The sequence below is a fragment of the Conger conger genome, chromosome 14 (assembly GCF_963514075.1).
Source record: "Conger conger chromosome 14, fConCon1.1, whole genome shotgun sequence".
Classification (NCBI taxonomy): domain Eukaryota; kingdom Metazoa; phylum Chordata; class Actinopteri; order Anguilliformes; family Congridae; genus Conger; species Conger conger.
In genome coordinates, this window is record NC_083773.1 from 31,644,059 (window position 1) to 32,217,672 (window position 573,614).

The following is a 573,614-nucleotide window of genomic DNA, read 5'->3' on the forward strand; positions in this document are numbered from 1 at the left end:
ATCATGTGGTAGCAGCTCAATGCATAAAAGCATGCAGATTGAGTTGTTGTTGAGACCGGACATCAGAATTTGGAAGAAATCCTTTGACCGTGAAATGATGTGCCAGACAGGGTGGTTTTTCTCTAGAGTTTACAGACAATGGTGTGGAGAAAAAAAAAAACACCCAGCAGTTTTGCAGACCAAAAGTGCGTGGTTAATGAGATATTCTTTGTTGTTTAATATCCAGCTTCACCCATTTGAACACAAGATCGTTATGAAGTACACACTGTACAGGCCTGAATGTTGCTGTTAATTACAACAGTGTGGCCTAGTGCTTTCTCCAAGAATCTCAGCAGTGCCATTTGATTGGTCATAGCAAACTGTAACTCCAGACGGCACTTTGTCCTTTCAATGTATGGAGCACAGCTTGATTTAAATTAGCCCACATCACCGGTTCTGCCCTTATGCTTTGAATAAAGCATTTATGAGGAGGCTCAGAAGCAGGAATAGAGGTGTCAGCTACTGCAGGCACGCTGGTGTAATTGTGCGATAAGAGGAGTAGATTGCGCTCCAGGTTTAGAAGCGTTTCCCACAATGCGACGGTGATGACAAGCCTTTAACAACAGCTGGGCAGGCCAACCGGTTAGATTCTTCCCCAGACTGAGATGGATCGCGCTCGCCTTTTTCTGGAAAACCTGAAAGAATTAGCTTTGTGTCTTCTGCAATCTCTCTCGACGATCACACGCCGCTTTCTCCCAGATACAAACAACGGGTTCAAATGTTACCAGATTGAGTTTAAAGCAATTTACGGGTAAAAGACGAGTTTTTCAGGAACCTGAGGAACGCGGCAGGCGAGCGAGGGCGAGCTGACAGGGGCGGCCATACGGCGGAGAACAACGGAAAAATCCCTGACAGCAACCAAGTCTTTTACAAAAGTGCCACGGAGGCCCTCTGAGTAAGCAGCACTCTAAAGTTTGGTTTGCCGCGCCGGGCTGCGGCAAAGGGCGATTACAGCGCAGAGAAACACTGCAGGGTGACGGCGTAACTGCCTCCCACTCGCGAAACACAGCTACCGCTCTGAAGAAACGCCATTATCTTATAATCATCACAACATCAAAACGCAGGGAGAGTACACACAGGCCACAGTACCTGTGGTGGGCAGCTGCACGGAACCTCATTATTAAAATTTATCCCGTTATGTAAATCGCAGACCTGGCAGCCCCAGCCGGTAACAGGCCGGGTTGGGGTGGATTTTGGTTGGGGGGGGGGGGGGGGGGGGTGTCGATGCATGGACTCACTGGGTGCCATGGAATAGCCGGCAAATGCCCACTCCCCCCCCCCCCCCCCCACAAAACAAGCACATACACATACACATCCCCCACAACTCAGCAGCGGATTGTTCACCTCAACACAAAACAATCAAATCAGCGACGAGACGCATTGAACACTAAAAGGTGTGCGCAGAATGAAATCACCCCCCACCCTCTCTGTCTCCGTCTCCGTCTCTGCTGAATAGACAGTAATCACAGCAGTAAACTGCCATCTTCCAGCCCGAGCGTGTTCGGTTGTTTGCGATACTCCCAGCCAGGAGAAGGTAACTGCGGTTTTGCGGAGCGGTTGACTGATGGGAACGTGGCCCAGCCCTCCAGAACCTCCTGCCATTTCCCAGAATGCTCCTGTGGTCCGTAGGCTATTCCACAGTCTGATCCCAGGGACGAGCAGCATGCATAAGGACTGTGGAAACCTTAAATACGCTAACGAGTACGCATGAAATCCGTGAACAAGCACAGCGTAACGTACAGGCCATTTCCCCTTCTGGGTACTGGGTACTGTACTGCCTCTGTAGGAAAATAAGTCAAATTAAAGGAAGCAAATAGAAACATATGTAAATATTGAAATAACTTATTTTCTTATGCTAATAGCTTTAATGACCCAGTGTACACCCTCATAAAATTAATTAATCTACTTAAATTGCTGAGATTTAGTAAGGATGTCAAAAAACAATTTACGGGAGACTAAACAGAAAAAAAGAAATCATAATTAGCATTAAACAGATTACCGCGAGATATGAAACTGTGCCAACAAATAGACATACTGCTTTAATTCTAATTGCAGGAATGGTTTTACAAAGCTGAAAGTGTAATTACATTTCTGTTTCAAGCAAATTCAACTCATGGGCAACATTGCAATGCTTGGTGTTGTTTGTTGTGAGATGTTACGATGGATGCTTATTTTTCTAGATTAATTATTTTAATTTGCTTGATGTGTTACTCTTACATACATTGTTGTGGTTGCCATTAGAACTGTCAATCAAATGCTAATGTACATCACAAAATTGCATTATTGGCATTTGGCAGACGCTCTTATCCAGAGCGACGTACAGTTGATTAGACTAAGCAGGAGACAATCCTCCCCTGGAGCAATGCAGGGTTAAGGGCCTTGCTCAAGGGCCCAACGGCTGTGCGGATCTTATTGCGGCTACACCGGGATTAGAACCACCGACCTTCCGTGTCCCAGTCATGTACCTTAACCACTACGCTACAGGCCGCCCCATATCAGAGCTGACTGGGTGGTTTAGCCTGTCAGAGGACTGCACTTCGTTTAAAATGTGGAGGTTTATCGGTTGATTTCTGAGCTCACACAAAACGGTCACATAATGTTGCTGCCATGTAGCGGCAATGTTTTAACACTGACAAAACATCTACATAATACTGCGAGAACATTTAGTGTTAGGTGGGTAGGTACAGCTTATGTACTGTAACGTACGGAAACAAATGTATTTATTTTTTTAATTAGTCTACTCCAGGGACATCTTTCTGACACCTTTCATCTGCTTGATTACAAAATTGATCCTAAGAAATGAGTTTTGATGGTGAGAAAAGGCCATTCAATCCATGCAATCCTGCTATGTTCTTTTCTCTCATTTCATTAGTACATTTTCCCCTCTGGGAACAGCTGAATATTTTGAATTCATAGATTTTTAACCTGAATGGAAACTATAAAATAAGGTGCAATTGACATTGACTGAATAACCAATTGGTTGCAATTAATTATGTTAACAAATTTCACCATTACTTATTCTCATATTTGCATGGTGAGTATGGTTTGGCAGAAACTAAAAGCGTCATAGAAACATACACTCAGGTTTTTATTAGACTTATTTTTTAGACTTCTACAGCTGTAGCCTATCCACTTCAGAGATGCTCTTCTGCATACCACTGTTGTAATGTGTGGTTATTTGTGTTACTGTCACCTTCCTGTCAGCTTTGACCAGTCTGGCCATTCTCCTCTGACGTCTCTCATTAACAAGGCGTTTCTGTCTGCACTGCTGCTCACTGCTGCTCACTGCTGCTCACTGGATCTTTTTGTTTGTTTTTTGCACCATACTTTGCAAACTCTAGAGACTAGTGTGCTTGAAAATCCCAGGAGATCAGCAGTTTCTGAGATATTCAAATCACCTAATAAATCGGTGAGTGTATACTAATTTTACAGTATACTACTGAAGCCAGGAGAGTACAGTCAGTCATGTAATACAGCTTGCAGTTCCCTCTCTCAGCCTTTGGATTGGCTACCAGCCCCACCCCGATAGCCAATGAAAGCCATGAAAGCCCATCCCCAGCGTGGGGCCGGGGGGCTTCAGCGGCTCGGTCTCGCGAGCGCGGGGGCACCAGACCGGAGCAGAGGTGATCTCCCCCGGTGTTCCCCGGCTGATCGCCTGGCGGGGGGGTGCGACCGGAGTCTGCCAGGCGGGCCGTATCCGCGCAGGGCTCTGCCAGCCCCTGGAGCCCCGCCGTGGGGGCGGACGGGGGGCTGGTGCCTGGTGGAGGTGAAGGGGTTGCCAGCTCTGATCCAGCCTCGAGCAGCGGCCTCCATAGAGACCCCCGTGTGGCGCCTGCGCTAACGTGACGAGAGGTTTTTGGTGTTGAGCACATGCGGTATGAGGGATAACATTTGAGAAGGTTAGCTCTGGATGAGCTCAGAGGTTTTGTATAAATGTAGGCGCTGGTAAGAAATGTTGCTGTTCTACTTGTAGCATTACTCCACTAGACAGGTGAGCTACTGGAGACTTTACGCTCACAGAGGTGAGCTATTGGAGACTTTACGCTCACAGAGGTGAGCTACTGGAGACTTTACGCTCACAGAGGTGAGCTATTGGAGACTTTACGCTCACAGAGGTGAGCTATTGGAGACTTTACGCTCACAGAGCTGAGCTACTGGAGACTTTACGCTCACAGAGGTGAGCTACTGGAGACTTTACGCTCACAGAGGTGAGCTACTGGAGACTTTACGCTCAGAGAGGTGAGCTACTGGAGACTTTACGCTCACAGAGGTGAGCTACTGGAGACTTTACGCTCAGAGAGGTGAGCTATTGGAGACTTTACGCTCAGAGGTGAGCTACTGGAGACTTTACGAGCTATTGGAGACTTTACGCTCACAGAGGTGAGCTACTGGAGATTTTACTCAGTGAATGCTGAAGGTTCACAGCCAGTAACAGCAGGTTCCTTACAGCTGTTCCTCACTACTCTGATTTGTGATTTGGGAAACTGATGCCATATCATCGATTCAACCTCGTGACTTTAAAGACAGCATTGAAGAAAATGCGCAATCAAATTTCTAATGCCAGTGCTCGAATGATAAAACATTCATTCATAGATTTTTTTCATTTGGGGGGAAAAAGTTGAAAACTGAGAGGAAAGCCCTGAGCTAAGCTTAGGCATTGAGTGAGAGCAGGACCGGCGATTCAGTTATAATTTTAATTAAATTAAAAATGACAACGTAAAAATTGCTACCCTGATAACGTTCACATTCCTTTCGCCTTTCCATGAAGAAAATACCAGCTCAGCATCACTTATCTCCTCTGTCGAGAACAAGTCCTGCATTGCGATTATCAAGTTTACCCATTCCTCTCAAACTAGCATGGCAAAACAGCCTGGCTACCCTGAAGCCTCCAACAATGCACGTGACACTATAGCATTAATAACCAGTCAAAATAAAAAAAGAGACCTCCTTCCTTCCTGGAGAGCCCCAGAGGAAATGAACTTGAGACGGATTTGGAGGGGAGGGGCGCGTCCGCGCGGTGTCCGGGTAACGGCGGCGCGGCCGGTTGAGCGTGGCGGATTTCTCCGGAAGGGCCCCCGCTGACAGAGCGCTGGCCCAGCTGTCACGATGTGTGCAGGATTATTATCTCTGACACGTGCTCCAGTGCCCGTGCGGGGGGAGGGGAGGGGGTCTCTGTTTCTCCATCCTCAAAGACGGGAGGATGAAGATGGGAGGGGGGAGGGGGGGGGCGGGCGGTCAGGGGGTGGGGCACACAGGTCAGGACAGGGGAGTGACATGGAGGCAAAATCGGGGTGGGATAGGGGTGTGGGGAGGGGAGAGGGGGCATGTGTGAGTGAGTGTGTGTGTGTGTATGTGTGTGAGTGTGAGTGTGTGTGAGAGTGTGCTTCTGTGTGAGTGAGTGTGTGTGTGTGTGTATGTGTGTGAGTGTGTGTGCGAGAGTGTGCTTCTGTGTGAGTGAGTGTGTGTGCATGTGTGTGAGTGTGTGTGTGTCAGTGAGTGAGTGAGTGAGTGAGTGAGTGAGTGAGTGTGTCTGTGTGTCTGTGTGAGTGAGTGAGTGAGTGAGTGAGTGAGTGAGTGAGTGAGTGAGTGAGTGAGTGAGTGAGTGAGTGAGTGTGTGTGTGTGTGTGTGTGTGTGTGTGTCTGTGTGTCTGTGTGTCTGTGTGTGTGTGTCTGAGAGCACGGGTCTGAGAGGGAACACTGGAGGCAGTGGTCATAATTGGCGTCTCCAGAAAGCCAGTGTGCGCGGGGCGCTGTGAGCAGACCCACCGACACACAGCAGTAACCGCCTGCAGTCCGGCTTCTTCAAACACTCCCCAGCCTGACGCAGAGCGGCGGACAGCTCTCATCCGTCTGCCTTTGATCCGTTTGGCAAACGAGTCCCGTGTTCTTCTAATGAAGTAAACACAAACAGAGCGCCATCTGACGGGGCAGCGAACTTGTTACCGTGCAGCGCCTGTCAAGGCCCGGAGTTAAGCCAATGTCAAATGTTTATTCATGGTGATCACAAGCCAATTAGTGCGGATTCCCCTCGAAACACGCGCGCCCCGACGCGCCTGAACCGCCGGGCCGTGGGGCGGGGGAGGGGACGGCGGAAACCGCGACTTCGCCCACGCGTCCCGCTCCGTGGCTCCAGGAGCAGAAAAACCCCCACAGTGAATTACAGACCCGTTTTAATGTGGCTGACTTGCGGCCTTGTACGGCTGCAGAAGTGCGGTATGTGGCTGAGGGCGCTCCTCGGCTGTGTGCAGCCAGGAGGCCATGGCAGGGTGCTGGGGCTGTGTGACTGGACCAGTGCGTCCACAAACAGCCAGTCTTCCGCCAGGGGCAAGCCATTTACAACCCGCATTGCTGCGTCTAAGCAGCTTAAATGTTAAATGAATCCCCCTGCGCGCATGCAGAGGACCCAGCTCCCGGTACAAGCAGGGCCTGGTGAAGGACCCAGCTCCACGGTACAGACAGGGCCTGATACAGGACCCAGCTCCACGGTACAGACAGGGCCTGATACAGGACCCAGCTCCACGGTACAGACAGGGCCTGATACAGCAGGACGCAGCTCCACGGTACAGACAGGGCCTGATACAGGACCCAGCTCCACGGTACAGACAGGGCCTGATAGAGGACCCAGCTCCATGGTACAGACAGGGCCTGATACAGCAGGACCCAGCTCCACGGTACAGTCAGGGCCTGATACAGGACCCAGCTCCACGGTACAGACAGGGCCTGATACAGCAGGACCCAGCTCCACGGTACAGTCAGGGCCTGATACAGGACCCAGCTCCACGGTACAGTCAGGGCCTGATACAGGACCCAGCTCCACGGTACAGACAGGGCCTGATCCAGGACCCAGCTCCACGGTACAGACAGGGCCTGATACAGGACCCAGCTCCATGGTACAGACAGGGCCTGATACAGGACCCAGCTCCACGGTACAGACAGGGCCTGATACAGGACCCAGCTCCACGGTACAGACAGGGCCTGATACAGGACCCAGCTCCACGGTACAGACAGGGCCTGATACAGGACCCAGCTCCACGGTACAGACAGGGCCTGATACAGGACCCAGCTCCACGGTACAGACAGGGCCTGATAGAGGACCCAGCTCCACGGTACAGACAGGGCCTGATACAGGACCCAGCTCCACGGTACAGACAGGGCCTGATACAGGACCCAGCTCCACGGTACAGACAGGGCCTGATACAGGACCCAGCTCCACGGTACAGACAGGGCCTGATACAGGACCCAGCTCCACGGTACAGACAGGGCCTGATACAGGACCCAGCTCCACGGTACAGACAGGGCCTGATACAGGACCCAGCTCCACGGTACAGACAGGGCCTGATACAGGACCCAGCTCCACGGTACAGACAGGGCCTGATACAGGACCCAGCTCCACGGTACAGACAGGGCCTGATACAGGACCCAGCTCCACGGTACAGACAGGGCCTGATACAGGACCCAGCTCCACGGTACAGACAGGGCCTGATACAGGACCCAGCTCCACGGTACAGACAGGGCCTGGCCAGCCGGAGTGTGGCTGCTCCACGTGTCTTTGCTGCGTCTCCCATTAAAGGCGTTTGTGCGCGGAGCGGGTGAGAATACGCGCACGCTCGCTGGTGAAAGCTCATTAGCCGTGCGGAACAAACAGGCGCGCGGAAAGGGGCGCGGGAGAGAGGGAGTGGGCTCTGCCGTCTTTCTGTGCGTTAATGAGACGAGGCGGGCAGAGAGAAACACCACAATGGGGAACAACCTCTCTGTAAAGCTGCCGGAAAAAAAAGCGCAGGGCAGCTCTGCTCTGAAACAAAGGTGCTTGGTATTCATCATGCAAATATCACATTTTAAAATGGGGGAGGAAAGAGCGGCAGGAGAAGAGGTTCAACAACCGGCAGCGTTACCTCGGCTTCTGTTGCCATGGCAGAGGAGCGTGGGTTCTAGGCCCCGTGAAAGCACACATCATAGGTGAAATGATTAATATTTCTCAAGTCAAAAAGCGCTTATGACAGTCGTATAAATAGCCGCGAAATTTGATGTGCTAACAGTGCGTAGGTGAGGCGTGACCTTAAACATGACACAGCCAAAGCACAACATAAGCACACATTCAACAACGTGCCAAGTCATGTTTATGTATGGAGGCATTTTAAGATCATCTCCATCCGTTTCTGCCACAGTTCATGACTTTTCCATCTCGGAGGATGAACGGTATACTGCTAACACCACTATTACTTTTCGGAAGAAAAATACTTTGCCATAAGTCATTTTCACAAGTTCTCAATTCGCAAAGTATTTAGGCTATAGAAATGAAATGTATCTAATTTCTCGGGCACTCACTTTCCCCTCACGTTTCATGAATGTCATTGTGTTCCTTTAAATAAATAAACTTGGCTGAAGCTTAAAGAGTTTTATTTGGCAGTACACCAACTGACAAAGCCATCGTGGACTTTATGCACTGGTTCCATTCTTAAAAAGTCCCAGGCACAACATTCCAGCAAAAGTCTGACTTCAATTTCGTTTGCTGATATTAATTGTGTTTGTGGGAGAGGGGATGCCGGGGGGAAAAGCCGGTTAAAATGAACGCCGGGCTCATTCGCATGCAGGTCCGCTCTGTGAAAAATAGGTAGTGAAGTAAAGAGGAAGATAGAGAGACAGCCTACTTCCAATCACTCTCTGCCTTCAAGCATGGAGTTAATACTAAGGTCCATTTGCTGCTGCGCGCCAAACGTTTACTTAAACGTTAACTACCTCGACTGCTGCGTCTGATAAGACGGGGAGGGAAAATGAAATCGCGAATCTCTCGGTTACCGTGTCATTCCTCCGACGTTTTCCGTGTCGTTTCACGTCGCGTTGTCAGCTAATCCTTTTTCGGTTTATGGATTTCCTCCCCCCGTTTCCGCGCCGATAGGATGTTAATCAAGGCCACGCGAGCTACACGAGACACCTCGGCGAAGCATGGACGCGTGTATACCGCCGGGACAAAGACCACCCAGTCATCATCGCAACAAAAGCGCTCCCTGCGTTTCGCGCTAACCAGCCTGCACACTGGAGCTTTCTACGGTCTCTCAACATCTGCTCTCACCGTACAGTAAAAGCTCCAAACAAGACGTTGCACAATAACACATTCGAAAGCGTCTTTAAGGCATTGCTTAAAAATGAAATCAGGGAGCCCGGGCCGCATTACGCCCTCCAGTCAGATTAAAGAAGAAATACTGCAGGAAAGCGCGATTTCAACAAGCGGCTCATGAGCTAAACGCAAACTGTGCTGCGGTCAGTTTCAATCGGCGCTCTTAAGACCTATGACACTGCGAGCCGAAACGGGTTCACTCCGTTAATCTGTTTATTAATAAGAGTACTGAGATATGTAATCTTCTTACTCGAATGTAATTGGATTACAGCCATTTGGTGACTGTTAATTCTGTTAAAGGGAGAAAAAAGGGTTGGAAATTCCCACCCTGGATGAGATATTTGAACGTGTGATCACAAACTGCATTCAAATAACTTTGCAAGCGTCTGTGAACTGCCATCTTCAGGTCTCTCCACAGATGGATACACGGGTGTGGGGGTATAAGTCTGGGCTTTGGCTGGGCCATTCGAGGACAGTCAGAGACTTGTCCCGAAGCCGCTCCAGCGGTGTCTTGTCTGTATGCTTCCAGTCATTCTCGTGCTGAAAAGTAAACATCCTCGTCTGAGGTCGCATGCACTCTGGAGCAGGTTTTCTTCAAGGACCACTCTGTATTTGGCGGTATTAATCCTTCCCTAAATTCTGACAAGTCTCCCTGAGCCTAGCTGCTGAGAAGTACCCTCATAGTATGATGCAGCCTCCACCGTGCTTCACCATAGGGATGGCGTTAGCCAGGTGATGAGTTGTGCCTGGTGTACAATTTTTCCATTTTTGTCTCATCGGGGCAGATAACCTTTTTCTTCCTGCTATCAGAGTCCCTCCAAGCAGGCTGTCATATGCCTTTTAGTTAAGAGTGGCTGCCATCAAGCCACTGTACCATAAAGGCCTGATTGATGGAGTGCTGCTGAGATGGCCGCCCTTCCTGCACATTCTCCTATCTCTGCAGGACTTCTGAATACCCGTGAGAGTGACCGCTGGGTTCTCCCTGACCAAGACCAAGACTTCTTGCCCAGTCACTCAGTTTGGCCAGACGGCCAACTCTATGAAGAGTTCTGGTGGTTCTATACTTTCAAAATTATTGAGGTCAATGTGCTACTGGGAAAATGGTTTCATAACCTTGCCCTGATCTATCCCTTGTAAATGGTAAATGGCAGGCATTTATATAGCGCCTTTATCCAAACGCTGTACAATTGATGCTTCTCCATTCACCCATTCATACACACACTCACACACCGACGGCGATTGGCTGCCATGCAAGGCCCCGACCAGCATTTGGGGGTTAGGTGTCTTGCTCAGGGACACTTCGACACAGCCCGGGCGGGGGATCGAACCGGCAACCCTCCGACTGCCAGACGACTGCTCTTACTGCCTGAGCCATGTCGCCCTCGTCAGGTCTCCAGAGAGCTTGGCTTGGTCCTGACATGCAATGTGAATTGTGGGACCTTATATACTCTGGTGGGTGCCTTTCTAAATGTTCAATCACTAAAATTTTCCACAGGTGGACTCCAATCAAGTTCTCAACACATCTCAAGGATAATTAAAGCAGATAGGTGGCACCCAACCACAATCTGTGCCAGACCAAAGGGTCTGAATACTTACGTAAATGAGAAATTTCATGTTTTCACTATGTTATTACCTGTATGGTATAATACTCACACGTCACCCCCCTGCTTACTTCCCTCCACTGGCTGCCTGTCATGGCTCGCATCAAATTCAAAACATTGGTGCTAGCCTTCCAAGCAGTTAAGGGGTCTTCCCCAGCTTACCTACAAAAAATCATCAGACCCTACACCCCTGCCAGACCTCTTCGTTCAGCCTCCACAGGCCGCTTGGCACCTCCCCCTCTCCGAACCTCCACCTCACGCTCACTGTCTGTTCTGGCTCCACGGTGGTGGAACAAACTCCCCGTTGAGGTCAAAACTGAAGAATCTCTCCCCACCTTCAAGCGCAAGCTGAAGACACACCTCTTCAAGCAGCACCTCTCCCCATCCCTCCCTACCTCCCTGTGAACCTTAATTGTTGTCTCTGTGACTTGCTTTGTGTATCGGTATTTTTAGTTAGCTAGGTAAGCAGTGTTTGGATCATGAACTTTGGTCATTTTTGCTCTGTTGGTTCTTTGTTCAAAAAAAAAAAAAAAAAAAAAAAATAGGCCCTGGTCCTTATCTTTGTTGTACAGGTAGCAGTTGAAATTGTACTTCCCTCTAGGGTCTTTCAGCGAACTTATCCCTGGTTATGGGTATGCACTTTGTTGTACGTCGCTCTGGATAAGAGCGTCTGCCAAATGCCAATAATGTAATGTAATGTAATGTATGGATTATTCATCTTAAATTTATGGGCAAAATAGGCATTTTAAATGCCATTGCCTTTTAAAATTAAATTTACAACACAATAAAGTGTTAAAACAGTCAAGGGGGCTGAATACTTTCTGAAGCCACTGTAAATGATCAAGGATCCTTAAAAATGGCCACTGTTCGAGGAATGAAATATACCACAGTTCTGGTTAAATGTTCCAACAGAAAAACCACACTGTTAAACTACTGTCCTGTTTCCAAAAAAATCAAACACAAATATTTCTAATACTCAATTGTTTTGGGGATGGAACTGGACCTCAATGTGCATGAATACATTACTATGGATTATAGTTCTGAAATGTCACCCCCTTTGCCTGTGTATTGCATCAATATATGGTCCATAACAGGATTAGGTATACATTTTTTCATTCATAAAGATTCTTGTTGATCGAATTTTCATACATGCCATATTCATATTTGGGACACAATTGTACTCCATTTGTGTTCTTTGTATTCTGTATAGTTACTAAAAATGAACTTCTATTGCATTCATATCCAACATACAGTACAATGAGATAGAAGTGTTAACCCCCAAACTAGCAGCCACTTTGGAACACATTAGAGATGTTGCACAGAACTATTTAAATAATTTTCTTTAACCAAAAGTGAGCAGTGGAGGAGCCTGGAGGCCACTGGAGAGGCACAGTGGAGGGAGAGAGGAGTGAGATGAGTGAGATCAGCAGAGCTGTGATTCATGGGTTTGGCAGGACAGAGTCTGCCGGTGTGGGTGAAGGTCAGGAGAAGAACCGGGCCCACGTGGGTCTCTCCAGTCGACCCGGCGGGTCTCCATGGAGCACGGGCGGTGTGGGGCCATGCTCAGAGGCAGTGGGGCGGTGTGGGGCAGTGTGGGGCCCATGCTCGGAGAGGCAGTGGGGGGCGGTGTGGGGCCCATGCTCAGAGGCAGTGGGGCGGTGTGGGGCCCATGCTCAGAGGGGCAGTGGGGCGGTGTGGGGCTCAGAGGGGCAGTGCGGCGGTGTGGGGCCCATGCTCAGAGGGGCAGTGGGGCGGTGTGGGGCCCATGCTCAGAGGCAGTGGGGCGGTGTGGGGCCCATGCTCAGAGGGGCAGTGGGGCGGTGTGGGGCCATGCTCAGAGGGGCAGTGGGGCGGTGTGGGGCTCAGAGGGGCAGTGGGGTGGTGGGGCCCATGCTCAGAGAGGCAGTGGGGCGGTGTGGGGCCCATGCTCAGAGAGGCAGTGGGGCGGTGGGGCAGTGTGGGGCCCATGCTCAGAGGGGCAGTGGGGCGGTGTGGGGCTCAGAGGGGCAGTGCGGCGGTGTGGGGCCCATGCTCAGAGGGGCAGGGGGGCGGTGTGGGGCCCATGCTCAGAGGCAGTGGGGCGGTGTGGGGCCCATGCTCAGAGGGGCAGTGGGGCGGTGTGGGGCCATGCTCAGAGGGGCAGTGGGGCGGTGTGGGGCCATGCTCAGAGGGGCAGTGGGGCGGTGTGGGGCTCAGAGGGGCAGTGGGGTGGTGGGGCCCATGCTCAGAGAGGCAGTGGGGCGGTGTGGGGCCCATGCTCAGAGAGGCAGTGGGGCGGTGGGGCAGTGTGGGGCCCATGCTCAGAGGGGCAGTGGGGTGGTGGGGCCCATGCTCAGAGGGGCAGTGGGGTGGTGGGGCCCATGCTCAGAGAGGCAGTGGGGCGGTGGGGCAGTGTGGGGCCCATGCTCAGAGGGGCAGTGGGGCGGTGTGGGGCCCATGCTCAGTGGGGCAGTGGGGCGGTGTGGGGCGGTGTGGGGCCCATGCTCAGAGAGGCAGTGGGGCAGTGGGGCGGTGTGGGGCCCATGCTCAGTGGGGCAGTGGGGCGGGGGAGAGCAAAGCCAGGCCAGAGCTTTCTGCTGCACGGCTATCAGTGGCTCTGTGCCACCGAAAGGCGGAAAGGTTATTACAATCCCTGGGTCGCTGGTCCTTTCCTCAGTATCCGCCCGATGAGTGCTACAAAGAACCCTCCGTGGAAGCCAAACAAATTCACAGACTGAATCCTTCACCCGTCCAAATCCTCCCCCCCAACCGCCTACTCCCAAACATCTCCGTATTGAGAGATATCAAGAGTTTTCTACAGCTCCGGATCTCTGTAAACCTTTATTTATCGCACCGCAACAGGACTTTTATGTGCTGGAAATGTCATGGAGACTGTGGCACGAGCGGGGAGAATATTAAAGAGGCACCAAAGGCGCGGGCTCTTGCAAGTGGGAAGAAAGCGGAAGTCTGCAGCCTAGTAGTTCATCTGATGTCCTAATTCAGCTAGAGAAGTCACAATGCAGACAGAACAGAGGCAGAGCGGCATTTCATCTCAAATAATCTTCAGTCACGACTAACCAGGGGTGTTTATCGGTATCGTCTGGAAAATAACATAAAAAATAAATATACACATATATCCCATTTTATGGAAATGACACGCACTACATTATGGACAACACCCCTATGACCTTTTTACATTGGAGTAGTACATTCTTGCATGGCTTCTAACATCAGGACCTTTCAGACAATGGTCAAGTATCAGCATTTAAATCCAAGCCGAAGTTTTTCAGTCGAGGTTTCCGTTACATGTTTGTCAGAGAATTGAAAGTCCTTTACAGTGTCGGTCTGTGTTCTTAACCTGGCACACAGCTCCCTAATAGCTCAGTCTAAAGACATTCAGCGTCAGTCCCCCAACGTTAAACGTACATTGCACTGAAAATGTTAGGTCTGTAATAAAAGCACTTAAATGTGTCATATGTCAAGTATCACAAATACATAAATCATGGCACCTTGAAGCTTGGGTACTCAAAGTAAAATGCTTTTTCCGCTTACATCCTATATTCAACCATATACTGTATGTGTGCAATGTATACCTGATGGCTATAGGGGTCAATGCATCTTACCTTCTTCTCCAGCAGTGTCAGCTGCTCTTTATAAAAGGCAGCTAGATGTTTCAGCTCAGCCTCTTTTCTATCCAGCTGCTTTTCCTAAGAAAGAGAAAAGAAAAGCTTTATTTTTTATTTATTTTAACAATGCCCACTTCTTTGAAATAACAAAATTATGCAGTATGTACGTATATAAAAACTGTAAGTTTCAAAAGTATGCAGGTGAAAAACTTGTGTATGTGTAGCGAAACAGCCAGCTCTGGAGTGGCGGCGTTAGCGGGAGGTCAGGAGCCGTCGTGAGCGTTCACACTTACGGGGCCGAGGTTCGCCCGCCGCGTTTGGGGTCCTGACGCGGCCGAGCGGTATTTCCGTTGCCAGCGCAACGATGCCAGCTCGAAGCGAAAGCGGGCGTCTGGCGCTAGCGTAGCCACGAGCGGGAGGAAGAAACATCAAAGCAGGTGAATATGCAAAGGCAAGCAAACAGACAAATGGACGGACGGACGGACGGACTGCAGCAGCAGATGAAGCAAAGCGGCAGCGGGAGGAGCTGAACCCAGGGGGGGGCGGGCGGGTGCCGGGACGGGGAGAGATCCCCGGAGCAGTCTTCCCGGTATCCGCCCGCTGAGCTCCAGGCTTGGCCGGGAACCGCCTCGGCCAAGCCACCCTTCTGTAAAGAGTCAGGCCGGCGCCAGCCACTGCTGACATTTCTCACACACAATGTAAGACACAACAAACTGCATATTTCACCCCCACAGGTCCCGGAGGAAGACTGAAAGATTGGCATTCAGAGCTCTCCTTCGACAAGAAATTATGTCCTACATAAAAAAGAAGAAATTGATGCGGAACAAATTTATGTTTTGGATGTGCTCCAACCTGCAAACGGTATGCTGCGAACTGGATCGGACGCTCCAACTCTTTAAGGTAGGAGAAGGAAGTGACTTCATGCGGCTATTGCCTCTGTGTGTTTAATGACTTTTCTGAGAACGGCATATCTGTGAAGAAACCTGTTCAGTGCCATTCATAATTAGGTTGATGTGGTATGGGTGATTGGCATGGCAGCTATTGGGCGACAGAACATAGCCACAGCCGTCGGGGAAAAGGGTTGCAGTCTCAGAGGGACAGAGCAGACCTAGCCTTGCGCTGTCTGAAGTGGGTTAAGAAGATGGCTGCCGTGGGTACATATGAGGATAAAGGCAGGAGATGGGAATGCGTGCCCAAAATGCGCAGTGACATAACACAATGCGAAGCACCTAAACAACCTAAAGATGCCTTGACTGTAAATGACAAGAGACATAAATCTGCAGCAGCACAGTGACGCAGGCAGGCACACACACACACACACACACACACACACACACAGTCAGTCAGGCTTGAAAGCGCACACACAAAGCAGAAGCGTAAAAACACTTGTGATTGTGATTAACTTTGTTCCTGAGGAACACAGACAGGTTTACGCATGAGTGAGGACGTCCTGCCTCTACAGCGATAACCGCGCTGGGGCGGGGGGGGGTGTGTGGGGGGGGGTCTGCGCGGGTACGAGCAGAGGGGCACGTAACGCAGGGACGGGTCCTAGCAGCGCTCCCCCTCCCCCATCCCCTCCCCCACCAGACACCGCGCGGTCCGCCCTGGCAGAGAGCGTCCGCGATCGGCGGGGAAGATGATATTCAATTTTCTAGTCGGCTGGCTGTAAAGAAGGGCGGGGAGGGAGGCGGGGGCGAGCGTGCGTCGGATCCCGGTTCTTAATGCGCAGTGAAAACATGACAGCGGGATAAAGAGAGGGGAAGTAAGATGAAGAGGGGAGTGCCCGGATGCTTACCCAGGCGTCCAGTTCAGCCGGCTGCAGCGCGGGGGGAGAGAGAGAGAGAGCGCCGCGTTAAAACCTGATTCATCACGTTCGCTCCGTAACGCGTCCGCGCGATGGAACCGGGGGGGGGGGGGGTTGACGCCAGCGCGGGGCACTTCTTCATCATTAAGCGGACAGAGGAGTGTCTTCTCTGCGTCTAATAAATACGGGCCCGTAATTGAATGTTCCCGCTGAAGATCGCTCGGGCGGGCCGAGGCGGACGGTGCGCGGTGCGTCTGGCTGCCGGGTCGGGCGCCGAGGCTAACCGCCGGGCGTCGGAGGGGGGCGAGAGGCCAGGGGATCGGTCTTCCTCCCGGAGCGGGGCGCGGGAAGGCGACAGGCAGGGGGGTCAGGACCCGGAGCCAGCGGTATCACACTCGGCTCAGTACACCCCCCGAGGCGCCCGGCTACAGCCTAAACGTTCTGCGCTTTTATTTCAACTGCAGAAATTGATGAAGTGCCAGTCTTGCGTGCGGGTGAGACGCTGGATCCCGCTCTCTCCGTCTGGCAGCGGCGTGATAAACCGCGGCGCTGTTTGCAGCGCGGGGCCGTTCAGACAATGTGAGCCCGCGCTTTCAGACCGTAAAGAGCGCGTAGCACCAGACCTGGCCTTGAACGCCGCTACAGCTTCCGCTGCGGCGTCCAACCCGGGCCAGCGGGCTGTCTCCGTGAGCACAATGCGTCCAGACGACTGTGAAATCATCGCGTGTGAGTCATTTCCAACTGCTGAAAGGAAGGGGTCTTCTGAGAGAACTCCATCTGAACTAACTTATGTAACCTGCTATATTATTATAATTTTATTTTTTAAATTACAAATCCTCAATCAAATCCCCCTCAGTTGCGTTTTAATCCTCCGTATTCAGTTTTTCGTTTGTGGGAGTCAGAGCGTGGGAATGACAGCGTGCTGATTTCTCGCTCTGGGGCACTTTCCTCACTGGCCGAGTCAAACACTGGACAGAGAGCGGAGATCAGTTACGAGTTTAGCCCGCTTAAAAACAAAGGTCTGCTGTACCAGGGCCAATAAAAACCTCCACTTCTCCACTTGGTAACTGCTACAGGGAGGTTGGAGCACTACTTTGGTGGTACTTACACTGTTCCATTCAAAATGGGCTTGGGCAGCAGATATACTAGAAGCAAAACTTGCTATTAAAACGAAACATTCCAGGGGCAGAAACTACAAATGCGGTAACCCACTACCTCCAGATGATGGTCAGTCCAATTAAGACCAATGTACACTCACCGAGCACTTCATTAGGAACATCATTTTGAATTGTATTTTTTAGGCCAATTAAGACCAATTGATTTCTTTTTTACCCAATTCAGACCAATAATTTGTTTTTTAAGACCACTTTATTTTCTTTGCCCAATTAAGACCAGTGTACTTCAGTCGATTGAAAACAAAGGGACCAGGCTCCACCCGCAGGGCAGCCTGCTGGAATAAGGGGCAGAGAGCGCTGTATGCGCGGGACACAGGGACCATGGATTGGGTTCACGGAGCAGGGCGGCGCCGAGCCCACACGCCAAATGCCACCCGCTTAACCTCTCCGTCCCTGTGCGCCGGAGACGGCCTGGCATTTACATTCCCCCTGAGCTGCGCTCATTATGCCCCGCCTCCTGCACCCCGCGCTGCAAATCACACTCATCCTCCGCCCCGCGCTGCAAATCACACTCATCCCCCGCCCCGCACTGCAAATCACACTCATCCTCCGCCCCCGCGCTGCAAGTCACACTCATCCTCCACCCCGCGCTGCAAATCACACTCATCCTCCGCCCTGCGCTGCAAATCACACTCATCCTCCGCCCCCGCGCTGCAAATCACACTCATCCTCTGCCCCGCGCTGCAAATCACACTCATCCTCCGCCCCCGCGCTGCAAATCACACTCATCCTCCGCCCCCGCCCCGCAAATCACACTCATCCTCCGCCCCCGCGCTGCAAATCACACTCATCCTCCGCCCCCGCGCTGCAAATCACACTCATCCTCCACCCCGCGCTGCAAATCACACTCATCCTCCGCCCCACGCTGCAAATCACACTCATCCTCCGCCCCCGCGCTGCAAATCACACTCATCCTCCGCCCCCGCGCTGCAAATCACACTCATCCCCGCGCTGCAAATCACACTCATCCTCCGCCCCCGCGCTGCAAATCACACTCATCCTCCGCCCCCGCGCTGCAAATCACACTCATCCTCCACCACCGCGCCGCTGAGCAGAAAACTACAGCCGCCTCACACACGCGATAACGGGTGTATAAAACCCCCTTTCGTCCCGATGCGGAGGAGGCCGCAGCCAACGCCCCGGCCTGGACCGGGTTACCGAGTCAGACCTGCCGGGCCATGTGCTACACAGCACTGCCCTTTCTCTGCGCCTGTGAGCCCAAACCACAGCCCCCACGTAGAGGGCTGGGACTACAGGGTGTTCACATGTCTGGTGTGTGTGTGTGAGTGTGTGTGTGTGTGTGTGCATGTGTGTATGTGCGTGGAGTGTTTGGGCCAGAGACATAACACCATATTCAACGTAATAGCAATCTTGCAAATATTTCTGTTCTGATCTAGAAATAATCAAGTCTGATCCACAATAGCATGAGCTGGATTGTAAAGCAACTAAACAGTTTAAAATACCTAGAAACTGTATCTTGAGTTCAGGTGACCTTGTCAAAACAGCACGCATGTGCAAAAAAGAAAAGCTTCAGTGACTTTAATAAATGAAAAAGTTATAAAACGCTTAACACTTAGCCTTAAAACAGGTCATGTTTTCTACAGTAATGCATCCTGGGCTACTCAAATATAAGTCGTGCGAGTTTCTACTGGCAGCTACAACTTTCTGCAAATGGCAAATGCGTGTTATTTCCGTTTGAGTCCCTGTTATAGCACACCGAACACAAATAGAAGCTGTGTCCATAAGAGAAAGCTCTGATGAAAAGTATGAGGAAACAAGACTAACTGCATAGTTTTAACTGTATTATATGGCACATATAACACAGCTGTCAAGATTAGAAGTGCAGGCATGTTATAGGAAAATCCCTGGACATGCCAAGTTTGACTGCTAGACCTAAAATTTATCTGGCCTGTTTTAGGTCCGAAGAAACTTCAAAGCGCTAGAGAATCCAAGAGATAAGACACAGAGAGCAGGAACCGGGGTTAACCGTGTGTGCATAAATGTGTGTGTGTGTGTGTGTGCCTGTGTGTGCGTGTGAGTGGGTATGTGTGTGTGTGTGTGCCTGTGTGTGTGTGTGCCTGTGTGTGCATGTGAGTGGGTATGTGTGTGTGTGTGCGTGTGAGTGGGTATGTGTGTGTGTGTGTGTGCCTGTGTGTGCCTGTGTGGGTATGGGTGTCTTTGTCAACAGGGGTAGCCTGGGAAACATCACGCGAGCATACCTCATACTATTAATATACCATACATTAAAACTGATAAACCTACAGGCACTATGTTTGAGATTCTGGGTCATGCCACACCGGAATAAAGCAGAGGCCTGAGTGTTACTTGCCTTGTACTTACTTTTTACATGTTTAATAAGTGAGCTGTCTATGCACTTGGTTCGGTATTCAGAGTGCCCAAATGTAAACAAGAGTGTGTCCCGTTAAGACTGCAGGATTCAGAAATTAAACTTGGTCTCACTTACCAGACACGACAATAACTTTACCTCGCACCTATAAGAGAGAGACACAGACATGCACACGCACACACACACGCACCCACTCACACAGAAATACACACGCATACACTCACACACAAACACACACGCAAACACACACACACACACACACACACGCAGCAGTCATGACAGAGGAATCTTCACCCCTGAGATTCTGACCTCAATCCCAGGATGCATCAAGCACGCAAAGCCACCACATCAAAAAGTGAGCTTTCCCTTTGACCACGCGCGGACCTTTGCTTTTTAATGCATTCTCTTTCTAATTTGCCGCACAGACAAAGGCCCCCCGATGGGCGCGCGTCTCCAGCAGGCTCCGCTCACGATCCGGGCCGCGCCTCGCTCTCCCGCAGATAACGCCCAGCCGAGCGTGAATTACACAGATAAGTTGCGAGATAAAATGCGCCTCGCCAGTTTCCGAATAAATAAGACTGCTCCCGGTTATCTGTCCGGCACTAACTCTGAAAACAGGCCGGGCGGACGCAGGCGGGGAGAGCTGACAGGCGGCGGGCGGGAATAAAGCCGTCCGGCGCAACACGGAGGCTCAGATACGCGCCCGGCTAAAAGGACACGGCGTAACCTTTAAGCACCAATTTGCAGGGAGAATGCCTCCTTGAAAATCAATTATGTAAATCAATCATTATGCAAATGAAGCCTTTGAACACGTGTGTGAACTTTGGGAGAGAGCGCAGTCTCTCTTTTTCCGCTCGAAGACCCTGCGCTCCGACCCAACATTTCCCGGAGCGGCAGGGGCTCACGCTTTTTGGCCAATTTGGAGGCCAATAGCCTGGGGTTCAAGAAGCTAGTCACACACCGCTCAGATAAAACACCTTGACCATACTGGTGTTCACAAATCTGCTTCAAAAAACAATGTCTTTTGTAGTCTAGGAACAGGTAATGCAGTAAAAGATATTGGCCTTTGTATAGCTGCAAAATTACTATGAGTTTGTGGACCAAAAAAAAACAGCAACCCACGGTGAAAATTAAAACACACTGTAGAGCCATTTAAAAAAAAGCTAGAGAGCGCGGAAAAAAACACAGCATTTTCTCAAACAGTTCTGTAACCACAACCGAGGTGGCAGCGTACAGCTGGCTTACTTTGAAAGCAAATCTATGGTTACATTAAGAGTCAATTAGGCTGTGCAGTGGTGCTAGCATGAGGAAGAACATAATGCACATTTAACTACCTGTGTTCTGATGGCTAGAGCGGCGTGTAGACTGCAGGCATTTCGGGGTTTCAGCTCGTAACATATGCCCCCCCCCCCCCCACCCAGCGGGCTGACATCGCCGGTGTTAATGAAATGCTTCCCTTTCTCACGAAACGCAATCGATGACGGAGAGCGGGAGCTCGGCAACGACACGTCCGCACGGGAACGATCCGTCTTTTAACCGCGCTAATGCAAAGATTTATACATTCCACAGTAATACAAAATAAACAGTGTGGTGGGTAGCTGTTTGACATGCATCAGCAGATGCAAATGAGTAGAACGTTCCGGTCGGACTGAGCTACAGTACCACAGAAGAAGCAGGTGGAGAGGTAGAGGAAGGAGGGTGAGGGTTCTTTCAGCAGAGCCAGTCCAAGAGAGAATTAGGACATATCCACTCACTGAGCACTTTATTAAGAACACCTGTACACCTACGCATTTATGTGATTATCTTATCAGCCAATGGTGTGGCAGCAGTGCAATGCATATAATCATGCAGATACTTCTGTTAATGTTCACATCAGCCATTAGAATGTGGAAAAAATTTGATCAAAGTGACTTTGACTGTGGGATGATTGTTGGTGCCAGATAGGTTGGTTTGAGTATCTCAGAAACTGCTGATCTCCAGGGATTTTCAAGCACAACAGTCTTTGGAGTTTGCAGACTATGGTGCAAATAACATCCAGTGAGCAGCAGTTCGGGAGCAATCTCTGAACACACAACGTGTCAAATCTCTAAGTGGATAGGCTACAGCAGCAGAAGAGTAATAACTAAAAACATAATAATAAAAATAAGTCTTATTAATACCAAATAAAGTGCTCACTGAGTGTAAACAGTATAGGTATTCACACTGCGCCCACACAAACACAAACACATACACAAACACATACACACACACTGCCGGCTTCTTCCACGACGACCAGCCAAACATACAGCATACGCCTCTCCACGCTCACTAACATGCTACAGTATAAGGTCTCTCCCGTGATCTCTCTCGCTGCTATCACACCTCATAAACCGGGCCCTGCACTGAACGCAGCACCCAGCTCCTTCCCTTCACAAGAACACGTCAGCCACAGCCTCTGGGCCCGGCCCCGAATTAGCAGACCGTAATTAGACCAGTGATCCTGGGAGTCACACGTCTGGGGACCAGCAAGTGGGCCACGGTCTCCTCTGCACTCCATCCCTACCATTAATTATTCCACTCTCTCCGTCCTGAGTGAAAAGCACATGTATTTAATTATCAGGGAAAAGCAACAGCAATAAAGATAGTTAGACGTTATTAAATGTGAAGAATAAGTCCGCATTGGAAGTCTGGGGCGTGTAGAATGATGAAAAGAGTAGAAAACTCATAAGCCAGAATCCCAAGCTGTGACAGAGATGTTTGGAATACATTATGGTTTGAACACTGAAATTCTTCCACTGCAGTAACTGGGAACAAAATAGTGTTTTAAAAAATGAACACAACAATCAGATATTCAGTAGCAGTAGCATGCCAGTGTAATTTCCCGTGAAAGATTCACCTCATTTATGAGATATCTACTACAGGACAGAGATATTTATAAGCCATTTTCATCCAGACAGATAAACACAGTCATAACTGCTTAAAGAGCTAATGCTCAAACAATTAGACTAGCAATGTAATCAGAAAGTAATCAGAAAAAAACATTTTATTAATGCCTTAGTCCTATATTGAGGACTTTAAATTCTATTTCAGTCTTTCGTCTGTATGTTTGCCCTCTGCACCACTGGGATGACATGTACATTTGACCTTTTGACCACTGGGTCACACGTATTTGACCAGTGGACCGTTGGGATCACATGCACTTTAGACTTCTGGGATCATGTATGAATATTGGACCATGGAATCACATATTCATGGCATCATGTATGAACGTTAGACCACTGGGATCACTTGTACCTGTAAACTCTGTACCACTGGGATCATGTGTACCTGTAAACCCTGTACCACTGGGAACATGTGTACCTGTAAACTCTGTACCACTGGGATCAGTTGTACGTGTAAACCCTGTACCACTGGGATCAGGTGTACCTGTAAACCCTGTACCACTGGGATCATGTGTACCTGTAAACTCTGTATCACTGGGATCAGGTGTTCGTGTAAACTCTGTATCACTGGGATCAGGTGTACCTGTAAACCCTGTACCACTGGGATCAGGTGTACGTGTAAACCCTGTACCACTGGGATCAGGTGTACCTGTAAACCCTGTACCACTGGGATCATGTGTACCTGTAAACTCTGTACCACTGGGAACATGTGTACCTGTAAACTCTGTACCACTGGGATCAGGTGTACGTGTAAACCCTGTACCACTGGGATCAGGTGTACCTGTAAACTCTGTATCACTGGGATCAGGTGTACCTGTAAACCCTGTACCACTGGGATCAAGTGTACCTGTAAACCCTGTACCACTGGGATCAGGTGTACCTGTAAACCCTGTACCACTGGGATCAGGTGTACCTGTAAACTCTGTACCACTGGGATCAGGTGTACATGTAAATCCTGTACCACTGGGATCAGGTGTTGGTGTAAACTCTGTACCACTGGGATCATGTGTACCTGTAAACTCTGTACCACTGGGATCAGGTGTTCGTGTAAACCCTGTACCACTGGGATCAGGTGTAGGTTTGTTCAGGCAACCTGGATAAGAATCTCCCCGGTCTGCTGTGGATTCATCAGCAATTACCAGAATTGTAACCGGTGTGAGCTCAGAGAGCTCCAGCTTAACAGCCTTACATGCAAAAAGATGTCAAGTCTGTGATAACAATTACTGATAATGCAGTTATCTGCAGAATGCAATTCTTTTCACCATCCGGATTACTCTCTCCGGGCTGCTCTGAAGCCCCTGCACGAGCACAGTCAGGTCCAGTCCGGCTCCATCTCGCCATGTCATACACAAACCCAGAGGAAGAAGCAAAAACTCTCCAATTTAAAAAGTAAAAGTATCGCTAAAATGTGTTTAGGGATATGACTCACTTGTGCACGGCAGAAGTAAGGAGCCACATCCTTTTCATTCCCAGCATGCACATAGAGCTCTAATGAGCCAGTGAGGTCACTGGGCCTGGGATAGTGAGGCAAAGACTCAGCATACACTAAGATTTTTTGCTGCCGTGGAAGAATATTGTGTGTGTGCACATGCGTGTGTGTGTGTGTGTGTGTGTGTGTGTGTGTGTGTGTGTGAGTCTGTCATAAGAGCACAGTATGGGGATTGTAGTCATACATTAGATCAGCACTAAACTGCACGTCCTGCGGGCCGCAGTGTCTGCAGGCATTTGCTACAACCTTTCGTTACACCACCAGATTTCACAAATTATTCATTAATTATTGTACCTGAACCAAGCAGGTACACTAATAAGAGAAATCAGGTGGTGTAGCGCACGGTAGGAACAAATACCTGCAGACACTGCGGCCCGCAGGACGTGGAGTTGAGTAGCGCTGCACTAGATATCCAGTTGATTTTCATGCGACGTGCATTCACTTCTAATCTTGACAGCTGTGTGTGAGTCTGTAATGAGTCATTCGTTTAACAAATATAGATGCGCTGAACCTTCAGCACGCCAGTCCAAACCATGCAGGGAGGCCAATTACCACAGCATTACCAAGGGTTTCATGGTTTGGGTGCGCAGGGTAAAGCCCACCTCAGTGGCCGACAGAAGCTTCCCTGTCCAACGGGGTGCCCTAAATCTGCCCATGCCAGCTGTGGTCACTGCCCACTGCACAGTGTTTGGAACGCTTGCCTTCCAGAGCACACCAGTGGGAACTGTAAGAGACTGCAACTGTGAAAGAGGCTTGCAATTACGATAGGAGGGTCCATACTGGGAGGACAAAAGAAACCACAAATTAAGGAATATCCCCGTTCCCATTGGCTCAAGACTTGTATATTGAATGAAAACACACAATAAAAAGCAATTAATTGCGAATTAATTCACCATGTTTACCTTCCTTTAATATATCCAGTTTATTAGGTGTTTGTTAGACTTATTTCTTAGACTCATTTGTCTGAACGAACTGCCCAGCCAGATCAGTTCACCTGCACACACAGGGGTCTCCAACTTGCTCTGCGGGCAGGATAGTTTACCGCGGAACGCTGCCCCATGATCTGTCAATCCCGGCAGCCAAAGACTCACCTGAGAGACCCGGGCCAGCCCTTCTCCTCTAAACTGGATTCATTTTAGCCTTGAGGTGTCACGGCAGCTTCATGTGTGCTCACCCTGACGAGCAATGCCTACGATTTCAGGAAACGCGGATAAGAACCGAAACATACCCTACGCACAGTAAGTGCACGAATGCAAACGACAATATTGTAAATACTGAACGTGCGCTCCCGCGTCCCTATGGAGGTAATAAACCAGAGTCCTCAAGGGGGCGATCCAGGACAGTTGTGGGAGACCAAGCGGAAGAAAGCACAAATGGCAGAAGGCAGCCTCATCCCGTCGAAGCCTGCTATACTGCCCCTAGCGGCGATGCTCGACACTGCAGCCCGCACCTGCGTTGCATTAGGAATTTCAGGAGATACATTTCAGAACGTAGCTATGCGTGAAATCGACTTTGTGTTGTCCGACGCATCCGTGTTGGCGTATTTACAGGGGTACGTTACGGGCCTAACAAGGAACACCACACGCCAAGCGTCACATTCATTTAAGACGGCAATCGACAACAGGTTCTAAAGCAAGATAACCATAAACAGTGAAGGCCCTATCGCTACACCTTAGCGCTCCTCTGTCGCTACATGATTTTATTTAAACATTTGCCATATGCTTATAAGAAAAAACGTTGTTCATTACATTCCACGAGCAGGCGAGATTCAGTTTTACCACGAGCGCAACGCAGCTGTTTTAGCTCCAAATAAGGTAGCGACATTCCGGCAGCGTGCTCAAACAGATTAGGCCGTTCCTCCAGGAAAACCAATGAATAAATAAATCCAGGCTGTTTTCCCGTCGCACGCCGCACACCTTGTTAGCGTCCGCATTTGCAGTCCTTCAATTCGCCGCCGCGGTAAACCGACCGAACAGCCGACTCAAAGCGGGTTCCCAAAGAGAGCGCGATGCAATAACGTATTATCCAGCGCTGCCCCCGCTCACAGGTTCTCAAAGAGCCGGGCACTTCACTCCGCTGAAGACCGGCGGGCGCTGCCGACGCTATTGTGATCGCTAGGCCTTGAGCCTCTTCACCCGTATAGTGCGAGTGAATTGTGCTCGCGCTCTCTGGAGCTGCGGTTAGTCAGCGGAAATGTCAGGGCTTTAATTTCGGATGTTTGCGCGGCCTTCGCCCGGTGGTTGGTGGAAGGGCCAAAATTTGGATCCGATAAAACTCAAAGACTGTAAACTGGGAATACTGTAAATCTGGGAATAATCCCAAAACAAGCCTGTTTCACAGCCAGGGTGGTGTTGGCCGGGAGACTGGGGAACGAGGATGGTGCCGTCTAACAAGATTTTTACAATGCCTCCGGATTCCTGCGGACAAGCAGCAAGCTGCCAAAATGAAACTTGCACAGTGTCCCTACAAGCTCAAAGACTAAACCCTAATGCCCAGAGCAGCGTTATTATTGTGTCTGTAGGCGAGCGATGAGCCAGCATAAACTCAACGGACTGTCCGCCGTTATGGAATGGCAGGCCTTACACTAACTGATGGATGGAAACGTGCGGCACGTTGTTTTGAGACAATGTTTGGGCTATCGCTAATCTCTCCAAAGCAAATGTGATAAAACGCGCCGGGGTTTCTGCGCCACTTGCGGATCGATTCTTCCGCAGACCTCGCTCGGCGAGTGACGGGCTACAAGTGCTTCTTCTGCCATCTAGTGGAGGAAATAAAGAACTCTGTTGTGTTACACCCCAGCTGTGCGATTGGTGCATGCACCCGATAACCTGATAGTAGCAATAATCAACGTGACATCCGCTGCTGGATGAAAAAAGGTTTTTGAAGCACGGAAAATAATGAACGTGAACACAGTGGCAGTCAAAGCTCAGCCGACCGAAATGAATCAGCGGTTTAGCAAAGACAGCAGAACATACAACACCTATACATGGAGGTCATAACCGTTTATTCATATTCATTTGACTGATAAACAGAACTAGTTCTGAGCACTTAATTCCAACTTAATAAACAGGGTAAATGACATTGGACTATGCCATATCGGAATAGCACAAGCACAATTACCTTTCAGGGATAGTAATACATGTCTGCCGGCTTGTGAATGATTATGAAACAGTGAGTATGGTTAAGCAGTCTTACAAAGGCTTATGGCTGCTAGTGAATGACTGAATGAGGCATTATGCTTCTTATACTTTGGGCTTCGGCACAGATTCTCAAATTAAGTGGTCTTTATTGGTATTTTACTTTTTATATATAAAAAGGATTGAGTGAATCGAGTCCTACAGTAAAGTTCACATCTTCAAAGGGCCATAATCACTTCTTTCTTACTTGGTCCCTCGTGAAGCTCTCTGTCATATGCTTGAATATACTACGGTTGATTTCCCTGAACCTGAAGAATATGATTACTTCAGAGTTACATTGCAAATCATTTTGAAGGTCTTGCAAGATAATTATTTATAGACTAGTTCTGGAATAGCTAATTTAAACAAAAGGTAAAGGCAGACAGTGGCGGTGTGTTTTTTCAGGTTCTTTAAAGGATGTATGTATCATCATCATTTCCTGAATGAACAGATTGCACAGTCTGGTTATTTCCTTTTAGTGCAACAAAGGTGCGAACCAAAAATTTCACACAACTCGCTATCCTCCAAGGCTCGGGAAACGGCGGCCGGCTGGGCCCAAGGGGCGCTTCGGAGCCCTGCCGTAAATCCACACGCGACGCGGACAAAGGAACGGCAGAAAGGTGACCGATGCAAATGTGACTTATCGCCCATTATAATGACGGACCGCCGAGGCATTAACACAATTTAACGCAGACATTTCTCTGATCCCGCTTTCCTTTCAGGATGAAATGAATCTCCCGGAGAGCAGTGACGGCGTGCGAACAGGCGGGGGATGAGAGGGACGCTCGGCCGAATGAGCCCGTGAAAGCTCGGGGCGGAGCGGGGTGACGGTCAGTCAGCGGCAGACAAAAGCGCGAGTGGCAGATTGAAAAGCCGCGCGCGACGGTGCCGGAGTTCGGCACGGGCGACGGGTCGGGTCCGTGCCCGGGTGACCGCCTGTCTCACCGTGTGGCTCGGCAGATAAGCCTCCCCGACCGTGCGGGACGTCGTAACGCAGCTGGAATTCCTCAATCGTCCTCCACGACGCTGAAGGGCCGTGACCCCGACACGCGAGCGGCTTGTGCCCGTTGTGTTAATCGGTTATTCCTTAAATGAACGATCGCTCATTTAACATGGAGGGAGAAGTCTGAAGAACAAGATTTTTCGTTGGATTCTTCCTTTGATCGCTCCCGCCTGAAACCACCAATGCAAATCCCACGCAATATACTGCACATTGTACACTGTACCCAGTGCCAGGAGAGCAACACTGTGCCAAACAAAAAACGGCTGGGGCTACCGTATTATCAGCGACACTGACCTGATTCACAAACCCTCACCTGGCAGCATAGCTGTACCTCTCTCAGGGGTTGTCTGAATTACTGTAGCTCCAGCCATTCAGGGATTGATGAACCCTCACTCAGCAATCAGCACTCTACCTCTCTGGGTCAGGGGACTGAACATTCCTGGCTTAAATGGCTTTGTGCTCGTGTAACAGGGTATGGGTTAAATTCCTCTGATCTTCTGACTCGCTCCATTATGAGCAAGTCATGAATAGGATGGAACCATGTTGTAAGCCACCTCAATAGCCATCCTCTCTTTGTAAGAGGACTGTTGGGGCCCACTAGTGAAAACACTGTTTGTGCTGATGCTTGGCGTAACCTATCATGTGCTAGCCTGTGCTAATGTTGCATACCAAATCACACATTTTAGAGTTGCAACTACATTCACTGAGCACTTGATTAGGAACACCTGTACACCTACTTAATCGTGCGAATATCTAATCAGCCAATCGTGTGGCAGCAGGGCAATGTATACAATCATGCAGACACTGGTCAGGAGCTTCGGTTAATGTTCACATCAACCACCAGAATGGGGAAAAAGATTTGTGACCATGACCATGGAATGATTGTTGGTGCCAGGCGGGGTGGTTTGAGTATGTCAGAAATGGCTGATCTCCTGGGATTTTCAGGCACAACAGTCTGGAGTTTGCAGAGAACGGAGCAAAAAACAAAAAACGTTGAGTGAGCAGCAATCCTGCGGGCAGAAATGCGATGTTAATGAGAGACGTCAGAGGAGAATGGCCAGACTGGTCAAAGCTGACAGGACGGTGATAGTAACGCAAATAACCACACATTACAACAGTGGCATGCAGAAGAGCATCTCTGAACACACAATGTGTAAAACCAAAGAACGCTACAGCAACAAAAAAATAAGTCAAATAAATACCTAATAAAGTGATTACTGAGCGCATGTTAATACTATAAAAATATAAGCTTGCGCAAAGACAAGTTTGTTCTACTTTTACATATACAGTAAATATCATTCCTTTACTCCTGATTAACTTGCCAGAAGGAGCCCAATGGCAGCTCAACGCGTTGGTGATAGTTGTGAGATATATGGACCAGCTTATCCAGCTGTAATCATCTAGTTCTTAAGCCAATTGGCCGTCGGTTTTCTCCCCTGTGAGACCCGTCACTTTTCCCCAGCCCATAGTCATGGACAGCTCCCTGCCCTGCCTCCCTCCTGGTTCAGGCCCATGACCTGACGCAACCAGGAGGCCTGGCTCTATCACCTCACCCCTGCAGAAATATACTTCTCTTTGCTTGTACATTCAAGTTCACCACCTAGTTTAATACACCAGGCTATAATCTACCCAAAGACCGTCGCTATTCGCTCCGATAGATTCCCCATTAACTGTGTATTATTATTGTTGTACTCGGGGTATTCTAGCTGCCAACTGTGGTACGCTAGTTTGGAAGTTGATGTATTCTTCAAGGGTTCCGATTATATCTGTATGGTTACGCTAGGACTCGGAACTGTACTGTCCTCTTAGGTCCTCTTCGCACTTGTACTTGTGTTTGATCTGCACTTTGTTGTACGTCGCTCTGGATAAGAGCGTCTGCTCAATGACATGTAATGTAATGTAATGTAATGTAATGTATTACCACGTAGCCTATCTTTACCTGTTGGCATTGTCTTGGCCAGCAGAGGACAGGCCCCCCCTCTATATAAGCATCTCTCCATATTTCTTCCCACCAGGGAGTTTGTTTGTTGTCAGAGTCTCTTCTATCTTCTCACCGGTGAGTTTTGGGGTTCAGGCCTGGTCTTTTCCATTCTCTCAAGTGCCTTTGTGACAGTGTCTGTGCAAAAAGCCCTGTACAAACACAAGTGAATTGATGGAATAACACGAGCGCTCATCTCATCAGCCCTGTAACCATGGAGCGCTGCGTTGGGCTGGTGAAGACGGGCGTGTTAATTCCGCGGCTGCGTCGTGCGGACGCTGGAGTTGTGCGGCTCGGCTTCTCCCACTCGTCCGGGGGTGCGGCGCCGTCGCCGCGGGAACCCAAGGCCTCGCACGCAGAGCGTCACGCTCCAGCCTCAGAACCGCGTGACGCTGAAAGACGCACACGCCTCAGCTATCTATTCCTGGTTTTAGTCTCGATAACGCCCCAAAAACATTCGCAAAGGGCAGTGACGTAGGTTTGTGAAAAGTCCCTAACCCCGCCCGCAGAGCCCAATTCCCCCCCGGTCAGCTCTCCGTGTTAACGTTGAGAAACGTCATGTGATATTTATGCAAAAACATACGTCATGTCAAGTGGGTTTTACAAACAGCTCAGAAAAATAGCAGTTAGACCCTAAAATTTGCACTTCTACCTAAAAGCTCCAGGATATAAAAAGCTCAAAAACAAGTGTGGGATTGTATAGCCTACAAGCCTATAGAGGAGATGCTGCAATCACTCCTGTTAAAAAAAGACAGCCCCCACCAAGACATTAACTTCCAAACTTTTAAAACATGGTGACAGGGAAGCTAGGTGTCTCGTAACACAGCATTGTCAGGGAGGGAGGGTTTCAGTGGGTGGGATGACCATGTCTCAGTGACCCCAGTCCCCAGTCCCCTGCGCACACACACACACACACACACACACACACACACACACACACACACACACACACACACAGCAGGTTCTCCAGAATCACAGCAAAAATCAATAAAATGATCCATTTATTCCGATGTTTGTGGTTGTTTGGCATTGTTTTTTGCAGACAGCTATAGCGGAGACGATCAGAACCAGCGGCAGGCAGGCGGACAGGCGGACAGGCGTCTCCGTGCAGCTCACGGCCCTGTCACAACCTGGCACTGCAGCCTCTGCAGAGTCACTCCGAGTCCTGCCCTCACATTCCATTACAGATAACGGGAAGCGTTTTCCTCACGCCGGACGCTCCGAGAAATTGGAGCGGCTTTGGAAAAAGCAGTGCTTACAGTATCGCGGCCCCAGGAAAAAAATCTTATTTGTGTGCCCCACCCCCACTTTCTCCCCAGTGTGGAACACCCAGTTTATATAGTGGTGCTATTGCTGCAATCCACACAGCCCATGAAGGAGACCACACACACACACACACACACACACACACCCTCAAGCCAAGCTCACACAGACATGAGTCAGAGGAGGCCACTTTACGTTCAGCTTTAGCGAGTGGACCCTGGGCATGGACAGAGCAAGGAGACACAGATCCCAGCTAAGTGAAACCATCCCAACTCTCGGTGACGCCTGATCGATTTCAAGTCCCCTTAACCAGACAACCCATCATCAGTTCACCCACCTCTCATCCCATCCCTAAGTAAACTGTTACGCTTGCTGATCCAGGATCAGTGCTAGGGGTCTGAATCCATCCGCGTCACCCAGAGCATCATCGTTTCCGCATGCGCCTCTGTCGGTGTGTCAACACAGCAGTCATCCAGGCCATCTAAAGCACCAATAGCAGCATACGGGACATGTACAGGCCCTGTAGCCAACTGCAGAAGAGAGCGGAGAGTTTTTTTTTTATTAGAGTGAACTACGTCGTACCTGGCCGTGGTTTGACGTCGTCATTCCACACGCCGATTCCCGGACTCCAAAACGACGGATTCCAGGTCGGCGACAACTCTCCTCGGCGATCAATGGCGCGGATGTTCTCAGCTGAAATACGGGCAGCCCTAACAAGTGGACTTTGTCAGGCGGACGCTGGCCGAGAGCTAACGCGTATCGACTCGCGTGGCGGAAAACGAAGATAATCAGGGCCCGTGGAAGCTCATTACAATCATGCATTATTAAGTGTTTAGCGCACATAACAAAAACGGGCCTGGACGTCTTCATTCAATACCCATTACGCTCACTTAACAAAAACGCAGAGCCAGGAATCAATGGCCTGACAGCGGAAGTGTAACGAGGGGACGTTTCGCAGATGCCCTTGTTGTGCAAGCATCGCTGGACGACAGTAGAGAATGATGTAGGGGTTGATGAAGGGTGATTACTGTAGCCTGACGCGCTCTTAGCGCTACAACAGGAACAGCCCACGACTGTTGCTTCAAGGCAGGCTAAACGGCCGCGGGATCCAAAATGGAGGCAAGCGATGTTACATAACGTTACATGTCACTTGGCTGACACTTTTATCCAAAGCGACTTACAGTTGATTAGACTAAGCAGGAGACAATCCTCCCCCCGGAGCAATGCAGGGTTAAGGGCCTTGCTGAAGGGCCCCACAGCTGTGTGGATCTTATTGCGGCTACACAGGGGATTGAACCGCCGACCTTGCGGGTCCTAGTCCTGTACCTTAGCCACTAGGCTACAGGCCTCCACTGTAGACATCTGGATGTTGCTCCAGACCCGTACCGACAACTGCGATTTATTCCATCCTAAAGGAATCTTCCCCCATCATCCTGAGCTATGGGCTACTCTACGCATGGCTATTTGCACCGTCTCACATAAAGGATGTTTCCCCGTTCATCTGAGGTCAACGGGTTGTTCCGCGCGCCCGTGTCCACTCGCATTTCGGCTTCTAATCAGTCACGCCCCAGTGGACCGCTTCTCCCCAAACACAGCGCTCTCATTCTTGTGTGAGAAATGGAAAAAGCGTCAAACGCGGTCAGAATGCGAAAGTCGGGGACGGAGGTGGAGACAGGGATTTTTCATCAATTTGACATCGTTTGAAAAGGTGCTTTGCAGCTTTATACCTTGATAGGCTGATATCTGAATCGCACAAGCATTACTGGCACATCATTTAAACTGATAAAAGGAGAGCGATATTGGGAGGAGACTGAATTGAAGGGGCGCGCTGGGAAAACTCAAAGTGAATGCAGAAACCAAACTGCGAGAATGCAATGTGCATCAAATACAAATGGAATAGAATCACTTTCCCCAGGGGGAACTTTTGGAAGCTACTATTATTTAAGTATTACTTAGAAATAACAATAACACTAGCAGCACGCAATGTGTGTGCGACCACCTTTTCTTCAGTTACAATATTTTGTTAATATACCGTGTACAGCTCATCCTGTGATTTCCCCAATCTGAAACGCTGGCGTTCCTGGATGCATTTCCAGGCCTAGCTTATCACGGCTGTTTCTCTGGTGCAGGCTCGACAGTCTGCAGGGGCTGAGAGCACCGTGTCCTCAGCAGATGGGCACAGAGATACGTTTGGGTACTTGGAGACTGCAGGAAAAGTCCTGGCATGCTAGCCTGGTTCTTTAGCGCCCGTAAGATCAGTCCGATCAGTCTGAACTCTCGACGGTGCTGCGTCATCGTCCTTTCGGCCTTATCGTAAGCAACCCGTTAAAAAGCGATTTGATGAGCAAACACTCCCCTCAAAGGTCTCCGACTAGTTACTGGCACATCGACCTGCTCCTGCAAGCCTCAGCCAGAGATGAAATCAGCAGGAAGAATCCTCGCAGAGCAAAATGCTCCTGGACGAGTTGTTTGTGACAGGACGTTAAGCGATTGAGAGAAAGCTTCGGGGACAGATCCCAGTACTGCATAATCATAGACTGAATCGGGTCCTGTCTGTGAATACACAGCAAATAGACCAACGACACAGCAGCAGGGCTTGTCAAACCAGCTGACCTTCAAACCTATTTAAGGGCCCATTTCCTTCCCCATTATATCAAAGTGCTGCCACTGCTTCCATGCTGAAGCCAGCCAAGTATGTAAAGCAGATACATGGACAGACATCACGGGTCACTCTGCCAGAGCTGCTCTGGGGCTGCTCAACCACAGCTACTTTTACATTTTCACAATGTGAGCCTCTGACTGACTTTAATGAAGCGGTTAATTAAGCCCTTACGGAAAGCACTGTTTCACGGGTACATGGTCAGAGGCCTGGGCACTAAACCCTCACTGTATGCAGTGCACTGCAGAGTCCCGTGCCTGGCCCCATCACATTTTGGGATGGGAGCGGGGCGTCACTCACCAGCTGTTGGGCCCTCTCGGCCTCGTCCCGGCCCTGCGCCCTCTCCCTCAGCATGGCGGTGTTCAGCTCCTCCTGCCCCGCCTCCCTCTCCTGCCGCCTGATCCTCGTCAGCTCCTCCTGCACCATCTCCTGCACCCGCGCGTACCTGAGAGAGGCACAGACTGAACACTGCGTATGCACAGACTGAGCACTGCGTATGCACAGACTGAACACTGCGTATGCACACAGACTGAGCACTGCGTATGCACACAGACTGAGCACTGCGTATGCACACAGACTGAGCACTGCGTATGCACACAGACTGAACACTGCGTATGCACACAGACTGAGCACTGCGTATGCACACAGACTGAGCACTGCGTATACACACAGACCGAGCACTGCGTATACACACAGACCGAACACTGCGTATACACACAGACTGAGCACTGCGTATACACACAGACTGAACACTGCGTATACACACAGACTGAACACTGCATATGCACACAGACTGAGCACTGCGTATACACACAGACTGAGCACTGCGTATGCACACAGACTGAACACTGCGTATGCACACAGACTGAGCACTCACAGCTTATACACACTACTGAGAGCTCACTGCTCATACATACTACTGAGAGCTCACAGCTTATACACACTACTGAGGACTCATTGCTCATACATACTACTGAGAGCTCACTGCTTATACACACTACTGAGAGCTCACTGCTCATACATACTACTGAGAGCTCACTGCTTATACACAATACTGCTTAAACATACTACTGAGAGCTCACTGCTTATGCACACTACTGAGAGCTCACTGCTTATACACACTACTGCTTAAACATACTACTGAGAGCTCACTGCTTATGCACACTACTGAGAGCTCACTGCTTATACACACTACTGCTTAAACATACTACTGAGAGCTCGCTGCTTAAACATACTACTGAGAGCTTACTGCTTATGCACACTACTGAGAGCTCACTGCTTATACACACTACTGCTTAAACATACTACTGAGAGCTCACTGCTTAAACATACTACTGAGAGCTCACTGCTTATGCACACTACTGAGAGCTCACTGCTTATACACACTACTGCTTAAACATACTACTGAGAGCTCACTGCTTAAACATACTACTGAGAGCTCGCAGCTTATGGACACTACTGAGAGCTCACTGCTTATGCACAGAGACTGAACACTACATATACACACTACTACTCAAACATACTACTAAGAGCTCACTGCTCATCCACACTACTGAGTGGTCTCTGCTTATGCACACTACTGAGAGCTCACTGCTTATGCACTACTGAGAGCTCACTTCCTATACACACTGCTATGAGCTCACTGCTTAAACATACTACTGAGAGCTCACTGCTTATGCACACTACTGAGAGCTCACTGCCTTTACACACTGCTAAGAGCTCACAGCATATGCACTACTTAGAGCTCACTGCTTAAACATACTACTGAGAGCTCATTGTTTATACACACTACTGAGAGCTAACTTTTTATAGGCACGACTGAGAGCTCACTGCTCGTATTTTACTGCATAAGGATACAATATGGGCCACTCACTACACAATGCACACTCGGACATACAACAGCCTGACACCTCTCAATAGACAAGAAAGACAGACAGCATGTTGTACAGCTGTCTATTGTACAGGTGCTTTCTATCAGCAGACAGGAATTTGTCTAAATGCAGTCCCAACACTCACCACTAGATGACAGCAAACACAACAAAATATTGAACAAAAAAATGTAATTCAAAAAAAGAAATGGTTTAAAGAAAAAGGCTTAAAGTATTTGTATTTTGTTTTCTGTAGCTTTAACATGTTAAATGCTGTTCTCTATCCGACAGTCCCACAGACTGAAGGTCTATGGGAGCAGAAAAGCTTATGGCTTTTAAAGGGTTGAAGAATCTGAGTAAAGAGAAGGCAATGATTCAGATTATATCACACCCACCAGAGTTCAAATGCAGTGTATGTATGCATGCTGTATTACCGAGGTTGTGCCTTTATAATGTTTGTGCATCATTCACTTTTAGATGACCTTTCACTTCTTAAAACGCCTGTTATTTTCTTTATTCAAGCTTAACAGACATGTAATGTACTGAGAGTGCTACTTCCAAAAAGCCACCAATTCAAGCGCTTTTCCAGGGCTCATTAACTGCCCTGGGCAACAAATGTGAGAAATACTGATTTTAAAGAAAAGTAGCTTTCCACAAATAATTAAATGAATAGTGTTTGCAATATAGACTGCATTCTTTGAACATTTGACATGTTCAGAGGCTATTATAAAAATATTTTTCAGCTAAAATGTCACCCAGGGCAGTTAATGAGTTAAGGAATCATGGCCCCGGGTTGAAGGGTACAAAATTAATTCCAGCCCAGTGACATGTGAATTTTCCAAGATGACTGTCAAAAAACAAGTTCACACAACTTAAAATATGTCCCAATATGTTGTCATTTTCAACTATTTTCAACATTTTCGATGTGCGGCGCGGAGAGGCCCGGTCCACCCACCTCTGACGCAGCTCCTCCTGCATGTCCGCTGCATTGGGGCCAGGCCGCGGGGCTGCAAGTGACAGCGTTCGTCAATTCACAGCTCTGTCACACCACTGACAGTCTCAGACTTCTCCATGCATGTAGCCTGCTTCTATACCGTCTCCTGGAACATCTTAAAATCAAATCCTGAGCGCAGCAACACAAATTTAATCTTGGTAATGTTCTCTCTCTCACTCTGTCCAGTGGTCTTCTCTAAACTATGAAACCACAGCTGTTAGTCCTTTGTGCTCCATGTTTGGGGCAGAAGCAGAGGCTCATTGCAGTACCAGGTGAGGAGGTCATATGGACAGTGTAGGGGGGGGGGTCATACCTGGGTCTTCTCTGGGGCCTACTGAAGGCGTGGGCTGAGGGACTGGGCTGTGTATGGAGTCCCGCATCCTGTGCAAAACATCCTCAGAGAGCTGGACACGGAAAACTGGATTAGCAACTTACGCCCACACCATGAGTATCTGCACCAAAGATATCTGCGCTATCATTTCTTGGCATTTCTCCAGCTCTCATTGGATTTATACTACTACTTTCAAGTGATGCAGATAAGCAGTGTAGAGCAGGTTAAGTGGTGCACATTTCAAGCCCCCCACCAATGACCACCCCCCCGGCTGAGGAGCCCCCAACCCTAAAAGGGTTCAAGTTTGGAACATTTATCCAACACTCACTACAGACTGCAGTCCATTTGACATTTGACACTATATGGAGGCATGGCTAAGTAGTGATGTCATTACACAATGGATCTGGATGATATATAGCTCGGCAGAAAATTGAGATATTTAGCAAATTTGCTGATCATAGATTTTGCAAGAATGTGAAAACCAGACAAGGTTCATTTTATCCGAATTCTATATACATCAGAAAAACATAATTCTAGCTTTGGAGTCCCGGGAATAGATGATACCCCCTAAGCACCAGCCTTGGGTAATGTAGCATTATGTACAAATTCCGTTTCATTGGGATTATGGTTATGGATTCATGCTCAGGGAGGTAACTGAAAATGCAGTGAACTTGCTTTTGGAGCAATGGCCTTCTTTAATTTGCTCATGTGTTTTGTGCAATTAATTTAATTAAATGTTTTTGTATATCTTTGTGAAAAGTTACCAAACGGAGATTCCGAAATCACCTGGAGGTTTTCAACAAAATAGAAAAAATTGTTATTTCCCGTTGGTGTTTGTTTAATTAAATATACTGTACTAAATAGCTTTGGGTTCCTATGGATCTAAAATAAAATTACCTGTTGAGTTGACCTGTAATTATGCTAAGGCCAACACAGTTTCAAGACATCCAGCAAGTTATTTTGGCCAACATATCAAGACAATCGTTCCACTGTCTCTTCGTGAGGGACTCCAACCCCAAAACCAGAATTTTTAGGCGAATGTACCAAAATAAGAAAACAAAACCGTACCCGTCTACAGTTTGGTGTCGGATGATGCGCCATCCGCTCTAATCAAGCAAAAAAAAAACTTAAAAAGGCACCACTGCCTGCCATGGCAAATAATGCTACGAGTAGCAGTGGACTGTTAAACCTACGCCGATAAAGCCAACCAAACAACAAACCTTTCACCATGCCCACCGAAGGAATTTTAGAACCATTCAGTTAAGCGCATCGTCGGCTCACATGTCCATGACGTGACAACACAATACACAAAAAACTTTAATTCTTTAATCAAACAAGATATACTGCACTGAATATTCATTGACTTAACTTATAGTATAAGGACACGTGGGTGTAATTGAAACAATTTAACCAAAATATGCTTTTAAAAAAAGACGAGGACGGCAGTGATTTTCACATTTGCAATAACCATGTTTCAGTATGTTTGCTCCACTATTCAATCACCACTTCTGAAGATGTATTTTTATTGACACAACTATGTATTTAAGGTATTTAATGGCATTATGTTAAATGCAGTCTACAGTATATAATTACATGCAAAACAACTAACTTACGCCATCTAGCTAACGTTAGAGTGCGTATCAAACAACGAGCATTTTTTCCAAGAGCGTATTAGCCAACCATTCATAATAATAACTCTCAACTTGCAAAGAAACCCCGAGGGCACGAACAACTGAGCCGTGCACTCTATAATAAGGTAATTGATTCGCAAGACAGTAGACACATTAGACCATTTTTATCGTCTCGATACACCCGTTTGCTAAGGCATTTGTGCTGTGAACATGTAAGTCGTGTCCTTTACAAAACCGTGTGCTATCGACAAGCAAACATTACACATCTGTAATGTAGCACACTTGCTCGTGAAATATCTGCGATGCTTAGTCGAGCTAACTTTGCCACAGACTCCATCGTGTCGCCATCAGGCATATATAGTGGAAAGCAACCAGCAAGCAAGGCTGCTCAGCTGAGTTCATTTAAGGTCACGGAAACATTCCGTCGGCTTGCTAAAATCTACGTATATTTCCCATGTACATTTCCGCAATTTACATTATATTTGTTTCTAGACTACGGACATAAACCAGTGAAAAAAATAACCAGGCAAAATGTACAGATCAATGTAGGCTAATCACCTAACGAGCTCACAACTAGCTATGCCCGTAGAGCCACAGATCTTGCTAGTTAGCTTCATATGCTGTGCACTTGACAGTGGATCAGATCTACATTACCTTCACTCCGTGCAAAACCTTGACTCTGTCGTCCTCGTCGAGTCCGAAAGACACTTTCCTGGTCGAACTCTCACCGGCACCCATCGTCGCGACTGCAACCTGTACTTTGTAGACAGTAAAAAGCTGTCAAAACGGGTATAGAGGGATGTATGGGTTTTCCCTCGGGCAATTACGAACTTGCCTCAGTGCAATTCTCTGACAACTTCTCTCGACGGAAGGTCACTTCTAGGACGGGATAGTATTCTCAAATCGTATAGGAGGATAAAATAATGAAAATCCAATTACATTTTATCATGTATAATACGCCGACGAGGAGCCAACTGGGTACTGTAGTTCAGTAGTGACGAAGAAAACGGCCAAGCATCAAGGCCGATTGGCTCTTAAACGCACAGTTCTCTCGAAAAGTGCAACTTGGTGCAAAACGCTTCAGTTCATTTTACTCGTTACTTTTTCGGGACTATGATTTTTCTGTAAAACATTTCATTAAACATTTTATGGTGGCATTAAAAATAACTTCTGTAATGTGAGATTCTTTTCTAATTTTAATGGGCCTAGTGATCATTTTACATGTTCAAAATGCATGCTAAGAGTATACTTCTACAGTAAATTAAGACAATATTATTCTAAATAAGAATAATAAGACCCCACGAACGAGGTTTCTTATGAAATGTACATAGTATATATTTGGCGTCTCCAGGGTCTGCATGTCGACTAGTTTTCCTAAAAACACAATGTATATCATTTTTTTAAATAACAATATACACTCACTGAGCACTTTATTAGGAACACTATACTAATACTGGGTAAGGCCTCCCTTTGCTCCAAAAAAAAAAGCCTAAACTCTTCATGGCATGGATTTCACAAGATGTTGAAAACATTCCTTTGAGATTCTGTTCCATGTTGACATGATTGCATCACACAATTTCAGCAGATTCCTGCACAGGCTGTGAATCTCCTGTTCTACCACGTCCCATAGGTGTTCTATTGGATTCAGTTCTGGTGACTGGGAATGCCACTGAAGAACACTGAACCCATTGTCATGTTCATGAAATCAGTGTGAGATGACTTTTGCTTTGTGACATGGTGCATTATCATGCTGGAAGTAGCCATTAGAAGATGGGTACATTGTGGCCATGAAGGGATGCACATGGTCAGCAACAACACTCAAATAGCCTGTGGCATTCTCAGTAAACTCTAGAGACTGTTCATAAATCCCAGGAGATCAGCAGTTACAGAAATACTCAAACTTTTGGGTATTTGGCACCAACCATTTGGCACCAACAATAATCTCTCCCCACCTTCAAGCGCAACTGACAACTGAAGACACACCTCTTCAAGCAGCACCTCTCCCCATCCCTCCCTACCTCCCTGTGAACCTTAATTGTTGTCTTTGTGATTTACGTAGTGTTTCGGTATTTTTAGTTGGCTAGGTAAGCAGTATTTGGATAGTTAAGTTTGGTCACTGTTGCTTTGTTGTTCGTTTGTTTATTTGTTGATTTAAAAAAAAAGAAGAAATTGGCCCTGGTCCTTATCTTTGTTGTACGGGTAGCAATTGAAATTGTACTTCCCTCTAGGGCAGGGGTCACCAACACGGTGCCCGCGGGCACCAGGTTGCCCCCAAGGACCACATGAGTCGCCCGCAGGCCTGTTCTAAAAATAGCACAACTCACTAGTGAGCTGCATCTAAAATGTAATTTTATTCTGTTGCTATTTTTTTTTTATCACACTTGCATTTATATAGATTTAAAAATGACAATATCTTAAAAATATGTTTATTATACATGAAGTTTAGATAAGTTTAGGTGAACTCTGACCTACTCTAGTTCAAAGGTCAGTATTGTGCTTGTGACAAAACAAACTGGTAGCCCTTAGTATGACTCAGTGCCCATGAAGTAGCTCTCAGTTTCAAAAAGGTTGGTGACCCCTGCTCTAGGGTCTTTCAGCGCACTTACCCCTGGTTATGGGTATGCACTTTGTTGTACGTCGCTCTGGATCAGAGCGTCTGCCAAATGCCAATAATGTAATGTAATGTAATTATGCCACGGTCGAAATCACTAAGAAAATGATTCTGTCCTTATATGACCACAATAATAAATACTGTATATTTTAACTGGATCAAAGGTTAATGTATTTTTTTTGTATAATCAGGTGTAATATTTCATGTTGTCACTAGATTCTTAGACTTAGATGAAATAATGCACAATAAATATGATGACTAACTTTCAGAATTACTGAGAGGTACAGTTGATTTTCAAAGCTCCTACAACTGGTTGTATGTCAGGGAATTATGTGAGCCTCTGTTTAGCCAAAAGTATCAAAATGAAGTACACTTTTGCATGTTTTTAACACAGTGGCATACAGTTTCAATTGCCCAGGGTGTACAATAATTTAGGTACTTCACAGAGGCAGGAATAGGGAATGCAGAGGTTCATGGTCTAAAGCAAGAAAATACACTTTCACTTCAGTCGTGACATTAGGCCCTCAGAGGTTTTACATACAGTATATTACCAAATTATTTTTCTGAAATATATGTTAATTATGTTTGGTTGGGACTAGGTTATTTCCTATTGCAGATGCAACCTGAGACCACTGTGCTCAATGAAAGAAGTACCACTAACAGCATCTTAAAACTGATATTTATGCTTGTAACTGTGAATTAATAATATAAAATATTTTATTATATTCATCATGTATTGATGAATGCATTACACTCATCCACCTCTGACTGCATTTGTTAGATGTGTGTATAACTGAATGTTCCTTTTGATCATTCCAATACCATTGTTTAAAAATGACACAGTACACTGGGAAGTTCATCTTAGCTGCCTTGACAGATGTCAAAAAGTAATGAAGTATAACTGGGTTAACATGTGAATGTATTGTGCACCTTTTTTGATCAATTAACATCACCCTGAACATTGGCTTTAAGTCACAAGGCCATAATGAACGAATTCTAACACAGATTTGCTTTGAAGTAATTTCCCAATATGGTTTCCTTGAATTGATATCTGGTTGTATTCATTGTGTTTTGTCTGTACTGATTAATTTGAATGTTAGAGCAAAAAAAATGTCTTTCTGAAATGCTTTGTGGGTAAATGAGCTGTGTTCTGCCGACAGAATACAATTTGTATTACTCTTCGTATCATTAATGTATAATACATAAAATGCCCAAAAATAGCCTACAGGCTAACTTTTATTGGCAAAGTCCTAATTTTTAGACATATTATTTTACGAGAATTTAATTTTAGTGGTAGTTTGGCCATACAATTAGTTTAATTGTTTCATTAAAAATCATAGAATAATAATTTGAAAAATATCAGTGTTTAACCTTAAAATCAATTTGCTACTATAGTGAGGCCAGCTAATGTTTCTTTCTGGGCTCTGTTAATCTTGCCTGCCGTATTTCCAGAACAAATCGCTGTAGAAGCACTGACGTGTTCACATTCTGGGAGCTACTCCACGAGAGGGAAGCCCGAACAGAGTAACACAGAGGCAGCAGGTGACGAACCATAAAGGTTTTGCTGATTTGTTTTTGTTTTTTTTCGTGTAGCGCGTTTCGTAATGAGTCACTTCGTATTTCGTGCAGCCTATTACTAAATGATGTATCGGTTATTTTTATTTTCCATTACATCTCAAGGAACATCTAACTTCCTGTAGCCGAGTGCTTGCCGGAAGTGAGTTGTTCCTTTTTGCAGGTAATTGTGGGTAGTTCGTGTTTTCTGTGATTGGGCTGTGATGCAATTGATACTGATGATGAACTACAAAATCCGGTTTTCCTCGAAGATGGGGCTGTACTCAATGCCTTATGGGAATAATAGTCAAATTTTACTTGTGGGTTGCTTATTTGAAATAGAAACGCTGGTATGAAAGAACTACATATTCCAGGAAGACAGTGAATCGTCGTTAACGAAAGCTAACATTTAGCTTGATGGGTTATCACGTTTAATATAGTAGCTTAGCTTGCTATCTCACTAATTAGCAATAAACCTGGCTACTTTGCCTGTAAAACTTAGCTGCCTAGCTAACCACCCTTTGTTTTGAGAACGCATTTATGTTTAGTGCGATATAAGCCGCGTCCTAATTGCAATTTGATTGGAAATCTACCTAGCTAGCTAACATTCCCTATCAGTTAACAAGAGATGCCCAAAGACGGCTATTTAAACCATGTAATATATGACTAAGTACTACAGTATGCTGACGATTTGTGATAAATCGCCTTTATTTTGTTCCTCCTCGTATGTGACATATTAGCCAACACAATGGGCGGTTGACTGTCTTCTAGCTGGACTGAAGCTTGACATGCTACCCACTTTGAACAGCCTTGCAGACGTCTAGCTAACTTGCAATTCTTGCAATTGCAAACTTGCAATTTGTTATTCTCCAGTCACAAATATGAATGGCGAAATGAAGGGTATAAACGTTATACAGTTCTGGGGTCCTGAGGTCAAGCCTTCGTCCCCTTCTGGTTAGATGGCAGTCTGCAGCACCTTGCCTCCAGAATCTTGTATGAGGGTCGTTGAGCAGTGGTTCTCAACCTGTGTATGCTGGTTTTTATTCCAACCACAGTTGCAATCCCAGAATTTTAACAAGCGGTTTAATTTTTCTTAATTAGGTGCTATTCATGTTTAGAGTGATTATTTTGACCCACACACCCTTGTCAACCACATTATGTCAGAAATAGCTATGCATGCCATGAACAATAAAAGTCCCATGTCCACATTGTGCGTATTGTGATCTATTGCAAACGACTACAGAAAAAGAGGTAGTCAAATTATTTAGGCCTAACTCATCAAATTAGGGACTGAGGTGATGTAAGACAGAGGACCAAAATTAATTTAAATGAATTGACGACTGCTGATAGATTCCAATCTCAGCTGCCAATCAATACTTGTAAGGCTCAAGCGAATAATTGCTTGTTGATTACATACTAGGCAGCTCCTATTAATAGGAGCTGCCAGGCTTCCGCTAACCTTTACAATTAGTTATTTATTTTAACTAGGTAGATCCTCATCCTACTTGTATTTAATATGCACTACATCACCATAGTATATATTTGCTTAATCTGTGCATTGGCATTGTCAAATACATTAGGAAAGCATGAGTTTCCAAAATAATAATAACCCTCACAAAGTGACTTGCTGTGACAAGGTAATGACTTTTGGTGATGAGGTAGTGTTGCTGCAGTACTTGTGGAAGACCAGGTTCTGACAAGGATGTTCTTTGACTCATTAAAAATCCACCACTTGCCATAGTTCCAGTACGTTTGCATTTCACCAATAAACCCCCATAAGTTTTTGGTCAACTGGACCTCCATAAAACAGGATTTGGGTGTTGTCTCCATATTTAAATGGGGAAAAAATGAGTCCACAATGTCCGTTTCATGTTATAGTGGACATTATTTGAGATAATGGGATCTGGATCTATAACAATTGGTAATATCTCCAAAGATCTCTGATAGGGCTACATTGGCTCAGGTGGTAAGAGCAGTCGTCTGGCAGTTGGAGGGTTGCCGGTTTGATCCCGCCAATGTCGAAGTGTCCCTGAGGAAGACGCCTAAACCCCAAATGCTCCTGACGAGCTGGTTGGTGCCTTGCATGGCAGCCAATCGCCATTGGTGTGAGAGTGTGTATGAATGGGCGAATGAGAAGCATCAATTGTTCAGCGCTTTGGATAAAGGCGCAATATAAATGCCAACCATTGTACGATGAGTACACAGCTAGGGCCCCAGTCATGGCGTGTGAATGTCAGTTGATTCTGTTTTCTTCCTCAGACAGAATGTCAGAAGGGGACAGTGCAGGAGAGTCCATTCATGGGAAGCCATCTGTAATCGGCAGCTTCTTCTCTGGCATCAGCCAAGTACGTCTGCATTTCACTTATTCTTTACAATCAGAGTCGTGAATGAATCAAATTAAGCCCAGCATCACTTAATGACACCTGGGATGAGAATGTGAATAAAGGTTTCTCAATGAATTGCACCATCTCTAATTGTCTTTTATTCATTTTCAGGTTTATCAGTCATGGTTGGACAAGTCGACCCCCTTCTCTGTCATGCGATGGGGATCCACTCTTATTTTAACTGCTATTTACATGCTTAGGGTATATCTATTACAGGTACATCAAGGCAGCACTTTAATCATTTCTACATGTAAATTTTTCTGGTGCTCATGAATTATGAACATGAGGTCATTTCAGCTGGTGGCCTTTTCAGAAATGCTAATTTCTCATGTTTTTTCTGATGAATGCAGGGATGGTACATCGTTACGTATGCTCTGGGGATTTACCATCTGAACCTGTTCATCGCATTTCTGTCACCAAAAGTGGACCCCTCATTACTGGATGACTTAGGCAAGTATAAATGGATTAATTTAAATACTAATGATTGTTTCACAATGTGCAGTAACGGCTTATAGGTCAAAAATACATTCTAATCAGGCATGTTCCATTTCACATTTAAAAGGATCACAGAGCACATATGAAGAATTTAAACGCTGGCTTCTTGAGGTGTCTTAAGACAAGGCTCAGATTGTTATATATTTTGCTGTAAGGTAAAGGTCTCTCATCTGTGGTGTGTTTTAGATGAAGGTCCTACATTACCCACAAAGCAAAATGAGGAGTTTCGGCCATTCATCCGGAGGCTGCCAGAGTTTAAGTTTTGGTGAGAATGCTGCACCTGTCTTAAGAACAGCTACCCCAGCGATTTTGTCCATTTGGTCTTGAAAACACACTGCCCATGTTAATGGCTGTTTCTGTCCCCTCTGTTGCAGGCATTCTGCCACAAAGGGCATTGTCATTGCGATGATCTGCACCTTCTTCGAAGCCTTCAACGTGCCTGTGTTCTGGCCGATACTAGTCATGTACTTCATCATGCTCTTCTGCATCACCATGAAGAGGCAGATAAAGGTATGGACGCCTGGAAAAGGGCCTTCTTTCTGTTGAGCGAAAGTTATCTCAAAATTGACCAGCGCCATATCCTTCTGGTAACAAGCCAAGCTGAAATTCACTTTTGTCTCCATTTAGCCAATTTTTCTTAACCATACGAACATGTCTTAATGTGTAGCTATATATAGTATTCCAAAAGCATTATTATTTTTGTCCATCCACTTCCTGGAAGACAATATTTAATGAGATTCGATGTCCTTTGATTTTCCGTACCCCTCCAATTAGTATCCTTTTCACACAGCGCCGTGCATCCTCATTTGACGTCAATCAAATCGACTCCTTGCCCTTAAATTCCCCTTAATGATTTTCACTTACGTATAAATCATATCAGGGAAGATTGTGCTGCTTCCATTTCAGCTAGCTAATTTCATGGAATGTTTTTGATTTAATTAAACTTATAAAATAAAGAAATAACTAGAGATGTGAATATGGTCTGGTACGAGAGAACCATGGCAGTGCATTGGCTAGCGAAGCAGAGTTTGGGTCACTGGGTTTATCCTTTTCCCAGCATGCACCAGCAGCCACCTCTGATCGATTGAGTGTCTGTATCGCATGTGCATTGTGTATGACTCCAGAACAAAAAGAAGCAGCTGGCAGAACATATTTCAGTAGAGAGCATGCGCTGTCCTAAGTTGAGGCAGTTGAAAAATACAAATAGACACTCCAAATGTAAGAGAATAAGAACATTTGGGGCTTTCTTTGGTCTGCCAAAATGGTTTAAATAAATTGGTTTAAAAAAACAGATCAGCCACCAGAGATATTGTAACATTAAATGCTAACGTAATCATTCTAAACGTATGCTTGAAATGATGGTTTTGTTTGTTTTTGCAGCATATGATCAAGTACAGATATATACCCTTCACACATGGGAAGACGACCTACAAAGGGAAGGACGACACAGGGAAGACCTTTGCAAGTTAAAAACTTTCCAGTGAAATTTAATGTAATCAAAAACGGTAGTGGGTTAGGGTGGGGCTGAGTCGGGGTGGGAATCGGTTTAAAAAAGAAAAAGAAAATTGATATGAGCCACTGTAAGTGTGGGGTTGGAGGTGGGCAGAGGTTTCTCAAGCAGGTTACAGCATCTAGAATCCAGAACATTCTCTGCCTGCAAGTTTCTCTGAGCAGAAGCAGTTCCGAGTCTGCTTTCTGCCTCTCGTGACCCTGCAGTGAGAACTGAATGAGTTGCATTTTCATAAAGCGCCTTTCAAATACCTCGCAGCACTTTGCAGTGAGCGGGAAGAGGGGTGGGAACTCGCCGAGGAGCCCCCACCCGTAGGTGTGAAGGTGTGTCGAATGCTGGGGCAGTTATATTCGGGGTTGTTCCTCTGACACCTTCAGGAACAGAACGAGAGCCGTGCTCAAACCACAGCCTGCCGTTGGGCTGTTATCCACCCTCCATCGTAGCATTAGTCCGTGCATTTGAATGGGACGACACGCATCTAGATGAAAACTATTAGATCCTCACATCCTTGTCAACTTTTAGATATTTATTGACAAGTTTGAATTGACCTCATTCAGAGTCGCCAAGTAAATACGTGCTTTGCCTTTTTTTTTTTTTTTTTTGCCTGATTTTGATTTTATTTCAGAAGATTTTTTTTTTTTTTTTAACTCCATCATTTTCCATGGTGCTGCATTTGTGAAAAAGTTTTTCAACTCTAAAAATGTATGTTTAAAGGTAATGAAGATCGCTGCTAATCACCGCTGTTTGCTTCCCTGCCAGTATATAATGCTATTCAGAGGGGTACAACCACTCCGAGGTATGGCTTGATACCCCCTGTGCTACTGTAAGCATCCCACTAGGTCACGATTACACCACACCGCCCTCAAAGCACCCCTTTTTCCCAAAATACTTATGCCTCAAAACTTGTTACCATTCCAGTAAATCATAAGTAAGTATGAAATAAGCTGGCACATGTTACAAAGGGACTCTACTGCAGAACCAGCAAGATACAGCTGTGGCATCACAGGCAAATTAAATCATATCTATAGGTGTCTCACCACCTGACGACTGGAACAGGATTGGCTTGGCCGGATATGATTTTGATGGGTTAACTTAAATTCACAATATTCCCAAATACCCGAGAGAAAGCATGAGCCATACGCACAAATCCCAGCTCCTCTAGTTCTTCTTGTGGATGCTCAAATTTTCGTTCAGTGGCTGTCTTCATTTTTCAAGGTCTCACTCGAAACACCCCAGTGCTTTTTCATAGGTCATTATGTCATTCAAATGTCATTTACACTGTTACTTATAGGCCATGCACTGGAAATGGAAGTAATGCCTATGTTTGGAGACTGCATTCAGTTTGACAAGAAATATTTAAATGGAAGTAATCTTGACCATGACATAGTGCTTATTCATATATTTTGATATTATATTCTGTTAATTGACATTGATGTTGAGTGCTAATTAGAATAATGCCTTTACTCCTGATAAATTGATGGCATCTTGTTGAGCGACGTCAGGTAAAATTATGATGCTCAATTTCAGAATATTTTTTTAAAAGACTCCTTTGATAAGCATCTAATTAGGGGAGAAGGGTCAACTTTGAAACCGTTATCAACAACTTTCTATACTCCACAGAGTAACCAACGGTCAATCAAGCTGTATGCAAACAGAATGAAACATTTTAGCTCTTGCTTGGTAGATTTCCCAAACCATTTTGGGTTTGTCCAGCCTGCATTCTCAGCTCAGTGATTTCATATACTGTACATTTTGTATTACATGCTAGCTGGTTCACTAGCTGGGTTTTGCTTTTGTTTTATTGGAAACTGCTACTGCTCACAGTATGTCTCTATTTGACTTATTTGGCTTATTGTGTAACTTGAATGGATAGTTTTCATTGGTTGTTAGTTGCCCTTCACTGTTATTTATACCCGTCACTGAATTATAACTCTTAGGGTTTGACTCATCTGGCGAGATGCTTGCAATTGCAATTATCGTATCTTGTGGCATTGGCTAAGGCGTTGCGTCCAGATACAATTTTGGCATGCATGCAACAGATTTCGTGGCCAACTCGCAAGAACATAATGTCAGTGCAGACACCTGCTTCCTCCTGCGCACTGGTGTTGTACAATCAAACCATTCCTTTCTACACATTTGATTCTCTTGCAGAACAAAGAAATGTTGGGTGCTAAGATTTAGGACTTGCAAATTGATGAAATGTATAAAGACTTTTAATCATTTTTATGTATGGAAGTTTCTCAGTGTCCTGTGATATGACTGATGTGGTTTTTGAAAGCTGGAATTAAAATCTGCAAATCCTGGAAATGCCAGTATAGGGAAGGACCAAGCGTCCTCCCCGACGTGCAGAAGGGTTCTGGTGTCTGTCGTTTTATTTGAAAGATTAGATGGCCTGATATTATTTTGATTGTATTTCCTTAAAACATGCTACAGTATTTTCAGTTGTTGAAATTGTCATGTCATTAAAAAAAAATAGAATTTTGGTACTCGCTTTTACAATGTGTTCATCAAATGAAATTAACTGCATGTTATAAGTGCATAGCATTCATATTCTGCAAATACAAAAACTGATATGTCCTGTCAATCCCCAATATACAGATTGTCTATATTATTTGTAACATTAAGAATATCTGTGTTGTTCTTTTTTTATTATCATTTAAGTCTTGAACATCAATGTCGATGATCTAACAGATGATTTTAGTCTGATGTGTGGAAATAAAGCTATATTGAAATAAGTGTTGTTTATGTAATGTGACATAATGTCTTTGTGACCTTGTGTGTACACCCATCTATGTATGTCTGTAATGCAGGGAAAAGAAACCTTTGCATATTTTACATTTGCAAAAGGAAGGAGCTTAACACGGACAATTTAATTCACCTGCTCTGCATTGGCAGTGTTCTGCATGGTTTCCAAATACCACACGTTTACAATATTTCCTAGGCTACAGCCCTATGAATTTGGGTTTATACATTTCAAAAACTAATTTTTTTAAATGTATTTTTTTTTAGAGGGGCTTTTTTAAATATGGAAGTAACCACAAACTCTGGTAAGAATGTTGTAATTTATACCAGCATTGACTCCTGATTCTATTTAACAAGGTCTTGATTGAAGCCTGTGACTAGTTAATTACTTAAATAAGGTTTCGTAGTGCTGGGCTAAAACAGAAACCTGCACACACACATGGCACATCTTGGATACAATTGAACACCCCTGGTGTATTGGAACTTTTCAAAACCTCACCGAGGACCAGGCTTAGGCTTAGGATGTGGTGAGAAAATGCTTTTGCAAAGCGCAGTACGGAAATATGGAAATCAAGTGAAATGTAAAATGATGTGATAAATGACCTTGGCTTCAGAAGCAATACAGAACAAGGTGAGGGGGTTTGAAGCCTTGCTTCCCCCAGTAATCATGTCAAAATTCATGACAGCAACACAAAATATGTGGCTGTTAATAGCCATTGTGGTATTTCGCTGGGAACAGATAAAAGAGGTAGAAGCAGGTGTCTTTCCTGACTTCACTTTGCATGGAGAATACATTTTGGGAGGCCTTTTTGAAGTTCATCACATCAATGGCATTCTTCCTACGGAGTACACAGAACCTGAAATGTTACAATGCCACAGGTAAGTGAGATAGCAGCTAGCCAATATATGCACCATGCTGCCTTTAGATGGTAAAATGAAGAAATCCGAGGAAATACTTCCAATCTGGTTTGTAAATTTAGAATCACAGGGGACTGGTTAAATTAGCCACTGGTGTTTTAAATTATGAAGGACATTCAAATCACTGTTGTGAGTTAATGTTGCTGAACAAGTATTACAAGTAGCCCTTATTCATTGGGTAACCACTATGTAAATGTTTTCTCTTGATTAAATGTTAACCGGCACATCTACAAATCTGAAAATCATTTGAAATGGAGTGTGTTAGTCAACAGAGCTCCATTTCGACTGGAGCAAAACGAGACAACACTGCAAAATAAAAATGGAAGAGAAATGCTATCAATTGAAACATCAATTTAATACCAAATATACTGACTTTAGATGAGGCAACAGAGCTTCTATGTCAGAGGCTGCAGGTTGAAATTCCAAGGAAGAAACCTGCTGTGTAATCTTTGGGCAACATACACCCTGAATTGTTTTAGCATGTGTCCAGCCATGTAAATCGAAAATACGTAAAGATATGTTTAATGTTATATACAGTACAGTCCATTTTCGCTCTGTACTCCAGCAAACAAAAGGTTAAAATAAAACAATCACTATATGGTTAAAGTGCACGCTTTCAGCTTTTATTTTAGCGTTTTTTACATCCATATTGGGTGAACCATGTAGGAATTACAGCATTTTTATATATCATTACAGGGGACCAGAAGTAATTGGAAAAATATTTTGTTGCAAAACCTTCTGCAATTAATGACTGCCTGAAGTCTACGACCCATAGACATCGGCAGATGTCTGGCCTGTACTACAGCCCTCTTCAGCTCCTGATTAGTATTTGCACTCAGTCTGGTCTTCAGTAAGTGAAATGCAGGCTCAATTGGATTGAGGTCAGGCTGACTGACTTGGCCAGACGAGAACATTCCACTTTTTGGCCGGAAAGAAAGTGTATGCTCGGCTGTACGTTTTGGGTCATTGTCCTGTTGCATGATGAAGCATCGTCCAATCAGTTTTGATGCATTTGCTAGGATCTGAGTAGACAAGATCTTTGATGTACTTTGGATAAATGCCTGGATTATGAATGTTGTTGCGACTTGTCTGTTCCACCATTTTACTTTGAGCACCACAATGATATACTGAGTCGTGGAATTGTTTATGATAAGGTGGACAACTAACCAAGATGTCTTTATTTCAGGTTTAATTTTTTACCTGCAATTTTTCGACAAGTCCAGGTAATGAGATTTGCGGTTGAAGAAATCAACAACTCCACCACCCTGCTGCCTAATGTGAGGCTTGGCTATGAGATTTTCGATTACTGCTCAGATACCCGCAACTTCAATTCTGTTCTTGACTTCCTGGTGGAAAACGGATCGGTTCCAGTCAAAAACAGCAGTATCTACGAACCAAAAATCATATCTGTAACTGGACCATTTGGTAGCACAGAAACTATGACTGTTGCACCACTTTTCATGTCTAACCTTATTCCCATGGTAAATTTAAATTTTGGCCGCTTTCTACATTGTTTATATCTGATATCAAGTGAATGCATGTGACAGACTTTTTTCCTTTACACAGGTATGTCATGGAGCCACCAGTTCACAGCTGAGCAACAAAAAAAGGTTTCCTTCCCTTTTCCGAACTGTTCCAAGCGACAAGTTCCAAGTGCAAGCCCTCATACGTGTCCTGCTGGAGTTTGGGTGGAACTGGGTAGCGTTTATTGGCGGCGATGATGATTACAGTCGGGATGCCCTTCAAGAATTTACAGAAGAAATCAGATCCGTCGACATTTGCTTGGCCTATCAGGAAACCATCACAAAAAACATTTCAAAAATTCCAGCCATGTTTGATAAGCTGTCAGATTTGAACATCAGCGTTGTTTTGGTATTCGCTAACCAGGAGTATGCAGTCCCTTTCATCGAAAAAGCTATTGAACGGAAGGTGCAGAAAATGTGGATTGCCAGCGAGACATGGTCTATTAACCAGAAACTGATGAAGACCAAAGGCATTGAGGCTATAGGCACCGTTTTGGGAATTACAATCGGAGGAATCAAGACCTTACAAGGGTTCAAGCAGTTTGTCATGCACTCGATGGTCCACGAGAAAAGGGCCACATATCGCAATGCGTCTCTGGCTGGCCTAGAAGACACGTGCAACCAGGAATGTTCCGAGTGCCACACAGCAGACCCAAAGAAAATCCTCAACGAAGACGCAACCTACAGTTTCACCATTTACTCTGCGGCATACGCTGTAGCACATGCGCTGCATGAAGTCCTGCAGTGTGGATCACAAGGTTGCAACCGCTCAAAACAAGTCTATCCATATATGGTAAGCTCAGTGTGGACATTACGCAAAGGGGAATGGTAACAATAACCATTTTCATTTCAAATTCAGCATTGCAGACTACGGTAGCCAGTAGGTTGTGATGCTTTTTTAATTTGCTAGCAACCAGCAATGAAAGGTCTATGGTTGCCAAATTCTTGTTTTTTGAATGGAACTTCCAGTTTTCCAATTATTGGAAATATATTTATTATATATCTACACATTTTAAATTTGGCAACCGTAGAAAGGTCTAAGCAATACATTTCTAAAAACCTATGACAACATAGGTCTCCAGTAAAATAACTCCTAAATACAAGAAGTAGGCTCCATAGCCTCATCAAATGCTGACAATGGGCTTTTGCTCATAAAGCCAATTATCAAAATATATTTTTCCATGTACAAAATATACTGTACATGGACAGATCACACTGGAGCAGCTGACAAAATTGATAAGATTATTTTAGAAGAATCTTCTTGTAAATATAGTTATCACAGATCTTATCTTCACTATTTAAATTCTTGACAGAATCTTAAGTCATTTTGAACCAATATAATGTTAAAATAGCTACCATAGGACATAGTAAAGATGGTGTGTGCATATTCTTCACAATCTTCATTTAGCCTAACAATTTTCTCCTTCTCACTCAGGTGACCAAAGCTCTGAAAGAGGTTAAATTAGATTTGTTCAATCAAAGCGTGGAGTTTGACAAAAATGGTGACCCACCTGCCCACTACGATATTGTATACTGGAACTGGGAGTCACAGTCTCCTGTGAAAATTGGGTCTTACTCTACAAGCCAAACAATCAAATTTAGCATTAACCGGACGTATATTCACTGGCAGGGCAGAAGAATGGTGAGTATTCCAATTATGTCACCTCTGTAGGGCTTTATTTTGAGTCATTATTTTATTGATTCATACATGCATGTGTGCATTACTTCTGGCGTATGTCCTCATAAAGAATACATTTATATAATAATGTATTATACCTGGTTTTGAAAATAGCAATCAAAAAAAACTGCCTCGATGAGGTAGTGTGTGATGTGAAAGTTCATCTAGTCCCACTGAAGTTCATCTAGTCCCACTGAGGTTTAATGAGTGCATTGCAGTAGGCAAGTAAGTGCAACACAGAAGATAGAAATGTGCACTAATCAGGGCACATGTACTCACTATGGGGGCAGATAAGTACATACTGAACACATAGCTGTGCAGTAATCAGGGCACATACACAGATGAGCCGAAACATTATGACAACCTGCCTAATATGCCGTTGTTCCTCTGCATGCCGCAAAGTTCTGTAAGTTGTGCACATGGATCGGACTTGTTGTTCTAGCACATCCCACAGACGCTCGATCTGATTGAAATTGGGAGTCCATGGCAATTGGGAGCAATGCGTGCAGTGTCGCAGGGCACATTATCCTGCAGAAAGAGGCCACTGCCATCGGGGAATACCATTGCTGTCCACATTAATGCCCAGCCCAAGGGTTTCCCAACAGAGCTTTCCCCAGAGCATCACATTCCCTCCCCTCTTCCCATCTGCATCCTGGTACCATCGCTTCCCCAAGTAAATGGTGGACACATGCTCTGCCATCCATGATATAAAAGAAAACGGAATACTATGTATGGTATGGTGGACAGGGGTTAACTTGGACACTCTGACTGGTCTGCGGCTATGCAGCCCCATACACAGCAGGGTGTGATGCACTGTGTGGTGTGACACATTCCTCCCATAACCACCATTAAAACTTTCTGCGACTTGTGGTTTGTCCCTCCTCGGTAAGTACTCACCACTGCTGACCGAGAGCACCCCACAAGCCTTGCCGTTTTGGAGTTGCTCTGACCCAGTCATCTGGCCATAACGATTGTGGCCCTTGTGAAAGTTGCTCAGTTCCTTACGTCTGCCCATTTCTCCCGCATCCAACATATCGACTACGAGAACCAACTGTTCGCTTACCATCGAATATATCCCAGACCTTGACATGCGCAGTTGTTACAAGATAATCAACATTATTTACTTAATCTGATCATAATGTTTTGGCTCATCAATGCATACTCACTATAGGGGTAGATAAGTAAACAGAATACAGAGGTACTCACCAAAGGAGCACATTAGTACATGCAGAGTGCAGAAGTGTGGCGTGTTCACCTGAAGAATGACTGCCTTTGCAGGTTCCAGAGCTGAGGTGTTCACCCGAGTGTCAAAAGGGTTATAAAAGGGTTCGAAGAGGATACCATATCTGCTGTTTTGACTGCCATATGTGCGCAGAGGGAACATACATCAATTACACAGGTAGTTCCCACTCGTTTGTTGTAAATACTCAACTTGCCAGCATTCACTGCTGACATCCGAGTCCTAATATGGACTGTATTTCTCTCTGCACAGCTGATCCCACCAAGTGCAGTGAGTGCAGAAGGGAGGAGTGGTCGACGAACGGGAGCGTGAGCTGCACGCAGCGCACTCTGGAGCACCTGGAGCACAGCGAGCTGGTGGCCATCGGGGTCCTGTTCTCCGCCGCCCTCACCCTGCTGTCCTCGCTGGCCGTGGCGGTGCTCTTCGCCTGCAAGTACGACACCCCCGTGGTGCGGTCGGCGGGGGGCGGCATGTGCTTCTTCATGCTGGCCTGCCTCTGCATGTGCGCCGTCAGCGTGTTCTTCTACGTGGGCCACCCGGGCCCCGTGCACTGCGTCCTCCGCAACCCCGCCTTCGCCGTCTTCTACACCGGCTGCATGTCCTGCCTGGCCATCCGCTCCTTCCAGATCGTCTGCGTCTTCAAAATGGCCTCCAGGCTCCCCAGGGCGTACGACTACTGGGTGAAGCACAACGGGCAGTGGGCCTCTGTGGGCGCCTCCGTGGCCATCCAGCTGTTCCTCTGCGGGCTGTGGATGGGCGTCGACGGACCCCAGCCCATCACCTACACCATGGGCAGAGTGATGGTGTTCGACTGCTCCCTGGGGAACCATTACATCTTCTTCAGCGTCCTGGTGTTCCAGGGAATGCTGAGCGTAGCGGGCTTCATGTTCGCCTACATGGGCACCGACCTACCCAAGAACTACAACGAGGGCAAGTCCATAACATTCAGCTTGCTGATATTTTATATCTCCTGGGCCATGTATCTGACGGCACACCTGACTCTCAAAGGGAAATACCTTCCAGCTGTGAACGCCTTCTCCGTCCTCAGTACGCTGCTGGGGATCCTCCTGGGCTACTTCTTCCCCAAGTGTTACATAATCATTTTAAAGCCCCAAAACAATACGACCGCCTACTTCCAGACTGCTATCCAGAGCTACACCATTCACAGCACATGAAACATTCGGCCGCAAGTCTGCTCACGGGTGCCCCTATGGACAATACACAGACTGGAGTTGGGGTGCTAGCTGCTCAGGTCCAAAACAAAAGGAAGACTGTGGTCCCCCTTGCTTAGTTTATTCTTTTATCAACAACTAGCCCTGGTATAAAACCCAGGTATGGCCAGCTTGAAATACCAACTACCAGCTGGTCAAACCATGCTGACATTGCAATGACATTGACAATTTTCTAATCATTTTCAATATAGGAACTGCAACAATTTAATGATGTTAAAATAGAAGAACAATGATTTCAAAAATCATAAGCAAATCTGTGAAATATACCTCTCCAGTTTTCAAACTTGCATCAGTGTTCAGTTGGAACAGTATGAACAGTAGGCTATTCAGCATGTAGATCCTCTAGGATTCAGGTTTTACAGAATTGCGGACTTAACGTTCACAAACAGAATCTTTTTTTGTCAGATGTTCCAATGCACTTGCATGCCCTAAAGCCTATTAGGAAAGTGGGCAGGGTTATGCTGGAAACATTGTGTTGATTAAGTAAATTAGCTAACAATCATACTACAGTGAATGCTGGCAAGCATAGCCTACAGTAGACCTATACCCCTAACTGGCATGGTTTTCTTTAGCTCACCAATTTAACACACCATCAACCTTGCAATTAGCTGAAGCTTACAGTGTAATGTCAGGGTAGCTAGTCTCTTCTAAACTAGGGTTGTCATGATAATGAAATTTGGGCTAACCACTTATTTCGGGTTAACCACAGTAAACGGCATGCAGACCGGTTAAGATGACTGCTAACGTTTACATTTTAATACAGATTAAATGTATATGCTAATGATGAATAAAAATGAGCTCACAAAACAAAATGCCTGGGGTTCTTTCCATTAGTATATTTTGTAATGCCGCAAAATAAGTGTATGTACTGTAGCGCTTTTTATTTAAAGTTTAAGTAAGTTTAAAGTTTAGTTTGCTCTGAGGAAAAGTTCCTTATTGCATTTTCCGTGCCTGAGCATTGTTGGGATCATGTGTAAACACTTTCATTCCAACAGCACTTTATAGAATTAGGCAATGAATTAGTTGTTTGGTTATTAAAAGCATTCAATTATTATTTGCTTGTCTTTATTTAACCCCTTTGCACAAGCCCCCTTGAGACTGCTCAACTCAGACATTCACTGCCCCTGCAACCAAACAATGGGGTGAAACCAGGAAAATCTCTGTTCAGGCTTCATTGGTAAGCGACTTACAAACAACTGAATCAAATATTGAGTTTCTATGTGGCACCATTTTTGGAGCACAGCCCACAAGCCAAGCTTGGACAGACATGAGTCAGATGAAGACACTTCATGTGCTGAGTTTAAGCAAGCAGGCCACAGGTCAACCAGTAGGTGTTGCTAGAGTGCCAACCCAGACTTGAACCAAAACAAAATAAGGCTGTTGTCTTTTGGTGTCTGACACTTGTTATTTACTGTTCATAATATCTACACAGGGCGGCACGGATGGTGCAGTGGGTAGCACTGCCGCCTCAGAGCAAGGAGAGTTTGCATGTTCTCCCCGTGTTTGCGTGGGTTTCCTCCGGGTACTCCGGTTTCCTCCCACAGTCCAAAGACATGCAGGTTAGGCTGATTGGAGAGTCTAAATTGCCCATAGGTACGAGTGTGTGAGTGAATGGTGTGTGTGCCCTGCGATGGACTGGCGACCTGTCCAGGGTGTATTCTTGCCTTTCGCCCAATTGATTCTGGGATAGGCTCCAGCCCCCTGTTCAGGATAAGCGGGTTAGAATAATGAATGAATGAATGAATGAATATCTACATAGCCACTGGCTGGTGTCATTGCGAGATTTAAAGAGAAAAGTGCTTAATTTGAACAAAAAGTTTAAAATGAGATGTCACGCTTTAGGTAGCTAGCTTTATTATTGCACATAATGGTATTGGACCATCACGTTAAACCTTTAATTAGATGTTTGTTTTTTCATAAATGCAATTTCCATTTTTACATTTTCTTTCAAAGCCCTTTTTGATGTAACTGAATTATCATAAAGCAAATCGCAGCCACCCTCACAAAATATCAGTATTGTATCAAATGTATCCTATACCATCATGCAATGAAATTACAGAACGGAGTTAAATTCGACCTGCCTTAACTGACCCAGATCTGACAGACACTCCTGCTGTTCCATTGTGTACCACATTTTTCCAGACAAATCTAGCTCTTTCACTCAAACAACTCAAGCATGATAACAACAACTTTTTTTGCTCACTGCACTTAATTTGGCTCTTCTACAGCAAGACAATGATCCTGAACATACTGCTAAAACAACAAAAGAGTTTTTCAAAGCAAAAAATCCAAAAGCCAAATCAATCACCCAATTTTGAACCCAATTAAGCATGCCTTTCATATGCTGAAAAGAAAACTTAAGGGGACTAGCCCCAGAAACAAGCATGAGCTAAAGACGGCTGCAATACAGGCCTGGCAGAGCATCACGAGAGAAGACACCCAGCAATTGGTGATGTCCGTGAATCACAGACTTGAAGCAGGCATTGCACGCAAAAGATATGCAACAAAACACAAAACATGACTATTTCCATTCACATAACATTGCTGTGTCCCAAACATTATGATGCCCTGAAATGGGGGGACTATGTATAAACACTGCTATAATTTCTACATGGCCCTTCATTAAAATCTGACAATGTGCACTTTTATTAACAATGTGCACTTTTATTAAATAGCAATTTGTGGAGTACAGAGGCAAATACATAAATGGGTCTTTGTCCCAAACATTACGGAGGGCACTGTACATAACTGCAACAAACATAATACGTTCACAGGAAAGGCAGGCTAACTTGGCTGCAGAATTGTAACCTGCTCGGTATTTTGGCAGTAAGAAGGAAGTGAATTTCTGATCAATTAATTAAGACAAAATCTTCTTTGTCAGGGAGAATTTAAATCTGGCCGTGTTGAAATGGTACTACGCTGTAAGGATCTACATTCTTTGCGCCTGTGTTTTAATCTTCCCCTCCCTGAGGAGAGAGAGTGACTAGTTCCCTCTGTGTGGGGCCTTTATGACAGGTGGTGCTGTTGCCTCCTTATTAACAGACTGCTGGCAGGTGACTGGTTACCAGCAGTTACCTGTGGTGAATATTTTAGCAAATGACTCAACAAGAGTACATTTACGTACAATCAGTTTACTGCTGCACTGTTCTGGTCTCTGTGTCTTACGTATATGTTCCCTGTGCATTATAATAATGTGCATGTGTGCTCTAGATAAATAACTGCCAGGATCTGTGGTAGGTGTGCATCTGGAACAGTTTGTAAAAATCTGGACATATGACCAATGCAGTTCCTACCTCAACTCTCACTCAGGTACTGCTATCCATCCATCCATCCATTATCTTAACCAGCTTATCCTGAACAGGGTCGCAGGGGGGGCTGGAGCCTATCCAAGCATACATTGGGCGAAAGGCAGGAATACACCCTGGACAGGTCGCCAGTCCATCGCAGGGCACACACAGCATTCACTCACACACTCATACCCAATTTAGACTCTCCAATCAGCCTACCCTTCATGTCTTTGGACTGTGGGAGGAAACCGGAGTACCCGGAGGAAACCCACGCAATGCGGGGAGAACATGCAAACTCCACACAGAGAGGCCTCGGCTGACCCGGATTTGAACCCAGGACCTCCTTGCTGTGAGGCGGCAGTGCTACCCACTGCACTGTCCGTGCCGCCCAGGTACTGCTATACTCTGTGGAAATGATTATAAACTGTTCATAAAACACCAAATTAAATCTGAGATTTTGTCCGCCGCTGGTGTGGATACATGCAGTACATCAACCAGAGGGACCACTCTGAGGTAAAGACTGCGAATGGCTTCTATCAACATCTGACCAAAACATGATGTTTGCGTTTGCTGATCTTGCCATTGTGCATTAGTAAAGAACACCTGTGCTAAGTTGAGAGTCAAGTGTAGGTAACTAGCGATAGGTCAAGAGTGATAACTCTATCCACTATAACTGTTAACTGTATCCGGTCTTAAAACACCAGGGTCCCCTCGGGTTGAATCCGGCTAGTCCCTGTGGATAACTGTCACAGCCTCTCAAAGTGCCATCACTACCACCATTACCAAGGCCTGTATGAACTGCTGCCAGACATCAGACACAGAGGAGAAAATCAGCTGAAAATGGCCTTTCATGTTCAAGAACAAACACTCCATTTATGTGTAAAATAAATTCCCTTCATAGTAGCCAATGCCTGGCAAATGTTTTTGAAGCATTTTTGAAGACCCTTATTGAAAAGGTAAAGTTAGCCATGCTGGAGGACTGTTATTGTTGTTTTATCTGGTATTCACCAATGTGTTATTGTCATTTTATCTGGTATTCCAATATGTTATTAATAACAATTGCTAATGCACAAATTAGCTGTCATCGTGTTCAAGAGTGTGGGGCTGTATTTATACTTCCTGAATTAATACCCCACATAACATATAATTATTCTTATACACAACACAACACATTTTACAGCTCCATATGTTTATTTGTATTCTAATAAATGTATTCAGTAACTTATCAGACCTATCTGCATATCGTATGATCCCTGCAAGCTGTCCCTACGCACTGACGCCTTGGAAAGGAGAAAGTGCAAGCCGATATAAGGTACTGTCCCTTTAAGATTGGAACGCGCTGCAAGTGGCCAAATGTCAGAAGAAGTGATCATCCTCCTCTTTATGGATTATTCAACAAGTGGCCCAGACCGTTCTGGTATCGTACGCGGCCACTGTTGGCGGATAGAGAATGGGGATTCGTGGCAGGAGAAGTCTAGGAACGATGAAAATAATGATTGAACTATAAGATGAAGTAAGTAACTTGTTTCAGATTGTAGTATACTCTCCTGTAATGGGCATTCTGAGGTCCAGCAAGTTTGTGCTGTCACGAGAAACTGAATTCTGGATGCAGCTACACGCAGCATTGCAGGGGGTGTAGCTGTATCAAAAATGAGCGCCACGCAGCATCTCATTCGCTGTGTACCACTCCGTTCGGTCATTTACAGTAGTTTACACATACGCCATGTATAGTTTTCCATAGGCTATAGTAGCGTTTCAACAGCTGTCCATGGACAAGCTTCTAAAGTATCACCTCTCCAAATATAAAACATTGTCCTTCACCGCTCTGAACATCCAAATAATAGCTTTGCTATGTTTTTAATATTAGCACGTGATACTGTATTATTCAGAATGTAAAATATGGGAATAAGTTATCCATATTAATAAAATCCAATTCTGGACAAGATAATCAGGACATTTATGATGGAAAATAGATACATTATAGTTTTGGTGACAGCTGATACATAATAGTGTTGGTGAGAGCTGTTTATTTTGATGGGACCGTGCAATACGCATTTTGGGAGTACCAGCCGTTAGTATGGTGGTAGAGAAGGCCTTTCTTGCCGCACGGCAAGGGGATATTCAGACTCTGAAAGTGCTCTTTGCTGAGAAAGTACTTCACAAAGATGTAAAGGACCCTCTCGGAGCCACTCCAGTGCATCACGCTGCTCGGTCCGGCAAACTCACCTGCCTGCGCTACCTGGTGGAAGACGCCGGGCTACCTGGCAACTGTCTTGCCAGGAATGGCGCGAGCCCAGCGCACGACGCCGCCGCAACCGGCAACCTGGCTTGTCTACAGTGGTTAATAACGCTTGGAAGATGCAGGGCTTCGGTAAGTGTTTCATTATTCTCTTCGCTTTGTGATAAATGAGAACAAACTATTAAACAAATAGCAAATAGTTGTTCTCCTGTATAAACGAAATGTTCGGAAAGATGTGGTCTGGCGAACCACAGTAAAATCTCTTTCCTGCGCACTGTAATAAATTAGAACCCATTAGGGGCTACATTAGTATTAGCCAGTAAGTGCTTTGTTCGCCTGGTATTTAGAATGAAAACATGTCGTAAAACATTGGTACTCTTGATAGAGGCACTTTATCACCAATTTCATTGAAGACTCATTCAACGAGTTTATACTGTAACATCATTAAATAAATACTTGTTTCTGGAATGTCAGCCATTTGAGTCTATATAATAATACACGGTCTGCATTAGTAATATTTATTGAAATTATCTTAGGGACTGCCATCTTCGTACAGGACAGCAATAACTGCTGCCTGTGTTTCCGAGTTCCAAACACCTTAAATCTTCTGTGCATAGGATTAAATCTGGTTGCTTCCGGTTCATAGGTCCCTGAACTGCCTTGGCTCATAACCCAGTGACTGAGGTGAAAGTAGCTAATCCTATAATTTAGTTTTCCCAATGTTGCACAGTGCACCATATTCAGAAAAACTATGAATATATTACAGCAGAATATCATCATATTTTCACTTTCAATAGACATTTTGTGATATTGCATTGTGTAGTACTAGCCCCAATATGTAACATTAGGCAATAGGCACAGTCCCTCGGAATTAGTACCATTTTCAATTTATTTTGATCTTGTAAACTTGTGATTTTCATGGTCTGGAAAAGGATTTGTGTTGGCCTATGCATGACGAGGACAAGCACACGTAAAATCACTGATTTACAAACTGACTTCTTGGTCCCTGAAGAGTGTTAAGGCTCTGCTGAGGATTTAGGGAGGATCCTATATATAGGGCTGAGGTGGATTATGAGGACATCCTGACAGACTGACCACTGAGAGATGTTGTGTGGAAAACAGTTCCACTCCTTTCAGAGGGGGGGGCGCAGTCTCTGCTAGTTTTTTTAGATTTTTGATATTCAATCAGCAACCGATTTAGGCCTTGGAAGCAAGGTGTGCAGAATCGTTAGCCAATCAATGACCTAAGTGCACATACACAGGCAGACACACATAAACACATATCCTTTTGGCAGGACAAGGACTGCTTTGGAGCCACTGTCCTCCACCTGGCCTGCCGCTTCTGCCACCATGAGATCACCGACTGGCTGTTGAAGGGGAACAAGGTGGACCCCAGCATTCCCACAGATACAGGGGTGCTGCCTGTCCACTACTCTGCTGCCAAGGGAGACCTACCATCTCTGAGGCTTCTGCTTGGGCACAGCCCAGGGTAAGAGCATAGGACCGCTCTAATACAGCATAGGACCGCTCTAATACTGCATAGGACCGCTCTAATACAGCATAGGACCGCTCTAATACAGCATAGGACCGCTCTAATACAGCATAGGACCACTCGAATACAGCATAGGACCGCTCTAATACTGGATAGGACCGCTCTAATACTGCATAGGACCGCTCTAATACAGCATAGGACCGCTCTAATACTGGATAGGACCGCTCTAATACTGCATAGGACCGCTCTAATACAGCATAGGACCGCTCTAATACTGGATAGGACCGCTCTAATACTGCATAGGACCGCTCTAATACAGCATAGGACCGCTCTAATACTGGATAGGACCGCTCTAATACTGCATAGGACCGCTCTAATACAGCATAGGACCGCTCGAATACTGGATAGGACCACTCTAATACAGCATAGGACCGCTCTAATACAGCATAGGACCGCTCTAATACAGCATAGGACCGCTCTAATACTGCATAGGACCGTTCAAGTACATGGTAGGACCGCTCTAATACTGCATAGGACCGCTCTAATACTGCATAGGACCACTCTAATACTGCATAGGACCACTCGAGTACATAATTGGACCACTCTAATACAGCATAGGACCGCTTGAGCACAAGGACTGCTTACACCATAAGAGGATAGCACCACTTAAAAACAGTGCAAGACCATGCAAACACAGTAAAGGACCACTCCAACACAGGGCAAGAGCATTCAAACAGCATCGGACCACATAAACACATGGAAGGACCACTCAAACGGCATTTATTCACTTTAATAACAGAATTACAATTCATATAATTACTTTATTCAGTTAAATAAATAAAGCAAGCAATTAATAGTATATAAAAACCAGTAATCATTTGGTTTTCTGTAGATGTCACATTCATGTTTCCTGTTTGCAATTTTATAACAAATTTAATAGCTTAAATGTGTGAAGCCATTTCAAAATTTTGCCCTGCTAAATTTTGATATTGCACCACCATGCCCTCCACAGCACAACAGGGCATTATTCAGTGCATTAAATTAGGCAAGGTTTCATCAATATTGTCACGGTAATATCCAAAGTTACAGCTGCAATTGGGGAAAGCATCTGGTTGGATATAACATTTTTATAGGAAAGCTTTGTGCTGCAAGAACACAGTAAATAAACATTATGCAAGTCATCAATTTGCACAAAGGAAACCATAGACCTGTCACAAAAATTCAGCAATCCTCACTTATTTCAGAGAGTCTGGTCGGTTTTTCATGATAAAAAAAATGATGTAAACATGTCAAACCTAGAATGTTGTGCAGTGACCTCACCGATGAGGTTTCTGTAAGCCTGGGGGAAGAATAGATCCATACTTTACAGCAGGAATGTGCACAGGAAAGATCTGTGGAGTTAATTAGTGCAGCTTAAAAGCTTTTCTGGGGCTTAATTACAGTGTGGGTCAAAGGAGGAGGTGGGGCTTTGTCAACAGACATCATGTGAAAGCCCACCGATCACAGCCGCAGGAATTCTTCATAGTCTGCTTGCAGCAGAAAATGTTTAATCCAAGACGTTTAATCAGAGATTTACATTTGCTCTCCTACGTGAGTCAGCTCCTTATTGGCTGATGGGGTTTGCACCCCTTTCCATAACCTGATGACAATAATTTTAGATCCCAAACATAATTCATACATAATTAGCATTTAACTGAGATTACAGACACAGGTGTTTGTCCATTCTGTAAGGATTCCCTCTGCAACTTAAATATCTCAATATGGTCCATTTCATTGTCCATGTTATAAAAATTCCCAGCCACCTTTATTTAGAGGATGTTGAGAAAAAAGGTTGTATGATATTATGACGATATTAACTTCATTATCTACAGGACATCAAATTGTTTCTGTGTGCAGACGCATTTGAAAATGTAGGTATTAATGTTACACTTTCAGTTTTTTGTAAGATGTGAAATATAATTTGGCACGATGGTAAGCATGAGTGTCTAACTGCATAGTGATGGCCAGGTCCCTTCCGTTTATCACAGTGCTACCCACGTGTTGCTGCTTATATTTCTGTTGGGGTAAAGCTTTTATTTAAGGTCTGAATTATTAAAACAGGAACAGCCACTGAAACAAAGTCAGGCTCTAGCGGGCTGCCTACTGGAGCGACACCTTTAATTATAATTTTTTTAATAATTAAGGTTATATCATTGAACCTCGTTACAGTTGTAACTGAAAACGACCATTGGGCAAGGTGTTAATGCAGTCCTAGCAATACCTGTTTGAACAGCAGAAACCACAAGCCCCGATGGCACACCTGTGTGTTTCTGTTACAGCAAACGGTGTGTAGGCGAGTGTTTTTCATGCATGTAAGAGTGTTTGGGTGAGTCAGGTTGGTCAGTGTGTTTGCGTGTGTTTGTGTTACCATAGTATCTTATGCCCAACTCTCTGGCCCTTGCTTGTAGGGGAGAGATCTCAGCGTAGATACACTCATAAATGATTCAGGCACTTCCGCACAGTTCCTGATGAAGATTCACTAGCTGCTGATTATCATCAGGACTCTTGTGTTGTCTGGGGATTAGTGACTGCAGTGATGTGGCCTATAAGGATTTCACAGATGTGTGAAAGATGTGTGACGTCTCACCGTGTCCACCGAGTCCGTTACCGTGCAGTTATTACCCCCCAGTGTCGACCCTTCGGTTTTCCTGTCTCTGCTCGACATTCCAGCGTGGTCGACGCCCAAACAAAAAATGGTGCCACGGCCGTTTATTTGGCTAGTCAGGAGGGTCACCTGGAGGTCGTCCAGTACCTGGTGAAGGACTGCGGGGCGGAGCCTCGGGTCAGAGCCAATGACGGGATGACTCCCCTGCACGCCGCCGCCCAGATGGGACACACCATGGTCATCGTCTGGCTGGTGAGCGTCATTCCGTCGATAACGGCAGCGCCTCGTCCACGAGTGGGGGGGTGATTCCCTCTCGGGTGATCTCTCCCCCCAGATAAAGCTAGTAATGGGACTACCAGTGGACCGGCTGTCGCTTAGCCTTTCAGATCTAGGATGGCTTACGTGGTTCTACCTCAGGCCCGTTAGTCCTGGCCATCTGCCTGCCAGGGTCATCAGTGATGGAGAAAGTGTCCAGTAGAGGAGGCAAAAACGCTGTAGAGCAGCGGTTAAAGCAAGCGCCACAAATGCACATACACTCACCGAGCACTTTATTCGGTATTTATTAGACTTATTCTGCATACCACTGTTGTAATGTCCGGTTATTTGCGTCACCTTCCTCTCAGCTTTGACCAGTCTGGCCCTTCTCCTCTGACATCTCTCATTAACAAGGCATTTCTCTCTGCAGAACTGCTGCTCACTGGATTTATTTTGTTTTTTTGCACCATTCTTTGAAAACTCTAGAGACTAGTGTGTGTGAAAATCCCAGGAAATCAGCAGTCTGATAGTCAAACCACCTCTGCCACCGACAATCATTCCACAGTCAAAGTCACTTAGATCACATTTTTTCCCCATTCTGATGGTTGATGTGAACATTAACTGCTCCTGACCCGTATCTGCATGATTTTATGCATTGCACTGTCGCCACACAATTGGCTGATTCGATAATGGCACGAATAAGGGGGTGTAATAGAATAAAAATGTTCCTAATAAAGTGCTCTGGCAGTGTATATTGCTCTACAGCGCGCGCTAGCTCACCCGTGCCCTCGGCTCGGTCTCTCTGCAGATGAGCTTCACGGAGATCGGCCTGTCAGACCGGGACGGCGATGGCGCCACGGCCATGCATTTCGCCGCCAGCCGCGGCCACGCCAAGGTCCTGAGCTGGCTCCTGCTCCACGGGGGCGAGATCGTCTCCGACTGCTGGGGCGGGACCCCCTTGCACGACGCCGCGGAGAACGGGGAGCTGGAGGTGCGTGACCCCCCCTCTGCTGGAGCACTGGCACCTCACACAGATCTGGACAGGTATAGTGCTGCTATGCAGTCGAGTGTCTGAAGAGCAGTGCAGTGATGCAGCAAGGCCTTTTGGTGATGTCACAGAGTACAGCATCAATAGAACAGTGCAGTGATGCAGCAAGGCCTTTTGGTGATGTCACAGAGTACAGCATCAATAGAACAGTGCAGTGATGCAGCAAGGCCTTTTGGTGATGTCACAGAGTACAGCATCAATAGAACAGTGCAGTGATGCAGTAAAGCATTTTACTGATGTGATACAGTCATACATATCATGGAGCCAAAAGTCCAAATACAAAACAGCCAAAGAAATCCCGAAAACAAGATAATCCACACAACAAAAAATCTGTATCTGCAATCTAAATCTGCAATTCAGGGATTCAGAGAGGAATCCAGCTCTCTTAACCCCACTGTAATTTATAGTTTAAAGTTTTATTTAATGTGAGCGCACATCAACACATTGTGACATTTAATGATGAATTTACATGTCACTGACCCAGACATAGTAGTTTGTACACTGGTGGTGGTGTCACATTTTACTGAGGGCGTTAAGAACGTTTTATCCTTAGTCCAGCCTTTTCTGCTGAGGGTTAAAAAACGTGGCTACAGTTCTCCTCCACTAGTGTGGTTTTGTATTACGGTAATAGGATTATTAAAGGAATGCGTTCTGGCTTCCAAAGCTGCAGGCTGTACCCGTGTGTGCTGGCTCAGCACTGTTCTAGTGCTGAACACTACCGTAAGGGTTAAATCACCTTACATCACCTTAAATCACCTGCTGTCATTACTGACACTGCAGGCACTGTGGAGACACTGCACATCTTACCAAAACTAAACTGAACTGCCCAACCTCCTTTGGAGGGGAAAGTGTCAGCCTTTGGAGGGTTAGTAGGGCAGCTGCCATTTGTGTATGTTGCAGGTAACTTTCTCCTTGGTTATTATTTGGTGTCCAATGGAATATAATCTGTGGGTGGTGTTACAATTTTTCTTGGCTACATTTTCACATTTTAATTATTTATTGTACAGGAAGGATGAATTCCTCACACATGTACAAGATGTTAAAACATACACATTGAGTACACATAAAACCTGGGCCCAACTCAGTTGGAAAAACTGTTTAACAGTGGGTTTCCTGTCCTGCAGAAGAAGAAAGAAAATCAAACTTAGTGAAGAATGAGGGGGTAGAGGACACGAGGCTACTCCTTTTGGAATGTATAACCTACAGCCAGGGAGGATAGCACGACCCACACATGAACTTTATGTTTAGGCTACCTAAAGGTATTCCCGCTCAACAAAACAATAGCATGGCTTGTTCCCCATTACCCATTATTACAGCCCAAAGGCTGCAGTGGGCTGGGTCTACATTACAATAGGGCATTCCAAATTTGTAAGGAAACTGGAAAAAAGTTTTAAATATATATTTTGAGAGAATACCACACCACACTGTACTATCTATAAGACAGCTGTAGTAGGACACTGAAAGGAATAGACTGACTTCCAAAGGAATAATGAAATGTTATACAAGCCGATCAACTGGGAGGCATGTGTGCGTGTGTGTGTATGCGTATAGGGTTATAGACGTTAATTCAATCATCACCCGACTTAATCTACCACACCTTCTAATGATCTTCAGTCACATAGTTGCCTGCTGTAGAAAAGGCATTTTCCACAGCAGAAATTCAATACCTGCAATTGGCTATATAGCAGTTAGGTAGCTCATATATTATTTGCATTACTTTGTACTAGATGGCTTTGCACAATGAAGACGAGTGCAAAGCGAAGAATAAAGGAAGGATTTAGCACCTGGACATCCAGGCAAGCGCCACTTACACTGCAGAATCAGTCTATTGAGTGCAGCACTGACGCTGTGCCGTGACTCTGCTCTCCACTGGCAGTGCTGCCAGATCCTTGTGGTTAACGGGGTGGATCTCGGGTTTCGAGACAAGGACGGCTTCACAGCAGCAGACCTGGCCGAGTACAACGGACACGCCCAGTGTGCCAAATATCTACGTACTGTGGAGAACATGGTGAGAGGCCCTCCCACTGCCAACCTGCTGTCTCCTCCCACTGCCAACCTGCTGGCCCCTCCCACTGCCAACCTGCTGGCCCCTCCCACTGCTAACCTGCTGTCTCCTCCCACTGCTAACCTGCTGTCTCCTCCCACTGCCACCCTGTCTCCTCCCACTGCTAGCCTCTCCCACTGCCATCCTGCTGACTCCTCCCACTGCCACCCTGCTGTCTCCTCCCACTGCTAGCCTCTCCCACTGCCACCCTGCTGACTCCTCCCACTGCCACCCTGCTGACTCCTCCCACTGCCACCCTGCTGTCTCCTCCCACTGCCACCCTGCTGACTCCTCCCACTGCCACCCTGCTGTCTCCTCCCACTGCCACCCTCTCTGTATCCCTGCCTCTTGAGGAAGTTTGATGGTCATTTGCACTGAAAGAAAACATGCCAAAGCACACAGCAGTCAGACACTGTGCACCACAGGGTTCTGCTTTAAGTGTAACAGCTGGCTGCCAGATCTTGTTCAAGGTTTGTAGTCCACTGGATGAGTTATAGCTCCCTGCTAAATGGGCATGGTGCTAAACCAGATTAGGTTTACTATGAAGCTGCTTGATCACTAAATCAATGCAACCGTCACCTTGACCAGAGGAACTTATGATCATCTGCTGAGCTTTCCTCCAAAAGAGCTACTCGGTATCAGACATTAACAGCCAATGAGAATGCCTCAACTTCCACTACCATGCCAGACAGGAAATAGCCTCACCAGTTTGCCAGTGTTAAAATAGCTAAACAAAATCTTAGATTTCAGCCCCAGCTAATTCCAGAACTGGTAATTAGTTGGTTGAGGTAAAAGTGACATCAAATCTATTCAACATTCAGCATTCTGTGACTTTTTTTTCCCCACATATTTTTTCATTTTGTTATTATTAGTGCCACCTGTGCTCATGTGCGCATCTGTGGGTACGTGTTTGTATGCCTGGCTGTGTATGTGTGTGTGCGTGCGTGCGTGCGTGTGTGTGTGTGTGTGTTTACAGAGCGTGGGGCACCGTGTGTTGTCACGGGACCCCTCAGCAGAACTGGAGTACAAACAGCCCGATTCAGGCGTCTCTTCCCCACACACCAACTACGACTCCAACAAGAGGAGGAACACAGCGCCCCCTACAGGCAGCCATACAGGTCAGCGTTCTCCACCGTTCATCTCAAACATCCCTGCATTGGGAAATAGTCCACCGCAAATGTAGCATCTGCACTGGACGAAGAACGTTGTGTTTGTCCTCTGAACTGAAAGGTGTGGACAGTGTTGGTTGTGAAAAACATTGCTCCTGTGTTTGTGGACCCTACAGACATGGACTCCTACATGGACCTGCTGAACCCAGACCAGGCGACCACAGCACAGAGGAAGGACGTGGCTCCGCCACCGCCGGCCTTTCCTCCCCCGCCCCCTCCCCCGCCCGACGCCCAGCAACACCCCCCTCCCCCCCCGCCCGACGCCCAGCAACACCCCCCTCCCCCCCCGCCCAGTTACGCTGCGCCCAGCCCCCCCACAGACCAGGCCTCCGCTGACATCTACCTGCAGGTGAAGAGTAACCTGCGGCACGTGGAGAAGGACGTGAGTTAACACAAAGGCTAATTAAAAACTAATTATTAACAAGGGCATACATTTTCACAGCACTGTACATACAGACAGACAAAATTATCTTTATTTTCACATACATGCACATTGCCGGGTTAATATTTTTACCATGAGCAATATCAGTGCAAGGCAGCACGGATGGTGCAGTGGGTAGCACTGCTGCCTCACAGCAAGGAGGTCCTGGGTTCGAATCCCCGTCGGCCGGGGCCTCTCTGTGCGGAGTTTGCATGTTCTCCCCGTGTCTGCGTGGGTTTCCTCCGGTTACTCCGGTTTCCTCCCACAGTCCAAAGACATGCAGGTTAGGCTGATTGGAGAGTCTAAATTGCCCGTAGGTATGAGTGTATGAGTGTATGAGTGTGTGAGTGAATGGTGTGTGTGCCCTGCGATGGACTGGCGACCTGTCCAGGGTGTATTCCTGCCTTTCGCCCAATGTATGCTGGGATAGGCTCCAGCCCCCCTGCGACCCTGATCAGGATAAGCGGGTTCAGATAATGGATGGATGGATGGAATATCAGTGCACACGCACAGATTACTGTACAGCACAGAAAACGGGACACACACACACACGCGTGCACAGCCACACAAGCAACCACTTCATCTTCGCCGAAGGAGAGGTCATCTCTGAGCCGTGAGACTGGAGCTTGGGAAGCCATGTTTCACCCAGTTTTGGACAACGGGCTTCTCGTGAGAGGCAGCAGGGTTTCACTGCTCAGCGATTGGCCGGTCGGCAGGCGGTGACGTCGCACCGGCGCGATGCGATAGGGCAGCTATGCTGATGAGGGGCGGTAAGGTGAGAGGGCGGCTGTGGTGACACGGACACCGGGGACAGGGCTCGGGTGACGGGAGGCTCTCGGTGGCGGGCTGTGTGGATCCAGCACAGGCAGAGATCAGCGGAGTCGAGCCGCGATGTTTGCCCTTCTTGCCTGGGTTGAGGCATCAGTGGCCCTGCAGATAAACGGCAGGAACCAAGGAATGTTCCAGAAGGGTTTAGATTTGTTTTACTTTGTACACTGAAGGGGAGGGTGCTCAAGGTAAGTTCGTCCTAAGGGTTTATTCTACAAAAGGCTCATCGCAAATGTATTCATTTATTTTTAACCACTTTTCACTCTTCTATACTCAAAGAGTTGAAGACGGTTTATTATTTTACAGCTCTCAGATTTTTTGGTGTTATTTTTGCAGTCAATTACTTTTATAATAAAGACTTGGGGATAATAGTAAGCAGAGCCTGCCTGGCGGACTGTAGTCGCATCATAAGCAGTATTAGCAAAAGGTAGCACATCATTGAAAGGAGGTCACTTTAATGTTTAAAACACCTTTATCAGACTACAGTATGTGAAAGTGCCATTTCAGCAGTTCATGACCATAAGGAATCAAAAAGTGCAGAGAAACTCGAGGCTGCTATGTCCCTTGTATGAAGCGATAAAGGCTAAAGGCATGTATGGGTAGAATCACTCTAGGGGTGAGGCATGTTTGAGCTCCAGTCATGGACTCTATGTACCTAAAAATGACTAAACTGTAATCTGAATCTTTGGATGCAGTCTCTACTGAAGTGTGTAGTTGTGATACTGACACATTTATCAAAACTGCTAGTTTTCTGAGTAGTATTCTATCAGTTACATTACTCAGAACTTCTCAAGACTTGCATCAACTCCCTGAAATCTTTTCACCTTCAAAATTTCACCACTCTGCAATGGTAACCAGACCATTTCTGAGTTTACCAGTATGGTTTTTATTAACAAAGGCACAGTGGTTGCACTAGCCAATGGAACGCTGCATCTTCAGAATGTAGGACATTGCAAAATCAGCATTTTAAAGAAATTCACCTGCATTCTGGTAAAAATAACTTTCTGCCATAATATGGCAACTCACAGTAAAAGCATAATAAATATTGTAGATTATTTTATGATGGTGAAGCAGGATGAAATAGCAGGCTTAGTGGGGCGAAATAAGATATAAATAATGTTTTGCTGTTATGATCAAAAAGTTTGCCACACAAGATTAATATTTACAAGACCTTGGGGCAGTGTCTATTTAAATGTACTCATGTTGAGCAAGCTAGCTAGGCCGTGACATCTTCTTTTCAACTTTTCATTCAAATTAAGAGCTTTCTCTTGAAACCTCGACACAAATGTCAGACACCAAAAGACGACTGGCTCAAAGAAACAGGAGTAATTATTTTGTTGCAGTTCAAGTCTGGGTCCATTAAAATCTTATCGTCCATTATAATCTTAAAAAGACCACGGAATGTCTTGGTTTATGGAACGCAGTGTATTTTTCCCAGCATCTTGGTTCTTTTTTCTTGTGTTAATGCAAAGGCTGATGACCAACGTTAATTGTACACTATGTCTTCTTTCTGGAATAAACAGACTCCGAGAAACAATCCAGACAGGTTGCGAAGGGTCGACTCGAACAGGAAGTCCCGCAACTTCAACAAGCAGCCCAGCACTGGGGACTACTACAAGGCCCTGGGCAGTGACCCGGCACAGGACCGAGGGCCGAGAGCCATGGTGCCCAACGAGCAGGTGAGCCGCCTGCCTCTCAGCACCAGCACACAGACCTCAGGCATCGACAGGCAGAGAAGATCCTGCTCTGCAGCAGAAACTAGGAAGCCACCTTCAAATGAAAAATTAATGTGGATGATATACACCGGTTGTAACTTCACCTGGTTTACAACGGGGTACAGCAGGATGGCACTTGTGACACTGAGGAAACAGGCTAATTAATGGTATGATTAAATATGCATTCAACATCAACATTTAACATTAATATCAGCATTGCTGTCACCTTATCAATTGCTGACTTGTCAGGTGTGAAACAGTGTGTGTGTGTGCGGTATGCGGACAGTGAGATGTTCCGTCATGGTATATGGTTCTTTTGGGTACACAGTGGCTTTGTGTGGTTCTATATGACATTATGGGGTGGTTCTGTGTGGTGTGGGATGGTCCATTCAATGTGTGGTTCTTGTGAGTCATTGGGACTGAAGGAATGTGTATTTGTACCCAGGGTGCTGTGCTGTTGGAGGAGCAAGTGGACACTCTAGATAATGGGCCTGCGGAGGGACAGCATCCTGCACTGCCTCCTCCACCCCCTCTCCCCTCTGCCAACCCCCCTCCTCCCCCTCCTCCACCACCACCGCCACCACCACCACTGCCCCCAGAAACCCCCGCTCCAAAGAGCACTGATCAACGCCGACCATCCTCCTCTTCAGGAAGTGAGTCTGTTTCTTTTTCTATCTCCCACTCCTTTGGGGTCTAAAGCAAGAAAAATGTACACTCCTATGCAGGTGGAAAGATATATGGTTCATATATTTCGGTGCGTTGGGTAATTTCAAGTACAGTGATTAGATAAAGAAACCATTCACAAGCTCCACCTGTACTTACATAGAATTTTGGTTTGGAAATTCTGTCCAAAACATCTAAAACATTTTTAATTGATAATGAGTTGGTAGCAATTCACTTAAATTGAATTCCAGCTAATATAGGCCAAGGGTTCTGGAAAACACAGGCACTCTCTTCACCTCAGAGGAACTGGGGCAGAGAAACTGACATGGCTGCCCTCCCAGTGCCTGATTACACTTTAATGTTGTGTCCTTGGTTACGGTTACCTAGGAAACAGGTTCACCCATTAGCCTTTTTAGGGAATTACTCTTTGGGCCGGTGATGTAACCGGAAGAAACGGGGAGTGGCCAGGCTGCACAGTCCTTCAAATTACAGTCACTTAGCTTTCGTTTATCCACAGAGACTTACAGAACTGGTTCAAGTGGTTCTACTTCAAGAAGAGTGCAGTAATTAACTATTCAAACATACACACGTGCGTGCGCACACACAAACACACACACCACAGAATCCAGTTCCCTTACGGTTAAAGCTCTTCGCTCTTCATGTCCAAGGTAAAGTTCTCTATGACTGCTAAGGAGATGCTAGGAGAAACTATGCTAGGATGCTAGGAGAAACTATCCCACAAGTCAGATCACATGGGCCAGTTGTGATCACAGTATGACCAACATACCACAGTCATGAAAATCTGTACAGTTAAATTTCTATCACCAGATAGATTTCTTTTTAACCAAAATGTATACCATTTTTCAGTTTTGTTTCATGTAAACTTTCTTAATAAGCAGTCGCACGTGTACAACACGTGAAAAAAAATGAAACACATGAAAATATTCAAATACAGAACCAAGATTTTCTTGAGGAAGCGCTTGAACTTATTTTTCCTTTTCTAACAGCATGACACACGTTTCCCTTAGATCAGATATGCATTTGTGTCACAATGTAAATGCTGTAAGATCAGGTCTCTGTGTTTTCTTTCTCATGTTTATGAGCTTTCCTTCATGAGATTGGTATTTGTGGTCATAAAGGAAGTTTTTGGTTTAGGTTACAGCACTCGAGTTTTCAAATTTAAGTGAACATTCAAACACTTTCTTAAAATAACAATAAATCTTTCTACTGTATGTTGTGAGCCTTTTCCAAAATGTGCCATCCTTACATTTCTACATAATTAGTTATCTGCAAGTGTTTTCTTCTTTTTTAACCCGTGTGTCTTTCGTTCCGGTTTCCTTCCCTCCTGTATCTGTGCGTCCCTCTCTCACCCATTCGTCACTGTATTTCTGTTTCTCTATCCCTCGCTCATTTCTGCCTGCCACAATCCCTCTCTTCCAACACAACATGCGCTCCCGCACTTTTTGTCCCATTCTTTATGGATCTGTCCAGAGGTTATAAGCAGACCAAAGAGAAGTGAGTACTATGAAGGTTTCATTTATTTATTTTTGTTGTATTATTGTTATTTATTATCAGGAGTTGGAAAATACAGATATTTTTCTGTATTTTATCCTTAAACTATAGTGATGTGGTTACCTTTGTTTGCACTGGTTATTGCCATTCTGTTTACCACTGTGTGGGAAAATTCACCGGGAAAAACGACTTGCTCTCCGCACAACATTGTGGGCATTGCTGGTTCTAAACAGAAGTAAAAACTTCTGTTTAGACATTGCTTAAATATTTATGCATTTGGTTTTTACTATTTGTGACTTAAGATACTGATTAGTACTACAAGGCCAAATTGGACGGCAGACAAGCGATCACTGAAACTCTGTATAGCTACTACTGCCTATTATCCAAGCGAAGACTACGTATCTAATTATGAAACAATGCCAGCTTGTTATCGGCAGCAACAAGCAAATTCGATATAGTTTATATAGTAATAGCTATTTTCTTGCTGTTGCTGAACTGGTATTGTTTTCTAACTAGATAAGCAATAGTATAGCGTTTCAGTGATCGCTTGTATGGAGTGCAATTTGGGCAGCTAGACGTTTCTTTTATCTCTTCACGTGTTCAATCATCCGTGTTCAGCTAAACCTTTATTTGTCTCAAACTGTAAATTACAGTTGCATCGTTTGTGGTGGACTATCATATCTTAGTTATATAGCCAGCTAGTTACGTAGCCAAATAACTTGCTTTCTCACAATATAGTTGGTTAGCTAAAGTGAAAACTTCAAAAAGACAAAAACATATATAAATAGTGTTGTGTAGCACACCAAAGTAAAGATTTCATAAAATCACCGGCGAAATGTTCGGCGAACATTTTCTTACTAGAACATTACGAAAAGACGGAAGGTTCTGTTGCGTTTGTCACTGTCAGCTTTCCAAAACAGTGCACGAGAACACTCAACTGTATAATAACGCTTTACATTAGGCGTTATTTTCATAGACTGTGGGAAGCATAATCAGTGTTGTGGTTTCAGGTGGCCTGTTGTTGCAATTCCTCTCTTGACCGTTAGGAGTCCGAAATTACCTATTGTACCTTTAACAATGGCTTCAAAGAGAACCGCTAGCTCGAAAAAGTAGGCAACCAAACAAGCAATTCTCCCGTTCTCCCAATAAAAGACACCACTGCAGAATGCAACCGCGATATTCACTCTAAATCAGGGGTCGGCAACCCTGGTACTGGAGAGCCGCAGGGTGTGCTGGCTTTCGTTTCCACCTTAAAATAAGCAACCGATTCAGACCCAAGAAACCAGGTGAGGTGAGTTAACTGTGCAATCAACGGCTTTCATTGATCAATTAATGCCAAGTAACAACGAAAGCCAGCACACCCTGCGGCTCTCCAGGACCAGGGTTTCCGACCCCTGCTCTAAATAAACACAAAACAAAGTTTCACTTCCCTCTGTCCAGTTAGAGGTTAATGTTTGCAGTTTTGAACACATTATAGAAAAACAATGTATTTGCACTGACCATAAATTAAAAGTAGGCTACTTAACACACAGGTAACGTTAGCCATTAATTTTATAAGCCGTTTTTAAAAACTCACACCACTATAAATTGGGATTTGGGAGCATGTGCACATACCCTGAGTCCGTTGGATAAACAGTTTTGAAAAAAGGCGCCAGCTCTCCATTTCAATACCGGATATAAAGTCGCTCTGTAGGCCTAGCCTAATTTTGCACTGGACAGCAAAATATCAGGATGTTCAATCGATCTAAGCAATGTCTATTCTTCAGAAATAGTTCTGTACCATTTATTATTTTTGCGATGTCAGGTTTTTTCATCATACAAAAATGTATGATTTAAAAAAATATATTTATGAATAGGATATGACACAAAATACTGTTCTGAGTTAACACGTGAAGAGTAGCCAAACTTTATGATGATATTGAGATTAAAAATATAAAAATACAGTGGAATGCAATAATATTTGTACGTTACTTTGAGTGATTGCAATATTGGTTTATGTATTTATAATTGTTAATTTAGCCTGTTAATATGATTTTTCTGATCTCCAAGCTAGTTAATACAAGGTAGTTAAATTAGTTCTCAAACAAGCTTTTGTATACATTAGACTGAAGTTGTGTCTAATGAAGGAATGTTAAAAAAATAAAAGTTTTATTTTTTAAAATCTTGTTCCAACCAACACAAGTCACCATTCTCAAGTAGCATAATTAACACTGAATCACTTCTTAGCCTTTTTTCCAACAATGAATCACTGTGTCTGCAGGCACAAAGTCATTCAACATGATGTCCCCGACCGGTGACAATGCCGAGCTGCTTGCAGAGATTAAGGCAGGGAAGAGCCTGAAACCAACACCCAACAGCAAGGGATACATCACTGGACACAGCAACAGCACAGGGAGCAGCGTAGCTGACACCAACAGCACCTCAAGGAACAGCGAGGTGGTGTTTACACATCTACTTCTCAGATTATGTTTCATAATCCTGTTGTTTTTATACACATTAGGCACGTAGGCCCTGGGCCTGTGTGGAGAAGTAAACTTTATGTGAAATATAGTGTATGGAGCTCAGATCACCATGCCATATACTGTATTAAATGCTATTAAAAAATGTGTATTGCGGTGTGTACAAATGCATGTATTGTGTGAGAGAGTGAGTAATGTGGAGGTCCATATATAATGTTCTCTTTCAGGCAGTAAGAACCTCTGGTGTTCTAGGTGAATGCACAGTGAAGTCTACAATCAGTAAAAAATGTGTGCAGCATCCAAAGTGAAAATGGTTTGTCCTCTTTCCAGGTGGAGGCCCCTTCACCTCCGCCTACAGCTCCCCTGGCACAGCCTGCCTCCCCACCCCCAGTGTCCCCTCCCGTCGTGTCCCCTCTGCCAGCATCAGCCCCCCCACCTGCCCCCGCCAGTGTCTCCACCCAGAAGCCCCCATCCACCAACAAGGCCCCCTCAACCCAACAGCCCCCATCAACCCAACAGTCCCCGTCAACCCAACAGCCCCCATCCACCAACAAGACCCCGTCAACCCAACAGTCCCCGTCAACCCAACAGCCCCCATCCACCAACAAGCCCCCGTCAACCCAACAGTCCCCGTCAACCCAACAGCCCCCGTCCAACCACAAGGCCCCATCCACCACCAAGCCCCCATCCTCGGGTGGCAGCGAGAGGACTCCCCACACACTCAACGGCAGTGTGGGTTTGGGGTACATACGGAGGGGCAGCCTTGTGGACGTGGAAGCCCTGGTGCCCACCCACGACGAGCAGGGCGTGGCCATCCCGGAGTGGAAGAGGCAGGTCATGGTGCGTAAGCTGCAGGCGAAGATGCAAGAGGAGGAGGACCTCAAACGCAAGGTTTGTTGAGTCAAAGGACGCAGCATGGGTTTGAGGACTTGCATGTGTGTGTGTGTGTGTATATGTGTGTGTGTGTTTTATTCTGTTTTTTTGCATGAGTTTTCTTCATTTATTTTTGGAAATTTGTAAACACAACATACAGGCATATGAAGGATATGAAGTTGAAGTAGCAACTGAATTAACACTACCCACAAATGCGCGCACACACACATTATTCAAACTCAATTCTAATTAATCGACCGTTAATTGTGCAAATGTATCATATATTCTGCATCGTAATTCCAGTCTCACAGAAGTGCCATGTGTCCCACAAGTTCCAACCCAAGTTCCATATTAATACTCTCAAACATACTGGCTGCATAATCACTTATGAATGCTACTTCTCAAAACTAGAACTTGTGTTTTGATTTGTCAGAACATATTAACAATTTCCATCTAAATTGAATGCTGTTGCTCGTCTGCAGACAGTAATAGGACTCATTTGTCTTAATGACATGAAATGAGAACTTGCTGCTACCCAGATATAATAAATAGAAAAGGAAATTGTCATATCCTTTAAATAGTTTTGTGCATGCGTTTTGTGTGGGATTGTATTTTGAGAAAGCTTTGCTAATGCGTGTTGTCATGGATATTTACAGAGAACACTGTAGATCCCAGTATTAGCCTCTTTGTCCCAGCAGTTGCGCTGGTTTTAGATACACTGATGGAGGTGCAGTTCAATTCTCTAAAAGAGGCTATTTCCTGGTGACTGTACATTGTAGCTCTAATATGCTACATGCTGATTCAGTGGTGTTGTGCATCGTCATTGATTTGTGGTACAGAACTAATATTTTCAAATGGCTTACTGTCAGTTGTGCAGGTCTTTGATTCTTCTGTTTCTTTTAATCTTCTTCATCTTTTTCATCTTGTTCTTCTTCTTGGTTTGGCACTTGCCAATTACAATCTGCAAAACAATTTTAATTTGTTCTGACATATCATATAATAAACACGCAGATTGTGGATTTGAGGTGAAATCTCCCAAGTGTTTCTCCGCTCCGCTGCATCTCCTGCTCTGCACTCTGCCATTCGGCCCTGACTGGCCAGCCCACCACTGAATCCATGTAAATAAAGAACCGGTGTGCAGTGAAGCTTTCAGCCCACCAGTGGTGCAGTGCCCTGAGGGGCCGTGCCTCTCTTACTCTGTTTGACCCCCCTGGTGTAGTTAGCGGCCCGGGGGTACGGCCAGCCGCAGGACTGGCACTACTCGCACACCCACAACGCCATCCTGGGCCCGTTCGGGGAGCTGATGACGGAGGCGGACCTCATCCGCATCGAGCGGCAGATCGAGAACCTGCAGGTGATGCACAAGGTGCAGGCGGTGGAGAAGGAGCTGGAGCAGCTGGAGCGGGAGCTGACGCAGCTGCTGCCCGTCTCCGCCGCGCTGAGCCACCACCAGCACTTCTCCGTCAACCCCCGGCAGGTCCACGGGCAGGCGGAGGACCTCCCCGAGTGGTGCAGCAAAATCTCCACCCTGCTCAAGAACATGGCCATCCTGCTGGCCACCCTGGGGGGCAAGGAGATAGACATCCTGGACCTGGTGTACTCCGGGTACATACAGGAGGAGCGCAAGGACCCGAGGGCGGTCCCGGCCGACCCGGCCCTGCCCCTCGTGCCCGCCAACATCGGCCGGTCCCAGTCGTTCTCCACCCGGGAGGACGTGGAGAGGGAGATCAAGCAGTGCGGCGTGTCCGTTAAGAACCTGAAGGCCAACTACGAGCTGCAGAGCCAGCCCAAGTCCGAGGTGCCAGGCGACAGTGCCGGCAGGGTTTACAAACGCAAGAGGTCCCTGCCTGTGGGTAGCGAGCTCTCGGGCCACAGGTCAGAACCCATCTTAGAGGAGGACTACGTCGCCTCTACGGAAAATGTCCACTGGTCCAATGCGAGCGGACCTCCGCCATCAGGCGCTACGGGTGCGGGTGCGGCCTTCAACGGAGAGGCTGTGACCACTCCCCCTCCTAACGACGCTCCTCTTAACGGCGAATCATCAGTGCCCCTGGAACAGCCCATCCTGGAACCGCACCCCGAGCCCCAGCCCGTGGAGCCTCCGTGCCAACCCGACCAGCCTACGCGCAGCCTGGAGGTGCAGACAGACCTCAGCTACATGCAGGAGTGGACGGACCTCAAGAAGGAGCGGATCGTCTTCCTGTTCCTGGAACACTGGAGGAAATACACCTTTGCTGGTGCCGTCAGGCCGCGGTTACCAGGGCGACAGAGCAGCACGGGCAGCGCTGGGGAAGGCAGCCAGCACAGCGAGGATGACGAGCTGATCTACCTGATGAAGGAGAAGCATGTGGTGGGGAACCTGATCTGCCACTGGAGGACAATCTTCAGCCAGGTGCCCAGCAGGCAGATCCGCCGGCTCAGCCGAGCCCAGATCATCTACTGGCCCCAGCACTTCCTTCCGCACGTCAACGGCATGCCAGTGGCCTACGACAGCCTGACCCTTGACCTCTTCATGCTGGGCTACTTCCAGCTGCTGGAGATGACCATGACACGGACCGAGCGCAAGTTCAGGCACCTGCTGTGCTTTGAGATGTTCGACCGCGTGGGCACCCACAGCTGGGAGCTGATCCGTCAGTTCCACCGGGAGGTGATGGAGGAGCTGGAGGCCGGGAGGCGGGTCTGGGCCAACGGCTTTGAGGACATAAAGCAGAGGTACTTTAGGGATGCCACGGAAGAGGTGGTGGCTGACACAGTGTTGCCCCTGACGGTGGCCCTGGACCCTCCTGCAATACAGCCTGAGCCTGGCCCTGGCCCCACCCCTCAGATTTCACCGACCCGTAGGGAGAGCTTGTGCGACGCTGCCCCCGTTCCCAGTGAGGACAGGAACCCCCCCACACAGCAGAGAAAGGATAGTCTATGTGTCCCAGTCCCCACTCCTCCCCCTATGCAGGACAGCAACGGTAGCCTTTCTGACCCTGTCCCTGCCCCCGTACAACAAAGGAGAGAAAGTGTGAGTTACTCCGTCCCCATACCGGATAGGAAAGAGAGCGTATCGGAACCCGCCCCCCGGCTGGAAAAGGAAACAGCAGGGGGTTCGGCGGAGCAGCTGACTCCCGTCCTAGCGACCCGTAAGGACTCCATTCAGGTGAACTCCGATCTCGGAGAGTTCAGCAATGAGGAGATCTGCAGGTACATCGACCGCAGCTTCTCCTTCTGGAAGGAGAAGGAGGCAGAGCTCTTTGACATGTGACCTCCTCCCGCACAGTGTGAAGTCAAAGGGGGAAAAAAAAACACCTGTGTAAAACATAGAGAGACTACAGTTCACTGCCTCCCGTACACTGGTGCCCAAAGAGCAGTAAATGGGTCATGTATCCCAGCCACCCAGCTGTGCTGTTCAGGCTTTTGTAAGATTAAGTAATCCAGAGTTTAAGAGTCAAAAGATATTGAAATTCCAGTTCTGTCTACCCATTGCTACCTGAAGACTGATCCTACAGTACAGAAAAAATGGCTGCTTGCTAAACATATTTTCTTCTAAGAGCTCCCACTTACATACTACGGGTCATTTTAGGCTCAGATTTCCTAGAGCAAGCTCTTTCTTTTCTTATTTAAATGCTCAAGCTGGAAATGCATCTTACTGAAGTGAAGAGATACACCCTAATCAATTTATACATTTTATTTAATGCAGCTTGTAAATTGTAGGTGTTGCTGGCTGACTCATTCTGTCAAGGCAATGGCTGACTCATTCTAGTGTTTGGATGGGCTCCACAGTCTGTTATAGAACTCAGACCATGCAGGATTGTTTAGTCATAAATCCTACTTTTTGGAACTTTGTAATCCTTATTTATTTCTTGCCTCATTTTTAATTCAAAGTTCTATTTCGAATCCCTTCAATATGGAAGATGTAGACAAGCAGTTTCATTCTGTGAGCAACTTACTTACTTGCAGCCAGTGCTTCTCCACTTGCTGAGGTACACAAAGGAGTCGCTGGCAAGACTGCAGGGGCCTCACTGACCAGAGGAGGTGCTATTATGCGATGACGCAGGAAATACCCTGCCGATGGCAGCTCTCCCTCCTTGAGAAATGCTGAGGCCAATTTCTGCATCCTCTCTGTGGGACCCCGCAGTCAGTGCTATTAGAATGGTAAAGCTTGAATTTTGGACCATTTAGAGCATTATTGTAGCTATAGCCACTGCTTTTGCTGGATGAACCAACCAAGAGTCCCATAATGTTATATTTTGAGAAAAATATAACATTATTTGTTCTATCTGTACTTCATGTTTTTTGGGTTGTGAAGTACCTTGCTTATTCAAAAGGTATTAAGGGGGGGATTGAGAAAAGGATTCACATTTTTAAATATGTCCTTGCATTTTTATACGTGCAGTTGCAGTTTGTGTGATATTATGTGTTATTAAGTGATTATGTATTTTCACATGAAATATGTTTATGTTTTATGACATGTGAACAGATGTTTTTGAATTTGAAAGTATTACATAGCTTATCTGTCTTATCTAAAATGATATACATGACTCAAGTTCTATTTGCATTTTTATTGCAATGGCTGAATTTGAGTTCAGTATGAATTCTTATATGCGGTTTTTGTGTTACTGTCGACACCAGACATGAGAAAAGATTTAACAATTTAAGAGGGCATTTGGATTTCATGGTAAGCCACATGACCATGTTCAAAGAGTAGTGTCACATGATTATTTTTCACCAAGTAAGAGGTGCTCCTTAGAACTATGTATTTTTCATTGTAGATAGCAGAGTTATAGATAGATTTAATTAGCAGAGGATATTTCACCTTATGAAAGTTTACTTTAATTACTGGCACAGCATTTTACAGTAATGTCTGAGAATATAAATGTTTTGGGATGAGCACAAAATGTTAATCTAAAAAACTGACTGCACATAAATATACTGGTCCCATCGCTGAAGATTATGTGTGTGGTTTCTGGTGTGTGTGTGTGTGTGTGTGTGTGTGTGTACATGCAGGTCATATGAGTGAATATTTACAGAAGGTGTTTGAGTTAGGGAGTGGATGTACATAGTGTGTGTTTACATGGGAAATATGAGTTAGTAGGGGTGTGAGAATGGATCTGTATCTACAGTGTTGTTTTAAATGGGTGTTTGAGTGGAAATATGCGTGGGTATTTACAGGGGGTATGTGACTGGATGGTTATAGTGGGTGAGTATGCTGGGAGGGGAATACATTTATAGTGTGTGTGTGAATGCGTGTTTATAGTGGGCATGTACAGGGGGTTATGTGACTGGATGTAACAGTGGGAGTTTATAGTGGGTATGTACAGGGGGTTATGTGAGTGGATGTAACAGTGGGTGTTTATAGTGGGTATGTACAGGGGGTTATGTGAGTGGATGTAACAGTGGGTGTTTATCGTGGGTCAGGGGGTTATGTGACTGGATGTAACAGTGGGTGTTTATAGTGGGTATGTACAGGGGGTTATGTGAGTGGATGTAACAGTGGGTGTTTATCGTGGGTCAGGGGGTTATGTGACTGGATGTAACAGTGGGTGTTTATAGTGGGTATGTACAGGGGGTTATGTGACTGGATGTAACAGTGGGTGTTTATCGTGGGTCAGGGGGTTATGTGATGTGAGTATGTGTGTGGATGCATATAGCGGGTATGTGGGTAGATGTTTTCAGGTAGTTACAGAGAGGCGTTCAGCTCAGTTCACCATCCCTTGCTGTGTAACAGACAGAGGAGGAATGTTCCCGCCTGGCTTCCATGCCTGCCTGGAAGAGAAACATCATGAAGAAAAAGATTGAAGATGAGAAGTGAGTCCCCCCACGGTTAGCTGTTAGCGTCCCACTGAGTCCCCTTAGCTCCTAATGTCCTCCTGAGTCTCCTCAGTTCTTAGTGTCCCCTTGTGTCCCCTTTGCTTTTCAAGCCCAATGTCACGCTTTTCCCCAAACCTCCACCAGAGGGAAGCAGAAGAATATTATTTCTCTAAATACATACCTACCACAGTCAAGTTACTAGCTAAGCAAGACCCATCAATATATTATTAATTACCGGTCTACATAATAATTATCACCAAGTATTGGAAAATACAAGTAGAAAATAGCTCCATTAGGATGGGATGTCATGATATGGGTTGTTCTATTTCGTTGAAGATTATGTATACGGCTCTTGCTTCCAAAAAATGCATCTGTGTAGATGGTACTGTTTAGCAATGCTGTTGTGTGGGAGATGTATTGCTTTTGTTTCAGCTTGTTTTATGTGATATCTGTAATGTTCTTTCATTTTATTCTTATTTCCGGAACGAGCAGGGAGCAGAAAAGGTAAGATTGTCTTTCTAATTGTCATTGATTTTTTTTGTGAGCAAAAATCCATTAGACTTTAGCAGCCATTAAGAATAAGAATAAGAACAACAATTCATGGTAAAGTATAATCTTACAGCTCACTACCTTTACAACACAACACACTAATTCAGTTCCTTTTGTATCACAGTTTACCCAGTAATCACAGTTCCACAACTGTTCTACTTATCATATTTCAGTACATGGATTTTCATTGTATTGTAATTCTACAAAGTTGATCACAAGCAATCATTTCACCATTTATTTGAAAGTAAACGATCATCCTCACATTTTTCCTTTATCACTGATTTGCACAGCCTATTTATGCAATCTGAGAGCTGCAAGCCTCCTCCACCAGTTCAGGAGGGCACAGACCGGCGTGTTCGCAGACGTCTGCGTCTGACTGCCATTTTGTTTCACTCTGCATTCCCATCAGCCGAGTGGCACAGCCACTGTGCTGAGGGGCTGCACTGGGTGCAGTGAGACCACTGGAGGAGGAGCCGCAGATGCAAAGGGAGCTCTCTCTACTCCCTCTCTGGGCAACACTAAGGCCCGTTATTGCTTCACCTTGCTACAGTCCCCGCTGGTTTGGTCTGGATTCAGTTCCAGACCGCTTGGCACGGAATGGCAGTGCTAGTAGCTGAATATTCCTCCCACAAGCCCCACTAATCATTTATTTAAAAGTGCTTCTGACTGGAGTTGCACTATATATTAAACTATATATTCTTCGCCAGTGTGAAGATAGGACTGATGTTAGTGATAACTCTAAAAGGCCTGTGCTTTTTAGAGGAACTATCTACAGTAGGTTCAGCAGAACAAAGCTTTGGACACTTGTGCATTAGTTCTGTTCAGAAGTGTTGATTAGTCACACTTTAAACATACATAGTCCCGCCTCAATACTGCAGGCATTTTGTTTGCTTTTTCTTTACTCACTCACTCCTTTCATTAATACTGACAGAGAAGAGGAGGAGAAGCAGAGGATGATGAAGGAAAACGTGGAGAAAACAGAGCAAGAAACAATCAGAACGCTGGGATATGACGAGAACAAGCTGGCACCATGGCAACGGCAAATCATCCTCAAGAAGGGAGAGAGAGCAAAACAGTAGATTCGAGACCCGACCTGCACTGGGGAACCGCATGAAAGACATTCTCATTGTGATGTCCCAGCATGCATTGCACGATCCCGTGTGAGGCATGCTATCTTCAGAAAACACAGTCCTGTGAAAGGCAGGCTCTCTGAGCACAATGCAGGCATGCTTTCTGCAGCTCTGTTAAATACTGTGAAGTCCCAACTGATTCCGCTGATCCTTGTGAAATATACGCCCATTGTGAAGTCAGGGCACAGCAGATGTTCAGAGTCTGAGCAGAGTCTCCACACACAAGCCACCCATCTGAAACCTCTTAGCAGATCCCCTCTTTGAAGACTTTGTGTTGGTTAACCCTTCCATCGAATTCAGTCCAAATCAATGTGTGTCTGTCTCCCCCCTTCACACTTAGCCCAGTGCTGTACTTCCAATGCAGTCTTATTCAGCTGTCTATATTACCAGGTGCCAATAATACCGCACATATGACATGGTGTAAAACCAAACCTTGGTGGCGCTTATGCGTATGGAGCAAATCGGTGTATGTGCCAAGATGTTGGGCAAAGCACTGTCAGGTTGGAGAACAAATGTAGCACATTTGTGTGCAGGCACTTTCTTATAAAACAGCAATGTTAGATTCTAGAATATTCTCTGATTCTGCAACTTGTGCAAGCAGATTGCCACTGCCTTGGTCCCAGGATACAACTAGCACTGTTTGTTACTCGCATTGTATTGGTTTACATTTGTCTTAAGGATGCGAATAACCCAACAATACAGTACCTTTCAACCAAGGCTCCATGGAAACCAGAGGTTGAAACTTTGACAACTTTTGCCTGCACTGTCTATGATGCAGTTCATCCTTTAGTTCATCCAATAATATCTTACTTTGTGGCAGACAAATGCAGTTTTCCACAACTTCAGTCCAGAAACTGAGAAATGAATTATGAATAGCAAACGAACCTCAACTTGTCCTTGGCTATGTGATTTAAAACAGCAAGATAACAAGTTCCAAATTTAAAAAGAAAATCTCATCACGAGGGCAGATTTAGTTCACATCAAGATAATTTAAGCATTGTTTACTCTGTGTTTTATTCAGTTCAGTATTATATAACTAAAAACAAAAGCAGCTTTTTAAAGTGGGCAAACAAGTTTGTTGTGTTCTTCATGTTTCTTGAGGTCATACTTATAATGTCACTCAGCCTTAAGATTTACTCTGCCTGGTTCTAAGACACCAGACTTCTGTCTGGCTCTAGATGACACCATATCCTTCCTTAAGTTTTCACTTTCATTTAATGATTTTTTCCCCTTGTGTCTGAATGTGTGGATAGAGATGGAAAGAAATCAGTAGCACTCAACATAGCAGACACATTGTGTTACCTCAGAATATTTAGATTGTAATTAGATGCCATATTCATAATTAAGATGTATTAAAGTAACAATTGTAAAATGTTTCATTATCTTTATTTCCCGTTTAAATATTTGCGCAGCTGTTTCTTTATTGCATTATTTCAGTATCTGACTGGTTTTATGTTGCCAGTATGGTTTATTTAATAAAGGATGTTGTACCTACAGTGTGTGTTTTGCTATAGAAAGTAATTACAGTTTACTGTAGATCATGGGATGCTGCACTGCACACCACACTCAATTTGAGGCTACCACAAATCGAAGCAAGGGTGTGCCACGCAACACATGCCTTCCAGACGCAAACACATTTGGACCGTGTGTTGTTTTGACTAATTGCTGGTGGTTATTAATGCGGATATATTTTACAATAGGCAGCCGACTTAATGCTAAAATGTGAAACCTACTGTGAAATGCGTACTGTATGCAACAGAAAGTAGCCTCTGCAATCGGCAAACTGATGTTGAATATAACCTATAGATAAACGAACTATTTATCTGATAAGTTAAGTCGTCGTACGTATCTTTATTAAATTGTATAATATACAATGATGTTTCAACTGCTTTCAATGCTGTCAATATTTTTCATATTATTGGCATGTTGTACTGTGGAGGGTGCAGTATTCTATCGTTCACCTGAGTGACGCAATCCACAGAGTGGAGCTCAAACTGGAGGGAGGAAGCCAGGAAGTTGGGAAAGCGCATCAAATCCAGCTCCAATCTGTTTAGGCGGTGCCTGGAAAGTTGCCAGTTCGCTTATTATTCTCTTACACAAAGCGCGTGAACGCACGCAGAAGCTTTTGTCAAACAGAAGGTATATATTTCGGCTTTTAAAAATGTTGTATTACTATACATAATTCTAGTAGGCATATTTTTGTTCTGTGGAATGCGAAGACATCGGTTGGATTTATGAGCTGCTGGGCAGGACTGTAACTTGCAAGAGTAGGTAAGTCGGATTAATGTGTGAATGCCTGCGTTTCATTTGTGCGTGAATGACTGCATTTCTTATGCGCGCAGTATGACAATATTGAGTTATCAGGTTTTATTTGTTGATGTTTTGAGTCATACATCGTCGTTCGAGAACACAAGTAATCTATCAGGGAATCCAATAATTTGTCCGGGCAGATGAATAAACTTGAATAATAATGGCCAAAATTACAAATTAGTACAAGTGCCTTGAAACATTATTTATCTAAAGACACATTTTACGAAGCACAGTGTTAACGTCCATGTCTGTAACCAATAGCATAGAGAAATAGATTAGCATGCATCACGTTCAGTAAGCACTGTTGAAGTCCTGGTTACAAGCCAGGTCTCGTACTGCAGAAGCATACAATATTATCAGAATATTTCATTAAGGCATTACTAAGGTAGCTACCTGTATATAGGAGTTTGGCAAAACACTGTAATAAGCTATATTGTGGGGGAATACTTTCCCACTGTAAGCTATATGTTATTTGGCTGCAAATTAATTGGTGATGAGCCATTTCAGTGCATGATTATGTCTATTTTTTGGTAATGGTTTTATATAATCCATTAACTGTGGGGCTTTCAGGTAAATGTAGAGTGTAAGTTGCGTGGGTGTATTCTTTGTGTCCGTTTTTTGTTGAGCTTTGTAGTGAGTGGGTGTGCGTGGTGAGTCAGAAATAAGTGGGCTTGCGTCCCCTGGGAACGGACCGTGGCATGCTGTCGGGAGGGTATGGGAATGGTCACGAGCTTAATATGGAAATAAAAAAGAGCGGGGAAGCCCCTTATCTGAGTTAAACCATGCACTAACCGAAATAAAGAGCATCATGCCCAAACTATTTGGTCTTTTCAATGCCGGCGGCAATTATATCGTGAAGCTGATGGTGCTTCAGAAGCCTTTGAAGACACTGGTCACTGGTGATGCGGTTTCTTTTCTGGAGACGGGACATTGTGTTAAACCTGCATAAAGTGTTGTTACATGTTCTGAAATGTGAGTGGTTAGTTATGCAACTCCCAGCTGAAAGTGTAGTGTGTGTATTTGTTCCCTTAAGGGCAAAGGTCTGCAACAGTGGCTAAATACACACAGGAATTAACTGGAGCCATTTTTTGTACCTCTAAATGCAGGGGTCGGCCTCTCGTTGCCCTGAGAGACAGCATCGGTGATGGGTCTCTGGTAGGCAGAGTAGCCGGTCTGTATTGGATCAGAGCCTGTGACCTTGGAGCTGCGTGTCCCTCGGTCAGACTGAGGGATCCATGGGAGACCAATCGCCCCTCCGCCTGGAGCGCCACTTCTCCGCCAACCTGCAGCTGGACCCCATGGCCAGGCCTCAGAGGCAGCCGGAGGGCCCGGCCGCCTCGCCCGCGCTGCTGACGGTCCCGCCCTGCGAGGAGAGGGGGCGGAGAGGCCTGGTCCTGAGCACTGACAGCCAGGCCAGCAGGAGAATGGGCATCCAGCAGCTCATCCCCCGGAGCCTGGTGTCGGCCAGTCGCCCGAGGAACCGGCACCACACCACCGTCATCACCCTGCCCGTGGAGATGCTCACGGACAAACGCGTCTCAGCCCCGGCCCCCGACCTGACCTGGGACGACTACGACAGCGAGGGCGAGGGCTTCTCTCTCCGCCGGAACCGCAGGAACAAGTCCTACCGCAATGCCGTCAAGAGCCTGAACCCGGCGGCCATGATGCAGGACGCAGGGAGCGACTCACTCAGGCCCGACGGCCAGAACAGAGCCCCCAGCCCCCAGCCCCACCGCAGCCCCCGGCCCTCACCCAGCCCCCGACGCAGCAGGGTGAGCAGAGCTCATAACCCACGCACCTGCACACACACACACACACACACGGCTGCACAAACATGCACTCACTTATACACGCCTGCATAAACATGCACTCACCCACATGCACTCACATATAGAAGCACTTGCACAAACACGCACATACTCACACACAAACAAAAGTACAGTCACTCACCGAACTAGACTCACTCATATCCAGTATTATGCACACAGTGACAACACACATAGTAACCTCTTAGCATAACTGTAACTTGTTGGAGATAAATCCCCCTTAAGCTCAGCACTAACACTAATCTCTTATGGCTGATTTATGCTTTCTGCTCTCTCACTCAGAAAGTATTCGGAAGGAAGAGGAATCAAAGGCATGGGGGGTCCTTCAAAGATGGTACGCACATTGTGTAGCTTCACATCTTGTTGAGCGCGTGTACCGTCTTCTATGTGTGGCTTTCTTTGTGTGTATGTGTGTGTGTGTGTGTGTGTGTGTGTGTTATGCATGTATATGAGAGGAGGAAGAGGGGTAGAAGTTCCCTTTTGCTGATCTCTCCTTGGTATTTTGGTTCCTCACCCGGATTCGCCCTCCAGAACCCCGTCTCTACCAGGAGATCCAGGAGCGCGGTCTACACTCCAACAACCAGAACACGGAAGAGGACCTGCTGGACGACCCGGTCGCTGGATCTCCAGAACCAGATGAGGGCATCGTGGTTAAGAGCTACCGCCCCGCCCAGCGCACCTGGAGTCAGCTGCCACAGGTAAGAGGTGATGTCAGTGATGCCCATGTGACTGTCCATGAGCTGGGGTGGAGACAAAGGTGCTCCTTTGGTTAGCCAGGTGTTTATTGTGATGCTGTATGCAACGCATATACATAATCTGATACCTCAAGTAAGATTCATGTGCAAAGTTTAAACATAAGATAATATTTTGATGTAATTGCTTAAAGTCTCACACAACCAGTGCTGCGGTCAAGAGTTAATATTAGGTAGGCAGTAGTTTTGCTTCCATCGTCTATTTAGTTAACTTCTCATAATGTGTCCTTGGCTTGTAATCCCTTTTGGAATGCTGTTCCGTCCACCAGAGAATTCATGGCCTTGCAGTTGATTTCTTGCCGTTTTCACTTTACTCACACAAGTGATGGTAGATGACAGGATACCGTTTTACAAGCTAAAGTGATAGATGGCAATGGTTATTCCGTTGTCTGGCATTGCTCTGCACAGTCTTACAGCTCATCCATTGTGGCCTTATATTACCTCTTCAAATACACACTAAAGTCAAACTTCACACGTAGCTGTGCTGTTTGAGGTGAGAAAATGTCCTTGAACAAAAGGTAAACGTTTGAGCAGCTTTTTTCCGGAGTCCACGGAAGCTGTTGCACGTGTGAGTGAGAGCATGCAGACTGGGTAAATTCACAGGAAAGGATAGAAACCAGGAGAACCGGTTCAGTACAGGTACCTCAAAGGAACAGGAGGTCGATCCGCTGGGTGTGACTGTAGAAATGTATACCTCCTTTCTGCTGAGAGACAATAAACACAAAAAGAATCGGGCAAAGGTATAGAAAGGAGCACACTGAACGGAACACAACCTTAAGGCCCGGACACACCAAACCGACGGTCGGCCGTCGGACGTCGATGGCGCCCTGTCAGCCGAGTCTTTCTGGTGTGTCCCGCACGCTGACACTCCGTCGGTGTGTTTTGGAGGGCTCCGACGTGTTGAATGTTGAATCGGCGTCGGAGCCCCCGGAGCCGTTGATGAGAGAGAGCTCTCTGATTGGCTGTCCAGCTAGCGAATCAGTGCACGAGAAGAGAAACGGAAGCGATGAAAGCAAGCCATTCCAAAGTTACTATCACTACCAGACATAATTTTCGATTAGTATTACTAAAGCGAGAGAACAAGGAAATTGCTGCAAACTGCTTCTAGGTCCAACTCAATGCAAACGCATTCCCCGGTCTTCCGGTTTCCATTTTTTGAAAGACAAGAGTTATTACCTCTCACGCAGGCGCAGAACGTACGTGCAACTCGGCCATCGGCGGACCGTCGTTGCGGTGTGTTCGGCACAGCCAACATTAACGACGCGTATCGACACGAGGCGATCTTTGTCGGCGCTCCGCGGCCGACCGTCGGTTTGGTGTGTCCGGGCCTTTACATTGCCGTGCACTGCAAAATAAGATGCGTAGTGCAGTAATGTTTGAACTGTGGACCTATTACCTCATGCTTTGTTTATCGATACAGGTGCGTCAGCCTTCCAGTCCCACACAAATTTAAAAGCACACAGAGGCCCGCACTCCAGTGATGAATCAAGCAAGAGTTAACGACTTTTATTTTATTTTGGTGGACACGTTTCAACCCGTCTTCAATGACGACATAAGCATGAAACGAAACATGTCAGCCTTGGAAATTAAAAATAAAAGTTATTTTGCTTGAGTGCGTGCCTCTGTGTGCTTTTGAATTTTTAATTCGCGCAGTAATGTTGAAACCAACACGTTAACATTGCGTCATGTTTCAGCTGTCTGCACTCTGCAGACTTCATACACCAGTTTCAGTGGCTGTAGCTGTGGCTGTAGCATTGTTTACCGGTCAGATGACTTGGGGCTCTTTCAGGTGACGGAGACGGGTCTTCTACAGCTGATCTCAGTGGAAGAGCGCAAGAGACAAGAGGTGAGCGTGTGTGTGCAGGGCCGTGTGAATGTTCCCTCTTCTCAATATAATATGGATTCAGTAAAGCGATGTGCCCCCAAAGTCTTGACCTGTGGCCTAGCAGTCATGTAGGGAGGCATGTCATTGGCTGTAGTATTGCCCATGGGGGAAGGGTTTCAGAATTTGTAGATCACTGCAGTGATGAGCCAGGCCTATGGATACTAGTGGGAATTACAAATAGCCAGAAAGTTGGTTACAAATATCTGCTTAATATAGTTTTAAAGTATATCATACATAATAGTTTCCTCAGGTGATTAAAATGATGAGTGGCTGTATGAGAGTAATATTCTGTAATACGGCAATGGCTTCCTTCCCCCTGTAATGACCGTACAGTGGTTACTTCCTGCAGGCCATATTTGAGATCATTACGTCCGAGTACTCGTACAAGCACAGCCTGGACATCCTGGTGCGCCATTTTAAAGGAAACGAGGACCTGAGAAACACCATGACCACAACCGACCACCACCACCTCTTCTCCAACATCGCAGACATCCAGGCAGCCAGCAAGAGGTCAGGGGCCAAGGGTCGGGGGTGCAGGGAACTGGGATTTACAGGAACTCATCCCATTTTATCTCCATGGTTCTACCTCTTCCTCTCTGCTGGTTCTACCTTTCCCATAGCATGATCAAATCCAAGTGAGATGATACATTTTACTTTTGATAATTTAAAAATAAATTCTGCACTTAAATAATCGATTAGAGCAGTTAATTACATGGTTAACTCACCTTACCCGGTTACCTCACTCTCAACAGGGTGCTGATTTTGAGAAAACAAAAACCAGCAGACCCAGTAGCAATCCAGGACCAGGGTTGGAGACCACTGCTTTAAGCTCTTTTAAAAGGCAACTGCAACAATAAAGGAAATGCCAGCCATAAAATCCCCCTTCAAAGTTCTTGACAGGCTGTATCTGCAGTCATCGGATTCATGAACCAATAGCTACATCACAGTGAAGGACTGTGTGCTTTCAACCAGTTGTTCCTAGATATGTATTGTGAGACATGCCATAGCCTTTGCAACTATTCCTCATTTTTATACACACCTGTGAGCTGGGAGTTAATTGCTTAATTCAGGAACCACACCTGTGTGAAAGCACCTGCATTCAGTATACTTTTTATCCTTCACTTACTTTCCTTTATTTTGGCAGTTACCTCTGTATTTGTCAGCCATTTATAAGCAGACAGCTAGAGCGAGGCAGAATTTAATTCATGAAACATCCTCTACCCAATACTGGAATATCTAATTGCTTTATTTTTTACAGTACAATTATACTGTCGTGACTGTCAAATCACTGACTAAACTATGCAAAGCCATCTGGGAATTCAGTACTGTGCAGTTTGAGAAGCATTCCGGGAAATATCGGTCTGCATGAAAGGATTAAACATCCCCTGAGATTTTAAAAACAATTCAGCAAATGCATGTAAATGTGCCTTAAAAATGCTAGTGATAAAACGATAAAATTAGATTACATTCCCAGTGATAAGCAGGCATTATACCGAAATGCTTCAAATTCAGAAGCAAGAGCACTTGTACGTCTACCTGAGGAACCAGTCGAGTTGGAGAAACCAACACACTCAGTCACTGAGTTACTTCCACGTTCTAAAAACCCTCATATCAGTCTGTACACACATACAGCATTCTCACAAGCAGTGTGTGTGTCAGTGTACGTGTGTATCTCTGCCATCTAGTATGTCAGTAACATGTGGGGGCAGGCCCTGTATTTCCTGTATCAAGGCAGCAGGGTGGGGGTAGGAGGTGGACTTTGGGTGGGTCTGACCATTTGCATCAGAATCACCTTGGGAATGCCACACCTCAGATACACACAATACCTCAGCTGGGTATCTGTTTTACTACTATTGTTACTGCAGCTATTATTTCACCTGCTATTGTTTCTCTTGTGGTTTCCTGCCCTGTCCTGGCAGAGAGGTTTGGTGGGTGAGTGCAGGGCTCTAGTCTTTGGGCTCCAGTTGCAGCACAAGTTGGGGATTGCTGACGAGCTCTGGATGTGTCGAAACCTGCCACTCGGCCTGACGCGGTGCCTGGGGGCCCTGACATGTGGCGGCATGTTAAACCGTCCGCTAATGTGCGCTCTCATCCAAACCGAAACTCCCTTTACCCACGCTCACACACACAGCCGAGTGTCACAAAATGGCGGTGCTGTGAGGGAAGAGACATAGTGTGGGGATAGTTCAGGTGGTGTGTGGACTATTGAGTGTGGGAACAGGTGAAGAATGAAGAGATGAAATGGTGTTGGCAGGTGAGGTAGAGAGACTGAGGACGGTGTAATGACTGGACCTCTATCTCTCTGTTACAGGTTCTTTGAGGACCTTGAAAGGCGCCACCATAACACCGTTGTGATTCGAGACATCAGTGACATCGTGCAGGATCACGCCAGCCATCATTTCCAGCCTTACATCACCTACTGCGCCAACGAGACCTTCCAACAGAGGGCGCTACAGAGACTGCTGTGAGCTAGTTACCGAGCAGAGCCATAACACACAGCATACACACATACTGTACATACGCACATTCATACATATACAATACTGTACATACACACATTCATACATATACAATACTGTACCTACACACATTCATACATATACAATACTGTACATACACACATTCATACATATACACACACAAAGGCAGAGATACACATATTAACTCACCAATGCACACACTCTTTCATGTACCCCACACGTTCACACACACACACGCACACAAACACACACGCACACACAAGGTTCACTTGGAGTGATACTGTTCAGTGCCTCAATTACTAGCTAAATCGCAGTTTCAGTGATTTGGCTCAGAGGCATTATCTGTGAAAACAGGAAAGATCACATTCCTTTACCTCACTGTAAAACAGCGGGAATATGGCTCCTCTGACAGTGGGAGTTCACATTTTCTCACACAGCTGCTTACAGCTCACCAGTGGAATGCAAAATCTCTAAGCTCTGAGCGTGTGCATGTGTGTGTGTGTGTGTGGAATTGTGCATGGTAAATGGTTGGCATCTATATAGCATCTTTATCCAAAGACTGTACAATTGATGCTTCTCATTCACTCATTCATACACATACTCACATTCATGTCTTGCTCAGGCACACTTCGACACAGGGCGGAATCGAACCGGCAATTCTCCAACTGCCAGACGACTGCTCTTAGCTCCTGAGCCAATGCATGTAGGGTGTGCGTGAATCGCAGCATGTATGCTTGTTAATGAGCAAGCAAGTGTATGTGTTTGTGTTACAGAGTGAGTAAGTCTCTGCATCTGTTACAGAGCGAGTAAGTGTATGCGTTTGTGTTACAGAGCGAGTAAGTGTATGCGTTTGTGTTACAGAGCGAGTAAGTGTATGCGTTTGTGTTACAGAGCGAGTAAGTGTGTGTTTCTGTCTTACAGAATCAGTAATAATGCGTTTAAGGAGGCGCTGAAGCAGATTGAGATGAGTGCGGATTGCGGGGGGCTGCCGATGATCTCCTTCCTGATCCTGCCCATGCAGAGGGTGACCCGCCTGCCGCTCCTGATGGACGTGAGTGCCCCCTGCAGGGCTGCTCCTCTCACTGCGCTCACTCGCTGTAGCCTGTGCTTCCCTGCACTGTCTGTGAGGATCAGGGAAAATGGACAACGTGGTTAAACATCCTCACGATTTCCACACCAAAACCACTTTAAACACTCTTATAACATGGGTCTTAAGGGGATGAACTATACTAGGGGTGAACGTTCACGGTGTGTAGAATTTGCATAGAAGCCATCACTGTTTTAATTGTGTACACTTACCCGGAGGGTCAGCAGGGCGGGGGGTCAGACGCAACGCAGTGACTGGTACCCCCTCTCTCCACAGACCATCTGTCAGAAGACCCCACATCAGACCGCAGAGTACTTCGCCTCAGTCTGGGCATTGAAGGCCATTAGCAAGGTACTGTACTCCACCCCACGTGCCCGTAAGCCTAGACCACTGTTCCCACAAACCAACACAGCCGTGTCTGCAGTCTTACACTATGCTACCATCCTACAATGTCTATCTACAGTCCTGTTCACAGTCCATTGTGCTGTCCACCAATCTCACTACTTTACTATTTCTCAATCCTACTCTATTATCCTGCCCAACCATCCATCTGTAATGTGCTGTCCAAAAAGCCACAAGTAAAATATTTCATGCAGAACATTGACTATCATTGACAAGAATTGTGTTTTCATGTTTTACATAATTGTTACACCTGCGGAATAAATGCAAATGCAGCACACTCACAGGTAGATCCATGACTCACATGCACGCTTGCATAAAATAAAGCTTATGATAATCTAAATGTCTGTACAGCACATGTGTGTAGTATTCATGTTAAAATCCATGCCTAAAAGGGTGAATTTCAGCCCTGTTTTTATATTACTGAATCGCATTCCAGCAGTAATGCAAACCACATGGAAAATCCTTTCTGCTTCCTGCCCTGGACATTTGGTTGCACAGCTGTACCCATTCATGTTGTTTATTTTTATGATAACGCTTTTGAGTCAAAGTGCAAAGCACTTGTGAAAGTTTGTTGTTTTGGTTGTTTTTTTGTAATCTGCAAATTTCAGATGTGAAGCACATTCTGAAAATATGTCTGGCTTGAAAGTAAACAAGTACAATTTCAAACACATTTTAGAACGGGATGCCACAGTTCTGTTTCTCTCCAGACACATGCACATTGCTTTCTAATGACAGTAAGATGTCTGTGTGTTGCTTGGTCTGACTGATCTGTACGCTGCCCCCAGCTGGTGAGGAAGTGTAATGAAGGAGCTCGCACCATGGAGAGGACGGAGCTAATGTACACCATCCAGAAGCAGATGGACTTCGGCAAGATCAAGGTACCGGCTGCAGGAGAGCGGGTCTGCAGGAGGGCTGATTTGTGTGCTTTCATGCAGTTCAGCGCAGTTTACATTCTGCTGTTAGCTTACACGCTGCCTTTACAGAAAGCACATTTCTCTAATGCAGCTTACTGTACAGCTTACACACTGCTTCTACACCGGTTACACACTGCTTCTACACCGGTTACACACTGCCTCTACACCGGTTACACACTGCTTCTACACCGGTTACACACTGCTTCTACACCGGTTACACACTGCCTCTACACCGGTTACACACTGCCTCTACACCGGTTACACACTGCTTCTACACCGGTTACACACTGCTTCTACACCGGTTACACACTGCCTCTACACCAGTTACACACTGCTTCTACACCGGTTACACACTGCTTCTACACCGGTTACACACTGCCTCTACACCAGTTACACACTGCTTCTACACCAGTTACACACTGCTTCTACACCGGTTACACACTGCTTCTACACCGGTTACACACTGCTTCTACACCAGTTACACACTGCTTCTACACAGGTTACACACTGCTTCTACACCAGTTACACACTGCTTCTACACCGGTTACACACTGCTTCTACACCGGTTACACACTGCTTCTACACCGGTTACACACTGCTTCTACACTGCTTACATACTGCTGGTAAATAATGATATGCTTACGCACTGCTTTTACACAGCGTATGCAGTACTTCTACACAGCTGTGGCACTGCTTTTACACAGCATATGCACTGCTTCTACACAGCTGCGGCACTGCTTTTATACAGCTTTTACAAAGTTTACGCAAAGTCAAATAAATCCTTTCAACTCTCAAAAGTGTTTTCCTTTTTCATGTTTTTACAGTACTGTATGTGCAGAACAAAGAAAGAAAAACGTTCTCTGTTGGCAGACCGCCAAAACGTTTCAGTTTTTTTCTCCTGCACTGTGCTTTAAGAAACAAAAACACTAAAGCAAGACTTTTCTGCATCTAATCATGAGAAGAGAAGCACCGTAGTTTGTGTTGGCGCCTGTGTGACGTCTCTTGTGTCCTAACCCCACCCAGCCCTTCCCGCTGGTCTCCGCCTCGCGGTGGCTACGGAAACGGGGGGAGCTGACCGTGTGCACTGATGACCTCAGCATGTTCTGGAAGGCCTTCAGCACAAAGAGCTACTACCTGTTCCTGTTCAACGACGTGCTCATCCTCACCCGGAAGAAAAGGTGGGCCCCTCCCTGACACCGCGCATGGACTACATCACAGGGCAACATCACAGGGCACCCTCACAGGGCAACATCACAGGGCACCCTCACAGGGCACCCTCACAGGGCAACATCACAGGGCACCCTCACAGGGCAACATCACAGGACAACATCACAGGGCACCCTCACAGGGCAACATCACAGGGCACCCTCACAGGGCACCCTCACAGGGCAACATCACAGGGCACCCTCACAGGGCACCCTCACAGGGCACCCTCACAGGGCAACATCACAGGGCACCCTCACAGGGCAACATCACAAGGCACACTCACAGGGCACCCTCACAGGGCAACATCACAGGGCACCCTCACAGGGCAACATCACAGGGCACCCTCACAGGGCAACATCACAGGGCACCCTCACAGGGCACCCTCACAGGGCAACATCACAGGGCACCCTCACAGGGCAACATCACAGGGCACCCTCACAGGGCAACATCACAGGGTACCCTCACTGGGCAACATCACAGGGCACCCTCACAGGGCACCCTCACAGGGCACAATCACAGGGCAACATCACAGGACACCATCATAGGGCAACATCACAGGGCACAATCACAGGGCACCATCACAGGGCACAATCAAGTCAATCCCCCCCCAACAAAGGATGAGGGGCAAAACTTTTAAATATGTACAGGAATATTTTAATGTAAATGTCATGTGGCTGAATGAATGGAAACTCTTTCACGTGTTAATATGAAGGCATTAGTGCATGCTCTTGTTGGGATATCATTCTCTAGATGTGTCCAAAAGTATTTAAAGGTCCCAGCTTTCTTCCACCGCCCTTCCCTGCCGGTCTGGAATGTTGTTTGCTGTTCCTCTCCGTAATGCGGAGACTGCATTACTGACCGCATAGTGGAGACTCATTAGGTAACCTCCTGAGCCTCACTGTGAAACCTCCTTATCCAGACATCAACAAGTGAGCACAAGTACAAAAAACAACAAAACCAGTACAATAATGTGCCATAAGCTAAAGGAAAAAGACATGAATATACAGTATTCTTGATCTTATTTCAGTTCTTATCCCATTGTTGTTTTTTGGATTGGCAGATAAAAATATTTTGTTATTTAGCTGATGCTTTTATCCAAAGCGACTTACAGTTGATTAGACAAAGCAGGGGATAATCCCCCCTGGAGAAATGCAGGGTTAAGGGCCTTGCTCAAGGGTTCAACAGCTGTGCGGATCTTATGGTGGCTACACCGGGGCTGCTAGGCTACAGGCTGCTCAAAAGAGTGCCTCAGCCAGTACAGAAATACATTTGTATGCACATTTAACTGCGATACGCTGTCTTGTGCTTGTTTTGTTGTTTCATTTTTCTACCAGGACATGTTTCTAATATCCCAGAAGTCTTTGCTCAAATTGATACCAGCTGTAGAACGTCCTTAAAAGCCGCGGCAAAGTGGATGTCTGTTGTTGAGAGGACATTATAGTGGCTCCAAAATTGGTCGATAAGCACAAGAAAAACATTTTTTTCATTGCAACACATGTTGTGGTAATTAAATCCAAACCGCGTTTGAGTGTTTATAGTGAGGCGCGTAGGAGGCGGAGCCTAGGCTCTTAGCGCCACTGAGAATTCCAGGCCTGCGCAGAGGTCACGACCCTGGCATTCCGCGGCATGCTGGGAGAGGCCGGAGAGGGGCGTGTGCGGGGCGACCCCCGTGCCCCTCTTGTGAGCCCACATGACCAAATCACTCTGACACCCGGCGCAGTGTCAGAGTCCAGGCTGTCCTCCTTTGCCCTGGCCAAATTCCCTCCCCATCTCTGCCCGTTTATGTGTCCCATTTCCGTAATAACTCCCTCCCTCCCTCAGCAGAGTGACCTATTGCAAAATGGCTGCCACTCATCTCCTGGCCGGTTCCTAATTGATATGGGGTGGCCTGTAGCGTAGTGGTTAAGGTAAATGACTGGGACACGCAAGGTTTGTGGTTCTAATCCCAGTGTAGCCACAATAAGATCTGCACAGCCGTCGGGCCCTTGAGCAAGGCCCTTAACCCTGCATTGCCCCAGGGGAGGATTGTCTCCTGCTTAGTCTAATCAACTGTACGTCGCTCTGGATAAGAGCGTCTGCCAAATGCCAATAATGTAATGTAATGTAATATAGGTTGAGGTGAAGCCTCTCTTTCACTTTAAGATCATGAAAGCAGCCATTTTAAATATATGTCTCCATCATTATCATCACCATCACTGTAGAACTGCATCAAGGCCCAGCTGTATGTGGATGTATACTGTCTGATACAGCTCTGTCAGAGTCCTTCTGCAGCCTGGGTATATTTCCTCCCAGACTGAATGTTAATTGCCGCAGAGCAGTTTTAACTGGAACTGATCCCAGATCAGATTGGGCTCCGCCACCACCACCCCCTTCCCCCCCAACACGCAGTCTGCTGGCTCATGCTGTTTGTATGCATTGGCTTGAAATATGAATATGGAGCTATGCTTTAAGTAGTGACATTATTGCTGGCAGGGAACAAAACAAAATTTAATTTGATCTTCATGGGAACGTGACTGTTTTATTATTACAAGTATCGTGCTACATATAAACAGCATTTAATTGCATAATAGCTTTTAAATTCTTTTGGTGGCAGACATTTGTTATATAGAGGTAGGGTGTGACACTGTGCCGTGGCTGTATTTGTGTTTGTGTGTATCCAGTGAGGAGAGCTTTGTGGTGATGGACTACGCCACTCTGGAGAACGTGGAGGTCGAGCCGGAACCGTCGGACGGACAGTCGTCTCCGCCAATCAAGCAGAGCAGCTCGGCCCCCTACTCCCTGAAGCTGTTCATGAGGAGGAACAGCGAGGGGCGGGCTGAACAGATCATCCTGGCGGCCGAGACTCAGTCAGTCCCCTCGGCCTTTTATCAGTTTTAATATTCCGTCTGCAGGCAATGGCTCCCTCTGGTGTCTAAACCGCAAACGAGTACCATGAGACGGGAACATTGACTGGAATTCATAAGTTTCTTTTTGCTACTTGTATGCTTACAAAGAAGCTTGGGCTGAATAGCTATGTGGACTGTATATGAATCTGCTAATGAGGCTTTTGTGACACGGGTGTTTGTGATGCACTGTTTCTCTCAGGATTGAGCGCGCTCGCTGGGTAACAGCTCTCCAGCAGCACAAACAGATGGACGGCTACGCCAATAAAGAAGGTAAGACTGGAGAAACGGATATTTCACTGTGTTTCAACTCATGTACGGGGCTTCGGTGGACAGCAGAAATGACTGGATGCAAATACTGGAAACATTCCAAACATTATAATACGCACTTGAATACGGTGGAATTGGCAGGCTGATGTAAAACAGTCATTTGAAGGGTTTCAGTCACTGAGACACCAGTGAAGCCCTGTGATGAGTAGTGTTCCTGCAGGCCTGCCCATACAGAAGTGGTCTGTTAAGCTACGTTAAATGAAATATTGGGGATTTATAATGTTACTGGAATTTCTTTATGCAACATTCTGATGCCATCTGTATAATACTATTGTGATGTTTTGTACATGGCTGGTATGAGGATATAATATATACTATATTAATAAATACTGTATATAAATATATTATTTACAACTTGACCATCACATACATCACAATATAGTTGTACAATTGCCCAGTTTGTATGAATAGTTTATAGGAACTGCCTCAGATTGTGATAGGTTCAGAAGTACACGCGTTGTGGCGCTTCCGGATCCTACTGCAGAACTGTGGCGCTGAAGGTAGAAATAATCTCTCAGATCCAGAGCGACCTGTACAATGGCAACATTACGTACTGGGCTGCTTCGCTTAAAGATGCCACTGGCAGGCACAGAGTTTCAAATCCGGCCCGTTGTGAATCTGGTGCTGCCAAAAACAGCACTGCAGCACATCGTAATGGTGGAGGGAAATATTACGGTGACATTTTAAAAATTGTGTATAGTCAATTTGCTTTGCAAATGATCCATTTTACCTTTTCAATAACGAGAGTTTGACACGTCTTACTTACTAAATGACTAACTCCAAAGAACAGGTTTTGGAAACGTGTGCTTTTCATATCTGGATAAACTGGATCCAGGGCTTTAGTTTTGTTTTTGGAAAACCGGAATCCAGTCAATCTAGCGAAGCGATCCCCCAACTCTTGTTGCGACTTGCGTCTCTGGAGAGTGACCGAAACGCCCCTCCAATCAGGTTTATGAATGGGTGGTGTGTCCTGTGAGGTCACAGTTCTGTGTTCCAGGGACTTATTACCCCAGGGAAACTGCAAACTTCATGCCACAAATGTAAATTAGCATATCTTTTCTATTTGTCTATTACAGAGCATAGCACCGTTTCTTAATTGGCTTAATATTTGGAGCATTTCAAAATCTTAACTTGCTTCAAGGGCACGATTACAACCAACAATTTGTCAGAGACGAGTGAGAAGCGTTCGTCTGAGCTGGAGAAAACGGTTCCTTCGTACAGGGTAGCTCCTCTAGCTGTGTGACCGTGGCCTGTGGATTTCACCGTGTGTGTGTGTGTGTGTGTGTCGTTCCAGATCTGCCGCAGTGCGAGGTCACTAAGGTCCACATGTCCCATGAGCCAGACGAGCTGGGCCTGCAGCAGGCCGATGTGGTCATCATCCTGCAGAGGGTGGACGGTGAGGAGCCTCCCTTTCTCTCTCCGACAGTCTCTCCCTCTCCCTCTCATCGTATTCTCGCTCCATCCGTGTCCCTCTCCCTCACCATTTCATCACTCTTTCAGTCTCCATGTCTCCCCCTCTCCTTCCATCGGTCTCTCCATCTCCCCCGCCATCATAGTTGCATTCTCTCTCTCCCTCCCTCTCTCCCTCCCAGTGTTCTCTCTTCTTCCCCCAGTTTCAGCAGACTAGTTGGTATTTTGAGAGTGCGATTATCAGAAGGCATTTCCACAGAGGGTATTAGAGCTCTCCAGCCCTGGATCTGACGGTGGCTAACGCTGTCCCGTCTTAGGCTGGTGCCACGGGGAGAGGATGCGGGACGGGGAGAGGGGCTGGTTCCCGGCCAGCTGTGCGACAGAGATCACCAACCGCATCGCCGTGCAGCTCAACGTGGAGCGCATGGAGAGGCTGCGGAAAGAGACCAACGTGTGAGACGCGACCACGCCTCACCCCTGCGAGACTGTGAGAGGAGCGGGGGAGGAACGTGCTGACCGGCGAGGAGCGGACTGACCAGGGACTCGGCTCAGAAAGACCTTCTTGTGAGACGTGGAGCACGCATCACCGTTAGAGAGGTTACCGTGTCTGCACTGTGTCTGCATTGTACAAAAATAATCATCTAGATGTTAAATGCTGTACTGCCAAGTACTGAATGCCGCATACCTTAAATGCATTTTCTCAAAATGGGTATGAAGCCATGAAGTCAAACTTAGAATTTGACACATCACCTTCTTTAGAATAAAGACGATTGGTCTTAAGGGGCTATTTTTGGTCAGATTGTTTATGCCCATCAGGCCTGCAGCTTTGATCTCTGACAGTCGGGTGTCAATGGCTCCGATTGGCTGGGTTCTTTATGATGTCATTGGTTAAATGTGAGCATGTGTGGAGACTAAAACACACCAAACAGAGGAGAGAACAGGAGGCGGTCAGTGGTTGGTTAGAATTCACCTCAAATGAAAACTGTAATTAGAATTTTACTATATAAAAACAATTATATCCAAAACTTTGCATTTGACTTTTATTTTGCGCTTGCCTTCCATTTTAAAATTCATGTTGTATACATAAAAACATTTTCTTTTTAAAAAAATGTCAAATTGACCAGATATCAAATAACATCTTAAAAACCATTTGGTGTAAAAACGAGACCGATTTACAAAATAATCTGCTGTTTTCCCCCCAATAAAATCATTTTTCTTATTTTAAGCGGTCCGGTAGAAGCGCTGGCTAGAATGGGGCTGCATAGACTCTGCAGGCAGGCGGTCTTCTGGTCAAACGCGTGGTACGAGCTTTCAGGGGTCCGTTCAAACCCGTTTCTTATTGCTCAGATCTTAAGGATGGTTCTTTAGGATGTTCACAAAACTGAAACAGAAAAAAAGGGGGAAAAGAAATACCAATGTAAGACTCAAAATAAAGGCATCGGCTCTACTGTGACAGTGATACTTGCATAGCCTGTAAATATCCAAATATGTCATTTGAATATTTTTTAAATCCATGCAAAGAAATGTACATTGTAACAAGTGCAGTGTTCAATAACCCTGGAGTGTCAGTGGATACAGGCTAGTATTTCCTGGGAGCCGGGAATCATGGGAACTACAATATCACACAATATCACACAATATCACACCAACTGCAAATTGTGATACCGCACTTCTAATTTTTGTGGATTGCAGTTCCATTCAAAACCAAATAGATTTTCTTTAAACCAACAGTCAAGTCAACAGTAGGATTGAAAGCTTAAGATGGGGGGCTTCATGACCTCACCTCTCCATCATTTTAATTGCTTGCAACTGAATGTGGCAAGTGGTAGAATAAGATGAATTCTATACTTTTAAACAGAGGTGTTCTGAGGTCATTTCACCCAAGAACAACACTTTAATGAACAAGCTTTAAGTTCATTCATGTAAAACACCACCAATGAAAGCTATGTCAGATTTCACCAAACAATGCCTTTTCTGGCTTATTACTTTGAAAAATGAGGGCCTGTGCACAAAATTAATTCATATATTCAGCGGATTCTGAACCAAAGAATTGACTGAATGGGACGTCAGTGTCTCTGAAGTCAAATATATGCATATTATGCCATTTCCACTATTTCACCTGTTCAGCCAACTTGCCCCACCTGTAACCCAGGTGAACACAAGGCTAGCACAGCTCAGCTGCTTGGAGCAAGCTTCTGACAGTGAAAAAACACTCGCTAAGTGGAACATTCACCTTTTTATACATCAGTTGCAGCTCAGCTAGTGACACCACAGACACTCAACATTCACATGCTACTGTAGCGCTGTGCACCACAACAACTAAGACTACTCCCGCCACCAATGGCCATTTCACAACAACGCTGGACGACCAAACATTACAACACGCCCCAACCAGGTGAGGAGCCAACCAACAGTTTTCAGGACACAAACGAACATCCAATCATTAATCATTGTGATTAATGCATTGGTTTTATTTTAAAAGTGGATAGCCACATTCTAGTTTGGGCAAGAGGCATGGTCTCCTAACTAGACATAGTAAAAATCGTATTATTTCAGTTGGTTAAATTGTTCCATACGGCTCTATACATACTTTGCACAGATGACCACAGAACTGCTAAATATTGTCCGCAGAATCCTCATCCGCAAAAACAATAAGCCGGATCTCCAAAGCGATCTCCAAAGATATGGAAGCAGTCTCAGTGACATTCAGCTCTGACCTATTGAGTTGGATGTCTCCTGACCAAAGCTAAAGTACAGACATAACGTGATGGATCTGTGTGGAACGGGTTCGTGTACAGTTGCCCCTCTCAGACGCTAAAGTACAGACTATCGCCATGGCTCTGAGGGACAGGTTGGGGCAGAGGCCCCGCTCAGGCGCACGTACCCGGGGGTGGTACAGGAGCAGTCGCTCGCAGGCGCACGTACCCGGGGGTGGTACAGGGGCGCACGTACCCGGGGGTGGTACAGGGGCGCACGTACCCGGGGGTGGTACAGGAGCAGTCGCTCGCAGGCGCACGTACCCGGGGGTGGTACAGGGGCGCACGTACCCGGGGGTGGTACAGGGGCGCACGTACCCGGGGGTGGTACAGGGGCGCACGTACCCGGGGGTGGTACAGGGGCGCACGTACCCGGGGGTGGTACAGGAGCAGTCGCTCGCAGGCGCACGTACCCGGGGGTGGTACAGGGGCGCACGTACCCGGGGGTGGTACAGGGGCGCACGTACCCGGGGGTGGTACAGGAGCAGTCGCTCGCAGGCGCACGTACCCGGGGGTGGTACAGGGGCGCACGTACCCGGGGGTGGTACAGGGGCGCACGTACCCGGGGGTGGTACAGGGGCGCACGTACCCGGGGGTGGTACAGGGGCGCACGTACCCGGGGGTGGTACAGGGGCGCACGTACCCGGGGGTGGTACAGGGGCGCACGTACCCGGGGGTGGTACAGGGGCGCACGTACCCGGGGGTGGTACAGGGGCGCACGTACCCGGGGGTGGTACAGGGGCGCACGTACCCGGGGGTGGTACAGGGGCGCACGTACCCGGGGGTGGTACAGGGGCGCACGTACCCAAGGGTGGTACAGGGGCGCACGTACCCGGGGGTGGTACAGGTGGTACTCCGGTGGTGCTCCAGTGTTACTCAGCCCCGCCAGGTGCGGCCTCAGGAGCGCTGGGCTTCTCGGCCGGCGCGTCGGCCGGCTTGCCTTCCTTGCCCTCGGGGGGTTTGGTGGTCTGGGGGCGCCTGCGGCGGTAGTTGAAGTGGCGGCGGTACCGGCGCTGCTCGGGGTCCTGGTTCTTGGCGCCGTCGGACTGGTTCTCCTTGTCCTCCTCACCGCTGTTGCCACCCTCGCGGGGGGGTCGGGGACGGGGGGCACCCCTGGAGGGGGCAGGGATGGGGGGTGGGAGAAATGGGAGTTCAGGCAGGCGTCCTCTACGGTCAGTTAAATCACACCTGCCTTTAGTCACCATAACCTCAGAGTCCAGAGTATGGGCAATAGAATTAATTTTAATGCCATCTTCTTGACCCCTTTTACAATTAACATCTAAGTGAACAGAAGTGACTTTTAAATGACCTTCTTTTTTTATGGTTTCAAAATAATAAAAAAAGGAAAAAGGCCCAGTGCAAAAGTTTGGGAATCTCCTCAGTGAGTACTTTAACTCTGAATATAACAGCTTGTAAACGCTTCCTATAGCCAGCTAAAAGTCTTACAATTCTCACTTTTGGAATTTTCCCCATTCTTCCTGGCAGAACACCTCTACCTCAGAAATATTCTTCTGCCTCCAAGCATGTACAGCATGTTTGAGATATCTCAAAGATTTTCAATAATATTCCAGGTGGGGACCGTGGTGACCATTCCAAAACCTTAATCTGTCTTTCCCGGAGGTACTTCATGGCAGATATTGAGGTATGCTTTGGATCATTGCCTTGCTGGAATACCTAACCTCTCTTCAACTTCAATGTCTAGACTGAACTTCAAACATTAGCCATTGAATTTCTTGATAGTTGGAGCACAATACGTCCTGCACTCACAGTTACCACACAACCCCAAAGCATAATGGATACACCATTGCATACTTCAGATTGATTTTGTGTTGAGGTTGTTCTTTCTGGCAACTCTGCCATGGAGGTCTTTGTTGTTTAAAGTACGTTGTATTGTTGTCCTGTGAACAGCTACACCTGTGTCTGCTAGACCTGTGTTTTTTGCAGCTCTTTTGCAGTGATGTGTGGGTTCTTCTGAGCATTTCTCACCAGGTCTCAGACGATTCTATTTGAAATCTTTCCTGGTCTTCCAGACCTTGCCTTGACTTCAACTGTTCCATTGATCTTCCATTTTCTAATAATGTCCCTGACAGTGGAAATCAGTAACTTGACACATTTTTGTAGCCTTCTCCTTCTTGATGGAAATGAACCATCTTCATTCTGACATCCTTGGACAACTATTTAGAGGAACCCATGGTTGTTAACACCAGACAGAACAGCAACTGCAGTTGGATACTTAGGCATGGGGTTACTTCGGAATAAAAAGTTAAGTGGAAGTTAAGTGGAATTATACTCACCTAACTTATTGAAGCCCTAACAAGTAAATCACCTGGGCCTTTTGCATAGGGCCCTTTTCCTTTTTTATATCATTTATAAACAGCAAAGAATTAAAATGAAAAGCAATCTTAGTCATGCCTAACAGATGAATTTCAGTTAAAGATCACAGTTTCACATACACATTCACGTTCCAGCAAAAGCAAAAGCAAAAGCAAAAGCGCGCACACACACACACACACACACACACACACACACACACACACACACACACACACACAAGCAGTATTCCGTTGAAATCGGGGTGCAAAAGCGAGTTCCTTCAGATAAGGACCACAAGCTGCTCCCTTGGGCTCAGACAGGAGGTTAGCCTCCTAACCTTGGTCCACTGTAATCCATCTACACTTAGTCTACATTTTTAGACTAAAATGCTTTTGGCCAAATTCACTGGCAAAAACATTTATACCCATTTTTCCCTTTCCTGATTAGGAAAGCCCAAAAGTATTCCTGGTCGCTGCTGCTTTTTACTACGCAGTCCGGCATAGAGCTGCGCAGTCACTGCACTGGAGAGGTACACTTCATGCGCAGCTAAAAAGTGGGCAATCCATGCCTCCATCCCTGGGTGGCACTGCAGCCAATTACACTCCACCCTGTGGCACTGCCAGCCAATCGGAGCTGGCCTGGAGCAGATTCAGGATTCCCTGCGCTGTAGAGCCGCCTCATTTAAGACAGAGCGCCGCGTGTGAGCGGTGACGCTCGGAGAGGGCAGGCTTGGTGACTCGCTGTTGCAGCCTGATCACGGTGAACAGCCCCACGCACACCTGCCACTGAACCTTGGCCTGAAGCCTCGGTAGTAGTTTTGCCTCATGGGTTTGTTGGCCTGGTCTGGTCCGGCCCGGTTCTCCTCTCCGTCCACTCCCTGCTGCAGATAGAACAGAACCACGTTAATCCACTGTTGTGTGCTCCAGCTCAGCCGCACAGCTTTACCTTGCTGACTCTTAGCTTGGGAAACACTACGGAGCTGCCGGGATATGGTCAAATTCTGCCCTCTCCCAACTATTGCACGGCGGGTAAAAGGCACCGCTCCACTTCAGAAAGGCATTAAAACATGAGCTTACAGCCGGCCAGTCAGAGTGCAGGCGAGAGAATTTGAACCGCTCTGCAAATCACAATCCCCGCAAAGCAAGTGCACTCTTTCAAACTTTCTAAACTTTTATTTCAGGGGAAACGGGCCTTGCCGTCACTACAAGTCAAGGTGGCGAAACTGCAACCATCGAGTCCCGTCACCCCTAGAACTGCAGACCCATAAGGAAAATGGCGGCTCACCTCGGGCATCTCCCCGCGGGGGGCGTTGGTGTAGGGCGGGCGGCGCCCGTAGCGCCGGCGGACGAAGTAGGGGGGGGTAGCGGCGGCGGGGGGGGAAGGAGGCGCGGCGCTGCTGGGACTGCATGTCACCCTCGGGGGCGCTGTCTCCTCCCTCCCTCTTCTCGGGGCCCTCCCCCTCGCCGTCGCTCTGGTAACCCTGCGGGTAGTCTCCGCCACGAGGCGGGCCGCGGCGCCGCGGGTATCTCCTGTAGCGGTTCCGGTCCGCCGCGTACTTGCTGCCCTGGACGGGGACCCCGTCCGGGCCGGTCACGTTAGCTGCCTCTGCACCCTGGGAACGGACACAGACACGCTGAGAAATGTGTCTCACACACACAGACACACACACACACACACACAGACACACAAACTCCTTCCTACGCAATTTTTTTTTTTTTTTAAATACTCAAATTAAAATGCACTCCCTCAAAACACACCTCAAGTGCTACAATTACATGTCCACCTGCCAATATACCGGCCATATTAAATTGGTCAAAAAAACAGCCACATTCGCCTACACTAACATCTCTGCTCCAGAGGGAACTTTATGAACAAAATTGAATTGCTTCCTTTTAACAAAAAAGGTTTTTTCTTTTTGGAGCTGGAAGACAACATTGTCCTCAAAGCACTCCTAAACGGCAAAGGAAATGAAAAATGCTTTTGACAGGAGGGCCATTAATAGCAATAAAAAGGGGCAACAAATCCAGGAACACTACCGGTGCCATTACATTAATGTATTCATGAATTTTCATTCTACAAAGGATTAATCATGAGCATGCCAAGGCTGAACAATTGCAAAGAGTATATTATATGACTATATTAAATACGTGCACATACTTTTAAGTCGCTTAATAACGCAGATGTACAATACCTGATTGCATTGCTTTTTCATAATTCACTGTGAGAATTCCTTCAAGAGCACTACATTAAATAAAAACTGATTGTGTTGTTGACCAGTTCAGATATTACCAGCAGTAAGTATAAAGAACTCTGACAACTTAACGATAAGCGCTATGAATAATGAGTGAGAGCCCTGCTCTTCAATAAATGAGGAAGTTGAAAGAGTCAAATACATAATCACACATAGCTTAACTCATGGTATTTGAAGAGCTCTCTCACATTTTATTGCAATTTCAAGCTTTATGTTAAAATGAACCAGTTAAAATGCCATATCTGCTTAAGTGAATATTTTAATGTCAATGCATTCGGTAGGCCATTACTAATAAATTGTAAATATTCTATGCCTCCATCATTAAAACAGAATCAAATCAAGCACTTTAGATCCTCAAGTCAGGATCTAGCCCCAAGAGATGAAGATACTAAAACAGTCCATTCATTCCCAAACCCCTCCACTTGGCAAGAATAAACAGATCCATCTGTAGAAAAGTTACTCTAAGTTCTAATAACCAATCTATATTTTTTCTTCTTTTTTTGTGTGTAAAGGAGAGCAGACCCGCCACCCTCCTCAGGTAATTTTTCTCCATTTTATCCGGAAGCAGAAAGCAGACGGGGCCACAGTACAGACCCCAGCAGCACAGGGGATGTGTGTGCGGGTTCACATTTGGCTAGCCTACAGTCCCTGCCCTCAGCTACGTTTCGCCATGAATGTATGTTTTTGCGGATTACCTTCTCCCCCTCTACAACATCGAACTCCACCGTCTCTCCATCTCCCACACTGCGAAGGTACTTCCTGGGGTTGTTCTTCTTGATCGCTGTCTGTTCAGACACACAGAGCCCAGTTAGCAGCAGACCGTAACCCACAGAGCACAAGTCAAGGCTAAGACACGGGGCAGGTGTCAGCACACTTACCTGGTGGACAAAGACATCCTCTTTTGTGTCATTCCTTAAAAAAGAACAAGAAAAAAAAAAAAAGGAAGAGTGAAGACTGAGTGAGACTGGGTCTGAATGAACAGCTCTGTCCCGTTCTGCACTTTGGACCAAAGCAAATGGCTAACGTGCTAATTCCACTCAGAGGTTAATTTTTATTTTAGTTACTTCTTTTAATTGGCCTCTGTGTCTAGTGAACGCATAGATGAATAAAAGACCAGGATCATTCTCAACCATAGAGTTACTTCCCAGATTTGATTTACCTGTTGATGAAACCGTAGCCATTCCTGACATTGAACCACTTCACAGTCCCCAGGACCTTAGTTGCTGAAAAAATATATAAAATCCTTCACGTCAGACCAAAAATCTGCTTTGGACAGCACACTTCTTGATTAACAACAATCATTTCTCTAAGAATTCATGGACAAGAGGATTAGAGGAAATTCGAACAGGTTTACAAGACCTCCTTACACTGCTCCAACTTTCCACATGCACGGAAATAGATGAGGACAGCAATCAACTGTATAGTCTGTATAGTTCCAATTAGGAGTTTGGCTGGTAAATATTATATATTAAAAATAAATAAAAATGAGATTCAGACAACTCTACTTTTTGAAAATGGCATTTTCAATAAATTTACAGCGTTGGCTGGACTGGGGGATGTATGTTGCATATCAACATTGAGCCAATCCCTAAGTTTCCTTTTAAGCGGTTAATTGGCTGATACCGAAACCACCCCAATACTATTCTGCACATGTAGTTATTCAGACAATGTTCCTGTTGTCTGTCATAAAGGACTCAACTATAAACAAATCATGTGCCAAGGAACCTTCCTAACATAAGCCCTGATGCACAGGGGATTGTTTTTATCTTCTCTAATTTCACCACTTGTCTTCTGGCGTCCTTACTGTCAGGGTGGCCAGTAAAGCTCCTAAGCCCTGTCCCTGCAGGAAGATCATTCCTTATACCTAACCTACAGTACTATGATCCGTACAGCACAGAGCCAAGTGTAATTTTTATTTTTTTGCTTGGTACATTGATTGATTAATACTGAATCATACAGGAGCAGAATAGTTGTTAACTTGCTAATAAAATTAGCCAGTAAAAAAAGAAAAAAATAACTAAACCTCAGCCATCCCCTTTACCAACTAATTTTACATATTAATCTTCACCTGCACATATGATCAGGGCCTCAAAGAGACATACACTCCAAAGGCATGGGATGCCAAAACAATGATTGTCAAAACAAGGATAGCCAGATTTTATTATATTACCATTTTGTGAGCTGAACAGTATATGAAGAGAACATGCATTTTAGACGTTGATCTGTATTAGTTTTATATGTGCATGAATCAACTTTTCTATTAGGTATCCTAATGATTTCCTTTTCCACTTACAATGTCTGTATAATCTAGTGGATAAACATACTTTGAAGCCCTCAAGGATATTGCCACTGTATTCAATTAGGTCCTTTCTTTACAGACTGTTGAACTGATGATGTACATTTCTTTACAGACTGATGAACAATGGAACATGCCCAACAGCGCTTAACATCTTCACTGCTAAAAACAGAATCAGTGGTATGGTGTATATCGTTACGTTAACATGTGATATTAATTTACAGCTATCGCATCCTGAATAAGAGGCAGAAAGAAAAACACACACACACATTTGTGTTCTACTGCCAGGGAATGTAGTACCCTGACTTCGCAAGAACGTACAAGGACTTGAAAAACTATCTGGGCAGCTACTATATTTAACCTACGACTGTTGGACTTTTTATAGATTCTGATGCAAAACCCTAGTTGTGCTTTACAAACCAACTGGCACTGCGGTATGACAGGGTCGCTATCCCATATGCATTGGATGGCAGTAGTGACTAGCTCAGAATGAGCTAACTTGAGATCCCTGCGGGAGCGTAGCAGTTTCACATTACCAGCGCACAGCAGGTGGTTACATGGATGCAACTTACGGTTAAAATGTAACTCGCTACACGTGGTTTTACAAATCGAGTTTGCTCAGCCATTGTAACATTTTAGGTTTTTTTTTTTTAGGTTAGATTCGTACGATTGGCTCAATCGAAACAAGGAAGTATTTCAATTTAACACGTGTTAATGTTAAGAGAAACCCACTATGTACTTTGCACGAGGTCAGACAGGCAGGCCTAAGACTGCAATGTTAACGCGAACAGTAGCTTGCTAGATTGTCAGTTTATCAACCGAGTTTTACTTGGAAAAATCCAACTCGTAAGAAATCAGAAATACTGCCCGCGTCAAATAAACGACAAGCCAATTAATTTACCATTACAAGATATCACCATCACCGTTTAGAACCCAAATGCAGTGCTTTATTAGTTGGCAAATCGAACTCAAAACACTGTTTGTTTCATGTGTCTTCTGGGGTCTGGGAAAAACAGTGTAGTCCAAACACAAAGAAGTGGATAGCTTGTTCCTACTCAAACATTACGGCGGACATTTTGAATAGCTAATGTTAGCTTAATATTTATTTTGTGCTGATCTGATTTCTCGATCTGCCTAAGGTAGCTAGCTTGGCGAGCTAATAGTGTCACTATACTCAGTGACCAACTGGCCAACTGTACCATGGGAGACTAGCATGAATCCCTGCGGCAGCATGATTTTTCGTGGCTGGGAAAAAATGGCTAGCTATTTAGCCATTACCTAACCAGCTAGATCACGTTAACTTCACGAGCTACGCATACCGATCTAGCCATCTCAACTTGTCCGACGTGTATCTATAGTTGCCAAAAGCTAGTTAGTCAAAAGACACGTTAACGTAATATACTTTGAATTAATCCAATAGCTCCATGGCTGAGCACAGCACCGAACAATAGGGTGAAGTAGCTGTAGAACTACCATGGCTTGTTAGCTTTTAGAAACAGCATTTGCTTGGTTTTGGGTGGCAGGGAAAGCCGACGAACGAGAAAACACTTAAATGAAGCATTGCGGTTACAGATATGTTGTGGTAACTTTAGATGGCTAACCAAGCGAACTGGACCGACAAGACCCTTCGTACACCGGTCCGAAGTAAGCAATCAGCTGACTTATCTTGCTAACCCCTGCATCAGTCTGGTTTTGGCCATGGTCATGCTCAAGTCCACGCTCTGGATTCTCCTAGCCTATGCTCGCCGCATTCTGCAGTCTGAGCAAGCTCGCACGTTCACACGAGGACAGACAAAGAAATAGAAACCTCGACCAAACCAATCATTGCTAACCATCAAATTTGTGCTGGTTTAGTCTCTGCATTGTTCAAAAACCGTCATAATACCCAGATACCGCGCCAGCCAGCGACACGTTTCACGCCATTAAAGTGGACTTTCGAACTGAATGCAACCATAGCGTTAACATTACACGACTAGCTCCAACTTACTCTACCTCTCCGTTAAAATAATTACTTCCAAGAAACATTAGTCCGGCAAGGATCATGTCACCAAGCATAAGGTAAATTGATCATGCCATCTCTAGCCAACAATGCAGTCTAGTGAACTGAGCTATACGGGGCTGCCGGATGCACATTGCTAGCTAACGTTAGCTACACATCTAAAGTTATCAGTTGACAGGACAGCTAGCAAGCTAATTAGACACCGCACGAACCGGTTAGCTAATCGACTCGACCTATTTCAATTTTCCGGACACCAGACACAGTGGTTGACAGGCTCTGCTTGCATTGCTAGCTACCTACATATTGGCAGACAGTTGAATCTACACTCAGTCTAAATGAATGGATGGAAATCCGTAGTTTGAGGAGTAAAATCTATTCCCGGGCCGGTGGCTAAAATCACATCCGGGATACTTACCGATGACCTTCTTATCCCCCGCAGTACTTGCTGTTGCCGGGCTAGATGGTCTCTCCTCTACATCAGGCTGTGGCGGCTGCTGCGTCTCGGCCTCGCTGCTCATGGTGGTGTCTGATGACTTAAACTTATGCCGGCGGTGACTCTCTAGTGTGTTTTCCCGGTGCTAGATGGTAACCTGGGCCGGCGGTGGTGGGGCTGCTGCCTTCGGGCTCTCTGCTTGCCTTTCTCCCTTCCCGTTGCCGATCGAACTGGGCGGAATGGGATTCGGTTCCAGACAAAATCCACGAAGCATGCCCTCCCATTCTGTCTCCTCATTGGCTAAAACCTGTCCGTCACTGTCGATATCCTATGTTCTTTCTTTCTATTGGCCAAAGCAATATAGGCGCTAGAGAGAGAAGTGTGTAACGCCGCAAGGGACCTTAGGAGTGCTGTCACTACTCCAGAAAGATGGCTTTGTTCCCGATTGGTGCATTACATGGCTAGCGGTGACGATGACCCCCTCCTCGGAGGGATTGTGACTACATGTTCTGCTTGTTTACAGGCATCCGTTCGGAGTAGGCTGTACAGAAGTCTGTCTGTCTGGGTTTCCAGTTTTGGATTTTTCAGTCTAAGCGAAAGTCATTTTTTTCGCATAGGCATGAAAAACCAGCGGGCATTTTCCGCTCCCCTTATATTTTGAGTCAACATATTAATCTGGATTCGTTTCACGGGAGAAATATCTGATTTTTTCTTATGACTTGTTATAAAAAAATAGATTATTAGATTTAAAAGCCAGTTTGTTACGTCGTGCATTTTTATGATTTCACACTAGTAGCATTTTATTTTTATTTTAACGGTAAACTGACAATGTAAAACTAGTTTGCCAAAAATAATATATTTTAAAATATCCAAAATTGAAAATACTCTCATATGAGATTACCTTTCGCTAATTCAGGAACAGGCTAAAATAGTCAGCACTTAAAATAGTAATCTCGTATTTCAAGAACAGTTCCACATATAATCGGCCATGATTTTGTCAGTGTACATTTCTAATTGAAATGGAGTCGTTTTGTACATAATGACCACTTAATTTTTGTAGATGTAGCAGTAGGCTATACCTCAAATGTACCCATAATGTAAAGCTGTTTTTAAGGATTAATACTTAAATAATAAGACACTACATCCGACAGGATTACATAAATTCAATCTTTGCACTATGTGTAGAGCGTAGTAGGATGTGCTTTTTCTTTCTTATTGGACAGTCCTGGCTCAGCTCAATCGCAAAAGAAAGGAGGCATTCACAGACCCTCAGACCTCCCCAGCCTGCCTACCACCTTTGTCATGCTAATTTTTAGCAGGGCTGTTTGTGAGCAGTGCCTGTTGGATGACAGGCTGGTGTTAATGGCCGGGCCCTGTTGTCCCACACAAAGGGCCCCGGAGGCCTCCTACCTAGCCCTAAACACTTCTTCTTTGTCTTGCATTTTTAACACCACTGGAAAAGATGCTATTGTGGTGGAGTGCAAGTTTGGGGGAGGGGCCCGGGTGACTGGGTTCAAGTCTGCGGTTCGCTCAAGTTCAGCGGAGAGCATTGGCGCAAGGTGATTTGCATCGACCAAGGCTCAAGGATGAGGACTGAGGACACTTGGTGTGGTGGGATTTTGATGAGGGAGCTTCATTGTACTCTAGATGACAAAATTTCCCTCGGGATGAATAAAGTATCTATCTATCTATCTATCTATGACAAGCCAGGGTTGAGTTGAGTCACAAAAGCATGCATCTCAGCTTAGTCGAGTGACATCCAAGACAGGCGGGTCAACAATGGATGAATCAAATCAACACTCCAGTTTGTACCACAAACCAAATATTAACTAGGATTTACTGTTCACAGATAAAAATAGGGGAACATCATGATAAGTATTTACAATACTCCTTATAATTTACAAATACAATTTACAATACTCCTTGTGCTTGAATTTAACCCATTAACCATCATCTACAAAAAAATTTCTAAAAGGTAAAATTGGAAACAGAATTTGACTAGTCACGTTGAGCTGTTCTGAAAGGAACACATTAAGGAAAAGTGGTGAAAGAGGGAAGATGGATGGATGGATGGATGGATCTGAGGTTTCTGTTTGCAAGATTAAACGAAAATATTTTTTTGGATGCCGTGTTGATACAAAAATATGTGGAATATCACCACACACATTATTGACCTGAACTTCTTCAGTGAATATCCGGCTACTGGACAAGGTTAGCAAATGTTTACTTATGGAGGGGTCGACCACATAATGGTTGCAAGCAGTTTTTGTGCTTAAAAATTTACCTTTAACCCCACCCAGCCACTGACCTCTCCGTTTGTTTTGTTGAAAGGCAGAGAAAAAATGTCTGAAGAAATGCATAGCTTACACATTGTAAAGTAGGCATTTTTTCGAAATTGAGCTCCTGGGCTTGTAATGACGTCCGTTGCAAGGTGTATGGTAATGAGCATTGAGACCCGGAATGTTCTTTAAACTTTTGATTCTTTTGTTCAATCTTGAATTGAACCTGAGATTATGTGACAAAGATTCTTCCATCAGAAACCTGAGCACTTACAATGCAGGTAACTGCCAAAAAAAAGTAACACCAATTAGTCTCCGTCTTTGTAAAGTTCTTGATTGGCAATTCTTGATGAAACTGCCTGCTCACGCCTTAGATTAATATTTGCATTAAACCAAATCGCTCATCTGTTTTACCTTGCGTCTTGCACAAATGCACAGACATCACAGTCAAGGAATGCTTTTGCCCAGTTGCCCCTATTTTGATGATGTCTTTCTCTCATGCCAATGTCGCTTTAACCCCTATTCCTTTTGCAAAATCAACAAATTCTGCAAGTAGTTACTGAAGCTGCTACCAAACTTTCCCCATAAAACCACACCTCTTTCAGAGGCACTGGAGGCTGTTTTAGCCGTGGTAGTGAACAAATACACTCACAAAAACAAAGTAAGCAAGTATGGCAGCATTTTTACACACAGCAGTCAGCAAGCTGGAACAATTATGTGCTGAATCAACTCTGAACCACACCTGTGTGGAAAGCTCCTCCCTTCAATATACTTTGCATCACTCATTTACTCAAGCATTTCCTGTGTTTCAGCAGGTAGTTGTTAGCAGTTACCTGTTTGCAGACATATCTATCCCATCAATCACTCTCAACTACTTTAGCATTTAAATGAATGAGCAATGCTAAAATGCATTCCTCCAGCTCCCCAAACCTCACCCTGATTTCTTTACGAAATATTAAAGAGATGAACCTAAACACATTTTTTTTCTATCATATTTCTGTAAGAAAATCCAAAATATAATTGTATTCAGTAGCAATTTATTATTCATTTAAAATGGTCACAGGATATCCCACTATAAAAATAGACACAGCCAGTAAGATTCAATCAACATTAACAGAGTAGGGAGAAAACATATAAACAATGATCAGTTAACAGCACGGCAGAAAAACTGATTTGGGGAAATTTCCATTTCTGCATATAGATGCCAAGATAAAAAGTCATGAAATATAAGATTTGTTATTATGGCCATTTGAGAAAGGTCATACTGTTAAGTGCAAATATTGCATTGTTTCAGTACATTTGTCTTCCTTTTTAACAGACACATTACACATTACACAGCCAGGGAAATGGATGTGTATGTAACTTTCTCCAAAGAAAAACAACAAAACCTAGCAAAAATATTCCAATGGAATGACACAGACAGGAAGACAAAAAACACCAGTAGAATCATGACACGTGAGAGATTCCCTTCCACTGCATCAGACCTGCAGTACTGTGTCATAGTGTCAGACCTGCAGTACTGTGTCACTGCATCAGACCTGCATTACTGCATCACTGCATCAGACCTGCATTACTGCATCACTGCATCAGACCTGCATTACTGTGTCACAGCGTTAGATGAGCCTCACACCCAGCTCTTTCTTCTCTTCCTGACTCTACCGATCCCCCGGTTCCTGCACATCACTTTTCCCCGACGGTCCCTCAGTTTTCACTCTTCTTGTGGAATGTGGAAGCAATATCACTGTTCCCAAGCAACCAGAGGTGTCTTTACCATTGCCTTTATCAAGACCAGCAAACGTACACAAAGGCCTTTTTCAAGGACGGCTCACACAGGAGGCCGAATTTAAAGTGTGCCACTGCCCGTAAACAGACTGTTCAGTCATAATGGTCACGGTTAAATGTGTATATTGTTGTAATGCTCTCAAAATGCAGACACAATTACAGAATGATAATGGTAGGACTGGCCAAGGCACCAGTTTGTGGACCAATTTCTATTAATTTAACAAAGAGCAATGTTTTTCATCATATAAAATAATATATTCTATTTTTTCATCTTCTTATGAAAAAATGAAGTCACAAAGCAACCTATCCTGGCAGTAGAAAGGGCGCCCTCTTGTGGTCAACACAGGGCAAGGCAACTTAGACCTTATGTACAGCATTTCCTGAGTTGGCTGGGAGAGAGGCTGTCATGAAGGTACATGTGAACCATCCAGGGGATGGGAAAGTACAATTTCGCACACTTAGTTTTGATGGTCTCTGGACAGTCTCACACAGATGATGCAGCATAACTGAGCAAGGTCTCCTAATTATCCCACAATCCCACAGTCGTGCAATCACATAACATAGAACAGTAAGTATAAAATAGTTCAGATGCACCCCCACCCCCAACACACACACATACACACACACACACACACACACACACACACACCATTGGTTATATAATTTCTCAAGATATGTAGAAAAGGGCACTAAGTAAAATAAGAGCATGGACACACCAGTTGTTATATTAAGGCAATTGCAGTAGAGGTATTGGGGTACCCAAACCCATGGGGATATTGTCAGTACCTCACTGTGATCATGCAAAAAAATATAAAGAATCCCCACCACCACCAATGCAAAGACAAAGTGTCCTTAAGGCTAGTCCATGCCCTAGAGGCTGATGGGTCACTATGAAGGTACATTTCCTTTTTCTGTTACAGCAGCAGATACCAGCCAAGGCCTAAAGTAGCCATCTTTTTTTTTAAATAACACTTTTTTGTGTCCACAGGAAATACATAGCATGCACTTGTCCAAGGAGAGTCTGTGTTTAAATAAGGTCTGAGATTCACAGAGTTTCCTTGCCTTAGTCACCACAGTGAAATGCTATCATCTTTAACAGGAGTAATAACAGAATTTCCAGTGCAGGATGTCACACACACAGTGGAACTGAACAACTGAACAAAAGCACTGTTGAGTATCCTGGAGCTATGCTGCCTGCAGATGTAAGCACTAGCAGACCTGCGCCCTATTGACACGTACATAATAGGCATTCTTTAAAATGGAAGAGGAAGACGGCTCGACAAAGCTGACACACAGAGGAGTTATTTCACTCTGGCGGACAGACGTACAGAGAGACAGACAACATGGTTATTTAAAAGCTTAAAGACATACAGGGCATGGTTATTTCAAGGCTGATGGGACTGACAGACCATCTGACAGACGGCTGGATGCGGTTGTTATTTGAAGGCTGACGCCAGCTCTTTAAAAGCCGCCTTTCGCTCCTTCTTCTGCTCCAGCTCTTTCTTCTTCTCCTCCTGCTCCTGACGAATTTCTGCCTCAAAGCGGTTGCAGTCGCTAATGGCCTTTACCTGGCAGGTGAACAGTAATCTTGTTACGTCTGTCCTTTCAGAGAATACTGAGACTGCTACCATTAAGCTGGTGTGAAAATTCTGAGCAGTGCATGATTTTACCATTGTGAATCAGAAAGATTGCAGATATTGTGTGCGTATGTGTACGAGCATCTGTGTGTGTGTGTGTGCGTGCATGCGTCTGCCTCTGTATCTGAATACAAACGTGTGTGGGAGTGCGTGAGTGGGCATGTGTGGGTGTGTGCTGGCATGTACAAGAGCATGGTCGTACTTTTGCCTCAAAGAAGGACTTGGCTCCCTTCACACCCTCAGTAGACACGTCGACCTCGGAAAGGGTCGCCAGGACTTGCAGGCCACTGCCCTCCACCAGCTCACCAGCTGCCGCCTTCCGGAAAATCAGCAGGAACTGGACAGAGAGACGGAGGAGTTTGGTTCATCTCTGAACACGGTGCCACAGCTGTTGTTACCTGCAGCAGTGAAACAGCTGATAAAACTTGAACGGTCATGGAGAACACTGCTGCCATGGGCTTCCTCGTTGTTCCCCAGTGTCTCATCTCCTCTGCCACGCCGAGTTACCACTTTGTAGCAGCAAACAACACGCATCCCCCCCCCCAAATAGCCCTGTTCCACACTGGATGTTCCAGACCCAGACACCTCAAACTGAAGCAGTGCTGATAAACTGAACACCTGACCTTGAATACAGAACTGAGGCCTGAACGGGGACCAGCTTTCACAGAGAAATGGTGAATTCTTTACATTAGACCAGAACACGGGCGACACAGACACCCAGTGCACTAGGCCACCCTGCCCAGGAGAGGCTAAGGGCGTGACGATGGAGAACAGGTTGTCACCTCTCTGAAGGACAGCTTGTTGTCCAGATCCTCATCCACCTCTTTGATCATGTTCTTCAGGCCCAGGTGAGTCTGCGGAGCTTCCAGCTTCTCCATCATCAGCTTGAGCTCCATGAGGTCGATGAAACCATCCTTGCCTGCGTCATACCTGAACACAACATACACACACACACACACACACACACACACACGCGCTGTGTGTCAGATGGGGCTTGAAGACTGTGCACAGCTGTCAGCCTGCAGAAAACACTGCTGGATCAAATACTGAACATCCCAGGTCAAAATGAGTTATTAAAACCAGTGCAGTGTCAGAAATGATCAGCAGAGGGCAGTAAAGGGCCAAAGAGCGAAAGCACACTGTGTACCTGCTTTGTCCTCAAGTTCCCTTTGCATGAGCAGTGCCTGTGTCTGCTCTCACTCTGACACTTCCTGACTAATACATCTGAAATTATTACTGACAGCTTCTCCAGAAAACCACATGGGACATAAAAAGTCCTCTCTCACCCACCAGTGAAATGCACATCAATGAATAACACACTTCATCAGAAAACAGAACATAAATAGATAAATACCTGTTATTGCAGACATGGGTGTCTGTAGAGTTCTAGTGGCTCTTTATTAGGAGGGTTTGGTGTGTATTTCATCGTCTTTTGGTCAACACTGAAGACCCACTACTAACACAGACTTAGCACTGCAATGTTTAAAGTATTATTTACCCATTGTTGTAATACTGGTGATTTTACTACCATATTTGAGCTATTTATACAAATTGTTTTTTTAATTGTTCTGGAGTACCTGACAAATTAACTATTAAATATTTGTGTGCAGATAAGGCTTACTGGGGCTTATGGGCTACAGTTTCATAATCCTTCATTAACTACCTAATTTTCTGTCTCCACCAATGACAATCCAGGAATTAAGTTGAAATATTTACCCTGCACTATACTTTGATAAGTACTCAAATATTAGATTAATTAATCTGGAAATGATAATTGTTTCGCACTGAAAACCTTGGCTAAGACTGCATGAGTCTTATGATCAAAAGGGAAACCAATCTAATAGTTCAGACCTCTCTCAGATGCATTCTGGCAAGTAGAACAACCGTGGGCGGATCGGAAGTTCTGATGACTAACCCGAATATCTCTTGCAGTCTGGAGTGTGAAAAAATTACACCACTTTAGAGCCTCACCTCCTGTATGCTTACATCATCATCTATTCAGTGAAGTGTAGCCATGGCAACAGTCAGTTTTTTCTCACCAAAGCCAAACCACAGAGCTAAGGCATAAGGGCGGCCTGTAGCATAGTGTTTAAGGTACATGACTGGGACCTGCAAGGTCGATCCCCGGTGCAGCCACAATAAGATCCGCACAGCCGTTGGGCCCTTGAGCAAGGCCCTTAACCCTGCATTGCTCCAGGGGAGGATTGTCTCCTGCTTAGTCTAATCAACTGTACATCACTCTGGATAAGAGCGTCTGCCAAATGCCATGGTGTATAATGACATTCAGAGCACACATTGATTTCTAATTGGTGACCATGACTGCGACATCAACATCTATTCAAGTCATTCTCCCTGTGACCCCTCCCCTTTCTGATCCTGTGACTCACTAGTGCTTACTTGTCCCTAGTCCATTGAAAGTCACAGAGCTCTCATCCAAAAAGAAGAAAATTGAAAAAACATGGGAAACGGGGGGGGGGGAATTGCTAAGGACCCTTGTTATGTTAAATAGAGTGCAGTGTTTGTCCATTAAGGAGTGCAGGACTGATGGAAGAACTGCTCACAGCTGCTCAGTTTTAACAGAACTGTTTCCACTGAGGGCCACCAATTTCAGTTTCTATCTCTCTCTTTCACTTACTTATCCATTCTCTCTGTTCTGAATGCCCACACACTTCCTCTCTGTCACACCTGTTTTATTTCAGAGCCCCACCTCCTCACGGTCCGCCCCTCACTTCAGGTGCATTCCACGGATTCCTCCGTCTCCTTCAGGGGCAACCGGCCAGTGGCGGGACCCCGAAAAAACCTTCACTGATTCCCGTTTCAGACCACTGCCCATTACCTGGGCTCCTATGTGTCTGTTGAGGGTGGTCATATGCACAGGGCACCGTCCTGCTGAAACAGCCAGGGAAAAGCCAGTCACGCACTGGCGGTGCAGAGGACAGAGCACGAGTGGTTAAATCCCAAATTCCTGACAGCAAGCTCCACTTGCACAGTCTTGTTGAAGAGCTAAAATATCTTGGGAACATGCCGGCCTTTTCCCAAAAGCCGTGCAACTGCGAGATGGAAAAAAACGGAACTCTCCCTGTGATGGTCTCTCACTGACCCTTTCCCCTGGACAGACCCTGCAAGTCTGGGATCAGCCTCCCAGACGAGACCCCTTTCTGACTGCTGGCTATTAACAAGCCCATAGCTGAAAATGAGCTGAATTCAGTAGGGAGCTTGTCTCCAGCTCTGGCCCCAAATGAGGAAGTGGTCGCTGATAATGTATGTGAACACACAGGAAGTGAAGGGTTAGTGTGCGCTTGACTCCACTGTCCACAGGAAGTGCACGTTGCCCCTGCTTCCTCAATCACACAGGCAGTCTGGCTAACACCCAAGCAGGGTAGGTAAGAGAGAGCACCATATATGGTAAAGAGGCAGACTCTTGTGTTCCTCGCGTTCTCCTATTCTTCCCCTACCCAGAGACCGAGATACAGATACTTTAATGCAAGAAACTGGAGACGCACACATGCCCTCACGTGTATGGGCCCATGGCCTCCACCAGGATTCTGACGTTGGCAATGTGTATAATGACATCATCTCAGGAGATTCATAATTCCTGATGAGGAAGCTAACATGGCAGGGTCACACGTGGGAGCAATGTACCACTCACACTTTGTTTGCAACAGTACTTGTTAAAACTGCATTAAATGATTCAGACTCTCAAAGCGATTGCCTTATGTGGCAATGCAGCTCCCAAAGTGACTGTGTTCTGTTTCTGAATGAGTCACAGCAGTGGCTTTCGGCTGCAGTCCTGTAACAGTGAGTGAGAATATTTGCACAAGACACAATGCACAACCCTTTCTTGTAAAGGAGCTTATCTCTACTGGTCTGAAAACCTTTCTGACAAAGTACACCACCCCTAAGATACACAGTCCTACGAAGTGGTTTACTTTTACATAGTGACCAACTTTGTGAAAGAAAAAACACCTTTCTACAGAAACGTGTTTTTTCCTGTTTTTCTTCATTAATGATGTAGAGCACCAAAGGCCATTTTTATAGCAACAAAACCTCCTGAGAAACAGTGAAATAGCATTCTCGACACCCAGGTGCAGTTTCATTTTACTGTTTATCGACTCTGCGCTTGACCTTCTACTGAGTTGAACATTAACCTCAGAAAAAGCAGAAGCCTAAGCCCCAGCCCCAGCCCACGCTTTGCTCCAAGGAAGCGATAATGAGTAATCCTCTAGGGACATTTTATACAGTCATAAAACAAAAACCCTAAATCCCCGGTAAATTCTGAGGTCACCTCACACCAGTAAGGGCAGCTGATTAATACAACCTATGCCTTTGGCACGACGACCTCTGTAAGTGGAACAGTGGAACACTGTCAGCACGTCAGGCTGAACTCTGCAGGAAGAAATAATAGCAGCTCGGAGCACATGAAACAATGTTCTTGTATATTAACAAGTGAATTTGAATATAATATACACATACATTTAAATATACTGTATACTATATATTCTTCCTGACATATCAATATAATCGCCATCAGACATTGCATCTAAAAGTAAAGACTTATCTGACATCATGATATATCCTAAAAGAGAAGGAGAGATACCATCAGATTCCTTTAAAATGCTCTAATGAAACAGGAAGTGTGACAGTTACAGATAAAAGGACAGTAGTGTTTCAGAATCTCTTCTGAATATTGTCTAAAATTACGAACGACAGCCATTTTGTCGCACTTCAGTTTCCCCCATTTTTTCACAACAGCAGTTATGACTTGCCTCGCTCTTCTGCTCAAGCAATTGTAGCCTTAGGGAACTAAAAGGAAGATCCTCACATCTGGAAGCAGAGCTATCATAAATCATTTAGATAAGAAAGTCTCTTTGTGAAGACTGAAGACAAAATCCAATGCAGCTGCGACATCCACTGTATCATCACACTTCACAGAGGCTTCCTTCACCATAAGACCAAAAGCAGTATCAAATAATTATTTCATTTCACCTAAGTAGTGAATTTTCCAGGAAAATCCTGGAATTAGTTCTGGTCATTGAGTAACACACACAGCAATTGAACTTTGTCAGGATGACACCAGAGTTTTGAAATATGTTCTGTATCTCACCACCTCATAAGAAAGACTGGTGCATTCAGCTGGTGCATTCAGCTGCACACAACAGTTTAACACAGGCATGCTGAGAGCAGAACTGTTGTATTGCAACAAGTGTGAGTAAAGCTATATGTTTAACTGTGATAAGGTGCACCTGAGTGTATGTAGTGGAGTTCATCACCTTGATCCGGTATGATAACATCTGCAATGTGATGTCGAATAAGACTGATTATTTTCCTTAGCTGGGTTAATCACAACTGTTCCTCTGCATTGCTGGTTGGTGAGGACCACAATCTGAAGGCCACGGCAGACCAAACTCTGTTAGGTGTACAGCAAACCTGAAGCAGACACAGCAACTCTCCAGGATTTTAGGTGGAGAGCCGTGATGTATAGGGGTCACAGCAGAACCAGTCTAGTCTAGAGACTCCATGACTCTGTTATACTGTTGCGGCTTGCTGGGAAGCTTAGTAGCCTGTGCCATTGAGCCAGTACAAATGGTCCAGAATACTGCTGCCTGCCTGGCCTACCTTCACTGGCCATTCAAATCTTTCACATTGGTAAATGAGCTGGACTGCAGCTTCAGACTACAGCTACAGCACATACTCCAACTGGACCCAACTCTACCATTGCTCCGAGCTCTTGACAGCTGCTCCTCTCGGCCCTGGTACACCTCTGCCCTCATCCCCAAAGGCAGATTCAACGACTGCTTTTCACTCACATTTTCAAATTGCACCTCAATTTTTCGACCGATTAAAAATGAGCCCTTCTCGGGCTGAGCTTTTGTTTGAGCTGACTTTCTCACTTAATATATTACTTTTTATTTACTATTATTTTAGAATAGTTACATCTCTTTACTGGCTGGTCTTCTTGCCTGTTCCCCCCAAAAGGCAGCCCTAGTTATCCGTAATACTGAAGACACTGTGTACGGTTCTTATGGCTAATGGAGCCCGCATGACTGACATTGTTGACACTGGCAACACATTTTCACACACAACAAAGTCTGTCCAAAAAGTGGATGGGGTCTGTTTATTGCTTCTATAGATTGACGACCACAACCAACCAATGTACTATGTGGGGGAATATGTTGGAATTTCAATTCAACAGTATGACATGTTACAGTATTCTGCAGAGACACAAGGCAACAATTTTCCCCATTGCCAGGCATGGTCAAGTGTGTTTGAGTGTGCAAGTGGTGTGTTCATTAACAGGCCTCCATATAGAAATAGAACTTCAGATTTGACATGACATTTACCTGCTTACAGATCAGACGATAGAACAATACACTGAAGAGAAGATCATACTCCCAGTGGGAATTACACGAGTACAATTTGCGTGTTGCTGCAAGGCTCAGCACAAGCTTAAACATGACTCAGTCTGCGTAAGCACCATGATGGATCGGACTGGGTCTTAGGTTCCTTATTATTTTCACCAGGCTGAGCTAGAGGTTTTTGCAACATGATTGATTGCACACTTGCATGCATACAACATTATGTCTGACGGGTTCATTGCTCCAGGAACTGATCAATGAAAGTATCCCTGGAGGGATTGCTCTTAGCGTTGTTTGTGCTATAGCGTGTTTTCGTATAAACAAGTCACTGGCACAATAAGGAGATATAATTACCTGCCAGTAACCTATAACATTATGACAAGCAGGCACAAGTTATAGAGAGTGGTCGCTATAGCTTGTGTAAGATTGGAAGCCATGTTGCCTATCCACAAAGTTACTTTGGGGAAAAAAAGACAATATTAAGGTAGTTAGTAAGCCCATTGGAAAATAGTTCTCAAATCTCAAGTGCGAAACTAAAATGGACATTTGACGGTCTCGTAGACTACGCCTATGCGTACGCGACACTTTGCAATCTAGCTAAGTGGCTAAACATCTTATTAAAACTTATGTCAATTTGAGCGACGTGAATAGCCGGACACTATGTGAACACTCACTGTTTGAACATTTTCTCCATGTCTTTGATTTGCTTCCGGGAGAATTCTTTAAATTCGGTGTACGGATTGTACACCTTCTCACTCATCTGCTGATGTTCTCCGACACCTTCGTTCAGCTGCCCTCGGCGCATGAGTTTGGCACCCAGTTCACAGTCAGCATTAGCAGTGGTCGACTTCTCTTCGTCTCCGTTTTCGTCGGACTCATCCACGGCCACTGCGTCCTCGGTGCCATCCTCGATGTGCAGGCGCCGTGTCAATTTAGATGCCAACTCATCAGATGCCATGGTTGTCGTAATTTCAATTAAAAACAAATATCTAAACACTATAAGGAAGTGATAATAGAAAAGTACTGTGTGTGTTTATAAAACAATGTAATGTGATTGAAAATGGTCGTAGGGCACCCTAAACGGTGCCCACAAGAGAACTTAGAGCTCGCTATTGCTAAACAGGAGGCACCAACTGCTGTCAAATTCAAAGGCGCAGGATTTCACTCGGACGCGCCTCTCTCACCTCGGCGTATTCACTCAGTCTGCCACGCCTCTTAAAGATGCAATAAAGTGCTGGATGAGAGCACCAAAGGCATGCTTACTTAAATTTAAACAGCGACTATTTAGTTTATTTTTCTTAAAGATTACCCATTTTCCACAGATTTATCGACATTTTCATCATTATTATAAAACCGTGGACAATTACTTATAAATCCACGTCAAGTTCCTTGCTCAAGAGTATGCAACAGCTGCAACCATATACCTGAATTTGACAATCACTTATTTTACCTCCACAAATTCAGACACAAGTAGCCAATATTCTGAATGAAAAGATTGAAACGTGGATCTACAACTGCTATCCTTAGCTAAACTGGCTAAAGATAAATGTATTTTGAACTAAAAATGATAGCTCTTCACAGCGTCATTTTGTAGATTTGATAAAGAATGTAAGTATTTGGATGAAGAAGTTCTAGCTTAAGTTCTGCTTTTATGAATCGGCTGAACGCAGCATGCGCCTGCAACACTCCCCCCTCGGGAATTATTAAGTATTGCGGCAGCACACCTAAATATCCTGCAGACATATAACTGCAATCACATTTTAATAACTTAAAAGAACGATGGATTCTCGAAAGTGAAAAACATGTATCTTAATATACCAACAATACAGCTGCAGTACATGAAACTATTTAAACCATAACCTTCTTATTAGTGAAGGGGACCCTTGCCAAAAGTAGCCTGACAACTGTGTTTCCTCTAGAGCAGATGCTGTCATTCTGTTCCATATGTGGGCATTCCAACAAGATACACATGGAAGTAATCTTGAGATACCAAATAATTCCCTGAATTTATCACACAGCAGTCATGGCAACTGCCACACTGCCTACCATATACCACATTAGTGGCTAGTTTGTTTTTAGGCTAGAATTGGCTACCTACAGTTCTTTCCCCGTTGAGGTCAGAACTGTAGAATCTCTCCCCACCTTCAAGCGCAAACCGAAGACGCACCTCTTCAAGCAGCACCTCTCCCCATGCCTCCCTACCTCCCTGTGAACCTTAATTGTTGTCTTTGTGATTTACTTTGTGTATCGGTATTTTTAGTTGGCTAGGTAAGCAGTGTTTGGATAGTTAAGTTTGGTCATTTTTGCGTAGTTGTTTAGTTGTTCGTTTTAAAAAATAAAAAATTGTACTTCCCTCTAGGGTCTTTCAGCGCACTTATCCCTGGTCATGGGTATGCACTTTGTTGTACGTCGCTCTGGATAAGAGCGTCTGCCAAATGGCATTAATGTAATGTAATGTCATAACTTTCCATCGCATTTCATTTGCACTGGCCAATTACCAAGATCATACCATTTGTCTGTTTTCATACTCCTTGTCCTCCTACACATACAGGTTGCATAAAAATGGACTAATTTGTTCTTATTTTTCCCCATTTCACATTTCCAACTGGCAATTTTCAGTTGGACTTCATGCACTGTCGTCTACACACTGATAATGCTGAGGGCCTGGAGATCATCCAGGATCTGGAAAACCTCCGAGGAAAAACAGTCAGTCAAACAACAACTATGGAATTATTTTCAGTAAAACAGCCAATTGGACCCTGTATTACTAGTCTAAAACAGCCACTCACACCCCTATATGGTCAGGGATTAAACAACTGGGATAAGAACATAACTGGAAATGTGTAGGAAGTATCAAAGTATCTTGCACTTTGGCTGCAACTCCACATCAGCAGACATACTTAACGAGTCTGGACAAGAAAGGCAGGGAAGACTCATTCCTTTTTTCCTGTATTTGAGTTGTTATTGTTCACCATTCCAAAACATAGATATGCATGCAATACCTTTCAGGAACAGAGTTTTATAATGTTAATGTTATAACTAAATGTTATAACTAAATTCTTGAAAAAAGTAAAGCACTCACAGCTGGTTAATGCAGTGGTTCTAATAAACCATACTCAAAATTAGCATAATAGAAAGAGCACAAGTTTTATTAAAGAATCTGGAATTGGACTGAAAAACACAGGTGTGAGAAAATAAGTTATGTTCTCACTGTAGGCCCATTCCAAGATGCAATGTTTTTATCACTTAAGTGAGTCCAAGTCCTCAGCAAACACATCCTCCAAAACATGTAATGTCAGCCTAACACTTCCTTTACAAAGTAGTATAACCTTATAATCACTGTCTTGGGCTGAGGCAAACTTTAACATTTAAGTCATTTTTCCCCCTGAGCAAATTTCAACCAGCCCAGGAGTATTATGCAGAAATGGGCACATCATGTTCTGCACAACAGAGTGAGGAATGACCTGCACCTTCATTCCCTTATATAAGTGGAGTGTAGATAATCCCAGACAGGAATTAACATTACTGATCCTCATCTCACTGGGTCTCTAATGCAGGTCATATGTATTTTTAAAAAATCATCCTTTACAACTGCAACAGCTGCCACCATCGAGACATGAATTTGACAAGCACTTATTTTTCTTCCACAAATATTTTCAGAAACAAAACGTGTTCTCCAAAAGCTTAAAATGTTCATATTTAAGTGCTATCATTTTCTAAACTGCATAAAGAAAAAAAGTATTTTGACCTGAGAATGATATCTCTCCACAGCACAATTTTGTAGATCTGATGAAGAATGGAAGGCTTTGGGTGAAGAAGTTGCCAAAACTTTGCTTTAAAATCTATTTGAAAATACCCAAACAAATGCAGTTGAATGCAGCATACCAATGCAAGACACCTCGTGAAAGAAATACATTGTGAGGTTTGCAGGACATATTTTACAAATGCCATCTGTCTAAAATCTAGACATTTCTTGAAATGAAAACAGCTGATATCTCTCCTTAGTAAATAGTCCAACAAATCTATGTTTATTGTCCTTTCGTTCTCATTAACCAGATGACCTACTGCACAAAAATTAAGTGGAGCACAATGTGTTCCTACTGTTTTCCTGACGGTTTGGTTTTTCCCTTTTAACATTTTAGCCTAGCAGTTGTGCTCATTTGGAATATGCATAATTCTTCCATTACTGTGCTACCATCTTAGCAGGTCACATCAGAATATTATTGGGATTTTAGGGTTAAATAAAATGACAAATAACCAAACATTATGAACAAAATTTGACACAGAAGCAAGATTTGATTTGAGACTAAATTCTATGTAAAAATTGCAAGGTAATTGACGACACACGTCTTCCCTCAGAAACCTCCCTATTCAGATAACTCCCACTTGTGGAGTTGGCTTAGAACAGGGGTGTCCAATCGTATCCAGAAAGAGCCGGTGTGTGTGCAGGTTGTTGTTTTAGCACAGGACTGATTCGACTCATCAAGGTCTTGATTAAAGACCACGATTAGTTCATTAGCATAAGCAGGTGTGTTACTACTGGGTTCAAACAAAAACCTGCACCCACGCCGGCCCTTTTAGGATAATATTGGACATCACTGGCTTAGAATGTGCATCCATCTCAAGGTGTCAAACCCCATATTAAAATGTAATGGGTGCAGTCGTTTGTCTTATGCTCCATAAGAAATTCCCCTTGGAAACATATAGTTTTGCATTGGTCCCAAACATGCACAAGTCATCAAGGAGAGGCTTACTAAATTGCAGAATTTTTTTTTGTTATGGTCACCTTTGAAGCAGTAAATGTAACCGATCACCACTAGAGGACAGTAAATTCCACCTGGTATAGTTCTTGATGCCAAACATACAGTCGTCAGACAATTAAATACACAGAACTCACTTAATATGTAGCCTACTGAAGAAACAACAATGTTTAAAAAAAACACAATAATTTAGAGAAGTTTTAATTCACCCAAAAACTATGATAGAAAGTAAACAACTGAAGGATTTTCAAAAATAAATAAATTTACAGCAAATTGGATTTGTATTTTAAAATACTAATGTACAGCTCCAGAGTTACAGTAGGACAGACATGACATCAACCCCTTTCACACTGATATTGCTCCATTCCCATGTCTCCATTCCACCTTTATGACACCAGCCAAGCCCCATTAACATTCAGCAGTGAGGCCAATCTTTCAGACACGGATATAAAAAAATAAATATTTACACAATTGTACAGTTTGAACCCTGCCCCCCTCCCCCTTAACAAGTTTGCAACAAAGGAAATCCATGCAAACATATTACTACAAAAATGAGCCCACAACAATCTCTCTCTAAAAAGTGACAAGATAACAGTTGAAAATTCAATAGAAGATATTCATTTTATGCTTTAAAGTTTCAGCTAAGCCCAACATAGAATCAGAGCAGACACAGACAACAGAAGCTCACTTTAGACATTAACCATGGTAGAGTTTCTCCAAACCCCTGTGTGTGCTGGCTTTCGCACAAACCAATTCTACAGTCAGGCTAGTTACGGTAATATAGAATTTACAAATAGTGTACATGCGTCACTGATTTTTACCTCTGGTTTAATGTTAACTCAGGGTTTAGCTCATTACCATTTTGCTTCTTTTTTTTTTTTTTAAACAGGTTTTCAAACGACTCTCCTTAAGTCCTGTCAGTTAAATCAACAAACCATTTTTGAAGCAAAAAAATCAATCAATTACCTGCATTTGGGAAGGCATGGACAACAGGCACAGAATGTTGCCCCTGAATACAGAAACTAACCCACAGACACTGCCCATGACCGACAGCAGAAGCCCACTGTGACGGACATATGGCGGTTAAACTGTAGTGGGGACAAAGAGGAAACTGCAAATATTCATTCATACATGAGCCGTCATTTGAAAGATATTTTGCTAGTCTGTGGAATTAAACATTTAAAAATATTGTTCAGGATGTCAAAAGTGCAGAGGTAAAGAAGGATCTGCAAACAAAGCGCACACAGATCTCGGATCCCAGTTTTTGCTGTGTTCAATGTAGGAAATGTCACCATTCACTTCTATCGCCAGTGAATTGATCAAGTGATTGTGTGCATAGTGTAGGTTTTTTTTTTTTAACCTTCTCCCCCACCCCCCATCTTGAAGAATGTAATGTGGTAACACGCTCCTGTTGATGGCAGTCACCAAGTCACATTTGGTGAATGATAGAGCCTAGGCTTGGACTAGAAATGTCTAACCCAATATAAACCCAAACAGTTTACCATCTAACCCAATATAAACCCAAACAGTTTACCACTTTACCAGACTCGAGATCACCCCTAACAGCATTTTCACAGGGATGATTCATTTGAGTTTTTCGACATTTCAGTTTAGAGCATGTTTTTGATCGACCCAGGCAGTTGTCATGCATGAGGAAGGATTCTGAAAACAACTCCAATCAAAAACATACACATCTAAACTTAATTAATATCAAGCCAACTGCAGAAAGTGAACCATCCCCAAGCTTTTATTTTGTATCATTGCAGTTGAAATGGTCAGTAATCCTTTTAATATTGCTTGTTTTTTTCTCCCAGGCTTCTACATGCATAGCAAGGCGTTTACACACCTCTCTATTGGAATAGAAAATCAATTAATGTAGAATTGGGATATAAAACCACAGAACAGCTTAAATCAACTCATTTTATTGTTTCATTAAAAATAAAAGTCCCCTATCGAGGATTCCTATTGTAGAAAAGGGTAAGTAATAAATCATTTGTATAAAATTTAAATTACACTTAACACAACCCAATCAATACTCTATTTCAATTTTTGTTTTTACAAACCTGCGCATACAGGCCTGTGTTCTGCAGTTTACAGAGAAACTGCACCAAACCACCTGACCATATGCAGTATGTGATGGTGTCAATGTGATGGTTATAAATATATTATATTGGTGAACAACACCAGTAGGACTCCATCACAAGTGCAGAGAGCAGGTTGGTAAAGGATGGCGGCACCTCTTCACACACCCGTTCCTCGGTCACTGTACACAGATTTCAATGACTACTCCTCGATGCAGGACCTAAAAAAAAAAAAAAGTATCTAAGAGTACCTCTCACCACTACTGTGCTCTGAGCCGAGAACGCGGGAGGCTCGGCACCGCGGTCTCAGCCGCCAGACTCTTCAGCGCCCCCACCAGGCCGGAGTGTTCCTTCCACACGGGAGCCCTCCGGTGTCACGCCTCCGCCGGAGGGAGGTTCTCCCCGAAATCGGGCGCCTGGTCGTCGTACTGCGGAGGGGGGGTGAGGGGCTCCAGGGTGACCGGGCCAAGGTTGCGCAGGTTGAGCCGGAAGTCCTTGAGGTGCAGCTTGTCGGATTTGATCCTGCGCACGCGCAGGGGGCGGAGGAGTTTCCCGGAGCGGGTGCTGTGGCGGGCGGGCGAGTTGGCCCGGGCCTCGGGGGCGGGGGCGGGGGCGGGGGCCTCCGCGGCCGCGGCAGGCTGGGCCGGGTCCCGCCCTGCGCCGGCCCCCGGCTGCGCCCCCTCGTTCTCCACGGCCTCCAGCAGGTCCTCGTAGGAGGGCAGCTGGGAGGTGCTGTTGCGCAGGTTGCTCTGGCGGACAGGGTACTGGCCGCTCCCCACCGCGTCGTAATAGCTGGGGACGTCGTAGCTGGGCAGAGGGTCCGCTTCCCTGTACAGACAGACACGCATTATATTCATATTATTTATGCACACATCACTGTAGACTACAATCTAATCTGCTCTTCCTTACAAGTCACTAGGGATTAATCACCAGAGCCAGGAAGGAAGATTGAGTTAAAATGAAAACAGTCAAATAAGAGGGAGAAAGTAGCCATTAGTGTGCTCCTTTCTGTAGTGTAAAAAAAAATAGTTGTGTGGTTATAATTATATCAGAGTCAATACGTTTGAAAACAGAAAACAGTTATACAAGAAGCTCCTGGCAGAGGAACTAAACAGACTGGTTTAGCAGAGTAGCGGTGTTAGTCACTCTACTCAGGCCACACCCCAGGTTGTGAAACTCACTACATTTACATACATTCCTCTCAGTTTGCCCAGAGGTAAAATTTACATAATTCAGTCACACCCACCTCACCTGTGTGCCCCAACTAAATGAATTCCCAGGCTGATTTCTCTATAGAAAACCTGTCTAATGTAAACCAGACGGGACTCCACAGTCAGCTGAAACTGAATAATGTATATACACTACAGGTGAGGGGGTCTTCTGATATAACACTACCGCTCAAGCAGGGGGCAGCACTCACGTTTCACCCGGCTCCCCCTGCGCCCGGTTCACATTCTCCGTCCCCTGCGCCATGCGCTCAGAGTGCCGCCGTTTGTTCCTCACGCTCAGGCAGACGGCCAGGAGCAGCATGGCCACGCCCGCCCCTACCAGGACGAAGGCCACCGACGAGGTCTTCCCCTGTTGGTCATTTCCCGTTTCGTCATCCTCGGACTGCGTAGTGTTGCTGTCCCCCTGGGACGGGCGGGGAACCATGGTCCACACGATCATCACAATGCCCAGGGCGATGAGCCCCACGCCCAGCGCGCACAGGGCGTACTGGGACCCGGAGCTGCTCACAGAACCAGAGCTGCCCGACCCGCGGTCTTCCCCCCGACACATCCCCCTGCTGGAGCACATCTCTTCAGCCTCTCGGTCACACCACGTACCTACGCTGGGGGGGGGGGGGGGGGGGGGGGGGACACGGAGAGCCTGGTTTACTGAGGACTTCAGCACGTGCAAAACTAGTAACGCCGCCAATGACTGGGGCAAAATAAATACCGTGACCAATCGGGGGGTCGGGTTAATAGTTTTGCACGTGCGAAAAGGTTTTGCGCTTGCTAAAGGTCACAGTAAATCAGACCCAGTGTGAGAAGAGTTATTCATGCACACAGACCTGCTCATATTCACACTAGAGCAACTGGCTAGCTCAATTTGTGGAGAGTGTTTAAGGAGTAGAGACATACACATAGGCTTGGGGCTAGCCTTACATGCTAGCTTGGAAGTCTCACAAGATAGCATGCTTGTGAGATTTGACATTTGACTACACAAGACTAGGTGATTTAGCAGTTGAATTAAATTTAATTAAAACGTATGCCTACGAGCAGAGACATTGTAGTGCAGCGGCTGAGAGTTAAAATGCCTGCTGTACCTGGGAGCCGTTCACAACTTCAACAGTGAATATGTAAAAGTGCAAGCTTTTCTGGATAATTTGTAAAGCAAAAAATGTAATGCAGTGCAGTACAGTCTGACTGGAAACAGAAGTTAGCACTCAGAAATAATGAGGAAAGGCTGGGAAAAGGTCCAAACACACACTAGTTCATTAGACAATTATTTGACTTTTCCAGAACTTCATTAATTGATATAAATAAATGTAAAAAATTAAAATAATTTTTTTTTTTTTAAACACCTTTTAAACCACTCCCACTGGCACCACAACACAATTGAGGAAATGAAGACCTGGCCAACCCACACAGAGTGTTTCAACATCAAACATCCTTATACCCCAAGTACAGAGAGAAATGACTGAGTGATTCTACACCAAACGGCCATTTATCACTGACAGAGAATAATTCCACACTGCAAAACATTTTGAGCAGAAAGAAATTCTACACCGTACATGCATTCTCTTGACATTGCATTGGATAAAATCATCCGCTAAATAAAATGTAATACGTTTTTCATTTATCAAGAATACTTCGAAGTAATATTCAAATCTGGCAGGGCTCAGGGATATAGTGAAACAATAACAACGGCCGGCAAATAGGAAATATGACCTTATTATGCTTTAGACGTGTTAATGGCTCAGAGGATGGCAGAGAGTGATTGGCTGGAACAACAGTGAACAGAAAAGAAAGCCAAAATGAGCAGGAGGGTGGTATGAATGTTATTTTTTTTTAAACCTGCCACAAAGCAAAAAAACACAGCAACCACTCTTTATTTGGATCAGTATTTCACAGTGGAATCACATTTAACAAACATTTTTAACCCCCCAAAGTGAAGTCAAAAGTACCCAGTCAGATTAACTGCGCCCCAAGAGTCTTAATCACTGGATAAGAATAACCAGTTTACGCAGGATAATACCAACGTTAACAGAAAAATCTCAGATTACATCCGATTAATTTTGATCACTGGGATACGGACACAACCTTTTGATTAAGGACTCCACGCAGGTCACAGAGCAGTATGGATAGTGCCCTCATAGCTTGTATTTGCATAAATGACCAGAAAGAAAAAGCTCCATAATGTTTGGGACAAATCTTTTTTTCTTCTTTTTTTATTTATCCAGCTGTGTACTCCACAGTTTTTAACCATTGAAAAACTCAACTAAAACTTTTGTCGCATCACCATTGATGATGCGATGAATCCAATTAGTAAGGAGGCATTTGCTTGAAGTTAAGCAGATACGATGTACACTTCAAAATTCATTCTGCAGGTGCCATCAGCAGTCACACCATCAATAAAGACAAGTGAGCCATTATTTTGTGGCAGCCACACATGCCCAAACCATAACACGTCCACGCCCTTGTTTCACCAAAGAGGGGGTTGCTTTGGATCTTGGGCAGTTCATAAATATAAATATTTGTCGCATCTGTCCACAAGACCTTTTTTCAGAACCTTGCAGGCTTTTAGGTACTTCTTTGCAAACTGTACCCTGGCCAACCGGTTTTTGCAATTAATTAGTGGTTTGCACCTGCCAGTATAGCCGCTCAAATTCAGTTTTTGTTTCAGTTTTTGTCTTTTGTGGACAAAAGTCACCGGCATAGCCACGCCTGCCTCCTGAAGAGTGTTTCTGATCCGCTGGAGCGGTGTTTGGGGGTTTATCTTCATTATAGTGAGAACTCTTCAGTCATCACCTGCGGTGGTCTTCCTTGGCTTTTTGTGGTACCTGAGCTCAACAAGCTCTCTTTCTCCTTAATGATCCACAGTCGATTTTGGTATGCCTAAAGTTTAATCTAGGTCTCTGACTGTTTATTTCTCAGCCGCATAAACTCTGGTCCTCATGTTGACAAATGCAATAACAGACTCCAAAGGCAATAAAAAGCCTTCAATCAAGACTAAAGAAAGAAAAAAAAAAAAGTCTGTCCCAAACATTATGGAGTTCACTGCATGGTCTATAAATTCCATAAAGGTGCATTGCCATTTTGTTGATAGGCCATTAACAGCAGCAGTTAATGAGGAATGGAGAGCTCCCAGAAACTGTTTAAAGCTCACAATCTTATCATGAAGGTCCCCGGACAAAGCCATTTTAAAAACAGCATTTCTATTTTGACCAAAGTCAAACATCTAGTCAATTTGACTGAAAAAGTTCTCAAGCCCAAGGGTCCGACAGCAATACACGGACACCATGGCAACACTACAAGAGACAGAAAGAGCAAATAAGGCCTTGTTCTCAGCTTCTCTTACACCACAGAAGGAACGCTCTGAATAATAATCTTTAAAACAATACATTAGCATTTATCATTATTACTTAGGATCTGAAACTGAACACCTGAATTTTTTTTTTTAATCTCCTGAAAAACCTGCTTTTAATTAATTCGCAAAAGTTAGACCACTTCTCAGCCAAGATGAGGAGAAACTCATACATGCTTTGCTACTGGTAGACTTGGCTATTGCAATGCACTTCCTGGTCTTCTGAAAACAAGACGACGCAAAAACTTGCGCAAAATGCTGTAGTCATTTTTTACAATAAGCAGGAAGCAAATATGCATTAGTCATGTTAGTCTCTATACTGGTTACCGGGGAAGTTTAGAACAGATTGTAAGATTCTGTTATTGGTTGAGTACATCAATGGTCTGCAGCCTCAATATCCTAGCAGAACCCTTAGATCCTCTAATTCAATCCTCTTGGCTGTGCCCAAGTCCAGGACAACAACCTATGGAGAGGCTGCCATCAGCTCCTATCACCCCAAGGCCAAGGCTTTGGAGTGCTCACGTGGAACTGAGAACAGCCAAAATGCTCGACATTTCAAAATAAGTAGAAGCTGTAGCCAACCCCTTTAGCCTCGTTTTATCTTAAGCAATGCGACTTTCATTTTGCCTTTCATTGGGAAATATCACTTTGGTTTTATTCTGAAAGTCTATTTTGTTATGTAAATATACAAATCACCCCCAATCATTTTAAAGCTGAAAGTAAAGTTGAAAACGAGACTAACATTATTGTTCATAATAATACAAATAGATCAGTTAATTGTAGAAGCTGCATTTATTACCTCTGAAACACCTGAATGAATACTGATGCAATTTAAAGCTTTAGTTTCTCTTTATAAGTCCTGCTGGAAACTGATGCCTGTGGACAAACAAATGACGAACAGTAACCTATACGCTGCACATACAAGTCATTTTGCTAGTAGAGTTACAGAACTGTTTCTACTCCAAACATTCAAAGCGGCCAGTTTAGACAACAAACTAAAACCCAAAATATGCTGCAGGGTCTATAGCTCCTGGGCTCAGATCAGATGGGGAGAAGAAGCTACTAAATCAAGACCCAATATCTTGCTCATCTGGGCTATGTAGCCACCTGGCTAATTGTGGATGCGCTCCAACAACTTGCTTGCAAGTTCCATGAAGCAAAGGAAATTATTTATTGCCATCACTATCTTGCCGGAGATTCACGGAAATTGATCATTTCAAACGATTATCATTCGTGCATGTAGCCAGTTCATATCAGTAGACAGGGAAACATATAAATTGCCAGAAAAAAGTGTCTGCAAATTAATTCATACATTGTCACTGTGGGTACAGATATAAAAAGGCTTCGAGTCTCCACTACCTGATTTTGCAGTGCTGACTTGTGCCGACTCGTCTTGGCGGTCGGCAGGGGCCTTTAAAAAAATTTTAAGCGACGAACAGGTTCCGTGTCAACAGGGGGGAGGTGCACGTTAGACTCATATACTAGCCTACTATCAAGTTCTGGCAGGTAAAATATTTTAGTCTAAGATTTATTGACAAAAAGTAATTATAAATGAATACAAAAACAAAACATCCTTTATAATTTTCTTGTCATTTTTAGTATAGGCTATAGCTTATACGAAATTATTTTCAGTTATTTCTGTATATCTGATAAATATGCATATACGTTTACTTGGGGCTAAAAGATAAGTTTCAGAAACAGGGTGACGTAGGCTATCCACACATATTGGTGCCAACCTGTAAGCACACAGGCCATGTGATGGACAGGATGTCACCTTTCGTCTTAAGAATAGGTCCTAACCCAGTTTTATTAGCTCTGATAAATATAGGTAAATCTTTTAGGCCGTGCACTCTCGAGGCGCAGGTATAGACCAGTGAGCCCGGCCGAAAATATCACGTCTTATTATAAATAATTCACGAAATAATTTTAGGCTTCTAACGAGTGAGAAAACTTTAACCAGAATCGCACCAAAAGTATCGGCCAGAAAATGAGCGAATTGGTTACTTGTGGTTATCGGCAGCAAGCGCAACCACGCAACGGCTCACATTGCAGCAGAGAGCGGAATTTGAGGTCACATAGTCTACCACAAACTCACACATTCGTGTTGGTGTGAATTATATACACCTGACATTGAAGCTGATTATTTTCCAATGGCTTATTAAAGAGTGGATGTGACTAAAACTGCCTAAGTGACAGTGCCTGATTGTGTCGTTATATAATGATTATAGCCCAATGTCCCCACTGATTGTAACACGGTTAGAATAGGCTAGCCTGTTGCTTGGTTGGCAGGTTCAACTGGAAATAATATTAATGTTTTGTTCACAGTGTAATTGACTGAGTATGCGGAGAAACTTTGAGTGCCAAGTTTCACCTGGCTTGAAACTGAAAACTTTTCACGCAACCCAAAGATGCTGCTATAGTTTCTACGATGCACACCTTAAGCCACATTCACCTATTCCATCTCCACTTCCGCACCAGAAGTTTGGGTGGAACTTTGACAGGAGGACGATTTAGTCCCGAATTAAAGCAGATCACCCCCAAGTCGAATCACTAACTTCCACAGTGATTTGAGTTCACCCAAAAGCAAAACTGCAGAGTAATTGGCCTAAGAATATTCGGTTGCTGAATATAGCTGCAGAATGAACAGGTGATAAGGAAAACACCCTGTGGCGGCCTTACCTTGAGATTGCTTCCACTCAAATAACCAGGTAATTTCATTTAGAAAGGACCTCCGACTCTACAAATGCTGACTTCCCACGTTTTCTTTAAAACAGCAGTGGACAAGCGCACGTGCAATTCATTAAAAGTTACATTTACCTGGCCCTTCACCGCCTTTTGTTCCTTTCAGTGTCGCGGAATATGAAAGGCAGGAACTTTGTCCAAATTCCACCCAACGGGGAATCTCGCCCAGTCGTAAAGCGTTAAAAAGTTGTCCCCCTGGTCTTAGTGTACGTAGAGTAAGGATGCATAATACTGCCTTTCCCCAAATATACATTCGGATAGTCTCGCCTCTTATTGATATTATTACAGATTAAATTCAGAGAGAGAGAGAGAGAGAGAGAGAGGGAAAGTATTTAAAAAATGTTTTTGAGGAAACCGAAAGAACATAAATATTAACATTCAAATGTACGGCACCATACATATAAGACTAGATGTGTCCTTCTTTCCACAGTCCACTAATGATGAGACAACCAGCACAAAAAACACAGTTATGTAGCTTTAACAGAGATATGAGCGAAGTCTCATATAGTGATATAAGTCTATATACTGTATGGCCATGCATACAGGTGCACATATGACATCTGCAGAGTCATTGACAACAAATACGCTTAATGACAGAAATCCACAGCAGTATGTTTACATACTTTATTAATATGAAAATCTATTTCAGCAGACCATTCTGCCTAATTTTATAGCACATATTATATTATATCATATTATAGCATATATATTATAGCATATATGTAATTATTCTGATAAATACAACATTTTACCTTTTGTGGATTCCTCTGATTAATACATCCTTTTTATTCACAAGACACAACACAAAATATTCAATTTTTCGATGCTAATAGCAGTTTTCTTTTTTTAAATTCAGAATTCATATACAATTATGTTTTTATCCCCAAAGCTTTTATATAGCCTACTTGCCATGCATAACCAATGACAAACTCTGATCAGGCACTATTGAACTGGCCAAGCAACAATCCTTTACAAAATACACCAATGCACTATCAGCACTTTTATATAAAAGCCATATAAAATCTAGAGACAAACCATATCAATTATGTATAGAGGGCCAGTGAAATCATTGCACAAGCTCCATCGCCATATCTCAGAAAATGTCCTTACTGTTTTTTTTATACACACATGCTTACTCCTAATTATTCCGGTGATTAGCCAGTTCTCTCATCTCATCTGGGTTAATTATTTTCTGCAGGGGATTATCTTGGATTATGAAGACTAACTCAGTTCCAGGATCACTTCGCTCTAAAGTCAGGCCATTAAATCTGGGCTTAGAAATGTCAAAGCGCATTAATGATCACAGTCAGTGCTCCTGGAGAGGTCATCTTTGTGGAAGCAAAGCCTGCAGGGACAGAAAACAGACTGGTTTGCACAGTTATAATGCATTGGTCTGTACAATTTATAATAACGACGAGGCTCTAGCAATCAGGGCATTCTTAAGCGGGCGGAAAGTATAGATTGGGTGTGAGAACTAAACCCTGCAGTGCCGTGATTTTAATGAATCACTAAAAGGCCAGGCTCTTCGGCAAAGTGAAATATCATTCACTGAGGCTCTTGCTATTGGTACTACCCACCCTACCAACCAGACACAGCATTTATTGGAACACATTAAGCACACAACTGGCAAAGGACAATCGGATTGGTAAATGAAGGTTAGTACAGGAGTCAAAACACGTTAGAATCAGAAAATATTTAACAGAAGGAAATCACTGTAGCTTAGCTGTTATCCCATTTCCAATTCATGTGGATCTTGTCAGATGTCTGATTGGCTTACTTTACATTACATTAAAATTATTGGCATCTGGCAGACGCTCTTATCCAGAGCGACGAACAGTTGATTAGACTAAGCAGGAGACAATCCTCCCCTGGCTTTGCTCAAGGGCCCAACGGCTGTGCGGATCTTATTGTGGCTACACTGGGATTCGAACCACCGACCTTGCGGGTCCCAGTCATGTACCTTACCCACTTACGCTACAGGCCACCATGTACACAAAGGTACACACACATCCTCACCACAAGCCTACACAAACCTTCTGAGTGACCCCATTGCTAACACTTATACCTTAACCTGATTGTTCCCCAGTTAAATCACCCTTCACCAATTCTTATGCAATATTCTCAAGGTGATTAGTAAGAGAGCTTTAGTATGTCACCTTGATGTAGTTAGTATTTCAGACAGTCCAGAATGTTTACAGATTGTCCAAGGGCCCACCGTCAAAGGTAGGAACATTAATTTATATGTCTTCCATAGCACTATGGTCACTGCATACATTGAGGGTCTGGCCTTCTGTGTGTCTTTGTTGTATCTGTGTGCAATAGATTGTTATTATTATGCGTTGCACCCACCTGAGCTGTTGTGTGATATCATGACCAGCAGATGGCAGTGTAGCAGCTTTTGAACCTTTTCAGCAGCAGGACAGTGTAACCAAACAATCATTTTAGAGCAGGGCAGATATGGAAACCCTAAAATATACATATCTCCTGAGAATTTTTAAAGTCAAGTCAACAGAAAGGCATAAAGACATGTTAATATAAGAAGCAACACGCGCTACAGTACTAACTGGAAACATTGTGTGGAGACTAATTGTGTAGTCATACTGACCATTAATAATAGGAATACATGATGGTGATACAACAGGTCATTCAGTCCATCTACATTTTCATAAACAAGAAGTAAACCAATGATATGTGTTGGGATTAATATACTATTATTCTATTTTCTGACATGTATGCAAGCATTTTCTCTCTCTCTCTCTCATACACACACTCACACACATGCACGCACGCACGCATACGCACACACACTCACACGCACGCACACGCACACGCACACGCACACGCACGCGTACGCACACGCACACGCACACGCACACGCACACACACCCGCTCTACCACACACACACGCACACACCCGCTCTGCCACACGCACACACACACACACGCTCTACCACACACACACACGCACACACGCACACACACACGCTCTACCACACGCACACACACACACACATGCACACACACGCTCTACCACACGCACACACGCACACACGCACACACACACGCTCTACCACATGCACACACACACACACATGCACACACACGCTCTACCACACGCACACACGCACACACACGCTCTACCACACGCACACACACACACACACACACACCCGCTCTACCACACGCACACACACACACACGTTCTACCACACACACACACACACACACACACACACACCCGCTCTACCACACGCACACACACACACACACGCTCTACCACACACATACACACACACACACATGCACACACCCGCTCTACCACACACACATGCACACACACACACACGCACACACACGCTCTACCACACACACACACACACACACACACACGCACTCCGTCTCCAGTCCTGGCCTCCCCTGTGCACAGTGTCACATGTCAGACGGTGGCAACAGGGCCGTGGAACAGACCTGGGTCCACAGACCTGTGCTGCTTCACCCGGGAGAAGACCCGAGACAGCGAGCCCAGACTCAGCACCTCCCTCTTCTTCTTACACTTCTGCTCCTCCAGCTCCTCCACCGACTGAGAGACACAGAGCCAGAGTGTGAGAGAGGAAACACATTTCTGCAGTCTCAGCACTAATTCATTTAAGTGTAATTTAATGTTACGTGAGAGGGGGAGAGAGAGACAGCAGCAGACAGACAGAGAGAGAGAGCGCGAGAGAGAGAGAGAGAGACAGCGGAAGGGATAATTGTTAAAGAGCGGTGATTACTTGCAGGGTGGCCGCGGGCAGCTCTTACATTGCAGGGGGAGTGTGTCCTGTGGTGGGGGGAGCTGGTGTCGCTGGGGGAGGAGGACCGGTCGCCCTCAGTAGCAGAAGTGTCAGAAATGATGGATGATTGGCGCGAGTGGCATATGCTGTTCCTCACGATTGCTGAGAACAACAGGGTCACCGTTAGGGCCTCTCGATCCTGATATTCATCATCATCATCATCATCATTATTATTTCAGGCCCTACACACACTGGGCCCATATTACCCTGCCTTGCCCATGTTATGACAACTACACTAGCTTTGTCTCAAACCGCAGACTTCTGTGCTCCGTACTACCGTGTTCTCGAGTCCACACTTCGCCTGGAGCATGAAAGCACGGGAGTTCGGAATTAGTGGGACGCACTTTGTGGCTACATCTGACAGCTACTGATTTGCGCGTGTTTGTATGAGAATTATGGGATTCAGTTTCAGACAGATTTAGTCCTTGACTAAATTCAATTTTGAATAGAGATTCTCCACAGAAAATTAACTCCGAGATAAGCTTATTCTGCGTCTGTGAAACCAGCCCATAGTGTGTGTGTGTGTGTGTGTGTGTGTGCACGGATACCTTGCCCATGGCAAAGGGTCAGCTGACTCTGTCTAATGGCGGCAGTGAGGGGCAGTTCTGCCTGTTTCGTCCATTCCTGGTTTCCTGGGGCAACAAGTTCAGTGGGTGTGGCCAGGGAATGGCGCTTGGGAACATCCTTAGTGAGGTTTGACAGGGACTGCTTTGCCTGAGAAGAACATCAATCATTACATTACATTATTGGCATTTGGCAGACGCTCTTATCCAGAGCGACGTACAGTTGATTATATTAAGCAGGAGACAATCCTCCCCTCGAGCAATGCAGGGTAAAGGGCCTTGCTCAAGGGCCCAAAGGCTGTACGGATCTTATGTGGCAACACCGGGATTAGAACCACCTACCTTGCGTGTCCCAGTCATTTAGCTTAATTGTGTGTTTGTACAGGCGTGTGTGGATGTGTGTGTTTGTGTGTATGTACAGGCGTGTGTGTGTTGGTGTGTGAGTTTGTGTGTATGTACAGGCATGTGTGTGTGGGTGTGTGTGTTTGTGTGTATGTACAGGTGTGTTTGTGTGGGTGTGTGTGTTTGTGTGTACAGGCATGTGTGTGTGTGGGTGTGTGTGTTTGTGTGTATGTACAGGCGTGTGTGGATGTGTGTGTGTGTATGTACAGGCATGTGTGTGTGTGTTTGTGTGTATGTACAGGTGTGTGTGGATGTGTGTGTTTGTGTGTATGTACAAGCGTTGTGTGTGTGTTTGTGTGTACAAGTGTGTGTGTGTGGGTGTGTGTGTTTGTGTGTATGTACAGGTGTGTGTGGATGTGTGTGTTTGTGTGTATGTACAGGTATGTGTGTGTGTGGGTGTGTTTGTGTGTATGTACAAGCGTGTGTGTGTGGGTGTGTGTGTTTGTGTGTATGTACAAGCGTTGTGTGTGTGTTTGTGTGTACAAGTGTGTGTGTGTGTGTGGGTGTGTGTGTTTGTGTGTATGTACAGGTGTGTGTGGATGTGTGTGTTTGTGTGTATGTACAGGTATGTGTGTGTGTGTGTGTGTTTGTGTGTATGTACAGGCATGTGTGTGTGTGGGTGTGTGTGTGTGTGTGTGTATGTACAGGCATGTGTGTGCGTTTGTGTGTACAGGTGTGTGTGTGGGTGTGTGTGTTTGTGTGTATGTACAGACATGTAACTCACAATGCTGAGTTCAGCCTCCAGCTCCTTGCTCTTCTTTTCTCTCAGCTGAAGCTTGGAGTGCAGGATATTGGCACAGTCTATTGCTTCTTTACTCTCCCTCTTTAGTTCCCACTTCTCTCTCTCCAGTAGGTCCTTCTCCTTTGCCAACATCTTCACAGCATCCTCACTCTCCTGTATAGACACACACACACACACACACACAAACATCTCCACTACAGTTGACTGTAGGCTTTGTGATAGCTGTGTGATTAGTGATGGTCAGTTAGCTGTGTGATTACTGATGGTCAGTTAGCTGTGTGATTAGTGATGGTCAGTTAGCTGTGTGATTAGTGATGGTCAGTTAGCTGTGTGATTAGTGATGGTCAGTTAGCTGTGTGATTAGTGATGGTCAGTTAGCTGTGTGATTAGTGATGGTCAGTTAGCTGTGTGATTAGTGATGGTCAGTTAGCTGTGTGATTAGTGATGGTCAGTTAGCTGTGTGATTAGTGATGGTCAGTTAGCTGTGTGATTACTGATGGTCAGTTAGCTGTGTGATTACTGATGGTCAGTTAGCTGTGTGATTAGTGATGGTCAGTTAGCTGTGTGATTAGTGATGGTCAGTTAGCTGTGTGATTAGTGATGGTCAGTTAGCTGTGTGATTACTGATGGTCAGTTAGCTGTGTGATTACTGATGCTCAGTTGGTTGTGGCTTAATGAAATGAGTGTTGAGTAGGTGAAATCTATGACCTTCCTGTGCTGCTCATAATTGCGGATAAAGTCTCTAAGCTGCTCCTCTCGGCTCTCCAGTGTGGCATACAGCTCCTGCATTTGCTTCTCCAAGTCTTCCTTCTCCATTTTCAATCGCTTCCGGTCAGCCTTCATTGCTGTGGAAAAAAATACACAATCAAACTGCTCCAGATATACCAGGGGGCATTGGCCATATTTGCTGAGTCATCTTAACTACAAACCATAGGAACAGAGCATGCTTTTTCATGAATGATATTTGTTATCGGGGTGATTCTGCTATAGCGGGAATAATTGGCTATGCAAAAAAATGAAACCAATTGAAACACTAGTCTATTAGTCTCATTATGATCCAAAATTACAGTAACTGTATTAATAAACTAATTAATTGCCATATTCTTTTTTCATATTTTCAGTAGAAAATGTCATTCTTATCATATCCTTAAACGTCTAATTTTATTGGATACAATTACAAATACAGTGGATTTCATTGTAAAAACAGTTCATAGTACTTAAACAAGTACTTTCTGAAATAATACATAAATAAGACATAAATCATAATTTCCTTAACCGAGAAACAAGGTCTGTGGCAGGAATGACATTGTATGTTGGTAATGACAGTGTGTGCCTTATTTTATTTGCAACCATGTTAACAGTAACTGCAATTCTTTTTAACATTCATAAGTTAAAAAAAAACAACAAAAAAAAACCGAACTGAACAGTGTCATGGGCAACATCCAGATTGCACAAGAGATTTTACAAAATAGATTAGCCAGATCTTGTCAGACCCCTAGAATGCTCAATGTTGCACCAACACAGAAAACAAAAGACCAATTAGAAATGACTGGGAGGTAGGGAGAGTTCGGGACATGAGCAGCCTGAAAAGGAAAGTCTTCAGTCTATGCTTAAAGGTGGTCAGAGTCTCTGCTGTTCTGACATCCATGGGAAGGTCATTCCACCACTGTGGGGCCAGAAGAAGAGTAACCAAAAAAAAAACCTGAGAGACCTTAATGCTACCTTCCCTTCAGATAGTGTGGTCATTTCGAGTGATGCATCCAGGCTTCCAAAATACATGAACCAGCAGTAACAATCTACCACTCTGAGTGAACAAACATCTGTCCAGACTTCAAATGTCTCTTCGTCACTGGATGGGGCTCAGGCACATGTCCAAGTATGTTCCCTGATTGATACCATATGATGTCATCTCTCATTTGTCAAAAGAATCTGTCAGGGCCAACCCATTCATTGTCTTGATGAGAGTACCATGCTCTGCATCAATATCAATTATTTTATTTTATTTGTTTAAAATAGGGACACAACTGGTGAGTATATCTAGTCTATTCTTTTCCACCACATCCTTTCTGTTGCTTGATTTACACTAAATATACCAAATGAAAGTAACTTTTAAAAAATTGAATGTAATCAGAGTCCATTTGGAAATAACAGACAATACAAATATTCAGTACCTAGGTGATTTAACTTGATTTATCCACTTTTAGGACATCACTTCAAGAATCTTTATCATCCTCAGACATGTGCTTATTTGTAACTGTATGTTTCCATGGTAGCCAAGTAACTTTTAAATTGAAAATACTTTATTTATAAGCATTGATCCTGTTGTGATGGGAATGACACCACTGGCATGGAACAAGTATATTATTTTACTTAAATACATCATTTGTTTTTTAACTGTTCATGTATTGTCATTAAAATACACAGTGAAAGATCAAAACTCTGGGCTTTAGACAGCAAAAAACAACAAGTTTAGGGAGTAAAATGAATCGAAAAAAGGACTTAATGTTCACTGTTGAAAGCTCTTCAAATGAAATAACGAACAGGAAATGTATGCAACAGACATGAAGGTTCCTGTATTTGCATAGTCACCCATAGAGTGAATTCCACTCCACCTCAGGATCTGTGGTAACTTAACTCCCTGTTCAGGGACTGAGCCTCCCTTCATGCAAACATTTCCCTACTTCTCTTAAGGTTAATGAACAGCCGTATTCATACTTGACCTAAAGTAAACTACCCCATAAACCAATGGAGGTGATTAGTTGTTGCTTGCTACCAATCCCTGAGGAGGTGAGAGGCGATCCTAAAGCTGTGTTATTATTGCTGGCTTCTCTCCACTTTGACCCTTCTCAAGCCTGACCTTATCAGCCATTTTTAGAGAGCAAGAAATTCCTGCAAAACTGCACAGCTCAGTGTCCTTCTGAAACAGTAAACCAGAGGTTTCAGACTTTCCATTCCTTGAGGGCCAGTGTGTAAGCTGTTTTTTTCCACCAGTCACTCTAACTCAATTAGAAAAATTAGCTGTGCACACCTAAGCTAGTTCACTCGTGATATGACAGCGGTATATATTTAATATAGGGACACAAGAGCACTGTCTTCAGATGTTATTCGTCAGTTTATGGATACATGTCAATATTATTATTATTATTATTATTATTATTATTATTAAGCCTCTTCCACAGGGGGTGGCTTATAGCAGTTGTTGGGATTGTTTGTCCACCCACTTGTCAAAAATCACTCTCAGAATGTAATTTTTTATCTTTTTCTTTTCTTCTGGCCAGTTCATTAAATTTTGTGGCTGCAGAATCTCAGGAAAGCCCTGGAACTAGTCCTTGTACATCAGAGATGTATTTTTACTGAAGTTGTGCAACATCTATTTGTTTTGTGACCTTAACCTACTTTTCATCCGGTAGAGTGGCCATTTTGGAAAGTACATTTTTGCTGATAACTCAAGAACTACTGTATGTCCGATCGGGACAAGCAAAGTATCAATTTGAAGCTTAACTTGGGGCACATGTTTCTCAAATGACAACTATGTAGGTCAGAGGTCAAGGTCAAAGTCAAGGTCAAGGTCATATGGCCAATTGAAAAAGGGGTGCAAGAAAAAATTGAACTTTTTTTGGCCTAATATTGTCTATACCGTATGTCGTTGTTCATCAGAGATGCATATTTACTGAAGTTGTGCAACATCTATTTGTTTTATGGGAAATGGTAAATGGCAGGCATTTATATAGCGCCTTTATCCAAAGCGCTGTACAATTGATGCTTCTCCATTCACCCATTCATACACAAACTCACACACTGACGGCGATTGGCTGCCATGCAAGGCCCCGACCAGCTCGTCAGGAGCATTTAGGGGTTAGGTGTCTTGCTCAGCGACACTTCGACACAGCCCAGGCGGGGGATCGAACTGGCAACCTTCCGACTGCCAGACGACTGCTCTTACTGCCTGAGCCATGTCGCCCCATTATGACCTTAACCTACTTTTTGTCTGATAGGGCGGCCATCTTAGAAAAAAAGTTTTTTCTGATAACTTAAGAACTATATATCCGATTTGGACGAACAAAGTACTTGAAGCTTGACACTGGGCACACATATCTCACATGAAAACTATAACGGTCAGAGGTAAAGGGCATATGGCCAACTGAAAAAGAGATGCGACAGAAATGTACACTTTTTTGGGATAGAAATACAATTGTCTATACATTCATGGTTTGCACTAAAACTACGCCATAGTGCAATTAGGTGAAATACATACAGCCCAGTTATATTTAATCTGGACATGAACATACTTTCAAGATGGATTTCAATTTAACAGCCTAGCATAATTTACCAATTTCAGTGTCCTCTCAGTGTTATTATTATTATTATTATTATTATTATCATTAAGGCTGTAGATGGCATGTGGGTTGGGTTGGCGGGCAGAGACTCTGGTGTTCAAGGGCTCTGACCTTGTAAGGCCTCCTTCGCACGGCACAGTTCTTGGTCTCTCTGGGTCAGCTGCTCCCAAAGCTTGGTGACGGAGACCTCCTCAGCGCCCCCCACAGGAGACTTGTCCGTGTCCGTCGTCTGATTCAGCAGCAGCAGCTCCTCCTGCACCTCCTCCCATGCCTCCTCCCACGGGGGGTCTGCACAGAGACAGGCAGCTCAGGGACCCTACAGGCACGAGCGTTTGTTTGCAGCAAAGACACGCTCGCTGGAAACAGCAATCAGTCGGCGCTCAATAGACAAGGGTTAACTCTCATTTTGAAAGCTTTTGCTGGACTGATATGACCTTCACAATGCTTCACTAATCTGCTGAGCTGTCCTTCTGTGCGACTCGCTCTCTAAATCTCATCATACATTTAGGTTTTTCCCCATCTCCTTTTCCTATCTACAGTTGCCTATGTAGCACACTCCCTGAACAGAAGAGTCTCCATATATATGCCAGCTATTGTGAAATTTGCATTTGTCTGCCCACCGACTGCACCTGCTCCACATGCGTTGTTAGGAATTGTTAGATATTTCTCACTCTGTTGCCATGGAAGCTTCTGGCTTCATTCACTTCATTGACTGGTATATCCAGGGTGTAAAGCTCCCCTTAGCCCTCGCTGAAATACTCTCCTGAAGCTTTCAGACACCCACTATGCTAGACTGGCACAGGCACACACAGAACTACAGGGAAGGGACTAAGAGAGAGTGGGGAGGGGGAGGGATTGGATTTGCACACAGCCACACTCTGCAGGTCCCAGGAGGCACTGGGCTAGTTAAATGAGCTCTGAGGAGGGGTACGTCCGTTCTGCTGTATCGCTGAAAGGCTGTGAGCTGCCACTGACATTTCACAGCTGATGCGTCGTGACACTGAGAGTCTTCGACGTTCTATTCCAATCAACATGAGAGTCATTCATGAAGGACATTTGTATAAGATTCTTGAGCACGCCGCGATAAGATGTCGGAGCAGGTTTCACGATGCTGCAGTTCGTGCACAAGTGAGGATCTTTTTAGGTTTCGGGTTTTTAGGCTGATTTCTTGTGATATTTATTATACTTGTTTCATTTGCTGCCTGTGGGTGTGATTCTTCAGCAGGGGGTTGTGTTATGAACACTCAGTCACAATCTCCGCATTTTAAGCTTGTAAAAAAATTAGCATTCAGAATTCACATATTAAAATACAGTACAGACTATGGAAGACAGAACCCTTCAGGCCCTGAATGCCACATTGCCATGGCGATCACTGATCTGGCTACTAAATACACTCACTGAGCACTTTATTAGTAACACCTGTACACCTACTTATTCATGCGATTATCTAATCAGCCACTCGTGTGGCAGCTGTGCAGTGCAGAGTATGGGTCAGGAGCTTCAGTTAATGTTCACATCAACGATCAGAACGGGGAAAAAATGTGATCTAAGTGACTTTGATTATTGGTGCTAGACAGGGTGGTTTGAGTATCTTAGAAACAGCTGATCTCCAGGGATTTTCACGCATAACAGTCTCTAGAGTTCACTCAGAATGGTGTGAAAAACATTCAGTGAGTGGCAGTTCTGCAGGCAAAAACACGTTGTTAATGAGAGAGGTCAGAGGAGAAGGGCCGGACTGGTCAAAGCTGAAAGGAGGGTGACAGTAACACAAATTACCACGCATCACAACTGTGGTATGCAGAAGAGCATCTCTGAACACACAACGCGTGAATCCTCTAAGTGGATAGGCTACAGCAGCAGAAGTCAAATACCTAATAAAGTGCTCACTGAGTGTATATCACTGGCTGCCTGAGCCCTCACAAACCCCCTGCCTTAAGCAATGATCTCACCAGGTGTTTGTGTGAAAACTGATGCGGTTGTGGAGTACAAATCCAACCAACCTTCTGCCATTCATCCAAAGGCAGAGCACAGCAGTTGCTTAGCAACAGCTGCAAGGGAAACATTAGGTTTTGACCTGAATCCTTCTTCACCGGAGACCAACAGAAAATAAGTAAAATAAGTAAAAGTGAATTCCAAAGACCGTCACAGCAGATAAAATATGCGTAAAGCAGGAAAGAAACTCAAAATTGATATTTGTGAAGCTGTCCGCCGGACTGGGCGCTCATCCGCAGTAAAGCACGGGTCTGCAACAGAAAGTCCTGACCTGGAAATGTCTGCCGGACCTTTGATTCATGGACTGGAGGACAGCACTTAGTGATTACCGCACAGGACGTAAATCGAACAACTCGGGTAAATTAAATATCGAAATGATATATAGAATTAATATCAGCAAACTGATTATTTCCATAAAAGGTAGTCCAGTACAGGTGGGCCTTACATCCCCCCCACCCCCCCCCCCCCACCCCAACCCCACCCTCGCCCAAACACTGTGAGGTAAAACTCCAGACTGGGAGGATGGGATCTGTTTTTACATACGTGTGATGGGCATTCGTGAATACATTTTACAAGGCAACAGCTCTGAATGAAAATAAGTAGGAAATCAGTGCATGACTGCGATGACATCATCTCCCATTCACTGCAATGGTACACCCTCCTCCTGTAGGTCACACATGGTCTGTGAAACACAGCGTACACAAAGTCACCCACCAGGAACACGGGACACACTGGAGCTAAAGAGAAAAGCACAATGCACCTAATAAAGATGGCAGAGAGAGTTTAAGGGAAAAAAAATAAGGCTCTACTCATCCATGACCCCCCCCCCCCCCCCCAAATTCTCTTTAGCGCTCCTGGAAGCAGGGAAAGGACAGGGTGGCTCCTCTTTTCTCCTGCACCACGCTCCCCACTTCATCCCCATTTCACTACTGTACAACCCCCTTGCTGTGCCCTCTATGCCCCCACTACAGAACCTGGGTCTAATTACCCAGCACTGAAAGATGCTTGCACACGCATTGCACTTTCGTAGACACGTAAAAAAGAAACACACACACGCACACACATGCACACACGCACACACGCACACACGCACACACGCACACACGCACACACGCACACACACACACATACGCACATGCACACACACATGCACGCACACACACACACACGCGCACACACACACGCACACACACACATGCACACATGCACATGCACGCACACACACACACACACGCACACACACATATGCACGCGCACACACACGCACGCACACACACACACACACACACATGCACACACGCACACACACACATGCACGCACACACACGCACACACGCACACACATGAACGCACACACACGCACACACGCACACACACACATGCACACACGCACACACACACACACACACATGCACGCCCACACACACACATGCACGCCCACACATATGCACGCACACACACGCACACACGCACACACATGCATGCACACACACACACGCACACACACACACACACACACGCACACACACACAGGCACGTTTTCTCACCGTGCATGTTGTGCTGGCTGAGGTCTGTGGCGGGCACCTCGGCGGCCCCCGGGCCCGGGCGCTGTGCTGCATGGGTCCGCAGGATGGCCCCCTCATGGCTGCAGGACTGGCCGGCCCCGTCCGCGCACTCAGCGGGCTGTCCGTTATCATCCATCAGCGCGAGCTCCGTCCCCTGAGGATCCGATCCGCACAGAGCCGCATGCCGTCAGGGCTCCGCACAACAGCCTGAGCGCACCCCCCTCCCTCTCTTCTCTCTTTCTTCTTCTATCTCTTCATCGCCCGTGTAACTGCTCCACGCACATCACCGCCATCTGAGGACCAGCACTGTGTCTCGCTGTTGGATTACGCTACGCCGCGTGGTGGCGATTGTGTTTCCGTCAGAAGGTGAAATAGGGAGTGAAGTTAGACTGTCGGTGGAGTGCGCCTGCATGCGGGTGTGAGTGAGACTAGTGCGTGCGCGCGGGTGTGAGTGTGTGCGTGTGTGAGTGTGTGTGTGTGTGCGTGCGTGTGTGAGTGTGTGTGCGCATGTGTGCGTGTGCGTGTGTGTGTGTGTCTGTGTGTGTATGTGGCTCTGTGCGCATGAGATGGAGGAAGAGAGCAGGGGAGGCAGAGCTCTTACTATAATGATGCTCTACCAACGGCTCCGGCTCACAGAGGATGGGGACCCTTTTAAATGGGCCGTACCATCTGCAGCACAACAGAGGGGGGAAGGAGGAAGAAAAATAACGACGGAGCAAGGAGAGAGTGAGCAGCTTTTACAATGCGTACGGATTCACGGCGTCTCCCAGCTTTTCCCGAGAGCAGTTGGTTATGTGGGGTCAGTGAACCCTTTTTAATTACTGGAGAAGCGTGGTTTTCATCTCTGAACCATCGCACTTTGACAGTTTGTCTATGACATCTGTCCCTTTCACAAAGGTGTCTGAAGTGCTCTGAGCCCGTCTGCCTGCCTGCCTGCCTACCTCACACCACACAATACCTACTTGTGGACTGAACCATAGATTTAAGTGGTGCAATAAAATACTTTTTAAACAATCCCCTACCCCACCCCACCCCAACCTTTTTTTCCTTTTTAGCATCGGCAGTTTTGCCTGGCGAGTTAGTGGCATGCCACCCGATCACCAGGCCACTGAAACAGGATCCTGCGCTCTACTCCCATGCACCCGCCTAGTGGAGATTGGTGTGTCTCACTGGCATGGTCTCACAGGGTGTAACGTAGTGGTCAAGGTACATGACTTGGACACTCAAGGTCAGTGGTTTGATCCCCGGTGTAGCCGCAATAAGATCCGCACAGCCCTTGGACCCTTGAGCAAGGCCTGAAAACCCTCCATTGCTCCAGGGGAGGATTGTCTCCTGCTTAATCTAATCAACGGTACGTCACTCTGGATAAGAGCATCTGGCAAATGCCATTAATGTAATGTAATTAATGTCTGGTAGCTGATCATAATTGCTGATTACATAGCCAAAGCTTTCACATGCATCGGCCCCTGTCGGTGGTTGTGGTGCCCGCCTTCATTGTGTGAGCCATTTGAGAGCACGAAAAGCGAAATAAAATAAGTTCACAGTATACATACAAATGCAGTAAAGCAAAATCAAGAACAGTCCTGCTCATTTTATTGACAATGTTTCTGACATCAACCAATCAACAAATATTACCAGCACATTTTGGTGTTTATTTTAAATGTGAATAACAGAAACTTCCAGAAATTAAAGGCTTCTGTGACCCAAAAGAACAGGAGTGACCTTTTCTTATAAATGCATTAATTTCATACCTCAGGTTAAGTGGGAATGGAACAAAATGTGTATCAGCTCCAGGCCCTTTCCTGTGGGTCAGGAGTATAACATATAAAGATAAAAAAAATTTTCATGAGCAGTCCCTCCATTTTCTGCTTAAAAGTCTTTTACTGAGAGTGGATCTGAAGTGCATTTCCACAGAGAAGCAGAGGAGAGCAGAGATGCACTTATCTTTTCGCTTGCTTCCTGTTGTTTATCAGTTCAGTTTCAGGCAGCAAGAGGGGTTGTCATGACAACCTCGCTCAAACAATCTATATATCCTGTTGACTTCTTATCTGCTGGAAGGCCTGAGTGATAACACACACTATGGATCACACTAATCAGAGCCCCCACCATGCATCCATACACACACGAAAGACCAAAACACGTTTAAACCACGCAACAGCACCCCCTCAGACAAATTCTCACACTGCAGCTTCAGTGCCCCCTGCTGTGGCAAAATAGCATTGACATTCATTATGGAGAGCACCAGATGAGAAGTGGCTTGAGATTTGTGCATCACACAGTGCTCTGAGATAAGTGGCTATTGTCTCAACAGTGAGTTGACTAAAACGGACTGAAAAAGGAACAGACTTGTTTGAACAGAAGCTGTGAGCTTATGTTAATTCAACATGACACTCCGCAGATCCACAGTATTTGTGTAACCAGCTCCACAGGATAACTATACTGGTTCTAAACTATTGTTCCATTATTAAATGTGCAAATATGTTCCATAGAGTTATGTTCTAGAGAGCAGTTATTGCAATAGGAGAAGCAGAACTCAGAAAATATGATAGTGATTCATAGTTAAATGATAGCGATATCTCCTCAGGCTAGAGACGGGTATAATCTGAATGAACAAAGTCTCCGGCACACTGTCACTCAAAGTACTGCTGAACACTTCTTGCTTTCATTGTTTTAAGTCACACCATTCTGTGGAGAGAATGATACTTCAAACAGGTGGAACCTTTGGGAGGCTGCAGCTAGTCATTTTAACATTAGGTCAGGGGTGCTATGAACAGTTCACAGAAATTTGACTGAGACACAGCCTGTAGTCGCTTCTATTTCTAGTCTACTCTTCATCCTCACTGTGGGACCTTGTGCTAACGGATTCTCAGCAGACCTCTTTAGTCATGAGCTTTGAAGATCACTTCATCCCCATTCAATTATTTATGCTCTTCTTTGAAGCGGGTGACATTCAATTATTCAAATACTGCCATTAAGTGAAAGATACCTGCACATCTGTGGTGTTCCTGTTGAGCTCTCAGGAGAAAAAAGAGTTTCTTGTCCAACCAAGTCACCTCTGGTCAGCAGCTGGAAAGGCATCATCTGTGAGGGGAAGTGTCAGTAGGAGCAGGTCCACCAAAGGTCTCTAATTTGTGGAAAGTTTACAGCTGTAAAATAAAATGGTCATAAATAGACAGAATTGCATACAACTAAATATCTATGAGCTCCTATAGTTGGGATGTTTTGCATATAATATAAATACTGACCTTGATTTTATTTTATTTTTTACAGTTTTTTACAATACTAATGGCACTAATTTCAGAACCTTGGGGTCATTTTTCAAAACTGTAGACACAAAAGTCAATACAGATAATCAAAATAATTTTTCAATTGCTTGGATAGAACACATACACATAAACCAAAAACAATTTGTTTGCTGAACCAATTCACTTGTTCACAATGACAATGGCTTAACTTTCTAAATATTAGCATATTAGCTAATATTATAATTATAATATAATATTATAATATAATTAATACACACATTACATTTGAAAATATTGTCTTTTCATTCATTACGATACATCTGTCAATGAATGCAACTACTCAAAATGATAAGTAACTGCAATGTTACTCCTAAGGCAGTTTTATGGAAACTGATTACTGTAACAACATTCAATGGTTAGATCATGAATGTTTTATGATAAATAAATTCAATTCTATTGACACCAATTACTTTGGAACATGGTCAATTTTACCACATTATCATGGATGTAATATTTCATCCCCCTGGCACTGAAATGACTGATTGATTTTACATAGTGGTAGCATAGAAGTATTGTAAAAACAACTGGACAGTCAAGCTGTAGGTATCTTGTGTGTGGTTGACCTAAACAAATGTTCCTATAGTATTTAATGATAAATTAGTTATTTGAACCAATGATTTTGGAAGTGCAAGATTTCGCCAAAGATACGAATGCACCACTTTGAGTCTTGTGTCTAAGATTTTGAAAATTGAGCACAGCAATTGTGAGATTAGCGCCAAAGTGATTGTAAAAAATGTGTAAATGAAGGTATATTCAATGCAGTATCATCCTTCAACAGTCAACTGTTATACGGCAACAGACATTTTTTGGAAAGTATCTTCAGATATCTTCAGGCTATATCTGCTGCTTGTTAAATTAATTTCCATATTACCTACATTATTCTCAGCCCTGTTCAGCCAAAGATGAGTTCATGCAAGGAGACTACAGCATCAAAAATTCTAGGGTAACTTTTAAAGAAGCAATGGATTAAAGAATGAGGTCTGTAGAATATCCTAAAGATGCCTGCAAGGAGAGAACAATCTACTATATGTAGATACAAGACAAACTAATGCAGGGAAATATCTGTTTGAGAAGAACATTAAGACCATCAAATTTCCTATGAATACATGTAAATGTGCAAATGACAGCCCTCACAGCTTGCAGTGGGAATTAAGTCCTTATCAGTGCTGGTTTCCATGGTGATAGCTCCAGGGCGAACAGAGCACCTATAGTAGGGATCTGAAATTTTAAACCCTGGTGGCCCTGTTTTTGCTGCTTTTTGATGTGTTCATGCATTTCCTGCAAGTGCTTAAGTCGTTGATTGAAGGCAAGTTTCCAAGGTGTATATCCGCTGCTTGTTGAAAGGAAATTACAAAAACCTGCAGAGACTGTGGTCCTCCAAGACAAGAGTTTGAGACCCATGGCCTATAGCCTTGTGGTTGAGTTCTTCACAGTACAGCACTGGAGTACAGGGAGCATTAACAGGTCATTTATATCAGGACTGCCGTCACAATGCAGTTGTGAGCCATTAGAGCAATTGGACTTGGACTGCTGGGTTGCAGGTGGGTCACATGGTCTGGTACTGAATCCAGTCTGCATCAGTGCTGACTGTGGGCAGCTCTGTATGGTGCTGCGAACGGAAAGATTTCAGTCTCATTGCATACCACTAACCCCCTCTGGTCAATCAGGCACCCATAGTCTACCATCACGGTGAACTGAGGCAGCAGCCTGATATTGTGTGGAGAGCACTTTCCTATTTGATAATCAGTCAAGCAAGCAATGCATTCAATTTCACATTGAAAACTGAAATATAAATGCTTAAAACTAATGTGTCTCTAAGCTAATTTTTTTGTATCCCTCACACATTCACAGAACTCCCATAAATCAGGGGCTTTCACACTCACACCCCTGAGAGCCACTCTGGATGCTGTTTCTCTGCAACCTTCGAATAGTAATGACATGTTAATGGTTCTTAATTAATCACAAGGTCTACTGAAAGAGGATATTTTGGCCATTTTATCTCATGAATCCGATCATATAATTGCAAAGAATGGTGTCGAAGCCAGAAACTATGTAGAAATAGGTACTGAACACAGCTATAGAAGGGCTGCTAGACTGAAAACTAGCACTTAAGTTTTTCGACTGGTGACTACAGCCCTTGTCTTGTCATATTGGCCAATTTTTGTTTTACAGTAAAGCTGGTCGGCTTCAATCAGGAGCCAATGTCACAGAAACCCAACATATCCTCCTGATACTTTGCATTGTGAAAATGGTCCACCAGAGACAAGCAGTTTGGTGGCCCTAATTTTAGTTATTCTGGTGAGATTTGCCAGCATTGTCAATACAAAGAGACTGTGTATGAAGAAAAACATAAATCTGAAATCTAAATATAAAAAAAATAAAAAGATGGATTTCATTCGTTTTTTTTTTTTTTAAACCCTTGATTTACCTCTAAACATATGTTCTGAATTACTGTATTTTTGTTTCTCTTGAGATGTTCTTCACACATCATTCTAGAAATGATGTGAACGTCTAGAAAGGATAACTGTTGCCCCTATCCTGAGGGCTCTGGTGTTTATTCGGCCATTTTATGACACTCATGAAGACCTACCACTGCAGAGTGCACCGAGGCCACTGCACGATCACCCTCTCTACCCTGCCCACCTGCCCCTCACCTTGCGTGGCAACTTTCATTCCCATTAGGGCAGTTTTCTTATTGCTCATACAACTTTGTTACATGCACACTCGGGTAGTTTACAAGTTTAGTCCTTGATCGTTGCATGGGTATTTGTATTTGCAATGCAAGTCGCTCCGAAGTGTGTCCATTAAGCGCAAGCGAGACGGCTTTTAAAGGGGACTGAAGACCTCTACTGTCAAGTCTCCCCCGACTTGCCCCAATACTGTGGCAAATGCAGCCTCTCCTGGCAGGTCATTGTATGAGTCTTCGGATGGACATTTGCTCAGGTGGCAAGAGCAGTCGTCTGGCAGTCGGAGGGTTGCCGGTTCAATCCCGCCCTGGGTGTGTCGAAGTGTCCCTGAGCAAGACACCTAACCCCCAAATGCTCCTGAAAAGCTGGTTAGCAGCCAACACTGTTAGTGTGTGAGTGTGTGTATGAATGGGTAAATGAGAAGCATCAATTGCACAGCACTTTTGATAAAGGCGTGATATAAATGCCAACCATTCAGGAGTATAAGATGCTGGGCATTCACCAGCGGCTGAGGTCAGGTGTGGAGGGCTGCAGAGAGGGCTGAAAGAACCCAAGTGAAAAGCAGGCTGAATCCCCCACTAACTGAATATAACAAACAGTCCATCTCCATAGAAGAGAAGCTAATTACTGACGAAAATATACCGTTGTTATATCAAACAAATCATGATATTCCACCATTAGGTGTAGATCCCATTCCCAAACAATCACCAGAGCAATTTTACCGGAAGACCAGTAAAGATCAGGACACTCCTCAATGTGCTGCCCTGTACTTCAAAGGAAAGCATACAGCATGAACATTCAAATCCCACACAGACCAAAAAATGGAAGCAAAACCAAACTCGGTTCACAAACGACAGGCGATACAGCAGTGAAAAAAGAGTAAAGTCATGCAGAAGTCAAATTGAAAAAAGTCTTTAATATTTCAATTAGAACAACCTGTAATTACACTAGGGATTACTTTCCACTTTATCTTTCTTAACCCCAAACATTGAACAGAACATTATCCACTTATTTCACAAACTCCCGAGAAATGGTATTCAGTTATATTAATGCATACATGTAAATCATATAAAACGTAACCATCCCAAAAGATTTTAAATATATATTTTTTAAATATATAATCAAGTGACATAATTCTCCCACAGACAGGCTACCAGAAATTTACGCCATGCATCACACTATATCTCCCTTCAGACAGATGCAGATGTGTTGGAGTGATACAGTACATGGAGGGGAGGGAGACAGCTCCTGACGGGGGGGGGGGAAAAGGAAGGAAACATAGTTTTAAGCTCTTCACAGAGGTAGAACCATCAGATTACAGGATATCACCAACAAACAATAATTTAAACTAAATTTGTTTTTGTGTTATTCAGTGTTAAAATACACTGCGCCGCCCTCAAAGTTTGGGGAGACGAAACAGACCGCTGTGATTGCACATCTCGCACCTCTCCAAACCCCCATTTCAAATAGTTACAGCCATCACACGGCACAAGTTAGCTTTTCACCAAACGCTACCATTTCAGTGTAATATTCATGCTCAATTGTGGATGGCTTTTGTCTTGTCAAAGTCTCTGGGATACCCTGTCTGACATCATTATTGCTTTCTGATCGTCTGAATATCTACCCTTCTTCAGATGAACAGAGACTGGAATTCCGTGGACTGTGCTGGGCTCTCTTTATTCCCAGAATTCCAAAGTGCCAGCCAATTTGACGCCACATCCAAAACGCAAAGCAAAGCATGCGGCACGTATGACAACGGTTTCTAGCAAATTAAATAAAGTAACAGATGAATTAATGAAATAGTGTGAGAAATGACAAATAATGTACATATCCTCAAGTCAAAAATAAAAGATGTGTTATCCCTGGGGGGACATTGTCACCATCCCATCGAGACAACTGGTTACCTTCAAGTCTTCAACAGAAGATTTCAAATCTGAGTAGTAATATGAGGCAGGCTGTGATAATCCAAATTTGCTGGGCAGTAATCCACATCTGGCCCTGCTGGGTCAGAAAGCGTTTCAAACACTGCACTTGGGAACAAATCTCCAATAATTATACCTGCATTTGTCCCCCAACCCTTTGCCTTCATGGTTTCAGTCTTGTCAACCGAGTATTTTTTGCCGATAAGTAAAATGTACAGTACCATTAAAAAAACCTAGCACTAGCAAGGAAAAAAAGGATGCGTCAGAACCAACAATGCCAAAAAGAGTACTGTGCAGTGAGGTTTGGTGCTGATAATGCTTTATGCTATAATATTTCTTGGAAATATATTGATGCTTGAAGGCTTTTTTTTTCTTTCTATTTATTCATAAAGTGCTTTTAAACTTCCGTAGTTTAATCTGTTTTCACAGGAAAAAAGGCAGGTAAATTATGGCTCTGCTCCAAACACATCTCATTCACAAAGACCCTTAAAGGTCTCCATTAGATAAACTGCAGTCAGTATGGGAATTCACTCAGCCATACAACTGGAAGCAGCTGCATTCGCAGCCTGCCCTTCACGTCAAAGAGGATAGCTGCAAAAAAGAATGCACTCACGACACCGGGAACATGAATCGTTGGCTTGGTAATACAGGCAGGAACAAGGCCGGTGGGAGGGCTCACCAGATTTGGTGAGTGCTGTGACAGGCAGAAAAGGGGGAGGAGGTAGATGCCCCCTTCTCTCCCAACCTGGAAACCTCATGCCCACAGACCCATTCCAAACTGCTCACTACCAACTGCTTTTACCAACAAAAAAAACAAAACAAAAAAAAAACAACAACTTTTTGACAGTTCCTTACAAGACATGACTGCATCACAACTCCTATAACGTATAATATGAATTAAACAGACATATTCTTTTTTTGTTTATAGCCATATGAGAGCCACTGTAAACAGGGTGTTGAAAGTGGGGTATTGTACACAGACATCAGTCTAGTCAGACTCAACATATTGCATGCATTAGGGCTACCTAACAGCATTAATCCTAAGAAAAATCACGATGACTTGATGCAAAAACCAAAGAATAAGAGCAAGAAAATTCCAGGTTGGTTGTGTACAAGTAACATTTTCAATGTTTCGCTGTGAAATCCAGAATGGGGTGTGAAGGGCTTTAAATGTTTCTTGTAATATTTTTGTAATGCACAAATTTAGCACAGGTCATAATTTTGGACCGTGGACTGACTCTCTATGCAGCTCGAAGGTACCACATCCTAAGCCCCACCTATTGCATCAGCTGTGGCAATTGCAATCAACAACAGCCCTGATCGGATTGATCTGGTACTGGTATCACCATATGCCTCTCTACTGAGGGGCAATGGAGCCTGCCCGTCTTGAGAAGAGACAGCTCCAATAGGCCAGTCTTCACGCTTGAGGGGTTTCTTCACCTGTCCGTCGGACTTTACCTCTCCAGCTTCAATGAGGACTCCTAAATGAGAGGCGAGAATAAAATGTATTCTCTTAACCTGAGAAAGAGCAACACCAACAACATTTCCCATTACTCTGAGACACTTTCTATCAGGTTCTCATTCCACAAAATCCAAGGATCTATGTATAAAAAATAAAAAATCCAAATATATTTATATTGTTTGCTAAGCCACAATTGTTGCAGATCCTCAATACAGCAGTAATAACTGCCTCAATATTCCTAAAATTGAACCCAGATCTTTCACCACCAATCCAGACCCCACACATTGAGTAAAATGTGAATTCTGAATAGGGATCTGATCATAAATCAAGTGCATCACTTGGACATTGCAAAAGCAATTAAACAAAATCAATCATTAGCTTCAGAAGTAATGACAATTTAAAAACGTGCAAACTACACAGACCGCATGCAGTTACACTGGCAGAAAGAGAATTTAATTGATGCCCTTGTGCCTTCATTACCTGCGTTTCCTCAGGCTCCTGATTGGGGGGATCCTCAGTGTCGCCTGAAGGCATCGCATTGGCCAGCTGAAGGCTGCGAGTGACAGGACCGCCCACCCGGTCACGTGCCTTGACAGCAAAACGCTCCTCCTTCTTGGACTGCAGCAACGGTGATGTCACCTCAGAAACCTTTTTTGGCAGGACCTCTTTGCTCCCCCGCTGCATCCTCCCAAGAGGGCGCTGTGCAGGGGGCGAATGAGGGGGGGACTGCTGTGGAGCAGGCAGCCCCCTGCTTTTCTTGCCTAGAGGAATGGAGGCAGCGGGGGAGGAAGAGGAGGAGGTAGGATTCTTCAACTGTGCTTGAGAAGCAGTGGGCCTGCCTCGAGCAGGCTGGGCTTTGACAGGTACACTGTTGGCGCCCTCAGCCAGCCCAGAGCTGCCAGCCCTGCTTCTGCCCGCAGTCCTACTCCCCAGGTCCGATACCTCCTTCTGTACTTCAGGATCAGCAGTTCTCCTGGCACTGCGAAGATTATGGTTTCTTTCTTGAGTGATCGAGTCTGCATGCATCTTCGACCCACTGGAGGCAGGTTTCTTGGGGCAGCTGACAGTCATGTGTTTGTTGAGGCTGCCGCGGTATGTGAACTCCCGCTGGCAGTGTGGGCACACATGGCTCCCCTGCTCCTCCTCCGACTGGCTGGAGGTGGTGGACCTGTTCCGCTGGGAGAGGCCTCTCTGGACCAGCTGGTCTTTCTTGCTCAGGCTGCTCAGCCTGGTCTTGCCTGTGGGCTCTGGGCCAAAGTCAAGGCGCTTGGGCTGACCCATTCTGTAGAGGGTCGCATGTGCCACATTGGCGGTCGCTGCAGGTGACAAAGTCCCGTTTAGGGGCTTTACAGCCTGTCGGAGCGGGATGGGGTTCTTCTTCGGGGTGTAGCGGCGCTTGTCGCTGGCATTGGCACAGCTCAGGATGTGCTTGTGGAGCTCAGGCATGTTGTCAAAGCTCTTGCCGCACTTGGTGCAGCGGATGGCCGTGCTGAACGTTTGTGGGATGTTGTGGGTGGTGAAATTGGTGGCAGACTCCACAGAGCTGGAAGAAGTGCGGTTGTGGTAGGGGAATGGTGGCGGTTTGAAGCTGGGATAGTGCTGGTTGATTCCGAGGCGAACGTCTGGCCCTTTCCGCTTGCCTCCTTCGGAAGCCATGATCTTTATTGTAGTGTAGAGTTCTTCTGTTGGGTCATCCATCTCCACCTCTTCATCCTCATCATTCTCCTGTTCCTCCTTCTGCATTACAATGTTCCCTTTATCATCACAATCAGCTGAGGGCTTGGAATCTGTGGTTGAAAGCAAGGGCTCGGTACTGGCTCTGGTTGGGTCGGTGAAGTTCTGGGGCCGCAGTTTACCATTTTCCAGCACCGTGTGCATGCAGCTCTGGCCAGGGTGCAGGTCCAGCTGGTGCTGCTGGAGGTTGCAAAAGAAGGCAAACTCCTTGCTGCAGGTGGAGCACACGTAGATCCTGCCCACGCCGTGCAGGGTGGAACGGTGCTCCAGCAAGGCGTCGCCATTTCCAAACAGCTGCACGCAGAACTCGCATTTGAAGGGCCAGTCCTGGGCATGGGCCATGATGTGGCACCGCAGCTCCTTCATGGAGCAGAACGGCTCCTCACACACGTTGCACACAAAGCTCTTACAGAATGTCTCTGGCTCCGTGGGCTTCTCGGGGGCATCACCGGCAGAGTTGGCTGGCTCCTCCTTGTGGTCAGATTCTTCTTTTATCACTTGGGTGATGAGGAGAGAGGGTGGCAGCCTTTCTGATGGGGCAGAGGGATCAACATTTGAGGCGGGCGCCGGATGAGAGGCCTCCAGAATCGGAGGACTGGGAGAGGGGGGCTGTGGCTGCACCTTTGCCTTATGCTCCTGGTCAGCCTTGGAAGCCAGAACACAGTCTACAGGTGACTGGACAGACTCGTCAGCACCAAGATCAATTACTGGACTCATTCTGGTGTCACCTGGGGGTTCAGAAGGACCCGAGGGAGGAACACACACAGATTCAGAATCTGTGCAAGGTTCTGCTGTGGAAATCTTTGGGTTCATTAGGCTGATAAGGGATTGGGTGAGATGTTCCTGATCTTTAGAGTCTTCTGAGTTTGAACTACCCTCATCAGGCAGTCTCTCTGAATTCACAGTGACAGAACCAGTCTCTGCAGAAGGTGAATTTCCCTCCTGACCGACCAGCATTAATTTGGACGTTTTCGGCGACAGAACTGGGACAGGACCACACTCGGGGGATTGACAGGGCTGGCAGAGTGGGGAAGAAACAGTGGGCAGAATAGGAGGGGGTGGGGTGGAGGACACTAGGCTCGCAGCACAAGGGGAAGGGGGGTTCAAGGGAACAGGAGTCAGTGAGGGAGGGGGTGGGTGTGGTGAAGTGGATGGCACAGTTGATTTGGCTCCATGTACTTCAGTGAGTGAGGGAGCCACATCAGGGGAAGGATCAGTGATGGCATTCTCTGCAGGCTGAGCAACAGGGCTACCTTGATCGTCTGGCACCTCCTCCTCTGCAAGCTCTAATCCACTGTACTCTTTCATTAGCACCTTCTCCAATATGCTGGTGTTGGGCTTCCTCTTCTTGGACAGTGACTGGGGGGCAGGGCCTGCCTTTGGCTGGATCTCATCCAAGCTCTTGCAGTGCATGCTCAGGTCCAGCACCGCCTCCCCCTGATCAGTGCCATCGCTATTTTTACCAGGCGCACCCGAAAGGTCCAGGGGCTGCTGATTACAAGGGCTTCCACCGGTCAGGGACCCCATCCAGTCAGCCCTGGGGGAGCCTGCAGCGTCTCGGTCTTCCCTGCTCCAGGCCGGGGATCGCACATGGCTTTCAAGCTTCGGCACCTTGAGGGCAAAAGGGGCACCTGCCTCGGAGCTCTGGCCTTTGGATGTAGGGTCTTCCTGAGGTGGGGAGTGGGGGGGTGAGGTGGTCCGTCTCTTGAACCTCCCAGATCCAGAAGAAAGAGGAGACACTGATAGGCGGGGGGCAGGAGGGGTCAACCTGTGGCCCTCCTGGTTCTGCAGGAGCTGTTTCAGTTTTGGGGAGAGATACACAGTTTTCTCCTTTGGAAAGGACAAGCCATCCACAGCTGGAGCAGCAATGGTCCCTGCTAAGGATGATGATGATGATGATGATGCTGATGAAGATGAAGAAGATGCTGAAGAGGATGAGGATTCTGATTCAGTTTTGATTTTGGGCAGCAGAGGCGGAGTAGAGGTCCTCCTTTTCAAAGTCTGGGAGGTTGTGCTGGGAACCTCTCTCCTCACATTAGAAGCAGTCTCCACCTTCAGAGCCTGGCTGATGATCACGGTGTTCAGGCCCAGCAGAGCAGCCGAGCCGGCATCCACCTCAATCACTTCACACCCGCTGACCGTGCCCGTGGATAGGATCTTCCCATCGATGTACAGGCTGAGGTTCTCTGAGATGTTGCTGGAGATGTCCACCATGTATTCTTCTTCCCGATCACACTCGTCCTCCACCTCATGGCTGGGCTGGTAGACCAGCTGAGGGATAGCGGCAAGCGACCCATGGGGGGTCGTGGCAGACTGCTGTGGGCCAGGCTGCACCTCCTGCAGGAGTGAGCCTTTCCTGCGGATGCCTTTGGGCAGCAGGTGACGCTCGTGGATTCTACGCTGGTGCCGCCTCATGTTGGTGTGGGAGCTGAAGGCCTTCTTACAGTACTTGCACAGGTGAAGCTCCTTTGACTCTCCATTTTCATCCAACAGGTGGGCCCGCTCCACCTCAGCCACACCCTCCCCTTTCTTGCCTTCACCCGGGGGCTCTGGGGTCACGCCACTAGTTAGGGAGTCCATGACGAGGATGCTGCCGTCAGTAGCCGTGAGGTTGGAACTCAAGCCGTCAGTCTTCAGGGAGGGGCCCTGGGAGGACGCAGTGCCAGCAAGGGAGCCCGGCCTTTTCTTCAGCCCACTTTCATGCCGTCGCTCATGCCGACGCCGGCCAGCCTGAGAGCCGAAAAGCTTACCGCAGTAGCGACACTTGAAGGTGTGCGTGTGCAGGTTAGCAGAGACATGGATGTGCGTGTGCCGCTCCAGGCCTTGCTTGGTGGTGAAGTGGCGCTCGCAGTGTGGGCAGGGGAAGAGAGACTCTCCCTGGGCTTCATCCTCAGGATCAAAATTTGGATCAGACTCTGATTTTGGCAGAGAGGAGCCAGACATAGGGTTTGGCTCAGCGCCCCTGGCATCATCCACCTCAGGATCCCCCTGGGAGCTTAGCTCCTCATTAAGCTCAGTTTCCATTTCCTGGGCTTCACATATGGTCTCCTCCTCTACCCCAGCAGAAATCAAAGACTCTGCCCTGGTCACAGGCAGGGTCTCCTTGGGTGGGGCCAACACTGGGAGCGCTGATGAAGGGCAAGGCAGTTCATCCACCTCTGTCAGACCTGCATTCCAAAACACCAATATACAATCATCACATTCCAGAAGAGGCAGCCGTGCACTTTTCATTCCACAATAAAGACTGATTCGCAATCAATTCTACAAAAAGGTAACTACCATTAAAATAATTTTGGAAAGGGCATGGGCAGGTCGTGAAAAATTCTGGTATGGCTTGAACATTACAGCCACAACTGCTTTCAAAAAATGATACCTTAAACAAAGCATTAACTTTCGTTCAATTTTAGCACAGCAAGCAGGGAGCCAAACATTCAATATTCAAAGCCTGCTCACCAGCTTCACAATCCCCGGTGTCCATGGCAACTGGCACGGCCCCAGAGCCGACCTGGTGGTCTCTCCCTACCAAGCTGCCTCCAACTGCGTCCTCCTGGCTGTAAGGAGAGAGAGAGAGAGAGAGAGAGTACTGCCACACAGCCATAAACCAGAACAAAACCCATGATTTAACATTTGGAAAGAGACTGATGTGCTCTTACACAGAGGCCCAAAGCGGCACCTACAGTAAGAGAGTTTGAGCAAGAGGGAGAGGCCCGCAGAGTTAGACCCACAGAGTACAATAGAGAGACCAGAGACAAGTGATGGAGGGAAAAACCAGGGGGAGTGCAAGCAATAGACAGAAGCCATATGCAAGAAACAGACCATAGAACTATCCAAGAGAGACAACAAGTCTGAGGCATAATGATTTGGATTGCACTCAGGACCATTCAATCAAATTTCTGAGGTAATGACCTTTTTCCACTGGGGTCAGCCTTCTTATTATCCTCATTTTAGGACTAACAGTTGGCAACCACTTACAAAGATCTGAATATCCACACATGTACTTACTTTAGCTGCCAAAATACTTTCATTATAATGAAGACTGCAATGACAAACATACAAGTGAATGCTGCCACACCACATTGCTTGTATTGTTCTAACCTTCATTGGCAAGCTTCTATGAATCCTGTCGACTGGCAGGTTTTTAGCTCTAACGAAGGGAAAATATTTACTGGGAGAAAATGATTCTGATTATCAAGCATCAAAAACAACATGGCTATAAATTATATTCTACCCAACACAGCATGTGAAATGTCACACTGCTCTCATGAAAATATCTCACATTAAAAGGCATACAAGTCAATAACTGGGCACAGATATTGGAAACCGGCCTCCAAGCTTTGAAGGAATTAATCGAATAGCTCATGTCTTTGACACTATCAATGCACTGACATGTCTCCCACAAACAAAAGAGAACAAGCAGCTACAGTCCCCTGCAAAAGTATTGGAACAGCAAGGCCAATTCCTTTGTTTTTGCAGTACATTGAATACGTTTGCAATTGAGATATAAAGATAAGAGTTCAGAATTTCAGCTTTTATTTCCTGGAATTTACACCTAGATGTGTTAAAATACTTAGAGTATAGCACCTTTGGTATCAGACCACCTAATTTTTAGGTGAGGAAAAAGTATTGGAATAGAGAGCAACACAAAGAAAACAACACTTAATATTTGGTAGCATATCCCTTGCTTGCAATAATTGCATCAAGCTCCATTGACATCACCAAACTGTTGCATTCTTCTTTTCTTATGCATTTCCAGGCTTTTAATGCAGCCTCTTTCAGTTGTTTTTTTTTTTTTTTGGGGGGGGGGGGGGGGGGGGTTCCTTTCAATCTCCTCTTTAGGAGGTGAAATGCATGCTCAATTTGGTTAAGGTTATTAGGTTATTGTCTTGCTGCATGATGACGTTCCTCCCAATTAGTTAGGACACATCGATCCTTAAGTTTATCCATTTATCCCACATTTATCCAATGTTTTTGTTGACAAAATATTAGGAAATAAAAGCTGAAATTCGGATCTCTCATCTCATGTATATCTTTTGACTGCAAACTCAATTGTCTTCAGGGTATAGCAAAATCAAAGGAATTGATCTTGCTGTTACAATATTTTTGGAGGGGACTGTATAGGAAGAGGTTAATGAGTGTTAGAGCGCGTCTCAGGGCACTGACAGCCCCCTCAACAAACACGGATTCGTAAAAGGCCAGCTCATGACCGTGCCTACTGTCTGACCACATGTGTCCCCAGCCACACCATGCTCATTTTTATGTCGGTCGGTAACAAAAAACATGCACTTTCACAAGCTGTTCTGTCCTGAAATGGGTCTTTGCACTGGACTGTGGATAGAGCAGACAGCCCCCATTTAAATATATAGCACAAAAATGGGGGTAAAGCCACATTGCAAATGTCACTTTACAGATAAAATGTATTACTGAGCACATCCATGGGGGCTAGGAATACACTTGTGGACTGAAGTCTCCTTTACTGTGATGCAGTATGCACTATAGCATAGAACATGACGGTTGTGGTATTTTGATTTTTTCCCCCCGCATTTTGTTTCATTACATGCAAGAAAGAAACCTCATCATGGAAAATTACCTGAACTCTATATTACATGCTGAATCAAAGCGAGCTGTGACACAAAAAATATTACCACGTCACCAATCCACTTCTCTAAGCCAGACAAAGGACCATTTTCACAGCTTGATGGGGAGTACAAGTAGCAAGCAAAAGAAATCTTCCGGATTTTTAAGCGTCAAAACCAAAGATGACATGCATATGATTCATTAACGTTTACTTACTTGGCTACCAATGTCAAAGCTGCCAGAATGGACATTAAATAGATTTAGGCTTCCAGCCTATTTACACAAAAACAACAAAACAAACGAACAAAAAAGAAGAGAATGTCAAATCATTCATAATGATATAACGTCATCAACATCGCTGTTTCTTTAGTCAAGTTACCGACAAAGATGAGAACTGCAGAAATAACAAAACACCAAAAAAAAAAACATTGTTTAACCTATAAATTACCACCTCGTGATTTGTCTTCCTTTTTACCAAAGGCTTTTGAATACATAAAAAAAGAATGGCACATTATTTTCAACAGCCAGTCAGCAAGCAAATTCTTTTATTCTCCTACATTTTCAGTTTGTAATTTTCTTAAATCCCTTGTGAAAAAGTGTTTGCTGAAGAATAATTAAACGACAGCATTGTATATTGCAGCATACTTGAAGTATCATTATATTTTACATAATTACAGCTTGAGTGTCCTGTTTTGAATAACTAGAAGCAAGGAATGCATCTGACGGATATTGTCCTACAGAACTTGAGGTTGGGAGATCTGGCTAATCCTGTATCAAGGCCCGAAACGGTGAAAACATTTGACTGAAAACTTAAACTCCTTACATAACAAACACAAACCTTTTCGATCTCTAAAATTAACTGAAATGCATATCGTATTAGCAAAATATCTTAATTAGGACTGGATTAACCAACAAAAACATACATAGAAGACCATTATTAATCTGATTAACACACTGGTTAGTAAATGGATGCTCGCAAATAGTCCTATGCTAGCTTTCAAAACCGTAAAAATAAAACTAAGTTACCTTCCCAAGCATAACTTCGAGGCAGGATTTTTATTAATTATTATTATTATTATTATTATTATTATTATTATTATTATAGTTAGGTAAAATGTCATGGTCATAAATATTATCTGGCTTTCTGGAAAAAAAACCACTGGAAATTAGCCAGTTTGATGCCAAGCAAGCTACTTTGCTACTGCAACAATGACAAATACTGAGCTTGTGTAAAAACGAGCAGGGTTACCTACACCTACTGGGCTCTGCAACGTACACGTATCGTTACAGAAAAATGGCTTGTGAAAACCAAGCAAAGCGCTTAGGCCTAGTAGCTAGCAGCTACATTTGCGATCCACACGCCAGGTCCCGTTTTGTAGCTAACTTAGTCATAACAGTTATTGGAAAACGTCCACCATGCTTCCCAGTTAAAACTATGGTTCTAAATCGGATGCAGCTGAGTTTATTTGACTACTGAACTTACGACAGACCTGTCAGCAATTCATGGCGAGAACGCAATGGCAATACCAAAATAACTGTTACCTGACAGACAGAAGTTGGACAAATTAACATTCGCTCGTTCGTTGTGTACGTTAACGAGAAATTACCCTTGCTTGTTGTCAGCCGTTTCTAACGTAGCTAGCTAACTCAATTAATGAATGCATGCAAAGGAGGTTGTGAAACGATACCAGACGTCTCGCAGTGACTGTTAGCGTTAGCTAGCTAGCAAGCTAAATAGATCACGTCCCATTTAAACAGTTATTGGCTGTTCCCAGATAGGAGTCTGGAAGGTCACTCACGCGTAGTCAACAACGTTCCGCTTTACACAAATACCCTTTAGTCCCAAATCAGTCATTATACCCGGCTTGCTGGCTGTAGATGCTACCTCTTGCTATCAAGCGAACTGTTTCCAACGCTGTGCAGTCAGTTGGCAAGTCGTCTAGCTAGGCTAACTAACGTCAAGTTAACAGATTTAAACCCTATGTATCGACCGGATCTCACTGATCGGTGAGCGTTACGTTAGTTTTATGCAATTCATAATGTCACTGTTCCCCTATATTATTTAAGAAGAAAACTGATACGTTACTGGTGTGCAAATAAATAGTGTCTTGCATACCTCTTTTGGCTCGGCTTGAGTTTCTCTCGCCCAAACTATGGTCTTGCTCTTCCAAGCAGCTGCTATCTCCGGGTTGTCTTCCCCATTGTACTACACCATACTGCTCCTCAGGTAGGATTGGCTCCTAGGAGCAGAAGAATGTCAAGCAGAGCCAATCACAGGCATGTTTGTTGGAATGACAAGTATAAAAGTAAAAAATAAAGGCCTCTACTGAGCCAAGGACGGGCGCACATCTCTGATGAAACTCTTAGCTGGAACTTAAACCTGCGGTTTGAACTCAGCACACCGCAATTAACCCAGTATTTTCGGTTTCAAGAAGCGAGTTCATGATTTAGTCAGACTTGTTACAGGGGCAACATAGTCTTAACCACAAACCTTTGAAACCTCAAGTTTAAAAGTCCAGGAAACTTATGTTTTTGTGCAGGGCTATCTGGATACAATCTATGTCACTAAGACCCCTGAAATCCTTTTTACTTGTAATTTACTTGTACTTGTAAATTATGCTGTTCCCAGTTTTGTATGGAGATGATGATGATGATGATGATAATAATAATAATAATAATAATAATAATAATAATAATAATAATAATAATAGCAGCAATAGCAGCAGGGGCACAGATGGTGCAATGGGTAGCACTGCTGCCTCAGAGCAAGGAGGTCCTGGGTTCCAATCCCTATTGGCCAGGGCCTCTCTGTGTGGAGTTTGCATGAGTTTCCTCCGGGTACTCTGGTTTCCTCCCATGCAGGTTAGGCTGAGTCTAAATTGCCCGTAGGTATGAGTGTGTGAGTGAATGGTGTGTGTGCCCTGCGATGGACTGGCGGGTTAGGATAATAATAATGATATATTATAAATAATATATAATAACAAAATAAATATCTCTCAACTTGTGTCTTATAAATTTGGTATTTTAATTCATGTGCACTGATTTGTACAAATGCAAACATATTTGTAAATACATATTTTCCATTTTGTAGAAATATATCATACTTTATGAAGAGCATATTTTTTTATAATAACCAAATCTCAAATGTAAAATTGGTACTGTAAAAGTGTAGAGTCTGCATTTGGGGATCAAGTGGCACGTGTTTATTAAATGGCGTGAGTTTCTTTTTTAAATTTTTTATTTTGAAACTTTCCTTCCGCAGTTCCCACACAATCCACACACAAATAGCTCCGATTCACAAATATGGCTAGCCGTCTCCGAAAGCAAGTACGCAAGTGTTCTATTGTGGCCGTTGTGTATGGGCCGCCAAAAGACTCATACAAAGTATGAGATATTTGTGCAAAACGGAAAATATGTATTCACAAATATGTATGCATTTGTACCAATCAGTGCACATTCATTTAAATGGAAATGTATTGGACACAAGTTGACACAAGACACAAGATATTTGTTTTTGGATCATGTTTCATTCATTTGTCAATAATATTGAGACTAATCTCTCTCCATAGTTTTGTGCGGGTAAGCTAAATATAAGATTGCTAAATGCCATGCCTTCTCTGGATGCAAGAAAAGTTCTTTTTTTCCAAAAGATATTGCAACAACCCCTTAAAATAATAATACCTTGTAAGTTAAGTTAGTTAAGTTATTTTAAAATAAGTTATAATAAAACAAATAAATCATACTGTGAATAAAAAACTGATTCCAATGCATAATGGGGCTCTTGTAGGCTCATACTACAAGTATTAGAACTTGTCTGATCTCCACGCGTTCTGTCTGCATAGGTCACGGGAACAAGAATGCAGGCTTCTTTCTGGGTCTCTCTTCACCTGCATTCCCAAGCACATTTCTATTTTCCAGACAGGGGAAGTCCCTTGTTAGTACAACCATCAAGGATAAGATATAATTCAGCCTGTGTGGAAGTCCATGTGAGTACCACTGGAAAGCACTAGAGGGCGCAATATATGTAGTCAGGCAGTAATTGCTTATGGTTCCTCCTTCTATGTTTACTGAGGGGCCTACATTTTTACAAGCGACAGAGGGTGATGTTGTTATAATAATTAATATCCCATTATCCTATTGAGTCTTCATCTTCTGTATCATGCGTATTGCAGTGGACCTTTCCCAAGAGCAACATTTTCAGAAATATAACATCAGAATTATCATAGAATGAATAACTACCGTAAATCCTCAAATTGTGTCCGGGGTCTTTTATTTACTTAGGCTGCACAAAGCACAGGCCTTTATTTGGGGCAGGCTTGTATTCGAGGCAGGACTTTATTTCTTATTTGGCTTCTTTTGTAGAATTTTATTCTTAGAAATAAAGTAAAAGGCTACACTTAAAGTGGGCCAACACTGTTCAACACTTCCTGTAATCGTTCAGAAATCAATTAGTGTAGGCTAATCAGGAAACACCGTTTGGTAAGTCATAGTGTCAGTCTTAACAGACTTAGTTTATTGCAAATATTCTCAAACACAATAAATCACATGCAAGTCCAGAATCCATAAAATAACAACTTTCCAGACACGCCTGCATGAACAATAACAAATGAACGTAGATAACAGCAAGTTAAAGATCTTTTTTTCCTAAAGTGCGTTTTATTGTGAGACATGCGTTTCGTTTGGAGCAGCATATCGGTAGGCTATCAAAAGATTTTCGCTTTGGTTTGGGATTTAATTTACTTTTGGACTGTTTGATTCTATTGCTAAATGTTGGGACTGATGGGCACTGAAATCTGGGGGGTATTTGATGGTTCACTGTTAAGTTTTATGTAGTTGAAAGAGTGTCGGGATTTCCACCCGTCTGTTTATTGCGAGCTAAGGCAGCCGCTTTCATTAATTCATTGAACGTGCGCTGTGCTGTAAATACATGGAAACCTTATTGCGTAGCCAAGTAGCCTAAATTGAGTTCATTTTTAATTTTGGCTGATTTACTTTTTATTAAATTCGAAGGCTGGAATGCCTCGCGGCAACAATTGTGTTTAAATGTATACTGTTTTGGCAAGCTACTTGTAGCTTGAGAGCAACGTGTTGGAGACCCATGGTGTAGGACAACGACTTTTCATTGGCAACAGTATTAAACCAACCAACAATATAAAATATTAAGAAGAGCTCTTTTATTTCATTGAGTTAAATCGAAACAATGTCTTCTAGTGCTCATGGACTGATAGCCCTACTGGTAGGCAATATTACCCCGGCTTGTATTTGGGAGCCGGCCTTAATTTGTCCGAATCGGCCACGCCCCCGGCTATTATCCGAGGCCCGGCTTCAAATAGAATCCCGGACACAATTTGAGGATTTACTGTACATGAATATACCCAAAGTAATTATCTATCACAGGTGGATATACTGTGCTGCCTACCCAATTGCATTTTCTAAAGGATTTAACTTTGAGTAATCAGGGCTGGGCTTGATAAATATGCAGATTGAAAAATCTGACTGCTGCTGGATAGAATAATAATAATAATAATAATAATAATAATAATAATAATAGCATAGAAAAACTATAGTATTGTGACAGTGAAGTGTTCTGCTGGTTCTGTAATATTGTGGGGTGCACCCAGCTTGGAAATGCCTCACACAGCATTTTCTACTTCCCTCTACTAAGAATGTGATGGCTGACTCTTGTGAAAGAGAGCCATCATATTCCTTCTGCAGAAATCCTCCTGAAATTGCTAGACAATGCCACAGTGTCACAGTGTATACAGCCCATATTGGCCACAACACCATTTATGTCATTTATTGGCCAACCTCTAATAGGCTACATATGATCTGTGGTTCTTAATTTAACTGCAAGAGCAAAAGAGTCGCTTTAAAAACATCAGTTTCTGGACCTGCGAGTATTTATTTGGAAGTGCTGAGGAGTATATAGTGAACCAGTGGATCAAATTGTGCTAACCTGCTTGCTTTATTCATGCATTATAATTAATTAATTCATTCATTCATTATCCTAACCCGCTTATTCTGAACAGGGTCGCTGGAGCCTATCCCAGCATACATTGGGCGAAAGGCAGGAATACACCTTGGACAGGTCGCCAGTCCATCGCAGGGCACACACACCATTCACTCACACACTCATACACTCATACCTAGGGGCAATTTAGACTCTCCAATCAGCCTAACCTGCATGTCTTTGGACTGTGGGAGGAAACCAGGTACCCGGAGGAAACCCACGCGCACACGGGGAGAACATGCAAACTCCGCACAGAGAGGCCCCGGCCAACGGGGATTCGAACCCAGGACCTCCTTGGTGTGAGGCGGCAGTGCTATCCACTGCACCATCCGTGCCGCCTATTCATGCATTAGTCAAGGCTATTTCAGGTTCAGGAGAAAGTTTGTGCAAGCCCAGCTATCACAATGTAACTGGAATGCTTTGTCAATGTTACATTGCCACTATGTGGCAGTAATAGTGGCAAAGTAACATTGACAAAACATTTCAGTAACATTGTGAGAACATTTTGTATTAGCTGGGAGAACGCGAATCCATAGTGCTCAGCCAGTTGTTGGATGTGAGCCACTTCTGTATCTGCATCACAACAATCAATAGCAGCCACAATATCATGCCTAACCGTTCTAGTGCTAGGAAATGTATATCTGTTCATTTATTTAAAAAAAAAAAAAAAAAAAAAAAAAAAAAATTGAAGTCATTCAACAGCTAACAAGTTGCTAACTTTAAATTCCGAGCAATACAACTTTGCTTAAGTGTGATTAAAGAGCTAATTTATATTTAAGTAAGGGATCATTTGCTATGTAGGCTAGGCTGTAATATAGTTTTATCTAGCGAGTAGTGGTTGTGTCAGTGATCATGAAACCGAAGGTCTCCAGACAAGAATGCACCATTTATATTTATATGCTATTCAGCAGTCAGCATTGATGTTATGGCCTTTTAAATTCATGAGCATGGCTTCTCAATTTGCAGATTAGTCTAAATTACACAGGCTACACATTCTGTCAGAAAACAGTTTTGCCTGAAGTAATAATACATCCTGAGAACATATTTCAATGTGTGATGATTACCTTAAGACAGGGACTAGTTAGCGTTTGAGTACAGGCCAGGATAGGGAAGGTGGAACATGATTACATAATCCTTATACATTTGTGTAGTCTGGCCTGTCTCACACCCAAATTAAATTGTTGGTGGACCCAGGTGATTGGCTAAATTGGCTATCTTTGATTAATGTCTGTCACAGTGAGAATCTCAGCTGCTTTGCCTGAATATATGGCAGTCGGTGTAATAAAATCATGTATAGTGTTTTGGTTCTTCTCTCTTCACCTCAAGTATTCAGCTCACAGAGCACTGAAAGCACCCTATCATCCTCAGACTTCAGCTGTCTGCTAGACTCAAGTTCTAAGCCTGACACCCTATCCAAGCCTTCAGTGTTTCTACATGAGAACATCTGTTACACATGCACACCACACACGTGCACAAACACAAGCGTACGGAAACCCACCTCTCTCTCTCTCTCCTCTCTCCTCTCTCTCCTCTCACACACACACACGCACACGCACACTACCAACTACCCGACTACCAATTGGTCTTTACACTTATGTTGTAGCTGTCCAGGTGGTATGCAATCACTTAACTGAAACTGCCTTTTCCACGGGAGTGAGAATGAAGAAAAAGGGTCCAAGGGATGGAACCTGGATAGGGAATGAAAGAAAAAAAAAAAAATGTAATCACACTGGGTCAATTGCAGTGTGCTTAGCTTAGTTTAAATCACAAGTTTAAACCTCTCGACCACATATTGGCAGATATCTGCATACCAACTGGAGCAGATATCCAAAGCTGTGGACTAAGATCAAACTATTCCAGTTCAAATGCAGATCTGTGGTCTCGAGGTGTAAACTCCAGCTAAGCACACTGCAATTGCCCCACTAGGTTCCTAAGGGTTGTTTTTAACTTTTTATTGTAACAAAATACGAACACCACCACTGCAAGTTGCACAATAACGGACTGATCAGATGTGAGCATGCAAAGAAAATAGAAAAGGGAAAAACCTGTTGAGTTGTTCCAAGCCAATTATTTTATTAGATTTGCTTTCCCTCCAGGGAAGCTGTATTTCCAATATGTGCATTTCAGATGAACTGCCTTCTGCAGAGATACCATTTCATATTTCCTACCTTTTGAACCCATGGCCAAGTGCATCTTACACCAGCTTCCCCACCCTGACCTGGGGCCACATATGCTGATTTGTAATATTTGTTGTGATCCCAGTTAAGGAGGTTTAATACAACTGCTAAATTATTTTAGTAATTAATTAATCAATTATGATCTTCAGTAGCCATTTAAACTATACATTTAATCTATATTCTGCTACATTAATAATTAATTTCTGTTAATAAAGCTGAATGTGTATTGCTGATGTGTTTAAGTGTCTCAAATATATAGATAACCTTTTTAAAAAGAAATGTATGAATCCTTCTGTATGCTTCAAATAAACACCTGAAAATTTGAATGATGTCACATTGAGATCAAGCTTCAAACAGCAGCTCAATCAAATCAAGTATTTAAGAGCTCAGCATTCCCTCAGTGCCATGTTAAAAAAACTACTCGACATGACCTACTTGGCTAAATTATATGTATAAATAATTATATTACATACACTCAGTGAGCACTTTATTAGGTAATTATTAGACTCATTTTTATACGTACTGGTATTCTGCTGCTGTAGCATATCCACTGAGAATTTGGTTGTGTGTTCAGAGATGCTCTTCTGCATACCACTGTGCATGTTTACTTGCGTTACTGTCACCTTCTGGTCAGCTTCCACCAGTCTGGCCCTTCTCCTCTGTGTCCCTCTCCAAACATATTTGCTGGTCCATCCCATCACTTCAAAATCAGTTCTGCATCAGTTCGGACACCCAGAGTAGAATGTGTAGCCAGCTGCTACCCCTCTTCATTCTGTAGCTAGTTGGCTGAGCTCCAGTCCTTGCAGTGGAGGCCTTTTGGATCTCAGACTGCAGGCCCCAGTTGACCCTGTGCAATGAGGCAGAGAGCATCCTGCCCACTGAAATCTTTCCTCCCTGAGCAATGCTGTGGTCAATAATTGAGTGCCACCATGTGAGGCTGCCTGCCACAGTCAGCGGGATTTGATTCCAGAGCAAGGGACTGAAAGGCTAATAATAAAAAAAGATATATTGTAAAGCACTTGTTTATTGTATCAATAATTACTTCAGTTTATGTACTATTTGAACTATACAATAAAGAATGAACGCAAGTACACAATCACAATGGATTTTCTCTTGTGATGATTAAAGACAGTTTATGTAAAAATACCAACAATATCCAACAATTAGGGTGACATTTTTGCACAGTATTTTATAGTAAATATTTTGGCAAGGGGCAGTCAATTGACTGTAATCCTTATAAATTCCAGCCTCATCACAATCATTTTCACGTGTTTTCATTTACAATCACCGTTTCTTGTCGGCTTTGTCTTTGTAGTTACTTTGCAGCAATATGGCAATGCTTATTCTTCATGGCACCATCATAAAAATGGACTTTGTAGTCAAGTGCAAACTAATAGATACAGCAAGACCATTCTGAGCAAGATGAAATTAGGTTTTAGATTTTTTTTTATGCAACTATTTTTCCTAAATCTTACCATTTGAAATTAACACTTTATGCTTGAATAAGTCATTTTCAGGCTTTCCAAGGATTCATGACCTCTCTGACAATATTATAGCCATAATAACAATCAAACTTACAATCAATATTACAAGCAATATGGAACCAGTAATACCAGTGGAATAAATGGCTTTGAAAAAACGTGAAAGTTGTGCATGTTAATTATTTAATTCTGATCAGTTTGTATGTCTGCGGTTCTCTATCTGCTAAATCTCACATATGCTTATATATGTATAAACGCATGTAATCCAGATTTACTTGTACTTCTAAGAAAGTCATTGATAATAAACCTGTTTGCCTTTGTGTTCCTTGTATAATAAGCTTAAGCAACCGAACTACAAATATTGTAGTCCTTAGTTGTAATGTACCCTAAAAAAGAACCTTATGAACTACACTAAATTTTTATTTTGTTTTCTAATGAAGCCGGTCAGGAAAATAGCTTTACTTCTTCAGAGAAACCTAATGTACAAGGGCATACTTAACACAAATCAATCAACACATTACTTTTCTACTGCAAGACAATCATACTTCACGTTTCACGTTCAGTTGAATTTTATGTTACAGTCAGTGTCCACCCTTGGGGTGGGGTGGGTAACGTCTCCCAGTTCATTGTCCTGGAGACGTTTGTATGACAGGAAATGACATAGTTCAGTAGTTGCCAGCACACATGATAGTCCTTCCTGTCAGCTTGCTTCTCCCCTCAGGGCCTGAATGAATGGAAGGTGAACAGTAGATTAGAGAGAGTTATTATAATTATAATTATTATTAATTAATTAATTCATTCATTCATTCATTATCCTAACCCGCTTATCCTGAACAGGGTCGCAGGGGGGCTGGAGCCTATCCCAGCAAAGGGCAGGAATACACCCTGTACAGGTCACCAGTCCATCGCAGGGCACACACAGCATTCACTCACACACTCATACCTATGGGCAATTTAGACTCTCCAATCAGCCTAACCTGCATGTCTTTGGACTGTGGGAGGAAACCCACGCAGACACGGGGAGAACATGCAAACTCCGTACAGAGGCCCCGGCCAACGGGGATTCGAACCAAGGACCTCCTTGCTGTGAGGCGGCAGTGCTACCCACTGCACCATCCGTGCCACCCAGCGAAGGAGTTAGTAACTGAATATAGTTGTAAAGTTGGATTGGTTGAGCTGTTTTTCAATTAACAGTGATAATCCAATGCAGGAAATATTTGCTTATTTGCTTAATGTCATGCGTCTGGAAAAAATCCTGCTCATGCCTTCAGATCAAGAAATATCAGCTGCTGTTTTTGATTATCAACAAACTATATGTCGATTCCAGTTCAGGGTGTGACAAATAAGAATAAACAGTTTTCAGTCAGACATGATTGCTCAGGCTTAACTATGGATGTTTTACAGCTGCTTGGTGAGGAAATTAACGAATGCTGATGCTTCTAACACAGGACGTAGGCCTGTTTCTTCAAAGGTGATGCTTGTCCCCTTATGTCTTTCAAGTTAGCCAGCATGCTAAATACAGTGCATCCGGAAAGTATTCACAGCGCTTCACTTTTCCCACATTTTGTTATGTTACAGCCTTATTCAGAAATGGAACATTCATTTTTTCCTCAAAATTCTACACACAACACCCCATAATGACAACATGAAATAAGTTTTTGAAATTTTTGCTAATTTATTAAAAATAAAAAACTAAGAAATCACATGTACATAAGTATTCACAGCCTTTGCTCAATACTTTGTTGATGCACATTTGGCAGCAATTACAGCAATTACAGTATTTTTGAATATGATGCCACAAGCTTGGCACACCTATCTTTGGGCAGTTCCTCTTTGCAGCACCTCTCAAGCTCCATCAGGTTGGACGGGGAGCGTCGGTGCACAGCCATTTTAAGATCTCTCCAGAGATGTTCAATTGGATTCAAGTCTGGGCTCTGGCTGGGCCACTCAAGGACATTCACAGAGTTGTCCTGAAGCCACTCCTTTGATATCTTGGCTGTGTGCTTAGGGTCGTTGTCCTGCTGAAAGATGAACCGTCGCCCCAGTCTGAGGTCAAGAGCGCTCTGGAGCAGGTTTTCATCCAGGATGTCTCTGTACATTGCTGCATTCATCTTTCCCTCAATCCTGACTAGTCTCCCAGTTCCTGCCACTGAAAAACATCCCCACAGCATGATGCTGCCACCACCATGCTTCACTGTAGGGATGGCATTGGCCAGGTGATGAGCGGTGCCTGGTTTCCTCCAAACATGACGCCTGGCATTCACATCAAAGAGTTCAATCTTTGTCTCATCAGAACAGAGAATTTTGTTTCTCATGGTCTGAGAGTCCTTCAGGTGCCTTTTGGCAAACTCCAGACGGGCTGCCATGTGCCTTTTACTAAGCAGTGGCTTCTGTCTGGCCACTCTACCATACAGGTCTGATTGGTGGATTGCTGTAGAGATGGTTGTCCGTCTGGAAGGTTCTCCTCTCTCCACAGAGGAATGCTGGAGCTCTGACAGACCATCGGGTTCTTGGTCACCTCCCTGACTAAGGCCCTTCTCCCCCGATTGCTCAGTTTAGACGGGCGGCCAGCTCTAGGAAGAGTCCTGGTGGTTCCGAACTTCTTCCATTTACGGATGATGGAGGTCACTGTGCTCATTGGGACCTTCAAAGCAGCATACATTTTTCTCTACCCTTCCCCAGATTAGTGCCTCGAGACAATCCTGTCTCGGCGGTCTACAGACAATTCGTTTTACTTCATGCATGGTTTGTGCTCTGACATGCACCGTCAACTGTGGGACCTTATATAGACAGGTGTGTGCCTTTCCAAATCATGTCCAATCAACTGAATTTACCACAGGTGGACTCCAATTAAGCTGAAGAAACATCTCAAGGCTGATCAGTGGAAACAGGATGCACCTGAGCTCAATTTTGAGCTTCATGGCAAAGGCTGTGAATACTTATGTTTTTTATTTTTAATAAATTAGCAAAAATTTCAAAAAAACGTCTTTTATATTGTCATTATGGGGTGTTGTGTGCAGAATTTTGAGAAAAAAAAAAGATTTTTTTCCATTTTGGAATAAGGCTGTAACATAACAAAATGTGGGAAAAGTGAAGCGCTGTGAATACTTTCCGGATGCACTGTAGATCAGCTTGGCTATTCTGCCAATTCTTAAAAGAGCCACAAGAGATGCTAACCATTCATGACTGAAAATGTGAATCTGAATGGGTTGCCTCAATCGAACAGCTCAGAATAGCAGGTGGGCATGTCACTCTGATTATATCACTTATTTTAGTGAGGCCAGTCATCTGTGTTTAAATGCTTTTATCCAGATTTTCCTTCCTTAGTAAAAGTAAGTAGTATTAAAATATATTTTAAATGAATTGGTAACTGAAGTTAATCAGTTCAATGTTATTTATCTGTAGCCATCATGACACTTGACCAAGTGTGTTTCTATTTAGTGTCAATTATCATAGTTTATTTTTGGATTACAAAACAATGTACCAGGCGGCACGGATGGTGCAGTGGTTAGCACTGCCGCCTCACAGCAAGGAGGTCCTGGGTTCGAATCCCTGTCGGCCGGGGCCTCTCTGTGTGGAGTTTGCATTTTCTCCCCGTGTTTGCGTGGGTTTCCTCCGGGAACTCTGGTTTCCTCCCACAGTCCAAAGACATGCAGGTTAGGCTGATTGGAGAGTCTAAACTGCCCATAGGTATGAGTGTGTGAGTGAATGGAGTGTGTGCCCTGCAGGACTGGCGACCTGTACAGGGTGTATTCCTGCCTTTCGCCCAATGTATGCTGGGATAGGCTCCAGCGACCCTGTTCAGGATAAGCGGGTTAGGATAATGAATGAACGAATGAATGAATGAAAACAATGTACCCCCATTCTAGCAAGTGTCCTGTTTTACTAGGAAGACCTCAGGTAGAATCTCTTCCCGATTGCTGCAAATGTATGCTACACCTCAGAGAAAAAGGAGGTCAGGTTTACCCATCCATAAAGATTTATGTGGTATTTGAGTTATGGGGGAAATATCCTTTGAGACTAATACATTAGAGTTCTACAGGACTCTCATGGGAGCCATTTTCAGAGCTGTTGAAGGGAATAGTCAAGAGAATCAATTACCTGCGCTTAAGTTGGCCAGTTAGACCTAGAATACATTTATGACAGAAAATTACTGTAATAGCCCTAAAAGTTACAAATGTGTAAGATAAAATATAAACCAACAAACAAATATGAGAATAATAGGCATGGTGAAATAACAAAGCTCCTGAATACTTACGTGTATCTGCCCACCTTCCTTGATACCACCTTCCCTGCCGAGCCCACTGCGATCAGAGACACCAGCAGACCAAATACAGCGCCGAGGACCAGGCCCCTGCTAACACCTGGGACACAGAGAGACATTCAAACCAGGTTGTTGAAATTGGGCTAGGTCAGCAAAGGCAGCACTACTCTAGGAACAGAAATCCACACACTACTGACAGAGAGAACAATATTCTTATGAACCGTTTCAGTAGAAACTGGGCTGGGGGGGGGGGTCTTACCTGCAGGTTTTTCCTCCAACAGAATGACTGTTGCCCCGACCTCGTCAGGGCTGTTTGTGGAGGAGTCAGGCTCTGCAGCAGGCACGCATATGGGGATCACTTTAGGTGGAGGTGCCTCTGTTTTTGCCTCTGGGGGAAGAACAGAAGTGTCTGGAGGGGCAGCGTAGGCTTCGGTTTGATCTTCTGTGGGTGGGACAGGGGCCTCTGTGGGGAGGGCAGAAGGGACCTCTTCAGGCACTGGCTGCTCTTCTGGGGCAGCTGAGACAAGTTCTTCCTCTGGGGCAGTTGGTGCCTCTTCAGTGGAAGGTTCTTCCTCAGGAACAACCGGAAGAGCTTCCTCTTCCTCAGGAGGAACCGGAGCAGCCTCTTCCTCTTTAGCAGCTTCTTCGACAGGGAGAACTGTAATAGTTTCCCCAGGCTCTTCCTCGAAAGCAGTCGGAGCCTCTTCAGGAGCAGGCTCAACCTCTGTAGCAGCTGGGACCTCTTCAGGAACAGTTTCTACCTCCGGGGCACCTTCAGGAACAGGTTCTACCTCTGTAGCAGCTGGGACCTCTTCAGGAACAGTTTCTACCTCCGGAGCACCTTCAGGAACAGGTTCTACCTCTGGAGCAGCTGGGACCTCTTCAGGAACAGGTTCTACCTCTGGAGCAGCTGGGACCTCTTCAGGAACAGGCTCTACCTCCGGAGCACCTTCAGGAACAGATCCTACCTCTGGAGCAGCTGGGACCTCTTCAGGAAGAGGTTCTACCTCTGGAGCACCTTCAGGAACAGGTTCTACCTCTGGAGCAGCTGGAGCCCCTTCAGGAACAGTTTCTACCTCCGGAGCACCTTCAGGAACAGGCTCTACCTCTGGAGCAGCTGGGACCTCTTCCGGAACAGGCTCTACCTCTGGAGCAGCTGGGCCCTCTGCCGGAACAGGTTCTACCTCTGGAGCAGCAGCATCCGGGACCTCTTCAGGAACAGGCTGGACCTCTGGAGCAGCTGGGACCTCCTCAGGAACAGGTTCTACCTCTGGAGCAGCAGCGGGGACCTCTTCAGGAACAGGTTCTACCTCTGGAGCAGCAGCTGGGACCTCTTCAGGAACAGGTTCTACCTCTGGAGCAGCAGCTGGGACCTCTTCAGGAACAGGTTCTACCTCTGGAGCAGCTGGGACCTCTTCAGGAGCAGGGTCTACCTCTGGAGCAGCTGGGACCTCTTCAGGAGCAGGTTCTACATCTGGAGCAGCTGGGACCTCTTCAGGAACAGGTTCTACCTCTGGAGCAGCTGGGACCTCTTCAGGAGCAGGTTCTACATCTGGAGCAGCTGGGACCTCTTCAGGAACAGGTTCTACCTCTGGAGCAGCTGGGACCTCCTCAGGAACAGGTTCTATCTCTGGAGCAGCAGGGTCTGCTGGAGGAACTTGGTCCTGGGTGGGGGCAGCAGCAGCTCCCTCTTTGACAGTGTCAGGTACATCGGGGACTACAGGGGGCTCCACATTTTCAGCCTCCGCTGTGATTTGTCCGACTCCAACAAGTGTCCCTACAAAGGCAATGCAGGGTTACTTTTCTGACAAATGGTGTGAATGTAGCAAACCATATTGGAACAGTTGGTTTCATAGCAATGCTACTACCATAGCTTTACATTCTATAGATACCGCCAGGACTACTGACAGTAGCCTGCTCTAATATATAGCACTTGTGAATGAGTTTTGTGAATACTGTTTTTTGTAGAGTAGATCCTCTCACAACTTCCCATGGTTGGAAATAGCACACCTGCCATGTTCTGGGCCCCCACATTCCTCCTCAGGGGGAATTTTGTGCCCCATCCCTCAGGTTCTCCTCTCACACTTCCCACACCTGCTACAAACCTCACTGGACAGGAGGCAGTCATATGATTCACAGGCTACTGGAAACCCATACTCAGTCTTTCCCACAGACTCGGCTCCAGTATCCATACATACTTGTGTCCAGTGTGTCAGTGCAACTGTCATGGCTTCATACAGAGACTAGAGGTGCCTTCTTATGTCTTCATCTGTGCCTGCCCAATTAGTCGGTCTCTGTCTTTGACAAGGCATTATAGGGATGGCCCAGTGGAAGCTCACCTGAATGCAAGTTTTGGGGTGTTGCCTCTGAATAATTTATTTGTGGCTAAAGATTTGATGTTATATATAACCTTGTGGTAGGAAGCCTGATACTCTGCCAAAGATGGGTACACGCAGACGGTCCCAGTATAGCCTGGCCAGCCCCACATACTGCACTGCCTGTACTCTCCCCTATAGAGAGCTCTATTAATACACACATGCAGGCCAGGAAAACATTTGCACCTGGGCTTGTTGGGAGGGGGAGCTCTCTCTACATCAGTCCTGAGGATCATTAACTGTCGCACATCTTGCGTTTCCACAGAGCTGTTCCTTTCAACTGTACACAGGGCACACCACACGAACATTACATCACTCCCTACTCCAGCTTTTCAGATCCAATCACACACTGCTCAGCACTTTTTAGACAGTGATATACTACATTCCGTCAGCCGAATCCATTTTCCTCAAATTCCATTCACTTTTTAAAACTGTAGTTAGATCCTGGTTAGGGGACTGACCAGAACATGGACTATTTTTGGAAAGCTCTGGTTGTGTCCAAGATCGTTAGACCGAAATTTGAATCCCTGTAAACAGCAATTTTCTCAATTAAGAAACATGGTAAAAGAGTCAGTTACTTAGCTGATGTTAGCAGTCACAAAAGTGGAATTGTGTTGACTCACAAAGAGAATCAAAGCTATAAACCACAGAACAAGAGGCACACCACCAATATATGTCTATTTACTGTGAGGTGGCACTATACATGAAAAATACTGTGCAGTAAGTACTCCACACTACACAGGTGGACAATGAACAAACATAAACAGTACTGGCTATAGCAACTTCCTCTTTTGCGATTTGCAGAGATGAGTTTTGACCAGTCTGCCTCTGGTCTTCTTCAAACAGTCATTTAGAACCATGACTGTGATCCCATTCATCCCATGAATTTATTGTCTGGAATAAGTTGCTATATGCCCATGTGTAATCGTCCGTGTCATTCAAAGTCACATGTTTGTTTGACGGTACGTGCGCTGAAAAACCCACGGGAAGGGTTTCGCAATACAACACCACGGTGTTGTATGATAGTGTTGCGGGACAGTCTTGACTTTGAAAACACTCCACATTGTTTATGTCTGGAATGCAAGTCCCCTGAAATAGTCGCACTACATTGCACAGCACATGCGTACAGTTTTATGAAAGATATTTTTGCCCAGCTCTTACATAATTGTGAATCTAAAACAGCTCTGGATATAGCAGAACATTGGACAATACATTTTATTTAAGCATCGGCAGACCATAGCAATGGTGGCCATTATACCACCAGCACTATGGTTGCTCGCAATACCCCTGATTGGTGGATAGATCATGAAAAAGAAAGACCTGTTGTGATCCTTTTATCTGTGACTATCAGAAGAAATGTGCAAGAATGGTCTCAGTTTCTCAGGAAAGGAATTCATTTATTTCATATTATTATACTCCTTAATAATCGTATATTGCTATAAAGATTTGAAAAACAGTGATCTATAAATGCAGATATTTCAAGGTCTTTTTTTAAGATTACAATGGGTGATGACCCAGACTTGAACCATAACAAAATAAGTACACTCCTGTTTTTGTGAACCAATCATCTTTTGGTGTCTGACATTTGTGTTCTGTATTGATCAATTATTTACACGGTGGTAGCATTGTGGGATTCAAAGAGAGAGCGCTTCATTTGAATTAAAAAATGCGGTCTCTCATGTCACTTCAGCTAGCTTGCGTAATCCCGCCATTTCATCCAACTTCTGTTACATCATAATTATGAGTGACATACAATTGAGTTATTATACATTTCTATTTGTATAAAAACACAAATGAATTAATTGTAAAATGCAGATTCTGAAGTGTCCTGCGTTCCAAAGATTCAGCACTCCAGGGGCTTGCTTGACCGCTGAGAACTGAACGGTGACCACACACAGTAGTAGAGTTGGGTAAACTGTGCCACACACTGCAGTTACAGAGTGAGCTCACACGGCAGTTGCAGTGTTGAGGAAACAGCAGTTAGAACAATATGAATGTGGACTTACTTGCGTGCGAGATGGGGTGGAGGTGTCCTGCCAGGGCCACCAGAAACAGCAGCTGGACTCTGATCATGGCTTCGGTCCCACAATCACTGCACCACACTCTGGGCGAGTCTACCCCGCGCTGAAGTCCAAAAGCGGTCCACTCTCTGTCACAGACCCTCTAAAACACTCACACACACTATGACATATTCATACTACAGCACGGTAAGAGTGGGACTTGTGCAGCCACTGGTCCACTGGAAGAAGCAGATAGAGTGAGTTCGGGTGACTTTACCTCACAGCAGGGGGAGTTGTCTGATGGGGGAGGGGCTGCATATGCATGGCCTGGGCTGTTATATAAGGAGCACAGATCTGGGGTCTTTCTGTCAACTGGGGCTGAGGTTGTGCCCCAACTGGGGCTGGGGTTGTGCCCCAACTGGGGCTGGGGTTGTGCCCCAACTGGGGCTGGGGTTGTGCCCCAACTGGGGCTGGGGTTGTGCCCCAACTGGGGCTGGGGTTTTCCCCCACCTGGGGCTGAGGTTGTGCCTCAACTGGGGCTGACGTTGTGCCCCAACTGGGGCTGACGTTGTGCCCCAACTGGGGCTGGGGTTTTCCCCCACCTGGGGCTGAGGTTGTGCCTCAACTGGAGGGAGTCATTGTGATTATGACCCTGGAAGATTGGGTTTTGGTGTTTTGGTGAAGAGTTTATCCTTGCCGTACATCGTTGCCAGTATGCCCGGCTCAGAGGGACGATTACCGCACGTCGCATCACACTCACCCACCAGATTCGGGGAGAAAAAGTATTTTTAAACTTCTTTTATATCCACTAAAACAATTAAATTAAACTATCCATGAACGCACCAAGAGAGCAAGCAGCCGCAAACAGCAGAATGATTGGGCAGGCCCTGGTGGGAATAAGGGGGTCACCTTCCAACAGCGCTGAGTCACCTGTGTAAATAGAGGACATGTCCAGTGCCATTTCGTTTTCCTTTTTCCATTAGGCCCACAGCACACACCGTAGCTGAGGAAACTTCTCTCTCATCGAGCAGTCAGGTGCAGCGCTGTTCAGCCAGCTCACTATAGGCTCAATTTGAGTGATACATTTCCCAGCACGAGAGGCATCCATAACACCATGCCAGGATAGGACATTTATTTCTGATGAGCCCAGAAATGTGTAGTGATCTACTGGTTGGGACATTAGCATAGCATACGGAGTGCGGAGAGAGTCTAGGATAGCCCACTATAAAGTGATACACTCTACCCTTTATGTCAATCAGGTTTTATGGGCAGTAATTCAGTTCTTCCATTGCAGATTAGTACCAGTACATCATCCTCAGGAAGCCATCTGTCATGCACAGAACCGTGATGTCATTGCATACTCTCCAATCACTGGTGGTGTGGATGAATTCACAGGCCAGTCATACCATGTCATTTATACAACATAAGTGCTGGGAATCCTTTCTACCTCTGACTTTCATGACCTCTGAGCACTACAAGACAAACTTTTGTTACTAAGGCAGCTATGACACACCATACGGCGCTCATACGTCATGAAAAATAAAACGAATGGCAAACCATTCCACAGTGAAGTTAACATATTTTATTTTTTTAAGTGCCATTCATGCATATTGGGGGGAGGGGGGGGGGTCTGGCAACAACAATCCTAATGACACTTCAGAGTTATTTTACAGCACAGCACTTAACCGATACAAAGTGTAGCTGTGTCATTTCACTGGACAGAAAATAAATGAATATACCGTGCAATAACAAAAGGGGAGAAGGATAAAAGAAACGAAGTAAAAATAAAATCCAAAATAATTTTTTATAAACACGAAAAACACTGAAGAACGGCAGTACAGGTAAAAGGTAGTGTCACACAAAAAAGCCAATGCATTTTCATCACATGTACTATAAGTATACACACGCACATAAACTCTCATACATTCACACGGACCGTTTCATTCTTTGACTGAACATAAACCAAATACTCTGTATACACCCCCCCTCCTTTAACCTGTGACCCCCAATCTCTCCTACCCACCCAGAGGGAACAAAAGACTATTGAAAAGACATATTTACAATAAGCACAATAACACACCAACACCGAATAAAATAGGACTCAAATAACAGTACTTGTTGGCAGTCTTCTCCCTTAATGTAACAAGGTTTTTTTTCTTTTCTTTTTTAAAATCTGGATCTAATCTCTCTGGCATGTTCCTCTGCAGCAGTATGGCAAAGCTGAATTGTCTTTAAAAACACGACAAACACATACACACAAGAATCGAAGGAGCACTCTGTTAAAAACCGTTTCACGCAACTCGCTTTTTTTTTTTTCCATTTTCTTTTTTTTTTTTTCATACTTTTCGTTCAAACCCACCCCTTGTCTCAACCTACCCGTCTGTGTAGTTTCATTTGCTCAGTAAGATGAAAGCACTTTGTAAATGATCAGAAATGCAGGATTTGTTTGCATGTAAGAAAGACTGAATGGAAATCCGAACCTGAGCCGCAAGCAGACTTTTAAAAGGTTTTCTAAAAAAATAAAATAAAAACAAAATACGGACATTGTGGACAATGGCAGGCCAGTCCAGCGGTGATCAATGCTCAACAATGATCAGAACGAGACAGAAATACCGTGGCAGATCACTGGAGCCAGCAGAATGAGGGCGGACAGTACATCCCTGGCCTTCGCCCCTCGAGCGCGCTGAGAAAAGTGCTTGATTCTTGGGCAACCCTGTGAATTCGCCCTATCCCCGGTCGTGGATTCATTTTGTGCTCGTACATAGGGGACAGAGGTGATTGTGATACCATTCATGCATAGCCCTATATCACACAGACAGACAGACAGACAGACAGAGACACACGGACATACACACAGTCTATTGGCACTCATTTACCCCCCTTGGTGATGGTTTGACTTGGTGTCCTCCAGAAAGCTGGGGACCTTAAGGCACAGGGAGATGGCCCTTAGTCACACAGTGGTTCAGGTTCTGACATCTTGGATCCCCTGTGTAAGACACCCTCAGCTTTAGCTGGCCAAGTAACCCCCCCTCCACAAAGACTGGGGCTCTGCTTTACAGACCACCTGACTAATCTGCAGTGACTCAGCACTTTCAACGGCCCTGTTCACCAAATAAACCATTTAAGAGAGGAGAGTGATAAAGGGGAATCCTACCACAATGTCACTTCATGATACGTTTTGCCTACGTTTTCCTCGAGGATTAGCGGATTAGCCGTCAATCGATTGATATACTTTACAGCACACCCTAGACAGCCGCGTTCACGCCGTCCTATAATTTTCCTCTCATTGTCTCTCACAGAAATGCACACTAGATGGCGCTCAGTACTACAATCTTCGTGGGGTTCCAACACAGTCATGCAAGGCTGAACACAAATGTTATTTTGTGCAAACATCAGTTGACCCTGTCTTGTCCGGACAGCAAAAACCACTGCCGGTGGCTGAGACTACCCCTCACAGTCTGCCCACGCCGTCAGTGACGATGACCGCCCTTACTTCTGGCAGTTCTAGCCCCCTTTAATGGCCCTAGACACGGCTCCTCCAGAGGAGAGGAGAGTTCGGGGAGGAACGCGTTCGCCCCACGGTGTGAACCACCTTCACAGCCTACGGACTCACGGACGCCAACTGCAACACGCTTTTTCCTGACCCACTTCAGGCCTTCCCCAAGCAAACGCTCCTGTGCTGGGCTGTTCATCAAGCCCCCGACACCACTGCAGGTAAAGGAAGGAGGCTCAGTCACCATCAGTTCAAGGCTGAACATCCAACCGCATTTTATCACATGAGAAAGGCACACGCACATCAACAAGGGTCCAAGGGAACTGTAGTCCAATGAGTCCACTGAAGGCCTGCGTCACCAGGCATTGATTATTCATCCCCATTCAGCATGATCTACCATGAGAGACACATTCTGAAATGATGAGTCAACGTGAAGCCCGCCCGGATGTCGACAGCACTGGTAGTGAAATGACACATTACAGACAGGAGTAGAATACACAAACACAAATACTGCAGGTACTTTTCTTAAGTTTACATTTGTATTGTAATGTTATATTTGGGATTACTTTCTGGGGTGGCCCTTCTCCCGTTTGCGACGCACCCTTACGCCAAGTCCAGAGGTACCAACCATCTCGCGGAGAGCCTGGCGATAATTTAACAGAATGTAATCGGACTTTAAAACCCACGACATCTGCCTTTGACATTTTTCCACCGCCCCGGCGCACGGCTGATCCGGGTTTCTCCCCCATTCCTGCGGACATTCGGGCAGAGAGGAAACGTGACTGTCACTCAGTCTCCCTCTCCACCGAGACCACCCTGTGGGCCAGTCAGGAAACACCCCGCCAAAACAAACCACACAACAGCGAAGTAGGGAGCTGACAGACGAGGTCTGGGGTGAGGGGGTGAGGGGTACAACTCCGCCCCATGACAAAAAGCGACAAAAGTACAAAAGCCATCAGTGAAAGGTGTCCCACTATATATGATTGTCTTCAAAGAGTTTTTTTTTTTTTTTTTTGTTCATTTCTTTTTCTGTAAAAAGGCCAGGACTCTTAAGTCTCTCTGCTCTTGTCGAAAATGACACCTGCACCATGTCCTGTCCTGTCTGGATTGTCTCCTCCCGCAGTGTGTGGGGCCACCCTGGCCCGGCGCGCCCCAGAGCCCCACTCCACGGACAGGACTAAACGATGGAGTCCCAGTCAAAGTCATCCTGGATGTCATCGGCGGGCATGCGGCGCATCTGGAAACTTCCAGGAGGAATCATGTGCTGCTGGTTCATCTGGGCGTGGTGTCCTGAGGAGACCAGAGTAACACACATGAGTCTCACACTCCATCTCACACACTCACACACTCACACACTCACTCCGCCTTATGCTCCCCTCATCACAGACAGACACACTCCATCTCACGCTCATATCTACAAACACAACTGACACATAAAACACATTAACATTGACAAACAAACAAAATGGCATCCACACACACACATTCGCCCAGCTTTTCCACTCAAACGATTGACTTTTACTGTAGTCAAAAAACATTGGCATGGCATTTGAACTCTCAACACAATGTAATTGAACAGGTTTCGTTCTGCCCTGGGTGAGGGCGGGGAGCACCTGTCATGGTGGGGCCGGCGGTGCTCATTGAGGTGAGGTGGGGGTAAACCGGGGGGCCCATCATCGGGGGAAGATTCTGCCGCGAGTCCATGTACAGGTTTCCTGTCGCAAGAGCAGGTCCATAAGATCACTCTCAGATACACACGGTCACTCGGAGAACCCAAACGTTCCCACCCGCACTCGCAGCCTGGAGGCCTTCCCCACCCCCTTGTGCTTCAGCCAACCGAACGCGAAGTTTCGCAAGCGAAAGCAGCAACTGAGCGAAGCCACCCAGCTAACTAGCCGGGTAGCTCACGCTAACACCACTGAACAGGCTATAGACTTTAAATCTGCTTTGCATGTGTAGTTGAGCACTATAGATTGCTTATCAGCCTGGAAGGAGGTTGTAGCTAAAAGAATAGAATAGAATGCACTTAGTGTGATCCAGATGAGATTATAACACCCTCTTATATCCCTTCAACAAAGATGTCAGGCTTTAGCCATCACCTTACAAATAAATGCAAAGTCGCAATATATTTGTGAGGTGAGAACTAAAGACTGACATCTTTGCTCATCAATAAAGAGTTTCAAAGACATGCAAAACATTTAAAAGCAGAATCATCTTTGTCGTGCCATTAGCATGAGCTAGCTGGCTAGCGGTTCACAGACATGCAAAACCGATTTAACAGCAGAATTGTCTTCGCATGAGCCAGCTGGCTAGTTAAATGGGTGGCTGCACCAGATATCAGACTAAAACTGACGCAGACTAAAAGCTGCACTCAGCTGCTGAATTTGTGAGTGAAGAGGCTGGCGACGTGCGATTGGCTGAAGCGTGAGGAAGTCTCAAAATCAACAGCAGCGGGCAGTCCTGCGTCCAGCGCTGCGTCTCACCTGTGCCGATGTGCTGGCTGGGCTTGGTGTGCAAGGAGCCGTGACATGCCGGGGCCTGCGCTGCCGCCTGTGGCTGGATGACCCCAGTGCGGGCGAAAAACTGGTTTATGGAGGAGCAGAGGTCGGCGATCTGCGTGGGCTCCAGGGACCAGTTGTTGAGCTCTGCCTGCCTCATGCTCTCTTTCAAACCTGAGTCAGAGCCCGCAGCCAACCGATCAATACACCAGACAGAACAATAAAATGGAGTTGTAATCCTATGATACCATTTGTCGCCTGGTGATATTCAGATTTGTAGCAAGATCACCACCACCACAAGTACATTTCTGTCAGCGGTAATTTTCTCACTTCTAAACTCTTTGCGCTAAATTTTTACACAGGTTCAGCTGTAGTATTGAACATATTCTTGGCCAAAAATGAGCTTTCCCAGCCACAGGTGAAAGGAACAGCGGGGTGTAGCGCACCTTGGAAAGGCGAGAGGTCCACGTCAGCCCAGTTGTAGCTGCTGGCGATGCGACAGCTCTCCTTCAGTGCGTCCAGGTTGGGGTACCAGTCCGTGGGCAGGCCTGCAGGACAGAACACAACGGGTTCGCTCCCGACAACTGCAGGGGTCACAAAAAAGCATGCAATGTGCAACCCAGCCACTAGAGGGCACCATTTAATTTTGAAACTATGCAGTGCGCAGATCCCACAGGGTTTACTCGGAGGGAGAACAGAGTGAAGATTAAACAAGAGAAGGTTAGCTGCTTTCATTTTAGAAACAAATAACTGCTAAAACACACATATTGAAACAACAAAGCTCTTAGAGCAGAGCAGGGTCTTACCAGAGTTACAAGACAGCTGTTGCTGGACAGGATGGGACTGGTGTTGCTGCTGCTGCTGTTGGGAGGGATGCTGGGTGTGTGGTGCATGTTGGGAAGGATGTTGTGTGTGTGGTGCATGCTGGGAAGGGTGTTGTGTGTGTGGTGCATGTTGGGAAGGGTGTTGTGTATGTGCTGCATGCTGGGAAGGGTGTTGTGTATGTGGTGCGTGTTGGGAAGGGTGTTGTGTATGTGGTGCATGCTGGGAAGGGTGTTGTGTGTGTGGTGCATGTTGGGAAGGGTGTTGCGAGTGTGGTGTATGCTGGGATGGGTGTTGTGCGTGAGGTGCGTGTTGGGAAGGGTGTTGTGTATGTGCTGCATGTTGGGAAGGGTGTTGAGAGTGAGCTGCATGTTGGGAAGGGTGTTGTGAGTGTGATGGATGCTGGGATGGGTGTTGTGCGTGAGGTGCGTGTTGGGAAGGGTGTTGCGCGTGAGGAGCGTGTTGGGAGGGGTGTTGTGCGTGAGGTGCATGCTGGGAAGGGTGCTGGGTGTGTGGTGCGTGCTGGGACGGGTGCTGGCTGTGCTGTTGCGGGTGCTGGGACAGGTGTGCCCCGTGGGGCGAGCCGTGTGCAGAGTGAGCGTTTTGGGTCTGCAGTTGGGATGGGTGGGACAGGGGCATCTGGCCTCCACTGTTGGCCATGCTGTTGGTGACGCTGTTCTGGGTGCTGTGGGGCGACTGGTAGGAACAGGAGGTGTGGGTCGGTTGCGTCGAGTCCGAAGGCATGCCCATCAGGCCTGCTGTGGGTGAAACAGCGAAGCTCTCATTAGGTCATTCCACCCAGACGCCTAAATTTTGCACTTGACCTGGGAACTGAATCACAAAAGGAATAGTTCCGCGAGAATCGGTAAGTTTGCTGCTGCAGGTACAATCTGCATGGTCCCCGAATCTCAAACCTACACGATTCCCTGCCTGGGACCCTATCTACCGTCTCTGCTGTCCACCTGACTGATTAAAGTGGAAAAGGGAGGTAAAGATTTCTGCAGCAACAGCCAGACAAGGAACTGTGAGGGTCCTAGTGCTGAGCGATTTCTGTGTTTAAATAATGAATCGATCAAAGTCGGTTCGATATTTGAATTTAATTCATTTGGTGGACAAACAGCATTTTTCTCTGAGCTCATTGTGCAAATTTTTGGTTGTTGTAGTTTTTAAAAGCCATCAACTTTACATTACATTACGTTACATTAATGGCATTTGGCAGACGCTCTCATCCAGAGAGACGTACTACAAAGTGCATACCCATAACCAGGGATAAGTGCGCTGAAAGACCCTACAGGGTCAACTCAATGCAGTTCGAACAGAAATGAGGATTGCAATAACTACAATGACCAGGATGCATACAGATGCACAAGTAAATTTTAAACAAGTCAGAAAACGCAACCCAGCACTCACGACCTGTACCACAGCCTACTGCGCAACTACCAGATTACACATATATTCCATAACACGTCGACACAAACTCGTTTTTATTGGCCTGGAAATTGGTCTAATGATATTGTCAACGTTGCTTGTTAACCTGCTAATGTGTCTCGTGAGGACCACTTAAAATAGTAGCAAATAGTTGGTAGCGTTTGGTAGTGATGGCTCATTGGCTGCCAAAGAGAAAATCTCTTTACTTAGTAAATAGTACAATAGTAGCCTATGATAAGGGAGATGGATTATAAAATCAACAAATAATAAAAATAGGGAATATACACCCCTGAATTACGTATATATATTTTTGATGACTAAATTAATAATTCAAGCAAGTGATTTGCTGTAATATGCAGTCACAACATTGGAACGTTTGAAAATAGACAGAACGTTTTAAAGCTCTTTATTTAATAAAGTTGGTATTTAACATTTCAGTTAAAACATTCAAAAGGAACTGCAATTGTCATTATTTAATTGTAGTTGTGTATATAAATAAAGCAATGAAATCGAAATAAAAAAACCATGATTTTCCAAAACCAAATTCAACCGAGCTTGGTTTTGGAAAAAAAACCAAAAAAACACTAATCGCTCAGCATAAAAGGGTGCTCTCCCCATAGTCAAGCAACAAAAGTAACCATCGACAGAATACTGGGCTAGAACAGAGGATATATACAGGGGGGCCTGTCTCATCTTCAACAGACATCCTACACAGGATATTTTTTGTCCCGTCTTCTTCCAATTCGCAGGCCTGAGTTGCACACGTCTCGTTACTGTAACATCCTGGATGGGGTTTGGGAGACGTGCACTCTCTCGGGCGGCCTCCGCTCCCCCCCCCCCCCCTGCAGGCGGTCGCTGCGTTGGCGGAGCTGCTCCGCGCGGGCAGAGCGGATGAGTCATCGATTATACGCTGCCCCGCGGGGCTGGCATGGCCCGGGATTCAGGACCGCAAAGGCGCCGTTCCGGGTCTTTCCGGGACCGGACAGAGGCCCTTCAGAACCCTGCGGGGGGGGGAGCGGCAGAGGCGGCCTTCTGGGCTTTGACATCCAGGCGGAAGCTGGCGCGGGAGCCGGACGGGCTGGGTGCTGTGTGTGGGAACGCGAGACCGCCCCAGGCCTTCTGGGGAGCGCGCTGTTACAGACGCTTCTCCACACACGCGCGGCGCAGGCGGTCCAGAAGCAGGCCTTGGAGAGCGGTGCGCAGATCTGAAGAAGGCCGCCTTTATCTCCCTCTGGTTTAGAGAACGCACCTCTGAAGAGCTTTCAAAGCCGGCTTCACACGGCACCGCCACAATCGACGGAAAACAGCCTCTCTCGGGGCCGAGAGAGGGGAACGCTTATCAGGAGAGAGAGCCCATTGTCCGACCGGGGAAATTCAGAGAGCAATTAGCTCGCAGGCCCATGAATACTAATCACAGCTCATTAGCCATCATCAAAACGGGTGAACTAGCTTACAGTCTTCAACACAGAGGTGTGAAATCCATTCACTGGCTCATTTCTGCATTTTAATTGTCTGAGTAGGAGACATTTTCCTGCAGATAAAAGCAGCGACAGCATCGAACCAGCAAAACGCAGACGATTTAAAAACTCTCAGAGCAGGAGAATTCTTGAGGTTTCAACCTTCGCTCTGAAATAATCAGAATGGTGCGAAGTTGGTTAGGAATAGTATGAACTTTGTTCAGTTCCCACAGAATCCACTTTCAAGTGCTTTATAGCCGGCAGTGAATTTAACCCTTCACGCACCGACACAAAACGCGCTGGCTGTTAAAAACTGTGGTCTTGACATCTCTCTCACCATATGCTGATGCCGCCTGCAATAGAGGCGGCATACAAATGAGAATTATTGGTTGCTAAGGAAACAGGAACTTTTTTTTTCTGGGGTGAACAAATCCATTGAATGTTCACAACGGAAAGATTTACTATCGCTATCAGTGTGAAGGAAACGCCGGCAATAAATTCACATCAAGCCACACAGCTTAACACAAACTCACCTCCAACAGGTACACGCAAGCCACTTGGCATTGGTGCCAACGGAAAGCAACCAGACAGCCGGCCAACTGCCATCTTTTCAGGACATTGTGTGAAGGGCCTTGGGCTGGGAGGCCAGAGGCGGTGGGGGCGGACTCACCCTGCTGGCTGAAGGACTGCTCGAAGACGGACTTGTAAAGGCTGCGGAAGGAGGCGCTGAGGTCTTCAAACTCGGAGAAGAGGAGCTGCTTGTCCCGCTCGGGCATGCTGTACGGGGGAGCAGGGGGCTGCTGGAGGCTCAGGGCCTGGGACACGGGCTCCGGGTGACTGCTGACCTGGGGACGGGCAGACACCACAGGACTACTCATTACTCTGGGGACTGGGGGTCACATGAAGCCAGGCTGCGGGTGACTGGTGACCGGCAGATACCAGAGGATTACTCATGACTCTGAGACTGGGGGTCACATGAAGCCAGGCTGCGGGTGACTGGTGACCAGCAGATACCAGAGGATTACTCATTACTCTGGGGACTGGGGGTCACATGAAGCCAGGCTGAGGCTGCCCGGGCCGACACCTACTTATTCATGTGATTACCCAAATGTGTGGCAGCAGCGCAATGCATGCAATCATGTAGATACGGGTCAGGAGCTTCAGTTAATGTTCACATCAACCATCAGAATGGGGAAAAAACATGGGGACAGTAACACAAATAACCACACATTACAACAGTGGTATGCAGAAGAGCATCTCTGAACACACAACGCACATAACTGTAAGTGGATAGGCTACAGCATTAGAAGTCTAAAAAAGAAGTAATATACCTAATAAAGCGCTCACTGAGTGTATATATAAAATATGAAGTTAAAAAAAGTTCTTCGTATTCTATTTTATTCTGTAATGAGATCTACGTCTTTTCAAAAAACAGCTGGGTTGCCAGCCAACACAGACATATGACATCATACACGGTAAAATGCATCTCTGACTGGGCAGGATAGTTTTCACTGCTATTTGACTCCAAGTTACCTCAGCTGCTGAAGCACTTATTCTCTGGTCTGATTCAGGTGAACTTAAGCTGGTCGCATCCTCACTCAGAGCCATTTTCAAAGGTCACTTACGGTTGAACTGAACTTCAGCAGGCACCCCTGACCGACCGTACGGTTTAACTGAACTTCAGCAGGCACCCCTGACCCAGGATTACACCCAGTAAGGTCATATCAACTGGCCCCCTTAGCCTGCCAGGGTCTATGTACTAGGGTGAGACAGTTCTGTGAGTCACATCTGAACTGCACCATTTCATTTATATTTTAATTCATCCTTCACTGCTGGATTACACATATTTGGGACCAAGTCTGTAGGGTGCATACATGAACCCCTCATGGGCCCATCATGGGCCCATCATGGGCAAGGCCCATCCCGCTAGCATCCTAGTGGGGACCTCTGCCACATGTCGCATGCAGTGCGTTGGTATGGGCTGTGCAGTGTATCGTATGGGCTGTGCAGTGTATCGTATGGGCTGTGCAGTGTATCGTATGGGCTGTGCAGTGTATCGTATGGGCTGTGCAGTGTATCGTATGGGCTGTGCAGTGCGTCCTTATGGGCTGTGCAGAGCTGTGTATAGGGGCTGTGCAGAGCTGTGTATAGGGGGCTGTGCAGAGCTGTGTATAGGGGGCTGTGCAGAGCTGTGTATAGGGGCTGTGCAGAGCTGTGTATAGGTGGCTGTGCAGTTCTGTGTATAGGGGCTGTGCAGAGCTGTGTATAGGGGGCTGTTTCAGAGCTGTGTATAGGGGGCTGTGCAGAGCTGTGTATAGGGCGCTGTGCAGAGCTGTGTATAGGGGCTGTGCAGAGCTGTGTATAGGGGCTGTGCAGAGCTGTGTATAGGGGCTGTTTCAGAGCTGTGTATAGGGGGCTGTGCAGAGCTGTGTATAGGGGCTGTGCAGAGCTGTGTATAGGTGGCTGTGCAGTTCTGTGTATAGGGGCTGTGCAGAGCTGTGTATAGGGGGCTGTGCAGAGCTGTGTATAGGTGGCTGTGCAGTTCTGTGTATAGGGGCTGTGCAGAGCTGTGTATAGGGGGCTGTGCAGAGCTGTGTATAGGGGGCTGTGCAGAGCTGTGTATAGGGGGCTGTGCAGAGCTGTGTATAGGGGGCTGTGCAGTTCTGTGTATAGGGGCTGTGCAGAGCTGTGTATAGGGGTGTTTCAGAGCTGTGTATAGGGGGCTGCGCAGAGCTGTGTATAGGGGGGCTGTGCAGAGCTGTGTATAGGGGGCTGTGCAGAGCTGTGTATAGGGGGCTGTGCAGAGCTGTGTATAGGGGCTGTGCAGAGCTGTGTATAGGGGGCTGTGCAGAGCTGTGTATAGGGGGCTGTGCAGAGCTGTGTATAGGGGGCTGTGCAGAGCTGTTTATAGGGGCTGTGCAGAGCTGTGTATAGGGGGCTGTGCAGAGCTGTGTATAGGGGGCTGTGCAGTGCTGTGTATAGGGGGCTGTGCAGAGCGGTGTATAGGGGGGCTGTGTAGTGTATCGGTATGTGCTGGAGCCAGTATCTGGCAGTGAACAAATCAACTACGAATCCTATTTGTTGTGGGCTTCTCGAGCTGCGAGGAGACCTGCCAAACAGCCAATGAAACGTAACCTCTCAATAGCACAATGTAGCAATGAGAAACAGCTGCTTTCTATAAACGTGCTTTCCAGCAGAACCATGCGGGAAATTACAAGAGATGGGAAGGAGAAAAACACAAGGTGAAAGAAAGAACCAGGAGCCGAAGAATCAACTGCAAGAAAAGAGGTGAATGTTTGATTGATCCACACCTAGGGCAACAATAACTTAAAACTCATTATGCAAATTACTGGAAATGCACAGATAAAGCTTGAATAGGTCCGCTAGTAGGCCAGTGTACTGATACAGCTAAATTCAGCCATTTTTTGCTGTCTTTCAGCCAAGTATTCTTTGAGGGTCAACTGTGTGTCCATAAAAGGGTGTCATTCACTTGATGGTGGGTAATATTTGAGGTCCTTAAGGATTCCTGGGGACACAAATTGCATACCTCCCAGGGAGGTAGAAAAAAAAAAAAAGGATACATAGGGGTGGGCCTTACCGGAGTGTAGCTGTGCATGCTCCCCACACTGTTGAGGTTGACTGACGCCAGGCTCTGGTCTGACAGGCTGTTGTTAAGGCTGCTGCGGGGGCTGTCACTTCCATCCTGGTCCGGAGTGTACAGTGCTACCTGCACACACACACACACACACACACACACACAGACACACACACAGAGAGAGAGACACACAGAGAGACACACACATACAGACACAGACACAGACACCATACACACACAGACACACAAACACGCCAGCGTGAACACTGAGCCACACAAACCTACGTAAATACTCCTTAACTCTGCACATATCTGCACGAACGCTCCAGATACCACTTCTGCGTCAACACCTTTGGAGCCTCACACACCCAAATAACCGCACTTTGACATTAACACAGCGTGTGGTTCAAACAGTAATGGCCTCTGTACAGACTAGGGCCAGTGCAGTCAGTACTATGTCAGCTCTGAGCACATTAAGCGGGAATGTGGTGTTCTGCTGTTCACCACATTCAGTTAATTTCTGGTACCTTCTACTGCAAAAAGAAATTCAGTTGTTTGGGAGTGGAATCAATCTACACACCTTAGGCGGACCTGCAGTGCATGCTGGGTAGAGGACCATGCCGGTGGCCAATTCCAAATGTTTTTTTCAATTAACCTTCATTTAACTAGCTAGGTAGGTGAAGTGAGAACTCAATTCTCTTTTGCATCAGAAACTTGGGAAATCAAAGTGTTGCAAATCAGATATAGGGCATGATTAAATGGCCAGATGCGAAGTGATTTTGTTTTTGGGGGTGGGGACAGTGGGCTAACATTCCTCCTCTTTCCGAAGAATGTGCCACCGGATCTTTAATGGCCGCATAAATCCAGACACAAGCAGCTCTTTCCCTCAGCTCAGTGTATGAATGACTCAGCTGGAATGTGACAGAGCTTCTAGGGAATGTCGTATTGTGCAGCCGTGAGTCATCTGCTTTCCCAGGGCCCGAGCCGCAGGCCGGGGGAGTCGGGCTGTCGCTGTTTACAGTGGGCAGGGCTGCGTGAGGAACGGGAGACTGAGGGGACGCGGGATTCAATCAAACCCAAACACAAACACAAGTGCGCACGGTTGAGAACCGTTTCCTTGACACCCAGATCATGGTGCTTTTTGGACTTTGGATATATATATATATATTTTTTTTTTTTAAATAAAAACTTAAATATGGGAGGTTTGCAGATTCTTTGTTGATTCGGTGTTGCGAAGGTAAATGACTGGGACCCGCAAGGTTGGTGGTTCGATCCCTGGGGTAGCCAAGATAAGATCCGCACTGCTGTTGGGCCAAGGCCCTTAACTGCGCGATGGTTCAAGGTCTCCTGCTTAGTCTAATCAACTGTAAGTCACTTTTGATAAAAGCGTCAGCAAAACAACATTTAACATCAGGCAAATGCTTCTCCTTTAACTCATAAAGAAACTTGACAAACTTGGGATGCAGTCAAATTATCTCCCTCTGCAGTCATAATCATAATCACAGTCTACTGGTACAGCTAAAGCTAAAATCTAGAAAATCTCAACTAAAGCACGCCGTCTGTGATCAGAGCCCCATTACTGACCCAGAGCTTTCCCTCCAATCTGTCTTACACTCTATCAATCCATGCACCCTCTCAGCACACGTTTCTACCAAAGCAGCAAAAAGTTTAGGATCGCATAAGTGACCGCATTTTAAGGTCGCTAGCGTTCAAACTGAGGTTTGTCCCAGATTACGAGCTGTAGAATAAACTGAAAGCTCAGTACCTCATCCCATTATGGGATTTGAAAGGGAAGACGGTGAGTATTTGTTCTGTGAAGTGCACTCTGCTTGTGTAAAGAACTGTCTGAATTCCAGATGCAGGAGTGGTAATGTTGAACACTTGTTTTACGTGCGCTTACATACTAACACACATTAGTCCTAAGTGTTCCTCTGAGACGTTTTTATTCATTGCGCTGTCTCTTGGCCAGGCCTTCCTTGCAAAGGAGATTATTCATCTCAACTGGACTTTCCTAAAGGTCAAATAAGGCCGTAATTTTTTCTTGTGCATTGCAGGAAACTGACACTTTACCTAAATGGTAAATGGCTGGCATTTATATCGTAGCTTTATCCAAAGCGCTGTACAATTTCACCCATTCATACACACACTAACACACCAACAGCGATTGGTTGCCATGCAAAGTTAGGCATCTTGCTCAGGGACACTTCGACACACCCAGGGCGGGATCGAACCAGCAAACCCTCCGACTGCCAGACGACTGCTCTTACCGCCTGAGCAAATGTCGCCCTGTTGAGCCAATGAGCCACCTGTTCTTTATCCGAACAGACTTGGCCCATCTCTGGAATTGCAGGTGTAATCTTTGGCACGATTAATTCATCACGGATGGGTCGAGAACACTACGCTGCACTATAACTGCACTTCAGGGTGAATCCATACCAAAATAAGGGACAGGCATGCGGAGACCTTATTATAATATTGGTTGTTCCTTCATAAAGTTAATGGTTTTCCGCTGTGCAAGCATACATACGTCGTGTTGTCCTGATGTGCCAACACATTCTATTTCCGATGGCCAGGACACACGGGATGAGTATGGTTTTTCCCCATCCCACCAGGTCACAAGGTCACAGAGTGTATGGGGCAGCACCCGGATTTAAAGAGAGGCAATGCATGCTTAACCAATCAAGCAAGGCACAGGTATTCATGGAACACCAGCCAGAACGGGCGACAACATCACCCTTCAAACAGCTTTCGGTCTTATTGAGGGAGAACATGTTGTGTTAAAGTACACTGACAAAAGCCTGGATTCATTCAGCCAACTGTTGTTGTCAATTCATATCTAAACAAAGTTTTTTTTTTTTCTCAAGCAGCTAGTGTGGGGAAGCTGGCATGGTGATGAACACTAGCCTGTCTAAGTACATCATAGCCAACTGACAGCGAAACTCATCGGTCATGAAATAGAGGGGCTCTAAAAAATCTTCCAGGAAGAGACCAAAATGGGCTGTAAATGGCAAAACTACAGAGCAAGTAGCATACGTTGTGAATATGGGTTTGTGTGTGCGTATGCGCAAATACCTGTGTATGTGTGCGTGTGTGTATGCGTGTATGCACAAATACATGTGTGTTTTGGAGCATGCTGGGTACCTTGTTTGTCACAGTGTTGATTGCCAGCGTAGGAGAGGCACTTCCAGGGAGGATGCAGTCCATTCCCCGCGAGTCTGAGTCCCTGATGTACGGAGGGGAGGCCTGGGGAGGCATACACAAACCACTTCCAGGTCAGAGGCAAAACAACAGAGGAAGAGGAAGACACACCCACTCACCCACCCGTAAAAGGGCACCTTTAAACACATTCCCTTGGGGTGATACGCTTCAGAAATATGCAAACACTTGCAGGAAATGCTTTTTATTCATACATAAACCAATATTCACCTTTATTTAGGACATAATAAAAATAATTCAGTGCTTTATTTAGTTCATATTAAAATAATACGGAGGGGGGAAATGGGGAATGAGAGCAGGCCTGGAGCGGAGAGATAAACTCCACTGCCCCTCTCCCACACTGTACGCTGTAAGAGGATTGCATTCAGCAACCAGGATTTTAATTCAACAAGGCAAAAAAGGGAAGATTTCCCGGAGTCTGCGGCTTTTTTCATGTAAATAAATAAGTCTGGTGATGGGGGGCAGAGAGAAAAGGCCAGAGAAAAGGAGAGAAAACTGGAAGAAGGAGAGAGGAAGAGAGACATAAAGGAGGATGAGAGTACTCTCCGCAGCGAGGGTTCAGAATTAATCGCCTGTGATCTGGATGCTCCGCGGGAGTCTGTAACAGATAACGCGTCCCATTCACCCAAAATTAAGGAGCCGTAAAACTGCACAATAGGATGCATCGCAGGTGTTGCCAACCATCAATAAAGGAATGCCTCGATGTCACTGAAAATGAGCTCATTCTGTCCCAGGATCAGAGCTACAACCCAGCACAGAGCCACTCGGGGCCCAATCCTGAGAAGGATTAAGAACAGTGACTTAAACTAAGTCACTGTTCTTAATCCTGTTCTTAACAGTGACTCTGGTTTAAGAACAGTGACTTGCACGGTGCGGAAAGCACCTCTCATCCGAGCGGCAGCAGCCGGAGACGGGACTCTGTAACCTGATGGCCAAGGCCAGCTCCTGTAGGCATGGACATGGAACCCCAATGCTGCAGTCCGGGGCACGGGCCGCTAATGCTAAGACGCTAATCTGCAGTAAACAGTGCGGATGAGGAATGCTAACGCATCAGGCGGCTGGATCAAAGCCCCCCTGTGATGGCCTGATGCAACCCTGCCTGGTGAAGGTGAAACCAGGCGCTGGACGAGCGCATAGCCCCCTGGACAGCTCTACCAGGACGGGCTGCGTATGATGCAAGGTGCCAATGAGCCGACGCAATCCAGCCGTCTCGCACACGGAGCTACACCTCTAACACCGACACTGAGCTGCTCTCCCTCCGACAGACACTGGGATACTCTCTCCCTCTAACAGACACTGAGCTGCTCTCCCTCCGACAGACACTGGGATACTCTCTCCCTCGAACAGACACTGAGCTGCTCTCCCGCTAACACAGGAACTGAGATACTCTCCCTCTAACAGACACTGAGCCACTCTCCCTCTCTAACACAGACACTGAGCCACTCTCCCTCTAACAGACACTGAGCTGCTTGTGTGTGTGTCTGTGCGTACCAGTCTCTGCTTGTTTGTATGTGTCTGCGCGTGTGTGTGTGTGTGTGTTTTGTATGTGTGTGTGTGTTTCGTATGTGTGTGCCGGCATGCGTCTTTGGTGTTCATAAGAGTAACATGCCTATATCACACTGAAATACACATAAAACCTAATGGTGACTAGCAATGGTCAATAAAATGGCCATTAGCTTGCATCATACCATCAAACTCACAAAGAATTATAATGCTCTGTAAAAGGTACTGGGCCTTCACAGGTGTACTTTAGCATTATGGCTTCATTACGTAAGAGAATTCGGGGCAGAAATGCAAATATGTGAGATATTTACTGCAGTCCACACAAGCTGAAGATAATTAAAGGAACTCCTGCTGGATGTAACCGTGGCAGAACGCTGCATTAATGGATGTTTGCAATAAAAATCTCTGCACAACCCAATGCGTGTAATGGCTGGAAGGGGCAGAGTTTACCATCAATAATCCACACTGCTTCAGGCCGACCTCAGCCTCTCCACAAGCCATTTCTCCTGTAGCCACAGGGAAGTCAGAGGTGCGCGCGTATGTGTGTGTGCGTGCGTGTGTGTGTGTGCGTGTGCGTGTGAGCATGTGTGTGAGTGCGTGTGTCTGTGTGCCTTAAATCACACACAGTTGGATTACGGTGACAGGATTGCGGAGATCAAATGGTGAATTAACACCAAAAAATCACTGGGGATTTTTTTCACTCAATTAAATATAAATGAATCTGAGGCATTCATTTGTTTTACAACCACCATCTATAGATATAGTCCAACACCCGCAGAATGTCTTATTTCTGTTGTAGGGCTGACTATGGCAGAAGCACGAAGACCAAACTTTCCGACAGCAAAGACCCCCTTTAGTCCAATAATCGAACAAAGATCCACACTTGTGCATCATCAGAGCACAACAGCACTACAGCAGCAGTGTATAATTTAAGCCCATCACTTAAAGCAAGTATAGATAGGGCGAGAATAAGAATTTGCAATCAGAGTGATAAACAGCAGCTACAGTAAACACCATGTCTGTGCTGCTCTTGTTGAAGGGTGTCTCTGCCTCCCTCTCCTATCCTGTAAGTGCGAGTACTATTGAACTGCTCTCTTCGCCAGGGCTATGGGCACCCATTGATGAAGCTGAATGCAGTCGATCGTCCCTCAGCAGAGGTTCCCGGTCAAAGTAAATGTAGGAAGAGAAGATTGTATGTTTGTCCATTCAATCAGGAGTCAACACAGCCACCCGTATGTTGAATCAACTGCAGGGGATTGATGTTGGCGTGATGTTTGTTTTCTCCACAACTTTTTATGTAATTTAGTCAGTATGAATTAGCCAAAGGTTCCACGGCAAGGATACTCTCATTACATTCCATTCTATTACATTACATTACATTCCATTACATTACAGCCATTTAGCAGATGCTCTTATGCAGAGCGACGTACAACTAAGTGCAGATCGAACACAGGGACAAGTGTGATGAGGACCCTAGAGGACAGTACGGTTCCAAGTCCCCGCGTTACCACACAGACACCCTGGTGTAGAGCGGTTTGAGTCCCAGCGTGACCACACAGATACCCTGGTGTAGAGCGGTTTGAGACCCTCACCTGTTCTTCCGACCGTGGCCTCTTCTTGGGTCTGGTGGGCAGTGCGTCCTCCTTTGGGTTTGTGTCGATCGCCCAGTACGATCCCTGGAACCAGGAGAGAGCAACCATCAGCAGTGTACAACACACAACACCGATATGGACGCATGCACAAAGCTATAGATGCAGGTTAAAAAGGGAAATGTTTTTAATTTGTCAAATTAATCCGAATCAGAACCGCAAGTTCCCAACATGAGGGGCCTGGTTCCTATGCCTTTCCCAGCTGCCTTTCCGGGTTTTACACAAGCACACAGACAGCCGAACGTGCACAACCGGCCACACTGTAAAGAAAAGCTCAGGAGACCACCTGACATGAAGGTCTTTCATTTCGTTCAGAGGGAAATCAAAGGTTTCCAGAACTAATTCTTTGGCAAGTGAGTTTTGGCAAGGTGGAGCTATAATCTCTTTGGAACATCATCATGAGAAAGGAGACGCTTCTGGGGGATCAGGTGCTTGGTACCGTTTGTGATGTGAAAACGAGGAGGAGAGAACGCATTGTGTGTGTGCAAAGGACGGGGAGAGAGGAGAATCACTGTGACTCCAGCAGCAGGCCTGCTTCACACTGCCTGAGTCTGTGCAGTCGATTCCACTCTGAAATGTATTCTGTATTTTTTAGAGCAGTTCCCAGGGGTTTTAATATCAGAGGACTAGAGAGAAAAATAAAAATAAAAATCAGCATTCAGCCCCATATTTAAGCTCCAGCAGCGTGCAGTCTGAGTTTATCGGAGCGCATTTGACGGTCTACAGCGTTGGTCTTCGTGCGTCCGTCTGTAGCAGGAGACAGAGGCTGTTGGGGGTATCGGGTCTCTTTCTCCCAATCGTAGCGTCTCCCCAGAGCACGCTTTACAGAGGCCACCAGAACCCGCCTCACGGGGGCCCAGAGAGACTCCTGAACTCCACCGGACCTGTTGCCTACCAATATGAGTGTCACTCGGTGGGGTTGAAGTCCGTTCCAACGAGGACGAGGACAGCTCTGTGCACCAGCTTTATCAAAAGGCCCGAAACACTCTCCGCAACCAGTGCTCCAATGTCTGCTCCAAATGCTGTTTGAAATTGGTCTACGCTACGGTGAAGGACATGCTACGCGCATTCACAAGCACGGTTCCTGCGCTATCCTCCCGTTTCTAGCACTCTTCAAGGCCTTTCAAGGTCTCTTTCCCACAAATTCAAGGACCCATTAAAACTATGCAGCAAGCTCCATCACAAGTGTGGCAAACCAGCAGTAAAGCAAAATAAAATGGTCTGAATATCCCAGAATTAGCCTTCGACCTCACTCAAAATCCCACTTGCAACAGAATGTGGATTCCGATCCAAGACTAGTTTACAAGAGGAAAATGTAAATGAAACATGGATATGAAGCTTTTCAGGATGAATACCAAAATCTCTCCACAAAACAGTCAAGAGCGTTGAACTGCCAATGTCAAAATTGGGTAATTTGAGTCGTTGAATGTATTTTTTTAAATTGAAGGCCTCTAAAAGATTTTCAAGGAGATATAGTTGCTGGACCTCTGTACAAGTAGCTGTACAAGTTTCCACTGTTTAATATATTTACATGGTTTCACCATATAATCATTGCTTGTCAGCACTCAAAAGATTTAACTGCCATTATTTAACCACTTTTTGAAAAGTAAATGCCATACCGTGTAAGTAAATGAGAAAAGCTCACCTTTCCAGGGTCATCTTTAGAGCGAGGTACTTTAAGGAAACACTTGTTCAGGGACAGATTGTGTCGAATCGAATTCTGTAGAAAGAAAGAAAAACAGCAAACGCTGAATGTTAATGATGACAGAAAACAGTTTTTTAATAGGAAAACAAAACTTTCCGAAAAAGTGAAACTAAAGTGAAACATATCTACAACATATCCTGCAACATAACGCTTCATATCTCCAACCGAATACATTACATTACATTATTGGCATTTCTTATCCAGAGCGACATACAGTTGATCAGACTAAGCAGGAGACAATCCTCCCCTGGAGCAATGCAGGGTTAAGGGCCTTGCCCAACGGCTGTGAGGATCTTATTGTGGCTACACCGGGATTAGAACCACCGACCTTGCGTGTCCCAGTCACTTACCTTAACCACTACGCTACAGGCCGCAATACTGTCTATGATGAGCAATATGCTAGCCTAGCAGGAGACTGGCTAAAATGCAATGCATAACGTACAATCACCAGCCAGTTAAGCTCAAGACACCCCATTGCCTAGCCCTGGGAGGCATTATCCACCAGTACCCACATTCAATGTACATGTTCATGTGCTTCTTTGCATGCTGTGACTATTTATGAGGGCTGCTCTTGAGAACCGTTGATTAGCATAGGACAGTACAACAAACATAATGGGGCTACACCTTTAGGTCCTGCTCTGAAACTACACAGTTCATACAGCAGTGTCTGTAAAAATTCTAAAAACTCACAGAATACGATGTTCACTCATATTCATAGTGACATAAATATATACATTCTCAAGAAAGGCTAAGATGGTACATCTAAACATTTATTCCAGTGCAGTCCATAGTTATTTGGACAGTGGTGCAATTTCTATTCTCTTGGCTCTGTACTCCAGAAAATTGGATTTGAAATGAAACTATGAATATGAGGATAGTGTGCAGACTGTCACCTTTAATTTGAGGACATGTACATCCATATCTGGTGATCAGTGTAGGAATTAAATCTCTTTTAAACAGTCGCCCCATTTTAGGGGACCAGAGGTAAATGGACAGTTGGCTTCTCAGCCGTTTCAGATTCAGTCAGGTGTATTCAATCCTTAGTGCAGGTATAAGAAAGCTTTCAGTATCTAATCTTGATTCTAGGCTTCTGATTGACTTTGGAGTCTGTTGTTGGCGTTTGTCAAGATGAGGACCAGATTTGCGCCAATGACAGTCAAGGAAGCCACTATGAGAGAGAAACAAACAAACAAACGGCAATAACAGACTCCAAAGGCAATCAGAAGCCTAGAATTACGATTAGATACTCTGAAAGCTCTCTTATACCTGCACCAAGGAAGCGGTTGAATACACCGGACTAATCAGAAAGAGCTGAGAAGCCAACTGTCCAATGGATATAAATTCCCTATGCTTCATTAAAGCTAATGTGGTGGAGTACAGACAAACATCTCAAGGACTGCCTTTTTTCACCTCCGCAATATCTCGACTCCGCCCCTCACTCTCCCACACCAGTGCTGAAACTCTAATCCATGCCTTTGTCATCTCCCGGCTGGATTACTGCAACAGCATCCTCTCAGGACTCCCCACCAAACTCACCAACAAACTTCAAATTACACAAAATTCTGCTGCCCGAATCCTCACCCGCACAAAATCTCATGACCACATCACACCCATCCTCACTCAGCTACACTGGTTACCAGTTCAACAGCGCATTGATTTCAAGATCCTCCTACTCACATAGAAGGCTTTGAACACCCTTGCACCCCCCTATCTCTCTGACCTTCACGACTACACCCCAACTCCCATTCTCCGCTCCTCCTCAGCTGGCCTCCTGTCTATCCCCACCACCCGACTCTCTACTATGGGTGCTCAAGCATTCAGCTCTACAGCACCCAGGCTCTGGAACTCTCTACCCATACACATCCGCCATACAGAGTCACTGTCATCTTTCAAAAAACTTCTCAAAACTCAGGTTTACTCTTGCATACCCCTGACTGTTTCCTTCCCTTTACATGTTGTTGTGTCTATCTCTGTCTGCTGTCTGTTTGTTTGATATTAATTGTATGTTCATTGTAAATTATTTTTAATTGGATATATTGTATCATGTTTTCTTTTTTGTTGATGATTTTAAATGGGATATTTTGTATCATGTTTTTACCATGTTTATTTTGCACAATGTAAGGCGACCTTGAGTGTCCAGAAAGGCGCCACTTCAAATAAAATGTATTATTATTATTATTATTAGAGCCAAAAGAACAGAAATGGTCTGCTCTTAAGAAAAAGCCCAAATACTTAGACTGCACTGTACGTCACGACTGTGACTACATCATGAGAAAATAAAAAAGAACAATATCTTAAGGAAAAATAAAAGGACAAAAAAAAAAAAGCAATACACCACACCTCAAAAACAACTGACATGAGAAATTAGAAAATATCTCTACAGATGAATATTCATTTTGGCAAAATATACCAATGAAATAATAACATTTAAAAAAGAATTAAATAATAAAAGAAAAAAGAAAACAGAGGGACGTGCCAAAATTTCAGACGAGCAATCAAGCTTCAAAGGCCGGGGCAATTTCGGCAGCGCACAGAGGCTTGTGAGTCAGACACCAGGGTCAATCCCAAAGCAGCCGCGCAGAGCGGGGACAGAAAAGGCTTACGGTCTGTCAACATCCACAACCACACCTATGGGAGAAGCAGCGGCAGTCAGTAGCCGTGGTGACCTGGGCGGAATGCTAGACGCGACACGCCGCCGAACAAACACCAAAACCAGCGCACCGCCACACGTGTTCCGGAACGTTCCGATGCGTAACGGGAGATAAGGCGGCGGTTTCTCTCTGTGCGAAAGTGTACCCACCCCTGCATTCTTGGTGAGCGAGTCACAATGCCTTTCCCCCGGCCAGGGTGGGCTCCCCAACCCACGCACTGCGGCGGCCGCACCAAGCCCAGAGAGGGGCTGAACCTGAGGGTGGAAAATTTTGCGGTGCTAGTTTATGGCTTTAATTTTTGCATAAATTAAATATGTAGTCATTCAGACTTTAGCACTACAGTGAAAAAAAGCCTCCTACACAAAGGCTACTCTATTTAAAGGGGCATAAGTTCAATGTTTTGTGGTCTCTGCCTACGTGCGTTTGGTTTTCTTTCTAAGGCTCATTTCGACCTCCGCTTGAATGCACCTCCGACAGACCACACAGGACCAGCACCGCCTCCCGACTTCTGTGAAAATGTCACACTAAATGCTCAAATTCCTCCTCCCCAGCTCTGTCCACACGCTGGGAATTCAAACAGGGAATCTGAACATGCCAAGGAATTTCACCAGTCATTTCCTACAGAATCAAAGCGCCTCATTGATTGGTCACCTCACAGAAGACCTATTAACCTGATATTTTACTCGAGAAAATAGAAGCCCTTATTTTTACGAAGACAATATTAATTTACTGTCCCTCATGGGGGAATTAAACTGGTGAGTCACGATATACCATGCCATACCAGCGAAACAATTAGAGCAGTGTTTACCACACAGATGTCACACATAAGAGTAAATCTACTACTTTGGCATTTAAAAATAGGCTGACTACATTCCCATCCCACTTAAAACCAGAGAAAAGATGTCATTGTAATCGTACGCTTAATTTGTGCACATTACGGAAATAGCATCTAAAGTGGAACAAACTCCGGAGCCATCGTTTAGCAGGGCATTTTAGCAGAACCCAAATAAACATTTCTGGACCCATATCCTGACTGAGCGCACCTGAATAGGGCCAGTGTGTTAGTGTGTCACGGCACTGACAAGACACAAGCAAGGACAGACGACTCTGTCGGCAACGCAGAGGATGGAAATCGGGACACTGCGGTGTGGGGAAGGGGCGGTGGGCTGATTATCCAGGGCTGGGGGGAGCTGGAGGGAGCAGGGGGCAGTTTCCTCCTGCATAGGCGACATCCCCCGCAGACATGCAGACAAGCGGCACAATTAACTTCTGCCATTTACTGCAGACAGAGCAGGACGCCAGCCTTCACCATCACCGCAATTTACTCGCTCAAAACAATACAGGCCCCCCCGGACAAATAAAATAAGTGTTCTGCAAATATTCTGCCATATCTGACATTCAGGCCGTCACCACGCAATGACTGCTTCTAATTCTCACACCCCTGGGGCGATGCATGTGCCACTGCGCCCGCTCAACAAACGGACTCCGTACCCTCCTCCAACCAGTCCACGTCTCTTCATACCTTCTCTCCGCTCATCCCCCTCTCTCATCCCTACAGCCTGTATGTGCGCGGCTCTCACCTGCTGCACCCACAGCCAGGCTTGTGGACTCCAGTGACAATAAACAGCGACTGGCTGCCTGAAGCTCATCACATATTAACATCAATGGCATTTGGCAGACACTTTTATCCAGAGCGACGAACAGTTGATTAGATTAAGCAGGATTTCTTGCAGGGTTAAGGGCCTTGCTCAAGGGCCCAATGGGCTGTGCGGATCTTATCGTGGCTACACCGGGGATTGAACCACCGACCTTGCGGGTCCCAGTCATGTACCTTAACCACTACGCTACAGGCCGCCCTATAAGCTTCCAAACAAAGAGGCCATACAGTAGGTATACACTGTAGGAGCGCTTCAACCAATCCGCACTCGGCCAAGTGCGTTTACACAGCCAGAGCGTCCTCAAGCCGAAAACGGAGGGAATCAAGGAAACCAGAAAAACCAGCACCCGTGAGAGGGAGACGTGAAAAAGAATCCCTGATCTCAGGAAAACACAGTTCAACAGACACTCCTGGAAAACGGTGTCCAAGAAAACAAACAGGAGAAGAGAAACAAGTGAAGGCCTGTAAATGGGAATACCCATCAGTTCACATTATAAAGGCAGAGAGGAGTACCGTGGGGCTCAGGGAGAACCATCATTAGGAAACGGTGGGCTACGGACGCTGGGCTCCGTATCCACCGCCCGTCTGCAGCTTCAGCGTTTAACCACATTACAGACTTAATAAATCACAATAAATCAAAGGCAACATGAGTTTACCCAACAAAGTTTATTTTTCCCCTCATTAGTTCCTCCTTAAAAGTAACTCCCCCCCCCTCTTTGCTAGAGTTGCTTGTGGTCTGATGGGAATTCCATGCACTGCCTGGAAACAGGAAAACAGTACCTTTCACCTGTAATGCGCTTTTGAAAAACTGCAGTAAATTTAAGGCCGACTCTTTCTCTAGGAAAACACTGTAGTCCCCCCCCCCAGGAAAGGGGAAAAGATCTCAGTCTCAGTGAGCACCTTAAGCAGAAAAACTCAGGTACAAAAACAACACTGTGCTGTACATCGACACTAATTAGCCGCTCCCAGGAGGCGAGAAATGTCAGGCGAGAGAGCGTGCGGAGCGGAGGAGAGACAAAGTTCGGCCCTGCGGTTATTCTCCCATCATGCTTTGCGGCGTACGCATCTTGTGGCGCTGAAAGTTAGCATCTTTCTGATTTTCGGGATGCCATTCAGTCCCTGCAGAGCAGAACCACTGACCTGCGGAAAGCAAGCGGCATAACTGATCCCGGTTTTGAACAAAGACAATCTGTCAGCGGACCGAGCTCCCTTACTCACTGGCAATTAAGGGGTCGTACACTTACCACAGAGACAACAAGGCTTTCAAACGGACTGGAAATGTGGTCGAAGTAAAATAAGAACCTCGGAAAATTATCTAGCAGGCAGGAAAGTTTGCTAAACAATCCGTTGCAAAACAATCAATTAATGAAGTGATTTTGACAGAAAGCACAGAGGGTCGACTCCTCGAGTTCTGCAATCTACAGGTTCTGTGTGCTATCCTTTCTTCAATTAATTCCTGGGAAACACTCAGTCGTTAAATTTTTCAGTGAGACACTAACGCTTGTTGCATTTTCATCAACGATATACAGCTTGTTCTGTGGAAATAATAAATGGACACGAGGCTTCATAAAGTGCTTCATAAAGTGCATTTCAGTAAGTGTGAGTTATTTCATGCTGCTGTTCGTGTCCGTGGCAGAAAAGATACTGGCTTGTTTGAAGCAAAACGGATGAAAGAACATCATTAAAAATGGAACTACAGCAGAATACCATAAAAAAGTGTTTCTTATTAAACTGTGCTCGGCAAAACACAAAAAGATAGGGCTCTAAAAGTTTTGCTGTGGCCACCAAATATCTTTTAATATGAAAGGACAGACAAATATGTATTCCTAATAAAGTGAACGGTTTGCTGCTGCAGCAGAATAAAAGCCAAGGTGAAAACGCAGGAACTCCTCCAGCTTCTAATTAACCAAAGCAAAACAAAGGAGCAGTGGACGATTTTATGAATCTCTGATGTAGATATTCTATAATATGTGTGAAGTATCGTGGTAATTAAACTTTACAGCCCTTTCTGCAAAATGAGATGAGGCCTCGGGGAAACGGTTAATTCTTTTCTTAAATTAAACTCGTACTTCTTTCAACCGCGTAATACACGATAAATAAATAAACAGCCTTTAACAACATGCTAAAATAAGTTAATAAGGTAAAGCCTGGTTTGAGCGATAGGGAGGGATGGGGGGGAGGGGATCCCTAAAGCCTGTCGCATGTGGTCTGATTTTAGTCTCCCAATAACTGCCTTCTGCTCTCCAATTACAGAAACGCAGCACGTGCATGCAGAGGACATACATCAGCTCAGAAAGTGGTCGACCACCTATAGCAAAAACGCATTCGCTTTTTGCTTTTCTTTTTTTATTCGCCTAAAGCAAACTGGGGAGGGAATTAACAATGCCATAAAAACAATGTGCAGGTGAGGTGAGAAACCCAGAGGGGCTAATAAAAAAAACCTAACTGGGACTATATTTTATGTGAAAGGTGCAGAATATATTCATTCTGGAACAAAGCAGGATGAAAATCTGACTGACTGACGGAGGGAGAATCGAAAGAGACGGTAGAGCGCCATGAGAAATAACAAACCTGACAGGCATTAATGAAACAACGGCGGCCTAGTGGAAATCCAGTGCCATTTTCTACATACTAGTGTGTTGCCATGCATTACAGTGCATGTACAACTCGTATTGTCACAGTCCTTTTATGACAAGGCTGCCGTTCTTTTCGGGCCAGTTTCACAGACACAGATTAAAGGTACAATAGGTCATTTCAGACTCCTAACGGTCAAGAGAGGAATAGCAGCAACAAACACGCTCAAACCACAACACTGTTTATCCCTCCCCCTTCTCTGTAAATCTTGAAACACCATTGGCTGTGGCAATTATAACCAATTTTCAACCAATGAGCTTGAATTATTGTACAGTTATACAATGTTTTGGTACAGCGTGTCAGTCTGTCAACTGAAACCCCAATTTTATGACGATAAACACAGGCAGAGGGTGAGCCAGTGAGCCTTTTTCAATGGTAGGAAGGGATTTACAATGGTCCTGTAACAATGTTTTAACACAAAATTCTTACCTATTGTACCTTTAAGCAAAGTCCTAGACTAATTCCAATTCTGAAAGAAGATTCTCAATGTAAAACGGTCTAATCTGTGTCTGCAAAATAGGCCATTGTTAGTATTAGCATGCAAAACATGTCCTCTTGCTATTCAATGTTTTTTGTTTGCTTAGTTGCAACAGTGATGCGGAGTGCAAATGAACTGGGGAACCTCCCCCAACAGGCAGGCTGGAATAGGCCAGGAGATCAAGAGGCAACTGATGCGGGATGTTTACAAAAACACAATGATTCACCAGCAACCTGGTGGAAGAGCAGGCAATTCCCAGTTCAGAAGTGTGATGTTAACACGGCCAAATGATAACATTCCCCGCCCACCCCATGCCCCTTCCACCTTTCCACTACCCTTTTAGTCACTTCCCCCTTCCCACATTCCCACTCCTCGTCTCTGCCTCTCCCCCGTCTCCCCCCCCCCCCCCCCCTCCTGGACATTTTCTTTCCGCCCCATTGTCACTTCCTCTCCTCTCCTCTCTCGCTCCCCCTCTCCCGCAGCAGTGGAGGCCGTGCAGGTGTCCTCAGACCTGCTCCTGGAATCGGAGGACAGCACTAAGAACGGGAAAATCTCGCGTGCGAAATCCCCTCGCGTGGCGAGACTGAACTCTTACGACTGGAAGCCTCGCGGAGGAGCTCGGCTGCAATTAGCCTGGTCCTCGTCCCCGGCGCCGTCGAGCCCAAACCCCCGCCCGCGCCCGGACGGTAATAAATCAACATTACCGTCAGCTGACTCCACAGAGCAGAGGCACAACCGCCACCATCCCGACAAAAGCCCTGCTCTCGCTTTCCTGGAGCGGACCCATTTCATCCTCCGTAATAATGCACTGAAAACACTACTCATCACTTCCTATGGGGGTCTTTGGTGAAGAAGTAAGAAATTAGGTGGTGGTTAGAACTGAACAGGAGTGCAGCTGCGGCCGTTTGGAAGGCGCTTTCTTCAAACTCCCCGGCTGTGCGCGCCGCAGTCTGGTGGACCGACGGCAAACAGCGGGGGTCTGCCTCCAGAGGAACATCCTTAAGGACACCCAGAGCCCTCGGATGGCTCGACTCTGCTCGCTGAAGACCAAATAACGGTCAAATGTAATCAAGTCTAATTAAGCGGAATTATTCAACAGCCGCGGGCAGTAATGGCCTGAAAATAACAATATCTTTAAATCGCCGTCAGGAGAATAATTCATCGGCAGGACAAAGCGTCCTGGACCGGGGGAGACGTGCAGCGTCCGCAAGGGCGGAGGAGTGGGAAGCTACGTATGAGTTCCCCGTTAGCTTTTCGGCCTTTTAACCTTTTACCTCTCCCAATAAAGACAGGAGGGCAGGTGGGGTGGTCAGGGTCCCCGGGCCTTTTGAAGAAGACTCCAGAAGCGATGACTTCAGTTAAAGACCTTGCTCTTCCACGCTGCCTCTTCCTGCTATCGCTCCCAGTTTAAAAATTAGCATTTGCGCTCACCACGGCGTGTGACCAAAACAAAATCATCATCAAAGTTCATTTAGAATTGTCAAGTGCATTGCAGAGAGTAGTCCATTAGCGATACAATCCAACAACCAAACGGGAACACTACATGGCCTTATATACACCCACGTCTCCCTTTAAATCCTCGATACAACACCGATGCGACAAAGTACTCAAGCAAACAAGTACTCGCCTACAAATTGTTAATCATGTAGAGAAAAAAAAAAAAAAAAATCATAAAACCTTCATTCTTTCCTTCTTAAACTACAAGGTGCAAGCAATATAGAAAAAAAAACCTGTGTCTGGGGGGTGGGGGAGTAAACATGGGTTTTTGTAAATTGGTCAAAAACCTATGTCATGTAGTGGCCAAATAGTACATATACCCAACCCCACGTGTGTACAATGCAGTGGCAGAGGGACGGGGCACAGATGGGGGGCTGGGAGGGGGCTCACGGTTTCTCCTCCCTGCCGTGAGGAGAAAGTGCTTCTGCTTGCACAGCCTCTCTCAAACGTCACCGCACCCGCTTTTGTCCGCCATTTGTTGACGGAGGATTTTTTTTTCCTCCTTCTTTGTCCGCATTATTTATACGAAAATAAATAAAAAATGTTGCACTTGGAACTGTGACAGTGACAAATGAGCAATTACAGCGGAGGCCTTAATGTCTCATCCTCACAGCGGCGTTTTATTTTTGGAGGGGTGGCAGGGACACGGCGACCTGCAATTAGCCCCGCTGCCGGCGTTTTTGGGGGGCGGTCGGGGGGGAGACTGGCGTTCCTGGCGTGTCGTCCATCATTCCGTTCTGCCCGGCTGGAGCGACAGGCGCGTGCGTGTCGGGGGGGCCTTGAGCGGGGCCCCCGGGGGCCGGACACTGCGCCCCTGAGCGCCCGCTGCACTCCCCAAACATGGCCAACAGCCGCCACAGGCCTCCGAACCGGGGAGAACCCGGTCCTCCTGCAACCTCCTGCAACCTCCTGCAACCTCCTGCAACCTCCTGCAACCTCCTGCAACCTCCTGCAACCTCCTGCAACCTCCTGCAACACTGGCTCAAGGTAAGAGCAGTCGTCTGGCAGTCGGAGGGTTGCCGGTTCGACCCGGCCCTGGGTGTGTCAAAGTGTCCCTGAGCAGGACACCTAACCCCTAAATGCTCCTGATGAGCTGGTTGGTGCCTTGCATGGCAGCCAATTGCCGTTGGTGTGTGAGTGTGTGTGTACGAATGGGTGAATGAGAAGCATCAATTGTACAGCGCTCTGGATAAAGGCGCTATATAAATGCCACCTCACAGTGCTCCTTCTTACTCAAGACTCCAGTTTCTGGGTGCATTCTGGGTTAATGGGATGCTGCAGCTGGAGAGAACACACAGGCTGCCCGCAAACACTGACTGTAGATCAGTGTATAACACAGCCGACAGGTCTCATAATGCGTGGGAACAGGTTTTGGGTTCGGTGGGCTGATCCTTGACTGGTAAACAGAACTGAACAGAATTCACAAAGAGAATCACTCCTTCCTTGGCAAGACGTGCGCAGCTGCAGAAGAACAGAGGTGATGACCTCTGGCTTCTGGGCCACACAGTCATGTCCCGGCTATTGTTCGCAGCTTGGTCCAGACCGAGGCAGCGTAAGCCTGAAAACCCGATGACGGAAAGCGCTGGAAGGAGAGCGGACTCGCATCCCTCTCTCGGTGACTCCACAGAAGGTGACTCAGCCTTCGGATTAGCACCCCGCTCCTCCACGCTAAAGGCGGCCCACACTCTCCGTTATGGACATCATTATTAAACCTGTAAAAGTCTGGGACATGGGCCAAAGAAGGCCGAAACAAATCAAATGAGGATTCAGTTTAACAGAATATGAAACCTGAACGCTCTTGTTTTGGCAGCACATTGTCAGTCTTAAGGGGCTTGGAGTAGTTGGGCAGGTGTGTATGTGTGTGTGTGTGTGTGTGTGTGTGGAGAGGGGGGGGGGGTTGTTGGGAGGCTATAGGCAGTAGTTGAGCAGGTATGCGGGGGGGGGGGGGGCTAAGGGGAGTATTTGGGCAGGTATAGGGTGGTGGGATGCTATAGGGTGTATTTGGCCAGGTGTGGGGTGGTTGGGAGGCTATGGGGAGTATTTGGCCAGGTGTGGGGGGGTTGGGAGGCTATGGGGAGTATTTGGCCAGGTGTGGGGGGGTTGGGAGGCTATGGGAACAGCATGTTTGTGGGATGAATCATTTGCTGAGTGGACTGAGTGGACATCACACTGTACGTGACCGGGCTGTGTGCTGGAGTGCTATGCAGATATAAAATAGTTTACGTGCTCCAGTCTTAACAACAGCTGGGGAAAGTGGTATTAAACCGCATGCACATAAAATAAATGTGCGATCAACATATTAAATGATACATTATTTATGTATGGGGAACCATGGGAGTTCAGCTCGGATATAATGAAAAACAATGAAAGCAGGCTATTTTGAAGCTGTAATACGGCTTCCTGATTTAATGCCGTTTTTGGACTGCAGTCAGCGCGCCCCTCCAGGTTCCTGCAGCAGCTTTCGTTCCCCCACAGAAGGGCCTGAGAGCGCTAATGGGATTTCCAGCTTTATGAGTCCTTTTTCAAAGTTCATTACATTAACTGTGCGGTGAGAGGTTAGAGGCAGGTCTGAACCAGCTTGTAGGAGGCGTGCAGTCAAGTGCTCTCCAGAGCCTCACCTCCTCATCAGCTCCTCTCCAGAGACGCCTCCTCCCGAGCTACTCTATGGAGACACCTCCTCACTGTCGGTTCTCCCGAGACACCTCCTCACCAGTGACTCTTCATCCACTGTTCTCCTGCGGCTCCTACTCCTCTTGTTGCCCCTGCAGTCCCTACTCTTCTTCCAAGGCTCCTCCCTGTCTGTTGCCTCGAAGCCCCACTCCTCCCCCTACTCCTGTGTACACAGTTCCAGCACAGCCTCCTCCCTATTACCAGCCAGGCTGAAATATCACTTCAACCTCGCTTTCAAACTTCACCTCCCAAACTGCATAATAGCAGACCACGCGGCCGACCTGAGCTAAACGGTACGGCAGCTGCTCCTCACCCAGCAGAACCAGCACCACAGAGGCCCCACACCCATCCCTGCCCCATCTCCCTTTAATAAAACTCCCTCCGCCCGCTGGTGCCAGCGCCATCACAACCGCATCTTATCGCACACCGAGGGGCACGCGTCAGCATCTGCTACTCCGCTAACGGCTCAAATAAGAAGGGGCGATGGCGTTAAAACCCATACACCAGGCTGTCAGGAGCAGGAGCAGATATCTGGCGATTTCACACTCTGGGTCTGTGTATCCCCCCCAACCCACCCCCCCGGACACAGGAATCAGGGTCGCTGATAAGGGAGCGGGGTGCTGCCACGTGCGTCGGTGCATTTAAAATCGCAGGTCCGAGTTATCCCGTCTGCTTATTTATGAGCCCAAACACCATCTCCGTGGGAAATGATGCCCTGCAGCCGAATCAGTGCTCTAACATCACTTATTTAAAAAACATATATAAACTGCCTTAGGCTGCTGTTATTATGCTGCCGTGCCCAAATTTAAACTCTGGAACTTTTTGATCTGGGGAAAGGTGATGGGCATTTGCATTCTGTAATGGCAGCAGGAGCGGATGAGGGGCTGCTGACACACTGACAGGCCTCTCCCTCTCCCTCTCCCTCTCCCTCTCCCCCCGCTCTCCTGTTCTGTCTGAGCAGGGCTCTCCATCACCACGGGGCAGTTAGGCCACTGTGCAATCATCCTCTGTCCTGGTTTAGCCCCGTGCACGCAGGGGCAAGCAGGAGAGAGTCAGGGAGACCAGTGAGAGGGGCAGTCAGCACACCCGGGTGCAGAGAGAGAAAGAAAAGAGAAGAGGGGGGGGGGGGAAGAGAGAGAGTGAACGAGAGAAAGTGAGAAAGCGCAAGAGAGAGAACGAGAGAGACAATCACAGTGCCGAGAGTGAGTGAGTGCGAGTGTGAGTGTGAGTGTGTGTGTGTGTGTCTCACAGCACACAGTCGGCAAAAAAAGCAAGAAAGCAACAGAGGGATGGCTGGCAAGGGAGAGCCAGTGTTACCATCCAGCAAGAAGAGAGAAAGAGAGACAGAGTCCAAGTGACTCACAACCAAGAAAGTCCCACTGGCTGGTCAATAAGAGCTGCAGCAATCGGCCAAAAGCAGCAGGGTCAGGGTCGGTTGCTTGGATTCTGTGCTGCAGTCAGCCGTGAAAAGGATTGGGAGAGTGGAGGTAGAGGCACAAACGCCAACTGAGGGCCAAACTGAGGGGGGTTGAGGGGGATGTAAAAGCATGGAACAACGAGCTGTCTGCCGCTGCCCCTGGAGATGTGCACTGGGTTTATCAGATTACTGCCAGATCAGCATCAGGATTATACCTTCATTTCATAAACAGATTCAACTCCCCTCAGAACACAGGTTGACACCACAAAAACTCCAGTACGGACCAGCTACCTGGAAAATCCTCTAATGGCCGTACGTGCTGAATTAGCACAGAGGGGTCAGGTGTCTCACAGACACGGAGACGGGGAATATCTGTGAGGGAGGGAGGGAGGGCGCAGCAGCGTGTAGAGATCAGCGAAGCCCTGATAAATTTAAACTCATTAGCAGCGGGTCAAGTGGGAACCAGGCAGAAACAGGCTCATAAACCTGGGAACTGACCAACAGCCAAGAGTCGTGATATGCAAGCTCCCAACAAGCCCGAGAGGACCGGACAGCCTGTCTCCAGCTAACATACCCTACACTTAAGAATTAAGCTAACATGCACAACAGTTCAAATTGAGCTAACATACACGACAGTTAAAATAAGTGACTGAGTGAATGAGCGATGGAGTTTGTGAGTAGTGAGTGAGTCAGTGAATGGATAAGCACGGTGAATGAGTGTGTGATTCCATGGATTCGTTGATTTGGGTGTGGGTGAACTGAGTTACTTAATCGATGAATGAGTCGGTGAGTAAGGCGAACAATTGAGTTATTAAGTAGAAGAGTGAGTGGGTGAATATGGGGAATGAGTGACAGATATCAGCACAGTGAGTTGGTCAGTGAGTGGGAGTAAATCTGTGAAAATCACAGATTTATTCATTTCCTTGTTTTCAGTGGATTTATTCATTTCTCCACCGTATTTCTAAGCACTGGTACATGACTGTATTATTACCATTTTTTTTAAACCCACAGGTCTCCGAGGAAATGGACCCACTGCGCTTACAGGCACTTTTCAGGACAGAAAATGAGTGAAGAGACACTCTCCAAAGCTCTCGGTGGCTGGAGCCAAGCAAAAACTAACCCCAGGAGACGCAAGTCTGTTTGTTAATTACAAAACCATTTTAGTTAGTTCTATAACTTTCCATTTTTTATGGATAAGCAGTTATTTTCTCATTTCGTTTAAATATATTGTAACGTTAGCAGTAAAACCGTAAAATAAATAAATAAATAAGGCATTACAGGGGGAAAGAAAAATGTAAAACTCAGTGGAAGAGGACACACTTTTCAACGCTGAAACAGAGGCCCTTCATAACACTTAAGGAGTCTGACAGACGCGGGCCCTTAGACGCAGAGAGACGAGGGGCTCGGAGCCCAGTCCTGCTCTCCCGGTTCCTGACCTTGCTGAATAATCTTTGGGCTGTCACAGTCTGACAGCTCTTATTGATATTTCTTAAAACCCTGGGCTAATGGAGTTCTATTGCGATGATTAAGCCAGAGGCTCTGTTCAGATTAGTGAGCCTCACACGGCCCCCTGCCCCCTCCAGCCCGCGCTCCCCACAGCCAGTAACCATGGCGAGCAGCCGAGTGCGTGCGCCGGGTTTGAAAATTCCAACTGCCGTCGTGACCTGCAGACTTCACCTTGGCCCCGCACACACCCAGCACGCACCCATCAGGATGACTAACAATATCTGGCTATGCGCACCGATACAATAATAAAAACTGTTTCATAGGTTCTCCAATAAATAGATTAGAATACATTTTAATGTCTCGGTGTATTATCATGACTGTATCCGTCAACATTTAGAATAAGCCTCCGAGCTCAAGAAGCAAGATTTTAATATTTCCAAATCTGATATTTCAATTGAGAGCAGATTCGTTTTCACTGACCATGTTTGAGTATTATGTCAAGATTTCAGAGCCCTCTACAGATGTAGATTATTTTAGGGTGAGGAGGCATCCAGTGAGCCATGCCACTTGGCTGCAGGGGATGTAGTGCCCAGCCCCCTGCTCATTCTAACATGTAGAGAGCACAGCCCCCTGTCTTACTCTAACATGTAGAGTGCACAGCCCCCCGTCTCATTCTAACATGTAGAGTGCACAGCCCCAGCTCATTCTAACATGTAGAGAGCACAGCCCCCTGTCTTACTCTAACATGTAGAGTGCACAGCCCCGTCTCATTCTAACATGTAGAGAGCACAGCCCCGTCTCATTCTAACATGTAGAGTGCCCAGCCCTCTGCTCATTCTTACATGTAGAGTGCACAGCCCCCTGTTCATTCTAACATGTAGAGAGCACAGCCCCCTGTCTTACTCTAACATGTAGAGTGCACAGCCCCCCGTCTCATTCTAACATGTAGAGTGCACAGCCCCCTGTTCATTCTAACATGTAGAGTGCCCAGCCCTCTGCTCATTCTTACATGTAGAGAGCACAGCCCCCTGCTCATTCTAACATGTAGAGTGCACAGCCCCCTGCTCATTCTTACATGTAGAGTGCACAGCCCCCTGTCTCATTCTAACATGTAGAGTGCACAGCCCCCTGCTCATTCTAACATGTAGAGTGCACAGCCCCCTGTTCATTCTTACATGTAGAGTGCACAGCCCCCCAGCCTCATTCTTACATGTAGAGTGCATAGCCCTCTGCCTCATTTTAACATGTAGAGTCTTGGCCTGCCGTCGGCAAAGTCTTAAACACTGAGCCAATCAGAGAGCGGGATGATGCAACCTCAGGATCACTGGAGTTTCCGAGCGAAGTAAACACCGCGGTAGAAAGAGTACAGCCAGAGCCTCCACCACTCGCTGCCCATAAACAAACAGAGCCTAACGTGAATTATTCTAAAAATCGATGGAACCAAACCCGCGGGGCTTTATACAGAGCAGGCCACAGACGCGCCGGGAGCCCGCGCGCAGTCTGCAGAGTGCAGCGAGCGAGCGGGCGCAGAGCGGAGAGAACGCCTGCCCACACGGCCGGGCCGCGTCTCCAGACCTGTCACTCCTCATCGGCCACGAGCCAGAGCCAGCCGCGGCTACAGCCCACGGAGTTAATCAAACGTGCTTACCCCCCCCCCCCCCCCCGCCACCGCGTGGAGCCCAGCTCCCCGGCCCTTACCTTCCAGCCGCTGCCCGCCTCCCTGTAGTAGGGGAAGTTGTCGCAGATCCACTGGTAGATCTCGCTCAGGGTCATCTTCTTCTTTGGGGAGCTGTTGATGGCGAAGGTGATGAGGCTGGCGTAGCTGTAGGGCGGCTTGCCGTCCTTGTGCTGCTGCACCTCCTCCTGGTCCAGCGTGGTGTTGGGGTCCAGCAGGGCGCTCTTCTTGGCCACGCCGGGCCCGTGGGCGTTCTGCGCGTCCGCCTTCTGGATGGCGGCCCGCATGGTGAGCTGCGGCAGCCAGTCCATGGAGGTCAGGCTGCTCTCCAGCTCTGAGGTCATGGTAACTGGGAGGCTGGGTCACAGAGGGGAGACGGCGGAAGGGGCGGGGAGAGGGGCGGAGCCTCCCTCAGCTCACAGTGCTGGGCGCTGCTCCAGACGCACTCTGGGGGGGGGGGGGGACAGAGAAGGACACAGGCTACCATCACAGCTCACCTCACTCTGCTCACAGCGACGCCAGCAGGGCGATGCGGGGTCGTCACTGTACCCAGAGATGGGATCAAGACACTGTTACACACATAACATGTGGAACTATACCTGCTGAACTCTAACATGTCCTCACCATACTAAACTGTAACATGTCCTCACCATACTAAACTCTAACATGTCCTCACCATACTAAACTCTAACATGTCCTCTCCATACTAAACTCTAAAATGTCCTCACGGTACTAAACTCTAACATGTCCTCTCCATACTAAACTCTAACACGTCCTCTCCATAATAAACTCTAACATGTCCTCTCCAAACTAAACTCTAACATGTCTTCACCATACTAAACTCTAACATGTCCTCACAGTACTAACCTATAACATGCCCTCACCATACTAAACTCTAACATGTCTTCACTGCAGAATAACCTCTGTCAAGTCCTCACCTCAGACTAAATTTTAATTTAAAGTCCTCTCTTTAGTCTAAACTCCACCATGTCCTCACTCACAGGTCTGTAAAGGGGAAGCCTCCGTTCAGACTTAAGAGGAAAGGGGGCAGGTCTGTAAAGGGGAAGCCTCCGTTCAGACTTAAGAGGAAAGGGGGCAGGTTCGTAAATGGGTGTGGACTGTTGAGACGAGGGGGCAGAGCTTGTCCTCACATCCAAACACACTGATCCCCGAGCAATACCCAACACACAAGCTACAAGGTCCACAGCCCACACACAGACACAAAAGTGGCTTCTACAGTCGAAATATTAACTAAAGCAGAAAGGCGTAGAATAAGAAGACACTAATTTAAATCTCAACTGCAACACAGTAATAACAGCTTCAGTGCTAAGCCATTACTTAAGCTATGGCGCATTAAAAGGACAACCAAGTAACCACTTCAATCAGTTTCACAATCAAAAATAATCAAACAAGTCATAGCATTAACAACAACACACTGTTGTAAGAATGTACATAAAACAAGCCAGCAAGGCAAAATCACCTTTGTTGTTCTACCACTCACTGGGTCACTCGGCTCTGAGGAAACTCCTCCAGCACTGAACACAGTTCCATCTGAGCAACCGGCCTTTTCCTCTAGGATGTAATATCAGCCACAGTGTGGGAGGATGAGACAAAGTCCACTTCACAACAACTCGCATTCACAGCCCATAAACCGGGTTAGTGAGCGTATGCTGGGGAATTGTGGGTGATAACTTCGACATGTCCCACGCGGACTACAGCCAGCCTCTCAATGGCAACACCCCCTGACCCGACAGGTACCACATTAAAAAGAGGAATGCGGGCAACAAACTTGTAAATCCTCGGTTTACAGAGAAATAAAAGTAGGGGGAATATAGTTTCTCACGCACACACCTTCTACTTGGAAGTGTAGAAGTGGGCGTCCCCATTTCACTTTTCCAATAATATTTTTGGTTAAACCTGACTAAGCCTGGAGTGATTCAATAATGCCTGGCTTTCCTTCCAGTGGCTCCCTTTCCTTCAGGGAACCAAACCCCAGTCAACCGAACACACACACAAAAACCGCCCCCGACCCAACACGCACAGCCAAATCTGACAACCGGAGCAGAGAAGCAGCATCCAGGACCCTGACCACTCATGTGCAAACAAAACCCGAAAGCCCTGCTGCCGCCAAATTCAGGGCTCGTACCCAGCTGACAATCCCAGGCAGCTACGGCGAAGGGGTGCAGGCGTCCGCGTTCGCGGGAGAGGGCGCAGGGCGAGCGGTGGCGTGCGTTAAGAGGCGGCGGGGCCGGTGACGACACCTGGCTCAGGTACTCGGGGAGATCCTCCAGAGTTCCCTCCGCCGCACCTGCGTAGGAAGCGGCTCAAATTCCACAACAATAACAACGGCCGCGTAGCCTAGCAACAGGCCCCGCCACCGAAACCGGGGGGCCGTGCCCTCCTCCGCGAGAACAAACGGGCCGGGAGTGCGTGGAGAAGCCCGGCACGCAGGGGTGGGGATCCCTCACACCCACGCCTCGGCGGTGCCGCCGCGGAGAGAGAGAGAGATTCCTCTCTTTTTCCAGCCCCGGAGGTGCAGGCTTTGGAGCCGTTTCAAAACGCGCTAAACTAAAATAGCAAGCGCCTTTTCTTTTGTGAAGCCTCTCCGGGAGCCGAGAAAGTAAACCTTGGCGCGCACCCCAAAACTCGTCGTCTCCTTTTCACGGCGGCGCAGGTGATGGCAGAGGCCTTAATGTCAGTCTCGTTCTCCATTAAGAGGCTTAATGAGTCCACAGAGGGCTCCCTGGAGAGAGCGTTAATAAGCTGCCTGTTACCGCCTCTTCCCTTCACGTTGGCCTGTGTCGATCGCACGCACTCTCTGAACACGTGGGCGCTCAGGCTCACTGCAGCCTGCACTCCTCTCTCTGGGGTCCCTGAGGGCCTCTTGAGGAGTTTAACTTTGACGCCTCTGCGCAGTTTCCCTCTGTCTGTTTGGGCTCTGAGGTCTCCATAGTTTCGCTCTGTAAGGTCTCCATGGGCTGTATGAGAGATCTCCATAGGGTCTCTCTCTGAGGTTACCATGGTGTCCCTGTGACGTCTATACGGGGACTCTTTGTGGCAGGGCTCTACAGCACACCTATTTCAGGAGCAATTGCCCATCAACTAATTGGGATGCAATTGTTTCCAACTTGATGAACACATGCTCCTTGGAAAAATATTAACGTACAGCCTCACGTGGTCTCTGTGAGGTGTCTATGGGGACCGTTTCTGTGAGAACTATGTGGTCTCTCTCCGAGGGGGTCTCTGTACAGGGCTTAACAATAAGGAGTTCCCGCTGGCCTGGGGCCACTAAGAGACATTCTAACTTAAACACCCGAAATAAGTTTGATCTGGGTCAAAGAGAAAAAGATGATTTACCATCCTGGACAATAAGCTTGATCATTTCTGTACCAACACTTGCTTATCAATCGCGAATGTTACTTACAGCTGTCCTTTCGCTACCGAAACTTACTTATCAACTACAAATGTTACAGATTGATCAATCATTAATTTTCGGTACCAATATTTGCCAATAACTAACCTACAGATCATTCACTAATATTTGAACTAACATCTCAATTTGACAAACAACTGAAATAGCATTAAATGGACAATGGTAGCTTCCTACCCAGCTAATCTACCTTTATTTATTACAAGGAAACTTATCAAGCGACTTAGAGAATGAACTAACTCCATATTATTCGCTGAATATATTATTAGCCTCCTGTTATAATTCTACCCTTGGTTGAACTGCAGGCACCTCATCTCGAAAATTCAAAATCCCCCAGGCAAAGGAGAACATCTTGCACCAGTGATTGGTTGAAACCACAAAGATGAAAGTCCACAGAGATGGGCAGACTTTTGAATGCAACTGGTCTGATGAGTTCTTTTAAAAAAGTGGTTACATTCATTTCGGCAGCTGGGCCAGTGGACAGGAGAGCGGAACGCAGACCTACTGATCCGACCAGGCCAGCAGACAAAATGAGTCCATCTTAATGTCGAGCCCTACTGTATGAGGCCCCCATGGGGCCCTCTGACCGAGCGGCTGCTGGGCACGGCTGTGTCGGAGCCCCTTGCCCCGGCAGGCCCATCGTCGGTAACCGCCAGAGGCAAGGATGCAAGTGCCCCGGGCCGACGGACCCGAGCTGGCCCCCTCCTCCTGAAGCACACTCCAGGCCAACGACCCCTGTGGGCGCACCGGCCTGAGCGCGCCGGTCGAGCAAGCTGGAGCAGAATCTCACCGATGCCGCCTGACCTCCCGCCCGCCCCACCAACCGCGCGTGGCCGACTGCGGGGCAAACCTGCTGCCAGCCAATCGCCAAGCAGTGTGAGCCAGGCCTGAGCAGGGGAGCGGCAAACAGGCCAGCTACAGACAGCTACAGACACAGTCCGATAAGCACTAAAAGCATGGGAAGGAGCTCCTGCCGCAGTAATTACGCCATCTGGGGATAGCGGAGATTTCTCTCGGCAGTTGGCTGTTAATCACAGCACTTCAGCGCTTTACATCGAGAAACCAGGGGGGCTTTCTGCTCAGCCTGAAACAAAAGACCCTCAGCGTCTCCGCAAGTGCCTTCCGCCAATCGCAGCCCTGCTGCAATCTCTCCGTTTCCAGCAGCTGTGTAAGGGGGTACCGTGTGCATGTTGGGCGCAAGGGTCTCACGCATCCCGTCTGAAGCTCAGTCCACTCCAGGCTCACACACTGCTGGCTTCAGACCGCTCTGAACATGGCCCACCATGACCACTTGATTAGGCGCAGAAATGGGAGGAGTGCAGGAAATTCACTCCACTGTTCAGTTACTGGCCAGGACAGAGAATTCATTCCAGTGTTTAGAGTTACTACTGGAACACAGACAATTCACTAGGTTCCAGTGATATTTTGATGGGCTATATTGATATTTTTCAATATGAAGCACATATCAAGATTGACAATCTGACAATTTCACGAATATTGAATTTAAAAGCCATCGAAAATGAATGATGTTAATGCTATGGCATCATTCCCAGTCCCAACGCAATAGAATCTGGGTTTTGGAGGAGCATGTAAGGAACAATTTTTTGCACATAGCTAGGTAGCTACCGAAACAACTAGTGCTTGCTTGCTAGCCAACAACCAGACTTTTGACAGTTTAAAGACTTTGTTACTCATGGTACCACACTAGTAAGTAGGAGGACGAGCTTTTAGATTTTGACGAAGAAATACAACCTTACAGTTTTGAACCGGAATTTACCAAGGAAGAATTGCGGGAGCGAGAGAGACAGACGGTGGAGGACAAGGAAGACGAAGCTACCAGAGAGCAGAGAAGTGGAAACAGAAATTGGTGTCAGAGTGGGAACTATGAACCCATGCCTACCAAGACGGAGAGCCTTTGCTTGCTGCTGTGAATGAGAACCCAAGCCGAATTGTTCCAGTACAAATGTAGCCTGTTTTTATCTCACTTACTTTATAACCTGAAAAGCATAACCTCTCACTGGTAAACACCAGAACAATTTAAAAAATACAAAAACACAAGGATAATTTACCCAAGAGATGGGATTTTACTTCAGTGCCATCAAAATGCAATTGGCTCCGTGACAGTGCTTAGCAGGTACTCATTATATTATTATTATTCTTCCTTTCTTTGTACAGTGCACAGCTTAATGAGATTATCTTATAGGGCACCGGGATGGTGCAGACATTCAATATTCCAATCAATATTCAGATATTTTGTCAACATGCAGAGGGTGTATCAGACTAGAGTCGTGTCTGAATCAGGATATGAGACAGGTGGATGAATGTGCTGAAGTCTGCTCTTAATTCTTATTACCAAAAATGTCACAGTACTGTTAATTATGTGAGCTGTATGCTGTATGTAGTGTTGCATTTTCAATATACACACGACGACACACTATTACACGCCATGATTTGTCATAAAACATATGGTTTCTGGGAAATCACTTCAGTGTACATATTTACTGCCAGAACACAGATAATTCACTCCAGCTTACAGACTTAGAGCTGTAGAAGACACAGAGATAGAGTTCCTGCATGGGCAGAGGAAATTCACTTGAGAGTAAAAGGCCACTGCAGAAGCAGCGAGACTCCAGTGTTTGACAGCACGGCAGAAGCAGAGGGACTGTAGTGTTTGACAGCACTGCAGAAGCAGAGGGACTCCAGTGTTTGACAGCACTGCAGAAGCAGAGGGACTGTAGTGTTTGACAGCACTGCAGAAGCAGAGGGACTCCAGTGTTTGACAGCACTGCAGGAGTTCAGTCCACTGCACAGAGTAGCTGCAGGAGCAGGGCGGGTCCAGTCCAGTCTGCAGTTACTGCAGTGGTGCTGCTTGTCGATAAAGGGGAAGAATTAATTCCACTATTTCAGCCCATGTTCAAACGCTGTTCTCAACCATAACATTTTCTCCCCAAAACCCTAAATTAAATCATATCGTTGGAGCAATAACATGGCTCACAGGTTTGCCTTGGAGTTTCTCACGTAGACATTTATACTGCCAACACTTAAGGACAGCATGAACACATGATAATACAGTACCTTTTAGAAATAATTAACAACATATTAAAGATATCAGCACCTCAGTGCCAGAGCCAACACCCAGTTCATCTTTAAAGTGCAGTGACTCATGGGGTCAACTTCCTCCCCTGCTGTGCTTTCACATCTGCGATGTTTCAGCGCACCGAGCGTCCGTGTCCTGCAGGTGCAGGGTCAAACCTCTAGGGTGCGCCGTCTGAATCTCAGGGCACGCGCAGACGTCACGCACCCTTCCTGCCGCCAGGCGCTCTCCACTAAAGGAACTGTGGGAAGTGAGACGTGCTTCAAAAGGCTGATGCACTCCCTCAGCATCGTGCTAGAAGAAAACTCCCTCACACTTTAAAATACCGTTTCCAAGGCCTGAGTTTCGCATACAAAAGGCATCAAATGGAGGCATCCCAGCTCGACACAAGGTTCATTTCTCCATCGGATCATTCATCCACCGTTTATCCACTTTGTTCCTCGCTCCTTCTCCACCCAGATTCCAATTCCCCTCGTCCACATCTTTCCCCCATCTACCCTATTTTCCCCTTTCCCAAAAATAAAACAAAGACTCTATACCTTCCCTTCCACTTATTCATTTCTGTGACAAAGTGACACCCGAAAGTACTAGAGGTTTCACAGAGTCTTTTCTGCAGCACCTGGCTAAACCTACAATGGTGCCAGTTCTAGTTTGTCCAGTTTGGGGGCCATGCTACACTTCTGTATTGACATCAGTAAGTATCACAGGGAGGGACTGGGGGGGGGGGGAGGGTATTGCAAAGCGCTCTCAGCACGACCTTTAGCTTTGGTTATGAGTGGAGATGGTTTTCCTTCTTTCAGATTTAAAAAACGATATATTTTAGGTAACATATGACCAAGAATCAGCTGGGGACATCAGAATAGGCTCAAGCACTGGTGGCCATCTGAGTAGAATTTTCCAGAAATAGCATCTTTCCACAACGAGAAAGAAAGTGTTCTTGAATCTCAGATAAGAGTTGACAGCTAATTTGTTTTTTATGAGACTGCAATGTACACACGCATTTCATATGGATTAACTGGGCATGTGCGTGCCTATAGGCGCCCGTTCATGAGTGGCAATTTTCGACAATTCGAGCTAACGCGCTCAGGGCACTACACTGGGAATGTTCACACTGAAGTGAGCTCAGGTGCAAATCCTTCACTTCTGGAAATGCCACACAAGAGCTCGCAAACGAGCATCAGCATGCAGCCCGCGTTTTGTTTTTAATAGCGGTTATGCCTCGGTCTCGCCATAGAGGTCAACGTTAATTTCCCTGTCCGTCAAAATGATGCACCAACCCGAGGAGCATTTGTTGATAACAGAAACTTTTCAAATTTCATTTGTCCGAAACTAATATAGTAATATCAAGATGAACAGCGACGGATCAAGTTCATCAGCCTGGGCTTAAAAGACAAAGTTTGAGGTCTGGGCTTCCGATCAGGATTTCATTTCAGCTGACCGCACCCAGCTGGAGCCGTTTGGCCCGTATGGATCAGCTCAGCCCTGCCGCACCGGGGAGACTGCAATCATCACACCCATACCTGCGCAGAGAGCCCCGCCCGCCCCTTTAGCTCCCGGGGGAAGAGCGCCGATAGTGTTGTTTTTGCGAGAGCGTGGGTGGTGGCAGCATGGCAGGTATGTCACTGTTTACGTTGCCGTTGCCATAAAATAACCTTTAAGCCATGATGAGCAGATACCGCCATCGCTGAACGCACACGAAACCCCCCCCAACTGTGCTCCCTGGAAAAGAATGTGCAAAAACAACTCCCTCAATGAGCTGATGAGTTCAGGTATTTGCTTATAACTAAAATTGCCATTGTTTCTAGACAGAGGTTTTGAATCAATAACCCCTGCCAATTCTCCCCATTTTAATTTACAAATAACGAGGCTCATTATGAAAGTAAATATAAAATAAGCAAATCACCACACCACCACGCATATCTTGCTTTCCTATCCACATTCAATTCACTCCAGGAGTCATGCTAACCCATGTTATCATTATTTGTGAACATTAAAAACAAAAACATAAGAATAGCCACAGGAATTCACATCATTTAAGTTTGTAATTTTGCTTCCTGTCTAGAGGGTACCCAGCATGCACCAGGCCTAGTCTCGAGCCCCCTCCCAAAGTGTCTCTGCTTTGACTACACAACCTTCCAAGGTAATCAATCAACAACCATCCGACAAAAAACAATGCTCCCTGACCTGGAAGCAGCCTCCATTTTAAGCAATCATTTCCCCCAATGTAGAAACGGAAGACCCGGACGCCCAGGTGACACGCACCTGCGTTCCCTCGGGTCCTCTCTGCGATGGCTTCTCCGTGTCACCAGCGGTCAGGAAGCCGCCTCGCCGCAGACGGCTCGCGCCTCGCCGGCTAAATCAGTCGCTACCTCGCTGGGCCGGCTGGCTCCCTTCACGAGATCGCGTCTGAATATAGAGTTTCTTGGAATAGTCCGGTCAGATTTAGCCATCTGGCCCCATCAGACAGACCTTTCGCTGGTCTAAGCAGCTGCAGCGCCGCATCACGCCGGGCTGGGAACCCGGGCGCTGAGAGCAGTGACTTCAGAGCCCCACGCTCAGGCCAAGCCCGCAGCCCCGCGGGCTGCCAAGACTGCGGAGAACGCTTTACGACAGATGTATTCGCAAATAATAATACAAATAATACATGGAGGGAGAACAAGCAGCCCAGGGCATTACAGAACAGACGACAAACTGGAAAGTCACAACGCTGAGCTCAGGACTCATGCTCTGCCCGGCGCAGAGGCCTTCCGCACTCATGACGTCACGTGACCACGCTCGCACGTGGCTCGGAGCCCAGCACGAGGGCGCTCGGAGGTTAACTCATTTCCTGTCACTTTCCGCAAGGCTTTATTCCACAATAGGCTGACCAGTGGGCAGTGACAAATTAGAAACTTGCTCAATGAAATGCATTCATTCATTTGCAAGATGTCAAACACTGAATGGGGTCAAATTAACCCTCAACGTAATGTATATTAAGTTCAGATCATTCTTAAAAAGTGGCAAGTTGCCACATGTACTCACGTGGGGTCAAAGCCAGTCTACTACATCCAAACTACCACTTTGCGACCTTTTTCCTTCCCACAAACAAACTCTCAGATTCCGTGTCAGTTTAGTGGTGCCAAACTGAGAGCTCAAACAAACTGAACGGGCTCCAAATAACTTGGCCCGATCGGCCAAGTAGCCAAACAGTTTTACATGTCCAACCAAGTATGGGGCAAGCGGGTAAGCCTTATTGTTGAACCTTGGTCAGTGTTCTACTCTCTCTGTGAATATCAGAGTACAGACACAGGCAACTGCCTCAATAATTAAACTCCTTTTTTCCCCTCCAACACAATCGCGCTCTTTCACCCACTCAAGCATGAAATTGATGGTGCCGGTAAAACATCACATCTTGTACACACCCTGCTCAGGGCCTCTGAGAACAAGGGCACAACTTACTCCAAACTGGGATGCGGCCAAGCCCCTTCTCTGACTTCTGCTAAACTCCAGAAAGGGTACACTAGGTCCAGCTCCCATCATAACAGGGTTTACCAGGCCATGCGCATGACCCAGCAGGGAAACTCTTCTTTTCAACACACTTGCAAAGAGTGAACATGCTAAGCCGTGACTGAAAAATATTTGAAGGGATTCTCCGTTGGCATCAGATCAGTATCATTGCTGAACGCGTAAAAAGGAGCATTAGCATTAGCATAGCCGCAAGCTGAAGTCTGAGTTATCATGAAGAACAAATCTCTTGTGTCTGAGTGACTTTTTGGCTCCCTTTGCAGTTCTCCACAAACGAGGCCTCTTGTGCTCAGATGAGTCACTTGGCGAAAGTCGCGTGTCATGTGGCGGGCAGTATGACTCATGCAGAACACAGGATCTCCACTGCGAAGCGCTGATCCGGGATCAGGCCTGCCTGAGATCCCAATTCCAGCGCTGACCTTTCCCTGTGCTAGCTGAGCTGTGCTCACAAGACCAAAGCTTGAGACTGAAACTGTTCTCCCAGAGCGATGGGCTGACCACAACCATTACCAGCTATAACAAGCACTGAACACTTCCCTAACAATGTGCCAATCCACGCAAACAGAGCCTTCCACTGAACCCAACCCGAAACAGAGCCTTCCACTGAACCCAACCCGAAACAGAGCCTTCCACTGAACCCAACCCGAAACAGAGCCTTCCACTGAACCCAACCCGAAACAGAGCCTTCCACTGAACCCAACCCGAAACAGAGCCTTGCAACTGAACCCAAACACAAATATAGACTTGCAACTGAACCAAAACACAAATATAGACTTCCACCCAAACACAAACAGAACCCAAACAGAACCAGAGCCTTGCAACTGAACCCAAACACTAACAGGGACTTCCAACTCTGCCCCCTCAATGCTGTACCAATTAACCCAAACACAGAACCTGTCCCAATACCACACAGAACAGCCCAAACACAGACACTGAAGATCCCAAAACTAAGCACGCATTTGAAAGCCAAACACCACTGGCCTTTTTGCCCTCTCCTCCATGCAGTGACCCATCCAGGCCACTGGAGTCCCATCAAACGCCCCTCCAAGGAGACACACCGGTCCTCAGCAGCCCCAAGCCAGCGGCCTTTGTGCCGGGGACACGGCTTTAACATCATTTAGCGGGATGTTACCCAAAGCCCATATATCCAGAGCAAACCTCCGCCAGTTGACTCCATCGCACACGAGTCCCACAGAGCGGGGATGAGGCCCCGTAAATCTCAGCAGACCAGTGAAAAGCGCATTCAGACGGCCAGTATTAAGAGGCTGATGGGCTAGAGAGGAGTGACAGGGATAATCTGATTAAACTCCCCCCACCCCCCCAAAGCAGATTATCAGAATCAGCCTAAATGCAGTCATCTTCTGAGCATTTTTTGTCTCCTGACTGAAAACTTTGGCAAAATCAGTAGAGTGTGTGCGTGTGTGTGTGTGTGTGTGTGTGGACACAGTTTAAAGCAATATAATCATCTGCTAAACCCCATGTCACCTCTCAAATCAAGTGCTGCTGCTGTCCAATGCCCCCTACTGCACACCAGTTTTTAGGCTAAGAGCCACTCTCATCTCTGCCTAATACGCGCCATGGATTTAGCGGTACAGAAATATGTTTTTGGCAAAAACAGAGACACCCGACACACTTGCACATGCGCACACAGACACAGACGGGGTGGGGGGTTGGGGGGGGGGGGGTGGGGAAGTCTGGGAAGTCGTCCTCAAAGGGGATGGCGGCAACAGATGTAAAGATCTCCAAAACATATGCGAGGGGGCTTCAGGAAACCAGATGAAATCCAATTCTGTCTGGATTCCGGACACACCTGAAATACCAGACACGCTGAGAAGGTGTCATAGTCCGAGGGGACACCAGATTGATGTGTCAGAGGAGCACGCGACACCCTCTGCTGGTCACCGCTTGTCTTCTACACGTTCAAAAAACATGGGGCGAAGCACCCTCCAAATAAGTCCAACTTGCAGATATTTTCTAGTACGTCCACCAGATGTTGTGAGCAATAAGGGCACCTGGTTGAGGGTCTATGCAAACCCTGGAAAACCAAAGCATCACTTGCCTGCCATCGCCATGCCTGCACCCAGTGCAACACAACAAAGGACGAAGAGCTTATGTTGTTACTTAGTAACCCACGACTCACAATTCACCCAAAACCAAACAATAGTAACACCACAGAAACATCTGTGTCTTACATTCATACCGAGGCCATGCATTCCATAATGACAAATTATTCTGCAAGGAACATCATGAACCACCACAGACTACCCACAGCACAGTACACCTGCATCTCTTGGTTAGCCTCCATATCTCCCAGTGAAGAGATGCTGAAAGCTTAAATGGGAAGCATGTCACTGACTCCCAAAGCCGTTCTGAAACAGGAAGCTTTCCTGACTGGAGACAGAGACAGCCTTCCTGGGGGTTTTTGAGACAGAAGTGGACTTGCAGTACAAATCACCAGTCATGGTTAGGAAAGGAACTTGTATCACACAAAAAACACTGGGGAAGATAATAGAGCTTTATGAGAATCAGAGAAAACTGGAGTACAATTGTGCAGCTTTTGCAAAACTCAGAGGAGGCCTTTAAAATGTAATTACTTCCAAAGGATTAAACAATTATTATTATTTTTTTTACATTACACAGGATATGATGTTAATTTCCTTCTGCTTATAATTGGGGGGCCCACAACACCTCCAGAAGACTCAAGGTCTGGTGTCCCAGACCGACTCCGCTCCATACCTATATCAGACTGACTGCTAGTGTGCCCCAGTCACAGAACCCCAGTACCACACAAACCTCCCTAATGACTAAGGACGCAATTACCCTACTGGCACAATTAAGCCCTACTCAGGGCCACTGGTCCGGTGTGGACTTCTAAATAACCACCAGCCTTATCTGTCAACTCTGCAGACCAATACACTGCTAATCCACTAATCATCCATACTGCCAAACAATAGTTCACACTATGCCCAGTACCACACAAACCTCCTCAGCGATGACTAATGTTGTGATAACCCCACTGGTACCGTTAATGCATGCTCAGTGCCACTGGTCCTGTATAGATACCCAAACAACCTCTGGCCTTACCTGCCAGCCATTAGCTATGTTAAGATGTCCCCCCAACTAGTCTGCCCTCACCTCATCCATAACTACCGACTGGTTCCTTCAGCTGGTTCTGCTAACACTGACTGCTTTCCTTAGTGATCGACCACAAACACCAAATACTAGTAGGAGTGATGTTGCTGATTTAGCCACAAACCCCCTAGTGCCCATTTCTGTAGGTCTCGCATATGCTTGCCACACGTTCCCTCGCCTCTACAACCAGATCTGTGTATTTTAACTTCTCCCTCTTGAGCGCTACCTCAATACCATCCTCACACAGCACTGATAACTCAAAGTAAACTCTGCGTACCCTCTCGGCGTACAAAACCATATCAGAAGGTTGAAATAATAATCTGCGGAACCTGGAGTTGCCTTCCAATATCTGTAACATATTTCCAGTCTCTTGCCCTACTCCATCTACCAATATTATGTACCCTTTGCCGGAACACCAGTACTCTGCCCCACTTGCATGAATAAATCAGGCTATTTCCACTATAAAAACTACATAAGCAAGTTAACCTTGATGCACTCACTTTCAAATACTTGCATGTGCAAAATATGCCTCAAGGTAGCAACTCCATTATACAACTTACCACCATCATCAAGGTTCTGTGGAGTCGGAATGACGTCGGAGGAGGCTCCAATAATAAACTTAATTTGGCTAGCTTCCACATAGCCCACACCAGCTGATCTTCTCCCTTTCTACACTCTCCAAGTAATATGTGGTAACAATCCAAACTGCAGGTACCACAACAGCTTTACAGAGCCACCTAAGCAATTGATACCCTTCACAATGTCCTTCCTCTGTGCAAGAACTTGCTCTGCATCACTCAGCGAGGAGCCATACTACATGCCTAAGACCTTAACTTCTCTCATATCGAAGGCATTACTTCTTCATCAATACAAAAGCATTCCTGTACTACCTTTCCCGTAACAAGACACATTTCTAGATATCCTCGGCTTAGCTTTCAATCTTGTCCATTTTAGATTGTCATTTAGCTCAATTCAATTCAATTTGTACAGCGCTTTTCACAGAACTGTCCGAAAGTCACTTTACAGAGAAAAGAAGGGGGAGGGGGGATATCAGCGCAGAGCCCTTAGGCCCAAAACAGCACATGAGGTAAACAACTCCCTTATGGGGGAAAAAAAGCCATCAAACAGTGGTGGGGGAAAAAAGTATCTGATGGAAAAAGAGATCTCAGGAAGAGCCCGGCTCTAGGGGGATGCCCATCCTCCTCTGGCCTATAGGTTGAGATGGTAACATTTGATGCATTAAAAAAATAAGTCCATATGGACGGCTGTAGAGTGTGGAGTTGAGAGGGGAGGGGGATGAATCTGTCGCTCCAGGACGTGTGGACCCGGGGAGGATCACGGGCAGGAGCAGCAGCTGTAACGGTTGTCATGACATCACAAAGGCTCTGATGCAACATGTCCCCACTGAAAAGCCGCTTTGAAGCCTTTATAATTACCTCCATCACCACAGCAAAAGCTAATGGTGAAATGGTACACCCTACCATTGTCTTAGTCTAGAGGAAATTGGTCTTGATATAAATTATATATAATGTATATAGATATATATTTTTTTAAACTTACTGATGCGCACTGTGACTGAACGGTAAATACTTCTACAATCCAACTCAAACTGAGCTCACCCCGTTAGTCTTACCCGGCACTGATGCACTTTTTTACAGACCCGACCTCAGCGGCTCAATGTCTATGGAGGGAATACGCATTTTCGGGGCTCAGCACACTGCAGCTGGATTGGATTGAGCCTTTTCTTTTGGAGGGGTACAATGTTTATTCCATGTAGCCAAAGTACGCCATTTAACATACCAGCTGGAACCAAGATCAAACCATTACAGTAGCTCTTCTACCAACGAGCTATGGAAAAAATCTTTCATGGGATCTCTGTATCCCTGTTCACTTTCCAATTTGAAATGACAGATTGAAATTAATGTCATCCATTAATCCCACTCCCATTTTCTCAGGTCGGCAATCCCCCCCCCCCAGAACATGGGTGGTTCCACCCAGTCAAGGGAACATCCCTCTAGGAGTCTCACAGCAGGGCCTGCATGGGGAGGACAGGTCTGCCGAGTGCAGGCAATGGCTGAGTGGAACGCATTCGGTTCACCCAGGGGATCAGACAAATAAGGACACCGGAAGAAAACTATGCCACTTTGATTTTTTTTGATCCCCCAAGATTACCTTACTGTGTTCTCTTGGGTTGGTGATGAAGACACATTCCTGTGATGGTCCCAGCTATATAATACGGACAGACATGTTCTGCTCCCATTTAATAACAAAAGTATACTTCACATTCATTCTTTGGGCAGCTAGTCATTATCTTATGAATGTGTATCAGTTTCAAATTCAATCATATACACGTGGGTACGTGTCTCAGTCAATCAAGCTGACATGTCAGCACTATATTACGCTGCCATCTTTTACGCTTACCTCTAAAACACTGCGCCCAGTCATTTCTGAGCCTCAAGTGTCCATTACAAACTGCTTGCTGGGAATTGCATTGAAAGGCTGCTTTTGTGGAGCGACAATGGTAAAAAATTTCATTTAAAGCTGATCAAAACAAATCAGGTTATATTAGGTATATATACCACAATAAATACCAACATATACATGGAATGAAAATAAATATTCTTCCAAAGACATGAAATGGAAAGAGAGCTCTCTGGATTTTCAAGACCAGGCCTGACACAGAGAATGAAGCTCCCTGCACTTGAGGGAAAAAATAACTCATCTTCATTTTCTTAATGCATATTCCTTATTATGTAAACAGTGAAATTGTTACCAAGCAGAGCGCACGCACCAATGCATTCAAAAGAGGAGGATAACCCAGGATTAACACTCGCTTTTCAGGTTCTCTTCAATACAGTTGGTGATGAGAGCCATCTACAGAAAAGGCAGGGGGGTGTTTTGACAGGGTTTTCAATTTCTCCATTCTCCATTCACTCAATGAAAACCTCTAGCTGGGAGTACGGCTGCCTTGCGTCAGCCAAGTGGAAAAGGAAGGTTTCTGTTCTAGGCTTACAAGACACAGCTGAACAGGCCCAATGGCGCGTGTAAGCACTCGATACACACCACAAAACAGCAGTCTGATCCCTGACCAGGCGTTCCCCATTTAACCAGTTGTGGTCATGAGTCTGAATGGCTTTAGAGGGGGGAGGGGGGGGAGAAAGAAATAAATGAATCTCTTTCCAAATCAACTGCTGGCTGCCGCTTGCAGTACCCTCCTGCAGGAATACGGCTCAGGCCCGGGGCTCGACTGCCTTCCGTCCTCAAACGGCAGCACCTCACCGGCGACCAGCGGAGACCAGTCCTGCAGGCGGCTGACATTTCCCCCAGCCCGCTCCCCTGCAAATACCCGTCTCCTCTGTGGCAGTCCTGGAGGAGCGGTGAAAGTAGGTCAGGGGGGTTTGCAGTGACTCAGGGCTGCTGCTGGCAGCGGAGCAGACAGTGCAAGAGCTGGGGAAAGGTGCAGGCAGAGGTAGACGGCGATAGACAGGGCCCTGCTTACTCAACCTTAACGACTCCGACTGCCAGACGCGTACAACAGCGCTCGTGGCCACGACCGGCACCCAAACTCCAGCTAATATCTAAAACGACCATCGCCCATCCAAAAATAAAGTGCGACACGCCTGAAACTGTGAAATAAATTAATCGAGTTTTGTATAACCCGGTCTCGTACGTAAGGAAGCTTATTTCAAGTTGTGCCATCGCGTATACCAAGAAATCAAAAGGAACAATAAATTGCCCCTCTTCTAAGAATCTCAAACCGCAGGTTCGTGCAAACGGAAGTCTCGATTCCAGCTGCGACTGAGAAGGTGCTTTTCCATTCAGATTCTAGGCTCTGCATGCCGAACAGGAAGCACTCCTCCACCGTTGGCGCGAGGCCAGCGGGCCTGTAAACAGACCGGCATAACCGTTCCCCCGCTCGCTCCCCTGCTCTGCGCCGGATTACAGCGCGATCAGCGCAGATTCATCAGCATTTACATTAATCTCATCGTCCGTATCAGTCATCAGATTAGAGCCTGAATGTAAAATATGACTATTTTTAGAAGGATTGATAAGGACGTTGATGATAACCCTGCCGAGTACGCAGCTCCACGCAGGTTTGCTAGCCAATGGCGTGGTCAAGATTGGATTACACATCATTGGGGGGGGTGTCTCTGCACATAGAACACGCGCTTCCGTCACTGAACCGCCTTCCCCCGTGAGATTAGAAATCCCTTAAATTACCAAAGCTGCCAACTGTTCTATCCAGCTACCTGGTTATTTCGGTCCACTTATGGGATACCAGCTGTCCGTAGCTATAGCCGTTTGGATTAAATAAACCCTTCTGCCGTTCCCGCAACTCAATAAATTCCTCATATCCTGCTCCTGTAGTGTGTATTTTTGGCTTGATACTTGGTGCAACTCAGAAATGTCAACTAGCAGAAAATGGCAGTTTTTTGTTGCCTCATTCATAACCGAATGGTAATCTTCACTGGCTTACGTAGGTCCCTTGCCGCTTATAAAACCCAACAATGAAGAGCAATCTGGAGATCCTTTAAAAACTCCCATTATCACACAATAGAAACTGACACACGACTGTCTCAAAGGCGTGGTATTAAGCAAAGGGACATTCACCTGTCAAATTTCATCTACAACAGAATCACAAAAATCATAATGCCAGAACTCAAATCAGTGAATGACGTGTATTGACAGGGACCTGACAGACTAGCCCACATGGTCACAACAGAAATCAAAGCTAAAACCGAGAGTGGAGGCACTGAGAGTGTAATCCTGAAAAGTCTGAGGGATGAGTATGCGTGGAACTACACTGAGGGCCGATCGGGGAGGGGGGGGACATCATTCATTGCATCAAGAACACTCTGCCAGCAGACTCCTTCTCCAGCGATCCTGAGGGGCTCTCCTGGCCTCCCTCCAGGACTCTCTGAATCACTAATGGAAGGTTCTCCACTAAACTATGCAAAATAAGATTTATCAGGTTTCTGAGGGAAAACGGAGATGGAGGCTTCTCGCATGCGCCGGGCAGCGGACGGCGTAAGAGCCCCGAGGATCCACACACAAAACGGAGGTTTTTGCGCAAATAACTCGAAACCTTCTGTCACACGAGGTTCGCGATGCGACCGAACGACTTTAAATTCACACCCTGCCCATGTTCTCTGGGGACGGGCGTGCCGTGCCGTGACGGGCTGCATGGGGAGGTGTGATGCCGCAGTTCAAGCCCGGGACACCGCCAGGCACAAAGAGCTTCCCAGATGCTGGAGACGAAGACGGCCTTCGCCACTGTAATCGTGCAATTAAGTTCATTAACGGTGCTACAGCTCACCAACTGCGCATATGCACGCAGTCACACACCCCCCCCCCCCCAAAAAAACCCTCTCCCTAAAGGACAAGGAGGGGGGGGCGGGGGGGGGTTAACTCAGTGAAATGGACCTTAATGGGTTCCATCTGCCTGCGTCTCCTGGCTGGCTGCTAAGCACTCCCTCCCATCTACTCTCTCACACTGGGGGCAGTAATTCACTTGCTTTAGCAGGTTATTAAGACACTGTATCTGGAGTCTGTTCCCCAGTATTGGCTGAGTGTGCAGTATCTTTAAGCTAGCGTAATTAAAAAGGATATTAAATAGCATTATGAGGACTTGATTATCATTACCGAGGCCGGGTGAGCTTAGCGAAATCCTCTCTGCTCACAGCTTGCGAGTCTCTTAAGGCCGTTTGAGGATCTTGCATCCGCATCTTCAGCTCAGCAGAGCTGGAAAAATCCCAAACATGGATTTTTTTGGCCAAATAGCAAGAGCTCACTCATTCTTTCATGCCACAGCGCAAAGAGTGCTGGTATCAGCAGGAGTTAATTATTTCCCATCAAATGCCAAACCGTTCCATAATAAAATGATCGGTTTATGCCTGACATTCAACACAAGCAAGAGACGGACTAATATGTAGTGCTGGACGATCCCTGGAATTCAAAAACTGAATCTGGGAGTAATTGGTGCCAACAGAGTCCTTCCCTAATAGTGTCACATTAATTTCTTTCAGGGACCGTACCACTGCCAGAGAAGGCCATCTTGTTACAGTATTTCATACATGATCCCCTATCTGGCAAGAAGATCCTGAATACAAAAGCTTTTGGCACGCTTAAATCCATGGTGACGCGGTGGATGAATGAGCGGAGGGCGTTTTGAGCTGACCTCCCCCTGGTCTCTGTTGTCTCCCACGGAAAGTCAGTCACCTCACGCAAGCTAGGAACTAAAGCAACACGTCTCTCCAGTGCCAAACCTGGCTGAGATAGCTTGTGCAGAGAGCAGTGGGATGCCCTACAGCCCAGAAGGACACTGGACTATGCCAGTGCTGACTGTGGTCCTGAACCTCAGAGGGCAGTGAAGCGTTGCCCGCGGCAGTGTCCAGGGAGGGAGGGAGGGTTCTCCGTCAGCATGGCAACGGTTCCCCCTGGCTGGCAGTCTGCCCGCAGCCCGGCTGTAACATCTGCACAGGTCACCAATGCAGCAGCTACCGCGGCGCAGCTAATAGATCAAAGTCATTGGCTGGCTGGACGCATTCTGGAGGATGGGCATGGTCAGATGAATAGTACAGTTGTAGGCAATTGGGACCAGGCTTTCAAAATAGGTGGGGAATGGAGAGGGGAGCAACATATTATCCAGGGCTACAGTGTACTGACAAACCGGAGTCTCCTTCACCTTTGCCATTGGCGGTCACAAACCTCCGTATTCACTTTTACAATCCACTGCTACAAACAAAATCTCTTCATTCAACTCTACTATCCACAGCTAAGCCTTCATATCACACGAGTATACAAAACATACACTTGGTCTAAAAGACCATTTAGCAGAACTTGAACGCACCAAAGGACGTAGGCCATGTTTGGCAGCCCGGGGGCGATTCAATCGCCCTTCGGAATATTTTCAAGTGCCAACATCCTGATAACATTTTTGGGGATATAGCACAGCTCTACCTCTCTCATTCACTCCATTTCTCACCACTTTATTCAGCCACTCATCTCCCATCTCATCTGACAGTTGGCAGGAGACACCAGAGGGGTGCGCAGCGATACAGGTGGAACATTTCAACACGAGCAAAGCAGCAGTGTAAGGCGCTTCAGCAGAATAGCGCTCACGGTCTCACTGGAGAACCGGAATTAGACTGAGCCCAGAGCAGTCACCAGGTCCCAATATCTGCCCGTATCCAGGGATGGGCCCTTTAAAAATTCATTTACAGCAAAATTCATTTGCGTATCCAACGGAGCACAAGAAACATTTCGGCTTCTGAATGATATTAATAATTAACCCGCTACAGAAATCCTGGGAGTTCTTTTTTTTCCTGGAACGGGGAGCATTGTTTCACCTTACGGCGCCGACGGGGGAAACTTCATTTCACGTACAAAACATTTGGGGCTTTTTTTTTTTTTTTTTTTTTCTCAATTGCATGTTATTTAGATGCAAATCAACTGCCTGAAATATGCTGAAACTCATTACGAATCCAAGATGCAAACTGCTGAGAAAATCATGATACTCTGCCCTCGTCAATCAGAGCAATCTGTGTGGAGCCACTCAGCAGCACTGCCTCAGAACTCTGGACAAAGGCAGCTGCTGAATGCTCCGAAAAACACGTCAAACTGCACTTACTGTAATTTGCTTCAGTCCGATGCTGAATAAGGGCGACTTAAATGCAATTAATCCCCCTGATCTCCTCTGACCCGCAGAAGCTGACCCACACAATACGGCTGCAGGGTCCAGGCTTCTGAAACATCCTGCGATGGCCGAATCAAAAACGATAAGTCGGGTCTCAGGCTGGTCCCGGAGAGATCGGTAAAATGTTCGCCATTTGCGACAAAATTCAAAACATCTGAGAAATGCGTGTGGCTAAAGATGCTAACTGCACACAGTGTCATGGGAACTAATGAAATCCAGTCTGAGCAGACCCAAACTCTGAACGCATATGCGCCGGTGGCATTAAGATCGCCGTGAACACGTGTTCGTAACAGCCAGGTACGGCTGAAATGCACGTTGTCACAGCATTAATGCGGTCAATAGACTTGTATGAAGGTTTTACAAAGCCCATAATACGTGTCTGCCAACTGCACATGAGGGAGAAAAAAAAAACTAGAGCGTCAACTGAATATTGTGGTTGGAATAGTTGGCAATCGACTGTCCTACTGGGGTAGACCTAAGCTATATAATATAAAATAAGTGCTTCTGAGTGGTGTCAGGGTAGTGAAAAGCACAGGCACAAGTAGCAGTATCAGGGGACACAATTTAAGTCAACTGAGTGGACTAGAGATGAGCATGTGCTTCTGTGCCAACTCCATGCTGCCAATTCACTGAGTAGCCAGATGGCTGTAATAACCAACTCCACACTCCTCAAACTAAAAAGTTCTCTCTACCATTCAAAAGCTTAGAAAAAATAAATAAATAAAAGTTTCAATTCGATTCACCGTGAATATTTTTAGGGGACATGACTAATCACAGCACCAGTAACAATGGCTGTTTTATCCTTGGGTCGACCACTTGATGAATATTTATGACCTTTAATACAGCACCGGAAACTGCTGCTGCCAACCAGAACCTCAAGGAGCTAGCAAGCAGAGGCCGGAATGCATGAGCGGCCCATGTTTGCTGTGGAATCGGGGCTGCCAAACTATAGGTCGGAGCCTCTGCTGCATTGTGGGAGAGTATATCAAAGCAATCTGCAAACATATTGCACCGTACATGCAATTTCAATATGGTTACCAGAAACTATAAAATGTAATATCTATATATATCTATTAAATATAATATGTCTTGGGCTCAGAACACATGTGGAAAACCCAGTGCACTCGTGTACTCTCCCACTTTCCTGAAAATTAAACTTTAGGCCAACATTTATTTTTTATTTCATCATCTTCCAGAACTGCCATTTGCTCTGCGGTCTGCTCGCTGGTAATAGATATTCTTTAAATCATTTTTTTCTTCATAATAATTTTTTTTTTTTTTAACAATTATGTGAAGACAGACATCCTTTGTCGCCAGATACTGTCAGATTCCACATAATGCATCTTAATGAAGTTTCTAAAGGTTTGTGAACAATCTACCGAGAACTTACAAATGGCAATCAGCAGAAATTGAGGCAGCTGTTCAGTAATTAAAAAGCCTTATTACTCTCAATCAACACCATTAAGCCGTTGCACAAATAATAATGCGAAAAATCTGGTCAGGCAGCACTCCTCTTTATGGGAATTAGCAAAATGTGCAAAATAAGGAACAAGTGATACTTGAAAAATCCGTCATTTCAACCCTTGATCTGCACTCTTTGATCAACATGTTATTTTAAGACACGAGAGAGAAATCAAAGTCTGAACACTACACACAGCACATAAAACTATGCCTCTTCTGTTGCTGCATGAGAGAAGTGACAGGGATCTGTTCAGCTCAAGTCAGCTCCCTTCCCGAGTATTTGCATAAAGTTAATAGATGTGAAACAGTTTTGATCAATAGTAATTGCACATTACATTGGGGAGTTTGGTAATAAAAAGCTGTAATTACGCTATGCTTAGTGAAACAGGTTTTAAAAATGCAATTAATCCCTCACTGTCACAGAGCACAGCCTGGCCCTCTGCATAATCAGTGGAGCCCACGACACCGAGCCCCCTCCTCACCGGGGTTTCAAAGAGCCTGATAAATAATGAAGAAAAAAGAACCCGACAGAACTTGTGACTTATACGCTCTCAATCCCTTAGGGGGGTAAAGAAATCTGCACTTTCCCATTACAACTACAGCAAGAGACCATCGTTTAAAAGTCAGCAAGGAATGACAGAATACCAATTATGAGAAACAGATTTTTTTCATTCTGAAAATAAATAAAATGAAAAATAAATTCACTACAAAAATAAAACCAAACTAAGATTCTAATCCTGTGCCAGAGGTTATTAAACGGCAGGAATAAAGCCTGGCACTTCCATGATATCTGCACCAGACATGGAGGTCCCAGGTGTGGACAGGGGTGGAGGCATAGCCAGTGGAGGAGAGGTTATTCATGCAATTACTTATTCATGTGATTATCTAATTGTATGGCAGCAGTGCAATGCATACAATCATGTAGACACATGTCAGGAGCTTCAGTTAATGTTCACATCAACCATCAGAATGGGGGAAAAAATGTGATCAAAGTGACCTTGACTGTGGAATGATTGTTGGTGGCAGACAGGGTGGTTTGAGCATCTCAGAAACTGTTGATCTCCTGGGATTTTCAGACACACTAGTCTCTAGAGTTTACGAAGAATGGTGCAAAAAAACAAACAAAAAAACAGTGAGCAGCAGTTCTGCAGACAGAAATGCCTTGTTAATGAAAGACGTCAGAGGAGAATGGCCAGACTCGTCAAAGCTGACAGGAAGGTGACAGGAACACAAATAACCACACATTACAACGGTGGTATGCAGAAGAGCATCTCTGAACACACAACGCATCATAACTCTAAGTGGACAGACTACAGCAGTGGAAGTCTAAAAGATAAGTCTAATAAATTACCTAATAATGTACTCGGTTCGTGTATATCCTTATTTTTGCGGAATGTGTTTTTTTTGACCTGTCCGCACGTCTCAAACTTGCCTTCGGGCTAAGGACAAAGCGCACACAATAAACTACATGAACACACCATGTACTGTGCATTACTGCCAGCACGATCCTGTATACATCGCATGAGAACACGGTAGAGATGCAGTTCTTACAAGGCAGCTGACAGCAGTAATGATTATTTTGCTGACAGATTAAAGCAAGAGATATGATTATGGCACAACACAAAAGGGACCGATACTTCGATCAAGCGCACTTAGAATGTGTCACAGCAATTGATCTCAATGGCAGGTTTTGGAGACGTGAACTACATTGGAATTGGAATTTGTCCTTAAGCAGACCGGGGTCGGGGTCATGTAAGGTAAATGGTCATTCCCACCGGCCAGCTCCTTAATCAGTAAAATGCAATAATTAAACAAACATTCGCGCTTTTTAATGAGATGGAATATGTCGAACATGGAGCGTCTTTAAAATGGGAAGGAAAGAGAAAGCCAATAAACTAACAAATCAACCAACAACGTCGTACCCACCTACAGTAAAATAATAGGCTACAGCTTGTCCAACCTCAATGTGTTGTTTAGTAGTCAACAGTCCAGATTAAAAGGGAATTTCTCGCCAAGATATTGCTTTGATGCGCTAGTTAGCTAACGTTGGAGGGATAAACAAACAATGGGATACATGTGTGACGATCTAGGAAGCATGTTAATGCACAACCTGAATATTGTTGCCAACGTTGTAGCAACAAGTATTAACAATAACAACGCTAGCTAGTGTGCAGGCGAGCTACCATTGCATTCAGCTACTCACACTGGCAAAATTAAACAATACTTCAAAATGTCAAAATAGTTAGGCACCATCTCTTCCAACCTCAAAAAGGCGGGATATTATTTTGCTTGAGGATTTTGTCAATCCGGCTGACTGACAAACGTGTTCATTTAACAAGCCAGCTAATGAATTGATATAGCTAACGTTCGCCGGCTTGTTATTGACAGCTCCCACATCACCATAGCATTGATCGGAAACGCATCAAGTCAGCTAGTTAAATCAGCTCTGACAGCACTGTCGCTCAAGTAGCTGCTAGCCAAGTTAGCTGGATACCTAGCTAAACTGGGAGACAGGGCGTCTTTTGCATTCCAGCAGCGGATGAAAAAAATCCGAAAACACTTCCACAAACGTACCCGCACTGGGGTGTCAATCCAAACTGTACCCACATGCAAAATCCAAGCAAATATCCAGACGGCTATTTAGCCATGCAACTTCGTGATTCGTAAATGTATCAGAACGTTATTTTAAAAAATCTGCTGACATCTAATGATAGCCAGCTAGCTAATAGCTTCGCTCTTAAACCATCGCCAACCAAACATACATAGCTAGCCACCCGAATAACATTTCTAATCGACCAGTTGCAGACAGCCTTCCAAAGCTGAGCCAAGTAATTCGTATCTACTGTAAGTTATCCAACTGCCCACAAGCATGGTTTAGTTAGGCTAGCTAGATTTCCTACATAACCATCAAGCACGCCAATAATCTAGCTAGCAAATGTTAATCACACCAACGACGTGGTCAACTATTTCGTTAAAAACCAACGATCACGTAGCTAAATCAGTTACCAAACAACTTATTTAGTTAGCCGCACGTGCGCTCAGTTAACTAACGTTATCATATCTGAATAGCACGCAGAGTATCTAGCTAGCTCGATAGCCAGTCAGCTAACGTTATGAAGCTATTACTTCGCTGGCTCCCGTGTGTGGCAAAGTGCAGACGCGAGATTTTCAATAAGGTAAACTGAACACAGCTAGCTAACGTTAGCTAGCTGACACAACCTTAGGCATTTTCAACAGTTCAAGAACTCAAGGTGCTTAGTGGCCTAGCTGGCTACCCACCCAACAACCAAGGGTATCCCCCTGTCGCGTCTCTCCAAAGTGAGAGGGAGGGGAACTGTCAAGGCCTGGTCGCGAAAGGAATCCCCAGAACTCGAGTGAAGTTGGCAGCCGCGTTAAAGACGTTCCATTCCTGGGCCTTGCTTCTACTCCGATGCCGTGTTTATGAAAGCTGAGCATGCTAGTAGTGACTTACCCGGGCTAGCAAGCTAAAATGTGTTGGACCGGTCCAAATCCGTGCACGAACAACAGTCCCCCTCCCCTTCCACCTCTTCTCCTTCCCCAAGGAAAGCTTGACTTGTTCCTTCTACTGCTGGGTGCTGGCGCCCTCTCAGTTTGTCCCGGGTTAAACCCGCTTTGCCCTCTCCAGTCGGTCTATCAATATAGTCCCAAGATAGCCTTCCTGCCTTATCCCGTTTGCTTTCCTCTCGACAGCTAACATCCGGGACCCGCTCGCACTGTCCGCTCTGAAACACCCGGAACTACTTCCAGCGCCAGCCTAAGCACGTCGCATATCAGTGCATGCGCCGTCAAATGAACATACATCCACATTCGCACAGTTAACTAGCCCCCTGTTAGTTTTCCACCGCTGCACCGGTCACATCTGTCAATATAGTCGCCTCATATTGTAGCACTTCCTTATATACGCACAGTTTTCGCGTAAAATACGAAAATCACTTTAGTCATGATCAAGCCCATGTCCTTTATTATTACCTTCAGATGTATAAAATGCAAAGTGTAAAACAGAGATGTATAAAAGGATGTATAAAAAAATATTTTCCAGTCCAGGCGCACTGGTTAAAATCAGTGGTACAATAATTAATGTTAATAATTAGTACCAGGCAATTTTGGCTAACAATCTGGCGCCTGAGATGGCGCCTCAGTTCAATTGGAAACCTGTGGGCTAAACTGAAGAGGTTTCAGTTGATAAGTGCAAACCCAAGAATGTGAAGGATCTTGTGAAGATCTGCATAAAGGAATGGTCCTTGCCAGAGGTGGATACACCAAGTAATAAACCAGGGATGCCGATAGTTATAGAACCTTGATTTTAGTGAAAACTCATTTTTATTAAATGTTTGATTTTGTTTCCATTGAAACATTAATAATTGAACAGTATATTTCACATGTTCAGCATTTTGAATTAATCTCAGAAATCATATTGTTTCTTAATCATACTCTTTCTTCAAAATATCTTACCACTGAATTATCATCTAAGAAAAGAAAGCACTTGACATGCTCCTATAATGTTAGTTTGAATGGAACTTTTGTGACCACCAGCCACCACAGATTGCACCCCATTCACCAACAATGAAAAAGGAAGGATAGTCAAATATTGTAGAACATTTCCCTTGTTATGTGGATTATAAAGTTGAAAGTGCTATAAAAACACTGTAAAAGTATCAAAACGCACAGTCCCCAAATAAATCGACACAATCCATATGAAGAAAATGTAAATCTAAACCAGTCGTTTGGAGTTCCGTGAAGTTGTGACATCACAATGATATGCTCGTTGGTTCAGTACAATCCCCTTGTAGCTGGAAGAAATGCAAGAGCCAGACACAGACTGCTTTCAGTTCATTAGAGATAGCTGTTGCGTGGTTAAGGTACATGACTGGGACCCGCAAGGCCAGTAGTTCGATCCCCGGTGTAGCCACAATAAGTTCCGCACAGCCCTTGAGCAAGGCCCTTAACCCAGCATTGCTCCAGGGGAGGATTGTCTCCTGCTTAGTCTAATCAACTGTACGTCGCTCTGGATAAGAGCGTCCGCCAAATACCATTAATGTAATGTAATGTAATAACCAGCCAATCAGAACAGAGATTCACTAATATTAAAGACAGTCACTAAAGCAGCCTGTTTTTGGTAAAGCTCATGAGAGGCACTGATGAATGGGCATGTCAAACTGGATAGAGATTGTTTTTAGTCCTTAACCATTACAAGACTTTTGTGTGGTTTTATCAGGACCTAAAATAAAACACTGGAAAGGTGTACAAAATGGGACCTTTAAGGAGGACGCACACGCATGACCACCCTTAGTAAGTAATTAAATGTAACCATAGGCAATAAGATGCATTTTTTTCAACATATTATTATTTAACCATTTAGGGCTGTCATTACTACATAGTATCCTGGCTAAATTCCATCAGGTTAGGTCTTGGAGAATAATACTTCCAATAATACCCACTGTAAACACACAAATTAGTGGACATTCAGGGTTTCATCAAGACTTTTGCATATGGAACCAGATATTACATATGGAACCAGAATGTATATTTAGGGTGAAGAGCAAGTTTGGGTAATCATCATTACCAGCACGTCCTGTGGCCAGTGAGATGGCTCTAGAAACAAATCCAAATTGTTGGACATCATCGAAAGCAGAAGGAAGGCTCTCCTGTGCCAAATGTGTCCTCAGTTCTGCTGTCAATATCAGTTAAGTAGTGGTGTGATGGTGAGGATATGATGACTGTTATGGCATTTCACAAAAAGTACATCCAGAGCCAAGGTTCAGCAGATTTTACATGAACTAATGGAAGCTATCAAGCACCCTTCGCCAGTAATTTTACTATAATATTGTAAGAAAGACAGGCAACTGTATGAATGAAAGAATGGAGAGGTTTCATTGCTACACCAACTAGACCAATTTTGTTTTGATTCAACTGTACAAACTGAGTCCGGGGTTTTACTGTCTACCTTATAGTTCTGCTAGCCATCTGAGCCACAAAACAATATGATTCTGGAAAAGCAAACAAAATGATATAACTTAAATATATGCATCTATGCATAGGAAAAAAATGATTTGCTTGTGTGTCCTGCCATTGGCATATGAATAGATGTTGTTATTGGTTTAAGAATACAGAAGCAGATTCTATTGTTGGTTAAAGTACATATAAACTACGGAGAGTAGTTAAGAATCTGGAGGAGCAGACTGTGGCAAAGGAGCAGAGGATAGAAAAAAAAACTAAAATGGCTAAAGTTCAATACTTTATTGTGTGGCTGAGTGAAGTTATTTTGGAATTCTGCATGTTTACATAAGATGTGAGAGTCTGTTGTCATTATTCAGTAGTTATTACGAGGGGAAATCCACAAAAATGCATGACACGAGGTTCCGTAGATGTGGTGATTGATGACTTGGCCTAACACAAGACAATGTATGTAATAATGTTGTTTGAACTACATTTTAGACACCCTACTGTTACAGAAATATTCACAGGAAAAGGTTAATCATGCCATACCTGATGTTTCACATACCTGCTCTAATTAATTGTTTTCAAGTAACTCACTTTTTTCTTTCATTGACAATCTACACAGTCACTCAATTTCACATACTTTAAGAATATATACACACAGCAAGAATTTGAATAAATAAACAATCCAGGCTTTCACCACCTATGCGATCATTCAGAATGTGGAAAACTATCTGTGCATGGAGACTGAGAACACGGGTTTCATTGTTCAAAATCAATCAGATCTAAGTTAATAGCCTAAGCACTTTTCAGATGAGATGAGGAAAAACAAAGCCAATTGTAATAAATAAAATCGGCCATCAGCTTCAATCATCCAGACAGACGGGGGCGGATTGTAGATTATAGGTTAACATCACCTCCACCCACCAATAAGGGTTTACCAAAGACCAGTTATCTCGTTGTAGCTACGATGAGCGACAGCGTGGCGCTGGCGCTTGACACACGGAACTAAAATCTTCGTTTCCGTTTCAATAGGGAGCTTTCACATTGAAGGACAGAAGTTTCGGTGAGAACTAAGAAGATTGTTGTAATCTTATTAGCTACTCTGTCTCGTGTATTGAGGTAATTTGACATTATAAATGTGGTTAACGTGGCGGTTGAAGCTAGCGTTCTATTTAACGTGTCTTGCTTACCTTCGAGGATCTGGCTTGATAGCCAGCCATTTTTCTATTGCGACAGAATGTTCTAACTTAGATAGGCGCGCTAGCTGAAAGTTACCCTGCTGCTGAGCGCTAACTTAGCGAGTAAACTCATTTAATTTACGATTTTTTTCTGAATGTTCTCATAATCCAGTATAAAATAACCTATTCATAACAAGTTGCATACATCCGTTTGTCCGTTAGCGTGCAGTATCTACTATAGCTACCTTGTTTTCAGGTGACAGCATCAAACACAACAAACTAAATTTGTCCCTTCAGAAGATGGTTACCCAAATTGAATACAATCAATATATAGAGACAAGATCATTACCATTTTCATTTACAATGGCTCCAACTTCTAAGTTTCCACTTTCCAAGTCTTGTCAATATCACAGTCAGCGAAATAACTAACGTTAGCTTGTCAATTTCGGCTTTGCTACTGTTAACTTTGCTTGCTATCCAGCTTAGTGTTGCCGTATTCCATATGTAGGTAACGTAAGCGAACTTACTTTAAAGCCACCAGGGCCTTACGAGGTATGTAGACATTTTCAACAAAATTATCTGATGCCCTCACGTCTCCCTTAAATTTGAAATTCCCTTCATACCGTGCAACGTATGTCCCCTTTAAAAAATACAAAATTTAAGCGTTATAAATATCGAGTCCATGGGATACCTAGGGGAGCGTCAGTCACCTGGAATAGTCCCCAAACCCAAGCCACTGGCTAAACATTTTTTTTTGTCGCCCAGTTAAACGTTAAACTGATTACAGTTTACTTTTAAACTTTTAATTGATTTAAAGGTTTAAGGCTAATCTAAAGGTTAAATAAAAAAACCTGGAAACCTCTGCTGCAATATGTACCATGTCATTCTCTCATCTTAAATAGATCAGTATGGCAGGTGTAGAGACCCCAGCTTCCCCTACAGCAGAGGGCCGGCTGACCGAGGAGTTTGCTGTCCCGTCCCACGTCGAGGCAGAGAGGGCACTAATGGCAGAGTTTGCAGAGCGCCACACGTCTGCTGGTCGCAGAGTGGTGCTGATCACGTCGGGGGGCACCAAGGTCCCCCTCGAGTCCCGGACTGTCCGTTTCCTGGACAACTTCAGTAGCGGGAGGCGAGGGGCCTCCTCCGCAGAGTACTTCCTGGATTCGGGCTACGCCGTCATCTTCCTGCACAGGCACCGCTCCTTATACCCTTACACCCGCCTCTACTCCGGGGTCAACCTGATGGACGCCCTGCAGATGGAGGGGGATGGGGGCTCCAGCCAGGTGACGGTGGACCAGCGGGTGCTGCCCAACGTTGCATCTGTGCTGAAACGGTACCGGGCGGTGAAGGAGGCCCGGCTTCTGCTGCCGGTGGAGTTCAGCACCCTGTCCGAGTACTTGCACCTGCTGAAGGCGGCTGCCCAGGCTCTGAGCTCCATAGGTACGGAACCCAATGCCCCCCCTGGGTTTGGCAGGCCAGTGTGTGTAGGTTCTTCAGGTTCCTCGAGGGTTCTAAGGTCTTTGTGTTCGCTCCCTCTTGGCAGGGCCCAAGGCCATGTTTTACCTGGCAGCTGCGGTGTCAGATTTCTACATACCAGCCTCGGAAATGCCTGAGCACAAGATCCAGTCGTCCAATGGCCCCTTGCAGGTGAGGCTACCCTTTAACAGCCACCAGTGGTTGCCTTCATAAAAGGAAACCTCTGGGACTGTGGTTGGATGTAAAGTAGCTTTGTAAGGTCCATCAGCTCTTGCTGCAAACATTTACCAAAAAATCCTAAGATCAATATCCGTTGCGTTCCCGCAGATCAGTATGAAAATGGTGCCAAAGATGCTGTCTCCGCTGGTGAAGGACTGGGCCCCGCAGGCGTTCGTCATCTCCTTCAAACTGGAGACCGATCCGTCCATTCTGCTGGAGCGGGCGCGCCGCGCCCTGGACACCTACAGGCACCAGGCGGTGGTGGCCAACGTGCTCGACACCAGGCGCGGCTACGTGGCGGTGGTGACCCGCGACACGCAGGCCGAGTTGGCCGTCACGGAGGAGGACGCCCGGGCGGGCGTGGAGATCGAGGAGAAGATCGTCAGCAACCTGTCTGCTGCGCACGGCAGCTTCATGGCCCTGCAAGGCTGAGGGGCGGAGCGCCCCCTCTCCTCTGGAGGAGGTGGAGCATAGTACTGGAGGCTGCTGCGTGCTTGGAAAGATGTGCAAACTCTGTACAAGGTCTGAACTATCAGTCCTGCCTTTCCTCATACTTACTGTAGATGGAAGAGGGACTTCGGGAACCCTGTTATGGGTTCAGCATCCATGTACGGTTACTCGAGCAATCGCTACCAACCTCTTATCGTGACACATTTTGACTTGTATCAACCTGTCTCTGTCTTGGCAGATTTCATTGTAGAGTTAGTTTGCAAAAGTGTGTTTCACTGACCAATACAAATGACTAGCTTCAAATTCCCAAATTCAAGTGTATTTAGTATCAAAGGTAATCTAACAATGTAATTAAATCATGGTTTTTGAAACATTTAAGCAATTGTGTGATTATTACTTGCATACAGAAACATAAACTCGCCGTGTACCAAGTTAGCTCACCATGTTCTGAATAGTGCAACTTTCACGATGAATAAATAAAAAATTACTGTTCAGAACATGGTGAGTTTACATTATGGATTGTAAATTCTTAAACAAAATAGTCACAGAAAATATTGCCAAAGCTTTAATTGAAAACACAATCAATAAAACACAAGAGTACAATGGTAAGTCACAGTTAAGTTCTGGATAGCCCTAAGAAGTGTGTCTGTACAAATTATTTTGAGTTGGAAAAACCAATGCGGCAACCTCATAAAAATGTCTGGATCCATCACTTGAATTTGGTACTCTTTATAACTCCGGCGCGAATACCAGATAATTCTCCACTGTATCTTTGTTCTTCCTTACGGACCTCGCGAACCTGCAACATACACACAGTTGAACAAAGTTCAGGTTTAAGGGTACAAATATCAAACAAGTCCAGCTGCTCAGTGTTTAATTGAGGTAGAAACAGCCCAAAAAAAAGACACAACAATACAACAAACAATTTTAACAACACCCCTTCGTATTTCTACTGAAGATCTTCGGTAAATTGTATTGACTGAGCAGTCAGCAGCACATGCGTTTCTGTGCAGTGTCCAGCCCACACTCACCTGGCCCTTTCTGCGGATCTTGGCACGGCGGAACTTCTCTCGGTGTTTGACGCGTGGGTTTCGGTCGATTTTCTTCCTCTTTGGTGTGAGGCCCTTATTCTTGGCCATCTGTCATGTGACGTAAAGAAGGGGCAAGGCATAAGTCTGAGCCAAGATGGTTTTTAAACTGTACAGAATGGAGAAGGACAATCCAGAGTCTGTGCTCAGAAAATTAATTCCCTGTACCTGGTAGGTGATGCCTCTCTTGGCCTCAGGGTCAAGGTTGTCGTTGTCGTACTCCAGTCTGAAAACAAATCAATTATTTCAGATACTGTGTTATTGTCCTTCCTTCCCTGAAGCACCCTGGTGAACCCACAGCCCCTGGCTGGGAACGGGCCACTCACTGTTCCTCAGGCTGTTGTTTCCTCCTCTTCTGTTTCAGCTTCGCCTCCTGCTCTTTGTAGAAGCGCAGGGCGGCCTCCTCGTCCAAGTCCGAGTCGGATTCGCCTTCAGCCTCCGACCCGGACTCTTCTGTTACCTAGGAGACGGCACAAGGTCTGTGCTGCATTACCCAGAACGCACACGGACATGCAGGAGGGGGCGCACCAGGTGCCGTGGCTGACTGCCGGGTGGGGCGTGGCAGAACCGCTCCCTTTCTCCACCCTGTCTTACCTTCGCGCTGGCGCGCTTGCTGCCCGCAGGTTTCCTGCCGACCTCCTGCTGCTGGGCTTCGGACAGCAGCTGCCGCATCTGTGGAGCTAGTCGAGCGTCCACCTCTCCAAGGTTATTAATAAGCTGTTGAAAACATCAGAGGACCAGCCCCTTCACTCTCCTGTAATACACTCACAAAACACAAGTCTGTCCAAATCTTTCACAAGGAACACACACTGGCAAAGAGAGCTGCAGGAAAACGGATGTGTGTTTTATGCAGTCCCAACAGAAAGTATATCTATAATGCATGTGTTGTCACAGATTTGTGAGATATACATCAGCGTCACCGAAAAAAATAATGAATGTGGTTATCAGACATTCCTGGCAGGTGAGCAGTTTCCTCAGAAGCAGAGCTGACTCACGTTCCTGTAGGAGACTAGCCTCTCGATCACTGGGTGGTTCTGCGCTGGGACTCTCTTGGCCTTCAACACCAAGTAGAAACTGATATTTGTGCAATAGCTGAAAAATACATAAGCAGTAATTACCAATGAAGCATATGCAAAAGTAAAATAGCATTTCAACATACCGATTGGTGGCATAGAGACAGAGTCAATAAGACCAAGACCGGCAGGTTATATAATAGTTCCTTCATATTAGTGGTCAGATGTGATGAGTAGGTATGGAGTGATTACATATGAACAGGATGTGCTCGTGAACCTACTTCAGGTAGAGCTGCTGTTTCGTCCTCAGATAATTTGCACCCTGTAGAAGAACATGTAAGGATTTACACATATCAATCTGCATAAGCCATGTGGATATGCTCAACGTCACTCACTTGCATAAAGATGGTCGCTCAAACTGCAGTTGCTAGCAAAATACTGTGAAGGCATTTTCAACCAGTGAATATAGATGTGCATATAAATCGTGAGGTTTAAAACAGATTAAGACTACTGGGTATGTAATTCACAAAGTAACTAGCTAATTTATATTATTTTGATGTACAGTAGCAAGCAGTATGGTTCTAAACAATAGTATTATTCCACACTGAACCTCACCTTCCCCTCTGGGATCCTTCCGTCTCTGACCATCTCCAGGAGAGGCTGGATCTCATCCCTCAGCTCTGCCAGCTGCGAAGGCATCATCACCACCATCATCATCATCACCATTATTATTATTATTATAACCATCAAGCAATTAACCATAAATTGGAGTGTCAAATCTCATCTGAGCAGGGTCAGTATGGCTGCAGATCTTTGTTCAAGCCTGGCACAACACCTGTTCCAAACTAATCAGTCAGTCAGGAACTTGAGGAGTTGACTCAGGTATTTTAGTGCAACTGCTCAAACCTGCCAATTAACATGGAAACTCTGCTGCTTTTACTCTGAAGGGATTATTTCATGGCGTTCAGTGTTTTTGGCTTTCTCCGACTCTACCTTGGCCTTGAAATCCTGTATGACCTCCAGCAGCTCCGGGGACTCCTTCTTCAGTAGCTTCAGTTTCTCTTTGTGGGACATCTTCTCCAGATCCTTCACAATCTTCTCCTCCTCCTGTGAAGGCTTCTCCGCTTCCTCAGGCACTGTGAATTCCTGCAGCGCATCCAGGCACCACAGTCAGCACAGACTAGTCAGGAAACAGCTAGGCTAGTCAGAGAATGGCAAAGAAAAAACCTGGTGACCAGAGCAGTGCTACACAGTGCCCACCTGTATACTTTCCAGCACATTTAGAAGCACAGAAATGCGAATACTCAAATGTGAGTATTCAACGGAAAACAGGAAGTGCCTTGGCAGGGGATGAACTCCCAAGGAAACTCAGCGTCGGCCGCCCTATGGACTAAACAGCACGTCTTGGCCCAAGTGTTTTGCAGGAAATATTAGTATAAATATTAATGGCTGCTTGGAATGCATGAAAAAGTTTGGAAAATGCTTTCTATACGTACAATCCACAGCAAGGTGGTACTGAACATTGCCTCGGATAGACGCTTGATCTACACACTGGCGCCACCTGTAGGTACCTGGAGGAGGTGCAGGTCGTAATCCTCCTCGCTGAGATTTCCCACCAGGCGTCTCTGGATGTTCTTGGCCTCCTCTTCCTCTTCCTGTTCCTCAGCCTCTGCCTCCTCCTGAGACTTCCCTTCTACAAAAACAACCACCCGAGGTCACTGGCCGCAGTTGCACACAGCTGAAGTAATGGACCTTGATGCAGGCATCAGTTTGTTACAGTTGCACACCAAGGACCGGGGTTCGATTCCCTGTCCTGCTTTGGAAAAAAAAAAAAGAGTTTGGCCAGCTCTCATGGAGCGGCATAATTGGCTCACTGCTCCAAGGGAGGGACTCAGCAGGGACTAGTAGGGATTGCCGCGTGCACCCCGGTGCGCCTCGGAGTTACGGTCTCAGGCTGTGAGACAAGACAGCTTGAAGAAGGCCTGTTGTTCTCCCTCTGGGCCGCTGAAGGGACGGGGGCGTAAGCGGTGTATCCCCAGCTAACATTAATTGTATTAGATAGGGTACAACTGGCTACCAAATTGGGAGAAAAAGGTAAAAAATAAACGTATAACAAAAAAACCTGTGCTGGGTCACAGGAAGATGCTGGGTCACAGGAACATATTCGTTATGGAAAAGAAAAGACTCACACATTCACTCACTTACATGTGCTTTTTTTCAACCATCTGAGTACAGGTGAAAAGATGAACATAAAGGGGGTCAATCTATTTACTGAAATGTCCCTGTGGGCTAGGGTATATTGGGAAGACTAGCAGACCTTGAAAACACAGGATTAGTGAGGACCAGAGTCATATCCGGATGGGTGATAGCAACAGCCCAATGGCTGTTCATTTTACACCACAAAACCACCCTGATTATAGCTTTAGGTACTGAGGCATAAAAAAAATTACATTCCACATCGGGGGAGTATAATATGCTTCTCTGGAGTGAAACATTTTAAATCTATTTTGACATACTTTAGCCCTGAGTGCACTTAATGAAGAATTAGATATTAAACCATTTCTGTGAAATGATTAAATTCAGAATGTTTGGATATGTTTTCCATGTTATTTTCTTTCAGACTGTCTCTAAGGTGATTTGTGATACACCTGTTTATATTTATTAAGTCATGGAAACGTGTCATTTGGTGTTATTTTTACTGTACATTTTGTCTAAATTCTCAAAATTCTACACACAACACCCCATAATGACAACATGATATAATTTTTTTTTGGAAATGTTTGCAAATTTATTACAAATAAAAAAAACTAAGATATCACATGTACATAAGTATTCACAGCCTTTGCTCAATACTTTGTTGATGCACCTTTGGCAGCAATTACAGCCTCAAGTCTTTTTGAATATGATGCAAAAAGCTTGGCACACCTATCTTTGGGCAGTTTCGCCCATTCCTCTTTGCAGCACCTCTCAAGCTCCATCAGGTTGGATGGGGAACGTTGGTGCACAGCCATTTTCAGATCTCTCCAGAGATGTTCAATCGGATTCAAGTCTGGGCTCTGGCTGGGCCACTCAAGGACATTCACAGAGTTGTCCTGAAGCCTTTGATATCTTGGCTGTGCGCTTAGGTTCATTGTCCTGCTGAAAGATGAACCGTCACCCCAGTCTGAGGTCAAGAGCGCTCTGGAGCAGGTTTTCATCCAGGATGTCTCTGTACATTGCTGCATTCATCTTTCCCTCAATCCTGACTAGTCTCCCAGTTCCTGACACTGAAAAACATCCCCACAGCATGATGCTGCCACCACCTTGCTTCACTGTAGGGATGGTATTGGCCAGGTGGTGAGCGGTGCCTGGTTTCCTCCAAACATGACGCCTGGCATTCATGCCAAAGAGTTCAATCTTTGTCTCATCAGACCAGACAATTTTGTTTCTCATGGTCTGAGAGTCCTTCAGGTGCCTTTTGACAAACTCCAGGTGGGCTGCCATGTGCCTTTTACTAAGGAGTGGCTTCTGTCTGGCCACTCTACCATACAGGCCTGATTGGTGGATTGCTGCAGAGATGGCTGTCCTTCTGAAAGGTTCTCCTCTCTCCACAGAGGAACGCTGGAGCTCTGACAGAGTGACCATCGGGTTCTTGGTCACCTCCCTGACTAAGGCCCTTCTCCCCCAATTGCTCAGTTTAGACGGGCGGCCAGCTCTAGGAAGAGTCCTGGTCGTTCCGAACTTCTTCCATTTACAGATGATGGAGGCCACTGTGCTCATTGGGACCTTCAAAGCAGCAGAAATGTTTCTGTACCCTTTCCCCAGATTTGTGCCTCGAGACAATCCTGTCTCGGAGGTCTACAGACAATTCCTTTGACTTCATACTTGGTTTGTGCTCCAACATGCACTGTCAACTGTGGGACCTTATATAGACAGGTGTGTGCCTTTCCAAATCATGTTCAATCAACTGAATTTACCATAGGTGGACTCCAATTAAGCTGTAGAAACATCTCAAGGAAGTCAGTGGAAACAGGATGCACCTGAGCTCAATTTTGAGTTTCATGGCAAAGGCTGTGAATACTTATGTACATGTGATTTATTTTTTTTATTTTTATTTTTTTTATTAATTTGCAAAAATCTCAAAAAAAACCTTTTTTCACGTTGTCATTATGGGGAATTGTGTGTAGAATTTGGAGGAAAAAAATGAATTTAATCAATTTTGGAATAAGGCTGTAACATAACAAAATGTGGAAAAAGTGAAGCGCTGTGAATATTTTCCGGATGCACTGTATATGCTTTATTACCATGCATTGTAATATGATGTATAGTTTTTGCACCTCCCTTATACATGGGAGAAGTGCACCTCATACAGCGATAGGAGACTGAGGGTGCACATTTTTAATTGACCCATTTAACCAGTATTCTGATTAAGATCAATATGGTTGGTCCAATCTTTTTTCATGGCAAAACAAATACTATTATTTGGTTTTATTTTATTTTTTTGGCATCAAGCCAGTGTGCCAATCTTTTCTTTTCCATTGGAAAAACATATTCAATTTCGAAAGATGATAAACACTATAAAGCCACGTTTAATACAAATTACTCTTGCTTTTCTGTTTTCCAATTAAAGGTGATAAAGTTTCAGCATTACAATTTAAGGGTGTGATTCAAAAGTACAAACCGCAGAAAAGTAAATACTCACTGGCAGGGACATAATCAGAATCATAGAACATTTTCTTCCTACGACCCCAGGCCATTTCATTGGGAAGGTCTGGTGGGGAAACAGAGAACACGTTAGCCTTAGCAAATATTTCACAGTCGTCTAAAGCTTCCTATTTCTCTGAGAAAGGTTGTGTCACAAGATGACAATGTTTTAAGCACACACAGATAACATCAACTCTATCCAGGAAAAAAGCGTTCATCAAGAAAGGATTTTCAAGATTTAGACAGGAGCCCACATGGTTGATCACACAGCTGTGACACTAGATTCTCCTGTAGTTCAGGCAAACTTACCATCATCTTTCTTTCCCTCAAGATCACTCTCCATGTCCATCTCTTCTTCTTCCTCCTCCTCCTCTTCTTCGTCATCATCATCATCTTCCTCATCTGAATCAGAGACTTCCAAAGCCATCACCTCCTCCTAGGAATAGCAGAGACTAAGGCTCCTGTGCAGCACTAAATACACATTTTGCACAGCACTGCAGTCCATCTGCTTTTACACAGCCTTCATAAATACACGCATCACAGCTAGTCTGGCAACATAGCATGAATATCTGCGTATCAATGCAAAAAGTCCTTCACATCATTGTGCAGCAAAATAAGACTTCAAATGCAACACTTCAAACATTAAATGTGATGAACATATTCCCATCACAGCAAATACCAGCAGAATGGTATGGTGAAAACTTTTCTTTTTTTGCACCCTGATGCAAAACACCTAAAGCAGGGATCGAAAGAAAAATATGAGCAATATGAATTACAGGTGATTAAAGTGTAACATTTATCTCACCTCATCAGCAATGTCCTCCTGGTCACTGTCTGACTGCACTCCCTTTGCCAGCAAGTTCTGTAAGCACGCACACACACACACGCACGGGCACACGCATGCGCGCACACACACACACACACACACACACACACACACACACACACACACACACACACACAGGTCAATTAATTCCGTTTTCCACAATCTGTTTTAAGATGATATTTGGAAAACAAACAAATCATTTACACATGTAATTCCTGTAGAAAAAAACATGTGAACTATGTCATAGCACATCCATATACTGCACCCATGATTATTGGAGTTATAGCTTGATTACAGACCTCTATTTTTTTGGAGTGGAATTCTGCAATCTCATCCTCTACATATTTGGATGATCTCTGTTGGAAGAAAATACCAAATTCAGCTTGGTTGTTTGAACGCAGAACAATAGTAAATGGCCAATTCTAAAAGGTTCAGCTTTTTCAAACATGTACAAGTCTATTTGCATATTGACCATATATACCTTGTCTGGGACAGGCATGTCTTTATAAGTATCATCGCCATCAGGTGTCCTCTTCTTGGGCTGGCCCACCGCCCTAAGAACGAGAGAAAAATACATCGAGACATTCCTTTAGAAAACGCTAGGGTAGCAGGTCTGTTACTGTCGTCAGCCTTCTACATACATACATGTGGACATGTATAGTACAGACAGTGTAACTTATGAACATCATTGGTTTCACAGTGTAGTGTACACACTGCAACTAAGCGCATAATTCTACAGCATAAAAAATGATCGGTTTTAATAATTTACCAGTTGTCATTGGGAACCATAATGAAATCAGACGCGTCTATGAATATTAGAGTGCACTTAACTACGTGGCTCAAGGCACACAAAACGGTTATCTTTATATTTTTATAAAACCTTTTCAGAATGAATAAACAAAAGCATTCTGAAATAATGTAAGTTAGCTAGCGAATCGCTCCTTACATTCAACCAAGGTAACAGCAGTTTAAATGATTGCTTTTACATCCACAGTAAGCTCGTAATGTATTTAAACATATATGTAATGTCATTAGAACTAAGTTACAAACTTACCTTCGCGCTCTCACCATGATGTTAGCGACGTGAGCTAGCTAAGTTACCTTGGAAGCAAGTTGAGTAGCAAGTTAAATTACAGCTATAATGAGAATTGGTCCTGCGAGGAATTGAGAGACTTTACAACACTACCTGGCTGCATCTACACTGTTCATAATTGTTCATAATCATTTTATTTAAATATGATGCCAGTTTAGAACAAGGCAACAAGGACAAAATATTTCACAAGAAACTCTGCGAATGAAAAAAAAGCACATTTCCACACGTGCTTCCGGTTTACGGCACGGCTATCAATTATTACCGGAATATCAGGCGGAAACAGTGGGCTGAATTTCCATGGTTCCCCATCGACTGCTTGCGTGTTAATTTATTATTTCAAATAAAGTATATTAAAAAACACACCAGTTTAGACCATATAAATGCAATATCTCCAGTGAAAAGCTTCCAGAATTAGATCATGAAGATAAGAACATAGTAAACAATTGCATTAACTGGTTAAATTTGTGAAGCCTTTCAGTAATTTTGCATGTATTGTTGACTTCACAATTTCATAGCTTACGAGGAAGTGACAGTATATCTAATCTATTTGTATGTTTCCTCATTAGTCAGTTATGAATATGATCTGTAGCTACTGACCTCAGAAACCCTGTCCTACATATTCTGCAGATGTTTATTAAAAACGTCTAACCCCTTGCCTGTAAGTGGACTTTCTTTTTTTCAGGGTGCTTTACCGCACGTATTAACTGAACATTTTCATGTTACACATCACAGCAGATTGTGCATTAGGTCTCTGTATATAAATAAAATAAAAATGCAGGCTATAAGAAAAGATGTGACTGCAGTCAACCATGAGTCTTATTATTTGGCTGTCCATCCATTATCTGAAGCCGCTTATCCTGAACAGGGTCGCAGGGGGGCTGGAGCCTATCCCAGCATACATTGGGCGAAAGGCAGGAATACACCCTGGACAGGTCGCCAGTCCATCTGAGGGCACACACACCATTCACTCACACACTCATACCTACGGGCAATTTAGTCTCTCCAATCAGCCTAACATGCATGTCTTTGGACTGTGGGAGGAAACCGGAGTACCCGGAGGAAACCCACACAGACACGGGGAGAACATGCAAACTCCACACAGAGAGGCCCCGGCCGACGGGGATTCGAACCCAGGACCTCCTTGCTGTGAGGCGGCAGTGCTACCCACTGCACCATCCATGCCTATTTGGCTGTCCTTTCTCAGTAATTTAAATGTATCTATTTCAATTACATCATGAAATTATGAAAAGAAAAGAAAATTACAATGATATAACTTTTTACGATTTGTTTCATTGGCTCCATGGCTGGACATTAATTGAAGCAGTTGTGCTAACGTATCTTGGATAGTATTCTACATTTCCATTGTAGAATTTTGGCAGAACAACTCTCACACTTCATGTTTTGCTTAATTTCTTGGAAATCCTGTAAAGCAGTTTTTGAAAGTCAAAACTACCACAGTAATCCTCCAGCTACAACAGAGGTACACGAAGAGTCCCATCCCTGCAGAAAATTCCAGTTAAAAGATCCCACATTGTGGAAAATGTAATTTCCCTTGCTATAAAAACACTGTGAAAGTATCAAAACACACAGTCCCCAAATAAATCCACACAATCCGTATGTCGAAAATGTGCATTAAAACAAGCCATTTGGACTTCTGTGAAGTTGATTCAATGATTTGCTCATTTGGATATTGTCTGTCCACCTTCAGCATGGCTCACCTTGTAGTCAGAAGAAATCCAAGTGCTCAGCACAGACATGTTCAGCTCATTGGAGCTAGCCAGTCACTGAAACAGCCTGTTCCTGGTTAAGCTCATGAGAGGCACTGGAGTATGGACATGTAAAACCTTTTGACACTTAAGGCCTAAAATAAAACACTGGAAAGGGGTACATTATGGGACCTTTAAACCAGCCGAAGATGGTCAAGTTGGTTTAAGCTGTGTTTTCAACACTTTTAGCCTATATAGATAGCTAGTCCTCCAATTGACCACCAGCTTACTCTACCAGCTTAACCAGCGTTGTCCAGCTAGAAATCAGCTTTGACCAGCCACAGACCAGCTATGTCCAGCTCGAAGCATTAAAAACACAGTTTTTAAACCATCTTAGAATCCCAGCTGGTCTTAGTTGGACCATCACCCACTAATGTTAAATTACTAAAATTGATGTCTGTTAACAAATGTGTTTTTCTTTCTGTTCTTTCTTTCTGATCATTAGTTCACACGCCTGCCCCCTTGTGGTTATTTGCTTTACCCCTCAATCCTTGGATGCTTTATGTGGAGTATGCATGTTTGTAAGGACTGCTTTCACCTGCCAGGCACCTCGGTTGAAACATTTGTTGGTTATATCCATTATCAATGAGATCTTAATCACGAATCACTTGTGTTATTACTGATGATTATGACAGAAAAAATCCCATTAATCTTCCATAATGTTTTGCCATACACACTATATTTCAATATACACCAAAATAAATATTTCTATATTATGACTTTAGTTTTTTTTGGTTATTAAGGAAAATTAGGTGCTATATCATTAAGTATGAGCTCATTTGTGCATTGCACCGGTTACTTGTCAAACTCAGTGGATGCAGTGAGAGTTTTCTTTCTTCTAGTGTTTGAATGTGATAAATAACTCAGTAGTTGGTAATCTACAGAGCCATTTGTCAAAATATAGTGTTTTACATATATATTCAAAAACCAATGCAGGCAAGTCAAAAATGCATTTTCATATAATATCACATGAAATGAAGATTACAAAAGATGTAAAAAAGAAAAAGAAAAAGAAAGTGCTTCTCTACATTTCCAACAATTTAATTTATTAAGCTGTCTGCGGAATTCTGTGGCTGCATACTTTTAAAGTTGAACTGTCTGGCATATGGGTAATATATAATTTTGTGAAAATATAATATCGTACTTTGTTTGGACAGAGAAGGCTGTAAATAATGATTCAATTATGAAATTATGATAAAAATAACTACTTAGGACTATTGTTCATTTTTATTTATTTTGTACATTTGACGAAATTAGGGTAGCAATAACACAAAATCTCACACCATCTCAAAATTTACATAAGGAATCCAAAAACCCAGATTCACCTGTGGCACCTGGTCTTACGTTTTAATGGCTTGTCATATGTCTTACCTGTATAATCATTCAGTATAATGGCTCCACATTAGCAGGGTACATTTACATTTACTTACATTTAGTGCTTGAGTGATGCATATAGTCTGTCTATATAATATTGTCAGCCAGGTCTAGCACTGCTGCTCATATTACTCAGGTGGACGCACTAATACTCTATCAAGTTCCAGTGGAAGAGAATATGCAAAACCAATGTAATGTAATATGATATAATAGACGCAAATCAGCACAGAACACACAAGAAGGGCCCCACAGTGAGGATAGCATTTATTCATTTGTTCAGCATTTGTTACATTTTACACTTTTAGCTGATCAACCAGTTGTTCACCAGCTGACCTGCCTATATGGTCAGCATGTCTATCAGTTCACCAGTTACTCTACTAGCTTAACCAGCATTGTCCAGCTAGAAACCACCTTTGACCAGCCATACATCTATTTCAGATGTCATGATCCCCTCCATCTTCTCCTAGCCCCAACCCCTGTAACACAATCAATGACCCCCGTCCAAATGGTCCTGCTGTCTGTTCCAGTCCTGCTGTGGCCTCTCCCAGTCCCTGGTGCAGTCAAAGGTGGAAGCAGACATTTTGCCATACATACATCTTAACTTAATTCTTTGGAAACCCTATGAAGCAGTTGTGGTTGCTATGCAAAAGTCTTTGCTGAAAGGTACCACAGCAACCCCTCAGATACAGCAGAGGTACATAAAAAGTCCCATCTCTGCTGAAAATTCCACTTTAAGCCTAAAATGGTCAAGCTGGTTTAAGCAACTTTTAGCTGATCAACCAGTAGTTCATCAGCTGACCAGCTTATATAGTCAGCTAGTCCACCAGTGGACCACCAGCTTACTCTGCCAGCTTAACCAGCTTCGACCAGCTTTGTCGAGGCACAAATCTATTTCATATATCATGATCCCCTTCACCTTCTCCTAGCCCCAATCCCTGCTCCACAGTCAATGACCCCCATCCAAATAACATTACTGGTCCTGTTGCAGCTGTCTGTCCCAGGCCTGCTGTGGCCTCTCCCAGTCCCTGGTGCAGTCAAAGGAGGAAGCACGGGGTCTGAAGGGGTTTGCGTACATTTTCGTAATTCTGGAGGAACCAGCCTTCATCTCATCAATACGGGTCTTCATCAGTGTTTGGGCAGGGGTTACAATGGGCTTGGTTTGACCCTGATAGAGTGAGAGAAAGGAGAGATGAGACTCCTGGAAGCCAGCCAGTGTCCACACATATGCATGCACACACGCACATGCACACACACACATACACACACACACATACACACAGTAATCTCTCCTCACACTGGCATGGGTCCTCCATGCAGGAATTGTTTTGTCCTGCTGGTCTGTCTCAGTGGATTGAAAACCCAGGTCTTTGATCATGTTGCTCCTTGACGGACTTTCTGGGGAGAGGCATTCTGTCTTTAAGCCTTTGAGAATATCACTGTAGTCACTGGGAGCACCATTCTCAGGAACAGGCACCATGAGGATAAGCGGCTTCTATGGAAAAAGATAGAGAATGGGGGCGGGGACAGATTATATGACATACAAATTTGGTACTTTGAGACACTCCAAGATGATGGCATGCACCCAACAGGAACACAGGTAGATGGAAATACCTTTGCCATTTTGCTGCCCTTCTCAGAACTGTGGACTGGACCAGTCACCTGAGGTCTCGACCATGCCCCAAGATCACTGTCTTTCTTGAGATTGAAGTGGCCATAACCATTTTCCACGTTTATTTGTTGATTGTATGGAGAGGACATTCTCTCCTCCAGTAAATGAGTTCCTGTTTTGGTAATGTTTGACCTGACAAACTGTTTCATTGCCTCAATTTCATAGATTTGTTGCCAGGATTGTGGTTTGCTAAGAATTCCTTCAGGCCTGGCTGTGTTCCTGAGAGTCAAAAGAAAGTAAGAGGTGAGAAGACAATTGGAATGGGAAACTGCTTATGGAAGCAAAATGACCTCCAGTCACACCACATCCAGACTACATTTTTAAATTCATTACTCACAGGTAATACTTCCTGTATTCATGTGTTTACAGTGACTTGTTTATGACATCATGATATGGTAATAATTTCAATTCTGAGCAGAAAAGATAGTTACCAGTGTAGGTTGTCACTGCCAGGGAAATAGCGGTCCTCAGTCATAAACAGATGGTTTCTGTTTAATCACAAAAACATTTGGAGTTTAAGGGCAATAATCATATGGAATTCTGCCACTGTGTAGCACTAGGCCTGACATAGAATGCATGAGTAGCACTTTCATTCCCAGATAGCAAGCAACTCCTGGGCGGATCTGCACTGACTGACTGACTGAAAGTCAGCACTGCCTTCGCTTGCTATCAGGGTTGCTGCCTGAAGCAGACACATTGGCCAAACAGCATTGTTATAGCGCCACCCCCTTCCTGATTTCCTCTACTGTTGAATGTTAGTCACACTGAGGTTTCAGATCTTTAGACAAAATGTAATATTAGAACAAGGGCACCTGAGGATGCAGAAAACATGAAATTTCATTTATTTAATGAAAAAATGTATCAAACACCGAAATCACCCCAGTGAAAAAATAATTGCCCCCTTAAGTTTGTTGGGTCGGTCGGTGCTTTTTGCATTCGTAACTTATTTTACTATTTTAAATCACTATGGTAACAGGATATACCATTTGAAAGCTTTAAAACTCACAATTTGTATAACCTATTTTAAGAAGCCATTGCTTTAGTGACAGCAACTCCTTATTTTGTAACCTGTGGGTGGCAAAACAAGTGTGGGGGGGACCTTGCCTTCTCTGCATTTTGGAAGGACCAGTGAACCAAAAACATGTAACTTTGACAAACTAGAATGTCCATTGTTAAATCCTCTGTGGGAATGATCATTGTTGTCCCTTTCACCATTGCATACTTCTAGAAAGGTACTTATGAATGCTATTAGCTACATTTTGTATAGGCTCTTTGGAACATGATGAGCTTGCATACAAGCTTCTCTCACCAGTATTGGCAAACTGGAAAATACAGTATAACTTCTTCTCAGTATAGAACAGGTTTTAGTATATCAAAAATTATTCAGTATTCATTATTCAATTATTTTCATTATTCAGTGTGCTTATAAATATGGAGTACGCCTGCTTTTGGAATAATAAATGGTATGACAAATTGTGGAATATGTTTGACTTATGCTGGGGGTTGGGTATTTGACAAAAACTTAAATCAATGGACCTCAATGAATATATTAGTATACAAGATGGTATGATTGTGATTGTTGCACTTATTCGTAATGATCTTCTCAGCCTGTTGCTGTCTGAGGAGGGTGCAAGGAGAGGGAGAGCCTGTTCTAGCCATCAACCCTTTGCTATTGGCCACCTGTTGGAAGCACTCTGTTCTATGATTATCCATAAATGTTGTTTATCTCATTTTAGTGTGGCAGGCTCCCGGGCTTTGTGGGTGGTGATATCGCCCTATTCCTAGAACTGCTTACAGCTTACTGTACTAACATGCTGGCACAGGCCCACTGCCCTACCTACCTGCTGGGCTCTTCATACGCTGGAGGGACACATTGTTGAAATTCCACTCTTCTTGCAGGATTCTCTTTCTCAATTTTGGTCCATCGTTCAAATAAAGGGGGTCGAGATAGCAACAGCCCCGCCAACTCTCCAGCTAGATTGAAAGGATCATCCGCGAATTGATCTTTCTTGATCACGCCAAGAGCCTCCCAGTCTATCGGGTCACTGGTGGGCGAGGGCCACATGTCGTCCTCCCCGAGGACATCGAGCGGGAGGGGTTTAGGAGTGTGGTTTGACTGCAGGAAGACATTCTCCACTCTCGACAGCGTGTTGTTCGCCCAGCAAGAATCAGGGATGGGTGCCGATGCCGCGTATAGGATCCGGAACTCCTTGTCAAAACAGTCCACCACCTGGCCGGTCATCACTGTCACCAGCTGCCGGTGCAGGTGGGTATCTGCCCAAGTGAGACTGGGGGAGGAGACAGACCGTGGTGAGGGAGTTGGTTCAAACTCCAAGGTCATATCAGTGTAACCACGCTGACACAAACACGGCTGCCTCACCTATAGCTGCCCACCATCACGGCATCCAGATCCACCAGGAGGAAGTTCTCCTTCAGTTCTCCCACCACCATTTTCCCATCCTGCGAGTAGAATGCCTTTCCCCCCAAGACTCGAACCTGTATGTTCTGTGAAACATAAAAGCATTTCTAGGCATTGGCCGGCTGTGGTTGAGCTTTATTCAATTTAGGTAATTATTTAGTATTTTGCTTATTTTAAATTAAATATGTTTGCGTTGGTTGGCTCAATTTGAACCTAAATATCTCACTCATTTCAAAGCCAATCTCAATGCCATTTCACAGCTCTACTACAATGGCAACAGACTGGCCAATTACAGATTTTGGTATAAGTATGCTGTGGTATTTCTGTGTTATGGATACCCATAATAAATTAGCATAAAAGATTAAGACTTTAATAACTGGCTTTAAATCCAACGCATCCCAACACAAGACCACTCATTCAGAAATATATGTGCTTTTTCTCATTTTATGACTGAACATTTTATTACATTTGAATTAGAAAAAAAAAATTTCAGCATTTTTTTTTACATGGGGAGACACAATGCTAACATGACTGAGGCTAATCTACAGCCAGCTCTAGCAACACAAAAAAATGGCAATGACAGTGTCGAGGCCTTCAGCAAATGTAAACATTTCACTTAAAACAAATTTTTTGTGATTAATATTAGTTATTTATTTACTTATTTTATCCTATTTTCATTAGTGTTATACATACCACTTTATTAGGTAGAATATTACCTTTATTAGGTCATATTTTTCAATGAAATCTCAATGTAATAAATGTGATCTAAGTAACTTTTTTTTTTTAATATATTTTTTAGGCCTTTTTCAGCTTTATTGGACAGTATATAGTATAGAGAGACAGGAAGAATGGGAGCGAGAGAGAGGGGAAGACATGCGTCAAATGTCAGACGGTCGGATTCGAACCGCCGATGTCGCGGCCGCCGATGTCGCGGCTCGCAATGAGCATGCGGTCAGTGCTCTACAGGCTGCGCCACCGAGACACCTGATCTAAGTGACTTTGATCAAGGAATGATTGTAGGTGCCAGACAGGGTGGTTTGAGTATCTCAGAAATTGCTGATCTCCTGGGATCTTCACACACAACAATCTCTAGAGGTTGCATAGAATAGTGCTAAAAACTAAAAACAGCCAGTGAGCAGCAGTTCTGTGAGCAAAAACACACTGTTAATGAGAGAGGTCAAAGGAGAAGGGCCAGACTGGTCGAAGCTGACAGGAAGGTGACTGTAACACAAATAACCATGCATTACAACAGTGGCATGCAGAAGAGTATCTCTGAACACACAATGCGTTAAACCTCTAAGTGGATAGGCTACAGAAGCAATACGTCTAATAAATACCTAATAAAGTGCTCATTGATTGTATGTTTCTTCTGTGAGGTTATGTAAAGTTAGAACATTTGTGTACCAGCATTGTTTGAGATCATTCACCTTAAAATTAGGTTTTAAGGTGAGACTAAGAAGAGTGAACATTCACAAATTATTAAATTTATTATTAATGATCAGCTGTTTCATATCCTGACATAGTTCACCAATCAGCAGGACAGAAGAATATCATGTGATACACTGAACCGGACAAAAATGGTCACAGTCACAGCATGAAATAATCAGAAGATAATAATTTTTGCAGACATGTTGACATTGAATGCAGAACAACCTGTTTTAAAGATGACTCTGTCCCTTCATGCATTTTTTTTGGCAGGCAAACAAAATATGACTTTAAAATATGAATAGTTGGAGTGTCAGACATAGAGCTTTGAGCTGGGAGTGTCTGGTTTCTCCTGAAACCGTGTCCCATGTGTATGTGATACAGGGCACAGTTTTCAAGAATTAAAGGACTTGCACACTTGCTTTATGCTCCAAAAAAAACCAAAACAATTATTGCTGTTTAATTAGCCATGCAATCTGTTGACATTTTGACCTCATATGTCTTCATCTGTATACATTATTCTAAAAAAGAAAGAAAATAAATTAAATCTAACACCAAATGAACCTTCAGTCATTGTATGCAAATAATTATAATGCCAATTACTTAGTGTGATGACTTCATTTCAGTTCATGTTCATTTGTCCCATTACCTTTGCTCCCCTAAAAAGGGGGAATAAGTATGCAAGGGCTTCAACTTAAAGCTGGTAGTGTTCTCCTTAACCAAAACGCCTCATTGTTTTATTTCAAATCCAATGAGCTAGAGTACAGAGCCAAAATTTTGTTACTGTCCCAGTACATATTTAACTGTACATTAGCAGAAGATTTAATGAATGTTATTTGGGAATTAGGTGCAGTGATATCAAACTATAACAGAGAAAAATGGGGATCATGGCATTAGATCAAGTTGATTTTCACAGTAATGGTGCTAAAACTTTCAAGTGGAAACATTTGCATTGAAATTTAAATACACAATCCAGTGTCACTGTCCTTGAATGTGCATATGAACTGGGACTCTGCAGCGAGTCTTTGTAAATGAAATATTTTACATTTCTTTTCAAAACAAAAGCTGTTTCATATGGTATCTCAAACTAAAGGTGTGTCAGTCTGTATCTACGTGTGTGTATGTGTGTGTGTGTGTGTGTGAAGAGGGTGTTTCTCACCAGGGGTGTGTTGAATACACAATACAGTTGCGAAAAATGTTCTATGGGAGAAGTGATGAGGAACTAAACTGAAACATGAAAAAGGTTTGATGGCATCAAGCATTCTGATCATCTGTGTGCCACTCCTGAAATAATTATAATAATATTATCAACTGGCTCCATATCCATCTCCTTCGAAGAACCGACAATTTGTTTTTAACCCCTGTAGGGCAGTGGTTCCCAAACTTGTTTCTGGGCCCGCCCTGTGTATTCTGGTTTTTGCTCCAACCACAGTTGCAATCCCAGAATTTTAACAAGCAGTTAATTTGGCTTCATGTTTAGAGGGATTGTCTAAACCACATTATGTCAGAAATAGCTATGCATGTCACCTTCCTGTCAGCTTCGACCAGTCTGGCCCATGTCCTCTGACCTCATAAACAACAAGTTTCTGCCAGCAGAACCGCTGCTCACTGGATGTTTTTTGTTTTTTGCATGAAATCCCAGGAGATTAGCGGTTTTTGAGATACTCAAACCACCCTGTCTGGCACCAGCAATGATTCCATTCCTAGTCACTTAGATCACATTTCTTCCCCATTCTGACATTTGGTCTGAAAAACAGCTGAACCTTTTGACCACGTCTGTATGCTTTAATGCATTTAGTTGCTGTGACATGATTGGCTCATTAAATATTGACATTAACAAGCTGGTGTACAGGTCTACCTAATAAAGTGGTCACAGAGTGTCCTCAGAACAACAGGGGTCAGCATAGTAGATTATATGGTTTTTTAAATTAAGACCAGAGACTCATGTCCCCGACAGCACTGGTTCCTAAACTCGGTCCTGGAAGCCATCTGTTTATACTGGTTTTCATTCCAATCATAATTGCAATCTCGTAATTTTAACAAGCAGTTAATTTGGCTTAATTAGGTGCTTCATGTTTAGAGGAGGTATGTCAGATATAGCTATGCATGCCATGAAGAATAAAACCCACAAGTTAATATTGCACTTTTTTTTGTGCTATTTTGCAAACAACTGCATAAAAATAAGTAAATTGTTAAATTAACACCTGACTACTAAAACTAACCATCAGGAAGATAATGAAAAAAATCTAAAGAAAAAAATGACAGAGCCAAACCTGGTTTGTATCATTATTAATGAACTAAAACAATAACCAAAATATTTTGATTGAGCATATTGATATTGATTAACCACAATCTTTTCTCATCTGAGCAAAGATGTATGTATGTTTATGTAATTGTTTGCAATACAGCACAATATGAACTTGAATACTTGGGAATGTTCATACTTCATGACAGTAATACAAATAACAACAGTGGTATGCAGAAGAGCACCTCTGAACACACAACACATCAAACCTCTAAGTGGATAGGCTGCAGCAGCAGAAGACTTTATAAGTCTAAAAAAGTCTAATAAATACCTAATAAAGTGCTCACTGAGTGTACAAATAAAAAAGAAATATTTTAGAAAATATTTTTGCTGCAAAATGTTTTTGTAATCCACGCCACTTGGATTCTGTCAAAAATATCTTTATATTTACAGATGTATACTATTATACAACATATATTTATGTAGCAGGATGAGGAATTCTTCTTCAATTATAGCCTTTTCTTTAGCACACCGGCATGTTCAGACACACCTGAATTTAATAAGCAAAGGAGCAGCCAACATGTTGACACACACAGCACACATACTGCACACCGTCTCTCATCTATAATCTCCTTGTGGATGGGGTGGGTCTCATACCTGATGCATTAGTCTTGGGGAGGTGAAGCCGTCCTGGACGGATCTCTTGTTCAGGACCACATACACTGCAACGCCCCGAGATGCAGCAGCGTGCAGGTCGCCGATCACGGCGCTGTCTGTCAGTTTGTCCGTCACCACGGCAACCAGCTGGTCAACGTGCACAGAGACAGTTCTGACAACCGCTATCCTCCCATTCGAGAACACATTTGGCATTTGACCAGGGCGACGTACAGCTGATTAGATTAAGCAGGAGACAATCCTCCCCTGGAGCAATGCAGGGTTAAGGGCCTTGCTCAAGGGCCCAAAGACTGTGCGGATCTTATTGTGGCTACACCGGGGATTGAACCACCGACCTTGCGGGTCCCAGTCATTTACCTTAACCACTACGCTACAGGCCGCCCAACACGCATCATCTTACACCTCTGTGTGTGAGGCACTAGGAAACGATCACCAGGACCTACAAATCTGAAACTGTTATTCCTTTATTAATCAGCAATATAAAGCATGAATAATAAATTCTAATCTATCAGTGCATAACATACATACAAATACAATAGTAGTATCATACCATTTTCACATTTGTTTCAAACTATTTTTTTTCCCCCTGAATTTTAGAAGCAATATCTAGAGTTCACAGAGTTAAAGCAGTAAAAGAGGCCGACACACACACACACACACACACACACACACACACACACACACACACAGAATCCGGCGGCTCACATGCTCAGCATCACAAACAGTATAAGAGATGCCTTGCACTCCAGGCACACACAGTGTGGCAGTAATGAAGCCCTGTGGAGGGGAAGGGCAGTCCTACCGTGTGGGCTCCCTGGATCATCCTCCTCACCACCTCCCGTATGGGCGGGGCCCCCGGCAAAGGGGGGTTGGTGTAGACCAGAGTGTTCCCAGTGTCCGGCCAGCAATGTCTCTCCGGCCAGCCCAGCTTCAGGCTGGGGAGGGGAGAGTCCGTGCGCGTCGGGAAATAGGTGGAGGCGGAATGCTCCTGGCCGGCCTCCTCCTGTTCCCCCCCGGGCGACGTCTGGGAGTCCTGCGCCCAGAGGCAGATCTGGGCAGCCTCCTCCGGGGAGAGGAAGTCCCCTAGCCGCTCCTGCTTCAGCTTCGCATGCAAGGCCCCAGGCCCCTCGATCAGGAGGCCCTCCAGGACCCTCCTCTCCCGCTCGCAGTGCAGGAATTCCGGGTTGGACTCATGGACGGGGCTGAACACCACGTCCTCGTTCAGGCTCTGCTCCTGAGAGTTCGACATGACGGCGGTCCCGCGGGAGGCGACCGGGAGAACGAGATCTACGACACCAGGGCAGGATCCGGCAGGATCATCACCCAAACGCAGGGTTTACAACACAGATCCTCTCCTCGCGCAAGTCCGGTGTTCATTCAGACCAGGCCTGCATCTCTTCACTCCAGGGGTTGTCTCACAGGTTCGCAGGGGAGGAATCGACGGTCTTCTTCTGCAGAGCGATCTTGCTGTCACTGTTGCAAAGAATTCCCGTGTTCAGGACCAACGGAAAGCCCCTGGCACCTGCACACACCAGCGATTAAAGCTGCAACCTGCTCAAAACTGAGCAGAAACCCCAAAAACCCGAAATATTTTTCAACCACGCTACAGCAGAGACAGGAGTACACGCTGTTCAGGGGGGAATGAGAGGAAGAGAGACAAAGACGAGGAAAAGCAGAAGACTGAGGGTGAAAGAAAAAGTGGAGACAAAGAAACCCTGACTGTGAACTTATCCTTTGGCATCAATGGAGAATAAAAGTGAAAAGAAGCAGTCATTTCCAATCCTCACCTGGACGTCTCGCCTCACGGCTCTCTGGAGCTCATAAGTCTGTCATCACCCAGGTTACTGTCACTCATATCTCTCTCTTCACTCCTCCCCCTCTCCTCCCTCTGCCCCAGTCACGCTGTTTGCTGGTTCTTTCTGATTTGCTTGTTCAGTTGAACTTATGCAACGCTCTTTTCTTACATCTGTGTGCACTCTGTGCATACCGTCTCCCCCCTCACAAGACCTCAACTGCTCACCATGCAAAGGCACAAAACAAAGCCTGCCACTCACGCCCTCCTCTCCTGTGTCCCCCGTGGGTTTTTGAAACTAATACATTTTAAGGTGTTCCCTGCACTGTGCGCCGGCCCCATCTGCCTTTGCTGGTTCACTGATTTACTGCGCTTTCATCGGCTTGCTTTCACTTGAGGCTTCCTTATCGGGGGCCGCCCTCCTACCCGTCAGTCCAGATCGACGGGTATGGAGGCTGGGTCTGAGCTCCAGGCTGGAGGCCTGCGGGCGCGCCCTCGACGTGCGCACACCTGCCCCGCTTCGCCTCGCTTTCCCCTGCAGATCCCAACACACCCCTCACCCGGGATGAAGCCAGCGGGACCGACTGAACCCAGCGGGCCTGAGAGACAGCAGGAGGCAGGAGGCTGGAAACGGCGGCTGAAGTGGCAGGCTGCTCTCCCCCCGTGCTGCGTGAGGCTCTCCCGTCGAGTTGTTTGTCGCGCCAGGCACCGCCACCACGCCCGCGGCGGCCGTGCCCGGCTGCCAGGGCGGCGGTCACGTGCGCAGGTTTCACACGTTCAGGGCTCGACTGAGGCTCATTATTCTTTCACTGGGTGGAGGAATGCCACACCGCATACATACTGTGCATACACGCATGCATAGATTAAAAGTGCAGACAGTCTAAGTCAGGGACACATAGAGTATGCATTTGACTGGAGGCCCACGCACGCACGCACACACGCACACGCACACACACACTCACTATTAGTTTGGCCGCTGGTTAAACTGTAATCTACAGTACACAGCATAGACTACTGTTCTCTCTATTTACCCTTCCAGTCAGTATCAGGGGCGGGGGGGAAATAGGTGTTTAAAAAGTATTTAAAACTGTTTAGTAAGTTCTAAGGAAAGAGATGACACATAAGTACCCACATGGTGTATCAAGTAACAGGTGCTTTCTACTTTAAGCGTTAACAATTGCGAGCAGTTCTTTTAAGAAACAGGCTGTTTTAGAATGAATCTAATGCTTAGTTAACATATCAAAGCAACAATCAATCAACCAGTCATCAATATCAATATCAATATCAATCAAGAATAAATAAAACAATATTATTCATCGTATCATCATTAAGTATGGTAAATATTTGCTTCTTCTGCATTGGTGGAAAATAACTTAAAATGACTACAGACAAGGTAGAGTTGTGTGGAATGGTCAAAAGGCTCCTGGCGCCCCCTTCTGGCAAATTCACTGAGGTACAGCTGTAGCATGATCTCACAGGAGGTCTGATATAGCCACACCAGTTCCCTTTTGCTCTCACTGTCATTCTGTCTCTCTCGCTTTTCCTACCTCGCCCTCTTATTCTCTAATTCTCCTACTTCACTGCCTTTGCCCTCGACTAATATCTGATTGCTTTGAGAGTGTGATCCTCATAGTATCAATAATAAATAAAATAATATTACTCATCGTATCATCATTAAGTATGGTGCGACATGGCTCAGGCAGTAAGAGCAGTCGTCTGGCAATTGGAGGGTTGCCGGTTCGATCCCCCGCCCGGGCTGTGTCGAAGTGTCCCTGAGCAAGACACCTAACCCCCCCAAATGCTCCTGACGAGCTGGTTGGCTCCTTGCATGGCAGCCAATCGCTGTCGGTGTGTGAGTGTGTGTATGAATGGGTGAATGAGAAGCATCAATTATACAGCGCTTTGGATAAAGGCGCTATATAAATGCCTACCATTCACCATAGTAGATCCTCAGGATCATTGCTGATCACTTTATATTCAGACCGGGGGCCTCATTTATAAACGTTGCGTATGCACAAAAGAATGCGTAAGCCACTTTCTAAGCAAACTTTGGCATTTATAAAAAACAAACTTGACGGGAAAATGTGCGGTCCTCAACGGATACTCTGACCCATGCGTACGCACATTAACTGGAGAAATGAGAAACTGCGACTCCGATGGCAATGGGATGAAATGCGAGAAATGGTGTGAAATTGATACCACTGTGTAAAATAAATCGAAATATTTCCTCTCACGTATCATATATGAAGAGTTAATTTGCAAAAACGGATAAAAGCTTCTCTTACAACGAATAAACAAACAGCTGTTTGATTGATGCTCCCTGGAGTGCCCAAAAAATATGATTTAGGATGATAAATATAAACAGAGATGTTGTTGTGAAATAATCCCTCAAATATGTAGACGAATTGTTAAACAATACTTCATGTTATTAAATGTATTCTCATAAATAATATGGTGAACAGTCGGACAAATTACACTGCACTGATGCCGTTTACAATGCTTCAGTCGGGCAGATACGAGTGCATAGTTTCATATATTGTTATCATATTCATATATTATGTTTTATAATGTGTTTATTGTTATGGATTTTTGTTCGGTTTATCTCTTAATTTTGTAACTGTGTTTTCAATGGTGCTAGACAAATAACATGTATTATTATTATTATTATTATTATCATCGTCATCACCACATTCGTTGTGCAGAACTGTTCATCATTTACAATCAATCAGGATAATTCCCACACCTGTAGCTTTTCAGAGGCAATCAAATGGCTGAAATCCCTTTTCTTGGCCTTCTTTTCAGCGTTTGCCATTGTCGTCTTCGTGAAATGCATATTCATTAGGGGTGTTTCACTGCCTATTTATAGGCAATTGTGGGTGGGACATGAAGCTGGCAAAGATGCGCCACATTTAGAGTTGATTGTGTTTTATAAAGGAGGAAAAATGGCATGGGACGTGTGTGTGCACTGTTTTATAAATCAGAATATTTTTGTGCGTACGCACGTCCTGGGTTTCAAGCGTACGCAACCTTTTGACATGAATCCTACGCACAGTTTTATAAATGAGGCCCCAGAACCCAACAAAAGTTCAAAATATATTGTGGTGGTGGTGAGGAGGATGATCCAGGGTGCTCACACGGTAGGACTTCCCCTTTACAGGGCCATGCTTAAAATTAGTATTTTAAATAACTGCTTTTAATTCCCTTCCTATGTTATATTTTTAATTTGACAACTTATGATAAATGGTGTGCAGTAGGAAAAAACTTGAACCCACCGCGTGTGTTTAGAAAGACTTGCCTGCGCCTATGAGTCACAGGGTGTTGACCTTCAATGAGATGAGCTTACAAATATCACAAAGCAATCCCCCACACAGAGAAAGGGGAACAATAACAGTTCAAAAAAAGGCAAAGAAAATCTTTGTCCCCTTTGCTTTCCCATAAACACGCTCCGAAGATGCATTTTAAGCACCTAACACATATTTCTCTTCATTCAAGAAAATATTTTATTGAAAGTGGTACAGTTATATATTATATAGGTTTATATGTTTTGCTTACAAGGATAACAAACAAATGAATGTACAAAATAATAATAATAATATATTACACATTTGAATAGACTGATAGTTCAAATAAGTACTTATCAGACAGACCAAGGATATTTTAATGAGCAAGAACAACTGACGTGAAACCTTTCCAAAAGATTATTATTAATGAATTATTTTGGAGGCCTCAGATAACAGGATGCCAGAGGTATGAATGTACAGTAGGTAAAATAGGGGATGCGCGTACAGTATAGCTGGTGCCAATACCATACCTGTCATTATGAGGAAGGTATCTGTACGGGTTGATCATCCTGCCTGCCCAATGTTACTGAAATGATTCACTTGGTGTATGTACAGATAAATAAATTGTTTTACAAAGTAGAAAGGTATAAATAAACCTTAGTTTTATTATTTACTTATTATAACTTAAAGTAGTTACTGTATCAACCGAGAAAATATTCATTTTTGACTTTCACTTTGTCACTCAACTATATACACAGTCAAGCTCTGCTGTATCTCTCTCTATGCATCTCTCTTGCTCCCTATGTGTATGCACTTGCAGTGCATGCAGTTGTTTCCAGGTCTTTCTCTAACAAAGCCAGCATACAGGTAATAAGGAATAGTGCCCCAAACACACCACAAACAAACACACACACACACACACACACACACACACACACACACACACACACAAACACAAACAGAACAGTATGATGCAGCCAATAACGGAGGTAATAACACCCTCACCGCTCCTCCACACCCACACATCTCCGCTGGATGTGATGTCACTCTTTCTTGCGCAGGTGCACGTACATGACCCCGCTGGCCAACAGGAGGGGAACGCAAACCCATGCCAGGATGAAGCAGTACCCATAGTGCCCTGCCGGCTCCTCTCCGGAGTCCTGCAGAATGTTCCGGTGACGCAGTGTGTAAATGAGACAGGCGGCAAAATCTGTGAGAGCTGAAAGAGAGACGGGGGAGAGAGTCAAACTGTGCAACAGCATCATAAAATGTGCATGACGAAACCATAGAAACCCAATGCCCTTCTGGACATCAACTTTTTATTAGTGAACCCTGCTTGTGTGTTTAAAAAACGATGTTTCATCAAGGCGTAAGATGTTGAAAAGCTGAATATGTATATGAAAAGTATTCTCATTCTACAGTGACTTCATTTGCATGTGACCTGAGAGATAGACGGTGCTCACCTGCACAGAACTGGCACAGGCCGGTGAGGTAGAACAGCCTCCCTTCAGAGAGTACAAAGAGCTGAACCAGGAAGGCCATAAAGGAAAGGCAGGAGAAGAGCACGGCCAGAACCATCAGGGCCTGCATGGGCACCAGCCATTCTGCGCAGGAGAGGAGAGGAGAGGAGGGAAACCTGTGTAAGACACTCCGTGCAAAGCGTTTATTCATGTACTTTTAAAATTTATATTCCAACCCCGATTTTACGCAATGCCTATTCTCATTCTTGGCTATGTAGTGATCAACAGGCACACAGAAAAAGGACACACCATTGTCTTTTGCAGAGGCGCAAAGCCAGGCTTCAGTGGAATTGTCAAACATGCAGTTGTACCAGAGGTCTGAGTTGTGCACGTCATCCCACATCCACCAGGACTAACGGGGGGGGACAGAGGGAGAGAGAAAGAACAACAGCTTTACCATTATTTACCATATTATTCTTATTTTTATTATTATAAAATAATTTTTTATTAATTTTCACATTCAATATGTGTTGAATGACATGTCATGGCAATGAAAATTCAAATAATTCAAAATAGTGTGAGAGTGAGAGAGAGAGAGAGAGAGAGAGCGACAGAGAGGGAGAGAGAGAGAGAGAGAGAGAGAGAGAGAGAGAGAGCATGAGGACTCAAGAGAACTAATTTGGTATCCCTTGCTCTGCAGAAGTGAAGAGTTTCCTGAGTGAAGTTTCCTGCCAGTGACTCACCTTCTCCATGGTGGCGATGAAGAGCATGGTCAGTATGACCAGGTGCAGCAGAGTCACAGATATCAACAGGAACACCATCGCGGTTAAACCCACAGACCCTGCACAAAGTCACAGATATCAACAGGAACACCATCGCGGTTAAACCCACAGACCCTGCACAAAGTCACAGATATCAACAGGAACACCATCGCGGTTAAACCCACAGACCCTGCACAAAGTCACAGATATCAGCAGAGGTCAAACACCAGCACACAGTCACAGACACAGCAAAGGTTCACAGCAACCAGGGCATTCACACAATACTGCAAAGCCAAGACCAACTACCAAGACCGAGGCTGGGATTCAAGTGACATTTATGCCTTACTTTGATTTATAAATACATTTCAGCAATCCATAATCCACTGAACAGAGTTTGTGAAGAAAAGGCGTGATGCCCAAATTTTCTTGTCAGTTAAAATTAAAAACAAATGCAAATGTTGAGTGAATGCAGGCCAGAGTTACAGACTCCCAGACACTGTCAAAGACAGCGGCACAATCTCACAGATACATAGCCTTTAACCCTGCATTGCTCCAGGGGGGATTGTCTCCTGCTCAGTTTAATCAACTGTACTTGCTCTGGATAAGAGTGTCTGCCAAATGGCATTAATGTAATGTAACGTAAAATCCATGTTCACACAAATCATGGACACCTGAGAAAAGTCAGACGCACCAGTGAATATTCACAAATGCAGGACAAGACCCTTCCTAGGGTCTGAACCAAGATAGAGTAGCCGAGAATGTGGAGATCTCTCTGGAGGACCAGCACCAAGCTTTCATCTGCGCCCAGAATCTGTCAGGGTTATCCCTTCCTCTCATCAGCTCAGAGGCCCCTCGGTGCAGAGGGATTTCAGATATGGGAAAACATTTCTAAGTATGACACTGATTAATTTCAGCACTGAGTAATTCACGGCGAAAGAACTTCATGTAATTTGTACTAAATGTGCATAATTTAAGAATAGCAGTAGTACATTTTTAATACGCTGCTTCCCATAATGCGCTAAGAGCAAATAAAATCTACAGCAGTGACTTTTATACCAAGGGTAAGTCCCATTTAGTGGAGTTCAGATCAGATAAGACATCGCGTCTAGTGCCGTCTTCTGGCTGCAGAACATTCCACTAGTCCGTCCCGCCAACATCAGAGAGCGTGGCTGATTCCAAACTCGCGGAGTGATTCTACACTAGCACATTTGCTACCAAAGTCCTTTGAGGTTCCTCATCAGACCATCCCTCTGCGTGAAATCTGATTCCAGCCGCATGGGAACGAACAGGAAATCAGTTCCACTCTGAAGTTGGTGGGGTTCTGGAGAGGGGAAATAATGAAAGAACTCTATTCACGGACAAAGCCGAAACGACCCCCCTCCCACCCCCCACCATTAATGAAGCATACTCATTCTTTCCATTCCAAAGCATGGAGGGGGGGGGGGGGGGGGGGGGCTATGAAGGGGGGACATGCCATTTCATTAGCAAGGGCGTGAACCTGCCCTGTGTCATATCAGCAACATGCTTCAGTCTGGCACAGGGCTGGCAAGGGCACACTGATGTCTGAGGCCTGAGTGAGTTGGCTTCACACACAGGAGGGCTACAAGCAGGGATCGGGACCCATGATTACAGCTGACGGAGCTGGTCAAACACGCTCACAGCACCTGGTTCCCATCAGGCTGATTTTTACCTCCAACCCTGCACCATGTTCTGCCTGGTACGAGTGGGAACAAAGTGAGAGATGGGAGCTTATTTTTATTGCAGAAAACCTCACATATTGCACAGATGCAATTGTTCAAAACGTACCAGCACACTAAGTTGTGAGCTTTAGGGGTTTTTTTGTTTTCATTAACAGTGCAGTTTGAAGGCAAATCAACAGAACCAATGACTTTCTCACCCAAAATGATAACAGTAAACAGCAACTTTGAAATAATTTGCTTAAAGTAGTTTTACTTTTACTACCCTTCAGTTTAAAACTATAGTAACAGAATATTCAGATTGTAAACATACATTAAATGATCTGTCAAATCATATGCAGATGCATACTGTGTTCACTTACCCGTTTAAGCATGTGATGATTACTGAATATTCTGATACGAGTGCAGCCAATTAAATTCATACATTCCATAAATTTTAATAAACTGTAATGAACCTCTTATTGACATATGCAATTTCATTCAAAGTTTAACGCAACTTTTGGTAGATTTCTACTGTTTTGTTTGTACAAAGATTAAACTGATATGAAGGCGGACTGTTCTTCACAGCCTTACAGGCCTGTTCTATGCACAATGAACAGATCCTGAGAGTTAACGTTCGCGAAAACACATGCAGTCTACAGTCTGTGCAACGAAGCAGTCCATCTGAGAATATATTACGCTTACATGTACACAGATTCAGGAGAAACATCTCACAACTGTGACATCACAACTCACCTCAAATCTGAACTTTCAGCTTCCTGTAGGACCAACAAACAAGTAGTGGATAACCGTGTGCTTTTCCTGCTTGGGCTGTTCTCTGCTTTCACAGCACCCCAACCCTCCTCCAATCCTTCTCTCCTCCCCCTCGGAGACTGGGAGGGAAGCTGCATGCAGGAGAAGCAAACTCTGGGATACCGCTTCTCCCCCTTCTGTCCTCTCGTGAATGGTAGGAACTGTTACCCCCAAAGATGTCTTAAGACACCTGTCCTAAGATGCTGGACATTCATATCTGCATAGAAGTGTCACTTAAGGGGTTAACCAAATAAAATAGTTTGGTTTGCAGAAAATAGAATGATAACTGTTCAGTTCTCAGTTCAGTTTTTTTTACTGTAAATATGACTCAAGAACCCTTCAGAGGGAAGAAATACACAGAACCATGTTCAAACTGTGCATTTTGCTGTGACTTTGACCAGGAGCTGCTAATGTGTCACTCCCAAGCGTCTTATCTCATGCCCCGGATAGTACATTCTCAAGGTCAGCACATTCCTCGCCTAAAAAGCGAAAACATTAGGAAACCACACAATGGCTGACGAGGAGCCGCAGCCGGACTGAATATCACAACACTTCCACATACACACACCGAGCACTTAATTAGGAACATAAAGTACCTACTTATTCATGCAATTATCTCATCAGCCAATTGTGTGGCAGCAGTGCATACAATAATGTTCACATCAACCATCAGAATGGTTGAAAAAATGTGATCTCAGTGACTTTGACCGTGGAATGATTTTTGGAGCCAGACAGGTTGGTTTGTGTATCTCAGAAACTGCTGATCTCCTGGGATTTTCAAGCACAACAGTCTCCTGAGTTGACGTGAAAAACAAAAATAATCCTGTGAGCAGAAATTCTGAGAGCAGAAATGACTTGTTAATGAGAGAGGTCTGAGGAGAATGGCCAGATCAGGTCAAACCAGGTCAAAGGTGACAGTAACAAAAATAATTATGTGCATTACAACACGTCAAACCTCTTAGTGGATAGGCTACAGCAGCAGAAGAATACATAAGTCTAAAAAATACAAAGTGTAGAATACAAACCAAAACTGCACAGCATGCAAACGGCCTACACACTGCAGGCTCGCTGATATGAAAAGTTGTCAAAGGTTTCTCTGACCACTTCTTTTTAATGAACATCTGTTTGTGGAAGCAACTGTCTGCAGAAAATGTCTCCTTACAGGAATTCAAAGGCTGGGGGATAACTTTCTGTACCATGCTGGAGAAGCATCAACAGCCTTTTAGTGTAGAGAGGCCCTTTGGATGTGCACATATTAGCATTTCTGTGCAAACTATAAAGAAAAAACAAATGAACCTATTTTGCGAATGCATTTGTCATTACTTGACTAACTTCCAGGAGAGCGGCTACAGTAGGCTCCAGAATTATTGGCACCCCTGACTGGATATTCACCCAAAATACTTTTAAAAATATTTTAGCAGTACTTCTCTTAGCAATCCATCTTCTAACCATGCTGAAGTTCCACTCTATCAGATGGCTGTGCAAAAGTTATTTGTATTCCCTCCACAAGAGGGTGCTACCTATCAGCCAGAGACCTAGGAGGAAGCTCTTAGAACAAATCGAAAATTAAAAAGCAGCCTGATGTCTAGCCCATTGTTCATTTACACATGCACAATGACAGCTGTTATACACTAGAGATATTTTTGAAATAATTTTCTACCATGCAAAATATGAACAATGTCATGAGACAAGACAGGGAGAAAAGAGAAGGAAAATATAATTAACATTAAGGATATAATCTTAGGCGGCACGGATGGTGCAGTGGGTAGCACTGCCGCTTCACAGCAAGGAGGTCCTGGGTTCGAATCCCCGTCGGCCGGGGCCTCTCTGTGCGGAGTTTGTATGTTCTCCCCGTGTCTGCGTGGGTTTCCTCCGGGTACTCCCGTTTCCTCCCACAGTCCAAAGACATGCATGTTAGGCTGATTGGAGAGTCTAAATTGCCCGTAGGTATGAGTGTGTGAGTGAATGGTGTGTGTGCCCTGTGATGGACTGGCAACCCGTCCAGGGTGTATTCCTGCCTTTCGCCCAATGTGTGCTGGGATAGGCTCCAGCCCCCCTGCGACCCTGTTCAGGATAAGCGGGTTCAGATAATGGATGGATGGATGGATGGATATTATCTTATGAACATTAAGGATATAACCAAGGCTAAATCAATGAATGATTAGCTATGCCTGGAACAAACTGCAGATTGCATCTTATTCAAGGGATAGTTCCTAGTCTGGCTTTTAAATATTTTTCTTGTTTCCTGTTGGCTCAGACACACTTTTCATAGTTTGTGAAGACTATGTAGCATAGTAGTTAATGTACATGACTGGGACCTGCAAGGTCGGTGGATGACCCCCGGTGTAGCCACAAAAAGATCCGCACAGCCGTTGGGCCCTTGAGCAAGGCCCTTAACCCTGCATTGCTCCGGGGGAGGATTGTCTCCTGGTTAGTTTAATGACTGTATGTTGCTGAGGACAAGAGCGTCTGCCAAATGCCATTAATGTAATTAATGTAATTAAATCACTGCAACCACTCAATGTTTCGTTTCTTGAGTGGAAAAATACAACCAATGACAAACGGTCACCAATTTCACAAAGTTTGTTGCAGCTTTGTTTTTAAAGCTTGTGATAAAATTAGGAACACAAGAAAATGTAAAGCTAAAAACAGGTGATTTTGTAAGTTTGGTGCTTACTGACACTGAATATGCCAAGGGACGAGTTACAGTAACACTACAAATCAGACATGAAACTACTTTAGATATTTCCATCATTTCTGTTCTACAAACATTTCCTATTTAATTCCAACAACAAACTTTTCATAATATTTAAAAAAACATTAAAAAAATTCCCCTCCGAGGAATCGCCACCTTAACGTGGTGGAGGGGTTTGTGTGTCCCGGTGATCCTGGGAGCTAGGTTGACGGGGGCACTGTTAGCCCCCAGTAGGGTCTCCCAAGGCAAATTGGTCCCGGGGGAGGGGCTGGACTAAGAGCGATTCAAAGACTCCCATGACACGGCCACACAAATACCCAGTTACCTCGCCCGGAAAAGGGAAACCGGGGCCCCCTGCTGGAGCCAGACCCGGGAGGGGAGCTCGTCGGCGAGCGTCTGGTGGCCGGGCCTTATCCCATGGGGCCCGGCCGGGCACAGCCCGAACTGGTCACGTGGGGTCGCCGCCCTGTGGGCTCACCACCTGCAGGGGTCGGCATCGGAGTCGGGTGCTTTGCCCAACGGGCAGTAGGCAAAGGCGGGGATCCGGGCGTGCTGATCCTCGGCGTCGCAGACTGGTTCTGGGGACGTGGAACGTCACCTCTCTGGTGGGGAAGGAACCGGAGCTAGTGCGGGGGGCGGAGCGGTACCAACTAGATATAGTTGGGCTCACCTCCACGCACAGTACTGGTTCCGGAACCAAACTCCTGGAGAGGGGCTGGACTCTGTTCTTTTCTGGAGTTGCTCAAGGTGAGAGGCGCCGGGCGGGTGTGGGGATACTCACAAGCCACCGGCTGAGCGCCACTGTGTTGGAGTTCCACCCGGGGAACGAGAGGGTCGCTTCTCTGCGACTACGTGTCGCTGGGGGGAAGGCTCTGACTGTCATTTGTGCGTATGTATGTTCCCTGTAGTGCTTGTCGGCCCAGACGAGGCGGGCGACGTGGATGTCGCTGCGGTAACCCACTGCCCTTGCCCAGCAGTACTCCGGAGACAGTATTTTACTGGGCTTGTGGAGCCACAGGTACTTGTTCAGGTGGCTCTCGTCCTGCCACAGTGCCTCCACCTGGTTCCCTTTGTCCTTCATGATGCCCTGGTAGCAGCCCTCCGTGAGGTTCCTCACGCTCTGCCACGACCCCCCGAAAACCGCCGCGTGGTAGTAGAAGTCGCCGGTCTCCATGTACGCAGCGGACCTGGGGTTGGAGTCGTAGGTGTAGAACAACTTCGGCCGGTGGTAGAAGAAGGCGTGCAGCAGGGCCACGGACTCCCCGAGCGCCTCTGAGCCGAAGCGGCCCGTGAACACCTGGTCCACGTCCAGGCAGAAGACGTACTGGTGGCGGTGACGGATGAGTCGGTCGATGGCGTCCGCGATGGACCTCATGCGCATCATGGAGATGTCCTGCCAGCGACGGTGCTTCTGCACAAACACAACCTCGACGGCGCGGGCCTGGCCCAGCAGCACCTTGGGCACCCTTTCCGGGGCGTCGGTGAACACGTAGTACGTCACCGGTAAACCTGGCATGAAGTGCCGCTCGGCAGACCGCAGGAATTCCGGAAGATAGGCGTCCAGGTACCTGAGAGCCGTGGAGAGATTAAAGGTAAATGCCCTATTCTGCCGCGCGCAAGCGCAATCAAAGCTGCTCAGTGCTGTCCAGTTATTGCAGAGTGCTGGAATAAACCCAGCCGGGCCTGCCTCACCTAGGACACACAGGAGGGTTCTGAGTAATGCCTGACCCGACCCAATCCTGTCTGAAGCTTCAGGCCGCGTTCAGACACATTTTCTAATAAATACATTGGGCTCAGGGAGGGCAACCGTTTTCAGGCTATCACAGTTTACAGTTTGAATAAAGCAACACATAGCCATGGGAGAACTAATTCAAATGAAAAATACTTCCGGCAAGTCCTATGTGTGGCACAGTTATGACGTTACTGCTAATACTGACAAAGGGCCCACTGGGTACGTGATGCGAAAACATTGCGACTCAATCCTAAAATATGAGAGCAAATTGACTGGAATTGTCATGTCTAGAGAGAAACAACGTGGTTACAACCAGCCAACTAAAACTACTAGCCAAAAAACGACGGTGACAATATTTCCCAGAAACGATAAGCCAGTCGATGCTGCTGGGAATTCACCTATCGCTGAGAAGACTTTTGTTGCCAGGATATTCAATATTTTGTGCGATTCTGTCTCGCTGTGCCAGGCTATCTGTGTGTCCGTGCTGTAGGCGCTTTGTACCATTTCCATGCTTGGTGCTTTGGTGGCTTTTCCTCCTGTGTGCCATGGGTAAAACTGCGTGATGTGATGTTTTGGATGGCTGACGGTTTACTAATATTGCACTCAGCAAATATTGTTGAGAATCACTGTCCATCCAGAATCATACACGGTCAGGAAAATCATTCAGCCGCGCTGTCTCCATGTGTGTGCGTTTCTGCTTCAGCGTATAAATTGACAGCGGAAAAGCGAAAGGAAGTTTGCTCCAGCTAAAGGCTGATAAGTCTGATTGTTATCTGAATTAACTGTTGCAAGTCCTGCTTTTTCATAACATCTGCTTAGGTTTTACACAACTGCATTATTTAAAAAAAGTGAATTTGAACTGCGTTGGAGATTTCAAGAATGTATTGTTTTATGCTCAATTTATTTGAATCCTACATTTTACTGTGTTCTTTTATTTGGAATGTTATTTCAAAAGCACTTCATAATGTTGTAGTTGTGCTGTACACAAAAACCAGACAGCACATTTATTTTGCACACACAGCGAAGTGAATGTGCATGCAATATCCAGAATGATCGGCACAAACCTTCCAACGGCAAACACTGTCAGTGCAACAGACGAACCCTTCTTTCTGTGCATGTCGTCATAGACTTTGGGGTCGAACATCCCATCCCACATGACGGGGGCCCCCCAATACGTGCAGGTCTGAACATCGCTTCTGGACCTGAGGACGGTGAAGCAGTACTCACATCAGACAGGAAACCACAGCGGGGCCATGTGCAGTCTGAAACAATATCTTAACAAGATTAGCTACCCACAAGCCAACTGAAGAATTTTCAATTGAGTAGAATATGACAGGCACCAAAAGCCCTTAGCCTCAATAGGATAATGGATGAGGGAGCGTTAATGATGTATCCACAAATATTCATTCATCTTTCTCTCTTTTCAGAGCAATATAATAATTATTTTGTGGATATCTGACAGAATCACGATGAATGATATGGCCTGCTAGTCTCTGACTGGTACAAGGTGAACAGTGAGAGACTCACTTTAGACTAGGTTAAGCATTGACTCAATCAGATCAATAAACATTTTGCAATTTACAAACATCACTTTTGTATTTCATAAACACATTCTTAGTGACGACAATGACTTTAATAGATACATTGACTGATGCTAGTGAATATTGTATTTAATATCTTAAATACACTGGGGTTTTCTAAACTGGAAAAACATGGCTCAACATGAAATATGTCTCAGATTATTGCAAAACATTATTTAATGCACGCCAAATGTCAGCATTCAGCAAACAGGCCAAACTGATTTAATTATGAGGTAATTATAATGGGGCGACATTGGCTCAGGAGGTAAGAGGCATCATCTGGCAGCTGGAGGGTTGCTGGATCGATCCTGTCCTGGGCATGTCAAAGTGTCCCAGACCAAGACACTTAGTTCTGTATTGTGATGGTCTTGTGATTGTAATTGTGTTATGCTGCTATTTGACCCTGTCTTGGCTAGGTCTCATTTGTAACAGAGGTTTTAATCTCAATGTGACTTCCGAGTCAAATAAAGGTTACAGTGGTGTGAAAAAGTGTTTGCCCCCTTCCTGATTTCTTATTTTTTTGCATGTTTGTCACACTTAAATGTTTCAGATCATCAAACAAATTTAAATATTATTCAAAGACAACACAAGTAAACACAAAATGCCTGGAAGTCTGGAAAAGGTTGTAAAGCCATTTCTAAAGCTTTGGGACTCCAGCGAACCACAGTGAGAGCCATTATCCACAAATGGCGAAAACATGGAACAGTGGTGAACCTTCCCAGGAGTGGCCGGCCGACCAAAATTACCCCAAGAGCGCAGCGACAACTCATCCAAGAAGTCACAAAAGACCCCATAACAACATCCAAAGAACTGCAGACCTCACTTGCCTCAGTTAAGGTCAGTGTTCATGACTCCACCATAAGAAAGAGACTGGGCAAAAATGGCCTGCATGGCAGAGTTCCAAGACGAAAACCACTGCTGAGCAAAAAGAACATTAAGGCTCGTCTCAATTTTGCCAGAAAACATCTTGATGATCCCCAAGACTTTTGGGAAAATACGTGGTCTGACGAGACAAAAGTTGAACTTTTTGGAAGGTGTGTGTCCCATTACATCTGGTGTAAAAGTAACACCGCATTTCAGAAAAAGAACATCATACCAACAGTAAAATATGGTGGTAGTAGTGTGATGGTCTGGGGCTCTTTTGCTGCTTCAGGACCTGGAAGACTTGCTGTGATAAATGGAATCATGAATTCTACCAAAAAATCCTGAAGGAGAATGTCCGGCCATCTGTTCGTGACCTCAAGCTGAAACGAACTTGGGTTCTGCAGCAGGAGAATGCTCCAAAACACACCAGCAAGTCCACCTCTGAATGGCTGAAGAAAAACAAAATGAAAACTTTGGAGTGTCAAAGTGCCTAGTCAAAATCCTGACCTGAATCCTATTGAGATGCTGTGGCATGACCTTAAAGGCGGTTCATGCTCGAAAACCCTCCAATGTGGCTGAATTACAACAATTCTGCAAAGATGAGTGGGCCAAAATTCCTCCACAGCGCTGTAAGAGACTCATTGCAAGTTATCGCAAACGCTTGATTGCAGTTGTTGCTGCTAAGGGTGGCCCAACCAGTTATTAGGTTTAGGGGGCAATCACTTTTTCACACAGGGCCATGTAGGTTTGTATTTTTTTTCTCCCTTAATAATAAAAACCTTCATTTAAAAACTGCATTTTGTGTTTACTTGTGTTGTCTTTGACTAATATTTTAATTTGTTTGATCTGAAACATTTAAGTGTGACAAACATGCAAAAAAATAAAATCCTGATTTCTTTTCACAGCACAGTATATACATTAACCCACAGTTGCTGGTTGGTGCCAAGCATGGCAGCCAATCACTGTTGGTGTGTGTGAGTGTGTATGTGTCTGAATGGGTACCAGATTATTGAAATAGAAATAATATAACATAATAATGGTATAATAATAACAACAACATAATGATGATAATAACATTACCTAGTGCTCAGTTTACCTGAATTCTTAGGAATGGACAGTCTGTCCACCACAAAACTCAGAGACCACCCTTTTAAATCAGACATTCAGTGAAAACTACTTTTATCAGTGTCAGACAATAATGCAACATACAACGATCAGCCACAACATTAAAACCAGTTTTTTTCCTGATTAAAAATAATTTAAACTGTATATAATGTATATACTGTATATAACAATTCATATTTTATTATATGATATGTGTACTTATATAAGCAGATAAACAAGTGAATTGTTGGGGGGGGGGGGGGCATTGTTTTGTTATTTAAATACCCAGCAAATATACAGGTATAAATGAGCAGGTGATTGGACTGAAATGACAAAGAGGTATGAGTGTGAGGAACAGGTAAACGAGGCACGGGTGAACTGAAAGGGTGAATGGATGAATGAACAGACTACGGAAAGTGAGGGCGGACACAAAATGGAAACAGAACAGGCAGAGTATGGCACAATGTCCATATGTGGCAGCTTGCAGCATGGGATGTGGTGAAAGATACAAGAGGAAGAAACAAAAACCTTGAAACAAAAAAAAACAAAAAACGTCTTCCTTCAGCAAAGGGACAGCAGTGAGTTCTGCACCACACCAGGATGCTGGAGAGAAAATGGCCTACCACAGGTCCAGCGAGTTGTCCATGGATTCTCCCAGCTGCAGTGTCTGCCCAGGAAGTAAAGGACACTTATCCATCGGAATCAGTCCCTCGAAAAACCTGGGGAAACCCACCACCCCAAAAACAAACAAGAATGCACCTGTGACTGCAGGTGATCACCGGCCAGGACTCTTTAGCTTCCTAGAGCATATAGATGCTTCCATCCGTTATTTTGTCGCTCTATTTTTCTGGATGGAAGGCTTGCACAGCATCACCCATAAAATATGGAACGGATCCTAGCCTTTGTTCTAACACACGCACCAGTTTGTAATGGAAGCTTTCTTTAAAAAATTGTGCATGCCTGCTAAAGCTAAGCCACAAGACGGTGGGAGAGAACAATCCTGAGAGGGACAAAAAGCACCAGATCCATTCCTTGGACTCTGCATGGTCTCAGAACTGTAACAGCTGCACAACTTATAGAATAAACTTAGACATAATACAATAATAATAATAATAACTAGAAAATCAGGTCACGAGCTGTATTGTGAATAAAATTTTGGAAATGAAACAAAAAGCTGAAGAGAGTTTGAATCTGTCCCACCCTGCATGACGATGAACAACCGTTTCACATTACCTGACTGATGTGGGGCCGATGTAGGCTATGAAGAGCACTGCAGGGATGAACAAGGCATACGTAAAAAGATTCCGTGCTCTGGGAAACCATCTGTAGAAAAGATTGGAAAGCTTACAGGTGCAATAGGTAAGCTTTCTGCGTTAAAACATTCTTACAAGGCCATTGTAAATTGCTTCCTATCATTGGAAAAGGCTCACTGGCATGTTGACTCACCCTCTGCCTGTGTTCATAGTCCTTAAATTTGGGTTTCAAAATACGGAGTTGACGGGATGGCACTCTGTACCAAAACAATACTGTACTGTACAATAATTCAAGCTCATTGGTTGCGGTTTAAGCGTGTTTGTTGCTGTAATTATTCTCTTGAATGATAGAAGTCCAAAATTACCTATTGCACCTTTAATAAAGCATAACGTGTTTTAGTGCAAACAAAACTAAATAAACGGCACCTTGTGATAGTTCAGTTGACCTTCAGGATTTTTCTGATATCATTTCAGTTACAACACTGCTGTTCAAGCTGCTTTGGTGTTTCTTGAAATGTATTTTCTTACTGTACACTACAAACTCATGTACACCATTGTAAAGGAGAGTCCTCAGAAACGTCTATCTAAAATATCCTTTATTGCACACAAATTCCATCCGGGCTAATCAGAAGAAAAAAAAAAACCCTCATACCTCAGGTGATTGGGAAAAAACACATCCTACTTTCAACTACTATTCAAAAATAAATTTGCAAATCGGACCAGAGAAAAATCCCCTGGTAAAACTGCTCTTTAAATATTACATTTTGTATGTGCCACATCCAACTGACAATGTGGCCTAGGAAACTTCAGAAGGCTAGGCCAAAACTTTCATCATCACAAAGGCACTGACTTTAACTTTGAGAGAATCAAATCAAGCTCCAAATCTTGCTTCAGATCTGAAGAAATCCATAATCCTAAGCCAAAGTGAGAACAACTCAATACTGTGGGTCTGAAAGAATGTGTAGCTGTCAAAAAGCCAAAACTGAAACTGAAAAGGTAGTACACTGACACATTTACATTTTAGTCATTTGGTCAAAGCATCACATCCATAACTAAGAAAATACATAGGAAGTGCTGTCCTAAACATCGTCATCGTAGGTGCAATTTATTTTTATTATTTTAAAATTTGATGAACTATGAGTCATAACATAATACATTTCAGATCTCAAGAATCTCAGTCAAGCCTACAACTATCAGAGTCCAGATCACAACACCACATCTAATGTAATTCTGGCTTCGGAATTCCAACTGTAAAGTTTGTTAGTACATCTACGAGTACCATGCTGGTGATTCTCTATCAGGCCATTGCAGAACAAGGCGTCATGAGTGCAATTTTTAACCACACTGAAACAGGAAGTCACACAAAATGGCCTCTTGCTCTCTCCCCATCCCTTGGATCCGCCCCTGATTTTGTATGCAAGGGCCAGAAAAAGAGTGTCATTGCCTTCTTCCAACTGTCTGTCCCTGGCCTGTCTATATTTCTTCATCTTGCATCTGGGTCTGCCGTGTGGGGTTTTATATTCTTGGTATTACAGCTCATCTTGTATGTCACATTCCATCCATTCCATCCCTTTATGAATATTCTGCATTCAGTTGGTTTTTGAACTTTTATCTTGGTGCATTCTTGGGATGTCCTTTGGAGAGACAATGTATGGTTTGGTATCTTCTATCATTCATTTATTTTGTGACCGTAACTTGTCAGTAACATTCATTGTTTGGGTAGTTGACCCTTCACCTTTAGAGATTGAATATGCAATTTAATAAAACTGTCATATGTGACCCTGGTTGTGACAAGTATTTTGATGAAGGATGATCGAAATGGTTGCTCTGCTCTATGAATTGAGCTATTTAATTGATCATTGATATCTTTCAGAAAGAAATTAATCAAATCGATTTTACATGTTGGATAAGTGAGGGGTTTTAACTGTTGATGCCAAACATTGAACATGCTACACAATATTAGTCCTGACTTAAAAATGCTTGGTCACCCTTTTTGAACTTTTTATGAAGTTACATTTTTTGCAAAATTCATCCATGTTTACCCACTTGATATTACAATGTATATTTATTATTCTGTAATTGTTGAAATAGTGGGCGGCAGAATTTAGTGCATTGGTGTTGAGTCCCACGGTACACTCAAACCCATTCCATTTCAAACACTGTGTGGTGAGTCATTCAAATTTTTTTAACTTTGTGAACCAAATACATTTTCTCAGAATCAAATCAAATTGATTTAATAAATACCAAGAAAATATCAATTACATTTACTTAAATACCGAACCTGAGTAGAACATCACAGATGAAATATGAATGCAACCAATGGCTTTAACATGGCCACAGTGCAACAGCCAACCAATATACTGTGATTTGAATAGGTTCACATTTGACAACAGAACAACTTAATTCATACTAATTTCTTTACAAGAAATGTGATGTGTACTGTATGTGAATATACCATCTGCATTTAAAATTGTTAAAGTGTAACAATACAAAAAGTATAATAATTAAGAATAAGAATGAGTTGCAGGTTTGACATGTGCTATTTGTGCCAAAAAATGTGGCCACTAAATACAGATGTGGCAAACTAATTCATTTCAGATTATTTAATTTGATACAGGATTCAGATACGAATTTACGGTTCAGACAGAGGTGAAAAACAAAATAATTTTCCAAACAAACTGAAAAGCCCAATAAGGCATCCAATGAAAACCAAGCCTACGGTCTAGAAAGAAAACATCCATCACATTATGAACAGTATTTGAAGTAATTTTACTAATCTTACCGCATCATGCTGTGTGGTCTCTTGTCCTGAGCACCGTGCCCTCTCATCAATGCAGTGAGAATGTGAGGACGAAATCACAAAGCTGAGTGAGTGTTCTGGGTGTGCTCACGGAAGTCATACGCAAGGCCCTACCACCAGAGGCACCTCCCTCTTCTCTTCAGAGAGAACAAATGTTGGAATTAATTTGTGTGTGTGTGTGTGTGTGTGTGTGTGTGTGTGTGTGTGTGTGTGTGTGTGTACACTTGTGACGGAGAGGAAATGTCCATCAACGTTTTGTCTGTAAACAAAGGGCAAGGGAACAGGCATTTTCAAATAGATAAGCATCTTTAGCAGGAATAATTGCGACAACCACTTCCTATACATTTATATCAGTCTTTCACATTACTTTAGAGCAGGGCTGCCCGAACCTGTTCCTGGAGATCTACCGTCCTGTAGGTTTTCACTTCAACCCTAATTTGGCGCACACCTGATTCTACTAATACCTACTAAGTAGCTCAACGAGATCTGAAGCTGTTGAATGAGGTGTGTAATAAAACTTTCTGGTTCCTTCAATAATGACAAGTTATCCAGATCCCAAGGTAGCAAAGCATCCCCACAACATTACACTAATATTGCCATTTTTTCACTTTTGGTATGATATGCTTCCTGTGAAATGTTGTATTTGCTTCATGCAAGACATAATGGGACCTGTATCGTTCAAATAGTTCAACTTTTTGACTCATCTGTCAAACATTATCCCAAAAGTTGTACATTGACGTTTCTCTTGGTTAGCACTGGTTTCCACCTAGCTATGCTCTCATGAATCCCTTCTTTGCCGAGTCTCTTTCTCACTGCAGAGTAATGAACACTGATACTGCCTCCTGAAGAGTGTTTCTGTTGGACAGGCGTTTTTCTCATTATGACATCTTCCTTCCTTCCTGCCTACCAGTCTCATTGTGATTACTGAGCTCACCAGTGGTCTCATTCTTCTTTATGCAGTGGCAAATGGTTTGGCCCATGTCTCTGCCTGTTCTTTCTTCTTATTTCTCAGCCTGATAATGGCTTCCTTGACTGTCATTGGTACAGCTATTTTCCTCATGTTGACAAATGCCAATAACTGACTCCAAAGGCAATCAAAAGCCTAGAATCAAGACCAGATACTTAAGACATTTTACCAGATATTTTTTTTAAGGTTCTTTGTTACCTTGTTGCTTTCCAAGAGCAGGAACACAGTCAAGAATGGAAAGGGACAATGTGGGTACCCTGTGCGATACGACAATACTATTCCTTCACATCCAAGTGTTCAGCTTTTTATAAACATAAGGAAGGAAACCACTTAAATTTGCAGTAACTTTTTCTTGTATCAGTGTTAATTTCAAAATTATAAATATAAAAAATTGTACTGATATAAAACCTATTTTCAATTTCAGCAATTAGGCTTAAATGGCCTACTGCAGTCATTCCCAAACATGGCCCCCCCTGTGTTTTCTGTTTTTTGTTTCCACCACAATTGCAATCACAGAACTTTAACAAGCTGTACATTTTTCACAATTAGGTGCTATTGATGTTTTGAGGGATTATTGACCCTCTTAAGCCACGCTATGTGACATAGCTATGCATGCCATGAACAATAAAATTAAAATGTTCATATTGTGTTTATTGTCCTAATTGTAGGTAATAAAAAAGGCAACTTATTTTTAACTGACAAAATTAAACTGCCTGTGGTAAATCAAAAGGCACCTGGCTACTAAAACTAACCACCTGGCAGACAATACAGAATTTAAAAAACAAAGCAAATGATAACGAGCGAAACCTGAATTGTGTTGATAAACTTAAGGAAAATAAATTGCTTAATTAAACACATGTTCAGCAGCCTAATTTGTAGCCTATTGATTAACCTCAGTCTATCCTTTCAAACCTCTTTTGATTTCATTGTTTGTAATGTAGTACAATAAGCACGATGCAGTTTTATTCTTCATGATGTGCATACCTGTCTGACAAAATATTGCTAGAGAGGGTAAATAATCTCTCTGAACATGAAAAGCACATAATTGTGAAAGATTAACGTGCAATTTTAAATGTGGGATTGCAATTGTCGTTGGAACGAATACCAGCATACAGAGAGGGGTCACAGGACTGACTTTGGGAACCACTGGCCTACTGATAATATGCAGGCCAAATTGATTATATTTAAACTGGAGGGAAATCAAAGCAATAGCCTATGTTGCCTAGCTGCCGAAAAGGTCACGTCAGGTTATATTTTGGTGAACTTCAGCGTGGGTTTGTCGCGACAGCTCTAACCTGCATATTTACATAGGTCTGCTTTGAATATACACATTTTTCAAATCAACTGCCATTAAACAAAAACATGCGGACTGTACCCTATAGGCCCACTCTACAACGAAACTTCCGCAACATGCATAGGACTACATTTAATGGACAATGGTAATAGAAATGAAAAGCTACGTTGCGCAAGCCTGTCTAATATTTAGTACGGTTTCCTACCTTCGAACAGGACTGGGTAACCTTAGCTAAAAAAAACAACTGAAAAACAGTGTGAAATTATAAGGTTACATTAAATCCTTGACCTGAAGAACTGGATACACAACTTACTCTTGTCAAATTAATAATTTATATCTGTTCACCTCTCGGTGGCAATCGTGTAATGAATTAAATGCATTCCACCAAAACCACAAAATTGGGGAAAAATCCAGTATAGCCTAAAGCACACTATGATTGAATCAATACGGCGTTGAAAGAAGATGACAGGCGCCAAGCTGAAGCACGTCGTTTGTGATTTCTTAAAGGTGATACGATGCCCAGAAACCAAGCCTACGCCTGTCCGTATCAAAATCTCATTCGTTATGAGCCAAACGTATCCTCACCAAACGTGACTCTTGGGTCCTGCACCGTTTTGTTTTTGAAGATAATGCATGTCATTTCAAAGTCAAACACGTCTTCTGCTTTGGCATTTAAAAGTAGTCTATAAAATAAAACGTAGTGGACACATTTATTACAGAGTCTGCATTTATTAAACAACAAAAAGATACAAAGTTTTACTCTTTTTTTTTTCTTTTTTTTTTTTTTTTTACACATATGCCAATGTACTTTAAGTCTTGGCTGTGGATATCACAGTCAAAGCAAACGTTATATGGTACCACAATGCAAGACAAAGGAAAAGTACTTTAATAATAACTAGATCTATATAATAATTTTATATAGAAAATGGGTTAACAGTTAAGTATTTTATAATTTATATACAGTATATTCCATGCTAAGAAATAAAGACACAGTACAATACACAGAACAACACTAGTGTGGGAGAAACTGAACTGTGACAAACATACAATGATATCATAGTTAAGGCTTAAATGTGTATAAAAACAAAAGTTGATCATTACCATTTAAACATGAGGATAAAGGATTATATGACGCAAGGAGGTCTTTTTGTACACACAAACATACTGTATCTATACAGATTTTTTTATGGGACACCCAAAACAAGAGTTCTCAGTTTCAATTTCAAATATAAAAGGGCATTAGGTGTATTATAACATTTACATTTATAGATAGAAAGAGTGAGAGATCAAAGCAGAGAGGCAGGATCTGTTGTTCTTCGCATAGTGTTCCAGAGGTGTGAACCTAGGGAAATAGGCTAGAGGTATGTTTGTTTTTTTGTGTGTGTGTGTGTGTCTATGTACTTGTGTCGAAATTCATGTCTACACCTGTGCGAGAAACGCATTTGTCTGTATGTCTGCTAGGAATATACCGTGTGTGTGTCTGCGTTCCAGTGCATTTATGGACACGGCACCCGTTAAGCCCCTCCCACTCATTCAACAAGGTTTCTAAGGCCATAAAGTGCACCATACAGATTAGGGCTGGGACAGCTTAAAGCAGAACTGAAGAGACTATTTTTATATTATATATATATGTACATATATAAATATATATTAATGTCTACTGTTATAAATGTCAAGCATTATAAAAGCCACAAAACATGACATTGGAGATGGTTTTAAGCCATTCATTTTCCTCCTATTCAAGGAAATCTATGTTATCTATATCATTTCCCTTATTCAGCCTGCAAATGGATGGTAGGCCTGTAAGAAGCCTCACTGAATGAGTGAAAGGATTTTAGTACACAAGGTTGTGAATTATTAACCGTTTACTGCGCAGAGACCAGCCTCTGGCCAACTGGCATTGTCCAGCATTTCAATGCAATCATTCCTATAAAAACCACCATAGCGATCATCCGGATTAACCAGTACGAATTGCTACCAAATACATTAGGATGTCTGAAATCGTGGTTAAAGAGGAGATGGAAAGTGTAATGTATATAGTGCACTGTAACAGAGGGACACTGTTAGTCACAGTGGCCAAATGGAGACTGAACTGCCAAAACAACATTTAAAGTTATTGTAAATAAATGCAAGGTACATACAGCTTCATCTTCTTACATGGCATGTAAACCTAGTAACATGGACAACCAATCAAAATGTGCCAATTAGACTAAAGTTCTGTTTGAACCAACAAGCTATTAAAATTGTTGCTTTGTTGGTTCATGATCAACTTGATTTGTTTAATGGCTTGGTTTGAAAGTATGATGCGGACTGTGCAAACTGCATTGGTTGTACTAAGCAAGGTGTTTTTAGTCCCATTGTTCATTTACAGTGATCGGCAGCCTGACAGTAGATGGGACTGGACAAAGGCAGGTAGACAGTCAGAAAGATACATGGAGACAAACCAAAGCCAACAAGTAAAACTGACAGGCAGGCGGAAACAGATCTGACACCTCACCGGTCTGTGGTTCTTACTTCTTGTTTTGGCCTGGATAAGTTTACTGCAGCATGACTCCTATCCTGTCTGTGATTGGCGAAGAGAAGCAACCCTACACTGATTCTAATGGGATGGGACAAAAGCAGACACAGTACGGTGGCAGTGAGGAAGTGAATTCAGATAACTGCATTTTCTGCAAAATGGCCATCGGTCAGCTGACCAACAGAAAAAGACCAGTACAGAGATTCTGCAAGGAACCGGTCCAAACTCGGGAGCTCAGGGCAGCCAGCTCAGCGCCACAAAAACAACGCAAAGAGTGAGGAGGAGGAAGAGGAGGAGGAAAGAAAGCAGGAGAGGTCATTTAATGGTTTGTAATACTTATGGTCAGAACTTGAACAGTAGCTGCCGGAAGCAACGCCTTTTTTGTCTAAACAGACTTAAAATCCTTTTTTGGCCAACATTTTCAGGCCTGAAAGTGCAGTGATAGTCTTTGGATGTCCCAAACGTCCCCCCATCAGGCCTACGGCAACGCCGGGGAAACCAAGAGGAAAATACTTTTTTAAAGTTTTTTTTTCTTCTTCTTTTCTTTTGTTAAAGTACAAATACAGTCTGGCACATTTTTGGACCCCGTACAAGGGGGGGGGGAAACAAAAAACAAAAAAAAAAACTAAACAAGAATACCAGACGCAAATGTGACAAGTTGTTTGGGCCGTAAAAGGGAAGAAGGAGAAGGGCTGGCCTTACAGGCTGAGCCTCCTGGGTAAGGTGGGGAGGAAGCGGGTAGGGGCAGGGCCGAGGAGCAGCGCACTCAGATGAGGGAGATGCGTATGGGTACGTTGGGGGAGTCCGTTCTCTGGGGCGAGTGGTGGCTCACCAGGTGCTCCACCACTGTATGTTTAGACATGTGCTTCATCAGGTACGTCTCCTGTAAGAGATTGACAGTCAACAGCACTGTATGATCACTGCAGTTCAGACTGACTATGACTGTGCCAATTTGAAGTCATTTAATGGTATGGTTTTAGGCCAAACATTTTCTTTATTCTGTGTTTTGTTTGCAAGCCTAATCATGGCCCATAGCATGGGTTCCAACATAGTTTACTTTATTATTCTAAATTCATGTTCAGTGTGCCAATATTCACATAGATTTGGCAGACACTCTCAACCACAGTGACATACAACTGCAATTTCAATAAGGTTAGGTGAACAGCACTATCGGTACAAACATCGACTGCGTCACATTTGAAAACAAAACATAGCGGTAAAAAAGCAGTAGTGCGCGTGAGCATATCGCCATGCCAAAGCAAAGCAGGAACATTAACGCAAGCACTACAAACGACTAATAAGAGTAGACGATGTGAGGTGTACTGGGCCCCTGGGCACGGCCCCGGGGGCGGCGCTGGAACTCACGGAGGTGTAGGCACGTCCACATATACTGCAGCAGTAGGCCTTGGCATTCTTCACGGCGTGTGCCGACAGGTGGATCTGCAGAGAGGCGGAGTCCGAGTAGGCGCGGTAGCAGTTGGGACACTTGTAAGGCTTGTCTTTGTTATGCTGCCTTTGGTGGGACTGAGGACACATGGGAGAAGATGGTGTTTATTTATGTACGTAGAGTACACGATAGCGGTTGCTGCCCTCTTCCTGCTTTCTGCTTCCTACATGAGGCAATCTAGAGTGACAGGAGTTTCAAGTGCGATATGTAAATTAAAAAAACACTAGCGTTTCGGCTCCAAGCTTTCATCACTTTGTTACTTATTGACTTAACACACCATTTGTTAGCGGTTAAGTACAATGGCAACTGTTTTTCTTTTAAGAATTGTTAGTCTTAATCCGGTTTTATACATAATCCCTAAACGTAATGTAACCACCAACCTAACCACCCTCCCTCCCTCCCTCCCTCCCTCTCACCTGCAAGTTGGAAAGCTGAGTAAATGCCTTTTCACACCCTGGAGCGATACACTTGTAGGGCCGATCACCTGTGTGAATTCTGTAAGACACACACGCACAAATACGCACATCATTTCACTTGGCCATGTCTAAAAGAGTGTAAAACTGCTTTCAAATGATCAGCGTCAAAATGCTCATTGAATTCCTTTGCCCGAATTGGCAGCAACAATAAGCCTGGCATAGCACACAGCAAAAAATAAAGCTCAATTGTTTGAACTTTGACCTTGATAGAAGCTTTATAGTGCATCAAATCACAACATCTTTTTATGAAGCCAGCTATTCGGCATTACGTTTACAAGCAGCATAAAGCCCATGGCCATTTCAGACACGTGCATACGTAACTGAGTTAGCCCAATTCGTTTATTGACATTTTGGGATGAACCCAGTTTCACAAAACGAGCTATACAACTGCAGACAACCTACTTCTATCACCTATTGTTACAGCTGTTTACGGTTTACTGAACGGAAGACTTCCTGGATAGATGACTTCAAGTTTCAACACTGTTGGCACTCTTCTCTTCCCCAGGTGTGGTCATCGCCTTCCTTGGCGCTGAATGCAGTGTTTGATTCTGGTCATGTGGAGGCAGCGTAAGAAAGAAACGAAGCGGAGGTGAGGGTCACCTGGTGTGCTGCTGCAGGTGAGAGAGCTGGCGGAAGGACTTCTCGCAGTAGGAGCAGTGGTAGGGCTTGACGCCCAGGTGAATGCGCAGGTGCTGGGCCAGATAGGAGGCATTTGCAAAGGACTTTGAGCAGTGGGGACATTTGTGTGGCTTGGCCTCTGTGTGGGACTTGGAATGGATTTGCATGTCCGACTTGGAGAAGAAGGTCAGCGGGCAGACTTTACACCTGTGTGAAAAACACACACACCCTTTTACACTTCCATCATAAAAACACATAAACCTTCCAGTTTATACAACAGATAGACTTTACACCTGTGTGAAAAACACACACACCCTTTACACTTCCATCAAAAAAACACATAAACCTTCCAGTTTATGCTTAACATCCAAGTGATTAATAAATACCGCTGCACAACAGATAGACTTTACACCTGCATCCCAAACACACACAAAGATATGTATTGTCATTCTAAGTGATTACTGCAGGAAACATAGTCTCCCAAATCTTAATTAATCACAAACAAATGTTCTAAGTAAAATGTTTGCATTTTCTGAAAGCCTCAAAAGACAGGAAATTAAATTGGTCAGCCCTAACGCCAACATCAGCCTGCTCTCCATCAAAGTATCAGCACAGATCTCTGACAACATGCAACAGCCACATACAATGTACGTCAAACAACAAAAAAAAAAAGTCTTAATGTTTTATACACATTTTTTAAGGATATCCATAACACAGAAATGCCGTAACGTAGCAATATCAGTAGTTGGCGAGCCCGTTGCCATTTTAATAGGCCTGCAAACGGGTGAGATAATGAGGTTCAAAATTCGCTATTTTGGATGGAAGTGCCAACCATGTACATGTTATGACAATTACAAGATTGGACCAACTTCAACTGAGATTCACTATCTGAAGCAAACATCTTTGAGCACAACCACAATGCTTCAGACAAACATAGAAATTGAAGACACAACCATGATAGGAAATATGTGGCCTGGCTGTAACGCATTATACTACCTCAGGATCACTTGTACAAAATTGGAGAACACCAGTGTCATCTCAGAAATATAAACATATGTATGCGCATAAGGCAAATTTATGGTCAATTAGGGTAAAGTTAGCCAAAACAAAAATCAACAATATGTAAGGAAAAGCAAACGCCACTATATAGCTACCTTGCCCAGTATTAGGCCGACATGAGACTGAAAAAGGGAAAGAGGATCAGTAGAAGAGAAGGGCGGGGGCGAGGCTCCCACAGGTTGCAGAAGCAGAGGTCTACCTGGTGTGAAGGAAACAGCTCTGCTACCATTTAAGTAAACATGCAAATCCTTCAAACTTCACCTGAACAAACCTTTCATATCAACCGGAAAAAGGTGGGTAGAAAATTTGCTAAACAAATTTACCCATGGGTACTAACAAAGAAAGCTTGAACCTTGATACTGATTCTAAAGAACTTGACTCCAAAGAATAGCCACATGGGGAAAATATGTCTGCACTTCACAAAATTGACTTCAGTTTAGTTTTAGTTTTCTACTCGGTTTTACAGTAATTTTCTTTACTCTTAGTCTTCATACAGAAAACAGTAGTGACCTGTGTATGGTAAATCATATGCACTGCCAGCAGTGACCTGTGTATGGTAAATCATATGCACTACCAGCAGTGACCTGTGTATGGTAAATCATATGCACTACCAGCAGTGACCTGTGTATGGTAAATCATATGCACTGCCAGCAGTGACCTGTGTATGGTAAATCATATGCAATGCCATGGATGTACCAACCTGTAAGTTTTCCCCTCTTTAACAGGAATTCCGATGCAGGACTGGTCGTTCCCCGAGGCCAGAATCGGGTAGGGTACCACCAGCAGGGGTCCGGACGGGTTCTCAGCTTTAATCTTCTTACGGCCACGTTCCATTTTTGGAGGAGGACCAAGCAGCCCTGCTAGACCGCCGCTCTTGATTGGCTCCATTCCCGGGCCGCTGGCCAATCCCGAGATGACGTTTGGGGAATGAGCTCCGCCCAGCCTGCTTTGGCTGCTGGAGGTGGGCGTGGTTGGGGTGATGGCCTCGGAGGCGTTGTGGCTGCCGGTTCGAGAGGCCAGTGCCAGGCCTGCAGCACAAAGACAATCTCATCCACAGAAACTTACATAACAGGAGTAACATAAGGTCATCTGATTCATACGAGCAGTAGTGCCAGACCTGGCTAACAATATTACCAGACCAGCAAGAAAAGATGCACCATCATTAAAGCACTACTGCAGGTTAAAAAGGTTAACCAAGAACAAAAGCATTCAAAATCCATACAGACTTCATCCATAACGATCTTTAAGAGAAACATAAAAATGTATTGTAAGACCAGGTACTAGGTAAGAATCCAGGTACAGGTGGCGCTTGGTGTCATATGGTGACTTATGAATGGATGATAATGGATATTTTATGCCGGGATGGGGGTTGGCATTTTTAAAATAATTGAATATGTTGTGCTGGTAAAGCTTCGAGTCCTTGTAAACCAAGAGCTTGTTGAATAAACAGCCTACAACTGTAGCCCTGGAAGAAAAACGTATGAGACAAATGCAATGTTGTGGGAATGTGCCAATGTTTACCCAACTCAACAGGAAATGCAGCAATTAATTAAGGAGGAGATAAATGTAATCCATCAATCAATCAATCAAAATAAATATTTAAAAAAAAACACATTCACAATCAAATGCATTAATAAATTAAAGATAGAAATACAAATCAATGCATCTATTTTGGTGAAAAAATATTGTGGACCATCCCAAACCACACATGAAGACCAACTGTGTACCAGGTCAGCACAAATAGATCCACACGCACAAGCAAAAATAAACTAAAACCTCCAATGCTTTCATCACGCCCAGGCTGTTATGGAGATCAGAGAAGAACATCGCCGTCCCTAATCCGCAAATCTCATGACTATTCGGTGACAACCACGCCTAGCACAAGCTTAGGCAGGTAACAGAACACCTTTTTGTCATATTCATCCGTTAAAAAAATCCATGAGCTGCAGTCCCCTCCAAAATTATTGGAACAGCAAGGCCAATTCCTTTGTTTTTGCAATAAACTGAATACATTTTGGGCTGAGATAAAAAGATGAACACCAGAGGGATACACCACCTACACCCCATCCCTCGGCAGCCTGGATGGATCTGCCTTCTCCAGCCAATTATGCCGCTCCATGTGAGCCAGCCAAACTCAGCTTTGGCAGGACCAGGGATCAAACCCCTTGGTGCACAACTGCAACACACTGATGCCTCAATCACGGTCCGTTCCTTTAGCCGTGCGCCCCAGTGGCCGATCAAATGACTGCCACTTTCATTGCAGTTCATTTCTCCCGTTCACCCAATCCATCTTCATAAGTAGATGGTGAGCAAACAGTGGAAGATAAGTTACTTCATTACTAACCTAAGCCTATCCCCCAAACAAAGGAAACCTCTACACATGTGAAGTTTTTCAGATGCTATACAGATGAAAAACCATGTAAGTTTGTCATCTGTATAGCATATTATTCTGTGTAAGGGTGCATTTTATAAAAAGTGCTATATGGTAAAATGTCCCTTTAATAAAAGAGAATCTGCACTTTCACTACACGTGACACGTTTGATTACAAATCTAAAAACTTGTGGAGAGCTGAGACAAATCAAGAAAACAATGTATTTTTTTCCCCCAATATGCCAAACGGGGCACTGTGTACCTGTTCTCATAAGCTTTACATCAAATGATTTCTCAATTTCCTCATGCTCAGCAAAACCGACCTCACAAAACCGCAGTACAATTCCCTTCAAGCAATTCACCATTATCTCGTTCACAACGCAATCTCTGCAGTGAACAATGGAGAGCCTAAGGCAGCACGGGAGTGGCTGCAGTGTTTACCTTACGGACAACAGACTTTATAGACTTAAATTACAATGCAAACATGAGTAGAAATATCCGTGATCAAAGTGCAGTAGCTCCCAGGAGGGCAAAAGCATGGTCCCAAGAGGGACAGCAAGAGCACAAGTTTGATAGTGTTCCTGCCCACTGAAAAAACATTACTGGAACCAAGAAGTGGTTTGAGGAAAAACGTTTCGTTTTTATCACATTTACAAAGGGGGAAGTTGTGATGTAATGGAGCTCTCGCTAGCCAGCAACAGATAATGCTGTGGAGAACCAGATTTACATGTAATGTGAACAAAGACTTCTTTGTTGTATAGTTTTTTTTTTGTATAGTGTAAATATGTGGATAACATTTGAAAAAATATTTTTTGACTTGTACAAGTAGGAACCCATAATGGAAAGTGGGCCTAGCAAAAGTTTTTGCATTTTGAAATCAGCCTAGTGTTTTCTTTTTCCTTTTCCTGCTCCAATATCTTTTTCAGAAAATGTGTGATTGTAGTATGCAACAGCATAAATCGGCAATCTACAAATTGCTTGGTGGTCATAACAGGTCCATTCTGCTCTTCAATTCCCATAGTCCCCGCCGACATACAGCCTTCTCTCACATTTTCCTTCTTCTGATTGTTGAGGTGAGGTTTCCTTTCTTTAGTACTGCTACTTTCCACTTTACTGCTTGTACTTTCATCCTTTGTTGTAAAGTTACTGCAAACAAAGACAATTGTGCTCAAACTCCTCCTCCTCTTGGGTTTGTGTCGCTCAAACTCTCCTGTGTTACTACCGGAAGTTTCTGCCACTCAAACTATAAGCACCTCTGCACTCATAAGTCACAGCACTCATTTTTTCCACAGGCGTCCGTGGTTTACATACAGGACAGGAAGTGGAGGGCCCGCCACAAACTTAAAAACTTTCACATAAATATATTCGATTAAACAACACAAATAGTCTCAATTGTCTTTTGCTAAAGGAATATCAAGCAGTGGGAATATCTCAAATATGCCATTTGTTCATATGAAAAAAAAGTTTAATAATCATAGATTGCCACATTAAAAAGCTTCACCAAAAAAATAATAATAATAAAAATAAAAACCTACCGCACTTGTAGGGCAAAATGTAGACCAATTTATTTCCATAAAAAGTTTGCATTAGATACGTGCGTAAATGGGTGCGGTCTGGGCGCACTGCCCGCGAGGTCAGGGCACAGCCGCAGCTGGGAGGGTACCTGACACTGTGCTGGAGGCCGGCCGGGCGTGCAGGGCGATGTCAGGCTGGGACGGGCTGTGGGATTGGTGCCCCTGCACCTGCTGCAGTTTGGGACTGAGCATGCCGTGCTGGCCCACCTCTGAGGGGGACACCAGCAAGGGCTGTTGGGAAGGGAGGGAGGGGGGCTGCAGGTGTGGGGGCCGAATCTTCTCGGCCATCAGCTGCTCCTTAATCTTGTTGATCAGGACCAAGTTGTCAAGCTGCAGAAGTGGACAGGGCAGACAAGCTGGGTGTAACAATAGCTACGGCACAGAAAAGCACGACAAACTCTGCAGATAGCACAGAGACTCACAGCGGAAATGGAGGACACAGCCCTGAGAAATACAGCTCAAACCATGCACATGGCACATAGAAACACAAGTGAAAATATTATTAAAACTGATTTGCCCACTGATTGGCAAAACTGTAAAACTGATTTACTATTATTTCTGCTGATTTCAGTTCTTCCACCTAATAAATATGAGTCCGTTTGGAGAGGTCACACCAAAAATGTAATGTATTGTTAAAATTTGTGAAAATCTTTGTAACTGATGGATTGAAGGACCATTTCACAATTTTCCAATGGAGAAACAACTGTGACCAGGAACAGCCACACTGATTAAATCTTTCTCAATATGCAAGCAGTTGCCTCCCTCTGGTGGAAGTATAGGAGAATGACACTGTAATTTCAGTGAACTGCAATTTTTAGTACATTGTAAGGTGACCTATACATTCTCAAAAGGGTAAAAAGCCTACTAGCACCAGTAAACATGTGCAATTAAGAGTCAGATCAAAAAAAAAAAAAAAATGCAGATTACCTAAAAAAAAAACAAGAAAAAGCCATCAATGGCCATAGCAAATAAATTTGTTCCAAAGATTTAAAACCCCTCTAATCCCCTAGTATGGACAAAACCTCTCTGGCACCAGAGGTCGCTGTATGGGTGCTGTACCTCTTCCGCCCAGCAGAGGGCAACCCATTTCTAACAGAGGAAGAAATCACTTCCCTGAAAACAGGAAGTGCTTTGACAGCCTTTAGTGTTCTGTAAATTCCATGACAAAATTAAATGCATCATCTCTTTCACCACTATTGCTGTAAAAAAACCCCTCTTTTAAAGCAGGATGAATTTTTCAGGAGTTGACAAGGGCAAGAGGAATTCTTACCTGGCCAGGCATAGCCGGAGGTGGGGGCCAGAAATAAGGGTTATTAAATCGAGGCTCAGCCATTCTAAAATGGGGAAAAAAAACAGTTTTAGCTCAGACAACTTTTAACAGAACTAATAACAAAGTAACACTCAATACATACAAAATAATCTACAAGTGTCAAATAGTCAAAAAGTCAAATATTTCACAAATTACATCTTTCAGACAGAACTTGGCCAATGTTCCATCCTCTCAGTGTCCAGAATATTATGTAGGCCTAATCCGTAAAACTCAAATCTAATCAATGCACCACTCCTTATTACTGGCAAAACATGCAAGGTTGTCTTTTCATGAAGCCCAGAGAGGAACAGAGGCAGTGATAATAATAATAATTACAAGATAATAATTTCTATAATATTTTAAAAATAGTAGCTGCAATTAACAGGCTCAAGTACTTAAAAAAAAAAACATACATCTGCCTGCATACATTTCTTAAAATAAAACGAAATGACTAATAATGTTATTATAGAAATGAAATAAAGATAAATAAAGATAATAAAAGTCTAATTTCCGGATAAGTATCCAAGTAGGCTGTAAAAATCAGCTCTCTCCTTCCTGAAGTCTACTAGTCATAAACGCTCTTGTGTAGTAAAGGATGTTTCTTCTTTCATTCAACCTTCTCTTCCTCACCTCTGTCTCTGCAGTTTTACTAAGGCCAAGCAGAGCATCAGCAAGCTTGTCACCCAGAGATGACTGGCAGTGATCTAAACAGCCATGTACACATTATAGACAGGCTACAGGGGCCAGAAGACGTGTACTTAGTACAGAAGCTAATTCAAAAGAAACAACCGTGTTGAGGGGTAGTGAACTGTCCCCAGCCCCGCACCACTGCCCCCAGATCCTCTCTGTGTGCCTCTGCACTGCCTGCTGAACTATCCTGATGGGAAGCCTCATCAGACACAGCTCTGAGACCGCTGAATAACGAGCTTCACCACAGTTTCACACTTTGCCATTTATTTTTCTTTTTTAAAATCTTCCAACATAAAAGCAACTCGACTGCCATTTCCTCCAGGCCTGAAACGGAGAAAGCTAGAGTGATAAAAAGAAGATGAAAGAGGGCGAAGACAGAGACAGAGAGAGAAGAAAGAGACAGAGACAGAAAGAGAGGAATAGAGAGAGAGAGAGTCATATCCAGACTCGTTCCCCTAGCCTGTGTGTCTCTAAGGCCTGTTTCACACAAGCAGTAAGCCCTCAGATGGAGGGGGGGGGGGTGGCTCTTAAGTTCCTGTGGGCTCTCCATTCAGTCACACATTTCAAAAGAACAGCCTTTGAGTCCAAGTGTCTCGACAGAGATGGAGACGCCCACGCGGCACGCTCCATTTCCCCTCTCCGTGAGGCAGACGGCGCTGCGCCGAATCTTTCACAAAACACAGACGTCCTCAGACAGGAGCCACGGCTCCTCATCAGCGGCTTGGACGTCTTTTGCAAATGCACTGCGTTTTTTTTCCCACCCAGGACTACATTCCAGAAACACATCATATCCGGCACCGGAGTGCAAGGCTTCAACTCCACACAGTGCCGGCCACCGAGAGTGATGCCCTCTACGGGGACGCACTTTAGGGGCGAGGATCCAAAATCACATTCTTGAACTTTTTTACCCCTTGTTTATTTAATTGCCAAAATCTTTCTGTGAACATTTTAGTCCCATTTCTTGATGAGCGCACAAAGGCAGCGGGACTGTTCTTGCATCACTGTACGGTGTCTTATGGTGGTATAATCTACAAGAGAACCAGCATGGCACACAGTTCAGTGTGCAGTTAATTAGCCAATAGAGCCAGTGTAATCGGTGGAAAATGGAAACCTACATACAGAAGACAACGCCCCAAAAGGGGGGGGGCCAAGGCACACGTTAAAACTCATGGAGCACGATCCCCCTCTTTTCACTGCTGTGTTACCCTCAGCTCTTCTTATTCATTGCCTCCCTCCAGGCAACCCTAAATCTCGTCATCACAACTGTCAAACCACGCCTTACTGTCCCCTCAAGCTTTTCAACAATGCCAGAATCCCCCAGGGTCAGAAAGTAAAAGTGCTGACGCATTGTGTCACCAACCACTCATGTTTTCACCCACTTAGATTTGAATAAATCTCTGTATAACATTTTAAACGATACGAGAGTGCTAGAAGGTGGTTCGATTAACTGGAATGACCAACCATTCAGAAGACAGGGGCCCTCAAAGTTGACCCATACTGCACCCCCACCCTGCCCTAAAACACAGACATCTTCTTCAAAAATAAACAGCAGGGCAAATCCATCAAAAGGTGCACATGGACCAAAAACAAATTATTACTGTACTGGGGTACTAATAAGACCTAAAATTACTGGAAATGACCAAGAGGCCTCTCATATTTGTCATGTGGCTCCCACAAATAAGTGCCATTTTCTGTAACATCAGTCACGCGACAAACTTCCACCACAGCACAAAGAAGCACATAGCTAAAGATGAATTGACAATATTTACATGTCAAACAAGGACCTAGTACAGTAAAACTTTGAAACCTAATAATAAATACAATGGCAACAGTACAATAATACAAAACTCTCTCATTTCTAACGTCAGTCACGATGGATTCACCCAGTATGATTATCTTATTATCAGAACGCTGACAAGCACAGTTATCCACAATGTCAACATCTTTGGTCCAAAATGAATAAATATGCAAACAAGGTTTTTGTCCGGAAAACGTGCAAATTTTTTAATATCCAAGTATCAAGTTTAAAACTGTTTAAAAGTCTGACTGTTTCAGAGTGTCATAGAATGGTTTAAAACAAAATACCTAAAGTTAATGGTAAAAAAAACCCCCAAAAAAACACCATCAACCAAGGTGCAGACCAATAGTTTTCCTAAAGAAAAACTAAACCAAAAATAAATAAATAAGTGAATAAATAAAACAAGCACACAGTTCCTCCAAGAAATGGAACCGATTCTCCCAAGCACCACTGAGGAAACATTTTGTGGTGTTTGGGTTCAGATGCCTGAATGTATTAGATTTGTTTTCTTTGGCACGTTCAGACAGACTGCGCTGCACACCCGCTTACTCAAACAAGACTGCAGGACGGCCAGCTGGACCACAATGTGCAATGCACCATGTCATATTAAGAAATTCATAATGAGAGAAACTGATATCTTTAAACAACCAAGAAGTGGAAAATAAATGCAGACTGAGGCCAAAGATAACTGACATAAGCTTTCTGGGAGAGAGCCTCACTCATAAATAGTGTACATAACACAGAACATCCATAGCATGTTGATACAGTGAGCTCCATATGTCTTAGGACGAATACATTTTTTCTTGATCTGCGTTTGTGTTTCAAGATTTTAGATTCGCAATCAACCGATTCACATGTGGTTACAGTACAGATCTTCAGTTTTTAGGAAGTACATTTATACATTTTTGTTTGACCATGTAGAAATTACAACGCTTTTTATATAGTTCACCCATTTCAGGGCGCTGTAATATTTGGGACAAACACAGTTCAACCGCTTCCTCAGTGCAGATATTAGAGAGCTTCCATTACCAATCTTGATTCTAGGCTTTTAATTGACTTTGGAGTTATTGGTGTTTGTCAAACATGAACAGGAACATTATTAAGAAGAAAGAGAGCACTGATGTATGTTTGGAATGATTGGGCCTCAAGCAAGAGCATTTGCATATCTGTTCTCTTAATTTCTTTTGAATGAAGCGCTCATACGAGTGTGCCACGTCAGGTTAAACAAACACACCAACTTTAGACCAACTGTCCTAAATGAAGATGTCTGTTATGATATGAATATGTACTCCACTGTACGTGGGTTCCGTCAGATAGATGGCCAACGGGATTAACAAGAACAAGGAATGACTGATACCTAATTGTGGTTCCTTAGTTTTTGACAAAACATAATAATATGGCAATCTTTTTTCTCCCGAACAATCTACTGAAATACATTTCTGAAAACATCTGAGGCGAGAACTAAGCAATGCATTCAGTGTGTTCAGTGTGCCAGGCGAGCTGCACCTAAATGCTTCACATGACTTGCATGGTCAGAGCCACTTGTGAATGTCGTGCCTTTGTAAGAAAACTCTAAATAAGAGAAAATTGGTGGATGCGCCAAGTTCTCTTAAATTAAGCGAGTTAAGAAGTTCTTGCATGAAGCCAAATGGCATGCTGTGGGATGAGGCACCGTCCACTGAATTTGGAAGCATTTGGTTGAACTTCAGCAGATGCTTCTGTACACTTTAGGTATTCATTCTGCTGCTGCTATCAGCAGTTACATTATCAAAAAGGACAAAGATATAGATTCTAACTATAACACCCTGACCGCCATGTTCCACAGGTGATGGGGGGTGCTTTGGACCTTGGGCAGTTCCTTTTGAATGTCACACTCATCTCTTGTCATCACTCTGATAGTGAATCTTGGACTGGCCTGTCCACAAGACCTTTTTTCCAGGACTCTGCTGGCCCCTTTTGATACAAAGCAAAAGGTGACCTGGCCATCCTGTTTCTGTGGCTAACTAGTTCTGTGCATGTTGCAGTGTAGACTGTTTCTTCTTATTTCTCAGCTTCATAATGGCTTCCTTGACTTTCACTAGTCCTTGTGTAATTTCTACATGGCGAAACCAAAATATACAAAAATACTTGGACCTGTAGTCGACACATCCTGTAGTATACTTGGACCTGTAGTAGACACATCCTTCCACTTTGGACAATTGACTGTCCAGCTGTTTCTTGGCCAGTTGTGTGTTGCATCAACAGTTCATACACAAGAAAACAAAGAATAATTGAGATTTTAGGTGTGGAATTTGCATCTATAATCAGTTGCTGTCTCTCAACAAAAGCCCAAAGGAAGTGTTAATGCCAGTAAAGCAGGTGGCCATCACAGGGTGGAAATAAAAACTGAATAATTTGATCAGACATAGCAAATGGTGTGTGTCAAAACGGTTAAGAAGCACATTGTTAAGAAGTAAGAATGCACTGGTGAGCTCAGCAATAGCAAACAGCCTGGGCGACCGCAGAAGACCACTGTTTTGAATGACCGATGAATACTTTCAACTGTAAAGACAACCTTTTTCAACTTTCGAAAAGGGTCAAGAACACTCTCTAGGATGTAGGCATAAATGTGTTAAAGACTAACGTAAAGAGGAGACTGCACCAGCTTAACATTAGAGGGGTCACTGCAAGATGCAATTCACAATTCACTGGTAAGCCTCAAGAACAGAATGGCCAGGTTAGTTGGTTCAAGTCTTATGGACAGATGAGAATCATGAGATATTAACCTGTTCAAAAGCAATGAATGGGAAACGTTTATGATTATTTTAAGACAAAGAGCGCCCCCAAGAGGTCAAGATTTCAATGCACCCTATCTCAGGAACCACTGGTCCAAATGGAAAATGTACAATATATTTTTTCTGAATGACTTGAGTCAGTGACAACAGCAAAATCCCTGACGTCGAGTCACAACATCCAGATTTTCACTTGTAATAGAATGGAAAAAGAGAAAGACAGAACTGCTCATGATCCAAAGCATCCCCCCCCCATCTTTGAAACATGGTGGAGGTAGTGTCACAGTTCGGCTTGGGCATGTATGGCTGCCGCTGGCACCGACTGTGTTGCCTTTATTAACAATGTGACTGCTGACAGCAGCAGGATGACTTGTGTACGGAAACATCTTATCTGCTCAGATCCAACCAAATGCCTCAAAACCGACTGGATGCCGCTTCACTTTGCAGCAAGACAATGACTCCAAAAACACTTAAAGCAAGCAATTATTTTTTTCAGGGGCAAAAAGTGGAATGTCCTTCACTGGCAAAGTCAATCAACTGAAAACAGGTGAGGGGAGTGTGTATAGAAGGGCTGTAATTCCTTCATGGATAACTGGATATTATAATGTAAATACCAGTTTGCACTTGAACATCATATTCATATTCACATATTCAAATACAATGCGCTGGAGTACAAAACAACAAAATTGTGCCACTCACTGACTGTGCTTTATGTGTGTATACACGTACACACACACACACACACACACAGTTGTATGCTGCCACAGGTCAGAGCGACTTGCTGGGGGCAAGTGATATTATTTACAGAAATACATTTCAAGCACTATTAGTTTTATAGACAACAACAGATGGCTTTATATTTTGTGGATTTTGATATAATAATAATTTGAATAAGGTCAGGGTCGAAACAAGTGTCAAATCAATGACCACAGAATTAAAGCTATTTGAGAGCAAATGTCTTTCTGTTCCAAATTGAATCCACACAAAATCCATAACATGCATTCATATGGAACACACAGCCACAACATATGGAATAGGCCTAATTATAGTAAACTGACGAAATCAAGATCAAACCGTAGAATTAGGTGACTGCAATATCGGCTTACTGTACATTTGTATACATAAATATATGAAATAGGCTACATTGCATTAACAACGGAATTTACCACACGATACCAAAACATATATAAAAAAAACATATAAAAAAAAAAAACAATGATGGACAGGCTTCAGCAAAGCAAAAGCATTAAAGGTGCTGTAGAACTTTTGGATACTTAATTTGTAGCGTCATGTCTTCGGTCTCACGCCCCCATGACCCAGAGGAACTGCGACACTGTCATCACGCAGGAGAACACGGCCAAATACGTGGACACCACTCTAGTAGTGGTAGCAGTCGTTCAACCGCTCCTGACAACGCTGAAAACACACATATCTGTGTTCTGATACGGCTATGTATTAGCACTGGCATGTTTGTAGGCTACCATTTCGCGTAAAAATGTCTGTCAGAGTAATCTATCGTTTTGTCGAATTGCAGTAGGGTTCGATAAGCAGCAGGGCACTCGTGTTTATATATTCATCATAGACAATACACATGCTTTGATCCTGTTCTGAAACAGCTTTCGAACACCAGGTGACATTCTACGTGTAGCTATAGGCTACACACCAGATCAGATCAACCTGTGCCGACATCTCTGCACAAAATGCTATTGTTACATTCAATACATGTTAATTACAACATTCAGCATAGCTACTTCAATCCTCCGTCGCAAAATAATTTTATATCCGAAATTGGAAACATTCTCGACCCCTTCATGCATAAATATGAAGTAGCCTATAAAACGCGAACAAATCGCCAAATAAAAGTTTAAATGTTGAACGCTTTATTGGAAACTAGTGCAAGGCAACATAATTGTCCAGGTAGAGGAAGTAATCTATACACTGTCGGAGAATTTGTTCGCCACATCTGTCAAGTTGCACTTCTTTAACTAGAGCTAAGCAGAACGTTTTAGTTGAAGGTTACATACAAATCTAATTTGCAAAGGTACATTTAAGAAAACACTGCGACACAGTGCTTATTTACATGGCAAACTATACCAAAAGTTGCACACTTCACAACTAAAAGAAAAGTTACCTAACTTTTCCCTTTTTTCTACGAGGTTCCCTGTGATTGTCTCCAATTAAAACGCTATTTTTTTTAAATGTGCGCGATTAAAAATGTCAAAATACAAGCACTTTGAAGAAAAAGAACGTTGGATCCCTCCGGTACCCCTCTCTCGTGCCTCTCCCACATTCTCAGACAGTTTTATTAAAATTTTCAGACAAAAGGAAAACAAAAATGGCAGCCTGTCTTATTTTTATAAGGACAGGACGCCATATTCTGCAGATCCCAAATTTACAGGCAAAATTCGGCTTTGAAAATGAGATAAATCGGGCTACATGCAATTTTGTCTCTAGTTTATTTGCATTAAGTGCATGAATGATTGTTTACTAAGAATAGCAGGTTTGAATAGCCCGGCTCAAAAAAAAAAAAAAAAAAAAAAAAAAAAAAAAAAAAACTAGACACTTCCCACAACAATCATGCCTTGCAAAATTGCATTGCATTTGGAAAGGCGCTGGATTTTTTTTGCAATTCAAATACACCATCAAATAGGCCGTGCGCTATTTTTTGTGGGGAAAAAGCATGCATTATGTCGGCAGCATTTTTCATCTTTACATATGCACTCGGAACACTGTCTTCCAAACATGCGGTTGCCTTAGTATTCTTTTTTTTTTTTTTTTGTAATTTGCAACTTTTTGGCGAGTCAAATGCCCGAAATAAATCCGTTTAAAATGATACAAACTATTATCAACGCTTTAATTTTGCCATACAGAAAGGAAATTAAGAAGTGAATACAGACCTTCTACCTCGGTAGCAGAATTGTAATATATATTATAAAAGGTTAAGATGCTCTTTATGCCTGCCTTCAGTCGGAGTTCAGACCTTCCGGGTCGCCTACCGTTCACTTCTGGGTGCTGCAGGCTGGGTAGCGTTCATTACCGTGTGGTGTCTAGATCCGCTGAAAAATGTGAAGGTCCAAGAACAGCGAAAAGATAAACAATAATTTTCTTTTTCAATTAAAACGTGCCATCTTCTGCTAAGAACAACTCCATTGTTATCACGACAGTCCTACTGTAGCGTGCACACATCCCGACCGAAAATTGAGCAGCTATCCGATATGACACGTGCTGTTACTGTGCGATGACGAGAAACAAAAGGGTATTTTTTGCATTTATGCATTTTATTTCAGGCTAGTAGCGCCATATAGTGAAGCCATTGTAGATGTTTGTTATCTTGTTTTGTTTTCTTGCGAAATGCCAAATAGCAAGACACCTATTTTGTCCTTAAATTTAGGACTAGGCGACCTGTCTTTTTCAGTGTCTCCTGGACGATTTGTTGTGTTTATCTGGCAGAGGTTTTTTTTCTGGTGTTTTGGTCATTATCCACAGAAAGGGTAGGCGACTGTTCAGATGTCTATGGCTGGAACAGCAATGTAATATCACGCAAGTGTCTCTCTTTCTTCTTCTAGCCTACTGTTCAGGGAGTCGCTAAACATTCATATTCTTCAGGTCCCCCCTTATTTAAAAATAATAAGTTAATCTTGACATAGTCTAAATTGAGGGTGTTGGTAAATGGACTGTATTTAAATGAGAGACTTTTTGAAACGTTCTCAGTGTGACCTGCGGGTCTCCAGGTTTGGGTGATATCTTTGCAGAGGGGGTGCAGGACATGTGGATGTCGATAGTACCGGGGATACTTCTGGTCTCGCTTCTATAACCTAATTAATTTTGAACACGCTTAAATGAGTTAATCGTCCCGAACGCTGTCTCCAGTCGCCAGCCTCAAGCCAGGAGAGTTGCAAAATGCTGTAATACGCATATTTGAACAGCAGATGGAAGTGTTTGTCAAGAAACTAAATATTTCCTTTCAAACCAGGGCTGCACATCTTCGGTCCTGGAGTGCAGCCCCCAACCAATTACCTTAGTTTTATTTTTTTTTTGACAGCCCTATATATGCTGGTTCATTCCTGTAAATGAGCACAGTAACATTCTTAGGATACACCTGCAGTCCGATGCTGTATCTGGTGCTACGGCAGGTCAAGATATGATTAAATATCATGAAATAATGAAGAGCAGAAGTTGGCTGTTGTTGTGCACCCCTGATTTAAACAAAGAGTCACGTGAATAGGGGGCACACCAGAAAATATGTAGAGAGATTTGTCTCAATGTTATTCACAAATGAGTGTAACATGATCCACAAATAAGATACATGTCACAAATGTGTTTTATACATCTCTCGACCTGTGTCTACTCGTGTCTTCTGATTTGTACGAATTTCAGTCTCAAAAAAAGGAAACTTACAAACTCATGTCACTGAATGCATGCATGTCATTAGTTCCACAAATGCAGATTCTGCACTGCAATTTTACCTTTGAGACTGGGTTATTGAAAAATACTTTTTATAAAAATGTTTGCTCTTCATATACATATGTATGCAATTTTATAAATCTCTCCATAAGAGAAGCACACCCCCACATTGCTCTCAGTGGTCTGAATAAATATTGACAGACACACACAGGGAGCCCCCCGCCCCATGCAATAAGAGCGCTCTCAGCCCCGCCCACAGGGGGCGGACACACAAGAAGAAAGGTGTGAAGCAGAGCGTCCTGTGTGGACAGGTACAGTGAGATCTCTCACAGACTTCTTCTGCTTAGCTCGGCGTGTCTCCTCCCTGCCGCTTACCTGCTTCAGGCCCTGTCACTCGTCTGCCTGCTTAGCAGGAGCTAAGCTTTAATTCTCCTGCTGTGGCCAGGAGCGGCCAGAAATGCATCACAGTACACAAAGTGCAGGTAGAGAAAACTGTCTGTGTCTACGTATCTGTCTATCTGTATCTCTGGTTCTTTCTGTGTGGCTAAGTTTCATAACTGTGTCATGCTTGTGTGATTTGATCATGTTTTTAATTACATTCTGATTTTCATACATCTGATAATTTGCTTCGGAGTGGGATTCTGCATTGTGCACATGAGTGTGCTTGATCAGGTTTAACATGCAGTGGCCTGCCTGTGATAGAATTCTTGGCTCATTAGCCTGTGTTTTGCAGTAAATCTGCCACCTTTGTAGTCTGTGTTTATTTCAGCTATGGTGCTATACAATATGGGCCGGTATGCTAGAGAGTTGGTAGCAGACGTGTTTCAGAAATGATTGGCTACACAGAGATCTACCCTTCCAGAATGGTTACAATGCTTAAGCATTGGTAGTAAAAAAAAAAAAAAGCACTTACATTGACTGTCTTTTTGTTTAGAACAGCTCTTCGTGTGTATTTTACTAGTTATGGATTTGATGCTTTTTTTCACCTGTGGAAGAACCTATGCACTTGTAAATCGCTTTGGATTAAAGCGTCTGCCAAATGACTAAAATGTAAAATGTAGTTCATTACATGCATGTAAGCTTACTTAAAATGTACTTAAACATGTACTATAAACATGACTATTTGCTGCCTTTATGGTACTGGATTCAACTGAGATCAGACGGGGAATATAGCCATCCATTTCTGCTTCATTAACATAGAGCACCAGGCATGCTGGGTAGTATGGAAACTTCAGAACAGTCTTGGCTGCATTCAAATAGTTTGTAAATGGTTTTCGCTTAATTCATTTTTCTCAATTCCTTCTAAACACATTAGAAAGAAACAAAGGATTGAGGAAAGAGAGGCGAGGAAACAAGGAAGCACTTCAGTATCAGTTGACTTATCAGTTATATTCATAGACTGTAGAAAAATAGGTTATAGCTCACACCTGACACCCAGTTATAAATTACATGTTTGGACAATTCCACTATGCAAACAGCATACAATTGTGCAAATAAAAAATAAAAAATAAATGTATGATAATATCACATTTCTGTCTTCAAAGTAGGCTATTTGTAGATATTCTCATCCATTTGTGTGTAATGTTTTGTGTTCTGTAATCACTGCTACATTTACGAAATATATCCTTCATTCCTTCCTTACACGTCAGTTACTAAGTGACTTTGCCCTCATTCTTCTGATTATTCATCAAAATAATAGTGATGTGTGCAGTCATTTACAGCCAGCTCCTCAATTATTGCCCCCCATATAACTCAGTGAAAGGAACTTCATGGGCGGCCAGAGGCAACAGAGGCAGATTATCCGTTTCCTGGAAGGGCAGACACAAGAGAGGGATTGGGTTACAGTGTCTGCCCCTCGGGTAGAGTGAACACAGGTACTGTAGATGGTGTGTGAGGAGGGAAATCACAGAGCATTATGCTCCCAGTAAACTGCGCAGATTACAGGCTGAAATTATGCACGGTTATAAAGCAAAGATACCCTACTATATGGCACAATGGCAATGACAATGTCTATATGTAGGAATCAGATCGGACTCATATGAAAGGACAGAGAATTGGTCTAAGTTACGGCACACAACATCGCAGTGATGCACTCCCTTAAAATGTGTTATTATATAATCATTGTTGGCAAAAATTCAAACCGTTATTGCCATCAACAAAAATGTATTGTGTATTGTGGCATAAATGCTCCATTAAAAAATTGAAGTGCTTTCTTCTGTCTGTGCTTAATAGGGATTCCTACAAGTATTATTTAGTGAGTAATCATTTTAGTTATGAAAACAATCTGATAACATCAGACCAGTGTGAAGGGATGTTTTATATAGTTTTGGAAAAGTGCATTTGTAAAACAGCTGTATACTGTGAGAGAAGACACAAGCCCAATGCCTGCAATAGACAATTTAACATCTAGTGGTTTGCCATATTTTACTGACAAATTCACACTGATCATTGGAGATGAGGAAGAGCAGGGACAAAGTAAAGATCAAGGTCACTGCTTGGCTTGGAGAAAGACTCAGTTTTCTCACTGGAGTGACTGAAGGGTAGCTTTAAGGGCAGCTGCCTACTCAATGACATCACTACCTACTCCATGATATCATCACCCACACAGTGATGTCACCACCAAAACACAGCAGAAGACGAGCTTAATGGCTCTAAAAAACAGGGAGAGGTTAGTTCTAGAGCAGAGAACATGAATCACCCACCCACCCGCTCTTCCACTTGGTCTTGGTCTGGACAGACTCTAGAACTACAGGTCTTGGATTTCCAATGTCCGTAAAAAGCCCAAAAAAAGACAGGCTAACAAATTAGTCTCCCTTTTCCTGCTGCTGCAGTGATGGAGGGCGTGCTTGCTGGCACAGTGACATTGGGAGTGTGTAAGTCCACCTGCGACCTCCTCTCTCTGCCCAGTGTTGGAGCGTCACTCAACTCTGTGTGCTTCTGCAGCGGTTGCCTGCTCATCTTCACTGACCTGACTGTCACAGGTGAGCGCCACACTGCCCGAGGTGCCATCGTGTGTCTGCCCTGTCCCCGTCTGTCTGTCTGCCTTACACCAGAGACTCGTCCTGGCAGGGGCGGAACACGGATGCGTTAGTTTTGTTTGGGCTAAAAATGCTTCAGGCATGAGCAGCCTGAAGTGACTCAAAGGTGCAAACCAAACAGAAAATAGACGAGAAACCTGAAATTAGTGAAGCTGTAACTTTGCTTCTTTCCTGTGACATGACACTTGGCACGGTACTGAGGGATCCTTGAACATTTTATGTCCTGCCAACCACCATATCGCAATAAACAGATGGTTCTGTTGTTCCACCAACTGGCTGTATTCTCTGCATGGGCTTAGGATGCTGAATTGCTTGTTTGGGGCAGTGATCCCCCATGATGGCCTCACTGGAGACAGCGTGTAATTCACTTCCCTGTCCCGTTTCAGCTTTCCTGGCTCTGCTCTGGTTGGCCGAGCACTGGTTGCCCCCGTTTCCCGTGCCCAGTGATGTCATCACCCTGCGCTTCCTGCTGTTTCTCGGCCACACTTACGGGGCGGTGCTGCTGCTGACCGTTCCGCTCATCGCCATGGAGACGGCTTGCAAGCTGCTGCTGGTCCCGGCCGGCCAGAGTTGGGCGGACAGAGGGGGGCCTCACGGCGGAGGAAGAGAGGGCCGGAGAGAGGGTGAACGGGTGGAGACAGGGGGAGGGTGGTCCACTGCGAAAGGGGACACAGTCACGGGGGAGAGAGCAGAGGTGGTGTGGCGGTTCTTGCCCGTCCCAGGGTTCCTCTGCTGCCTGCTGGCCTGGGCTCTCTGTGGCCTGTGGGGCGGGCGGTGCTACATGTCTGCACAGCTGGAGGTGGAGGCTTGTGTCCTGAGGACCGGCTCCCTCTCCTCGTGCCTCCCTGACCTGGCCACCATCGCCCGGTCAGCGGGCAGCGACCCTTGGCTCACGCTGCCTGCCGTCCTGCTCTTCCTCACCCTGCCCGTGAGTCTGAGCATGCTCAGGAGGGGATGGGCCCTCCCTCGGTCACCGTGGGCGACAGTCGAGAAGGAAGCGTCGCGCGCGGATATCGCAGACGCGCAGCCCTGCGTTCCACAGGACACACCTAACCCCGCCGCCGTCTGTCACTCCCCCTGCCCGTCCATGGAATTGGACCGGGGACAAAGTCCAAACGCGATACGTTATGGAAGAGTAAACAGGCAGATGCACTCTGACCCCTGGCAGCAGAGCTCTGTGCTCAGGGCACAACTCTTGTGCACGCCCTGTGGGCCAGCTGGGCCCCGAACACACACACGCTCCTCCTGCAGGACTCTGGGGCTGAACCTGCTGGCCGGGCTGCTGTGTGCTGCAGCGCTTTACCTGCTGCCCCCCTGCCTCGCAGTCAACACCCTGCTGATCAGCAGTGTAGGCTCACTGGCTGAGAGGAGCCTCAGGCGCTAGTCACGCCCTTCTCTGTCTCTCTCTCTTCCTTAGACACACACATGTACACACTCAGACTTTCACACACACACACACACACTCAGACACACACACACACACAATCACGCACACACACAAACACACTCACATACACACACACAAACACATGTACACACTCAGACTTTCACACTCACACACACACACACAGACACGTACACACTCAGACTTTCACACGCACACACACACACACACACACATGTACACACACACACAAACACAAACACATGCCCACACAACACATGCACAAACATACAATGCAGTATGTCCAGTATTAGGACTGGTAAAATGTCTTGATTTGAACTTTGAACAATGAGGTTAAAGTGCAGACAGTATGGCAGCCACACGTTCGCTTTTAAGACAAAATATTGAAAGCTTTCTTGTACCTGCAATGAGGGAACAATTGATTCAGAAGCAGGGGGGACTGTACAACAGTGGATGCAGTTCCTACACGGATGACCCGATATGCATGTAAATAACCTGAAAAGAAAGGGGACAGTCTGTACTTTAACCTCATATTTATTTCCTCATATTTAGTGCTGGAGTACAGAGCCAAATCATAAAAATGTGTCACTGTCCAAATAGTTACAGACTGCACTGTACATACCCACTTACGCATGCACAATAACTGATGCACTTTCTCCAAAGATGAAAACTTGAAATAAAGACAACCCAGAAACATTTCAGAAAAATTTTATTGAGTGACTGACTGAGTAAAGTGGTTTGTCAGGCCTCCAGGGGTACAGAGCGACACCGACTCCATGTATACAGGAGAGTGTGCGATCCAATAGCAACTGAAAATAGACAATCAATCAAATGGGTTGTAGTTACAAATACACTTTTTGTAATTTTCTCCTTGCTTTGGGATTGTCATTTTGATATATTATGATCTGTCTTGATAAAGGAATACATTGTGCTTATTGTGCCAGTAAAGCTCTTTTTAACATTTGAATACAAGAACGGCATCGTATACTCTGTGTATGTGTGTGTGTGTGTGTGTGTGTGCGTGTATTTGGTATAGTTCAGAGAGAAAGGATGGAGGAGCTGATGGGGGGAGAATGGTGGACAGGAGATAGATAAACTCCAGTCTGAGACTGTATTAGACAGTGAGGGTGGGGGATGAGGGTTTGGATAGAGACATAACACAGAGTATGACTGTTGTGGTGGTGGCAGTAGTTGTTTAAAACCTTATAGTCGAAAAGGACCAAGGTTCACCCATTGTATGATCCCTACCTTGTAAGTACCATTTTGACACCTTTCCGCGGGTGATGGGTCTGTTGATATTTATTGACCGTCTTCAGTCCAGAATCACTGCACTGCTAAACAGACATTGCAACATATCTCATCTGAAATACCAAAATCAGAAGTTGTGTTCTCAGGGATCATAATGATCACGCACAAAGTATCTGTTGTGGCAGTTTGCACAGGTTGGCGCTTGATCTCTTTGCAGTACCCTTCCATTAGAGGAAATGCATGTGTGTCACAACCTGCAACAAGCAAATTAGAAGCAAACCTGTAATGGTCTGTAATGATGAATCCAGATCAGTGTACAATTTCAAACTCAGTCAATTCTAATCAAGACCTCAACTGTAACAAAAGACCGGCATTGACAACGTGTCTCCAGCAGAGGTGCTGATAAGCTCTCAGGCATCATGTACTTAAAAAGCCCAACACCAGAGGTCTCACTACAGCTACCGTATTTTAAACAACAGTGCAGCCTGAATGCCATTGATTCTGCAGCTGGGAAACTCGCTTGAAGGCATTCTGTACATTGACATGTGATATCAAGAAGCAACAAAAGCATTTTTGTAACAATACCAAAAAATGTAGCCGTCTCCATTTTCACCCTGAAAGAGCTGTTGGGCATGGGTGAGCAGAAAGGCCTTTGACTCTGAGGTGTTCAGACATGTTGGAGCAGATGTCCTATGACTCATCTAATACACAACTCATACTTAAATCTCAAGTAATCTGTTTATGTGTGAGAGAGACGTGGGGCTCATTCCAGACGCCTATTTTTCTCCTTTTATCTTTTACTTGCTCCTGACCCAGAATTCGATCGAGGTCTGCCATATTTAAGGACATCCCCTTAGATATTCCTTTGAGAAGCTAGACGTTGAAGTGAGGAACTCCCAATTCCTTTAAGAAAGAAAACATCAGCGCATACTTTGTGCAAGTATTTTTTATTTTTTTTTAAGTCTGATGTATAAAAGATTGACCTGTGGATCCACCTTTCCCCATCTGCCACGTATCTGCCATCTGTAACTGACGTGGATTTGAACTGATATTTGAAGGAGCAAGAGCATTCCATTTAACTCATTAGCATTCTCAATTTTCCTGTCTTTATTTTTTCTTTTTTCCTAGCCTCTCCCAATGGGTGGAGCTCAGGGCAGGCAAAGGAGAAAAGGAAAAAAAGAAAGATAAGGGATTAGAATGAGCCCAGTGATAGAGTTCTGTGTGAATTCTGTGTGAATGTGTGTGTGTGTGTGTATGTGTACACAATGTTCACTTGGAGGAATTTTTACCTGAATTTGATAAGAGGTGAAGAATTAGGAGATTGTTGTGAAGATTGAGGTAATTTCTCAGTGAACAAAAAACCGAGTATGCGCACACATTTATTATCACAAGCAAAGAAAATAAAAAAACATGACATCCATCCATCCATTATCAAACCAGCTTACAAGGGGCAGAAATGCACCCTGGTCACCAATCCATCGCAGGGTACACACACCATTCACCCTCATACCTACGAGCAATTTATATTCTCCAATTACCCTACCCCTGCACGTCTTTGGACTGTGGGAATTGACTGGATTACCCAAAGGAAACCCACGCAGACACGGGTAGAACATGCAAACTCCACACTGAAAGGCCCTGGCTGGGATCAGAACCATGTACCTTTTTACTGCGAGACAACAGCGCTATTCATTGCATTGTGCCGCCATGTCATGAAACCGAGAAATTATGTGAAATTATTTATTTTTGGAGAACTCATACCCATCATGACAAGGAAAACAATGAAGAGAAGAATATGGCGCTTCACGTACTCACTGAAGCTGTGCGGCATGCATGTTTGTGTTCCTGCTCCAATTCAGACTAAGCCCACTTGGCCCTTGAGCAAAAAAGCCCACCAAAACCCTCAACAACCAGATTTATGTAAAGTAATACAATCCTCCATAGAATGGAATCCTTTTTTTTGTTACATTATGAGATCATGCATAATTTAGGATAGGAAAATACTCGCCCTGGAACAGTGCGTTTTTCCCCGTCTGCAGATACGCCTCCCAGCACTCAATCACCGCTCATTACTACTCATTCCCGACATCTGGCACTGTCCTGGAGGCCGACCAGTGGAGTAGCTGAAATTACATGTATCCGGTTACTGCCGTATTGCACTCCTTCTCCATATCCCCAAATCTTCTGAGCTCAGTGTGGCTACCGGTTCAAATCAACTGCCTCTCTGCTTTCCAGACAAAATGTCTGTTTGTTCCAAAACCAGTCCCACAGTGATTTAAAGTAGGGGTTTCAAACTCCAGTTTTATAGGTGCCATGGTTTCTGCAGGTTGCTCATGGTATAATTTAAGTTTGCAGCCAAATTTTGCATTAGAAACAAACTCATTATCAAATCGGTGACTTATATTTAGCACTGAGCCGAGCCCTGCTCATGTACCTTTGGCCAATCGCCTGAAATCTGCATGCAATAGCGGCTCAGTTTGCCCCTTGAATGCACTGATCGGACTTTGCGGATAGCCTGCTGATTGAAAATAAGTAAGGAGCAATACATGCTTTTACCAGGCTGGAGGCATCATGGTCATGACAGCTCTGTACTAACGGTATCGAGACATTGTGACACCCAACATGTAATACCGTACGCTAAGATCAGCCAAAGGTCTAGAAAGTGGATTTTATTTCAAAGATATCGTTAAAGACAGTGAAATCAAACACGGCTAACAAAGACACAGGCCCCTGGGGGACAGGTGAGGAATGAGAAGAAAATGAACAAAGCCACATGCTGCAGGGTAATTTGGAGATCCTGGGGGGGGGGGGGGATAAATAAATAATGTAAATTGTCACAGAGGCACAGATGCTTTCCTGTGTGAAAACTTTGACACAGGAGAACATCCAGAAACGTGTGAGGCCCCGATTCTGCAGAAACAATCATTGCCAAACACAGGATGCTTTCACTCCCTGCTTGGCCGTTTTATTCAAGAGTGTGCGTTTTGGAGCCATATGCAAAAAGCCAAATCAAGTTCATTTGGAAACACAACCAAAACAGAAAATGTATCCTAAAGATGCGTATCTTTAAATCACCCACGACTTGTTTCCAAAGCAGACTTGATTGAAGCAAGTGAGACAGCAGAAGTCTGCAGAAGAACTGTGGCAAGTTCTCCACAATGTTCGGAACAACCTACCAGCTGATTTTCCTCTAAAACAGCAGGACAGTGTACCTAAGAGAATTGATGTCATTTTAAATGTGAAGGGTGGTCACAACAAATACTGTTTTTTTGTTGTTGTTTTAGCCGTTTAGCTGCTCTCTCATATTTCTTTTATATTCAGAAACTTTTCATTCAATTATTTTGAAAGCATCTACCAAGTACTTTTGCACAGTACTGTATATATAATTTAGAAAAACGTTTAAATGTAAACAGTGAATACCTTTTGTAATGAATGTCTGAGACCGCTTTTCCCCCAAACAAACACCAAACACACAGGCCACTGAAGGCTTGCCATTATTTTATTTACCATCACAACTTTTCTCATAGCTGTAATACCACAATAGATAGCATTCACACAACAGCATATCCACAAACACAGTCCATCATCTTCATCATCATCATCACCACCACCACAAACACTTCCAATCAATACTCTCATCCAATTCTCAAGACGCAAGATTCAGGATGGACATGAGATCAGTATTGGACAACACACAATGTATATGATAGGACATCATGGGATGAAAGTCACAGGGGCCTGCAGTACAGCTAGCAGGTCAAGCAAGATTAGCTCAGCTCTAGGAATAGCCCCCCCCCCCCCCCCCCCAATCCCCCACACCACCCAGACCATCCCAGACCCTCCTCCACTCCCAGAACACACATTGCAGTGATGGCTGCTGGTCTTCCGGTTGATTCATTCAGCACGTTTGAAGGACAGGCTTCAACACGTCCAAGCAAACTTCCACCTGAGTTATGGAACCGTCCGAGACTATTGCAGGTTTTCAACCATTTGGAGGCAATAAAACAGTAGCACTGTTCAGAATCACAAAGAATTGCGAGAAATGATTTAGCTGCTGAGTATGGAAGGGCTTTGCCTCTATAAAGGGATTGAAAGTGCACTGTAAAGATTTAGGTACTAAGAAATTGACAGAAAATGGACCCTTGAAAATACATGTTGCCGCAAAATCTAAATGCTCACATGGTTGTGGGTTGTGAAGGCCTGTTAGAACTGCATTCTCAGAGCAGAACCTTTTGATACTTTTCCCAAAAATAATGACATCTCCCCACAGAAATTCAGTTGCTGTTTTGATCTCCCCAAATTGCTATCGCATAATTGCTGTGCCTGCTTTTGAGGTTTGCTGTTATCCTGCCAAGGTGGAAAGGCTGTGGAAGTCTGCCATATCTTTTTATAATGAGCTTTAACATTCAATTATGCAGTTAAATCAGCTGCTGCCTCATCACACCCACACATTGGCACATTATTAATGAGGTGGGCGGGACCTTTAACTCCACTACAACATGAAAAGGGTGGGACCAAATTGGATGGTGCACCCCAGGGTTAAATGCTATTCAAGTTGCATCGTCCCAGGTTAGGAAGGATTCAGTCAGCTAGGATCCGCATCTCATTGCTTTCTGGAGACCCCCACAGGTAGACCCCCAGTGGTCTGCTTGCTAAATCCTCTTTCTCATGTCTGTGTGAACTTGACTGTGTGGGCTGCATTGTGAAAAGAAGCTGCCGCCAACCTCACGTGCTTCAGAGGAGACTGCTTGTGCCCTTCTGCATCGGCTGTAGAGACTGCAGCATGACCCGGCTGTATGCGAATAGCTATTCCCAACGGTGAGAAAAAGCATTAAGAAAGAGCTTAGATGAGAAAATCCATTCAGTAAATTAAAAGTTTAGTGAAGAAAAAGCTAAGTGCGAAAGCATAAAGCTTGACTCTCTAACATCAAGAGCAGGAGTCCAGAGTCCTAGCAGCTGGATGCATCAACTGGAGATGACGGAGATCAGGATAGCATGGAGTGAGTGACTGACAGCGAGGCCAGTCTTTGAACAGCGGGGTGGATGTTCAAGAGCCAGTTCAGGATGACGGGGCGTACAGACCAGACCAGTACAGCACTCACACACCAGCGCAATGAAAAGTACACAGTGCAGTGAGCACCATGGTCCCTCACACAAACACAAAACAGAGTCCCATCTGCTCCCTCCCGTTCCCATCTTAATTTCTGTGTGCTTCCGAGACGCGGGCGCCCCCTGGGGGCCTCTATAGACGGACGGTGTTGATCCGGAGGGGCTGAACGTTTTTGCCGTTGGCGTGGCTCTGTCCCGGGCTGAAGTAGGGGTAGAGCCTTGCGGGGAACCTCTCCCTGTAGGTGTAGAGCCAGGACATGTCGTCGGCGTTGTAGAAGACCAGCAGGCCTCGGGGGCAGTCCAAGTACACGCCCACCTTCTCCAGCTTGCTCTTGACGTTGAGCCGGGTCCAGGGCTCGGTGCAGGCGCTGTACTGGTTGCCGTCGTGCATGACGATGCAGTAGAAGCCCCGGCTGGGCTGGATCTGGATGCTGCCCTTGCGGGCGACCGTCTCGCTGGCCACGCCGATCATCCACTGGGTCTTCTCCGAAACCATCACCTCCCAGTAGTGGACCCCGCCGCCGAAGCCCTCAGCCCCCAGGACCGACACCTCCACGTCGAAGCGCCGCGGAGAGTCCTGCAGCGGCTGGGGGTGCAGGTTCCCGTACGCCACGATGGTGCAGTCGTCCGACAGGATGAGGCGCTGGTGGGCCGTCAGGGGGTCCAGCGTCAGGGCGGCAGGCACTGAAGAGGGGGAAACCAGGGCAGGGTCAGGCACTGAAGAGGGGGAAACCAGGGTAGGGTCAGGCACTGAAGAGGGGGAAACCAGGGCAGGGTCAGGCACTGAGAAGGGGGGGGGGACCAGGGCAGGGTCAGGCACTGAGAAGGGGGGGGGGGGAAACCAGGGCAGGGTCAGGCACTGAAGAGGGGGAAACCAGGGCAGGGTCAGGCACTGAAGAGGGGGAAACCAGGGCAGGGTCAGGCACTGAAGGGGGGGGGGAACCAGGGCAGGGTCAGGCACTGAGAAGGGGGGGGGGGAACCAGGGCAGGGTCAGGCACTGAAGAGGGGGAAACCAGGGCAGGGTCAGGTACTGAAGAGGGGGAAACCAGGGCAGGGTCAGGCACTGAAGAGGGGGAAACCAGGGCAGGGTCAGGCACTGAAGAGGGGGAAACCAGGGCAGGGTCAGGTACTGAAGAGGGGGAAACCAGGGCAGGGTCAGGCACTGAAGAGGGGAAACCAGGGCAGGGTCAGGCACTGAGCGGCTGTAGCTCAGCGGCTCTATCTCTACGGATGAGTTTATACTCCCTACGGGACACCCTTCAAAGCACATCACTACAATTACATTTTTTAAAGGGTTGAGAAACTCTCATCCAGCCTTTGCACAAAATTCTGAGCTTTGGAGTCTGTGGAGAGGAGATGAAAGATCAATGGTGTGAAAGTCTGAAAATATGTGTAAAGATAAAGTATATGTATCCTCTGATGCTCCGACAGAGAGGAAATTGGGGAAAACCAGACTCGCGTAGCTCACCCTTCATTACAAACCTTAAGGCCCTGTTCCACAAATGTGCTGGCCAATCAGTGGCACTAATTGTTCAGTTAATCGTTTAGTTACCTTAAAGAACAAAGTCAATCTCACTCCGGTGTGTGATAACTGCTAGAGCAGAGCTTGGGTCTCCAGCCCCTGCTGTGGCTGTAATCCATTCACCTGAAAGCTGTACGAGGGGAGACGGTACCTGGGGTTATGTCCTGGAACAGAGACTTCCAGATACTGTACTGCAGGGGACCCATGTACTTTGAGGTGGGGAAGTCTTCGTAGGTGAGATTGGTCTCATGGATTTTCCCTTTTATTCTGAGGGCAAAGCAAGAATTAGTGAGCAGTGTCGTCTACCTGCATCGACCTTTCTGATTTACAGCCACACCATCTAACCCAAACCGCAACGCGGCCACTGCCTGTGCCCTGCAACGCCCCACACGCCTGTTCTGCCCAGCCGGTGATCTCTCACTCTCACACACTCTCACACACTCTCACACACTCTCACACACTCTCACACACTCTCACACACTCTCACACACTCTCACACACACTCACACACACTCACACACACTCACACACACTCTCACACACACTCTCACACACACTCTCACACACACTCTCACACACACACTCTCACACACACACTCTCACACACACACTCTCACACACACTCTCACACACTCTCACACACTCTCACACACTCTCACACACTCTCACACACTCTCACACACTCTCACACACTCTCACACACTCTCACACACTCTCACACACTCTCACACACTCTCACACACTCTCACACACTCTCACACACTCTCACACACTCTCACACACTCTCACACACTCTCACACACTCTCACACACTCTCACACACTCACACACACTCACACACACTCACACACACTCACACACACTCACACACACTCACACACACTCACACACACTCACACACACTCACACACACTCTCACACACTCTCACACTCTCTCACACTCTCTCACACTCTCTCACACTCTCTCACACTCTCTCACACTCTCTCACACTCTCTCACACTCTCTCACACTCTCTCACACTCTCTCACACTCTCTCACACTCTCTCTCTCTCTCTCTCACCTCTCGGAGGTGAGGGCCACCCCCTCCAGGAAGCCGTGCCTCTCGGTCTCCCCCAGGCGCTCCTGCAGGATCTGGATGCCTTCCCGCACGTCGCGCAGCTGCTGGCTGTAGCGCTGGATCTTGTGCTCGATGTCGGCGAGCGTGCGCACCGTGTCGGCCTCCAGCTCCTCCAGCATGCTCTTCTGCCGCTCCCGCAGGAAGCGGTGCAGCCGCTCGAACGCCTCGCCGATCGTCGCCCGCAGGCTCTTCGCTGACAGCTGGGAGAGGAGAGGAGAGGAGAGGCTGACGGATGCCTGTCAGAACCCCGCAGTGCCACACCCCAGACTGAGGGGCCTACTCTGACCATTACATGACATTATGGACATTTGGCAGACACTCTTATCCAGAGCGACGTACAGTTGATTAGACTAAGCAGGAGACAATCCTCCCCTGGAGCAATGCAGGGTTAAGGGCCTTGCGGATCTTATTGTGGCTACACCTGGATTAGAACCACCAACCTTGCGTGTCCCAGTCATTTACCTTAACCACTATGCTACAGGCCGCCCTATGTCACATGGACACTGATCTGTAAAGAGGGTGGGGGGGGGAGCGGGGGGGTCAGGAGGGACATCCATGGCTTCGAGGGGCAATTATGATGAGTGACAGGAGTCGAGATGAAAGCTATTGCACAGAATTGTGGAGCCTTTACACACACACAATGTTACGGCCTTTTTACACAGAAGTGGAGGTTCACTGCGCACAGAACTGTGGGGATATTTGGCTGCCCATTTTTCAAAGTAGAAGCTCCAACTAAAGCCAATAAATAATTTGGTTCTGATCATATTTGCTGGACAGCTTTAATATAATACTCCCATAATTATAGCCAAATATTAAATTAATCATGGAGGGATTATGGAGCCAAATATAATCTTGCTTATGAAGTTCCTTCATGGCAAACTAGTTCAACCACTTTAAAGGCTCCTGCATATAGTACTGAAATATAGATAATGGCCACACCCAACGATAATATTCAGAGATCACGCCCAGACCAAATATGCTACACAACTTTGCATCATTTGTCACATGACAATGCTGCTTGTCCTGCCTTATCAAGGCCACAGCCTCTGCATTTCTAAAGGTCTGAATTCCTGTGGCTCGTTTACAGCAGGTCCAAAAAGCAGCTTACCTAAACACAGGGAGCCCCCATGCTTGCTTCCCTTCACTGGCTTCCTATTGGGTACAGAAAATTAATTCTTAAAATGTTTTTTAATTCTCACTTTTATATACAGGGCTTTACATGGAGAAGCTCCTGTACAGCCGAGCTGCTGTCTCCCTCCACCAGTGTGAGGTCTCAGAGGTCCTGTAACCAAGGTTTGCTGGTCACCTCGAGGGCTAGACTTAAATTGAAGGGAGAATGCACTTTAGCTGTTCTTGCCCCAACACTGTGGAATAGTCTCACTCTTACCATAAAACGATTTGCCCCCATTGGCACTTAAGAAACCTTTAAAAACACTTTTACTCTCCGATTATTGATGCCTTGTGGGATGTGGGAGGGGCCAGCTCTTACCTTGGTCTCTGTGAGCAGTAGGGGTGGGAGGGGCTCTTACCTTGGTCTCTGTGAGTTGCCTCTGGAGCAGCTGCAAGGCCTCTGTGTGTCCCACCTCACTGTCCTGGAGGCTGGCCAGCTGCTCCTTCATCTCCCTCTACAGAATACAGAAACCATTACATTTATGAGACACAATCGGCCTTCAGTCCTGCAGACTAAGTATAAAAGTAATATCAATTTCCTTTCAGCAAAAGGAAGGAGAGAATCTTAAATAAAAACACCACAACCAGAACCTGAACTAGTCCACCTCTGTACACCCACATCAGAACAGGACCTGAACTTCCTCAAGCAGAACCAGGCTCCTTTGTTTTAAGTCCATTCAGCACCAGTCATCAATGCTGCTCCGAGACAACTTCATTCCTATTCACAATGCATTTCAGTGATGCTCCCAGCTCAGCCACAGCTGAATAAGTAATGTCCTGTATGAACTCATGTATAAACACAATTATTTCAGTAACTTCCTCAGATAAAATGTTGTTCTTTTTAATGCTCAATAGACAAAAGTAATGACAGGATTTCCGTGACAAAAGCAAATTTGGTCCTGAACTTCAAGTCCTCAATCTCCAGGGAAGATTACATTACATTACATTATTGGCATTTGGCAGACGCTCTTATCCAGAGCGACGTACAACAAAGTGCATACCCATAACCAGGGATAAGTTCGCTGAAAGACCCTAGAGGTAAGTACAATTTCAACTGCTACCTGTACAACAAAGATAAGGACAAGGGCCATATTTTTTTTTTTTGAACAAACAAACAAGAGCAAAAGTGACCAAAGTTAACTATCCAAACACTGCTTACCTAGCCAACTAAAAATACTGATACACAAAGCAAGTCACAGAGACAACAATTAAGGTTCACAGGGAGGTAGGGAGGGATGGGGAGAGGTGCTGCTTGAAGAGGTGCGTCTTCAGCTTGCGCTTGAAGGTGGGGAGAGATTCTATAGTTCTGACCTCAACGGGGAGTTCGTTCCACCACCGTGGAGCCAGAACAGACAGTAGTCGTGAGCGTGAGGTGGAGGTTCTGAGAGGGGGAGGTGCCAAGCGGCCTGTGGAGGCTGAACGAAGAGGTCTGGCAGGGGTGTAGGGTCTGATGATTTTTTGCAGATAAGCTGGGGAAGACCCTTTAACTGCTTGGAAGGCTAGCACCAATGTTTTGAATTTGATGCGAGCCATGACAGGCAGCCAGTGGAGGGAAGTAAGCAGGGGGGTGACGTGTGAGATGCATGTTATTCGCTTTGCAACCTCCATTCAACTTTTATTATTTTATTGTAACTTTTTAATTCATTAACAAGCGTATCTATGAAGGCTCTGTTGAGACACTTAAAGTGAGGAACTGGGACAAACTCTCATATGTATCAAAAATAAATGTGACTGACATTGTTGCTAGGAAACCCAGGTGATGTTCATGAGAATGCATATTTATATGCTTTATAGATATACACATTTGTTTTTCATCTTTTCTCCCCAAATGGGATGGTGAGAATCAAATCATGATTCCAATTTCTCATTAAATGTAACGAAGGCAAATTTTTACCATTAACGACTGTACACGAACTAATTTTAATGCAAGCACACACTAAGTAGCAAGTGTATCTTAAGACTTAATTGAATGCAGAAATGAATATTTATAGGCACAGATCTCTCATGTCATCTCAATCTCTTAGCCACGGCCTGTGCGTCAGCAATGTGTCTGAAGCTTCACTCCAGTCAAACAGAAGCCCTCTCTGTAATTTAACCATCATTTCCATTTCAATTCATTAACCTCAAAAGACTATCATTTCAGGGTGAAAACTGCTTAATTTATGGAGTTGTTTAAGACATGCTGTAGCAATACACTTCCAAAGTGCTCTTAATGATGTCTACAGTCATCCCCCCCCTTAGTTATATACTTTTCTTTTTTTTTTTTTTCCACTTTTTACGAGGGATATTAATGTCCAAAAGGGCTTCATAAAACACTTTGAGACAAATTGGCAAGCTTAAAACAAGGATTGCTCTGACTCTTCAATCTTTCAATATGCAAGTACCGTCTTTATCTTCATAACATATCCCCAACTTCTTTCTCCATTTCACTGGTCTGGGTTCAGTTTGTGCTGCAGTGATGTCCCAGAGGCCATAACCCCCCAGTTTAGTGGCAGGTCAGCCCCCTGCCGCTCCACTCCCCAGCCTGCGCGGGGCCCGCACCCCAGCGGAGCAGGAGCTGTGGAACGAGGTGACCATCGTCTCCGGCTGTTATAAACCCTTCACTTTTATCACCCTTGATTGGGGTAAGCCCTTTATGTCTCAGTGGCTTTCAGGAAAGAGAAGACATTAGCGCTGATTCAACTAAAAAAGAAAAACACCATAAAAACCAACATTTGAGGAAATCTCCTTTATGCTTGTTTATGAGAACACTGGGAAGTACTGTGTGTGTGTGTGTGTGTGTGTGTGTGAGTGTGTGTGAGTGTGTGTGAGTGTGTGTGAGTGTGTGTGAGTGTGTGTGAGTGTGTGTGAGTGTGTGTGAGTGAGTGTGTGTGAGTGTGAGTGAGTGTGTGTGAGTGAGTGTGTGTGAGTGTGAGTGAGTGTGTGTGTGTGCGTGTGTGTGCGTGTGTGTGCGTTCAGCCTCCCACTGAACTCCAGGTCCTGTCAGGATGTGAAACGGCAGCCCCCTGCACACACCACTGTCCCTCTCAGCCCTGACCCTTTCCCACGATGCCCTGCGGCAGTCTGCAGCCAGGCGATCCTAAACCTCCAGGCGCACTGCGCGCGCCAGCCCCCCGCTGGCTGCAGGGCGACGCGTCTGATCTGAAGGACGGAAACCTCACCCGCCCTCCTCGGGAGCGCACGTGCCTCTGCGCCGCAGCTCCTGCAGGTTGGGAGCTGCGCTGGGTCTTCAGCACGTTTCCCCACTTAGCTGCTGGCTCCGCGGCCGGCAAGGAGCGATTAGCTTCTCGCTGCGGCACGCATGGAGGCGCACAGTAAACAGCATCTGGCAAATAACTGAACAAACGTTCGCCGGCTGACAGCCACGAAAGAGCAGCCCCAAGGAGCAGCAGGGACCTGGAGACGGGTCATCAGCTCAGCTGACGCTCCGCAGAGCTCAACCGCACGTGCTCGGTTTCATGCATTATGTATGTCTTTTACGCCACAAAGAAAGTCAATGTGACCCACGCCAACATTTCTCCATTAGCACTGGGGTCGATTACGTCGATTGGACGACAATTCCTACGGGTAGCGAGTGGTTTAACTTCCTCTCGCCCTCAACGTGTTTATTTGTTTTGTTTTTTTTACCCAGGAACCGCACACTGTGCACACACGAGGTGCACGCTGATGTTGCATAGCATGTTCATCTAACACTTCTTGGGAGTGAAAATAAATTCAACAGTGCTACAAAACGCTCAGTTTAAGCAGTAAAATCATTACTTGAGTTCCAATCACGGGTGTAGTGGAGGGCAGGTGGGCCAGGGGTAGGGCTACGCAGACTGCAAAAAGGGAGGGGCAGGTGGGCAGCTTTCGATTTTTGGGCATACCAATTAAAAACTGGGTGTGCCTAGGCGACCCAGTACACGGGAGATCTAATTATTTTACAAAAAATCTATCCTTAAATCAGGTTTACCCCAAAGGTTTAGAGTGTAACACCAACTATATCACTTGTGGTAATATTGCCAAGGGTTCCTCACAGCCACCCACACAAGCTTAACCCTGGTGCTCGGGGCCTGATCTCTTTCGCACCGAGCTCAGGGTTCTGTTCAGGGGGGAGAGATGGCCACAGGAGAATCACAGGCGGTGATGTCATGTTTACAGCACCCGGCTGCAGTGTCACTGTGAAGGATTACAGGAGTCAGTATGACACCGGCATCGATCACCACGCACAGGAAGGGCACACTCTCACTCCACTCAGCCTCCACTCAGCCCCTCACACACTGGGACCAGACAGCAGAAACATGATCAGAATACACGCAGACGCACACACCCCTCCACCATATATATATACACACACACACACACACACACGTGTGCACATAGACAAGCACACACACAACACATTCAGACGCACAGACACGGCACGCACGCACGCCACACTCACACAGACACCACGCACACAGAGACAAGCGCGCACACACACAGATTCATGCACACGCACCGCACGCACACAGACAGGCACGCACGTCAGCCCACACACTGCTGTCACCAACATCGTGGTTTTCAGCACATCACTGAGTCATGGCTGCTCCTGTCACCAGCACTCACTGCAGAAGCCTGAGGAGAGTGCACTGAAGTGGGCCGGGGTTGTGGGCAGATACATTACCATCACACTAACGGAGTGATGTCTGCAGGGGTCAGTGCTGAGAGTGAAGCTCTGCCCCGGCAGACAGGATTACCCCACAGGGCCCTAACAAGATTACCCCCAGACAATGCAGGCCATACTGCTGAGACCCCTAAAAGAAAATGGCCCTCAGGAAAATGTCGGGAAAAGTCCAGAGTCTGGAGTCTGAAATGCATTTTCTTCACTGATTAACTTATTTATTCAGTTGAACTGTAGGAGGATAAGAAGGCCAGCGTGCAAATTTTATACTCACGTTTAACAACTCGAAACGATTTTAACCTCCTACAGCAGTGTCCCATCAAAGCTCTGGGAAACGGGCTTGACTATACTTTGTCCAGAAGCACAACTACCCCCTACTCATGCACTGGAAAATGCATCTGGCTTGTACAGGTCATCTTCTGCTCAAGTACCTTCCAAGCACAGGTCTGAGTAGCTGTAGCCAAGAGGCAGGATCAGGCTACAGAGCGGTAAAGCTGCAAACAATTCCTTAAAATTGACTGATCCATATCAGCCATTCGTTTTGGCCATTTGGTTTTATTGGATGCTGAGATATAAAGGCTACAATCAGGACTGGGCCCCAAAAAAAAAAAAAAAAAAATTACTTGGGAGAAAATAAAATGGTGCATTTTATCTCCTATTGTGATTCCAGTCACAAATCCAGGTGATTTCGCACCGTTTTATCTCCCCGAGTCACTGAACTGACTGACATTGATATTACGCCCGGCGACATCAGCGGTGACCTGCTCTTACCTCTCACACGAGCCTGAATAGACGAGGATGAAGGGGAGGCAGCGGTGCGGATAACAGAGGTCAGGAGAGATCAGCACGAGCAGGGAGTGCTAAACAGCCGCAGCCGGTGGGATTCCGCGTTGACATCCTACCGTAGTAATTTACATAACGACCCGGGCGATGTGGTAATGAAGAAGGCCTTATCGAGACTCCGCAGACCAGGCAGAAATCCAAACCACGCGCAAACGCGGAGCAAACACGCACACGTGCATGCAGCGCATAATTCTCAATTCCCATATCCGATTCCGCCATTCCCAATCCCGTATCACACAGCATCACCTGGACCTCCCATTCACTGGCAGCTGGGCAATAAGAGGAAATTCCTTAAGGAAGACGCATAACACCTCTCTCCGAGCCTGACAGCACAGGGGGGCACAAACACTAAATCTCGACAACAACCTTACACCCACTCTCCATTGAAATGGAAATGCCTTTTAAAGACATTAATAGCTTAATACACGGTGGCCTTTAACAAACACTGTCATTTCAGATTCAAGCTTCAACCAACTAAATCAAAAGATCTTCTTTGTTCCTACACCCACTTTGTTCTTTTGAAACTCTTAAATTAACCGGCTCGACTGACTGTAGTTTTTGTAAATGGATGTATTCATGTCTTAATTCACGTGCGTAATTCATCCATAATCTCCAGACTGTGCAAAAATATATTAAATAAATATTTCACACTGGGAATATGCAGTACCATGATCATGCAACATATTAATCAAACAGATTAGCATCAGTATAAACCAGGCATCCTACTTCAAACATCATTTGCTTGCAGTCACAAGCAGCCAGCCAAGAAAACCTTCCCATCGTAAAATGTTACTTTAATAGCTTGATAAGTCTAGCAAACTATGACTTCACTTTTTACTTTGGGTTTTACTTTCAACTTTGGTTTTAACATACTTTTATGCTTTGACTCATAGTAAATAATTTTATAATAATTTATAATACAAAATTAAAAACAATTCTTTTAAATCTTTAAGCCAGAAAAGGACCACAAACATGACAAAGGACAGAAAAAATATATTGAGGATTACAGTCACCGACTCCCAGCCCATCAGATCCCAGAGCACAGCACTGGATTCCCAGCAGTCACGCTTTCCGCATGGCGATAAGCCCCTCAGCTCACCTCCACCTGACCAGTAAGAAAATGTTAAAGGAGGGCAGAGGCTCCTACAAAAAAAAAAACTACAGAAACAAAAAATGATGGCACTCTCCCCCTTTAACTTCAAAAAGGGGTATGGGATGAAGCAAAGCACTTATTCCTCTGGAAGGGGTTCAGTGCTTTTACAAAATACCTTGCAGAGATGACAAGGAAGAAGAAAGAAGTCAAACGTAGACTTACGGGAACACAAGGGGACAAACCTGTTTGCGTTTCCATATGGCAGCTCCAGAGCTCTGCTCAATCGCAGGGAGAATAAACACCCAGGAATGAGTGACGAGCCCAGAGAAGCCACAGCTGCCTCTGCTGCGTCCTCATCCTGCCACACTCAAATTAGCAAGCAGCTAACACGGCTCCTCACAGAGACGCAGGCTTTAGCCACATTCAGAAAATGTGAAAACATGTTCGTTTTCTGCTAGAAATAATGAATGAAAACTTAACATTATTGTAGGCATGGCTTTAAAATACTTTTATTTTTATTTTTAATTGGCTATATTTTAATATTCAACATTTATACAGTAAGTCCAGCACATCAGCCGACATTGGTGTGGATCATCGGTCAGCTATGGTCCACTCTTATTATTATTATTATTATTATTCCAAATGCTGGACATTGGCCTTGCATTGGACCAAATTACACAACCAAACATTGTTTTAAACATTTGCCCCGCTAATCTTAGCCACAAATGGAGAAACACCTCACAGTGACACCTATCTTTAGACTATCCTTACAGAAACAGTTAAATTCAGTGGCTGCTCATTTGTAAGGTGTGACATTTTCAGTTAGACATCTGTAAGGCTGTGAGAACCAGGCGGAGGTTCAATAGAAAGACCTGCTGTGACTGGGACAGAGAGAACACAGAGAGCCAATGAAACACAGCCAGCGAGTCTGCTGGTGACTGAGCGCCCAGGAAAAACAGGCCGCGGCTTCGATGGTGATTGAGCACCAATCAAACACGCAAACATCAAGTCAACCCTGCGTGTGCAGATTTGACATTTATTCTCTTGCCCTTTTCATGCAGTCAAAGCACAGGTTTCCCTACTCACAGGGAGAAAGGCAGAGACACACACACACACACACACACACACACACACACACACACACACACACACACACACACACACACACACACACACACACACACACACACACACACACACACACACACACACACACACACACACACACACACACACACACACCTTAGCCGCCCACCCCCCCGTAATTACACTCGTGTCTGACCGCGCTCTCATCCAGAAAATAATAATGAAAATAATAATAAAATAAATGCACTTATGACTATGTTTAGAACAACATTTCACGTGTATTTTACAAGTTATGGATGTGATGCTTAAACTTGTGGAAGAACCTATGCACTTGTAAGTCGCTTTGGATTAAAAGTGTCTACCAAATGACAAAAATGTAAATGTAATCACAATATTACAACCCAGGACAATTTCCCCCCCGTGAACCGCAGGTGTGGGTCAGAGCTAGTTGGCGTTCACCTAGAAATTAACATGGGAGCCAAAGAGATTGAGACAAAGACAAAAGGAGCATGCAATATTTATATTTCCTGCTGTATTTAAAAAAATAAAATCCTGACTTAACTGGAACCGAAGGCAACATTCACTTATCTTCTTGAATTAAAAATGAGACTGTTTTAAAGACAAACACTACAAATGTATTTTGTAAATAATCATATGAAACATAAAAAAAACCCCCAATGTATCTGCTTCCCTGCATTCCTCATTTGTTATATCCACCTTTGACTTCAATTTTTCCAAATGTACACATACATACAATTTGGCCAATGCGTTGCCATGGCAACACTGGCATTGACACTGTTCTTTTACACAGCTTGCCTTCGAAGAGAAAGGGCATAGGTATTCAGAACCACAGTCCCCCATAGGCATTACCTGTAGGGGCTTTAACAGGGCAACAGTAACACACTCTGTCAAATTAAAATATACTGTGATGAATCCTGTACTACCATACTCGGTAGTCAGTTCTGTTTTACATTTAAATCAGTGCATTTTTTTTAATAGAGATTCAGATGGACGAAAAAAAAAGTTTTTTTAATGATTACCTTCGCCGTCCTTATTGGGTGAACCAGGAAGCACGTAATCTTCTCCCTGTCTGCGATAATTACTTGAGTACAGTCAGCTGGAGGGGAAGGAATTGGCCAGGAAATGAGGAAATGAGAGCCAGTGGGTAAAGGGGTTTGAGTGCCCTAATGGACAGGATCTGGATTCCTAGCTCGCTACCAATACTGCTGTTGCCAAACAAAAAAAAACAAGGCAAGTAAGTTTATAAGCCCTGCAGGCTGAATGTGGCCACGGGGCAGGACTGGGTGGGTGGAGAGGTCATAACTTTGCCCAGTTATGAAATTTGAGTGCTAAGATGCACATGTTAATGTGCATCATGCAGGAGTGTGTGCCTACCCACTCTGCAGTACTGCCGACTTCTCTAGCCTTTAGCAATCCCTGAAATGTAGTCTCAGAAATATATCCCTCCCCTTCCAAAAGGAAAAGTAACCATGAAAGAGCGACAAAACTTTTCTGTATTATGACAATACCACAGATAACTCCTGTATTAAAGCAAATATACATATCCTCAGATATGTATACAATGAGGCAATGGAAAAGAACAGTGCATTGAATTTAAAGGTCTGAAAATATTACAGTTGGCCGAAATGTGGAAAAAGCCTGAAATCAAAACGAGAAGCCCCCTCCACGTGGCTGAAGAACCCACTCCCTCTGTGAATGTCCTCTGTCCGATCATGTGGATCTCCCTGGATATAATCCAGAATCTTTCCTCAGTCGCAGGCTTAAACACAAGGCCATTTCTAAAGGAAAACTGGTCTGAGCTGTCCCCATTTCAGTAACTCCAGACACCAGCTCAAGAAGCACCTGTAAAGAAAATCCCCCACACATCACCACAGCTCTAGACAGAAGTCGCATTGTGCAAACTGGCCACTGATGCCCTGTCTGCAGCGAAAGGCCCTGAAAAGTGACTTCAGGTCTTTCACCGCTGTTGTTCTTAGATGATGGGCGAAGGCCTGATGACCAAACCCTGCTCAGACAGGGTGCGGGTATTGAATTTAACGCCAAGAAGAAGCAACGCTGCAGGAGGAGATGACCACAAATGAAAGGACTGAGATCCTGTAGGCCAATACTCTAGGCATTTTAATTATCCAATTATAACTAACCAACTCATTAGCCCATCACAGGAATCCAATGACTTTAGCATTAATTGAGGCCAAGGCTACAGGGCACAGCCTGCACTTGTAGTCAGCTGCGTTCTGGACTGAGCCAGCCACAGAGGACAAGACGTCGTAGCCTTGATTCAGACAGCACAACAGCTCTAGGAGCAACTGCAGCGAGGGCTCACGCGCTGTTATTATTCAGTTACTGCGCGCCCCGTACAACAACAGCAATGCGGTTCAGGAATAAATGCGGTGCACTTAAGATATTGGACTCCGAGGAATAAGTTAGAGCTTGACCCACGCAACCTGTCTGAATATAATTAAAACGGCACAGCAGTGGGCACAACCTTTAGCGCTGCCCGCGATAACATTTCTCATGACTGCAGAAAAAGAGCAATAAACGTGCTCCTTTGTGCGGTGGAGGCACAGAAGGCAAACTTTTAATTGCATGCTCGAGAAAAATATAGAGTGCCGGACTGCTAATTATGGTCCTTGTCGCCGGGTTTGTTTTTTTGATGGCTATTTGTTTCTCCCTCCCCTTTAATTCTGTTCTTTAGTATGCGTACAGTATTTTTCTCATACCCTTTAGTATACGCCTTCTCTCTCCCCCTCTCTCTCTCACACACGCGCATGCGCACACGCACACTTCCAGGAAGCATGTGTCAATGTTTGTGCAATAAGGTATTTGCCATCTTTTGGATCATCACAGCACAAAACCATGGGAAAGCAACATGTAATATGCATGGATACAAACCTATGTAATACATAATTTAGGTGTTTTTGTGTCGGGTGAGAAATTTAACAATTTTATAAAAATCCCCAGGGTTTGTGGTTATGCAACAATATGAAGTTCTAGGGAAATAAGAAAACTCAAATCTGTTCTCAATAATCCACCGACAGCAAAAAAAATAATAAAAAAAAACGACCTCAGATAAGCAGGGCGGCCAAGAGGCACAGACTGATTTATCACGTAAAGCACAAAGCAGAGCAGGAACCACAGAGCCCCAGAAACAAGGCAGCATTTCTGAACAGAGTAACATTTCTGAACAACACCCATCAAAAGTTTCAAGGTTATCCCATAACATCTATGGGCTCCAGTAATTTATGTATATCCATAATGTGGAGTGAACAATAATGCAAATGGGTTTTTATGAAATTCAAAGCTGATGGATGAGCTGAACAGCAAAGCCATCCACACACGTTGTCTCCGGGGGTCTGTCCTTGCACAGTAACACTGACTCCAGTACTCACACATCCTTTCATCGCAAAAAGCTTCCTGGACAGCAAGAGCGGCATAAAGCAGCAATCCATAACTAGAAGGGAAGGTGTGAGGGCACACTTCAATTTGGCTTGAATAAGCCAAGCATGGCATAGCAGTACTAATAGAAAGAGGAGACAAATGTTAGGCAAGTAACTGAAGCTAAAATTAGTGAAAAACACCTCTAGCTCTGTAATAATGATTAAATGACGCTTGTAAATATCTTGCAAGAGTTAACATTGTTTAGTGTTCGCCCAAAATAATTATAACTAACTGAAAACAAACTAACAATCGATTGGATTTTCACGTGCTTTGATATTGCTAACATTACTCATGTTGCCAGAAATGTTGTCCGTTATAAGCTTTGCCAGAGAGATGGTCAGTATCAGCGATAGCGGCAGTGGCCTCAAGCCAGCCTTGTACTGGGCTGAAAACCGGTAAGAGGAGCATCAGATAGACAATTCATGTGAAATAAGAATATTGAGATGAGTAAACTGGCTTTTTCTAGCCAACTTCATTACTCACAAGGAGCCTATAGGTTATTAGTGGCTGTCATGAGCTGTGTGCTGAGTGGCTTGTGAGGAAGATGGTCATTGGCCCTTTAGTTGATGGTAAATGGTTGGCATTTTATATAGCGCCTTTATCCAAAGCGCTGTACAATTGATGCTTCTCATTCACCCATTCACACACACACACACACACACACACACACACACACACACACACACACACACACACACACACACACACACACACACACACACACACACACACACACACACACACACACACACACACACACACACACACACACACACACACACACCTACGGCGATTGGCAGCCATGCAATGCAGCTCGTTAGGAGCATTTAGGGGTTAGGTGTCTTGCTCAGGGACACTTCGACACAGCCCGGGCGGGGGATCGAACCGGCAACCCTCCGACTGCCAGACGACTGCTCTTACTGCCTGAGCCATGTCGCATGAACGTATTAGAGTACATTTAAAAAGTGTTTGGAATCAGCTGAAATTCTTCCTGTGTGAGTACAGATAAGAAAGAGGGGAAGACTTATTATTGGGAACTTCAAAAGGGAGAAAAACAGGTAGCGGAGAGAAGAGAGGAGACAAAAGGAGCATGAAGAGCAAGAGGATGAGAAAGAGCGAGAGACTGAGAGACAGAGATGATAACTATGGATGATGGACATGTGCTCCAAAAATCCCTCTGATCCAAAAGATTTCGATTGCTAATTGTGCAACATTCTGGCACTGAATCATTCATTTGAACAGGACCGATTTTCGTAAGCTGCCTTGTTATCATTCGCGGTTGAAGGCGGACCTTAAGGCCACAGTGAGACGCAGCTGACAGCGACTGACTCACAGCAGCAGTCTTGGTTATGCAGACGGACGAGCTCTGAACACCGTGTACAAAACTGGAGCTGCTTCTCCTGCCCTCCAGCAAACCTGCTTTATTCAACCCTTTATTGCCCTCACCGACAGAGACAGCTGGGATGCACTCATTCTTTATGGACGACAGACAACCCTCCACAACCTTTAACTTGTGTAACCTGTGCGGTTATAATGCGCACGGTAGTCTCAGTGCCGTTTAACATCACGTTTTAAACCTCTTCGTTGTGACATTACAAGGGCTTTTCATCTTCTCATCTGTAGAGCAGACGCAGACGTTTCGCGGCTCCAAAAGGGAGGTTTTGGTTCGCCTGCCATTTCAAAAGCCCCAAATGAAGAAATGCAAATTCAAAAAAACCACATTTCTTCAGAAAAGGGAAAAAGGGAGACAGGAGGAACGCCAAAAACACCCCTAACACTTTCAAAAGAAAATTTGGCAAAAGTAATGAGTATGCGCAAAATGTGTGGCAGCCAATGTGCCGACTGAGCCAATCGGCAAAGCTGAGAAATTCTCTGAGAGCTGAGAAGATGACTCAGAAAGCTCGTCATGGCGGGGAGCTCGCTGTCCATCACAGGCGGTGAGAAGCGAGTGGGACTCTGCAAAGGAGAGGAAGATCCATGAGGCTTGTCCCCACAAAATGACTGATTCTACTTTACGTAGGGCCGACAGCTCACAGTGCTTTACTTCTTCAGTTGAAACACTCGTTGGAACACTGAGAAAAATGCAATGAGCAATTTATTGTCAACAAAGTGTCAACAAGTTTAAATAAAAAAATAAAATAAATAAATAAATTTTAAAAAAACATTAACAAGGTTTAACTCCCTTTCTGAGCTTTAGCTTGTGACCAAGCAATGATTATTCAGCAAGGATGCAAATGGTAAATGGTTGGCATTTATATAGCGCCTTTATCCAATGCGCTGTACAACTGATGCTTCTCATTCACCCATTCATACACACACTCACACACCAACAGTGATTGGCGGACATGCAAGGCACCAACCAGCGCGCATTTGGGGGTTAGGTGTCTTGCTCAGGAACACTTCAACACAGCCCGGGCGGGGGATCGAACCAGCAACCCTCCGACTGCCAGACGACTGCTCTTACTGCCTGAGCCATGTCGCCCTGTCACATTGCAGTCATGTTGTTGTGGTCACAACAACAGAAACAGCGTTGTCTTTCACGACCGCAAAAAGACTCCCATCCGCAGTGGCACCTGGACCGCACATATCACGGTCGCGAGCATGGGCACCACTGTCTCCTCATCCTCCTCCATGTTAAAACACCTTCCACAGCCCTCAGGCCCCAACCACCTGTTAATGTGAGCCACTCAAACAGGGGAAAACACTGACTATCAAAAAGTGCCTTTATCCTCGACACAAACACACGCAGGAGATAACTGCAGCTTAAAAAATATATATAAAAAAAAAAAGAAATTGAAATAAATATTTTAACACACACACACACACACACACACACACACACACACACACACACACACACACACACACACACACACACACACACACACACACACACACACACACACACACACACACACACACACACACACATACATACATACATAATCCACATGATGCCGGAGTTATTACATCACTGCTTCCCATTAAGGTCACTTATTTGTCTCGTGACAGAACGGCGTGTTGCCGTGGTGCTTGTTCCAGTACCATTCTATGAGTGTGCCTGAGGTACTCGCACAAGCACCCTACAGCAACTGTTTCAGTATTACTTTATTCAGTACAGCTTGTCCCATTACAGGCTGCGTTTCAGTAAGTGCTTGTTGCGGTATTGGTCCATGTGAAGTGCAGAGTGCTGCCCTGAGCACTTGTGGCTGATCTGCGAATGAGCTCACCAGCTGTTCAGGGGGCCCCAGTGCACTGTGGGAGCTGCAGGGTGCAGTAGACGTGGTTGCATAAGCCCTTTAAATGGTGCGTCAGTCTCTGATCTCTGCCCATTAAGACCGCCTTTCAGGGATCACAACCGACCGCGAGCTTGACTCTGCCCATTGCCGTAAACACATCTCATAGCATACCTATGCAGAGCAGCCTCAGAACGCAAGATTACAATTACAGCTCTTTGGTAGTTTAAGCAAGATCCTATTTTACTGTTGCCTTACACGTTCAGATCTCTACCATGTGTGCCCTTAATCCCTCATTTCATTCACTGCCTTGCTGGCAGCCTTTACGACTGCCATCACATTAACAAAAACCTAATTTATTCGGTCTAAAATCAGTGTGTACGTGTCTAACCCACAGAATCTTGACCACCTTCACCTACTCTCCCCTCTTTGCAGATGACATCCTGGCCCATTGAAGGGAAGGTTGCTAGTATCCGGAAATTCCTTCACTCGTCCGGTGATACTACCTACTCCTCAAAGCACACCCAATGCTACACTGTACCTCCTTCAAGATGCTGAAACCCACAGATGTACTTCAAATCATCAAAAACCATTGCGCAACTCCCCTCCAGTCACCATAGATGATACTACAGTGGCCGCCTCCTGCTCTGCTGGGAACCTGGGGGTGGTCCTGGACGACCAGCTGGGCTTCAAAGACCGAGTTGCAGCAACATGGCGGTCCTACAAATTCCTTCAGTACAACATCAGGAGGATTCTACCAAACCTGACCATATACTCCACCCAGGCTATGGTAATCTCCCAGCTTGACTACTGCAACTTCCTACTTTCAAGGCTGCCAGCCTATGCCATCCAGCCACTATAGCTCATCCAGAAAGCACTGGCCTGACTTGTCTACAACCTTCCAAAATCCTCACACTTCACACCCCTGCTGAAGTCACTCCATGGGCTGCCATTTGCTGCCAGGATCAGATTCAAAGTCCTGACTCTGGCCTTTGCTGCAGCCAACAAGGCAGCCCCTCCCTACCTACAGAACATAATTCAGCCCTGCAAACTAGCTTGACCGCTCCGCTCTGCTCTGCTGCCACAGGACGTCTTGTACATCCTGCCAGCCACACGCCGCCAGACCGGACTGCAGAGCATCTCAACAGTAGCTCCCCAGAGGCGGGGCGACCTCCACGTTCCTAGAGGAACCGCTCAGTCACTGTCCATATTCCGCTGCAGTCTGGAGACTCGCCTCTTCACACTGCACAATGACTCCTCTGCAGGAGTACCCTGATCTATTGCCATTCGTTTCACCCGCCGTTCAATTGCCATTCAATTTTTTCGCAACTTGTTACTTCTAGTTTAATCTAGGACTCTTATGATTGCATTTGTACTTTGCATTTACATTCATCTTGGTAATGTAGTTACTGACCTAATTTGCTGCTCACTTGGCCTATTTGCCATGGTACTGGACTTAATGTTCATGGGCTGTACAACTGATTCTTTGTGAATTGTATCTTATCCGACCTGTTCTGGAGTTTGTTCGAATGACCTTGATATGCAATTTTTGTACGTTGCTTTGGATAAAAGCGTCTGCAAAATAAAATGTCATGTATTGTAATGTGTGCGATAAAAGCCAGAGACATGAAAAAGCATCCATTTGCCAAATTAATAAACACAATGTCAATGTAAACAGAGAACTAAAACACATGAACTCTGACTGGAAATGTAAACCATGCATTCCGAATTCATAATCCTGGGGCCCATGCCACAGTTCAACAGTTAGATTTTATTTTTATTTTTTTAATCAGATGTTGCTGTATCTACTCTGTTTATGCTTACTGTGCAAGTTTTTTTTTATCTCACAATACAAAGAACTGCTACAAAGAACAAACAACCCTCCCCTTTCCTGAATATGCTCTAACAGAACCAACTTCAGCGTAGGGCTCAATATTGTATAATCTTTTTTGTCATAGCAAATTATGATACTAGACCAGCGTGTTAGGAACCAAATTAATTTTTAATCCAAAATCAAGCTGTATAAACCTTGAGCTGTCTTCCTGTTCCTAGGAAAGCAACTGTGTGAATTTCATCTTCAGACATTAAAGTGCTGCAGAAGGAGAAGCTCCACCCACTGATGTCAGAATGCTTACAGTGGGATGGACCAGCCGCACATGCCAGCAGCATCAACCAAGTAAAATGCTACTAGGGAATGCGAGCAAATGCTAAATTATGACATCATCAATTGCAACATCCATTTCAGTGACCAATGAAACAGCTCACTAAAGTAAAGGAAAGTGTTAGCTGGATACAAATTTAAACAAACTGGAGCCAGTTTAAGTTTCATTTCCTTAGGAAAGTATATTCTCCCTCCACCCCCCCCCCCCTTATTTCCTCTTGATTTATTTAGTCAAAATACCTAAAAGGATGAAGGGGAAGGAATTAGATCTCCATTAAGGAACACCTCCTTTCTCTTTAAATGTGCTGGCTGAAGGCATACTGCATTCCACAGGTTTTCATAAGTTATGCACAACCTAACCAAAAAATAGCCGTATGAAATTTCAAAAGAAACACACTCACAGAAAGAGTTTAACAAATAAATACAAATATGTATATATTATTAATTCAATCATTACATCAATTTCCTTTTGCCAACAGCACACCCTGATACTTGGCACAGAAGTGCATCAGTAAGCCCAATTCACTTTATACAATAACACACAGGCCCACCCATTCAATTCTGCCGAAGGAGCTTTTCTTCAGGGGGGGAATCACTTTCATTTACACATGAGAACAGCTGTGGAATGCCCAAAAAATTACTTCCAGTGATTTCAACTTCATAAGCTGTGGGGCTGCTGGGCAGCTCCAGTTAAGACGCTGAAGCACTGCGTGGATGAGCCCCGTGGCCCAAAACTGAATCAAGCCCAGCACTGCTGACTATGCGCCAGCAGCCACACAGAGCGGGCATAACCGGTGGTAGCACCACCCAGGGAAGTTGGGATTTCCGGTTGCGCAGGAATGCCCTCGTAGTAGCTATGAGTTCTGCAGCAAACGTGACGGTTTATGTAAAATTAAAGCTCGTCCCGACACTGACTTTTACACCGGCGGTAATTATTGTGTGCGTTTACAGCACTGGTTAAACAGGAATGGGAAAATCAGAACTGACGTAAACCAGGACATCTCTCAGTGCTGAAGTGCGGAGGGCACACATTAGTGAAGTCTCTCCGAAGAGACCAAGGAAAGCTGTCAGATAAATGTAACACCTGCACCAATTAATATGGCAGCAAGGTTAAACCTCTGAAGCTGTTCACACTCACAGCATGCAGAGTTGCTGGCATGCTTGGCCTACCCCATCTACAACTGTGATTTAAGCAGCAATTGGCCTGACACAAGGCAGTAGAGAGGCAAGGGAGAGGAAGCCATTTGTTACAATGGAACATTTTTAAGCCTACTGGAAACACTCATAAAAGGTACAAGTAAACTAACAAAAGTTCTCCACAAATGTTGAGTCCTCCTCATCCTGTGCATCCCCTTGCCGTGTTTGGAACGCCTGACTCAATGTCCTGGCCAAATGTATCGCAGCTTTGTAAAAACAAATACGTTATGCCGCCTGATATAATCCGCCCCGTGAAAACGCATAATTTAAAATAACAGTAAATTTCAACCGAACTGTTCCATACGAAATTTTTGTAGATGCATAGCAATGCAACGTAATTTGAGACCTCTTTGGGTCACAAACGGAGTTATCTTAATTCACTGATAATGGCAAAGAACCACTAATTTCTTGTCCCGCAGGCGAAGAGCTGGGATTTATATTATCAGCAAAATGTCAATTTGGGTTATCGCGGATTAGCACCGAGGAGCTGCCAAAGAGGAAGGCGCACCTGTATTTCTTCGAAGGCCTCGTCCACTGTGGTGACCTGGTGCTGCTCGTGCAGTGTTGGTTCGTCGCAGAAGAAGCACACTAGGCTCTTGTCGCTCAGGCAGAAGAGCTTAACCTTCTCGTGGTCCTTGCAGGGGTAGGGGCTCCGCTGTGCGTTCAGGATGGCGTCCAGCGGGAAAGCGGAGTACCTCTCCACGATGTTAGACAGCTTCAGGCTTGGCGAGAGCAACGGGTCGGCAAAGGTTCTGCGGCACTCTGGGCAGTCGCGGACGCCGTGGTGCTCCTGTCGGCTCCAATGTTCCGTGATACACTTTCGACAGAAGTAATGCTCGCACCCGAAACTTACTGGGTCTTGGTAAATACTCAGACAGATGGAACACAGAAGCTCGTCTTTCAAACAACAAGCCATTTGCGGGAATAAAGACCAAATAGCACCAAATTATTACCTCAATAATTTTAAGTTGCAATAAGATATTTAGATGCAACTAGGCTACTATACTACAGCACCAAAATGTAGCCTATATATTTGATTCAATATTAAGACTGCGGTTTTACTGGCACGGATAGTTAAACGGGACAGGACCACATTGGTTTAACATCTAGCTATTAGAGGTAATTATCCATCTGTGCTCAAGGGGGTTCGGTCTTCCTGCAGGAAAGAAGAAAGAGAAAAGGAATAAGCATACAAAACGTGTGCTCTTGGGTAACAACACTTACGTGATGATGGGGAATTTGAATGCGCAACTGCAACAGGCGGCCGACTGCCTGCAGTGTAGAACTTATTTCATGTGGTTGCCAAGGGTGTACCAACATAAACATTAAGTTAGCTGAAAAAAGCGCACGTGGCACATGTACGACTAAATAAAATGCACCAATTTACAAAGAAACATGACTGTCAGGGTAAAAATGCAAGGTGTAATTCAAATAGCAATGGGACAACGAGGTCGTTTTGGCACAATCACAAACATTTCTTCAGCTAACCGGCAAAAGGAACATTCAGAATGGAACGGCACTTTAGCTACCTTTTTCGCTCCTTCTATTCAACGAAAAATTACATTTCTGTATTGTCATTTAAAAGACCATTAAAAGTGATTTAGAATTAATTAAATTAATTAAATAAGAAAAGGCATTTAAAAATCACAGAAAATATTATCTTGCCCGGACATCAAATTTACTGACCTGCAGTTCCTCTTGTTGAGCACCTTGCCCGCAACCCAGATCTGCTTCGGTCACAGCTACCTAGCTAATCAGCTCAGATAGTATATAGCTAAACCTGCCACTGTTCTCATTCGTACTGAAAACAATTTTGTCGTTTTGTTTCTTTATTTTACAAGTACTGTTCTCCTCCAGTTGCTCAGCTAGAGAGTTCGAGTATTTTCAAAGCAGTTCGCTTATTTTCATTTTCGTTTCAATTATTTCTGTCCAGCACCGCAACGTCCATGGCTTTTATTCGGCTGCTTCACTCAGAAACCTGCTTCAATCCAGGAAGAAAAAGAGCAGGGCGATAGAGCAAACCAACTAAACACCTGCAGCCTGCGCGGGGAGGAGAACGAAAAAGATCTCAACTGGTATCGAAGTGGAACCTGTCTTTTTTCACAATTATAACAATAAATTTTCATGCATGTGCATAAACATCTTATATGTTTTAAACTAGGCAAACTAATACATGGGTGAGGCGATGTCCGCTTTGGAGTATATCGGCGCCCTCTGTTTCCCCTACAAAATGATGGAACGACCTGGACTTCCACATTTCCCCATTGTTTGTTCGGCTTTACGCTTTTATGCCTCAACTGCAGGTCGCAGCTGATACCGAGGTAGAATCGCCGTGGAAAGTTATGCATTTATATTTGTAATTATTCGCATAGAAAATTTAAATCCGGAGTGATTTTGAGGCATATATGAAACAGTCAGACGAAGAGCAATGTTGATTCACGGTCGTAACGATGTACAACTGAAGCTTTAGAAATGGTACAATAAGAGAAAACACAAATGTCATACTGTCACAAACCCATTATTGGCCTATTTGATCGATGGAAAAAATCTGGTTTGTTTTACAGTTGCTACTGCAAAGATGTTTGCACTGGGGTCGAGCACCTGCCCATTTTGCCCCAAGTGCTGGATGTACCCCTGTCATTTCCTAATGAAATAATATCTGTTTCATTGTTGCTGTCAATAATTTTCGATCATTTTGTTCATAAATGTTACATACGAAGTGCCCTTCTCCCGTTTAGTACCTGGCCCTCACAAAAAAAGTCTCTGGACTTGCTTTTTTTGCTCTTGCTTTTCAGTGATTCCTTTTTTGTATGATTTTATTTCATATGTGCCTATTGAACAGTTTGAAAGTCAGAAATCTTGTGAATACACCCATTTTGATTGCATAATTATAAATGTCTACTCTATTGTAGTCACAATTCACATTTATGGCATTGGGAACATCACAATGTGTCAAAGTTTGTACAGTGGGCTCCAGAATTATTGGCACCCTTGATACATATACACAAAAGATTCTGTAAATTTGTCCATTTGCATATGGCCAAAATGTGCGATTTTGGTCTAATCTGACCATAGCACACTCTTCAAGGCAGGCCAGGAAGCTTGCAAAGCTCAAGATGCTTCTCTTTGTTTATTGTGCTCAGTAAGGGCTGTCATCGTGCCACTCTTCCAAAGAGTTTGTTGGTATGGAGGTGCCATTTTGTGTTTGTTTTTTTAGACTTGGTCACCCCAAGACACAACCAATCTCTGCGATCCTTCAGTTATTTATGGCCTTACCTGTGGTCTGTGGGGATAATGTGCATTTGCGTCCTCTTCCTGGCAAGTTTGCTACAATTCCATAGGGTTTGCACTTTTATTATTGCCCTTACAGTGCTAAGTGGCATGCTCCATTACCCAAGTTCTGATGGACAATTACCATCTGTGTCTTCTGAATTGACAGTTCCTTGGCTTTTCCCATGCTGATGGTTGACAAAGGGATTTTGCATGCTTGTCACCTCATTTTTATACTCTAATGAAACAGGAAGTGATGGAATAAAGTGATGGAATAGTCTACACAACCCTTGTGAGTGAACAGACAAGAGTTTATGCTTTTTTGATGTTTATTTTTATGTTCCCATTGTGCAAGCACTGAAAAACTGCCCAACATCAGTGGGATCACATTGCATAGGTCCACTCATCGTATTATTTGGAGAAGCGCTACTCTGCTTTCTCAGGTCCACAGTATGTATATACTACTGCCTGTCTTGAGTTATAGCTTAATTATCACTAAGGGGTGTTGTTCGGTCCAACGCGCAATGGAGAGTCGCAACCCCAGTTGTGATAAAATTACAATATACCATGTCCTGGAGTTAGTTATTGCTTTTCTAAAATCAAACCAAATCTGAAGATATTTATATTATAGGCGCATTGTTAGGAAACTCTAAAGTTTATGCCTTTTTGATGTTTATTTGTCGTTCCCATTGTGCAAAACTGAAGAACTGTTCAACATCATCATTCACGGTGCATAGGACTACTCATTTTATTATTTGGAGAAGGCACATTGCTTTCTCCGGTCCACAAGTTTCACCCGAGAGAACACTTGCACTTCTACCCGCTTATGGACGCAACATTTAATTAGCCAATAAGATTCCACTGTATGACTGAAGTTAAGAAATCTAGTCGTCAAATGTATATTAACACACATGGACATGTCATGTTTCACCCCGGTGCTTTTTCTCAGTGCTCACAAATGCACAAACTGAGGCAGAGAGGCAGAGCTGAGAATCCTCAACTTGAAAAGTAATCTAGGCCTAAGAAACTTGTGCCTTAATTCACACACCCCTCAACTCCATGCACACACACATAAACACAAACCCTCCCTCTCCCTCTCTCTCATTTTGTTTGAAAATCCCAGTTGAAAATCTCTTTGGAATATAGCCAATTGGATTGTAGATGTAACATTGCCTGTGGTTCAATACAGACAGAATAAGCATCTGCTCAAAGCGCATCATCACAGAACTTCACAGACCTCACAGCAGGATTGCGAGAACATTTTGGAAATGTCTTACAGAAGCTGACTTAACCTGAGTGCATTCAATTAACATTTCTGGAAATGAAATGCAAATTGCTCCAATAAAACGAACAATCTTGAGATTTTGCAAGCCAGCAGAAAGAGGCTGAGGTTAATGTGCACTCTTTAGAGGCAGAAAACACTACTAGTCGTATAGGTTGCCTTATAGAGCACAAATTACATTTAGTATTAGTCTAAAACCAGGACAAATTGAAATGACATTGTTTTATGAACAAAACAAAGTAGTTTTGCTTAGATTCACTGTCATGGAAAATGCAATTCATCAACAAGAAAAAAAAACATGTTAATTTTTATTTTCATCTCTTATAATATTGAGCGTATACTTGCAGCTGTCCTTGATCGGACTGCTGCCATGTGAATACATTCTTCAAAAGGTCAATGAAAGACAAAGTGCCTGTCAGCATTGGTGCAAGCAATATTTGCTGTGTAATAATCATCAAACTATCTTAGCGGCCAAAGCAAATAGCCTTCGGAGAATATATTATAGATTCTCAATGTGAAAGTCTGACGGACAAGTCTGCTGAAACCAAATGGTGTGCTAAATGTGAATGTTGTAATATACAGCGGGCTCCAGAATTATTGGCACCCCTGACTTTTAGAAAACATATTTCTAAAAATAAACAATATGATTACTGAGATAAACTGAAAATGCTGAAAATGTGAAAAATAATGTCATTTATTAATGTTTTAGTGGAACATATATTTCTCCAAAATCAAGGTTCCATAGTTATTGGAACCCCTGGTTTATTACTTATTACTACACTCTGGCAAGGATAACAGCATGGAGTCTTTTCCAGTAATGCTTGACAAGGTTAAGGAACACATTTGGAGGGATTTGGACCATTCATCTATGCAGATCCCAACAAGATCCTTCACATTCTTGGTTTTGCACTTATGAACTGCCCGCTTCAGTACAGCCCACAGGTTTTTGATTGGATGAGGTCTGGCACCTGAGATGGCCACTGCAGAACATAGATTTAGTTGTCACAGAACCATTTCTGTGTGGATTTTGAGGTATGCTTTGGGTCATTGTCTTGCTGGAAAGTCCACCTACAGCCAAATATATATTGATGCTGCACTGAGCAATCAGTATAAATATAAAGTATGAATGACCAAATGGACATTGCATTAACATTTTTGACATTGAAAAAACGTATGCATAGAGGGAGATGTGCATCATACGCAGTGTGAAATTTGGTGGTGGGTCACTGATGTTTTGGGGTTGTTTTAATTCCAGAGGTCATTGGTTAAAAACAGTGGAATAATGGATTCCACCAAGTATCAGGCAATCTGGTTGCCTCTACAATTTCACATGCCATGTATTATTCAAAATCAGGCCAGCACCTTATTTATAAGCATACTACATAACATATGTTGAGAATATAATTTTGCTCACCAATATAAATTGGGGACTGAAAATGCCCTCTATTGTGGAGTAAAAGGCTTTTTCACTGTCCTCCTCATTTCTTCTAAGGCCTCCAAAGGCAGAGTCTCCTATTTGGACTTAAGCATTGCAAAATATTTTTTGTTGTAAAACATAAACATTTTTATGCATAAAGTCTCAAGAACAGGTGGCATGGATGGTGCAGTGGGTAGCACTGCCGCCTCACAGCAAGGAGGTCTTGGGTTCGAATCCCTGTTGGCCGGGGCCTCTCTGTGTGGATTTTGCATGTTCTCCCCGTGTCTGCGTGGGTCTCCTCCGGGTACTCCGGTATCCTCCCACAGTCAAAAGACATGCAGGTTAGGCTGATTGGAGAGTCTAAATTGCCTGTGGGTATGAGTGTGTGAGTGAATGGTGTGTGTGCCCTGCGATGGACTGGGGACCTGTCCAGGGTGTATTCCTGCCTTTCGCCCAATGTATGCTGGGATAGGCTCCAGCCCCCCTGCGACCCTGTTCAGGATAAGCAGGTTAGGATAATGAATGAGTGAAGTCTCAAGAACTCTTTTTGCCGGTGTGTAACAGTCTTTGCCTGCATCCTGAAAAACGTATGGTTTGCTTATGCAGATGAAAGAAATGTGTGCTGTTTTATGCAAGCCTAACAAACCATACTATGATGGAAATGTAATTTCATTAGATAAAATGCTACTTGGTCATCACTGTAATACCTCCTAGCCGGTTGTATGCTGAGCAGAAGATACAGGATACTGTAGTTGCTTGCGCATTGGAGTGTTGGAGAAGCATTGCCTTTACTATGCTACTGTTTTACCAGTACTGGTCAGAGAACCTTGTATTCCAGAAAGCCTATACAGAATGTAGATAACATTCCATTAACATTGTACTTTGTACAAGTATGCAACTGCGAAATGGACAAAAATTATAATAAATGATGACCCTTTCCATGAAGAGTACTGAATTTATCCTGATTTGTGTTGTCTCTGGATTTCCGAAATGGAGATAAAGTGAGGTTGTTTTGCCACGACCACATATTACAAAACAAGCAACCATTGTCACTAAAGCAACGGCATCATAAAATAGTTCATACAGTTAAAACAGTGAGTTTTATCACTTTCAAACCTGTCATCATATTGATTGAAATTTCACAGAGAAAAAAAGGACCAAAGGCAAATAAACCCTCTCCAGCCCGTTTATGGGGTTAATTCTGCCCCGACCTGGAAATTAAATTAGCAACCTTTGGATGAGAATCCCAGTCATTGTACCACACCACTTCTTCAACATGATCCTGGCCGAGCTATCGTCAAGTAATAACAGAGAGGTCAATAAAAATAATCGTTCCCTTTTTTTGTGCAATATTTCTCCATGGTATCCATCTACCCCATTTTAACCGGACTAGTTTTTACTGAGGAAAAAACATTTTCAGTGTGCCATTTCAGTCTTGTCAGCATTTACCTTGAAGATTAATGTTCTTTGCCATCCAACTGTGCTGCCTTATTTTATAGAAGCATTATATTGACATTGCTGTGAGAATGTGGGGTGTGGTGCTATGATGCCGACCTTGAACAGCAGCAAACCTGCCCGTGTGGCCCACTGTGGAGCCAGTGTGATTGTCCCCCAGTTACGCTGCTTTTCCCAGCGTCAGATGCATCTTCAGAACAGGCGGACTCTAAAAACAGCATCTCAGCATGAACATCAGTGCACATAGATCAGGAAGATTATGAGAGCACGCTTTCTTATTGATAAGAAGCTCAAGCTGAAAGACAAATAGGAGGCAATATCGCCTTAATCTGAGTTCCCCGTCCTGAGATATACATCTGACTGCCACCATTTTTACCCTTTGTCTCCCTCTACTGGATTAAGTATGCAAATGCAAATGTAAACCAAGGAATCTGAACTGGCACTGCTCACAAAGTTCAAACACTCTCACACACAGCAGTCCATCAGGTCAGTGCTGGTACCTTTTCCTCTCAGCGAAGCAAGGACTAGTGTGGGGGCAGGGCAGGAAGTGAAACCATGAGTCACACAGGAAAGCCGGTAATAATAATCATGCCACGTTTAATAGAAATGTACAATTCTTCAGCAGTACCAAATTTCTAAGAAATTGAACATGAGTAAAAAAGTGAGACTAGTTTGGAGAGTACTAGTTTGTACTCCCTTCAGAGTACACTACTTGTACACTACTTCAGAAATGTGTTCATAGAAACGTCATGCCATTTATTGAATCTTGTCTGAAGCTCAACAGACAATCACTAAACAAACCAGAGAGAATAAAAATGGCAGGACAACAAGAGACCACTGCGAGCTCACACAAATGCCTGTGTAAATAACAGATGGCATACAAACATCACTCCTGACATAACATAAACACAATAAACACATTCCCATGCTATCACCCACTTACTCTATTACCCAGCATAAACACACTGGACATCATACCCACATTTACAGAAGGAGGCTGTCCAACCTGCAACTCTCCTGGGCCTGCTTCTGTCCCTACTGAAGGCCAGTGTATTATGTCTGACTATCTGCCCTTGGGATTAATAGCTGAGGCTGCATATGTGCAGAGAGACTTCCATAACCCCCAGTCATTACTCAGCTCAAACAATAACACCTCCCAACTCAAGCACTTCATAATTGTTTTATGCGATTTACGTACGTGACCTTGCAAGCAGTTACATCTTAAAATATGACCAAACATTCATGATGAATTCATTTCTGACCCCTGGTTTTTGGTGTGGTTATACATTCTCTGACACTGGGTCTGGGGTTTACACTCATACACACGCTATTATAGAGGCAAGCACAGATCCTAAATCTTCAGCAGTCACTAAAAAATAATAATGTTAAATAAAACTGTAATTCCAGTGAGGTAAATCAGTGAGAAGTGACAACGTTTCAACCAATTTAGTCTTTGTCAGTTATGTGTGGCCACGTGAGTACGCATGAATAAATAGACAATAGTAACAAATTAAGACGGCTCCTTAATCAATTCAGGATTACATAACAGTACATGTAGGACACTGGATGTTGGAAACAACATACGCTTAGACCATCCAAGTGGGCCAGGACATCGGTCAAAAGAGATGTCACTGCTCATGGATATACCCAAATATACCGCTTGGGAACACAATAGAGCATAATGTACACTCATACACACACAGACTGACATCGGTAACAGATTGGACTGAAACACTGTGGATCTCGTTACCGTGGGGATAGAAACGACCAAGAGGCAGGACCAGCTTGTAGTCCAAAGAAAACCCCTCACATTAGTTATTGCTTTGAATTGTTCCCCGAGTCTGATGCTCACAGATATGGCCAGACAGTGTTGTAGGACACTTACTGTGCTGATGAACAAAGAAATGTCCACCATGAGAGCAAAAGAAGCCAGTTCTATTTAACTGCAATATCAGATAGCACTAGCAAGATAGGAAGCGTTTTTCTACGGTAATGTTACTCAACTGCTCAGGAAACAGTAGGAGGGGACGAGTGAGACGAACGAAAGTATTAAGGGAAACTGCAGACATCTTCATGCAAATGCAATTGCAAGTGCATTTCTGGTCACACCATCCACAAAAACTCCCTGAACTGTCACAAAATGTATGCCTATCTTTGCGAAAGGACGGATATGCACACACACACACACACACACACAGGCCAAATATAAAGCATCCACAAAATGTAATGGTTTAGTCATAAAAATAAAAATATTAATAATACGTCAATGCCTTAAAAACCCCCATCACCTTTCATTCAAACCATAATAAATCCCTTGGCCAATGTGTGGCTATTTGCCTCCCTTCCAGTCAGCTTTGACCAGTCTGGCCAAATGTACGTGTATGTGAGGTAATCACTATCTCCCAACCATCTGTGGAGCAGCCCACACTTCACAGAAAAGTACGTCAAGGACACTGAAAAAAGGAATGGGTGTGTCCTTGTGTACGTACGTGTGTGCGTATGGCGTATGGGTGTGTGTGTGTGTGTGTGTGTGTGTGTGTGTGTGAGTGTGTGGAGTGCAAAAGCAGCTCTGTGGAGAAGCTCAGCAGGCCCTGACCAAACTGATTTATGCTGCCCGGCTATGCCATCCTGTCCCTACATATCTGTGACTTTGCACAAGGGGAATTTCAGTGAGCAGACTTTCTGGGAGACTTATTGTAAACAGCATAACATTAGCATTACAAGAATGGGCCAGAGGTTTAACAGCATCACACTCATTCCTGCTTACAAATGCCTTCACATGCCCATCCATGGTGTTTTTTTTTATTTAAGTTATGAATGTGTTTTATGAAATGCAGTTTATAATTTCCACAGTTCCCTCCACAGTTTTCTCTGTGGCAGTTAAAACTCCTCCACTGCTCTTGACACCTTTCTGTGGGCTCAGTCTTTCACTTGCTCGTGGCTGGGACAGGGTAGCTCAGTTCCTTCCCCTCCTCCTGCTGGACACACTCTGTCACGGGCCACGGGGACCTGTCCATGGGACCCTGCTCCTGGTGAGGGGTGCCAAGGGGGGCCCCCACCTCTCCAGGGGGCTTTGCCTCCTCTCTTTGCTCTGCTGTGTTTGTGCCAAGAACCACCATTTTGGGAGAGTAGATGTATATAGATCCTGCCGGAGAACATGGCAGCCATAAAACACATTGCTTTATACATATATTTGTGCAACAGCTGCAATTACCCAAAGCAACTTAATGGTTTACATTTTACCAACCACAATAGGAGACTATAAGCAGTTCAGGTTAAGTATGTGCTGCTATGCAACACTGGTGCTGCACAAATATGAATCAGATATAGGAGTAAAATAAGATAGATGGTAGATAGATGGTAAAAACAACATGTTTTTGTTTTTCGCACTGACTCTAGAAAATCCCAGGCGATCAGCAGTTTCTGAGATACTCAAACCACCCTGTCTGGCACCAATAATCATCCCACGGTCAAAGTCACTTCGATCACATTTCTTCCTCTTTCTGTCATTTGGTCTGAAAAACAGCTGAACCTCTTGACCATGTCTGCATTCTTTTATGCATTTAGTTGCTGCCACATGATTAAATATTTACGTGCACCTAATAAAGTGATCACTGCATGTATACAGAAGTATATACTGTATTATTCAATATAATTAACAAATACTGATGTTGTGATAAGTAACTGTTATGCAGGCCTGCCAATCTGTGGGATATGTATGGTGTGTCTCACGGTCACATTCTGTCCTTCAGTCTGATTAACGGTAACAGCAAGGGACTGAAATCTCTGAATCTGAAATATTGCCGTTTGGCGCTTATGAATATTCATGTAGGGACGTGATGAAGGAAAAAGTGGTGGCAATAGGTGCACTGTTCTTGGACATGCCTCTCCGTGAATATTCATTGAACCCTATTATGGCACCAGAAATCAACTGGAACCTCGGGTAAGGAAGCAGAGAGGAAGGATGTAATCCGATTAACTGGTTACTATAGATGCTCTGTTGAAACATCCATCTGACTCAAAAGTATATGTTCTGAACATCCCTTCCTCTCCCTATGCACATCAGATTTTTAGTCTTGAAAAGGTCAGTGTTTCTGGACCTTAAACCAGAACTAAAGGGAACCTGGTCCTCCAAGATAATGTAACCCAGCCATACAGATGAAGGATAAAGTGTCACAGCCAGGAGTCTTGCTTTGAGAAGTGGTTCAGGGTAACTGCTTTGTATGTGTAAGGTTTATGCAGTGGTAAAATCGACAGACTTTGGTCCAGGCCATGCGTGGAGTATGAGCAATGGGGGCCCACACTCACCCACATTGTTGCTGACACTGTCTCCACCACCACTGCGATATATTGCAACCTGCTGTTTGGGCGGGCCAACTTGCTGTGCGTTCCCTGTGTTATTACCCAGAAGCCTTTGGGACACAAAGCACAGGTCCCCGTCCATGGTGTCTTCCTTCCTCCCTTGCACCTGCAACTGGACATAGTGGGTTTAGTCTGTCCATCACATTTCAAGACAGTGGCAACCAACCATGTTCCGGGAGATCTACTGTCCTGTAAGGCTTTCACTCCAAACCTAACAAAGCAGTCCTCATTTAGAAGCTAAAGATCTAATTGAGCTGGTAAATGGTAGAGTCAGGTATGTAAAATTGAGGTTGAAATTAAAACCTACAGCAGGGATACTCAACCTTTCCCAGAAAGGACTGGTGTGGGTTCAGGCTTTTGTTCCAACCAAGCAGTTACAAAACTGATTCTACTAATTAAACAGAGTCCTTGCTGAGGACCTTGATTAGTACAATCGGGTGAGTAACTGCTTGGTTGGATCAAATGCCTGCACTGGTCCTTTCTGGGAAAGATTATGCCTGACCTACACAAAGATCTCCAGGAACAGGGTACCACTGTTTTTAGAGTTGGAAAAAAAAATTATGGTTTAAGCCTTTCCAGGTTTTACCAAAAACAACTTACCTCACTGCCAAAATGCAGTTCCTAGTGCACTATCCTGCTTATAGAAAGACCTGGGCTGGCATTTATGGCATTATTGTCATCTCTGAAACTCAATGTGAGCTGAATTTGTACAGAATGTTCCTTTCATTTTGTGAGGATGCTGCATGATGCTCCTCTGATGCATGATGTTTCTGCATCTCTTGTAATTATTCTTTCTGGAGAATCTCTGGGACTCTACAACCCAGTGGTCCTCACTCCTGGTCCTGGAGAGCCGCAGGGTGCGTTTTTGTTTTTCTTGTCTCACATGGTTTCTCTGGTCTGAATTAGTTGCTGATATTAAGGAAAAAAACATCACTCTGCGGCTCTCCAGGACCATGGATGTAACCCCAAAGCAATAGGAAACGCAATGATGCCCAAATATGTTATTGGTCTGGTATGTGTAAACTAGAAATTTGTGATCCACCCTCGGTTTTCTTTTGTTGTTTGTTTTGTGTTTATTTTTGGAATTTGTAAAGCTCGGTGATATTTTGAAAAATATATCTCAAAATCTGAATAAAATATCTCTGCCATCTACCTGGTTCTAGAAACCATGCTTACATCAGCAGTTATCTCATGTGATTTGGTGAACAGTGAGGCAAAGATTTAATTTATTTTCCACACTTGGAAAGTACTCACATGTTTCAGAAAAGGCCAACCTGAAAGAAAGATCACATTAAAAAAAAATTTTTTTTGAAAAGCTCCATGAAAATACACACTCCTAGGTAATTTTCAAATGCTTCAGTGCTTCAGTACATCAGTATGGCAGTGCATGAGCATATCAGTGCTTCACTACATTGGTATGTCAGTGCTTCAGTACATCAGTATGTCAGTGCTTCAGTACATCAGAATGTCAGTGCTTCAGCACATCAGTATGTCAGTGCCTCAGAATGTCAGTGCTTCAGTGCCTCAGTATGTCAGAGTTCAATGCATCAGTATGTCAGTACCTCAGTATGTCAGTGCTTCTGTACATCAGTATGTCAGTGCTTCAGTACATCAGAATGTCAGTGCTTCAGTGCCTCAGTATGTCAGAGTTAAATGCATCAGTATATGCCAGTGCCTCAGTATGTCAGTGCTTCAGTACATCAGAATGCCACTGCCTCAGTATATCAGTGTTCAATGCATCAGTGCATCTTTGTCAGTTCACCAGTGTGCTACTGCACCCGTCTCACCTTTCTTCTTCAGTAGGTGGTGTTTGTGCCACATGCAGCACACCACAAGTATGGCAGCTGCAACCAGAACAACCATCAGGACCAGTGAAGTCACAAGTGAAGAGGAGGCTACGTCAGGGGCAGAGCGGCGATTAGTGTGATTTATGACACAAAACTGAATACAAGAATGCATTAAACAAAACAATCCCACAAATCCAATAAATAATCTATTTACGTATATTGATTTATTCATTTGAAAATACTTTCTTCCATCTATTCTTCTAAGTTTAGTATCAATCAGTACTTTTTGACTAATACAATTAGACTATTTTTCTGAATTTACAGATTTTAAAATAATGTCTCTTACATTCTTCAAAAACAAGTTCATTGATGGAACTGGAAGCTCTTGCTGTGCGGTCCACAGTTGGGAGTTGGTTGGTGGTTTGGGGTTTGTGGGTGGTTACAGGGAGGGGAATGGTTTGCAGGGGGGTAGAGAACTGTGTGGTTTCAGCATTGCTAACATGGAAATCATTGGGCTGAGGAGGGCTGATGAGATAGTCACAGAGATGGTCCCGAGTGCTCGAACCACTGGAAATCACAGCCAGACCGCGACCAGCGCAACTGAAATAAACATAGGCATGCGTGTACACACACAAAAAAATTGTTTTTGCACAGGCAAACACATTTTTAAATCAACTGACAGACAGCATTATGTTCGGCTCATGACAGGTCCTCATGCCCCACTAGTAGTAGAGGGTGGGTAAAGAACAACTTTTTCACTCTAAATGTTGTCGTTTTGTCCTTATTTAAAATTCTATTATATTTACTGCTACAGTAAAGCATGCCACTCACATGGTTACATTACATTAATGGCATTTGGCAGACGCCCTTATCCAGAGCGACATACAACAAAGTGCAAAGTGCGTACCCATAACCAGGGATAAGTGCGTTGAAAGACCCTAGAGGGAAGTACTCTTTTTGTAATACCGCACTACACTTACCTAGGCCAAACAAAACTAGCAATGGTATTGTCCTTGCGTAATAACAAATGTAAAGACAACAATAGTTAAGGTTTACAGGGAGGTAGGGAGGTGGGGTTGGGAGAGGTGCAGCTTGAGAAGGTGTGTCTTCAGTCTTCAGAAAGTGGTAAGAGATTCTGCTATTCTGACCTCCATGGGGAGTTTGTTCCACCACCGTTATATAGTTTAAGATGAATATTATCCTTACATGAATATTAGCTTTATCCATGCGCTGTTGCTGCACTGCAACCTGATCCCCTCTATGTACCGTTGTTTGAGTTTAACATACAACCATGTTTAATTGTTCTGTATTGTAATGTCTATATTGTAACAATTGGACACAGAACACACCAATGCAATGTTAATGCAATGTAGTATACTCACTCAGTGTATGCCTGACAGAAGTCATTCATAGATATATTGTTGGAGAAGGTTCCAACAGGGCAGGGCAGACACCTCCTGCAGCTGAACTGTGCCGCACTCTCACAGAAGAAGCCCCTGTCACAATGGCACAACCGGTTCTTGTTGGGGCTACAAGGAGATGCCTCCGTAAGATTCCTCTCACCTGTTGGTACACACAAATACACCAATAGCGCACACGTGTTAAAGTGCTTCAAGCACTCAAGGACAAACACTTTCAAAGGTGGATGTACTGAAACAGAGATACACTTGCAGTATTCAAGTGGGGTTTGTGGTTTTGCGACGGGAACCTTTGGCCGCTACATCCTGGTTACCTGAACACTTTTCTGTGCAGCTCTGGCAGGATGGAAGCCTGTTCCTCACCACCCGGTATTGGTCCTGAGAACAGCGGACACACGCACAGTTCTTGAGTCCAAAACCTACAGAGACAGAGACATGGAGTAAAGAGCTTGCTTCTCATCTCAAGATAAGTAGCCCTGTACAATGATCCTAAAATAACGACTTCTAAACTTCGCACCCCAGCCCAACCTCTCATTATTGTGCGGTTAGGGTATTCTCATCTTGTTTAATGTTCATGGCCTCAGTGTTCCCTTTCAAGCGTGTCTGTGTCACCTTACAGTATTTACCAAGACTGAGGAAATGGGGTATACTCCAGACCAAGGCAAATCATCATCATCATCATAATCATGGGCGGCCTGTAGCATAGTGGTTAAGGTAAATGACTGGGACACACAGGGTCAGGGGTTCTAATCCTGGTGTAGCCACAATAAGATCTGCACAGCTGTTGGGCCCTTGAGCAAGTCCTTTAACCTTTATCGTGGAAAAGTTTTTCTGTAATTTAATTCAAAAAGTGAAACTTTCATATATTGTAGATTCATTACACAAAGTAAAAATAATATTGATCATTCTGGGTTACAGCTCATGAAAATCAAAAATCCAGTATCTCAAAATATTAGAATATTACATTTGACCAATATGACCAATCAAAAAAAGGATTTATAAAAAATAAATGTCGACCTTCTGAAAAGTATGTTCATTTATGCACTCAATACTTGGTCGGGCAATCATGGGGAAGACAGACACTTATTGACACCCTCCACAAGGAGGGTAAGCCACAGAAGCTAATTGCTGAAAGGGCTGGCTGTTTACAGCCTGCTGTATCAAAGCATATTCATGGAAAGTTGACCGGAAGGGAAAAGTGAGGTCGGAAAAGGTGACAGGGATGACCGCAACCTTGAGAGGATTGTCAAGCAAAGCCAATTCAAGAACTTGGGGGAGCTTCACAAGGAGTGGACTGAGGCTGGAATCAGTGAATCAAGAGCCACCACGCACAGATGTGTCCAGGAAATGGGCTACAAGTGTTGCATTCCATGTGTCAAGCCACTCCTGAACCAGAGACAACATCAGAAGTTTCCACAGTCAATGATGATTTGGGGTGCCATGTCACCTGCTGGTGTTGGTCCACTGTGTTTTATCAAGTCAACGCAGCTGTCTACCAGGAGATTTTAGAGCACTTCATGCTTCCATCTGCTGATAAGATAAATGAAGATGCTGATTTCCTTTTCCAGCAGGACTTGGCACCTGCCCACAGTGCCAAAAATACTAGTAACTGGTTTGCTGACCATGGTATTACTGTGCTTGATTGGCCAGCCAACTCGCCTGATCTGAATCTCATAGCAAATCTATGGGGTATTGCGCATAAATGAACATACTTTTCAGAAGGTTGGCATTTCTGTATTATAAATCCCTTTTTTGATTGCTCTTATGTAATATTCTAATATTTTGAGCTGTAAGCCGTCTCATGAGATGTAAACATCAAGATTAAAACAAAAAAAGGCTTGAAATATTTAACTATGTCTAATGAAAGTTTCACTTTTTGGATTAAATGACAGAAAAAAATTAACTTTTCCACGATATATAATTGTTTTGAAATGCACTTGTATGCTGTTTTTGGTCAATCCTTATTTACCATTACATGTATTTATCAGATTATTTTATCCAGAGCAAGTGCCTGCCCAATACTGCAATAAAACCTGATTTACATCTAGCTTGGAGCCATTACTCCCCCACCACATAAGGACAAGGGCCCATCTGATTATCATACGGGGGGAGACTGGTGTGCTAGTGCCCTGCATGGCATGATTAAAGGGCTGCATTCACTTCCTACGGTTTCCTAACTGTAGCTTCTATGTAGTGCATTTGTTTCTGTCTTTCTGTCTGAGGTCACCTGTGATAAAAGCACATCTATGCCGATAAGCTGGAGTTTCCTGCCCTCAAACCACTTCCTGTGTTCCCGGCTTTGTGACCTATTGCAGGGTACTGGCTTTGTGTTTTTATCCTTCCTTTGGAACAAAGCTGAACCTCCCTCCCATCTCGGAGCCAGCGATATTAGTTCAAAACATAGTCTACCGATTTTTATTTCATGCGAAAGTCATTTTTAGTTTACTACTTCCACATATTCACATCCTCTTGTGATCATATTTAGGAGTAGACCTCAAAAGCCCAGTTCTGGACTCAAGAAACAAAGTGAGGAGAGTCTATATTCACCTGCTTTAATTGATCATTTAATATCTGTGTGACAAGGAGATCCAGCAGACCATTTGGCTATCCAAGGCCAAGGTTGAGAACCACTGCAATATGGTATAAACAAACAAATTGCAATCTGCAAGTAAGTAAATCAGGAAGAAGAGAATCAGTGATTCACCTTCGCCACATTGTGGAGGTGTGGGGCAGCTGGTTAATAAGGCTGAACACACCTGAGTGGGAGAAAAAGAAGGGGAGAGCATAATAAATTAGACCAGGGAAAGGGACAATAGTCCAATAGTCTGCACCTTCCTGCCTGAAATAGGAATATTATATTAATTCCCACAGCAATGAGTGGCAGAGAGAAGTCATCACAGGGATTACCAATACATTACCTAGCAGCTTGCTTTCTCTCTGTTATGGTGTTTCAGTAGGGCTGCCACATTTGATCAAAACATAACACATTTTTCAACAAATATTTGGTGTGACACCATTCACAAGAAGTGATAGGTCAAACTCAAAAGTCACCAAAACCACATTAGACACAAGGCAATGCTCTGGCCCTGCTGCCTACACATCCAGATATTTATCACAGCATGAAAAGTTCCATGAGTCCTGTCAATTCAAAAACACATCATATAAAGGGTAGATTGCATAGATAATATTAATGATAATATTACATATGTACAGGGCAAGCTGATACTTCACAAAACTATAGAATGTGTGTAAAAGATAATAAAAAGCAAAAGAAAAGGAAAACATTCACACAAACCCACTTTGTTGGTTGGGATTATCTGGTAAGTCTTGCTGTACGGTATGGCTTTCATAAATTCTTCCACTATTGCGCTTAGCTCTTCTTTGGCAATATACCATGTTGGATTTCCTATTTGGACATTCTGGGACATTTATAGATTAAACCAACAGATGCTGCTGTGATAAGATCATTAGGAATTGGGGGGTTGTAGATGTAAAATACTGTAATTCAATTCAATTCAAATTTACATTTTCTTTGAATTGTGCTTTACAAGGCGGCACGGATGGCGCAGTGGGTAGCACTGCCGCCTCACAGCAAGGAGGTCCTGGGTTTGAATTCCCGTCGGCCGGGGCCTCTCTGAGTGTTCTCCCCGTGTCTGCGTAGGTTTCCTCCGGGTACTCCGGTTTCCTCCCACAGTCCAAAGACATGCAGGTTAGGCTGATTGGAGAGTCTAAATTGCCCATAGGTGTGAGTGTGAGTGTGAGTGTGAGTGTGAGTGAGTGAGCCCTGCGATGGACTGGCGACCTATCCAGGGTGTATTCCTGCCTTTCGCCCAATGTATGCTGGGATAGGCTCCAGCCCCCCTGCGACCCTGTTCAGGATCAGCGGGTTAAGATGATGGATGGATGGGCTTTACAAAGTTCTTAATCACAAAGCAGCTTCATGGCGAATCCGGCCTGAACCCCCCCGCACAACTGTTATACACTTACAAAAATGTCCGGTAGCGTATCGGTTAAGGTGAATGACTGGGACTGACTGGGAAACGCAAGGTTGGTGGTTCTAATCCCGGTGTAACCACAATAAGATCCGCACAGACGTTGGGCCCTTGAGCAAGGCCCTTAACCCGGCATTGCTCCAGGGGAGGATTGTCTCCTGGGTAGTCTAATCAACTGTACGTTGCTCTGGATAAGAGCGTCAGCCAAAATGCCAATAATGTAATGCAATGATGTATTCGCCTTGCTGTGGGCCTGTGCTTACAATCAAAAAGGTCTCCTCCTCTGTCCCCAACCCAGGGAAAAGCAATTCCAAGGTTGACACTGGTTCTCTTAATGAGCCTAGTCGGTTTGTGGTTTCACTCTGCAGTACTTTTGCTTCTTCAGGTCCGCCATTTGTAGTACTCGGTTAGCTACAAATGATCCACTGCTCCCACCCGAAAGGCTCTGCAGCCACAAGCCACACCCACCCCTCCGCACACAGAGTGCCACGGCCAAAACATCTGTTAAAAAGGGCATTTACAGATCCCAGTAAAAACAATAGCTACAGTTGTGTTCAAAATAATAACAGTCCAACATGACTTACCAGATCAATCACTGTTTTTGGTAGAAAATATCTTACTACATGGCAAATAATTTACCAGTAGGTGTAGTAGAGTCATAGAAAACCAACAGACCCAACATTCATGATACACATGCTCCTGAGTCTGTGTAATTGAATAATTAATTGAAAGAGGCATGTTCAAAATAATAGCAGTGTGGAGTTCAATTAGTGAGGTCATTCATTCTGTGAAAAAACAGGTGTGAATCAGGTGGCCCTTATTTAAGGATGAAGCCAGCACATGTTTGCATGCATTTCTCTCTGAAAACCTGAGAAAAATGGGTCGTTCCAGACATTGTTCAAAAGAACAGCGTACTTTGATTAAAACGTTGATTGGAGAGGGAAAAACATATAAAGAAGTGCAGAAAATAATAGGCTGCTCGGCTAAAATGATCTCCAATGCTTTAAAATGGACAGCAAAACCAGAGAAACGTAGAAGAAAACGAAAGACTACCATTCGAATGGATCGAAGAATAGCCAGAATGGCAAAGACTCAGCCAATGATCAGCTCCTGGGTGATCAAAGACAGTCTGAAGTTACCGGTGAGTACTGTGACAATTAGAAGATGCCTGTGTGAAGCTAATCTATTGGCAAGAAGCCCCCGCAAAGTCCCACTGTTAAAAAAAAGACACGTGCTGAAGAGGATACAATTTGCCAAAGAACACATCAACTGGCCTAAAGAGAAATGGAGAAACATTTTGTGGACTGATGAAAGTAAGATTGTTCTTTTCGGGTCCAAGGGACGCAGGCAGTTTGTCAGACGACCACCAAACACTGAATTCAAGCCACAGTACACTCTGAAGACAGTGAAGCATGGTGGTGCAAGCATCATGATATGGGGATGTTTCTCTTACTATGGTGTCGGGCCTATTTATTGCATACAAGGGATCATGGATCAGTTTGCCTATATCAAAATACTTGAAGAGGTGGGTGTCTCGGTGACGCAGCCTGTAGAGCACTGACCGCATGCTCATTGCGAGCCGCGACGTCGGTGGTTCGAATCCAACCATCTGACATTTGTCGCAAATGTCTCTCTCTCGCTCCCATTCTTCCTGTCTCTCTATACTATATACTGTCCAATAAAGCTGAAAAAGGCCTAAAAAATATCTTATAAAAAAATAATAATAATACTTGAAGAGGTCATGTTGCCTTATGCCGAAGGACCCCAAACACACCAGTAAGCGAGCAGCATCTTGGTTCCAGACCAACAAAATTAAAGTTATGGAGTGGCCAGCCCAATCCCCGGACCTTAATCCGACTGAAAACTTGTGGGGTGACATCAAAAATGCTGTTTCTGAGGCAAAACCAAGAAATGCAGAGGAATTGTGGAATGTTGTCAAATCATCCTGGGCTGAAATACCTGTTCATAGGTGCCAGAAGTTGGTCGATTCCATGCAACACAGATGTGAAGCAGTTCTCAGAAACCGTGGTTATACAACTAAATATTAGTTTAGTGATTCACAGGAATGCTAAATCCTGAAGATTTTTCAGTTCATACAGTAAATATTTGAGTTTGTAAAGAAAAATGCAGACACTGCTATTTTTTTGAACAGCCCAATATTCATTTTTCTTCATTTTCTGTAAAGTAATTAAAAAATGGACACATTTTTCTTCATGTTTTGATTTAGGATATAATGTGCAGTGTTCCCAATGCATCGAAATAAAAACTATTATAAGGATTTTGAGCTTTACTCACGTTTTTAAACACACTGCTATTATTTTGAACACAACTGTATAGTTCAGTTTAACTTTTGTATTTATTTGCAGAAAGTGAGAGCTTTCTGAATTGAATCAGACACATCCCAATAACACATACAGGTAAAAGAGCATGGAATTGGCAAAAGCGCACAAAGATAGAGACTACATCAGACATGCCTTAGCATGGCATCCTTAGCATCCAGCATACTATGTCTTTAATTTCTACACTTCTGAGGCTGTCAATCAGTTAATGGCCCTGGCTTGAGTGGGTGACATTTTCAGAACTACACTGCTGAGCGGAGAGATTTTTATGGTGTTATGTCCAATAAATGTAATTTAAAATCCTGTGTTCTGCTGGGAAACAAATGAAGCTCACAACAGAAATCGAAACTGTGACAGAAATAAAGAAGAAACTGGACGATGTGGTACAGATATGTGTATGACTGGGTTTCAGTATAATCCCAGGCCCAGGGCAGAGTGTAGCAACTGACAGGAAGTAGACAAACCGGGACTTCCACTAAAGGCAGAGAAGAATTTAGGGTTAATGTTACCGAAGGTGGCTTACTGGTAACCACTGACTGGTCCTGTACCAAGTCAGTTGCAACAAAGGAAGAGTGGATGCCAAAACTCAGAGTTTGGAGGCTGCATAAACATTTGTTGCATATTCTACCGGGATCTTTTGGGACTTGCAGGATGACATTACATTATTGGCATTTGGCAGACGCTCTTATCCAGAGCGACATACAGTTGATTAGATTAAGCAGGAGACAATCCTCCCCTGGAATAATGCAGGATTAAGGGCCTTGCTCAAGGGCTGTGCGGATCTTATTGTGGCGAAACTGTGACAGGGTATACACCGGGATTAGAACCACTGACCTTCCGTGTCCCAGTCCTTTACCTTATCCACTACGCTACAGGCTGCCAGATGAGTTGTTACAGCACCCCAAGAGAACATTTCGTAGGCAGGCTACTCCTGGAAAGAGTCCCCAGTTCTCCATTTGAAGATATTGGTTTTCACTGTGATTTTGTGGAGTCCCGGAGCCTTAGAAATGGGTTTGTAATGGCCCAGTCAAAGTGATGACTTGAACCCAATAGAGATCATGTGACAGGACCTGAAACGAGCAGTTTGTAGTCAGAAACCGGTCTGAAAGGGCTGCAAAGAAGTGGGCTACAATTGCTCTACAGTGATATGAAAAACTGATATCAAATTATAGGAATTGTGTTTGCTCAGTTTCAGATACGTAGACAGAATATATGTTTCGACAAAGGGAACCTATTTAGTGACAAATATGGAATAACAGAATAAATCAGGAAGGGGAAAAATACCTTTTAACGGCACTATTTTCATACCCTTGATAAACAGTGTAAATGCCGATCTGTAAACCATACAGACACTTTTACTTTTTAAATGTAATAAACTGGTGGTCTTATGTAAAAAATGCCACAACGTTTAATCTTCAGCACTGGCATAACATTGTCATAAAAAAAAACAAAAAACAAGCAAGCTTTCATTCTCAGCCTTCACATGGCACAAGACCAAAAATCTGATTGAGAAAAACAGCAAAACATTAATTTACTCATATGCTTCAAAACTAAGGCGAAGTATGATCTAATTTTACCCAAAAATAATCATTACCTATGGTCCCACAGCATTGCAACACAAATAAAAAAATAACGTACTCAAACCAACGTCAGGTTAGTTGTATTTATAATGATACAATGCAACCAAAAATCCCCGAGGGGAAGTTTTGTTTCAAATTTTGGAAAATCAGTGGTTCTCATTGGCCAGGAAAGTACACCATATGTTGGAAAAATGAATTACTGAAACAGAAATCAAAGGGCCTCAGATTAAGATATGAGAAGTGCTGACAGTGTACTTAGGCTCATCCTTCGAGAGAGCCTATACAAAACGTAGATAATAGCATTTCTATGTACAAGTACTGTTGTAGAAGTATACAATGGCGAAATGGACAACAATGATAAAACTGTCATTTCTATCAACGTTTAGCAAAGTACCAAACATCAATAAAACACGAACGTCCTGCATATGAATGCGAAGATTTTTTTACGCGTGGTGGTTGTTTATACACCCAAAACTGAAATAGATCAAATAAGTGGTCAAATAATTTCTGTTCTTCCTAACATTAACAACATTTTTGATGGCATATATTATCTGGAGAAACAAAAAACAGGAGGACAGTCAGTAGTATTAGCAAAGAATGACAAATCATTTTCCGCATTAATATTCAAGGATACAAGCTGAATGATGAAATATGACCTCCCACCCCATTTGCAGACAATAATGTGTAGTACTGGCAACAAAAGTCAGTGCGCTTCAACTCTGCAAGACAAGCATATCAAATACATTTCTTTACTCACCTGAACGAAAAGACCAAGCAGGGTTAAGGAAACCAGAACACAGCGATACGATCCCATTTTATGAAGAATACTTGGGAGTATGGTCAACGCGAAACACCATGCACACGGTTTTAGAAAGGCGTGTAGATGGTCTGATTGGCAAATCTATGAGTTCCAGGAATGTTGTGTTCTCGCAGCTGAGGCGAATTGTGTGAAATGCGTCCAAGGACGGACTCAATTCAAACAAGCGCGGTGCGTGGGAGTTCAGACGAAACGGAGAAAGGATATTTCGGCTGCATATATTACCTTGTAATCATGTAACGACTGGGCATAAATGGTAGCTGATGGGCCTACTTTAGAATAATATACAATTTCGAAGGTCTCCCCTTTACGTCCAGAATGTGTAGGAAGAAAAGCTAACGCAAATTGATGTGGTTATATATAGGCGTTTTACCAATTATGCCAGGTGTCGGAAAGATGGGACAGAATGTTTGCCCACAAATGTAGCGCATGACATTACTATAAATATAGGTTTAAATGAATATAAATATTCCATCTGCAGTTTAAGTCAAATCTAAGTAGCATTTCAGGAAACGTTTGGTAGATGCAATAACCATAATTAATCAGTATATGAAACAATCTTACTTTGTTTCACACACAGGCAAGTAAAATTAGTCGAAGCAGAAGTTTATCGAATTTGGAAAAATATATTTGTAAAAGGACCGAAAGGCAGGCAGCATCAATGTAATCGGGTTGCTTCTCACTCCCCGTTTCTTCAAAACAAGCCCCGTTTAATTAATGAACAGCCAACTAAAGCACATTGTGGGGAAATTTAGCACTGCATAGTGGCATATTTCATAATGCAAGACTGAACCTTGACACTCACCAAAACATGAATTTCTGTTTCATAACGGTTCAGAAAAATCAGGCCAGGTTGAAGTACAGGAGTCATTTGTTCACTATAGCAGTGACTGTGTTGATTTGAAAACCCGGTTACTTGTAGTAGATCAAAGTATCTTCTTCCATTGACCAATAGTAGCAGGACTCATTTGCATCACTACTAGGCACCTTACAGGAGGAACCACAAGGAAGACTAGGACTGAGGAGACTGTCCTTAGCCCAGTCCCCTCATTGGGACAGGCATGTACACAATGAAAACATAACCCATGTTCATTAGAAGCAACAAAGTATGATAGTTATAGATGCATTCAGACAGCAATTGACAGTGTAATCACAGAGTCAATTTTATATTATATAAAGCTCCAGTCTTACATTACCACTCAATATTCAGGTTTACACACAAAACATTTACTTCAGTGCCACTTTCATAAATTATCATGACAAAAAATGGGTTTTGCAAACAATATAAAAAAAGGAAAATTTAGTTTTACAATAGCCATTCATCTGAACGATACAATGTCTTTGGAGCATTTCTTAAATCCCATAATTCTACCAACAGTATGTTAGAAGATGGCTTCCATTGCTCAGATTCCATAAGAATTATCAGTGTCCTCAATGCCGTAATTAGGACTTCTGCCAGGACTTCTGTCTGACAGTCTTGCAGGTGATGGGGTGTAGTAAAAAAGAAAAGGTGATCCTCATAACTATAATTTACAGTTTAGTTTGGAATGCTCTCAGTAAACTGGGTAGGTGGTTTTATGTGGTTTCCTCGGTTTGGGAGCAAGACATGGGAAACGGTAACCGGCTAAACGTGTCGCATCAATCAGCTCTTCAGAGCGCTGGCCCATTATCACTCCAGAGATGGGGACATCCTGAAAACACAGACACTATTTCAGGAAGGTGTACACAAAGAATTCACTGAAACAAAGGCATGCACGCTCACATTTTTTTATGCCATTGGCATTGTTCACTCACCGGGTGTTTAGTACCGCAATTGAAAAAACAAAAACAAATTTGACAAAAAGGGCATAAAGGATAAGATTTGATTTGTCTTGTTCTGCGTCCTGCGATAGACACTTGTTTAAGAAATTAAACATTTAACCGAAAGTGTTTTTTATTATTGTTCAGCTACCGCTGACACAAACAAGTGGCTGTTTTCTATCTCATGTCAACAGACAATGGAAAGGTAAAAATGTCACAGCAGCAGGAAAGGTTACAGAACAAGCTACTGCTGTTTGTGTGGCCTTCTGCCACCTGCCTGTACAGCTACGCTCAAAAGGGCACAACTACACCTTGCACACGTCTGCTTGGTGATCAAACCCTTTTAAAATGTTAACATGCACATTATGCTTTGACTTACACAAAAATAATATATTATGGAGACTGATGTTGCGTTTTAGTCTACAGTGCAGTCTCAACGTATTCGGACACGGACTCGTGGTTAAAGTGCAGACTTTCAGCTTTATTTTGAATACATCCACATTGGGTGAACAGAATAGGAATTATAGCCCTTTTTATACATAGTCCCCCCCCCACCCCAATTTTGGGGGAACAAAAAGTATTTGCAAATACATTGTAACCAATGACTGCCTAAAGTCTACGACCCATAGACCTCACCAAACGCTGGGTATCTTCCCTGGGGACGCTCTGTACTGAAGGCCTGTTCAGCTCCTGCTTGTTTCGGGGGGCTATTTGCATTCAATCTGTTCTTCAGCAAGTGAAATGCATGCTCAATTGGATTGAGGTCAGATGATTGACTTCGCCAGTCAAGATCATTCCACTTTTTGGCCTGAAAACTCATTGCATTTCATTTGTGTTTTGGATCACTGCCGTGCTGCACAATGAAGCGACGTCCAATCAAGTTGATGCATTTGCTTGGATCCGAGCAGACCAGATGTTTCAGTATACTACAGCATTCATCTTGCTGCTGCCTTCAGCAGTGACATCAATGAACACAAGTGAGCCAGTTCCAGCGGCAACTATTGTTCATGCCCAAACCATAACACTACCTCCGACGTGTTTGACAGATGAGGTGGCATGTTTTGGATCATGAGCAGTTTCTTTATTCCTCCCCACTTCCCACTTTCATCACTCTGGTAGATTGATCTTAGCCTCATCAGTCCATAACACTTTGTTCCATAACTCTATAGGCTTTTTTAGCCTGGTCATTCGAATCTTGAGGCTTGCAGCATGTGGTGGGGTTATGTTGGCATGGTCTTCTCTTGATAGTCGTCTTTGACACATCTATACCTACACCCTGGAGAGGGTTTCTGATCTGTTGAACAGTTAAAGGGATTTTTCGTCTTCATACCAAGAAGTCATTCACTACAGTGGTCTTCCGTGGTCGACCAGGTCGTTTGCCATTGCCGAGCTCGAGAGTGCGTTCCTGCTTCTTAATGTACCAAACAGTTGATTTTCGGCACACCAAATTTTTTAGCTATGTCTCGGATTTATTCTTTTTCAGCCTAATAATGCCATTGACACATCTTTGGTCCTCATGTTGAGGGACAATAGACTCCAAAAGCAGATGGCACTCAAGAATCAACTCTAGACCTTTTGTGAATTACTTTATGCATGAACTAAACATTTGAGCTGCCAATTGTCCAATTACTTTCATTCCCCAAAACTTTTCTGGGGGGGGGGGGGGACAGTCCAATTACCCAATATGGATGTAGAAATCCTCAGATTAAAGCTAAAAGTCTGCACTTTAACCCAAAAAACACTGATGTTATTATAAGTGCATTTGTAGGGACCAATGTCTGTGATTCCAACCCAAAATGCCAGAGTCCCCACTTTCTGAAGGCATGAGAAATGTGTCAAGTAAGAGGAATGTTAGGTCTCATCTCTAATACCATTCTCCATTCTTCTGGGACAAAGAGCTCTGAGAGAGCCAGGTCACTCTTCAGCTCAAAACACCGATGCCTCACCCTCTGCTCCTAACAACGACCGGCCAGTCTCCCTTCTACCTTCACTACATAAAACTCTGCAACATGCTGTCTGTTCTCACCGGTCTACTTCTCTCGATGGTGCTAGTGTTGGATTTCCAGGCTGCTAAGGGGACTGCCCCAATTTACATCCAGACTCTAATAGCTCCCTACACAAGCACCAGGTGGTCAGGCTGCAAGTTCACGCCTGTTCTCCGTTCTGGTTCTTCAGTGGTGGAATAACCTGCCTACCACTGCCAGAAAGGCAGAATCCCTCCCCATATTTTAATACTGCATCTCAGTCCTCTTCTAAACCCTCAACCAAAAAAAATATATATACGACTAATGTTTTTGTCCCATGCATGTTCACCATTTATGGATGAGGCTTTTCCCTTGCTGAGGAACCTATGCACTTGCAAATGGCTGTGGATTGAAAGCATCTTCTAAGTGACTGAAATGTAAAAGTGGCTCACAGGCTGCAGCGGGGCCCGTGCAGTGGGCAGCTGCTTGGGCAGGGCAGTGGGGATGGCTGTGGAGCAGCCCGTCTTCAGAGAGCTGCGCAGATCCAGGCTGCTGAACTGTGGGGCTTCAGCTGGGGCCACGCGGGACCAGCCTGACATGCAGTGCTGTTGAGACAAGTCACACAGCTGCCATTACAGTTTCAATAGTCAGTCATTTTGGTCGGTATGGTGAAACTTTCAACAGCAACACTCAGGCTATTTAAGACTCCAGCATAAGACTTTGATCCTATGACATCGAATCAAACTGTATTCATTTCTTAAATTATTAGGTTTTTTTATTTTTTAATTTTTTAAAAGAAGTCTTTAGTAAACCGATGGCTAGCCCCGAGTTCAATTCGCAAATCCCTTAACATAGGAGGTTCCAGTAGATTTAAAGAAGTTTCTGTGCTTTTTAACAGTTTGTTAACATTCAATAGTGTCCTGACATAACATCTGTTGGCATGAGTCTATTGTCCAAGGTTACATTTGTACTTTTCAGCTTCAGTGGTAAGAGACCGGAGCAACCTCCAAACAAGCCTCCATTGGTACCGCTTGTAAAGGGGGGGCCGCGCAGGTTACTTGAGTGCAGGAACAGACGCTGCATAACGGAAGCCAGCAAACTGCTGAGAGCATACTGACATTTAATGAACGGTTTTCACAGAAACCATCTGCAGAAAAGCATGGGGCATAAAGGCAGTGTTCTGTTGTTCTCAGAAGTCAGGGCAGGACAGGTCAGACTCACCGAAGGCAGACCCAGGCTGTCGAAAGGGTGGAAGCTGAGCCGGCGGTGCGGTCTGTAACTGTGTGCAGGCAGGAGCGTGGACCGGGGGATGCTCACCCTGCCACGAAAACACAGGGAAAACCATAAACGTGCTCAACTAAAACACACAACACAAAACTCACTATAGCAAACTGTACTTACACTAAACGCAGAAAACCACACGCTTACTGAAAATGCACAACATACTCTCTGTACTGTAAGAGTAGCCGGATGAAATCTGCTACAAGTAATGTTTTGGCGTTTGAAACACAGAATAATAATAATATTTTTTTTTTAAATTTGAGTGATTTCCACATGTTGAGCAAGCTAGCTGAAGTGACACCTTGTTTTAGATTAAAATGGCTGTGTAAATAATATAATCAATAAATAGGTTAACAAATATCAGATGCTATATTTCTCCCTGCATTTTAGCGCTTTTTTCTGCATAAAAAAGCAGAACCCTGCATTAAATGTAATTTTAATTATAAGAAAAGTTAAAGCAAACAAAGTTTATGTTTGCTGTAGATTGCTTTGTTATTACCAGCTAAGAAACCTATCGATCATAAAATCATTTTTCTTCTTGAGATGAGGAACAATTCCCCCCCCCCCCCCCCCCCATTGCTGCCTTCAGCTGAATCAAAAATGCCATATTATCCCAGTCATGGCATCCCTCCAATGTCCACAAGTGGAATCAAGAATACCTTTTAAAATATAATGACATATGAGACATTAAACAGTGCAGCCCCTGAACACACACGTCTTAAACAGAGTCGCCCCTGTCAGTGATCACATACGGTATGTCCCCAGTGGATAGCTCAGATTCCCTGCTGAAACCCTATCCCTATGCATCTCAAAAGCTCATCTAAAAACAAAATGTCAATTCTTCTATTTTTTAAGAATGTGTCCAGGCAGACTAAAGTCACTTTAAAGGACATCCTTTCTTCTTTTTATTGACCTCTTCACATTGAAAAACTTTGTATTTATTCTTCAAACTATATTTTAAATGTATTACACTTTATTGTGCCATTCACGTTGAGCCTGTGGCCTAAAAAGCACTGTAATGTTAATATTACCTAATGATGACGGTGTGAGTGCATTCATTCATTCATTATCCTAACCCGCTTATCCTGAACAGGGTCGCAGGGGGGCTGGAGCCTATCCCAGCAGACATTGGGCGAAAGGCAGGAATACACCCTGGACAGGTCGCCAGTCCATCACAGGGCACACACACCATTCACTCACACACTCATACCTACGGGCAATTTACAGTTACCAATCTCCAATTAGCCTAACCAGCATGTCTTTGGACTGTGGGAGGAAACCGGAGTACCCGGAGGAAACCCACGCAAACACAGGGGAGAACATGCAAACCCCGCACAGAGGCCCCGGCCGATGGGGATTCGAACCCAGGACCTCCTTGCTGTGAGGCGGCAGTGCTACCCACTGCACCATCCGTGCCACCTGCAGTGTGTTGTATTACCTAATGAAGACTATTTCAAGTGCAGTGAGAGTTGCGTTACCTAATGAAGGTTGGCTCAGTGTTTGGGTTGTGGGCTTTTGGAACCTTGCACACAGGACATGCAGTTTGGGGATCCAGAGGAGCAGGGAACAGGCGACTGTTTATTCTGTAGCAGAACGTGCCTATAGGAGAACATAAGGGATTAATCGCTCAAACTGAAATCAGCAATCAGCTTAATCGAACAAACAAGCCTCTACAAACTCAGACAGACTGACAAGCATTCACAAAGCCACAGACACACACACACAGACACACACAAAGACACACACACACAGACATACACTGGTGTGTGTCCTCAGGGAGCGGACACTCAATTTCTTCTGTTGTTTCGGAAAGCTTGTGGGGTGAAAGATCATCTTCCCCAACTCTGTGAACACAAGCACAGATATGGTACATTGGGAAAAGATGATGGGTCACATTCATACAGTATATAGCAATTTCCATAATCTTCATATGGTTCACAGCAGGGGAGGGTTCACCTTAACCACCACCAATATACAGCCCCGCCTGGGTAATGTACGGCAGCCATTTTGTGTCAGAATGCCAGAACCACAACTCAGCGAAATTATTAAGCCACTTATACTTGGGGATGATTAGGCAGTCAGACTGGGAATTTAGCCAGGATCTCAGGGAACCAATATGGTGCCATGGAATCTAAATATGTGCAAAGACAATGCATTACTAATTACGGCCACGGCAAAACGTGCTCAACAGTAATAGCATCATAAAGTGAGGAAAATACAATGCTGCATCTGAACGAACTGTATTGGAATTCAGTCCAACTCAAACTGAACAATATGCGTTTAAGAATAAAAGGCATTCTGTCCTTTCCTCAACTTATTCTAAACTTGCACATGAATCATTTGCAACCTACATGAACCATTTAACTTGCGTCATTTTGGGATTTGGACGCAAATACATAGCAATATCAGTGTTGTTTGATAAAGGCTTCCAGTATTATACAATTACTCCATGTTTTTTTTATTTTATTGATAAGCTCAAGCATGTACTCTACTCTGAACAATGATGTCAGCCACTGCTTCTCATCGCACGACCGTTCACAAGTCAGGCGAGAAGGAGGAAGCCACTTGCACCTGAGCCGCTGAACAGCCAGACTTGACTGATCAAGCGGCAGGTTTCGCAAGAAAGACTGCTGCATTGACTTGTCGTTAAGATAAACCGTCGTCTTGTTTTATCCCGTTTACGTGTGACATTAATGCCGTGACGGGGGTGGGGGGGGGGGGGGGTGGGGGGGGGGGGGGTGATTCTGACCCTGCACTCGGGCTGTGAACGCACTCCTCCCGGTTGACCTGGCGGAAGTTACGCAGCTCTGTGAAAAAGGGCTCCGAGCGCTCGGTCAGGGAGGTCTCTGCGTCCAAATCCAGCAGCCCTGTGGACGAGGCGGACAGGTCACGCGGGTGAACACGTTACACGTGGATTACAGCACCACGTCTCCACTACGTAACGCAGGGCTTCCACATTTAGTTCTGCCGGGGGTGTCAAAACCAGGATGTGCATCGTTTCCTAACCCCAGAATGGACCGATTACAGAACAAATGCAAATGTGACAAATGGCCTGTAACTACACGTAAAACCTTGCTAGAAATGACATACAATGACGTACAAGCCTACGTACAATGCCGAAATTGCACCAATTACCATACCTAAGGAGCGATGCTGGGTGCATTATAGAAACTTACACTCTCATAATAAACATCTTCATCATTTGCTGAGAAAATTATCTTTTCAGATTTTTGGAATTCTTTAACAGAAAAAATGTAAAAAGATGTGGAAACAGGGGAGGCAGGACCAAAGCGATCAAATTACTGATGAACGTTGAATACACAGTGACACACCCTGCCCCCACCAAACATTGGAGAAGCAGCTGAGAGTAGTGTCCTCCCTCTCCTCCATCATTCTGCTGATCTAAAGGCATTACTGATCAACTCAATGAGGTTCCCACCATGTTGCGTTCAGCTGTCCACACTCTGTCAAGGGAAGGGAGTAAGGATGGATGGAAGCACTCTGCTGGAACCTCTACTGCTGTTGGCCGTTTCTGTACCTGCTATCCAGTCATATCCCAACAAGGGCCGCAGGCGATGTCGCTCCTGGTCCTGGTCCTGGTCCTGGAAGGTCACCTGTCCCAACTCCCTCTGTCAAGGCAGTCAGGACCAGTTCTCATTTTAAAAAGGTACAGTTTGTTAGAACACCACTACTCAATTCCAGGTGTTACAAGCTGCGGTGTGAGTACAATTTGCTGTGTTGGGAGACAGATGAATTAGTGTATTGGACCACTACACATATGATAATGACCGCTATCAGTTTCAAGGTTCCCCCTCTGGGGATTTTCCACTGGGCTCCAGGGCAAGGCCCCACGACCATCAAGGATTTGAATGGCCCAATCCGAAGAGTTCGAGATAGGCGCAATTCCTTACCACCAATCAGAGGTCACACTTGATTCGTAACTCTATAAACACGCCAAACACCATTGCCCTTCGGAACATTTTCCTGACCGTTTAATAAACTTTCCTGCTTCTTACTAAGAACGGTTGATCTGCTTCTTCACTGGGATAAAGGTCACTTTCTCATTCCTCAGTAAATTCAGAATTTACTAACAGCTGAAAGCATGCATTCAGAGCACTTGATTATTTTGTCACGTAAACGATCTTGAAGCACAGGTTTTGTAGTCTTTATTAAAGTGCTTTAAGTTTACCTTAATTTATCATTTAATCTCCATCATATGATGTGAAAAAGAAGCGCCATGCTAATGGAGAATTCAGATAGTTGGCACACATTTTCCATCAAAGGAAATCAGTGAAAACAGGTTGAGACCAGTTATCTGTATAAAGGGGTGGTTTCTGCCTCATGACTGAAATCAGGTGGTTTCGTTCATGATTGGAAGGAATAATACACACTGCAGCCCGCAGGATCTGAAGTGGAGTATCAACGTTCTCCAACATTGGGCCACATGCACGCAGACGGAATAGATTTAATTTTTTCTTTTTCTTTTTTATTAAATCGATTGTACGAGTGATTTTATCTCATTTAGAATTTTTTATTAGGTAGTAACAACATTTACGAGTGGTCCCGATCTGTCATACAAATCATATGAACAATGCATGCAAACAACGCGATCCATTCATATCCTATGGAGGGTTCTGTTCTTGTTAATCCTATCGGCGCATTTCTAGAATCAGAAGTGGCACACTTGCACAAGCCCTTCATACAAAAAAATAAATAAAAAGTAAGATGCATTTATTGTGAGAATACAAAAATGTTCTTGCATGAGGCCCACTGCCTGTTGAGGATCACTATTCTAGAGTAGCTGCTGTGCCTAACCACTGCCTGTGGTTCATTTACCACAATCTATAACTGCATTTAAAATTGAGGATAATGACCCATTATGAGTCCTATAGGTTGACAATAACTTCTCATCTCTCAAAAGACAGCCCAGTTTCCCTCTCAAATATCCACAAATAATCAAAATGAAACTAACGTACTTTTTACATGCAATGCGTTGATTGAGATTACAGATTTCCGTCACACTCGCTGCTAGCTTTCGTAAAGACCACAACACTTTTGTTTCAACGGTAGCTTGGTAATTTCCCTGGAAATGGAAACCTTAAATCAGCAGTAACCAACTAGCACAAAGCACAAAACTGTCTAACAGACAGTTCAGAGCAAATGTTCACTCTAGTCTTAGTCAACATTTGCATCTAGCTACATCTAGCCCCAAGCCTTCTGGGATCATTTCTATGGACAGATGAATCAAACACACATGAAGTTTGAACTTGAGAATGCAGGTAAAATATGAGGATTTTGGATTGTGTTCACATATAAAGATCAGCATGTATTTTGATTAAACCAAAGCCCAATGAAACTTTTCAGAGTGCTCCCCGCATCCCCAGCGTCTTGGCCAAATACTTAAGGTGGCTCTCAGTCTGATCTCCAAATCAGCCTGCTGTATAATGGGCCAACTGCCACAGTTGATGCATGAACAGCATTTTGCCAAAAAAAAAAAGGTGGGCACACGACATTGGTGGCTGAGGTCAACTGCCAACGTGCTTCAGGAACATAGACGAGCATTTTGTAAATTCAATCCATTATCCATTGTTCTTATCAACCTATTGCATTGTGCTGTATAAAAAACAGTTTTAGATATCCATTGACAAATTAATCAAATAGGCCCTAGTCCTGATCTTTTTCGTACTCTTAGTACTTGAAATTGTACTTCTCTCTAGGGTCTTTCAGTGCACTTGTTGCAGGTGATGCAGGGTCTGCCAAATGCCAATAATGTACTGAAAAGTTTTTGGACCTGAAACTTACTCTAACGAATGAAATGTGGTGAAGTCATACAAGTGCACATCTACCTGTCTACAGAGGATCTCTTTGAATGGCATCCATTTCAAGGTTGTGCGTTCAGCTGAAGCAGTTGCTGCAAAGTTATCCCTTCTCATCGTTCTTGGTATTGGACTCTTGGCCATAAGGGATGATTTAAAAAAAATTTTTTTAGTTAGATCATGCATTCCACATTTTTTCTATCAAGGGCTCGGTTCCCAGAAGCACAATAATCCTTGTGCTGTAAAATTAGTTTTGGGCACATTTTAAAGTGTGGGCAAGGTAGATATAATGATCAATCAAAAAAGTTAACCTCAAGTGGCCTTTGCGTGAAGATGAGACACTCCGATAGCGGAGGAAAATCACAGCTTTTATGATAACCGAAATGACCTCGTTTTTTTTCCCCCACAGTGAACAATCAAGAACTTGGTATTGAAATCAGTAATCTTTTCTTTTGTTCTTTTCCCCTTTTCGCTCCTGGTTTGGAATACCTGATGATACATGAGTGCTCGGCTATGGATTGGGGAGAATGCAAAAAAAGCGCATGTCATGTGCTCCTCTGAAACACACCGTGTCAAGAAGCACTTCTTATCACACGGCAGCGCCAAAGCCAGGCTTGCAGAGATGAGTTGGAGGAAGCTGCTCGACGTGTAGCGATTGGCCAATGGGAGAACAAAGTGAGACGCGGCTCGTTTCCGACAGAACCTTCTTTAACCCTGGGTGACGCAGCCACCCTGCCGGCCACAGTCGTCACAGGCAGACTGTGGGGCTTATCCAGGCACTAGAACCAGAATGGTGTCTTAACCAGATTAACCAGCTAACAGCCCCTGGGTCAGTAATATTCAGAAGAACAAATACATCATCACTGGGCTTATTATTTATCTTGTGAATGGATCGCAGTAAGCAAATGCTCAACCCAACACAATAAATTTGGTCGAATATATTGTAATATGATAATAGATGAGTCTTCATACACTTTACTTTCAGAGCTTGATGACAACCAACATAAAAACAGAGTCATTTTTCCCTGTTGACAAAGCGGTCTCAGCTTAGCAACTCAGCACCCCATATATGGCAGCACAGCTCCCCCTACTGCGCGTGAATATCCATGAAGCATATTCATCTGCACAGATATGCCATTGGAGGGTAGTTGCTTGTGATCCCTAACAAACAGGGGTCTTCACTCATTGTCCTGGAGGGCTGCAGTTTCTTTGGTCAGATTTGGTTGCCAATTGTAGGTGAAAACAAAACCCTGAATGCACCACTAGAACCAGAGACTGCCTCCAACCTTTTTTCTGCTCCTTCTCCATCCTGCCATCCCCTACTCCATTTCCGTTCTCCATCTCTGTGCACTATGCTCCACTCTTTCCAATTAATCCCACTACTTACCTACCACCCCCCCCCCTCAACTTTTTTCGAATTTACTAAAACAGTGTTCAGTGCATTTGCGTTTGTGTCCATACAACATCATGGTTTAAGCTTCTTCGGTAGACAAATTTCAGTCCAGAAATTGTGAGAATAGCAGCTGTATCCCTCCAGCCCACTCACCTGCTCCCTGTCCAGAAAGAGCTGGGAAGGTTGGGGTCTCTCAGTGTCTGCTTGCTTGGCCTGCCCAAGGCGTTGGTTTCCTAGGTCCTGTAGGAGCCCACTGTACATAAGGCTCCTCATAGAATGTGTGTCCAGTGAACGAAAATGCAGAGGTGGTGTGATGCTCCGACAGGGATCTGCCTCAGGGTCCACAGCTTCCTCTAATGCGAGAGTAAAGTATTTAATGACAATATGCTACATTACCTTACCAGGTGCCAGAAAAACTTAAATTGTCCGAGGAAGAAACAGAGTTGGATGTGGCACATGGGATTGTTTTCTTCTGGTAATGAGTACTGCCACAACAAAAGTTGTCCTGTGCTCCAGATAAAGTACAACATATTGCTACCGTTCACCTTGAGCACCCGGATTTGACAATTAGCACAATTATACAGCCAGGAGGTAGAACTAATTAGTGAAATCAGTTGGCTGAGTCAATGGGTAAAAAAACACAAAAGAAAAAAAAAACACAAAAAAAAACCCCACAGATTTATTTTCCGATCCCTGGACTTGCATCCATAGTGAATTCACTATGCATCAGATCCCTGCACCCCTGGTTGGGTACTATGACAAACGAACTCAAACACAGGTATCACATAATACATAATTGCCGTTTCAGTAGCCATAGCAACAACGCTCTGCAACTTGAACATTCAACACAAAACAATTAAATTCTGTGCCCTTTGTCATCATCCCCTATGGCCATGTGTTTTGTGAAAACATTGTAAACAACTCCCCTAACGCACTTTGTTTCAGGGAAGTGAAATGCAGCAAACCGTGCTAAGGCTACACACTTTCACAATTATTAATAGAAAGAAAAAAAAAGCGAAGAGCTAATTGTAAGCGCCACTTGGGACTTACCCGGATGTACATTAGCCAGCGGCTCTGTCATATGCTGTGCCCTAGGCCTGCTCAATGCAGCGCGGGCCTGGCCCAGTCCTCCCCCGGGTAGGGCCACCACTGACACAGAATCAACCGAAGCAAGTGACTCGGTTTGGCCACAGTCAGACAGGGACGCACATCCTCGTCTGTCGTTTAAAGCCACTGCTGCGGTTTCACTGCGTCCAATTTGAGGCCAGGACTCTTGTGAAGTCTTTACCGTAACGTCCGAGATTAGGGTTTCACCCACCCGGGACGATCCCAAGTTAAGACCTAGCAATCTTCCCCTTATATCCCGCAGTTGTGCCAAAAGACACCTATTCTGTTCTCGCAGTGTGTCTAAACGCTCAAATGAGGACATTTCACGAGTAACCTAGCTAACGTTAGACACCAATAGATCAGATTTTCTTTGTCAGCGCGAACTAAGTTAACGCAAGTTACATAAAGTGTTTTTTCTATACTCCAGTACTAGTCTAACTAGCCAAGCTAACGTTAGCTACTAAGTTACACCAGCGACTAGCAACTTCGCAAACAAACCAAGTTAACGTTAAGATAACTACCTAGCTATAGCAAGCTAAGTAACACACTCGAGTGGTCTAAATAATAACGTTAACGTCTGACAAATGTGGTAGGGACAAGATAATGAAGTTAGCCAACGTTAGCTAAACATCTTTTTAAAAGTAGCTAGCTAGATAACTTGGCTATACGACGCTGGTTTCACTGTTTCTATGGTAACCTGTTGTTTCCAAACGCTGATCTCGCTGTTGGTGGTTAGTCTCTTACCATGAATTCTGGATATTGTTTTCAACGGCTCTTAAATAGTACAAATATGTATTCAATTTGAATTGCCCGCTGTAATGTTCAACAATGACGCATGTTACGAATTTGGAACTTGTCTTTACTACCATACAGATTCGACTGCATTTCAACCTATCTTATTGGCTTAGAGCAATTCATTATCCATGTTTGATTGGCTACTTCAATGCCACCATAGATACCGGAGACCAGTGTCCGAAGAGCTTATTCAGAGACCCGCCCCCTCTATGTAGAGGATCTGTTTAGACGACTTGCTTAAAAAAGTATAAATCATAGCCAATAAAGTCTCGCGAAATACGGAGAAAAATTATATCGTCAGCAAACCCTGGGCCTCGGACCCGTTTTAAATGCAACAACAACATATCGTGACCTGGGAATTCCAAGAGATCTATGCGTTCTGAGTAGTTTTGGCAGTAGTATTGTATTGGTAGTAGGTATTCAATTATTTCATATCATAACACTGCAAAACTGAAATGCTGGCCAGTTGTTCATAGATCAAAATGACAGACACCCTAAAAGCACCCTGAATGTGCAATATTATCTATCAATCCCTTGAAATTGCTCTGAAAACAAATCGATACAAACTATTTTGTTTTTATGAAGCATTGAAAAATATCATTTGGAATTCTACTCTTCCACAATTCCAATGTGTTACAGGATATATTTTCCAACATATGGCAATGCAAGTTTTATGAAAACATTGATTAATTACGTAATGTAACACCCCATATCAAGTCCTATTACGGATTAATGTAGCGTATATCAATCGGTGATGTCTGTTGTGTCCTAAAACCTAAATATTGTTAAAATGATAGAAAAACATTTGTGTAGGAAATGAATATGAAATACAGGAGTCCATAATGGGTGTCTTAATGAATTGCAAATAAATTACATTTATTTCACAGGGGTGCAAATTACAAGCGTTTTATTAAATATAAAAACTAATTATTTAAAATGGTAGGCATTTAAATGGTAAATGGCAGGCATTTATATAGCGCCTTTATCCAAAGCGCTGTACAATTGATGCTTCTCCATTCACCCATTCATACACACACTCACACACTGACGGCGATTGGCTGCCATGCAAGGCCCCAACCAGCTCGTCAGGAGCTCACGACTGCTGTCTGTCCTGGTCCCACGGTGGTGGGATGACCTCCCGGTGGATATCAGAAGTCTCTGACCTCCTTCAAGCGCAGACTGAAGACCCATCTCTTCAGGCTACACCTTTCCCTCCCCAACTCACCACCATGATTAGCCTTAGACTGTAATGGCACTTATGTATAGATTGTATAGATATTGTTACTTGTATAGGTATTGTTATTTTTTGTATTCTAGCTGCAATTGTGGTATGCTAGTTTGAAAGTTGATTGTACTCTTAAAGGGTTCTGATTTTCTGCATGTTTACACTAGGACTCGGAACTATACTGTCCTCTCAGGTCCTCTTTGCACTTGTTCTTGTGTTTAATTTGCACTTTGTTGTACGTCGCTCTGGATAAGAGTGTCTGCTAAATGGCATATAATGTAATGTAATGTAATGTAATGTAATGTAAAAGGTTTCTTGCTCAGGGACGCTTCGACACAGCCCGGGTGGGGGATCGAACGCCAACCCTCCGACTGCCAGACGACTGCTCTTACTGCCTGAGCCATGTCGCCCATGTATGAAATAAATATTTCTCCAATTACTGCTTGTACGCTTCACATTAAATCCTTGATTCAGTGCAAATATGTTATGTTTAGTGTTTTTCCTATTTTTCAAATAAACTTATTTAGGCCAGTTTGTGAGAAATCATCTTACAGACTTAAGATTTATAGCTTTTGTGTCAGATCTGACAAATTGAAGAGATATGACTGATATTGCTGTTGCCATGTTGATGGCAGGTGATCTCTCCCATTGCGTTTCCTGGCGACTTACAAGATAACTTCGACACAAAACATTTTCTGTGTCCTGAAGCTAATGCAACTGCTGGTTTTCAACAGAAACAAATGAATCAACATTTCAGTTCCTTATGTTTTCATGGAGCAATTTTATGAAAGACTGGCACATGTAGTGCTGTGGTATAAACTCTGGTAATAAATACAGCCCTAAACGTCCTATTAACATCAGTATGAGTTCATGTTAATATCCCAAATACAACAAAATTCAAAACTGTTGGACACACAGAACACTTTAAATCACTGTTTCTAAGAGCAACCATCTGGCAGCTTCCACAGGCTCGAGAGCTGATGTCCTGGCTGGGGAGAATGAGCGACACATTCTCCTATGTCCCCAACGCTCCCTGATGCAAGACAACCATGGCTCATTATCGTGTACATACATCAGTATTGCACTGGAAAAGAAACAGAACAGAGAACAAAGAAGTATACAGATACATACAGGAGTATAGATTATAAAATCTCTAAGACTCATTTTAAATATGAAAAAAGGGACAAGATGTTTTCATTCACACATAGATTCTGTCCTCTGTGGTCCCCCTTACCTGTGGCCGTTCCCCCTGCTGTGCACTGGTGGTGATGCGCAGGGCCTTGACAATATTCTCTAAGGGTACATAATCCCCCGGGGAGTCTTGTGCAAAGTGCAGCAGAACCTGCTCTCCACCTGTGCAGTACAACACAGGGAGAAGCACATCTGGTTAATGTGGTACTATGATGCCCTCTGGTGGTGATGCTGTGCATAAATAAAAATAAAAAGATGACACCAAAACACGTCTCTCTCACCTTGGGCTATGATGGCCATGCCACCACTCTGGAGGAGATCCCCACTGAAGTTTCCAGGGATACCTTCAGCATTTGCCTGAGAAAAAGACATGTGTGCACACGCACACACGCACACACACACACAGGTATACAGTTAAATCATAACTGTGTAATTTAGTGATGTTACTGGCCCATTATAGTGGGGTGGCTGCAGTAATGACTCATCAGAGATGTTCTAATATCAAACCTATTTCCCCTCATAAAAGCAGATTGTGTCTTACAGCGTGTCTGATTCAATACTGACGAACATGGTGAGTGAAACCATCTCACTCATCTTACAACCTGGGTTGCCATGAAGTCTGGGTTACCTTGGTGACAATGTTTCGTACTTTCTTCCCCAGGGCTGCAGGAACCACATTGAGGGCGTTGTACCTGGGAGAGAAGAGCTTCTGATTGTTCTGACTGACTGTTCATCCGAGCTCAAACACAGTACCACAAAAACAGCCCCACAGAGTGACAGATTCCTGACGTTGTTCCGTGATATTGTTCAGTCCTCAGTGTCCCTGTTCTTATACACAAACAGAGGTAGTCACATAGAAAAAGTCATTGGCACAATCCCAAAGTTGTAGCAACAGAAATAAAGTCCCACAGGCAGTCACAAGATCTGACCATAATTTTGCTCAATAATGTTTGTTCATTTAAGGGTATTGTTATACACTTTGCTTTGACTATGTGCATCAAATATTTTTGCATATATATATATATATATATATATATGACCCCCCCCCCCCCCCCCCCCCATTTCAGGGTACCATAATGTTTAGGACACATGGCTTCAAAGGTATTTCTGATTAGCCAGGTTTGTTCAGTTTCTTCTTTAGTGCAGGTATAAGAGAGCTTTCAGTACCTAGTCTTGATTCAAGGTTTTTGATTACCTCTGAAGTTCATTATTAGTGTTTGTCAACAAGAGGACTAAGATGTAAAGAAAATAAAGCCATTATGTGGCTGAGAAACAAGACATAACAGTCATGGACATAAGCCAAAGCTTTTCCTTACCAAAATCAAATTTTTGGAACATCATTAAGAAGAAAGAGAGCACTGGTGAGCTCAGCTCTGCACAAGTGAGAGTTCAACAGCTTTATGCAATATGCATATTGGGTCCAGCACTTCCAAAGCGGAGAACAATGCCTTATACTTTGTTACAGCTTATATACACATTCTGTTGCTGGGGGGAGTGGGGAAGTCCCTGTCTCCCTCCAGTCAGCAGCCAACACATGCTCCAAGAGAAACAATTCTAAGCTCTGGGGTCAATCCAGTGTGGCCCCCTCCTTCGTGGTTAGGTGGGCTCCTGTTTTTCTGCAAGCTTGTGATGATATTTGAAACAAATGTTTCTGCTTCTCTTATCTTACTGGTATTCATGCCCTATGACACATATTTGCTTGCGTTGCTACAGTTCAGTGGAAATTTCCACTGGTACACAGCTTCTCTCTGCACATTAGTAGAAGTGGGCACATATTAATGCTTTGCACAATTTACAGTTAATGCTATATGAGCTATATTTCGTGAGCCAATTAAAAATTTCCCACAAGACCAAGATTCACTAGAAGCATTGATGTTTGGGCTGCCACAGATACTGGCTCACTTGTCTTGATGATGTAACTACTGATAACAGCTGGAGAATAAATGCTAATGTACAGAAGCATCTTATCTGCTCATGTTCAAGCAATACACATTGAATGGCACTTCATCCCAATGACCTAATATATGACCTAATATAAACATAATACAAAAGTAACAAAGGACTTTTTCAAAGCCTGGAAAAACTGGGAAATTCTTGACTGGAAGTCAGTCACCTGATCTGAATCCAATTGAACTTGCATTGCAGGGGAAAATTCACAGAACAAAAGATCTCCCTCCTAAAAGTATGATAAACAATAACAAGTCAAAATCAGACCCAACCTTGATGAGCAGGCTGGTTCCTCTAAAACTCTCGATGATGTATGCTAAAAGTGTATCAATATATCCATATGAAAGTACGATATGTAACCTGTACAGTTTCAAACTGATTAACTGCTGTTTGTTATCAAATCAAATGAACCTAGAACATTAATTATAGCTGAGCTTATGAAAATGCAAGAAACCACAGTGAAAACTGTGGAAATGAGAGCAAAGAATGCAAAGAATGCAACGAACATTTACTCACTTAGAAGAGAATATGAATCAAATGTTTAGTATGTCTGTATATTAGAAAAGAATATTAGAAGAGAATATTAATCAAATGTTTAGTATGTCTGTATATTTTCAGTGATTACTGCTGCTTAGTTCGTTTTAGAAAAGTGACCCATATGTGGAAAAATACAGAATGACGTGTATGCTCAGAAAAAACCATGGATGACGTGTGTGTTAGAGGCAGTTCGCGAGGGCGGGGGCGCCCTGAACTTTATAGAGATTTGGCAGAGCATGACTGAACTTTGTACACAGTTCATGAGCATGAGGACTTTGGGCGATTTGCCACAATGATGTTTGCACCTGTTGGGGGGAGGAGTTGTGGGAGGAATTAAGATAAGAACAGTGTGGGTGATTTGCCACAATGAGGTTTGAGGAGGAGTTGTAGGAGGAGTAACTGTGTATAAAATGGGTGTAAAAATTACAGTCCAGGTCCATGTTTATGAAAAAACTGGTCCGGCTTTATGCACTTGTGCTAAATAAAGTCTGATTTTCCTGAAGAGCTTGCTGCCGTGGTGTCTTTTCCCACATGAAGATGTTTTTTGACAAATTAGAGATTTGGACTCCTAGAGATTGGAGTTTCCTAGACACTACAGCATTTCATCTGCTTAAGAGAAAACTTAAGGCAACTTGCTCCAGAAACAAACAGGAGCTGAAGATGGCTACAGTACAGTCCTGGCAGGACATCCCCAGAGAATATACTCAGCATCTGGGGACATGGGACACAGACTTCAAGCAGTCATTGCATGCGGAGGATATGTGACAAAGTACTAAATATGACTACTTTCATAAACAAAACATGAATATGTCCCAAATGTTATGCCGCTCTGAAATGGGGGGACTATGTCTAAATAAGTGCTGTCATTTCTACATGGTGAAACCAAAATGTATAAATACCCTTTAATAAAAGACAAAAATCTGCACTGTGTGCATTGTTTGATTATAAACAGTCCAACAAGGCACTCCTAATGAGATGAGATGAGCAAGGTCCTGAAGCTCTGAAGATATTGTAGGGAAGAATACATTTCCTGCTTCATTGTTCTTGGATGGTCACCTAACACCTCAATTGTACTGAATGATCAAGGGGGGTTAGGAAGCCCATACTGAATGATCAAGGGGGGGTTCACTGTCTGCTTTGCTGACAATGACCATTTGGTTTCCTTGATCACATCATATGCATATACTTCAGGAGGTTTGGGGCAAAAAAGCTCATTCCTTTCTAACATGGTTTTGTAATTGAACGGCCTTGATTTTACCCGGTATGCTTCAAACTGTAATTAAACTATTTTTGCTATCTTAATACATCTGAATATTGGACTAGTTTTACTTCACAAATGACCAAATTCCTACATTATAAACCACTGCCTCAGCCTACAATATGTAGTCTGAAAGTACCATAAGCAGTCCCTCTCTCCCAGACACAGTGCCACTAACACAGCTGTATGTATCACAGTCCTACATGTGACACTTGAGATAATCCCACAGTATAACTGAGTCCAAATGGCACAGTCTCACATACACCGCTTACCTTTTGAAGCCCATCTCCTTATATGTCTGTTTCTTCTCATCAATAAAAAGCTCTAAAATAAAAGAATATGTTTCTTGTTGTTTTCACCAGGCAGTTCAAATGACCATGAATATGAAAAAGCACCCTGCCATATTTAACTAAAGAGTTATCCAGCAAAAGGCTATTTGAGATTAACTTTGGATGCCTCATTAAAGCAATCCAAAGATGGGACCCTCATGACCCTGATCACAAAGCTGACAAAGTATGGCAGTTTCTTGTTAAGAAGAGTTGAGTAATGGATAATCACAATGCTCTAGCTTCCGGCCTGGAGAGTGATAAACAACCATTTATCACACCCTCTTTAACAGGCATTGTGCAAGGCAGGGTGACAAAGGTGATACAGCAAATGAAAACGGAACCAGCTCTGGAATCTTCACTGGACTTATGTCACAACCTCAAGACACAGTTTAAACATTCTAAAGCAGTAAACATGTTGATATGTTTCTCAAGAAAAGACAACTGAAAGTATACACTGTCTTTTAACATATTTCCTTAGATACTTGCTATTTGTTCTTGCAATGCCAATATTCATAAATCGTATTCATCATTCATAAAATACTGTTCATAACTGTAGAAATAATTTAAGCTCGATGCTTTTTGGATACTCACCTCCCTTGAAAAAACCCCCATCCTGGAATTCCTTCAGCCCTAACTCTTCCGGACCAACCCCGACCAGCGCCACGTTATTCGCACTCAGGTCTTCCTTCAACTTGCTTACCTCTACCGCGGTCCAACGGCATACCTGACAACCGAACCTGCGGAGGAATAAGATGACCACCGCTTGGTCTCGCCAGAGAGACCGCAGCTCCACCCTCTGACAGACGCATGGACAGTACGTTTGCACACGAACACACACAAGACAATCTTATCAGCACTCCTTCGTGTCACAAAACAGACATTTCTCCACGATCTGTTGTTATCAACCCGGAGTTTATTTTCGTGTGTTGCTAGCGTCCAAGTTAGCTAACGACACTATTATGGACTGCAGGTCTATTTGAATTCCGAATGTTTACGGTTGGACAAGTAAGAAAATTACAGAGTTAGCACGAAAACTACAAAGATAACACGGCCCTATCGCATTCAAACGAGTGTCTAGCTGGCTTATTATTATTTTTAACCAAATTAACCCTAACCAAAACCACTAAACATACCACAAAACACTCATGTAATAGCTACCTCTTCAGACGTGGCATTCTTCAACAAGTTAAGCCCCAATTTAGCCAGGTCCACACCGGCCATTATATAAAAAGTTTGAGGAACGCAAATATAAAATACTTAAAGCGTGTACGAATGTCATGAAGTCGTTCGAAGCTGTTCTCATAATGCGCAGTGGACAGTGGGTGTGTGCAGTTTTGCAACAGTCGAATCACATTTCTCATGTCCATGTCAACTCACCAATCAGAGAGCACAGCGGGGGTTGACCTAGGTGTATTTAATTGCATAAACTGGACGCTTTGGAGTTGCGTAAAGCCAGCTCCCCCTGACCTGGAAAATAGTATTATTAGTTTGTCTTTGGCTCTGTGGATCACTTTCGAAACCAATTATACCTGGATTGTTTCCAATCCTCTTTGGCTGGCCGTTGGGACCCTTGCATCTTCACATAACAGATTTGAAAATCTTAACTCTGGTCTGGTCTTCAACCTTCCCAAATACTCACACGTCACCCCCCTGCTTACTTCCCTCCACTGGCTGCCTGTCATGGCTCGCATCAAATTCAAAACATTGGTGCTAGCCTTCCAAGCAGTTAAAGGGTCTTCCCCAGCTTATCTGCAAAAAATCATCAGACCCTACACCCCTGCCAGACCTCTTCGTTCAGCCTCCACAGGCCGCTTGGCACCTCCCCCTCTCAGAACCTCCACCTCACGCTCACGACTACTGTCTGTTCTGGCTCCACGGTGGTGGAACGAACTCCCCGTTGAGGTCAGAACTATAGAATCCCTCCCCACCTTCAAGCGCAAGCTGAAGACACACCTCTTCAAACAGCACCTCTCCCCATCCCTCCCTACCTCCCTGTGAACCTTAATTGTTGTCTCTGTGACTTGTGTATCAGTATTTTAGTTGGCTAGGTAAGCAGTGTTTGGATAGTTAACTTTGGTGACTTTTGCTCTGTTTGTTTGTTTGTTCAAAAAAAAAAAAAAAAAAAAAAAAAAAAAAAAAAAAAAATGGCCCTTGTCCTTATCTTTGTTGTACAGGTAGCAGTTGAAATTGTACTTACCTCTAGGGTCTTTCAGCGAACTTATCCCTGGTTATGGGTATGCACTTTGTTGTACGTCGCTCTGGATAAGAGCGTCTGCCAAATGCCAATAATGTAATGTAATGTAACTCAACAAAACGAAACCCCCCCCCCCCCCCCCAAAAAAACCCCCCCAAAAACAGTCAAGATGATGGACAGGGCTCGCCCCGAAATTCACCAATTTTTTACCTTCTGGAATCATTCGTCACATATATTATGAAAATATACATCTCAGCTAAGTACATTCTAAAGCATGTGGTTGTGGCACCTGCCTGCTCAGACGGTAGTTTGTAATCACTGGAATTTTTCTTTGGTTGACTGTGGCTATACAATTTAATGCTCAGCTAGAATCAGTTTGAATTCCGAGTTATTATTAATCAACTACAAACATGGCATCAACATTCATTTGAACGTTTACCTTCGGTGATTTCAAGATAAAGGTCACGGCGAAAGAACGTTGTCATGGTTACAACCCGGAAAGCTGAGCAGGCAGGATATAGTGAGCACGCGCGACAGGGGTGGATCGGGTGCTGATGTTGCAGGTCTACCCAGCGAACGCGAGAGAAGGAGTGATAGAATGACGTCACTTCTGAGATATGGGGAGACAAGGGAGGGAGGAGAGAGGGGGAAGGCGCAGGGACAGAGGATGACTGAAAAATGCCTGCATCAAAGACACTAGGGGAAAATTTGAATCTGTAATGCATCTGAAAAAATAAATAAAACAAACTTTACGTCAGATAGGGCTGTGCCAATTTTATCCAAATGGTATGCTGTAGTAAACGTGAACAGAGCCCCTGAAAAGGTAAATGTCTTTCATGTTTCCATTTGCACGCATTGTCCTTTTTCAGAACACAGTAGCAGTCGATTCGATTGTATAATCTTCACATAGCAAAACAAATGCCAAGTCACTGAGCTTCCACGGCCTATAAGCTGCAAATTATACGTAAATGTAAGATAGCTGCTGTTCTGGTCTGACAACCGGAATAACCTATGTGTCTTCATGCATTAACTAAATTAAATTCTAACAAATACACGATTGTAAGGTGAATTCTACGTGTAACGCTGTGGTAACCTACTGCCTTTTCAGTTAATTAACGATCAAGGTATTGTAGGCATATGACTGAAATTGAAATAAAATATATTTTTTAAGCAATTCTGCATGTCATACCGGTGATCTGGGCTCAAGGGAACACATGGGGGTTTTTCGCACTTTTTATGAGCCAAAGATATCCGCACCTTTGTCACCGCTCTTCATGTGCACGAGGTGCAGCGTCACGATATTGTATCCTCGTACATATTGCAACCTCCCATCCACCGCCTTTGCTATAGTTTGTCTTACATGGTAAAGCATGCACGGAATTGCAATAATGTATATGTTCGCTTTTGACACAGGACGTATGTGTCAAGTCAGGACGATACTGATTTCCTTTTTGTGACGTAAAAGATCCGCAGTTTCTCCGCATGTCAAATTTTAAACCGAAATGCGTATGCACGTATCATTCTCTGCTGTTAATACTGGCGAAACTATTAAACCCAACAGGCACAGTGACAGGCTTAGACATTTTGATTGCATTAATGCAGGGACCAATTTCATTGTGTGCAGAAAAAAACAGGCAGAAAGTAATGTCATCCCAAGGGATGGGCACCCCGAGTGACCCTCTCCTGACCAGTCCTGGAGGGGGTGTCAGCTCGGCTCAGGACGGGACCTGGAGACCGTCGATGCCCAAGACCTCCAGCTTCCCTTCATCCTCCACCCGCCACCTAAGCCACCGCGCCAACAATTTCCAGAGGCACCCAAAGCGTAGGAAGCTCATCCGACCATCCCCGCCGCCTCCCCCAAATACGCCATGCCCCCTGGAGCAGCTGGACTTGGCTGAGCTGCCCCCCCGGCGCACCTTCTCCGAGCTGCTGTTCAATGGCTGCATCTTATTTGGAATTGAGTTCAGCTATGCCATGGAGACAGCCTATGTCACCCCTGTCCTACTACAGATGGGCCTGCCTGACCAGTTCTACAGTCTGGTGTGGTTCATAAGCCCCATACTGGGTAAACATGAACACTCTGTATAGACTGTGGCATGAGAGCAAGAGGACAAGATTAATGGCATTAATAGAACTACCAGCATACTTTTAGACGATGCCATTATTAATAGCCATCTGTTGGGAATGTAGTTATCTAAGAGGGGACGATGCTATGTAAAGCACTCACTGAAGTTTGTCTGAATAAATACATATTCGGGTCATTTAGTTAATGTGGGTATTTCTGAAAACTGTCTCAGATGAATTGCAATTAAGTAAAACTTCAGCAGGTTCCAAATAGCAATGCTGCAGGTGTAGAAACACTAAAAAAAAGTTTCTCTCCCTCACTCTTTTCTTCTTCATACTGTGTTTCTGTAGCTCTGTGTAATTCTCTGTCACCCAGGGTTCCTTGTTCAGCCCATATTGGGAGCTTGGAGTGATCGCTGCACCTCCCGCTTTGGCCGTCGACGCCCTTTCATCCTGGCTCTTGCCATTGGTAAGAAATGCTCAACCTAAAAGTAAAAGAAGTGGGCATAGGCGTAAATTACTTAAAGGGTTATTCTGCTGTGGATGTATGTCGTACAACTGTGTCAATACATGGAGCTGCTTGCCAGGTCATGTAGTAGGGGCAGAGTCAGGCTCATGGCATGCTGCTGGATACGGTCTACACGGCAACAAAGGTACATACCTAGAGGGACTGCCAGTATATATCTTTACTGGCTTTCTGATTGGTTTGTAAGGACAAGCTCATACTCCCATGGGGAATAAAGTAAACTGAGCAGAAACTCTTTTTCCAGGAGCTCTGATGGGACTGACTCTGGTGCTGAATGGGCGGGACATTGGAGCTGTGGTGGCCGACACTGTGTCCAATCACAAGTGGGGGATCGCGCTGACAGTGTGCGGGGTCGTCCTGATGGACTTCAGTGCCGATTCTGCGGACAACCCCAGCCACGCCTACATGATGGATGTGTGCAGCCCCGAGGACCAGGACCGTGGGCTCAACATACATGCCCTTTTAGCAGGTTAGATAGATGGACGACGCTCACTTGGGGGTGGATATCCTTTCTGTCTTGCCGGATGTCTAACTGCACTTGTTTCCCACTATAGGGCTGGGTGGCGGTTTTGGCTACATCGTGGGCGGGATCAACTGGGATCACACGGAGTTCGGGAGGTCGTTGGGGGGTCAGCTAAGGGTCATTTACATGTTCACCAGCATCACTCTGGTCGCAGCCACGGCGATGACGCTCACCAGCATTCCCGAGCGACCCCTGGCCCAGGCACAGCCCCCGAAGAGCTCCAGGAACGCACTAAAGAGCCCCAGCCTCCCCCTGCCGCCTTCTCCCCCCGCTGCCCTCGGCATGGGGCCTGGGGAAGAGGAAGAAGAGGAAGAAGGTGCCCGCAGCTACCAGTGCTACGAGCCCCACCCCTGTCAGCCCGACTTGCTGGCACACACGTCCAGCGCCAGCGAGCAGCTGTACGCCGGTTTGACCAGTCCCATCTCCCCCCTCAGCCCCCTCACGCCAAAATATGGCAGTTTCATCAGCCGCGACAGCTCTCTCACAGGCATCAATGAGTTTGCCTCCTCCCTGGGCACGTCCTACATTGACAGCGTGCTCATCGACTGCTACACAGGCCAGCAGACGCCCCAGCCCCTTGACCCGGATGCCGCGGCCCCACCCATGCCCCCCGGAGACACCCCGCCTCCCCAGGGTCCACTGGCTGGAGGGGGTTTGGAGGGGGGCGGTGCCTCTGGCATCCTGAAACGGCCCCAGAGCCTGGCCCTGCTGGACGACCCCCTGCTGACCACCACTGTGGGGACGGAGAGCGGCCGCAGGAGGACGGTCACCTTCAGTCAGCAGGTCAGTGTCAGGCCCCCCTTCTCCAAACGAGGGCCCTTCCCCATGATCCCCTCGCCCAATGGGTGCCCTATCCCCCAGAGTGGAGCTACTCCTCCACTGACATCGTCCACAGGGAGGCTGATCCACTCTGCTTGAGATTCAGTTCTACATCTGGCTTCTGTCCTCTGCATTCACCGGGTCTAGAATGGTGGGTCTCTCTGGGTCTGGAATGGTGTCTCCATAGAAAGGCTTTAGAACCAGAATGTTGGCTTTAACACTGTTTAACATTAAAAACATCTACCTCATCTCTTCATCTCTCGAGAGTGCTGTGAGAATATGATGCACAACAACTATGTTGTCTGGGGAGAGCCGTTGTTATTAACTGTGTTACGTACTTTTCTCTGTCTCCCCTGCCGTGTGTTTTTGTTTTGCTGCTGCTGTGTGTTTCATTTATTTTTGCAGCTGCAGTTGAGGATGCTGGGACTGGACTTTCTGACTCTCTCTCCCTCTCCTCTCCCAGGTAGCCAACATACTGTTGAACGGGATGCGGTATGACAGCGATCTAAGTGACAGCACAGAAACCGCAGACACACAGCTGTCTATGAAGCTTCTGTGCATCGCCATCTACAGGATGCCCCCGTCGCTGCGCAGCCTCTGCACCAACCACTTCCTGGGTGAGAGCCGCAGCATTAGTGGAGAGACCCGCTGGTGTATTCATCGCCAGGCTTCACACATTGCTGGATACTGTCTCAACTGATGGGTGCCAAACTCTGGGCCCAGACCAACAGGTTGGCCATGAGAAAAAAGAAAAGCAATGCTTTGTCCGGTTCACTTTCTATGGACATTCCCACCAGTAGAAAGAAACACTACACCTGTGGCAAGCACTGAACTTTTCAGACTGTATATTCAGATGTTGATTATGCAAAAAAAACAAAAAACATTTGATGAATGCTTTCTTTCAAACTCATGTCAGGCTATGTAATAAGATATAAAATAAGGTATGAGTAACAGTAAACACATTTGTTCATTAAGTAATTTATGGCTGTGGGGACATAAGATTTCAAACCCCTGCTCTCGAGCTGAATTGCTTGCTTCTGACCTTGTTTGTGTAAATGGCAGTTTGGATGAATTGAATTTGAACTGAGAGGCAATCCCTTTGTCCGGCAGGCTGGCTATCCTTTGAGGGCATGCTTCTGTTCTACACTGACTTCATGGGAGAAGCTGTGTTTGGGGGGGACCCAAAGGCGCCCCATGACTCAGAAGCTTACCGCCGCTACAACGCTGGGGTCAGCATGGGCTGCTGGGGAATGTGTATCTATGCCTTCAGTGCAGCTTTCTACTCAGGTGAGCTGCACGCATTCTTCTGCTTCTATCTAAAAGACAACACCTAAGCTTTCTCCAGTTACACCCAGGTTTCTCAATTATTCTTCTCTCTCTCTCTCTCTTTCCATCTTCTTGGGACCTCTCTCTAGCTGTCACTTGTTTCATTTCTCTCTTTCTCTCTGTTCCTTTCTCTCTCTGTCGGTTCCAGCCATTCTGGAGAAGCTAGAGGAGCGTTTCTCCCTACGCTCTCTGTACTTCTTTGCCTACCTGGCATTTGGTCTGGGCACAGGCCTGGCCACCCTCTCCACGAACCTGTACGTGGTGCTGTCCCTCTGCACCACCTATGGCGTGCTCTTCTCCTCACTCTGCACCCTGCCCTACTCTCTGCTATGTGAATACTACCAGAGCCCACAGGTGAGACCCAGTCCTGCTCTGTGTGTGTGTGTATATGTGTGTGCGTGTGCGTTTGCAGGCATGTGTGTGTATGTGTGTGCGTGTGTGTTTGCAGGCATGTGTGTGTATGTGTGTGCGTGTGTGTTTGCAGGCATATGTGTGTGTGTGTGTGTGTGTATGTATGTATGTATATGGTGTGGGTGTGCATGTGTGTGTGATTAATACAAATGGGCTTCCTCAGTCAATCAATCTGACATTAATCTACATTATATATAATGTAGCTGACTATCTGGTGTTGATTTAGACATTTAGTAAATTAAAATTTGGTAGGAGCTTGTAGTATGTAGATGTGGATGGTCACACATCAATATTCCTGATTGCCCCTAAAATGTAATTCCCTAAAATGTAAAAAAAGCAACTTTTTTGATGATATTGATGATAGTTTTGCTGACATTGTATAGATATTGTCCTCATATGTGACAGTATTTCTTTTTCCCTTCTCTTGCACGTGTAGTTCTGTGGCTCCTCGGAGGGAGGGACCAGGAGGGGGATGGGTGTGGACATCTCTCTGCTCAGCTGCCAGTACTTCCTGGCTCAGATCCTGGTCTCCGTGGCGATGGGACCCCTCACCTCACTGGTGGGGGGGCCGCAGGGCGTGATGTACTTTGCGAGCGTGATGTCGTTTGTGGGCTGCCTGTACTCGTCGCTGTGCGTGGTGTATCAGCTGCCCCCCCCTGAGGGTGAGCTCCCCCAGAGTGAGGCCCAGCCGCTACTCGTTCAGATCTAACGCTCCCCTTCCTTCCCACAAGCACACACACACACACACACAAACACACTCACACACACACACACACACACACTCACACACGCGCACACGCACACGCACACATGCTCACGCACACGCACGCACGCACACACGCACGCACACACACACACACACGCACGCACACACACACACACACAAACACACTCACACACACACACACACACACACACACACTCACACACGCGCACACGCACACATGCTCACGCACACGCACGCACGCACGCACGCACACACACACACGCACGCACACACACACACACACGCTTCACCACCTGCACTGCACTCCTTACCTCCTATCTCCCTCAGAGCAAACAGACAGACAGACATTACTTTGTGTATGTGTGTGTGCTGCATGCATTTTTTATGTGCGTGTGAATTTGTGTGTATGTGCTTGTGTAGGCGTGTGTATGTAGGTCTGAATCTGACTCTAGTCTCAGTGTATCTACACAGTGCTGCTTGCTTCCGTTTGGTTGCGGTTGTGTCATGCTATGGACAGGAAGTGTCTGTTTGTCTGTCCATTAAGCTACAGTACTCAGTAAGTGCAAACGTACACATCAGGGCTGAGTTATTGGACATTTTTAAATGATTCCACCTCTTTTCTGAAGGACCAGTCTTCAAAGTGAAAATTACTAATCAATCTGGCCATGGGTGACAATATTTATTGTTGTATCAGATTTCCAGGAGCACTGTGTGCTCTTGTGTTATCAGTATAAGAAATGCCTCTGAATCTTATTTAGAATCTTCTTACATTTATTGGGCATTATTATTTTGGTGGCCCTTCACAAACAGACTGTTACAGAGGGATGGTCCTACTCTGAATACCTGTGAATGAACAGCTGCTCAAACCTGAGTCCTGAAAGCCTGCACTTTCTGAAGAGCTACTCAGCTCTAAAACCAACCCAACATTGAGTAGCCCAATGAGCCTGTCTGTCTGTCTGTCTCTCTCACCCACAGTAGGTAAGCTTTTAAGGATAACTGTTTGAATGTGTCACAATGACCCACCCTGTCTTGCTGCACTAAACACCAGTAGGCGCACAGACGCATAAAATACGCACACGTTACATGTAGCGATACGCATAAACATAGGAGACATGCATGTGCACTTTCACACGTGTTGGGGTTTTTGCGCTGCTGTACTTGGGTACATGAGAGCAGAGCAACAGTGAGTGAGTTCCAGGAATAGTTGCCAGGATGCCCACTGAATTGAACAAATCATCCCATCACCAGGGCTCTCCACCTTCACAAAGTGACACGCTCTCACGTGGGCGTGCAGTCTCATAACACAAAATACTCAGTTATGCTGCAGGTGACCCCTCTACCAAGCCCCACAGGGATGTTATTATCATTAACATGATCAGGTGAAGGTTAATGAGTGTTATGATAGTGCTTATTATCATTATTATCAGGTGGAGCTGAATGATGGTTCCTGAATCTTCAGAATCCTTTTTTTGCTTCACACTCATATCTGTGCTGCACTCCCATCTCGTTGGGAGGAGAGTGGAGACAAGAGTCCTGATTCAACAGTCCACTGGGAAAGGATGATAAACTGTGCTGCTGTCTGGAGCCCAGCGGCTGGAGAGGAAGCTGGCAGGTCCACAGACGTCTGCACTTTGGGAACTGGAGACCAGCCGTACCGGGGATACTCCTCTTGGGCACAAGGGGGCATTGCTTCCCCACGGCTTTTTTTTTTCCACATCCTCACTCCTGGACTTCACTGCCCAAACTACTCTCTGAGGCCTGCTCTTACTAACCTCGACTCACACACAGCTTTAAGTATGCTTTCATCATGGAATGCTTTCTATAAAGACTTTCAGTCCTTCTCTGGGGACCCTCCCTGCTAGATATAATGAAGTGTTTTGTTGTGCCTGACTGAAAATGTCCTGTCCAGCAATGGAGCCCCGTAGGGGAACAATTAAGCAATTCATCAAAGGCTGCTTCCGTAAAGCTTTAAAAAAAAAAAAAAAAAAAGAAACTTTATTTTTTTAATTTCTTTCATTTGACGTTACGCTTTCTATCAGTATTACAAATTACTTCATTTTGTGAAATGCAGATACGTTTTATTTTGTATTTAAATTCATCTTAACTTATAATAAAAATCAAAAGCAGTTAACACTGGCCCTGTTGATTGTGGTGGAAAGCTGAATGGGATTAGAGGCAGGGCCTTCATTGGGCGGGGAAAGCAATGCATACTGTGTCCATTTAATTAAGTAAAGTGGGTGGCGCTTGCCTGCACGGTCTGACATAAACTCCACAGAAGACTCCTGTCAGGTTCCAGTGGCTGTCTTAAATGCTTTCATAGCATGGACACAGCTAACTCCTGAGACACACGACAGTAAGAAACTCAGCCTGGTTACTTCGGCCAGCTGGCCCTAAAGATTCCTCAAACGGAACACTTCTGTTTTTCATCTAGAACTTAGGACGACTTCAGTTGACCTAATAAGGAAAGAATAATGTTTTCTTTCCATATACGAGGGGAGGGGTATGTTAGCCTTGCTATTTAGTCTTAAACCACAAGAGGGCAGACTGGCACAGGAACTTGTCCCTGCCACTGAATAAACTGCTCTAAAGGACTTGAACCAAATCAAATTTCCTTGCAGTACAATTTCTGCTCCAGCCATCTTATGTGTGATGTAGATTAATTAACCTTTCTGTTCCAGGTTAACTGGAATTGGAACGGATTCATAGTTCTGAATCTTGTAAACACTTTTACATGTCTGCACTAAACAGTTATTGATTGAAAGGAAAGACTCCAAACACTCAAATAAAAAGACTGATTTATTTATAATCCAGAACCAGAATATACAAAGCAGTGGTCAGAGCAACAACAAAACAAAACAAAAATAAACTGTAAAAAAATAACTGCTCAGAAATGTAAGAAGGACAGCAGGGCAGGGTGTTGGACGGTGGGGTACTGCTGTGAGGGGCATTTAACAACCTAAAGCTGGTCACCCTGACCAAAAACCAAACCAAATCTGTACACAGAATATGCAATGTAAATCTTTATGAAGTTCAAAAAGAACACCCAAAAACCTTAAGATTTAAAAGGGGATAATAACCATAGCAGGTCCGATCATCAGGAAAGCCAATGGTTTTTATCATCCCTGAACAATAAAAAGGACCATTAATGCACACTGTTGCCATTTGCTCATTTAACTACTAACAGAAAAAGATAAGGCTGAGGAATTATCCCCACAATAAAAACTTATTTTTTGGTCTTGAGTGAAATTGAGGTCACTGTTATAGTGTATAAACATTAGAGGGAGGATACGGATGTTAAGAGAGGGTGGCAGCAGGTCAGGTAAAGTATAAAATGTGCTCAACAACAGTTACTTATATTTTTTTTAAAGAAAAAGCATGGTGTGTTTTTTTTTTTGAGTGGGCCCCATTTGCAGCAGTAATAAGAACTGGTCATGCAGAGGACCAATAAATAACATTTTACAAAAAAAGGGCCGTGGTGTTACAGAACTCCAGTGCAAATACGATATCTGAGGAGGGGGGAGGGGGCGGAAACTTCTGAAAATGTACACATGAAAGCACAGCCTTTACTTTATCAGATAAGGCGAAGACAAAGATGATGGGGCTGAAGTTCTAGGCTTTCACTTCAGCTTCTGTGGAATCGCCGTTCTCTGTCTTCTGCTTTTTTGTTTCGGCTTTTTCCTGAGGCAAAAATGCAAGTGTAAGACGGTGATACACACAGCCAGAAAGCTCAAGTAGAATGCGTGTAGAAGATATTTAGAACGGCGAAAGGGCGATAGGACCCACCTCATCCTCAGCTGGACGTTTCACAGATTGCCCTTCTGCCTCCTCTGCTCCATCTTCCTCTCCACCCTCACCTTCCTCTCCCTCTCCCTCTCCTAAAAGCAAACAGACCACATGACTTCCTGAGCGAGAGGCGCTGCAAAAGCCAGACACGGGTCCTTAGAGGTCACGACCTCGCTGAGGTCACAGCCCTTAAAGGTCAGAGGTTGCGGTGTCTCACCATCCTCGTCTTCATCCTCCTCATCCTCAGGGGTTTCCACTTTGTGGTCTGCACCATTTGTCTTCTGTGGATAAACAAAACTTTTTAAAATACCACCCAGAGGTCTGGCAAAAATCAAATGTACTATGTCACACCTTGTGTTATATTAGAATTATGGCCCATATCCATGCAACCCATTTTGTTCTTTATTCTAAAATAACGAATTTGAGTTTCACATTTGCGTTTTTCACACAACGGTCCATTACAAATTCTGTGCTTTACGTGAACTCACATTTTGCCAGCATAACATCAGATTTGATTGTCATATAAAAATCAACTAAAGTTTTTGGTTTGACCAGTGTTTGTATTGTAGTAATATTTAAAAAGTGTAAAATAAGAAGAATAAACTCATTTCACATTATCCTTCAATCAGCCAGGCTGTTAAGTTCTCTCAACTGTGTGTTTTCATCGACACGCATCTGTGCCATCTCAGGACTCACACAAAGAGCTCAAGGGAGGAAGCGGGGGAGGGGTCAGCTCAACACCTGCGCACCGCGAGTGCACAAGACAAAGGCCTGGGGCCCACGAGGGAGCGCGGCCACACTCACTGTGCCATTGGCAGGTGCGTCTCCACTGCCGTTCTCCTGCTCCACCTTCTCTGCCTCTTCTGTGACTTCTTTCTTCTCCTTCAGATCCTTAAAAAGAAAAAAAAACATCAGTGTTGGCTTCAACGCTGACGACTCATCAAAAGGGGCAGTTACAACACGAAACTAGTGCAGCGAGTTTGGAAACACTCAGCGATGTCTTTCCACCACCCACTCTTTCCACACGAAGGCTGTTCTAAATACACAAAACCTCATTCACGGCGAGGGAGAAAGCGTGTCTTTAAAAACTTGACTGCCTATCCCATTGCAGTAGGAGGACTAGCCAACTACGTATGAGGAGCTTTGCACTCCCGCCCCCTCACCAACCGCCAACTAACTGACGTTAGCTCAACCACTGCGTTGAAAATAATTAAAACGGCGCAGTTAACAAACAGCAAGCTTGGGTTTAGGGGTGGGAGAAAACTGTTCCAGCCTAAACTAATTCATGTGTCCTCTCAGCTGGTTTCAAATATTATCTGTCCGCTTTATGTTGCTGGAAAATCCTCTTATACTATCAAAAAAAACTTGGCTTTGCGATTTAAAGGACAGCAAAACGACTAGCAACATTGTGTGAACATACTATAATAAAAAAGCCGTGGTGCCGACTTTTGCAATGATTAGGTACCGGAAAATAGAGCGAGCGCGCCTCTAGCCCGAGAAACTCCCGTGCTCTACTCGCAGACAAAAGAATCCGGAGAAACGCTCTGTATCGGGCGCGCGCGCCCCCTCGCACTGAGGGAATAGACGCGCGTGCTTCCCGCCGTTTCACCGTACGTCCTCCACCGGTTGTAAGTTTTCGATGACTTGTTCGGTGCACCGACGAAGTCCACAAACGGAACGCGAAATACAACATTCACCACAGAACAGGAAATTCCCGTCCTGAACATATCGATTTACGGTGAATTTGCAAATGCAGCTTCCGCTTGCTAGTCACAGTTTAGTAACTAACACACAAAAACGCGATAATGGCCACGTTCTGGCACAATATAGTTTATTAAGTGAAAGTAGTAATTTAACTTAAGACATTTGCTGGTTAAGCCGCCACAAGCATCTCTCCACTTTTTCTAACGTCATTTCAGATAAACGAGCACAGGAACTGGTCGCAATATTCAAGATATAACCCAGTCTGGGTCATACAAGTTCATGTTACCCAGCTAGCAAACTGGTACCGTCAGCTACCTAGCTAGCTAAAAACAATAAATTACGTTCAATTACTAGTTTTCAACTTAGCTGAAGTTCCCAGATAATTAACCGTGCCTAAGGATTTAGGACACATTATTAACATTACAGTAACGTTAGGTAACTTACCTCCAGTATGTACATACCTCGTCAATAGAAACGCATATATTAAATAAAATAGGCTAGCTATGTCTTCAAATAATTGTCCGGCTAACAGCGAATTTATTAACGTTATAAACCTAGGTTGCTTGATACATCAATATAAACTGAATTCAGTTCACCTTACCTTAGGTGTAACCTCAGCGGTGGTCGTGTCAACTGCGGTATCCGCCATAGTAAGTTCGATAATGAGGCAAAAATGGAAGATGACAAAAAGTTTACTGTATTTGAAACCCCTTTGTTTGATGGAGTTACCGGTTTCAGAGAGTGAAGAGGAGTGAAACAAATTGGTTTCAAGCTAAGAGTTGAATGCAGTCAACTTGAGAGAGCATGTCGAAGCAACATGCAATTGGGCAAGGACAAGAACTAAACACGATTTAAACAATTCTATTGGTTAGACGCTTGCCAATCGTGTTAAGTAAATCCCGCCTCCGAGCTCCTCCCCAAAAGCGGAAGACTAGCTTTCTAATTGGCCGCGTACCGTTTCATTCGAAGTGAAAATAAGTTTGTCATTCATCACTTGTCATTATATTTGAAACCGTCGCAAATCTTCAGAAACAATGTCTTTATTGCGAAATTAAGCCCTCTTGGCCGTTAATCTTATCACTCAATCCAAGATTTCGAATGTTTTTCAAGCAACACTTTTGTCTTTAAATTTTTGAAGACAAGCATTTTTTTAAATAAAGCAAGTAGCTAGCCTACCACTGTTGAAAATATGTGAAAACGTAAGGGAAGTAAGGGAAAGGGATACTATGTTAAACCTAGGCTGCTGACCAGCTGTCAACAAAGAACATTAATTGCTGGTTTTAACAATAGTTGGTTCAAGTTTTTTGAATAGTAGGTACTAGGATGCATGCAGGAAACTACGAATGATTACGAATGGACACTTGTCTCTTTGAATTTGACTTTTACTTAATCCATAGTATTCGCGTTACTGGAAAAATATACATTCTTTGTGTACTATGAACATGCACTCCCCCGCCAACCCAAATAACAGGGGTGTCAAATTACAGTTTACGGCGACTGTTCTGCCAACCATTTATCTCACCACGCCTCCTTGGCATCGTTTAACCTGGAGCACGTGACATAAAAAGTTTGAGGTATTTGAAAATCAATGGAAAGTAGCGCTCTAATTCCACTGCTGGAAACGGCACACACACACACACACACACACACACACACACACACACACACACACACACACACACACACACACACACAATGATTAATTACACTTAGCAGGGCTTACTGTTCTCCAGAGCGACTTATAGGCAGAGCATTCGTGTTTCAATTACAGTTGAGATAAGAAGGTGTATTGTGTAAAATTCACTTTTCTGTTGAAGCTTTGTTCAGTAACTGTATATCCCATAAATGAAAATACCTTAGTTAGGAATTGTAAATATACGTAGACCTATGTCCAACCCCAGAGACTTGGATGAGTTTTTCCTGACATCAGACTTAAGGGACAATATGTGGAGGTTCTGAATGTTTATCAAGTTTTTGATCCAAGACCCCAGAGTTGACCATGGGGTGTATTGTTGTACAAAAGAGAAAGGAAGAGTGAGCATGAGGAGGTAGAGTTTTGGCTAGTCTACAAGAACACGTATCATGCAGCCATAAAGTTGATGAAGCTGCACTTACAGTGTAGAGATCTCACCAAAACCATTCTCATGGAAAGGAGGTGCAGGAGGAGCCAGCAGCAGCATTTCATTAGGGTGGGGGAAAGCCTACCACTGAAAACCCTGTCTCAAACCAAGGCTGTAGGAAGAATGGCCAACTGTCTGCCTTTGTCTTTTTTCTCTGTGTAGCCACCAGTGGATGGGAGTATGCAGCCGTATGAGGTCAATGTCCATGTCAATTTGTTGTAGCCAAAGCGGAAGCTATTCCCAACGGTGTGTAACACATTTACAACCAAATAAAACTCACTCCCAGCCATATGAATATAATCGTATTACTGTAAATTAGCTGTGTAATTATAATGTGCATTTTTAATAAATCACATTGCATTATATACAAAAGCTCATTTTGTTCAATTGTGATCAGTTACTATAAGTGACTGATTTAAAGTTTTATTTGTTAGAAAGTATTGACAAGTTGTGTGACAAGCTAAATCGATAATTAATAGAAATAATTAGTGTTGTTGTCATGCACATTTGTGTGCCTCCATGCACAGTTAATGTGATGAAATCATCTCTATTTTTGGTAGAAGGGTTGTGTAGGTTGAACTGTACAGATGTGTTTCAACAGTTGCCAAATTGACCTGGACTACATCTCCTGTAGACACACTGTTCAAAAACAAGACTGCTTATTTGAAGAAGTCCAACCAATGATTTTGTGGAGTATATCCACAAGAGACCAAATTAAATTTAGAATATTAGACATATAATAACTGTGCATTAGTAATAATAAACCGGTCTGGAATTATAAGATTCATCAACTTTTATTTTGGCATCCATTAGCGAAAAACAAGAGGTTATTCTGATTAATATGAGGGGATACATGTCTGTGTAATTATTACGTTTTTGTGATTATGGCTACTGTCAGTGGTGTCATGTGAGTGCCTCTTAAGCCGCGTGCCTCCTGTGTGTGTGTGTGTGTGTGCGTGGCTGGGTGCCTGCTGGCACACACTGAGAGGGGGCTCTGGGGTCTTTGTTTACGGCCACTGTTTCATTAGCATGTTTGTGGGAGTCATTGTGTTGCAGATGGAGAGCGAACAGGCAGCTGTTCCATTCAGGACAATGCAGGCCGGCCCTCTGCAATTTTTAATCTCTTCATCCCCCACATATGCCCCCAACCCCTCCCCAAAACATAAAAAAACCATAAGGCTCAAGGCCCAAGATTTAGCCTTCCCTGTTTTAACCTTTAGCATAACTGTTTTGTTTGCTCTCACTTTCTATGATAAAATTATTATTTTCTCACCTTTTTGTCATAGTTTTATTTCATACACTAGAAGAGAGAGCACCCAGCACTGTATTAAGCCTGATCTTGAAGTCTACAATGTTGCAGATATCTGCAATTTTTGGATGGGAGGGTTTTGTCTCATTTTGCCAGGAGAGAAAACTACACGTTGGCCGAAATGGGAAGCGTGAAAAAACACAGTGAGTTACAGTCACCACCACAACAACTGATAGCTGACTTCCAGAAGGAGAGATTGAACTTTTTATCAGAAATAAAATTAATATTTTACATCCAACCAATATATTTGAATATTGCAGTTCACAAAGTCCACCTCTCTGCGTTACATGCACAATTCCAGTAGGGGGCAGTGTATTTTCACTCACACCTCAATGAAGGTGTTGGGATATGACTGCATTTTGTTCTGCGTTCTTGTTGGATCTGATCTGCCTTCTAATTCTTCATGTTCTTTCTCATCAAGCCCTCTCAGCGCTTGCAGATGGCGTGTGCTCCTGTCACAGTCTGTGCAATACTGCACTCATTGTTTCAGCAGTTCAAATGCAAGCCAGGATGGAACTGAAGACCAGAACTGGATCTATAGCCAAGGGAGCGGACTATTGTCAATGTCAATATATAGCCCTAGCTGGCCACCCCCTTTTACCTGCAGAGTTTGAAACCACAAGAATGAAAAATTAAAATATGGTCAGCTTGAGTAGTATAATCTTAATGGAGCCACTTTATTTTTGGCACTATAATGGAAACATGTAAGCATTAACCATTACTTTTCAAATTATTGAAAACTTGATCTGCAGCACATCATCACCTTCTCACAGGTCTTTCACTGTTAATCTGACAGACAGAAGATTGCTTCATTTGCAAGTAGTATTGAAGTATAGAAAAAAGGAATAAATGAGTGGAGATGGAAAGGGTTTGCTGTTTTGCTTATCTAACAGGAACTATGGAGCAACTGTCCCTGTAATAAAGTATGCTTTCTGGCAAAGATGGAGAGTCTTTTACCACATTCACTTCTGAAGGATAGTTGGACATTTTCTGATAATTAGATATGTTTTCCTTCATATACAGCTAGTTTACATTGTCTTGTCTTGTTGTCTTGTCCTTGAACATCTCACTGTGTTTTCCAGAAAATATGAATTTGAATGAGCTACTATAGGAGGAAATATATACGGTATGCCTTCTCAATGCATGTTTTGACAGAATTATCACACCCTTTACGTTCAAACATATATATTAAAAAAGGTCTGGACCACATTGACTCAACTCAGCTCCTTTAACCATAGCCAATACACTGTGAAGAGGCACTGTACGATTTTTGTAACTGTACCCCAAAACTATTGTGGGAAATACCATTCTCTCTGTGTAATACAGTAGTCAATGATGTAGTGCCCCTACATCAGGCTGCTAGCCACAGTCAGCACTGGCATTGGCACGAGAGTGTTTATTTTGCTCTCAAACATTCTCAAGAGCAAGTACACAAGAGAAACAAATTTGTATCAGAGCGTCTTGTACAAAGGGGCAAAAATGGCATTAATTTTAGGAGTTGGGAGGTATAGCTGGTTGGCTGGTTGGTATAGATGGTTGACGGGGCGACATGGCTCAGGCAGTAAGAGCAGTCGTCTGGCAGTCGGAGGGTTGCCGGTTCGATCCCCCGCCCGGGCTGTGTCAAAGTGTCCCTGAGCAAGACACCTAACCCCCAAATGCTCCTGACGAGCTGGTCGGTGCCTTGCATGGCAGTCAATCACCGTCGGTGTGTGAGTGTGTGAGTGTGTGTATGAATGGGTGAATGAGAAGCATCAATTGTACAGCGCTTTGGATAAAGGCGCTATATAAATGCCAACCATGTGTCAGGTCCTTTAGGGAGGATGGTGGGGACTAAGGCCTGAAGCCAAGATCATCACAGAGACTATAATAAATCCAGTGCTAAACCAAACACACTGTTACGGCACGTGCAACATCAATACAAAAGACATTTGTGCCAAGATTGAACACATTTCTCAAGTACCACGAACCAACACTGCAAATGTCCTCAGTCTTGGCAAGGAACTTTCATCTTTTGTTGTGAGAAAAAAATTACAACTTCCCTCCATTATTGTGATGAAGAAAAGATAAGCCATCTTAAAGACCAGAACACACAATCGCTGGTATAAGTCACAAAGAAGAGGGGGTACATAACCACACACAGCGTCAAAGAAGCATTTTAATAAAATCTCAAACTGGAGCTGAGAGGTATGTTACAGCCTGCATGGAGGGATTGCAGTCTGTACAGGAGAGCAGGGTGATGACAGATAATCTTCAAGACAAATGAAAATTTTTTGTTGAAGTGGTCGAATGTTCTGTACCACAGGAAAGCGGCTGCGCAGTGTATGTTTTTAAACTTGCGCACATCTGTCTCTGCAAAATGAGGACCATCTGGGGCAGAGAGAAGGAAGAGCAAGCGCACACAGACGTGTTCCTCTGTAATCTAAGGCTCACAGACTGCAGCTCCAGACTGGTGGCCTGCAGATAAAGACTGCCGGCCCAAGTATTACTCACTCCTCGCTGCTGGAAAATGAGTGCTGGTGGAGGGGAGAGAGCCCTTTATGAAGTCATTTCCCGTGTTTCTTTTCTGGTGCGCCTGCCACCTTCATTGGTTTCCATGACGACTGGAACTCTTCCAAAAATTGCCTGCTGGTCTTTAGCAGATTCCTCAAAGGGAGGAAAAAGGGGGGGGGGGGGCATTGGGGTGGGGGTGGAGCTTTTGGACTGGGGGTTTTGTGGGGAACGTAGTCAAGGGAGAGGGAAATGATGGTGGGCGGGAACAGAAGTGTTCAGTTGCTGTATTCTGTTTGACATGCTAGCATGAGGATAACAAACATATCCTTTATGTGCCTACATGTGTAAATGATTACAATGTTTTCATGTTGTTTCATGAATATGATCATTTGTTTCATATGCACTAGCTGTCCTTTCTGAAATTGTTGGAGTAGAAATCTGTAGTGCTGCTGCAACCACCGCCCTCACCACTACTCCTACCACAACTACTACTACCATTACTGTCACCGCCACCAAAATGTAAATGAGTTTTATTATTGGTATTACTACAATTGTAATCACCATCATAATAAACATATCATAGTACTATTTGTATAGACATTTTAGATTTTTATTCTCTGTAGCAGGTATGTCCAATCTTATTCAAAAAAGGTTGGTGTGGGTGCAGCTTTTGTTTTAGCTCAGCACTGTGATACTTGATTCAACATACATGATTGCCTGTTGGTGGATAGACATTCTGTGGAAGAAAATCAGCAAACAACTGTGAGGTTGGGTGAATCTAATCACACGAGTTGTGGAGAAATTGGTAGTTAAAACGGGATTGGACGGGATTGGAGCCTGTAAGCTTTAAATGTGTTCAGAACCTTTGATCGTTCATGCATAGTGTGCTCAGTCTCTGCTCTCCCTTTGATCTCATTGTTCTGCTTCTGGTTCCTTCTGCTGATTCACCTGCAGGCTAGGCCCACCTCCTCTCCTCTGCAAGTGTTTGCGAGTCATGCAGTACTCAGTGCTATAGAAATGCAATGGATGTCTTCCATTGTACTCACCTCTCACTTCTTCTAACAGCAGAAATCTAGCCGAATTGTCATGAAACAGGCATTTTTTTTACATTGCGATAACTAGCGTTAACGACACAATTATTATTCTGAATGTTGCTCTACATATTTCCATGCCGTCATGTCGGGGCCCAGCAGACCAGTTGGTGACCAAAGAAAGGGGAAATATTCCATAGCTACCTGAAAAAAGTGGACAAAAGAGTGCAACCTGACCCAAGGAAAGTCAGTATGGCATGGGTGGGGTGGAGTGGGGGGTTTCTAAAGGTCAGAGCTCAGGATTAGGAGGGCCCCTCGTCAGTGTAATTGGAAGAATCAGTGGGGAGCGTTCTCCAGGTCAACTCAGCTCTTTTGTTAGGAACAGCGGTATTCCAAATGCCGTGAATGGATTTCCCATGGAGCTGTGCTGGGTCTACCAAAGAGTCACAGAGACGGAAAAGCGGGTTTCTGGATGAGGCGAAATGACTGTGTTAATGCAGCATGCTGTGGGGAACACAGGAAATGATGGCTGCAGTCAGGCCTGTGAGTGTCTACTGCTTTCCCAGAATCCCGTTCTCTGGAATGACTGCAGACAAGACTGTAAAGCTGCAGCACTGATGTGCAGTGAATTAAGAAGGTTCATATGTTTTATTTTACAAATTCTAACTGTTGAAAGTCGTACAGTGAAATCAGAATGTGCTTCTTCAAACTTTCATTGGCCCCATTGGTGTGAAGATGATACTGGGGAAGACTAAAAAATAAAAGCACTCTGTACAAATGGTACAAATCATTTTAGTTTTCCATTCTTAATCATAATTTACTTTAATACTTTACAAGTCTGAAAGGACACATTTTCTCAACACACCTACAGTGGCTTCAGAGAGTATTCAGAACCCTTCAGTTTTTGCACACTTTAATTTAAAATGTATAACATTGACATTTTTGCCCATCAATCGACCAGGAGTGCAGAGCTTGTGAAGACTCAACGCTGTAATTGTGCCAAAGGGGCTTCTATAAAGTACTTAATTAAGGGTCTGAAATGAAAGATTTCAGTTTTTGATTTTTAATAAATTTGCACTTTCAAAAATCATAATTTCACTTTGTCATTACTGGTTATCGAGTGTAGATTGATGGGCAAAAACAGATATTTTATCCATTAAATCTACAACACAATAAAGTGAGCAAAGGGGGGGGGGGTGTGAAGGGGTCAGAATACTTTCTGAAGCCACTGTATGTAGAGCCCAGCTAGATGAATAAAGTGCTGTATCTTGGTGCGACAGCTGAAATAACTGTCATACATTTTATGCAGGACAAGAGTAATAAAGATTCTGGCAGGTTACAGTAGTCCTGCAATATTTTACATGCAGACAAATGACTAAAGGAGATTAATAAACGGATTACTTATTAAGGACATGGTGGATGATAAGTTTCAAGCCAACACAGCGCAGCTGAGACAGAGAGATAAAGAGGCGGGGGAAGAACAGAGTCTAAAGTCCACAGAGACACAGAGAGAGAGTCTATAGTATCTGTAACCTGAGACTTCTACAGCTTGCTATTTTTGGTGTGATTTCCTGAAGGGGGATAGAGAGAGAGAGAGAGAGAGAGAGAGAGAGAGAGAGCAGTACAGTTGCACACACCACTTTTCTCGACTACCTACATGACCCCACCTCCCCTCTCTTCAGTGGAAATTTCCAGGAATTCAGGGCCATGGCGGTGCTTGGCACACCACCCATCATTACACACCTTCCTCCTAACCTGTTCTTGCAGTGGGTCTTCTCATTGGCTCTGTGGCTACATGATCTCACCCAATGGTCAAGTCACACTTCTCTCCCATAGTCTCTCATTGCAGAAAGGAAGTTTGAATTTACAAGGGGCTCCAGAATTGTTGGCGCCCTTGATAAATATCCACAAAATACTTTATTGACAATTTCATTGTCAATTAATTTAATTTACAATAATTGTTAGGGGTGCCAATCATTTTTGACACCGATGGCTTTCAGAAGAAATTAGATTACTTAATATAAAACATTGAAATATGGGAGGAGATAAAAGTATAATGTTTTCCCATATGTTTGAACATAAAATATATTTGCTCAATGAAACCTGCATGGATGTGCATAGATCCATATGTTGTTGGACAGGGTGATATCACCCCCACATTATTACACCTCCACTCATTATTAGTTATCATCAAAGCCAAATATTGAGAACTTTCTGGACTGCCTGTGTATTGGGTCAGAATCATATTTTAGTGTAATAGTAAACATAATCTATACAGGTCCCAGTTGGTCCTGTCCTTACATCGGCAGGAAAATTAGTTCCAATTAATCTCTACATGTTTCCCCATAGTCCTGAAATTGACAGAGGATGGGCCTATGGATAAAATTTGGCATTCCAGATTCCAGAAAGTAAATACCTGTATATTTGGCTCTATAAAAGCTAGGTGATAATCAAAGATTTGGACTCAAATATACCTTTTTTCTGACTTACCCAACTTAGACGATGTTTGATTTCATTTTCGTGTATTCACTGGCTCAGTTTCCATGTTAGCATAAAATCTGTTAGCTTAGCATAAAAACATAAATCCAATAGGAGACAGTAGCCTACCTCCTTCAAAGTTCAGAAATACACTTTATAGCAAGTCCAAAGCTGTCATACTTACACAAGGTATCATATGTATATTAAATACACATGCAGGAAAAAAACAGAGCTACTACCTTCTTCACTGCACTCAACCAGCGGAAGACAGAAGGATACAAGTGTGTTCAGTTTGTTCCACTTCCTCAGATATAGTACGGTGACCCATATGGTCCATTTGTGTTAGGCACAATGCCCCAAAGTAGCAGTTTACATCCCCAAGTCTGGTTGTTGTAATCTACCAAAACCTTGTTGTTCACAATTCACTTTCTCTGTTTTCTTTGTGTGTGGGTCAACAGAGCTGTGCGGCGGACATCCAAAAAAAATAATTGAGGAATTACAGACTTACCATTGCAGGGAAAGCAATTTCCAAATAATCAATGGCAGCAATCTCTAAATAATCAATAAGTGTTTTCAGAACTGACTCCAATATCAGACCTGAGCCCTATCTATGGTTTTAATCTGTCTACCCCAGAGCACTGCCTATACAAGTTGCCCTCTCTGATGGTTATAGGAGAGGTTTCCCCCTGCTTCATCGGTCAATAGTGACCCCTCTGGTCAACTGGACACAAGCTGCCAGCCACCACAAGCTGCTTCAGTTCCGCAGTCATCCAGCATGTCAACTGCAGGAGCTCAGTGTGTTTGGGAGTGGGTGTTAGCATACATTCTTCCCCAGAATTGACTGATGATCTTGGAGCCAATGAGATGTGCCTACAGCTGGAACCAGCAATTCCAACTGGGGAGAGAATTTTTAGAATAAATAAATAAAACAGCAAAGAGGCAAGGAGAGATATTGAAGAAGCTGAGAAGGAGAGTGTGTCAGTGACTGGGTGCTCTGACCACCGTGACCTCTGGGGCACATTGTCGCACAGCAACAAAGGGCCATCTGCATGGCAACTCAGGCAGAACCGGGAAAGACGGAAGGAGGAGAGAAAGAGAGGAGAGAAAGAGAGCAGGATAATACATAAGGGAGAAAGAAAAAGGCAGGGAGGGAAAGTGGGAATGACAGTTGGAAAGAGAAAGCTTTGTATCCAGAACTTGACAAAAAGGCGCAGAGACGCACACGCGCCAGAGCATACATTTTTGTGTCAACGTCTTGCTTCTCTTGATCTCTCGTTCTGTCCTTCGCCCAGAGGAACACACGCACTCTGAATTTATATCCCTCAGCTGTGGGCCACTGCTGTAACAACAGTGGCGGTCAGTAGAATAGCACAGAACATTAATACTGCTAATGTAGTACTTAGTAGCTCTGAAAGGAGTGATAATAATTAAAGGAAAAGCCACAGGAAAGGATTGCAAGGTTGCCTAGCAACGGAAGCTCTCAATTTCAACCATCTGACAAGCCAAAGTTTGCATGGAACAATTCAATTGACAACTACAATTTGTCACATTGTGCTTCAGTGATGATTTTGGTCTGTGAGTTGATCGGCAGACAACCTGGAAGGGTAGGTAAAATTCTGCCAAGCAGGGTCATCACATAGGGAAAAACAGTTGTGACAATGCGAGTGTGATAGATTAATATGGATGGTGGCCCTCTTTATCTAGTGAAAATTGCTTGCCAGTGTGGAAAGCTGTGATGGTGAAACTGTTGTTACTGCCATCTAGTGGTACAACCAAGAAGCCATGTCCCTGGGTCCAAAAAGATGAATGAGGGTTTAGACCTTTTGAGCAAGACAAGCAATCTGGTGTATACAGGTTTAATAAAACAGGGTCAGGCCACACAGTGACATATTTACCAAGCATGAGTAAAATAAGTACTTGAAATCCGTAAAAAATATGAAATACGTTTGAGCCACAAGTACGATTCCTGCATTATGGGCAATTTCTAAAGAAAAACATTTATTTCATCAACACAATCTTTGGTTAGTGACAACTATCATTGTATTTCAGTCTGTATTTGACTCCAGTTTGGTATGAAAAATACATCTAAACTGGTCTCACAGGTAAACAGAGCTATTGAATCTGGATTGGTACCAATGCATGGGACAGATCGTAGTCTGCTGTTTTGTTTACCCTGATTGTACCCAGGAAGATGTTCAGGTACTGGGTTACAACAGAAGCTTTGCTCTGCTTGTCCTTTGACCCCCCAGCCCTGTAGAATTGCAGTGTTACTTTTCAAATGGCTAGAACCCCATTCACACTGCAGGAAGCCCCCTTTTGCCAGCTTTCTACACCTTTGGACACCCATGTCCGTGTTATGAAATGGGTCTACCTGCAGCCAAGCTGTCCACTATTTGCATTCCTGGAGAAACCTTTCAGACAACACCAGAGGTGATTCATCATGAATCAGCAGCTTGTGTTTCTCATGGGCAGTGTGCAGTTATGTGCATGGGCACAGAGCACTAACACTTTTTGTATTCCTTGGCTACCAATATTACCAATATTACTAATAACAGCATTAAACATTCTCTCTTTAGTTGGAGTTTTAATGCTCTTAATTCAGGTTCATACAGCCTGTTTCTCTGTGATGTACTGCAATCAGCCTCAGCATTTGTGCATTTACAACATCAACTCTCATTGATTTAACAAGTACAGTTAAATAATAATAATAAGTAGTAGTAGTTACTGATTCAACTATCGCTGATAAAGAAATCATTGAAATATATCAATAATATACAAATATAATCACTGTAAATATAATCACTGAGTTTTGGACAATGAAGGACACGCATGCCAACAAAAATGTGAATAGAGCTGCCATGTTTTTGGAGACTGAAAATATATTTTGTTTTGTTCCCAAAGGGATATTCCATAACCCTAATATGCCATAAGCTGACTTCTAGATGCTTTTTGAACAAGATTGAACAGATTTTATGTCTTTGTGGAAGACAGCATGTGACCTTTGAGTAAATGCTTACTCCAAATATGAGTTTCAGGAGGAAGAATTTCAGCCCGAGGAAATGTTTTCCTCCGTGACCCCATTTAGTTCAGCACTGTGCATGTGCTGACTTGTGGCGTACATGGTGCCACAGTAAATGCTTATCTGATGAAAAATAGTTTAAGCCTGAGGGTGTGTGTGTGTGTGTCTGTGTGTGTTTATATGTGTGTGTATGTATGTGTATGTGTGTGTGTGTCTGTGTGTGTGGATGCATGTGTGTATGTGTGTATGTGTGTGTGACGTATTCAGAGGAGAGCTGTATTCCTCCCTCTCTTCACCTGTTTGAAAGTAAACACAATTCTCTGATTGGTCAGACTAGGAATGAGGTTGCCTGGTGACGGGCCAACCTGCATGGGGAGGGTGAAGGGGGCTTTGGGTGGAGGCAAGGAAAACCCGAGCAGGAAAACACCCGGCACTGTGCCAAAACAAACAAGAAAATGTGAGGGGCAGAGAGGTTCGGAAGGAGAGACGTAGAGAAACAAGGGAAAATGAGAGGTAGAGCAAGGGATAGAGGTACAGAAAGAAGAGAAAGAGACTGATTTGAAAGTTGCAATAAAACACTCTCTTGCTTATAGGTACATACACTCAGTGAGCTCTTATTAGATACTTATTTGACATATTGTTTGCCTATCCACTTGAAGCATTGTGTGTTCAGAGATGCATGCCACAGTTGTAGTTGTAATGTGTGGTTATTTGCGTTACTGTCACCTTCGACCAGTCTGGCCCTTCTCCTTTGACCTCTCTCATAAACAACGCGTTTCTGCCTGCAGAACTGCTGCTCACTGGATACTTCTTGTTTTTTGCACCAGTCTCTGCAAACTCTAGAGACTTGTGCGTGAAAATCCCAGAAGATCAGTAGTTTCTGAGATACTCAATCTATCCTTCTGGCACCAACAATCATTCTATGGTCAAAGTCACTTAGATCACTTTTCTTCCCCATTCTGTCATTTGGTCTGAAAAACAGCTGAACCTCTTGATCATGTCTGCATGCTTTTATGCATTTAGTTGCAGTAATTGGCTGTATACATTTTTCTATTAACAAGCTGGTGTACAGGTCTACCTAATAAAATGATCACTGAGTGCATGTGTAAGCCACAGAACCTATTAGATCATTCAGTTAAAAATATTTTCTCACAACGGGCATCACATGTGTATGCATTATTGTATTAAATATGCTGGGTGTATAGTATTTGTTGCAGAAGACATTGGGTGTGCTGTGGGTTTCCTTTAACAAAACGGCATTTGCTGTTATATGTAGAGAAAGTGTGCTATTAAACCGCTATGCTAGCCAAACCGGATATTGACTGTAGGGAGCAGATAAGGCTGCAGGATGAGGAAGACAAAGACAGTGAACGAATGAACAAGATATTCTGTGACCCAGTGTGTGTGTGTGTGTGTGTGTATGTGTGTGATACTTCTTTGCATGTGCTTGTACTACATTGTGAGCTAAAATGGTGTGTTGAGGCCTAGACCAACTGAAAAGTTGTGTCCAGGGATTGTAAGATGGCTATTAAGCAGATGGTAATCAGAGTGAAAGAGACAAAGGAGAGGTTGATGTTGGTGGGACACCGAGGCATTTAGAGGTAGAATAAAGCTAAAAAAGAAAGGAAAAGAGGGAGGCAAAAGAAAGAAAAAACAGATGAAAGAGTGGAGGGAAGGGATGATGTTGAAATAAAAGGAAATGCAATGAGAAGAATGGCTGGCCAGCAGTGGGTGGAGCCTGCCAGAGGGGGGTGGGGCCAGCAACAGGCCGGCTGCTGAGTGGTGGAGGCAGTCTCAGTGGGCGACCTGCTGCCGTTGTCAGGCCAAGGAAATGAGATTCTGCTGTGATTAAAGGGAGGGTTTCTATGGTAACGGAGAGGGCTGCGCACAGAGAATAGGGCTGGGGGGAGCGAGTGAGGATCGAATTTCAAAGACCTGCCTACCCCCCTCCCCCCACTCTCTGTTCCCTTTTAGCTAATTCTGTCTTAATGTGTGTTCATAATTGCACAGTAGAAGCCCAAAGGTCCGAACCAAAGTCTGTAATAACACAAAGTGCTTACCCTTCAGCTCTTCACCCTCTTCTATTCTACACACACTTGTACTCATATACTCCCCGCATGCACACCCACATACACATATCTGTATGTATATGCATGTGGTCAGATGCACTCTTTCTCTTTCTAACACACACACACACAGCATATGAATCTTAGATTACTGTGAATGTATGAGCAATGAACAGTGTTAGCATTTTTCTGTTTACATATTAGTGTAGTAACTGTGTTTTTATTTTAGTTGTGGTAGCATATATCATTTTGTATCTTGTTAAGGCACAACAACGGCCCTGACCTAATTGCTAATTATAGTCTTAAGTGACAGTTTGGTGAGAGCCAAACAATTACCACAGCCCAGACCGTGACTTCCTTTCATTTCCCATTGTGAGAATGTGTTTATGTTTCCCTGCCGATTGTTTTTACTAGCTCTAAGTTTGCCCTGTATTACAATAAGGTTGTACATTTTGACATTCCAAATTTAGATTCACAAAAATCATCTCAACCATGAAAAGAATGGCTTCTAAATTTCCTACTGTGAACCAAGCGGAACCAAAGTGTGTTTTACAGTAATGAGTGGTTTGAGAAGATCTGAGATGTTAATGAGGCCCTGAGTGATGTTGGTGCAGAGGTCCTAAAGGCCAGAGTAGTAAGGTAACCTGAATTACTACTGCAGAGTAGCACAAATGACTATTGCAGAGCAGACTGGGTCAAATACATTCTTTTATTTTTTTTTGGATTCAAAGACTTTTTTGTACTTAAATTTGCCAATTGCAATTGAGCCAACCAAGAGGACCAGAAGACAACGTTTACACTTCTTGAGAATATATCATAGGTTCCAACACACCAGACAAGCTCAGTAAAGTGTAGAAAAGTATTTGAAGCCAAAACAATTACTTATTTGATCCAGGTCCACTGCAGAGTAGCTCAATTCCACCAGCCTTATATCGTTACAGCAACCCCAAACAGGTTGCTTCTGTTCACAGTGACACAGGGTGATAATGTACAGTCCCCTCCAAAAGTATTGGAAGAGCATACACGTATTGCTATACACGGAAGACAATTGAGTTTGAGTTTTTATCTCCTGGTATTTTTATCTAGATTTGTTAAAAAACTTAGAACATATCACCTTTTATATCAGAGCACCCAATTTTTAGATGAGCAGAAGTATTGGACTGACAGGTGTTTCTTGTTGCCCAGATGTGTCCTGTTAGATTGATTGGTTAAACTATAAATAGATATGAATGTCTACTCTTGGTTTTAGTCTTGGGTTTTGCCTGTGAGGACTATAAATTTAGAAAATGGGAAACCGATCAGAGCCATTGCACACGTATTGAGGATAGCTTGTACAACAACTTGGAATGTCCTGAAAAAGAAAGAAATTGCGGGCGTACTGAGAAACAGACATCAAACGGGTCGACCAAGGAAAACAACAGCAGTTGATGGCAGAAACATTGTGAGAGCTGTGAAGAAAAAACATCAGCCAGGGACATCACAAAAAATATTTCCACAGGGCAAGGAAGGTTTGAAGAAGACTTAGAGAGCAGCAATATAGACGCTATACCACAAGATGCAAACTACTCATCAGTAGTAAGAATCGGAAGGCGAGATTACACTTTCCAAAGAAGTACAGGGATGAGCCACAAACGTTCTGGAACAAAGTTTTATGGACTGATGAGACCAAGATTAACCTCTATAAAAATGATGGAAAGGCCAAAGTGTGGAGAAAGAAGGGATCTGCTCATGATCCAAACCATACAAGGTCATCTGTGAAGCACGGTGAAGGAAGTGCCATGGCTTGGGCTTGCATGGCTGCTTCTGGAGTGGGCTCACTAATCGTTATTGATTATGTAACTCATGATGGAAACAACAGGATGAATTCAGAAGTCTACAAAAACATTCTGTCTGCCAACTTAGAGAAATGTGTTCAAAACTAATTGGGAGGAACTTCGTCATGCAGCAAGACAATGGAAGGAACAACTGAAATAGGCTGCAGTGAAAGCCTGTAAAAGAATGCAAAAGTGTGGTGATGTCAATGGGTCGCACACTTAATGCAGTTATTGCCAGCAAGGGATATGCTACCAAATATTAAGTGTTCTTTACTTTCATTTACTTAAATACTCTCCGTTCCAATACATTTGCTCACCTAGAAATTGGATGGTCGGATCTGCTATGTTTTAAGTAGTTTAACACATTACACACACTAGGTGTAAATACCAGGAAATAAAATTTTAAACTCTTGTCTCGTGTTCATCTTTTTATCTAAACTCCAAATGTATTCAGTGTATTGCAAAAACAAAGGAATTGGACTTGCTGATCCAATACTTTTGGAGGGGACTGTATAAATAAGTCACACTAATGAGTCCTTAGTCTTGACTTGATCTCCCAAGGACTAGCAATGGGAGATCAATTTTTGATGGGCCCACAAACAAAACAATCGCCTTCTGTCATTCCTTGGGATGCTCCAGTGGCACATCCAGCTAAGGTGCTGAGTTTGGCAGCCGAGCCGATCACTTCAGCGTAAGTTCACAGCAGTGGATCGTTTGTCAGGGATGTAATAGGCCACATTCCTACAGGAAGGATAGTGACACCTACTGGCAATGTGGCACCTGTGTGAGAATAGGGCTGGCCACCAAGTGTTGGGTTGCCTAGTAACTAGTGACAACAAACATGTCTTTACTAGCATTGTAGGAGACTAGTGAAAGTCTTTTGGGATTCAGGAGGACATGGTAGGTGAAGAGTCCTATGACAATTGGGAATTGGTGTATCATAGAAGACTCTGCATGACTATTTTGGATCACTTTTTTCTAACAGTTTTAACCTAGAATATTTAATTAATCTGTTATCTGAGTTGAAATTAAAGATGTGAAACTGTAGAAAAGTATTGTCAAAACTGTTGCCCTTATATACCTTCTAGGTCAAATTACAATCAGCCATATTCAGGTAACACTACTCCTGGGGGTACAAGGCCTTAAACAGACTCATAAACCTATTGGAAAAAATGGAGGCAGTTTCATTTTCCTCTAGGAATCATACTTAGGCATTATGGCGGGAAGAAACTGACTCATGTTTGGAACTGAACGTTTTATTACCAGTGACAGACAGGGAAGTACAGGAAATGCCCTGAGGCTCAATCAAGGCTCTGCTGCCCCCTGCTGTTCAGCAGTAAAACAGAACAGGGGAGAAGGCTGTGTGTAATGTCATATGCTAAGAGCAATTCGGTCCAATGAATTTTCCTTGACAGAGAATATTGAATAAGATTTCAAAATGGGCAAATAATACATGTAGAAATATAACAGACACCACTTTAACAAGAAGAGTCTTGTTAAAATACTGCCCAAAGTTCCAACCTGCCCAAAAGGAATGAGTGAGACAGGGACAATTAGTTGGTATACTTATTTCATAAAATGCATTTTAGGATACATGCCCAACATTCACTGTCTAAGAAAATATAATTGCTGTGATTGTCAGTCAACACATACGAACAGTGGGGTTGGAATACAATTGGCCTCTTGAAGAGGACAAACAACTCAAAAGTAAGGGCTAAGCTGAAAGTTAAAGACAATAAAAGCTGGTGAGCACCCTCTGATGTATTCGCTGATGAAACACAAAACCTGCTTCAGAACACAGGGAATAGACCTGTAAATGTAGGGGCAGTGGGCAGCGGCTTCTTGCTGCCAGTCTGAGGTGTGTCCTGGGTGAGGGAGAAATGGGTCTGCCAAATGACTAAAATGTAAAAATGTAAAATGTAGGGAGAAGCTTGGCTGCTGGCCTGGGGAGTAATCCCCCGTTCAGGCCTCTGGGCGGCGCCGTTGAGTGCTGGGCGCCTTGTTGGGTCTGGAAGGCTTGACCGCCCTCTCCCTGCGCGGCCCAATGATTCCCTCCCTCAGTAGGATCTGGGGCAGGGACAGGGGAAGGAGGATTAGGCTATATGATGCTCTGTGTGTGTGTGTGTGTGAGAGAGAGTATTAGTGCAGGAATGAATTTTTCTGAATTGCATTTCTGGAATCCTCACCTCCTTTATCATTTGCTGGCGGAGCTCCTTCTGGCTCAGAGGTCTCTCCTCCTCACTAAATAAAATAAAAAAGGGACATAGTTGTCAATTATGTAGCTCCACCCCCCACGCTATAGAGATTAATCAGAGGTGACTGGGATGGGTCTGAAAAGTGACATACCTAATTGAGGGGGACTTGACTGCTGCTTTCTGTTCAGAACCATCTTTTGTATCATCTTTGTCTGGGTTCTGTGGGAAAACAATACTATTGCAACTGTAGAAAGACACAGAACAGACTGTGACGACCGTAATTTGTGTGCCTTTCCTCCTAGTGGTTACCAGTCAGTGAGGATACAGCGCAGCATTTTCTTCAATGATTCTGAAACCTTACTCAGTTTACTTTGGTCCACTCACAACCCAACTCATCAAGCTTCAACTGTTTCTTCCCTCTCATGCCAAAGGGGCAGTGCAGCCATAGTAAATTCCTGACAGGGTCGTAAGCTCTCCCTACTCTGGTCCTCTCCTCTAACAGCCTATACTCATCCCGTTTTCCCTTTCCCATTGTTTCCCACGTACTGTTTCCCACGTACTGTTCAACGCTACATTAAACTACAGTATGACATAAACCCAGTCATTTCACAGTTTTAAACAGAGTGGATGCGATTAGTGAATCTTAAAAAGATTTACATGGGCAGGAATTACAGTTCGGTGAATTCTAAGAAGCTGTACACAGACAGCTATACTCAAGTGAGCGGCATTAAGCTGCACACAGATGAACCTGTGGCAGGGACACTCAGGGCCTACCTTAGACTTGAGGAAGGCCTGGATTCTGAGGAGGCCATTGATCTTCAGATCCAGAGTGTCCAGGATTTCTACCAGGTTCTTATCTGTGATTGTGGCGGCGGGCGGCAAGTCCTTCATCACATTCCGCACACGCTCCAGCCTACGCAGCACACGCCTCATGCCTACAGCACACACACACACAATGACGAGTTCAGCAAAAACACGCAGACACACACACAATGACTAGTTCAGCAAAAACTCGCAGACACACACGCGCACACACTGATGTGAGAGACTCAGAGTTGACCTTGTCCCGGGGTCGGTGTGTGTACCTGTCCTGGCTTGTTCGAGGATCTTGGCGACTGTGGCCGTGTGCGTGTTACAGGCCTGAGCCCTTTTCTCCGACGCCTGCTGTCGCGCCTGCAGGTCCCGCGTCAGGGCGTGGCGCTCCAGCTCCCACTGCTGCCCGTCCTCACACAGCCGCTCAGTGTCCTGCTGCACCTGCGTCAGCCCAGGGCAGCACACAGGAACACAACTCACACCTGACACCTGCGTCAGTACAGAGCAGCACACAGGAACACAACTCACACCTGACACCTGTGTCAGTCCAGAGCAGCACACAGGAACACAACTCACACCTGACACCTGCGTCAGTACAGAGCAACACACAGGAACACAACTCACACCTGACACCTGCGTCAGTCCAGAGCAGCACACAGGAACACAACTCACACCTGACACCTGCGTCAGTCCAGAGCAGCACGCAGGAACACAACTCACACCTGACACCTGCGTCAGTCCAGAGCAGCACGCAGGAACACAACTCACACCTGACACCTGCGTCAGTACAGAGCAGCACACAGGAACACAACTCACACCTGACACCTGCGTCAGTCCAGAGCAGCATGCAGGAACACAACTCACACCTGACACCTGCGTCAGTACAGAGCAGCACACAGGAACACAACTCACACCTGACACCTGCGTCAGTACAGAGCAGCACACAGGAACACAACTCACACCTGACACCTGCGTCAGTACAGAGCAGCACACAGGAACACAACTCACACCTGACACCTGCGTCAGTACAGAGCAGCACACAGGAACACAACTCACACCTGACACCTGCGTCAGTCCAGAGCAGCACACAGGAACACAACTCACACCTGACACCTGCGTCAGTACAGAGCAGCACACAGGAACACAACTCACACCTGACACCTGCGTCAGTACAGAGCAGCACACAGGAACACAACTCACACCTGACACCTGCGTCAGTACAGAGCAGCACACAGGAACACAACTCACACCTGACACCTGCGTCAGTACAGAGCAGCACACAGGAACACAACTCACACCTGACACCTGCGTCAGTACAGAGCAGCACACAGGAACACAACTCACACCTGACACCTGCGTCAGTACAGAGCAGCACACAGGAACACAACTCACACCTGACACCTGCGTCAGTACAGAGCAGCACACAGGAACACAACTCACACCTGACACCTGCGTCAGTACAGAGCAGCACACAGGAACACAACTCACACCTGACACCTGCGTCAGTACAGAGCAGCACACAGGAACACAACTCACACCTGAGTCAGTCCAGAGCAACACGCAGGAACACAACTCACACCTGACACCTGCGTCAGTACAGAGCAACACACAGGAACACAACTCACACCTGACACCTGCGTCAGTACAGAGCAACACACAGGAACACAACTCACACCTGACACCTGCATCAGTACAGAGCAGCACACAGGAACACAACTCACACCTGACACCTGCATCAGTACAGAGCAGCACACAGGAACACAACTCACACCTGACACCTGCGTCAGTACAGAGCAGCACACAGGAACACAACTCACACCTGACACCTGCGTCAGTACAGAGCAGCACACAGGAACACAACTCACACCTGACACCTGCGTCAGTACAGAGCAGCACACAGGAACACAACTCACACCTGACACCTGCGTCAGTACAGAGCAGCACACAGGAACACAACTCACACCTGAGTCAGTCCAGAGCAACACGCAGGAACACAACTCACACCTGACACCTGCGTCAGTACAGAGCAACACACAGGAACACAACTCACACCTGACACCTGCATCAGTACAGAGCAGCACACAGGAACACAACTCACACCTGACACCTGCGTCAGTACAGAGCAGCACACAGGAACACAACTCACACCTGAGTCAGTCCAGAGCAACACGCAGGAACACAACTCACACCTGACACCTGCGTCAGTACAGAGCAGCCCACAGGAACACAACTCACACCTGACACCTGTGTCAGTCCAGAGCAACACGCAGGAACACAACTCACACCTGACACCTGCATCAGTACAGAGCAGCACACAGGAACACAACTCACACCTGACACCTGCGTCAGTACAGAGCAGCACACAGGAACACAACTCACACCTGAGTCAGTCCAGAGCAACACGCAGGAACACAACTCACACCTGACACCTGCGTCAGTACAGAGCAACACACAGGAACACAACTCACACCTGACACCTGCATCAGTACAGAGCAGCACACAGGAACACAACTCACACCTGACACCTGCGTCAGTACAGAGCAGCACACAGGAACACAACTCACACCTGAGTCAGTCCAGAGCAACACGCAGGAACACAACTCACACCTGACACCTGCGTCAGTACAGAGCAGCCCACAGGAACACAACTCACACCTGACACCTGTGTCAGTCCAGAGCAACACGCAGGAACACAACTCACACCTGACACCTGCATCAGTACAGAGCAGCACACAGGAACACAACTCACACCTGACACCTGCGTCAGTACAGAGCAGCACACAGGAACACAACTCACACCTGACACCTGTGTCAGTCCAGAGCAACACACAGGAACACAACACACACCTGACACCTGCGTCAGTCCAGAGCAACACGCAGGAACACAACACACACCTGACACCTGCGTCAGTCCAGAGCAGACACCTTACACACACGCTCACCTACAACAGGACACCTTACACACCTACACTCAAAAACACACTCACCTACAGCAGGACATCCTGTTAGGAATATACACCAATGCCAAGTTGCTTAAAGGAAAGGATGCCAATTCCCCCAAATACACTGCAGTTCAGACACAAGACTAACCCGTTTGCTTTGCTTAGGGTTAAATACAGTTTGATACCTTGGAGTTAACTCTGATTGGCTTGGTTCATTTGCTCTCTCAGGGTTTAGACCTCGGGCATAGCTGCTTGATTTGACCCTGCTGGACTTAAACCTCACACTAACCTGGCTAACTTGGTCTTTCAGTTCCTTTATCTTGTTGCTCTGCTTATTTACAAAGTCGAAGAGGGCAAAGTTCTGGTCCTCGACTGCACATGCACAGAGACAGAGGGTGTGAGGCTCAGGGAACAATGTTGTCAGCTCCAGCAGTGAGATTATGACAAAAGAAAATGTCGAATGGGTAATGGATGATCGATTACTCACTAGAGACGTGGCCACTTAATCATTTTTTTTCTCATAAAATATGTACAACTATGTGTTGGAACTTATACATTTATCATACATTATGTAAAAAAAGAAGAAACACATTAGAATAAAGGATATTTCTTCATTTAATGTAAACATAAGGCAATGTTGGTGGCCTGGAGCGTAGTGGTTAAGTACATGACTGGGACCCGCAAGGTCGGTGGTTCGATCCCCGGTGTAGCCACACTAAGATCCGCACAGCCGTTGGGCCCTTGAGCAAGGCCCTTAACCCTGCATTGCTCCAGGGGAGGATTGTCTTCTACTTAGTCTAAGCAACTGTACGTTGCTCTGGAGCGTCTGCCTAATGCCATTAATGTAATGTAATATAATAATAAGGGAAATACATATTTTGAAAAACATGGTTTCACTGCAATTATGCTTTTTGTTGGTAAACCGTTGTATAAGCAGGATAATGTCTGAGGAGGAGGCCAGAGAATTACACTGTGAATTACACAAATTCCTGTCAATTGTAATAAGAACAGGCGTACCAAAATATGCAATACCAATATCAACCACCGTTCCTTTTTACATTTTAGACTACAGCTAAGCTAGTATACAGCAGAGTCAGAGGAAGACTTTTCATGTGCAGCGTTGGAATGCGGTCCATGTGTGCCCAATCGACCAGCAGGGGTTGCTAGATGAGCAATGAGTACAGATCTCTAACCGACTGAACCAGCCAGTTGGCCCCACCACGTTCCGCATCCATCGTGTCACTTTAAACGTTACTGTAAACATTTCTGAATAAAGCCATGACCTTCACTCCGGATGCACTTGTATCACAGAGGTTGTACTGTGTTTGAAAAAGTGTGCTGTGGGGCACTGCCTGTCTGAGACACTATAACAGGACATGTATTACTTATACTCACTTTCGAGGAACCTCCTCACCAGAACATCCAGGTTCTCCTCTCCGGTCAAACTGTGGATCTTCAGGAACGTCTCGTCCAGAGCGCCCAGCATCTCGTCTGTCATCTCCTCTCTCATTTCCCACTCATCTGGGTCTGAGAGAGAACTCTACCACTCACTGTCCCTCAGGTACACAGATGCTTTCCAAAACGTGGGCCAAACAGACACCCTGTGACACTCACAATACTGTCATCATCTATCTCTCTCTCTCACACAATCAATAACTCATTATTTATTGAGACCGCAGTTAAATACAAGTCACAAAATATTCCCGATTTACATTCAAATGCCTTTTCTATTTAGCTGAAAATTCTAGTTTTCAGTAACATAATACTCATAATTTGTCAATCACAATCACACACGCTTCATGGAAGGCAGCAGTCATAGTCTACCTTGTGGACTGTGGCGATGGTCCTCTTGTCCACTCCTACTGTGACACTTAATAGTCAGGAAGTCTTGAAGGTGGCGCTCGTCCGCAATCACTGTCTCAAGCTCCTTCATCTCAATACTGTAATGTTCTAGATCCTTCACGGCCAACTCTTTAATCCTCATCATCTTCATCTGCACCTCCACCCTGATACGATAATGGGGGGATCAGCACAGGCACACAAATCACACACACACACACACACACATCTTCAGGAATACTTCCTCACCTAGCGTTATATGCTGCTGTGGAGATGTTTACAACATCACTGATGTCCTCACGTAAATCCCGGAGTTCCTGAAAGAGGCAGCAAAATGGCCTTTAGCTCTGAGCCCAGGTTACGTTTGGCTTGTTGTCCTGACTTATGTCCAGATGACCTCTGACCCTTTCCAGTCTCTGGCGTATCTGCTGGAAGTGGCTTCGCCTGATGCGCAGGGACTCAAGGTCATTCCTCAGCTGGCTGTTCTGTGTCAGGTGCGTGTTAAACCGCACCAGGGCCTGCAACAGATACAGACAGAAATGTGCTGCAGGTCACCAGATGGGGGCAGAACCTCTTGGGGTTTTTGTCGGCTGTCCCAGTGTAACGGCACAGGAGCAACAGCAGAGGTTATGCTCACTCGGTCCAGTTGGTTCTCCAGGACTTGGGTGGTCTTCTGGGTTGGGGGGGCTTTGGTTCTCTGGGTATAACCCCCTGTGCTTCCCACCCTCCGCAGAATTATCAGCCTACGATCTGCGTTGAGGATCTGCCCTCACACACAGGACAGTGTGGGTTACCCAAACAAGCCACTGCACATATGGTTTTATTCAGCCAATCAATAAACCAGGATCAGATAAAGTAAATGTATGCAGCTGAAACTGGTTCCGGGCTCAGTGGTAGGGAACTGAATTCAGACAAATATCTTATCTTTGTCTTGTAATGATACTTAAAATCTAAAACTTGCTTATTTTAAGTTACGGTTTGCTTACCCCATTGGCAAATCTTGAAATGAGTCAAACTGTCTCAACTTTTGGTAATTTTTTGTCTTACTTTGCAAAGTAGTAAGAATTTAAGTCTAAATATAAGACGTTTTGTATTTGCAATCCTGCGGCATTTGCGTCACTGTCAGTTGCGTCTCAGGGCACCTCCTTGTTCAGCTGTTCCAGGGTCAGCCTCTCGCTCTCCAGCATCTTGTCCATCTGGTCTTTGTGTTCCAGCAGGAAGAGCAGGTCCTGTGTGACCGCAGTGTCTTGCTGCCTGTGGGTGCGGCTCTCGCACATGCAAAGAATGCGCTGCAGCTCCTTTTGCTCCGCCTGCAGCCGCTCCATCTCACGCCCGAGTCATGTGAAAATTACTCATATAAACACGGGCACACATACACTCGGCGAGCACTTCACTGTGTTTCTAAGTGCGCCAGGTACCGACACAATAATCTGTAAAGGGGTGATACTTAAGGGGTGCAGAGTGTCACCATTAATTTGAGGGTAATTACACTCTTATAGGGTGATCCGTGTTGGAATTACATCCCTTAGGGGGGTTAGGCTCACCGCTGCCTGCGGATCAGATCCTGAGACTGGAGCACGTAGGCCTGCCGCTCCACCTCCATGGTCCGGAGCTGTATTTTTAGCTTGGCCATCTCTGCCCCTGTAATAGACACATCCATTCATTTTTGTACAGGGATAACAAAAACAGCTTGACATAGGCCTAGTACAAAGGTCAGTAGCGTTCAATTATTTTGAGTTCTCAAAAGATGCCAAATAGCATATACGTACATACTGAATGACGTGATTTATGAAAAACATTTATGTTAACAGTTATGGTTTTTGTTCCTCACAGGGAAAAAAACCAGCTCTCATTACCGGACAATAACTAGCTGTCTGCAGGACACAAACTGGCCAAAGGGCTTCAGCCAATTAATATACACTCAGTCACCACTTTATTAGGTAGACCTGTACACCAGCTAGTAAATGCAAATATTTTATCAGCCAATCATGTGGCAGCAGCTAAATGCATAAAAGCATGTAGATGTGGTCAAGAGGTTCAGCTGTTTTTCAGGTCCAAATATCAGAATGGGGAAGAAATGTGATCGAAGTGACTGTGGAATGATTATTGACAGGGTGGTTTGAGTATCTCAGAAATGGCTGATCTCCTGGGATTTTCACGCACAACAGTCTGGAGTTTGCAGAGAATTGACTTAATAAGTCTACAAAATACCTAATAAAGTACTCACTGAGTGTATACTGATGGGAAAAAGATATTCATACTTATAACATCAATGTCGATCTCACTACCGAAGTTGACACTTGGCACAGACCTTCCATGAGACATTGCATCAATCCGTACTGGGGAGGGAGACGAGGGAGAGTAACAGAGATGGAAAGAGGCAAAAACACAATTAACAAGCCATTAATATAATTTATTGGCTTTCATTGTATAATTAAAATTCACCAGTCTGATTTTTAAAATGCTTGGCTTTCCAATCTGCAAACCATTCAAATATACCATTGGTTATTTGTAAATTTTAGATTTTCACCCCAGAATTTGAAATAATCACTGTTTCTAATAACTAATATTTGCAGTAGTTGCCCAGAGAGAATAGAAGAAAATCACTGAACTCCAGAGACCAATACATTCACTGAGCACTTTATTAGAAGCATCTGTTCACCTACTTATTCATGCGATTATCTAATCAGCCAATCGTGTGGCAGCTGTGCAATGCATATAATCAGGCAAATAGGGATTGAAGAGCTTCAGATAATGTTCATATCACATTGATCTCAGCAACTTTGACTGTGGAATGATTATTGGTGCCAGACAGGGTGGTTTGAGCATCTCAGAAACCGCTGATCTCCTGCGATTTTCACACACAACAGTCTAGAGTTTAATCAGAAAATCTTTTAATCTGCAAAACATCCAGTTCTGCGGGCAAAACACCTTGTTAAAGAGAGGTCAGAGGAGAAGGGCCAGGCTGGCCAAAGTTGACAGGAAGGTCACAGTAACGCAAATAACCACATTACAACAGTGGTATGCAGAAGAGCATCCCTGAACAAACAATGCGTCAAACCTCTAAGTGGATAGGCCAAGCAGAAGAAAAATAAGTCTACCTAATAAAGTGCTCACTGAGTGTATATTTTGTAGGCAAAACAGACATACATACGTATTTCATCCAAGTCGCTGTCACTGCTGTTGAAGCTGATATTGGGTGCTGACCTTCCGCGAGCCATAATGCAATCTTTCACTGAATAAAGATACTGATGAGTAAAGTTAAGAGAGTGATGAAGTCAACGCCTCCTCCACAATAATACCCTAGGTTAACTAACGTTAGCTAATTTAATAAGCTAGCTAGCACACTTGGCCGTTTAGTTGCACCTTGGCCTGCTTATTGCTTAGCAAGTATCACTTACGAAAACTAGTTCCTGCATCAGATGACGTTGTGCTGTTAGCTAATATTGTTTGGTTTCCAGAATTGCTTTGCTGGGTATTAACTAGACTAAAATTCTGTTACCCTGCTGAAAAAAACAGCTCAAGCTCGGTTTAGAAACAGCGAGTAGCTGGTTGACTAGCTCAGACCAGATCCATACTTCACATGGTTTGACCAGCTGAAGCTATGTTTTGAAACAGCTGGTAGCTGGTCATTTAAAGCTGGATTTTATTCCACGTACCTTTAAATTAATTTAGCTAGCTAGCTACAAACGTTGATCATGGACAAACAAAACAAGGTAAAGTGACACTATTATGCTAAGATACTGATAGCTAACGTTATTTGGTTTAACAAACATCTTGATACGTGAGATTTATATCCTACTTAGCTAATGTGGAAGGTGAAGAGATGTTAACTAGCTACTAACGTTATAGCTACATAGTTTAATCACACTTCCCCAATCGGCGGCAGGACAAAGTCCGTTCAAAAAGTAGCGGTGGACTTGGCTTAGCTAGCCTACGTTGCAACAAATAAATTGGGGAACTATTCTTCACTAGACCTGCTACTTGCTATTCATTTACCTAAACTAGCTGTTAAGTGAACTAGCCTAAAAAATAGCTAATCAGTTCGCTATAACAGTTAACTAGAGCACAATATTATTATCTTAACTAACTGACGTCGTTATGTTAGGCTAACTGGTTAACTCATTTCAAACGGCTGCCTTAGCCGCCAGATGGATGCTGGAGGCATTTCGTGATCTCCCGACACAATACATTCATTATTTCTAACCGTTTCTTATGAAAAGAACTCGGAACCTCTTCTTAAGTCACCCTTGTTAGACACCAAATTGTTTTTGTATTTGTGTCATATAGCTTGCTATAGCTATATGCGTCAATTAGCTAACTTAACTAATTCAAATTGAGATAACAGGAACGTATAACCCGGGATTCGAAACATAACGGCCAGGACTGCCTACGTCATGGATAGAGAACTGTTGGAAGTCATTTGAGGCAACTAGAAAAAGGAAATAATCCCTCTCTCATAATTTACCTGTGTGAATCCAATATATATGGAAAAGACAAACATAGAATATAGTTAATGTCTCATTAAGGCAAAGTTTTATATTCATTCTCAAAAGTTTGCTCAATCCTCCCCCAACTTTAGCTTTCTTGCTAAAAGATGAAAATGTTTAAAAGTTCTTGAAAAAACAACAAAAATGTTTAATAGTATAATTCTGTTGTATACTTATTTTATCTCTTATTATTTTACAATATTTACCTAATTTCATTTCAATTCAATATACTTGATTTCTGTAGACTTTGTCTGTAAGGTAACCTGGTAAAAAAACTTGAGGCTACTATTTGCATAAATTTCATCCACCTCTCTTAAAAATAAAAGACAATTAAATGTGGGTCTAATGATACCATAATCACATTCATTACATCATAATTTAAATTCAAATTTGAAAGAAATATTGTAGAGTGCTTTCATCAAAAGCACAAGGGGGACATAAAGTGCTATGTTAAAAATAGCTTGTAAAATATGCGTGAAAACAAGAAAACTATGCTTTGGATCTTTCAGACCAAGCAGTAGCCTACACTACTGAACTCGTTTTGTTTAAAATTTCTGACTAATCAAGACTAATAGCTATAGCCTATAATGATTGAGAAATTATCGTGACAAAGACATAACCATAATGTAAGATTGTTTAACAAAGATGGCAGTAATCAGAACATTTATAAGAATATGTTTAGAGCAAAATAATCCCCAAAGCTTTTTGAATTCTATCTTCCCTTGTAGCATTTATTTCTCACCACTGAACAGAATGTAGACTAATGACGGCACTCGATTTAGTCAAATTATTTATGATGTGAAACAGCATTAATTCAGGCTAGCAAATTAGTTAATAAAATTCTTTAAACTGAGTCTTTGAATGACATATGGTATTCTCATTTTATGTAATCTTAAATGTGGATATGAAAGTGCTACAAATGACAATAATGCAATCTCAGAATAAACTGGTCGGTTAATAATTTTGTTATTGCTCTTTGTTATTGAGTAAATCAATTGTTTGATTGTTAATCAGGCAGTTGGGAAATCAGGAGAGTGGGGGGGACCCCTGGTCGCTTCATATCGCTTCGCCTGCATGCCTTGCATCGGCAGGTATACCAAAATGCCTTGTGCACGTGAAAATGCGCCTCCCATTGGAAATGAATGGGGGTGATATCATCATCGCTTCTCGTCGCAGGATGTGTTGCTTCAGCCTGAGGGTAGCTTGCAATGCATCATATTAAGCCTGCTTCAAGAAATTGAATTAGCTGGGACTTTAAGTCAGGCTATGTGAAAGAAACCCGGTTTACCGAGCTAACTTGTTTTGAGAAATGCCCCCCAGGTGTGATGGGCACATACACCTCTGTATAGTGACTACATACTCAGGCGTGTGCTCATTAAGCATTTTATTTCTTTCCACATCTTACATGTTATATGTATCATTGTACTCCTTTCTAACCTAACATATTCAAACCACTGAACGCTATCTCATATTTTTATTCATTATTATTATACATTGTTTTCATTGCAAAAATGAATTGGCTAAATACAGCCCCCTCCAGAAGTATTGGAACAGAAAGGTCAATTCCTTTGTTTGTGCTATATACTGAAGACAATTGAGTTTGAGGTCAAAAGATGTACATGAGATGACCGATCTGAATTTCAGCTTTTTTTCCCCTGGTATTTTTATCTAGATTTGTTAAGACAACTAGGTGTAATTGAAAGGAAATAAATGCTGAAATTCTGAACTCTTTGTCTCGTGTTCATCTTTTTATCTCAACCCCAAATTTCTTCAGTGCATTGCAAAAACAAAGGAATTGGACTTGGACTTCCAAAACCTTTTGTGACTCTATGACTGTGACAGAAGTGGGGTTTTTTAGATAAGGGAAAGGTTACTACTCTTGGTCTTCCTGGGGTGTGAGCGGGGTGCCCTCAAGGAAGTTGTGGAAGTATTCAGTGTTGTTGAGATCAGGGTTGGTCAGGAGCAGGTGACACTTAGGGAAGAAGAAGGAGGACAGCAGTCCCATGTTACTGATCAGGATGGAAGTGATGTGACCTATTGACTTATGCTTTCCGGTCCAGCCTGCGTAGATGGGGATGAAGACCACCCACACCACACAGTATGCCAGGGTGGAGAAGGTGATGTCACGAGCCAGGTTATACTGCTTTGCAGGTTTCTGAGCCATGAAAGTGCACATGAAGGAGACCAGGGCCAACAGGACATTGAAGCCCTGCATGAGGCCGAACCCCAGCATGGGCTCCATAGGGCAGCTCAAGAACTTCCTCACAAATGTCACCTCCATGTTGGCCACGTACGTGGAGAGCGACGGTCCATCATACACAAACCATCCACAAAACCCAGCCTGCAGGCCACAAGAGGCCAGCACAAGCAGCCAGCCACCTCGACCACGCAGGTGGTGAAGGTGAGCTGGAGCCTGGTCAGGGAACTCTGTCACACAGACGACCTGAATGAGGGAGAGGAACAGAACTCCTGATTAGCGTTACAAGATTTAGAATTGACTAAAATCAGACCGCGGTTGCTGTTGAACTAATGGCAACAATGATAATGGTAAAACAATGGTAAAAAGCTAATGGTCAGTTTAAAAAATCAATTACTCAGACCTGCCATTATATCATCTGGTTGGGACCACAAATTGGACCTGTACAAATAATGCGTAAACCGGACATTCTGGTTTTATACCGAGTATCTGGCAACCCTAGTCATGTCATGAGAAAAATATGTCTATGTTTCCATGATAATATTTATGTCATTATCTCATTATAACAGATGTTTTGCTGAGATAATAAGATCATTTTCTTGAGATTGTGAAACCAGTTTTCATGATTAAGGAGGCAATTACTTTTTCACAGGGGTGATATGACTGTTTGATTACTATTACATTTATTAAATGAAAAAAGTTATTAAAAATGTGTTTTTTGTTTACCAAGGTTCCCATGCTCTAATATCACATTTTGTCTAAACATCTGAAACCATTCATTGTGACAAATATGCAATAATAGAGGATAATCAACAGCATTGAACAAGATAGCTTGGAAATATGGATTTTGGTATGCAGGAGGACCCTTAAACTTCCATCCATTGTTGAGTTGCTCTCATTAAGTGTGTCGGCTCAATTAACTTAATGAAGTTAGGTGTATTATGCATTACCTGCATTGACAGGGCCAGGATGGTTGAGAGGGTTGCAGTGGGGAAGAGGGCATTGAAGGGCTGCTGCAGGTAACACACCCAATCATTTGGCTTGCCCAGGAAGAGGACCATGCTGGCACAGCCCCCCACAAGGCTGAGGAGGGTAAGGGCACACATTAGCCCCCCTGAGGCACGCACCAGAGGGGTCCTGCGGTTGTACAGGAACAACACGCCCACTGCTCCCTGGCAGGCTAGGATTACCACTGCTGCCAGCAGTAGTCCTAGGGATTCAGGCCAACTCCAGGACAGGAAGTAGTAGGTGGGAGTGGTGCAATTGGTACTGCTTTCTGTAGACCACTGACCTCGGGGGCAGTCAGTGCACTGGATGTCCTCTGCAAAACCAGATGTTCAGAAATCCGCTCACTTTATTATTTATTACTGAAGGGGTTGGACAAGTGTGTGTGTGTGTGTGTGTGTGTGTGTGTGTGTGTGTGTGACAGAGTAAGTCACCAGAGTGGTTGTGGAATGTTCCTTCCTTGCACTTGATGCAGTCAAAGCAGCAGGAGTGGAGTCCTTTGACGCGGCGCACCTGTCCAGGCTCACAGTCAGCAGAGCAGGCTGACTCAGGGACCTGGTGAAGAAAGTCACAGGGTCATACCTGGGTCACTCATGACACACTATTTGGAACAAACAGTGTAATAATGGTGTTAAACACACATTGCTAAGCCAATTATGTTACAAATGCCTTCTCAGTTAACAGAGAGCTCAGACTTGTACAGTTCCCTTGTATTCTCTTGTGAATATTGTTTTGCAGGAAGGAGTGGATCATGTATCATAGATCTTTCCCTTTTGTATAACTGTCTATAACAATGTATTCAAACAAAATGTAGTTCCCAAACCCAGCACAATGGGCACATAGTCAAATCTATACTGGACTACACTAGTGGTCTGCAACCCTGGTCCTGGAGAGCCACCGATTCAAGTGTTTGTTGTTACTCAGCACTGAATTGATTGATTCCATACCTAACCTGTTTTCTTGGGACTGCATTTGTTGAGGTTGAGGTGAAACCTAGTTGACAACTAAAGCAGACCCCTTGGACTATTCCGAGGGTGGGCTGAAATAAGAGTTTTACCTTGGATGCAGGTGTGTGCCATTTGATGAGCATTTCATTGATTCTTAGAGTCTTGTCAAAGCTTCCAATTTCTGTAAATTTCAGTTTGCCACTCTGCCAGTCCCAGGTGAATATTTCATATCCAACATTGGGATTCCCGTAAATGTCAAACTGAAATGGCTTGCTGCTTACATTAAAGGAAACATTCTTGAGTGCCTTCAGCAACTGTAAGAAGACAGAAACACATAAATCTACTTTCATTTACTCATTGCACTGTAAAAATGTTTGTGGGGAGATAGTATCATGTGTGATCCTCTTTTATTTAATCAGCCTGTATTATTTTTCCATATCATCGCCCTTTTATTCATATTATCTCAGTAATATTTGTCTATATTTTGATACAGTATATCAGAAATGAATATATATTTACATATTTACACATAAAATAAGCATGTCCTTAATAATATTATGAACATTATAATTGTTTACATGCTTACATTATATCATGAATCATGCCTGATATAGTAAGAGGTCATCATATTTTAAACTTCCATGTGCAGTATTAGTGTTTTATATCCAATGTATTATATCCTGTAGTGGATGTTGAACCAAAGCTGTCAGCCTGTCAACAGATGGCCATTTCACTTAAATTTGTGGTGCTGTACCTGCCAGGGGTAGATACTGCGGTCAATCCTCTTGTGGCAGGCGGTGGAATTGCATCCCAGGAGGTGGTGCATTGCATGTGCCACAGTGTAGACAGCTACGTACACACTGGAGGCTGTGTGCGTGAGGAGGGAGTTGTTCAGGAGGGTCATGTTGTCCAGGGAGAGGTCCAAGCATTGGGGACAGGGGTCGAACAGGTTAGGGGACGCCGTCATGTTTTGTTGTGGTTGGGCCTGGCTTATCCTAAGCTCCTTCTCCTTCCCCAGCTTGGAGAACAACTCCCTGGCATAGCCATCCAACAGTTGAAGATTCTGGGTCATGTCAGCAAAGACCACCATGGTCCCAATGGTGTCAATCTTGGCCAGGCTGGTTACCTGGTTGTGTAGAGCCCAAGATGTGCTACCTACCCAAACTGCTCTCATGTTATATTTGATGACCTGCCACAATCAGAACAGCATGATTAGGTGACATAGTCAGATGACACAGTCACTGTCTCACGCTATTATTAATAGTTTTATTCACATTAATGTCGTCTCCAACAGTTTTTGTTTTCCACATTCCCACAAAAATGATCAGTACCAGTAACTGTCCTTCAGTGACAACAGTTCCTGAAGGAATAAATTAACCTTAACTTGCACCATGTATAAATACCGTGGCAAAGATGAATATGATATTTTAGATTTGTTATGTAGAATTGTGTCATTGGATGCATTGGTCAAAATCAACATGGCCAAACCAAATAAAGGCATATTGGCTTTTTGTTGCAATGACATTAGCCAGCAAAGATAGTAAGATTGTCCTGCTTCACATGCCATTAAAGTGATGCTTGAAATGCAGCAGCATCACTGGCAAAATGTAACGTGTGGTCATAAACATTTAAATAAAAAAAGATTGTCCAGCATGTAAGTGCATTGTAGTGTAGTGCAATGCAGTGGTTCAAGACCCATTTCTGAGTCATAGACGAGAGTGAGGTGTGACACAAGATGATGCTAAAAAATAACTTCTATTGACATTCACACTAGTTGCAAAAAATATTGCACCTGGAATATTCACTACACTTGTAACAGTGTATGCGAAGTTATGCTTATTATGCCATGGATTATCAATGCCCTTCCTATTGGCCTCCCTCCCATCCACTGTAAAGCTGCTATCACATGATCAGTGTCAGACTCTATGTTCAACGCCAAGTAAGGTGTTGACTACACATGAGAAGAATCGAGAGCCGCCAGTTGCAAAAATAGTACAAGGTTGTCTGTGGTTATAAATGCCTAATTTGCGTTTGTGAAAACAATAATATTGAGTTTATCCCAAAGCGTCAAGAAACGAACTGGGCTAACTCAGTTAGCCCTGTAGCCTACGTGAAACGGCTCTGTCTATGTTGCTAGATAACGTAGGCCTGCTTCATACAGAGCTGTTAACTATGTGACTGGACACGCTAGGAAAGGTCAGCTTCAAACAAGGTCAAAGTTTAAACAATTTGAACCCTGATGGTGCTCAACATGGCTTTATTTTGAGCTGTGCACTACGGGAGGCTTAGTGTTGCTGCCAAGTCAGGCTTCAGCGCTCCCTCCCTAGGAATTTAATGGCTTGACGCTGTGTCAAGCATTTTGACGCTGATCATGTCAAAGCAGCTTAAAGGCTGAAGCAAAATATTCTGGTGCGTCATTTAATAGTGATGCAAAATACTGAGAAATAAGTCTGAGGATAAAGGGACAACGTTTCCACAGCAGCCTGGATGTGGTACTCACCTCGCTGAAGAAGTCCCGGGCGGGCTTGAAGAGGGCAAAGACCACGACCACAGAAACCTCTGTCTCATTGATGCGTTCCAGGATCTCCTTCACCATGGGCACAGGGTCAGAGTAGACGGGTATCAAGCCTTTGTAGGACACACAGATGCCGTTATTTGTGGCCAGCGAAGAGAGCTCCCAAATGCCCTGCTTGCCGTATTCATCGTCACTCCCCACCATAGCCACCCAGGTCCAGTTGAACCTCTTCAGGAGTTGGATTATGGCCTCTGCCTGCCGCTTGTCACTCGGGACCGTGCGGAGGAAGGACGGGTACAGCCGCTTGTCGCTAAACTTTTCACTTGTGGCGCCATAACTGATCTGGAAGCAGCAAAGCAGAAGATGAGAAGGGGAAATTTCCCTATCAATAGATAGGTCCATAGATTTTGGGAAGAATATATATTTATTCCTTGATTTGGCTCTGTATTCCGCAATTCTTGTACTCACAAATTGTGTGTAAAAAACTGTGAAAGACTGATATAAAATTATAGGAGGTATTTGGTTGTAGTTATTGCTGCTAAAGGTGGCGCAACCAGCTATTAAGTTTCATGGGGCAATTCATTGTTCACTGAGTGATATGGGTATTAGATAACTTCTTTCATTAAATAAATATAATGATAATTTTACCAAAAATGTGTTTTCTATTTACTCTGGTGCCCTTTGTATAATATTGCGTTTTGTCTAAACATCTGAAACCATTCAGTGTGAGAAATATGCAATAAAAGAGGAAATCAGGAAGACCACTGTACTGTATGTGCTTTATATAACCATATGAAGGAAATTATGGACTCATCTCTATGCTGCTGTATATAACAGTACGAAGAGGGTATACACCCAGCTATATGGTGTTTATAACAGTACAAAAGAGGGTTTCAACCCTGCTAGATGTTATATATAACAGCATAAAGCGGGTTAAGACCCAGCTATATGATGTGTATAACAGTATGAAAGAGGGTATAGACCAAGCTATATAATGTATATAACAGTATGAAAGAGGGTATAGACCCGGCTATATGCTATATATAACAATATGAAATGGGGTAAAGAACAAGCTCTATGCTGTGTATCAGTGTTTCTCAACTCCAGTCCTTGGGACCCACTTGTCAGAAAGTCTTTGTAACCAGGAACTCACACACCTTATTTAATGACTGAACCATAGAGGACTGAAACAATCAGACTGCCAAAAAATGCCCTTGATTAGTTAAATCGGGTGTGTGGGTTCCTGGTTAACATAAAGCTTCCGGATCTCATGGATTGGAGTTGAGACACTGCTGTATAAAACAGTATGACAGAGGGTATATACCCAGCGACAGTATAACACTATGAAAGAGGCTACAGACATGCTAGATGCTGTGTAACAGTACGGAGGCACTCACCAGAGGCATGAGGAAGAAGCCAAGGAGTTTTCCAATGACAGAGGTCATGTCAGAAGTCTGGGGTCCAATAACAGCCATCACGCGGGTGGAGTACTCTGTGTAGTTGCACATGACGTTGACCTCCTTGGTGGAGCCATTGGTAAGGAACAGCATGGTGGGCTTCACGATGACGGAGGACTCCTTGCAGGTGTCAAAGATCTGGTACCCCATCCTGATGCCAGGGAGCAGCTGGCGGTTGCTGTTAATCTCATCCACTGCAAATTTCATCACCAGGGAGAGGCCCAGGCCATAGGTGCTTGTCCTGCCGCGGGAGTGACGCAATGTTTTAGCCTATATGGCACTGATTGCTGGAAGCCTCAGTCACATGACAAGTATTCAAGGAGCAAACATCCACGGACATTTAAGCCATCCAACCTAAGTGCATATGTTACCTGTCACAATGAATGTCATCAGGCTCCTCTCTGTTGCTGAGGTTGCTGGTGAGCTCATTGATGGGGAAAAGCCCCCCCAGGCTGAAGTTCCCAGGCGAATGAAACAGGTCAGTGGATATGTCCTGGAACCACTCTGGTCGTGTGTTGCCAAAACCACGCCCAAACAGCCAGCACAGAATCAGGAGTCCCAACGGTATCAACATTCTAACACCAAGTGGCTGAGAGAGAGAGAGAGAGAGAGAGAGAGAGAGAGAGAGAGAGAAAATTGAGTCCAAATTGAGAAAATCACAATGAAATAAGGTGATTGGTGCATGAAAAAGGTACGAGAAACAAAGAAGAGTGGGAGAGCGTAAAAGAAAAAAGAGCGGTAAGTAGTGAAATAAAGTAGTGAGTGGCAGCAAGGCGTGAGTGGGACCAGAACAGATTGAGAGGTCAAAAAAAGGCTGCCATACCGGCTGGTCACAGAGACGGTCAAGATGAGATAGTCAGTGAAAGGAGGAGGAGCAGAAGACAGGCTGTAGCTCTGGGGAAGGGTCAGGGCAAAGACACTGACCTGGAAGGTAGGGTTCTCCGGGGAGCACAGACAGGAAACTGGAGCGCACAATCATGGACTCTGACAGCTCTTTCCAGGTGATGCCCGCTCTTGACACTTCCCATCTGGGAGGCACCCAGCCAAATCAGCGGTCAGCAGGAAGCACTTTGGAAACAAATGCCATGACTATGTAAATGACCCCGGCTGCCTTCTTCCTCTCTAGATTCATAGCCCGGAACCTGCAGTAAGTACTGTTCCATGGAATGCTCTTCATCTTGAACGTTCATTAAGGCTTAGATGGGTTAAAGATTAACTGGTGAAATCTACCATTTCTTCCATAATGCTTGGGACAAAGACATATTTTTTAATGATTTGGTTCTGTACCCCACAATTTCATGCATGCAACTGCTTGAAGTCTGTGACCCATAGAAATCACCAGGTGCTCAGTATTCTCTGGTGACACTCTGCCAGACCTGTGCTGCAGCCAATGTTGGCTCCTGCTTGTTTTGGGGGCTAGTAGCCATAAATTCTCATAAAATGTTCAGTAGGATTCAGATCAGGTCACTGACTTGGTCAGTCAAGAATTCTTCCATTTTTGGCTTTGAAAAACAATATGTTTAGGATCAGTAGCCTCATACAAGGACATTTTCGAGTCCTTATCATACATTTCTCTCCTTTTTTTGTACGATGGACTCATATGATTGTGCCACGTCAGATTCAACAAACACTCTTAACTTCAGAAAACTCTCCTAAATAATCGTGGAATCTCATCAACTGATGCCCTGAAATGGGGGGCTATGTATAAAAAGTTGTCATGATTTCTATATGGTGAAACCAAAATGCATAATAATTCCCTTCAATAAAATCTGAGAATCTGTACTTTCAATACTAGTTGTGTGAGCAGGCAGGAACACATTGAGCCAAGCTGAGCTTCCTCTTGTGGGCAGATGTAAAATACAGGGAAATGTGACCTGTAATAAACAGGTGATGGCAGACAATAAGACATTGAATGACCCAGGAGTGGGATGAAATATACATTACACTCTTTCTCTGTGCCTGTCGTGTGCATTTGCATGCTGCTTGTGCCATTGACCTGCATAGAGGTCAGGCTCCCTGAGAGACCTCTCCCACCATTTCCTGAAAGCAAAATTTCTGTAGAGAAAAACTTTAAAGCATTTAATGTCAGCAAAGCAAGACTGTGTCACTTGCTTCTTCTGGGTCCTTATTTATGCACAGGCTTCAGAGACCGTGTGCTATCCTGCCGATGCAAATCACCTGTTCTGCCATTCTCCATCTGGTGACTTAATCGTGCCTCCATTTCATTGATTGATGCCCTCCCTTCCCACCTCAGATTATGTGTGGAAACCATTAATAAATGTACAATACACATTGATAATTGTTGGGATGAGGTAACCCCTCTTTAACCTACTCTACTCCGTTACTCTTTGAGAGCTGTTCATTATTACTATAGTCACCTGAGACCTGTATTTTTATCCGTCTAGTGGATAAATGAACAATGAATGTTTGAAGAGAGTTGAGCGAGGATGAATGTTTTTCTCTGATTTGACACTTTGCATTTGTGGTTTTAACTCTGTAATATTAGATGTGTGGCAGTACTGCATTAGAACCAGTTTTGCATGAACCTTTGCATAGTTATTTATCTGTTTGCATTTATATAGAACCTTTCACTGTCCGAATATGATTCTGCACATTAAGCTTGTTTAATTGTTCACTGTATATAGTTATTGCTTGCTTTGTATTCTGTGTTTGCCCTCAAAATACCAGATCTATAGGTAAAGGAGAAGTAAATTGAATACCATAAGTGGGGATCAGTGTGACCATTGCAATCCCAAGGTAATTTGTAGAATCCAAGCGGCTCGATCATCTTTGTTGGTGCCATCATGAATATTATTTTATTAACTTATTTAATCATGGTTGTCAAATTGTGATTGACTTTAGCAAATTAGCTCTGGCCAAGTAAGCAGCTTTACAAAAACGTTTCACACATGATACAACATACAAAGATAAAAAACATATTCCTTAGTGACCTTGGGTTTTAATTTTATAACACTTGCTTGAGATCAGCTGTACAATTCAATCTTTTAAACACTCAATTGCTATAAAAACTTTGATAAAAGTTTCAAATCTTTTTGCAAAAGAATCCAGGAGAATGGAGCTGCGTGATTAAAAACATTCTTCCCAAATTCTGTTCTTGAGTTGGGAATGGTTTTATGATCTAAGCTCATAGTGACCATTTCTTCATCGGACAGGTAAATAGATTGATTGGGGTGGCATTTATAAGCAAACTAAAATGAAGCTGTCTTCTTACGGAGAATGAAGACAGTCCTGTCAAATTGTATAGTACAATTGATGTATTAGGTGAATAGTGGGATCTTCAATTAGTTGATTGATTGGTTGGTTGTTCACAAATTACAAAAATACTTTCACAACCCTCTCATGCAGCATTGCATTCAAACCAGCTTCCAAAACCTTAATCTCTCTTGTGCCTAAAACCAGGCCTCTTATGTAGCCCACTAATTAGGTAAGTGGCCACAGTGACAGTGATTGCAATTAATCACAGGGATCATTCCTATTTGCAGGGCTGGTGTTGCTTCCTGGTGGGCAGCACCCCAAATCTCCCTTCCTGGCACCACAGTAGGTATAGTATGTGTAAGCAACTCTGTGGTCATGTGGTTCTGCTTGCAAAAAATCCCAACAGATCTAGGATAACACCTGAACAACTGTTTTGAGGTGTGTTCAGATGATATTATAATACAGATCTCACACATTGCGAAGATGACATTTACCTCTTCTACAGATATTTGGATCCTTTCACTGCCACCAAGGAAGGACTTCCACAACTCTTTCAATGTTGGCCACCAGGGGTCAGTAGTGGACACAAAGGAACATTCAGAGTTTTTGTTTAATCCTTTTCAGCAAGTTCCCCCTTGTTTTCTTCACAAGAATGTCTGATCCTTAACAGTGGGTTGAGTAGAGACTGGGTGGACATGTCTAGGAGTGATTGACAAAGCAGCCACCATCAGGCAATACAAATAAAAAAGAATAACATTAATTTGGTCAGCCTTTCAGAATTCTTGGATGTAGTGGTGTATAGTGGATGTAGATGAAAGTTTACTTTTACATTTTTTTATTCTTTCTCCACAGATTTGGCATGGGGTTTGAGATTAAGAAGTATGGAATGTGAATAGGCTAATTATTGATTGCCAACCACCATTGCAACCACCATTGCTATATTCGGGATACACAAAGAAAAATCTAAATTGTGAAATTGCTCCCTGTTGGGATCTTATCTTCTCCACTGATCTGAATTCATAGCAAGAACGGATTCGGCAGGACCTCCAATAACCCAATGGCTGACTGATGTTGAGGGCACACTGTGTTTCCAGGCACCTGGGCATGACCTGAGCCAATGAAAGGGAGAAGCAGGAGCACAAAAACATCTGAACACTATATAGCGATCGATCAAAGATGGGCTGTTATAGATAGGAAACAAGGAGATTCAACAGGGGATGACATGTTGAATTGTAACCACAATGACCTCCACATCTATAAACATACTTTACTGAATATCTTTGAAAGAACATCTCAAAAACAGATGATATTACCAGTTTCCAGGAAACGCTTTGTTTGGAAAGCTGATAGTGGCCACTGGTTCTACTGTTCATGAAGGAGCATGGGGATACCATGGGATGGGAGATCTGCACAAATATCAGAGCTAAGATCTCATTTAATGTCAAGTTTAAAGGTTTTTATATCTTGTTAAAAATTGTAAAAAAAAAAAAAAAAAAATCATGTGAAAATCAGCAGCCTAAATCATGCATAAAAATAAGTTTAGTGTAGTAAAAAAATAAGTTGACACTGTAAGTTGACTTTATCACCTGAATGTGTTGTTGAACTTAGCAAGTCAGTGTTCATTCATGTGTGTTGCTTGAGTCAATTAGCACATTCTCCTGATGTGGAACACTGACAGGTTCAGGAATTCCACCTATTGACCCTTGGCAGTAGACTTGCCCTCAGTCAGTGTTCCGGCAGGGTGGAAGCGCGGGGGTTAAGAATAGAAGTGGGGGTCCAGTAACGGGAGACACGCTACATGAGTAAACAGAAACTGTGTGACCTGCTGGCAGGCGTGCAGCTGCAGGCTCCGCAATATGTGTCAGGGGACTGCGTGGGCCTGAGTTGACATCTCAAAGGCAGACTGGACCATGACGTGCACACCGACTATGTGTGTACAGCTCTCAAAGACCTCAAAGTGCCTCATGTTCTGCTTTTTATGCTCGAGCCTTGCATTTTGTCTGCCTGCACTCTCCTGATTTAGTTTTTTTTTAGCATGTAGAATATCTTCTTTCATAATAATGTATCTGTTTTCATAATCTAAAGTTTGCTTTGTCTTTATCTGAATGTACATGTATGTGGCGAGATGTTACATTACATTACATTACGTGACAGAAAGTTATAAAAAAACGATTTGGTGAAATAACTACCCAGTATACAGTTAGGTCCGTAAGTATTTGGACAGGGGTACAATTTCTGTTCTTTTTTTGCTCTGTACTCCAGCACATCGGATTTGGAATGGACCAATTGATGGTATTTACATCAATTCCCCCCCACTTTTTTAGGAACAAAAGTAATTTGCAGTTGGCTTCTCAGCTATTTCTGATTAGTCAGGAATATTCAATCACTTCCTTAGTGCAGGTATAAGAAATCTTTCAATAACTAGTCAATTCAAGACTAATTCAAGACTTTTGATTGTTTTTGTAGTCTGTTGGCATTTGTCAACATGCAGACCAGGATATGCCATTACTCATGCAGCCTGTCTCTCCTCTGACCTCTCTCATTAACAAGGTGTTTTTACCCGCAGAACTGCTGCTCACTGCTGCTCACCATTCTCCACAACTGTAGAGACAGGAGATGAGCAGTTTCTGAGATATTCAAACCACCCAGTCTGGCACCAACAATCATTCCACTGTCAAAGTCGCTAAGATCACTCTCCGATTTCTTCCTCATTCTGACATTCGGTCTGAAAAACAGCTGAACCTCTTGACCATGTCTGCATGCTTTTATGCCTTTAGTTGCCACATGATTGGCTGATTAAATATTTGCATTAAGAAGCTGGTGTACAGGTCTACCTAATAAAGTGCTCAGTGAGTGTATATGTGGAAAATATGACATATCTACATCCTTATTGACCCACCTCTGTTTTTGTGACCCTTAAACACTGTGGGTTATTGCACTGTGTCTCACTGTGTGAGTATTCCCTATGGAAGATTATTTGCCATCTAATGGAATACCTGATAAGCCTTCTTATCAGCCATGCTGTCCAGGAAGTTACAGGCTGTTCTACACAACAGATATAACATACAGTATGCCTACACAGTAAGCAATGGTGTCAATAATATACAAATAATACTAGAACTAATTAATACCACTACCACCACCACCATTACTACTGCTACTACTACTATGACTACTACTACTAATAATAATCATTATAATACATTTTACTCAATATTAGATGCATGTATGTGTGTTTGTGTATATTTTGTTAGTGTAGTTAAGAATGGGATGGAGGGAGAGTATGTGAATGCTTCAGGAACAAAGAATGGTCAATTTAAATGACAAAATCACTTGTTTGATTTTCACTGATGTATCTGGCACTTCAAAAGACATCAGGGTAATTAGAATAACGAGCTCTGTGCCTCTGGGACCAAGATTTAACATTCATATTGCACAATAACCCAGATTAACGCAAAGAAACCCCAAACAGAATGTTGCTCTGTGAGTAAGTATATCAAGCTAATAAAACCAAACAAAATCATGAATTATGATGACAACCTACTTCAGGTTCACAAAAAGTGTTATGTATGATTCTCGCATTTGCTTGAAACACATGCAAGTTATGTAATGTAATCAGTGGAAAGTTGCGTCTTTCAGGCCAGTAGGCTAGTTTTAGTGAAGAAGAACCCAGCTTGGAGCAGAGGCTGTTAATTAGGCGGCAGTGTTAATGAATGTGAGAATCCAAACATGGTGAGGCCATCGGCCTCTCTTCTGTACTCGGCTGCCTTTGATCTCTTGAGAAAAACAGATCTGACAGTCAGGAATACAGCATTAATATCAGACAAAGTGTACTTCCCAGAAGCATTGGGGAACAATATGCTCTTAGAACTTCTTTAAAGTTTACAGAAGAGTGTTGAACTCTCTATTTCTATATTTTTGGTAGATTTAAAATGGCTATCACTGTGGGAGGGTAGAGATAATGCAAATTAATTCATGACACAGTTAGAGTTGTCCAGACAAAACCAAGATCTGCTGCATAAGGAGCAGCTTGAACTTGAATATAAAATGTGCTTAATGTTGTCCATAAACACTACTGTATGGCCTGGCAGGTTGAATTTAAAACTGTCTTGGGAAAATGCAGTATACACATGCTTGATAAAAACTCCAATGCCAATAAAATGCCAACCATCTATAAGTATGACTGACTTGTACAATCTTATACTATACACCAGGTCACAGTGGAATGTCTACTCTACATATCAGTTTGTATGTGTGTCTATGTTCATGCAAAATGAAATGTCACAGATATACGGTATATTATACTGCCATAGTGGGATGAATGCTGGGGTGTTTCATTGGAATGGCAGATCTACAGTAATTTCACCTGCTGCCTGCCTGGGTGACGGGCAGATGCACCTGAAGGCAGGAGACTTATGCAATCGATTTCAGGAACCTTCTCAGGTACAAATGGGAAAGTCTGCACACCGTGAGAACTTTATTCACTACATGAAAGTTGATTACTAAACATTGGCTTTGGTGTGGTGAATAGCTTTTCTGGGAGCAGTCATCATGGTGTGCAGGCTTGATATCCATTTTTCAAGTTATCACTTGCACTGGTGTTATTTATTTGGATGTGCTTGAGGTGATGCATTATTAGTCAATACTGCATCACCTCAAGCTAATTATTGGCATTTGGCAGACGCTTTTATCCAGAGCGACGTACAACAAAGTGCATACCCATAACCAGGGATAAGTGCGCTGAAAGACCCTAGAGGGAAGTACAATTTCAACTGCTACCTGTACAACAAAGATAAGGACGAGGGCCAATATATATATATATATTTTCTTTTTTTTGAGAACAAACAAACAAACCAACAGAGCAAAAGTGACCAAAGTTAATTATCCAAACACTGCTTACCTAGCCAACTAAAAATACTGATACACAAAACAAGTCACAGAGACAACAATTAAGGTTCACAGGGAGGTAGGGAGGGATGGGGAGAGGTGCTGCTTGAAGAGGTGTGTCTTCAGCTTGCGCTTGAAGGTGGGGAGAGATTCTACAGTTCTGACCTCAACAGGGAGTTTGTTCCACCACCGTGGAGCCAGAACAGACAGTAGTCGTGAGCGTGAGGTAGAGGTTCGGAGAGGGGGAGGTGCCAAGCGGCCTGTGGAGGCTGAAGAGGTCTGGCAGGGGTGTAGGGTCTGATGATTTTTTGTAGATAAGCTGGGGAAGACCCTTTAACTGCTTGGAAGGCTAGCACCAATGTTTTGAATTTGATGCGAGCCATGACAGGCAGCCAGTGGAGGGAAGTAAGGAGGGGGGTGACGTGTGAGTATTTGGGAAGGTTGAAGACCAGACGAGCTGCTGCATTCTGGATGAGTTGGAGGGGTCTGATGGCGGATGCTGGGAGGCCAGCCAAGAGGGAATTGCAGTAGTCCAGGCGGGACAGAACCATCGCTTGGACCAGGAGCTGGGTCGAGTAGGGGGTGAGAAAGGGGCAGATTCTCCGTATGTTGTATAGGAAGAACCTGCAAGACCGGGTCACCGCCGCAATGTTCTCGGAGAGGGACAGTCTGGTGTCCATCACCACACCGAGGTTTCTTGCACTGGGTGACGGCGTGAGTGTGGTATCCCCGAGGGAAATGGAGAGATCCAGATGGGGAGAGGTTTTAGCAGGGATGAATATCATTTCAGTCTTGCCTGGGTTGAGCTTTAGATGGTGGTTGTCCATCCACCTCTGGATGTCCCTCAGGCAAACAGAGATACGGGCTGAAACCTGCGTATCAGACGGCGGGAACGAGACGAAGAGTTGGGTATCGTCCGCGTAGCAGTGGTAGGATAGCCCACGTGCAGTGATCACAGGGCCAAGGGAGCGAGTGTAAAGAGAAAAAAGAAGCGGGCCTAGGACTGAGCCCTGGGGAACTCCTGCGGCGAGGGGCCGAGGGGTCGATACCGAACCAGCCCAGGCAACCTGGAAGGAGCGACCAGAGAGGTAGGACTCAATCCAGTCCAGGGCTGTGCCACAGATGCCCGTTGCTGACAGGGCAGACAGGAGGATGGAGTGATCCACAGTGTCGAAGGCAGCAGAGAGATCTAGAAGAATGAGGACAGAGGAGAGGGAGGCTGCTCGTGCGGCATGGAGTGACTCACTGACGGAGAGGAGCGCAGTCTCTGTCGAGTGGCCCGATCTGAAGCCAGACTGATGGGGGTCCAGCAGGTTGTTGTTAGAAAAGAAAGAAGAAAGTTGAGTAGAAGCGGCTCGTTCTATAGTTTTAGAAAGGAAAGGAAGAAGAGATACCGGGTGGTAGTTCTGGATGATGGAGGGATCCAGAGCAGGCTTTTTTAGCAGCGGAGTGATGTGGGCCCTCTTGAAGGATGCTGGAAAACAGCCGGAAGACAGGGAGGAGTTGACAAGGGAGGTGACAAATGGGAGAATGTCTGGTGTGATAGTCTGGAGAAGAGAAAGAGTCTATAGAACTGTTCAGACCACATGCCCATATAAAACATACAGAAATACAGGAAACAGGAATGTTCAGAGATACAGGAAACAGGAACTCTCATAGACATAATTTTATATGTCAGGAGCATAATATTCCCATTTACAAATATGGATGTTAAGTAATTTTATATGATGTTTTTTTTTTTGTGTCAGTCATAGCTATCTATCTATCTATCTATCTATCTACTGTATCTATCTATCAATCAATCTATCTATCTATCTATCTATGTATCTATCTGGCTATCTATCTATCTATCTATCTATCTCTCTATCTATCTATCACTCAGAAGGCAGATAAACTCCTTTTGTGACTTGTGCACTCGCACTCACACATGTGGGACATGTGATCGTCATGCTAATGGATCGGTTCCCCACACGCAGTTTTGCGGGCAGTGAGGTGGAAGTGGGCAGTTTCTTTGCAAGCTCGTTGCATCAGTGGCCTGCTGCGTGCGGAATGGAAATCTTCCTGGATTTACAGAGGGGCCATGGAGCAGGGAGGACAAACAGAGTGCTGACTCAGCGCATAGTGTACCCTGCACAGGACACAGGCTGTGAAATGGCATTAGGGCCACTCGGCCATGCTAATCTCTGCAGCTCTTTAACATGTCCCTGTCTTTGTGGCTCTGCATTTGTTTTCTTTCCTCCATTACATAAAACACAAATCCTTTTGTGCCTTAAGAGGAAAAGCAATGGTACAAAGAATGAGTCAAACCTTTATCATTGATGTCTGCATATGTATTCATGCAGAGGGGAAAAGTTAATTTATTTCACTGTCGATTGAAAGTTGAATATAATTAGGTATATTATAAACAGTTTAGGACAAAATAAATGTTCCCCCCAGTGTTCACCTCATTCCCATCCACATAGATGGCCCCAAGCCCCCGTTCCGTGCAACAGCTTTTGAAATGTTATTTCAAAGTTTTAGAATCAGACGTGTGTGTCGTCATTTCAGTAGGCTGCCAGTAACTGACAGTGTCTGATGTGGATCCGGGCACTAGAGCATGAACACTGACATCTCTGTGTGCTGCACATCTCTCCCTCCCTGTTCCACTTAATTACACCACTGTGCACTGCACTTGTTCACACTGTGTCTCTCCACCCCGCCCCACCACATAGCACCAGTCTAAGCTCCACCACATAGCACCAGTCTAAGCTCCACCACATAGCACCAGCCTAAGCTCCACCACATAGCACCAGTCTAAGCTCCACCACATAGCACCAGCCTAAGCTCCACCACATGGTACCAGTCTAAGCTCCACCACATAGCACCAGCCTAAGCTCCACCACATGGTACCAATCTAAGCTCCACCCATGCTATGCCTCTCAGCTAACCCTGTAGCACTTCACTGTGCTGCTCCTAAACTTCCCCCCTGCCCCAAATTCATCTGGTAATGGCAGGCCTTGTAAAATCTATCTGTGACATTATTAAAAAGGGATGTACTGTTGACTTTCTCTTTATTGTGGTTGCGAATGGAATGCAAGTACATGGGGCTTTTTATGAAATCCCACTGTTTCCAAGCGATCTTTAAATTAAAAAAGACCAGAGGAAGTCATTAATTCTGAAGGGGGTGGAAAAACACTCTTTGGTTATTGCCTACAGTGTTGTAGTGCTTTAATACTTACCTTCGTTTTAATGAGCTGGCTCATGGCTCGATGGTGTGTTTGTAGGGCAGTAACAGAGCCATGCAGTCAGTTCAGCTCAGTAGCTTTATTGTCCTGAGAACGGAAATTATCTTTGCAGCCAGAATTAAGAACATAAAAAATGAATACAATGCTAAAACCATTACAATTAGTGGGCCATAATAAAGTATTAGAATTACTCAGAGATATGTCCCAGCATCTTTTTTCTTGTGTTCCGAAAGTGCAGATCCATGATCGATTGATCTCTTTCTCAGAATGTGGGAGGATGTATCAAATTTCCTCATGATCTTGGGTACTGTAAAAGTTTTTATTTTAATTTCACTTGCATTTTCTTGGCCTGCGTAGACAATGACATATAGGCTGGTCTGGCTCCTCTTCAAGTACCAGCCATTGAGTGAGAGGACCCCAGTCAACGAGCAGATGTTTAGCTCACCACATTTCCCCAAGAAACCTTTGTTCAAGTGCTGATGAATGGCAGACAAAAGGAAAGCAGGCTGCAGTGGTCACAGCCCTGGCGCACTGGCCGTGTCACTGTTCTGACAAAGCGCCTCAGCACTGTCACAGTTTCACACCATGCCATAAGGATGACACCACACCGCGGTACCAATAGAGAGCTGCAGTGCTGGCACACCTCTGCTTTGAGTCAGCCGCTCGATGGCAGTGGCACAATCACGTGCGCGACGCACACCAAACCCTTTTTCTATTTTAACTTTGATCTTAGACCACATGTGAAACTACTTCCTCTCTTTCGGGATAGACTGGAATAACCTGGTGATGTCTTCAGCTGGGCCCCACCCTGCAGCAATCAGCTGTTTGTGTGTGCGAGAGATAGAGCGAGAGAGAGAGAGATAGAGAGAGAGAAATACCAAACAATGTCATGTTATTTCCTCTGACAGTGTGGATAGACTTGTCAGAGCAGCCAGTATACAATAGCCCTGCATGAGAAACCCCCTGCAGGGTTCTCATGGTACTCGTGGATGTACAGCAAGTGAATAATATCAGGTTTTGGAATAAATGCGTATCATATCCGCAGGGAAGCAAGCACTCAAAGGGAACAGGTTGTTTTGCCTCTGGCTACTGCCCCTATCTAGCCCCCACACACTCAACAGGCTGTAGCTTCAGCCTTATAAGGAGCTTCCTGTGTACACTGACATCACATTGGGCTCATGGTGAGGGTGGGGCAAGGAGTGTGTGTTATTGTGTGTCCGCGCATGTGCTGGAACTCATTAAGAGGACAAAAGTTCATGGCCAAGTTTCTTTCAGCATACAGAAATCTTGGCCTGGATCAGATGTGCATTCTATTTCCCTCTTTCTGAGCACAACATTACAGCAATGTACAGACATGGGATAGAGTGACGCATTTTCAGCATGTGCAAACTCACAGGCACACACCCTTAACTTCTCTCTCATAAACATACTTATCCTAACCTTCTCAATCACACTTACAACCCCTACATACACGTTTACAGACATATTCTCATACAAATGTATGGACAGACACACTCACTCACACACATGTTTTCCTCCAGCTGTAGCTAGCAGACTGGAATGCGAGAAATGTGCTGATCATGAAAGGGGATTATGGGGATACTGCTGTGACGATAAGGTTATTAGGTTTGGAGCTAGAACCATGGGTATTTACTGACCACAGGCACATTCTGTTCTCCCATGCACCCCTCCACTATCACCATACATTTACTTCATTCTGCAGGTGCCTATATTGCTGTGAGATATCTTGCCTCACCACAGGGTAGGTAGGTTAGTTGAGTTTATTTGTTTTCTGAAATTGATAGACAATCGAAGCAAAAACACACTTTCAAATGTACACATCTCGGGGCCTAGCAGATACGTTTTGGGCTATTTTTGTCCTCAGATGGACCACTGCAGATGAACAGCATCAATCTGATAACAGGCAGCCAGGAACTCTGTCACCCAGTCAGACCTCTCTCTCTCTCTCTCTCTCTCTCTCTCTCTTTCTCTCTCTCTCTCTCTCTCTCTCTCAGTGGACAGGGGGACACACAGAAACCTGACCTGTTTAGTTCTAAATATTTCTGATTATATGTATGCCCATGTTATATATTGTAACGTTGCACAAGTTCTTTCTGTAGCAATTATTTGTATGTAACTGCTTTGTCAATGGATGGAAGTAAAAATCCTTCCAATAACACACAACTGAATTGAATAGAGCAGCACAGCTTTGTCTCAGACAGATGTTTCCCATTGATGCATCTTCAGTCCACCATCACACTGGTGTGTCCACAGTGGGGCACAGACTCTGTGGCGCCGTACAAGCACGAAGGGCAGCTAAGCGAGATTAATCCTAAACAATTTCAACATGTCACAGGGAAGGCAGATTTACGACACACGCACTTGGGATTGGGAGTTCAGAAAATGGCTGGCATTTTCCATGCTATGTTCAATCACAATGTTGTCTGTGACATAACACTTGGCAACCTGTAGAAATCCATTTAATGCTTGATAATTTTAAATACAAAAGTATAGAAATTGGCAGCACCAGTCATATTTTATTTTTTGAGTTATTGACAATGCGATCTAAATCAAGTCATTGAATCATCTGAAGTGCATAAAAGGTAGAGGTCGGTAAATGCATGAACACTTAAGAAGTATGTCATTTGGGTTCACATTCAATTATTTGCTATAAGTTAACTTAGGCTTATATTTCATTTAATTAATTAATAACACGTCATTTGAGAATGTTTTTTTCTTCTAGGCCAACCCTGCACATCTGTGCAGTCTTATGAATTGTGGTTTCACACAGAAAGAGCCCCGTGCGGCCTTTCGAAATGTGAGCGACACCTTTAAGGGGCGCTGAGGGCGGAGCTACTGTTTGACAGGGTTTATATAGGAGTAGCTTATCGCGGGGTGCCATGAGCCTTGTGAAAAAGGTTCCCCGTACTACCTAGTCAGTGTGTAACTGTGATGTTAATATGCTATTTGCGTGTTTACACCCATTAATTCGATGATTGGACTGATTGGAGCCGACAGAGTACAAACTCGTCTACAGCAAAACGAAAGGATCTGGCTATTTTAGCAAGCGACAAGCCATGGATTGTGAGCGTGTGCGTTAAATACAAGGAGATTGAGGTGAGGGGATCAGCCAAACTCTGTGAATTTGACTGTTGATGACAATGACAAGTTACTGATGTTGTCCATGTAACTTGTAAATAGCCGACAACAATCAAATACTAAAGTTTACTTGCAGTGAAAGAGTACGTAGGGAGTGATTCTGGAAACGTTTTATTTTATCATACAAACGTGTCGACTAGCCTACGTACGCTATTAAAGACTTTAAACTTTTGAGATTTAAACAAATTGAATTGACCAATCATGACCAATGTTCAGGCATCCCCAATGTTTTTACTGTCACCCAGAGGCTGGGGCAGAGGTGGTCTTATGATCTATTAGCCTATGTGAACACATTGGTCGTATTTAGTCAGTCAGTAGCTTATATATTATCGCATGTAGACTATTCTCTTTACAGAAAATAATTCGCTCCTGAGTCACCTGCTCAGCGGAAATCTTTAAACAGTTTAGTTACGGAGCCGACCGGGGAGAGTAGGGGGTGTGCGCGGTACGCAGCGCTTGCTGCACAGGTAGAGCGGGTATGGTTGCTAGGAAACCGCTGTCAGGGATAGAGGCGGAGTGGAGTGTCTAGCCTAATATTGTATGTCCCTTTCAGTTCTGTAAAAAAACAGTATCTGTGGATATTCGAATAGAAATTGATGTTATGTTGCTCTTCTGCTCAGTTGTTTATAGAGCCTACACGTAGTTCTCTACAAACGCCAATACTTAGACTAATAAAGTAGGCAGCACACGTTTCATTAATGGGGCAATTTAATTTAGCTACAGGAAACCTTAATGGTCACAGAAACACCATCCTGTATACTTTGCTTTCATGTATATGACAGTAGCCCTCCTTTTAGGCCAGAGAAGATTCCAGTGCATGCCCTGTGCAATAGGCTACACATTAGGCGTAGGCGACCTTTAAATATTCTTAATATGTTTGCGTCTGTTTGACTTAAAAACATTAATAAATAGCGTAGTCATGTGATTAAAGAAAATATTGGCTAAAATGAGTGACGCACAGAATTCTAGGCCTTAATAGCAATACACATTTTGGTTTGCTAATACATGATTAATACTACATGATACCAGGGAAGTGCATGGTTAATTTTCGTACAATAGATTGACATTTATGTATTGTCAAAAAACGATATTATATAGGCTATATATATATATATATATATATATATATATATATATATATATATATATATCTTAACCATACTGATTACAGTAGCCTATTTGGGAGGCATATTGCGATACCATTGCGGGAAGTCCTGTATTGTCAGCGATAAATGTGCTATGTGTGGTACAGTGCTCCTCCACAACGCGGGTCCCATTTGGCACCTGTTGCTAGAGGAAGCGCGGGCCAGCTTAGGTTCATTGTCACGGGTCATGTTTCGCCCAGTCTGCGCCGGACATGCCCCAGGTTCCGAAGCCACGTTGCGATAAATAGACAGCCCTGGGATGCGAGGCCACGGCGACCTAAAGACAAATATGTTTATTTGGATATTCGGTTAGGTTAACACGAGGGAGTAGGAACTGCATTATTTTCTACGTTTTATACAGTTTATTGATTCACTTTTTTGGGTGGGTGCGCGACACAATAATCGTGTTTTCCTTCCTCCTGGCTCTGAGCTGTCACATACCTCCGTCAGCTGATGCATTGCCATTAGATACTTCCACCAGCCTATTTTAAGTACTTTAGGGCCACTTGAGAAAACACAATGAGCCATTCTTGACTATTGAAAGCAGTCTTTCACAGACCTTAAGTTGTTCTATTTGCAGGAAGAATTCGTTGTTGGTTTCTTCCGTTTAATTGAGGTCTGCCGGAATCGAAAGGTCCGATTATATGTGTTACACAAATTAAGCGACGGATTTCTTACTGCAGTACATATTGCACAATTAAACATGTCCTGTTACTGGTTTTCAGAATGCATCAGTATTTTTCCACATCCAAAGCCAATGCAAAAAATGTGAGCTTGATCCAACCACTCTTCAAAATCTTTTATTTTTTACAGAATATTTTACATCTACCATTCAGAATTTCAAAAATACGTGACATTTTTAGGACAGGGAATTAAATAGTTCCACTCCCCCTTCAACTTCCTTTATAACTAGGGAGCGACTGTGTGGTGAAGTGATTAGAGAACCTCTGCCCTAGACCAGTGTTTTGGGTGTCAATCCCAGTGGAAAATAAGTCTCCATTGGGGAAGCATTTTAGTTATTTGTGGAAACATGTTGTACTGGTGAAGAGTGTGAATGCTTCCAGATTGAACCATTGTGCCCAATAAAGAACCCTTGAACTAGATTGGGTGTCTTCACATAGCTTTTTTGCTGACTGTGGTTTCACTTGTGCAGTGATTGGTTAACTGAGGTGTGCAGTGTGCAATTATCATGTCCCTGCCCATTTTCCATAGTTTTTTCTTTTTCTGTGTGTTTTTACTCCGTGCTCCCCAGTTTTCCGTTTTCATTTTCTTGCCCTGTGTTCCCGTAGTCCTTTCAGTCAGTCATTCGTTTTTATCCGTGTCTCGTTTTCTGTTCCCCAGCAATCACACCTGTTCGTTGTTGAGTTAATTTGTCGGTGTATTTTTACCTGCCTGTTTATTCTGTTACTGGCTAGTTCATCAGCTTTAGTCCTTGGTTCTAGCCTATTCCTATTTCCTATTTCCTATTCAGCCTGCCTGTCCATGTTTCTACTCCCTTTGTGTACCCTGTGTTCTGTTTTTGATCTGCCTTCTGTTTTGCCTCAGACCACTTATTGGACCTTGCCTGTTTGGACTCTTGATTCTTGCATTACGTTTTGTACTGACGCTTGTTTTTGAACTACCTTTCCCTTTTTAGATTTCTGCCTGTCTTACGATTACGTATCACCACTGTCATTCTATTCTACCACTGCATGCCCCATCTGCCTGTCATTATTAAAGTCTGTCATTGACACTTTATCCCCGAGTCTGCGCATGGTTTTTCTGTCCTGAAGCCTGACAGGATTGTGTGAATGAACGTGCGAGTAACCGTGAAGGAATAAGCGAGTGTGAAAGAGAATGACATCGACCTGTTGCCTCCTCCTCCGTCAGGTTCCAGCTGTTCCCGGCCAGGTTAAGCTCGTTGGCTTGGATGCGACTGGATTGCAGCTGGGGTATGTCCACGGTATGGCTAGTGACAAGCCCTCCTGGAGCCCGCCCCCTGAACTGGACAGGTGGGCACATATTAGGAACGCTGTGCCCATAGCAGCCATTCCCATCTGCTGTTCAGAGTCTGCTTTTTACCAGACCAGGAATGTACATTCTTTTTATTATTATTATTTGTATTTTTTTCAGATCTTGCCTTGGTCTGGATGCCACCCCGCTGGAACAGAACCACAGAACACATCAACAAGTCCCGGCATCAGAGAGTGAGCATGCACACACACACACACACACACACACACACACACACACACACACACACAAATGTCTGTGTTTTAAGCACATTTCTAAAAAATGAGCATGTATTTCAGAGAATGCTATATACTGTACATTTAACCCCTTCAGTCTCACTGGCCAGTGTGGCTTTTTTTTTTTTGTGGGCATGAATTCCTTTTTTCACAATGCAATTTTCAATCACTATGGTAACAGGATATACCACTTGAAAGCGTTCACATGGTTAATGGTTCTATCTAATCTATTTTAACCAGCCATTGCTTTAGCGACAACCATTCCTAATTTTGTAACGTGGGTGGCAACACTAGAGCGGAGGGACCTTGCCTCCTCTGCTGTGATTATTTTTGAGGAAGACCATGAAAACATCTTTGGCTGAAATTTAGAGGGCATTTTTATTGACATGACCCCATTTTACATAATCTAAATATTTTCTCGAAATATTTTATTCAATATGCTTATAAATAAAGAACAAGCCTGCTTTTGAATATTAAATGGCATGAAATTGTGGAATGTGTTTGACTTGTTGATGGAGGTTGCGTATTTGACAAAAACTTAAATCATTGGACCTCAATCAATATATCAGTATACAATATGTTATTATTGTGATTATTGTACACACCCATGAAACCCATCATATAATTTCATTTCCATGTGTCATTTCCATTTTATTTTCACAAACATAACTGCTACATGAATACATGAGAAAGCATGTATTCATGCTGGCTTACCAGCCAGCCCTGTCTTTACAGATGAGGTTTACTGAATGACCCTGTCTAAACAGAGCTCTCTGTGTGTGCAGGGCAGCATTCACACCCACACAGCCCAGGGGCCCAGCGCCTGCCCCCAAAGAAGCCCCGCCCGTCTCAGCTCAGCCTGTCGTCCGGCCCCGAGGCCTCCACGGCCAGCCCCTCCGGGGATGACCAGGTGGTCCCCTCTTTCCAGCGCTTGTCCGTTTACGAGCGCAGCCCCCCTCACACCCCGTCCCGTGCGCCGAGCAGGGGCTCCAGACCCCTGCCCCCTCTCCCGGGCCCTGTGGAGCTGACTGCGGGCCGGCCCGCGGAGGACGATGTGGAGTTTTTCTCCGGCGTGGAGGACAGCCGGAGACTGGTGCCGGAGCCCTGCCCCAAGCTGCCCCCCCTCCGCCCCAGCGACCCTGCAAGGCACAGCTTCAGGGGCTGTGGCCAGGTCAACCAGGCGTACCGGGAGGGCCCGTGTGGGGCCCATGTCCCGCTCCAGCCCAGGGAAGATTGGTATCAGAAAGCACTGATGCCGCAGGAGCAGGCCACGCCCTCTTCGCGCGACCGAGCCCATCGCAGGCTGCGCCGCTCCCATTCTGGCCCCGCCCTACGGCAACCCTGTGCCCGCCACGGCAACCTCTCCCAGGACAAGCCCCAGGTGCCACCGCGGATTCCTATACCGCCCCGCACATTCAAGACAACTGACCCCACTCGCCGCTGGTCGACAGAAGTATCCTCCGGACGGCACAGTGATGAGGACAGACCTCCTAAAGTACCCCCCAGGGAGCCCATATCCTCCCAAACTCCCAGCCCCAAGAGCCTCCCCACCTACCTGAACGGGGTCATGCCCCCCACCCAGAGCTTTGCCCCGGACCCGAAGTACGTCAGCCGCACCCTGCGGCGGCAGCACAGCGAGGGCTCCCCCTGCATTCTGCCAATCATGGAGCAGGGCAGGAAGGCAAGCCACACCCACTACTTCCTCCTCCCGCAACGCCCCGCCTACCTGGACCGGCTGGAGAGGTTTCTACGCGGGGCGGAGTGCGAGCAGAGGTGCCAGGGGGAATCCGGCCCCGGCTGGAACAGCGTGCCTCACACGGACCTGGTCTAGAGCGGAAACCCAAATCTGGACGTTCTGCGTCTCCCATCACTGTGCCGACAGGGCCCGTCTGCCATATATGTCTGCCACCATTGCTGTGGGATAACCCGCTAATGACAAGCACTCGGGCTGGAGGTTCTATAATCACAGCTATAAATCGAATCTCTGTCGTTAGTTCGACCTTCATGCTTTAAGGAGGCGGACAAATGTCTCTGTTGCTTTGCGGAACTTTTCTGTCGAAACGACCTCATGATGCAGCCTCGCAAGGCATAGCTGCTCAAGCAGTGTTGTGAGGAAATGAATGACCCTGGATTACTATTTTGGATATTTTATTGTACTTCTAATTATTATTGCTTTTGTTAGTGTTGTGAAAATGTTAGTGTTGTGTCATTCTGCTTATATTGTGATGTAGTCTGGTAGGAGCTGGACTTCTACCAGATATTTAATATTTATGTTTCTACTACCAAATACTGTGCCTGTGCTGTTTTCGTCTTTTGTGTTATGTGGACCGTTTATTTGCATGGTTATTGTTCTTATGCAGGTGGCTTCACTAAACTAAAATATTTATGTTATTTATTTGTACAGGTGGATATTTACTGGAACAAGTATTACCCTTGTTCAAGGGTACAATGGTCAATTAAAAATAATATTTAAAACATATTTATGGCAGACCAAAACATGAATTCCATGAATAATTTAAATCATAGCATTTATTTAAACATTCTCTCATACATTTGTAAATTATGAGTAACGTTTTTAGGCTTTCATATATTTTTATGTTGAAGTAGAACTGTTTCTATTGATTCTGAGTTGTTCCACCAGTGTCTGTGTGCCTGTGTGTGAGTGCATGCTTGTGTGTGTGCTTGTGTGTATGTGTGCCTGTGTGAGAGTGCAAGCTTGTGTGTATGTGTGTCTGTGTGTGTAGTTTCTGTCATGACTGCCATATTCAGTAATCACCATTGTGAGTGTTTGTAGTTCAGACCTGCTGTGTTGTGTTGGTTAAGAATGCTGATGTGTCTTGCTTACTTCCAGTGCTTCTTTCCTGTTTCAGAATTTAATATTAATTAGATTAATGAAACCTGCAATGCTGCTCTGGCTGCTTCAGTAAATAATATGAAATATAAATGTTTTTTTTTTTTTATATATCGAACCTGTTGTAACGTAGCATGTAACATGTTTGTTTTGCACATCATGTGAAACTTCATTTTTAAGTCAAACTGTTATCTGAACTTGGAATTAACTGACCTCTTCTGCCTTGCTAATTATCATAACATCTTAATTAATATGACAGATCTTTCTGTCAACTCATAAAGGGTATCCCACACTCGCCATTAAAGGGGCATTCAGGAGTTCATGCTCTAAAGCAAGAAACTACAATTTAAGTAACTCCAAAGAATCTTGTACTCCAATGTTGTTTCCAGAGGATGTACTTACAGTATGATTAATTTTCACTGTATTTAAATTGTTGGCATTTATATAGCGCCTTTTATTTTATAAAGCGCTGTACAATTGATGCTTCTCATTCACCCATTCATTCACACACTTGCACACCTACAGCGATTGGCTGCCATGCAAGGCACCAACCGGCAACCCTCTGTCTACCAGACAACTGCTCTGACCGCCTGAGCCAACGTCAGCCCATTTATTAATCATAAGCAACAATTTGACTCCAATGGGCTCATATTGCATGAAGAATAATTGAGTAATATGCATACATATGACCTCAGGGGGCAGAAGATGCTTTGGAGTTACTGGATGTGTATTGTATTGGTTGAGACCAAATACCCTTGAATGCCCTATGCCTGCCTTTGTAAATGCTGAAACTGTCAAAAACATACACTAAAATTGAAACAATATATTTTTTTTAAACCCGGAAAGTGAGCTATACCTTTAAAAGGAAAATAGACTCTCCTTACACAAAATAATCTAGTGCTCTGCACATGGACTGTTAAATATGTACAAACCAGGCGTACCGGGAGGGCCCGTGTGGGGCCCATGTCCCGCTCCAGCCCAGGGAAGATTGGTATCAGAAAGCACTGATGCCGCAGGAGCAGGCCACGCCCCCTTCGCGCGACCGAGCCCATCGCAGGCTGCGCCGCTCCCATTCTGGCCCCGCCCTACGGCAACCCTGTGCCCGCCACGGCAACCTCTCCCAGGACAAGCCCCAGGTGCCACCGCGGATGTGCAAATGTTAATGTTCATTTTCTCCATATATGGCAAATATTTTGAAGCGGCCAAATAATTAACAGAAGACATAAACAAAAAAACAGATCAACTGAATTAATTCAGTAAAGGGGTGGAGCTTTGGCCAGCATTTTACAAAAAGGAGACCCAAAATTTGGCCATTGCCACACAAAATATTTGTTCTCAGACACAGATCATAGTTTATTTTGTGAAGATTTTGATTTATGAACAGAAATGTATGAAGACATTTGAAGACACTTGTGTTATAATGTGTTAGTTTGTAATGATTGCTGTTTATGTATTGTTTGAAAATTTATATCCATTTATAACACACTATAGTCTAGCCTGAAGTGCCAGTGATGGGTTTAGTCAGTGAGACTGGTGATGGGAGGTAAATTAGTCATTTTATTATTCTTTGCTGGGCTGTAGCCAGCCATTGTTGATAGAGTAATAGTTACATCAAGTAAAAGACTGGCTTGTTTAAGATATCTGTGCTGGGAACAAGAAGGTCCACTTTTTGAGTAGGGGTAGGTCGTTTTTTCCAAAAAAGTTGACCATGAGCAGTAATGGCTGTTTCCTTGGCTTCACTGCCTGGCCCCTCCTACCCTCCCCATGCTCTGCATTAGGAACATAATAGAGTTTGGCTACACGAGTGCCCCCTGCTGCTATGCACTGATTACATTAGTGTTTGACTGGATGAAGACTTTTAGAAGGAGGGCTTCCTTGCTTAAACCTTGATATGACTATCTCTTGCTGTGAGATTTGCACTGTAGGAACTCAAATCACCACTGTTTGAGAGTGTGAAGGCAGTACTGATCCTTTTAGTTGTGACATCTGGACAGGGCTCTCCTGGTTCTGGGGGCGCTTGGTCCCTTAAGGGACTTAGTTAAGTTGCAGCGCTGAAGGCTTGACCTGAATATCAGAATATGCATGTCATAAAGGCGTGGATCCTGTCTCCAAAACAAATTAAAACATTGTCTTCCTGTTTTTGTGATGGAGACAAACTTCTTTAACGAAATGGGTTTTAAATACTGCCTGTTCAAATGTAATTTTTTTGTGTGTATTTAATCCAGAGAAAGCTGTTTACATTTTAGAACTAATGTGTATGCCATTGTAAAATAATATTATTTAAAAAAGAAGTCTATTTTTAATGTCTTAAATGCTATAAATGAAGGCGAGTTCATCATTGAGTTGATTACCTGCTGCACTGTTATCATAGTATGTGGTATTGTGTACAGTATTGGACTAATTTTTTGTGCTAAAAAGATAAAGCACAATATACTACATATAAAATAATAAAATAACTTATTTGCAAAATCTTCATTGTCTTTTTCCATATTTTTACAGTTCAAGGCCAGTTCCACGTCCTGTTGCTTAACTTCCGCATATTGGCATACATCAAAAAGGCTGCTTTGAACTTACTTGAAGTCTGTTCTTCCTTTAGGCCTAGATGCACTCATATCTGTGATTGTAAAGCCAACAGGTCCTCATAAACTTATGTAAATACCGAAAATATCATTTATCTGCATCAATCAAGGACATTCCAAAACCTTAAATCAAAAACGAAATAAAGTAAACAATTCACAAAGAAAACTTGCCTTCCACAACATTCATTCATTCATTCATTATCCTAACCCACTTATCCTGAACAGGGTCGCAGGGGGGCTGGAGCCTATCCCAGCATACATTGGGCGAAAGGCAGGAATACACCCTGGACAGGTCACCAGTCCATCGCAGGGCACACACACCATTCACTCACACACTCACACACTCACACACTCATACCTATGGGCAATTTAGACTCTCCAATCTGCATGTCTTTGGACTGTGGGAGGAAACCGGAGTACCCGGAGGAAACCCACGCAGACACAGGGAGAACATGCAAACTCCACACAGAGAGGCCCCGGTCGACCGGGATTCGTACCCAGGACCTCCTTGCTGTGAGGCGGCAGTGCTACCCACTGCACCATCCGTGCTGCCCCTTCCACAACAAAATACCAAATATATGATAAACTATATTTTGTGCAAGTTATCTATTTCCCAAAACTTCACAGAAAGGGCAAACCCACTATATAAAAACGGAGAATAGAAATAGAATACTGAAAATACTAAACGGAAGAAATAAAAGCAGGATCAAAAGAATAAAAAAATATGAAAAAAAGTTAATGTAAAAAGATGTACTTTCTATGGGCCTTGACCTGACACAACATGCCTCAATGCATTTGGGAGGGCCCCACGCCAGCACACGTCTTCCCAAACAGGTGCAGTACACTGGTGTTCCCTCACTCATTCACAGAGCTCTAGGGCACTGGGTCCAGGGAGTGTCCCAAGCATACGTGAGCATGAGAAATGTTATCTCCACAGGAGGATACAAACATATGAGGGTAATCATTGATCTAAAAGAAAATCAGAATGTAGTTTTCAGAATCAGCACACCGATCACCCAGATCATGAGGGTAGGAAAACCAGCTCCCTGCTGTCCTTGGGAATAAGGGGTCAGGTACAGATATCATTGCAAAAGTGGACACAGTTGTGGGGGGGAAAAAATATGAAAATTATATCACTATGAAACATGGCATGTTTTGTGCACAGAGGAATGCGGAAGTATAATGAATAATTAAATAAAAACAGTGTGCCCTTCACCATCCTCAAAGAACCACAAATTATTTCACATAAACTGACAATGCCATAGCAGGGTTTATACCAGGGGTACACAATTTCGGCCCTGTAGGACTGGTCAGCCTTCTGGTTTCTGAACAGCTCTATAAAATATGCTAGTTCATTCCTCTACAGTAAAATCTTTACATTTCCAGACTTTGGCTGTAGCTGTTGCTTATACAAATGTCAGATCAAGATGTGATTGAGCAAATAAAATAACTGAGCAAATATTGGCACAACCTGAAACGGGTCAGAGTCCTTGCACACCCTGGTTTATGCATTTCATATCATCGGCACAAAAAATACAACAATTTTAATTAAACAGGATCTTAACACGACTTGGAATTAATACAAAACAACAAAAACTATAGGCCTAGGCATGGATCAAAATGAAAATTATAACTGGTCAATATTAGCAAAAAAACCCTCATACCACCATTCGAAGATGATAAAGTCTTACAGTACCATAACATACTTATATTTTGCCTGTAATGGACATATTTATTAGTAGCTCCACAGGAAATAATATACTTCCCCTCAATGAACAGCTTAGTGGTAACCAGAATAGTCTACAATATACTTTGTAGAAGCATGACCTCTGCTGGTGTGGAAGTGACATTTATAAATGGGCCTGTGTTTGACCTCTACAAACTCTATTCTAACAGTGCACTGTACTGCTCCTAGGCCAGGGCTGCCCAACCCTGTCTATGTGCATGCTGGACTGAATTATATCAGTTAAGGCTATATATTTTTTGCAAGTGGAAACTGAATGAAATTAAATGCAGTCACTGCTGCCAAGGAGGGTTGAAAGATTTTGGTATTGTTCATGAAATTCACAATTTGTCATTATTCATTCATTGTCTGAAACTGTGTGGTGAATTTTGGCATCTGTATTCAAAACCATTTTGGATGTTTTGAACATCCCATGTCAGCCTCTTTTGAGTGACTTCGGAGTATGATATGAATTTTAGTCACAGCAAAATCCATGGTAGATTGTAAAGAAGAAGTCCTTGTAGCGTGTTCACTGAAGTTACATACAGTCACTGAGCACTTTATTAGGTACTCATTAGACTTTTAGACATTTATTATTTGTCTTCTGCTGCTGTAGTCTATCCACTTAGAGGTTTGGCACGTTGTGTGTAGGCTACTTATAAAACACTACTTTTAAGGACAGTTGGAAAATGAGGCCAATGCAACAAACGTACAAGACAAGAAGCAAAGAGTATTGATTTTATTGGTTAAGTTCTCGCCTTTATTGTTATGCAGGAATATAAAATCAATAAAAATATCATATTGACTAATTTCAAGCCATATTTAATTTAATGACACATTGTTGAGAGAGAGAGAAAGAGAGAGAGTAGTGCTGATCTGAAACCTGAGAGAGCAGTGCTGATCTGAAACCTGAGAGAGCAGTGCTGATCTGAATCCTGAGAGATCAGGGCTGATCTGAGACCCGAGACAGCAGTGCTGATCTGAATCCTGAGAGATCAGTGCTGATCTGAGACCTGAGAGAGCAGTGCTGATCTGAGATGTGAGAGATCAGTGCTGATCTGAGACCTGAGAGAGCAGTGCTGATCTGAAACCTGAGCGAGCAGTGCTGATCTGAATCCTGAGAGATCAGGGCTGATCTGAGACCCGAGACAGCAGTGCTGATCTGAATCCTGAGAGATCAGTGCTGATCTGAGACCCGAGACAGCAGTGCTGATCTGAATCCTGAGAGATCAGTGCTGATCTGAGACCTGAGAGAGCAGTGCTGATCTGAGATGTGAGAGATCAGTGCTGATCTGAGACCTGAGAGAGCAGTGCTGATCTGAATCCTGAGAGATCAGGGCTGATCTGAGACCCGAGACAGCAGTGCTGATCTGAATCCTGAGAGATCAGTGCTGATCTGAGACCTGAGAGAGCAGTGCTGATCTGAAACTGAGCTGACCAGATCTTGTTTTACATACATGAGTCAGATGAGCCTCTCAGATAAACATGATTAAGGAACTTCACTCTGCCAGACCGATCGAAGTTCCTTAAGTACCTCTTTTCTATACTTCCTACGAAATGGAAAGTAATACTGGTTTAATATAGTGATCAAAGGTTCAGAGGATGCAAACACCCTCTTAAAAGAGTTTGAGATGAACAGAGGGAGTGAGATGCATATTGCTATTGGTCAGTCGATGAAGGTAGCCCCTCTGGATGCTCGAATCTCATCTGAGAAAGAAAAAATAAAAATGTTCAAATGAACCACTGGAACATAATTAATTAATTTCCAATGAATCATCAATGACTTGAATAAAATCCATTAGGAATGATTCAGTTACTGACTGCTTTCTTCAGAGCTAGTGTAAGCACATAGAACTGCACAGATAACTAAGTAACAGCAGATATTTCAGTATTTAAGGGCAAGGGGAATGTTTAGAAAACAATGCAATAATAGTAAACCCACTTTTGATGATTTGTAAGGGTTTTCTGGCAAAGGCCTGAATGATCCTCGATTTGGTGCATTGGGAAAGATCTGGTGGTCATCCAGGTCGTACCGTCCAGCTCTCCCAGACAATCCTGTCGACTCTGGATCTCTGTTGATCAAGTCTGAAAGCAACAAACGATACTGTGTCAAACATGCCTGTCCTTACTGATTGCACAGACTGACATTCAAAATGGTCAACTCTGTAAGCTGTTTCTTAAAACATTTGAATTTGACCCTATGGAAATACATAATGGGTATGGGCAAGTATAACGAAGGTAGTATAGATGATCGAACATGATGATTATATGATGATTAAACATGCCTCTCTATGAATATTCATGAATAACTACATCAGAAACTGAAACATCCTAAGAAAACTACAGGATGGAGGAGGTTACCATAACAGAAAATCTGTGCCAATAGTCAATTAAGTAAATAATCATTTATTTTTTTACATACAATATGGGGAGTGAGGAACATTAACAATCAAGTAATTATTAATAACTGAAAAATATGACTGACCTGTGTTTGAAAAGTTGAAAAAGTCTTCATTAGGAAACATAAACCTTCTATTATGTAAATTGCTGCTGAACCTGAAAGACAAACCAAACATTTATCAAAATGTTATTAATTGTGTGCTATGTAGAATGTATAGTGTTGTCAGCATCACATCAAAGAGGTGTACTCTATATTTATAAAAGGATCTCAACACACTGTTGTTCCCCCTTCCTCCTCCTCTTCAGAACCAGCACAGCCACTATGAGAGCGATGAAGAGCAGCAGTGCGGCCCCCAGCACGCCGAAGAGTAGTCCGTAGAACCCTGCGCCCCTCTGGAACATCTCGCACTGCTGGCCCTGGTACTGCACCAGTGGAGACGAATCACAACTGCGCATGGAGCAACAGGATTAGCATCAGCAGGAGGAATGTTGATGCCACCACTAGGGGGCCTCTCACTCAAATTTGGCAGAGAAAAATCTGATGCAAAAATGGATTTAAAAAAAGTTGTGAAAATGAAAAATTGATAAACTGATGTTAGTATAGAACCACATCTATCCTTACACACAATTGGGCCCAGTCTTCATATTACTGCACTGTCCGTGCTGGTTGCAGTAGTCAGGGTGTGTTTTACAGTAGCCTGAACACTGCCAGACCCCGTTGATTATCTCCAGGGTGTAGTTGGAAAAATCCAGGTCGCAAGACATGAATGGCTTCAAATTTGAAATGTCTGTACAGAAACACTCAGTCACTTCAATATCTCAGTCCTCAACATGTTTTTAAGGCAATGAGCACCACATTTTAGACTCCCTGCCCCTTTAAGAAAGTAAGAGGTCTAAGAAGGAAAATATGCTGTGGACAGAATAACTGTGTTTTACATCTTTAGATTTCAGTGAACTTTCAATTCATTTTAATTATATTATGCAGTATGCAAACATTTGAATGATACTTTGACAATAATCAATATTTCCTTGGTAATTATTGGTTGTTAATATGAAATGGTTTAAACCAAAAATGTCTGGTTTCCCTTGTACTCACTCTTTATGTTTGATGCTTGCAGAATAATATTGGTATCCTGAATGGCGATAGGTCCAACGGTTTGATTCAGATTTCTTATATTTTCTGTGTCGCTAAAAATTGCCTCTAATGTGTGCTTCAGACCCTTATTCAGGAACATAATTTCCGAGTTGTTGTTAGGATAGTTGTACTGAGCCACGCTCTCAGCAATAATGCTTCCATTCCTGGAGGGGAAAATGTTCTAATAAGATAATTTGTTCATAGAGAATACTTTTAAATACAGTACACACAGTGCCCTCCATAATGTTTGGGGCTAAAGTGATACTAAAAGGCTTTACATTTGAATGGATCTCTATGGGAATTGGGGGGTGGGACTAGATTCAGCTCTAAATTATGCTGATACAGTGTAGAACACATTTGGTGGCTAAATGGGTTTAAGTCATCAGGGGTCCAAGGTATCAAATGAGACTGAAACCACTGTGCTGCTGCCAGATATGCAGTAGATATGAAAATGATTGTTTCTCCTGAATATCTTTAATTCAATTGGAAAATTTGTCAGGAGAGACAATTATTTTCATATTCCCATTCATTGAAATGTAAAGAATTTTAGTCTCGCTTGTAGGACAACCTGAAAATAAGATAGGTCACAGATATCAGGAAGTTATGGCAGGCAAGTAATATGCAACAAAATACTAAACATGACTACTTTCATTTACATAACATTGGTGTATCCCAATTGAAATGGGGGGGGGGGGGGGGGGGGGGCTATGAACGACTATGAACTCTAACTATAAACACTGCTATATTTTCTAAATGGGGAAACCAAAATGTATAAAGATGCCCTTTATTAAAGACTGACAATGTGCACTTTAACCACATTTTGTACAATTTTCAAATTGTGGAGCACAGTGGCAAATAAATAAATAATGGGTCTCAACGTTATGGAGGGCACTGTATACACCTCACCCACCCTCCTCCATACACACACACACACACACACACAGCTGATTTACTAAAACACAGAAGGAAAGATGAGCTATAATAATTTGTGGAATTAATAGATTTACATATCGTCCAAATAACCAAAGAATAGGATTTCATAGAATAAGAACAGAGTAACCAACAGCTGACAGGATTATATGCTAGGAGTTTTAACTAATTGGAAAGTACCTTCAGTAATTCCCTGACAAAAAACATTATAATATTTAGAAATTAACCAAAGATTTTCTGTTATTGTTGACGTCCCTTACTTGAGCGCAATGACTTCCACATCTTTAAAGTTTCGAGGATCTGCTTGATTACAGAGAACACCAAGCTGTAGAAACAAAAGTGAGAGTACTGGTTTATGTTCATATGAATTCAGTGACACCTTCACACAACACTTGGAAATATACTATATGTACATACCTGAGGTTTTAAGCGGTTGATTAAATCTTTTGATATGGTTGAGTTGATCATTTCATATCCAGGAATGAAATCACGTAGAATTCTGAGTGTGATGTTCACTCCAAGGGTTGGTCCTGATGTGCTGTCTAGAGAGATGTTTTTTCTTAGTTAAAAAGAGCAATGCATCATGCCAAGGTGTCAATAATTCACATCACCATCAAATCTCTCAGAAATTGTAGCAATGTAGCAATTGAAAATTCAACATTATTGTTGAATTATTATTATGTTGAGGAATTATGACATTCATTACTGACTTACTTATCAAATAATTGTTGAACAAAAGGATTTTGTTTATTTTAAATAACAAAATTCTAAATTTTTATGACAGGATCCTCACCAACGAAACACTTTGGCCCTGTGAGCAGTGAGTAATCAGGTCTGAATATGATCTCAGATAATGGCAATAATCGGGCCATCCTATAGCACATTTTATGTATTCATGTTTTTTCTCAGTTTAAAAAGATTAAGTGGATAGATTTCTTCATAGAAATCACAAGTGAAATATTTATCACATAGCATATGTGATACATTTAATGCTCTGCCTCAAAATGTATCGTAATATTTTCAATTATGTTCTTGATATTTCTTGTTTATTCAGGGGATTTCCATCAACTGCAACATAAATATAGAAAATGTGAAAATGTTTGGTTGGTGCGTAATGGGGGTCAAACGTGTGTGTGTTTCTGTGTGTGTGCCGGCGTGTGTGTGTCTGTCTCAATGGGGGAGGCCTAGCAGACCTCATACAGCTATAAGATACCAAACTTTGCAACAGACCTGGGGCCTCATTTATAAAACTGTGCGTAGGATTCACGTCAAAAGGTTGCGTAAGCATGAAACCTAGGACGTGCGTACGCAAAAAAATATTCTGATTTATAAAACAGTGCATACGCACATCCCAAGCCAGTTTTCCTTTATAAATCACAATCAACTCTAAATGTGGCGCAACTTTGCCAGCTTCATGTCCCGCCCACAGTTGCCTATAAATAGGCAGTGAAACACCCCTAATGAATATGCATTTCACGAAGACGACAATGGCAAACGCTAAAAAGAAGGCCAAGAAAAGGGATTTCAGCCATTTGATTGCCTCTGAAAAGCTACAGGTGTGGGAATTATCCTGATTGATTGTAAATGACGAACAGTTCTGCACAACGAATGTGATGATGACGATGATAATAATAACAATAATAATACACGTTATTTGTCTAGCACCATTGAAAACACAGTTACAAAATTAAGAGATAAAACGAACAAAAATGTATAACAATAAACACATTATAAAACATAATATATGAATATGATAACAATATATGAAACTATATACATTTGTTAGCTGGACCCATATCTTAAATATTCTATAGTCCTTTCTGTGAAATCCTGTTCCGAGCAATTGTTGCTATGTTTCTAGTGTGGGGAGGCTATACATTGCCATAGACTGTCAATTGCTACCCAACTCATTTGCATAGCTGATAACTCAAAAACTATGAATTGTTTCAAAATGAAAGGGGGTATACATTTACTCTATATACCCATATCTTTAATATTCTACAGTCCTTTCTGTGAAATCCTGGTCTGAGCAATTGTTGCTGTGTTTCTAGTGTGGGGTGGCCATACGTTGCTATTGACTGTCAATTCACAAGCAGCTCATTTGCATAGCTGATAACTCAAAAACTATAAATTGTTTCAAAATGAAAGGGGGTATACATTTACTCTATATACCCATATCTTTAATATTCTACAGTCCTTTCCTGGAAACAATTGGCTAAATGATTCCATTATAAACACATACCTGTCATTTTTAATCAGAACAGTACCCGAAAAAATTATTCTTGCAGTCTACTTGCAGTCTTGCAGTCTTCCACTCTACATTTGTTAGCCAGGAACTGTATAGTTTGTACTGCGAGACAATTGAGGTCTTGCCAAATTTACCAAATTTAAAAAGAAATTGGTGGAGATTTAAATTTGTCCTTGTTCCAGTGAATTTAGATTTGTTACATTGGACCATGATTCATATTACAATGGAACATTGCAGGATATTAGAGGGAAAAATATTTTTAAAAGCAATATTAATGGATTCACTGAAGCACCACAACTCATCTTTATTAGCAGTTCTTGACCGTCTCTCACTCTATTTATCTTTACAGTATTTTGGCATTACAGGAAAACTACATCCAGTAAATTTTGTTTTTGAATATGCTCACCAATGTCCTTCCTTTCCAGGTCAGTTAGATGGCAGCAGCTGTGGACTTTACGTTTGTGTTTTCAAAAAGTATAATACTTGATAGTAATCAGTTAAATTGCAGTCCAAGTAAAATGCGAAAGGTTGTCCTAGATGACTTAACTTAAAATTAAATACTCATTAGAATTAGCCCAACAGTAAATCCTCCTTACAATTAAGGCCTCGGTTTGTTTCCAAGTCCCATCTGTGTCCCTACTTACTTCCCACTGCCATATTGTCATTTTTTTCCCCCTTGTCTTCATCACAATCATACTGCAGCGCTGAGACACCCCCCACATACTGCCCCAGGACTGCCACCTCCTTCATCTGCACCCTGCCAATCTCACACACATTCAAACCCATCACATGAACAAATTGTTCATAATTAATTGTTAATTGTTTTATCTGACCATCATTGTCACCCGTAAGCCAGCCAGAGGAGGATGGGCCCCCCCACTTAAGTCTGGTTCCTCCCAAGGTTTCTTCCTTCTCCACCTTGGAAGTTTTTCCTTGTCACTGTTGGCCTAGGCTTGCTTTTGTGGGGGGAAATGCTGGGGCTTGCTCTAAAGCTGTGTTTCTCAACTCTAGTCTTGCCGGAAGGTTTTTGTTGTAACCAGAAACTGAAACAACTAATTTAATAACTGAACCAATCATACCACCAAAAATGCCCTGAATTAAATAAATCAATTAATAAATTCCTGGTTGAGAAGCACTGCTCTAAAGCATGTACTGACAAATATAGCGTGAAATGTGCAACACAAATAAAGTTGATTTGACTTTAATTTCATTGTACAGTTGCATGGTTTGGGTTTATCCCTGGGTATATAGGTCTATAATGAGCAGCTTGTGAATTGACAGTCTATAGCAATGAATGCCCACCCTGCACCTGACACACAGCAACAATTGCTGTGAACAGGATTTCACAGAAAGGACTGTTTAATATTAAAGATAAGGGTCCAGCTAACAAAGGTATACTCCCTTTCATTTTGAAACAATTCATAGTTTTTGAGTTATCAGCTATGCAAATGAGTTGGGTGGCAATTGACAGTCTATGGCAATGTATGGCCTCCCCACACTAGAAACACAGCAACAATTGCTCGGAACAGGATTTTGCTGAAAGGACTGTAGAATATTAAAGATAAGGGTCCAGCTAACAAATGTATACCCCCTTTCATTTTGAAACAATTCATAGTTTTTGAGTTATCAGCTATGCAAATAAGTTGGGTGGCAATTGACAGTCTATGGCAATGTATGGCCTCCCCACACTAGAAATACAGCAACAATTGCTTGGAACAGGATTTCACAGAAAGGACTGTTTAATATTAAAGATATGGGTCCAGCTAACAAATGTATACCCCCTTTCATTTTGAAACAATTCATAGTTTTTGAGTTATCAGCTATGCAAATGAGCTGCTTGTGAATTGACAGTCAATAGCAACGTATGGCCACCCCACACTAGAAACACAGCAACAATTGCTCGGAACAGGATTTCACAGAAAGGACTATAGAATATTAAAGATATGGGTCCAGCTAACAAATGTATACCCCCTTTCATTTTGAAACAATTTATAGTTTTTGAGTTATCAGCTATGCAAATGAGCTGCTTGTGAATTGACAGTCAATAGCAACGTATGGCCACCCCACACTAGAAACACAGCAACAATTGCTCGGAACAGGATTTCACAGAAAGGACTGTAGAATATTAAAGATATGGGTATATAGAGTAAATATATAACACTTTCATTTGGTAACAATTTATAGTTTTTGAGTTATGGGCTATGCAAATGAGCTGGTCGTGAATTGACAGTCAATGGCATTGCATGCCCTTACCACACTGTAAATACAGCAACAATTGCTCGGAACATGATTTTAGATAATAAATGTATAATTTTATATATATTATACATAGATTTAATGTATGCCCCTTCATATTTGGCAACATTTTTTTCAAACAGTAAGCAGGTATGCAAATGAGCAGTTATTGAACCGACAGGGTCAAGCAATTTATGCTTGGCCTACAATATAGTAACTAGTCAAATAGCAAGCTAGTTGCTTGCTGACTTTTATAAGTTCTATCAGCAATGAATTTAAACAATGGTAATTATGTGAGGAAGCGCAGCAAACGCGGTAACTATGTTCTCATTATTTAACGTTACTCAGCAGCTCTTATTTTGACGGAAAATCACAGGAAGTTGAAACCGGAACTTCTGTACAGGAAGTCTAATTGTTGCCAACTTCACGGAGCTCAAATCTTTATACCTTTTTAAATCCCGTTTCACTTCCCGTTTTCCTGGTCTTACGTCACGAGCATTAAAGGCACAGTTTCTCATTTCTCCAGTTAATGTGCGTACGCATGGGTCAGAGTTTCCGTGGAGGACCGCACATTTTCCAGTCAAGTTCGTTTTTTATAAATGCCAAAGTTTGCTTAGAAAGTGGCGTACGCATTCTTTTGTGCCTACGCAACGTTTATAAATGAGGCCCCTGGGCCGCGTTTCCCGATAACGATGTCTCTTGGCGTTTTATGAAGACTCGAAAGGTATACCTAACTAAAGTTGTTTACTTTTCTAGGCGCGTTCCCTGAACTATCCCTTAGGAGGTTGCTTAAATCACAGCTTCTACATGCCACGTTACGAGGCCCATTGACTACTCCAGGATTGATTATTAACTCCATGCAGCGACTGCATGACTGCGTTGTGAGAGAAAGTAGTTTTCTTTATTAATAAAGATATTGCGTGTATCACGATTGGTGGGAACTTATTAATATAATTAAAAAACTTACAAACTAAATTATCCAACCGTATAGATAATTTTATACGGTTTGTGACATCAGATTGTGGTATAACACCTCGTCCCGCTACGCCACCTAACAATACGCCTTCTTTGGCAAGTCATGTTTTATTGACGTTATTTTAATATCTTTGTCATGGTGATTTAAATGACTTTGCAATTTGGGTTGATTTGCCAGAAGAATTTTCTTTGATTAGCTGACGTTTTCAATAAAAGCGCACCAACAAGCAAACGCACCAACATGAAAACAACATGCTATAGCGAAAAAAAAAAAAACTATGGCGCAGTCCCACACACAGCTTCACAGCAAACTAAATGGAGAAATTGTTAGAGGACGTGGCGCTGAATAAAGAATCATTATTTTCCAGTTTTAGGACTGCAGTGTCCAACAAAACAAGGAAAGAACTATGGTAAAACATCGCTCCAGCCCACAGAAAGAGTTTAATTTCAAAGGCAATTAGGCAACATGTTCAATAAAGTGCAACATACATCCTTCGTAATGTACAATTTTATTCTTGGCATGAAAACAGTCCTATTAATGTGGTATTTTAGAAATATTATGAGCTAACTACAACTGTAGAATTATTAGTGGACATATTGCTGAACAGATTGAGATGTAACTAAGAGCAAAAGCTGATTTCAGAGGCTTGCAGTAGTGGCAGTGGTGGCAACAAGCGGAGTGAGCTGACACATCGATAAGGTTTGGCTAAGACTGGTCCAGACAAACCAGACGAAAGTACGACGTGCAAAAGGCATGCTTAGCTAAGAACGTTTCGGGAAACACGCTGAAACGTTAAGGTAAAGCATATGGTACAATTTATAAATGACGAAGTGTTAAGAAGGCTTCGGGAAACGCAGGCCAGATCTTACAGGTAAAAATTCAAAATGAGAAAGATTTATCAATACGGCTGGCTACAGTCAAGCCAGTTCAATCAGCTGAATGAAATATCGATGCCTATGGAGACAAGGACTTTTTCACATTGGTGAAATGGGTGTTTGATAACGTTCATTAAATAAATGACCATGAATGAAAAATGTGTTTAGTGGTGTTCAGTTTCCCTTTGTTTAAGACATTTTGTAGAAGGATCTGAAACCATGTGACAAATAATAGAACAAATCAGGAAGGGGGTAGATACTTTTTCAAGGGAATAGAGCCAATTACTTGTGTGTTGAAATGTATTTGCACAAATAACAAATGTAGATTAACTGAAAGGAAATGTTATCAGGATGTTATGATGTGAAAACCATACCATATTAATTCTTACCAATACTGGCAGAGATGTTATCCTTTCCAAATACGCATGAGTCTCCAAACGTGTTGTCTGAGCAATTGCTTGGCTGAGATGCTGAACTTGTTTCCTGTGTTGATTCTGACACTTGTGTCACTGAGGATGTCGAGGCTTGTGTGGGATGTTTGGTAGATCTTTCTGTTCGTCTTGTGGATGACCGTCCGAGTGTAGTTATTTCTGGTGAAAAACGTACCTTTGTTGAGGCTACCGTTTCTGATGTTGCTCTTGACTGGGATTGTGAACTTGTTTCCAGTGTTGATACAGAAATTTCTGGAGATGAGAATGTTGACGTTTGTGTAGGTTGTTCGGTGGATCTTTCTTTTCTTCTTGTGGATGATAATCCAAGTGTAGTCATTTCTGGTGAAAAACTAACTATTGTTGAGGCCGATGTTTCTGGTTGTACACTTGGCTGAGGTGCTGAACTTGTTTCCAGTGTTGATACAGACATTTCTGGTGATGAGAATGTTGCCGTTTGTGAGGGTTGTTCGGTGGATCTTTCTTTTCTTCTTGTGGATGATAATCCAAGTGTAGTCATTTCTGGTGAAAAACTAACTATTGTTGAGGCTGATGTTTCTGGTTGTACACTTGGCTGAGGTGCTGAACTTGTTTCCAGTGTTGATACAGAAATGTCTGGTGATGAGAATGTTGACGTTTGTGTAGGTTGTTCGGTGGATCTTTCTTTTCTTCTTGTGGATGATAATCCAAGTGTAGTCATTTCTGGTGAAAAACTAACTATTGTTGAGGCCGATGTTTCTGGTTGTACACTTGGCTGAGGTGCTGAACTTGTTTCCAGTGTTGATACAGACATTTCTGGTGATGAGAATGTTGCCGTTTGTGAGGGTTGTTCGGTGGATCTTTCTTTTCTTCTTGTGGATGATAATCCAAGTGTAGTCATTTCTGGTGAAAAACTAACTATTGTTGAGGCTGATGTTTCTGGTTGTACACTTGGCTGAGGTGCTGAACTTGTTTCCAGTGTTGATACAGAAATGTCTGGTGATGAGAATGTTGACGTTTGTGAGGGTTGTTCGGTGGATCTTTCTTTTCTTCTTGTGGATGATAATCCAAGTGTAGTCATTTCTGGTGAAAAACTAACTATTGTTGAGGCCGATGTTTCTGGTTGTACACTTGGCTGAGGTGCTGAACTTGTTTCCAGTGTTGATACAGAAATTTCTGGTGGTGAGAATGTTGACGTTTGTGAGGGTTGTTCAGTGGATCGTTCTTTTCTTCTTGTGGATGATAATCCAAATGTAGTCATTTCTGGTGAAAAACTAGCTATTGTTGAGGCTGATGTTTCTGGTAGTACACTTGGCTGAGGTTCTGAACTTGTTTCCAGTGTTGATACAGAAATGTCTGGTGATGAGAATGTTGACGTTTGTGAGGGTTGTTCGGTGGATCTTTCTTTTCTTGTGGATGATAATCCAAGTGTAGTCATTTCTGATGAAAAACTAACTATTGTTGAGGCTGATGTTTCTCGTTGTACACTTGGCTGAGGTTCTGACCTTGTTTCCAGTGTTGATACAGAAATTTCTGGTGATGAGAATGTTGACGTTTGTGAGGGTTGTTCGGTGGATCTTTCTTTTCTTCTTGTGGATGATAATCCAAGTGTAGTCATTTCTGGTGAAAAACTAGCTATTGTTGAGGCTGATATTTCTGGTAGAACACTTGGCTGAGGTTCTGAACTTGTTTCCAGTGTTGATACAGAAATTTCTGGAGATGAGAATGTTGACGTTTGTGTAGGTTGTTCGGTGGATCTTTCTTTTCTTCTTGTGGATGATAATCCAAGTGTAGTCATTTCTGGTGAAAAACTAACTATTGTTGAGGCTGATGTTTCTGGTTGTACACTTGGCTGAGGTGCTGAACTTGTTTCCAGTGTTGATACAGAAATTTCTGGTGATGAGAATTTTGACGTCTGTGAGAGTTGTTCGGTGGATCTTTCTTTTCTTCTTGTGGATGATAATCCAAGTGTAGTCATTTCTGGTGAAAAACTAACTATTGTTGAGGCCGATGTTTCTGGTTGTACACTTGGCTGAGGTGCTGAACTTGTTTCCAGTGTTGATACAGAAATTTCTGGTGATGAGAATTTTGACGTCTGTGAGAGTTGTTCGGTGGATCTTTCTTTTCTTCTTGTGGATGATAATCCAAGTGTAGTCATTTCTGGTGAAAAACTAACTATTGTTGAGGCTGATGTTTCTGGTAGTACACTTGGCTGAGGTGCTGAACTTGTTTCCAGTGTTGATACAGAAATTTCTGGTGATGAGAATGTTGACGTTTGTGAGGGTTGTTCGGTGGATCTTTCTTTTCTTCTTGTGGATGATAATCCAAGTGTAGTCATTTCTGGTGAAAAACTAGCTATTGTTGAGGCTGATATTTCTGGTAGAACACTTGGCTGAGGTTCTGAACTTGTTTCCAATGTTGATACAGAAATTTCTGGTGATGAGAAGGTTGACGTTTGTGAGGGTTGTTCGGTGGATCTTTCTTTTCTTGTGGATGATAATCCAAGTGTAGTCATTTCTGATGAAAAACTAACTATTGTTGAGGCTGATGTTTCTCGTTGTACACTTGGCTGAGGTTCTGACCTTGTTTCCAGTGTTGATACAGAAATTTCTGGAGATGAGAATGTTGACGTTTGTGTAGGTTGTTCGGTGGATCTTTCTTTTCTTCTTGTGGATGATAATCCAAGTGTAGTCATTTCTGGTGAAAAACTAACTATTGTTGAGGCCGATGTTTCTGGTTGTACACTTGGCTGAGGTGCTGAACTTGTTTCCAGTGTTGATACAGACATTTCTGGTGATGAGAATGTTGCCGTTTGTGAGGGTTGTTCGGTGGATCTTTCTTTTCTTCTTGTGGATGATAATCCAAGTGTAGTCATTTCTGGTGAAAAACTAACTATTGTTGAGGCCGATGTTTCTGGTGGTACACTTGGCTGAGGTGCTGAACTTGTTTCCAGTGTTGATACAGAAATTTCTGGTGATGAGAATGTTGACGTTTGTGAGGGTTGTTCAGTGGATCGTTCTTTTCTTCTTGTGGATGATAATCCAAGTGTAGTCATTTCTGGTGAAAAACTAACTATTGTTGAGGCTGATGTTTCTGGTAGTACACTTGGCTGAGGTTCTGAAATTGTTTCCAGTGTTGATACAGAAATGTCTGGTGATGAGAATGTTGACGTTTGTGAGGGTTGTTCGGTGGATCTTTCTTTTCTTCTTGTGGATGATAATCCAAGTGTAGTCATTTCTGATGAAAAACTAACTATTGTTGAGGCTGATGTTTCTGGTTGTACACTTGGCTGAGGTGCTGAACTTGTTTCCAGTGTTGATACAGAAATTTCTGGCGATGAGAATTTTGACGTCTGTGAGAGTTGTTCGGTGGATCTTTCTTTTCTTCTTGTGGATGATAATCCAAGTGTAGTCATTTCTGGTGAAAAACTAGCTATTGTTGAGGCTGATGTTTCTGGTAGTACACTTGGCTGAGGTTCTGAACTTGTTTCCAATGTTGATACAGAAATTTCTGGTGATGAGAATGTTGACGTTTGTGAGGGTTGTTCGGTGGATCTTTCTTTTCTTCTTGTGGATGATAATCCAAGTGTAGTCATTTCTGGTGAAAAACTAGCTATTGTTGAGGCTGATATTTCTGGTAGAACACTTGGCTGAGGTTCTGAACTTGTTTCCAATGTTGATACAGAAATTTCTGGTGATGAGAAGGTTGACGTTTGTGAGGGTTGTTCGGTGGATCTTTCTTTTCTTGTGGATGATAATCCAAGTGTAGTCATTTCTGATGAAAAACTAACTATTGTTGAGGCTGATGTTTCTCGTTGTACACTTGGCTGAGGTTCTGACCTTGTTTCCAGTGTTGATACAGAAATTTCTGGAGATGAGAATGTTGACGTTTGTGTAGGTTGTTCGGTGGATCTTTCTTTTCTTCTTGTGGATGATAATCCAAGTGTAGTCATTTCTGGTGAAAAACTAACTATTGTTGAGGCCGATGTTTCTGGTTGTACACTTGGCTGAGGTGCTGAACTTGTTTCCAGTGTTGATACAGACATTTCTGGTGATGAGAATGTTGCCGTTTGTGAGGGTTGTTCGGTGGATCTTTCTTTTCTTCTTGTGGATGATAATCCAAGTGTAGTCATTTCTGGTGAAAAACTAACTATTGTTGAGGCCGATGTTTCTGGTGGTACACTTGGCTGAGGTGCTGAACTTGTTTCCAGTGTTGATACAGAAATTTCTGGTGATGAGAATGTTGACGTTTGTGAGGGTTGTTCAGTGGATCGTTCTTTTCTTCTTGTGGATGATAATCCAAGTGTAGTCATTTCTGGTGAAAAACTAACTATTGTTGAGGCTGATGTTTCTGGTAGTACACTTGGCTGAGGTTCTGAAATTGTTTCCAGTGTTGATACAGAAATGTCTGGTGATGAGAATGTTGACGTTTGTGAGGGTTGTTCGGTGGATCTTTCTTTTCTTCTTGTGGATGATAATCCAAGTGTAGTCATTTCTGATGAAAAACTAACTATTGTTGAGGCTGATGTTTCTGGTTGTACACTTGGCTGAGGTGCTGAACTTGTTTCCAGTGTTGATACAGAAATTTCTGGTGATGAGAATTTTGACGTCTGTGAGAGTTGTTCGGTGGATCTTTCTTTTCTTCTTGTGGATGATAATCCAAGTGTAGTCATTTCTGGTGAAAAACTAGCTATTGTTGAGGCTGATGTTTCTGGTAGTACACTTGGCTGAGGTTCTGAACTTGTTTCCAATGTTGATACAGAAATTTCTGGTGATGAGAATGTTGACGTTTGTGAGGGTTGTTCGGTGGATCTTTCTTTTCTTCTTGTGGATGATAATCCAAGTGTAGTCATTTCTGGTGAAAAACTAACTATTGTTGAGGCTGATGTTTCTGGTTCTACACTTGGCTGAGGTGCTGAACTAGTTTCCAGTGTTGATACAGAAATTTCTGGTGATGAGAATGTTGACGTTTGTGAGGGTTGTTCGGTGGATCTTTCTTTTCTTCTTGTGGATGATAATCCAAGTGTAGTCATTTCTGGTGAAAAACTAACTCTTGTTGAGGCCGATGTTTCTGGTTGTACACTTGGCTGAGGTGCTGAACTTGTTTCCAGTGTTGATACAGACATTTCTGGTGATGAGAATGTTGAGGTTTGTGAGGGTTGTTCAGTGGATCTTTCTTTTCTTCTTGTGGATGATAATCCAAGTGTAGACATTTCTGGTGAAAAACTAACTATTGTTGAGGCTGATGTTTCTGGTTGTACACTTGGCTGAGGTTCTGAACTTGTTTCCAATGTTGATACAGAAATTTCTGGTGATGAGAAGGTTGACGTTTGTGAGGGTTGTTTGGTGGATTTCTCGTTTCTGCTTGTGGACGATAATCCAAGTGTTGTTATTTCTGGTGAAAAACTAACTTTTGTTGAGGCTGATGTTTCCGGTTGTACACTTGGCTGAGGTCCTGAACTTGTTTCCAGTGTTGATACAGAAATTTCTGGTGATGAGAATGTTGACGTTTGTGAGGGTTGTTCGGTGGATCTCTCTTTACTGCTTGTGGACGATAATCCAAGTGTAGTCATTTCGGGTGAAAAACTAACTATTGTTGAGGCTGATGTTTCTGGTTGTACGCTTGGCTGAGGTTCTGAACTTGTTTCCAGTGTTGATACAGAAATTTCTGGTGATGAGAATGTTGACGTTTGTGAGGGTTGTTCGGTGGATCTCTCTTTACTGCTTGTGGACGATAATCCAAGTGTAGTCATTTCTGGTGAAAAACTAACTATTGTTGAGGCTGATGTTTCTGGTTGTACACTTGGCTGAGGTGCTGAACTTCTTTCCAGTGTTGATACAGAAATTTCTGGTGATGAGAATGTTGACGTTTGTGAGGGTTGTTCGGTGGATCTTTCCTTTCTTCTTGTAGATGTTAATCCAAGTGTAGTCATTTCTGGTGAAAAACTAACTATTGTTGAGGCTGATGTTTCTGGTTGTACACTTGGCTGAGGTGCTGAACTTGTTTCCAGTGTTGATACAGAAATTTCTGGTGATGAGAATGTTGACGTTTGTGAGAGTTGTTCGGTGGATCTTTCTTTTCTTCTTGTGGATGATAATCCAAGTGTAGACATTTCTGGTGAAAAACTAACTATTGTTGAGGCTGATGTTTCTGGTTGTACACTTGGCTGAGGTTCTGAACTTGCTTCCAATGTTGATACAGAAATTTCTGGTGATGAGAAGGTTGATGTTTGTGAGGGTTGTTCGGTGGATTTCTCGTTTCTGCTTGTGGACGATAATCCAAGTGTAGTCATTTCTGGTGAAAAACTAACTATTGTTGAGGCTGATGTTTCCGGTTGTACACTTGGCTGAGGTCCTGAACTTGTTTCCAGTGTTGATACAGAAATTTCTGGTGATGAGAATGTTGACGTTTGTGAGGGTTGTTCGGTGGATCTCTCTTTACTGCTTGTGGACGATAATCCAAGTGTAGTCTTTTCGGGTGAAAAACTAACTATTGTTGAGGCTGATGTTTCTGGTTGTACGCTTGGCTGAGGTTCTGAACTTGTTTCCAGTGTTGATACAGAAATTTCTGGTGATGAGAATGTTGACGTTTGTGAGGGTTGTTCGGTGGATCTCTCTTTACTGCTTGTGGACGATAATCCAAGTGTAGTCATTTCTGGTGAAAAACTAACTATTGTTGAGGCTGATGTTTCTGGTTGTACGCTTGGCTGAGGTTCTGAACTTGTTTCCAGTGTTGATACAGAAATTTCTGGTGATGAGAATGTTGACGTTTGTGAGGGTTGTTTGGTGGATATCTCTTTACTGCTTTTGGACGATAATCCAAGTGTCGTCATTTCTGGTGAAAAACGAACTATTGTTGAGGCTGATGTTTCTGGTTGTACACTTGGCTGAGGTTCTGAACTTGTTTCCAGTGTTGATAAAGAAATTTCTGGTGATGAGAATGTTGACGTTTGTGAGGGTTGTTCGGTGGATCTCTCTTTACTGCTTGTGGACGATAATCCAAGTGTAGTCATTTCTGGTGAAAAACTAAATATTGTTGAGGCTGATGTTTCTGGTTGTACGCTTGGCTGAGGTTCTGAACTTGTTTCCAGTGTTGATACAGAAATTTCTGGTGATGAGAATGTTGACGTTTGTGAGGGTTGTTCGGTGGATCTCTCTTTACTGCTTGTGGACGATAATCCAAGTGTAGTCATTTCTGGTGAAAAACTAACTATTGTTGAGGCTGATGTTTCTGGTTGTACGCTTGGCTGAGGTTCTGAACTTGTTTCCAGTGTTGATACAGAAATTTCTGGTGATGAGAATGTTGACGTTTGTGAGAGTTGTTCGGTGGATCTTTCTTTTCTTCTTGTGGATGATAATCCAAGTGTAGACATTTCTGGTGAAAAACTAACTATTGTTGAGGCTGATGTTTCTGGTTGTACACTTGGCTGAGGTTCTGAACTTGCTTCCAATGTTGATACAGAAATTTCTGGTGATGAGAAGGTTGATGTTTGTGAGGGTTGTTCGGTGGATTTCTCGTTTCTGCTTGTGGACAATAATCCAAGTGTAGTCATTTCTGGTGAAAAACTAACTATTGTTGAGGCTGATGTTTCTGGTTGTACGCTTGGCTGAGGTTCTGAACTTGTTTCCAGTGTTGATACAGAAATTTCTGGTGATGAGAATGTTGACGTTTCTGAGGGTTTTTCGGTGGATCTCTCTTTACTGCTTGTGGACGATAATCCAAGTGTAGTCATTTCTGGTGAAAAACTAACTATTGTTGAGGCTGATGTTTCTGGTTGTACGCTTGGCTGAGGTTCTGAACTTGTTTCCAGTGTTGATACAGAAATTTCTGGTGATGAGAATGTTGACGTTTGTGAGGGTTGTTTGGTGGATATCTCTTTACTGCTTTTGGACGATAATCCAAGTGTCGTCATTTCTGGTGAAAAACTAACTATTGTTGAGGCTGATGTTTCTGGTTGTACACTTGGCTGAGGTTCTGAACTTGTTTCCAGTGTTGATAAAGAAATTTCTGGTGATGAGAATGTTGACGTTTGTGAGGGTTGTTCGGTGGATCTCTCTTTACTGCTTGTGGACGATAATCCAAGTGTCGTCATTTCTGGTGAAAAACTAACTATTGTTGAGGCTGATGTTTCTGGTTGTACGCTTGGCTGAGGTTCTGAACTTGTTTCCAGTGTTGATACAGAAATTTCTGGTGATGAGAATGTTGACGTTTGTGAGGGTTGTTCGGTGGATCTCTCTTTACTGCTTGTGGACGATAATCCAAGTGTAGTCATTTCTGGTGAAAAACTAAATATTGTTGAGGCTGATGTTTCTGGTTGTACGCTTGGCTGAGGTTCTGAACTTGTTTCCAGTGTTGATACAGAAATTTCTGGTGATGAGAATGTTGACGTTTGTGAGGGTTGTTCGGTGGATCTCTCTTTACTGCTTGTGGACGATAATCCAAGTGTAGTCATTTCTGGTGAAAAACTAACTATTGTTGAGGCTGATGTTTCTGGTTGTACGCTTGGCTGAGGTTCTGAACTTGTTTCCAGTGTTGATACAGAAATTTCTGGTGATGAGAATGTTGACGTTTGTGAGAGTTGTTCGGTGGATCTTTCTTTTCTTCTTGTGGATGATAATCCAAGTGTAGACATTTCTGGTGAAAAACTAACTATTGTTGAGGCTGATGTTTCTGGTTGTACACTTGGCTGAGGTTCTGAACTTGCTTCCAATGTTGATACAGAAATTTCTGGTGATGAGAAGGTTGATGTTTGTGAGGGTTGTTCGGTGGATTTCTCGTTTCTGCTTGTGGACGATAATCCAAGTGTAGTCATTTCTGGTGAAAAACGAACTATTGTTGAGGCTGATGTTTCCGGTTGTACACTTGGCTGAGGTCCTGAACTTGTTTCCAGTGTTGATACAGAAATTTCTGGTGATGAGAATGTTGACGTTTGTGAGGGTTGTTTGGTGGATATCTCTTTACTGCTTTTGGACGATAATCCAAGTGTCGTCATTTCTGGTGAAAAACTAACTATTGTTGAGGCTGATGTTTCTGGTTGTACACTTGGCTGAGGTTCTGAACTTGTTTCCAGTGTTGATACAGAAATTTCTGGTGATGAGAATGTTGACGTTTGTGAGGGTTGTTCGGTGGATCTCTCTTTACTGCTTGTGGACGATAATCCAAGTGTAGTCATTTCTGGTGAAAAACTAACTATTGTTGAGGCTGATGTTTCTGGTTGTACGCTTGGCTGAGGTTCTGAACTTGTTTCCAGTGTTGATACAGAAATTTCTGGTGATGAGAATGTTGACGTTTGTGAGGGTTGTTCGGTGGATCTCTCTTTACTGCTTGTGGACAATAATCCAAGTGTAGTCATTTCTGGTGAAAAACTAACTATTGTTGAGGCTGATGTTTCTGGTTGTACGCTTGGCTGAGGTTCTGAACTTGTTTCCAGTGTTGATACAGAAATTTCTGGTGATGAGAATGTTGACGTTTGTGAGGGTTGTTTGGTGGATCTCTCTTTACTGCTTTTGGACGATAATCCAAGTGTCGTCATTTCTGGTGAAAAACTAACTATTGTTGAGGCTGATGTTTCTGGTTGTACGCTTGGCTGAGGTTCTGAACTTGTTTCCAGTGTTGATACAGAAATTTCTGGTGATGAGAATGTTGACGTTTGTGAGGGTTGTTCGGTGGATCTCTCTTTACTGCTTGTGGACGATAATCCAAGTGTAGTCATTTCTGGTGAAAAACTAAATATTGTTGAGGCTGATGTTTCTGGTTGTACGCTTGGCTGAGGTTCTGAACTTGTTTCCAGTGTTGATACAGAAATTTCTGGTGATGAGAATGTTGACGTTTGTGAGGGTTGTTCGGTGGATCTCTCTTTACTGCTTGTGGACGATAATCCAAGTGTAGTCATTTCTGGTGAAAAACTAACTATTGTTGAGGCTGATGTTTCTGGTTGTACGCTTGGCTGAGGTTCTGAACTTGTTTCCAGTGTTGATACAGAAATTTCTGGTGATGAGAATGTTGACGTTTGTGAGGGTTGTTCGGTGGATCTCTCTTTACTGCTTGTGGACGATAATCCAAGTGTAGTCATTTCTGGTGACAAACTAACTATTGTTGAGGCTGATGTTTCTGGTTGTACGCTTGGCTGAGGTTCTGAACTTGTTTCCAGTGTTGATACAGAAATTTCTGGTGATGAGAATGTTGACGTTTGTGAGGGTTGTTCGGTGGATCTCTCTTTACTGCTTGTGGACGATAATCCAAGTGTAGTCATTTCTGGTGAAAAACTAACTATTGTTGAGGCTGATGTTTCTGGTTGTACACTTGGCTGAGGTTCTGAACTTGTTTCCAGTGTTGATACAGAAATTTCTGGTGATGAGAATGTTGACGTTTGTGAGGGTTGTTCGGTGGATCTCTCTTTACTGCTTTTGGACGATAATCCAAGTGTCGTCATTTCTGGTGAAAAACTAACTATTGTTGAGGCTGATGTTTCTGGTTGTACGCTTGGCTGAGGTTCTGAACTTGTTTCCAGTGTTGATACAGAAATTTCTGGTGATGAGAATGTTGACGTTTGTGAGGGTTGTTCGGTGGATCTCTCTTTACTGCTTGTGGACGATAATCCAAGTGTAGTCATTTCTGGTGAAAAACTAAATATTGTTGAGGCTGATGTTTCTGGTTGTACACTTGGCTGAGGTTCTGAACTTGTTTCCAGTGTTGATACAGAAATTTCTGGTGATGAGAATGTTGACGTTTGTGAGGGTTGTTCGGTGGATCTCTCTTTACTGCTTGTGGACGATAATCCAAGTGTAGTCATTTCTGGTGAAAAACTAACTATTGTTGAGGCTGATGTTTCTGGTTGTACGCTTGGCTGAGGTTCTGAACTTGTTTCCAGTGTTGATACAGAAATTTCTGGTGATGAGAATGTTGACGTTTGTGAGGGTTGTTCGGTGGATCTCTCTTTACTGCTTGTGGACGATAATCCAAGTGTAGTCATTTCTGGTGACAAACTAACTATTGTTGAGGCTGATGTTTCTGGTTGTACGCTTGGCTGAGGTTCTGAACTTGTTTCCAGTGTTGATACAGAAATTTCTGGTGATGAGAATGTTGACGTTTGTGAGGGTTGTTCGGTGGATCTCTCTTTACTGCTTGTGGACGATAATCCAAGTGTAGTCATTTCTGGTGAAAAACTAACTATTGTTGAGGCTGATGTTTCTGGTTGTACGCTTGGCTGAGGTTCTGAACTTGTTTCCAGTGTTGATACAGAAATTTCTGGTGATGAGAATGTTGACGTTTGTGAGGGTTGTTCGGTGGATCTCTCTTCACTGCTTTTGGACGATAATCCAAGTGTCGTCATTTCTGGTGAAAAACTAACTATTGTTGAGGCTGATGTTTCTGGTTGTACGCTTGGCTGAGGTTCTGAACTTGTTTCCAGTGTTGATACAGAAATTTCTGGTGATGAGAATGTTGACGTTTGTGAGGGTTGTTCGGTGGATCTCTCTTTACTGCTTGTGGACGATAATCCAAGTGTAGTCATTTCGGGTGAAAAACTAACTATTGTTGAGGCTGATGTTTCTGGTTGTAGGCTTGGCTGAGGTTCTGAACTTGTTTCCAGTGTTGATACCGAAATTTCTGGTGATGAGAATGTTGACGTTTGTGAGGGTTGTTCGGTGGATCTCTCTTTACTGCTTGTGGACGATAATCCAAGTGTCGTCATTTCTGGTGAAAAACTAACTATTGTTGAGGCTGATGTTTCTGGTTGTACGCTTGGCTGAGGTTCTGAACTTGTTTCCAGTGTTGATACAGAAATTTCTGGTGATGAGAATGTTGACGTTTGTGAGGGTTGTTCGGTGGATCTCTCTTTACTGCTTGTGGACGATAATCCAAGTGTAGTCATTTCTGGTGAAAAACTAACTATTGTTGAGGCTGATGTTTCTGGTTGTACGCTTGGCTGAGGTTCTGAACTTGTTTCCAGTGTTGACACAGAAATTTCTGGTGATGAGAATGTTGATGTTTGTGAGGGTTGTTCGGTGGATTTTTCGTTTCTGCTTGTGGATGATAATCCAAGTGTTGTCATTTCTGGTGAAAAACTAACTTTTGTTGAGGCTGATGTTTCCGGTTGTACACTTGGCTGAGGTCCTGAACTTGTTTCCAGTGTTGATACAGAAATTTCTGGTGATGAGAATGTTGACGTTTGTGAGGGTTGTTCGGTGGATCTCTCTTTACTGCTTTTGGACGATAATCCAAGTGTAGTCATTTCGGGTGAAAAACTAACTATTGTTGAGGCTGATGTTTCTGGTTGTACGCTTGGCTGAGGTTCTGAACTTGTTTCCAGTGTTGATACAGAAATTTCTGGTGATGAGAATGTTGACGTTTGTGAGGGTTGTTCGGTGGATCTCTCTTTACTGCTTGTGGACGATAATCCAAGTGTAGTCATTTCTGGTGAAAAACTAACTATTGTTGAGGCTGATGTTTCTGGTTGTACGCTTGGCTGAGGTTCTGAACTTGTTTCCAGTGTTGATACAGAAATTTCTGGTGATGAGAATGTTGACGTTTGTGAGGGTTGTTCGGTGGATCTCTCTTCACTGCTTTTGGACGATAATCCAAGTGTCGTCATTTCTGGTGAAAAACTAACTATTGTTGAGGCTGATGTTTCTGGTTGTACGCTTGGCTGAGGTTCTGAACTTGTTTCCAGTGTTGATACAGAAATTTCTGGTGATGAGAATGTTGACGTTTGTGAGGGTTGTTCGGTGGATCTCTCTTTACTGCTTGTGGACGATAATCCAAGTGTAGTCATTTCGGGTGAAAAACTAACTATTGTTGAGGCTGATGTTTCTGGTTGTAGGCTTGGCTGAGGTTCTGAACTTGTTTCCAGTGTTGATACCGAAATTTCTGGTGATGAGAATGTTGACGTTTGTGAGGGTTGTTCGGTGGATCTCTCTTTACTGCTTGTGGACGATAATCCAAGTGTCGTCATTTCTGGTGAAAAACTAACTATTGTTGAGGCTGATGTTTCTGGTTGTACGCTTGGCTGAGGTTCTGAACTTGTTTCCAGTGTTGATACAGAAATTTCTGGTGATGAGAATGTTGACGTTTGTGAGGGTTGTTCGGTGGATCTCTCTTTACTGCTTGTGGACGATAATCCAAGTGTAGTCATTTCTGGTGAAAAACTAACTATTGTTGAGGCTGATGTTTCTGGTTGTACGCTTGGCTGAGGTTCTGAACTTGTTTCCAGTGTTGACACAGAAATTTCTGGTGATGAGAATGTTGATGTTTGTGAGGGTTGTTCGGTGGATTTTTCGTTTCTGCTTGTGGATGATAATCCAAGTGTTGTCATTTCTGGTGAAAAACTAACTTTTGTTGAGGCTGATGTTTCCGGTTGTACACTTGGCTGAGGTCCTGAACTTGTTTCCAGTGTTGATACAGAAATTTCTGGTGATGAGAATGTTGACGTTTGTGAGGGTTGTTCGGTGGATCTCTCTTTACTGCTTTTGGACGATAATCCAAGTGTAGTCATTTCGGGTGAAAAACTAACTATTGTTGAGGCTGATGTTTCTGGTTGTACGCTTGGCTGAGGTTCTGAACTTGTTTCCAGTGTTGATACAGAAATTTCTGGTGATGAGAATGTTGACGTTTGTGAGGGTTGTTCGGTGGATCTCTCTTTACTGCTTGTGGACGATAATCCAAGTGTAGTCATTTCTGGTGACAAACTAACTATTGTTGAGGCTGATGTTTCTGGTTGTACGCTTGGCTGAGGTTCTGAACTTGTTTCCAGTGTTGATACAGAAATTTCTGGTGATGAGAATGTTGACGTTTGTGAGGGTTGTTCGGTGGATCTCTCTTTACTGCTTGTGGACGATAATCCAAGTGTAGTCATTTCTGGTGAAAAACTAACTATTGTTGAGGCTGATGTTTCTGGTTGTACACTTGGCTGAGGTTCTGAACTTTTTTCCAGTGTTGATACAGAAATTTCTGGTGATGAGAATGTTGACGTTTGTGAGGGTTGTTCGGTGGATCTCTCTTTACTGCTTTTGGACGATAATCCAAGTGTCGTCATTTCTGGTGAAAAACTAACTATTGTTGAGGCTGATGTTTCTGGTTGTACGCTTGGCTGAGGTTCTGAACTTGTTTCCAGTGTTGATACAGAAATTTCTGGTGATGAGAATGTTGACGTTTGTGAGGGTTGTTCGGTGGATCTCTCTTTACTGCTTGTGGACGATAATCCAAGTGTAGTCATTTCTGGTGAAAAACTAAATATTGTTGAGGCTGATGTTTCTGGTTGTACGCTTGGCTGAGGTTCTGAACTTGTTTCCAGTGTTGATACAGAAATTTCTGGTGATGAGAATGTTGACGTTTGTGAGGGTTGTTCGGTGGATCTCTCTTTACTGCTTGTGGACGATAATCCAAGTGTAGTCATTTCTGGTGAAAAACTAACTATTGTTGAGGCTGATGTTTCTGGTTGTACGCTTGGCTGAGGTTCTGAACTTGTTTCCAGTGTTGATACAGAAATTTCTGGTGATGAGAATGTTGACGTTTGTGAGGGTTGTTCGGTGGATCTCTCTTTACTGCTTGTGGACGATAATCCAAGTGTAGTCATTTCTGGTGACAAACTAACTATTGTTGAGGCTGATGTTTCTGGTTGTACGCTTGGCTGAGGTTCTGAACTTGTTTCCAGTGTTGATACAGAAATTTCTGGTGATGAGAATGTTGACGTTTGTGAGGGTTGTTCGGTGGATCTCTCTTTACTGCTTGTGGACGATAATCCAAGTGTAGTCATTTCTGGTGAAAAACTAACTATTGTTGAGGCTGATGTTTCTGGTTGTACGCTTGGCTGAGGTTCTGAACTTGTTTCCAGTGTTGATACAGAAATTTCTGGTGATGAGAATGTTGACGTTTGTGAGGGTTGTTCGGTGGATCTCTCTTCACTGCTTTTGGACGATAATCCAAGTGTCGTCATTTCTGGTGAAAAACTAACTATTGTTGAGGCTGATGTTTCTGGTTGTACGCTTGGCTGAGGTTCTGAACTTGTTTCCAGTGTTGATACAGAAATTTCTGGTGATGAGAATGTTGACGTTTGTGAGGGTTGTTCGGTGGATCTCTCTTTACTGCTTGTGGACGATAATCCAAGTGTAGTCATTTCGGGTGAAAAACTAACTATTGTTGAGGCTGATGTTTCTGGTTGTAGGCTTGGCTGAGGTTCTGAACTTGTTTCCAGTGTTGATACCGAAATTTCTGGTGATGAGAATGTTGACGTTTGTGAGGGTTGTTCGGTGGATCTCTCTTTACTGCTTGTGGACGATAATCCAAGTGTCGTCATTTCTGGTGAAAAACTAACTATTGTTGAGGCTGATGTTTCTGGTTGTACGCTTGGCTGAGGTTCTGAACTTGTTTCCAGTGTTGATACAGAAATTTCTGGTGATGAGAATGTTGACGTTTGTGAGGGTTGTTCGGTGGATCTCTCTTTACTGCTTGTGGACGATAATCCAAGTGTAGTCATTTCTGGTGAAAAACTAACTATTGTTGAGGCTGATGTTTCTGGTTGTACGCTTGGCTGAGGTTCTGAACTTGTTTCCAGTGTTGATACAGAAATTTCTGGTGATGAGAAGGTTGACGTTTGTGAGGGTTGTTCGGTGGATCTCTCTTTACTGCTTGTGGACGATAATCCAAGTGTAGTCATTTCTGGTGAAAAACTAACTATTGTTGAGGCTGATGTTTCTGGTTGTACGCTTGGCTGAGGTTCTGAACTTGTTTCCAGTGTTGACACAGAAATTTCTGGTGATGAGAATGTTGATGTTTGTGAGGGTTGTTCGGTGGATTTTTCGTTTCTGCTTGTGGATGATAATCCAAGTGTTGTCATTTCTGGTGAAAAACTAACTATTGTTGAGGCTGATGTTTCCGGTTGTACACTTGGCTGAGGTCCTGAACTTGTTTCCAGTGTTGATACAGAAATTTCTGGTGATGAGAATGTTGACGTTTGTGAGGGTTGTTCGGTGGATCTCTCTTTACTGCTTTTGGACGATAATCCAAGTGTAGTCATTTCGGGTGAAAAACTAACTATTGTTGAGGCTGATGTTTCTGGTTGTACGCTTGGCTGAGGTTCTGAACTTGTTTCCAGTGTTGATACAGAAATTTCTGGTGATGAGAATGTTGACGTTTGTGAGGGTTGTTCGGTGGATCTCTCTTTACTGCTTTTGGATGATAATCCAAGTGTCGTCATTTCTGGTGAAAAACTAACTATTGTTGAGGCTGATGTTTCTGGTTGTACGCTTGGCTGAGGTTCTGAACTTGTTTCCAGTCTTGATACAGAAATTTCTGGTGATGAGAATGTTGACGTTTGTGAGGGTTGTTCGGTGGATCTCTCTTTACTGCTTGTGGACGATAATCCAAGTGTAGTCATTTCTGGTGAAAAACTAACTATTGTTGAGGCTGATGTTTCTGGTTGTACGCTTGGCTGAGGTTCTGAACTTGTTTCCAGTGTTGATACAGAAATTTCTGGTGATGAGAATGTTGATGTTTGTGAGGGTTGTTCGGTGGATTTCTCGTTTCTGCTTGTGGATAAGAATCCAAGTGTTGTCATTTCTGGTGAAAAACTAACTTTTGTTGAGGCTGATGTTTCCGGTTGTACACTTGGCTGAGGTCCTGAACTTGTTTCCAGTGTTGATACAGAAATTTCTGGTGATGAGAATGTTGACGTTTGTGAGGGTTGTTCGGTGGATCTCTCTTTACTGCTTTTGGACGATAATCCAAGTGTAGTCATTTCGGGTGAAAAACTAACTATTGTTGAGGCTGATGTTTCTGGTTGTACGCTTGGCTGAGGTTCTGAACTTGTTTCCAGTGTTGATACAGAAATTTCTGGTGATGAGAATGTTGACGTTTGTGAGGGTTGTTCGGTGGATCTCTCTTTACTGCTTGTGGACGATAATCCAAGTGTAGTCTTTTCGGGTGAAAAACTAACTATTGTTGAGGCTGATGTTTCTGGTTGTACGCTTGGCTGAGGTTCTGAACTTGTTTCCAGTGTTGATACAGAAATTTCTGGTGATGAGAATGTTGACGTTTCTGAGGGTTTTTCGGTGGATCTCTCTTTACTGCTTGTGGACGATAATCCAAGTGTAGTCATTTCTGGTGAAAAACTAACTATTGTTGAGGCTGATGTTTCTGGTTGTACGCTTGGCTGAGGTTCTGAACTTGTTTCCAGTGTTGATACAGAAATTTCTGGTGATGAGAATGTTGACGTTTGTGAGGGTTGTTTGGTGGATATCTCTTTACTGCTTTTGGACGATAATCCAAGTGTCGTCATTTCTGGTGAAAAACTAACTATTGTTGAGGCTGATGTTTCTGGTTGTACACTTGGCTGAGGTTCTGAACTTGTTTCCAGTGTTGATAAAGACATTTCTGGTGATGAGAATGTTGACGTTTGTGAGGGTTGTTCGGTGGATCTCTCTTTACTGCTTGTGGACGATAATCCAAGTGTCGTCATTTCTGGTGAAAAACTAACTATTGTTGAGGCTGATGTTTCTGGTTGTACGCTTGGCTGAGGTTCTGAACTTGTTTCCAGTGTTGATACAGAAATTTCTGGTGATGAGAATGTTGACGTTTGTGAGGGTTGTTCGGTGGATCTCTCTTTACTGCTTGTGGACGATAATCCAAGTGTAGTCATTTCTGGTGAAAAACTAAATATTGTTGAGGCTGATGTTTCTGGTTGTACGCTTGGCTGAGGTTCTGAACTTGTTTCCAGTGTTGATACAGAAATTTCTGGTGATGAGAATGTTGACGTTTGTGAGGGTTGTTCGGTGGATCTCTCTTTACTGCTTGTGGACGATAATCCAAGTGTAGTCATTTCTGGTGAAAAACTAACTATTGTTGAGGCTGATGTTTCTGGTTGTACGCTTGGCTGAGGTTCTGAACTTGTTTCCAGTGTTGATACAGAAATTTCTGGTGATGAGAATGTTGACGTTTGTGAGAGTTGTTCGGTGGATCTTTCTTTTCTTCTTGTGGATGATAATCCAAGTGTAGACATTTCTGGTGAAAAACTAACTATTGTTGAGGCTGATGTTTCTGGTTGTACACTTGGCTGAGGTTCTGAACTTGCTTCCAATGTTGATACAGAAATTTCTGGTGATGAGAAGGTTGATGTTTGTGAGGGTTGTTCGGTGGATTTCTCGTTTCTGCTTGTGGACGATAATCCAAGTGTAGTCATTTCTGGTGAAAAACTAACTATTGTTGAGGCTGATGTTTCCGGTTGTACACTTGGCTGAGGTCCTGAACTTGTTTCCAGTGTTGATACAGAAATTTCTGGTGATGAGAATGTTGACGTTTGTGAGGGTTGTTCGGTGGATCTCTCTTTACTGCTTGTGGACGATAATCCAAGTGTAGTCTTTTCGGGTGAAAAACTAACTATTGTTGAGGCTGATGTTTCTGGTTGTACGCTTGGCTGAGGTTCTGAACTTGTTTCCAGTGTTAATACAGAAATTTCTGGTGATGAGAATGTTGACGTTTCTGAGGGTTTTTCGGTGGATCTCTCTTTACTGCTTGTGGACGATAATCCAAGTGTAGTCATTTCTGGTGAAAAACTAACTATTGTTGAGGCTGATGTTTCTGGTTGTACGCTTGGCTGAGGTTCTGAACTTGTTTCCAGTGTTGATACAGAAATTTCTGGTGATGAGAATGTTGACGTTTGTGAGGGTTGTTTGGTGGATATCTCTTTACTGCTTTTGGACGATAATCCAAGTGTCGTCATTTCTGGTGAAAAACTAACTATTGTTGAGGCTGATGTTTCTGGTTGTACACTTGGCTGAGGTTCTGAACTTGTTTCCAGTGTTGATACAGAAATTTCTGGTGATGAGAATGTTGACGTTTGTGAGGGTTGTTCGGTGGATCTCTCTTTACTGCTTGTGGACGATAATCCAAGTGTAGTCATTTCTGGTGAAAAACTAACTATTGTTGAGGCTGATGTTTCTGGTTGTACGCTTGGCTGAGGTTCTGAACTTGTTTCCAGTGTTGATACAGAAATTTCTGGTGATGAGAATGTTGACGTTTGTGAGGGTTGTTCGGTGGATCTCTCTTTACTGCTTGTGGACAATAATCCAAGTGTAGTCATTTCTGGTGAAAAACTAACTATTGTTGAGGCTGATGTTTCTGGTTGTACGCTTGGCTGAGGTTCTGAACTTGTTTCCAGTGTTGATACAGAAATTTCTGGTGATGAGAATGTTGACGTTTGTGAGGGTTGTTCGGTGGATCTCTCTTTACTGCTTTTGGACGATAATCCAAGTGTCGTCATTTCTGGTGAAAAACTAACTATTGTTGAGGCTGATGTTTCTGGTTGTACGCTTGGCTGAGGTTCTGAACTTGTTTCCAGTGTTGATACAGAAATTTCTGGTGATGAGAATGTTGACGTTTGTGAGGGTTGTTCGGTGGATCTCTCTTTACTGCTTGTGGACGATAATCCAAGTGTAGTCATTTCTGGTGAAAAACTAAATATTGTTGAGGCTGATGTTTCTGGTTGTACGCTTGGCTGAGGTTCTGAACTTGTTTCCAGTGTTGATACAGAAATTTCTGGTGATGAGAATGTTGACGTTTGTGAGGGTTGTTCGGTGGATCTCTCTTTACTGCTTGTGGACGATAATCCAAGTGTAGTCATTTCTGGTGAAAAACTAACTATTGTTGAGGCTGATGTTTCTGGTTGTACGCTTGGCTGAGGTTCTGAACTTGTTTCCAGTGTTGATACAGAAATTTCTGGTGATGAGAATGTTGACGTTTGTGAGGGTTGTTCGGTGGATCTCTCTTTACTGCTTGTGGACGATAATCCAAGTGTAGTCATTTCTGGTGACAAACTAACTATTGTTGAGGCTGATGTTTCTGGTTGTACGCTTGGCTGAGGTTCTGAACTTGTTTCCAGTGTTGATACAGAAATTTCTGGTGATGAGAATGTTGACGTTTGTGAGGGTTGTTCGGTGGATCTCTCTTTACTGCTTGTGGACGATAATCCAAGTGTAGTCATTTCTGGTGAAAAACTAACTATTGTTGAGGCTGATGTTTCTGGTTGTACGCTTGGCTGAGGTTCTGAACTTGTTTCCAGTGTTGATACAGAAATTTCTGGTGATGAGAATGTTGACGTTTGTGAGGGTTGTTCGGTGGATCTCTCTTCACTGCTTTTGGACGATAATCCAAGTGTCGTCATTTCTGGTGAAAAACTAACTATTGTTGAGGCTGATGTTTCTGGTTGTACGCTTGGCTGAGGTTCTGAACTTGTTTCCAGTGTTGATACAGAAATTTCTGGTGATGAGAATGTTGACGTTTGTGAGGGTTGTTCGGTGGATCTCTCTTTACTGCTTGTGGACGATAATCCAAGTGTAGTCATTTCGGGTGAAAAACTAACTATTGTTGAGGCTGATGTTTCTGGTTGTAGGCTTGGCTGAGGTTCTGAACTTGTTTCCAGTGTTGATACCGAAATTTCTGGTGATGAGAATGTTGACGTTTGTGAGGGTTGTTCGGTGGATCTCTCTTTACTGCTTGTGGACGATAATCCAAGTGTCGTCATTTCTGGTGAAAAACTAACTATTGTTGAGGCTGATGTTTCTGGTTGTACGCTTGGCTGAGGTTCTGAACTTGTTTCCAGTGTTGATACAGAAATTTCTGGTGATGAGAATGTTGACGTTTGTGAGGGTTGTTCGGTGGATCTCTCTTTACTGCTTGTGGACGATAATCCAAGTGTAGTCATTTCTGGTGAAAAACTAACTATTGTTGAGGCTGATGTTTCTGGTTGTACGCTTGGCTGAGGTTCTGAACTTGTTTCCAGTGTTGATACAGAAATTTCTGGTGATGAGAATGTTGACGTTTCTGAGGGTTGTTCGGTGGATCTCTCTTTACTGCTTGTGGACGATAATCCAAGTGTAGTCATTTCTGGTGAAAAACTAACTATTGTTGAGGCTGATGTTTCTGGTTGTACGCTTGGCTGAGGTTCTGAACTTGTTTCCAGTGTTGACACAGAAATTTCTGGTGATGAGAATGTTGATGTTTGTGAGGGTTGTTCGGTGGATTTTTCGTTTCTGCTTGTGGATGATAATCCAAGTGTTGTCATTTCTGGTGAAAAACTAACTTTTGTTGAGGCTGATGTTTCCGGTTGTACACTTGGCTGAGGTCCTGAACTTGTTTCCAGTGTTGATACAGAAATTTCTGGTGATGAGAATGTTGACGTTTGTGAGGGTTGTTCGGTGGATCTCTCTTTACTGCTTTTGGACGATAATCCAAGTGTAGTCATTTCGGGTGAAAAACTAACTATTGTTGAGGCTGATGTTTCTGGTTGTACGCTTGGCTGAGGTTCTGAACTTGTTTCCAGTGTTGATACAGAAATTTCTGGTGATGAGAATGTTGACGTTTGTGAGGGTTGTTCGGTGGATCTCTCTTTACTGCTTTTGGATGATAATCCAAGTGTCGTCATTTCTGGTGAAAAACTAACTATTGTTGAGGCTGATGTTTCTGGTTGTACGCTTGGCTGAGGTTCTGAACTTGTTTCCAGTCTTGATACAGAAATTTCTGGTGATGAGAATGTTGACGTTTGTGAGGGTTGTTCGGTGGATCTCTCTTTACTGCTTGTGGACGATAATCCAAGTGTAGTCATTTCTGGTGAAAAACTAACTATTGTTGAGGCTGATGTTTCTGGTTGTACGCTTGGCTGAGGTTCTGAACTTGTTTCCAGTGTTGATACAGAAATTTCTGGTGATGAGAATGTTGACGTTTGTGAGGGTTGTTCGGTGGATCTCTCTTTACTGCTTGTGGACGATAATCCAAGTGTTGTCATTTCGGGTGAAAAACTAACTATTGTTGAGGCTGATGTTTCTGGTTGTAGGCTTGGCTGAGGTTCTGAACTTGTTTCCAGTGTTGATACCGAAATTTCTGGTGATGAGAATGTTGACGTTTGTGAGGGTTGTTCGGTGGATCTCTCTTTACTGCTTGTGGACGATAATCCAAGTGTCGTCATTTCTGGTGAAAAACTAACTATTGTTGAGGCTGATGTTTCTGGTTGTACGCTTGGCTGAGGTTCTGAACTTGTTTCCAGTGTTGATACAGAAATTTCTGGTGATGAGAATGTTGACGTTTGTGAGGGTTGTTCGGTGGATCTCTCTTTACTGCTTGTGGACGATAATCCAAGTGTAGTCATTTCTGGTGAAAAACTAACTATTGTTGAGGCTGATGTTTCTGGTTGTACGCTTGGCTGAGGTTCTGAACTTGTTTCCAGTGTTGATACAGAAATTTCTGGTGATGAGAATGTTGACGTTTCTGAGGGTTGTTCGGTGGATCTCTCTTTACTGCTTGTGGACGATAATCCAAGTGTAGTCATTTCTGGTGAAAAACTAACTATTGTTGAGGCTGATGTTTCTGGTTGTACGCTTGGCTGAGGTTCTGAACTTGTTTCCAGTGTTGACACAGAAATTTCTGGTGATGAGAATGTTGATGTTTGTGAGGGTTGTTCGGTGGATTTTTCGTTTCTGCTTGTGGATGATAATCCAAGTGTTGTCATTTCTGGTGAAAAACTAACTTTTGTTGAGGCTGATGTTTCCGGTTGTACACTTGGCTGAGGTCCTGAACTTGTTTCCAGTGTTGATACAGAAATTTCTGGTGATGAGAATGTTGACGTTTGTGAGGGTTGTTCGGTGGATCTCTCTTTACTGCTTTTGGACGATAATCCAAGTGTAGTCATTTCGGGTGAAAAACTAACTATTGTTGAGGCTGATGTTTCTGGTTGTACGCTTGGCTGAGGTTCTGAACTTGTTTCCAGTGTTGATACAGAAATTTCTGGTGATGAGAATGTTGTCGTTTGTGAGGGTTGTTCGGTGGATCTCTCTTTACTGCTTTTGGATGATAATCCAAGTGTCGTCATTTCTGGTGAAAAACTAACTATTGTTGAGGCTGATGTTTCTGGTTGTACGCTTGGCTGAGGTTCTGAACTTGTTTCCAGTCTTGATACAGAAATTTCTGGTGATGAGAATGTTGACGTTTGTGAGGGTTGTTCGGTGGATCTCTCTTTACTGCTTGTGGACGATAATCCAAGTGTAGTCATTTCTGGTGAAAAACTAACTATTGTTGAGGCTGATGTTTCTGGTTGTACGCTTGGCTGAGGTTCTGAACTTGTTTCCAGTGTTGATACAGAAATTTCTGGTGATGAGAATGTTGATGTTTGTGAGGGTTGTTCGGTGGATTTCTCGTTTCTGCTTGTGGATAAGAATCCAAGTGTTGTCATTTCTGGTGAAAAACTAACTTTTGTTGAGGCTGATGTTTCCGGTTGTACACTTGGCTGAGGTCCTGAACTTGTTTCCAGTGTTGATACAGAAATTTCTGGTGATGAGAATGTTGACGTTTGTGAGGGTTGTTCGGTGGATCTCTCTTTACTGCTTTTGGACGATAATCCAAGTGTAGTCATTTCGGGTGAAAAACTAACTATTGTTGAGGCTGATGTTTCTGGTTGTACGCTTGGCTGAGGTTCTGAACTTGTTTCCAGTGTTGATACAGAAATTTCTGGTGATGAGAATGTTGACGTTTGTGAGGGTTGTTCGGTGGATCTCTCTTTACTGCTTTTGGACGATAATCCAAGTGTCGTCATTTCTGGTGAAAAACTAACTATTGTTGAGGCTGATGTTTCTGGTTGTACGCTTGGCTGAGGTTCTGAACTTGTTTCCAGTCTTGATACAGAAATTTCTGGTGATGAGAATGTTGACGTTTGTGAGGGTTGTTCGGTGGATCTCTCTTCACTGCTTGTGGACGATAATCCAAGTGTAGTCATTTCTGGTGAAAAACTAACTATTGTTGAGGCTGATGTTTCTGGTTGTAGGCTTGGCTGAGGTTCTGAACTTGTTTCCAGTGTTGATACAGAAATTTCTGGTGATGAGAATGTTGACGTTTGTGAGGGTTGTTCGGTGGATCTCTCTTTACTGCTTGTGGACGATAATCCAAGTGTAGTCATTTCTGGTGAAAAACTAACTATTGTTGAGGCTGATGTTTCTGGTTGTAGGCTTGGCTGAGGTTCTGAACTTGTTTCCAGTGTTGATACAGAAATTTCTGGTGATGAGAATGTTGACGTTTGTGAGGGTTGTTCGGTGGATCTCTCTTTACTGCTTGTGGACGATAATCCAAGTGTAGTCATTTCTGGTGAAAAACTAACTATTGTTGAGGCTGATGTTTCTGGTTGTACGCTTGGCTGAGGTTCTGAACTTGTTTCAAGTGTTGATACAGAAATTTCTGGTGATGAGAATGTTGACGTTTGTGAGGGTTGTTCGGTGGATCTCTCTTTACTGCTTTTGGACGATAATCCAAGTGTAGTCATTTCTGGTGAAAAACTAACTATTGTTGAGGCTGATGTTTCTGGTTGTACGCTTGGCTGAGGTTCTGAACTTGTTTCCAGTGTTGATATAGAAATTTCTGGTGATGAGAATGTTGACGTTTGTGAGGGTTGTTCGGTGGATCTCTCTTTACTGCTTTTGGACGATAATCCAAGTGTCGTCATTTCTGGTGAAAAACTAACTATTGTTGAGGCTGATGTTTCTGGTTGTGCGCTTGGCTGAGGTTCTGAACTTGTTTCCAGTGTTGATACAGAAATTTCTGGAGATGAGAATGTTGACGTTTGTGAGGGTTGTTCGGTGGATCTCTCTTTACTGCTTGTGGACGATAATCCAAGTGTAGTCATTTCTGGTGAAAAACGAACTATTGTTGAGGCTGATGTTTCTGGTTGTACGCTTGGCTGAGGTTCTGAACTTGTTTCCAGTGTTGATACAGAAATTTCTGGTGATGAGAATGTTGACGTTTGTGAGGGTTGTTCGGTGGATCTCTCTTTACTGCTTGTGGACGATAATCCAAGTGTAGTCATTTCTGGTGACAAACTAACTATTGTTGAGGCTGATGTTTCTGGTTGTAGGCTTGGCTGAGGTTCTGAACTTGTTTCCAGTGTTGATACAGAAATTTCTGGTGATGAGAATGTTGATGTTTGTGAGGGTTGTTCGGTGGATTTCTCGTTTCTGCTTGTGGATGATAATCCAAGTGTTGTCATTTCTGCTGAAAAACTAACTTTTGTTGAGGCTGATGTTTCCGGTTGTACACTTGGCTGAGGTCCTGAACTTGTTTCCAGTGTTGATACAGAAATTTCTGGTGATGAGAATGTTGACGTTTGTGAGGGTTGTTCGGTGGATCTCTCTTTACTGCTTGTGGACGATAATCCAAGTGTCGTCATTTCTGGTGAAAAACTAACTATTGTTGAGGCTGATGTTTCTGGTTGTACGCTTGGCTGAGGTTCTGAACTTGTTTCCAGTGTTGATACAGAAATTTCTGGTGATGAGAATGTTGACGTTTGTGAGGGTTGTTCGGTGGATCTCTCTTTACTGCTTTTGGACGATAATCCAAGTGTAGTCATTTCTGGTGAAAAACTAACTATTGTTGAGGCTGATGTTTCTGGTTGTACGCTTGGCTGAGGTTCTGAACTTGTTTCCAGTGTTGATACAGAAATTTCTGGTGATGAGAATGTTGACGTTTGTGAGGGTTGTTCGGTGGATCTCTCTTTACTGCTTGTGGACGATAATCCAAGTGTAGTCATTTCTGGTGACAAACTAACTATTGTTGAGGCTGATGTTTCTGGTTGTACGCTTGGCTGAGGTTCTGAACTTGTTTCCAGTGTTGATACAGAAATTTCTGGTGATGAGAATGTTGACGTTTGTGAGGGTTGTTCGGTGGATCTCTCTTTACTGCTTGTGGACGATAATCCAAGTGTAGTCATTTCTGGTGAAAAACTAACTATTGTTGAGGCTGATGTTTCTGGTTGTAGGCTTGGCTGAGGTTCTGTACTTGTTTCCAGTGTTGATATAGAAATTTCTGGTGATGAGAATGTTGACGTTTGTGAGGGTTGTTCGGTGGATCTCTCTTTACTGCTTGTGGACGATAATCCAAGTGTCGTCATTTCTGGTGAAAAACTAACTATTGTTGAGGCTGATGTTTCTGGTTGTACGCTTGGCTGAGTTTCTGAACTTGTTTCCAGTGTTGATACAGAAATTTCTGGTGATGAGAAGGTTGACGTTTGTGAGGGTTGTTCGGTGGATCTCTCTTTACTGCTTTTGGACGATAATCCAAGTGTAGTCATTTCTGGTGAAAAACTAACTATTGTTGAGGCTGATGTTTCTGGTTGTACGCTTGGCTGAGGTTCTGAACTTGTTTCCAGTGTTGATACAGAAATTTCTGGTGATGAGAATGTTGACGTTTGTGAGGGTTGTTCGGTGGATCTCTCTTTACTGCTTTTGGACGATAATCCAAGTGTCGTCATTTCTGGTGAAAAACTAACTATTGTTGAGGCTGATGTTTCTGGTTGTGCGCTTGGCTGAGGTTCTGAACTTGTTTCCAGTGTTGATACAGAAATTTCTGGTGATGAGAATGTTGACGTTTGTGAGGGTTGTTCGGTGGATCTCTCTTTACTGCTTGTGGACGATAATCCAAGTGTAGTCATTTTTGGTGAAAAACTAACTATTGTTGAGGCTGATGTTTCTGGTTGTACGCTTGGCTGAGGTTCTGAACTTGTTTCCAGTGTTGATACAGAAATTTCTGGTGATGAGAATGTTGACGTTTGTGAGGGTTGTTCGGTGGATCTCTCTTTACTGCTTGTGGACGATAATCCAAGTGTAGTCATTTCTGGTGAAAAACTAACTATTGTTGAGGCTGATGTTTCTGGTTGTACGCTTGGCTGAGGTTCTGAACTTGTTTCCAGTGTTGATACAGAAATTTCTGGTGATGAGAATGTTGACGTTTGTGAGGGTTGTTCGGTGGATCTCTCTTTACTGCTTGTGGACGATAATCCAAGTGTAGTCATTTCTGGTGACAAACTAACTATTGTTGAGGCTGATGTTTCTGGTTGTACGCTTGGCTGAGGTTCTGAACTTGTTTCCAGTGTTGATACAGAAATTTCTGGTGATGAGAATGTTGACGTTTGTGAGGGTTGTTCGGTGGATCTCTCTTTACTGCTTGTGGACGATAATCCAAGTGTAGTCATTTCTGGTGAAAAACTAACTATTGTTGAGGCTGATGTTTCTGGTTGTAGGCTTGGCTGAGGTTCTGAACTTGTTTCCAGTGTTGATACAGAAATTTCTGGTGATGAGAATGTTGATGTTTGTGAGGGTTGTTCGGTGGATTTCTCGTTTCTGCTTGTGGATGATAATCCAAGTGTTGTCATTTCTGCTGAAAAACTAACTTTTGTTGAGGCTGATGTTTCCGGTTGTACACTTGGCTGAGGTCCTGAACTTGTTTCCAGTGTTGATACAGAAATTTCTGGTGATGAGAATGTTGACGTTTGTGAGGGTTGTTCGGTGGATCTCTCTTTACTGCTTGTGGACGATAATCCAAGTGTCGTCATTTCTGGTGAAAAACTAACTATTGTTGAGGCTGATGTTTCTGGTTGTACGCTTGGCTGAGGTTCTGAACTTGTTTCCAGTGTTGATACAGAAATTTCTGGTGATGAGAATGTTGACGTTTGTGAGGGTTGTTCGGTGGATCTCTCTTTACTGCTTGTGGACGATAATCCAAGTGTAGTCATTTCTGGTGAAAAACTAACTATTGTTGAGGCTGATGTTTCTGGTTGTACGCTTGGCTGAGGTTCTGAACTTGTTTCCAGTGTTGATACAGAAATTTCTGGTGATGAGAATGTTGACGTTTGTGAGGGTTGTTCGGTGGATCTCTCTTTACTGCTTGTGGACGATAATCCAAGTGTAGTCATTTCTGGTGAAAAACTAACTATTGTTGAGGCTGATGTTTCTGGTTGTAGGCTTGGCTGAGGTTCTGTACTTGTTTCCAGTGTTGATATAGAAATTTCTGGTGAGGAGAATGTTGATGTTTGTGAGGGTTGTTCGGTGGATTTCTCGTTTCTGCTTGTGGATGATAATCCAAGTGTTGTCATTTCTGCTGAAAAACTAACTTTTGTTGAGGCTGATGTTTCCGGTTGTACACTTGGCTGAGGTCCTGAACTTGTTTCCAGTGTTGATACAGAAATTTCTGGTGATGAGAAGGTTGACGTTTGTGAGGGTTGTTCGGTGGATCTCTCTTTACTGCTTGTGGACGATAATCCAAGTGTAGTCATTTCTGGTGAAAAACTAACTATTGTTGAGGCTGATGTTTCTGGTTGTAGGCTTGGCTGAGGTTCTGTACTTGTTTCCAGTGTTGATATAGAAATTTCTGGTGATGAGAATGTTGACGTTTGTGAGGGTTGTTCGGTGGATCTCTCTTTACTGCTTGTGGACGATAATCCAAGTGTCGTCATTTCTGGTGAAAAACTAACTATTGTTGAGGCTGATGTTTCTGGTTGTACGCTTGGCTGAGGTTCTGAACTTGTTTCCAGTGTTGATACAGAAATTTCTGGTGATGAGAAGGTTGACGTTTGTGAGGGTTGTTCGGTGGATCTCTCTTTACTGCTTTTGGACGATAATCCAAGTGTAGTCATTTCTGGTGAAAAACTAACTATTGTTGAGGCTGATGTTTCTGGTTGTACGCTTGGCTGAGGTTCTGAACTTGTTTCCAGTGTTGATACAGAAATTTCTGGTGATGAGAATGTTGACGTTTGTGAGGGTTGTTCGGTGGATCTCTCTTTACTGCTTTTGGACGATAATCCAAGTGTCGTCATTTCTGGTGAAAAACTAACTATTGTTGAGGCTGATGTTTCTGGTTGTGCGCTTGGCTGAGGTTCTGAACTTGTTTCCAGTGTTGATACAGAAATTTCTGGTGATGAGAATGTTGACGTTTGTGAGGGTTGTTCGGTGGATCTCTCTTTACTGCTTGTGGACGATAATCCAAGTGTAGTCATTTTTGGTGAAAAACTAACTATTGTTGAGGCTGATGTTTCTGGTTGTACGCTTGGCTGAGGTTCTGAACTTGTTTCCAGTGTTGATACAGAAATTTCTGGTGATGAGAATGTTGACGTTTGTGAGGGTTGTTCGGTGGATCTCTCTTTACTGCTTGTGGACGATAATCCAAGTGTAGTCATTTCTGGTGAAAAACTAACTATTGTTGAGGCTGATGTTTCTGGTTGTACGCTTGGCTGAGGTTCTGAACTTGTTTCCAGTGTTGATACAGAAATTTCTGGTGATGAGAATGTTGACGTTTGTGAGGGTTGTTCGGTGGATCTCTCTTTACTGCTTGTGGACGATAATCCAAGTGTAGTCATTTCTGGTGACAAACTAACTATTGTTGAGGCTGATGTTTCTGGTTGTACGCTTGGCTGAGGTTCTGAACTTGTTTCCAGTGTTGATACAGAAATTTCTGGTGATGAGAATGTTGACGTTTGTGAGGGTTGTTCGGTGGATCTCTCTTTACTGCTTTTGGACGATAATCCAAGTGTAGTCATTTCTGGTGAAAAACTAACTATTGTTGAGGCTGATGTTTCTGGTTGTACGCTTGGCTGAGGTTCTGAACTTGTTTCCAGTGTTGATACAGAAATTTCTGGTGATGAGAATGTTGACGTTTGTGAGGGTTGTTCGGTGGATCTCTCTTTACTGCTTTTGGACGATAATCCAAGTGTCGTCATTTCTGGTGAAAAACTAACTATTGTTGAGGCTGATGTTTCTGGTTGTGCGCTTGGCTGAGGTTCTGAACTTGTTTCCAGTGTTGATACAGAAATTTCTGGTGATGAGAATGTTGACGTTTGTGAGGGTTGTTCGGTGGATCTCTCTTTACTGCTTGTGGACGATAATCCAAGTGTAGTCATTTTTGGTGAAAAACTAACTATTGTTGAGGCTGATGTTTCTGGTTGTACGCTTGGCTGAGGTTCTGAACTTGTTTCCAGTGTTGATACAGAAATTTCTGGTGATGAGAATGTTGACGTTTGTGAGGGTTGTTCGGTGGATCTCTCTTTACTGCTTGTGGACGATAATCCAAGTGTAGTCATTTCTGGTGAAAAACTAACTATTGTTGAGGCTGATGTTTCTGGTTGTACGCTTGGCTGAGGTTCTGAACTTGTTTCCAGTGTTGATACAGAAATTTCTGGTGATGAGAATGTTGACGTTTGTGAGGGTTGTTCGGTGGATCTCTCTTTACTGCTTGTGGACGATAATCCAAGTGTAGTCATTTCTGGTGACAAACTAACTATTGTTGAGGCTGATGTTTCTGGTTGTACGCTTGGCTGAGGTTCTGAACTTGTTTCCAGTGTTGATACAGAAATTTCTGGTGATGAGAATGTTGACGTTTGTGAGGGTTGTTCGGTGGATCTCTCTTTACTGCTTGTGGACGATAATCCAAGTGTAGTCATTTCTGGTGAAAAACTAACTATTGTTGAGGCTGATGTTTCTGGTTGTAGGCTTGGCTGAGGTTCTGAACTTGTTTCCAGTGTTGATACAGAAATTTCTGGTGATGAGAATGTTGATGTTTGTGAGGGTTGTTCGGTGGATTTCTCGTTTCTGCTTGTGGATGATAATCCAAGTGTTGTCATTTCTGCTGAAAAACTAACTTTTGTTGAGGCTGATGTTTCCGGTTGTACACTTGGCTGAGGTCCTGAACTTGTTTCCAGTGTTGATACAGAAATTTCTGGTGATGAGAATGTTGACGTTTGTGAGGGTTGTTCGGTGGATCTCTCTTTACTGCTTGTGGACGATAATCCAAGTGTCGTCATTTCTGGTGAAAAACTAACTATTGTTGAGGCTGATGTTTCTGGTTGTACGCTTGGCTGAGGTTCTGAACTTGTTTCCAGTGTTGATACAGAAATTTCTGGTGATGAGAATGTTGACGTTTGTGAGGGTTGTTCGGTGGATCTCTCTTTACTGCTTGTGGACGATAATCCAAGTGTAGTCATTTCTGGTGAAAAACTAACTATTGTTGAGGCTGATGTTTCTGGTTGTACGCTTGGCTGAGGTTCTGAACTTGTTTCCAGTGTTGATACAGAAATTTCTGGTGATGAGAATGTTGACGTTTGTGAGGGTTGTTCGGTGGATCTCTCTTTACTGCTTGTGGACGATAATCCAAGTGTAGTCATTTCTGGTGAAAAACTAACTATTGTTGAGGCTGATGTTTCTGGTTGTAGGCTTGGCTGAGGTTCTGTACTTGTTTCCAGTGTTGATATAGAAATTTCTGGTGAGGAGAATGTTGATGTTTGTGAGGGTTGTTCGGTGGATTTCTCGTTTCTGCTTGTGGATGATAATCCAAGTGTTGTCATTTCTGCTGAAAAACTAACTTTTGTTGAGGCTGATGTTTCCGGTTGTACACTTGGCTGAGGTCCTGAACTTGTTTCCAGTGTTGATACAGAAATTTCTGGTGATGAGAAGGTTGACGTTTGTGAGGGTTGTTCGGTGGATCTCTCTTTACTGCTTGTGGACGATAATCCAAGTGTAGTCATTTCTGGTGAAAAACTAACTATTGTTGAGGCTGATGTTTCTGGTTGTAGGCTTGGCTGAGGTTCTGTACTTGTTTCCAGTGTTGATATAGAAATTTCTGGTGATGAGAATGTTGACGTTTGTGAGGGTTGTTCGGTGGATCTCTCTTTACTGCTTGTGGACGATAATCCAAGTGTCGTCATTTCTGGTGAAAAACTAACTATTGTTGAGGCTGATGTTTCTGGTTGTACGCTTGGCTGAGGTTCTGAACTTGTTTCCAGTGTTGATACAGAAATTTCTGGTGATGAGAAGGTTGACGTTTGTGAGGGTTGTTCGGTGGATCTCTCTTTACTGCTTTTGGACGATAATCCAAGTGTAGTCATTTCTGGTGAAAAACTAACTATTGTTGAGGCTGATGTTTCTGGTTGTACGCTTGGCTGAGGTTCTGAACTTGTTTCCAGTGTTGATACAGAAATTTCTGGTGATGAGAATGTTGACGTTTGTGAGGGTTGTTCGGTGGATCTCTCTTTACTGCTTTTGGACGATAATCCAAGTGTCGTCATTTCTGGTGAAAAACTAACTATTGTTGAGGCTGATGTTTCTGGTTGTGCGCTTGGCTGAGGTTCTGAACTTGTTTCCAGTGTTGATACAGAAATTTCTGGTGATGAGAATGTTGACGTTTGTGAGGGTTGTTCGGTGGATCTCTCTTTACTGCTTGTGGACGATAATCCAAGTGTAGTCATTTTTGGTGAAAAACTAACTATTGTTGAGGCTGATGTTTCTGGTTGTACGCTTGGCTGAGGTTCTGAACTTGTTTCCAGTGTTGATACAGAAATTTCTGGTGATGAGAATGTTGACGTTTGTGAGGGTTGTTCGGTGGATCTCTCTTTACTGCTTGTGGACGATAATCCAAGTGTAGTCATTTCTGGTGAAAAACTAACTATTGTTGAGGCTGATGTTTCTGGTTGTACGCTTGGCTGAGGTTCTGAACTTGTTTCCAGTGTTGATACAGAAATTTCTGGTGATGAGAATGTTGACGTTTGTGAGGGTTGTTCGGTGGATCTCTCTTTACTGCTTGTGGACGATAATCCAAGTGTAGTCATTTCTGGTGACAAACTAACTATTGTTGAGGCTGATGTTTCTGGTTGTACGCTTGGCTGAGGTTCTGAACTTGTTTCCAGTGTTGATACAGAAATTTCTGGTGATGAGAATGTTGACGTTTGTGAGGGTTGTTCGGTGGATCTCTCTTTACTGCTTGTGGACGATAATCCAAGTGTAGTCATTTCTGGTGAAAAACTAACTATTGTTGAGGCTGATGTTTCTGGTTGTAGGCTTGGCTGAGGTTCTGAACTTGTTTCCAGTGTTGATACAGAAATTTCTGGTGATGAGAATGTTGATGTTTGTGAGGGTTGTTCGGTGGATTTCTCGTTTCTGCTTGTGGATGACAATCCAAGTGTTGTCATTTCTGCTGAAAAACTAACTTTTGTTGAGGCTGATGTTTCCGGTTGTACACTTGGCTGAGGTCCTGAACTTGTTTCCAGTGTTGATACAGAAATTTCTGGTGATGAGAATGTTGACGTTTGTGAGGGTTGTTCGGTGGATCTCTCTTTACTGCTTGTGGACGATAATCCAAGTGTCGTCATTTCTGGTGAAAAACTAACTATTGTTGAGGCTGATGTTTCTGGTTGTACGCTTGGCTGAGGTTCTGAACTTGTTTCCAGTGTTGATACAGAAATTTCTGGTGATGAGAATGTTGACGTTTGTGAGGGTTGTTCGGTGGATCTCTCTTTACTGCTTGTGGACGATAATCCAAGTGTAGTCATTTCTGGTGAAAAACTAACTATTGTTGAGGCTGATGTTTCTGGTTGTACGCTTGGCTGAGGTTCTGAACTTGTTTCCAGTGTTGATACAGAAATTTCTGGTGATGAGAATGTTGACGTTTGTGAGGGTTGTTCGGTGGATCTCTCTTTACTGCTTGTGGACGATAATCCAAGTGTAGTCATTTCTGGTGAAAAACTAACTATTGTTGAGGCTGATGTTTCTGGTTGTAGGCTTGGCTGAGGTTCTGTACTTGTTTCCAGTGTTGATATAGAAATTTCTGGTGAGGAGAATGTTGATGTTTGTGAGGGTTGTTCGGTGGATTTCTCGTTTCTGCTTGTGGATGATAATCCAAGTGTTGTCATTTCTGCTGAAAAACTAACTTTTGTTGAGGCTGATGTTTCCGGTTGTACACTTGGCTGAGGTCCTGAACTTGTTTCCAGTGTTGATACAGAAATTACTGGTGATGAGAATGTTGACGTTTGTGAGGGTTGTTCGGTGGATCTCTCTTTACTGCTTGTGGACGATAATCCAAGTGTCGTCATTTCTGGTGAAAAACTAACTATTGTTGAGGCTGATGTTTCTGGTTGTACGCTTGGCTGAGGTTCTGAACTTGTTTCCAGTGTTGATACAGAAATTTCTGGTGATGAGAAGGTTGACGTTTGTGAGGGTTGTTCGGTGGATCTCTCTTTACTGCTTTTGGACGATAATCCAAGTGTAGTCATTTCTGGTGAAAAACTAACTATTGTTGAGGCTGATGTTTCTGGTTGTACGCTTGGCTGAGGTTCTGAACTTGTTTCCAGTGTTGATACAGAAATTTCTGGTGATGAGAATGTTGACGTTTGTGAGGGTTGTTCGGTGGATCTCTCTTTACTGCTTTTGGACGATAATCCAAGTGTCGTCATTTCTGGTGAAAAACTAACTATTGTTGAGGCTGATGTTTCTGGTTGTGCGCTTGGCTGAGGTTCTGAACTTGTTTCCAGTGTTGATACAGAAATTTCTGGTGATGAGAATGTTGACGTTTGTGAGGGTTGTTCGGTGGATCTCTCTTTACTGCTTGTGGACGATAATCCAAGTGTAGTCATTTTTGGTGAAAAACTAACTATTGTTGAGGCTGATGTTTCTGGTTGTACGCTTGGCTGAGGTTCTGAACTTGTTTCCAGTGTTGATACAGAAATTTCTGGTGATGAGAATGTTGACGTTTGTGAGGGTTGTTCGGTGGATCTCTCTTTACTGCTTGTGGACGATAATCCAAGTGTAGTCATTTCTGGTGAAAAACTAACTATTGTTGAGGCTGATGTTTCTGGTTGTACGCTTGGCTGAGGTTCTGAACTTGTTTCCAGTGTTGATACAGAAATTTCTGGTGATGAGAATGTTGACGTTTGTGAGGGTTGTTCGGTGGATCTCTCTTTACTGCTTGTGGACGATAATCCAAGTGTAGTCATTTCTGGTGACAAACTAACTATTGTTGAGGCTGATGTTTCTGGTTGTACGCTTGGCTGAGGTTCTGAACTTGTTTCCAGTGTTGATACAGAAATTTCTGGTGATGAGAATGTTGACGTTTGTGAGGGTTGTTCGGTGGATCTCTCTTTACTGCTTGTGGACGATAATCCAAGTGTAGTCATTTCTGGTGAAAAACTAACTATTGTTGAGGCTGATGTTTCTGGTTGTAGGCTTGGCTGAGGTTCTGAACTTGTTTCCAGTGTTGATACAGAAATTTCTGGTGATGAGAATGTTGATGTTTGTGAGGGTTGTTCGGTGGATTTCTCGTTTCTGCTTGTGGATGATAATCCAAGTGTTGTCATTTCTGCTGAAAAACTAACTTTTGTTGAGGCTGATGTTTCCGGTTGTACACTTGGCTGAGGTCCTGAACTTGTTTCCAGTGTTGATACAGAAATTTCTGGTGATGAGAATGTTGACGTTTGTGAGGGTTGTTCGGTGGATCTCTCTTTACTGCTTGTGGACGATAATCCAAGTGTCGTCATTTCTGGTGAAAAACTAACTATTGTTGAGGCTGATGTTTCTGGTTGTACGCTTGGCTGAGGTTCTGAACTTGTTTCCAGTGTTGATACAGAAATTTCTGGTGATGAGAATGTTGACGTTTGTGAGGGTTGTTCGGTGGATCTCTCTTTACTGCTTGTGGACGATAATCCAAGTGTAGTCATTTCTGGTGAAAAACTAACTATTGTTGAGGCTGATGTTTCTGGTTGTACGCTTGGCTGAGGTTCTGAACTTGTTTCCAGTGTTGATACAGAAATTTCTGGTGATGAGAATGTTGACGTTTGTGAGGGTTGTTCGGTGGATCTCTCTTTACTGCTTGTGGACGATAATCCAAGTGTAGTCATTTCTGGTGACAAACTAACTATTGTTGAGGCTGATGTTTCTGGTTGTACGCTTGGCTGAGGTTCTGAACTTGTTTCCAGTTTTGATACAGAAATTTCTGGTGATGAGAATGTTGACGTTTGTGAGGGTTGTTCGGTGGATCTCTCTTTACTGCTTGTGGACGATAATCCAAGTGTAGTCATTTCTGGTGAAAAACTAACTATTGTTGAGGCTGATGTTTCTGGTTGTAGGCTTGGCTGAGGTTCTGTACTTGTTTCCAGTGTTGATATAGAAATTTCTGGTGAGGAGAATGTTGATGTTTGTGAGGGTTGTTCGGTGGATTTCTCGTTTCTGCTTGTGGATGATAATCCAAGTGTTGTCATTTCTGCTGAAAAACTAACTTTTGTTGAGGCTGATGTTTCCGGTTGTACACTTGGCTGAGGTCCTGAACTTGTTTCCAGTGTTGATACAGAAATTTCTGGTGATGAGAATGTTGACGTTTGTGAGGGTTGTTCGGTGGATCTCTCTTTACTGCTTGTGGACGATAATCCAAGTGTCGTCATTTCTGGTGAAAAACTAACTATTGTTGAGGCTGATGTTTCTGGTTGTACGCTTGGCTGAGGTTCTGAACTTGTTTCCAGTGTTGATACAGAAATTTCTGGTGATGAGAAGGTTGACGTTTGTGAGGGTTGTTCGGTGGATCTCTCTTTACTGCTTTTGGACGATAATCCAAGTGTAGTCATTTCTGGTGAAAAACTAACTATTGTTGAGGCTGATGTTTCTGGTTGTACGCTTGGCTGAGGTTCTGAACTTGTTTCCAGTGTTGATACAGAAATTTCTGGTGATGAGAATGTTGACGTTTGTGAGGGTTGTTCGGTGGATCTCTCTTTACTGCTTTTGGACGATAATCCAAGTGTCGTCATTTCTGGTGAAAAACTAACTATTGTTGAGGCTGATGTTTCTGGTTGTGCGCTTGGCTGAGGTTCTGAACTTGTTTCCAGTGTTGATACAGAAATTTCTGGTGATGAGAATGTTGACGTTTGTGAGGGTTGTTCGGTGGATCTCTCTTTACTGCTTGTGGACGATAATCCAAGTGTAGTCATTTTTGGTGAAAAACTAACTATTGTTGAGGCTGATGTTTCTGGTTGTACGCTTGGCTGAGGTTCTGAACTTGTTTCCAGTGTTGATACAGAAATTTCTGGTGATGAGAATGTTGACGTTTGTGAGGGTTGTTTGGTGGATCTCTCTTTACTGCTTGTGGACGATAATCCAAGTGTAGTCATTTCTGGTGAAAAACTAACTATTGTCGAGGCTGATGTTTCTGGTTGTACGCTTGGCTGAGGTTCTGAACTTGTTTCCAGTGTTGATACAGAAATTTCTGGTGATGAGAATGTTGACGTTTGTGAGGGTTGTTCGGTGGATCTCTCTTTACTGCTTTTGGACGATAATCCAAGTGTCGTCATTTCTGGTGAAAAACTAACTATTGTTGAGGCTGATGTTTCTGGTTGTGCGCTTGGCTGAGGTTCTGAACTTGTTTCCAGTGTTGATACAGAAATTTCTGGTGATGAGAATGTTGACGTTTGTGAGGGTTGTTCGGTGGATCTCTCTTTACTGCTTGTGGACGATAATCCAAGTGTAGTCATTTCTGGTGAAAAACTAACTATTGTTGAGGCTGATGTTTCTGGTTGTAGGCTTGGCTGAGGTTCTGAACTTGTTTCCAGTGTTGATACAGAAATTTCTGGTGATGAGAATGTTGATGTTTGTGAGGGTTGTTCGGTGGATTTCTCGTTTCTGCTTGTGGATGATAATCCAAGTGTTGTCATTTCTGCTGAAAAACTAACTTTTGTTGAGGCTGATGTTTCCGGTTGTACACTTGGCTGAGGTCCTGAACTTGTTTCCAGTGTTGATACAGAAATTTCTGGTGATGAGAATGTTGACGTTTGTGAGGGTTGTTCGGTGGATCTCTCTTTACTGCTTGTGGACGATAATCCAAGTGTCGTCATTTCTGGTGAAAAACTAACTATTGTTGAGGCTGATGTTTCTGGTTGTACGCTTGGCTGAGGTTCTGAACTTGTTTCCAGTGTTGATACAGAAATTTCTGGTGATGAGAATGTTGACGTTTGTGAGGGTTGTTCGGTGGATCTCTCTTTACTGCTTGTGGACGATAATCCAAGTGTAGTCATTTCTGGTGAAAAACTAACTATTGTTGAGGCTGATGTTTCTGGTTGTACGCTTGGCTGAGGTTCTGAACTTGTTTCCAGTGTTGATACAGAAATTTCTGGTGATGAGAATGTTGACGTTTGTGAGGGTTGTTCGGTGGATCTCTCTTTACTGCTTGTGGACGATAATCCAAGTGTAGTCATTTCTGGTGAAAAACTAACTATTGTTGAGGCTGATGTTTCTGGTTGTAGGCTTGGCTGAGGTTCTGTACTTGTTTCCAGTGTTGATATAGAAATTTCTGGTGAGGAGAATGTTGATGTTTGTGAGGGTTGTTCGGTGGATTTCTCGTTTCTGCTTGTGGATGATAATCCAAGTGTTGTCATTTCTGCTGAAAAACTAACTTTTGTTGAGGCTGATGTTTCCGGTTGTACACTTGGCTGAGGTCCTGAACTTGTTTCCAGTGTTGATACAGAAATTACTGGTGATGAGAATGTTGACGTTTGTGAGGGTTGTTCGGTGGATCTCTCTTTACTGCTTGTGGACGATAATCCAAGTGTCGTCATTTCTGGTGAAAAACTAACTATTGTTGAGGCTGATGTTTCTGGTTGTACGCTTGGCTGAGGTTCTGAACTTGTTTCCAGTGTTGATACAGAAATTTCTGGTGATGAGAAGGTTGACGTTTGTGAGGGTTGTTCGGTGGATCTCTCTTTACTGCTTTTGGACGATAATCCAAGTGTAGTCATTTCTGGTGAAAAACTAACTATTGTTGAGGCTGATGTTTCTGGTTGTACGCTTGGCTGAGGTTCTGAACTTGTTTCCAGTGTTGATACAGAAATTTCTGGTGATGAGAATGTTGACGTTTGTGAGGGTTGTTCGGTGGATCTCTCTTTACTGCTTTTGGACGATAATCCAAGTGTCGTCATTTCTGGTGAAAAACTAACTATTGTTGAGGCTGATGTTTCTGGTTGTGCGCTTGGCTGAGGTTCTGAACTTGTTTCCAGTGTTGATACAGAAATTTCTGGTGATGAGAATGTTGACGTTTGTGAGGGTTGTTCGGTGGATCTCTCTTTACTGCTTGTGGACGATAATCCAAGTGTAGTCATTTTTGGTGAAAAACTAACTATTGTTGAGGCTGATGTTTCTGGTTGTACGCTTGGCTGAGGTTCTGAACTTGTTTCCAGTGTTGATACAGAAATTTCTGGTGATGAGAATGTTGACGTTTGTGAGGGTTGTTCGGTGGATCTCTCTTTACTGCTTGTGGACGATAATCCAAGTGTAGTCATTTCTGGTGAAAAACTAACTATTGTTGAGGCTGATGTTTCTGGTTGTACGCTTGGCTGAGGTTCTGAACTTGTTTCCAGTGTTGATACAGAAATTTCTGGTGATGAGAATGTTGACGTTTGTGAGGGTTGTTCGGTGGATCTCTCTTTACTGCTTGTGGACGATAATCCAAGTGTAGTCATTTCTGGTGACAAACTAACTATTGTTGAGGCTGATGTTTCTGGTTGTACGCTTGGCTGAGGTTCTGAACTTGTTTCCAGTGTTGATACAGAAATTTCTGGTGATGAGAATGTTGACGTTTGTGAGGGTTGTTCGGTGGATCTCTCTTTACTGCTTGTGGACGATAATCCAAGTGTAGTCATTTCTGGTGAAAAACTAACTATTGTTGAGGCTGATGTTTCTGGTTGTAGGCTTGGCTGAGGTTCTGAACTTGTTTCCAGTGTTGATACAGAAATTTCTGGTGATGAGAATGTTGATGTTTGTGAGGGTTGTTCGGTGGATTTCTCGTTTCTGCTTGTGGATGATAATCCAAGTGTTGTCATTTCTGCTGAAAAACTAACTTTTGTTGAGGCTGATGTTTCCGGTTGTACACTTGGCTGAGGTCCTGAACTTGTTTCCAGTGTTGATACAGAAATTTCTGGTGATGAGAATGTTGACGTTTGTGAGGGTTGTTCGGTGGATCTCTCTTTACTGCTTGTGGACGATAATCCAAGTGTCGTCATTTCTGGTGAAAAACTAACTATTGTTGAGGCTGATGTTTCTGGTTGTACGCTTGGCTGAGGTTCTGAACTTGTTTCCAGTGTTGATACAGAAATTTCTGGTGATGAGAATGTTGACGTTTGTGAGGGTTGTTCGGTGGATCTCTCTTTACTGCTTGTGGACGATAATCCAAGTGTAGTCATTTCTGGTGAAAAACTAACTATTGTTGAGGCTGATGTTTCTGGTTGTACGCTTGGCTGAGGTTCTGAACTTGTTTCCAGTGTTGATACAGAAATTTCTGGTGATGAGAATGTTGACGTTTGTGAGGGTTGTTCGGTGGATCTCTCTTTACTGCTTGTGGACGATAATCCAAGTGTAGTCATTTCTGGTGACAAACTAACTATTGTTGAGGCTGATGTTTCTGGTTGTACGCTTGGCTGAGGTTCTGAACTTGTTTCCAGTGTTGATACAGAAATTTCTGGTGATGAGAATGTTGACGTTTGTGAGGGTTGTTCGGTGGATCTCTCTTTACTGCTTGTGGACGATAATCCAAGTGTAGTCATTTCTGGTGAAAAACTAACTATTGTTGAGGCTGATGTTTCTGGTTGTAGGCTTGGCTGAGGTTCTGTACTTGTTTCCAGTGTTGATATAGAAATTTCTGGTGAGGAGAATGTTGATGTTTGTGAGGGTTGTTCGGTGGATTTCTCGTTTCTGCTTGTGGATGATAATCCAAGTGTTGTCATTTCTGCTGAAAAACTAACTTTTGTTGAGGCTGATGTTTCCGGTTGTACACTTGGCTGAGGTCCTGAACTTGTTTCCAGTGTTGATACAGAAATTTCTGGTGATGAGAATGTTGACGTTTGTGAGGGTTGTTCGGTGGATCTCTCTTTACTGCTTGTGGACGATAATCCAAGTGTCGTCATTTCTGGTGAAAAACTAACTATTGTTGAGGCTGATGTTTCTGGTTGTACGCTTGGCTGAGGTTCTGAACTTGTTTCCAGTGTTGATACAGAAATTTCTGGTGATGAGAAGGTTGACGTTTGTGAGGGTTGTTCGGTGGATCTCTCTTTACTGCTTTTGGACGATAATCCAAGTGTAGTCATTTCTGGTGAAAAACTAACTATTGTTGAGGCTGATGTTTCTGGTTGTACGCTTGGCTGAGGTTCTGAACTTGTTTCCAGTGTTGATACAGAAATTTCTGGTGATGAGAATGTTGACGTTTGTGAGGGTTGTTCGGTGGATCTCTCTTTACTGCTTTTGGACGATAATCCAAGTGTCGTCATTTCTGGTGAAAAACTAACTATTGTTGAGGCTGATGTTTCTGGTTGTGCGCTTGGCTGAGGTTCTGAACTTGTTTCCAGTGTTGATACAGAAATTTCTGGTGATGAGAATGTTGACGTTTGTGAGGGTTGTTCGGTGGATCTCTCTTTACTGCTTGTGGACGATAATCCAAGTGTAGTCATTTTTGGTGAAAAACTAACTATTGTTGAGGCTGATGTTTCTGGTTGTACGCTTGGCTGAGGTTCTGAACTTGTTTCCAGTGTTGATACAGAAATTTCTGGTGATGAGAATGTTGACGTTTGTGAGGGTTGTTTGGTGGATCTCTCTTTACTGCTTGTGGACGATAATCCAAGTGTAGTCATTTCTGGTGAAAAACTAACTATTGTCGAGGCTGATGTTTCTGGTTGTACGCTTGGCTGAGGTTCTGAACTTGTTTCCAGTGTTGATACAGAAATTTCTGGTGATGAGAATGTTGACGTTTGTGAGGGTTGTTCGGTGGATCTCTCTTTACTGCTTGTGGACGATAATCCAAGTGTAGTCATTTCTGGTGAAAAACTAACTATTGTTGAGGCTGATGTTTCTGGTTGTAGGCTTGGCTGAGGTTCTGAACTTGTTTCCAGTGTTGATACAGAAATTTCTGGTGATGAGAATGTTGATGTTTGTGAGGGTTGTTCGGTGGATTTCTCGTTTCTGCTTGTGGATGATAATCCAAGTGTTGTCATTTCTGCTGAAAAACTAACTTTTGTTGAGGCTGATGTTTCCGGTTGTACACTTGGCTGAGGTCCTGAACTTGTTTCCAGTGTTGATACAGAAATTTCTGGTGATGAGAATGTTGACGTTTGTGAGGGTTGTTCGGTGGATCTCTCTTTACTGCTTGTGGACGATAATCCAAGTGTCGTCATTTCTGGTGAAAAACTAACTATTGTTGAGGCTGATGTTTCTGGTTGTACGCTTGGCTGAGGTTCTGAACTTGTTTCCAGTGTTGATACAGAAATTTCTGGTGATGAGAAGGTTGACGTTTGTGAGGGTTGTTCGGTGGATCTCTCTTTACTGCTTTTGGACGATAATCCAAGTGTCGTCATTTCTGGTGAAAAACTAACTATTGTTGAGGCTGATGTTTCTGGTTGTACGCTTGGCTGAGGTTCTGAACTTGTTTCCAGTGTTGATACAGAAATTTCTGGTGATGAGAATGTTGACGTTTGTGAGGGTTGTTCGGTGGATCTCTCTTTACTGCTTGTGGACGATAATCCAAGTGTAGTCATTTCTGGTGACAAACTAACTATTGTTGAGGCTGATGTTTCTGGTTGTACGCTTGGCTGAGGTTCTGAACTTGTTTCCAGTGTTGATACAGAAATTTCTGGTGATGAGAATGTTGACGTTTGTGAGGGTTGTTCGGTGGATCTCTCTTTACTGCTTGTGGACGATAATCCAAGTGTAGTCATTTCTGGTGAAAAACTAACTATTGTTGAGGCTGATGTTTCTGGTTGTAGGCTTGGCTGAGGTTCTGTACTTGTTTCCAGTGTTGATATAGAAATTTCTGGTGAGGAGAATGTTGATGTTTGTGAGGGTTGTTCGGTGGATTTCTCGTTTCTGCTTGTGGATGATAATCCAAGTGTTGTCATTTCTGCTGAAAAACTAACTTTTGTTGAGGCTGATGTTTCCGGTTGTACACTTGGCTGAGGTCCTGAACTTGTTTCCAGTGTTGATACAGAAATTTCTGGTGATGAGAATGTTGACGTTTGTGAGGGTTGTTCGGTGGATCTCTCTTTACTGCTTGTGGACGATAATCCAAGTGTCGTCATTTCTGGTGAAAAACTAACTATTGTTGAGGCTGATGTTTCTGGTTGTACGCTTGGCTGAGGTTCTGAACTTGTTTCCAGTGTTGATACAGAAATTTCTGGTGATGAGAAGGTTGACGTTTGTGAGGGTTGTTCGGTGGATCTCTCTTTACTGCTTTTGGACGATAATCCAAGTGTAGTCATTTCTGGTGAAAAACTAACTATTGTTGAGGCTGATGTTTCTGGTTGTACGCTTGGCTGAGGTTCTGAACTTGTTTCCAGTGTTGATACAGAAATTTCTGGTGATGAGAATGTTGACGTTTGTGAGGGTTGTTCGGTGGATCTCTCTTTACTGCTTTTGGACGATAATCCAAGTGTCGTCATTTCTGGTGAAAAACTAACTATTGTTGAGGCTGATGTTTCTGGTTGTGCGCTTGGCTGAGGTTCTGAACTTGTTTCCAGTGTTGATACAGAAATTTCTGGTGATGAGAATGTTGACGTTTGTGAGGGTTGTTCGGTGGATCTCTCTTTACTGCTTGTGGACGATAATCCAAGTGTAGTCATTTTTGGTGAAAAACTAACTATTGTTGAGGCTGATGTTTCTGGTTGTACGCTTGGCTGAGGTTCTGAACTTGTTTCCAGTGTTGATACAGAAATTTCTGGTGATGAGAATGTTGACGTTTGTGAGGGTTGTTTGGTGGATCTCTCTTTACTGCTTGTGGACGATAATCCAAGTGTAGTCATTTCTGGTGAAAAACTAACTATTGTCGAGGCTGATGTTTCTGGTTGTACGCTTGGCTGAGGTTCTGAACTTGTTTCCAGTGTTGATACAGAAATTTCTGGTGATGAGAATGTTGACGTTTGTGAGGGTTGTTCGGTGGATCTCTCTTTACTGCTTGTGGACGATAATCCAAGTGTAGTCATTTCTGGTGAAAAACTAACTATTGTTGAGGCTGATGTTTCTGGTTGTAGGCTTGGCTGAGGTTCTGAACTTGTTTCCAGTGTTGATACAGAAATTTCTGGTGATGAGAATGTTGATGTTTGTGAGGGTTGTTCGGTGGATTTCTCGTTTCTGCTTGTGGATGATAATCCAAGTGTTGTCATTTCTGCTGAAAAACTAACTTTTGTTGAGGCTGATGTTTCCGGTTGTACACTTGGCTGAGGTCCTGAACTTGTTTCCAGTGTTGATACAGAAATTTCTGGTGATGAGAATGTTGACGTTTGTGAGGGTTGTTCGGTGGATCTCTCTTTACTGCTTGTGGACGATAATCCAAGTGTCGTCATTTCTGGTGAAAAACGAACTATTGTTGAGGCTGATGTTTCTGGTTGTACGCTTGGCTGAGGTTCTGAACTTGTTTCCAGTGTTGATACAGAAATTTCTGGTGATGAGAAGGTTGACGTTTGTGAGGGTTGTTCGGTGGATCTCTCTTTACTGCTTTTGGACGATAATCCAAGTGTCGTCATTTCTGGTGAAAAACTAACTATTGTTGAGGCTGATGTTTCTGGTTGTACGCTTGGCTGAGGTTCTGAACTTGTTTCCAGTGTTGATACAGAAATTTCTGGTGATGAGAATGTTGACGTTTGTGAGGGTTGTTCGGTGGATCTCTCTTTACTGCTTGTGGACGATAATCCAAGTGTAGTCATTTCTGGTGAAAAACTAACTATTGTTGAGGCTGATGTTTCTGGTTGTACGCTTGGCTGAGGTTCTGAACTTGTTTCCAGTGTTGATACAGAAATTTCTGGTGATGAGAATGTTGACGTTTGTGAGGGTTGTTCGGTGGATCTCTCTTTACTGCTTGTGGACGATAATCCAAGTGTAGTCATTTCTGGTGACAAACTAACTATTGTTGAGGCTGATGTTTCTGGTTGTACGCTTGGCTGAGGTTCTGAACTTGTTTCCAGTGTTGATACAGAAATTTCTGGAGATGAGAATGTTGACGTTTGTGAGGGTTGTTCGGTGGATCTCTCTTTACTGCTTGTGGACGATAATCCAAGTGTAGTCATTTCTGGTGAAAAACTAACTATTGTTGAGGCTGATGTTTCTGGTTGTACGCTTGGCTGAGGTTCTGAACTTGTTTCCAGTGTTGATACAGAAATTTCTGGTGATGAGAATGTTGACGTTTGTGAGGGTTGTTCGGTGGATCTCTCTTTACTGCTTGTGGACGATAATCCAAGTGTAGTCATTTCTGGTGACAAACTAACTATTGTTGAGGCTGATGTTTCTGGTTGTACGCTTGGCTGAGGTTCTGAACTTGTTTCCAGTGTTGATACAGAAATTTCTGGTGATGAGAATGTTGACGTTTGTGAGGGTTGTTCGGTGGATCTCTCTTTACTGCTTGTGGACGATAATCCAAGTGTAGTCATTTCTGGTGAAAAACTAACTATTGTTGAGGCTGATGTTTCTGGTTGTAGGCTTGGCTGAGGTTCTGAACTTGTTTCCAGTGTTGATACAGAAATTTCTGGTGATGAGAATGTTGATGTTTGTGAGGGTTGTTCGGTGGATTTCTCGTTTCTGCTTGTGGATGATAATCCAAGTGTTGTCATTTCTGATGAAAAACTAACTTTTGTTGAGGCTGATGTTTCCAGTTGTACACTTGGCTGAGGTCCTGAACTTGTTTCCAGTGTTGATACAGAAATTTCTGGTGATGAGAATGTTGACGTTTGTGAGGGTTGTTCGGTGGATCTCTCTTTACTGCTTGTGGACGATAATCCAAGTGTAGTCATTTCTGGTGAAAAACTAACTATTGTTGAGGCTGATGTTTCTGGTTGTAGGCTTGGCTGAGGTTCTGAACTTGTTTCCAGTGTTGATACAGAAATTTCTGGTGATGAGAATATTGATGTTTGTGAGGGTTGTTCGGTGGATTTCTCGTTTCTGCTTGTGGATGATAATCCAAGTGTTGTCATTTCTGATGAAAAACTAACTTTTGTTGAGGCTGATGTTTCCGGTTGTACACTTGGCTGAGGTCCTGAACTTGTTTCCAGTGTTGATACAGAAATTTCTGGTGATGAGAATGTTGACGTTTGTGAGGGTTGTTCGGTGGATCTCTCTTTACTGCTTGTGGACGATAATCCAAGTGTAGTCATTTCTGGTGAAAAACTAACTATTGTTGAGGCTGATGTTTCTGGTTGTAGGTTTGGCTGAGGTTCTGAACTTGTTTCCAGTGTTGATACAGAAATTTCTGGTGATGAGAATATTGATGTTTGTGAGGGTTGTTCGGTGGATTTCTCGTTTCTGCTTGTGGATGATAATCCAAGTGTTGTCATTTCTGATGAAAAACTAACTTTTGTTGAGGCTGATGTTTCCGGTTGTACACTTGGCTGAGGTCCTGAACTTGTTTCCAGTGTTGATACAGAAATTTCTGGTGATGAGAATGTTGATGTTTGTGAGGGTTGTTCGGTGGATTTCTCGTTTCTGCTTGTGGATGATAATCCAAGTGTTGTCATTTCTGATGAAAAACTAACTTTTGTTGAGGCTGATGTTTCCGGTTGTACACTTGGCTGAGGTCCTGAACTTGTTTCCAGTGTTGATACAGAAATTTCTGGTGATGAGAATGTTGACGTTTGTGAGGGTTGTTCGGTGGATCTCTCTTTACTGCTTTTGGACGATAATCCAAGTGTCGTCATTTCTGGTGAAAAACTAACTATTGTTGAGGCTGATGTTTCTGGTTGTACGCTTGGCTGAGGTTCTGAACTTGTTTCCAGTGTTGATACAGAAATTTCTGGTGATGAGAAGGTTGACGTTTGTGAGGGTTGTTCGGTGGATCTCTCTTTACTGCTTGTGGACGATAATCCAAGTGTAGTCATTTCTGGTGAAAAACTAACTATTGTTGAGGCTGATGTTTCTGGTTGTAGGCTTGGCTGAGGTTCTGAACTTGTTTCCAGTGTTGATACAGAAATTTCTGGTGAGGAGAATGTTGACGTTTGTGAGGGTTGTTCGGTGGATTTCTCGTTTCTGCTTGTGGATGATAATCCAAATGTAGTCATTTCTGGTGAAAAACTAACAATTGTTGAGGCTGATGTTTCTGGTTGTAGGCTTGGCTGAGGTTCTGAACTTGTTTCCAGTGTTGATACAGAAATTTCTGGTGATGAGAATGTTGATGTTTGTGAGGGTTGTTCGGTGGATTTCTCGTTTCTGCTTGTGGATGATAATCCAAGTGTTGTCATTTCTGATGAAAAACTAACTTTTGTTGAGGCTGATGTTTCCGGTTGTACACTTGGCTGAGGTCCTGAACTTGTTTCCAGTGTTGATACAGAAATTTCTGGTGATGAGAATGTTGATGTTTGTGAGGGTTGTTCGGTGGATTTCTCGTTTCTGCTTGTGGATGATAATCCAAGTGTTGTCATTTCTGATGAAAAACTAACTTTTGTTGAGGCTGATGTTTCCGGTTGTACACTTGGCTGAGGTCCTGAACTTGTTTCCAGTGTTGATACAGAAATTTCTGGTGATGAGAATGTTGACGTTTGTGAGGGTTGTTCGGTGGATCTCTCTTTACTGCTTTTGGACGATAATCCAAGTGTAGTCATTTCGGGTGAAAAACTAACTATTGTTGAGGCTGATGTTTCTGGTTGTAGGCTTGGCTGAGGTTCTGAACTTGTTTCCAGTGTTGATACAGAAATTTCTGGTGATGAGAATGTTGATGTTTGTGAGGGTTGTTCGGTGGATTTCTCGTTTCTGCTTGTGGATGATAATCCAAGTGTTGTCATTTCTGATGAAAAACTAACTTTTGTTGAGGCTGATGTTTCCAGTTGTACACTTGGCTGAGGTCCTGAACTTGTTTCCAGTGTTGATACAGAAATTTCTGGTGATGAGAATGTTGACGTTTGTGAGGGTTGTTCGGTGGATCTCTCTTTACTGCTTGTGGACGATAATCCAAGTGTAGTCATTTCTGGTGAAAAACTAACTATTGTTGAGGCTGATGTTTCTGGTTGTAGGCTTGGCTGAGGTTCTGAACTTGTTTCCAGTGTTGATACAGAAATTTCTGGTGATGAGAATATTGATGTTTGTGAGGGTTGTTCGGTGGATTTCTCGTTTCTGCTTGTGGATGATAATCCAAGTGTTGTCATTTCTGATGAAAAACTAACTTTTGTTGAGGCTGATGTTTCCGGTTGTACACTTGGCTGAGGTCCTGAACTTGTTTCCAGTGTTGATACAGAAATTTCTGGTGATGAGAATGTTGACGTTTGTGAGGGTTGTTCGGTGGATCTCTCTTTACTGCTTGTGGACGATAATCCAAGTGTAGTCATTTCTGGTGAAAAACTAACTATTGTTGAGGCTGATGTTTCTGGTTGTAGGTTTGGCTGAGGTTCTGAACTTGTTTCCAGTGTTGATACAGAAATTTCTGGTGATGAGAATATTGATGTTTGTGAGGGTTGTTCGGTGGATTTCTCGTTTCTGCTTGTGGATGATAATCCAAGTGTTGTCATTTCTGATGAAAAACTAACTTTTGTTGAGGCTGATGTTTCCGGTTGTACACTTGGCTGAGGTCCTGAACTTGTTTCCAGTGTTGATACAGAAATTTCTGGTGATGAGAATGTTGATGTTTGTGAGGGTTGTTCGGTGGATTTCTCGTTTCTGCTTGTGGATGATAATCCAAGTGTTGTCATTTCTGATGAAAAACTAACTTTTGTTGAGGCTGATGTTTCCGGTTGTACACTTGGCTGAGGTCCTGAACTTGTTTCCAGTGTTGATACAGAAATTTCTGGTGATGAGAATGTTGACGTTTGTGAGGGTTGTTCGGTGGATCTCTCTTTACTGCTTTTGGACGATAATCCAAGTGTCGTCATTTCTGGTGAAAAACTAACTATTGTTGAGGCTGATGTTTCTGGTTGTACGCTTGGCTGAGGTTCTGAACTTGTTTCCAGTGTTGATACAGAAATTTCTGGTGATGAGAAGGTTGACGTTTGTGAGGGTTGTTCGGTGGATCTCTCTTTACTGCTTGTGGACGATAATCCAAGTGTAGTCATTTCTGGTGAAAAACTAACTATTGTTGAGGCTGATGTTTCTGGTTGTAGGCTTGGCTGAGGTTCTGAACTTGTTTCCAGTGTTGATACAGAAATTTCTGGTGATGAGAATGTTGACGTTTGTGAGGGTTGTTCGGTGGATCTCTCTTTACTGCTTGTGGACGATAATCCAAGTGTAGTCATTTCTGGTGAAAAACTAACTATTGTTGAGGCTGATGTTTCTGGTTGTACGCTTGGCTGAGGTTCTGAACTTGTTTCCAGTGTTGATACAGAAATTTCTGGTGATGAGAATGTTGACGTTTGTGAGGGTTGTTCGGTGGATCTCTCTTTACTGCTTGTGGACGATAATCCAAGTGTAGTCATTTCTGGTGAAAAACTAACTATTGTTGAGGCTGATGTTTCTGGTTGTACGCTTGGCTGAGGTTCTGAACTTGTTTCCAGTCTTGATTTTTGTGGTTGTGAGCTTGTTTGAGATTGTGTTGTTTGTGCTGAGCTTTTTTCCAGTGTTGTTCCAGACACATTCGTCATTGCAATTTCATTTAAAGTGATTCCTGATGTAGACCTTTCTGTTCTTGGTATTGGAATATTGTTTGTTGATATTTCTAATTCCATATCTGTATTTTGCTCTTCTGCTTTTGTAAAGATGGTAGTTTGATCTGTTGCAAGAAAAGATGGTTCCAGAACTTAGACATTTATTTTGATTTTTAACTGTTAATTCCCTTTCCTACCAGTGGCAGTGGCAGGATTAAACTTTTAGTTGTGCCCTTTAATTTCAGAAATTGGGCTACTTGTTTGTATTCCCCACATCCTTTCTTGCTTTCATTTACAGTAGGTTTCTGTCATGCCAAATATTCACCATTTGCCATTATTATGCTGCTTATCTCATAAACAGCTGATAGATATTCTATCCCATTGACACTGGCATTGCACATCCAACTTAATGCACATGCAACAATAGCCAGCTGCGGCAATCTGGCTTGCAAACCTTTCAATGGAATCTAAAAACATGAATCAAAAGAAACAGAATTACCAAAAAACACCTCCACCAGTGCCTCTGCCTTGCCACATGTCATATCAGCCTCAGCTACTTTATTTGAGCGCTGATGCCACTTTTCACATTGACACATTTTGGGTCACATTTTCAAATGCAAATTTCCAATGCAAACATTCATTCAAATGCAAACTTCCAGCCTTACTGATCAGTAGGCCACATCCCAATCACATGCCTATCTTTGATGTGGCCTCTGTGAAATTATGTTTCTGATGATCATGCTATCACATTGGGGGGTTATTTAGCCTGTTTTCTAATATTGGAGGGGGGGTTCATGTTTAGAGAATGTTGGTCGCCAGTCCATCGCAGGGCACACACACCATTCACTCACTCTCATACCTACAGGCAATTTAGACTCTCCAATCAGCCTAACCTGCATGTCTACCCACTGCCACCCTTCCATCCGTGCCGCCATATTGCAAACAATAATAAAATAAGTACATTCTGAAATGATCAAATTAGAGCTACTAAAACCATCAGGAAGATAATGAAAAAATTCAAAGAAAATGATAAAGATCTAACAGGTTGTTTTATGAAATAATTTTTCATTTGATCAAAAATGTTCGTGTAGACCTATGTTTAATTAATTCATCTGAACATTTACATTGACTTGGACATGATAGAATGTGCACATCTGTATGGAGACAGCAGTAGCTGTTTATTATTTCATATTTCTTTTGATTAATTCCAATGGTTATATTACATTAGCTTAAATCAGCTGGCTAACATTCACTATCTAGCCCTGTCAACATTATATATTTGATCCCAGTAGCATGTCATTCAGATTATAACATTCAACAACATTTATAATATAACAAAATGCCCTGTGCATTGCTTGAATTGTTGGTGCCTGTCAGATCTCTCTTACTTGAAATTACGACCCCCTCCCCCGCTACCCATCCATGTGTCCCTACCAACATTCAAACCAAAACCTATGCCCCAACACCACTAACATTACTAAGAACAGACAATCTGAATGTACTGAGCTTCAAATTGGAATCAGCTCTTGACGTGATTTTAAAATAGAAGGAATGTTTGTTCATGTTTAAAATGTTAAAATGTTCATTTGGTAAGAGTTGAAATTGGTAATACAATACTCAAAGGCCTTACCTTCCTCTTTTGCTGCAACACATGAGGCAGTGATTAGGATCATGATTGCACACCGCAGTGCCGGTGCCAGATAGCCTCTTCCCTGTGAGTGTCTGTATGGAGACCTCATGGTTTCTCAGTTGTACTCTGTATCAGTCTGGACAGTTCAGATCTGTGCTTGGTCTTTTCCAGTTGATTCCATCTTTAGTGTAAGCTCAGAATAACTCCCATCAAAAATAAATTGTTGCTTCATCAAAAATCAAAAAAATAAATGCATCAATAGAAAGTTGCTCAGATGTACTTGTAGTCCTTTTCAAGTTAAATATCATGCACGTCTAGCATTACCCTTTTCTCTATATCCTTTGATCACTGCTAATTTTCTACTAATACTGTACTTTAATTTTCCTTGTGCACTTAAACAGCCTCTTTATTGTCATAATAATTAACACTAGTCTCAAGCTTAAAGTCTGCTCAGGTCTCAAGTGTCATCTGAAATACAAACAGTCGGTGCTTGTGAAAGGAGCCAAAGCAGCACACACCTTAAATCAAGATTCACGCCTTTCTGTGTTGCCCCATGAGCTGCAACACAGCTATACTATTTCACCATATCTGACATTTCTTCACCTGCCCGACCTTGGAAAAAAATGTTAGCTCTGACTATGACATCAATGAACAGCTGAAAATGAAAATGACGAACAAGTCAAAAGAGAAGGAACTGCACAACCTTGCTCATATGGGATTTCAAGTTTCCAAATGGAAAATATTTTTATTCAGTCATTCCATGGATAGTATAGGAAAGCAGCAACTTTTAGAAGAACCTACTATCCTCAGAAGTGGAATTCTTAACAATTGAACAATAGAACAATCCCAAAGGTGTTCTATTGGATTCAGATCTGGTGACTGAGAAGGCCACTGAAGAACATTGAACTCATTGTCATGTTCATGAAATCAGCTTGAGACAACTTTTGCATTGTGACATGGTGCATTATCATGTTGGAAGTAACTATTAGAAGATGGGTACATTGTGGCCATGAAGGAATGCACATGGTCAGCAACAATACTCAAATAGGCTGTGGCATTCAAGCTGATTGATTGGTATTAACTGTCCAAAATTGTGCCAAGAAAACATTCCCCACTCCATTACACCATTGCCACCAGTCTGGGCTGTTGAAACAAAGCATATTGTGTCCATGGATTCATGCTGTTGGTGCCAAATTCTGATCCTCCCATCTGTATGCCTCAGCAGAAATCAAGATCCATCAGACCAGGCTAAGTTTTTCCAGCCTTCAACTGTCCCACTGCAGCCTAAGCTTTCTGTTCTTGGCTGGCAGAAGTGGAACCCAACGTGTTCTTCTGCTGTTCTAGCCTATCCGCCTCAAGGTTCGACATGCTCACACAATTGTACAGAGTGGTTACCTGAGTTACCATAGCCTTTCTGTCAGCTGAAACAAGTCTGGCCATTCTCCGTTGACATCACTGAACGACCACGTGTTTTCATCCGCTGAACTGCCACCCACTGGACGTTTTTCTCACCATTCTGTATAAACTCTGCATAAAGGAGATCAGCAGTTACATAAATACCAGCCGTCTGGCACCAACAATTATGCCACGGTTGAAATCCCCATTCTGATGGTTGATGTGAACATTAACTGAAGCTCCTGACCCGTATCTGCATGATTTTATGCATTGCACTCTTGCCACACAATTGGCAGATTAGATAAATTTATGAAAGTATGTGTACAGGTCTTCCTAATAGTGCTCAGTATATACAGTGGGCTCAAGAATTATTGGCACCCTTGATAAGAATTAAGAAAAAATAAAAATAAAAATAAAAAATAAAAATAAAAGGCTGCATATAATTATAATTTATATCTTATGTTCAACCAGATAGGAAAAATATACATTATTTTGATACAATTATTTCTGAAAACCATAGCTGTCAAAAGTATTGGCACCATTTATTAAAATTATTGTAATTAAAATCAAACAAAATGAAATTGGCGGTAACATTTTACTGAATTTAATTAATCTCAGTCCAAAGGAACAATATAATTTAATTCTATAACTTCCCGGGGCAAGGCCCCACGGCCATTTGGGATTTCAATGGCCCAATCCGAAGTGCTCGGGATAGGTGCAATTCCTTACCACCAATCAGAGGTCACACTTGATTTGTAGACATATTTGAATATATGCAAATGTAACCCTATAAACTTCCCAAACATCATTGCTTTTTGGAACATTTTCCTGACTGTATAATAAACTTTCCTGCTTTTTACTGAGAACGGTTTATCTGCTTCTTCACCTGGATAAAGGTCATTCTCTCATTCCTCAGTAAATTAGAATTTACTAACAGTACAAAGAAATACATATTTTTAAGCATACCACATACAAGGGCCACTATTTAAGATCAATGGCACAATTCATTCAACAAAGTACCAGGCAGGGAAGCTGAGACTTAGGTAGACAATGACTCAAAACATACAGTTGTGTTCAAAAAATGTTTAAAAACGTGAGTGAAGCTCAAAATCTTCAGGATTTAGCATTCCTGTGAATCACTAAACTAATATTTAGTTGTATAACCATGGTTTCTGAGAACTGCTTCACATCTGTGGAATGTTAAAATGGAATCGACCAACTTCTGGCACCTATGAACAGGTATTTCAGCCCAGGATGATTTGACAACATTCCACAATTCCTCTGCATTTCTTGGTTTTGCCTCAGAAACAGCATTTTTCACCCCACAAGTTTTCAATTGGATTAAGGTCTGGGGATTGGGCTGGCCACTCCATAACTTTCATTTTGTTGGTCTGGAACCAAGATGCTGCTCGCTTACTGGTGTGTTTGGGGTCGTTGTCTTGTTGAAACACCCATTTCAAGGGCATTTCCTCTTCGGCATAAGGCAACATGACCTCTTCAAGTATTTTGATATAGGCAAACTGATCCATGATCCCTTGTATGCGATAAATAGGCCCGACACCATAGTAAGAGAAACATCCCCATATCATGATGCTTGCACCACCATGCTTCACTGTCTTCAGAGTGTACTGTGGCTTGAATTCAGTGTTTGGTGGTCGTCTGACAAACTGCCTGCGTCCCTTGGACCAAAAAAGAACAATCTTACTTTCATCTGTCCACAAAATGTTTCTCCATTTCTCTTTAGGCCAGTTGATGTGTTCTTTGGCAAATTGTATCCTCTTCAGCACGTGTCTTTTTTTTAACAGTGGGACTTTGCGGGGGCTTCTTGTCGATAGATTAGCTTCACACAGGTGTCTTCTAATTGTCACAGTACTCACCGGTAACTTCAGACTGTCTTTGATCACCCTGGAGCTGATCATTGGCTGAGTCTTTGCCATTCTGGCTATTCTTCGATCCATTCGAATGGTAGTCTTTCGTTTTCTTCCACGTCTCTCTGGTTTTGCTTTACATTTTAAAGCATTGGAGATCATTTTAGCCGAGCAGCCTATTATTTTCTGCACTTCTTTATACGTTTTTTCCCTCTCCAATCAATGTTTTAATCAAAGTACGCTGTTCTTTTGAACAATGTCTGGAACGACCCATTTTTCTCAGGTTTTCAGAGAGAAATGCATGCAAACATGTGCTGGCTTCATCCTTAAATAAGGGCCACCTGATTCACACCTGTTTTTTCACAGAATGAATGACCTCACTAATTGAACTCCACACTGCTATTATTTTGAACACGCCTCTTTCAATTAATTATTCAATTACACAGACTCAGGAGCATGTGTATCATGAATGTTGGGTCTGTTGGTTTTCTATGACTCTACTACACCTACTGGTAAATTATTTGCCATGTAGTAATATATTTTCTACCAAAAACAGTGATTGATCTGGTAATTGATCCGGTCATGTTGGACTGCTATTATTTTGAACACAACTGTACATCAAAATCCACACACATTTTTCAATATATTTTTGCTTTTCATACATATGTAGCCCCCCCCCTTTAAGGGTGCCATAACAACTTAGTGCTCTGTAGGTATGAGAGATTTCAGTGCAGAATGTTCTCATCCAAACAAATTCTTTTGTTTTGTTTCCAAGAGTCAGTGCGAAGGGCATTTAATTGTTCTGGGGTAAACAGTTTTTTCATTTGTATGCAATATTTGTATGCAAACAGTATCTTGAAATGCCATTACAAAGCAAATTAACAGAGTCAGGATTTTGGAGCATTTACAAAATGCAGACATTTCCCAAGGAATTGATTACGTCTTAAGTAGGTGTGTTTTCATTGCAGGGATATTTTCCCACCAAGCACAATTCAGGCCACCCTATGAAACAAGCACACTACAGCTGTGGGACAAATTGAGCCAGTTTACTCTCTACAGTGAGAACTTGGCTAGGGCAAAATGTGCACAACCATTCAAAAATTCTACAAAAGAATATATTTGTCTTTTGTAGAAAAAGCTGAAAAAGACAAGGTGACCCCTATTTTTTGCATGGTATTGTATGTGGAATAAATGGTTCACTATAGATGTTAGATATGCATTGCTAAAAAAAAGTCACTGCATGTTTGTGCATTATTTTGCCAATGGTTTGAAATAATATTCCTCTCAGCAGAGAGCCGAGCTCAAGGTCAGTCTTGTGCTGGATACACTTTCAGCTTAGTTGGGCTGAGTATCTTGTTTTATTTTTGTTTCCAGATTTTGTGGTCCTTTGCAGTTGTTATATTCATGGAGCATAAAGGGGGAGTTCTGTTCTTAAATTTAGTTTAATGATTAGTACGATCAATGAGAAGTTGTCAACTGAATCTGCATTGTTTGCATTTGCTGTCTCCCTTGGGCCTATCCTATCATACTTTACCCCTCTAAGGAATGATTCTATTTTAATCCCTGATCTTTGCATAAGAGCATCAGTTAAATGGCAGTTTTAAAGTTATTAATACTTTGTTTACAAGAATATATTTGTCAGTTGTATGCAGACATACCACTTCCATGCAAACACATATCAGTCAATAACAAATGTGCATGCATGCACACACTCACCCCATATAAATAATACTGTAAATGTTACATTAAATTAAATCCAGCTCACATTTTTATACAATAATATCCCTGAAAGTTATCAAACAGGGAAGCAGGAAGTTATTTAATATAACATGCCTCCACAAAGTATGTGGTTAATTCTGTCTCCACTCCACTCCCATGTAGTTACTGCATTGCGTATGAACACTCGGTTGATAATTTAGCCTAATATTTACCGAGCATGAGTCAGATCAGTTAGATAAACCAATACTATTTCAAAGGCTATTAATACAAAGGCTTCTCATGGACATTAAGTGATCAGAACCAGGCTTGTGTTTAAACATTAAATACCATTTACTTTATTCCTTAATAAAAGTACTGTGAAAAAGTCTTCAGCAACCTACATTTTTTTCTGCTGTTATTGAGTTTTATGTTTTATGGGGGTTTTTTTCTGCATCAATGTGTCAAAGGAAAAGAGCACATTTGAGATTTCCAAACATTCATTTTACAAAAGATGGAATGTTACAGGGAAAGTTCTCCAATATGTTTGAAACTCATTGCCTAAACTGCAGGACAGTGTACTTACTGTAAGAGAATTGGATTCAGTTTTAAAGCCAAGGGGTGGTCACAATTTGTCTCAGTTTTATTTAGTTTTTACTGCTGTTTACCGTTTATTGCTCTTTGTAGTATATATATTTTTTGGATATTTAGAAACCGTTCATTTAAATATTTTTGAAAGCATCTTCTTATTCAAATTCAGTATTTAAATCTGGATCAGAATGATTGTCTGCTATCCCAGATCAAAAGTTTCCAAATAATTTTCAGATAGGATCATTCTGATCCAGATACCACAAGATCAGGATGACAGAATAACCCTGCAACCCTTCACTAAGACAAACATTTTTCCAAACATTTGTGTGATGTGTGTGTGGAAAATGTGTGATTCAGTTAGCGAATTTGTGCTTTAATACACAATGCATAGGCCAAAGTCAGTCTAATTTACAAATGCAATATCTCACTGAATAAAACAAATAATTAAAAACACTAACTTTAAAAAATAATAAAACATAGCTTCCAACTGTTTTGAGAGCATAATGTTTTTACTGATCAATCGACCCTCATTAAAATAATGGTTCACTACAGTGTGTCTCTATGACTGAAGAACTATGATATTCTTGTTTTTGCACATAACCATTAGGCAATTATTTTAGAATAGATTTTAGATAGCTTTCTTTCCCACTTTTCGTGTTGTGGCTTCTTCCTAAAAATATTTTATTGTCCATTTAGAATGGATATTGTTTTGGAAGGGTTTGTGTTAATTCATGTGCAATCACTGGATAAAATAATTTATTAAAGATGTGCCATGTGTCCCACATGCCCCTACATCAACCTTGAATCCATCCTGAATCCACCCTTTCAGTGGGATCAAGATTATCCACATTTTCAGTATCTATCCTGATCTCCACCTTCAAATTTTGAAATACCCAAAACCAACATTTGATCTAGATTCTAGGTAGGATTGGATTGCAAAATGATTCTCCCAATTTTTAGGATCAAGGAATTCCTATCCAAAAAAGTTTTTAAATACTGGGCCCAGGTGATTGGATAGAGAATTTGATAGATTGATAGAGAGCAGATTTGTTTATACAAAAAAATGATTGTCGGGCATAGGTGTACATTAAACGTTTTTGAAGTAAATGTTTTCCAACACAGGTATTAGCAACCGCTCTATGTTACTGGCTGTTATGACCCATCATAACAATCAGGGAGTAGGAAAAGCTTTGGTTTCAGTAACACTTGATTGATTGAACTTTCTATGAGCTTTCTACTGTCTGCTTGGTTTGAGAAGGGCTGGAGTATTGTATTTTTAGGTGTGTGCTTCGTTGACATAGTGAGATGTCGCCCTGATGTGAAAAGCAGTATTCTTTTCAAAAGAACTACAGCTCTTTCAGAAACCAAAATGTCATGCCAAGAGTGATACAGTGTCGCAGTTCATTAACCAATAATGACTTCTCTAGCTTTACTTTCTCTAAATGTCGCCAGGACTTGAGAACAAAGCCTCAACCCAGCCCAGGTCAGGTTAATACTATTTATAGCTTCAGGGTTTCCTGTGCAACAGCACTGTCATTTATTTGACTGCACAATGTACCCAGCCTTTGAATGCATTTTTTATGAAACCATTTGCAAATAAACCCTGTCTCGTTAACTCAAGAGCTAGAATAAATTATAGTGATTAAAAAACACAAACTCAGATAGCAACTATTTCTTAAAAATTGGCCTGGAAACAAAGCTTTCACATAATGGAGACTGTTATTATCACTTAAATTCATGATTTGATTGTATTTACTATTCAGGTATTCCTGTATTACAACACTTTAATTAAGCTCAAGAACTATATTGGTTCATAATACAAGGTAATTTCGTGAAGTATATCAGCTTACAATAAAACCTTGTTCAGCTTTGGGAGCCAAACATAATTTGTTTCTCCGAATAACCAGTTAGTTTAAACTTGTACAGTGAACGTATGGAATGCCTTATCATCCCATTTTTACAACGAAAAAAAAAATTAAAGAACAGAAGTAAAAAAATTTTCCCGTCGTAAAAAAAGCTCATAATGCTCATTTTGATTTATGCTACTTCTGGATATCAAGTTAATTACCAAGTAACTTAATAACCAGCTGGCCACGTAGGCCCGCTCCTTCCCCAGGTGTGTGGCTGGCAATGCCATAATCTTTCCTCTGCAGTTTTGTGCTGACCGAGATTAGTGTGCAACAGCACTGCTGTCATTAACAGATTCAGTGACTAGGAAATGGCTGTAATTGCTGTGCACACATTTTCTTTTTATCTACTTATGATTTCATTCTCTTCTGGGTCTAATTGAAATCTTAAGTCACACCAACAGAAATAATTTTTGTTCCATTACACAATCTCACAGAACTGGCACAGTCCCTATCAGGGGAGTGTTAAGAAAAGGTGGGGCAGTACTAATAAAGTAAACATATCTTATGTACCATTTAATCAATTACACTTTTGTGGCAGCGCTTATTGTACAATGCCAACAACTTTGTTTCTATGGGAAAGTTAAGACCATACTGTCCAATGCATCCCTTGAAGAACACAATTAATTTGCTTTCTCAGTATCTAAAATAAGGCAGAGCCATATTTAAACTCCACCACTGGAGGCATAAGCTGCAATACCATACTGAAGATATGCTACATTAGCCATAAGTTCTAAACAACTAGTGTTTAAAAACATGTTCATCATGTTCTGAAGAACAAACTAAACAGGATATGATCATTTCAAACTGATATTGAACTAAGACACCCATAAACATTTCTCTAAACCATTGCAAGAGTTCACACAGTACAGAACTTCCAAGAACTTTTGCAGCATTACCAGGCTTATTGTATCTGTGCCATCAATGTTAATGTCAAAGTCTATATATGAAGACTGAAAATATAATTACCTGCCACTGAAATTGTTTTAGCTGCTTCCACTGAGTAATTAACTTCCCTTGGCTGCTTATCTTGGTGCTGTAAACAGGGATTACTCGTTTTAAGAATGCACTGTTATTCGAACTGAAATGGCAGAGCTGATTGCTAGATAGCAGTGAAATTAAGAACATTTATTTCACATACAATACTTTATTGAACCCAAAAAATATCGGTAAATTAAATGCAAAAAAAGACATCAAACAAATGGATTGTGTGCCATCTGTGCAGAAAACCAAAAATAAAGGCTAAGAAATTCCGGTTATCATATGAATTACATGTGCCAATGTCCCAGGAGCGCACAAAGCAACCACGCGAAGTTTCTCAGCAGCGGCGTGAAAGTGTGAGAAGGCTCGGTCCTGGAACAGGCGGCCAGGTCCTTCAGCAGGCTCAGGTGCAGCACTACGCTTCCATCTGCTCGGTCTCTGGGTCCTGCTCCGCACTGCCACCTTCCTCCGTCAGCGCTAGCGCATTCCTGTTCCGCTCCGCCTGCGTCACGGTCATCGGGTGCAGAGGGAAGAATCCTGCCAGCCCTGAGTGCCGACCGCGGGAGACAAACGCAATTAAACACACAGTCGATTAAAGAGAGCGCTTTTATGACTGCCGTGCAACTTTGAAAATAAAGCCGCTCACAAAACCAAAGGCAGAAGATTTCTTTGTTCCACTTTCCCTGGGCATGAAAAACTAGAAACTGAGCCACAAATGAAGAAACTAATAGCTTTGTTTGCAGGATGGACACTCCTAGGGCAAAATTACATGATAAAAACATATTTCAAGAGTAGAGCCCGACCAATTTGATCAATTAAAACTGTTTTTTACAAGATACATCCACTGATTCCTTTGGTCCGAATAGCCTGAATATTTTGAGATAATACTCCAGGACAGGGCAGACTGCCACTGAGGCACAAGATCTCAAACTTCAGTTCTGGAGGGCCACAGTGTCTGTGTGGACTCCTGACATTGCACCTATTGAAGCGATTAAAAATATCCACAGCAATCAAGCAAACACGGTAGCCTTCCATGACTTGATTTTGAGTTCCAGTCCTGCCAAATTGCAGAGCTCTTGACCCTTTAAGAGAACCGGATGAGTCGGGAGATTTAAGTTCTTATGGTTTCTTCTCTTGAGAGCACTCACCTAGTAGCTTGGCCACGGGCTTAGTGGGGTGAGCACCGCAACCGATCCAGTACTTGATCCTCTCGTAATTGAAGCTGACGAGTTTTTCATTGTGGATATTTGGGAGAGGGTCAAAGGAGCCCAGCTGTTCGATGTACTTGCTGTCGCGGGCCCGTTTATTATATGCTGCCACTATACGGTAAAACGGTCTGTTTGTGCAGCCGCCCAGTGTCATTCTAATGACGACAAATCCTCCATGATATCGTTTCAGAAGAAAAGGAGCTAGGGAAAAAACACAATCGGCACGACCAATAAACGATAAATGAAATGCTTTCTTACTGAACAATAACTAGCTAGCTAACTAAATACGCAGCAGGTGTGTGGTTAGAGAGGGCATATCACCCAGAAAGCATTAGCCAATGCCACTTCGTCTTATCGTTTCCAATACACACACGTTATTTAACTGGCAATTAATACTTACATAAATGAACCATGTTGCCTTTCCGAACCTGAAAAAATAAAAATAAGGTATTTTTTTAAGGTAATAATGACTGAGATGACCAATTTAATGTGAGCTAGCTAGCTAAGTTAGCCACCACATTTGTCAAGATACAACTCATTTTTATAGTAACGTTAATTAAGTATTTGAATCTAAACATACCTCACGATGACACACTGATAACACTGACACAACAATATCAAAATGCCCTTCGTTTAAAGAGCTTATGTTAAACAGATCATGACACAAAACAGTCTGTATCTGTCACATTGAGAACTACGCCGCAACCATGTTTGACACCAACGTCGCAACTTAACCCGGAAATAGTTTTCTCCCCTTCTTCTTTAGTTTTGTGTAACGCCGGTGAAAAATAGAAGTGGATTACCGCCACCCACTGAATGTACGTAGTAATTGCTTTTGGATTTATTTCTTCGTTAATAAAATAATCGAATAAATGAATATTTAAATCCACTCCATATAACAAGTTTCTTTCCCTCACTGACGCCTGGAAGGCAGCAGTTTTTAGAACTATAATGACTCGGTTGGCTTTCCGATTTGTCTGGGGGAGCAATATGGAAAAACTTATGGAAAACTCCACCCTACTCAAGGACGAGCGAAATGGGGGGCGCCCAGACATCGTACATCATTATGGCGTCTATATTGATCTTGTTATTTGTCAATTGTCGAATGATTTAGTTGTTGTAATGATTTGGAGAACTTTTTCAGACTTGGAACTTTTTTTCAGACTTGGCCTATCTACATTGTGTACTGGACTTGTGTTCATGGCTTTACAACCAATCATATGTGAATCGTACCTTAGCCAACCTGTTCTGTTTGCTTTATGATCTTAATGCACTTTTCTGTAAGGATAAAAGCATCTGATAAAGGTAATTTAAGGATGGTGTATCCGTGTAGCCACATTATGCCAGAAATGGCAATGAAAGACATGAATAAAGAATAAATGTCCAATATTCACACCCCAGGACTTTTAATTAGTCACATCAATGAGTGCTTTTATTTTCTGCAGTGTTCTTGATGGCAAACTGAGCAGTTAAAATAAAAGTTGAATTGCTTAAATTATAGAACAGGTTAAATAAGTATGGTCTTACTTCCTGAAACTCTTGACACCTGGTCACTGACATTAAATCCACATTTAAACATTTACAAAGTTTAAATGTGGATAAGCAAAGTTTTTGAAGAACTTGCACTCCCATTCTCTACTGACCAAGAGATGAGTCTTTCACAAAGATCAGCATACACAGCCCGGGTTCCCCCAGACCAAAGTTTGAAAACCACCGGTCGAATCCATTGAATTAATTAGATAATGTGTTTGACTACACAATAACCACTGTGATTGGTCTATCTATATTTATGCATAATTCTAGTTGTGTATGTCAATTACTGTATATCGTTTTTATTTCATGTTGGCAAAGATGTGTAACCATTGCACGGTTCATTTATGTCCACAAGATGGCAGTGCCGTATTTTCAGTCTGCTTCACCGCGTCAGTTTATTTCTGAGGGGAAATACTTTTTTGTTTGCCAAATGTAGAGGCAGATAAATAATATATATTCATTATTTTATCCTTATCGAATGAAAAGATTATTTTCCTACCAATGTGTTCATATTTTACATTTTAGAAAAGCATCGATGTGTTTTCATGGTCATCACGTGAAATTATTGAAGTAAATGTGTTTTCCTCTCTGGTAACTCTGGTACATCTTTCATGCATTAAACTAGCTGGGACAAATGTACTTCGTATTTCTTTCCTTTTTTTCTTTTTCAGAAAAACAAAACAAAACTGTGCTCTGTGCATGCCCCCTGACCTCTTGAACTGTCCTGAGGCAGTGACCCCGTTTGATTTGCAACACTCAGCCATCACACACAGCCACGAAATGGATGCATCCCCTTTTAATAAACATCAAATGCAAAGGTTGAGATAATAGACCCAATCCCCTCTCAGTAACCCGAGGGTCTGTTTTTTATGCCAATATGCAGAGGTTTGAAGGATGTTTTACAGATACACACACCCTCTATACCCATTATACATATTATTCCTGTGACATCTCATTTAACGCAAAAGAGTCATCTAGCACACCACTCGATTAGATCAGTAGTATCCAAACTCTATCCCCGGGAATCACAGCATATGCTGTTGTTTATTTCAACCGTAATTGTAGCCTGAATTGAATCTGAATTACAGGGGGTTGTTAATTGTTCTTAATTAGGCATTTAATGTCTATTCAAGGATTTACCTTCATAAGGCCACAGATGTCAGAAATGGCTGTGCATTCCATGGAGAATATATTGATAGTTACATTGGTGCATTTTTATTTAGTTCAACAAATGCTTTAATTATAATATGGAATGGAAACACTATGCTAAGAGAAGTTTAGTATGCTTAAAACTTTAATCTGTGCCATTCTTTCTGTTGTTGTTACTCAGCTATTTTCATCTGTAAAAATGTGTTTGAAATGGTAATCTTCTTGACCACAAGTGGTGATGACATGATGTGATCATCAGTGATTTCAAATAAAATATACAAGCCAACAAATGTTTTTCTTTGCATGCATGTTATAATTTTATGTAGAAAAACAGGTTAAAAAAAAATACATGTTCAAGTTGAAAATCTGTATAAAGTACAAAGTATAAATGGAAAAAATAGAACTTAAACGCATGTTTCCAGGGTATGAAGCTCCTGCCCTTTTTATGAAATTACATCAATAGAGACAATATATATTTTTAAACTTCAGGTTTAGATCCTCTTGAAGAAGAATGGCCCAAATTTGAGTTTCCTGGGTCAAACCAGACTTAATAATATCCTGTGGGTCAAAATATTAAAATTCCAAGATGTAAAGATTAAGCATGTAATCTTGCAACATTATTTTTCAGTGCAATCATTATAGCATGGCCATGCAGCACCTGCAGAAAATACTATATTACACATGTATTAAATTGGGGTCAAGTACATCATTTACTGCATGTATATACCATGTACATGCATTAAGTACAATTTATGTATATAAATATGCCATCCTTTTTGCAGGCTAAATCACAGGCCTTGGTGGGCCAGTTCTGGCCCTTGGGTCACAGTCTGGGTTTCCCTTCTCCAAAGCCTTTAACCAAACACAAAGAGAAGCACAGGTTATTTGTTTATTTGGCAAGCGCTTATACTCAGAGAAATATGTCAGGCCACCATGGGAGGGTGCATAATGTCCATGTCAATGAGGGAGTGACGTGCAGAATGAACATCACTAAGACATATAGATTTATATGATATAGCCATCTGTTTCCTGAAATTACATTGCTGGAACATGTTAGAATCTACAGTCAAAAAATGATTGGATAATTTGATAAATATGCACAAAATACTAAAAACAATAGGGTAGTGTGCTTTATTAATGATTAAATCCAATCAGGCAAAGTTTTTCACATTAAAAAAATGATACGAGCATCAATTTGATAGTCAGACTCAGCTAAAAGTCTGTCTTGTGTAGTCCAGGCATATGTCTGCTGCTCTGTATATAATATTCCATTTATAATAACATCAGTACTAATATAAGAAATATAATTGTCAATATAACACAATTTCACATAGGACTGCAACAGAATATACTTTATTATGTCCCCTACTCAGAATCTCATTTTGAGAATTCATACCTAAGAGTTTTATAACATAAAATGTGAAGAGCTATTATTTTATTTTGAAAGTGAAAAATAAGAAAACTGTCCTCACCTCAGATTAGTGTGACATTGACCACAGTAAAAAGGAGAACATGAATCACACGAAATAACTATTCAAAGCTGCTCCCAGTAATGGAGGAGTGAACAGTGTGCCAACTTTCCCATGTGACATATTACCCCGCTATCCCCTATTTATTTACTTAATTTTGCCGGCAACTACCTTTTTAAAAAGTCTATTGCCAAAATAGATTACTAGGAAATCAGACCTCAGAGCTGAAGGTATGTCAGCCAGCCCAATTCCAAATAGAGGCATCCTGACATTTGGATGTTAATGCCTTTTTTGGATTTCCCATGGAAATAAACTAAACTTAATGATCAATTTTTAAAGTCTGACTCCCCAAAAACACTAAATATGACTTCTGCACCTTCTAAAATAATTGGAATGCACACAATATAGACCCAATCATCCAAGAAACTGACGAGATATAAAAAGTGAGGAAACTTAATCATGTAGGTGTCCTGTTGGCTTTACACCATGTGCTGTCCGGCAACATTGCCTTGTTTGGACTGAAATTACAGTACAGATTCTTTGAAAGATTCATAGTAATGTTGTCAACTCAGCGGTTGATTTCAGTGAGGAACATGATGCTCGAACACATGAGCGAGACTCCGTAAAAATAGGGCACAAACACCCATTTTTGTTACTCCACAATATAAGCGCTGTACCCAGAAAGCACTGGAAATTTGATGGCATTCAGTGGAAAAAGGAAATGATCATGCTGGATGCGTGCGCTTGGAAAAAAAGAAGTGAAATGAATGGGCATGTTGACAGGATTATTTGGCAGAGAGAATGCATCTTGCATGGGGAATCTGTGTGGCATGAACTGCAGAAAGAGGACCACATGCACTTTTAATCAAAGGGCATACAAGCCGTTCGAACAGTAGCCTTCTGTGATTGCCAAGGACAGCACATCTTAGATCACCTGATCGAGTACTCTTTATGCTTGTTGTGAACATGAAAACCGCCATGCTCAGCAGAGAGATCTGTAGACAAGCCTGGGTTTATTAATAGTCACGAAAAAGGCCTGTGTTCTAAGGGCTGGCACATTACACAACGAGACATACTGTTTTAAATAAAAGGTCAAACATTTTGTTTGTAAATGGTACAAAATGGTTTGTAAAGTGCCTTTATCCAAAGCGCTGTACAATTGATGCTTCTCATTCACCCATTCACACACTCATGCACGCACCAATAGCGATTGGCTGCCATGCAAGGCACCGTCAGGAGCATTTGGGGGTTGGGTGTCTTGCTCAGGGACACTTCGACACGCCCAGGGTGGGAATCAAACCTCCGACTGCCAGGCGACTGCTCTTACCACCTGAGCCAACGTCGCACAACGTTTGTTGTGCTGTGTACTACTGAAATGGACTTGTCTGTAAGTCAGCAATGCAGACTGCATACAGTAGTACTACAGGAGAGTTGTGTGATTGCAGGGAACTCATGTCTCTCCCCTGCAGCCCGTGGAAGCCTAGCCTCCCTGTTTTTGAGAGGCATTGATGTTGAAATAACCCACAGACCCCTCAAGAAATGAAACCCCCACTCTTCTGCTCGTTGGATTAAAAATTTGCCATTTGAAAACAAAGTAACATATACAGGTTATTGGGCAACGCACAAGCACAATCACAGAGTTAAACACAAACTTAGACAGGGGGAACACATACATGCACACATGCACTGAGATGACACATACACACACATACAGGGGCAACACTAGCTCAGGGGGGCATAGGGGCAACATTAACCAGGGAAAGTTCACAGGGAGCTATGAAAGAACAAACTGTCAACTTTTATGCTGAACTCACAGAGCGGTTTAGTGAAACAAATTGGGAGAGCATGCAAAATGGAGACATTGCTTTCATCCCTATTAAATAGAGTCCTTTCTTTCTCTTCATTCAAAAGAGAAACTGCAAAACGTTTATTGTTTTTTTTTCACCGAAAAATAAGAGAAAACCGGCGAGTCTGTCACGTGCTGTCAGAAACTGTGAATACCGTTGAGGGTGCTGGGCTCTGAGCAGCAGACAGGGTGAAGATGCATTAACTCTGATGTGACTGAAGGGCAAAGCATCATCACAAGCGCTTCACGTGTACAAATGTCACTGCCTGTGACAAATCGATTCTTAACCAGAAATAAATAATTTAGCATTTTCTTTTTTCCACTAATAAATACCTGCTTTTTTCACAATAATCTCATTCTTGGTATTGGAATAACACGACAGTTTATTATCTGAACAGGATGCTTGATTATTTTTATTTTCTAAGTTACTAGCTCGGAGAGTGGTGACTGTCCCTCTCCGTTGCTCTAATACATGAGCGTGTGCGAAATAGATGTAAAGTACTGCAAATGTTGCCTGCTGTTTTTTTTTTCTTTTCATTAATACATATCATTAAAAAAATGCCAAATGATTCATGCCTTTCCACAAGTGTTGGTTGTGCTTGCATTACTGTGGATGTCTCCTCAGAAGGTCCTTTCCACATAATGTGGCCAATTCCTTACATTCCGGCATTTTCCTGCATTTTTGTAGTGGTGTCACCCTGACCATTTTCCCTCAAGGGCAAATGATAGAGCACACAACTATGTTAAAATTGCAGTCACACTTTACAATAAGGCACATGAACTGGCATTAACTAATGCAGTTATTAATATGAATTCATTTACATACAAATTCATTACTCAAGCATTAAATTAACTTTTCATTAGTTAATGTATGTTAACTAATCGCTACTGTATTAGTTACATGAATATTTATATATTAGCAAACAATAGGCTAAACTTATTACTTAACCAATAAGAAATATATTCCTTTTTTTCTCATTCCTATATGAATTACCATAAACCAGTGGAATTATTAACATGAATTAATGTTGTACATAAATACATAAACAAAGCTGTACATATTAAGTTCCAGTAGTTAGTTGTTTAACAACTGCATTACTTAATGGCAATTCATGCAACCTTATTGTAAAGTGTTACAAAACTGCTTTTGTAGTCTTCATAGGCCATAGTAGGCCTAAATAATGGATTGCATATGGATTGCTTGGGGATTTTACGCCTTTTAGATAGCTACAATATTAATCAAACACATATTTCTGGTTTGGCATATGGACAGGGTTTTCATTACAGTGCCACTTAACAGTTTGTGCCAGCTGAATTTCTCCTTTGGCCCTTGTAAACGTAGTTTATTAAACCTGGGTTTATCCAACCAACAACTTTAGGTTGTTTTCCATGTTGTATCGTCACAGAACCCCCCCACTTTCCTTTTAAACATTTCACTGTCCTTTAGTGAGCCTTGTGCCCAGTCAAGGCCAGGACGTGTTAAACACGAGAATACTTTCTCTGTGCGAGGGATCAGGGACTGCCCCATGTGACCTCTGATCCCAGGTCACGACACCCTCATGCCCGTAGCGTGCACTTTCAACCCTGTTGGGGAGAGCAGGATGAGATGAAAGTGAGAGGGGCCGGAACTCATGATTTAATGTTTTCTTCCCAACACGTGTTTCCAGCTTTTTCCTTGTGACACATTATGTTTTGCACACTGTGAACACACACAACTCATATTTTTCTGGAACATTGCTTGGATCACACTTGGATCAATTTAGATATTAATTTAATGCTGCAGCCTATGTTATCTGTTTGAGATAATATAAGTGTAGTAGGCAGGAATGAAACGGAAAGGCTAGAGCATTTTGGGCATCTGGAAATAGACTGTGAAGGCCACAATGAACACTGATGAAAATCTAAACAGAGATCTACACTGTTCATCCATATTGATATGAATGTTCAGCAGTGTTTAGTGTAGTCTTAACAAATGGTTTAAACTCATCCACATCTCTGGATCCATCCCTTGGAATTGAACTACAATGGGCTCCAGAATTATTGGCACCCTTCATATAAAAAGGCTTCATATAAGTGCTATGGTCAGACGATACCACAATTGAACGTTTGGCCCATACACATCATCAACATGTCCGGTGGCTAAATGGAATGCATACAAAGAGAAGCACCTCACACATACTGTCAATTACATTGATGTTTTGAAGGCATTTTGCTGCCAGTGGTCCAGGGGCACTATTTAAGATCAATGGCATAATGAATTCAACAAAGTACCAGGAAATCTTGGAAGAAAACCTGGTTTCCTCTGTTAGGAAGCTGGGACTTGGTCATAGGTAGATTGTCCGGCAGGACAATGACTCCAAGCATACATCAAAGTCCACACAGAAATGAATGAATGAATGAATGAATGAATAAAAACAATAACCATGTTTTTTGCTATGGCCATCTCAGTCTCATTACATTAATGGTACATACGTTACATAAGACACTCTTATCCAGAGCGATATACAGTTGATTGGCTAAACAGGAGACAACCCTCCTGGAGCAATGCAGGGTTAAGGGCCTTGCTCAAGGGCCCAATGGCTGTGCGGATGTTATTGTGGCTAACCGGGGATTGATCCACCAACCTTACGGGTCCCTTGTGTTCTCTAACCATATCACAAATTACAGGAAAAGACTCATGGCTGTCATCTTTGTCAGGGGTATTAAGCCAGGAGTGCTAATAATTGTGGAACCCATTTTTTTGGGAACCATTTTTTTTTTCACCATTCTCTGCAAACTCTATTCTGTTGTGTGTGAAATTCCCAGGAGATCAGCAGTTTCAGAGACAGTCAAACCACCCTGTCTGGCACCAACAATCAATCCACGGTCAAAGTCACTCTTCCCCATTCTGACATTTGGACTGAAAAACAGCTTCACTTCTTGACCATGTCTGCATGCTTTTATGCATTTAGTTGCTGCCATGTAATTGGCTGATTAAATATTTGCATTATCAAGCTGGTGTGCAGGTCTTCCTAGAGGTGATCACTGAGTGTATACTGTAGCGTGCATCCGGAATGTATTCACAGCGCTTCACTTTTCCCATATTATGTTATGTTACAGCCTTATTCCAAAATGGAATAAATTCATTTTTTTCCTCAAAATTCTACACACAACACCCTATAATGACAGCATGAAAGAAGTTTTATTGACATTTTAGCAAATTTATTAAAAATAAAAAACTAAGAAATCACATGTACATAAGTATTCACAGCCTTTGCTCAATACTTTGTTGATGCACCTTTGGCAGCAATTACAGCCTCAAGTCTTTTTGAATATGATGCCACAAGCTTGGCACACCTATCTTTGGGCAGTTTCGCCCATTCCTCTTTGCAGCACCTCTCAAGCTCCATCAGGTTGGATGGGGAGCGTCGGTGCACAGCCATTTTCAGATCTCTCCAGAGATGTTCAATCGGATTCAAGTCTGGGCTCTGGCTGGGCCACTCAAGGACATTCACAGAGTTGTCCTGAAGCCACTCCTTTGATATCTTGGCTGTGTGCTTAGGGTCGTTGTCCTGCTGAAAGATGAACCGTCGCCCCAGTCTGAGGTCAAGAGCGCTCTGGAGCAGGTTTCCATCCAGGATGTCTCTGTACATTGCTGCATTCATCTTTCCCTCAATCCTGACTAGTCTCCCAGTTCCTGCCGCTGAAAAACATCCCCACAGCATGATGCTGCCACCACCATGCTTCACTGTAGGGATGGTATTGGCCAGGTGATGAGCGGTGCCTGGTTTCCTCCAAACACAACGCCTGGCATTCACGCCAAAGAGTTCAATCTTTGTCTCATCAGACCAGAGAATTTTGTTTCTCATGGTCTGAGAGTCCTTCAGGTGCCTTTTGGCAAACTCCAGGCGGGCTGCCATGTGCCTTTTACTAAGGAGTGGCTTCCATCTGGCCACTCTACCATACAGGCCTGATTGGTTGATTGCTGCAGAGATGGTTGTCCTTCTGGAATGTCCTTGAGGAACGCTGGAGCTCTGACAGAGTGACCATCGGGTTCTTGGTCACCTCCCTGACTAAGGCCCTTCTCCCCCGATTGCTCAGTTTAGACGGGCGGCCAGCTCTAGGAAGAGTCCTGGTGGTTCCGAACTTCTTCCATTTACTGATGATGGAGGCCATTGTGCTCATTGGGACCTTCAAAGCAGCAGAAATGTTTCTGTACCCTTCCCCAGATTTGTGCCTCGAGACAATCCTGTCTCGGAGGTCTACAGACAATTCCTTTGACTTCATACTTGGTTTGTGCTCCGACAAGCACTGTCAACTGTGGGACCTTATATAGACAGGTGTGTGCCTTTCCAAATCATGTCCAATCAACTGAATTTACCACAGGTGGACTCCAATCAAGCTGTAGAAACATCTCAAGGTTGATCAGTGGAAACAGGATGCACCTGAGCCCAATTTTGAGCTTCATGGCAAAGGCTGTGAATACTTATGTACATGTGATTTCTACGTTGTCATTATGGTTTGTTGTGTGTAGAATTTGGAGGAAAAAAATGAATTTAATCAATTTTGGAATAAGGCTGTAACATAACAAAATGTGGAAAAAGTTAAGCACTGTGAATACTTTCCGGATGCACTGTATATGTAGAAAGTACTCAGACCGCTTCACTTTTTGCACACTTTACTGTGCTGTAGACTTAATTCTAAATTGATGAAATACTGTTTTTGCCTATCAATCTATACTCAATAACCTATAATGACAAAGTGAAAATGTGTTTTTAAAAACTGTTGCAGATCAAAAACTGAAATCACTCATTTACATAAGTATTCACATCCTTTGCTGTGGCACTCCAAATTGTGGTCAGGTGCATCCTCATTATCCTTCAGATGTGTCTAGAACTTCATTGGAGTCCACCTGTGTCAAATGTAATGGATTGTACAGTTTAGAAAGGTACACGCCTGTGTATATAAGGTAAGACAATTTACACTAAATGTCAGGACAAAAACCAAGCAATGAAGTCTAAGGAACTCTCTGTAGACCGATAAAATTGTGGTGATTCATAGATCCGGGCAAGGGGATAAACCATTTCTAAAGCTTTGAGTATTCCCAAGAGTGTTCACAGTGGCCTCAATAATTGTGAAATGGAAGAAGTTTGGAACCACCGGGACACTTCCCAGAGTTTGCCATCTGGCCAAACTGAATAACTGGGCAAGAAGGGCCTTGGTCAGGGAGAACGCACTGGTCACTCTATCAGAGCTTTGCAAGTGCTCTACTGAAATAGGAGAACCTGCCAGAAGGACAACAATCTCAGCAGCACGCCAGGCCTTTATGGTAGAGTGGCTAGATGGAAGCCACTCTTGAGTAAAAGGCATATGGAGTTTGAGAGCAGAGTAAAAAGATTCTCTGGTCTGCTTAAAAATTTCAACTTTTTGGGCAGAACTTTTGGGCAGAACAACAAACACCAGGCATGACTCATCACCTGGCTAATACCATTCCTACGGTGAAGCATGGTGGTGGCAGCATCCTGCTATGGGGCTGCTTCTCAGCCACAGGGAAAGGGAGACTGCTCAGAATTGAGGGAAGGATGAATGCAGCTAAATACAGAGAGGTCCTTTAAGGACACCAGCTCCAGAGTGCATGCAACCTCAGACCATTGCTTTGGGACAGGTCTCTGACTGTCCTTGAGTGACCCAGCCACAGGACACACTTAAACCATGACTTTGACCATGGAATGATTGCTGGTGGCAGACAGTATCTCAGAAACTGCTGATCTCTGGGAATTTTCACACACAACAGTCTCTAGAGTTGGCAGAGAATGGTGCGAAAAACAAAAAAACATCCAGTGAGCAGCAGTTCTGCGGGCAGAAACGCCTTGTTAATGAGAGAGGTCCGAGGAGAATGGCCAGATTGGTCAAAGCTGACAGGAAGGTGACAGTAACAAAAATAACCACACACATTACAACAGTGGTATGCAGAAGAGCATCTCTGAACACACAACACGTCAAACCTCTAAGTGGATAGGCTACAGCAGCAGAAGACCAATAAGTCTGATAAATGTATGAATGTATATGTATATGTATCCCTCCTTCCTGATTTCCTTTAGTATTGCATATTAGTCACACTGAATGGCTTTTGACAAAATGTAATTAGAAAAAGGAACCTGTGTGAACACAGGTTATGACCATTTCATTTATTTAAAAAAGCTTATCAAACAGCCAAATCACCCCTTTCAAAAAGTAATTGCCCCCTTAAACTTAATAATTGGTTGCGCTATACCTTCAGCAGCAATAGAGGACCGACCTTTGTCATATTTCTTTCAAGTGCCTTAGGATAACAACCCTCTTTTGAACTAAGTGTTCGTTCATTTGAACTCTTACAGTTGTAGGCCTAGTTAACGACATTTCGTATTCAGGTGTGTAGGGAAATGAACAGTAGCCGATCAAGCGATTTCAAGTTTCCTAAAGGGTAGTACATACCACCCGGGGGGGGGCATTTAGCTTTTCAATACCCTATATCCAGTTAGATTTTTTTAAAGTCTGCGTGTGGGGTCAATCCCATTTAAATTCAGGAAATTAATTAGTATTACGTTCATTGTAAATTCCTCATTGAACATCATCGGCATTTTCAGTTAATTAAATGAATTTATCGGTGACGCGTTTCCTAAATTGGTGCACGGAGGATGTACTATATTGTTGTATAAGTCATATTTATTGACATTTTATGTTGTCAGTCTCACTTATGAATCATTGTAATCTGAATGAAATGTCATAGCATACATGTTATACCATTCAAAATGAATCACTAAGACATTTTAGTTTTTTCAAGAAACTGATACTTTTATTCGTCAAGGTGCATTAAATTGATTTAAAAAATACAGGCAATACATTGACAATGTTTACATAATGATTACAAAGCTCAATTTTTAGCTGCCATTACTCCAGTGTACAAACAACACATTGTGTACCCTCATCCTTCAGTAATCATGCTAATGTGTTTCATGCTAATATTTCTTTCAGTTCTTAGCAAGCAGCAACCCATCTTTTTTGCAGCTAACTAGTGGCTTGTCTCTTGCAGTGAAGCCTCTGTAGTTCTGTTTGTTTGTTAAGTCTTCTGTGGGCACCCCTACACCTGCCTCCTGACGTGTGTCAGCTGTTTGGGGGTTTTCTTCATTATTATAATTCTTCAAGCCATCAACTGTCCTAATAGGTCCCCTCACCACTGCACTCTTTCCAGTTGTTTTTGATAAGACTAAGGTTTTTCAGCCTAATCGCGGTCCACACACTGTACTGAGGAACAGGAATAACAAAAGATTAAAAAGCCAATCAAAAGCCCAACAATGATGAAGACTAGATTCTAAAAGCTCCCTTATACCTGCACTAAGGAAGCAATTGAACACACCTGACTAATCAGAAACAACTGTGAAGCCATGTGTCCAAAAGATTATGGTGCCCTAAAATTGCACGATGGACAATGGGACTATGTATAAAATGTACTTTAATTTCTACATGGTGAAACCAAAATCTTTTAATAAATGCGGAGAAAAAGCTGAGAATGTGCACTTTAAGCACGTGAGCGAAATGTTTGATCACGAATATATTTCTAGAAATAGATATTTAGCTATACAGTGTATTAAATACAAAAATATGTAATATATAAATACAAAAATATTTACCCAAAGAGTGGGCATAGGCTCAATAATTTTTAGCCGCTGATACCCTTTTTATTATTATTACTATTATTATTATTATTATTATTATTATTATTATTATTATTATTATTATTTTTACATAATTAATGCTAGTTCGTCAAAGCTAAAACTCTGGCTCGATCACACTTATGCAAAAGTGTGAATAACTTATCTTATTGATGCAGAGTAGGACGGGCTGTTCAGCAGTTGAGCCCTTCTTCTCCTGTGTAGCCGACTTATACTCATGAACGGGTTACAGAGTTCCTATTCAATTCCCCCAGACCACCGAAACCTGAGAAGATGCATAAAGTAGTCTTATAATAAAATTAATAAATAACCCCTACGTTAATTGATATTTCTATGAATAACATGTAAACGTGCGCACTCCGTTGTAGCTACTCACGGTTTCCTATCGAAATGCATATATCCGTTTGGAAGATGAATAAAATAAATGCTCAGGGTGGATGAATTGCCGGTAAGTAAAACCATGCGCAGTTCGAAACCGTGACTAACAGCTTGAGTGTGTCCTGTTACAAGGGAAAATCAGAGAAAATAGTATTTCAGTTCTCAAAACCCTTAATGTAACGAAAAACACACGGAGTATCTCGGATGAGGCTTTAAACAGATATTATATATAAAATGCATTTAATTCATATAAGAACTGAGCGTTTTCACATTTATCCCGACAAACAGCTGCCAGAAAGGAAATAAATGCTATTGATTTAATTATCTGTCAATGTGTTGCTCGATAAGTAGTCTATTTCAATTTCATGAAATAGTTTTGCATGATCACATGAATTAATAAATAACCCCAGCAATTGAATGGCCATAAGAAGTTGAATATCAGGCGTTCTTCAGCTGCATGAGATGATTATTAGAGCTTCCATACATCGATGGAATAGCTACCTTATGTGACACACACACACACACACGCACGCACACACACACACACACTTCAGTGAGAGAGTGTGAGAGAGAGAGAGAGAGAGAGAGAGAGAGAGAGAGAGAGAGAGAGAGAGAGAGAGAGAGAGAGAGAGAGAGACGTACGGAATGTATGCTAAAATGTGCTCCTTCGAAGTAAAGCTCTCAGTGATCAGTTTTAAAAATTGACACAAACTCACTGGATTGTTGGTCGGTTTCCGCTTCGCCTCTCGAAGTTGATACCCGACTTTATCTCAGGGGGGCGAGGGCGTTGTGCCCATGTTAAGCAAATCAAAGCCGAATAGTAGATTATTGCTCCGCGGCTGGGTACCGGGTCCTCCATACCCGCACGTCTGCACGTGAAATTGCCATTTCACCCCTACGCACTTTCTAATTGTTAAAGAAATTACAACGAGGAATGTTGTCCACGGTAGTTCTCATACAATGTGCATAGGCTATGTTCCCACAGAATTGCTACGTCTCTCAAAGCTGTAGGTTACGTTTGCATTGATGAGAATATTTGCGTCTATCCGCGATACGAAGGTATTTGTTTAGGCTATACATCAGTGAATTGTGAACCATGACTCCAAGAAGCCGCAGAAAGTACACTTTGCTACAAATTGTCATCAATTAGCCAATTGTTGTGTCAATCTAAATTTGGAATAATTGCGTGGAGTTTGTACGATTGAATGAACATTTGTTATTTCCATTTCCAACACAATATTGTACAATATGGGCATTTCAATTAAGAGGCAGTTAATTTCAAATAGCAAATACATCGAGACACTTAATCAGTAATTGGACGACCATATTATTGACCAAATCAATCTCTTGTGTCTATATGCGCTAATTGAACTTTCAACAATGTTGTGATCAATGTTGTGTATAAAGTAATCTTACACCCTAACAATTGTTTTTAACTGGTCACATTCCTTAATGGTTTAAATGTATTTCGATATTTCTTTGTAGCCTATTCTTTGTTGCTGTGACTTCGAGATTTCAGAGCAGAAGAAACAAGTGGCATTTCAACTGAGAAATAAAGGCTGCGTGCCAATACTTTAAAAATGAATCCTCTATTCCTCCATCGTCCTCCATACTTCTCCTCTCTGACTGGAAGCATGCAAGGAGGATACGAGTGGATGAAAGGAGGGTATTTCTTTCAGTATTCGGATGCACCCATTAGCTAAACTGAATTTTTGTAGTCTATGGCACAAGTGGGACTTGGACATTGTGGCAAAACTAATAATACCGCCTACACGCTGACACTAGCTAGGTGGTTAGCTTACATTTTCACGGCATTTAACCCTAACCCACAGCATGGGTTAAATAAAATACTTTTATCATTCAGGATGCTAGCACATCCTCAATTTATTTGTATGTTATAATCAAATACCATTATTTTAATTTTGAAGTGGGTCCAAATGGACCCGTATTAATTTCCTATGGAATTTGATGCATAGCTGTCACCTCCTTTTAATGAATTAATCTCATTTGAGATTCAAGGTATTCATTAATAATCTTGTTTTTGGTAATCACGAATGATCATATTTGTTTTTCCTTCCTTAGGTCTTGAATAAAAATCACATTTGTATTACGACCAAATTTGACAGCATGGGTAATATTTAATAATCTAAATCTTTAATAATTTCATAGTCAATGAATTAATTAGATAATGTTTTCGATTAATCATAAATCAATATTTTATTATAAATAATAATAATAATAATAATAATAATAATAATAATAATAATTATTATTATTATTATTATTATTATTATTATTATTTCAACATTCCTTTTTTCCCACTACAAAATCGTTTAATAAAAGGAAAATAATTGTTCCTTATTTTGAAAGTGTTGGATTGTCCCTAACTCACTCACTGCATGCATGATTCCCCATTGTGGAAACTGATTTGGGTAGGGGTCACTTTATGGGCATGCCTTTGAGAGGGAGCAGCAGGAAGTTCTTCCAATGAAGAGGGGTCGATCAGAAACTCTTCAGTGTGTTCCATGAACCGCTTCCTCTGGCCACCAGCAGTGCATTGGCTACGATGTACAGTCGTTGACTATAGAGGACTTTGCATGCCAGCCTGTGATTAGGCAGACAAATAACATGCCCAAGCCAGTTGATTGTGGTCCAGGGTGGGTTCCACACTGCAACTGCTTGCCTGTTCCAGCATCTCTGTGTGTGGCACTCTGTCTTCTCAAGGCATCTCACATGGAATGCCTCCAGGCTTCTAAGATGGTGGCTGGGGATGATCCATGCCTCACATCCATACAATAAGTGCAGTGAGATGCAGACTGCCTGGCAAACAAGTATTTTGGTGCAGATTGAGGTTGCTGTGACCAAAAGATGGGGCTTGGGGCTTGTTTGAGGCATTTTATTTAATCTGATCATCCATTTTGCAGTATTATATTATGATTCCCAAGTCCTTGATGGTAGGAGCTATTGAATAGTGGCCAGCTGTTGGCCTTCTACTGTTGTTGGGTGGTGAGGAAGGCTGGCACACATGGGACAGATTATAGATTATTGTTTTTTGGGTGTTCGTGGTCAGTCCCATTCAGTCCCATTCTCCTGTGTACATAATATCCTCTCAGGTGAGCTTGGTGGTTTAATGACCAAAACAAGATATTCAATCTGTATGATTACATAATGCAAATAATTTATCTGAGAGGAAATATCAAATTTGGGGTAGTAATACAATAATTGTGTTTATTTAAAACCTAAGAAAGGAAAAATAAATGATGATTTGTGATCATCAAAATCAAGATAATTAATGAATACGTTGTAAATCAAATGAGTAGATGAATTAATTAAGAAAAGGTTACAAAGAGACCGTTAGCTATGCATCAAATTCCATAGGAAATGAATACGGGTCCCACGTAGTGTGTTCTAGGGGTATCCAATATGTTGTGCAATTTAGGGCTAAAGCGGATCGGGTTGATCTGAAGCCATTCAACTTCTCAGTTTTCAGTGACAAATGTAATAATTCAGTCATAAAACCGTGCAGTTTATTACGCATTTCATAAGTTGACAAATGTGAAAACACATTCGAAGTCCAATCGAGTATAACAACATGTAACTATCCCTGACATACATTGGACGCCATTCTGGGTTTAGCCTACAGGTTGCCCTTTATAATTACACAGGTGCTACAAGTTTGCTAGACAATATGTTTTTCAATGTTGTGTAAAGCAGCCACTTCCAATGCAATATTATATGGATAGCTAAGCCAGAATATGTTCGTTATTTCATAGACTGCGCGTAAAATGTATGCATGCGGATTGCCCCTGTGTTAGCATGTTGCATGTAATGCTTGCTTACACAGCTTGAATATGATTGTATATGAAATAAAAGGAGTTGTAGGCTATGCCTATAAGGTTTATCTTTAAATAGGTTGGTCTACAATATAAAAACAGACGTTTAAATTTCGATTACTACATCACATGGAATGCAGAATAAAGATTCCCAGCTGATACGCTATGTGCTGAATAATTGGATGCATTGTTCTTGTCACTTTAATTTCTTATTCGGAGCAAGATTTGCTTTGCCCCGAATTAAAAGCTGCGGAATGTGTGTTTGTGTCCCACGCCTTGTCCACCAATTGGTCTACGGGCCCGTAGAAATAACCCACATTCTCTTCATGAATAAGAGAAAGACAGAGCAGCCTATCGCTGCACAGGGCACCCCCCTCCTGCGTAGCGCTCCAAAGTTGTCTATCGAAACTACTTCCAGCATTCAAGCTGACTTTGCCGTCAACTACTACAAGATCTAATGCGAAAAAGAATTAAATGATCACTCCCCAACTCTTCTAGTTCGAGGTTTTTATACAGCTGCCACATGAGCAATATACATTCTGTCGAGTATTCTTTTATTTTTTCCCCAGCTGGCCGCTAGAAGAAAATGTCGTTTTGGGAATTGTACAACTTTTAAGATTTGATTTTTCATTCTTTTCGACAGAGGACAATATTATTAGACTATATACACAGGACCTACCATCACCAAGTTTGGACTTTCCACGGCAGAGAAGTTGTCTTTTTTGAGACGGATTCGCATCTGACAGAGTAGCTGACATGTCTACTTTACCAGGAACGATACCGCGAATGATGCGACCAGCGCCAGGCCATAACTATCCGCGGACGGGATTTGCCTTGGAAGGTAGGCTATGTGATCTTAATTCCTTGTGTTGGGGGATGAATCAAATACAATAAGCAAATTATATGCATATTCAACGCATTTGAGAACGGTTGTGATCGAATGGTATGGTAGTTATGGTGGTTATGGAAATTGTTCACCTTTTGATAGAATAAACTGAGGCTGGTTGGTAGGCTATTTATAATGTGTGCGTAATATCATAGCTTATAAACCATGTAATTACGTTTGAAATAATAATTTACAAGTTAGGACTTTGGAAGAGGCTTTGGAAGTTTGGAAGAACTGTTACTATTATAATAATTGGTATTTTCAAGCACACCCGGACATCAAAATTCCCCCCCTCTAAATATAGGCTACTTTATTTGTCTTGCACGTTCGTCGTTCTATATCTTAGCCATTTATTAAATAGTGTAAAATATGTTGACCAATCAGATGAATGGGAGTGACAACAGGAATTCCAAAATAAATAAAAGTGGTATCGCACAATGCATGTCATCAAGCTTGTGACATTGTCCATCTGGTCTTTTTGGGGAAGTTACTGTATTGACTAATCGGAGATTAAGCAAAACGCAGTTTGCAGAATTGACTTGCACTAGTATAATCGTTGGTTTTGTTAAAATAAAATCTGTATGGAGCAATTTAATAAATAATAAAACATACACACACACATGTATTTTGAATTTGCAGGTTCATTTGCATGTGTTAGTAGTTTCATCCATAATATCAAAGTGTCAAGTGCTCAAGTTGGTCCTCCATAACAGCTCGCACACTCGTTGAACTTCAGGATTTATTCGAGTGTCTTGGCAGTGCAAGAGAAAATAAAACACACAGAACAGAGACGGGTGAAGGTCTCACATCAATATGTGTACAGCATGACTGCAAATAATGAATGCCGGTAACACTGCAACCTTTTGGCCACGTCACCTCTCGGAGGAGAAGATCACCCATTTGGCCGTAAATAAATTCCCCGTACTCCCTGGTCAAAACGCAGCTCCTGAATATGAATATGTGAATATGGAATTCAAATGTCATTCTCCAGTCTGTCCCCTTCTTAGATTAGAAATATCTATAGGCCTAATTAATTTATAAACATGAACTTTCTTTTTATATAAAACTAGCCATAATATTAATAACATCAACATTAATAATCACCATCATCGTCATAATAATAATAATAATAATAATAATAATAATAATAATAATAATATAGCCTATACCATGGCTAATTTTATTTAAAAAATATATCGTTTTATAAAAAAGTATTTTACAGACCACGTAGGCTCATTACCTTTTAGACAAGTATTTCAATATGTCGAGGTGGGTGAGTAATTTACTGCAAATTTTATGGAGATCCCTCAGAGGGTAATTATAAACACAAATAATAATTAAATCTCTTTAAAATGCTATGCTCAGGTCTCATTGCGCAAACCACATAGGAAAATATTACTTATTTCTTCATTGTATTTTAAATGATCTCCAGTATCATTCTTAAATATAGTTTGCACATGCATTTACTTTTCTCCTTATAGTTTTGATGCTTGATGTTGCTGTTCCTTCCTTTGCTGAACATTATAGAGCTTTATAGAGGCTATTAGTGGACGAACTTGAGGATTTTATTTATTGCGATACAGTTTCAACTCCGCTTGGCCAAGGACGTGTGAATCAGCTGGGCGGAGTGTTCATCAATGGACGACCACTGCCAAATCATATTCGACACAAGATCGTGGAAATGGCGCATCACGGCATCCGACCCTGCGTCATCTCGCGACAGCTTCGAGTTTCTCACGGCTGCGTGTCCAAAATCCTCTGTCGGTATCAGGAGACCGGGTCTATACGTCCCGGGGCAATAGGGGGAAGCAAGCCCAGGGTGAGTGCAGTTTGACATGTGACATTAAATATGGTATTAATATTTTAACTTCTCACTCAATGACTCGCATAGCGAGTGAGTTTTCGCCTATAGCATGCAGGGGAATTACAAGAGTTGGTCAAACAAACAAGCAAACAATACACATTCAATAACATCCTTAGGGTTTTTATTAGATTGATTATGCCTGCCTGTTAGTTTATTTATATTTATGCATAGGCCTACTGTGATGGTAGGCTATATAGCTACAGCCTGCAAAGGCTAATTAACATTAAGAATATCCTTATTTTATACTATATAGTTGAATTGTCTGCATTCAATTATCTGAATTAGGAAATCATGTTGAATTATATATTATGAATTAGTTGTATACTCAGGTATGTAATTATCTGTGTTCATTTACAATGTCCATCATTTTCGTGAATCTGCATTCATAGTTTATCTTCTCGTTGTTAAAATAATACTGAATTCGATTTTGAGACCCACTACTCTGTAAATGTTTCACTTTTCACTTGACCCACTACACTAGTCTATGGATTTCATCAATGATGACACATTGCGTCAATGAGTGTCAATGGTCATAACGGCCATTTCTCTTAAATGTTTAAAAGTTGCTCTCTTTCCGTTTGTGGGCTCGCTCTAAATAATCGCAACCACAAAGCAAGTAGCAACGCCTGACGTGGAGAAGAGAATTGAAGAATACAAGAGAGAGAACCCAGGAATGTTCAGCTGGGAGATTAGGGACAAACTGTTAAAAGACGGGATGTGTGACCGGGGCACGGTTCCTTCAGGTGAGGCGTCGTCCGGTAAGCAACTTTATTTTTCTAACGCCATTAGAGGGAGTTTCAATATGGCAACACAGGATCCTACAAAGCCAAAGTGATCAATGCTTTCTAGCAAGCTTCTGATAGGCTAATTGATATCGAATGTTGGAGTGCATTTTTGCTTTGTATTATTAGCTCCTTTCTTTGATTAGAAATCCTTTTCTTTTTACTAATATTGCCATATGTATAATTGCTACTATAAGAACAACATATAAGGTGACATTACATGAGAAACTAAATGCCTTTTATTGTATATGAACATTTCTAGCTGTTGAAAGCCATTAGACCATGTGCCTTAAAAAGTGTTTGGCAGATGCAGATGTGAACTAATGTCATGGTGTTTTGGGTCCGCCAGTCAGTTCGATTAGCCGCGTGCTGAGGGCCCGTTTCGGCAGGAGAGATGAAGAAGACGACTGTGACAAAAAGGATGAGGACGGAGAAAAGAAATCAAAACATAGCATTGATGGAATTCTGGGTGATAAAGGTAATTCAGTGGATCTTTATTATTGTGATAATTATGATTATTATTATTATTATTATTGTTGTTGTTATCAGGCCTATATTTTTTATTTCCATCTTGGATAACATTTTTGTGCGGTTAATTACATACGTTGCATAAAATAAAGATTTTACGATTTGAATTATAAGGATTGTAATTAATCTATGGCTATATGTACCCTAAGCAAAACACACTTTAAGTCAATTTCAGGTAGCCTATTTGTACTCTTTTTATTATTTTGTGATCGACGCAACAATATGACTTCTGTTTTGGTAATGAAGCGTCTCTTTTGTAAATGGGGTAGGTAATTCTTCGGACCATTAAAATGTGTCTGTACGCTATTTAATTATTTATGAGCCTTGACGGAAGGTGATTGGAACTAGAAAATTAATTTGTAATACAGACACCTCGTTCCCTTTTTTAAACGCCCCTCTGCATGGGCCGATTCACTAATCAGCGTGCCTGCTGACAGCTGCTGCTGCAAGAGTGAACTGGGCCTTCAAAAAACGTCAGCATGCTGATCTGATTAAATATGGCAATTAATAATCTGAGCAACTGTATACGAGTTGACTAAGAACAAGTTCACAAAATATTTCGTTTGAACTTTCTTTTGATGAACATATGTCCCAGCAACGTTTTAATCTACCTCATTCGTATAAAGTCGTTTTTATACGTCTTTAGTTTTTTAAGAGGGCCTAACCATTGTCTCTGTCCTCTTTTGTTTGTTTACATCTTTAATATTTCCCTCAAAATAAGTGTGGTTGTTGTATTGTTGTTGCATTGGATGCCTTTATTCCAAGCGGCTTTTTGAAAGAGACAATGGTTCCCAAATAAGATGATCAAACATTTGTATAGAAGGTTAAAATAACCGCTCTTAAACGCCTTTAAAGTTTGAGACGAGGCTTTTATTACTAAACTTGAAGGTGAACTTCAGTCGCAAAAAGCTTCATTGAAAAGGAAAAAGATTCCGAGGTACAAAGGCCAATACAGAGAGCAGGGCCCTGTCCATTCTCATTCAAGGCTCGCACAGAGAGGGAAAGAAAACTTAGGATAAAAGGCCAAGAGTGGAAATAAAGAGTGATGAATTATTCATTACGTCCCGCTGGTAGATAGTTTTGTAATATCATGGAACTCTGTATAGGAATGAAGTGACTGACGCTGGGCGCAAAACGCTTCTTTCTTATTTTTGAAATGGCTCAAAATCGTACTGAGAGCACTGTGGCTATACACTGCGCGGCCTGATCTTTGCCGTGTAAACACACACGGGCGCGCGCACGCTTTCACACATACACGATTTTATTATACATAAAACATTATGTATGTCATACACACACAAGCAAACATACACACTCAATATGATATATAATTTACAGTGCATTAGCCCAAACACTGAAATCCAGAATCGATAATCAACGCAATCTCTACGTATAGGCCTACTGAATATCCGCAACGAATATCGGACGTGTAATTTTAGCCTACAGAATAGGGGCAATATGTGAAATGAAGATACCTGGCCCCTTTTAATTCTTAAGAAGATTTGTCTTTTCTTCGGGTTCATTGTGCCATCCGGTTGGCGTTTAATAATGTTAAGACTTATGAGAGTTTAGTAATGAAACGGAGTTTGTTGAATGGGTGGCTGTCGGTGCTGTGTGTAATCGCTCTTGCACCCAGTGAGAAACCCGTTTATCCCTCCCCGAGTCTGTCTCACAAACCTTCCGTCGAAGCCTTTAAGGCAGATTAAATTCAGCCTTTTATTTCTTTTTACTTTCATCTATAAACGGCTTGCTCTGACTCGCCTTGGGCACAGATTCATGAGATTTCAGTTTCCCTTTGCATTTCTTAGGGTTTTATTTATGTTATTATGTATCCATTTACATCCATTTACAGTTAAAAGACTGTAACACACACGTCAGAAACTGTTACTTGTATTACTGCGGA

General features: G+C 43.7%; 30 protein-coding genes across 70 annotated transcripts in view; 8 read left to right on the top strand and 22 right to left on the bottom strand.

The window, feature by feature from the left end:
* LOC133110717 (MICOS complex subunit mic25a-like) overlaps window positions 1–39,994 on the bottom strand; it is an 88,732-nt gene extending 48,738 nt beyond the window's left edge. Inside the window, exons 1-7 of one of the 3 annotated variants that reach the window (XM_061220983.1) lie at window positions 39,835–39,994; window positions 39,654–39,752; window positions 37,351–37,441; window positions 36,999–37,050; window positions 34,476–34,620; window positions 16,156–16,176; window positions 14,358–14,441 (exon numbers count right to left, since the gene is read on the bottom strand). In XM_061220983.1, coding sequence (XP_061076967.1) covers window positions 14,358–14,441; window positions 16,156–16,176; window positions 34,476–34,620; window positions 36,999–37,050; window positions 37,351–37,441; window positions 39,654–39,737 — 477 coding nt within the window. In that variant the 5' untranslated portion in view covers window positions 39,738–39,752; window positions 39,835–39,994. Of the gene's footprint in view, window positions 1–14,357; window positions 14,442–16,155; window positions 16,177–34,475; window positions 34,621–36,998; window positions 37,051–37,350; window positions 37,442–39,653 lie in introns of all 3 variants that reach the window. The other 2 variants (XM_061220982.1, XM_061220984.1) reach the window with 2 other exon arrangements.
* Window positions 39,995–43,079: 3,085 nt separating this feature from the next.
* LOC133109941 (protein RER1-like) lies at window positions 43,080–50,288 on the top strand. Of its 3 annotated transcripts, none has more exons than XM_061219718.1 (7): window positions 43,080–43,152; window positions 45,428–45,509; window positions 45,660–45,764; window positions 45,899–45,998; window positions 46,230–46,308; window positions 46,418–46,553; window positions 47,424–50,288. In XM_061219718.1, the coding sequence occupies exons 2-7, from the start codon at window positions 45,429–45,431 to the stop codon at window positions 47,511–47,513; spliced, it is 591 nt and encodes a 196-aa protein (XP_061075702.1). In that variant the 5' UTR covers window positions 43,080–43,152; window position 45,428; the 3' UTR covers window positions 47,514–50,288. The 3 variants fall into 3 exon arrangements, with proteins under 3 accessions (XP_061075702.1, XP_061075701.1, XP_061075703.1); XM_061219717.1 differs by having other exon boundaries at window positions 43,083–43,152; window positions 45,424–45,509; XM_061219719.1 differs by having other exon boundaries at window positions 43,111–43,168; window positions 45,424–45,509.
* Window positions 50,289–51,157: 869 nt separating this feature from the next.
* LOC133109437 (taste receptor type 1 member 2-like) lies at window positions 51,158–56,829 on the top strand. The gene is made up of 5 exons (XM_061218760.1): window positions 51,158–51,174; window positions 52,400–52,694; window positions 52,780–53,529; window positions 55,693–55,813; window positions 55,907–56,829. The coding sequence occupies exons 1-5, from the start codon at window positions 51,158–51,160 to the stop codon at window positions 56,827–56,829; spliced, it is 2,106 nt and encodes a 701-aa protein (XP_061074744.1).
* A 5,421-nt stretch (window positions 56,830–62,250) lies between these two features.
* On the top strand, window positions 62,251–82,785 carry LOC133109438 (espin-like protein). The gene is made up of 10 exons (XM_061218761.1): window positions 62,251–62,544; window positions 63,708–63,901; window positions 66,614–66,800; window positions 67,612–67,794; window positions 69,728–69,859; window positions 70,872–71,013; window positions 71,181–71,446; window positions 73,837–73,992; window positions 78,993–79,557; window positions 80,759–82,785. Exons 1-10 carry the CDS (start codon window positions 62,251–62,253, stop codon window positions 82,783–82,785), a joined length of 4,146 nt encoding a protein of 1,381 aa, XP_061074745.1.
* Window positions 82,786–89,048: 6,263 nt separating this feature from the next.
* On the top strand, window positions 89,049–105,519 carry LOC133110345 (rho guanine nucleotide exchange factor 16-like). Of its 4 annotated transcripts, XM_061220369.1 has the most exons (15): window positions 89,052–89,281; window positions 90,427–91,092; window positions 91,429–91,480; window positions 91,678–91,844; window positions 93,688–93,744; window positions 94,133–94,293; window positions 96,095–96,247; window positions 97,185–97,314; window positions 97,627–97,701; window positions 98,538–98,630; window positions 99,690–99,844; window positions 102,533–102,718; window positions 102,957–103,027; window positions 104,379–104,480; window positions 104,812–105,519. In XM_061220369.1, the coding sequence occupies exons 2-15, from the start codon at window positions 90,556–90,558 to the stop codon at window positions 104,949–104,951; spliced, it is 2,079 nt and encodes a 692-aa protein (XP_061076353.1). In that variant the 5' UTR covers window positions 89,052–89,281; window positions 90,427–90,555; the 3' UTR covers window positions 104,952–105,519. The 4 variants fall into 4 exon arrangements, with proteins under 4 accessions (XP_061076350.1, XP_061076351.1, XP_061076353.1 ...); XM_061220366.1 differs by lacking the exon at window positions 104,812–105,519 and having other exon boundaries at window positions 89,049–89,281; window positions 104,379–104,785; XM_061220367.1 differs by lacking the exon at window positions 104,812–105,519 and having other exon boundaries at window positions 89,049–89,277; window positions 104,379–104,785.
* A 1-nt stretch (window position 105,520) lies between these two features.
* Window positions 105,521–116,787, bottom strand: LOC133110347 (Y-box-binding protein 1-like). The gene is given in 9 exon segments (XM_061220370.1): window positions 105,521–105,875; window positions 108,083–108,363; window positions 110,343–110,443; window positions 110,848–110,926; window positions 110,928–111,175; window positions 112,510–112,599; window positions 112,693–112,726; window positions 112,974–113,037; window positions 116,525–116,787. Coding segments are annotated over 8 exon segments (960 nt in total). The 5' UTR covers window positions 116,628–116,787; the 3' UTR covers window positions 105,521–105,875; window positions 108,083–108,122.
* A 3,054-nt stretch (window positions 116,788–119,841) lies between these two features.
* LOC133110254 (EF-hand domain-containing protein D2-like) lies at window positions 119,842–129,755 on the bottom strand. Its single transcript, XM_061220218.1, has 4 exons — window positions 129,271–129,755; window positions 123,023–123,170; window positions 122,443–122,577; window positions 119,842–122,171 (listed from the first exon to the last, which is right to left on the bottom strand). The coding sequence occupies exons 1-4, from the start codon at window positions 129,552–129,554 to the stop codon at window positions 122,040–122,042; spliced, it is 699 nt and encodes a 232-aa protein (XP_061076202.1). The 5' UTR covers window positions 129,555–129,755; the 3' UTR covers window positions 119,842–122,039.
* A 3,786-nt stretch (window positions 129,756–133,541) lies between these two features.
* On the bottom strand, window positions 133,542–142,934 carry tmem51b (transmembrane protein 51b). 4 transcript variants are annotated; one of them, XM_061220223.1, is made up of 3 exons: window positions 142,824–142,934; window positions 136,858–137,268; window positions 133,542–136,265 (listed from the first exon to the last, which is right to left on the bottom strand). In XM_061220223.1, the coding sequence occupies exons 2-3, from the start codon at window positions 137,232–137,234 to the stop codon at window positions 135,812–135,814; spliced, it is 831 nt and encodes a 276-aa protein (XP_061076207.1). In that variant the 5' UTR covers window positions 137,235–137,268; window positions 142,824–142,934; the 3' UTR covers window positions 133,542–135,811. The 4 variants fall into 4 exon arrangements, with proteins under 4 accessions (XP_061076207.1, XP_061076209.1, XP_061076206.1 ...); XM_061220225.1 differs by having other exon boundaries at window positions 136,858–137,263; window positions 142,824–142,880; XM_061220222.1 differs by having other exon boundaries at window positions 142,686–142,824.
* A 424-nt stretch (window positions 142,935–143,358) lies between these two features.
* Window positions 143,359–156,794, bottom strand: kaznb (kazrin, periplakin interacting protein b). Of its 4 annotated transcripts, none has more exons than XM_061220221.1 (9): window positions 156,162–156,794; window positions 152,734–152,910; window positions 148,994–149,130; window positions 148,268–148,438; window positions 147,127–147,292; window positions 146,547–146,680; window positions 146,231–146,328; window positions 145,098–145,152; window positions 143,359–144,093 (listed from the first exon to the last, which is right to left on the bottom strand). In XM_061220221.1, the coding sequence occupies exons 1-8, from the start codon at window positions 156,313–156,315 to the stop codon at window positions 145,116–145,118; spliced, it is 1,074 nt and encodes a 357-aa protein (XP_061076205.1). In that variant the 5' UTR covers window positions 156,316–156,794; the 3' UTR covers window positions 143,359–144,093; window positions 145,098–145,115. The 4 variants fall into 4 exon arrangements, 2 of the variants coding, with proteins under 2 accessions (XP_061076205.1, XP_061076204.1); XM_061220220.1 differs by having other exon boundaries at window positions 146,217–146,328; XR_009704837.1 differs by having other exon boundaries at window positions 144,026–144,093; window positions 146,519–146,680.
* A 6,273-nt stretch (window positions 156,795–163,067) lies between these two features.
* prdm2b (PR domain containing 2, with ZNF domain b) lies at window positions 163,068–175,063 on the bottom strand. Of its 7 annotated transcripts, XR_009704811.1 has the most exons (7): window positions 174,980–175,063; window positions 173,080–173,136; window positions 170,743–170,840; window positions 166,036–170,456; window positions 164,773–165,574; window positions 164,076–164,169; window positions 163,068–163,419 (listed from the first exon to the last, which is right to left on the bottom strand). XR_009704811.1 is itself a non-coding variant. In XM_061219918.1 (5 exons), exons 2-5 carry the CDS (start codon window positions 173,112–173,114, stop codon window positions 165,548–165,550), a joined length of 4,581 nt encoding a protein of 1,526 aa, XP_061075902.1. In that variant the 5' UTR covers window positions 173,115–173,136; window positions 174,980–175,063; the 3' UTR covers window positions 163,068–165,547. The 7 variants fall into 7 exon arrangements, 5 of the variants coding, with proteins under 5 accessions (XP_061075902.1, XP_061075903.1, XP_061075907.1 ...); XR_009704810.1 differs by having other exon boundaries at window positions 164,076–165,574; XM_061219918.1 differs by having other exon boundaries at window positions 163,068–165,574.
* Window positions 175,064–186,785: 11,722 nt separating this feature from the next.
* Window positions 186,786–191,277, bottom strand: LOC133109439 (cell surface glycoprotein 1-like). The gene is made up of 3 exons (XM_061218762.1): window positions 191,177–191,277; window positions 187,055–188,572; window positions 186,786–186,895 (listed from the first exon to the last, which is right to left on the bottom strand). Exons 1-3 carry the CDS (start codon window positions 191,241–191,243, stop codon window positions 186,786–186,788), a joined length of 1,695 nt encoding a protein of 564 aa, XP_061074746.1. The 5' UTR covers window positions 191,244–191,277.
* Window positions 191,278–192,737: 1,460 nt separating this feature from the next.
* LOC133110206 (forkhead box protein J3-like) lies at window positions 192,738–254,701 on the bottom strand. 5 transcript variants are annotated; one of them, XM_061220142.1, is made up of 12 exons: window positions 254,451–254,701; window positions 228,685–229,108; window positions 212,477–212,551; window positions 210,775–210,858; window positions 207,605–207,706; window positions 204,467–204,595; window positions 201,539–201,713; window positions 197,968–198,738; window positions 197,608–197,709; window positions 197,147–197,335; window positions 196,277–196,378; window positions 192,738–195,953 (listed from the first exon to the last, which is right to left on the bottom strand). In XM_061220142.1, exons 2-12 carry the CDS (start codon window positions 229,003–229,005, stop codon window positions 195,841–195,843), a joined length of 2,163 nt encoding a protein of 720 aa, XP_061076126.1. In that variant the 5' UTR covers window positions 229,006–229,108; window positions 254,451–254,701; the 3' UTR covers window positions 192,738–195,840. The 5 variants fall into 5 exon arrangements, with proteins under 5 accessions (XP_061076126.1, XP_061076124.1, XP_061076125.1 ...); XM_061220140.1 differs by having other exon boundaries at window positions 197,608–197,745; XM_061220141.1 differs by having other exon boundaries at window positions 197,968–198,741.
* Window positions 254,702–257,876: 3,175 nt separating this feature from the next.
* On the top strand, window positions 257,877–260,640 carry ppcs (phosphopantothenoylcysteine synthetase). Of its 2 annotated transcripts, none has more exons than XM_061220860.1 (4): window positions 257,877–258,002; window positions 259,020–259,557; window positions 259,661–259,764; window positions 259,921–260,640. In XM_061220860.1, the coding sequence occupies exons 2-4, from the start codon at window positions 259,026–259,028 to the stop codon at window positions 260,242–260,244; spliced, it is 960 nt and encodes a 319-aa protein (XP_061076844.1). In that variant the 5' UTR covers window positions 257,877–258,002; window positions 259,020–259,025; the 3' UTR covers window positions 260,245–260,640. The 2 variants fall into 2 exon arrangements, with proteins under 2 accessions (XP_061076844.1, XP_061076843.1); XM_061220859.1 differs by having other exon boundaries at window positions 257,900–258,058.
* Window positions 260,641–260,811: 171 nt separating this feature from the next.
* Window positions 260,812–269,263, bottom strand: utp3 (UTP3 small subunit processome component). Its single transcript, XM_061220858.1, has 17 exons — window positions 269,228–269,263; window positions 268,927–268,973; window positions 268,354–268,426; window positions 268,172–268,228; window positions 267,852–267,908; window positions 267,356–267,482; window positions 267,045–267,113; window positions 263,935–264,056; window positions 263,357–263,509; window positions 262,979–263,050; window positions 262,645–262,685; window positions 262,346–262,442; window positions 261,945–262,067; window positions 261,677–261,810; window positions 261,519–261,576; window positions 261,294–261,401; window positions 260,812–261,061 (listed from the first exon to the last, which is right to left on the bottom strand). The coding sequence occupies exons 2-17, from the start codon at window positions 268,941–268,943 to the stop codon at window positions 260,972–260,974; spliced, it is 1,398 nt and encodes a 465-aa protein (XP_061076842.1). The 5' UTR covers window positions 268,944–268,973; window positions 269,228–269,263; the 3' UTR covers window positions 260,812–260,971.
* A 3,085-nt stretch (window positions 269,264–272,348) lies between these two features.
* On the bottom strand, window positions 272,349–282,678 carry fam83e (family with sequence similarity 83 member E). 2 transcript variants are annotated; one of them, XM_061220345.1, is made up of 9 exons: window positions 282,326–282,678; window positions 281,341–282,011; window positions 280,521–280,667; window positions 276,155–276,279; window positions 275,616–276,062; window positions 274,206–274,262; window positions 273,717–273,993; window positions 273,400–273,597; window positions 272,349–273,270 (listed from the first exon to the last, which is right to left on the bottom strand). In XM_061220345.1, exons 2-9 carry the CDS (start codon window positions 281,785–281,787, stop codon window positions 273,076–273,078), a joined length of 1,893 nt encoding a protein of 630 aa, XP_061076329.1. In that variant the 5' UTR covers window positions 281,788–282,011; window positions 282,326–282,678; the 3' UTR covers window positions 272,349–273,075. The 2 variants fall into 2 exon arrangements, with proteins under 2 accessions (XP_061076329.1, XP_061076328.1); XM_061220344.1 differs by having other exon boundaries at window positions 281,341–282,060.
* A 3,195-nt stretch (window positions 282,679–285,873) lies between these two features.
* emp3a (epithelial membrane protein 3a (MAM blood group)) lies at window positions 285,874–291,999 on the bottom strand. 2 transcript variants are annotated; one of them, XM_061220607.1, is made up of 5 exons: window positions 290,265–291,999; window positions 287,815–287,912; window positions 287,381–287,483; window positions 287,075–287,215; window positions 285,874–286,830 (listed from the first exon to the last, which is right to left on the bottom strand). In XM_061220607.1, exons 2-5 carry the CDS (start codon window positions 287,890–287,892, stop codon window positions 286,655–286,657), a joined length of 498 nt encoding a protein of 165 aa, XP_061076591.1. In that variant the 5' UTR covers window positions 287,893–287,912; window positions 290,265–291,999; the 3' UTR covers window positions 285,874–286,654. The 2 variants fall into 2 exon arrangements, with proteins under 2 accessions (XP_061076591.1, XP_061076592.1); XM_061220608.1 differs by lacking the exon at window positions 290,265–291,999 and having other exon boundaries at window positions 287,815–287,980.
* Window positions 288,008–304,839, bottom strand: LOC133109440 (alpha-1,3-galactosyltransferase 2-like). The gene is made up of 7 exons (XM_061218763.1): window positions 304,816–304,839; window positions 302,332–302,486; window positions 299,530–299,619; window positions 298,920–299,015; window positions 295,813–295,950; window positions 293,894–294,584; window positions 288,008–288,022 (listed from the first exon to the last, which is right to left on the bottom strand). The coding sequence occupies exons 2-7, from the start codon at window positions 302,376–302,378 to the stop codon at window positions 288,008–288,010; spliced, it is 1,077 nt and encodes a 358-aa protein (XP_061074747.1). The 5' UTR covers window positions 302,379–302,486; window positions 304,816–304,839.
* Window positions 304,840–305,978: 1,139 nt separating this feature from the next.
* znf362a (zinc finger protein 362a) lies at window positions 305,979–324,343 on the bottom strand. Of its 2 annotated transcripts, none has more exons than XM_061219945.1 (8): window positions 324,238–324,343; window positions 315,944–316,007; window positions 314,763–315,003; window positions 311,429–311,756; window positions 309,652–309,876; window positions 308,992–309,070; window positions 308,494–308,652; window positions 305,979–308,011 (listed from the first exon to the last, which is right to left on the bottom strand). In XM_061219945.1, the coding sequence occupies exons 1-8, from the start codon at window positions 324,273–324,275 to the stop codon at window positions 307,895–307,897; spliced, it is 1,251 nt and encodes a 416-aa protein (XP_061075929.1). In that variant the 5' UTR covers window positions 324,276–324,343; the 3' UTR covers window positions 305,979–307,894. The 2 variants fall into 2 exon arrangements, with proteins under 2 accessions (XP_061075929.1, XP_061075930.1); XM_061219946.1 differs by lacking the exon at window positions 324,238–324,343 and adding an exon at window positions 324,139–324,234.
* Window positions 324,344–335,154: 10,811 nt separating this feature from the next.
* Window positions 335,155–359,995, bottom strand: LOC133109981 (E3 ubiquitin-protein ligase TRIM62-like). The gene is made up of 6 exons (XM_061219777.1): window positions 359,660–359,995; window positions 358,482–359,129; window positions 340,616–340,711; window positions 339,030–339,286; window positions 338,120–338,235; window positions 335,155–337,129 (listed from the first exon to the last, which is right to left on the bottom strand). The coding sequence occupies exons 2-6, from the start codon at window positions 358,887–358,889 to the stop codon at window positions 336,579–336,581; spliced, it is 1,428 nt and encodes a 475-aa protein (XP_061075761.1). The 5' UTR covers window positions 358,890–359,129; window positions 359,660–359,995; the 3' UTR covers window positions 335,155–336,578.
* Window positions 359,996–365,998: 6,003 nt separating this feature from the next.
* si:dkeyp-61b2.1 (tumor necrosis factor receptor superfamily member 8) lies at window positions 365,999–381,884 on the bottom strand. Of its 3 annotated transcripts, none has more exons than XM_061218613.1 (9): window positions 381,633–381,884; window positions 375,669–375,720; window positions 373,279–373,383; window positions 372,929–373,109; window positions 371,893–372,146; window positions 371,547–371,654; window positions 371,014–371,033; window positions 369,706–369,865; window positions 365,999–368,542 (listed from the first exon to the last, which is right to left on the bottom strand). In XM_061218613.1, exons 1-9 carry the CDS (start codon window positions 381,687–381,689, stop codon window positions 368,325–368,327), a joined length of 1,155 nt encoding a protein of 384 aa, XP_061074597.1. In that variant the 5' UTR covers window positions 381,690–381,884; the 3' UTR covers window positions 365,999–368,324. The 3 variants fall into 3 exon arrangements, with proteins under 3 accessions (XP_061074597.1, XP_061074596.1, XP_061074598.1); XM_061218612.1 differs by having other exon boundaries at window positions 369,706–369,871; window positions 381,633–381,883; XM_061218614.1 differs by lacking the exon at window positions 381,633–381,884 and adding an exon at window positions 376,264–376,329 and having other exon boundaries at window positions 369,706–369,871.
* A 914-nt stretch (window positions 381,885–382,798) lies between these two features.
* On the bottom strand, window positions 382,799–395,938 carry miip (migration and invasion inhibitory protein). Of its 2 annotated transcripts, none has more exons than XM_061218610.1 (9): window positions 394,997–395,938; window positions 394,100–394,299; window positions 390,276–390,366; window positions 389,487–389,604; window positions 388,496–388,581; window positions 388,216–388,336; window positions 386,678–386,774; window positions 385,909–386,061; window positions 382,799–383,383 (listed from the first exon to the last, which is right to left on the bottom strand). In XM_061218610.1, the coding sequence occupies exons 1-9, from the start codon at window positions 395,373–395,375 to the stop codon at window positions 383,246–383,248; spliced, it is 1,383 nt and encodes a 460-aa protein (XP_061074594.1). In that variant the 5' UTR covers window positions 395,376–395,938; the 3' UTR covers window positions 382,799–383,245. The 2 variants fall into 2 exon arrangements, with proteins under 2 accessions (XP_061074594.1, XP_061074595.1); XM_061218611.1 differs by having other exon boundaries at window positions 395,798–395,922.
* Window positions 395,939–396,691: 753 nt separating this feature from the next.
* Window positions 396,692–403,646, bottom strand: prxl2b (peroxiredoxin like 2B). Of its 2 annotated transcripts, none has more exons than XM_061220154.1 (7): window positions 403,494–403,646; window positions 402,927–403,072; window positions 402,279–402,330; window positions 398,893–398,956; window positions 398,546–398,621; window positions 398,308–398,426; window positions 396,692–398,157 (listed from the first exon to the last, which is right to left on the bottom strand). In XM_061220154.1, exons 1-7 carry the CDS (start codon window positions 403,508–403,510, stop codon window positions 398,131–398,133), a joined length of 501 nt encoding a protein of 166 aa, XP_061076138.1. In that variant the 5' UTR covers window positions 403,511–403,646; the 3' UTR covers window positions 396,692–398,130. The 2 variants fall into 2 exon arrangements, with proteins under 2 accessions (XP_061076138.1, XP_061076137.1); XM_061220153.1 differs by having other exon boundaries at window positions 402,927–403,131.
* Window positions 403,647–405,179: 1,533 nt separating this feature from the next.
* slc45a1 (solute carrier family 45 member 1) lies at window positions 405,180–413,056 on the top strand. Of its 3 annotated transcripts, none has more exons than XM_061220038.1 (10): window positions 405,180–405,352; window positions 406,154–406,594; window positions 406,970–407,062; window positions 407,364–407,588; window positions 407,674–408,425; window positions 408,925–409,078; window positions 409,572–409,748; window positions 409,936–410,141; window positions 410,635–410,875; window positions 412,353–413,056. In XM_061220038.1, the coding sequence occupies exons 2-10, from the start codon at window positions 406,174–406,176 to the stop codon at window positions 412,364–412,366; spliced, it is 2,283 nt and encodes a 760-aa protein (XP_061076022.1). In that variant the 5' UTR covers window positions 405,180–405,352; window positions 406,154–406,173; the 3' UTR covers window positions 412,367–413,056. The 3 variants fall into 3 exon arrangements, with proteins under 3 accessions (XP_061076022.1, XP_061076023.1, XP_061076021.1); XM_061220039.1 differs by having other exon boundaries at window positions 410,635–410,860; XM_061220037.1 differs by having other exon boundaries at window positions 410,635–413,056.
* Window positions 413,057–413,708: 652 nt separating this feature from the next.
* Window positions 413,709–417,238, bottom strand: si:ch211-222l21.1 (prothymosin alpha). Its single transcript, XM_061220132.1, has 5 exons — window positions 417,014–417,238; window positions 415,513–415,599; window positions 414,926–414,989; window positions 414,709–414,800; window positions 413,709–414,603 (listed from the first exon to the last, which is right to left on the bottom strand). Exons 1-5 carry the CDS (start codon window positions 417,059–417,061, stop codon window positions 414,535–414,537), a joined length of 360 nt encoding a protein of 119 aa, XP_061076116.1. The 5' UTR covers window positions 417,062–417,238; the 3' UTR covers window positions 413,709–414,534.
* Window positions 417,239–433,979: 16,741 nt separating this feature from the next.
* On the bottom strand, window positions 433,980–444,456 carry odad1 (outer dynein arm docking complex subunit 1). 5 transcript variants are annotated; one of them, XM_061220402.1, is made up of 15 exons: window positions 443,683–444,456; window positions 442,840–442,867; window positions 442,072–442,169; window positions 441,671–441,859; window positions 441,166–441,291; window positions 440,933–441,046; window positions 440,778–440,845; window positions 440,514–440,695; window positions 440,085–440,216; window positions 438,979–439,061; window positions 436,020–436,188; window positions 435,709–435,869; window positions 435,086–435,153; window positions 434,926–434,980; window positions 433,980–434,806 (listed from the first exon to the last, which is right to left on the bottom strand). In XM_061220402.1, exons 1-15 carry the CDS (start codon window positions 443,689–443,691, stop codon window positions 434,702–434,704), a joined length of 1,587 nt encoding a protein of 528 aa, XP_061076386.1. In that variant the 5' UTR covers window positions 443,692–444,456; the 3' UTR covers window positions 433,980–434,701. The 5 variants fall into 5 exon arrangements, with proteins under 5 accessions (XP_061076386.1, XP_061076383.1, XP_061076384.1 ...); XM_061220399.1 differs by having other exon boundaries at window positions 442,790–442,867; XM_061220400.1 differs by lacking the exon at window positions 442,840–442,867.
* Window positions 444,457–446,891: 2,435 nt separating this feature from the next.
* On the bottom strand, window positions 446,892–453,713 carry LOC133109441 (taste receptor type 1 member 3). Its single transcript, XM_061218764.1, has 8 exons — window positions 453,511–453,713; window positions 453,080–453,380; window positions 451,668–452,024; window positions 449,922–450,356; window positions 449,278–449,481; window positions 448,655–448,775; window positions 448,166–448,536; window positions 446,892–447,461 (listed from the first exon to the last, which is right to left on the bottom strand). Exons 1-8 carry the CDS (start codon window positions 453,711–453,713, stop codon window positions 446,892–446,894), a joined length of 2,562 nt encoding a protein of 853 aa, XP_061074748.1.
* Window positions 453,714–467,384: 13,671 nt separating this feature from the next.
* On the top strand, window positions 467,385–476,241 carry errfi1a (ERBB receptor feedback inhibitor 1a). The gene is made up of 4 exons (XM_061220414.1): window positions 467,385–467,583; window positions 470,640–470,761; window positions 470,883–470,956; window positions 471,784–476,241. Exons 2-4 carry the CDS (start codon window positions 470,715–470,717, stop codon window positions 472,827–472,829), a joined length of 1,167 nt encoding a protein of 388 aa, XP_061076398.1. The 5' UTR covers window positions 467,385–467,583; window positions 470,640–470,714; the 3' UTR covers window positions 472,830–476,241.
* A 3,569-nt stretch (window positions 476,242–479,810) lies between these two features.
* On the bottom strand, window positions 479,811–483,084 carry LOC133109443 (mucin-4). Its single transcript, XM_061218765.1, has 8 exons — window positions 483,034–483,084; window positions 482,877–482,941; window positions 481,648–481,850; window positions 481,174–481,339; window positions 480,829–480,999; window positions 480,637–480,707; window positions 480,094–480,236; window positions 479,811–479,858 (listed from the first exon to the last, which is right to left on the bottom strand). The coding sequence occupies exons 1-8, from the start codon at window positions 483,082–483,084 to the stop codon at window positions 479,811–479,813; spliced, it is 918 nt and encodes a 305-aa protein (XP_061074749.1).
* A 65,606-nt stretch (window positions 483,085–548,690) lies between these two features.
* mrps16 (mitochondrial ribosomal protein S16) lies at window positions 548,691–550,497 on the bottom strand. Its single transcript, XM_061220149.1, has 4 exons — window positions 550,333–550,497; window positions 550,153–550,180; window positions 549,693–549,953; window positions 548,691–549,090 (listed from the first exon to the last, which is right to left on the bottom strand). Exons 2-4 carry the CDS (start codon window positions 550,163–550,165, stop codon window positions 548,960–548,962), a joined length of 405 nt encoding a protein of 134 aa, XP_061076133.1. The 5' UTR covers window positions 550,166–550,180; window positions 550,333–550,497; the 3' UTR covers window positions 548,691–548,959.
* A 17,910-nt stretch (window positions 550,498–568,407) lies between these two features.
* pax7a (paired box 7a) overlaps window positions 568,408–573,614 on the top strand; it is a 34,727-nt gene continuing 29,520 nt past the window's right edge. For 2 of the 4 annotated variants that reach the window (XM_061219146.1, XM_061219147.1), the window contains exons 1-4: window positions 568,408–568,492; window positions 570,121–570,356; window positions 571,015–571,159; window positions 571,533–571,661. In XM_061219146.1, the coding sequence (XP_061075130.1) occupies window positions 568,408–568,492; window positions 570,121–570,356; window positions 571,015–571,159; window positions 571,533–571,661 (595 nt within the window). The remainder of the gene's footprint in view (window positions 568,493–570,120; window positions 570,357–571,014; window positions 571,160–571,532; window positions 571,662–573,614) is intronic. The other 2 variants (XM_061219148.1, XM_061219149.1) reach the window with 2 other exon arrangements.

What these genes read in the sequence shown, in the direction of transcription:
- ppcs (XM_061220860.1), top strand. Translation starts at nt 259,026, where the DNA reads ATGGCAGGTGTAGAGACCCCAGCTTCCCCTACAGCAGAGGGCCGGCTG. An exon ending in CCAGGCTCTGAGCTCCATAG is followed by an intron (nt 259,558 to 259,660) that starts GTACGGAACCCA and finishes CCCTCTTGGCAG; the next exon opens with GGCCCAAGGCCATGTTTTAC. An exon ending in CGTCCAATGGCCCCTTGCAG is followed by an intron (nt 259,765 to 259,920) that starts GTGAGGCTACCC and finishes GCGTTCCCGCAG; the next exon opens with ATCAGTATGAAAATGGTGCC.
- mrps16 (XM_061220149.1), bottom strand. An exon ending in GCCCGTGGCCAAGCTACTAG is followed by an intron (nt 549,091 to 549,692) that starts GTGAGTGCTCTC and finishes GTCGGCACTCAG; the next exon opens with GGCTGGCAGGATTCTTCCCT.
- odad1 (XM_061220399.1), bottom strand. Translation starts at nt 443,749, where the DNA reads ATGGCTCGCGGAAGGTCAGCACCCAATATCAGCTTCAACAGCAGTGAC. An exon ending in ACAGCAGCATATAACGCTAG is followed by an intron (nt 440,696 to 440,777) that starts GTGAGGAAGTAT and finishes TTATCGTATCAG; the next exon opens with GGTGGAGGTGCAGATGAAGA. An exon ending in TGAAAGACCAAGTTAGCCAG is followed by an intron (nt 436,189 to 438,978) that starts GTTAGTGTGAGG and finishes GGGCTGACGCAG; the next exon opens with GTGCAGCAGGACACTGAGCG.
- znf362a (XM_061219945.1), bottom strand. Translation starts at nt 324,275, where the DNA reads ATGAACGCTACCCAGCCTGCAGCACCCAGAAGTGAACG. An exon ending in CACCTGCAGCAGCACACCAG is followed by an intron (nt 309,071 to 309,651) that starts GTGACCCTCACC and finishes TGTGTCTTACAG; the next exon opens with AATTCACACAGGTGATCGGC. An exon ending in CTCAGCTTTCCAACTTGCAG is followed by an intron (nt 308,653 to 308,991) that starts GTGAGAGGGAGG and finishes ATGTGTCCTCAG; the next exon opens with TCCCACCAAAGGCAGCATAA.
- errfi1a (XM_061220414.1), top strand. Translation starts at nt 470,715, where the DNA reads ATGGCTAGTGACAAGCCCTCCTGGAGCCCGCCCCCTGAACTGGACAG. An exon ending in CCGCCCCCTGAACTGGACAG is followed by an intron (nt 470,762 to 470,882) that starts GTGGGCACATAT and finishes TATTTTTTTCAG; the next exon opens with ATCTTGCCTTGGTCTGGATG. An exon ending in ACAAGTCCCGGCATCAGAGA is followed by an intron (nt 470,957 to 471,783) that starts GTGAGCATGCAC and finishes CTGTGTGTGCAG; the next exon opens with GGCAGCATTCACACCCACAC.
- LOC133109440 (XM_061218763.1), bottom strand. Translation starts at nt 302,378, where the DNA reads ATGAGAGGGCACGGTGCTCAGGACAAGAGACCACACAGCATGATGCG. An exon ending in AGACCACACAGCATGATGCG is followed by an intron (nt 299,620 to 302,331) that starts GTAAGATTAGTA and finishes TCTTTTCTACAG; the next exon opens with ATGGTTTCCCAGAGCACGGA. An exon ending in GACAACTCGCTGGACCTGTG is followed by an intron (nt 295,951 to 298,919) that starts GTAGGCCATTTT and finishes CACCGTCCTCAG; the next exon opens with GTCCAGAAGCGATGTTCAGA.
- si:ch211-222l21.1 (XM_061220132.1), bottom strand. Translation starts at nt 417,061, where the DNA reads ATGGCGGATACCGCAGTTGACACGACCACCGCTGAGGTTACACCTAAG. An exon ending in CCGCTGAGGTTACACCTAAG is followed by an intron (nt 415,600 to 417,013) that starts GTAAGGTGAACT and finishes TTTCTTTTTAAG; the next exon opens with GATCTGAAGGAGAAGAAAGA. An exon ending in ACGCACCTGCCAATGGCACA is followed by an intron (nt 414,990 to 415,512) that starts GTGAGTGTGGCC and finishes GTTTATCCACAG; the next exon opens with AAGACAAATGGTGCAGACCA.
- fam83e (XM_061220345.1), bottom strand. Translation starts at nt 281,787, where the DNA reads ATGTCGAACTCTCAGGAGCAGAGCCTGAACGAGGACGTGGTGTTCAGC. An exon ending in TGATCCAGGGAGCCCACACG is followed by an intron (nt 280,668 to 281,340) that starts GTAGGACTGCCC and finishes CACGTTGACCAG; the next exon opens with CTGGTTGCCGTGGTGACGGA. An exon ending in GTGATGGTGGGCAGCTATAG is followed by an intron (nt 276,063 to 276,154) that starts GTGAGGCAGCCG and finishes CTCCTCCCCCAG; the next exon opens with TCTCACTTGGGCAGATACCC.
- miip (XM_061218610.1), bottom strand. Translation starts at nt 395,375, where the DNA reads ATGTCCTCATTTGAGCGTTTAGACACACTGCGAGAACAGAATAGGTGT. An exon ending in GTTCACAGCCCGAGTGCAGG is followed by an intron (nt 388,582 to 389,486) that starts GTCAGAATCACC and finishes TTGTGTTCACAG; the next exon opens with AGTTGGGGAAGATGATCTTT. An exon ending in CACGGGCCCCGCTGCAGCCT is followed by an intron (nt 383,384 to 385,908) that starts GTGAGCCACTTT and finishes CTGTGTTTTCAG; the next exon opens with GATGTCCCCATCTCTGGAGT.
- LOC133109441 (XM_061218764.1), bottom strand. Translation starts at nt 453,713, where the DNA reads ATGTTGATACCGTTGGGACTCCTGATTCTGTGCTGGCTGTTTGGGCGT. An exon ending in CCCGGGACTTCTTCAGCGAG is followed by an intron (nt 450,357 to 451,667) that starts GTGAGTACCACA and finishes TGATTGTGGCAG; the next exon opens with GTCATCAAATATAACATGAG. An exon ending in AACATTCCACAACCACTCTG is followed by an intron (nt 448,537 to 448,654) that starts GTGACTTACTCT and finishes CTGGTTTTGCAG; the next exon opens with AGGACATCCAGTGCACTGAC.
- utp3 (XM_061220858.1), bottom strand. An exon ending in AGAGAGGCATCACCTACCAG is followed by an intron (nt 261,402 to 261,518) that starts GTACAGGGAATT and finishes GTCACATGACAG; the next exon opens with ATGGCCAAGAATAAGGGCCT. An exon ending in AGATCCGCAGAAAGGGCCAG is followed by an intron (nt 261,062 to 261,293) that starts GTGAGTGTGGGC and finishes TGTATGTTGCAG; the next exon opens with GTTCGCGAGGTCCGTAAGGA.
- LOC133109437 (XM_061218760.1), top strand. An exon ending in TGTCTAACCTTATTCCCATG is followed by an intron (nt 52,695 to 52,779) that starts GTAAATTTAAAT and finishes TCCTTTACACAG; the next exon opens with GTATGTCATGGAGCCACCAG. An exon ending in AACAAGTCTATCCATATATG is followed by an intron (nt 53,530 to 55,692) that starts GTAAGCTCAGTG and finishes CTGCCTTTGCAG; the next exon opens with GTTCCAGAGCTGAGGTGTTC.
- LOC133109438 (XM_061218761.1), top strand. Translation starts at nt 62,251, where the DNA reads ATGGTGGTAGAGAAGGCCTTTCTTGCCGCACGGCAAGGGGATATTCAG. An exon ending in CGGAGAACGGGGAGCTGGAG is followed by an intron (nt 67,795 to 69,727) that starts GTGCGTGACCCC and finishes CTCCACTGGCAG; the next exon opens with TGCTGCCAGATCCTTGTGGT. An exon ending in GGACCTCAAACGCAAGGTTT is followed by an intron (nt 79,558 to 80,758) that starts GTTGAGTCAAAG and finishes TGGTGTAGTTAG; the next exon opens with CGGCCCGGGGGTACGGCCAG.
- emp3a (XM_061220607.1), bottom strand. Translation starts at nt 287,892, where the DNA reads ATGGTGTTCCTGTTGATATCTGTGACTCTGCTGCACCTGGTCATACTG. An exon ending in TCATCGCCACCATGGAGAAG is followed by an intron (nt 287,484 to 287,814) that starts GTGAGTCACTGG and finishes CCCCCCCGTTAG; the next exon opens with TCCTGGTGGATGTGGGATGA. An exon ending in CGCCTCTGCAAAAGACAATG is followed by an intron (nt 287,216 to 287,380) that starts GTGTGTCCTTTT and finishes TCTCCTGCGCAG; the next exon opens with AATGGCTGGTGCCCATGCAG.
- LOC133109439 (XM_061218762.1), bottom strand. Translation starts at nt 191,243, where the DNA reads ATGATCAGAGTCCAGCTGCTGTTTCTGGTGGCCCTGGCAGGACACCTC. An exon ending in CCACCCCATCTCGCACGCAA is followed by an intron (nt 188,573 to 191,176) that starts GTAAGTCCACAT and finishes TTGCCTTTGTAG; the next exon opens with GGACACTTGTTGGAGTCGGA. An exon ending in GTTGGAGGAAAAACCTGCAG is followed by an intron (nt 186,896 to 187,054) that starts GTAAGACCCCCC and finishes TCTGTGTCCCAG; the next exon opens with GTGTTAGCAGGGGCCTGGTC.
- LOC133110345 (XM_061220366.1), top strand. Translation starts at nt 90,556, where the DNA reads ATGGGAGACCAATCGCCCCTCCGCCTGGAGCGCCACTTCTCCGCCAAC. An exon ending in AGGGCGCTACAGAGACTGCT is followed by an intron (nt 96,248 to 97,184) that starts GTGAGCTAGTTA and finishes TCTGTCTTACAG; the next exon opens with AATCAGTAATAATGCGTTTA. An exon ending in GCCTGCCGCTCCTGATGGAC is followed by an intron (nt 97,315 to 97,626) that starts GTGAGTGCCCCC and finishes CTCTCTCCACAG; the next exon opens with ACCATCTGTCAGAAGACCCC.
- LOC133109443 (XM_061218765.1), bottom strand. Translation starts at nt 483,084, where the DNA reads ATGATCAACTCAACCATATCAAAAGATTTAATCAACCGCTTAAAACCT. An exon ending in TCAACCGCTTAAAACCTCAG is followed by an intron (nt 482,942 to 483,033) that starts GTATGTACATAT and finishes TTGTTTCTACAG; the next exon opens with CTTGGTGTTCTCTGTAATCA. An exon ending in AAGACTGGGCCCAATTGTGT is followed by an intron (nt 481,000 to 481,173) that starts GTAAGGATAGAT and finishes CTCCATGCGCAG; the next exon opens with TTGTGATTCGTCTCCACTGG.
- si:dkeyp-61b2.1 (XM_061218612.1), bottom strand. Translation starts at nt 381,689, where the DNA reads ATGGGATCGTATCGCTGTGTTCTGGTTTCCTTAACCCTGCTTGGTCTT. An exon ending in ACCTCCACAATGTGGCGAAG is followed by an intron (nt 373,384 to 375,668) that starts GTGAATCACTGA and finishes CTGTCTCTGTAG; the next exon opens with GTTTTGGACTCAAGAACTGT. An exon ending in CAGTGTCAGCAACAATGTGG is followed by an intron (nt 368,543 to 369,705) that starts GTGAGTGTGGGC and finishes GTTCTCCGGCAG; the next exon opens with GATCTATATACATCTACTCT.
- kaznb (XM_061220220.1), bottom strand. Translation starts at nt 156,315, where the DNA reads ATGGATGATAACGGACAGCCCGCTGAGTGCGCGGACGGGGCCGGCCAG. An exon ending in ATTATGAGCAGCACAGGAAG is followed by an intron (nt 148,439 to 148,993) that starts GTCATAGATTTC and finishes GTGTCTATACAG; the next exon opens with GAGAGTGAGGATGCTGTGAA. An exon ending in GATATCACACAACAGCTCAG is followed by an intron (nt 144,094 to 145,097) that starts GTGGGTGCAACG and finishes CTGTCCCTGCAG; the next exon opens with GCTTTGCTTCCACAAAGATG.
- LOC133109981 (XM_061219777.1), bottom strand. Translation starts at nt 358,889, where the DNA reads ATGGCTTGTTGTTTGAAAGACGAGCTTCTGTGTTCCATCTGTCTGAGT. An exon ending in GGCAACTCACAGAGACCAAG is followed by an intron (nt 339,287 to 340,615) that starts GTAAGAGCCCCT and finishes CTCCTCTCCCAG; the next exon opens with CTGTCAGCGAAGAGCCTGCG. An exon ending in GTGGCCCTCACCTCCGAGAG is followed by an intron (nt 338,236 to 339,029) that starts GTGAGAGAGAGA and finishes CTTTGCCCTCAG; the next exon opens with AATAAAAGGGAAAATCCATG.
- tmem51b (XM_061220223.1), bottom strand. Translation starts at nt 137,234, where the DNA reads ATGTGCTCCAGCAGGGGGATGTGTCGGGGGGAAGACCGCGGGTCGGGC. An exon ending in CAGGGGGAGCCGGGTGAAAC is followed by an intron (nt 136,266 to 136,857) that starts GTGAGTGCTGCC and finishes CTGTCTGTACAG; the next exon opens with GGAAGCGGACCCTCTGCCCA.
- slc45a1 (XM_061220037.1), top strand. Translation starts at nt 406,174, where the DNA reads ATGTCATCCCAAGGGATGGGCACCCCGAGTGACCCTCTCCTGACCAGT. An exon ending in CAGTGCAGCTTTCTACTCAG is followed by an intron (nt 409,749 to 409,935) that starts GTGAGCTGCACG and finishes TGTCGGTTCCAG; the next exon opens with CCATTCTGGAGAAGCTAGAG. An exon ending in AATACTACCAGAGCCCACAG is followed by an intron (nt 410,142 to 410,634) that starts GTGAGACCCAGT and finishes TTGCACGTGTAG; the next exon opens with TTCTGTGGCTCCTCGGAGGG.
- LOC133110254 (XM_061220218.1), bottom strand. Translation starts at nt 129,554, where the DNA reads ATGGCATCTGATGAGTTGGCATCTAAATTGACACGGCGCCTGCACATC. An exon ending in ATGGAGAAAATGTTCAAACA is followed by an intron (nt 123,171 to 129,270) that starts GTGAGTGTTCAC and finishes TGTTGTGTTCAG; the next exon opens with GTATGACGCAGGCAAGGATG. An exon ending in AGTCCTTCTTTGAGGCAAAA is followed by an intron (nt 122,172 to 122,442) that starts GTACGACCATGC and finishes TTCACCTGCCAG; the next exon opens with GTAAAGGCCATTAGCGACTG.
- prdm2b (XM_061219918.1), bottom strand. Translation starts at nt 173,114, where the DNA reads ATGTCCATTCTGGCAGCTTTGACATTGGTAGCCAA. An exon ending in GCTTTGACATTGGTAGCCAA is followed by an intron (nt 170,841 to 173,079) that starts GTAAGTAAACGT and finishes CTCTCCTTACAG; the next exon opens with CCAGGAGGACGCAGTTGGAG. An exon ending in CACCGGGGATTGTGAAGCTG is followed by an intron (nt 170,457 to 170,742) that starts GTGAGCAGGCTT and finishes TTTGGAATGCAG; the next exon opens with GTCTGACAGAGGTGGATGAA.
- prxl2b (XM_061220153.1), bottom strand. Translation starts at nt 403,556, where the DNA reads ATGGCCGGTGTGGACCTGGCTAAATTGGGGCTTAACTTGTTGAAGAAT. An exon ending in TGGGGGTTTTTTCAAGGGAG is followed by an intron (nt 402,331 to 402,926) that starts GTGAGTATCCAA and finishes CTTTTATTTTAG; the next exon opens with AGCTTTTTATTGATGAGAAG. An exon ending in AAGGAGATGGGCTTCAAAAG is followed by an intron (nt 398,957 to 402,278) that starts GTAAGCGGTGTA and finishes CTTCTCTCCCAG; the next exon opens with GTACAACGCCCTCAATGTGG.
- LOC133110206 (XM_061220138.1), bottom strand. Translation starts at nt 229,005, where the DNA reads ATGACCTCAGAGCTGGAGAGCAGCCTGACCTCCATGGACTGGCTGCCG. An exon ending in GCAGTCCTTCAGCCAGCAGG is followed by an intron (nt 198,742 to 201,538) that starts GTGAGTCCGCCC and finishes TTTCACCCACAG; the next exon opens with CAGGCCTGATGGGCATGCCT. An exon ending in CGCCGGCCCCACCATGACAG is followed by an intron (nt 195,954 to 196,276) that starts GTGCTCCCCGCC and finishes TGGTCTCCTCAG; the next exon opens with GACACCACGCCCAGATGAAC.
- LOC133109941 (XM_061219718.1), top strand. Translation starts at nt 45,429, where the DNA reads ATGTCAGAAGGGGACAGTGCAGGAGAGTCCATTCATGGGAAGCCATCT. An exon ending in CTCATTACTGGATGACTTAG is followed by an intron (nt 45,999 to 46,229) that starts GCAAGTATAAAT and finishes GGTGTGTTTTAG; the next exon opens with ATGAAGGTCCTACATTACCC. An exon ending in CTGCCAGAGTTTAAGTTTTG is followed by an intron (nt 46,309 to 46,417) that starts GTGAGAATGCTG and finishes CCTCTGTTGCAG; the next exon opens with GCATTCTGCCACAAAGGGCA.